This window comes from Aptenodytes patagonicus, chromosome 12, assembly GCF_965638725.1.
Source record: "Aptenodytes patagonicus chromosome 12, bAptPat1.pri.cur, whole genome shotgun sequence".
Taxonomy (NCBI): domain Eukaryota; kingdom Metazoa; phylum Chordata; class Aves; order Sphenisciformes; family Spheniscidae; genus Aptenodytes; species Aptenodytes patagonicus.
The window spans coordinates 6,146,345-6,715,044 of NC_134960.1; the positions used below are offsets into that span (position 1 = coordinate 6,146,345).

The following is a 568,700-nucleotide window of genomic DNA, read 5'->3' on the forward strand; positions in this document are numbered from 1 at the left end:
TTTTTGCAGCTTGACTTTATTACTGCTGGGGTCTGGAGCAGATGTCCCCTCTGCATTCCTGCATGCTAATCGCCTCCGCTCCCCCTTGACGTCTGCAGCCTGGGCTGCTCCTCCTTCGCTTCCAACTCTTTCATGGTGTTGAGCCAGAAGGTTACTTCACCTGCTGCATTGTATTATGATTTTCTTCATTCAGTTCTGCAGTGGTGAGATACAGTTTGCAGCAGGGCCAGTTGTGCTCCTTAGCGGCTGTACAAGCCTCCAGGGATGTACACTAGAAAAATGCACAGAATAAAATCCCCCGAACCTCCACAAGCATCACCTAAGCACCACAAACACTTAAATGAAAGCTATTTTATGTAAGAAAAACACAGACATGGCCTGAATCTCTTCTCTGGCTGAGAAGCTTTTTTCTAACAAAACAAGACTTACAGGATCTGGCCCCTGTAGTGTAACGGGCAACAGAATCCTCTCAGAAAGGAAAACCTTTTCCTTCTGGCTGGACCGTACTAACCCCACAAATCTATAGTAAAGCCTATAAATATCTTTTCAGCTTTCCCTCATTCAGATCCACTTGGGAACACATCAGATTTACTGTTTCCTTAGGTTAAACGTTTTTCAGCTGAAACCTGCAGACATCAAAGGGCAGTTGATGGATTCTTGTTAGGTTTGCTGGAGTTTTCCATGAGAATCTCCCAGCTGGGTACTGTATCTCAACCATATAGGGTGGAGTTGCTCTCATTACTAATGTTCTCCTTAGCCCCCATCTATATCTACTAGCGGGACACCGTGTGTGAGATATCAGCTGCCTTGGCCGACAGCCAGAGAACTGAACTCATGACATCCCCAGCAAAAAGCCGGAGCCGCAGGAGCCAGAGCTGATGTACAGCTTTGCTAAGCTAGAAAAGGATACAGCCTTTAACCTTCTCACCCATTGGTAATGATATGAGCACCATGTTCTTGGCCAAAATTCAGTGAAGCATCCCTTTAGTCTCTAGGCATGCACACTTTCTCACTTCGGCTAGAAGACAATGTCAAATGGCGGTCAAGGGACGCGATGAAGTATTGCACCATGCGAACCACCATCGCGGGGCGTTGAATGGCAGAGCTTCCCAAATCAGAGAAAAACATATATGAGCTCAGCTGGACTTTCAGAGTGAAGTGCCTCTGCTCCTGAATGAGGCTCTGTGGCTTGTCTCTGAGCAATTCTACTCTTTTTTTTTTTTTAAAGACACAGCTTAGAAACAAAGTTAAAATCATTTACACCACTAAGCAAAACCAGAAAGATTGTCCCAGTCCCACCTTCATGCTAGTGTTTATTCACGACTCAGGTCCTTCTTTTGCAAGCCATAAAAGACACCTCACAAGGAAAGGAATTTGTTGAGCTGACCCTGGTCCAGCCCCCAGTGCCATCAGCCCCAAGTACGAGAAGATGGAGGGGAGATTCCGGTTTTAGGTCCTGTTTACAGAGCTGGGCACCATCCTGCACATCCACATTTCATCTACAACTAATAGCATGTTCCCCGTTGTACTGAAATTAAATAAGAAAGAGCTGACCAGCCTGTTGGGGACATCACTAATAGCGTGAGCCATCTGCACTCCTAGGACGGCTGGTTCCTCCCACGTCACCGCAGTGAAGGTTACTGGCAGGACACCCAGTTTACGTTAGGACTTGTTCCCAGAGCTTTCCTATCATCCTGTCCTGAAGGGAATTTTACTTGATATTTCTGCAAGCACCACCCTTCAGAAGCGGCGTGCCGCAATTACATGTCAGAATCTGGTTAAGTTTGACTGGTAACTTCATATCAGTTGTTACTTCTATATTCACTTACTTAAGAACAAGTAAGTCACCGCAAGCAACCCCCCTTCTCCACTTAAAATGTGTCTTTTATAGGATGTCAATTTTTTTTAGTCAATTTTTTTTCTGTAAACTTTATAAAAAATAATTCAGAAACATGCAACCTCATTGAAGAACCATTCCTGCTATTAACATTTACCATGTGATTTACCAGCTGACTGGGACACAAAATTAATATCCACTCTTTGGAAAAGTTGGGGTTTGGCTCGACTACAACTCTGGAAAACAGGAGGACTGCAGTGATAATTCATCTTCTAGATTACCCAGATGAGAATTAATGAGGTTTTACTGGTAAAAGTTTAATGAAAGAAAAGGTGATATTGCCACATATTGTAATAAGCACCTGCCTGAGACAGGCTTGCACTGAAAAACAGATGACACAGTGACTACAGTGTATCAAGAACTAATTTAAACTACACAGAACAAACGTCTGGAAGATTTGGAAGTCTGGCCAGTTCCTCTGAGAATTGTTACTTTTTCTACCTTTAAGTTCTTTTACTTTTTCTACATTTAAGTTGGCAACAGGATCCCAGCCTGCTGCTGCAGAAGAAAAGTTCTGGCTTGTCAAAAGCAAGACATAAAACCTCAAACACAATTTAATTACAGTAGGCTTATGGTTCAATCCTGAAAAAACCTGAACGGTTCAGAATAAGCAGAGCCAAGCTGGATCACATATTCTTGTGACAGCATCCATTTCCTATGGCATAAAATGCTGGCATTTCTGCTCTCACAACTGTAAATAGATATATACAAATATAATAGATTAGATGTGTAATATTTTTTACACGACCAGCCACACCTGAAGATACATGCCATGTAGGAGGGTTAAGCCTCCTGGTACATGTCAGCTGTGCTCTGGCCCAGGTCTGATGAGGAAAGAACTTAGTCGTTATCCCGGTGGCCAAACTGCAGATGTTGTCGTCCAGATGTGGGCGCTTTTAAGGGCAGTCTGAAAGCAATTATAAACCCAGCCAAATGAGAAACCTGAGGTTAGATCACCTTCATTTCATTTAAGAACATTTCATTGAAGCTCTGCTTTTCAGGCCACAGCAGGCTGTCATAACACGTAAGTTAATTATGAAAGTCCAGTTATTAAACAAAAAAACCAAGTTTGCACCTTTATTGGAGCTGAAATATTTCCCAAGCGAGCAGTAAACAAAGTGTCTGTACTAAATAAATCATGGGATGAATGTATTATTGTCATACAAATTAACTGGGCTGAATGCTTCAAAACCGCGTCTGCATCTTTGTCCAGTCCCATGCAGATGCTCTCACCAGGCCAACACAAAGCATCATCTTATCACAAAACTTACAGGAATATTTGTCCAAAGTAATTTACATTGCTCCTGTTGATGTACAGCTCGTAGGGAAGAGGGCTCTGTACGTTTTATCTGCCAGCTGGAGGGCAGACTCAACTAAGTGGCCAGACCCTGTCTGTTTGAAGCGCTGCCCCCGGCTATCGGCACACCTCTCGGGAGCACTTTGGGCTGGAAGAGACTGATTCCTTTCAGCAGCACTGCTAGCTGACGCAACCAGTTTAATTCGGCGTTCCCATGCAGGTACACACAGTCTGCCTGAGCTCGCTGCTTTTCCCAGCCCCGGTCCTCTGCTTGCTCAGCACTACCTGCATGCTTCCGCAGCAAAATTATCCCGCACGGTATTACAGAGTCAAGCCAAGACAAGCTCTTTCGGTAACACGGTGAAGGAGCTTACGGAGGAAAAGTGTCTCTAGAAATGGCAGAGTGGAAGGGAAGGGCTCTAGCTTTTGTGGAAAAACAGAAAAACTTGGTGCCAGGTGCTCATCCTCTCTGGAAGCAATCTTCCCGCCCCGTACCCCTTTTTATAAAACAACATGAAACTTTGCAAAGCCTAATTCTGTCTTTAAAAAAAAAAAAAAAAAAAAAAAGTAATGAAATGAACATGTGCTACCACCTGCTGTCCGTTATTTGCAAGAGCAGCCTCCTCAGCACGGTCTGGCGCCGGACGGTCTCTGCACAGCCCGGGCAGCGTCGCAGCCTGATGTCCCACTCCTGCCCCGGCCCATCGAGGGCAGCTTCAGCCTGTGCAGGGACAGCCCGGGAGGGCAGGAAAGAGCCACGCTAAAGAGAAAGGGTCTGAGATTTTGTCGAATTATGTTCAATAAAGAGCAGCGTCGAGGACAGAATTAGGAGACGAGGTTAAAGGGAAGGTCAGAAAGGTGCCCAGGCCGGAGCAGTTTCATGCGAATGTCAGACCCGTGGATGCACACGGAGGTACCAAGACGGAGAAAACAGCAAGGGCAGCTCCGCACACCCATGTCCTGGGCTCTCTCCTGCGGCCCATCGTCACCCACTGGCACATCACTGCTGCTGTTACAGCCAGCCATTATGGCAAACAACGGCAAAAGATTCACTGAATACATACGAGTTTAAATAAACAAATTTCTGTACGGGTCACTTCACTTCCACACATCCCCACCAGGTCATCGACTCCGAACTAGCGACGCAGATCTGGAGCAATAAATCACCTATGGCTGGCAAGAATAACAGCCCAGAGCTCACAAATACAAAGAATGTATTTAATCTTTTTCTGTTGCTGTGGTAAGCAAACAGAGCGTGCCCGGCACATTAGGCAGCAAAGGTCCAGGCTCTTCTTGTGTTAATGTATTACCCATAATTATTTGTAAAATAAAACAGTACTTTCCCTAAGTCTAGGTACTTACCATTCGCTGCAGCCAAAGGACTCCCAGGAATCGTCATCTTCCCAAAGTCTTGACAAATAGGGAATTAAAGGAGAAAGAAAGATCTGGTTCCAATTGTTGTAACCAGAACCACGTATGTCCTGAACCCATAGTTATACATAAGATCTTACAGGAGAAAAAGAATGGAAAAAACTTCTGGGCATCAAAAATCCACCTTTATCCTTCTCAGCCTGTGCAGAGGCTTTTGTGTTTGCAAGGGCCCTGGGCACAAAAGTTACACATCTCAAAGTCTTCACATCTGCTTCTGTCACTGGTGCTGCTCGTCCACGGTGCCTCTCGTCCAACACCCTCAAAACACTTCTACAACTAATTAATCAAGCACGCTGTTTTACAAAGGTTAAATGAACTAATCCCTCACATACAACGCTATATAGCTGAGCAGCAAACTTCAAACACCAACTCGGTGCAGAACACGTTACGGGTTTGTCTCGAAGAGCCGATGCGCTCAGCTGTGCTGGCAGAGATCACACGTTGAACGTATGTGAACAGGGATGGATGTTACCTTTTCCAAGCACATGTATGAAAACAAAGTATGGCTAAATTTAATTAATAAATTAATCACATATAATACTTTGATCGACTGCAACAGAAGGTTTGATTGCAGCAGAGATTTCATCAGTAACTTCCCTGGCCTTCCCAAGCCTGCTGCAGTTTGCTCTGAAAGCAAACCTCCACTAGGTTGGTTTGGAAGCGATCATTTCTATAAGCACGTTTACCCCAGTTTTATCTGAAACCACTTCTGTTCAGCCACCGTGCTGGAGCAGTAATTACCAAGGAATAAAAAGGCCAATGCAGCATTGGTGTAAAGTAGAAAGGCAAAAGGTATTCAGAGAAAAAGTAAAAAGGGGAGTAAGTTCATGGCAATCCAGGCTTCACAAATATGTTTCAAGGCTCTTCTCTTACTTTCCATGTGCCATAAAGAGAAGAAAGAAACAATCTACAGTGAAATAAAAATGAGCAAAGGAAGAAAATAGCGTGTGTGCTAAACCCATTTTTTTCAAAACCTCGATGGCATTTCTCTGCCACAGCACTCCACATCTATCCGTAGGCTTGAGCCAGCGAGCGGATGCTGGGTTACTTCACTCTCATAGCATGAACTCGTACTCCTTGCTATTCTCAATCTGTCACATTCAACAATCACATGCGAAAATGACTCAAGCTGCCAGTTGTCTGCGTGTTGTGCTTGTTGAGCATTTGCCAGTTCCTCAGGAGTAGGCTTGATATTGAAAGCCACACTTTTGGAAATGTGGTTTAGCCTGAGGCTGCTGCATTAGGCTCAAACATTTTGATTTTTATCCTACAACTTTTTGTGCTTTTTTTAGTCTTGCAGCCCAGCATTTCTGGACACAGAGGAAACAACGGCAGGTCAGATCGGTGGCTCGTTCAACCTGGCATTTCACCCGACTGAAGGCATTTTTTCGAAGTGCCTAATATTTTGGAAGGAGTGGAAAACCTCTTAATGCACCACACCAATCACCAGCTGTAAACGCTGGACAAATTTTCTTCCTGTTACCTGCAGTGATCACCTGAGGAGCAGGCAATGATTTTCACCTTTTTCTGAGCAAATGCCGTTTCATGGTGCAGCCTTTTAGCCAGCAGGGCTACAGACACCGAGTCAACCCCCTCCCCTTTGCGGCAGTGAATTCCCTGCATTTGTTCAGCTCACTGAGGTCTCCCAGTGCTTGGAAACAAACCTCTTCCAGTTTCATAATCTCAGCTCCAATGCCTGCCTTCAAAAAGAAATTACAGCCCCAAGGATGCGTACCGTAGCCTCCACTGACTATAGGGGCAGCCTATGGTGAGCAGCTCGCAGACACGTACAATATACGCCCACGCTTATTTAGGTGAATCCTACCCCAGAGTGTCCCAGAGCAACAGACCCAGCTCTGCAGCAGGGAAGCGATCCAACGTGTAGCTCCATGAGAAGCTGCCGAGTTTCAGTATTTCAATATTTTGGCTGTGTTGGCGTTTCGCCCAATACTATGTTGTCCCCCCTCCCCACAAACCTGGTGTCCTAAGGGAAGTATTTTGTTGATTCAGATAATATAGAAATACCCACGCTTCACTAGCTACATTTATTCAGTCATTTTGTACTTTTTTTGTAACTACCAATGAAAAAAAAAGAATATTAGTATCTGTAATAGCCTCATGATTAAAGTGTACTTTATAAATTCAGTGGAGGTTTTTTTTCCCCACTAGAGACTGTCCTTAGCCAAAACTCTTCAGATAAATAATGATCTCCTATACAAAACATTCAGCAATGAGGACATTTAACATCTTGGAAATGTGTAACAGGTAGCAAAAGGAAGACTATGTATAGCTGTAATTGGAAATTGTATGAAGTCACTTACTGTTATATAAGTGTAATTTGTGCCTAAGGTTTGATGCAAGAAGTAAGAAAATTATAGAGATTGATTCTAAAAGCTTCATGCAACCATTTTATTGTTATTCAGAGTAATTAAACTGAGTTACTAATTTACAAAAAGTAAACAATAAATCACTCATTCTGTCCCTCAAATTTCACAAGTCAGGTCAAGGTAATGACAAACGAAGTTTGCAACGTCTTCTAATAATGTAGCAAATGAACTTTATATTCAAGAAGCCTCCATAACTTCCCCCCATTACATAGATAGCTGTCTGAAAGCATACGGTTTGTGTAAAGACTGCATATACCATATGCACATATCACTTCACTTGCCACTGAAACAGTTGTGTCATGGGTGGAATGTGGCAACTCTACCCACACACAGTAATGTGATACAACAGATGAAGATAGTGGAAAGCCGTGAAACTGCATGGAGAAATTTAAGTAGATTGAGTCCACCTCTACTTCAATGGGAATTAGATCAGGCCCCAAATGAGAATTTATGCATGACAGCTGGATTAACATATATATTTCCTGAAAGATAGTACCTTTATAAGCTGAAGAGTTCCATAGTGTCACCCTGGAGCATTAGTTCATTTTTTATTAAGAGAGAAACCATCATTTTGTAATTCATGGTAATTTCCTTCAGGACATAGGTCTCCTTAGTTATCTCTTTTGAGTCCCGATCCTACTTAATTTGCAAGGTACGAGACTGCAGCAGGGACAGCTCAGTGTATATCTGAGTTATAGTCCCCATATATTCTGGTTCATGAGTAGGAAACCGTGCAAGCGTAAGGGACCCAATTAAGTTAAAAGTTCAGCAGTCTTCCGTTTCAGTGAACTATCAGGCGTCAAATGATGATGGTATTATTGCATTTTCTTGCACAAGAAAAACTGCACACCCTCTTTTTTTTAAAACCATGCCCAAGCGGCAGTACCCCGCCTGTCTGATCTGCGGTGTGAAATCCTGGCACTCCTGAAGGCTGGAGCTTCCTAGCGGTCGTACGAAACTAAATCAGACATGCAGTGCCACGGTAGGGGGAAGCTTTACAGTGCAGGAGCACAGATGGGATCAGCTTGCAAGTAAATATGTTTCTGTTGCTAGAGAAAAGCATAGAAAGCAACAATGAATAAAGATGAAAAGTAAGATGCTGACAGAAGAAGGGAAAAAAACCGCCAAAAGGGGTACAAAGAGAAGAGGATATGGTAAAAGGACCAAAAAGCTGGACGGGTAGTTTGAGCGGCCGGCTCTCCACTAACGAGAATCCTTCCATCTTACATCGATAATGCCATTATGTGGCATTTAACCTCTCAGTTGTGAGTCCATGACTGGGCATTCAAGTATTTCATCGCAATTTTCACTATTCACTCATACACACAAAAGCTCTTCCCATGAAAGGGAAAAGCCTTGTGCTCCTTTTGCGGTGCTTTGAATGCAACCAGGAGCTCTGCCCATGTAATGAATGCATGCAGGTCATACCTTTTACTTCTTTTTTCATATCATTAACTTAGTTTTAATATGAAAAGATGGTCATCTTCTTGGAGAACGGTAACCAAGAGTTGGAGAGGTGATTCTAGAGTCAAAAGTCTGTAAGAATCAGCCTGTACCTAAAAAATGACAATGAGGAAAACAAGATCATGGTTCATAATTCCATCTTCTTAATAGTGTTCAGTTTTTAATATTTGATTAGGACAAGTAAGAATTATGGTATTCTTAGATCTGTTACTTTACTACTACAGCATAGCACAAATGCACACACTAGAAAATATTACTGTCTAAATGCTCCGTAGTCCTGCAAGCTTAAGGTAGAGAACAAGATTCAGCACACGTTTTAAACTGTTACAGTCCTAATAATAGATCAAATATCTAAGTAATTGTAACAGTCATCTAAACATGGCATAAGCATCTCAGGTGGTGGCAGAGCTAAGTATTAGTATCCATAACTGGCAAAAAGGAGTTAGAAATTCTTCTCTCACTATGGAAGCGTTCATACTAAATGCAGATATTTCTAGAAAGAAAGCTTTTGATCATATTCAACTTCTTTTCAAGTACTTAGACCATTTTTGTGTAACAATGCATATTAAAGTAATGCTAAGGCTGCAAAGCCCTTACCTATAAATTGTGCCATCCCAGGATTAAAATTCCTTAATTCAGCTCTGTTGTGGATATGCATAAGGGGAGTTTTCAATTATCTTTTATATACAAGTCTTCTGGAAGCCACTGAACTCCATTCCATGCAGAGGAAAGCAGGAATATTAATTGCCTCAATGCCTTTTGTATGGGCCTTTCACTGTAGTTTTAATGCTCAATAAACACCAAAGATTTATCTTTACTATCCAACTGTGACAGAAGATGCTCTTACATTCACTCGGTAGATGGAGAACAGGCCATAAAATTTAAGGCTGAAATCATTAAGGATGCAATGATTTTAGATGTACAATATGAGTGCTCCAAATCCTCATTTTTCAGAGTACCTGTCATTTTAGGAATGTCCCGTGTTCAGAGCAGTGATCCCACTGATCTCAATAGCCACGGAAGTTATCCTGCAGTTCAGATCCCTGTCTCTCTACCTGGATATATTGAAAATGTAGACCGTAATTAAGCTCTGCCCTCCTACTCGGGATCCCTCTCCTCCTCCCAATTACTCCCTTCTTTCCTCCTCATTATCTCCCCTGCTTTGCCATAACACTGCTCTCCTCCCCGCTTCATTTCTTGCCTCCAGTTACACTGTTTTTTTCACATTTCCTGGGCCCAGAAAGTGGGGGAGCGGAGAGCACTGAGCCTTTCCTTGTTCACCTCTTCTGTAACCCCAGACACAAGAGCTTTCACAAGCCGTGACAGCTCTGAACCTGCTCTCTCTCAGGATGGGGTGATGTCTCTTCAGCTCACCCATCGTGTATGAGCCATGCAGGATGAAGGATCTGTCTTTTACTACAAAGAATGTAGAAGTCAAACAAGCCTCTACTGTACAACCGTATATAGATATTTCAAAAGAGCATAGCTTCACCAAATTTGGCGATTTAAACAAAGCAAAAAGTACCATAGCTCAGCCACAAAGACAACTCTCTGCCACAAGTTTCACATCCCTCTGTCAGTGCACGGAGGCAACAGGACCTCCAAACAGCTGTAAGTTTTGGTAAGATGGACCAAGTAGCGCTCCCCGAGTCCTCCCAGGCACCCTTCCAAGATCCTGCCTTGGATGCATGCACGAAGAGGGGAGATGACAGGGGTACTAAGAGTTTTTAAACTACTCACAGCAAGTATTTCTGGCTTCGGGTATAAGGTCAGAAAGGTTGTAAGACATTCACCTTCATTTTGTGGGACACATGGTTGTGTGTCACAAGCAAGGTTTGGCCCAGCTGGCCTTATTCCACAGCACAAAAAGGTATTTTTGTTTTAGGGCTAATGAATGAAAACTTAAGCTCAGAGTATGGTAAATTCAACGTTGTGTTAAAAAAAGGGACTAATTTCTGCTCTAATCCGATTGTCTTTAACAGCAGTACTGTCCCGAACTCAGGACAACGGCACTCCACGCGACACAGCAGCTCCCGAGACGCATGGAAACTCTCATGGGCAGGCAAAAGATTAATGGGAAGGGCTCTCTTTTGATTGATGAATCTGTGACCTTGAGCAACAAGAGCACTTGCACGAAGTATATCTGCCATGCGAGACGGACAAAATGAAAGAGGCTCATATTACACTCTCAGATCTCATTAAGCACCCAGACCAGAAACACCGATACTGGCACTGGCCATCTGCTCCAGTGTTTGCCTGGTTACAGGTCTGATAACACTTACAGGGAGCAAAAGTTAATCATACGTACAGATGAGCAACAGCACTTCTGCACAGGAAATTCAGTGGAGCGTAACAGTTTCTAAAAAAAACCCCACATACCTGTTTTTACTTCATTCTGTCGTTTCAAACCACACAGGCAAGCTGGCAGTTCAAAGGAAAATTGTTGACGTAGAAGGCCACAACTTCAGACTCTTCAAATATTGTTTTTTTTAATAAATAACCTGTAACGTTATCAGAAAGTTAATTAACTTGAAATCTGCCAAATTGCTGGATTCTCCTGTTAGTTTATATAATGGGCAATAATACAGAATTATTTCTTAATTGCTTTTAAATTATTTCCTCTAATGCTCTTTTTTGCTTATCTCAGTTATTTGAGAATCACTAGTATTTTCTGCCATTTGTTCTCCACTTGCAGCGATGAAGGCCCTCGCCAGTAGACCTTTCCAAGTCTACTGTAATATTACCCCAGCGTCCATCCCCAAGGAATGAAGTTTCCCTGCAAGTGTTTTTCGAGAGACTTATGATCAGCTGAATTTTCTTTGCTGAGCAGCAATTCCTGGAAAATCCTGCAATGTATTCAAAGACTTTCCTACTGCTTTTGGAGAATTAGCTCTGAGCAAAACGATACAGTCTATTGAGGCCATATCTGACCTAGAAAGTATTAACTGAAGAATGTGCAGGACAGCTGGTTATCGGAAAGAAAAGACACGAAGCGCAGGAGAATGACATGCAGAGCTACTCGAGTTAGTTCTGAATGACTGTCAGCTCTCAAGAGCCAGCCAAGCCTGGGAAGCAGATACGGCACCTCTGCCAGAGCCGGTGCCGCATCCCGTAATGGAGCTAGCTCAGATATCTCTAGCACAGGACTGCGCCATGCGGCGAGGAGATAGTTTATCATCCGAGAGCATTTCAGATACGTGATATGATAAGGCTGAACAGAAATCTGAAGTATAGCAGGACTATTTCCAACAAAGCGCCAAAGGGCTCAGCCTTTCAACAGAGGACGTTCTGCGATCAGGTTTGGTCTGCAGCGTGCGAGTCATCCTTTTCAGAGCGCTGCTCTTGATGGTCGTTGGTGGTGCTCCTCAGAAGCATGACCAGGTACCATCCTCCTTTAAATTATGTTAAAAGAGAATGCCTTGTTGCACAACAGTGTGAGCGCTGTTTATTTCCAGCTACCTACCCAGTTATACCTAAACAGATGAGGCTTCAATTCGTTTTTAGCTTTCCCAGTTCAGACATCGGGTTGTGCATCTGGGATAATGTTTTTTTCTTTACTATTCCTGTCGATGAGGTGGTGCATACCAAGTGCACATTTGCTGCTGCATCACCAATGCCTGAACATTTTAACTCTATGAAAATCAGAGGAAATCCTTCATTTGGAAGTCATTATTCACGATTTTGGCCAGTATTACACCACGGATAGCGCTTCCCCACCGTCACTTCACCTAGCATCTCCCGTCTTACTGTAGAGTCTTGTTGCACAGGGGCAGCAATAACAACACTTAACAAGAACGTCCTGAATTTTTCCAAATATCTTGGTACACATCCATCAATCGGTTCAAGGGAGAAAATGATGTGAGCCGTAACCCGAGTTTCACAAAGGTGCTGATGGCAATTCTGGGGGCCATTTCACAGTGAACACTGTTCGTGCAAATGTCACAGCAAGGGATCCGGGGCGCTATTTTGCTATTAAAGACACAAACATATAAAAGATATCCTCTTTCCTAAAAAGCGTTCAGCACACCATCCACATTTTGTCTGAGCACATCTACTGCAAGTTTGAGTTCCTGATTCGGACATTTGCAGGAGAATTTAAAAGTTCTTTTTCAAACAAGTGACTATTTTAGGCTTCCTGGACTCCTACTGGAAACCGTTTCCCTGCGATATACCATTTACACCGGTTTCGTGCTTTACGATACAGCTGACACGTTACTTTCACCCACTTTTCTGCCTCCCCCTTCCCTCCTCGCCCGCGCGCCCCCCCCCCCCCAATTCCTACGGAGGTACCCCAAAACATCCCTCCAAACGCCCTCCCCCACCTTTTATCATCCCCACTGCCCCCCTACCCCTTCCCCAGCTCCGCCGCAGCCCCCTCAGCCCCTCCGTCCCCCCCCACCCGCGGGTACCCCCGAGCTGTCCCCGGCCTCCTGCCCCCCCGCGTCGCCCACCGCGGCCGCGGAGCGTGCGCGGAGTGCGGGCGGCCTGGGCAGGCGGGGCGGAGGGAGAGGAGTAGGAGGGAGGAGGAGGAGGAGGAGGAGGAGGAGGGCCGGCCCGCCCGCAGCCGCCGCCGCCGCCAGCGCCGCCATGATGCTTGTTTGCTTTCAATGAGTGTGAGGAGGAGGCGGGGGGGAGCTGCTCTCCCGTCCGGCCCGCGGCAGGAAACAAAGAGCCAGGCAGGCGGCGGAGCGAGGGCGGCGGGGGGACGGGGATGCTGCAGCCACAGGTAGGGGCGGCCCCCGCCGCGGGGGGCGTCCGCGGCGCCTCGCCTGGAGGGGGGGCTCTCGCTCGGGGGGGCAGTACTTCGGGGGGGGGGGTGTACTGCTGTGGGGGAGGGGAGCGGCGTTATTACGGCGAGGGGGGAGAGCCTGCCTCAGAGTTTGGCGGGGGGGGGGGGACTCCCCCCGCGCTCTGTCGTTTGGGGGTGTCATGGGGGGGACGAGGCCCCTCTGGGCGTGAGGAGGTCCGGGGGGGTGGGGGTGGGGGGCGGCGCAGGGGGAAGCGCTGGGCCCCAGGCGGTTGTTGCTGCGAGGACGCCCGGGGGAGGCTCCGCTCCCCGGGGAAGCGGGTGGGAAATGTCTGGTACCGAAGCGGGGAGCGGCGGGGAAAGGGGGCTCCGCCGCCGGGAACTTGCCCGGCCACGGACCCCCGGCCGGAGGCCAGTAAACACCCACCCGGCGTGCGGGGGGGAGCCGGGGCGGGCGGCGCCTCGCGGGGAGCCCGGGTTTATTTGCATCGGGAAGGCAATTAAGAGAAATTACTATAATGGCATCTGGAAGCCTGAAGTTTTTTTTTTCGCTGTTGTTGTCGTTGTTTTTTCCTCACTGTGCAATTGAGTTTAAAATAATTAAACAAAGGCAGAGGGAAATGACATCAATCTGGTAATTGCCCGTCCACCCTCCGCGCGCGGCTTCCCCGCGTCTCTGCCTCCCCGGAGGCCGATTTCTCTCCCTGAGAGCACACCGAGGACCGGCCGCGCTGCCTGTCAGCGGAGCGCCTCTCCTGCTCCGGAAGGAGCTGCCGGCAGCCGCCCGCCCCGCCGGCAGCGGGAGCCGAGGCCTCGCTGGCGCCGGGGCCCGGAGCGGCCCTCGCTCGTTCCGGCGGAGGGAAACGGCGAGGCAGGCGTGGGGCGTGATTGCCAGCCGCGGCGGCCAATGGGGGAGCGCGGGAGGCGGGCCGAGCGCTGGCACGTGAGGCCGCGGGGCAGACGCATGCAGGGATAAACAGAGGGGAATTGGGGAGGGCGGCCCCGGGGGGGGGCGGGTGCTGCGGGAGGGGTGATGGCACCCGTGACAGCGGGGGTCGGAGAGGCCGGGCGTGTTCAGGCCTCTGAACAGCAATCACGCTTTAATTGAGCTAATTAGGAGGGGAAATTTTTTTTTTTTAGTTATTTATTTATTTTTAGTCGGGTTTGTTCGGCTCGGGCAGGTGTCCGGGCACTGACAGACCTGAACTGGGCGCAGAAGCCCTGCGCGGCGTGCACCCTTCACGCGTGGGGCAGTGGGGCGGCAGCGCTCCGCGGTCTGCTGTCGCGCTTACGGGGCAGCTCGTCCCATGTATCATTTTATAGAGGATTTTAAGCCTGGGATCAGGCGAGGCTTTAGAAGAGTAGGTATCCATACACCTGTCTCTGTCTTGATATACATATATATTGTGAACGCGTGTTTTGTCAGCAGTTTTTCCGCAAACATTAAAAATTCATATGCAACCTACTTTGCTGTGTGTAATACAAGAAATACAGTCAGAACAAATACAGTAAAACAGAGGTTTTGTTATGTTTTTTTTTTAATACAGATATCTGTATTTCCACAAATGCATAGAAAATTGTATTACTGCAAATACAACTCCACAGACAGGTATTTGCTTTGTAACTAGAGTTGCAGATCATCAGGTTTTTTGTTTGATTTCTGGGGCTTATTTTCTTAATCTAGATTTCGCCACAGTGGGTAAGTAATTCAAAATTCAGGGGATTAAGAAATACCTGTGGTATTTGTCTGGCTTAAATACAAAGATGTGCAAGTGTTGACTGGTAATTGAATTGTATCTCGCATTTTTTTTCATTCTAGAGCAGGTCTCGTAATTGGGAATTTATCAACATTTCCACTGGGGTAATTTTACAGGATTATCCACCCTCTGTTCTTCCTGCTGGTTCATCTGGACTCTGTGGAGTTTGCTGCTAGCAATGAAGCCTTCTGTGGGGGTTTATTCATGCTATTACTGAAATGGAGCCCTTCGCATTCGGATTAACTCTTAATTCACTTTTCACCTGAATCGCTTGGATCAGTCCATTTATAAAAAGGATACTACCATGCATCTCTTTTCTGTTTGCATTTTGAAGTTGAACTCTGAATACAGTCTTGATGTGTTCAGGCTGTTTACTTTGCTTGAATTTTAGAGGAAGAACTGAAATATAAAGATAGATGAGACTGTAATACTGCATGGGCAGGTAAATACTTTTGATGTTTTATATATGAAGACCTGAAGACATGTTACAAAGGGTCACGAATAGAATGAGCATGGTACCTTTCAAGGTAAAAATCACTAAGATCAGGCTGTACTAGATGTTAGGAAGACGTTCTTCTAAGCAAGTGCAATGTTCATGATGGAAACCACCGTCTTTAAAAGGGGGTTGAATGCTCCCAAGATGGAGCAAACTAAAAATTCTTTCCCAACAGACGAACAAAAGCATCTATTTTTAAAAGCATGGCAGTGTAAATAAAAATGGTCCTGTTAATCTATCACCAAAAAGCTAAGTATTTTTGTTTGTAGCGCAGTGTGTCTTATTTGGATTACAACCATGCCGAGGAGGCCGGGTGGTGAAGCAGAATTCCTCCTTCCAGTTGTGCAGTCCCTGCTGCAGAGGCCCTGGTTCTGTTTGCTAACAGACCGTTGAGTTTTAAATTGTTTTCTGTTTTTGTTGTGTAATTTTGGCTGCATACGTGTATATGTGCAGTCTGTACCGTTATATCCCTGGCCCAAATGGTGCTGCCTTAAGCGAAGATCATACACAGATGATATCTTTATGAATTAAGATGCCTTTCAGTCTTCAGAATTGAAAGAATATACAAGAATTGTCACTTATTTCCATAGGGTTTTTTTGCTAGGAGAAATATATAGTATTCAAAGGTTGCAATTGTGTGTGATGAGCTTGAAAAAACTACCACTGACCTTAAAACCCCACAAGAATAATCTCAACAGACCCTACCTTTAGATTTTAGTCCTAGTTGCGGGAGACAGAGGTTGACCCTTGCCCTGTTGCATACAACATATCTGGGGGGGTTTTAATCCGTATATTGAGATTTTACACTACTTTCGGTGTCAAAATACTTTACTGACGTTACTGAATCCAGTCTAAATTTAGACTGCTTCATGGTGTAATTTTGAAAGCTTTATACATAAATTGCTCAAACTGAGTCACTGCAGGGTTTCATCTGTTTTGTATTCCTTCTTCAGCATTGGCGCTTCACACTTAGAAGCATGATTATCGTACAATATCCTGCAAGATTATTAGCATTGTATTAGGTGACATAATTTATGTTCCTACATTGAAATTGGGTTGTAGAAGTCTACTCAACAGGGAAGCTTGGCATAAGCTTGGGGACCTGCACTCACAATTTCTACATTGAGCAATTTCTGCAGTTGAAGTCTTGAAGAGTTTACAAATGCTTAGGCAGGTCCCATAGAAAAAGCTGTTTAAATGCTTAACGTGTACTTTTGAGCTACTAATTACACTTCCAAGATGGTGCTTATTTAAAAAAAAAAAAAAAATTGGCAACAACTCAATTTTTTCTTTTGTACGACTGCAACATGAATCCTTTTGTTAATGCCTCAGAGGGCTTTTTTTAAGTGAAGGAATCAAGGAGGGACTAGGGGCAGAAAATATATACATGGTTGTTTACTTTAGAATTAAATACTTGCTGTTAGTATTCCAATTTATGCTATAATGGACCTCTGCAGGAAGAGATTGATTTTAATTCTTTAGACTGGGAAAGCCGTTAGGTATGTTATAGAGGCTGCCATCTAGACGTTGTGATCACAGCCTGGATATTTTGATGGCTGTCTTGTGTGTCTTAGTTCATGTTCCTGATATGCAACCTTTATTCCGCAAGTGAAGCGGCTTCCTACCTTAAGACTGTCCTAAAGTTTCTATACCATTCTATAATACCAGTATCTCCAAGGCCTCCTTCAGCTCTTTGAGTTTCCCCCTTTCCTTAGCAAGGCAGCAGTTTCAGTCTGAAGACTGGGGGTTTCTAGAGCATGCTGAAGCAATCTGAGAGAGCGCTCATGCCACGAGGGTACAGCATTTTGCCATAGTTAGGATACCATGAAGTGTACCATAATTTAGTATACTGCATATTACAAATAATCTGTGCAGCTTTACTGCTTGAGCCATTTTGGAGTATATTGATGAGTGAGGCGTGGATCCTGCAAGTTGATCTGACTTAAATGGCGCTCCACAAAAGTATCTCTGTGCATAGATCAGTTTGCAGAGTCGGGGATCAGAAAAAAACTTTAAGCACTGGCTGCGCTTCAGAGACAGATCCTTTCATGTGCTTTTTGGAACAAAAATCACATTGAACCGACACCTACAAAAGACAGGGAGGCTTGAAACTGAAGTAAAACACAACTAGGTTTGAGCATGCACCGTCTGATGTATATCACCTGTCAGAACAAGGAGACGGCATCGTAATGGCTAAATAATAAAAAGTATTAATATGTTTTATGCCAAACTCTGACCATTAACACTTCTTAATATTCTTTTAAAGAAGTTTTAACAGTTGTCCACCCAACAGAAGAGCTTTGCCTGACAAAGCAAAGGTCCTGTGGACTAAGATGGAGGAGTTTCAGTGCTGCCTTAATCACAGTTCATCTGTAAATAGAGTACTTTCAGGAACAAGAGTTTTTAGGAACAAGTGATCAGTGTGAAGAATAATTAAAACTAGGAAGGAATCCTTGCTTTGCTGAGGAACACAATGAAAGATCCACCTCTGGAGATTTGAGAATTGATTGTACAGTAATTGCCAGTCATGGCATAGATGCTTTCTGTGTAGGGAGCAATGGGCTGTTGCCCATTGATCACCCCATGGTTTCTTCTGGTATAGTATGTCAGGGCTTTTCTCCAGTGGCAGAACTTGGAAAGCTGCTACTTTGGTTGCTCATTAACTCCACATAATCTACATCAGTACAACCGTCGTTGGAGTAGCGCTGAGAACCAACTAGTGACGTGGCTGGAGTGGTGATACTTTTTTTAAACCACCAACAATAAACCCCACTTTCTTAGCTGGCTGTCGTTGTTGGTTTCAGCATTGTCTCATAAACAGCTGCATCAACACAACGGAGGGAGGTGATGAAGTGGAACATGGGGGGGACAGGGAAGAAATCTCGAGTTGGCTTTGCCACGCAAGAGCATGGTTGTGGAACAACATTCTCAGGCTTGTTGGTTTAATTTGAAGTAAAAACAATCTATGAATAGTCTGGTTGCTTCTATCAGGATGTGGCTAGATGGGTAGAGTGTGAACGAGTTCTGTAATATCCTGATCTTCAGTTAGTTTAGCAACTCTAATATTAACAAGCATTTAAATATCTAGAAATTGTTTTTTAGGAAGATTTTTGTATTTAGATACTGACATCTCTTGTCAAGCTCTCGTTCAGATCTATAGCAGGAATGCTGAAAATGAGCTCATGTCCAAATTACATTTAAAATAGCTAGGTTATCTCTTACTCCTGAGTTCTATTGCAAGGCTAAGAAAGCGAATAATGTTTTGTGTGGTGACTTCATGTTTTCACCCACAAAACAACAGAAATGTGGTAAGTATTCTGCAGATGCATAAAGGAAAATGTGGTAAGGAACGTTGTGGTATACGTGCCAGTATTTAGAATAGCTTATTGAGTTGGACCAAGACAAGAAATTGTGCAGTAGTTACTCTAAACAAGAATTAATGTTCCATGTATTGTGAAGAATCATAACTAAATTGTCAAATATGATTGTCTGGACACAACCAGTGGAGTGAGATCTGGTATTGTATTAACGTTTTGGAGTGTAAGACCATTCTCATTAGCTTTCTGAAGACGTTTGTAGGTGAAGCTTTTAAGCCTTGGTCTTACTGCCTATCTGCATTTTTAAAACTTGAAGCTAAATATTTTACAGTGCAGCTCTTCCTTTTAAAGTTGATCTTTTAGGTTCCATCTTATTCGTACAGTATAGAATTATGTAATGCAAATAATTCTTAAAGTAATTAGTGAACCTGACTGATCTTTTAATGTATTGGCATTTCAGAATACACTAAAATAGAAAATGCAAAAATCTGAACGTTGTATAGTACTCATTAGCTAGCCAAAGTGTTTCTAGGGATGCCAGTTAAAGGTCAGCCTTTGCTTTGCAGTTTGGTTTTGCGTTAACGTTTGTTTTGTATACAGCAGCCTTTTACTATAGGCATAATTACATACAATTGCTGATAATTAAGAACTATTCTAATCATCTGGACTATGTCTATGCTACACTGAGAACACTTGGACATAGTATTTCTAATCATAAAATGTTGAGTTCTTTATCGTGAGTCAGATAAAACAGATCTATCTTGTAGGTCTGTCTGGAAGGTGGAGCCGTCAAGGACCTCTGTGCTGAATTGTGCCTTTTGTATTCTGACCATTTTAGAGTTCCTTTTTGAACCCAAACTAGTCTTTATAGCAACTGAACATGGAAGTGAAAATTGCTTCTTTGCACTAGTGAAACTATGGTAAATAAGTTTTTCACGCCTTCCAAGGTTTAGGGGGTTACATGTACACCATTAAAATATTGGGCTGCAGGTTGCTCATCTGATAGGAAGGTGTGATTGCAAGAGGAGTGGAGGGGTGGCAGGTCGGGCAGGAGGAGAAGTAGAGGTTTGGAAAATGGCAACCTGCTACACACCTTGTAACCAGCCAGTTTGCATTTCTATACACAAGTAATTAAGGAGGACAAAGAAACCTTAATTAAGTTTGAAATACCTGCAGGTCAAAACTTAATAATACGGTCGTCTTAAAAATATGAATTGACTGATTTTTGGACTTAACAAAATTTAAAGCCTGATCTAGTCAGTGCTATATAGCTCTATAGTCTAATCAAGTCTTCCTGATTTGAAAACAGCAAATATCTCCTTTGACATTTATGGCCCAGTTGATCTGAACCGGGATGCTTTGCTTCTCTTAAGTTTCAGGAGGGTTATGTCTCATTTTAGTCAGCTTCTGCTAGATTAAGGGTTTTGCAGAACTTTTACAGCTTTATAGATTTTTTGAAAGAATATTAAAGCATTTGTCAACTTCTGAGTTTTGTGTAGTAGAACTTATATATGCAAAATCAAATAACTCATCTGATTAGCCATATTCCAGATATACTCACATGAACTAATGGGTATTGACTTAATCAGTATCTTGTATTTATTATTACATAGTTGTAATGCATGTTCACATCCCACTGCATTATCTAAGTCTGAAAAAGAGGAAGGGTAAGTTGTGGTTTTGTATTGGCAGTCATGTAAAATTCTAGTTTTAGAAGTCTTCAAAATACGATGAAGAAGCATTACTTTCCTGATGAAGCCATTAAATCTTAATATGGTAACAGCCACTAAAATGTGATCCTACCAAGTGAAAAAGCACTTGGAATGAATCAGTTGACTTTGTGTTGACTCAACAGCATTTTTATTTTTTTAATTTAGATTATTCCAACATTAAGCTATAAATTGGGTTAAAGGGATCTTGACACTTTCCCACACATTACAGTTGAGTCTCCTGGGGGTGAGGAGTGTTTCAGGAGTCATTCTTGTGCTGCTCCCCTGGGCTGCTCCGGTTCTGCCTGTGGCCACAGCTGTTACGTGCCATCCCTCCCCACACTAGGTAAAAGGAAATTTTTAATTCACAGCATGTATTCGGAAAAATTCAGGTGTTACCCTTTAGCTAATTTCCCAATTGATTTTTCCTAGTCTTATTTTTTCAATACTATATACTTACTGTAAAAAGAAAAATTACTTGAACAGCCTTTTTTAAATAAAATGCCAAGAGTGTTTGCACTAGTCAACAAATAAGAGGTGTTTACACAACAGACTTGATATTTACCTAAAAGTAGCATACTAGTAGGAAAAAAAAAATCTGTGTTTTCTTGCAACACTGATGTTTTCTTTGTGTATATTTCAATAGAGCAATCTTGTTCACTCCTACAAAGTTAAATGTAAGGGTGTATTTCAGTAGATAGGCAAGTCCTCAAATTTCCATTTATTCAGCATCAAAATATCTGTATTTTTAGTTCTAATAGTATGCATTCCTCTAATTTGAGGAGGCTTTAATTCTTTCAATTTTTTTTCTTTTAGGTGGTGGCTTACACCTGCATTTCTGAAGTTTGGTTTATCTACTTGCACACTTGTGTATTGTAGCAAAATATAGCCAGAAGCTGTATTTCATAGCAGGATGCAAGTATTCTTCCATATTATGGTGTATACCTGCTAGTAGTTGGGAAATCCAAAACTGTAGGTGTATGTTAAGATTTATTTTTAAAAAAACAAAGTTTCAATTTAGCATGTTCTGAATAAGACATTGAAAGAAGTAAGACTGATGTGAAATTTAGCAGGCTTTGTAGGAACAGTATCAGGCATACAGAAAAAACCATTTAATTCTCTAGTTTAAGTTTTCTGTCTTGGGGCAGGGGAGGGGGTCCCAAATAATTTTAAATGAGTTTAGCTGAAGTACATTAAATTTACTTCACGTGACACGAGGTTTAGCAGGGATGCGTTGGGTACTTGCTTCCTTTCCTCATCATGGTATCTTGGCTATGGATATTTTTTCCATCACTGTTCTGTATTAAGATCACTGTCTAGTTTGTTGCCGATGCATGGTATAGACCGAGGATAAATCCAGTCATTGAGTCAACTCACCAAGTGTGTAAATTCTGTAGGGACTGACCTTTATGATAAGCCTGTTGAAGCTTCTGTTGCTTTTCTGTGAGAAGACAGATGTTGCACCTTGTCATCCCAGGCAGGGACAGTGTCCGTTTTACGCCGGGTTGTTGCTTCATTTGCCTGTACTTCAAGCTGAAACGTAATTAAGTTCCCATAGGAGTTCATAACTTGCTGAGTGAAGTGCCACCAGTGACAGGACAGTGAAAGCAGTAAGCTTGATTCATTCTGGAAAAGCGCTTGTTTAAAGAACAGTTAGTGGGTCTTTGAGCGGGAACGAGCAAATCTTGAGTTTTATAGTAAAAACTGAAATACACCACTATGTAATTACCTTAAAGAATTTTTTCCAAAGCGTAGTAGTTATCTTTTAGATGTACTTCTGTTCCCTTTGAAGAGGGGCACTGTTTGGAGTTTAAAGCAGTAATTTCTGTTCATTCTAATAAAGCTCAACAGTAGAGAGTAACCCTTTAAATACAGGTTAACATTTCTGATTAGCCTATACATCGCTCGAACTGCTACAACTTTAAGTTATCTAAAAAGCAGTGTACTTTGCCTTCAGTTAGGATTTCAGACTTTGTTCAGTGTTACTATTTAACTGATGCATGGGTGAGGGTGGTTGGAAGCAAGATTTTGCTTCCTGCTGTGTGAGAAGAGATTCGGGGAGGTATGGCCAGAAGGACAATTATGTTGTTGTCCTGATTTCAATCCCGTAAACAGCTGTGCTGCAAATCCACACGTACATTACTGCTATACAGGAATAATAATACAGGAAGCTAGGCTCCCTCGAAGATATTTTTTTTTCCTCCTCCCCCTTAGCATTTGGGCAGTTTAATTCTCTTAACCAGCTCCTTTTGTTATCAGACAAAAGTCAGTGCTAATGCGAGAGTGAAGTGGAAATACACGGTCCTGGGGAGGAAGGAACTGCAGCGGGACCAGCTTAGTTCTGCTTCATGCGTCGTAAAACCACAGTGCAAGCGGCTGGTGGGGGGGTTGAGGAGGATCCTAAATTAACTTTGAATTCAAGACATACCAGTCAATTTAAGAAACACTTATAGTTATGGGGAAAGTAATTGGAACCCATTTTCAAATGAAACTTTGGATTGCGTGGAAGAGAGTTTCAAGGTTAAAGGCGCAAGGCTACAAATGAGTTGTCTGGGATGAGCTTCCAGTATTGGGGTTTGGAGAAAGAAAGAAAAGTCTCCCGTATGTGCTACCATTTTCTTACAAAATCTTTGAGCAACTTAATGGTTTATAATTAATAGGAAGTACTGTAGATAGCATTCGATCCTGCTATTTTTCAGCAGTGCAAAAGTCATTTATTTGGTAGGTAATACTGTACTGCATCGATAAATGGAAAATGACTTAAATTACCTTGTTACTTCTAACTTTGTTAGATCTAGATTTGTATAGTTTATTGGCTGTTTCTAATTAAAGTCACAAGAAGTTTGAGTAGTTCTGCACTTGATCAGGTGTGGTGCTACGTTGTTTACTTCCCCCTCCTGGCTGTCTTCTGATCTAGACCAGCTTATTAGCGATAAGTAATATCAGGTAAAGGGTGGGGAGAAGTCAACAGAAGTCATCAACATGCATCAAGAAGTTTCAGAAGCAGAGTTGTAATGCTTCACCATAGTGATCTTGAGGTATTTCTAAAGGTACTCACATATTTGTAAGTGGGATTTGTAAATGCTGCTTAGTAGGTATTGAAATAGTTATTTCAGAGTAGTTGATTAGATCAGATAAAGTTGTATCTGAATGTTAACCTATGCTGCTCTCACTTGTTCCTTGTTTTCTATGAAGTTTTAGAATTCACGTTTTCTTTGCCTAATTTAAATTTTGATATGGAAGAAGCTGATGTTTCTAGGAGAGTTTTTGTAGCAATCTTGCTATCTACATTTATAGCAAAGCTAATACTATAAAGGATTGATGGTACTTGGCCTACAGGAGTTGTCTAATACATTTAGTTTTGAAATAGAGTTAGTTTATCTGTGGTATTATAGAAAGTATTTCAGGAAATGAAGAACTGCTGTAGTATTTTCTGTTGGTGGCTTTTTAAAAAAAAATCAGCATTAAACTATCATGACGATCATTTTCGAAAGAGCACGTTTTTTGAGAGTAAGCAGTAAGGGTTTTTTAAACCCATTTTGATTAAATCCTTCTCCCTACCATCTTCCAATTTCATAAAAATGGCAGAAGGGAAGAACAGGAAAAAAGTCACCGTCTTTCCTGCCCTGTCATTCAAAGCAGTTTCCCCAGACTATCATCTCTGCATTTTAGAGGCATTATTTATTGGTGATTTACGTAGTCATCTGGAGCATTAACTACTTCATAGTCCGGCTTCCACCTTACACACGCCTATAGCCTAGGAGACGTACCATTTCCAAAGCCTTGTTGGGCAATGGTCTGAACTCCCTTCGTTCTTCTACAGCTAGCAGTATAGCTAAAACAGCTTGGCGTTCGGGCAGCTCCTTCTTTTCTAGGCCACCACCTTCTCCTGACGCCGTACCCTTCATGGCACTGGTGCTGCGGCTGTAAGTGCTCCTCAGGGGCAGGGCAGCAGCTGTTGCATAGCGCAGCACACCCGCTCACGTGGCTGCTGCTAATCACGCCATCTCTTGTCCAGGACAGTTCTCTGAAACAACACCTAGCCTGGCTGTTCATCACCTGACTGCATTCATTGCTTTAATCTGGAGAGACAGGCAGCAATCGGTACAGGTGCACCGCAACCTGTGAATATTTGGCTTTGTCTCCAGTGGTCTGTTCCTGAGTCAAGCCGGAGCCAGTGCTCCATCATCCACTTGTATTCGCCAACTTTGTCAGCTCTTCTTCTAACAGGTTGCCCTCCCTTGACTTTACAACCTTCAGGTTTTTTCTTTCTCTTTATGATCCTCATCATCCTTGCCCTGCACTGAAGGGTCTTTTCTGCCGCTGCTCTCCCTTGCCCTGTCCTACTGCCTTTCTTTCAGTACCTCTGTGCAAACAAGGGCTTAAAACTGGGTCTACGCTGAAGGCTCAAGATCTAATTCCCTGTGTCAGACCCTTTGCACTGCTGACCTCATTGGCCTCTTTTGGCTCAGTTTCTTTGAGGTAAGGGGTGTTAATTCTGTGTTGGGACTAAATGACCTTGTGTGGGAATGGGCAGCCATGCTCCTCTTGAAGTCTCAAGCTCTCCTGCTTTTACAGCTATTTAAATAACAATTTTAATAACCTGGTACAAGATAATAAACAATTTCATTTGCATTCAAACGTATTTAAATGTCCTCTTCATTAAATTTTTATAGTCTGGGGTGTGTTCCGGGCATCCATGTCATATCTTTGTTTATAAAGATTTTCTCCTTTATGAACTAACTTGCTGTATGTGATAACAGCCTAATGTCCAGTGGTGCTTTCCACCGTCTGTGTTGGTGTGACTGAAAATTACAGGTGGTGTAAGCTCTTTTGAAAATGATCATCATGATAGTTTAATGCTGCGGTTACCAATGGCTCTAAGGTTGTTCAACACCATTTTATGGGTCTTGCTAAAAATTGCTTTAGTCTGACAAAACTGTATCACTTAATCTGACGTTTACCTCAGCTTTGATGTTTAACTGTAGCAGCTCAGCAGGCTCTAAATTTGGATTTGGGGAGGTGGAGAAAGGAGGAGAGACAGTGATTTGTAAAAGAGACTGATTTTCTTGAACTACTCCATGCTGTGAAGTTTTGAAATGCAATTCAAGGTATTGCGCTTGTGTTTTATGATGGCCTATGAAATACGACCCAAATTTAGCCTTGCTCTCAGGTCCTGAGAAATCTTGAACTCTACGTGATGGACAAAGACGCGCTAACACTTGGTGTGACAGTATCCGTGGTGTTCTGGGGTGGCCGATGTCAGTGATGCTGTCGGTCATCAGCGGCTCCTTCAGCCAGGACTCTTGAGCATTTGCTGCTTTTTTTGCTCCTGGTAATCCTAAACAGCAGAGAATCATCCACGGTGAAATGCAGCAGTGAGATAGGGAAAACCATCAAGAGCAGGAGCTTTAATGAAGGGAGAGTAGTGCCATGGACGGACCGGGAGCGCGGGGTCACCAGGATCCAGTGTTAAAACCTCAAATTCTTAAATCTCTAATTGTTTTAGCACACATTAACAAAACCCACTGAAAAAGTATGTCATCCTTTTCTGGTAGTGAGGAGCGATATGCTGCTGGTACTAGCGAGGCTGTTAATTAGTGTGTGTGATTGAGCGTGCTCTGGGGAATGTTCGTGTTTCTGTACTGAATGAGATTTCTGTCTCTAGTATACCTGCTTCATTTCTTGAAAAATTGGAACATATTTATTAATTCAGGGAGCTGCAGGAAGAGAAAGCATCAAATGACTGAGGAAGGTAAATGTTTCCTGACAAACTGGAGCGTTTCTACGTGGCATTGGTCTTTGTGAATTATATATAATTATATATAGCAATTTCAGAAGAGATGCTCTCCACATTACCATATATTAGTGCACTAGTTGCATAGTTATTGCAGGGAGAAGTTACGCTTTTACCTTTCTGGTGGTTATAATCCAGTCTTACGTCCTTTAATTAGCTCAGTTTGAAGAAGAAAGTGTTACACTTGGTGATTCCAGTACCCTGGGTACTCAAGTGCCTTCACTCTTTAAGGAGCTCCACCCAGCTGCTATTTATAATCTCATCCTTTTACCCACAATTCACTTTTTAAAGGGGAATTTCTTTTCACTGCAGAAATCTGTTTTTGACCAGTAGTGGGAGTGGGAAAGAGGAGTGTGAATTAGTATAAGAGCTGTTGTATTAAAGTAAGCGTGTAGTGCCTAAAAGCTTTATTTTAGTTAAGATGCGTAATTAGCTGGAAGTTTTGGGGGGGTTTCTGTTTTGGTTTTTTTTTTTTTTTTTAAACATGCGGAGTAAATATTTTCCAGTAAATTCAATAAACAGATAATAAGTCTGGTTGATAGTCCAATTTACTAACAGTTATTCCTTGATTATTCTCTATATAATTACAACACTTTTCTGATGTATTCACTTTGTCCAGGGATATGAAAAAATTAGAAAGCCTTAAAAGACCTGGTAGGTAGGTGTGCTCATGATTTTGACTAGTATAGCTTCTTCTTTATTGAGTGTTTTTGGGTAGTATTACAATATTGCTGTAATGTATTTTGCTTAATAATTGCATAATATTGCTCGTAATGTGTTTGTAAATGTGATTTGAGGCAGCATTGTTTAATTTCTCTATTTCATATAAATAATTTTATAGCTTGTTGCTTGTGCCTTTCTGTATGTATTTGGATGTGGCAGCTTAAGATGGTGAAATCTTTGCCATAAAAGCTCTTAGATATATGTAGGGCAATGCAAAAGCATTACTCTTATTTGTGATAAATGCGATTTATATTGGAAGCCCTATGTGACTTGAAAACACGGAGCTAATTTGTAAATTTATATAGTATTGATTTAGTTATTTAAAATCTGTGTAAGCTGGTTTTCCTCTTAAGCTAACTAAAACCCAGATGTATTTCTCCTGGGACAGGGGAGAGCTAGCTCATGGTACAGGGAGGGTTATGGCGCAGGGCTTTATTATGGAGCCAGGAATGCCTTCCCCCCGCCCTCCCCCCCTTTGCAGTGAAATAGTACAAGTATGTTGATGTACAGGAAAGCTGGAAGGAGGGGGGAGTTTTTTGAGAGGAAGGAGTTTTTTTGGAGAGGATTTTTTGCCACTTCTCTCTCATGGTCCATGATTGGGTATGGTAAAAAGAGGTAAGGCATTAAAAAAATTGTTTCTTGTAAAGTTATCAGGAATAACGTGAGAGAGTGAGAGAAATGGAGTTAAATTTCAGTGTTAAACACCTGGCTGAAGAAAATGATAGAAATGTCTATCTCAGGTACAATATTTTCAGACTGAAAAGAGTAGAATGAGGGTTGGATTAAAAGCTATCATTTTTCAGACTTAAAGAACTGAGGATCTTTTTGAAACCTTAATTCTTTTCTTGGATGCTGAATTGCGTGAAAAGTTGAGAATTGCAGTAAACCTGGAACTGATAGATAGTCAAGGTTACTAGCAAATGTTTTCTTTATAGTTTGTATGAGGGGGAATCCGGTAGTGGTCATCATGGCTTTCTGAAGTTTCATTGTTGAAGAACCAAGAGCCTGCAGTAGGATGGATTGATTTTGAAGGACACAGTGACATACCCATGAAAGGTGGCAGGACAATTTTTATGTTGGTTTACAGATTTTGTTACATTATTGGGTGGGGGGTTAGGCTGTCATCTGCCATTCTAGGAGCATCAGGAATCCGTGTTCTTCTGTATTATAGCAGTCTTTCCCGCTCAGTGGAGTTTGTAAATGGGCACAGGTTATCTTTATCTGAAGTTCTGAAAAGTATTTGGAGCCAATGTCCAATACAAAAATTAACTGAAACGGAAATTACCTTTTAAAGAATTCTCAGTATATAATATCTTAATTAATTATTTGTCTTTTTGTCTCAACAGGAATGCCCAAGGAAAAGTACGATCCACCTGATCCACGGAGGATGTACACAATTATGTCCTCAGAGGAAGCAGCCAACGGAAAGAAATCACACTGGGCAGAGTTGGAAATAAGTGGTAAGAAACTGAGGAATGGTCCTGAGTTATGAACTCATTGCAAGTTAAGAGTAGCCTACGTAGCATGGGCTTGGACAAGAAGTCTGGAGTGGAGTTACCTACCTTGAAGTGAGCCAGCACGCCAACACAGCAGCTGCCAGCCTTTGGGTGTGCCAAGGGAAGAGGTTGGGTTGGGATAATGTAGGGAGCTGTAGGAGAGGTAAGTTGAGGCAGGTGGGGAATCATAATGTGTAGGAAAGTTGGGAAGATGAGGATAGGGATGTGAGCTCTTTGTGTTTTAAGAAGGTGGGGTGGGTGAGAGCATGGATTTAAGATACAGTTTGTCAAAGAGAAGAGGGTGAAGTTGGGATTGATATATAGACGTATGCTGTTACTGCAAGTAATGTAACAACAATGTTGTATTAGTCCATGACAGTATGGTTTCTATTGAAGCAGAAGTTTCCAGTTCAAAAGCGGTTGTAAATCTTTGCTCTGTTCTTGAGATTTAAAAAAAAAAAAAAAAAAAAAAAAAATTAAAAAGATCCTCCAAGAACTGTGCTAGCTTTGAGGTACTGTTTGACTTTTAGATCTTTTCTTGAAAATAAGATAATGCTCGGAATTCACAAACATGTATTCCAACTGGTGTGGGACACCAGTCTCTCTTGATTTGTAGAGTAAATTCTGATTTTGCTACATAAAGTGTGTTTACAAGGAAATTCAAGCAAATATTTTAAGAATTTAAAAAGTGTTTTGTCATGTTGTAAATTTAGGCTGAAATTTTGCATAAATATGGAGGTTCTTTAAGAGACTGCAAAAATTGCCATGTGGTATTTCTAAATGACTGTCCAACAGAGAAATTTATGGAAGGAGGAATACAAATAGAGTTCTTTGAATTGTGAAGAGTCTTTCCGTCCAGATCATTGAATCTGTGTCTTGCTTCAAGTGCCATGTGCCTTAACATGTGAATAGCATTCTTTACTTGAAGGTTACAGATGCAGAAACCTAGTTAAATGCTGCTTCAGAAATCAGCATTATATATCAGCATTAGGCTTGGATATCCACTTGGACATCTGCTGCCTCTGCATAAGGAAATGCATTAAGTGATGGCTCTTTCTTTTCGTGCCTGGTAATCTCACTATAGGCTGATTCCAACCAGGAGAGGAGCAGGTAGTGAAGAGGATGGATGGGTGATGTTGATTGGAAATCCTTTCAGCTACAAGGGTTTCTTTGATCACAGTCACCTGTTTGCATTGGGCGGGCGGGGGGAAGAGGTGTTAATTAATAAAATGCAGAAAACTATTGATTCGTATTTAAAACCTTTCAAAAGATTTCTTAATGAGCATTACAGTAGCATGAACCCTTTAAGAACTGTATGCATTTGCCTTGCAAAATAAAATGTGACAATGTTTTTTGTTTTATTAATGTTCGCACTGTATTTTCCTTGCAAAATACTTGGTCATCTAATACAGAAAGCCACAAATGTTGTAACTTCTCTCATTTAAATCACTGAGCTTTTTCGCTGCAGGCTTTTTTATGCCACTCACTTTCTTATAGCTCGCTGAAATGATACCTATATTAAACCTTTTGTTACCAGGGACTGAGTCCCAGATACACGTGTATTGGTGTAGCTTTCCCCAGGCACTAAATATGACTTCTTTTATTTTGAAGAAAATCATTTAGGGAAAGGAATTATAATGTGTGTATGTTGGTATAATATTAACCAGACTGTTCTTAATATTGGTGAGTCATGGTGGGGTTTTTAAAGGCTGTCGCAAGTACCTTTTTGCCTTGGACAAACTGATGTTGGTACTCTTCTTATAATGCTTTTGGTACAGTGAGATGACTTTGTAAATGAAAGAGGATCCACTCCTGGGGGGAAAGAAATTTTGGAGAGAAGAAATGTTTTGGGACCTTCTGATGATATCTCACATTCCTTGCATGCGGCAATGTAAAAATCTTGATTCTGTCACACAAATCCATGTTTCCACCCTTCAGTTTATACAAAAATCATACCGTTTTTTTAAATATCTGGCAGTAGTTTATGCAGCTTTTAGTTGAATGCCAGATGGAAATCCATGTTCTCAACTAAGCGTTTTAGTCACCCTAAATATAGTGCTTCTATCTGTTCTTGGCTGGATTAATGCCATAGAATATAGATTTTTGGTTTGAAAGACGTTGCACAGAAACAGGAGGCAAACTGAAGAAGCATCTTTCATCCCAAATATAAACTGTAATTGAAAAAAAATCTGTTTCTTACATCTATGTTAATTATTGAATTCATGGTCAGTTAGTAAATATGTCTTGTTTTGTATGGAACTTGAGAAAGACAGATGTTTAAACCTTAAGTATGGGTTGGAGAAAAACAGTCTTAAGCATCCCTGGCAATACCTTACATTCTCTTATGCGTTGCTGAATTTTTTTGATCTATAGAATCAGCTATTAATGGAATTTTCATTGAATAAAATAATAATGATAAAAAACAACAAAAAACCAAACAAAACTCCCCCTCAAGCCCCCCCCCACTGCCCCATACATACATATTTACAAAAGGTGTAATTATTGCTAAACCTATATATTTTAAATGTTCTATTTTCTTTTGTACCTTCCTTCCACAGGGAAAGTGAGAAGCTTAAGTTCATCATTGTGGACACTGACCCATTTGACAGCTTTGCATCTCAGTGACAATTCCTTATCCCGTATTCCTTCAGATATTGCTAAGCTTCACAATCTGGTATATCTGGACCTGTCCTCTAATAAAATTCGCAGTTTACCAGCAGAGCTCGGAAACATGGTGTCACTCAGGTATGTAAATTTTAACAGGAGTTAAAATTGTTCTATTATCTTTGTAGCGACAGTTTAAATTTCAGCATAATTTTTGCATTCTAGTAAATGAAAAGCATAAATAAATTCCCCCTTCCTCACTTCTTTTTATGTGTCTCCCTGAATACTTGGTATGGTCTGTGCAGCTATAGCAATGCTGGCTTTTCTGTGATCTCCTGTTCCGATATATGACAGTATGGAATGAGCTTCACAAGTGCTCAGTTTGATAGCAATCACCCATTTTATATTTTTCCAAGACAGATTTCCTCTCTTATGCATCTCTTCCCAGACTCTTTTACAAATCTTGACGTGGCATTTTTCTGTAAGAAATACTGATGCACGAAAATAATTGCTTTTAACTCATAGTAAGGTAGGAAAAGGTCAGATTAAACAATCATAATCATGCTAACTACATTTTTTTTCCTCTTTATTACTCTTTAGTAATTATTCTTAACGATAGTTCTCACTCTCTGTTTATTTTATAACAACTGCAACTTGTCTAATATCATCTCCTTCCCACCTTTGCTATCATGTAACTGCATTCCTGTGCAAACTGGGGAGGAGAAAAAAAATGTTCTAAAAGCACCTTCTTTTTTTCCCAATTTTACAGTGCCAAGATGTGCAAAGTTTGCATGGAATAATACCTCCTTTTGGAAGCGAAACATGAGTAGTGATGCCTATTTAGATTATAATTAAGGCTGCAGCATTTCACTTTGTAAAAACACTGTTATGTAAACATATAAATGATTTATATGAGAGTAAATACTTACGGGCAACATTCTTTTGCCCTTGATCCAAAGGAAGAGCCTTATCTTAGGTTTATTAGACAGTCACCAGTAATTGCTTTCATTGCTTTTAATTTTGAAGACATTTATGGACAGCTTTCTCAAATCCAGAAACCACTGAGTCTAAAGGCAACGAGAATGTTATTAGAAGTAAAGAAGATGATAATAGATAAATGGACTGCCAGCACAGCTTTAGTGAAACTGTGGAAGCAAAGCAAGTTTGCACATAGAAATATCAGTTGCTGCATTTTCTTCTACTTTAGAAAAGTCCACCCTGTTGGGGAGGATTAAACTAGCTGATTAAATTGGTACTAAAAGCTCAAATTCCAAAGCAGTTAAAGTCTCAACCTTGGAGGCCGAGCAAAGCAGCGTTGCTTTTTAGAGCATAATTGGCAGCTCCGTTTCATAGTGTGTCATGCAGTTGTTTTCAGCTGTGAAGCAGTCTGTTCTAAAGAAAGCTTTGCGTTACTATTTCAATTAAAAGCAGTTATTAGTAACAGGTTTCTTCCCTCCTTTATCCACTCCTCAAGTATTGTGAGCTAGCAATCCTAAATTTACTGGAATAGTCTCAAATTCACCTTTGTACTTCATGAGCATTCTTTTATTTTCATCAGTCTTTTTCCTTTTAAAATATTGCTGTAAATGTGACACTCATGACATGGAGTTAGCTTAGCACTGTATAGTCATCAGTAGTGTCAAAAGATATTCTTCTTCCCAACACTTTTCCCAATTTATTCTTGCTGATTCTATGAAGCTTCAGCTCTACCAAGTCCTAAGTCTCTTCCGAGTAGAGAAGGCTAAATCTTGTGAATGTGAAACGTAGCAAAGATCTAGGATCACACTACTCTTCTATTTGTGAGCTAAACGTAACACTTGAGTCCAGATCTCTAGATGTGAAAAGCTAGTGCATTAATCCACTGCGCTTTCTGTCCTCAGTAATTGCAGCTGATCCATGATTTCTTTTCACTGGGGTGAAAGTGAAGAAAAACCCGTAAGTGCATCCTACGTGATGGCGCTCTGCAGGTCTCAGCTGTGCTGGAGTTTCATGTTTCAGGCTGGCTCTTACTGCAGACACTTCCCATAGCTTCTGGGAAGTTGTTCAGACTAAGGGTAATTCAACACTGGGCATGGCTGATATTCTGAGCCGCAGAAATCATTTGTGCTCTCACACGTGAGAATTGATAACAGGTCTTCCAGCTCCCACATCTGGAGCTCTGGGTTTGCTCTGTACGGCAAAGCTTGCCTAAGGCTCCTTGCATCTCCCTTTGTACTGCAGGTACTTGAAGAAAGAGGTGTCGGAGAGAGCAGTAAGATTTCTGATCTTTGCGGAAAGAGGAGAAAAAATAAACACTATAAGATGTTACCTTGGAAAGCTCAGCTGTAAAACAGATTCTCTTGATATGCTTGAGAGAACTAGTGGGATTTGCTGTGATCCCCTTTGCTGTGTAGAGGGGGTGGGTTCCGCAGAGGCAAGGATCATTAGAGAAAATAATTCTTTCATCCAAGAGAGAAAGTGTAGCGATACCTACTACTGTGCCATTCTTGCAGCTCAGTGTTTTTCCTCTAGAAGAATTTAATATATTTTTTTGTAATTCATACACAACTTCTTTTAGACTTCAGCAGTGCTTTGAAAAACTCTTAGAGGAAAAAGTAGCTTCCTAAAGAATAAACTAGTAGCTTTATAATGTCATATAGAATATCATCCCTAAAAATAATAGCCATTTACATCTCAAATGTCTGTGGAAGTGCTGAGAACTAGTGGAGATGTTGATTTTTTTTTTTCTTTTTTTAACCCCCCATCCTCTTTTCTGTCTGCCATGTGCCTCATTCATACTTAGAAACCCTAGAATGACACTGGGCTTCTGAGTTTCTCTAAAATATGTGCTTTTGTCTATGGGATTTTATATTGGAAAAAAAAAACCCAAAACCCCCGGTTGGCTAGGTGTGTTATAGTCTGGTAATCAGTTGAGTAATGACATTTCTAGATAACCCAGTGAAATAAAAAGTAAGTCCCCTCCTGTATCTTCTTCCACTGTTCCACACCCCAGAGCGTCTCTAAAACAAAGCCACTTTACTTCTACCAAGGTTTCTGAATACGCAGTGAAACGGAGGGAATTTCTCAGGAAGTCCTTGTTAGGGAAGGACCAGGCAGAGTTTACTCTTTAAATGCAAGGCTAGAAGAAGAATTGTGTCTCTTTGCTTCAAATGCTGTCTTGTAGCAATCTAAAAGAGCTAAGGTAACTCTTGGCATCCACGTTTCCTTTCTCCTTTTTTTTTTTTTTTTACCTTTTTTCTTTCTATTTCCCTTTTTTGTTGCCCCAAAATGCTTTTCAAGTCTCTAGGCACCAAGTTGTAAACACTTTGAAGTAGCAACTTTATATTGAATATGGTGAGGAAAGTCTTCACTGCTTAGATGGGAATGCGTTTAAGAAAGTGAAAAGCTCCTAACAAGTCCATTTTCTCTGCCCAGTTTGTTGGGATATCAGAATTCAGGACATGAATTCTGTTCCTGTCTGCATATTGGTTTTGTAAGTTAAAAAGCATGTATTTTGTCTTAACGCTGAAATGATGAAAAAAAACCCTAACAGAAAATTACTATTGTAAATGACTATTACGTGGTAATGTCATAGCTCTAATTGTACTGCCATGATCCTGGATTTTTTGCTTATTTGTTTTCTGGGATATAATTTCCCTTTATTTGGCCTTTAATCATAGCTGAACTATTTCATGGTCTGGTTTGTCAGAGCTGTTACTGCTTCATCACTTGTAGTTATTAAAGTATTTAATTATGGCTAATGTTTACAAAATTTCTGACCTTTTAAGATTAATTTGCCAAACAGCTACTTTCCCCTGTACTTCAACATAATACGTATCTTGTCTATGTGTGTGTGTTTGAGTACAGCAGGATTTCCCTAACTATGGCTGTTGAGCCTTTGAGTTTTTCAGTATTGTGGTTTGCTAGTATATTGTTTAGTTAAACTTCTTGTACTATACTGCTGAAGGCAAATGTTGGTCTGTTTTCAGCCCTATATGATTCTTGCTCTGTCTACAGGGAACTACATTTAAATAACAACCTGTTACGAGTTTTACCTTTTGAGCTGGGAAAACTGTTCCAGTTACAGACTTTGGGTCTGAAAGGTATTACTACTTTTTCTTGGTATCTGTGCTTTGTTTAATGATATCGCTTCTGAGATGTAATGGCTGTAGACTGCTAGTTCATAAAATGTTACTGAATAGCAATCCCAGATGTAGCTACTTAGTCCACATTTATAAATATTGTTATTTAGGGATTATTTTAAAAAAGAAAAAGAATGAGTTTGGCGAAGCACTCCACATACAAAGAGGTTTGCTTCTCTTTCTGCAGAGTGAGCGGAAGCTTTCTGTTGGTTGCATAGGGGTTGAATAAGGTGCTGCTTTAACTTTGAATACCTACAGTTCACTGCAGACTGTTTCTACTCCAACCAAAAAGGGAACGTGCTTGGTACTGCTGTAGGGTACTGTGCTGTTCGTGCAAGCAGCAATTTAAATCTTTTTCCAATTTTTTTTTTTTCTCTCTGAACTGTATGGATTCTAGCTGTAAAATTGCTGACCTCAGGGAAACTTCTATCACAAAATCAGGAGCACTGAGTGATGCAATACCTCTAAACACTGTTAAGTTTCAAAAGTCTGTTTTTCTCCCCCTTAAAACTGGATAATTGCAATGTACATTGTCCGTGAAAGCTTTTACAATCTGCTTATGCATTTGGCAGATGGTAGACTCTCTACTCAGATATGACTGGCAAATAAACTGCTGGTGGATGTTTCACTCGCATCGAGCAAAGCGGGCAGAGGTGGCTCCTGCGTTTGGCCTCATCAGCTCCGCCTGCATGTTGTACCGCTCCAATTCTTCACTGCTGTCAAATCCAACAACCGCCCTTGGGGTGGTCAATCAGAAGACAGACGCAGGAGGGAATGTGGTTAACTTCACTAGAGCTATTCACGCATCCCGTGTTTTGTGGGATTGAAGACCTGGGATTTGAAACCTTTAAGTAGTTCATAGTAGATGCAGTATCTTTTCTCAGAGATGCCAGCTTTAAACACTGATACATAAGTTCATAATGGTTCTGTTTATTTTATTCAATATTTCTGTAAATGTGTTTGCAGGAAATCCACTTACACAGGATATTCTGAACCTTTATCAGGAACCAGATGGGACGCGCAGGCTACTGAACTATTTGCTTGATAATTTGGCAGGTACTGCAAAAAGAAGTAAGTGATCATTCTTAAAACATTTATTTCTGCTGCGTAAAATAAATGGGATTATCACTTGTTGTGTCTCTAAAATGTTCCCATAGTTTCAACAGAACAACCACCTCCAAGATCTTGGATTATGTTGCAAGAACCAGACCGTACAAGACCAACAGGTACTGCAACACTTCTCTTTTTTTTTTTTTTTTTTTTTTTTCCCCCTCCTCCTCTTATAAAAGCTGTGGATCTTTACTATCTGTTTAAAAATTTTTGATGCTTAAATTAACCAATCATCTGTGCAGTGCTGACCAGCCAGCTGAAGTAGTTCTATCTCAATTGGAACACCTGTTCGAGATTTACCCATCTTTTACTAGAAAGTAATTTCTTTTTAATTAACGTCCTCCTCACAGGAATTGAAGCTGTTGTCCACAATTAAACAGTTAAATTATAACAGGCTTAATTGAACATTTGTTGAAGAATAAAAAAATGAAAGAACATGAGCATAATTTCCCAAAAATATAGAATTTTTTTGTTTTAAGTAACCAATGTATCATCTTTGTCTCAGCACTTTTCTTGCTGTTGGGATTCAGGTCATGTTTAATTGTTTATTCACTTTTTCGGCATGAATTGTCTAAAATACAGACTCTTCTATTTACCTGCATACCAAAAATCTTAGTGGGTTTCTCAGTTATTGTAGTGTCCTCTCTTTCAGGACTGATGGACATCACTTTCCCCTATTAATTTTATTAAGGCGGTTGCTTCAAAGATCATGATGTTAATGCAGCTTGTCTTTTGCTGTCACCTATTTATTTTCAAAATGCTGGGCTTTGACCCGCCCAATCAGCCCGAGATTGTTGCCTCAATTTGCTAAATCTTCAAACAACTGTCTTGTTTCTTTTTCCTAAGTTGTACTCCACGTTTGAGAGGAGCTCCCAATAAGCTGCCAAGTATCTCATTATTGTACTGCAAATTCCTTAGTGCTTTTTAAAAACAACCAACCAACCCCAACAAAACAAAACCAAAAATCCATGCTGCTGGATTACCTGTCAGGTTGCCCCAAACTGTCTCGTTATCACTCCTGTTCCAAATGAATACAGAGAGTAGATGTTTCTTGTCTTTACACCTGAATTGTAAGCTTTTTGAGGTGGAAACATTTGGGGGTTTATTTTGCCTATACTTTTTCATTGTGCGAAGGGATCCTTGCCCTGTCTATGGATCTGTTGCGGTTCGTGGTGGTAATAATTAAGGTAGACTTTTAAATAATCTATTTGAAGAGTTTGCAAATCTTTGTATAGCCAGCAAATGTAAGTGTTCAAATACACTTACCTTGTTCCAGGCTTTTCACAGTAGAGCACCGCTTAGCATAAAGTACACTTGTCTGCTATGTACTGCACTAACCATATAAAGAGGGGGTTTGGGTTTTGTTTTCTAATTAACTGCTAGAAGACAGCTGCCATAAGTCCGAACTCGTAATTTATCTTCTTAAAAGGACTGACAATTTTTTTAGTGTAGATACACATGGTGTGTTTTGGTTGAAGCACGAATTGATAAATTTGCAGAAGACAAAAGTAAAGAGCATAATTGTATGGTTTTGGGTTTTTTTGTTAAATATATCAGTGTGTAAGTAAAATTATTGTTCTGCAGCCTTGTTTTCTGTCATGTGTTACAACGTGCTCTGTGATAAATATGCTACCCGGCAGCTGTATGGCTATTGTCCATCTTGGGCATTGAACTGGGAATACAGAAAAAAAGCCATTATGCAGGAAATCCTGAGCTGCAATGCTGACATCATAAGTCTTCAGGTAAAAGATATACTGTTATTTCTTTTCCTTTTCTATTCCCACATGCTGGTTTCTCTATATTAAATGTATTTACAGTAAACGGTCTGTTTTCAAAATCTTCTGAAAACAAAAGAAAAAAGTGGCGTGTTTAGAACGTTATTTGTTGCTTGACATCAAAAGAATGCGTTTCAGCCCACGCAGTTGGAATGTGAACCAGCAGCTGCTGATCAAAGAAGTGTACATGGTGTCTTTGTGCCCGTGTGTGTATGTGGGGCTATAATTGACACATTTTCAAATAAAAGGCTTGAGATAATCATAACTCTGGGGATTACAGAAATTCATTTGTATTTTCTTAAAATAGGGATATTGCTCTCAAGTTTGCATTCTCTGATGTACTTAATTCTTAGAATTTTTTTCCCTTAAATCTAATTTGAAAGTGATTTACACTTCTGAAGAGTCTAAATAATATCAGTCTTCTGTATTTTGATAATAGTACATTCATGCTGTGCTGTCTTATAACTTTACAGGAGGTCGAAACGGAACAGTACTACAGTTTTTTCCTGGTAGAATTGAAAGAACGTGGCTACAATGGATTCTTCAGTCCAAAATCTAGAGCTAGGACAATGTCAGAACAGGAAAGAAAACATGTCGATGGTTGTGCAATATTTTTCAAAACAGAAAAGTAAGTGATGTGTTTTGCAGAGCCTTCTATTGTGTCTTGCTCTCTTTCACATAATTTCTCAGGTCAGTCTATTGCTCAAACAGTTTGGCATTAGACGCCCTTTTTGTAGCCATTCAGTGTTTCTTACAGAGCATTCCTATCGTTCGAAAGAGTGGTCTGTACGGGAGAAATCATTTTGTGCGTAACTAGCAATAGAAAATTTTACCCTGAAGTTTTGTTTAAGTTAAAATTTCACTGTGTTAGAGCAGTGCAGGTTAGGAGTTCACTAAATTATATTTCAATTGTTGAGTGTGTGTGTCCCAACCATTAGGTGTTAATAATGAAAAATGAAGCAAATGTCTTATTTTCTTACTTTTTCTGAGTAAAGGGATTGATAATCCCCAAAATTGCTGAAATAAGACCTCGGGTGACACTGACTTTTTGATACATTAGCCTTCTGATAAAGCAAAAGACAAGGTGCTTAACATCGCTGCTCGCTTCTGAAAAAAGCCGTTATTTAAGAGCTGCAGCACTTACTGATTGTGTCATACTGTACTTGTACAACTGTTTGGATATGAGGGTAATAATTTCCCTTCCTCCTCCTGCTTCCATTCCTTTGTATCCACAAGTAAATGTAGGTGCCAGGTTTGGTACCATTCGACTCAGAAAAATTATTTAGTCCCTCTCTATTAAACCTGCATCTTGGAACTAGAAACTGGTGCAGAATTAGAAACAAGCGCTCCTTTTCTATTGTGTGTGTCTCTCTCTGTCTCTCTCTCTCCCCCTCCCCCCCTTAATTGAAACTAAGTTAGTATAAAATATCTAAAAATTACTAGGAAAACTATCCTTTGAGTTCATCTTAGGATTTTATGAAATTATGCGATTGGCTGAGATTTTCACATCATAAAGGTGTTTGAGCTTTAATTAAAAGGAGAATTATCTATAACATTGCCTTTTGTATCTGGCTGCTGAAAAAACCATATATGATGTTTCTCTTTCAGATTTACTTTGGTTCAGAAACATACCGTTGAGTTCAATCAACTAGCTATGGCAAACTCGGAAGGCTCAGAAGCTATGCTGAACAGAGTTATGACAAAAGATAATATTGGCGTTGCTGTATTGTTAGAACTGCGAAAGGAATTGATAGAAATGTCATGTAAGTCCTATTTAGTTTAATTTTTTAATAGATTGTGTTTTGTAAATGGAGAAAATTGACTTTTGTTACAGTAAACCAGAGAAACTAGGTTCTACAGATGAGTATAACTTTGCACATTGTATGCTGAGACAAATTTATTTTCAAAGAGCATTTGGGGAAAAGTTGTATTGCTTAAATGATGATTTTTTTTTCTGCTTATACATTTTTGCTTAAAAAATACAAAAACTTGAGTTTGAGTGATTTTTTTTTTTTGCTTGGAGATATGTACAGGTATCAGAGTCGGTTGGTGTTAGTTGCGTGTTTCTGGGTCATGTATCTGCATCGCTTTAGCTTGTTATTTTCTTCACTGTCATGCTTATACAACCTGCTTGTTCTGCCCTGTCATTCTTAATTTAGGAAATGTAAACTGGCTTTGTAAGTGTCGCAGTGGGTACCTACTCAACCTGTGTTATGATTATCCAAATGATATTTTATTAATTCAGATTCTAACAAACAAGCCTTTTAAGAAGCACTTCTAGCAAGAGAGGTAACTTATAACGTGGATAACTTAAGATGCAGAGCTCATTGCCTAATAAGGTATGAGCAGTGGCTGTTTACCATCGCAACCTGAGGAAAACTGTTCTAATTTTTTAGAACTACACTATTTGCCTGTCATTAGGATTATCTGTTATTTATGGTAATTCACAGTATTCTTAAATATGTAAGCGTTACCTGTAACAGGATGGTCTGTCTGTTAACGGTCTTGAATGTGAAACACAATTATTCCTAATGCTTTATATCAACTAAAATGCTTAGTAGATGTAAGAGGAGTTGTGTGACCCTCTTAAATTAAATGGTATTAACCCTCTTCAAGTTATACTGGTATTTTGTTTTATTTTTTAAACATCTCGTTTAAAATTCAACAATAGTGTGTTTTGTTGCTGACCGTGTAAGGTAAATAATTGATTTTAAATTTTAGCTGGCAAGCCACATCTTGGGATGGAAAAGCAGCTAGTTCTTGTAGCTAATGCACATATGCATTGGGACCCAGATTATTCTGATGTGAAGCTGGTTCAGACTATGATGTTCCTGTCCGAGGTAAAAAACATTATTGATAAAGCCTCTCGTAGTCTCAAACCTGGTGTTTCGGGAGAACTTGGAACCATTCCACTTGTACTGTGTGCAGATCTCAATTCTCTGCCAGACTCTGGTAAGAGTTCTATTTCTTTTCTTTTTTTTTTTTTTAAGACTGTTTCAAGTGTGTAACAATTTAAATTTCAAGGTCTCACGTTTTTAAAGTTTTCAACTTAGAGAATATGTTGTTTGATACCATAAGCTGTAAAGGTACTGAGGAAATAGAAGGAAGAGAGAAAAGCTAGAACTGTTTCTTTCGTGAGTGACCTTATTGCCTATGCAGTAGTGTAGCTATGCCTGGTCTTTCAGAAGCATTTTCATTGTTATCTTACAATACAGGAATGGAAAGGGAGAAAATACCTTTCAAAAATAACTTGTTAATTTGGCTTTGCAGCCTCTTTAAAGTTAACTTTATCTGCAGTAGTGTTACAGAAGTTGGCTTTTTTGCAACGTTTTAGCCAAAGAACGATGGAAGCCAAGACTTGAGCAGAGAGGCGAGGAGAGGAGGAAGCTGCCTGCCTAGCACCTATAGCATTTTACTTCCACTTCTTTCATCTTCCCCCCAGTCAGTCTGTTCCTAATTAACCTTCTAGTTTTTTCTAATCAAAGCACGTCTCTTTGTTCTAGGTGACGTTTGCTCTTGACATACATATAAAATACTTCAAGATAATGTATAAGAACTACTGCTGAGTGTATTGTATACGTGTTAAGGTTTTGCTTTTATAATGCATCAGGTTGCATGTATGACTTGAAATAATCTACCCACACTTATTTGCTGAATGCTTGTTAATACCTTCCTGTGTGCATGTGCCTCTCCTAATAGGTGTTGTTGAGTACTTGAGCACTGGTGGAGTGGAAACAAACCACAAAGATTTTAAGGAACTGAGATACAACGAAAGTCTTACTAACTTCAGCTGTAATGGGAAAAACGGAACAACAAATGGAAGAATTACACATGGTTTCAAGTTGAAGAGTGCCTATGAGAACGGTCTAATGCCTTATACAAATTACACATTTGACTTCAAGGTAAGAACTTGGCTAATATTTTGGAAAAGTTTTCCATTTTGAAGTTTAACTAATGTGATTTGCCGTACGAAATTGTTTAACAAAGAAGTTAATCCGTTTGGGTAGCTAACAGTAAATTCACCAAGTTTATATTTAAAACATAGCGAACTGGAGTGCCCAACACTTCAGCCTCCTAGAAACCAAATTTTCCTTTTTCTTGTTAGTAACTTGTAATAGATTTGCAAGAGTTGGGGTGCTGTTAACCTTCCCCGTAAACAGGAAGATTTTGTATTTTAATACTCCAAGCTAAATGAAATAGTACAACAGGGGCACTTAAGCTGTCAACTGTAAGGAAATAATCCGTGTTGCTACTGGAAAACTCTCAGTGCTCCGTTGCCCAGGGGAAGCAAAGATGGTTCTTTTCCTCCTCAAAATCAGAGGAATGTAACTGGAAGCTTTGTAGGAGGTTGGAAATTACAACCCACAAAAGCAGAGCAGAAGTGATACTTTTTCTTTTGTTTTCCTAATCTATATTGAGCAACCCATGGGATATAGGAAGCAGAAGTCTCCTAAGTCGATGACGTGCTGTGGAGAAGGAATGGTGGCATTTCAGTTACTCGTAATACTGAGCTCACCTTTTGTTTGGAACAATACCTTGAGTCAAGAAGATATACTAACAATCGATTTTATTTCTTCTCGTTTTAGGGTATTATTGACTACATCTTCTACTCTAAACCTCAGCTAAACATACTTGGCATTCTTGGACCTTTGGATCATCATTGGTTAATAGAGAACAATATAAGTGGTTGTCCACATCCACTCATCCCTTCTGACCACTTCTCACTTTTTGCACAACTGGAGCTTTTGCTGCCTTTCCTGCCTCCTGTAAATGGAATCCATCTCCCTGGCAGGAGGTAGTCAAGTACATTTTAGAGGGCAACCTCAATCTAACTTGTACAATTGTAAAATCTGAATATAGAGGAGTGAGGTATGGCCAACAGGGATTTTTTTTTCTTAATAATCTTAATCTTAAATCTAATTATTTGCTAAAGACATAGTAAAAGCCAGGTGCTATCAACAGACACAATTCTGAGCCCAATATACTTTGTATACTGTTCAACAGCGATTGGTGCATTTGCACCTTTCTTTAATACGTTACAATTAACCTTCCTGTTTCTTTTATCCAACGTGACATTTTCATGCCTTGAAATAGGGAATTGTTATACAGTATATTCTCTTTGCACAGTTATCTGTAGCACTACTTTTTGAGGCCAGTAGGAACATCCACAGAACATTCTTCCGTACTTCACTCCCTCCTTTTTCAGACTTGTTTGTAAAATATAGAATTTGAATTTAGCCTTTATTGATTGTATATGAACAACAGAAAACCTGATTTATGAGATTTTGTACTTTAAAAAAAGAAAAATCAGATTTGGAAAATGATTGTATTGTAAACTAAGGCTAAATTTTTATCTGTTTTCATGTGTTATAAAGGCCAGCTTGTAAAAGAGGTTGTCACAGGTTTTCTCTGCTAATGATTTGCACTGTTAGGGTTTCGTTAGCCCTTTTGTACTACTTTTTATGTTCAATTGAGAACGTTGCTTTTAAAATCCAAACCTGTAAAATCTTAATATCTTACAGAGATAACTAAATACATTCTGTCTATTTCTGATTTAAAAAAAAAAAAGCATAGAGTTCTCGCAGAACAGATAAGCTAAGCAGTGAATATAAGTAGACCTGTATGGATTGAAAGTTATTGCTGATGTGTATACACTCAGATATTTTTCTCATCTCTAACTTTTGAAGTAAAATTTAGGGATACTTGTGTACAGCTTCTTCATTTCTGTTTTAAATACTTGTCCTATCTCCACTGTGCCTGCTTAAATTTGTTCTCAACTAGCACTGCCTGTGCATGCAGAGAGATCCTGTGCATCCTCTTTTATTTTTTTAAATAACGTTAACACTTGTGAAAATTTTATGAAGATACTTTTGTATAAGCTGTGGCATCTTTTTTTCCTTTGTGAAGCATTGAATATCACACTTTTTGAACATGTTCAGGTTATGGGTACACAGTTTCTAGCTTCTAATACCCATGCACTGCTTCTTTCAGTGTCATTGCACAGTGCCGTTTTTCCCACTAAGAATTACTATCATGTGAATTCTCTTTCGTTTAAGTGTGTTCCTCAGTTTCAGAAAGTATAATTCCTTGAAGAAGAAAAACCCAACCCTACATTTTCTATTGATGAAGCAGTGTAAAGTAAATGCATTTTCAATACAGGTCCCAAAGACAATTCTTCAGATCATTTTTTTTTTTTTTTTAAAGTGACCAAGTCTTATTTTAAAGTGTCAAGCAAGACTAAAGTTGCAGTGTACCCTCAGTGCCATTTGTGTCATGAAGCCAAGTATGTAACAGCTTACAAATTTAACTTGTCTGTATCCTAAAAGGGAGAATTTATCATTTCCTTAAACTAATACAACTTGAATAATCAATGTTAAAAATAAATGCGATAGAGAGCTTGGTCTTAAACAGCTTTTGTTTCAGCTGCGGGCAGGGAAGCAAAAGGACACTGAGCATGAAGAGAAAACTTTCTAAATATTGTGAATTTTTATATATAAGAGAGTGGATTGGTAATAATGATTCAAAATTTTATTGAAAAGTAGTCAGCACACGTGTGCTCAAACCGTTCTGTTTTAAGCTGAAAGTAAATTTGCAAACAGTTCGGATATGTAAAATGTACATTTTAAAATTTCAATAGGAGAAACTTTGATCTTGAATCCTTGTCTGGGACCTGATCTCTTGGGGTTATTTTGTTTTGGTTTTAGTTGTGAAAACACCAAACATGTCCAGTTTATAATCAGTACATTGAAATGCTGGTAGTATTGCTGTAGTAGACTTAATGCGTAGTGTTATTTTTTTTCTGTTTGTTTTTTTGGGTTTTTTTGTAAAGTGTGAATAAAAGGTGTTTTACTCATGTTTCCTTAATGATGTCTTGGTAATGTACATCATGACAATTTCCAGTGATGATGAGCCAATTTAGCTTGTCAAACTGAGCAAACTATTTTTCTTTTCTGATTATCTGGATTGTGTAACGAGTCCAGAAAGCTTTACAGAAGGGGAAGGGAAGCACTTACTCATTTTGTATTTCTTAGAGGGGGATAATTTACTTTAATAGATGCTGGAGCTTGAGTGCACTTGTTAGATTCTAAAGGTTTGAGCTTTATCCAATATGTGTTCTCCTGTATTGCTTAGTCTTAAAAAATATTTGAATTTATGACAGCATGTTAAAATATGGCCCCTTGTGCTTTTGGAGGCACAACTGTTCCTGCTTAGTCACCTTACAGTCTAAGGGTCCATTTAAACAACCGTTTCCTCCAGCTTTTATACTAGTCCATCAGGTCCCAATCGAAAACCCACTGAATACATTGAAGACATTCCTTTGACTTCACTGGGTTTTAACTGGACTGCAGCTATGACTCAGGGGCTGAAGGAAGGAGAAATATTTTGAATATAGGGAAAGACCAGATGGCACCAAAACAGAGCTGAGATAAACTTTGTCAAACAATCTTTCAAAGAAAATATATTCCTGTGTCAAACAAATCTAACTCAGAAGTCTCAATTCCAGCTATAACATAGAATAAGGCAATAAACCGTGTCTTCACAAAATCAAAATGTTTCCTTCATAGTTTTTAACATAAAATAGTTACTGGCAATATTTTTATTCAAGGTGGTTTTGGGTGTTGCCATAATGTACCTTCAGTGTTCTTGTTGTAAAAGCACATACAGCAAAAGTCACAGAACATCCTTGGGGTTGAAAGGGTTTATTTAGGTTAGACCAGGCTTTTTTTCCACTTAAAGTACAGCCAGCCATATCTTGTCTAGTTTTATTTACATTTACCAAGAATTCTGGGTGTCAAAGTGTAAATTGAAATACACCTTTAACTAAAAGAATTGATTAGAGCACAAGACTAATACCACAAGTTACTGCTTTAACATAACACAAGTAGGGGGGAAAAAGAGCATATAAGTCGGTGCGTGTTGTAATGATTTTGTCCTTTTAGCAGCTTTAAAAAAAAAAAAAAAAAAGGTAAATTTGGCTAGCATTTGACAAAACTGACTTTAAGAACATTGTATGTATGCGTCTTTGATGTAACTTTAGCAAATCTCTCAAGTTTGGTTGTTTTTTCTTTAGAGCCGATTTAGAAAATAGCTTATGGTTTGCTTTTTCAACCACACAAAACCTGTATGAAGGACAAAATAATTACAACACCATTGGGGGGAAAAAAAAACCCAACTAATTACACTGTAAAACTTAAAAAAAATTCAGTTAACCGCTTAAGTAGCAAGCCTTTTTCATCCAGCCGGACACAGTATTTTTTTAGTATGTTAACTGCTATTCTTTTCTTTTGGTTGCATAAATTTGTAATACTTAAGTGTCTTGGTATGTTTAAGTAGTGTCTAAAATAGAATATCTTTAGTCTTTATTCACAGTACTTCTGTATAATGTGTAATGCACTGGACTAACTCTTGTTTACCATTCATGTAACAAAAACCAGCACATTATCTGCACTAAGCTCAAAGAATGTTGCATTTGTCTATAGGCAGCTCTTCAATAAGATAAATGGGAAACTGAATATGGTCTGATGGTAAACAAGGGCTTTTACTGTTCTCTTCAGTGGAACTTTCTTCTTGGTCAAATTTTAACTAGTTAGTATTATATTTATATACAGGGTCTTCTTTTTCTTTACCAATGTATTTTCCTACTCATAGCTGACCAATAAATCCAATATCTGTTTCAAACCTTGAAGTCTAATTCATATTTTAACTTAATTCCTAAAGCTTTTCCTGAAGAGTTACACATACAGCCAAAGTGAGTGAAGTGTGTTCAAGGTAAAATGGAAGCATGTAAGAAACTTGATAATCCCAGAAAGACTTTCCTGTACTTTCTGTAACTTTCTAGATCTGCAGACCAGAAAGCTACTTGAATCAGTTGGGTTTGGATTGCGAAGTGAAGACCTGGTTCGTAATGCCTACAGAGTTTGTGGAAAACCTGAGTCCAAACCTACTCAGATCTCAACCCTATGTCTTCATATCTGGCCATCTTCTGACCTTCCCAAGCGAACCAGTAAGGTCAGTTGTGCAGTGTAGGGTCCACAGGTTTTGTCTGGGTCCTGTAGACCCTGCTCCTTCTTTCCTCTTCCCTCCCCACCCCAGAAAGCTCAAAGTAGACTTGGGGTCTGGCAGTGGGAAGGGATTCAAATATACAATTAATTTACCATTGAAGGGGAACAAAGTGAAGATTTCTTGCATCTTTTTTTTTTTCCCCCCGCATCAAAGTGTATGTGTAACAGTGCACAGACATTTTGATATGATGTTCCCATCACTAGCAGCAGAAAACGTAAAACATGTGAGCACACTTGCTGCATAAAGCACTGAAGCACACACGACATCTCACTGGCATCCCTGCGTCTCTTCAGAACTCAACGTTCAGTATGTTGGCGCTGCTTTGCTTTGAAATAAATGATCTAGTTCAGTGTTTCCATGAATACCATATATCTCTTTGGTTCTGTCTCATGGGTGAGATTTTAATTCCCACCATCACATTTGCAGTCTTGCCACTAGATGGTGTGTGTAACACAGGCTTCGTGTGCACAGAGATTTGGAGTGAACATCTTTCGAGTGCCATCCAGAAAGCGTGGCTTGTAGAATTATTCTTGAGAGTATTTGTGGGATTCCAGGCCCAGGAATGAACCTTTTCCAGTGGCAGCAGTTGGTTTGGTAACGTCCGTGTCAATTAAATATTGGCTTTATAAATCCAGTTGTCATGATGGGAATAAAAACGATCTACTTGGTCCTCAATGGTAAAATCATTCTAGGGCCTTCTCTTGCTGCATTTAATCTACTTAATGTTACGTTTTAAGGCGAGTACAATCGTTACATGGTTCCAAATTGGAGTTTATGAGCTCTTACATAATATCTGCTAACCTGGCATGTAAGTATTGGGAGATCTATCGGTAGGGAAACTCTGTGCCAAAATTCACGGAGAGCCTGGAGTCCTGTCCACAGAGAGTATGTGGAAAAGAGCATCTCTCAGTCAAAGATTTGAGTTGAGCTTTTGTCCTGTGGTCCTAAGCCAGGTAGGAGAAAATTTGTCTTTCCTTAACTTGCAGTAAAATAACTATAGCTATTTTAATGTAATTGAATAAAAAAATCACTCTGGCCAGACTCCTAGTTACTGTTCCTTCATACCCCATGTCCACTGGCTCTTCAGTGATAGTACCAAGTGGGGTTTGTGCCTTGTAGGGTGGGAATATCCCAAATTGATGCAGGTGACCGCATGGCCTTTCTTTTCTACTGACACGGGTAGAACAGAGGAGCCTTAAAACATCTGGAATTGAGCCTGAAGAGAGAGAGGGAAGGAGGAGAAACAGAGAAGAAGGTAAGTGGAAAGGACAAGAATATGCAAGGTACGTCGGGTGACCTTTTGGGAGAAGCCGTACTTCATTAAAGGTGAGTGCTCTGGTTACTTTCTTTTCATCTTCCCCTCCTAATCCAGAGGCACTAATTGTTTGCTCTCTAAATGTTCGCTTACTCTGTTTGCATGGAAAGCAGTAAAGCTAATTAAGCTATGGGGAGGTTTGGTGCATTTGAGTATTTTCTTATTCCAAAATAAGCCTAGTATTCTCACAGGTTATCAATTTTTGAAAGATAGGAAGGTATGTTCTCGTTAAGTCTTCCCCGTGTGTCACTGGACAGTATTTATTTCTTTTAAAAATGCTAGATGCTTATTGTAAAAAACCATACATTACAGAGAATAAAAACACATATACGCTCCTGCTGGGTTTTAATGACCGCAAAGATTTAAGCTTCAGCTAATTGTTCATAGCACGCTTTTTTTTTCCTAGTTAGTTTAGTTTAGTTTTTCTAGTTTTTTCTAGTTTTTTTCCTAGTTTTTTCTAGTTCAAAGCACAGACTGCTCCCTTTGAGTGCCAATAGTGAATTAACGGTAGTTTCTCCGCTGTGGCTAACGGCATTAATAGCTCTTCAGAGGGTGGATTTATTGATTTTTATTTCCCTTCTTCCTTTTCAAAAAATAGCATGCCAGTTAAGTCTGCTTTTTGGCCAAGAGAGCTAAGACCTGCTTTATCTAGTCCAGAACCAAGCTATGTGCTGGTTTTGCTGACCCGGGCAGCAAGACACTGCCAAGATTCAGATTAGATGGGGGAAAGCCTGGAGGTGCACAAGGATTTCTTTTAACCATCTCCTCCCCTCCCACCGCTCCCAGATCAAGCAGTGGGAGAGGAGAGCGTTAGGAATTGCATGCAAGTTGCTCTCACGAGCAGCGTGGGGTGAAGGGAAGCATCGTGTCCGGCACTGTGCTCTCCCCTGTGACAGGGCTGTTGCTTCTAACATGTCAGTCACTTGACGTGTGTTTTCTTTTCCTCATCTAGTTGCTCTCTGCAGTTTTCTGGGCTCTGGGGGGGCATGAGCCAGGCTCCAGCGGCACGCCAGCGTGCTTCACCACCGGCGTGGTTGCGTGGCGTTGGGATGCTGCGAACCCAGTTCTTGTTAGTCAGACTCGTACACTCGCGCAGGTCGTGGGGTGCTTATGCTGCCATCCATGGAAGAGCTGCTGCTGAAATCTCAGAAACATGAATTACAGGTTACCACGCAAAGGAAGCAAACGGAGATATTTAATATCTGTCTTGGTTAACACCTCTGAACTTCCTTCGTCTTGGCATGGTCATGAGCTTTTCAGCAAATAGCAACGATATTCAGTAAAAAGTCTAGGTGCGCTGCCCAGTGAGAGAAGAGCAAGTCAAACATGCTTATCCTCCAAACTGCATTTTTATTTTCAGTTTCTTAGTTCATGAGTTTCTGTGCTTTCATTCCCTTTGCAGTTGTTTGAGACAGCGTGTGAAACAGCTGAAGGTTTACACTGCCCTAGCTGCTCTCTGAGAGGCTGTACCTCTGTATTAGGGTGGGCTATTCCTGCAAACACTTGCACATATTAAACTAGAAATATTTCTGGTGTAAGTTTAGGTAATAGACTACAGGAACGGCTGGGATTACTCTCAGTAACATTTTCTTCCTTAGGTGGAATCCTTCATCCAGGGCCCAGTGAAGGAGGAGGGAGATGAACAAAAGGTAGAAATTTGGGTCTTGACCAACAATGGCCAACAGGAAATTTTCCATTAACTCCACTGGGCTTTCACTGGGAAAACAAATATTCCAGGAGTACAAAAAATGAAGTTACCACACGTGCATGTGGAACAGACTGTCTCCCCTGAGATCTGTCCTAACCCACCGAAGCACCACAGGCGGGGAGGGCGGGTGTCTGACCTGCAGCACCAAACACAGGAATTCACATTCCACTGAGCTGGGTTTACATTTTTTGCTGCGTCCAGTCCCGAGTCTTTGGTACGGCTGTACAATTTAATTAAGCTTTTACATTTGACGGTGTGAAAACTGTGGTTTCATCTAGTTACATCGTTTTCAGTAGATAGCCAGCCTTGTCGTTACATTTGTCTTTGTATTACTCATGTCCTGTAGGAACTATTGACATGAATAAAGAGGAAGAACCCACCCAGCGCTGCAGCACGTGCTCCTCTTTTACAACTGCCGTTCTTTGCTGACTGTGAAAAACCTGTTTCTATATAATTATTTTTTCTTACAGGTTTGGCTGATCTCACAAATCCTCCTTCTTCCCCTAAGTAAGAATTATTCCCATTCTACAGAAAGCAAAAATAACTCAAAAAGACAGTAACTTGCTGGAGGTCCTGGGTGTCCGGACTGCTGAGAGGATGATGCCCGCGGTCCCCAGGTCAGGCTCCTCGGTCGTATCTGCTCCCTCGGGTCCTGCAGGTGAGCAGCAACTCCCCGGAGCCGAAGCATGCGGAGGGAGCATCACGAGGGTGCCATTGCTCTGCGTTCGGGTAGATCAAAGGGTACGAGAAGAGTACAGAGCTGTGGCTGTGTCGTGTCCGGAGTACCTCTCCACGGCAGGTTGAGCAACGTGCCTTCGGTCTGTCAGGTGGGTCGGTTCCCTCCTCTGTCCCCAGTGGGAGAAATGTGTGCGGTGCAGCGCTTTGTTTTGGTAGTGATTTTAAAAATACTCTACCGCTGGGGTGGAACACTTTGTACAAGGTTCTGAAAGCAGTGGCTCCTTAAATATGTCTGCAAAGGCCCTGATCCATAAAGATACATGTGTCTGTGTTGCCTGTTGAAGTCCAATGGATCTGAAATAGCTTGAGGAGCCAGTGCGGCTCAGGATGTGAGTGCTTGTACCAGGAGCAGTACAATCTCATAGATCGACTGTTTTATTACGAGCCAAGCAAGAAACACTTCTCTAGGAAAAAAAGAAGAAAAAAAGATACGTGTGACAAACTGCCGTGTAAATGCAGCCCTTGATACTGTTAATGAGAAAGAAAAGAATTCTAATAAATCCTAATTAGAGCGTTCTGTCTGATAGCTGGGTCCTCGCGGCCCCGCCGTCTCTCAGAGTCTGACAAAGTTGTGACAGATCGTATTAAGCGTTGCTATTTCTGGAAGAGCAGGCAGTAAAGGAAAACGGAAAACACAATACAATTTTGCAAAACATTTTGAACTTCATTTTGAAATGAAATCGCTAAAATTGACCAAACGGCATTGGATGCAACAGAATTTGGGGGGGAGGTTTGGGGAGGGTTTGTTTCCTTGGCAATTTTGGCAGCAGTTGTTTTCAGCTTTATTTTCAAATACCAAAATTTCAAAGGCAATGGGCATCCCAAATTTCTGCCAAGCCTAATGGGATGATATTTAAATGCTGACAAGTTTTCCCTTCTACCCCGTATTGTTTGCAATGGACTGTAGGAAGAAGGTTTTGTCTTTGGGCACAGAATCCAAAGATTTCCACTGCTGGACTGAGATTACCAGGTAGTTTTCTGTTGCCAGCATTAGGCTTAGAGAGACATTTGTCTCAGAATCCTTTTGTTGAAGACAGTAAAATTTAATGAAGTGAACTGATGAGCTTGGAGCGGGTTGTACTACCCTTGCTGTCACACGCAACGCACTGTGCCTTCTGGCATATTGTGCCAGGAGCATTTTTACGGTGTCAGAAAAATGTGCAAAGACTATAGATTTTTGTCAGCATCTTTCTAATGAAAAAGAAAACTTTGGAAAAGATTATACCGGGTGCCCCAGCTGCCAGCTCCTACCTCCATGGTAGCTACCTCCATGGAGCCGCTAGTGCATATCTGCTCACCTGAAGAGTGAAGTCTGTGTTTCACTGGGGATTTTGCTTCTTTGCTTACTTGCAGCAAGACCCAATTTCTTCTCCTCTCTTTGGGGGTAGAAATCATCGCTCCCATTAGCCCCCCGACACTTCCCTATGATGCCACTAGTGTTGGTGGCTTTTGGATTCAGCTATTACCCCTGTATGTTTTTCTGGTTGATGCTATCATACAGTTAAATAATTAATTTGTTTAATTACGCTTAGAAAAGGGTTTCAGGGTGGAGACCCAACCGCCTCATCTGCAGCCGGTTTATTGTGCAGCTTATTCTCTTCTTGATAAATGATTTGATCTGCAGCATAGAGGCAGCAGAGAAGGTAAAACTTCCATTTCCTATCTTTAAAATTACAGGGGGAGGGTTTCACCACATGCTGTTGTATCATGGACCGGTCATCACTGTGGCTCTCGGGGACTTCCTAGGGCAGGCGATGCATTATTCTTCTAAGGAAAGAGAAGAGACTTTGCAATAGATCCTGCTATTTGCTTGTTGCTATAAAAAGATTGGGAAGGGGAGGTGGGGAGGAATCTCTTTTAAATCCAGCTGGTACCAGCTCAGCCCTTCAGGGAAGCACAACGCTTAATTTCTCTTGTATTTCTTTGACCCAGTTAGCATTGCACAAATGTTCCTGATCATAGGACTGTCTAATCCTCTCTTGAATCCTGCTAAATTTTAACTTCTTGACGTCCTGCAGCAATTAATTCCAGGAGCTGACCCTGCACAGCAAGAAGGCCTGGCACTTTCTCTCTGAATCGCCTACTTCTCGTTTTCCGTCTGCGTACCCCTGTTCCAACAACCCAGGTTTGAGCAGAGGCAGCGCTGTGCGTGTACGCAGCAACCAGCGCCCGAGCCTGGAGAGGCAGGCTGTGCCGCCGTCCCTCGAGGGCTGGGGGGTGCCTTGCAGCCAGCCGCACGGGGAGGAAAGCTGCACCACTACTGAGCAGCTCGAGCGTCACGGCGCCTTGGCCACGCTGCGTGTCACCTCGTAGCACCTCGCAGAAGTGGCACTGCGGATGTTTCAGGGTGTGCTGGGACTGAACCAGGCCCGGGAACAGCAGCAAAGCCCCAGCTGCAGCTTCTCCAGCTCATCCATACCCGCTCTCCATGGGCAGGAGCAGAAACTTGTTTTGCCATCACTACCAAATTGCTGCTAACTGCAGTGCCAGCTGCCCAGACATCCATCTGTCCTTAAATTAGGGTCCCAAGTAGGACCTGGATGTTTCTGCGTTCAAAACCGGGCATGATCAGCCTGTGCTTATATTTGCTTGCCCTAGACATCAGGAATATTTTTGACTAACAGCGCTGGCTCTGCCGTGAGCGAGGACCATGCACAGGTTCCTTTGCTCTTGGTGCAAATCAACCTTAATCTGAAGCACCCAGCTAATCTCACTAATGAGGTCTGAATGGCTCATAGGCTCAGCAAGTCAGGGACGGCTGCTCTCCGTGTATTCGTACAGCACTCAGCTGAATGGGGCCTGGTGGGTAGTTGGCATTACTAACCCACGAAAGCCATCTGTGAGCAAACGTCACAATTTTTTCTGTGCAGTTCGATGCTTCTATAGCATGAGCTGGGGGGCGGGACGTGAAGAGCATCTTGAGCAAAGTTGGTATTTCTCAGGTAATTGCTATTGCTTTGGAGTCTGGACACTCGAGACGTGGCATCTCCCTTTTCTGAAGCTGAGCCATGAGCCAGGTTAGCTCCACCCGATGCTCCATCGAGTGAGTCGGAAAGATACAAAACTTGCAGCCCGGCACTGCTGGTATAAACCAGAAGCCATTTTTCTCTCACATACTTGTGACCAGGGGAAAAAAATAACAAAACATTCAGCTAAACTCAGCTGACTTGTAGATGTCATATTCCACCATCGGAAGAGATGCAGCAGTCTCCCTCCCGGCTAGTTCTGCCTTCACCTTGCGTGACCACCCTGCTTTGGAGAACGGAGACTTGCCGATCGCAGAGGGGAGCAGCCACTGCAAGTTGTGTGAAGTGCAGGCAGATAAAACATTGTGGTTAACACAGTTTTTGCTAAGCTCACGGCAGGCTGATGGGCTTTCAGCTAGATTAATTTAAAAGCAAAGACAAGAAATGGTTGACAAAATGCTAATACTCACAAATAAATAAACTAATAATTTGATTTCCCTCATCAGCTGCTATTAGAAATCTGTGCTTTAAATGCTGCAGAAAATTATTCCCATTACAAGCCTGTTCCAAAGCACTTATGGGCTCCCTTTGATTTTAAATGGCATTTGGTCAAACATTATGTAGCAACTAGATGGTATTCCAAAAATGCCCAGTTTTTCTACAGCTCCTCGCAACAGTCCTCGGAAGTGTTGTCTCCAGGAGCATTAATTCCAGGAAGGCTGCGATTGCCAGGGACATTACATCTGTATTTAAACAATGTGTACTTTGCATCAGCTTTAGCTCGTGCCAGGCAAATTAAATTATACTTGAGAATCCCAGAGCATGGGAAAAGGCCACGAGCCCAAGATGTGGTGCTTCAGGGGTCATCACTGCTGTCAACTGTGGCCCATATAAGCGGTGCCAGCCACAAACACACACGTGGGGTCTGGTGAACAAGGCAGAGCGCTGTGCTTAAATGATCTGACTCTTCAAATACGAGCAGAAAAACCTTTCAGCCATCATTTCGGATCTCTCTTCTGCCCGTGGTTACAGCTGCAAATGCAAAACACTTTGCCATTAATCACGTTGCTGATGGGACATACGAGGTTTTCATTCAAAGCTAAGGGATTCCTGCTTAGTCTCTAATGCAGTTTAGCTTCATTGTACACCATTTATCATTACTCTCTACTTAGGAAGGCTTAAAGTTAATTAAAGCATGCCCTCAATGAGCAATCCAATTGCAGGCACTTCAGGGTATGGGGAAAGCCTGATGCACTATCCACAAAGCCTGTGCTTTAAGCGGAGGGACCCTGCCTTCTGCCTCAGGCTTGGGTCTGATCCCCTTGAATTAGACCTTTAGGAGCTTTAAGATTTGGATTTTTTTTTCTTAAAAACAAAAATAGCTGCTTTTTTCCTAACTTCAGAGCTCACATTTAAAGACCTTTTTGGAAACTGGTTTTGCTAACCTCACTCACGCACCTCCTGCATCTCCCTGTTCGTGTGCGGCCCTTAAATCTGCTCCAGCTTGTCTCTGGTCATTACGCTCCCTCACTGCGAGAGACCCGTTCATGACCTATCCCTGTCTGTAATCACGTTGCACTGGCTCATGTTTTATTCTCTGGTCAACATCTGTCTTCCTGGCTGTCCGTGTCGGCACAGAGAAGCCCCTCCTGCAGTGGATGAGGGTCTCTGTGTGCTGCGGCTGCTGGAAGAGTTTCTGAGATGCTTCTGCATTGTACAAGTCTCGTCGTCAGATCCCACTAGCGAGGCTCACGGAGCCGTTGCTTCCTCGCCTTCGGTTTGAGCTGATCAGTATCTTTGTCATTTAAAAGACAAGCATTTGAGGAAAGAGTGGGACAGTTTTGTTTCTACCTCGCCGTCTCTGGTTTGTAAATTCTGGTCGTGATTTTCTGTGTCCAAATGTATTTACTGTTTGCAGCAGTAAAAGGCTGCATGATCATGCAAGCAAAATTGCACGTTAGCCCATAGATTTCTTGTGAACTGGTTGCGAAGGCTGAGACTGAAAACTGCCGGTGGGATTTGGATACCAATTCCCCGTTCAAATTAATCCAAATCCCTTCAGCAGTTCTGATGATCTCAATAAATGAGGTTTTTCTGCCAGTGACTTCAAATGCAGAGGCTGCCATCAGACTGGCCGTGGAAGCGGCATGGCTTTTATCTCACTCCGTGACCTACATTCCTAGAAAAGGTTTTCTTTCTTGTCTGGGAGCACTTCTGAACAGGCTGTGACTTCTGCAGGTTTATCCCGACCGGTGATTCTTCCACTACTCTCTTGTATGGAGGAAAAGAGGGAGAGCATTTCCCAACAGCCCCAGGCGTACGTCTATGGGGCAGTATGGTCACCAAAGGGGGGAACAGGGAGAAAAGTGCTGTATAACCACATGCCACGTCACCCCACCCAAATGCATCCCATTTACTTTCCTCTGGTAGGACTACAGGCTCCCTTGGCAGCTCTCGGTCACCTTCTGGAGAGTCCTCGGTGGCAGGGGAGCAGCGGGGCTGTTGCAGCAGCCGATGCCGGCAGCAATGGGGCGAAGGGGCTGCCCCACACCCCGGCTCCTCGCTGAGCCGGCCCAGCGCGCATCCGTGGGAGGTGGATGATGTTGTACGGCTACAAAACCGCCTTATCCAGGGAACTGTTGCAGCAGTTAATTGCCCAGCGATTTCACAGGGGCTGACGTGCTCGTTCCCAACAAAGGCGATGGTGAAGAAGGTGAGGGCTGTGCTTTTCAAAACGGGACTTATCGGAAACCGAAGGGTGACTGTTGGCCCCCTGGCATCCCCCTCCTGCTGGGAGCTGCCCCACTTGCAGGCACCACCAGCCCTGTGTTTCCCTCCTCTCACCCTGCTGCCTTGTCACTCCTGTGACCCTAATTTGCCTGTGCCTCTCTTCGTCCCTGTCTTTGCTGCATCCCAGCAGCTTTGGCTCCTCTCGCAAAACCCAGTTGCTTGAGGAGAACCTTAACTTTCACTAAAGAAAAAGTATGCTCCAGAAAAAGCCAATTCACTCCAACGCTTCATTCCTCCAAGCCTTGCTGGACCTAACCTCAAACACCCAGTGCTCAATGGGCACGTAGCAGCCTGCTGCTGAGCAAACCTGGAGCCGCTGCCGCGTTTACAAATGCCTCCCAGCGCTGAGCCCAGCCCTGCCATTCGCCCCAGCCCCGCAGACCACGGCGCTGCTCCCTGTCCTGCCTAAGAGGAGTTAGAGGCTTTTGCCGGGGTGTCCTGAGTTGCGGCTCTAACCTGCCTCTGCACCTCTTTGCTCTGAGTATTGCAAAATTTGCAGAGCCCGGAGCAGCAGGAACGGCTGAGTTGTGAGCCCAGTGGCTGGGCTCTCCTCCAGACGCGGCACATCAGTGCTCCGGTCCCTGCTCACAGGTTTTAGATCTCCAGGGAGCTCTGCTGGAAAAGTTGATGTGTTTCAGGGTTTTAGAGACCCGCAGGATTATGTGGCAGCTGAGAAGAAATCACAGTGCTGGGCATCAGCTGCCAAAGGGATGAGGTGTGAAGGCCCTTTTGTGCTTCTGCCATGAGGATGAAAATTTTAGCTACGGCGTTTGTCCCAGGGGGGACCTGCTGGTGCACAGCCTCACTGGTTTTAAGGGAAGCAATTGCCTGGGTCCTGGGCATGGAGGGCCTGACCCTGACAAGGCAGAAAAGCTTTGCAAGGCATTGAATGTGTGGGGAAAGAGCCTGGGGGCTGGCTCTGTTGGTGACCTGGTGGGGTGAGAAGGTGTTTGGGTGGCGAGTCACAAGCCCTCGTGCTGTGGACCAGCCCTGCACTGAAAATAATCACCCGTGGTTCCGCAGTAACGGAAACAGCAGCTCGATGTAACAGTTTTATTTTTCTCTGTTAAAAGCAGTGATACATGCAGTTGGCACAAGACTTGCTAGGCATTAGTGTCATAAATATTCACATGGAGAGAAATTAAAATGTCAGCGGGGCAATGAGGACAAGCATCACTTAAATCCCAGCGTTAACCTGAGAAGGAAGGGAAAGATGTGGAGGAGGCAGAGCGGGCTGGCACCTTCCTTGATTCAACTCTCTCCATCAGCTCTAATAAAAGCTGGAGCCACCTTCGCTTTTGTTCTTGCTGTGTGGTTAGTTCAAAAATGAAGATGAGAAGCAGTTCAGTTCCGTAGCGCTAATGAGTTTCAACAGGAGAAAAAATATTTGAGGTAAGAGATGTGAGAATGAGAAGCTCAAATATGCTCACCTTTTGATCCTCGAGCGTATTTACACTCATGTTGGTACTGAGCAGAAGTTGCCTTCCGATTTAATCTGCTTATGGGTGGTTTAGAAATCGCTTATGAGCATTTTTATAATTGCAGCTTTCCAATGGTATTTCCCATCTTAGCTGCAGTTGAACAAACAGCCTGGTCCCTCTGCTCTCCTCTGTGCCAAAAGATCTATTCCTAGTAGTAGTAATAATAATTTGCTAGTATTGCGCTGCAGTATTCTCACCTACTTCTCTTGGCTGGCTACAGAGAGTGCTGTACGTGAGGTTGCTCTGACTGCAGGAGAAAGCGCCAATGAGAGACAGCTTCTCTGGACGGAGATGTCTCCACGCGGAAGCAAGGGATAACCTGGCCATGTGCTCGCCATGCCACGCCACACCGGGATCTCACAGCGGCACGGGAATGCTTCTCTTCCTACAGACATCCCACGTATCGTTAATATCAACTGAATTGTTTCATATATGTTATGCGCTGGATGCTCGTAACATGCGCATGTGTTTTTTTCATGTTTCAGTCTCACAGCACCAGGCGAAGCACAGTCAGCATCGTTAGCATGGTCAGGTAGGTGAGAATACAGAAGCACAAATATGAAGGGAAATCCAGAAATGATTATTTTACATTCAGGTCCTGTGAACGCCAGCCCAGCACCCCCGGGCTGCCCCTCAGCCAAAGCTGCTCTTCCCGTCGTGCCGCTGAGCCTGCAGAGCTGCGTGCGAGCTTGTGGGGCTCCTGCACCCGAGCAGCAAACTCTGCGGGTGCCCGTGGCGTGCAGCCTCGCTGGTGCGGGTGTGACAGGGCAGCGACCAGCGTGATAGCTGGTTTTTTACAGCTGGCATCGCAGGTTGTTACAGCTCCAGGACAGCTGCAGCACTGGCACGGCAATGCCCACCCAGGGCTCCTAGCTCTCCTCCTGCCAAGGGTAAATCAAGGAGTAAAGGGAACAGGGTTGTTCCAGGGTAAGCAACAGGAAAATCCCCACCCTGAGGAGTTGTAATATTCTCCATGTTGCCCTCTAGCAAATCCTCATAAAAGACTTATGATTTTTAAAAAATATTTCTTTATGGTACTGCACTAACAGGTGACCTACCCAGTGGTATTCTGGTGTTGATGCCGTGATCTATAATGGGTCTCCTAGTAAATGTATATGTCAGAGAGAGCACATTTAGTACTGTCCAAGCATTGGTCAAAATGCTCTTTTCAGAATAACTGTACCCAAGTGTGAGCAACATCTGGCTGTTTGGCATTTGCTGGGGAACACCAGTGGTTTGATGTTCCTGCAGATCACTTCTCCTCCAGAACAGATGGGGTTTGTACTCTCATCAGCTTTTCTCCATGCGGTTCTAGGCAATAGGTGTGGGGAGATGCTTTATGAACTGTTGCCTTTCCAAAATGAGAATTAGTTGCTGTTTCCTTAGTGGATGAGACTCTGAATTGTCCCTTTGCCCACTGATGAGGGATATGATGGGTCACAAAAGTCTGCCTGACTTGCATGCACATTCAAGCCATGTTTTCTGTGTAAGGACTCCAGGGAGAGCTTCTAGAGCACAGGGTGGTTATTTCTTGTGAATAAAATTATTCTGAACAGCTACTTCTTCACACTTCAGCAATGGCTGGGAGCAAACAAGCTTTTACCTTTGCTTCTTTCCAGACGCATCTGTGCTCTGAAATCCAGTTATGGATCATGGCTTTTTTAGCTGCCTGGAAGCACTCAGAGTATCTCTGCTTACTGGGGACATCACCCATTACATTTTTGTCACAGTGAGAATTTTCTCTCCCTTCTTTTTCGGCGGTGCCTGCTGTATTGAACAAACAACTCTGCCTTCTTACAGAGCAGCGCAGGGCCGGGTTTCCCAGCAGCTTCCCTCTGGCTGAGCATGGCGATAGCTCTTCACCGGTAATGAACACGGGACCGTTTTCTTTCTGACCGGGGTTACTCCCTAAAACAGCTCCCTCATCTCTTCTGAGATACTTCAGCTCTGAGCAGACCACTTCTTTCTGCACTGGTCTTGGGGAGGGAAGCCTTGGAAAACTGAACACTCGCAGCAAATTGGGTTTCCCTGTGGCTTTTTCTTTCGTGGTTGGGGGATGAAGTTCACTGTTCGGGGAGGAAGAGTTGCACTGCGAGTAACCCGTGCTGGAGCTTTTACTGTACGAAGAAGCCTTAGAGGAGCAGAGTTTTCCTGTGTGGGTGTAAATCTGTGCCAGGGGGTCCTCTCTGGACCAGAAGTCAGCTTCTGCAGGCGTGACTTTTCCCAGCGGCACCACATTTGAGATGAAATTGGTCAATTTACATTTTGACATTTCCTGCTGTGTCCCCCCAAGGGATGGAGACCATGGACCGTCTTCAAGGGTCTTCAGGGTCTTTCTGTTCTGAACCTTACGGCTGCTTTCAGGAAGGCCCGGGAAGGTGGGTCTGGCGAGGTGGCAGATGGATTGAATGTAATCGTCGCTGGAGTACGAGTCTGGGCTGGCTGCAGTGCTTCCAGTGCATTTCAGATTGCTGCTTGAATCTTCCATCGCTTCCTCGTGGGTTTCGCATATGGTTGGGAGAGGCTTTGAAAGACTCAATCTTATCCGGGGTGCCATGGCTGCAAAGAACAGACCAGATATGATCAGCATGTGAAAGCCAGCTGCAGTAAAGAAAACCTGGGCTTGTTTCTGTAAAGTCCGCGCTACCTGAGCCACCCCATATTTTCCTGTGGCAAACAGTGGTGTTTACAGAAACTGCATTTTAAAAGTTTGCTGGCAGTACTTTTATATCCATGGCTTCATACATGGCCCATATATACAAAAGAAGCCAAGTGATCAAGTGCAGTAGAAAATAAAAGGTTCATTGAAGAGATCAGCAACGGTGCTCTCTTCTGAAGCAATGCAAGGGGTCAGCAGCTGAAGCAGGGTGGTGCAGGTGCACCAGGTCGTCTCCCTGTCTAGCTTGTCGCAGCAAGGAACAAACTACTCTTCTTATTTAATACTCTGCTGGTCTGTTCACTGTAACAGGGCTCTGACTTCATGTTGTGTCCGAAAAGGCAGGAGCTGATCTCGACAGGAGAGGAGCTGACCTACCCCCGTGGGGAGCAGCATGTAAATAAAGTGACATTACAGCTGATCTCTTCTAGGAGCTGTAAGTGATAATGTACAAACATGTTCATTTTCGTCTCTGCCAGGGGTTCGTGAATGTGGTTACAGAGTAGTAGATCCTTCCCTGAATGCCTACATAGAGTCAAAGGGATTTAATTCACATCCTTGATATTCAAATAGTTATCCTCAACTCTTTTTAGGATGGATTTTCATCAAACTGCTCCCGTTAGTCAGGTAAACCTTTTTACAAATATTTCACGTTGCAGCATTTGCTAACTGTACTGACTTTTTTGTCTCAAAATACTCTCCCCTGTGCTTTGCTTATCTCCCCTTCTGGCAGAAATGACCACATAGCCCAGATTAACTTTTTTTTTTTTTTACTATCCACCCCCCGATGGAATTTGTATGTGAATAATCTGTCGACACAATATAGCTTTGTTGTGTGATTAAACACAAAAGTGCTTTGCTAGCTATTTTAATGCCTTGCTTGTCATTGCTGGAAATAAATCTGGCTTTGTTGAACCTCTCTGCGAAGCTGCGGATCACATACGGAGCGCAAGTGAGCAGCTCGCGCTGAGCCCAGGGTAGAGCCTGCGGGGTGTCCATCCCTCCCCGAGCTGCTGCTGGCTTTTACTGGTTTTCATCTCAGGTGCTACTGGTGAAGTCGGCCAAGCTGGGATTTGCTGAACTGAGAGCAGGAAATGCTTGTTTTAAGCCTTATGGCCTGTTTGTTTCCCTTTCTCTAGTCTGTCTGCTCCTTTCTTCTCATTTCTTTAAGCATTAAGAAGGCGGCTTGCTCCTCCGCCTTCCCTACCACCCCTTTGACCGAGCTCGGCAGTGTCAGGATCTGGGCCTGCTCTGACCCCGGCGTCGAGGGGGGCAGCCGGATGCTTCAGATAATGGGCACGGGCATGTCACGTTAACTTATGATAGCTCTAATCATTAACTGCGTCCTGTTAACGTGCCCTTCCTCCGGAAGGAAATTAAATTACCTATTTACAATAAAACTCTTCCGATGGGATGGATCAGTTCCAGCCTGGATGCAATCCCCTTCACCCCAGACACCATGCTGGCGTGGCCCCGCTCCGGCACAGCCCGGCCGTGCCGAGGTCACCTTCCCGCCCGCCCGATGGCACCCACCATCCTGCCGGCACCCAGCAGCCCCTGGAGAGCACGACCCCCCTGCCCTGCGGCTTCCCCTCCCGGCCACACCTGGAGCATCATCCTGGGTCCTTCCCAGCAGTAGCCAGGACACAGCCCCCGTGCAGACCCCAGCTCTTGCGACGCCCTCCCCTTACCTGGGCTTCTGCCTGGTGCGGAGGGGCAGGCGGCTTTCGGCTCCCCTGGCTCCCGCGTCTCTCCCTGGCTCTCTCCCTCCCTGTTTTCAGTGCAGAATATGTGCTGCCTAAAACTAAACCGTGCATCAGGCTCCCTGCCTCCAGTCAGCTGATTCGGCTGCCTGTTTTGTTGTTGTTGCTAAATATAGCCCGCTGGCTGCCTGCCCTGCCGAGGAGCCCACATTTGACAAACGCCGTGTAGCATCGGGACAGCAGACAGGCACCAGGGAGGCAGGGCCAGCCTGTCCCCAGGGCCGGTCCATGACAAATCCCTGCTGCTTCGCTGCCTTATTGTGTTTCCCCGTGTGAAATGCAAGTGCGGTGCCGTGATGGTGCTGCAGGAGGGGCTGCCCGTGCTCTGAGCTGGGGAGTGTGAAAAGAGGAGCCGTAGTACCATCGTTTTTTATTGCTGAATGGTGAATCCTCAGGTTTTGAGCTGCTTTTGCTCCTTGTCTGCCTTATTTCACAAGCAAATTCATGCCACTTGGCCAGGTTTGCCCAGGAGAGAGGGGGGTGCCTGCAGCATCGTTATCGCTGCTCTCCTCCCTCCCTGCTCCCAGTTTTGTGCTGAGCCATGCATCCACTGCGGAGGCGCAGCGGCAGCTGGCCCCGCCGCAGCACTGGCAGCCTTGTCCCTCCCTGGGCTCCACTCCTCTAACCCCCCTCTCCCCACTGCCCCCAGCATCGCCCCCGTTTGTGTTTCGCTGAGCTGGCGCCCGCCGAGCAAGACCACATAAGTGCATTACAGCAAATTGCTTTGCCAGGAGGCCTGGCAGCGTCCGACCTTGCGGGTCTCTAGGCAGCAGGGATTTGTCTTTGTTTTCTGGCTTACTAACACGCTGCAAACTGATTGCAATTCTAGTATAACTCCAGTATCCCTCTCGTAGCCTCTCTTGCAGCATCACATTGGGTGGGGAGGTAAATAGTTATTTTGCAGCAGAATCTTCCTTCTGCTTTTATTTCCCAATAGTGTCCTCAGAGGGAACCTCGATAGCTGCTATTCGTTACCGGGGAATAGCCACGCTGCACAACATCCCTGTGTGACCAAGGCCAGAGAGCGTAACTGCGTTTCTGAACCTTGCTGCTCCCCACACCGCCTGTCCTGAACTGCTGGGAAGGATGGAGAGAAAAGCAGAAATCCTAGATTAAAAACCACTGCTTTAGTTTTAATGCAAATATTCTCAGCGTTACCAGCATTCAGGCTGGAATTGGCTTTGACTGCTGATTTGGTCACCCAAGCCCACGCTCATCGTCCAGGTTCTTTCTTTATCTCCAGTGGAAAGAAATAAGCAGCTCAAAAGACTTATGCATCCCTTCAGGATATGGTTCAAAGCAGAGATTATTTGTTTTCTGGAAGCAGCCATTGCTTAGCATTTAAATATAAAAGATGTGGAAGCTTAAGCTGTTTGTCTGGACTTCTGATGCCAAACAGCTGAAGTTAGCTGAAATGGGATGCCATCCAGAGGGACCTGGACAAGCTTGAGCAGTGGGCCTGCGTGAACCTCATGAAGTTTAACAAGGCCAAGTGCAAGGTCCTGCACCTGGCTTGGGGCAACCCCCGGAATCAATACAGGCTGGGGGACGAAGGGATTGAGAGCAGCCCTGCCGAGAAGGACTTGGGGGTACTGGTGGGTGAAAAGCTGGACATGAGCCGACAACGTGCGCTCGCAGCCCAGAAGGCCAATCATATCCTGGGCTGCATCCAAAGCAGCATGGCCAGCAGGTCGAGGGAGGGGATTCTGCCCCTCTACTCTGCTCTGGTGAGACCCCACCTGCAGTACTGCGTCCAGCTCTGGAGCCCTCAGCATAAGACAGACACGGACCTGTTGGAGCGGGTCCAGAGGAGGGCCACGAAGACGATCAGGGAGATGGAACACCTCTCCTATGAAGAAAGGCTGAGATGAGAGAGTTGGGGTTGTTCAGCCTGGAGAAGAGAAGGCTTCGGGGAGACCTTGTTGCAGCCTATCAGTACTTAAAGGGGACTGATAAAAAAGATGGAGGCAAACTTTTTAGCAGGGCGTGTTGCGACAGGACAAGGGGGAATGGCTTTAAACTAAAGGAGGTAGATTTAGACTAGATATAAGGAAGAAATTTTTTTCACTGGGGGTGGTGAAGCACTGGCCCAGGTTGCCCCGAGAGGTGGTGGATGCCCCATCCCTGGCAACATTCCAGGTCAGGTTGGACGGGGCTCTGAGCAACCTGATGTAGTTGAAGATGTCCCTGCCCACGGCAGGGGGGTTGGACTAGATGACCTTTAGAGGTCCCTTCCAACCCAAACTGTTCTATGATTCTATGAAATGACCCTCAACCTTCATGCATTAAATTTGCTAACAGCAATGATCAGCTGGGATCGTGCTGTAGTAACAGCTTAGAGCTTAGATTTCTCCTTCTTGCTTGCAGGCACCATAATTACCATCAAATAGAAAAAAAAAACCCTGAGACCCCAGCTTCTCTAAGCAGCTGCAGTATAAAGCTTGGGAAAGCCATTTCATGAGGAAAATCACTGATCTAGAAACAATTTCCATACGTGCAGATGGGCATGGATACGTTCTCTTTATAAAACTCTTCAAGATCGTTCCCCTCCCCTGGAAAGTCCCTCCTCCCGGCTGGAGACCTCTCCTCAAAGGCCGCCTGGTCTGATGGAGCAAGGAGAACCGGGGCCATGCAAGGCGCCAGGCTGGCTGTGGCCACCCCACCTGGGACAGCAGTGGCTGCGAGAGCAACTGAATTAGGCTCGGGGTCGGGTTATCGGGTGTCTAGCAGGGTCAGAGCCCCCCTTAAGCTTTCCCATATCATCATCCCTCTGCATGGTTTTAGTGGTGTCTGGCGGGACATGGCAGCCTCCCCCAGGAGGACGGGGCTGTGGAGACCTCGGGCCCCGCGCTGAGAAGCTGCCCAAGAGCCTCTGAAATGATCAAGGTCCTCACACAATGTGGTTAGGCAAGGCGTTTCTTTATGAAACTACACTGAAAATATGGGTTTGCAATAAAAATCCCTTCTGTCTACTGAAATTAGTTTCTTCCAGGTGTTTGGTGTTACTGTAGGAAAATCACATTTGTTCGAATCACTGTTACTGGAATTACTCAGATAACCCCAGTATAAATGATTTGTCCTCTATCATCTTTTTTACATTCTTGATGATATGAAGATTAAAATATAAATTTAAAAATGCCAGATACAGCTTAAAAAGTAGCTATCAGTAACCAAATATAATTTACAGCAATACCTCTTTTTTTTTTACTTCAACCACAGCCGTTCAGTTCCCTCCTTCATCAAGCGGTTGCTCAAAAGATGTTAATTAAAAAAAAAAAAAAAGATGCACCTTTGAACGCTTGTTTGTCTCTTCGCAAAACTGCCGTAGGTTTCTTCCAAGCACTTCTGAGGATGGCTCTGGTTAAACCATCCCGGTCTCTTGGACTTACACTCCCGCAAGAGAGCGTGGTGAATCAGCATTCCTGAGTGCACGAAAACCGTAACCAAATGGGATTAATAGCAAAAGAAAACAGCAACAGCAGCGGTGCCCAAGCTGCCAAGGAAAACACGAGTTATTAGTTCTGCAAGGCTTGGTTGAGCGTCTGAGATCTAAATGCTGTAGAGTTATTTTTTGTTTGATTTTCTGTTTGTTAGCTTTCTTTTTGCATGCTGCCAGTTTTGGGGAAAGCCTTCCATTGAAACAGTTTAGCGGAGTTGCACAAGTGTAACAGGCAGCTCTCCTTTGGGCAATTTTGAAGCTTGTTGCCGTTCGGATAAACAAACCAATTAATCTTTGGGAGCCCTAAATGGATACCAAAGTCAATTCCCATTTTGGGTTTCCTCAGGAAAAACACTCTTAATGCCAAACGGGGCCTCTGGGCCGGCGGCAGCGCTGGTGGCTAAAGCCAGCGCCCACCTGATGGGGCACGAGCGCTGCCAAGGCTGCTTCATAAATAACTTTTGCTTTGGAATATTGCAAGGAATATTTATTTGGTGGGGCGGGGCGGGGGGAAGCTTTCCAACGTAATGAGTCTGTACGGAAAAGGTAAAAGAGTAAAAGCTCCTCCAGCCTCGTTTGGCAAACCGATACCCCCGAGGGTGCTGGGGGAGCTGGGCAGCTGTGTTGAGCTCACCGGCTGGATGCAGGCCAGAGCTGGTGGCACCGATGTGACAGCTCAGTGATGCCACATTGCTGCTCTGCTGGTGCCTGCGGTGACACAGCTGAGCCCTGGGCATTGGGACGCAGGCTTCGCTGCCCTGGGCTGCAGTAGCAAAATCCCAGTTTGAAAGAAATCCCAGTTTTGGAGCTCCCGCACTGGGAGGCTGTGCCTGCTGCCAAAACTGGGTCAGAAAGACACTAAACTGAAGGTCCATTCCCTTCACTTTCTGATTACGAGGTCTCCAAGGGACATTCAGGGTGCCAGTTTCAAGTTTTCCCCAATAACTGGTAGAACTGTAAATTCTTTTTTTTTTTTTTACTTTATTTTTCTTGTTATTAAGCAGTTTTTAACCCCGCTTGGCAGCTCTCTGCCTCTGCTCACCTCTGCCCTCCCCTCCTCCCGGAGCAGCCGCAGCACCCAAAGGCACCGGCATCGCAACGGGATGGCCATCGGCCCGCGCACGCTGTCCTGCCGCACTCCTGCCTGCAGAAACGAGGCTTTTTGGTAAACTAGCAAATATTGTGACTGGTGCATGATTGGAAAAGGCTTCCACCCTGCTCCCGTGCTGCAAGCCGGTATTTAAAAACATGTCAGAGGGTGATAGGAAGGGAGCGGCGTGAATGCCGGGCTTTGCTGTAGCGTTAGCTCTTGCCAGGTATGGGGTACAGGGTTAGCGTGACCCTGAGCACCTCCGAGCCTCGGTGCAGCAAGCCGCCTCTCTCTTGCATGTTTGTCATTAAAAGTTCAGGAAAGGAAAACAGTTTGACCCAATTTGTGCCAGATTCCAGATGATTTGTGTTCTCTAATTACATCCCCCAGCCCGCTAACCTCCCGTGCATTACAGCAAGCAGCCGCTATGGTACGCAGCAAAGATATTCCCGTGAAACACTAATGAGCTGTTTTCGTATTAACTAGACAGAGCTGGGTTAGAAACGTCACACCCACAGCTGTTGCCTTGACTGCAGCTCACACGGTAACCGGTGGCGGCTACTTGTACAAACACTATAATGGATGCACACAGATTTTCTGGAAATTACCAGGTGTCTCTTGGTCTTTTGCAAGCGAGGAACTAGTTGCTGGAGGGCTGGGTTACTGCAGCTCATCATCATTTAGCACAAGGCTTGTTTGCAGGAGCTGAGCTCTCCGTCCAGCTGGGAACACGGGTGGAGTCCTTTCGGGAAGCTTTGAAAAGGCTCGGAGTGATTTAGGCACTCTGTTTCCCTGGGGTTTCAATTAAGCTTGGAAAATGACTCCAGGGAGCCTTCGCTGGGAGTTTCTAGGACATGCCGGTGTCACGGGTTCGTCAGCCCGGCTCTCATCGGCGCTGGCTGCCCACGACCGCAGAGAGCTTGGTGCCGGTGTGGACTTTTTAAAGTAATTTGAAGTCTCAGAAAGTGCAGACTGTGGTGGCTGCTCACTGGCGACCTCTCCTGGGAATCCAGCCCAGGATATTTATCTGAAATAATATAAATATTTTTTAATTTACATTATTACTGGTCTGCATAAGGCTACATTGTATCTTTGTATGCAGGCATTTTTCCAGACATCATTTTAGATTCTAGAAATGCACATCCATCAAAACACCTGACCGTCCCAAAGTGCCTGAATGCCGATGCAGATTCGTCCCTTTTGGACGTGCCCCACGAAGAGGCTGGAAAGCTGAGCGCCGTCGACCGTGGCAGGGCTCGGTGAGGGCACTGTCCTGCCATCACTTGAAAGCCTTCTCCTACCCAGGGTCCCTCAGGGTGCCGAGTCGCTCGCAGCGGCTGCCTGAAGCTGGAACCCGTCAGGGTGGCCCGGGGACGCCGGCAGTGGCTGGAAAATCTTAGAAATCTCTACCAAGGGAAGCAGCGAGCTGTGCAAATGCCGTTACATATTACAAGCAACAGGCTGTTTCCTGCCGGTCAGGCCTTGCAGGACAACTGCACTTCGCTTGTGTAGCTCCTTTCCAAACCCCCATCTGGCAGTGCTGTGGGGGGAAAGGGGTCTAACGTGCCGTGCTACTGTCCCACCTCTCCTTGTGCTGAAAATAAACCCAGATGGACCAAGGTTAGAGTACAAACGTGCCCTGCAGAAGAGTGGGTGGCCGCTCAGCTCCCAGGAAAGCCGCATTTGCTTCCCTTCGCTCTCAAGACTTCAACTGCACAGAAGTCCAGCTTTCATTTTTCAGGCCCTGGGATCTCCATCCTTAAATACGGAGATCAATTTTATTTTGGAAGCTGTGCCTGTCAGTCCCGCAGACCTCCCAGCACAGCTCACAAAGGACCCAAACAATTCGAGTAAACCTGCCATAAACAACTTTTGTTGCACGAACAATTCTTTAATCACAGAAATAGCACTCCCAGAAAATAACTTAATTCCTGAACTATTTTCTGTGGTTTGGGTGGCAGGGCTGATCACGGCTCTATTTCTCCACTGCTGCTGCTGTCTCCGTTTCTCTCCTTCAGGCTTCATGCTTGTTCTTCAGACCAATGCAAAAGCATCTTCGAATATGTTCACGCTGCAGTGGGGATTGAGCTGAGTGGGTTTTTCTCCATCTGGTCCTTCCTGCAACACCGGGGCGCAGCGAGCCCTTCTCACCTGATCGAGGGTTTTTTCACCCTGATACCAAAAGCCAGCGGCTGTTTCATAACCGTACTTCTTGTGCCGTGCCACCATCTAGTGGTAACTCGACTAGAAACTCTGCACCCGGAGAGGCAAAGCAGTGTGAGTGGGTCCTCCATCATCGGTCTGCCGGGAACCCAAGCTCTGCTTGGAGTAGCACGGATGCAAAGTGCAATTTCGTCATGTAAGGCTGGTGGGAGCACTCTGCTGATGAAGCACAAAACCCAGCAGATTAACTATGATGAGGTTTCTCCCACATGTGTCATCCTGCTCTGCTTCTTGCTGTGATGATAAGAAGGGCGCTTGCACTTGATGTGGTTCTGTGGCTCCATCACTTCGGTCCCTGCTTGGCTTTGGAAAGCTGCTAATGAAGGAGGGATTGCGGAAGGGTGGTGAGGAGGGGTGCAGGGGGAGAGAGCACAGGAGGGCAATGCACGCACACACACATCCACACGCGCGTGCGCACACACACACACACACCCTCCAGTGGGGTTTCCAGACATTCAGCCCCCAGAAGGGCTCTGCGCCATTTTTTAAGCCCCTAAGAGCAAAGCCAAGTGGAATTGCTCCTTGAACTGCTTTTTTTTTTTTTCAGAGAGCACTCAGCAGAGCCAACCATGGGACTCCCCGACTCTGCTCATTTCTGTACCACCAAGCTGTAAGTCCTTCTTCCAAGACGTGAGTATGTGCTCAGGGAGGCTCTGGTTTACCAGCACAGGCTCCTTGCTCTGCCCAAGCTACCTCTCACTGGTGGTAGTGGGATTGCAAGTGGATTTGGAGGGTCTCTGCTGGGAAACTCCATCCCTAACCCATTCCTCCTGTCTTTGTTGAACCAGCTGCCCTCCAGGTAATCCTGCAACGCCTGTGACTGCCTGTGCATGAACAAGGGATCCCCTTGCACATGATGAAGGGGAGTGTACGCACACACCATAAATTAACTCATGCTGTATATCAAAAAGCTGACCCCCCCAGCACTAGCCCCCTTACAGTCTCAGCAGTGCATGGGCCAATTTTATTTCTTCCAAGGCCAGAGCAATGGTTCCCATGAAGACAGTGGGGTCTCCTCTCAGCACCTCTTCAGGGTGGGGTCCTCAGGCACAGAAGACAGAGGTTGCAAATGTTGAGGCCCGTTTTGCAGTGCAATGCATGGTTTTGGCATTTAGCTTATGGCTTGCTGCCAATGTAGCACACATGGTGGGTTTGCTTTTGTGGGAATGCACGGAGCCAGGCATGGCTTTGTGTTCAGGAACAGGCAAAACACCAGTATTTGGTGTTTGTGGATGCCATGGGAGTAGGATACTGTACAGATATGGTCTATGTGAACGAGATAGAACATTCTCCCTGCAGCTTTTCTTTTAGGATAACGTTTCCTTTCCTTCCACTGCCAGAGAGCTTCTGCTTTAATGCACACGCTGCACTGAGCTGGGTAAATGAATCCCAGTTAGTGATGTACTCAGTGCTGTTTAACCCGCTGTGATCCTGCACTCCCTGCAGCACCAGGCTTCCTAGAAGAAATTGGTTATCTGCAATGAGACCCGAGCTGGGCCACTCGATTTTGGGGGCATGAGCATAACACCTTCAACTGGATGAGGCTCCTGGAGCAAACATTCACGGTGCTGTTCCCAAAGCATGGCTTCCCAGGCACATCCAGCCCCGCGGCAGGTACCTGCTTTCGTCTTCAAATACGCTTGGAGAAAGAGGTGTTAAGCTGTCGTGGGCTTTCCGAAGCAGTGACGGTCCCCCAGCAGGGCCCAGGGGACCATTACAGTATTTCCCCTTAGAGGTGAGGTAGATTTTTAAGTTAAAAAAATTCTGTCACTTCCCTTCGCATTTGGCATCACCCCCATGCCAGGGAAATGATGCTCAGGAGCTTTGACACCTGGAGGGGCCAGAGCCGCACCTGCGGGGCCGTGTGTACGTGTGTGTACGTCTGTCCGGGCTCCTACATGGGCACCAGTTTTTGCCCAAGTCTGAAGAATGTTTGTAAAGGGGCTAAAAAGCTGATGTAGGCCAGGAGAGGAAGAGATGGCCTCCTGTAATTGTCATCTTTAGGCATTTCAGACAGAGAGAGGAAGACTGGGGGGAGGGAGGGGTGTTGGATGTGTTTGAACCCACCATGGGTGTTTCTCGTGTGTCGGGTATGGACATGAGAACCTTTCCCATGGCCACTCTCAAAATCTCCAAATCTTTGGGTTGGGAAAGCAAAAGCCAATTCAATAAAACCCTTGTCACAGCTGTAAATTAGATACTATACGAATTGTCCCATGAAATGAAACCCAGGTTTTGGCCGCTCCGCTGTTTTGTCAGGGCATTCCAGTTAAGTAAATGCCTTTTTGGTGTTGAAAATGCTGAGGTGGTTCATTACCTCATTAAAGAACATGTTGGACCTGAATGCACTGCGTGGTGCTAACTGAACAATCAAGGTAAGCGTGGATCTTTCAAATCCTCAAGCAACAAACTTCAATTAGATGGGAGAGATTCAATTATGCTTTAAAGGGAACCTGGCTACGAGCGTGCAGGATATGGCAGGAAAATGTATGCAAAAGAATTTCATGGAAAGGAGCAATTATTTTATCAATAGGACATGCAAAGAGAAATTTGCTCATCCGTCCTGAACAGAAGCCCAAATAACTGAGCCTTTTAAGGAGATGATACATGGACCAGGATGGATTTCAGCCGAATGTAAAGGCTGAGAGCCTCAAGCAGGTTTAAGTGAGTTTGCTTAATTTCCGTGCAGCTGTTAACTGAGGTTTTGGTCCAGTGACTTCATGATATTTGGCCTTGGATAACGGATGTTGTAACAAGGACGTAGGACTTTGGCAGCAAGTATCCCAATCTCAATTCATCAAGATAAAATTTTAGAAATGGAATTGGTTTTGAGTCTGAAGATGCTGGTTCTTCCTCCCCCAGCATCTCTGCCTAACGTTACTTCAATGAGAAAGGCACAGGGAATAGTCAAACACTTTGCAAAAGAACACAGACATTTGAATTTAATAAATTATAAAATTAAAGATTCTAATTTGTATATACATTTTTAATATACAAGAAATGGCTATTTATTGCAATTTCTGTTAAGGCATATGTAAGTGAATGGAAGTTGCATATAGATATTCAGACGAACATAACTAATACTGTGCATTGTAGGTGAGTAAATAAGACATTAAATGCATTACGTAATAAAATAAAACATAAAACCCTTTGAGTACTGGTAAAGCACCATTTCTAGAATTCTCAAAATATCTGAAAGCATTCTATGGAGATGTTGTGAGACTCTAAATATTGAATGGATATATGAATATAAAAAGTGATGCATTCATAATAGATTACAGAATTTTTTAAAGGAATGTTGGTGAAAAAAATGACAGTAGAATGGAGCCAAAGGAACCGGAATTGGTTTGGGATTTTTTTTTTTTTCCTTCATGAGGGACTGTCACTTGGATTTTAAGTTTAGACCAACAGAAAAATGACGACTTAGAAAGCTGTGTACTTGCATGGTTGGATCACAAAATGCATTGCTTAATGGGAGCACATTGCTTTAGCTCTCAGCTCTCTGAGATGGTCTCTGCAGGAATATATTCACTTATAAATCTGCTTTAGTTTCTGGGGATTAGGTTACATTAAAATACCACCCTCTGCTCATTATGTCTCAAAATGCAGCACCTGGGCAACAGCAAAACGGTTACAGAAGACACACTACGATGATGCTCTTGCCCAATAACAGCATTGTAGAAAAGAGCAAACAGTTGTCAAAGTTCAACCAACCAAAAAAATGACCAAAATTTCCACTGCTTGACAAGGAACGAAGATCAGCTGAGAGCAAAACCCCATCTATTGCCTTGGGCTGCTTTTTCTTTATCAATGGAGCTCTGCTCTGTGTTTCCCAGTAGAAGTGAGGTGCATGCTCTCAGGAAACCACCATCATGGGGAACTGCTGAAAAAAATACCTTCTGAAAAATTCATGCCAGCTTGAAAAGAAGGCGTCTTTCCTGGTCTGAAGAGACTTTTTTTTTTCCCCTCTCGTACAGCAAGACTCTAAAGAGAAGGCAGCTGGTGGCTCTGCTCCATAAGGAGATGGACCAGTCTGTATCCATCAGTGTCTCACTGTCTTGAGCAATCTAGACTGAAGCTGCTCCTTCAAATATCGTTTCAGTGTTCCCCAAGTAACAGCTAGAGAAATATTCAGTAGAATTAAACTCAGCGAGAAATAAATCAAATTAAAGCTCCCAAAAGGTGAGACTGAGAAGGGAGCAGCCCTTCCTAAATGCAGATGCCACTAGGCATTGCATCAGGTCCCTAATGAACACTAGACCTAGTGTAGCACCACAACAGCTTTCTGGAAGGCTGCTCCTGCTCCAAGATGCGGAAGTTGTTTCCACCTTATCTGGAAAAATGCTTTTGGTTTGATAGCGAACTCACTCTGGAGAAAGAACAAAGCGGTCAAGTGTCTGAACTTTGAACCAGCTTTGCAAGTTCAGCCAGGGTTTCCATGCCACGCGTGAGTGAGCGAACCCCTGCGAATTGACCTTGCGCAGCCTACAGCAGTCCTGGCCACTGGGAGACACAGCTGGAAACGCTCAGCACAGAACCACCAAGACCTTTTTAAACGTTGGGCCTCCGCACTGGAACAGGCCTTTCCTCGTGCTGCTGGCAGAAAGGTCACTTGAAGTTGCACCAAATCAATTCCTGCCCCACCTGCTATTGGGACACAACTAAGTCCTTTGGACAGAAGAGGCTATTTGTAAGACAGCATTTGAGCTGTGGACACTTCCTCCTGTGGCATTTCTTCATGTTGCCTGGTTGACTAAGCCTATTCCTGATCCTAAGGAAGAACAGAAGCTATTAGATGGGTTATGTCAAGCTTCTGGAGATCAGAGAAATGGGTCTCCACAAAGTCCCAGAGACTGGGACCATCCAGGCAGTAAACTTCTACCTCACCACCTGCGTAACTTCAAGCCCCAACCCCTCTCTACCCTTGTGTGGGTTTGTGAGGGGTTTTCATAAGTTTATCGTATGCTTGGCTGTGCTTCTAGGCTATGAAAAAGCTGGGGGTTGTGGTTTATTTTTGTTGGCCACAGAGCTAAAAGCAGGATAATAACTTATATGGGAAACGATGAGTTTCACACTAACCACATCTGTGTAAAGGACATGTGGAAGGCAAGAAATACTCACTATGTCTACAGGCTGGGAGCCCAGCTACAGCTTGTGTCTCCCATGGCACAGCAGCTGGAATGATGTTGATTTAGACACATCTTCCTTGCTTATAAATAGCATGGTGGGTTTTCTTCCCTTCAGTGCTCATTACTACATTGCTGTTTTGTACAGATGTGATTTGACCCTACGCTGTTTCTAAAACTTGTCCTGCCTGTAGGCAGCCACAAATCCCTCGGCACAAGGCTCCTGGGGCCAGCGCCGGGCTTGCCCGTGCATGGTGGCTCTGTAACGGCAGGCAGGCCAGGGAGCAGGGCTGGGCTGAGCGAAGGTTGCCACGTGGGCAACTAAAGATAAGCAACCTTTGACTGCAGGAAAATGGTTAGTGTCTCACAAGTTAATGTCTGAGGTGAGACTCCTGCCACTGCCCCAGCCAACCGCTGCTCAATGCTGCCAAACTGTGGAGCTTTAGTTTTACTTTTCAAAACCAGAACAGATTGCTTTGTTGCTTGCACTGGCTGCTGCTTTCACATCTGCAGCCACATCTACTTGGCCCAGGAGATGTTTCCTAGTGCTCTGGACTTTTACCAGGCCCGTTATGCTTCCCTGTCTTCATGGTCTTCAGTGTAACTCCCACCCCTGTACCATCTGAGCTGGTCCTGAACACTCACCAAAGTGCATCACCCCGGTCCTCTGTAAGAAAGGACGCTTTATGCCATCACACCAGCTGAAAACATTCCTTCTCTGCTTTGGCCTAGTATCTCCATAAAGTATTTTTCTTATACCAGGTCTTGTCCTTCAAAGACTTCTGGCCACAGTTCAGGCCAGAACAGTTCAACATCTCAGTCCTGCAAAGACTGCTGGTCCTGCAGGCTCTCACCTCCTTTCCAGCAAGACTCGCTTGGTCTGAAGAGGAGACTGGGCAGCTCATTCAGCTGTGGTGGTCGAGGGCAGGAGGCAGGGTTGCAGGAAGCCACATGTGGTTCACCTTGCAATACTTCTGAAGCTCTTTGCCAGCAGCCGGGCCACAGAAGAGCTCACACATTGCTGGAAACTCAGCACATTTCCAATAATTATGTGACTGTATATCCAGGCTTATTACTGGCGCTGCTTCAAACTAAGACCAGCTCAGGCTGGAGGATGAAATCTTACTCTCAGACTGGAAAATCTGAACTAGGAGCCATCAGACCTACCCAATGGTAAAAGGAGGATTTCAGGGAAGCCCTGGTCTCTGCAGGAGGTTTACCAGCAAAGAGAAAACAAATGGAAGAGTCCAAGCCAGGAGACAGGAGAAAAACTGCTCAGATGCCACCCGCAGCAGGAACCAGTGCATGCTCCCCGTCTCTGCGGTGTCAGAGCCAAGCTGAATTCATCTTCTGATCTCCAACCAGGAATTCAAAATGACCTATGAAAACCATGATGACCCTGAGGGGAAAGGAAGTACTCAAAGGGTTGTCAGGTTACACATCTTAAAGTTTCTAGCAGACCTGGTACTGTGAGTACACGTGTGTGTGTGTCTGTGTGTGGATGTATGTGTATATAAGGGCACAGCAGACAATTGTTCACTTCTGCACCAATAAAGCTGTCCTAAAAAAAGGAAGATAATACAAAATTATTTCCTCCAAAATAACCTCATCCCATGGGAGAAAAAAATGTTTTCTTAACAAAGCACCAAAGAAAAGGCAACAAGAATCCAGTCATCTTTAAGTTAAACAGTATGTGGGTAGAAAAAAAATCAGACCAATAAAAAAAGCACCAACCAACAAAGATCACTGAGGCTGTTGCATTACAGGAACTTAAAGACTATCAAAAATATGGTAATTGTAAACAGAAAGCCTAGGATGTTGTCAGTCCAAGTTGGCTGGATCTACCCTACTAAATGTCTTGCATGTATTCAAAAGTTTTGGAGAATCCTTTGAAATTGTTTATGGAAATATGTAAACTACTGTTTGCCAGGTTTTAATTTACACATAAATATATGGCTACAGAATTCTCTCTATATTTTCTTACACAGTCCCAGTTAAGAAAGCTATGTAAGCACATGCCTAGCTGTAACCACAGGAGCAGCTCTACAGAAGTCAGCTAAACTTAGTCTGGCATGTCCTTAAGTACCTTCCTGAACCGGGGACTGAGTTAGTGCCCAGGTTTATGCAATGCACAGAAGCATCACAGGATTGCTGACCACCTGCTTGTCAGTGTTAAAGGGATTTATTATGTCTTGGGACTGTTTTCCTCCATCCTAAGTGTAACTCCCATTACTATTCCCAAGCAGTTTTACACAGGCATAGAAGACTTAAAAGAGCCCATAAACAAGAAACCTGCTAACCTGGCCTAGGTATTACGGTTTGTTTGGATTCAGTGAAACTCTGTTATGATATTGCACTAATACTCCACCGTACCCTGTAAACCTAGCCGTCAAAGTGTTCAGATTAGCACTTATGAAACAATCTGTCATTTCCATTTATAGTAGGCTTTAGAATTTGGCATCTCTGCCATAGCACCACTTTGATTTTTCCCCATTTTTAGTCTCTACAACATGGGCAATACTATGATGTTGGTAACATCTCTATAAGAGAAAAACGTTGTTTGTGTCATATTTCCATTTTAGTTTATTTTCCTAAGAGTCTCTTTTTTCCTTTTCTCAGCAATCAGCTCCTGAATTCTTTGATTCCTTGTCCTTTCATAAGGTATCCTCCTCCGTGTAATGATGTTGTGCTGTGATACTTCGTTATCCAACCCATCGATTTTATAGGGAACATCCACCGCATTGATTTCTGGGTGCTCCTCAGTTGCATTGGAAGGAGGTGCACGTGTTTTGGAAACAAGAGGAGGGCTGGTGGCAGACTGTGTGGTGGACACTCCCGTGGGAGGGCTGAGGGTTGTCAGGAGCTCCTCCTCAATGACATTATTCTTATTTACGTTAGAATCGGTTACATTGTCATCCTCTGTTATGTTGCTGTACATATTACAGGACTTGCAACACAGCTTATTGTAACCGGGAATCGAGCAGTAACGAGAGAGAACCTCCATGCGACAAAACATTGACTTGTCTCCTTGACAATGATCTTCTGAAAGAGAAAAAGGGAACAGATAAATAAAGAGCATCTCCACATTAGTCAGAAAAAGAAACACAGCTGAAGCTTTGGCAGTGGGCAGAGGGTTTGGTATTTAAAGTGGGATGGGAAACTGGCAAACGAGCCTTCTATAAGCAGAAGCAGGCTTAATATTAAACCTAAAACTCAACTCACTTCAAGGGATGCAAAAGCTGATCTGAACTGTTTGTACCAGCCCCATCCACGCTACAGACAGTAACACCGTAAGTTTTGGCTTCGCATTCTGGAAGTGCTACCCTGAAGACTGTGCAGCCACGATGAATTGCATTCCTGCCTTGGCTTAGAGTTCAAAACACACCAATAGTGCTGTGTTGTTGCTAAAGCTACATGAAACCCCCAGAAAGTCATCAAGGTTTATATTCAGAAATCTTTTTTTCCCGCCTTCGCTCCTTTTAATGCTTTTCTGCAATCTAACAGTGACTAACCACGGTCAGGGGTAATATATATTTATCTGGACTGTCTCAAGAAAATCAAATCTTATTTTGACGTGTACCATGTAACACTCAGAATTAATCCATCTCCCATTGGAGTGATATTTTTGCCAGGTACCTCTATTCTGAAAACAGCAGCATTGCCTGAGCATGTCCCTTGCTCGAGAGAAAAGTGGTGCATTTAGCATAAGGCTTTTCTCCTCCTCCTAGAAAGGAGGTGATATTTTCAGAACAACAAACTCCAGTGCGATGGAGCCAAGCCAGTCCATTAATGACTGGGAGACTCAGTAACAAGTCCTGATTTTTGTGTCACTGACTGGAAAACTATAATAAAAGAGAAAGAACGATAATTGATAGGTTTTAAGCTGTCGATAGCTGTTATGACAATCTGTACTATAACAGAGGTGCTACAGCAGATCCTGATCTTGCTGAAATACGGGTGGCAAAATGTAGGCTAAGGCATTAAAGGTGAACTAGTCAAACTGTATTACTGTCTGAGAAACATAAACAGAAGCCTACTCGGAGATTACTCAAGCCCTTGTGATTTCAGCTTAGAGGAGGCAGAGGACCAGATGAACTGGTGGCGGATAGATGGTGAGGGGTTAGCAGGCTCCTTGGAGAGAAAGCTACCTGTCCTCTGTCCTACATACACGCTCTACAGCTCCTGCGCCTCCAGGCTGAAGTGATGGAGCCAGGAACTATCGGGAACTGCGGTGAAGGAAAAATCCTAACACGCAGCCAGTGCTGAAAGAAAGAGGAGTCAGAGGGCTTGTAGGAGAGGAGAGGGCTGAGGAGAAAGGCAGCCTGACCAACACTTGGCATAATCAGTAACAAAATATTTTCTCTGTGACCAGAGTGCTGAGACAGAGATGAAATCACTTCTGCCTCTCTCCCTGCTCTTACTACATCTCCACCTACTCTTACAGTAAAGGATGAGTAACTCCGATTACTCGCCTTTATTTAGAACGTACCCGATGGCAGACAGCGTGCTCAAGTCAGCGTGTTACTGGAGCTCGTATTTCACCATCCTGCTACAAACACTGACTTACCCTGTCAGCAACCTTACAGCAAAGTAGAGAACCAGAGCAGATTCAGAGATATCAAGTGAACTCAGAAAGTGAAGGTGTCGCCTCTTCACTCATCCTCAGTTAACAAAATAGGGCATTATAGGTGTTTAATTGGCAAACATATCAGTCTAAAATAAACTAACACTGTTGTGGCTGCTTTAAAATGCTAGTGCCGGCTGAGGAAGGTGGAAACACCTTCCTTGCATTGTATTTATGCCCCGATTGTTGTATTTGTTGCAGAAAAGCGAAATTCTGGTTCCTATTTTCAAATGCATCAATTCATTTTCATATTTTTCAAATGCTAAACTGAGATGCTGCTGAAAATAAAGAACAACTTCTTCCTTAGGAACCTAAGAATAGTACCTTGGTTTTGGAGACATTTTCAAACCAGTCTTTAAGAGCTGGAACTGTTCACACCTGCATGCACAACTCTATACAAAGGACTGCATGTGCCTATACAGCTTTGTATATATTTTTACATACCACGTAGAATCCCCTTTGAACATTTTGCCTTGTGTTCCATGACCTTAATGCAAGCTTCTCCAAATGGCTTGCAAAATAAAAGCCAACAGATAAAACATTTAAATGTAGTTTCAACAAGGCAGATCTGTTCTTGGCTTTGTAAGAATCATTAAAAGCACCTTTAGAAAAATGCCTTTTTTTTCCTATCAAAAATATGTAATGTCAAGCTTAAAAATAAATGAAAATAAAACTGCATTATGTAATATGTTTAGTGACATCTGATAAGTTATAAACTCTGTAACTTATGAATGTCAGAATGAAATTTTTATCCTCTATCCAAACCAAAATATCCAGATTTGCGGAACTTTTATTTATTTTTACTTGCAGTATGCATGACAGACTGGAAGTATATCTTCAAAACATCAGTAAGAAAAAAATAAATCAGTTTCACAGTCACTTTGGTACACATTAGTCTCATAAAAAAATATTGAAAAGCAAACTGAATTGGCACATCTTTAATATTATGTTAAATACATACAAAACACTAATAAAATATCCCTGATAAACCAAAGTGCATATAGACATAGTGCACAATGCCCAGATACCTTATTGCACCATTCTCTATAGCCACCCATCTCTTGAAACATCACTAAACATTGTCTATTTAAAGGTAACAGTCATGAATATATTTATACAGTTAAACACCAATTATTTTACATAACAGTATTCAGTGCCAGATACGTGTCTTTGCTTTTTCACCTTGTCATGTAAATTGTTAACATGTTTCAGGAAATTATCATATTAACAGCAAAATTTAAATATGTGATCACATGATAATGACAAGTTTGAAGTGCTACACTGTTGACGACCCAAAGATTCAAAAATGCCACTTTTCCAAAGAATATGATCAATGCAATAAGGTAGTAATTTGCTCTAAGACTGCGGTTTTAAAGTTGATACGCTTCTACTATTGGTACTGACTGTCACAAACAGGTTTATGACTTGTGAATTCCAAATCTTCAACACAAACACGGAAGGTGAAGCAAGAATGCCAGTTAAATTTCAGTAAGTCAGGTCACAATCCTGTCTTGATGAAGATATGGATATGCACTGTGCAAATTAACCTCGGACTAAATTTACTGCCTTCTAACAGTTATCATTCAAGTAAAAACACTCCATATGAAGATTAACTCAAGGTACCAGTGTACTGTTTATATTTAAAGCTGGATCTGGTAAATTAATGCCATTTACATTTCAACATTAAGGCATTTTTCTAAAATTCTTCTTCTAAGCAAAAAAAGCAATAAAAATTGAGGTAATTCTGTAGTAGTTCACACTGTTATGTTTGCCAGTTGACACATCTATAGAGCATACACACACACGCACACATACAACCGTACCAGTCAAGTCAGACATGCACATGGTGAAAAAAGACCAAAGATGTAATGCGTATAAACAGCTCCGTGCTGAGCAGCTGGAGACATTGTAGTCGATGAAAACATCGTATTGCCTCCGCCAGGTTAAGAAAAACACCACCACGCAACCTTCAACATGGACCATGCCTGTTCTGCTTCGGTTTTGTTTCTAAAGTCAAAGTACACAAAACTGGCAAAAATTGTGCGACGGGAAAAATGAATGCAGCTTTTCTCTAGGAAAAATATTTCAAACCACCACCAAGAGTTTGGCAAGAGCAGACAGTGTCATAGCAGCATGGAAAGTACTGACAGAAACTGAGCTTCTGCTTCCCAGTGAGCCCTCCGCAGGTTACAAACATAAATGTGAGGGTCAGGAATACAAAATGAGCAGCAAGGGTGAGTAAAGCAACGGCACCGCAAAGGAAAATGGAATGAAAAAATTCTTTCACTCATCAGACCACCCTGTCAGCGAACTGAAACTAGAGAGTTATGAGATTTAGGTTTTTAGATAAAGGAGAACTTTAGCACTACAAGGTGTCATTATTGTGATGTGATCACATTCACAATAAGTTCTCAGTTTTGCTATCAAACTGAACATCATGAACCAGTAAGAGCCTTTTTTCACCATCACCAAGCAACAAGCAAACCGATCCCAGCTCCCTTTCAGAGGACTGCAACATACTGTGGAGATCCAACTTCACACATCCAACACTTCAAGACCTCTACCACCAGGGCTACGCAAGCTCCAGAGAAGAAAGACACCGAGCACCAAGTGCCTGGTGTGAAAAAAAGATTCAGCCCAAGATTTAAACTTGGCAAAGTCAAGGGAACTTTCCGCATAGAGAGAAGAAGAGAGCAAAAGGCAAAGTCCACATTCGATGTGGCATGCATTTAAGGGCAAAGGCAGAGTTATAAATGGGTCTTTTACTTGAAGATATTTTCTGGATGGGGTAGTCTGGATCAGGTCTTGACAGCCATTGTATCATGTAGGTTTTCTTTGAAGGATCAGAAACGTTTCCTTGAATAGAGGAAAAAAAAGATGTAACACAACATATGTTAGCATTAAGTAGTTGACCTGTCACGAATGGATAAGCTAAGAGAGTGAGTGGGCTCCGATGGTGAAGGAGCCTGGGGGGGGATTATGACCAGGCTGTAGTTTTGGGCAGAGGGTATTTTGCCAGTTTGCTACAACTTGTGCCCAGCACTTGACAGCCAACACTGAAGACAGCCTGAAGGCCAGTTCTCCAGCAGTACTTCTCACAGCAGCATTAAGTATGTCCTAAAATACATCCAGTCTAGTTTAGTTATACTGCCTCTTTAAAATCTTTGTATTGGAGACCATAATTGACAGCTTGTTTCTAATTAGTTAGGAATCAAAAGCTACCCTGAGAAATACATCAGGAATAAACGAAAAATACGAATTACTTAATAATAGGAGTATGTAAAATGATTTCACAAGTATCATTTGCAATCAGCTGAAAAGCTAACAAGGATAAAGGTATTAGTGTCCTGGATTAAGTAGGAACAAATTCATTATAGCTTAAAAAAATTGAGCTAGATAACTCCTGAAGATAACTTGTGCTTGACAGCATGGAAAAGAAGCCTGGACTGTTGCTGGAGGTGGGTAAAGCAAAGAGGCATCTTCATACATGATGCCCTTGATTAGCCACAACCCAGTAGCCTCTTGCCAAGCCCAGAACGTCTCAGGAGCGCAGGGCCAGATTCAGGCAGTGCTTCTCACCCAGGGGAGCTGTCGTCTGCTGGCCGGATCCAGCCATCACCGCTGTGCTGAGGTCTGCCCCAGCCTCTCATGCTGTCCTGGGGCAATTGGTGCTCCCCACCGTGAGAAGAGAACAACCACGTGCCCAAGAAGCCCGCTGGCCACACAACAGCTCTACATTTGGAAAGTCTGCTCAAAACCGGGGCTATGGAGAACTGCCACCCCAGGCAGACGTAGCACACAAGTATAAATTCGATGAAAGGCATTTCAAATAAATACAATCAACATAATTTTTTTCAGCAAGTAATATATGCTAGAGAAGACAAGCACTTACTTGGACATGGAGGTAGTCTGCAAATCCTTACGGTCTCCGGTTTATTTTCTTTACAAAGGCCGATAGCATTGTCCCTGGTCCGGCACAGGACCGGGCGATCCTGCGTGCCGTTGCCACAGCTGACAGAGCACTGAAAGGAGATGCACCAGTTAGACCCCCAGCCACCCTTTGGAAACAATGGATTAGAAATTAGTTTTTAAATTTTAAACCACTGCCCTTGATTTGAGCTGACATGGTACATTATTTGAACTACCACAGTACCTACAGTAACTAAGCAAGAAGGAGAACCACTGCTTTTTGTGGTATACCAGTAACCGTGAAACACTCCAAGAAAGAGCTTATGGTCTGAGCAATAAAGAAACAACTGTAAATGTGAAGCATCTATTCACAGTGTGCACCAGGGATGGCATTGCTTGTGACATCTATTCAACCCAGTGAGGATAAAAATTGTTTGTGCTTTTTTGCATAGCACAGTTCCAAAACAAAATGTTATATCTCCAAATGCAGCCACGTTTTTTATACAATTTAATGGAGAAATGCTGAGACGAACTGTAAGGATCCCGTGTATCAAAATTATAAGAACAATTTAATGTTGCAATATTCGACTCACATTTCTTGCCTTTTGATGACTGCAAAGGTTTGCAAATATGAATAGGTGGAGCTTCCTATTGCTCTAGTAAATACTTTAGCAAGAAACAGTCTATGCACAGTGGCATTGCACTTCTTGCTCATGCAGTGAGTTAGCCAAAGAGCCAGGGATGGAAAGCACAAAATGCCCAGCTCCTGACACTTGTTCTGGGAGTGACTGAATCCCATTTTGCCCATAGCAATGGCAAACAAAAAAGGTTCATGAATAGGTGCCCTGTATTTCCATAGTAAACTAGGTGAAAAACTCTGTCTGTTGGGTTACAGACAGAACCTTGAGACTGAGCAGCTAAATCTGCTGAAGGCCTTTACATTGAAGATGCTCGCACCTTTGAATCTCCATGAGTGTTGGTGCCTAACTTCCTTAGGTGCCCTTAATCAGTGTCTGAAGACTTTAAAGTCTTCTTTACTTGAAAGAAAATAAAACAGTGATAAAAGAATTAATTGCCCTTCTCTCAGCTTAAGTCAACAGGTAAATGGTCGTGAGCAGAATAAAGAGCAGGTAGAAGTCAGCTTTCCTGATGCTGCCATCTTATACGGGTGGCTCACGGGGCCTGGATCATGCAGCATCACCACAGGATGGCTTTACTGGCTGTTTCACTGCAACCATCTCTCTTCATCTAACTCACTTTCTGTGGCATTAGTAGCAGTGGAAGCAACACACCCTCTGCATAGGTTTTAGTTTATTGTGTCAATGCATTTGAATAGAAAGCACCAAACGAACTCCAAGATTTTCTCCCCTGCATTGTAAGAAATTAGTTGCTTGAGACCTCCAGAGAGAGACTGACCTGTGACCAGGGTCCTATTCTCCACTGTGCTGGGCAAAGCTCCCGGTTGCAAGGCCTCCTGCCTTCTGGACGGTCATTGTTGCAGTACTTGGTATGAACAGAGCGATTTGTATTATCATGTAGGGGTTGGATACATCGGACAGATCGTACTTGATATCCTGTTTTCCCACAACTTTTGCTGCAAGGCTCCCATTCTCCTGTAACCCATCTGGGTTAGTGAAAAGAGAGTAAGTTGAGTAAAATTCTCTCTCCCCTAAATTAGGTGAGTTCAAACTGTCTGTTGAACTGTAACTCTTAAACACAGGTTTAACAGGATGTTAATACTAGTTCTGATATGGAAAAAGAAGATGATATGAAAAACCATAAACAGTTATGGCAAGGGTTATTTGACCATGTCCCTGAAAAATCAGTAATAAGACCCAGATCTTTAAAATGACTCTTTCTCATTATCTCTGAGATAAGCATTATTCTTACTTTGCTTCATTGGCTTTGATTTTAAGCTGGCCCTTCCAAGACTGCACATAAAAATCTGGTAGTTTTTATGTCAAAAGCAGACACCCAAGGGTGCTGCTGAGCTTCCCAGGTCTTGGCGCATGAGCTGCGCCTTGTCTCATACTGCAGGGAGACCCAAGCATGCACCACCCATCCCCACAGCTGGTTCCCACAGGAGTGAATCCAAAACATCTGGGCTAGAAAAGCAGCTCCAGCCTGGCCCATATCTGGATACTCCATGGACCACATCCCCAGCCATGCTAGACACCGTCTCACTGAAGCACTGGCAAACCCAGCTCCACCATCAATGCTGTGCGTGCTGAGCTCAGGGGAACTGGAGTCCTCAGCATCATAAATGCTGAGGAAGGCACTGGGGGAAGGCAACACTCCACTGAAAATCAGAAGGTCTGAGTTCATAACGTGTAAATCAATTTGGCCACTGAAAAATGTCACCTATGTTTTGTAACGTGGCGTAGTTGAAAACTTTGCTGATCATCCAAACTGGCTCAAGAATTACACCTACAAATTGTAAGGAACTTAGAGAAGAGCAGACAGGACCAGAGGAAACTTATGTAAACTGCTGAAAGCTTGGTTATAATCAAGTAAGTGAAGATATACAGCAGTCTATAAATATTGACAGAATGCAGAGATCTGCAAGAAGGAAATATTGTTCAATATAAACAGTATTCATGGGATAAACTTAACCAAAAAATATATATAGTCTGAAGAAATATCCTGAGTTTGAAGCAATTGTCCTAAAGTACTCGTAAAATCCTGGGTTTAGAAATAGTCGAGAAATAGCATGGGCACAAGGCAACGCACTAAACACTCGAGTTAAACAAAAAGTAAAGTGGCAGTTTCACCCAACTTTCTCTTTGTAGCCTGTTGAAATTACACAGCTGTGGAGGAAGGCAAGCGCTGTGGAGCACAAAGCCATGAATCCTAAGGTGATTTCTGAGACAAAGATGATTTTTTCCCAGCAGTGAAGAAGCAGCATATTAGTGTAGTGGGTGTCACAGAGCTTCATAAAATCTCTTAAATAATTGCCTCTCCTATGTACAAGTGCAAAAATGCTCCGATGCTATTCTATGGAAACAGAGGTGACTGAAATATTCAGGAATCCAAGTACAATTTAGGATCCTATTGAGTCTTTGTGGTACCTGGGTCCAATTATAGTTGCAGCTGAAAGAATAATACAGTCCTTTCCAGAGAGCCCGAGATACGGTTAGGTCATTACTTCAGTTTTCCAATAAAAAAATGTTAAACCCTGACCCATGCTGAGTTTATGGGGCACAGTTTCTTGACTTTTCTCTCTTTCAAATCTTTTTTGAAAGGAAGTCAGGAAATATTGTGTGGTATGTTCTACTTATTTGCTGTGCTTCCCGGAATCTAGACTTGGTCCCCAGAGATAAAAGCTGGGATCAACATACTCCTTTCTTGTTGCAGTAGCAACACGAGGAATATGTGAGTCCTACATGTGGCAGGAGTAACCTGCTGCCAGTCGAAAAAAGCACCTGTAAAATGTGAATTAAAATATTTATAACACTTGACTATGCATAGCAAAGGTGAAGGTACAACAGGTACACCATGCTGTACGAGGGCAGCCACAGAAATCTAACAGGCCAAATATTTTTCCCTGTGTTTATATGTCCAAAAACGTGCTGTGAACTTTAGGAAGATTTGGATTTGCGAGGCTGTATGACATTGGTTTTCTTATGTAGCACTCTCTAAATTTGTTCTTATGTGGTTAATCCACACTATGTAAAATCAACTGGTATAAATTGAATTTATGTCTATTTTTTATTACCCCAAGATAGCCTGAACACAAATGTCTGGATCAAGACAGCACTTCTTTTCTAATCCAACTTATTTCAGAAGTAATAGGAACCAGCAGTCCCAGAAATAGTATTTCTACAAGCAGAATATAGCATCACATCCTCACAGTCCCGGGTCTCTGTAATGACGCATGGAGGTGAAGCTTAAGCCACCTTCTTTCAGCTGAGAAGTGCTAGCTGGGTGTAACGCCTACCGCAGCTGCCACCGAGCAGTGCCGGTGGGCAGTGATGCTTACATGGGCTGGGAGCACTCCTGGAGGTTGCACACCCTGCGAATGGGCTTAGGCTTTTGGATCAACTCGCAGTAACTCCGATGAACCATCTTGTGGTCTGTCTTCCTCCGGCAGCCGTATTTTGTGAATTGATAGCCTGAAGAAAGACACTCCTCTTATTTTCAGTACTGGTAGATCTTACACAGGACTCAGGTTTCAAACAAACCGCACATACACTGTCAAAGGTTGCAGTTGGAACTACGGGTGAACACGCTACAAAAAGAACTGTAAATTGCACCGAATAAACACTTATTCATGTAGATTTAGCACCCAGAATTGCTCATCCCCTTTATTCTTCACTACAGGCTATAATGAGAAAAACAGTAACATCTAGCATTTCGAAAACGTTCTGCAAACCTGCACAGCCACATTCAGGGGCTGCAACCTGCCCATCAGCCTGGTGAACAGCATCAGGGTATACATCTGGCCCCAAAAGCAGGGGTCTTCACATTGCAAGGTCCACATCACAGCATGCAGATTTACTAAGGGCTGCCCCGTGGCACCCTGAGGTTTGGCACCCTCACAGCTTGGAGACCCTCATCCAAATCTTGCACATTTGAACAATTTTCAGTTCCATAAACATGAATCAGAAATGAGCCACCCCAGATCTGCCCCCAAAACCATTTAAGTCAGACTGTTAACTCCATTTGCTATTTATTTATCTATTTCTTAACTTAAATAAAACCCTCCCGTACTCCTGGTCTCCCTGTCTTGTGGCAATGAATTCCACACATGGTGTTCGTTCTTTCAGTTTTCTCTTAATCGATTTTGAATGCTCTGGGGTTTTGTTTTTACCTCCTCCACAATGTTTTGAACATTGGGACCATTTCTTCAAAGCCCATTCATGTGACACCGAGTCCTCTTCCAAAACATTGTTGTTATCTACATTCAAGGAATCTTCATGGATCATGTACTTGTAAGTCAAAGATACCTTGGCACCACCATGAGGAATCACCTAGTAAGCAAAACAGATGTAGGGAAAAAAGATTTGAAAGACTGATATCAGAAGCTATATGAGATAATGTGGAATAGCAGTCATCATGGCTCAGATATAAAAACATCCCCGGAGGGATTTAAGCCTTTTAGCTGCACTCAACACATTTTTTTTTCCCTGATGAAAAAGTATCTCTACCCTTATGACACAGAGTTTCTAAACTGCATATTAAGAAAGACTGTTGTTGATTTAGACTGATTTTTCTTGCCAGCGTTGGACTGACTTCATGATACTAAATTTTTTCCATATCCCATCATAAAGGAAGGAAATGTTGTACTAAAATGATAATGGATAGTGCCACTAAAAGACAGGGCAAATTCAAATGCACAGATAACTGAAAGCGGTGAAGAAAATTGCTTATATTTCTGATAAAACACAAATACTCTTATGATAATCCCGGGAATTCTGTGAAGCTTGTTACTTAATCCTGACAGAAATATAAACTATTTAGAAAGAGTTTTTGCTATCACACTGCACTGAGACAAATGCAAGAAAATGGAACTCAATGTGAATAAAGTGCAAAATATTGGTCCTTTGAAAACATAATATTTATTCCTCCTTTGACATTCAGCTGGTGTAGATCAATACATTACAGCTGCTTGCGGAGGGATTCTGAATCAACCTACCCCTACTCATTGTAGTTTATCGTTTGCTGGTTTGCAATGAAAAAAGAATATAGTCGGGTGGGTTTGGGAGCGGCAGAACTGGCTGTGCCCTGACAAAGTGAGCCTGGAAGCACAAGAATCCTGCATCTGCCTTTGCAGGATACATTTTCAAAACATGGACGGGAGGAGGAGCTATTACATCTATCTGATACAAACCATTTTGACCTTTTTTTACTAATGCTTACATGTCAGATATGATAAGTAAGCTGGAGAGTCTTTACACAGTGGCCATTTGCTAGGCCATCCACAGGAAATAATCAGGAGAGTTGGTTGCTCAACACACAACCCTGAGTTATAACAACTCTTGTATAGAGCAATGAATTAGGAGAAAGGAATTAAAATACATCTTCTACTGTCTTATAAGACAGTAGATGTCTTGAAGCAGATGTCTTCTCGTAACTCACAAGAGGAATCTAAAATATATTATAGTACATTATGGCTTTGTAACCCTGACATTGTGTTCCGTGGAAGATGGTTTTCATTTGACTTACCAGAATAACTATTCCATTACGCAGCGGCCCCATGGTCTGCACGGTTTCTCTATCATCGTCATTCCGATATTCCCACTCCACACCCATGTCAATAAATACTTTAGAGTCTGGCACATAGTTGTCTTCGCTTAGAATGAATTTCCCCGTTTCACGATTTTTAATTGCTAGGAACAACACAGGAAAAGTGAATACGAGAGGTTCACTTCTCATCTCGAGTTTTGTTCTGCTCTTGTCCCAGTGGAAGAAGCAGAAAAGGCCAGTCTGTATTTTCCCTCTGTTCCCTCACAGGTTTGGAAAGACTTTTTCAGGTGTTTCACTGAACTGCCAACGCTTTCCTGCTCAGCTCCAGAAACATCAATTGTCCTTTTTTTTCTTTTTCATAGCCTGCCTTGCCAGAGAAATGAGGCCAAGCGCGACACACCGCGTGTGTCCATCTGCCTGCTCCCGACTAACAACTTCTGAATCCACTGGCCAAATCTGAGCCAATTTGACAGCTGGTGGGGGTCCCATGGCTACTCAGCTCTTTGACATGTTGTAAGGCAGCTCAGGGGGCTGTTACTGCTCCATGAGGGAAAGGCAACTGAGCTAACCCCCAGCGGGTCCCCACAGTGAGAGAGACGCTAGAAACTGTATTAATTCTCCTGCTCAGATCCAGCCCTGACACCAACACAGCCCTGCTTAAGCTCCTGTTGCTTTGCAGGCGCCTGCCATTGCACACAGCGTCTGATTCCTCTGGTTCAGCTGTAATCAATGCCCCATCCTTCCCCTGGAGAGACTTCAGCCACCTTTGTATAAGGACTCGTGGTTTTCTCCCAAGATGGAAAACTTGCAGTCCTCGTTAGAAGCTGGGACTGTTTGTTATTTACCACCCTTCTCTCTCTAGCAGCTACCTGAGCATCCTGCTCCCTCAGCGCTGGCCTCGACAGAGAGCAAGCTGTTCATGTCCCCCGTGTATCGCTTACCCCACACCGAAAGAAAAACCTTGTCTGAACCAGTGAGCGATCGCTCTCCCGATCCACAGGGCCAGGCTGCACTGAGCAGCAAGGGAACTGTTCGCTGGTGAGAAGTTGGGATGACTCACGATACAATTAGCAGGCCATTCGCTGTGAATCTACTTCCAATTAATAACAGCCTACTAGACACTGCTTCGCATTGATTACAGGGCACCGCGAGGAGCGGATTTCAATTACTTTCTAAGCTGCGTGATCGATTGGGCATCCTTGCGTCAATACTGTTAGCAATGGGGCAGAACCTGAAATGGATTTGGATGTGGCTGCAAAATGACTGAGGATGGGAAGCATTAGGTTAGGAGAGATGCACATGAAGATAATGCATTGCACCCCTTAATGTAATTCAGCTCCTCTTTCAGAAGCTTTCACACATGCACATGCCAATGCAGGGATCTTCTGGCTAGGACACCAGGGAATACAGCACAGGGAAATCAAATTGCCAAACAAGTTTCCCTATTTAGCATACTTAAAGGAGGTACGTGGTGTGGGAGGATAACGGGTAAACAAATGCATAAACACATTGTGAGGCTCCAGAGACAAAAATAAACAGCTGAAAAAAATATTCTGACTGAAAATTTTCCTACTTGTTACATACTTACCGAGATTATGACTGGTGGCATCTGTTTCCTGTATAAGCAAATGTCTCGCACCAACAGGAATTTCAAACATCTTAATGTGCCCTTTATTGTAGTATTTGAAAAGATAGTAACTGGTTAGTATGCCACGAACAGGAAGAGTCTGTCTTAGGTTTTTAAATAAATCTTATTTTGTAAAAGCAGGGTGTATTACAGCAAGCTGAACCCAATCCAGCATCATTCCCATCCCTATTTCTATGCCAGGTGATGGAACGTAACAGGGACAAAGGGCTTTGGGTCGGAAGAAAAATGCCTTAAGTATCATTGACAAACTGACTTTGCTTGAGACTAAAACGGGCTTCGAGTGCCATATGCACCCACAGAGAGAGACCATGCAAGCTCCTGTCTGTCAGTGAGTGATGATGACATATTATTGCAGCACTCCAGTGACTTGGACGGAGCAGCTGAGTGACATCAGCAGCACAAATAAGTCCATAGCTCTCCAACACAGAGCACTGAAGCCCTCCTCTATGCATGCATAGGCCCTGATATCAGCAGACTTAACTGACCACTGGACAAAAGTCTCATGACAAAAAGTCATCAAAATTCTAGACACATCTCAAAGTAAAGTCCAGAGAGTTTATTGGAATTAGTGATGCTGTAAATGATTTGTGATTGCTCTGGTACTTTCCATGAAACAGAAGAGATCAAACAAAAATACCCTGAATTCCCCAGGACAAAACACACTGAATGCACTGACCTTGTTTCTTTGGTATTCTTGAAAATGTTCCTTTCACCACTTTGCAGTGGGAATTATCTCCTCCACAAACACCACACTTATCTTCCTGCTTCGTGGAACCTATGACCCTGTCACACCCAACTTTCTGTGCACAAAAGAGAAAAACAGTCATTCTTATTTATCCACGCTTCAATTCAAATGAGCCTTCACTCCACATATCAAAACCCAGATTTCTGCTTCACCAAAAAAGTATAAATTGTAGTATTTTCCTGCAAGACCAACATCAAAACAGGTTTTAATACTTCCAGTTCTTATAATAGCTGTCAGTCAGGTGATTATGTTTTTATATTATGCTTCACAGTGGTCCTCTTACTGAAGGAAAGCAGCACGGTTAAGGAAAAGCTCTTAAGCCTCAGCTTATCTTAAAGCAGATGCCTAAATTCCAGGAGAATCAAAGCATCTATGCGAGGATAAGCACCTCCACCAGTGCTCTGCTAAGTCAGAGCCTCTAATTCTGTTGAAAGATGACCTGTGGCAGATCCCAACTTAGAGGAACTGTCATTGATTTTTTAAAAATAGCATGATCAAATACAGAGAGAATGCACATCAGCCATACCTTAACACCACTTTCCTTGAAAGCTGCTGCACGTTCCTATTTCATTGTACATTCCAGCCCCACTAAACCTCAGCAGGAAAAGCTTTCTTTGAAAGCTAATTGTAATAGTTCATCTTAAAATACTGCATTAAATATTACTTGTGTAGGTAGGCGCTGTTGGAATTGAGTCACATGCAAGGTGATGGCAACTGTGAATACCACACATAATATTGTGACAAAAATCCTAATGAAATCTCCTTATTGCCCAAAGCAGCATTATACTTACTTAAATAGTCATTCTTGGAGGGAAACACTCAAGGTACCATTTTAACTGTTTTCACAATGCTAAGCTCTGAAACAAGCCATCAAAAGCTTACCAAGCAGTCTCCCCGCACACAGATGCTGTAAGCGTCTTTGTAGGAGCAGCGGGTCCCATCGTGTACCATCCTTTTCATATACACCACATCCCCTGTTTCCTTTGATTCACAATAGAGGTGGCACCTTTCCTTAGCTGAAAAATAAAATGACCCAAATTGTGCATCTTCAGCTCTAACAGTTTAGTTGCTGACTTTGTGAACAGCACTTTCAACAGTGTTGGCTCTCTCTTCTTCCTTGCATACATCACAGAACACAATACGGCACCCCATAAATCATCAATGCTTATCCCCTTTCAAAGGCTATGTAATCATTTGGAAACTGCTGAATCATGAAGCACCCATGTGTCATCATTAGGAGACAGTCTTAAAAATAACAGACCATTTACTTCGATGGGGGGGCCTGTATTTAATCCTTTGTCGGATGATGCAATCTGGCAGAGGTTTCCGCAGTCTGCTACATGACTACCTGTGAGAGATGCAGGTTTCTGCATCAGTTTCTCCTGCACTGCACTTAAATCTGAAAAAAGCAAAAGTCATTTTGCCATTTAAAGCAGCTGTTCAACACTGAGTGAATCTGGCATCCAAAATGTCTTCAGAGACAGCTGGGCCATACCGTTTCCTCCTAAACATGAAGTTAATTCTCCCTCGTTGTTGTACTTGCATTTATGATAGTTTAAATCATTAAACAGGCTGAGATGTCAAAGAGAATCAGAAAAGAACCATTTTTTTACTGCTAATACATGCACAAACAGCCAGACAAGCATACCTCTTTCTCCTAATCTGTTCCAAAGAGCTAAGAACAAAAAATAAAGCTGAAATGACTAGTCAGTGGCTGAATAAAGTTGTATTCCACCAGTGTATTTCATTTTACCCATATCTCTTGCTGTCCCCAGCCCCATAATAGGATTCACTATGCTTTCCTTGGCAGTGAAGAGCAAATGGCCTTTCTGTTAGATGAAACAAATAAAAGATTCTGTTATTTTAACATGATTAAAAGTTGGGACACTTTTCCCACCATTTAAAACAATAACGACCTTTCTGTTAGAGCAGTTCAATTAAAATAAATCTTCACAGGCCCTTTGCGTTCTTCCCCTGTACAGTTCCATGGCCTCTGCCCTCTTTTAATAAAGTCCTTGTTATTGCTGTTGATGTCTTCATGGCCACTGGGTATTGGTACATCAGAGACCTTTGTTACTGCTCCTGAACAATGCAGAGATGTCATGCTAAAAATGTAGGGTCTAGACTATTAAATCAGGTACTTTACTTTTCTTCTGCGGATTCTTAATAGGGGACTATTAAGATCATAATAATCACAGACCTAATGTATTTGCATATATTAGAAACATTAAACTATGCACAAGATACAGACGTGTACACATACATCCCCTGCACATACCATACATTCACTGTACGCGACTAAATGAAAATATCAGAAGGTCTGACTGGGTGCCAACAACTCTGTACAAGGGCTTTATTTTAGAGAGGGTTCTCTTCCCATTGCTCCATGGGAACAGTAAATGTGCAAGTGCCGTTAAATTGGACCCTGTTAATTGCAAAGAATTATTTTCTTTCTATTCACTGGTGTTGGGCATAGTAGAGGTACAGGAGCATGGACGTGACCATATGGCTGTCCATTCCCTGCTCCTCATGCATTTCCTTCTCATTTAATTGAGGCTGGGAGCTAAGAGCCAATGTCACTACACTGCCCTGGCAGATGCACGGCACAGGGGTATGTGAGCCCAGCGGAGGCTGGGAGATGGGGCGCTCAGGGGGCTTGGAGCAGGAGAGTGGCCGTGGCACAGTGCAGCACCGGGGTGCTCAAGCACACACTGGGGTGTACCCCAGCTTGGAGGCTTTTCTCTGGCCACAGGATGAGATGCTCCTCTCTGTCCCATCACACACACCATGTGTCAGACACATCCAGCTGAGCTGCGTGTCAAGTGTATGGATTTATGTCACTTTTGAGCCATGATTGCATTATCTGCACAAAGTATGTCACTGATATGCCTTAACTTTACAAAAGGGAGTTTTAAATATATTAGAGTTCAAACATAAACCACCCTCTGGCCTTGTTTTCACACAAAAGCTGTTCCCTCTAATAACCCTGCACAGGTAAACGTAACTCTCACCAAGGGGGCTGCAGTTATACCATAGTTATATGGGAAACCAGCGGTGCCCAGTGATCAGTGCTCAGACATCAGTGAGATGGTTTCTGACCCAGAAGCCATTGAATTTAATAGAAAAACATCTGATTAGTTTCAGTGGTCTTTGCAGCAGACTGCTCCAAAGGCTAAAGCAGAAGCAAAGGTCTGCGGGCCACAGCGTTCGTCCCCTGTCCCTGTGCCAGCAAAGCTATTTCATGAAATTAAGCTGTGAGGCTGTGTCTGCGCCTCTGAAAATCCCAGATTGCACAAGATGGCATGAAAAGAACAAGGGAACCCTGAGAACTGTTTGGGAAGAAAGTCAAGCAAATTAATTACAAGGAATTTGCTATTAACTTCTGGCAGAGTATCCTCTCACTGGAATGCAAAATGATTCACCCAAAGTGACCCTTCCGCTCCCCAAGACAGGTGCCCGGCTGAGGACAGCTCGGGTGCCCGCTACCTGCCCCTTGCCAGGCCAGCCCTGCCCTGGAGCACCCGTCATTTGAATGAAGTGACCAGGTTTAAAAACAGTTAGCAGTTCGCACTCCTTGTCAAACAAGTTGAGAATCATTGCCCTCTGCCTTTTTGTTTGGTAAAACCTCTTCTCGGCATGTTTTCAACACAACGTGGCAATAGCAGGCAACAGCCTTCATGGCCCAAATCAACCAGCTGCACTTTCATTGACAGTTAAGCAGAGGCGTTAACAGGAAAAGGAACATTTTTGTTCTAAGAGGTGATCTCTGCTGAGATGCCAGAACATCAGACTGACCGTGCTGGTTCAGACCCAGCACCCGTCCAACCCAACACCTGCCTCTGACAGTGCCAGCAGCATTTGCAGGAACATGTAAGAACAAACCTGACACTTTTCTCAGAATATTCTCCAAGTTCCTCATAAACTGCAGCTTGGGGACTTCCTAAGTCATGGCTGGAACTTGGTGTTTAATAGCTCTTAATGGATTATAGAACTTTCAAGAATTTCTCTAAATCACTTTTAAAACTTTCTGGCATCCGCAACTTCCTGTGGCAATGAATTCCAGTTTAATTACATGCTGTGTGGAAAAGTACTTCCTCTTATTTCTTTTAAATCTGCCACCTGATAATTTTATTTGATGTTCCCAGGCTTGCGTTATGAGAAACAGTGAATAATCATTCCACGTTCAGTCTCCTCATGCCACTCACAATTCTGTAACTCTATCTTTTTAATATAAATCATCACTTTTTCAGGGCGAAAAGTCCTAGTTTATCTAAACACTCCTTACTCAGAAGTCACTGCTTGTTTGCTTTATTCAGGCCTTTCTGAGTTCAACTGTGGGTTTTTTAGCAATGGGGGCAGCAGTGAGATGGGCACAACCTGAGCTACATTGGCGGAGTGTTTGAAATGCAGGCACATCATGCAGGTACACAGAGGCAGATCAGTGTTCTCCATCCCTCTCTTGACAGTCACTGAACTGATGTTTTCCTAAAGCTATCCCCAACTCCCACACCTTTCTCTTCAGAGCCCACCTTGTGTACAGACCCATACACACTTACAATTTTTTATCCCCATATCCCTTATTGGCATTTATCAACACCAAACTTCATTTGCCACATTCAGTCACTTAGTGTCACAAGATCCTTCTGCAGCTCTCACTATGGGCCTTCTTATTTTAATTAGTCTGAGTAATTTTGTATCCCGAGCAGATTTCTCACCTCATTCGCTCCCTTTCCCTGCTCTCTGCCACATGTGCTCAGCAGCACCCATGCTCCCAGCACCCATCCTTGTGGGACAACCCCCCCATGCAAGACCATTCCCTTTTATCTCATGATAAGCAGTTTAAAGAGCAGTTATTGGGGAACAGGGTCCAAAACTTTTTGAAAAACCAAGTACATTATATGAATTGGATCACTCATACACTGATACTCACGGATCCCTCCAAACAACTCGTAACAGATTTGTGAGGCATGATTTCCCTAGAAGAAGTTTCACCCCTCCTTATATAATTTTTACTCGCGTTTGCATCTGATTTTACTTTTCATAGGAAAAAGGGACCACTCACCATCAACATGTTCATAGGGGAGCCAGTGGTGTTTTGTGTTCTGGTACTCAAAGTAAGGATCCCACTGCCGGCACTGCTCCTCTCTGAAATCTTCAAAGTCCTTAGGACAGTCCTGAGTGTTGCACAGCTGGAACTCGTAGCTCGGCCCCACGCACGTGCGGCCTCCGTTGGCAGGACTGCAGGGAGGAGAGAAAGCCATGGTTAGTTTTGCCACTAATGCATGAATCAAGCGTCTGATCAAATCCTCTGAGGAGTAATTTAATTCCCAGTCATGTCAGTAGGCATTTGATGAAGCCAGCGATTTATTTCTGGTATGGAAAATGTTTATTTCCTTTAAAAACCCGCTGTCACTATTTAGCTCTTAAAAAGCAATTTCTGCAAGTAAAGCCTCAAACCACTTGATAAAGGCAAGAATAGCCATTTTCTTGGTGCGGCCCAGGAAAGGACAGCATGAGCAGATGAAGCGACTCATTCACATTCACCCCCTAAGCCAGCAGCAAATCCAGAAACAGAGCCCAGCTCAGTGCTGCGTCCCCCAGGCAGACGTGCATCAGATCGCTGTCGGATCTGGCAACACAGTGCTCAGGAGTTGTAGCTGGGTTTGCACCCTCTTCCAGGAACACGGAAAACATTTAAAACAGTACATTAGGCTTTTCCTACATGAAAATAGATTTTACAACTAAAACTGTGCCCACAATTATAAAGGTCACTTTCATGTTGCCAATGTAATAAAGGCCGAAATTAGAACTGGTAAATTTTTTCTTAACAGAACAACTTCCATCAGAAAATGCTGCTTCATAAAACTTGAGTGGTTTTTTTTCATCAATGATAAGGTGATTTTTAACACTAGTCAAGTTCAATCACTTTATCAGCACAAACTGAGAAAGTCAATGTTAAAAATATTCTGTCTGGTAAAATAATTTAATTCTGACAATTGTTTCAGTTCTTGTTGTTAGGATCTCAACATTTTATGGTACCAGAATATAGCAATAATTGTACATTTCATATCACTTGTACATACCAATCTATATTAAATACACTTCCAGTGTTGCCGAAATTAAGTCATTCTACATTATCTAGATGAGCCATATATAAGTTATCGAAGCAAAACAACTCAATATTATTAAAATTAACTTTGGGGAAGGTTCTGATTTCTGGAGCTTTGTTCCAACTTGGAATGAAAACAGTTTGAAAATATTTTAAGACCTTCTTGTTGAAATATCCAAAAAGGTGGATTAAACAAAAATTTTAAAAAGGTATATGCATTTTTTTAAAAAATCCAGCAAATCATTGCCATTATTTCATACTCACATGTTAAAGCAAGACATATATAGGGCCCTAAGCTTTTACTTATGCTTTATGCAATAGTGTAATAGCACTTTCAAGATCCTTGTAACTGCATAACCAGCTTAATGGATGGATAAACTGAGAAATAAAGATGATTCATGACTTGCTAAGGGCCAAAAGTAGAATTTCTGACAACATACACTACAGGTCGGATTTAAGAAGTGCCACTCAACGTCCTTTACTGCATTACTGCACTAGTAACTTAGCAAGGATTCTCACCATTCATTCGCTCCACATCAGAAAAACATATATGTGTATGTACACTTACTGCGGATTGTCACACTGCCGTGTCCTATACTTCACCCCGGTGCCACAGGTGCGAGAACAAGAGCCAAACTTACTCCATGCCCCCCAGTGTCCATCCTGCTTCAGGATGTCTGGTGTTAGCCAGATGCAGTGACCTTTAAAGCAATGCTAAAAGAGAAAATTAGATGTCAAAATGATTAGATGATTGAATTATATCATATGAGAAGCTGTGGTACAACAGATTTCATTTTAGGCACAAATTCTGGATTATTTTTTTTCAGCTCTCCAGGAGAAAGTAGTGAGACTCTCTGTCAGCCCGTGCCCATGATCACAAACTCACTCTGATTCAAGCCTACCAAGTTTGTTAAGCTGCTCTCAGTATTTCATGCCTTCATCACATGTCTGCAGCGGTGATTTCAACAGAACTAATACAGATTCATTTAAGGGAAATGGTAGAGTCCCAAATCACGGAGGCTAAATGTAAAATTCCGCCTCTGCCATTGCATGCAGCCACTTCAGGCAGCAATGGCGAGAGCTCCCGCGCAGCACCGTCCTTCCCAGCAGCTCCTAACTCAGCATACATATTCCTGCAATGAATGTCGTCAGCCAAGTGGCATGAAATTAAAGCCAGCTCACATTTTAGACATTACTGCTATTAAATAAAGAACTCTTGCAGTCTCCCTGGAGATCTCATACTAAACCCAACCAAAATACGAGGAACCATTCATTCAGGGAGCAGCCCTGGACAGTCCCACTCTGTGCCATTAATCATGCCCCACTAGGCTTTCTCTTTTCTTTTACCTGATTTTTAATACAGTCATTCTACAGAGGTTGAAATTTGCTACATTCCCCAAACCTGTAAGGTATTTAAGCATTTCTTTAAAAGCCTTCATAGCTTCAGTACTGATACTCTCTACTGTCTCCTCTTGTTAAAGAAACCCGACGATGCCTTTCCACCAATTTCTTCACTCCCTAATCAAAGAATTTTTGCTTAGCTGAAGTCAGGATGAATTCTTCTCAAGGATCACAGATTCTGGCCCTTTCTAGTACTATTTCTGCTTTCATAAAAGTCTACTGATGAAGTGCGGGTGCTGGAAAATATTTCCAGCCCAACAAATGACTTTGCATTAGACTGTCGCAGTTTGTCTGCATTAGCGGTTACTGTCGGGATAAGAGCGCTGGCTCAGGCGCACAGATGGCTATAACAACAAGTGCAATCAGTCACTTACTTTCCTTAACATTCAAGTCAACAACAACATTTTACACAGCTTAACAAGCCCTGGAATGCAGGAATTTGGCAGGCAGCACAAGCCGAGCATATGGCTAAATGCATGCTGCCAGCAAAAACAAAATCAGAAGATATATAACAGGAGAGCGTTGTTAAGCATAGAGAGATTAGTGATCTGGAAGACAAATTTTAAACTGATGGCTAATCATTAATAATGCTGATTTTAAAGAGAGAATCATTAATAAAATGGTGACAAGACACAGCTTACCGATTTGCTAATCTGCTCACTGACTAGCTCTTTATTCATATTATTTATTTTGGTGCTGATTTGGTTGGACAAAGAGTAGAAAAGAGAGTAGAAATTAGGTTTCAACTATTTGGTCTCTCTCATGACTTCAAATATTCAAAGTCAAAACCTATGAAATAGATGAGTTACCACAAAGCCAATTATACCAATCCTGCTCCGGAGCTGTAATGGGCAGATTTTTCTTAGCTGTTTGACAGAACAAGAGATAATTCAGCAAAGCACGAAAGAAATGCAAAATGCTAATATGTCCTTTGCTTTCTTCAGTTTTGAAGCTCAGCACTGTACCCTTCAGGGACTCTTTACTTAGGGCTTTACAGAGGTTTGTTTGAACGAACAGTTTGAGTCGTCGGGCCCTGTGTAGCAATGGGACCATTCAGAGATGCAGGGGAAGCTGGCAATGCACCAGCTTGTCAATACAAATTTCAGCTGGGCTTGGAAGCAGATGAGATGAGACAGCTCCTGATCTGTGCTTGCTTGCACATCTTTTTATCAGGGTTCTTCATTCCTCAGGTGTAAGTTCCACAGCAATCACTGAATCCGTTTCAAGAGCCACGTAGCCTATGTTCATTATGTGATGATCCAGGATCCAGCGCTTGGACTCCGTGGAAGAGAGGGAGAGACATGTGATGTTGTGTTTTCCAATCTCTTTTCCCTGTTTTAGCCAGGAACAGGGGGATATGGGTTTGCAACAACCACTAATAAACACCTATTTGACACTGTGACTGGTCCCTGAACTGGAATGCAAACATGGAAAAGTGTTATTGACTTTGCTGCGTAAAGGGAAGAGCAGCACTGATTCTTACTGGAGAAGGCGGTCATACACCGATTGTTGGGAAGCTGAGGCAGAGCTATTAGGAGACAAGCATTTGTGTACAATGAGTCATCCCCAGCTCTGCCTTTTTGTTTGTGGATTAAAAGAAAGGAGCCTACATAGAACAAAATGATTCACAACTGAGTCTTACTCTTGAGACCGATGCAAGAAAACACATGTGGAGGTAAAACCAGAGATGGAGCAATCTCCAGTGAAATAAAGGAAGCTAGAGTCAACCCTTCCTATCGCTACTACATTAACTACATAATGAGGTGGAAAAGAGCCAGTTTCAACCACTATTCCCTTCATAAACAGGGGGTTTCATTTAAAGAGTGAAGCACATTAAAGCAGTATTTTCTTTTAAATGAGCAAAAGAAAACCCTGGGTAAATGCAAATTATTTTCTTAGTGGAAGACAAGATGACTTCTTGCAGTCTCGCCTATTTTTCTGGCAAACAGGACAGTCCAAAACAAGTGCAATTTCCAGGAGAGGAAGCTTAAATCTCCTGCAGTAAAACATTCCACTGCTGTTTTCAGCAGTTCTTTGAAACAACTGCTGCGGACGCCAAAAAAAGAGCCAGTGTGTTCCTGTGGGCTTAACGCATCGCAAGTTAATTTTTCAAGAAAAGACTTGCAGATCTTCCGTTTTGCCATCTCTGCCTATTTTGTATCAGGCAGCAACTGGCAACTCTCCTATCTCCTCGCTTGACACCCCAGTTATCTATCAGGTAACCCCTCACACTGCATCATGGCTGGTGGCCCTCAGCTCTCCCCGCTCTCCTGAGATCGTATCAGGAGAGGGTTACTTATTTATTTGTATTTCCCATCACACGCAGGCTGGCCTGCTCTGCTCCATCTGTTTGAGAATAATTAGTTGCAAGGCATAAATTGAAAGCTCTAACACTAAAGTGTACCGTGAGCCAGTAAAAGTTTCTTCAGTGGAGAATCAAGCATTCTCACTGTTTCTGTGGTGACTTACACAGCATACACTTACCCATCTGTCTCCTGTCTCCAAGAGAAGCTGAGGTCAGCTTTCTCAGTGGGAAATTATCTGGATTGCTTTGAGTACACAATAGTGTTTTCAGAAACCTCTTTTCTCGGTCCATTTCTCTTCTCAATAATATCTGTTTGTTTCAATATTTAATCATTCCCTTCCTTTCCTGACAGACTAAAAAATCATTCCAAGTTTGACTCAGATCGTCTTATTAGCACGGTGCAAGTGAAGAGAATACCTGCTAGGTTTGTGCTGGATCCTTGGCACATAAGCCAAACCCAAGAGCAACGTCAGCTCGGCTGGCAGGGGTAGGTACCAGGCTTTTACCTCTCTCCCAAGAAAAGAAACAAAGGAGGCTCAGGTGGTGCAAACCTTTGTGTTAGTCACTGCAGCAAGCAGATGGACTCAAGCATGCGATCTCCTTGCATGAATGACTTCGGGTTGTATTTCTATCCTGTGGAGAGCAGTTAGCTACTTCAGCCGATACGAATGTCTCCCCAGAAGAGTAATAGTTTAAAAAAAAAAATGGAACAACAAAACCTGATGATATATTTCTGAAGGTTGCCTGGCTTCAGAAGCCTGAGGCTAACGGTGGAGCTGACAGAATTGTATACAAGCAAATAAATTATCAGCTGAAAGCATATGTTTTCTTTTAATCCACAGAATGCTATGCAGAGTTAAGCTTTGCACAGTTATGCCTCATCTGCATGGTTTACTACAGCAATTTATGGAGTGTCTTTGACTTCACATTAAGACTGACCCTCCATGTGCTTAACTTTACACACCGGAGTTATTTCATGGAAATTAATGTGACCAATGGTCACATTCTGACACAGAAGTAATTGCAAGTTGCTGCATTATTGAAACGTCACAAAATTGAAAGAATCTTCCGTCTTGCTATTGAAAACTCAATCTAGTTTAAAAAAATCAGGCCGGGAGCAATATAAAATATTCTATTTCCTTTAGGATTCTATCAAAACAGTAGATTTCTTCTCTGGCTGGGAAGCTCCAAGAGAATATTCTATTTTTCTGTCCCTATACCCAGCAAATTGTTAGTTTGCTGCCAATTAACACAATGGTTGTTCAAATGTCTCCATTTGCACAAGGAGACCTATTAGTTTTTGAAATGGCAGAACCCCACTCTTCTGACAACTTATTTCAAATAACCACATGCACAGCAGAGCTTACATACATTTACATATATTTACTTAAATATACATCTATATGTATGCATGCATGCATGCATACACACATATATAGACAGCATTAGAAAGTCTAATCTTCCTTCCATTTCTAAGGGTCAGTGCCTAGGTCCAAGACACAGCCTGGGCGTGCAGAGACACGGCCCTTATCAGCATGCTTGCTGAGAATGTGCTACAGATCTCGTGTCTCCCATAGGTGTTCTTGCCCCTTGATCGTCAGTTAGGAAGGAGGCAGCTGGACTGGATTCTCCTCAATAGCATCTGCTAAGTTTGGGAAAGTGAAGAGACCCATTATCACTTATCTGAACAGCAGGCTTAGGTGAGAACATCTATGCACCATACGCCGTGTTAGTCTCCTGAACATCGCTTTCATTTCTGGCATTCGGTCCCCTCAGCTGCTGCAAAGCCAGGATGTTTCTTTGACGCATCAGCAGTGTTGTGATTGGTTTGAGCTTAAAATAGGCCCTGGGAATTAGTGGTATGAAATCACAAAAACTGCAGCTCTCTAAAGTGGGAAACAAATGGATCTTTTTGAATCAACATCTTTAATTGCTTATGTTTCTGTTCTTTTCTTTTCTGGTGTTATTCCAAAGAAAATAGTGGATCAAGTTTGAAGTTATTTTCCTCTTCCTCATGTGCTGATGAAGTATCATGGGAGATGTATCTTAAAGGAGGCTGCCACACAGCAGCTGAGTCCCAGCTTTGGGCAATGTATGCATTTAACAGTCCTCATCCTTCCAGGTAAGAGTCTCTGGTATTGTGCAAATTGAAGAAGAGAGTGAACAGGGAAAGGCCAAATCAAAGGCAGGGGTGAAAAGGAAAGGAACAGATGGAAAAGGACTGATCTGATGTGCCTGTATTAAAAACACCAACAACTAATAAATACACTGGTCAAATGCTGAGCTCAGATATACAAAGTCAGTTGTATAACCTTCATAAGTCATGCTATTTTTAAAAAAATGTTTAGCTCAGACTGCTGAGCCTTATCTAACAAAATGGTTTTCATTTTATATCATTTTCTCAGGTTCTCCTGGAAGGTTGCAATAAGTTTATTTATCAAAAAACTGGGACAGCTCCTCTGGGAATAAAACAGTCATAGTCCTATCATCTACTGAAACTTCAGAATGTGCACATACTCTCTTGCATCTCCACTGAACTAAAAAGCCTGGCTGTCTGCACAGTTTGCTGAAGCCTTGGATCCCAAGTTCCAGTCCAGAGAAAATTTTTACAGCTGAGTTGCATAATATCCTGACAAACTGTTTATAATGGAAGCACTGACAGATCCTTAACTGTATGGTTACAAGTTCTTCTTTTCTTCTCATTTCTGTTCAAATACTAATATGAATGAATGGCTTGGGGAAGAGGGTGATGCAATAAAATGGAATATAACTGTATTTTTCAGGGGGTTTCATGAATATTTTTAAGGCAAAAATCAAGATATAGAAAAGTGAATCCAAAGAAACTGTCTAAGATTTTGGATTGTAATTTAAATACTTTTTTTTTTTTAAACAAGAAACAAAACTGTTATAACAGGAATAATCTAAAGAAGAGAAAACCAGAAGGGAGTGGTTTATACAGAGCATGACTTGCTAAGGAATTAACTTAGCATTACGTTATGTTTTCATAAAAAAGACATTTCAAACCATAACAGCAGCTGCTAATACGGTTCATTTATCACATAAATGATGTCATCCATTGGGTTTTACAAAACATCTTTCCAAGTAGTGACATCTTCCTCTCCCCCTCAGTCACTGCATCCAAAGCCCAGGGAAGCCACACTTTTTCAGCAGACTTCAAAGGACTTGGAGTTCAGATCTACGAGCACAGCGTGACCTCCACAGAAGGATAACTGAGACCTGGAGCAGGTCCAGCATGGTGGGCTGAGGGGTTGGAGCTGTCTGAGCCCTTGCCACCTCACACGTTCCCTCCACAGTTCCTCATGCCTCCCTTGACTCTCATCAAGCCAGCAAACCCACCTCTGCAAATCTGCCCTTCTCTCTTCATAGTCCTTCTCTGCAGTCATGTTTGCTCTCTAGCTGGCACTTGACTCCCACATCCATCCTTTCCCTTGGGGCAGCCACAGCAGCCTTAGCTCATCTCCAGGACCTCACTGCTCTCTGCACCCCCTGCCCTGGGGAGGCCAGTCGGCATCACCACGTCACCACTGATACAAACACAACCCCCCCGATCTCACACAAGTCGTGGGCGAGTGGAAATTTCCCCATTTTTGGCTCTGCCGCAAAGACTTGCCAAGAAGCACAGGGTAATCCACAGATACTTCCATGACTTGTGTGAGGATGGGATTTGATGGTCACAGAGCTGCCATGCAGGACACACCAGCCCCAGCCCCTGCCTCCTCCCCTCACGCTGCTCAACAGCCTTACTTGCACTCATGAGTTTGCCCCACATCTTAGCGGACTTTAAGTCCTCAAGATAGGTTCTTCTCGTCTTCCCCCTGATTTTAAGGGGGACATCCCCAACTGCACACAAACACACATGAACGCACCTGAGCATGCGGGTACATGCAGCACCCACTCTCACCTTTCCTGGTGCACACATGGTCCCGTCCAGCGGAGGCCCTTTCTTTGTTTTGCAGAAGTAGGGGTTCTCGGGGTGGCTACACCACAGCTGCTTACAGGGATCAAACGTACGGAACTGAAACACAAGGAAAATCAGAGCGGACGATGCTTTGAGAGAGCTCCCGCTGGAAACTGCAATAGAAGCTGCAGCACCGTGGGGTTTTTCCTTTCCTAGCTGTAAAATGCCAGCTGTTATCACTGATTCCCGAGGAACACCGTAATGTCTGTGGATTGAGCATACCTGAGCTTTCATGAAGTGAGATCCCACCGGCATTTGACAGAATAAGGTTGGGCAAAAATAGTTTTACACTAGTGACCAAAGGCAGACTGGGCAAGGGGGAAAACCAGTTCCCCCAGACGGTAAGACACACACTGCCTTTTCTTACAGTTTCTCCAAATGATGCTGCTTCATTTGGCAAACAAAACAAAAAATACTTGAGTACTCATGGGAGAGAGAAACCAGCTGCGCAGACTATAGCTCAGCTGTTGCAATCACCTTCTTAGGAGGATGCGAATTTGAGCTCAGGACCCTGATCCAATCGGCATTTTACCTACAATGCAAGAGCTTGTCTAGGAGAGGATGAGAACTACCCACCACACAACGTACTAAAACATGATGTCTGGACATGCTTTTGGCTATTCTGAACAGAAGAATAGAAAGCCTCCGTCTCCCAGGCTCTGGAGAGTGGCTGTAAGAAAAGACACTCTTTGGCTGGGACATTCTTCCAAGGCATCATCAGTGGGAATTGTCTCAAGACACAATACTACAGCTGATGCTTTAAAGGTTCTCATCCATTATCTAGGGACGCCACTCGGCACACATATTCCTGCAGATGGGAATCAAAGCAGAAATGTTATGTGCTAGCAGCTGCCACACCAGCTGAAAACATCTCTTTCCATTTAATATTTTGCCCTGCTTGAGGAGCTGGAGGTGGGAGGCACAGCCCTGCTGCAGAAAACTCTGCTTTCTGAGGTCAATCCACTGAGAACTGCACTAATCTTGCCTTGCTTTAAATTTAGAGTTTGTCCCTTGTTTTCCTGGTACAAGAGAGCCAGCCATGTCATCAAGAGTCCTTGCAAGTTGCTCTACTCGCTGTCACACTTATTTTCTCATGCTAGGCATCAAAATGCATCACCGTTTCCGTAAAATTGGATCATAAAAGTGTACCGCCACATGTTAGCACTAGAAGATGTGCCACCAAATCCATCTCCTTCACATCTGGGTGGGATTTTTGTAGCAAAATAACTAGCTGCCAGCAATAGGAGGCTCAATAAAGCAGCAAGCTTGTTTCCTTGAAGTCTACAGCTATTTATGAAACTACAGAATAATTATTTCTGTAACCCCAGTTTAAAAAAAAAAAAAAAAAAGACAGAGATACTTACAATAACATATTTGTCAACTTTCAGTTGTTATTCCTTGCTCACAGCTAAGTGGGCACAACATCTTTCCTCATGGGCTTCAATACACTGGCCCTATTAAGGGCATTTCAGAGACACTTACAACACTCCTGGATGAGAAATAGCAGAAGCCAAACTTAAGTACTCACAGCTGTGCACATCATGTAGCCCAAACCAAAATCAAAACGGCACTGCTCATTCATGGAGTAGTGAATTCCTGGCAGCTGTGGAAGGGAAGGCCAGTCATGTTCGAAGGGATCATCACGCAGACAATCATAGGAACTGCAACAGGCAAAAATTACAGTAACAGATGGGGCTGTGAGACTTGCACAGTGTTTGTGGTTTCAGTGCCTTTTTGATCCAAACAAAACAGAGCCTACAATTTCTCAGACGCTGGTTGTGAGGAGCAGCTAATATTGCAATTACACTCACATTAACTTTATCATGTTGTATCCACCTTTAATGGATTCTCTATATTTTTTTCTGAAGCCCTTCCATTGTAATTTCCATTTAGCTTGCAGGTAAATTCCTATCAGTCTCCAGGCTCCTGATGTGAAAGGAATCAAAGGAAGAACCCACATGAGACCAAGAAGAAAAGAAAGTTTAATTAATTTTCCATTTGTGGAATTTCTTGCTGCCTGCAATTGTCTTTCAAGTGAAGTTTTAGAAGCAGAAGTGAGGGTAACCATACGGGATTACCACTAAGCTTGCAGTTTTCCTGTGCCCTTGCTGAGGAGCAGCAACTCATTTACAAGCATGTGTACTTTCCTTCCTGCATTAAATGCTCAGGTTTGTTCCCTCCCTCTTTCTCCCAATAGCTCTCAGCTCCATCCATAATTTGTACAAAGTTTCCTTTCTGTGTGATGAATATGGGAGTTTCTCCTCTCGTCGTAAATCGTGAGGACAGCCTGTAACGTACTAGAATCATGTTTGACTAAGTCACGTGGAGAACAGAGGACTGATGCTAACCACTGAATGGTTAACATGGTATAATCATTGGTTAATTTACAAGACCGACGTGACCAACAGTATCTCCGAAAAGTCTCCAAGTTATTTAACAGACATGAGGACACCATACACGAGTCTATTCTGGCAATCATTCAGGTTGCCTTGAAGATACCAATAGTTGAAAGCGGAATTTTGAGTTTAGATTTACTTCAAAGCAAACCATTGTTCTGCTTTGTTATAGGATATTTAAAAATAGCTGTATTTAAAAGAATGTAAAGCAGCCCTCTAGGCCAGATGATTTTTATTGAATGGTTAAAGCTCTAAAGGATCTTGCTAACTGAAACAATCACACTTCTCTCACAACATTTTTATTCCTTATTGCCATACCTAAGATATCTAAGATAATAAAAATATTGGTAAAAAGACTAACTCATGTTTACTTCATGTATTTTGCTGCATTTTTTTTCCTACTTATTTTCAGGTTTTGCTGGGTATCCTTGTAGTTTCCCCATATTTTTCCACTCAATTTGCATGTAACAACAAGGTAAAGATCTTTTCTATGAGGAGCAAAACCATGGTCATAAACATCAGTTTGTCAGGGAACTCCAGCGCAGGGTCAGGTTCAAAGGGAAGGCAGGGGACATGGATGAAGTTGTTACAAGGACTGGAGAATAAAACGGCTTTTGCATTTAGGGTACTTAAAGGAAAAGTGACAACTAAAGAATTAATTCTAGAACCACACCTTCTCTTTAGATATCTATTAAAGTCAAAAAAAGCCCTGAGCACTTAAAGGGCAGAATTTCCCCTGTAGGCAGCACCGTCTTATCATTGACAGGTATCACAAGCAACAAATGGCCCTTGAAGCCAGATTTGGTATCTGTAGGATAGACACCACGCTGCTGGGTAGTATAGGCACTCCTCCAGCTAGAGGTTACATTAGGGAGGGAGGAAAGTTAGCAATGAGTTAGTAATAGTGTCTTCTCATAACCCCTGAGAAGACAGCATATATACTATCAATATTCAGAAAATGAACAGACGTAAATGAAATGAGAACAATTTAAAATGGACTGAAATCAAACTAATTGAGAACTTGCATTATTATTTGCAACTGATGGGAAAGCATCTCATTCCCAATAGGATGGGGGGGATTCTTTGTTTGTTTTATTCAACCCCATTTGCGTAACTAACAAAAGGAGAAAGCACAAATGCTAGATGCAGAATTGTTCTTACGTGCTTCCTAATCAAAGGAGAGAGGCTGCTTAACAGCTACTCACTGGAGGTATCGATTCAGCTCTTGCTGGCTGCAACGAGACCAGTGGAAACGATGAAACGCGGCTTGCACAAGGGGGGCCATGATGCTTCCCAGGCGGACTTCATCCCCACATCTGTTCCCTTGGCCATCGTGCTCCATGCCTAAACTGCCCCACACAGGAGAGAGCCAGCACAGTTACATCGCAGGTGAACTCTTGAGTGCCCAAGTGCTTTCACATCCCAAATGACACCAGTGGTTGATTGCAACAAGGTTCTCAAGTCCCATGACCCTTGTCCACATGAGCAAAGTCATGAGAAATAAGACAGGGTGAGACTGAAGCTAAAGAGATAGTCTGTAGTAGCTCCCACATAGAAGCACTGACACTTGAGAGTACTTTCATGTGATTAGCTTAATCCACTTTCAAAACAGACTAAAAATGCCTTCCTTGGACTTCTGTGCACATCCACATTTGTGAATAACTACGGCTAAATGAATCCATTTCTGGATTAAGCATCTAGTCCACCCTCCAAGAGTATTAACAGAAGTTTATTCATACTCCAATCTGGAACTATTCAGGAGTTTATCTAACTTTTTAAAAATCACACCTTAGCTTAATTTGAAGTAATCTGCAATTGTAGACAAGTCCTTTGCATGGAAAAAAAAAAAGATGCTAAAAAACACTGAAAGCTAGTTTAGACTAGCTGCTGCTATTGCCCAGTAGCAATTCCACATCGTTTAAATGTGAAACAGCCTGGAAAGTGTTGGGTGCTTTCTAGAAAATTACCCCAAGTTACAGATATTTTAAGATTTCTTTTTGGCTTTATTATGAATATATTTTCTCCTTCCTGTTAGGAAGGAGATCTGTTAGGATCTTATATTGCATTTTTTTCTATGAGCACTATTTGACTAACATGGGCGATATCTATCCATAACTTCAACCAAATTAACAGATTGGGGCTGAATGTGATTTCAGGGATTACACACATTCTTCAGTGATATCTCTTTTAAAGCTCACTGTGTATTCTTTCCAATCTTAATTCAAAAATTCTGGAATCAAATACCATCTGGGTATCAATTCTATGTCCCTGTCTAATTAAGATATGTTTACAGTGAGATTCAATAAACTTTGGCAATTTTTTGTTTAAAGCCCTTAACAATTCTGATACAACAAAGAGAAAAGGGCCTGCAGGCTTTCTTACGGAAAACAGAATAGATGGAAACTGTTCAGAAAAAGCCTTCTGGGAACTGTTGTTCTACCAAAGAGAAAATGGGAAATCAGCAGGTGTTCTCTGCAAACAGGGAAACTAAAATGCTCTGGGAGAAACCAAAGCTCTGACAACTGCTGCCCAGTCATTGGTTCTAATCACATCAGTAAGTAAAATGATTGCATTTTTTATATGAAATATATAGAACGGTTGTAACCTCAGTACTTGGCACCTTGTTTCTATACAGTATTGTATCCTTTACCAGCAGTAACATATACAGATGATGTGCTTATTTAATATGGATTGTTTTCAAGAATCATGTATTCCACTGACTCAATGAATTCATATTTCATCATTATGAGTACTTTACATTTCCACCAGGAGACTATAACGCATCATTCAATCTACTCTCACAGCAGCCCTGGAAGGTATTTTGGTATTAGTTCCTTTTTCCATTTGAAAATACCAAAATGTAAAGCTAATTTAAGACTATAAGGAAAGCCTTGACAGAGCTGAGATCTGAAGCCAGGGCTAACCCTGAATATTGTTTCTTAACATAAACTGCATCTTTCCAATGTTATGGATATTTGTCAGTACCAAAGACATTATAAGGTAGGACATGGGATGTCCAGTTTTACTCACACATGTCCAGTTTCATGAGCCACCACAAATGCAGATGAAAAACCATCTTCATGGTTGAGAGTGCAGCTTCGAACAGGATGACACATTCCAGTGACTGGAGCGTAGCCTGTAAGAAATACCCCGTGTTCCAGAAAATGAACAAGTATGAAAAGGCAATGTGGTGAGAAGCTCTAGGACAAACATCTATCTTCTGTTGTGACACAAATATTGAAGTGGTCCTCTCAAGAGAACTCTGTCCCCGAACATTTAATAATGTGCGCCCCCATCTACGAAATAGATGAAAGCAGCCTGTTGAACAAATCAAAACTCTATTCCTGGTTCACCAAGAAAACTGTTGTTATCTCTGGGACCATCCTGCAATTGCCTTCTCCAAGTACATGAGGCAACAGGGGAAAAGGACACCACACGCTGCTGTGTTACAGCTCACGAGGAGCTCGGTGCAGTTCCAGCCCCCAGGGAACGCGTGAGCAAAGCCCCAGCCCTGTGCTGACAGCAGATCTGGCCAACCCAAAAGGAACAGGAAAGCTCTGAGATTTATCCCCTCCAGTGAACAAACCTGATCTCACAGGAGGCAGAGCCTTGAAAAAAGGAAAAAGTGGACAGCGCTTGGCCCTGCTGTTCCACACCTCTGTAACAATATTTCTTGGCAATCCTGCTGGAACATGCCAACAGCTTTGGAGACCTTTTAAACATAAAATCTGTTCTTTAATCTTTGGGCATTTTCAGGACTGTTTACACAGGGATCCCATTTGCTTGGCTTCAGCAAGAGCAAAGAAATGATCCAATAAATAATCCCACCAGTAAGAAAGGATAAAATAATAAGTGAAAGTTACAACTGCAGAGCTCTTGGGGAAAGAAAACGTTGACCAAAACTAAGCAAAAGATACACAATTAATTTGCATAACTAGCCTTGCTAAGTGATAAACACAAATGCTACTCAGAAGTCTTCACATTTACAAAACAAAACATGATGAACATCTTACCTTGCATGCCAGATGGACCAAAATCCTGCCTTGTGAGAAAGATAGCATGGTCGTGATATTCTGCATGCCCAGTGTCAGGTTTCTGTTGCAAGTAGGCCCAGCGACACACATTTTCCAGACTTTGCGAAGGGTTCCCAATCTCTATCAGACTCATAGACTGCATATGTGTAGGAAAAAGAGACACCAATAGTTATTTATTAAAAGCGTCGCAATTTTTTTTCCAACTTGTTCAGGCACTTGAACAAACATTCCATGTCCATTAAACGTCTGTTCTTAATAAAGAGACAATTACATTTCAGAAACAAATTTTACTGGATCAAGAAAGTAAGAAAATAGCTAAAGTTCACAGTTAGATTACATGCAATTTCCATGACACATTCATGAGGTCTAACACATAACAAAAGAAAAAAAAAAAAGGGGGGGGTATTTAATAACAAAACTGATATTTTATTGTGCAGTGTGTATCATTATTTCTATGCCACCCTGGCACCAGCTTGCACCATCACTTCCAGTCTGGATACAGAGTTTCCAGCAGAGCCCGTGCCCCTCTTGGAACTGCAGCGGCTGTTGGCCAGCGCAGGCTAACCCAGCGTGGGGAAAGGTAATGCCTAATGGCCAAGGGAAGCAAATGGCAACAACAGCAGACGGCCAGCACCCAGCCCTGGTTCACTTTTGCCATGAAACCGAGCTGTCGGGGCTGTTTTGTCAGACCTTTGAACACTACTGGATGCTCTGGAAGTGTAAAAACTAAGTATAATTTTTTCAGCTGTATTTGAATCATTACGTTCAGAAATGGACTTTACCAATGACTGCCTTTTAAAGTGCATGTTCTTTATCCCATTCCACATCTGAAAATCGTTCTGAAGGTAGCACACGTAACTTCCCACTCTGGTACGCCATTCTCCCTATAAACCGCACATTGCACGGGTGGTGCGCTGACATGGCTTAGCCAACTTAAATGAGCTAATGTGTGCTAGGTGCAGTGCAAAGGACCATTCTCTTGAATGAGAAAGGTATCTTAAAATCCAACTACTACATTTGCCTTTTTTCAAAACAGTACTTTCTTAAGAATTCCCAGCTAATTCTGCTTAGTATTGTGCATTGCCAAGACTTAAGAAAGCTTATTGTATGTGGGATGCTATAAAATGTATGACTAATTGACCCATCCCAGGCCTTCCAGGATTTGTAAGAACTACATATGTGAACCCTGGCTTTTCATTTGCAAAAATTAAATTACCATGACAACACTGTAATCATAACACAAACCACTACAATTTAGATGCTATACTGTACTGTAAGCATTTGTCATTCCAAAATACTTAATGTAGAGCAAAACCTAGCCTGGGCCAAAAGTAAGAGAGAAGTAATATAGTTCGTGTTTAAATACAGATGTATTTGACGTGTCCTCTAATTGAGTGCATGATGGAGTACACAGAGTGTTGACTACATGAAAAAGAAAATCCTCAAAGGGTTGTGGAAGAACAACCTGGAATTGATAAAAGAAAAGTCTGCCAAACTGAGGTCTGATTTTGGCAAAACTGGGATATTACAATTCTGCAAATGTTCAGAAAAACAAATTAATAAACCAAATAGAGGCACAGTTTGGATTCTGATACCACTGTGGAATGAAAAAGTTGTAATATAATCCCACGCTGGATCATACTGCTTCCAGCCATAATTCCCTTGGAAAATTGAACTAATAACTGTATTAAAATGGTGGGACAGTTGAGGTGCCTTTATTGCATCTTCATATATTTATAAGAGCAGACTTAAACAAACTTCGAGTGACTATTACAGAGTAAAATCCTGGCTCTTCAAGCAAAAAACCTATTCATTTAAACAAGGTTTGACCATTGTTGAGGTCTTTAATAACATCCATCACTGGTAAAACAAAAACAAACAAGCAAACAAACAAAAAACCTATCTATCTACATCATCTCCACCTTGTTCTCATTTCTCCAAAGCTTCACAAAAGAAATCAATCCCTTCAAGGAGCTCAGTGAGAAATCTTACTGCAAGACTCAAAAAGCAAAGAATGCTGTAAAATGAAGTTGAAAAATCTCAAGTCATGTATCGTTTGCTAATAGTTCGTTGTCTCATAATGACCTCCTTCTGTACATTCTACCAAATGAAAATCATCACATCTTATAAGATGCATCGATCAGAAAACAAACAAAAAATACGCACTATCAACATGTGCTTTGTTTAAGGGTATCCAAATATTTGCAAAGAAATCTCTGCATGATCAGCAACCAAGCACAGAATATAAAAAAAGCAATAAATTCTAAATAACCACTGGTTTATAGCTCTCTTCTGTCATATGTCACCTCTTCCCTATCCCCTAAACTGAAACCTTTGCAGCGGACCCCAGCACAAAAGCAAAAGACTAGTCTCTGAATGAACTAACACAGCAGCTTGCAGCACTTCTCTGATGAACATCGAGTCTGCCAGAGACCAGATCAGTCTGCTGCAGCACACCCAGCAGCTCCCACGGTTCGGGCACTGCATTGGCATCTGGCATGAGTGGACAACTGTTTTCACTGTATATCGAAGTCCACTCTGAGAGCAAACCCACTGGTTCAGTCCAAGAGCATCTCAATGCTTATTTATCAAAACAGTGACTTTAGAGTTTGTCTTCAAGCAAACAAAAGGAGAACCAACTGGTTGATGAGGAGCATTGTGGGGTTTTTTGCATCCAACACAACGGGGAAAGTGAAGAAAATCCCTTCGGCGTAAGAGGGGAAACTGAGAACACACAAGTCTATAAAACATGTTTCAGCTGATGGCCTGACTTCTTTGCCAATGACACAATTTTACATCAAAAATGTAGCACGTAAAATTGAGTCTTACTGCTCTTTAAGTTGGGAAACGATGCATCCAGTAGGAAGTCAATTATTTTAAGTGTCCATGTGCTACAGATAGAAATAGCAAGTCGAGGTCCTGTGTCAGTGAGAAGGACTTCCAAAGAGTAAGAGGAAAAACTCAGTCTACCTACTGAGTACTCAAAGTCCACTGAGCACTCAAATCATCTGGTCACTAATCCCTTGTCTTTCTTCACTGTAATGTAGCAGCCTGAAAAGAGAAACCCACTTGATTCCTAGCAAATTTTCACCCGAATTCCCACTTTCTGCAATTTGTCAAGGACTTCCAAATCAGAAAGGCTCCAACAGTACCAACAGTGAATACTGCATGGCCAGGGAACCACCGATCTGGGGTCTGCATAGCAAATTGCTATGCAATTGCACTGGTTCAGACCAAAGAGCTATGTAAGCCACGGTCCTCTCCTGATAGTAGGCAATGGGATGCCCAGGGGAGGGAATTAGAGGAGTGCAAGTATAGTGTAGTATTTGCCTCCAAATAACCTCCAAGGCTCCAGTGGTCTTTGGATCAGAGATTTCCTGAGCCAGACATATCTTTATATTGCATTTTTATTCACTTTTTCAGCTGCCTTGCCTTTAAAGATAAATGCTGCTGTCCTGCAAGAAAGGAGCTTAGGAAATCATGGGACCAGGCACAGCTTGTTACTAGACAGGGCAGATGTAATATGTTTTGGAAGGATGTTGTCCAAAAATTTACTCTTGCAGAGATATCAGATAACACTTGATAATATTTTCTGTTGGAAGTCAGTGGGGAGCTTTCATCAGACTCGGAAAAGCCCTGCCCCTTATTAAATGGACAAAGCGAAAGGAGAAAGAGGAAAAGAGATGAACTGTGTACAGTAATAAGTAAAGGTAAAATCCCTCTTTGTCAGACTTCAAACAGAGAAAGTTTGGGGGCTAGCAGGCTGCATATGGAGAAGAGGTGTAGGTGTTACTGTTGGCCAGCAAAAGGCCCACACTGCCAGGAATATGCAGGTCCTGCAGCTGGCTAGGAGCTCAGACCTGGCTGGGAAGGACCTCTTTCCAAACAGGACAGCAGGCCTGTGGAGAGCATTACTCAGCTGATCAGCAGGAAAACTGCCAATGGAAAGAGAAACTTTCCTTCTCACAGCAAGAAAAGCAAAAAATCTGTGGGCATTTGAGAGAACTGCTGATGGAAACAGATGGAGATGTTGGCCAAGAGGTGGAAAGGCCTCAGCTGGGAGAACATCCCCCATGTGAGGAGACACCACAGAGGGTTTATGAGGACAGTCTGCCCTAGAGAACCAGCCGAGATCCTTGTTCTGGGAAACTCAACATCTACTAATGCCTCCCATTTTCCTTCTTTTTTGATTCTGCCTTCATTTCTTCTCTACTCCGTTCCTTCTTAGATGGAAGCAGCAGAAAAAAACTAAACAAAAATAGAAGACAACTGAGTTGCAACTACCATTTGTACAAAGAGCCAAAGCAGGGCAGTAAGAAATGGCTGAAAGTCGTTACTACATAGATCCAGAGGCCTTTGAGTCTTCTTTGCTACCTGTCTTGTCTTTTGGGAAGTTATCAGTGTGATGTTCAGTTCTCTGTTATGAAGACACTGAAGAACAAGAATTTATGAAGCTGACTGGAAGGTCCTTCAAATACTTGTGGAGGTTGTTTGGAAAGTAAGAAATATGTCAATTTTTTTCTTTAACAATTTAAAATACAAAGTTATCTTAGAAGAAAACTGCAAATTTAGTCTATAGTCTACCCAAACTTTTAAAGAAAGTTCAAGTTGCCAGTACATGTGAAAGACACACTGGTATCACACACAGAATGGCAGCTTTCCTTAACCAACTGTTTTATTTACATGCCATTTGGCATAACTGGGTACCACTTTGCAATGGTGTTGATGAGCAAGTACTTGATGATAAGAACACAAGAAATTTAGGCTGGTCAGAAGCTTGCCGGAAAACAACCTTTCCTAACTTATCCATTAGGTGGTGCTCCAAGAGTACCAACGGAGAAGGCTTTGCTCCTCTTCAGTAGCTCCAGAAGGAGCAGAAATATGCTTAACTTGACAGGCTTCAAACTATGGTAGCAAAAGTTGGACCATAGCAGTGCACACATTTAGGAAACAACTTAACATGACTTTCCCTTCTTGAATGTGTAAAGTCTCTGCAAAACACACTGTTTACATTGCTTCTGCTTGGCAATTCTATTGTTCATTGCATATTGGATTAGATCTTCTATGTCCTTCTCTCATCCTGAACAAGACAAGCAATAAATAAATAAATAAAATTATCGAGTGTCCATGGTAACCAAGCTAACAAAAATAGTTTATTCAGCAAACTGTCATTTTGCATTCAAAGGATTTGTAAAGCTTTCTTATGGCAGCAGTTTGTAAACATTTTTCAGTCTCTAATTCTGTATAAATGTAAGCAGATCAGGAATACAAAGTACTGTTTATGCTATCAGCCAGCTCTACACTCTTCAAGGTCCCAACAAAACACACTGGGAAATTATAAGCTATGTCTCTCATATATAAATAAGGCAATTCAACTACTTACCCAGATAAAAAATAACAGGGACAGTATCTCCTCTCATCTTGATCCCCACCCTAAACATATAAAAACAGTGCAAAAATATGAACAGCAGCCAAAGTGCTATATAATATGTACGTTCTGGCCTTGCACTCAGAATTGGTTACTGGAGATGGCCGAAGGCTGGGATCAGGAATTCCATCTTCAGACATGTTTGCATAGCACATTGCAAGATCAGGGCTTGATTCCTGCTGATACTTTTGGGTCTTCTGCATCTACCAATGTCAGTGGAAAACTAAGATACTCAACTCACATTAGTGACCTTCTAATACAAGGAGAGGCTGGAGAAGAGATGGCTCGGAGGTATCTCGTCAATGTATATAAACACCTATTGGGAGGGGAGTAAAGACGACTGAGCCAGATTCTTCCCAGTGGTATCCAGAGAAAGGACAAGAGGCAATGGGCACAAACTGAAATATAAGAAATTCCATTTAAATGCAAGAAAAAAAACCTGTAAGTGTTACTGTAGTTTTACCATAAGAGTGGCCAAACACTGGGAAAGGTTGCCCAGAGAGGTTGTGGAGTCTCTGTCTTTGGAGATATTCAAAACCCAGCTGGACAAGGTCCTGAGCAACCTGCTGTAGGTGACCCTGATTTGAGCAGGGGGGTTGGACTAGATGATGGCCAGAGGTCCCCTCCAAGCACAGCTACTCTGTGATCCTAATGTACAGCTAACAACTCCCTTGCCTTGCCAGGCACAACTGCCTTCACCCAGTCTTCGCCTCTTCCTGGGACAAACAGAGATGAGGGGAGCACTCATCCCTTTCCCTCCGACGAGGGTCAACAGCAAAATGGTAAGGACTAACATCAGATTTAAGGGACAAACCTGGCTTGTCCTTCCACCTCAGCTGTGTCACCTGTGCCACCCTCTGGGAAACACAGAGAAGAACCTGGCTCAGACCGAACCACCACTTTCCATCCTGGCTGAACTGAGAACATCTTCCCTGCTTGCGTCAAGCTTAGACATGAAAAGGTCAGATGGCAGAGATAAAAAGAGCACCATTTTATGAAAAGATCGAAGGTAAAATCTTGTCCCAAATGAAGGCAGCAGGAGCTCTGCTAATAGACATACACAACTGAAAAATCCTTCTCAGTTGAACAGTCCTGTCCTATGAGATTGTAGGCATCCATCCCATACTACCTCCTTCCTGAACTGCCATCCTAAAGCCATTTGGGTTTTCTTCCCTCCCCTAATCTTTTTGAAAAGCTCTCTACCTTGGTGGTCAGGTTCCTCTTTCAATTTGACCAAGTTAACACATGGCCAGAGTACAACCACTAGTTCTGGGGCCAACACTGGTTTATAGCTAACACGGGTCTTCCCTCCCTACTAGTTGCCATCCCAGATACGTACAGAGCAGACACAGCATCCCTCAGCCTATCTCACCCTGTTCCAGTCTGAATACGGGTGACTCAAGCTGTGCATGTTGCTCCAAAGGAGAGTTTAGGGGTGTCCTGCACTGCCACGTTCACATTTCCCAAGAAATAACCTTCATAAATCCTCAGGTGGCTGCACTTATTGAAACCCCTGCAGTTCCTGCAAAAGTCTTTCTGACTTTATTAATAAACTGTCTTAATTACACCCATCCCAGCTAACACGTGTGCTTTTCTCTGCTGCTGTGCAAGGGCAGCTCATCTGCACAAAGTCACCATTGTCGATGGACAGAGCGTGGGGCTGGAGCCAGGAATTTATGAGTTCTTATCCCCAGCCTGCCAGTGGCCTTCCATGTGGCCTTGGAAAATAACACTTAACGTCTTTGGGTTTTTAGCTGTAAAATGGGAATAATAATCTTTATTCATCCACCTCAAAGAGGTGATGAGAGGATTTTATGCAGTGCTCAGGATTTAAATGTTTCCAAACAAATTTTATAATAACCAGTCCAAGTTTTTAAACCCATTCTCAGCTCATCTCTTGCCACCTCCTCTGCACTTGGTGATAGTGGTTGCTTTGCTTATTCCCCTGAGTATTCTACAGCTAGCTGGATTACAGAGCCATTACAACCAAAATAGGTCTAAATGGAATAATTTGCCCAAACATTGAATTATATTCATCTCAAATGTATCCGCAGTTTCCAAAATTTGGAACCAATCTTCATACTACTGAAGTCAAAAAGGCAGAAGCGAGCCAGCTCATCTTTTTCCCATTTGAAGAAAAATGCACCGCACGTACCCTGTTTACTTATTTGCAGTATCCCATCACATCGAAAAAGCCTCTGACTTTGGGAGTCAATGTAAAGACAACACAGAGAAATGCATGGTAGCTTCCAAAGCCACCGCAGATACGGAGCAGCCTTTGCAGAACACATTTTTCTATCCTGTTGATGGAATTGATAAATGAGCGGGCAGCAGCCAGGCATGGTCAAAGCCTTCACATCAGCCCCTCTGGTACGTCAGGTAGCGTTGTTCATTTGTTTGAAGTACTAAGAGAAAAGTGGGGAGTCAGGAAAGGGCTGGTAGCTTCAGCATGCCTACCCCAGACACAGCAGAGCCACACGCTGCCCTCTCCTCGAACACACCACCCAGCCAGCGTCCAAGCCTGGTGCTCCTTGGCAGGTCTCGACCTGCCATACCCTCAGTCTAAGCCCAGAGGTGATAACTTACACAAAGTGTTAATTCAGCAAAACCGTGTCAGATCTTTTGAATTTGCCCCTGAAATTATTTCAACACGTGATCACCAAGGAACATCTTCCATTTTTTCATCTCACCAGGGCAATTAATGCAATTACTAAAATTATTGAAACTTTTGAATGTACAGTTGCCTATGTTTGAAACTTTTGAGTGTACAGTTGCCTGTGTTTGAAAATATTAAAAAATAAGTACATTTCAAGGAATGGAGTACTTTCAAGAAGTACTGAAAAACTGGTTGCTATGCAACTCAAGTATTGTCCATATTATTCTTATCAACAGATGACATATTGTATAAAATAATATAATCCTCTTTAAAAAAAAAAACCACACAATACAGTAGAAGGCTGTTCAGGGGTGGAGAATTGGCAATAGGTCAGAGTGCTGTCATAAACCTGACGTTGATGGTACATACATCATCAATTACAGAACCATAACATAATTATTATGATTATTTAAATGACACCCTTGATAATATATATAAATTGCCTACAATGAAGCAAATGAACCTGAAGATATCAGCTACATGCTCTCAAAAGAAATGCTTATTCAAACAAGACTGGGATAATATTTTCACATTGTGAGGCCAACCAGGCTGCTTCATTCATGCACTGCCTTAACTTTGCATGCACGTTTCCTTTTATTATGTACTTTGAATATATATTCCTAAAAATTGGTAGTGCTGGTGTGTTTTAGTGGGATAGTAAAATATTGAAGGTTCTGTTCTAATTCCTCAGAACAGCTTCAGAAAGTAAGAACTATACACCTTTTCTCTCTGCTTTTCCACTGCTAAATAATCCCAACCCTCCGAAGAGAAACAACCTCACCTTCTGCTCCCTGGTACTAGTCCTCTGATCAGGAGCTTTAAAAATATGAACATAAAAAACTTTATTCTTATACAGCCAGGGCATGCAGGCCCCCACACCATCCAGTGGAGGAGCTCTGAAATGGTACCTTTTACGTTCATTTTACTTTTTTCAGACAGCCATAAATTGCCTTTCATGTAAACAAGAATCAGATACAGAAATGCAAGAAAAATTATCTTCATGGTTATTTAGGGTAAGCTTGTGATACTAGAATTATTCCATTTTATGCCCTGCTGAAACCAGCAGGATAACTCAGGAATTAAAACATCGTCCACTGCAGATTACGGATCCAGAATCCAGAAGTAGACTATCCACAAGCAGATTACACAGTGCTACCTGCAATGGCTATTTTTGTGATGTGGCCAAAGACCCACCACGAAGTGAAGGTTTCTGCACTCCACCCCACTCTCCTCTCTAAAGAAGATTCATATGAAATCGATAACTTTCAAATTATCAATGGACAATGCTTTATTCTTCACAAGAAATAAAGATTCTTAAGGTGAAATGAGGTCTACCGTAGCTATTGTCTGCCATCAGAAAAATAGCAGAAGTTATCAGAGTTCAGACCACTGGTGCAGATCTATAGAGCTAAAGATGGACACACATAACAATTATGAAATACTTATGAAATAAGGACAGCAAAGATGTGACTAGCCCATGTGCTCATTCTTCTGGCTTCTACCACTACTGCAATATCAGAATTTTTTGAGAATTATTAGTCAATCTGCAATCCCTCAAATTGCTGTCATTACAGCAATCACAAGGATATTTCATTTATTTTGTAATTTAATGTTACTACACACACCATGGACTTTCGATCACAAAATGGCAAATGTAACCTTTTTTACCTTTTATTTTAGGATGCGCATCTGATTAAGCTTATTCAAAACAACTATATCATCATCATCTACATCACTGCAGGAAGAGTGGAGATGGATCAGTGTGTTTAGTTCTCCGATGGGGAAGCACAGACAGAACAATTTATCCAAAATCCAGGTAACCGGTCTCCAGCAGAGTCCAGACTAGAACTGAGAGCTCCCTCCTTTGCACCAGGGAGGAAAATTCTTAGCTGGTGTCGAGCAGGGTAAACTGGTGAATGTCAGTGGAGCTTCACCACTGACGCCGTCTGCGCTGGCTCTTCACTGACAGTATTTCAGCAGCTTGCATGAACATACACAGAGTCTTCCAGAACCCAGGTTTATTCCATGAACATGCAAATGCCAGCAACTCCAGTCACAGAAAGGGACATTAGATTTTAACACGCTGCTTTGAGCAGCTGGGCATGCTGCTATAAAATCGTATGTCCTTAACCAAAGCATTTATCAACATACTTGAAATGCCCTGTTCCTGTTTCCATGGAATTTGATGTTGATTTGGCAAAAATAGGACACAGGTACTGAGCAGTTCAATACTTTTGAAAACCATTTAGCATTCCATTCCTCTTTACCTGAGTTTTGCCTGCAGAATAACCACTTCCATAGAAACAGCGAGAGAACACTTGGTATTCTTAATTACAGATCTGATCTGCAGAGCTCTTGCCTTCTGGCCCCTATCCCACAGAACTCGCACTTAACTTTAAGCACATGTGTAGTCCCACTAATGTTAAGCCCAAGTTCAAATGAGTTCTTGGAATGAGGCTGTAGTCCTCAGCATCTTGCAGAACTGATCTTGTGTTTATTGTTACTTACATACAGTTCTACCACAACACCTCATGTTTTCTTTAGGAACCAAAATGTTCACTACGTTTCATAGATTATTCCAAACAAATCTGAAAAGATAGAGTGCCACAGCTAAGCAGCAATTTAAAATGACACAGAGAAAACCCAGAAGAAACTGAAATTATTTGAAATGTGAAGTTCAAATGATAAACAAATACATATAAACATAAACGTTCTTTATATTCATAGACTGGTAAGGACAATGGATGAATTAAAATACAAAACCGATACATGTCACCAGTAACTACATTGTTCATAAAAGAATGAAGTTCAGAGATATCGATATCCTCCATTTAAATTAACCTTTACTTACCTTGCCGTAGCTCAGCAGGATTATCCTCACTAAGACCACGTTAATGTGAGCACCCAGGGACTCATCATGATAGATTTCATTAACCTGCAAAAGAATTCAGCGCTTTAACCACGGTACTGGCAACAAGTAACTATGAAAGCAGTGACACAGCAGTACCTTTTATGCACTGTCATTAAGCCAAGGATCACTTTGTGATCATATATAAAACGGGGAAAATTCCACCAATGTGAGAGGGAATGTTTTCTTTTCTAAACTCTGTTGTAGCCTCCCAACAGGCCATAATTCAGGAAATAATTTAAAATCAACACATCATCAGAGACTTCATATTAACAGCTATTTAAGTGCCAGCCTAAACAGTATCATGGTGCACCTACACAATGCAGCTGAGATGATCTAACAGCTACTGTTGCTAAGAAGGAGGATTCCCAGCTCCTCCCTGCCTCATCCCAGCTGTGTGTGCCCGCTGGAGCCCAGAGCACAGTAATCCAAGCAAAATCCTGAATAGCTCTCCGCTGGGCAAGAGCATGCATGGGGAAGGGGTCGAGTGAGCAGAGGGACAGGACCTCTCTCCTGAGAGCCATTTGCTGGATCCGCTCAGCTGCACCCTGTAACTCTTCCATCTGGGACCCATCACATCACACTCTAACAAGAGGATATACCTCCCTCAAAAAGCATCGTTGGCCACATGGGCTGGCTTTATTGTGTGTCAAAACTAATCAATGTTAAACTTTGCAAGCAGAACAAAAGCTACAAAATGCCAGCAAATTAAAAACTGTCTTCTTTTTTTATACTAGAGCTACGTAACTGAACCTGCTCATGGGGAAATCACCCTAGGAACACTGAAAAGAAAACTGTAAATATTTAGAGTAGAGAATGAAATGTGGATGTATAAAGATTACTTAGGAAACACTGCTACAAGCAAGCTAGGCAAATATTAACCGTTAAAGAGGCTGATTTAGGTATTCAGTGATGAAGACTGCATGAGACTCAGCCAAATGGCAGGGGTTTAGGTTTACAAATTAGAAGAGGCAGATGAGATTCCCTGCAAGGCAAGTGTCTTTCCTAAAACCTCCTTTCCTTGGTAAAGGTTGCACCAAACTGGACTGCTTTGCTGGCTGGACCTAAATTTCTTTATTCCTGCAAAACAGATTCATTACTACAAGCTAATAAGTAACTTTCAGAAAACCTTTCATTAGAAACATAGTAAATAATGTCCTGTTTCTTCAATCAGCCCTAGTCTTAATGACTCGTCTTTTATCTCTGTAAAAATCATTAAAACTAAATACATCAGTATAGGTTTTGCTAAGCAATCCCCATTGACATTTTAAAGTGAATATTAATTAATTTAATCAGTATTTTTGGATATAAGAGCCTAATTTTATGCCTGGTAAAGGTCCAAGTCCTGTGCTGATGGTTAGGAGACAGCATGGCTGAACCACGGCTCCAGGAGCAGACTCACACCCTGCAGGGCACCTGCTCGGGGAACCTGGGGAACATGCCGTGGGATGCCCGGGATCCAGGCTCGTTACCGGTTGACGAGCAGATCGTTGGCTGGAAGATGGTGGGTGAGGAGCCCGTGGCTATGACTGGCTTCAGGGGCCGCTATTTTCATTGCGGTGTAGAAGTAGCTGATCTGTTCAGATCTGCTTTGTAAACAATACCTTGGGAAATTAGATCATTTATTTACATGTCTAAATAAGACTTTAGAAGACTAACTTTATACTCCTGTATTTAAAAAAAAATCTTTTACTTTGAGGACCACTACTGAACACAGATATAAAAAGGCAAGACATAAACATGCATTTTGCTTTACAAAAATTCTTTCACCCAGGAAAAAGACCCTTGCATGTTGTCAAGGGAGGCAAGGATATTAATTTGCCTCACTGTTTGTGTAGTGGGAAGAGAGCACACGCATCAAGAATATGAGGCTGAAATAAGCTGTAAATTACCTATACATGAAATGAGTACTGAACAAAAACTCCTGTCTAGAGAGGACAGTAAACACAGCATGTAAATAAGTATTTAATTAGTTCATAAAGCATAATCCAAATTGCTGCACACCGCTCCCTCATTAACTTCCAGAATTTAACCTAAGCCTCTTTTAACAATAGTTGAGTAACAGAACAACCGTATCGCTGTTGCGTGCCAAAATGAAACTTGGCTTGAAAACATGGATGGAACAGAATTGAAACACTGTTTGACTGTTCATGCAAATGACATCTAACAAACAAACTGTGAATGAACAGAAAAGCACAAGCACTGTAAAAAGCTGCTTGGTTCTCTTGGGATACTGGATTTTTCTGCAAGACAGTGGGTCAATTCAAAGCTCTGGGTCTTGGTTTCATTAGTAAGGATGAGTCCAACCCCTCTTCACACAGCAGCTGAATTGAACCCTCTGTGCCTTTCTCTAAGCTAAACTGTGGCTTTACTAGTAGTGTCTTACTGCACATAGATAATACGCTGAAATAGATGCTTTTCTTTTTTTCAGCATGGCCTAAATTGCACCTATTTGTTTCAGGACATTATTAAAGATACGAGATCCAAGTGACTGAATGTTGTGCTCTCAAACATTCATGAAAAGTGCACAGACCAAAAGGGCCTCCACAATCCCTAGCTCAGATTCTCCAAATTTCCACCTGTTATTTCAACAGGAAAGCAGAGTTAAACTAATGCAGTTCATTGTATAGGGCACAAAATGACCAACCAACCCGCGGAATCGGAAAGCTCCAGGCTCTCATCCAACACAACTGCTGAAATGTTTGTTTCAAAGCAGAGATAATCAGACAATGGATATATATGTTCAGATGTCAGTGTAATAAATACACACAGGTGCGAAAACGATTACATAGTACTTCTACAGCACTGCATCTCCATGTACTTCAGTAGGACATCCTGGTTCATATCAACACAAGAAAAATCAGAGTCAATCTCCTGTTGTTCTTAGATCAGTAAGTCTAAAATTATGTTGCTGCACAGGGAAAGAAAGTACACAGAGACCATCCCAAAAATCACAGCTCCTGAACTGAAGGCAGTGAATGCGTTAAATCTTGTTAGATGTCCTACAGTGATGCAGCATTTATAGAGGGTGATGAAGAAGCCTGGGTAAATCTCAAGGAATTCAAAGCATGGTGGAATACTGTAAAGAGACTTTCATCAAGCTATTGTAGTTCACAAACTATTTTGGGATAACTTTGGTTTATTTTTCTGGGATATTTCAGTCAAAGCAAAACATGCATTTCTATTTAAAGTTTCTGTTTAGAAATCAGGCTGGCACAGATTGGTGCTACGTAAGAAAAACAAAGACTTTATTTATTTTTTCTTCTGTCCCTCTCTGCTTATTTTATAATTCTTCTGCCCTGAGCAAGTTTCAAGTCAGCACAGTAAGCACATAGAATACATCAAAAAACCCCAACTAAAGACAAGCTAAGCATCTGTGAGATGCATCATGCTTTGTAAAAGAGGCACTGCAAAGTTTTTATTATTGAGCAAAGCGGGGCCCAATCCTAAAAGGGAATTGAAAACTGCTGTAACACAAATAGTAATAAACAGCCTGCAGTTTTGCTAGTCTTGGTGCGGAGTGGGTTACCTGCTGATATAGCTGGCAGGATTTTAGGGTAAGTCAGGTGGTTCCCTGAATCTCTAATTAAACCAATGCGCAATAGGAGAAAGAATACTCTGCATATTTTGGCAAGTCATCGGCAAACTCATTCATGCAGTTTGAAGGAGTTCCCAGCCTTGCAAAGTCTGTTAGCATCTGCTATGCAAAAGACAGCCCACTTCATGACAACTCAGCTCCATCCCGCTGAACCATAAATCATCGCGGCTGAGTTCATCCCGAGGCGCACCCTCTGCAGCTCCATGCATTGCACCGTACGGTTGGGTAAGCACTGCTTCCTCAGGCTCCCTGAGCACACACCCGTGATGGACATCTAATAGTTTCAACCTCTGGCTACCATCAACCTCAGACGGATCTGACCCAGCTACAGCGGCCATCAGAGGGCCTATCTAACCATTTGGAGAGGGCACAATACAAGATGCAGTTTATGCATCTGGCTTTTCAGCCACCACAAATTGCTGATCCATCCAACCCAATTAGACTGCTCTTCAATCACCCAACATCCTTATGTAACTGTTGCAGAAACTACCAATGGCTACGTGCTCTCGGGCAGAGCGGGAACCATGTGTGCATCTCTGCCAGAGCGATAGCAGAGGAGCTGGAGAGCATCAGTGCCTTTGCTGAGGGATGGCAGAGCTCCTTGCAAACCATTGTTTGAGCCCAGCCCGAGATACAGCTCATTCATCAGATCATAATTATCTGCAGCAAAGCCTCGGTGCCTGGTGGGCATCCAGTGATTGTCTATTTCTGTAAGAAACGGCTGTTTTGAATTACAGAATAGGAACCAGAAATGTCATGGTGGATACTGAGCACAAACTTTTGTAATCTGACCCTCCCAAAAGTGTTCCTCTCTCACTTTATTTTTCTGTGTTCCCACTTCAAACACCACTATCCTCTTCGATTTTCATCACCTCCTTTATGCTTTTGAAGATCCCAAACTAACATTTCTAACATTCCCAAAGCTTCATCTTAATCCCACAGGAATAACATTACATCAGTTCCTCTGGTGGATAAACTATGGTCACACAGAAAGTCATCAGGCAAAATCCAGGGCTCCTAGTCTCCCTTTCTAGTCCTTACAAGGCATTTCCTCATTTCCTCAGAGAGGAACTTTTTTTTTCTGAAATCTTTGTTGAGCGTCACAAGGAAAAAAGAATAATGAAAGCACACACCACACATGAAACTTAAAGGTCAAACTGTGATCTCAGATTTGGAAAACATCTATCATTCTGCTCAAAACCACAGGCAACAGGCAGTTTTAGAAGAGCTTGGCAATGTACATTGCGAAACAGAGATAAGAATCTGGCATTTTGTATGCAAATACGAGTCCAAGTCCTGATTTACCTTCCCTGGTGTGAGAGTCAGTAGATGTTACCAAGTCCAAGTTCGCTGCTTCTGATCAAAATGAAAAACATTCCCCAGAGCAGATGTGTTGGCAAGGCACTAGGTAGCTTCGTGTTACGGGTCTCTATCTCGTCTTCAACTGTAACATTGGCTTTAGAAAGGTCATACACTTTGTTTTCTGACTTCATGACTAATTTATTTTTCTTAGTTCCTCCCTCAGGCTCTTGGAACTCCTCATTCTTTCCCACAAACCACTGCTCCGAGAAGTTTCTCTAAACACTGTAAATTACCTTTGCACCAAAACACTCAGTATTTGATTGAAGTACTGTCTCAAGATTACTTTAATAAAATCAACTATAGTATCATAAAATAATTAAGCAGATTCATTTATCATATTACTACAAGGGACAGGGGTGTGGTGTCAATGCAATAAATATGGTGACCTCTTCAAATCTAAGTGGTTTGGTTAAGAAAAGCATCCAAAATTTCAAAGCTGATACTAATTATCCATACTCCATCACACAAACCACACTGTCACAACTCAAAAGTCCCTTACCGCAACCTTTACGGCTAAAGTTCATGTTGTTGGTATTTGGAGTAAAGGAAAAATCTACCTTTTAACAGTAATTACCCTCTACCTCAAGGATGGTACCAAAACCTGTGTGATGCTCTGTGCTATGTCCAACAGAGCAGCAAGGCACATTCCAGTTAATAGGTATTAGGTGAGCAATGCTCACCTAATAGACACTGGAAATATTACCCCTGTGAAAATGAATAAAACCTGTGAGAATTCAGAGAGGGTATTTCCTGCGGGACCTTCCGAATGCCCAATCACAAGTACAACTTCCACTGTAGTGTGGCAATCAAGATAATGAACAAAAATAATCTCCTGAGGCCTCGTCAGAAACTGTTCTTCTCACTAGTCACAGCTACTGGTCTATAATGAACAGTCTAAACGTGGAGTTAACTCACATACATATAGTTAAATTTTCAAACAAGCTGTAATTCAACTATTGACAGCTGAAGTCCCTCAGATTAATTGAGCTGGACTTGCATTTGTTATTTGTGAAACTTCTTAGAGTTAGTTCAGATCTGAAGTGTACATATTAAAATACACTGATTTGAAATAATGAGTATTGCTGCTTATGAATTATTTAATTTTTAAAAATCCAGTCAATTCTATATTACTGAAATAGCCTTCCCGTCTAAAAAAAATGCTTTTTAGCTTAAAAAGCACGATTCTGAATACAGGGTGCACCATTATTTCAAAGCATTCAATCATCGCTTTCTTTTTAACAGCTTGAATTAGACAGGCTTTCAGGTTTTCATCCAACTGCCAGTTAGAAACCGATGGCATTTCTGCCCTTTCCTCTCATTAGGGACTTGCTGTTCTGTACCTGCAAATCTTCATCCTTCATCAGCCAGAGATACGAAAGCAGAAATCTCATCTATAATAGTAGTATCATGTACATCCTATTAAAGAGGACGGATAACATATTCAAAAGTGCCTCAGGGCCACAATTTCAAAGACATGTGTAGTGCTGAAAGATGCAGGTGAAAGACTCCAGGGACTTTCCAAAGCCCCCAGCTGCATAACTCCCATTGATTTCAGTTATTCAAATGAAAAGTTGTTTAATGTATTTGTTCTGGAGCTGAAGTTTCACTTAAAGTCTGGGAGAGACATAATCCCATGGGCTAATTTCTGAAACTGATTCTCACTGATTTCAAAGGCAGGTAAATGACTAAATACTCAGATAAATCTAGCCCAGAGTGAGGCATAAATCCTATTTGGGGTCTATCTCCCTTTGAAATAATGGCAGTTAGGCACCTATCTACTTTGAGGAGATGGGGTTTAGCATCGCAAACATTTTGGCCATATATCCATTACACGGATGTAATGGAGGCTAACCCCTAAATATTGCAATATCACACCTTCTACAGTAAAGGAATGAAAAGGAAATTAAAGATTTTTTTGCCCCTGGAAATTGTCCAAAAATCAAAAAATGTACATACTTTGTAGCCAAATTCTTCCCAAAAATATACAAGGATGACAATTGCCAATTAGAAAATGAGGTAGTTGAGGAATTGAGGAATATTGTGGAGGAAGAAAGACAAGGTTACAAGAAAAAGCTAAAACAGGTGCCTCACTGGGGAAAAAAACACAATTTGAAGAGCGGCATGGAAGCTGAAGACTTGAAGTCAAGACAGATGGAGCCAATACATTCAAATGCAACTGAGCTTATTTTGCGACACACTGTTATCTGGAATGGCCGAAATATTATAAGATCACATATTCTACCTCTGCCTCTTTAGGAAGTCTGTTTTGAAGATATTCATCTTGGATGTGACCCTAAACACAGGATTGTAGAGGCTGAAATATTCACCCTTACCAATACTGCAGGCCCAGCCAGGTAAATGTACTGGTGAGTCTCAGGTCTGCCGCTCTTCCACAGCAGGTGGCAAAAGGCCTGCTTAATCATGAAAACTATTTTAAAAAGGGTTATGAAACAATCAAAGAATTTCAGCCCCAGGGCTGGCTACCACCAATACGTACTTTAGCTCACTAACGCCCATTCAGCACCCTGCTCCTCCTCCCAAAGCATCCTGCAGTGAAATCCTTTTGTTTCCCAAGGAACAAGATAATTCTCCAACGCCGCTTCTAGCCTTGCACTTTTCTAATATTTCCAAACGCTTGTATGAGCAGATAAAATCCCTGGGATTTTTAGCCGCCTTCTTGCTGCAATTAAATTACCTTCCACGTTCTTGAGTAAACTACAGAGCTGCAAGATACCACCCAAATATCTCTCCTCTGTTGCAATGCTCCTGCATGCTATAAATACAAAGTTAATTTGTGCAATGTGTGGGCTCACGCTTGGAAATGCAGAGGACTATGCAAGCTAATATCCTTCCCAGGAAAAAACACAGCATGACGTACGAAAGAAAACGGTGCAAGCAAAAGGCAGCTGAGGGTCTCTAAAGCAAAAACAATGGCATATTTTCCAAAGATGGACTGAATGTCCCGATGGTGCTGAGCAGAGAGAAGAGAGGATGTCAAGAGAAACCGGAGTTTTTGTATGAGGAAATGACTGGAGGATGAAAAGGGGGTGGCAAGAGGCCGAGCTCACTGCGGTGAAACGGCTGGCGTACAGTCAGGCAATATATGGCTGCAGCCCAAAGCATTAAAAATCCTCTGGCGTCTATCACCATTCGTTTGGGAGTGACTTCATTTGCAAACTTTGGGATAAATATTAGCACAGCTATTCAAGATAGCCAGGACACCCGGCCCCTGTTTTTTCTCACTTTATGGCTTTTAGGTGTGGACTGTAACACATCACTTAAGCAGCACAAAACAGATTTACTGAGTAAGTCATTGCACTGGGCTTGAAAAAAATATATTGTTTTGATTGGGTTGGTGGTAGGGTTCCACCCAAGATCCCTGGGAAAAGTTAGTTAAGGACAGCTGCTCACGCCATCACAGACAGTGAAATCAAGCAAAGTGGGGAGAAGGAACCATGCTGGAGTTGCTTCTGGAAAAGTGATTTCATGCCTCCAGGAGCTCGGGCACAAGGGAGGATTCACCTGGGATTTATTTCATTTTTGGAACCACAGAAATTCAACTATTTGATCACCCTCTTATCTCCAGTAAATACTTCCACTATTATTTTATTTACTTACTATGCATTCTTTGATTTTATGCTTAGTACCTTGTTACTGTAAGAAGCTAATTGATTTTATGCTTAATGCCTTGTTACTGTACAAAGCTAATTGATTACATCCATAAAACCAGCAGCGTACACACAATCTGATGGTTATGGTAGGATCTTCCACCAGATTTAAAAGGACAGCTGGAATTTTTTGTAGCTGTCTCTTCTTTTTCAGCTTGACCTACACATCTCATCAGAAACACACTGTCTACATGTGACCCCTAACAGCTAGAGACCCCAAGGCTTTTTAGATTGGGCCCATTCTCTACAAAAAAAACAACTACTCAAGGAGGTGGAGCAGAGGACAACAGGGGAGTCACTGCGTGAGTTTCAGCAAAGGAGACGGTAGCAATGGTCTACACAGAAATTCGCCTTGCATCCATCTAGCAATGAGGGCAAGAGCTGGAGGAGCTGCCAGCTGGAGTTACGCTGCCAAGGGGAAGGAGAAGTTCTGCGTTGTGATGTCCCTCGGCACGATACGGGTCCCCAGCATTGCCTGGTATCTGTAGTAACAAACCCCTCTTGCCTCTCTATATTGGAGCAACGCTTGGACAGCTGGAAACAGAACTGGTTACCATCATCCATCCCTCTGCTAAAATACAGACTCTAGAAACCAGCTGAGTTTTGAAGAAGGAAAGAACAGGACAACACTGATGACTGCCAGAGACTACCCAGAGCCTCCCCGAGAGGCCTTGTGGATTTCAAACAGCTCCTCGTATTTGGACACAAAGCAAGGGACACATCCTCAGTCCCCAAAAGACATGCTTCTACCTCAGATCTCCCAACAGAACAACTACTGCCTATGCCAAGAGCTGCTACAGCCCTGTGGTACGGTTACACAGGCTGTACTTTCTAAACCACTTGCAGAGACAGCATGCTTAAGAGTTGTTATTTCTTACAATTTGCGTGTTGGATGGTTTGCTAAAATTAGGAAAAAGTATATTCCAGAGCTGGAACATTTATGGCTTCTTTACCATTACTGTATATTTTAATTCTTAAAAATAGATTTAAGTGACATGATAAGTAAAGAGTCCTGTTTAATCTATTTCAGCCCGCTTGCCACATTCCTGGTTTGGCCTGTTTGGCTTGTTAATTTAGAGATGTATAAACCCATCTGTTTCACTGTAGACTTTGTTTTAAGCCTCAGAGGAAACAAACCACACAAACAAATGAAATTCACTATGTCATTTCTGTTAGAATATATGTATTTACAGCCATCAGAGCAGACACGAAGTATCCTATAACTCTAATGTTAGTGCAGGTTTTTAACTATTTACAATACTGTTACAAAAAGTCAGTGCATCTGAATTTATATCACACAAGGGATTTTCTTAAATTGTATTCCACCTCTCATTTAAAGTGAAAAACAGTGACATTCTACACATTGTTAAAAGAATGTAATAAAGAAAGAAAAAAACAAGCTTCATAATTAAAAAAATATATCTTGGAAAAAATACATCCCAGGCAAATGTACCTAATAGCCTGGATTTCTGTCCATATATCTGCCTCTATGGTTTGTAATGCCAAGAAGTCACCTACAGACGCTCATTCTCTTGACATGACTGTAAACTTCAGCAGTCATACTCTATTTGTCAAAAATAGAGCAGACCTTCAACTTTTTACTCAACATTTCACTAAGAACACACACTCACTGAACCTGAAGTTTTTACAGAAGTGTGTTTTATTGAGACCAGACTCTTGTTCCAGATGAGAATGAGAAGGAAGAAAGTCATCCCTGAATGAGTTGCTTATGAAGGGGGCTACCACACACTCCCATTTTTTGGCCAGAAGAATAAAAAACGTATTTTGATTTTGATCTATAATAGAGATGATTTTTCAAAACTTGATTCTTTCCCACAAAATAGAGTCCTTGCTTACTGACCAGGGTACTAGAGGGCTGCTGTGTCTGCTGCACTGATATTTAGAAAGAAAAAATGGTTCTTTCAAATATAATATTCTCTAGTGTCTCCTTTTATCACTACTACGCTACATAGTCTGTTGCACAGACTATGGTTCTGAAGATTAAATATTTAACTAAGGAAACCTAAAGATATCAGTCATGCAGTAAATACTAAATCAATTTAAGAAAGTTCAGTGATACACTGCATAACATTTTACTGCAGGGTGAACAAGGAGTAGGTAGGTGGCCTGGGACCTAAAGTGGTTGTTGAGGAATCAAAGAATTCAACTGAGTAGTTTTAAAAATGTATAAGCCAATCGAAGTTTCTAATAGAACCTTATTTGAAGACAGGTCTCCAAACCATGTTTTTCAGCAGGGAGCTTAGGTAAAGGGAATATACAGCTAAAACATAATGACTTCCATGAACCTGAGCCCCTGACCCTGTGCCCCCATCCACCACAGCACATAAGCAGGACTTTGAACATTTTAAGAGTCCCACAGTCAGCTGCTTCCTTGGCCCCTTTTTCTCTTTTCCTTCTCCCCCTTTGGCTTTTCTGAAAGTGGCCTGGATTTTCCTCCCAGAGTTATTTTATCTCCTGCCACGAGAAAAATCTGTTATGTCTTATTGAAATGGCTAAACCAGCCTACATTCACTGTTCTTTCAGTGCCTCCCCACAGTGCAGTTAGCGGGGTTGTACTCACAATATTCATCAGGGTCAGCAGGTACTTCTGAACATGTTCTTTCCCATGGAATTGAACAACTGAGTCATCAACCCCCAGAAGGACTTCAATGTTGTAATCATCCTCCGTTGCATGCCTTCGATAGCGCTGCCTCGATCTATGCACCCGGTCTTCAATAAAGCTCAACGCGCTGTCGAGACTATCCAAATTAGTGAGGTTAGCTGCTGAAATCAAACAGACAAACGAGTTATCAACCAAGAGAGGTTCAGGCTCAGGTCTCAGCTAAGATGGTATAAATTTGAAGTAGCAGCGTTTGTTACGTTCTCTGTGTTATATAACAGCATTAGTTTCACTTACTGTCAATTAAAAATGACCTAAATGAGAGAGAAATCTGACCCAAAAGATTTTTACTTTGCAAAGTAAAAGCAATACTTTCTACAAAGTAATATTGCGTAATAAATACAAGGCCAAAAGGAGAGCAAGTCATACCAATGTCTTGATGAGAAGAATGGAGCTGTTTGCAGTAAAATACTTGCTGCTTAAAAGTACTGGTAACAAAAATACACCATTCAGGGGTCTTGTGCTACCAAGGATATCCTCCATTTCAGGACAATTAAAGATAGACATCATACTTCAAAATCTGATCTTACTGCCCACAGAATCCTATTTCAAGGCAAGTGCAGTTGCCAGTATAGCCTTGTTCTATGCAGGCAGGTAGTAGCAAACCAATCCCTCCTGCTTCAACACATTAGCTCCTTTCCTAGATACATACATGAAATTCAACAGTAGTGCACATTTTAGATATGAAATTAATTAACTTATAGCTATGTCCACAATTTTTTTAACAGCTTTTCATCCTTCATTCCCAATTTGCCATGTCACTTTGCATTATTGTATGCCAAAGACCAATCCATCAGGCACAATAGTAGCCAACTTTATTACTAACAATTTCTAATAGTCCCTGTGATATGAAAAGCACGTTCTCTGTCAGGACGGGATACAGTTAATGTGGCACCTACCTACCAAAAATTAACATGAATGGAATCTTGACATTTCACCCTATAGAATAACAATGATTAGCATTAATATCATTATTATCATTTGCATTACAAGAGCCCTGGAAGCCCCACTGAGAACCTCTTGATTTCAGAGAATGTCAGGAAAGACTTGCTCAGAGAGGCGAAGAAAGGCGGCGAGAGCGCTGTGGATTGATTAAAGGCTCCCAGTACTTAGTTCACAGAAACATAATAGGAAGCAAAGGGACGAAGCTAAAGCCATCACCTTCAAAGCAGAAATAAGAAACAACTCTTGGAAATGTTACAAAAGTGGATTCTCCATCTTCATTTATTGAAGTTTTCACATCAAAACCGGCTGCTTGGGAAGGGATGAATGAGTCACCAGATCACTGGGCTCATTACAAGAACGTCTGTGCTCTTGCCTCAAGACTGCTGCCTCAGGCTGCTGTTTCAGCAGGTCCTGGGCAATGTGTACCCTGAGCAGAGCCCCCCGCAGCTCCCCGCTGTGGTGACAACAATGTACCGACCTGTCCAGCCTCCGGCTGCCAGGACGGACACACACCCAGCCTCCCCGGACCCCACCGCAGTGTTCCTTACTGCCTTGTGCTTCAGGCTGTGCCTTGTGTGGTGAGGTCCTTGTCTCTGTGCCTCCTAGAAGAGACCTGCAGCCAAAGGACAGTCCCCAAAAGACACATTTGCCTGGGCAGCTTCTTACCATTTCTCCACCAACCTTCAAGGACATGCTTGTCATGACACCCGCATCTGCAGGCCACCGCACTGCACTGGCAGAGCTCCCCTCGCTCACAAGACAGACAGAAGGCCCCACGCGGTGGTCCTACATCCCCATGGAGCCCCAACGTCCTTCTCCTGGGAGAGCAGCATTTAATGCGGCTAATAAGCACAACCACCATGTTCTCATTGCCAGCCTCAAGGCTCCCAGCAGCTTCTGCTCCTGAGGCCGCAAGTTTTTAAAATTAGTCTGGTCAGGATCCATGATTCAGCATGAAAATTCACTCTTCGCACAGAGCCCAGCTGTCACTCCCAGGTTTACTGTGGAGGGAGAACAGGCCTGGCCTTGCAGCAATGGAGACAGCTCTTTATCAGGGCTCAAAAGATGCCAAGCAGCCAGCTCCAGCCCTACCTCATGGTTTACTCCACCAGGAAAACTTCAGTGTTAATCCTTGCTAGCGCCCAGAAGTAATTACCTAGCTATCACAGCGGTCTCAGGGGATTCGCTATGGGATCGTGGCGCAATCATACATTCATGATCTATAAGGCAAATCACAGTTACTGTAAAATTTGACCATCAATCTTAAAAGCTCTCTAGAAAAGTAAGACTAGGCTGGCAGGGGCTGCAGGTCGTGTCCTCTCTCTGCTTCTCACCAAAAAACACAGTAATCAGCAGCAAGGCCAAAGCTATCAGACCTGCTTTTGCAGAACAGTGGTGCTGGGCAGGCGGGGAGAGCCTGAGCCCTGCGCTGCGGCTGCAGACGGGCAGCTCTGCTGGCTGGGGATGCTGTTATTTTGGTGGATGATTGGCTGTCAAGGTATCTAGAGCTTTTGCGCTTTCATTTCTTTCCCTTACGTGTCAAAGTCAAACTAACTCCTAGTGTGGTATCTTTATTCCTGCTGTGAGTAAATCAGCCAGAGGCAAAATGTGATCCTACGATCCTGCATTTACCATCCTGCAGTGAAAACTGCCTGTCCTCCCTCTTGGCTCCTCACTTCATCACTGTCACACTATAGCCCTTACAGTCCTGCCGACTCCCGAGAAAAGTTATCAGGAGGTTCCCCGGGAGTCATCTCACTGCCAGTGGGTGCCAACCAACTACTTTAAATTTTGCTTGGAGCATAAAAATTCCCCACACCCCCATTTACCTTCACCCCTCAAGTGTTAGCCCCTCAAGACAAAACACCCAGTGGGCACTGGTACCTCTGAGGCACCGACCTGACATGCTTCCCAGCAGAGCGCAAGCCGCACCGGCTCCAGCTGGCGCTGGAATCACCCCAAGACCAGCAGCACAGCTCAAAACATTTACTACAGTAGCTGCAAGATTTTTGGTTCATATCCCAACTTCCCACCAAGTGTCCTTTCCCGGGAGGCTCTCCTGAGAAAGGCACGGATGCCTCCACACACGGCCTGACCACACATCGCACGGACTCCTCCTCCAGACGCCTGCTCTGCCTCTCAGTCTCTTGGATGATGAATTGTTGGATTTGCTGGCCCAAGCTGTGTTATTCCCATGTTGGATTTGCTCCTAAATGACAGTTTAATGAAATTAATACCTGTATCTTACCACAGAGGAAGTGAAACAAAGTTGCATCTGTAGTAAATGAGAAATGTGTCATGTTTTGGCATCTCAGCTTTCCTTAGTTAACATCAGCAACTTTTTTGTATCATCGTACCGCTAACAATATGCTAGAAAAGCTCAGGAGAAAAACTCAAAGAACTAAATAAGACGCCACATTGCTCCTTCATATTCTCTGCGTTACCTTCCTTCTGATCACCCCTGCACTTTGCACAATAACATCCCAAAAGTCATCTCAAACTGCACTGTGTTTTACTAAATCATCCCAAGACCTCTCCATCAGATGTTCATTTTCAGCAACTTTTGCCAAATCAGCGCATCAGCCACTAATTATTGGTGCCAACTTTGTTCCCCATCTCCCAAGAGCAGACACTTGGCATTTGCAGGGGCTAACAATAGCCTGTGTTGAAACCTTCTTCTTGCTCCCGCTAGGAAAAATTCACATTTGTGAAAATTAACCACTGAGAGACAAGGTTGTATTTTTCTCTTGTGCTGCTCATCCAGAATAAATCAAAAGGACAGCAGCACTGTAACAGTTCACCCAAAAGTCCCTCAAACAACCTCTTTTTTCTAAAGCCAGCTAAAAACTCAGTGATATTTCAGTGATTTTCTCCTAACAGTGCAGACCGTCTTCCAGTGAAGGAATAAAAAGTGCCCAAGTTGTCAATAGAAGGGAAACCTGTGCTTCTGGCCTAAGCATAAAATCAGGAGCCAGGCAGCTTGGCTTGTGCTCCTGCCTCTGACACAGACTTTCCCTGCTGTGCTGGGAGATGCAGAAGGCAGCCAAGAGCTGGGCAGCAAAACTGCCGAGGGAAAAGCGTGTGCACAATCCCACTTGATGCTGCAGCCTGGGGTTTTTTTGGGTGTCCTCCATTTTTGCTTGCAGTTAATGCAGGCAAGTGATCCTAACTGCTCCTAGGCAGCAAAGTCCTAGTCATTTGCTGACTCAAGAACCTCAGCTGTGACAGCCCCAATGATGCATTAACATATGTAGAGTACATCGAAACTTAAAGAGGACAGGTCTTCATACCATGCAGGTGCAAACTGCTTACAGCATTACATGTCATACAAGATCCCTCTCCTCTGCTCCTGTCTCCTGAGTGATGTGCAATATCCCAATCTTTTACCTAAACTGTTCCACTTTTCAATCTGGTATTTTACTTTTTGTATCTGAGCTCTACCTGAGCTTCCACGTTCGCTGGGACTAGAGGTCTGAACACCCAGTACCACGGCAGCATCATGCAGCCTGGCTCCGATCCCCATCTCTAGGACAAGGAAAATTCACATTGACACAAACATCAGTTTTGCCTTTGCAGGTCTTCAGAAAAATTCTCCATCTGTGACAGTTTGCGATGTCTGACAACACCTTATTTTCTGGTAATTTTTGCCTTGCTCATTAATCTTTGATATCATGTGCTTTACAGAAATCTAATTACATGACACCTCCTGATTCTGCCTTACCCATCGTGGCAGGCAAAGCTCAAACAGATGCTGTGAGTTACTGAAGCATGAACACGCTGCCTGCCACGAAAACCGCCTCTCCCTGTGTTTTCTGTCACTTCCTTTAGGACATCCACCAAAAGCACAGTTGCTGGCTTGTGATCTTGTTTTGTTTTTTCATGATCCCTTTCAAAAAGGCTCACGGAAATACGGCTGCACCTACAGTTCTTAAAGAGTCGCTTATGAAGCTACTGCACTTTAATAGTACGACCTTTAAGGTTCCCCAATCTCACAGCAGCAATATTGTCCTAATAAAGCAGTTTCTAATTTTTTACCTCCTCTTTCTGGTAGGGGGAAGGGAACTTTCTGGCAAGCCCAGAGCAGAGACCAGGACAGGCAGCTGGGAGACTGAACTGCATGTCGTTTTCACAGCCATCATCTGCGGCTTGTCAGCACAGCAATTCACTGGAATTTCTTTTCAAATATGAGCATGCAGCATTCAGACCGGCCAGCCACCATTTCAAATGCAGCTTGTTTGCTTTTGCGGACACTTCATCTGTCACGGCAGGAACAGACAAACACCTGATCCGACTGCTGAGCACCTTCCCTGCAGCCTCACGAGGATCAGCTTCTGACAACTCCTGACGCGCTGTTTTGTCGCTGATATCCATTCCTGGAACACACTCCTGAAGGGACTCCTGGCCTCCCATTCCTTCATGTGGCTTGCTGCAAACCACCAGCTTTTTTGTTGTTTTTTTTTTTATTTTTATTTTTAACCCCAGTGACTCAGACTGAACACCAGTGAAGCACAGCTGGAGTCTGTTCTGTTGCGGTGGCAAGCGTATCTGCGCGTGCAGCGCTGCAACGGCGCAGAAGCATGGGGCACCCACCCCTGCTCAGCTGCACTGCAGCTGGTGGCAATGCCACTCTGAGCCTGGGACTTGCGATCACAGCGTAGGCGTGAGGCCATCCACCATTTGGTGCTGCAAACGCAGGAGGAACAGGCTGTGTGGTAGGGAAGCAGAAGGAGGCAGGGTGGACTTGCTTTAGCTCTCAGCTTCCCACTGCTCAAGTACATCTGCACCTCTGGAAAAGTACCAAACGCCCTCGACAGCTTGACAAAGAACTGCTCTTTTGGGAATTGCACTTTAAATCACAAGTCATCTTTTCTGTAATGCTCCCTGCCACTCGTATGCTGTAGGCTTCCGTCGTGTCTGTCGTCTGCGATCAACTGACTCCCCAATTATCCCCCAATTAGCCTGTTCATGTATTGTACCAAAATCCTCATTTGTCTTCCATGGCAAATTGAAGCCCAACCCGTGGAGGTTGGAGGCAACAATGAACAGTCAACAAATCTTGCTTTTTATCCCCTGGCAATTTTTTCTCCCATTTTTAAGTTCCTCAGTTTGGGGTTTTGTTTTTCATTCCAGTTGCACACAATTGTGATGTGTTTTGTTCATTTGCTAATCAATAGTTTCTCTGATGTTTTAATTTTTTTTTTTAAACTTATTTCTGCTGGTTTTACAGCCCTGCTCACCTTCCTCTTTGCTTTCCGTTTTGTTTTCCAAATGTCCTCTATTTGTCTTTCTTCTCCCCCTTAACCATCCTGCTCAGATACATTGGTCTTTCATAATTTATAAATCCCTTTCCCATACTACAGTCTGCACTTGGACCCTTCTGCTATAGATCATTCACAAGAAAACTGGGTAAATCCAGCCAGGTGAATTAAAATGGAAGAGAGCTCCTGTGAGGTGAAAGCAAATTGAAAATGGTCTAAACGAGAGAAGCAAATCACACACAGTGCACTGGGTACATGATACAAAGTTACCCCTGTTTAAAAGGCATTCCCAGGAGGACATTGCCTCAACACAATTTTAACTTGGAGCTCAATTTTCATAGGATTCTTGTGATTTCTTGAATCACAGGTTAACACAGTGGCTGCTACTTGGTAAATCCTTAACCAAGGGCAATTATTGCAGCAGAACTCTCTTTGGGTGTGTCTTCAAATTCCTCCTCTTCCACTTTTTTATATAAACCAAAAGCAAGACCACACTAGTAGTCTAAAGACCAGGCATGCACCAGGCATCCTCACCAAGGTTACGAATCCTCATCCTGCCCTTATCTGCAAAGAAGCAGTAATTTAAAAGGAAACCTTTGGGCTGCATGCCTTGCTAGCCATATGATCTCATTACGAGCTCCCTGCCTCTTAATTTACGGTAATGCCATTTCTAGTCAAATCACATTTTAACACAGAGCCTGCTCCACCTTTCATCTGTCCGGGGGAAGTTTGCCATGGGTGTCGGGGTAAGCTGGGTTGGGCTCTCAAAAACAGGTCTCAGACTCCAGCTGCAAGAAGGCCAGCCGATATGGCAGCTCAACTCCTGCTGGAATGATCTGGTCATGGCATTTGAAATCAGGAGGAGTTCGAAGTATTTAACAGTATTTCAAATACTGTATATTTGGGCCTTTATAGAGCACTTCTTGTAAACTTCTTGGGGCAGAACAATTGTCCCATATTTGCAGAATGAATGCACATTCTTGCAAACACACAGGCACAATCACCGTTCCCCTTCTTTCTTGTCACCTATGCAACAGCACAGTGACTTTAACTCTCAGGACATGCTCAAGTACCTGCCTGAATCAGAGTGATAAAGAATAACGAAGTTGAAGCCTACCAAAGTGGCAAAATAGAGGAGAACTTTCAAAACTGAAAAAAAAAATTGTCTTTTCCGAAGGATAAACCAATTAGCGCAGTGACAATGGCCAGGTGGACGCCGTGGCAAACGGCCAGGCGAGAGGCACTAAGAATAACCACAGCTAGATGTTGCCAAGGAGATATTTTCTGGCATGTCACAACAAAGAGAAAAGGTATTACAATACTAAAAAGAAAAGTTGAAAACTAAATTGATCTCATCAGGGCCACCGTCACACAATGAATAACATAAAGATAAGAGATAATTGCACTGCTAAAAGATTAAGTGAGAGCGAGGTAATAGAATACCCCGGGCTAAAACTTTTTTTTTTTTTTTTTTTTTTTTTTTGCGAAATGGTGAAACATACTGTGTTACAATTTCAACTTTCATATTACAACATAATAGTCAAAAAGGAGAAATGAAAGGAATGGCAAACCAGCCCGGCAAACCAATCTGTATGACCTGGTTGAAATGGAGCTCTTTGAGAACTGAACATAAAGTTTTTCCAACAGCAAAACTTAGCCTTTGGAAAATTTTCAGCTATCAACCTTACTAATGCAAACACAGGTTTCACAATTTAGCACCAAATAATGAATGAGCGAGATGTTTCTAACTCAGTGCTTAAAAGTAAGCTCAAAAAGGGGCAAAAAAAGCTACTCTGTAGAAAATTAATTTCTGGGCCAACCTCTAAGTTTCACTGACTTAATTGACTGCATCTGGGAAATGCTTTTCTTGCAAATATTTTGGCAAGTCATTGTAAACTGGCCCGTACTGCAGAGCCTGTGACTTGCAAAACATGTTGCCTGATTTACCACATCCCACCCGTTTAGAGAGCCCACAGCTGCCCCAGGAATAGGGCTCCGTCCCTCGCAAGCCCTCAAGCGCACGTGTGCACCCGTGCAAAGCAGGCTTTGTTTTACATGACTCATGTAGAGCTACAAAGGGAGCTCAATGCTCTCAATCTCATTTGCAGCTAATGCATAATTAATTAAACTGCAGAGTTCAGCCACGTCTCCATGCAGGCGCTCGGCATAGAGCCACGGCTCCATGAAGCTGTACGAGCCCCAGAGATGCCACCTGAAGTCCCAAACGCAGAGCCTCCTCGCTTCCCTTTGAGCAAAGGATCAGGATCCGACCCACAGCTTTCCCCGACCAGGCTTTAATGAAGTGTTTACGGGCTATTTGAATCCAAGTCTGCCACCGAGATACTCGAATGTCCAATCCGTATTCCAAGCATGATTAAATTACAGCAAATTAGCACATTAAGCAAGCTGCCTAGCTGACCCCCTGGCTTTGTAGGTGACATGTCTAACAACCCCACTTGCATTTTTAACAGAATGAAATGCCAAACCATGGTACAGGACCTGAATAACAACAGGGGATGGCAGTTGTCTTTCCATAAGCCAACTATTCTGCAAGAAGGGGAAATTAAGTTTAATTACAGTTTAACAAACAAACATTAAAAAACACACAGAAAAAAAAAATTTAAATTCCTAGCCAGGACAGGGGGTGTGAGAAGAAGGAGAAAAGACAAAGAAATACATACAATAACCGTACATCACTGGAAATACTACTGAAACATAATGGCTGAAGCAAATATGCATCTTTCCAATGCTTTTTAGCCATAACTACAGAACAACAAATCTTGCCTTTTGGTAACGTTTCAAAGCAGAATTATTCCATCCTTTTAAAAAGGGAGCTCTTTTGTCAGGTATAAAGTCTCACAAAGTTGTAAATAATCCAATCAAATGTTTTCAATGTCAAGTATAACGAACATAGTATAAATCTCATCAGTGTAAATAATGTATCACACAAATGACAATGCAAACAGACCCTGTTCTATATAATCATAATGATCTTTTAATTAGACAAAGTAAACGGTCTGCTTGTTTCACCTTGTGAAGAAAAGCATAGGAAGAAAGTTTCCAAATTCTAGGGTGAAAAATGCGTGCAATTTGAACTACCTGTAAGTTCAACCACCTTCTTGTACATCTCAGAATATTATGCCAGAAATCAGCAGTCTGTCAGAAGAAAAAGGTTAATTTGAGTTTCACAAGAAGAAAACATCATCCGCGCAGTCTGAGCAAAGGCGATGCGATGCACGATGCCTTGGCTACTTACACTGGCAGGGTTTGAATCAGAGCAAGAAGGAGTTATAGTTTTACCTATGTTTTGAAAATATCCTTGTTGCTAAATCTGCTTGGACTTTCTGCAATAACAAAACCAGCTGCAATTGATTAGAGACTGTAAGAAAGACAAAGCTAACTTGGAGGACGCAGGAATTTCTTAAACTTCAAAATGACAGTAAAAAACCCTGAGAGAACCAGTCTCTGCTCCAGTGAAAGCGCACGAGGTTTATTCCCAAGGCATTTCGAAATCAAGGGCAAAGGCTTCTTTTGTCATTTGTACAAGAGCTCTGAATCTGTCAGGCCCTACAAAAGGCAAACTGCTAAACGCTCCCCTTCCTGTTGCGGTGTGTGGGTGGGAGACAGGGTCCCAAAGACAACGGCTGAGAAGAGATGCTTCCAAAATGCAGCACTTCTCGTGAGCATGTACTAGGGAAGGAGAGAGGGGGAAGGAAGGGAGGAAGGAAAGAAGCTGGATGGATCCATGGATACCAAAACCCTCTGGAGAGAAGGGGCAGAAGCTGGAACAACACAAATGCAAAAGAGGAAAGTAAAAAGAAATCATGGTCAATCTTCCTGCTGCAGTTTCCCACTGCCCCCAGGAAGGCGAAGCCAGGGCTTGCTCCCACCTCCCGCTCCCCAGCCCTGAGAGCTGCAGCTGCAAACAGCCTCCGAGCTTCAGGGAGCGCAGGGATGAGAGCCTAGGTTTGCAAGGCAATCCATCTCCCCAGCGCACGTGGGCAGCGCTTTAATGTTTCTTTTTCAAGATAAATTTAGCATTAATATCTGTGGGCTTTAGAGGGATTAGAGGCAGGTCAACATGCAGTTGTTTAGTTTTCTGGCAGGTCCCAGATATTTTTAATTCCTTTTGGGTCAAATGGACTTGAATACTGAATTTTTTTTAAAGTGAAGAAACAAACAAATCATTTCAGTTCATCCGAAATCACGTTTTACTCATTTGATATGAAATCAAGCACAGCAAGTCTCAATTCAGAGAATCATTTAAAAACATAAGATTTTTAAGGGGAAAGAAGGGAAATGGTTTGTTTCAAACCCACTGCCATGAAATCCTTCAACATTTTCAGGGTTTTTCTTCCTTTATCTGTGTGAAGTTCAGTGAAAACTCAGTATCTTTTATCACCAATAAAAAATTTCACCCAATTCGATTGCAAGTGCCAGGACCTAAGAGAGTTTCCATTTGCCTCTTTCCACCACGTATCCCCCTTCCTCCAAAGGAACGATCATCATTTCAGGACCTCTGTATTTTTGTTGGGTTATTCACGTATTATTGATAAGCAAGCTGTACTCAGTGCTGTCTGACTTGTCCTTCAGATTGGCTCCCAGCCTAATCGAACTGAGGTCGTTTGTCTGCTAAATGAGATGTAGCTGGTAGGATGTAATGCTCCTTGGCAGGCAATAGAGAACTCTCCTATTGGGACAAATCAGACACACCGCACCTCAAAATAAAAGCCTTTCAAGAATTATGTAGCAAGGAATTTATCTCCTGAATTAAAGGCAGTATCATCTTTGACTGTGTAAATAAGGCTTACCGTGGTCAGAAATTGCATTTGTATTCACTTTGCAGAGTATTATAAAATTGCTTTAGTATTAATGACTACTCTGCTCTTACTAGAGAGAATGAAATCAGACTTTGGAAAGCGAATGCACAATGTCCAGTAAGAAGGGCTGGGAAGCCTTTTACATATATATATATGTACACACATATATAGCTACACATATATATAGGTACACACAGATGTAATAATTGCTAAAATGAAAGAACTCTGTATTTTAACAAGGTATAATGGTGGTTGGAGGGTTGGTGGACAACTCACTTGTTAGCTAACATTTCTATTAGAAACGTTTTTAATAGGAGTCAAACATATTGGAAAACTATCAATCAGAAGCAGCAGCAAACTGAGATACTAAATTTTTAAAAATTCAGTTAAATTCTCTTTAAATGGTGCTAACCCAAACTGATGCTAAAAAGGCTAGACAAGTCAATGGCTGTTAGAGAAACAGTAGAAGCTGTCAAGGGTAAAACCAGACAGTTGCTCCAAAGCTTCAAGTAGTTTCTGCCTCCTGAACTGGAACAGTGTATAAAGACCATTTAGCCTCTAACCTGTTACTTCGGCAGAGTAAACGGGAAATGTCAAAGCCAACACCAAAAAAACCTTTGCCTTGCAAAGCAATTGCTAGAGTAATCAAGAAGTTAGCTAAGAGCTCTGCTGACATAAGTAGTAACGGCTACCAGTAATTAACACATTCTCTCTAAAACTGGTAAAAACAGAGTCACTCAAGATCTGAGTTTCTGCAATGAGTTAGAGGTTTTATCCAAATACTGGACTTTGATTAGTTCAATTCTATCATCTGTTTCTACCTAGTTAAGAATTGGCTAACCAAGCTGCTCCTAGTTTACTTGATTTTAAAAATGCCTGTGATCAGTTAAACAATGACCATAGGAAGAAATGGAACAAATACAAAAACCTTCCACAAATCATCGGCTGTAACACCATAGTTTATGTTTCATTTTAGGAACCAAAAGGTAAAAAGCTGTCCACGAGTATATCCATCTTCTTTATTCTTCCAAAAAACTAAATGTTTAGATAAAAATACTGTTCATACAAACACTGAAAATATTAATTATTAACACATACTGTGCTAACAGAAGTAGTAACATGGTCCCCTCATCTGAAGTCAGAACAGACTATCCTCTTTCAGTTCTTGCTGAGCAAGAGAACATTACTCCTTCAGTTGTTTGAGAAATTCTTTATGTTTTCCCATTACCCCAAAAAGAAGAGAAGTCTACAAAGCTAAACAGCAAAGCTAAACACTAACTGAACTCACTTTAAAGAAATAAAGTGCCATCTTGTAGCATGGGGGAAGCAAGGCTGCAGGGAAAAGCAGTATCTTTTGGTAGCTGAAGAAGGCACACTTTGGGTGTCAGGGTCTCTTCAACAGATTATTGTACCCTAAAAGCAGAGCTTCCTACCTGTCTCCTCAGCAACACGAGTACCACAAATACTGTCTCCTTCAGTCCACCTATAGTATCTGTTCACGCAGATCTGAGACCGTAAATCAGTGCTGAAAAGTAATGTTTTTGAAAGTCAGACAAAACAGCGTTTACTTGTCTGACAAGAGTGCTATTCAATTATGCAATATGAAAAACACATGAAAGTACCACAGTCAGTAAAGACTCCGCTTGGCTTTCATGCCCTGGAAGCTCCCACGAGTCCCCAACAATTATTTTAGACTTGCAGGACTCTGCATGATCTTCTGGAGTGTGGGAGCTGGACATGTATTTATTGAAGCTGACACTAATCAATACCCATCACTTTCTCACTGGTTTCAACTTTATTAGAAAAATGATATCAACAGCCGCTACTGTCCCACTGAGCTTCAAAAGAAAGCAGAGGGCTGATGGTATCCAGGTGCTCTCATTGCCTGGTTCTCCAGCTTATCTTCATCTGAGCTCCAGGCTGCCTTCAGTGCAAAGTTTTCCATTTGACCTTTCCTATACTTCTCTTAGGATCAGAGAATTTTAATTTACTATTTTTTCAGTCTTTCCAATATATTTCTGGCTAATCTTCTCTAAAATTTCTGAAGCATTCAGAAAGGTTTCTTACATTCTGGTTTTAGTCCAAGGTGCCTTAGTCTGAAATACTGCAGTGCAGCTGGGCAGCTCTTACATTTCGCTGAATAACTGGTCCACCAAAATCAAGTTTTGATTGTTATGAAATTATTTTCAAATTGAACCGCAGGCTTTTTGAGGGGTAAAAAAAAAAAAAAAAAAAATGGAGCAAGGACTCATGTTTCATTGCAGTGAACATATATTCCACAATATGAAAGTGCCCAACCAGCTCAGGCTACAGCAGAGAGGAGAGGAGGACATGAAACTATGCAAGCACCTGGGGGTGTTTATCTTCCAATGATAGAAGCCAGCTCTAGCTTGTGAAGCTGCAAATGTTGCAAAGTTAGTCCATGCCTTAGTTCTCTGAAGTATAACATGCATTAAAGGAGTTAGTTCACAGAAAGAGCCGAAGGGCTGCACCTTGCCAAAGGACTGGAATCTGTGGGAGTTCGACACAACCAGGCAGTATGAGGGAGATCCTCAACCCTCCAGTCTGAAAGCTTGTTTTTTGCAGACACTGTCTAGCTTCAAGCTGTTACCTACTTCTTGACCCAAAAGGCCATTTGTACGGGAGATGATTGTTATCCGAGTCTTTAGCAACGTTTCTCAGCCTTGCTAAAAATCAGGAAATACTGATTCTGAGCAGTGAGCTGTGGGGGAAAAAAAAAACCCACCAAAAAAACCCCCACCACAATGAAAAAAAATCACAATATGAAAAGAAGGGAAGCAAAGCAGCTAGCAAAGGAAAAAAAACTTTTAAAGGTGAAACCACAAAGCGGGAGTGTCAAACTGTGGTCTGGAATTAGTGCAGCAACCATTACACATCGCATGAGTTTCAGTTACCTCTTCTGACCGAGCAGTAGCTGTGGGCTCCGCACTGGGGTTTTTACATTCAGGGGGCTAAATATTTTCAGACAATTCCACTAAAACTATGTTTAAAAAACTCATCCGGAAAGCCAAGTAATGCTCTGGGAGACAAAAAAGAACATCAGTATTTGGATCACCCAAAGTACGAGGAAAGTCAGTGAAGAACAAAATGTCTGAAGCATTAACCTGCCAGGATTATTTCTTAACATCACAAATTTCAGGTCCATTTGAAGTCTCACGACAGAGAAACTAAGGCAACCGATTGAACTTCCTTGTGAAAAGATTAAAAAAAAAAAATCCTATAGAGTACAGCATGTGGTCTTGCAGATATGTCCTGAATTCACCCAGGGAGCCTGACGCCTGCTGCAGAAACCCTTTGTTGCCATTAGTCAAGGCAAAGAGAGGGTAAAAAATGTACTTTCTTGTCCAGCTGCAAATGCAGCTCCTCTCTCTTTGTTTCCCAGGCTTCCAGGCCTGGATCTAGCTCAATCCAGACATTACCTACAGTTATCCATCTCATCAAGGCCAAAAACATGCCCGATGGCCTGTGAGCAATATCCTGCCCCACTGGTATCAGCGGCTTAAGTTCAATAGAGCCACATTTCCACCTTCTCCTTGCGACTCAAGATAACCTTCAGAAAACCAACACTCTTCCCCAAAGACAAGTGATGACAAAACTCCAACAGGTTCTGTACATAACCATCTAGGCAAGGAAAGGGTTCATGCCAAAACGCGTGTGAGGGTTGTTTGGGTTTGGGGAGAAGAGTCGCTCTGTTTGGCAGATACACGTAGAACATGACAATGCAGCCAGAGGGCTTTGGGAAGAGACATTTCGATGTGCTTCCAAGTGCTGGACCACTGATGGAAACGCTGGTGAAGAACTGCAAGAAAAGAGGCAAAAAAGAGGCGCTGATGGCATAAAAGTGCAGGGGTCTGAAAACACGTATTTAGGAGGAACAGGGGACTGAATAGAGAGAAAGAACCAAGTGACAAAGAAGCAATGCCCAGCTCCCGGAGTGGGGGCTGCTGACCACTGGTGGTTTCACACTCTCCTGCACAAGCAGCTTGTCTTCGCAGGCTCTGGGTAATGCAGGGTAGAGTCAACTGAACATCTGCTAGGGATGAAAATTTTCTCTAGGAAACCTAAGCAGCTGGTGGACTGGCAGGTAATTGTAAAGGAAGGAGCAGCATTAAACCCCTGCCCCTGAAGCAGGTGCCCAGGGCCGCTGGTTCTGCCATCAGCTGAAGCCTCACTGCTGCTCCCAACAGAGGCAAGCACAGCAGCAGCACCTCTGCAAAGGGGCAGGGTCACAGGTGGTGACACAAAACGTCTTGGAAGACTTGTCGAAAAACGCATGGTGGCAAGGATCAGGCTGACAGGGCAAACGGAGCCATTTCAAGTATGCAGGATTATCACAGCCAGGCTGGCACCAGCACAACCTTCTTCCTACCCCTGCTTTCCTGACACGTTATCCTGGAATAATGTGCATGTACAGTCACAGCAACTCAGGGTTTACGAAGTTTGCCCAGATTTATCATAGAATCATAGAATAGTTTGGGTTGGAAGGGACCTCTAAAGGTCATCTAGTCCAACCCCCCTGCCGTGGGCAGGGACATCTTCAACTAGAGCAGGTTGCTCAGGGCCCCGTCCAACCTGACCTTGAATGTTGCCAGGGATGGGGCATCCACCACCTCTCGGGGCAACCTGGGCCAGTGCTTCACCACCCTCAGCGTAAAAAATTTCTTCCTTATATCTAGTCTAAATCTACCCCCCTTTAGTTTAAAGTCATTCCCCCTTGTCCTGTCACAACAGGCCCTGCTAAAAAGTTTGCCTCCATCTTTTTTATCAGCCCCCTTTAAGTACTGATAGGCTGCAATAAGGTCTCCCCGAAGCCTTCTCTTCTCCAGGCTGAACAACCCCAACTCTCTCAGCCTTTCTTCATAGGAGAGGTGTTCCATCCCCCTGATCGTCTTCGTGGCCCTCTTCTGGACCTGCTCCAGCAGGTCCGTGTCTGTCTTATGCTGAGGGCTCCAGAGCTGGACGCAGTACTGCAGGTGGGGTCTCACCAGAGCAGAGTAGAGGGGCAGAATCCCCTCCCTCGACCTGCTGGCCACGCTGCTTTGGATGCAGCCCAGGATACGATTGGCCGCCTGGGCTGCGAGCGCACGTTGTCGGCTCATGTCCAGCTTTTCACCCACCAGTACCCCCAAGCCCTTCTCGGCAGGGCTGCTCTCAATCCCTTCGTCCCCCAGCCTGTATTGATACCGGGGTCGCCCCGACCCTGGGGCAGGACCTTGCACTTGGCCTTGTTAAACCTCATGAGGTTCACACAGGCCCACTGCTCAAGCTTGTCCAGGTCCCTCCGGATGGCATCCCGTCCCTCGGGCATGTTGACCACACCACTCAGCTTGGTGTCACCTGCAAACTTGCTGAGGGTGCACTCGATCCCACTGTCTATGTCACTGATGAAGATATTAAACAGTACCGGTCCCAGTACAGACCCCTGTGGGACACCACTCGTCACCAACTCTCCTGCACACTCTACGTCACCAACAATTTACTGCTCCCTGGGAAAGCAGGGGGCCAACACAGGAGTACGACATCCCAGCTAGCGTCCTCCACTTCCCAGCTCTTCCCCTTGGCACCTTGAGAGGAAAGGGAAAGAGGCTGGGAAGAGCCAGGCAGGGACTGAGCTTGTACCAGGGCAGCTAACACGGGGCTGCAGCCAGCCCGCACGTGCACTGGGGTCTGCACTGCCGTTTCTCTGCACCATGACACATGGGTGCTGCTAAAGCTCATTCCAGATCTGCTTAGACTGTAAATTCTGCAGGGCAGGGAGCATCCCCAGCTGTGCTGGCACCATGTTACCATGAGGCATTTCCAGTCCAGGCTGGGTGTTAGGTATAACCATCATGCAAGCAGCTGATAGCAACAAGCCTCTTTTTCCCCTGGAGCCAACTGCTTCCTCAAACTTCTGTAAATCTCTGCCTCCTAACATGAAGTTAGCACGGCTCTGTAATTATGGATGTAGCATAAGGAGCAGACAAGCTGAATTAGGCTTCCGATTGCATGTCTAATTTATGTACAACTGCAGCAATTACAGATGCAAATTAAATAACTGTGCAGAAAATGGGTTTTATTAGCCATAACTAAAACCCAATAAAACTCAGTAGCTCATGCATATCTCTGCACTGAATGTGCCTCTTTAGAATGTCAATTAGAAATTTGAGAAACGACCGGGATTTTCTATTTCCTAATCTGGAAAAAAAAAAAAGGATAAGCTGTCAGAGCACATGTCTTTCTTCCACAACAAAAAGAACAGGAGCTCTAATTGGCAATTTCAGATCAACACATTGTTTTACAGACAGCAGTCCTATGCAGCTTTTAAACACATTATTTATACTCAGTCTTTCATGACTGACATGGCTGACAAAAGTCTCATCTAATAAAACCATATGCTAAATGTAATTCAGCTTCAGAAGAGGCCCACTCTGACTACCTGGCAGGTTGGGATTTAAAAGTTTAAACTCAAAGCTGAGGAACACTGTGCTTAACTTCGCAGCCCTTCTGAGATTTGGGAAGTTGGGGGCTTCTTAGCACCATGTCAACTGGGTCCAGGGCTGTGAAAAGCCTCTCTGGATGTTTTAATGCTGAAACCACTCAAATCTTCCATCATTCAGACTTAGCATGAGTGCTGCCACGTCTAAGGAGCCAGTGCTGACCTGTCAATTTGTTTAAAAGCAATAAAAAAATCGTTCCCATTAAATCAAGGTTAATCCTCTTGCATAGTTCTTATACAATTCCCTGCTATGTGTGATTAAACCTACTCCATATATATGTAGCACAAACACCTGGACAAAAAGTTTATATGTACCACGGTGTGTCTACACTGTCCATTTGCTTCATTCCTTGTTTTGCAAGGGAGAGGGGATTTTACTGGCTGGCTGCATTACACACACGTGAGTTAATCACTCTGGCTCTGACCGGGCGTGACTGTTCGCTCTCAGCATGGCAACCCTGGCATGTTTCTGTATAGCCACCTATACACAGCAGATCAGAGCATATCACCAATGCACAGCATAGAGACAAGCCAGGATTTCCAGCTACAGTATAGATACTCCCACTATACATCTGTCGTGGTTTAACCTCAGCCGGCAACTAAGCACCACACAGCCGCTCGCTCACTCCCCCCGGTGGGATGGGGGAGAGAATCGGAAGGGTAGAAGTGAGAAAACTCGTGGGTTGAGATAAAGACAGTTTAACAGGTAAAGCAAAAGCTGCGCACGCAAGCAAAGCAAAACAAGGCATTCATTCACTCCTTCCCATCGGCAGGCCGGTGTTCAGCCATCCCCAGGAAAGCAGGGCTCCATCACGCCTAACGGTGACTTGGGAAGACAAACGCCATCACTGCGAATGTCCCCCCCCTTCCTTCTTCTTCCCCCAGCTTTATATGCTGAGCATGACGTCCCATGGTATGGAATGTCCCTTTGGCCAGTTGGGGTCAGCTGTCCTGGCTGTGCCCCCTCCCAGCTTCTTGTGCACCTCCAGCCTTCTCAGTCGGTAGAGCATGGGAAGCTGAAAAGCTTGACTAGTGTAAGCACTGCTCAGCAACAACTAAAACATCGGTGTGTTATCAACATTGTTCTCACCCTAAATCCAAAACACAGCACTGTACCAGCTACTAGGAAGGAAATTAACTCTATCTCTGCCAAAACCAGGACAACATCACACATCCTTCCTTCCCCACCAGCTGCAGGCAGAGGCTTAGGAAGGGCTCCATTCCTCCCTGGCCACCTGTGTACATCCCAGGCAGGGTGGGATTGCCCAGGTCCCTTCCCCAGGGGGCTCTGGCAGCCGCTGAGCAGGGCCAGCCCCTGGGCACCAGGATGAGACAGAAACACCCAGCGTCTCACATGGGGCAGGCAGCAGATGCCAGAAGGGGAGCAGGCAGCGTGCCACAGTTAGCGGGTGGCCTTGTCTCCAGGCTCCCTCAAACGTGGCTTCCACAGGTGCCCTCTTCTCCCACTGACATCCATGGATGCTCTCCGCTTCCTCAGCTGTCCCGCTTCATGATGCGTTACTTCCAATACAGCACCTTCCCCAGCACACACAGTAATACAGGTAGGACAGTGCATAAGATTAGCAGGATCATTGCTATTCCTGCACCGCTTCCCAATGGACCTGGTCCTGCATGCGGTGCCCTCCCTGCCGCTGCCCTGCGCTTCTCCTGGCAGGCCACAGCATGGACACTCATTCTGGATGCAGAAACCTCCTTCAAAATTTAAATATACCACATCCATAGACTTCCCCTTATCTCTTGTGGCAGTTATATCCTCAAACAACTCCAGCAAATTACTTAAGCATGACCTCCCTTGCCTGAATGTCTGCCAGGTAGTCTTAATTAAACTGTGCATTCCCATCTACACTCTCCACAACACCCTGAGCAGAGGTTTCCAAGATTTCCTCATTTTGTATATTCCCTTGGATCATCTATCATTAAACAGCAATAATGATAAGCAAAATGAAAAAGACAAGAATAGTTTTGTATCTCCAGAAAGACAGCACACAAAAAATAAATAACTAGAAATCAGTTACTAGGCCGGCCACCGTGCCTCTCCCCAAACAGAGATCCTGAGATGCTGAGCACTTCACTACAGCTACTGAAGTAAAAGATTTTCAAACATCGTGGTGATGAACATGGAGTAGAATCCAAAGAAGATGCTTTCAGAACAGGTCTTACCATAAAAAGGATAATCTAAGTTGCTAAAAGAGGAGAAGGACCAGAAATACTGATTCTGCTCATGATTTAAATAATAGCAGCATTTACATGGAATCATTTCCCGTTTTCATAACTAAAAGACTCATATCAAAGGTGTTATCATGTGATAATTAATTTTTTATGTTACAGTTCTAGATTCAGATGTTCCAGATTCCATAAAAAGCTTTAAAAAACCCCAACACTCAATGAGCCCACTCCCCTTCCCAAACTGGTCCCCTCCTCTTAAATCAATGTTAGATCTACTGCCAGTCTGAGCGGGTGCAGGAGTGTCCTGCAGCCACCAACTGCACCCAGCTCCGCCAAAGCAGAGGGACAGGCAGAGCTCAGCACAGACTGCCTCGGCACTCGAAGGAAACACCTTCTCGTGGAGGTGAACTGCTCTGGAAATGGTGATTTTGTAACACTGGGAACAGCCAAAGGACAGAGGCTGAACCCACACTCTCCAAACCTCCAGCTGACAGTCACATCACTGGGGCTGTAACACAACAGCAGCAGCATCCTTGGCCCCAGGAGCCTGCCACAGAGCATGTAACATCCAAAGAAGGTGAGCAAGGTAATGTAAGGCACAGATTTATTAATCCTGTCTAAAAACAATTTAAGGAGATTTAGGATTTACACTTATCCCATGCCTGATTTAAAAAGATATTTTTAGTCATCCTTTGTTTCTAGCTGTATTTTGTAACTGACCTATTTCTGTTCATAATTAACACGGGGGGGTTGTTTTATTCCAGGATCAAGATACATACAGAAAAATTATCTGGGTTGTATTTGGACTGATGCAACAAGATTGTTACCTAAATTCTGAGTACAAGACTCTGTTGTTGCTGATGAGTGAGCAGGAGAGAAAGCAACTTGATTTTGTGATCCAGGCTCAACTTTGCATAGCTCAGCACTCAAAGAAATGTTCTGTTTCTAACAGCACAATGAAATCTGGCAGCATTTCCACAGCAATGCATATGGAAGTCCACAGTGTCATCCCTGCAAAGTCATTTTTCCACAAAAGAAGTACACCCACAACTGAGCCACACCATCAAAAAATTCCTTCACTGCAACCTAGCCCAGGGAACACCAGGCAAATAAAAACCCAGCAGGTCACACCACAGCTGTCCCATTCATGTAACACAGGAGTAGCTGAAGAGGAAAAAATTTATGCTTTTAACTGAAACTAATGTTTTAATAATTGAAGAAACTACCTGCTCTTAGGCCTGCTGTTGGTGGTTGGTTGGCTGAGGACACCAATGTGGGGCAGAGGGTTAGGATGTTGGGGGAGGAGACGAGAGGCAAAGGATGGAAAAACGGGAGGAGGAGAGTTATACACATGGCCAGACTTTGCCTCCTTAAAATAGATGAAAAAATCAGGGGATACTATTTTATGGAGCAAGGGATCTAATAGGAGGAGAGTTAGTCATTCACCGTGGTCTAGAGAACAGGAAACTCTATGTGAGATAAATGAACTACACCACAGTAAATGCATGGGTACATCCATTTTGGATTTGGACCTTGTACGTGCAACTGGTGTGAAACCACAGACAAGACTTGGTACTGACATCCGTGGTTTGTGGGCAGCACTTCCATTACACAGGCAGGATACAGACTCACTGCAGCCAGAAGATCTATTGAGATCGTCTAGCTAGACGACATAATTTTCTTACATTGCATACAGTGCATCTAAGTTAAAAATTAATGAAGACTCGGGTACAGATATCAATAAAGATGGACAAAAGTGAATACTATGTTCAGGAGGTTTCTGTGCACCTGAGGAAAAGAGTCACTTTCAGTCTTCCAAGCAGAATACCACACACGGTTACTTTGCTAGTGCAGCATCCCCAGAAGTCAGTGCATCACCAGATGCCATCGATCCATGCCAGGTTATGCAAGGTCTAGAGCACACTTCCTACAGAAACTTGCCAAAACAGAAATCCTTTTAGTACTTAATTTGAGATTTTGTTAAGATTCACTTAATCTGCCTTCTTAAAGTACATTTACAAAAGCAAAAATGATCAATAGCTCCACCATTAAATTGCATTACTTTGCATAAGTAATTTGGGACAATACATTAAGTAAATGAATGAATAATCCTTGAAATCTACATACAGTAGGACAAAAGCTTTAATAGCAAATCTCTGCTGGAAGGAAAACCAGCTATTCAGACAACTCACTCAATCTACGAGGCAACTTATGAAAACCAGAAAACAATCAGTTTCATACTGGAAGCAAGTGGATTAACTTTAAAAGACACCAGCGTAGCAATTTATAGCTATTACAATTTTTTTGACAACATAAATTCCCAATTTCAGCAGCCAGAGTAGGTGAAGCTTTAAGCACAAAGAGCTCATTGATTCAATATGTCTGTACAGTTTAATTCTGAAAAATCGATCATTGTGCATTTCCTCCAACACTTTTTTGTAGCATCCTCCTATACAATTTATTATTATTGCTTATTGCTAAAATAGAAACAGTGATTCCACCACTCTCAGCCCTACTAAATCATTATTTAATGTTGCATGGCTGCCCTCCTTATATAAAGAGATAGCTTGGTTTATTATGAAGAACATTATTATTATTATTAAACGTTTCTCGGTTGTGTTTATAGTTGGTGGCTATTATTTTAAGAATCCTCTGTTTCTTTGAATAGATTTCCCTTGCTCCACCTATGTCGTGTCAAGCTCTTGGAATCACCTCTAAGGGAAAGGGTCACTTTTGGCTTATGAAGTATCCCTGGGCAAAAGCCAGAAGCTATAAACATGAATTTTTCATTATATTAATTGTCCTAGTTTAACTATGCAACATGACTCTTCAAGATAACCGATACAGAATTTTAATTGTGTGTGAAATATTCAGCCTTTATAAGCCCCTTTCCTAACCTTTTTTATACTGGAGGGAGCTTCTGCCAACAAACACTGCGTCTTAGCTAATGTTCAACTTTCTCTGTAATTCACTTTCCTGACCTTTTATTTTGACATTTTCACCTCATATATTAATTTCTGCCTGCACTGAATACTGCAGCATTATAATTACTTACATATAAACCTTTCATCACATCTTTCTTTGGACGTTGTTAGAAGATGCTGTATATCAAATAACAGCAAATTTCACATTAATCAGCTGGCCTTTCAGAAGAACAGGCTGCCAGCAGCTGGGAGGTGATCATACCTAGAGCCTCTGTGCCGCCGAGCATGGGTCAGAGGAGCCTTCTGCTTTGAGAGAACAACACAGGGCACTCAAAAGACAGAAACCAGCCTTCCCAGACCTCCTACGGCACCTGTGGACGTGTCCCCAGCCTTGCCCTCGCCCAGCTTTGGGGCAGCTATAAATTAAGCAGGACACCGAGCACCCTCCCTGAACATCCCAGGAACCCCACCGCCCCAACAGGCCTTCAGACAGGCTTGAGAGTTACCCTTCTCATCTTGCTCTCTGCATCAATGGATATTACGGGTAATTTAAACCACATTTTCCAGTGAGTTTATTACCCATATCAAGAAAAAACCCACATAAATCATGCAGGTTTTATTCTGTATTTTTATCTACAGCATATTCACACACAATCTATTACAAACGGGTAAGATGCAGTGACACACTGAAGCAGTCACATTCAATAAATGTTTTTCTCACCTGGTTTCCACACTAGAAACAAGGAACAGAAACTGCAACAAGGCGTAATTCAGGTGATCAGCTCTAGTAAGCTAGCATCCATTGGACCTGACACCTCCTAAAACCAGCCCAGTGATCCACCTGAGCGTCTACTGCAGTAAGGTGACATACAGCAAGCAGTGCTTTGTGCATCCCTGTACACACCAAACCACCACGCGAGAGTCCAACGTGCCTCACCGGACAAGAGGAGGCCTGTCCCGTTGGTAACAAGCACCCAGTTCAGCAGCTGTTCTCCATGGTATTTCTCATTCTCCAGGATAGAAATGAAAGCCTCCAAACTGCCCAGGTGATTGCAATATCCCATGGTCACTTCCATACACCGGTGTGGATTTCAGCCCTCCTCTCCCTTGCTGGCTCCTCTTCCCACAGCACAGCAGTGTTTAAAGTAGCATCTTTCCAGGGACAGGCATGTGTTGGGATGACAACCCACAGCAAGCAAGAGAGAGATTTAATTTCTCAAAGTCCCAGCCTAACTTCTTTCTAGTCCTATTCCATAAGATATCATAAAAAGCATTTAAATTTTTTCCACAGCAGCTGCCTTCAGAAAGTCTCTTGGATGCGATTGCTCTAAATACAATTCCAGCCTTTTGGGGTTTTTAATCTTTTAGTTGCACTGAAGGAATTGTAGGACCTTCACAGCTGTCACAAATTTTTGATACCTAGACAGAAGAGATTTTCAAATAACGTGTGCAAGCAGCACAGATGTTCTTGTACTGTTCTTCCAGCTTCCATTTGGCCAAGGCCCTTAGTTCTGTTATTTACCATGGAGACCAGTGAAAAACTAATCCAAATATATGGGTGAATTGAAGTAACCTTGTCAATAGTCCTGAGAAGTGGGTATGTGCTCAGCGGCGCAAGAGAGACAGAAAAACACACCAAAGCCATTTCAAGCATCATACAATGTGAGCTGCAGTCACGCTGAAACAATGTGTCAGTGGAAAATATCCACAATTCTGTTATCCATCCTTTTATTTTACTAGCTAATAAAGATATAACCCAATTGTTTGCAGGCAGACACAGCTGAGTATTCTTCACGTAGAGATCTAAGTCATCATCTAGTACCCTGAACATTAAACAGACCGAAATTCTGAAGTGATGCTTGACATGCGGGATGCATGTCTTGACTGCACAAGACAGAAAAAGAAAGATGCAGCAGCTGATTATGTATGTGCTGCCATATATTAAATACTTTTTCTGCAGTAGAAAAGTATATAGGGACAACATCACAGAGATGTTCATGGGTTGCTCAGCCTTTCCAGTTCCCATAAGGCATTTCACATTTCTCTTCCTTCCTCTTGTCGAGGTCCTGTCTTGTGCCCAGTTTAGTGCTAGTCCTTAAACAAAATCTCTGCTCCAAAATTTACAAGCACATTTTCACCTCCTGACACTAGTATGAGATTTTCCCACTAACTTAGAGAGCCACAGTTTCATCCTAATCTTTGCAAAATAACCAAAAGACGACTAAGAACATCAGCATTACTAAGCAGACATCATCTGTGCCAGAGATAATCTTGTCACTGAGAGGACTGTGAGGTATTTATCCTGTATTTTTGCTTTCCAAGACCACCAGAACAGTGTTTTGTTAGTACACTTGGAGATATCATTAGCTCAAACAACATGCTATTTTATTGGTCTCAAATTCAAAAGGCAAGTCAGCTTGCCAACCACGATCTTTGCTTCTAACTTGCTAGGAAGAAGTGGAGAGCTCACTATCAATGTCCCACTATTTTTTAAATACCATTTCAAATCTCTCTGAGCAGATTATTTCAAAGCTTGATTCCAGCTCACGGCAGAGAGAAGCTCTTGTGGAACTCCTGGTAATGGGAAAAGAGCAAGCAACACAATGGCTATTTATCAGAGCACATTGTAGGAGAGAACTTTGTGCCCATAAAAGCACAGCCGGGCCCCTTGGGTCTGTCCAGACACCAGCAATGCTATTTAATTGCTGGAAGCTGGAGGAACATTCAGAATCCGGGAATGCAAGTCAGTAAATTAAACAAGTGAAGCTTCTCGCTTCTTTAACTGTTAAAAGGAATTTTCAGCAAAATTCTGAAACCCAGGCAATATGGAAGCTTTATTCCCAGCACAGGGAAACGGTAACAAACCTTCCCAGGCTTGGCAAAGGACGAATGAATTAATCGTTTTGGGGTTTGCTATGTGCATTCAGTGTGTACCTGTACAGTCTGGGGGATGTTACAGAGGTCACGACTGCGATTTCACAGGTTAGGCTGAGCCAAGTCTGGAACTCAGAGCGAAGCTCCAGCCATCTTCATATGAAGGATACAGTATGTCATGCCCAAAGTTACAGAACTTAATCTCTAAGAATAGCATCCTGCCCTGAGAATGTAGAAGCAATCTATTTTTTAACTTACAGTTTTAAATTAATCAAAAAATTGGCCCTCCAAGACCCTTGGCACCGTGTATCGCACCAGATATTTGTTCTTTCTCGCTAAACAATTGATCTGTTCTCTTCAGCCCTCCCACTTACACAGAACTCGCATCTTAAGCCATTTTTTATTTTGTTTAATGAATATGAAGGGACGCTTTCCTCTTTATTCTTCAAAGACAAAAGTCTTCTCCACATAGAAGAACTAAAGCAAACACTTCTAATCACACCAACCTCCTTTATACAGCAGTTTGACATAGACTGATTAGCAGCACTGTGGATATCATCACCGCTGCTGCTTGCTGCAGGTAATTCTAAGACAAACCCACATCCTTAGGAAAGGTTGCATTCCCCTACGGCACGGAAATTTCTGACGTACCCCTGGCTGTACAGGACAGGACATCAAGTGCCACAAATTATACGCTGTCACTAGCCCAACACTTCGCCACTGTCCAGGACAAAGCCCTTGGCGTAATGGGCCACCTTCAGATACCCAGAAAGCAGATGTTCAGCAGGACACCAGGCTTGCTTCTCAGAACTGTCTCCCTTTCCTTGCTGATGATGAGTATCAGAGCAGCAGTTCCAAGGAAGTGGGCAGGTGGTGCCTCACAGCAGAAATCTCTGCCGTCTTTTCCAAGTACTATCTCAAGGGAAAATAGATGTTTTATACTTCTTTCACATTTCTGTGTCTTCACTTGCTAGGATTTCTCTGAGTATAATCTCAATATCGGATGGAACTCATTTTTGTTACTCCTAATTTAGGGATAATTGCAGCACCCCTAAAATATATGACCTTTTTTGATTACTCCCAATTGTAATTTCAATATACATAGTCATTTTTGGCAGTATGTTATTACCAATCAAAAATTACTCTGATTCTTTTCTACCAGAGTTGGGAGTAACTGAAGTCAGTTAAACTGGTTCTAGGGAAAACCAAGGTTAAACTTATCTAACCTGAAACACAGAAAGATGCTGTCTGCGTGGCTAATAAGACACTATTTAAAACCAGGAATATATCCCGTGCTATCCCAACCCCACATATTAACTAAAAGTTGGCTCAGTAATAGCATAAGCATTTTGTTTTGTTTAGTGTAGGAATGGCCTACAGTTAAGCGCCGTAACAGAGATTGTATTCTGCACAGAGGGTAATGAGCCCTGGGAGAGGCATACACACAGCCATCGCCATAAAGCAAAACTGTCTGCACGAAAGTTTGTTAATCTCTGCTATGAGACATTTCCATTAAAACATGTTTCATAAAGCCACAGGTTCATTCTGCCAAAACCAGGCAGCTAGACCGATTCGTCAGCAAGCAGAGCCGTGGAAGACCTCAGTCTCTGTTTAACAACCATTTCAACAAAACTTGCATTTACCCAAAGACCAAGAGCAAATCATGTTCTGCACCATTTCCCAAGCCAGATACCTGAATCCAAACCTATGTGCCCATAGATTTGTCTTTATTTTGCTACAGAAGCAGGGGATAAATTCTTCTAAGACCTGGATGCTCGTGTATCAGTTAGAAAGAGCACTCCAAAAGCAACTGATTTTTATATTCATCATAATATTCAACAAGATCCTTAACACTGACTTTACAGTAGGAGACAGTATAAATTTAAGAGATTGAATTAAGATAAGGAATAAACAAGACACAAGAGAAGCTAAAGCCATTTATTACAAATGCACAAAAGAAACATCACTACAACTTCTAGAAATGATAGACGACTTTTTTTTCAACAGGCCCCGAAGGTCAGTCAATTTGAATGACTTTGCAAAAAGGGGACACATTAAGTCTGAAGCTGAAAATCCACCGCAGAGAACGTCTAGACAGCAAGTCTTAAATCTCACTCCTAAATCAACTGAGCTGCAGCTCAGCCGTCCCTGCCATGTCGTCATGCCGGGTGAGAGACAAGTCTCAGTGAGGAGGAGTCCCCAAACACCACTGCAAAGATGATCTCTGAGTGCCTGGGGCGCTGCCCCGAGGGCAGGCGACAGCCCATCCCACCCTGCAGCAGAGATGCTCTGTATAAATGGTACCATACCGTTTTGTTTTTTTTTTAAGGAGTCAGTAACGTTCTGCCTGAGCTTCCAGGAGGATTTAACAAGCACATCTGCAGCAGCAGCAAAAGCAGAAGCAGCAGCCAACTTTTTAATCTACAGATCTCAAAATACTTACAAAAGAGACTTGTATCGTTACACCATGGTACAGAGAGAGAAAATGTGGCCCTGGGAGGGGAGGTGACCGAACGGAGAGCAGACGTCCCAGCCCAGTGCCACCACATCCCCACCTCCACCACTGCATGTTCTCTGAAGGTGCCCACTAGCTATTCTCCACCTTTAGTAACAGCAGCTTCTTCCAGCTCTTATTCATTTCAGGTATACTCTGAAAGCAGCATAAGGAAACTCAACATCATCAGAAGTTTAGTGTCTGTTTTTCCCCACGGAAAAGAATATAAAACTCCTTTTACTAATTTCTAATTCCACTGGCTTTGCAGACCTCCTTCAAAGACTCGGATACAAAGTTGTGTTGTATTTTGTGCACCAAAGGGTAAACGCTGTAAATTGTATCACTTTGGGTGCTGTCTTCTTCAAACATGATTTATCAGACCCAGCTCACTGTGAGGAATATTATGCAGGGGAAGAAGAGTGATAAATGCCATTAATGACTGGCCTGAGAACACGCAGGATGAAACAGCAGGATAATGAATAGTGTGGGACTCCTACCTCCTGCTCATGGATTTAGACCATTAGACAAAGATATTGTTTTATGCTGCAACAGGTTCAGACACACTCCGTTCTTTTGTTTAATCCATGAAAAATAGATTTAGCAGAGAAATAATATGTTTAGCAGAGAAACAGACATGCAGTAACTCAAAAGTAACAGAGAAGCTTTTCCTTTTTCCTCCTTTTTCTTTAATTTCTTCCTTTTATCCATCCCTTTACTTGTTCTTCCTCCCCCCCCCCAACCATACCCTTTTTTTGTTGTTGGGGTTTTTTCCCCCCAGAAAAAGACAGAAAGAAGTCATACCATTGTTATTGAGCCTTAATCTTTGCCAGTCCTTAGTTTGACTCTCTAATTTCAGAAAAGATCCTGAAGCTAATAAAACAATTAAACCACAGAGGAAAGCCACCTGGAAGATGTATTGCAGAAGGAATTAAACAGCGATTATTTTTCTTTTTTTTGGCTAAGCAGCCAGAAAATGCAAAAATATTCTGAGCAGTCTGATGGCTTTGGGATTCATGGTAGCAATTGTATGCAAATATCAATAATTTCGTATAGCTGTTCCAGTGAGGAGAAAAATATATAAATAATAATTTAAAAAATCTTAAAGAATAAATGGGGAGAGAAAGAAACTAAGAGGTGATGCAGAAATCGAAATGGCAGAGAATGTCGCAGGCAGAGGGTAGGTATGGGAATAACAGATCCAGAGCAAATCTGCTGGAGATGTTAAGAGCTGGCAAAAGATCAAAGCGATAAGAAGCAGGAATGGAAATAACCTTTAATTCTGTGCCTATAAGAGGACGTGAAAAAAACGCTGCAGCAAAGGCCAGCCAAGGTAACATGGAAAGGGGCCTAGTCATGCGCTGGGAGCTCTGCTCATCTCAATCCAAATCTAAGGCTTTTGTCCTACTTTAAAAAGCACTCCGCTAAAAACATAGCACAGAAAAGCTCTGAAACAAAGCTGAAATACTTCGGGGGTTTTTTAGCAAACCAAGGCTTTAATTGCAGTTTTCTAACTCTTCAGACATCCCAGCTCTGCAAAGATGCATTTTCACTCCTCTTCCAGATATGGAGGCAAGCCCGTTCCACTGTCCATAAGGAGTGATATTTATGGCACCATGTTTAATTAGGTGACACAGCAGAGAGACAAATGACCAAACCCTGCCTTTCCTCCCAGCACCCTGTTCCACCTCCGAAGACGTTCAGAAAACGGTTACTCAACAGACACCAAATACCCACTGTTACTGAGAAGCTGTACACAGCCCTGACTGACCAGTATTTGCTTACTAAGAAGACAAGCAACGAGTAGATTGTCTTTTCATTTGAAATCTGGTCACTATTGCTTCGCTACAGAGCAGGTACAAACCTGCCCAGGTGCTTCATCAATGAAGGTCCTACAGCCCAAGTCCCCTTCTTGGAGTGTACACAAGCTCAGCCAAACCCTTATCTACTTGTCTTCAAAGTGGAGGAATACAGCTTTGCTGGAGCACAGGCAAATGCTGATGTTCTCTAAACTTGAGCTAAGATTTTCCTGAATTCAGAAGAGTGTATGGAGCTGACACAGAATATAATCTCTGATCCAAACATGTTTCTATCTTTGAAACACCTGTTTCTCACCTTCCTCATCCCCATCCCAAAGTGCCAAAACACTGCTAGGGAATGGTTGAGGATTTTACAGCTTGGTCCCAATCTAGAAATCCCAGAAAAATCTTAACTTTACTAGAGTAACAAACCCAGTTTTGTAAAACTTGAGATGCTTCCAAAAATTTGTCTAAAACCTGGAGAATCGCTGAGCTTTTGAGCAGTATCTGAACTGAGCCACAGGGAAAAACTGAGGTTCATTCATCACTAATTAAGGGCTTAACTGACATTACCAATGCTTAGCATATGTTCTTCCCTATTAGCTTCCAAGAACAACAACAGGCCTGCAAGATTATTTTGAGCTTGAGTTGAAATAAGGTGAACCATACCTTAGGCCAACAAAGTTTTCCAGAAGGAACAAACACTTTGTTTACTCTGAAGTCAATTCTAAGACACAAGGTGTTTACCCAACTTCAGCACACACAGCCACTGATCGGCCACATTTCCAGCAAACTGAATTCAGCTTTATTCTTACTTCTTCACTTCAGAAATTTCAATTTTTGCTCACATAAATCTGAACTGTGATACAAGATATTATAATAATCCCCATTCCATTAAATGAGCATATTTTTTGTAATTGCAAAGTTTTTCCACAAGATAGCTGTACAGTATTCTGCTGGTTATAATAGGGCTGATATCCCATGTACCTGCACGATGTTTTCTCTAATGCAATATACAATATGCAGTACAACATACAATATATGCAATATATATTTGTGATAGGAACCACCTACACCGAGCTCTATCAAAGACCTCAAAAAGGCTAAAATGAGGCTCTGTGGAGCACAAAACTTGCTCCACAGGAAAAAGTTAATCCTAAAGTGGATTTCTTGCCACATTATGGTCTAAAACTACACAGTGCTCACTAATGTCCTTATCTGCAGGCACATATGGAGTTCCAGAGAACTTGCTATGATGCTTTTATATTTAAAGGTTTATATGGTCAGAGGCTCAGATGTTATTATTCATGAGCAAATAAAATTTAAGAACCACAAGGCACTATAGAAAATGTCAAATGTAGTTCATCTCATTTTCACTTACATTTTTATCATCGTCATTTCATCAACACCATTTAACGTTATTGTTTGTTATACAGGGAGAAAAAATATCACTCCTATTTTTAAAATGGAACACTCAGTTAATAAAACAGCATATTTATTTATTAAGTTTTAAAAATCAATCTGGTTCCTACTAAAGCCAGTAGAAAATTTCATTGATTCCACTGGGAAATAGGTCAGGCCTTCAAATACAGGCCAAAAAAGTAAGGTTTTCTACAAATGTAGAATAGGTATACCGCTGAAAGGCCTAAAGCTGTCAGGTGCCAGCTCTCCTGCAAATATTGGGTGGCGGGACAGGGTGGGACGGAGGTCTCTCCCCTCTCTGGTTCAGGATCACCCGACTGCAGTGTGAGGGGAAGGGCTCAGACGCTTTTGTAACGCAGCCCAGATTTGGTATGTGCACCTGAACTGAAAGCAAGCAAAAATCTTGTCATTTTCTTCAGCTATCAAAAATTTCACTATTGAAAGGTGCTGCCATTTATTTTTTAATGTCCTGCCACATACCAGTTTAATACATTTACGGCTGAAATCCTGCCAGGCCTCCCTACCACTACTCTGGTATCTTTTGCTAGAAAACCAGTATCACTGGCATAAACAAATAGTTGGCACCAGGCAGACTTCCATCCACTGTGAGAAGGTTAGACACATCCCAGATTATTTTTAGTGCATATTTAGGGCCCATTCAGGCTTGATTTATACCTCCTTTTAATTCAGAGAGTTAAGAATAACATAAAGTTACGGTACTTTAAAACTCATTTGGGAAACATCTAAATGGAAAACCTAATGACCTTCCAGTGACCCAAGATGGATTTAAGTGTGATTAGTGACAGAAATGAAAATTCATTTTCTTGTGATAAAAGACAGTCGGCTTCATCATTATGATGTTATAATTTAGTCTTAAACCAATTACATTTATAGCCTTGCTGGTGTCTTGCACCATGTCTGGTGAAATAGTTTTATCTATCAAAATCCAAACACAACCTCAGTAGCTAGGATCTTCTCAGGCAGCAAGTGTTTTTTGGTGCCTGAAATGTCTTCAATAAGCCTGACTTCTCGAGCAAGGATGGCTCAGCAGTTTTTGAAAATTAGGCCTTTACAAAAGTATTAAAACATAGCGGCTACCTTCAAAAATGTAGGCCACCTGTTGCATTCAGTGGAAAAATAATCAGGATGCTTGGTCTCAAATCTTCAAGCCAGCCAAACTGGCTACAAAATATGATTTCCCTTCCACAGACTGCCAAAGTCAACTGTCTGGTGTAAGAGATGCTCAGTTTTGAAGTTGCTCCTGTGGGGAAAGACTATGCAGTAAGAACAGCTTAAGGGGACTCAACCGCAAGTACATCCCAGGACACAGTCCTTCGTGTGAGCGAGATGTGCTGCAAAGTTGCTCTGCCTGAATTCAGATTTGAAGAGGTATTCAGCATGATTTCAGGGGTTGAAGGGAGAAAGGCGGGGGGGGGGGAGGGGGGTGTTAAGTGATGCAGCTTGGCATTTTCTGGCGGCAGATGAAATAGAAAACGCAGGATCAGTGTATACACCAATAAAGCTTTGAGATACTGTAATGAAATCCTGACCACTTAAGTCAAAATCATGGCTGTCTACCCCAGTGTTTGCAGCCTGAGCAAGACTTAGGAGCCCCAGTACTCTAGGGCTGTCCCGCAGCAGCACAGAGGAACGCTGGTTATCTTACCGGAAGCCTGTGTTTGCAGCTTGTCTCATGTTTTATGTTTAGGAGATGTAGGATGTCAAGCTGAAGAATGGTGTACAAGGCCAAAAAAGTCCTGCAGTTCATCAGCGCCTGAAAGATCAACTAGGGAACCTCTTTTTTCTAGTGAGGCATAAGAAAGTTTCCATTCCCATCAAACATATTTCACAGTGATTCTAATGTAGAACAGGAAAAAAAATCTCAGTTAGGGAAGGTGGGGAAAGATTAGAAGAATTCAGATTTAGCCCTTGAATGGCAACTATCACACAAAAAAGTTAGCAGTCACAAGTGGCCATAATAAAGGGAGCCAAATCAGTCATTTATCTCTTCTCCTGGTAGTGAATTTGTGCATTTACCTCTTTCTGAAGAGGTTCTCATTTTTGTGTGTGTGTGTGTGTGTGTGTGTGTCCCCGTCTGTCCCCCCCCCGTGTCCCCCCGTCCGTCCATCCCCCCAGGAAAGAGTCTTTCACTCATCCAGAGCAACAAATGCCAACAACCTAAAAATCTGCCCCTGGAGACTTTACCTGTCTCCCAGAAACTGTAATTGCTTTCTTGGTATCACTAATGAACTGAAACTCTGTAGCCTACATTCAAGCTGTCAAATCTTGCAGCATACTAATATTCACAAAAACCAACATACCTCTTTTCTCTGCATCCAACATACACTGTTTCGATTAATTAAACTATAGAAAATTGAGGCATCTTAACTGTCTTTTCATTTCTTAGACAGATGTTGCTTTACTTGAAGAAAATATTTTTTATCTGCAAAAACTAGATTAACTTTAGGAAAACAACCACGAAAGCAGGTTGGCAAATTTATATGATGGAATACAGACAAGACCTTTATTAAAAATGGCATTTCTAGCAACGAACCAAAAAAATGTTTAATATTAAATTTTGTTTTCACATATCCACAGGAAACACAGCTGTATTGCCCTCCCATACTGCCAAACATCCTCCTGCCACTTGCATCGCGTGAGTCAAAATACTTCACTGAAATTCATGGCAAAACAAGTAAGCAGAACACTACTGCTTATTTGGAGGCCTAAATGGACTTAAAATATTGTGCACCGAGTTCGTGCACACAGGGAAAGATTCTGGTGATATAACAACATGCACCCCATTTTCCAAAGTAGTGGCCCTGATGGCCTCAGAAATCCACCACGTCTCCCTAAAGCAGAGGTTAAGTAGAAAGGAAAATAAAGCCAATGAAATTAATTTCTGGCAAAATGAAACAGAAGGTAAGGGCTTAGCTGGCTGCTGCCACGCGTCGACTGGTTGTTTCACCAGGACGTACGCAAGAGAAGAGATCTGTAAAATTAATTGGGTGACATCGCAGGTGAGCTAGGCTTTGTGTAGGTCTTTAAAAGCAACCTGCTGCCAGGGTAAGGAGCCTCCTCATTTCACCTTCAACTAATGGTTGCACACTGCGTAACTAGGTACACAAGCGATACTCACCAGTTAGCATTTTAATAGCTCTTTACAGGTAAACATGACAAGCATGTCAAGCTACCCTGTTGGCTATGTAAGCTTTCATAATTCAGCAGTATTAGCTCTGTGGAATAAGAAAGAGAAGCTGCAGGGTTTAAACTCAGAAAATGAGATGGCGTGTTTGCCTTTATTCCTTTCTGGACACTAGTTATTTATGTTTGACTTCTCTGTCTTTTCAGTAATACTCCGTCAATGGCCTTTGCTCAGTAGTTCCAGGAAACTGGCCTTTGGGTTGAAATCCTGCACAAACTTCATGCACCCACCCCAGTGAGAAACCCTTTATATATCTCTTTGTTTGTATATTTGTTGCACAACCCATGCTTAAGGACCATCCGCCCAGGACATCCAGCAGGAAGGTCAAGTCACTCGTGTACAATTTAGGAGACCTTAGCTTTCATAAGCTCCTTTCCATCCTGGAACCTGTCATACGAAAGGCTTGTCCTATAAAAACACTACGTAGATATAGCAGAATTTCCCTGACGCGCCCAGCTCCACTGCTGTTGTTATCCTTACAACACTCCCTACATCTCTCGCACACCTTCCCCTGCAGACAACTCAAACTAGGTCACTATCCATGGAGTGAGTCATCCTGCCTAACTTTAGCATCTGATGCAGCTAGCTGTTCAGGAATCTACTCACCTTAGACCCTATAAATAGTCAGCGAAGAGAAAAAGGCATCTCCGGAAGGTGATTCAGAAAAAGAAACCAACCTAGATGCTCCGAGTCCTTTTCCAGAGGAATTTCTCTGTGTCTGCTGACTGCGTAAGATGGAAGCCAAGGGACACGGGGTGGGCGGCTGTGTGTCAGAGCTGGGTGCTACGCAGGGTGCTTTTGTATTATAGTGATAGCAAAACCTGATATTAACCTCCATTTTAAACTCCTGGGGACAGGCATAGAAGGACTATTTTCTTGTAAAACAAAACTCAAAGGGTCTATACATAATAACCATGCTCACATGCTTGCACTTCTTCCAGGATCCACACTGCTGGCCGATGCTGCCTGCCGCTCCCCGGCTGCTCCAGCGCCTGGGGCTGCGCTGGAACCTCACCCCGGGCACTGCTGTGGGCAAAACAGACTCCCACCATCGCCTACGACAGCCTCAACAGCTTCCCTCACACAAAAGTAGTTCCTCCGAGGCCCTCTCCTATCCCCAAAGGTACACTTAATGGCATCATTTTCTCAATGGACAATTAAGCCCATTTGTGCGTAAGTGCTAGACAGCCTAATGGTTGCCCAGTTTTCACAAGCAACAAAACAGGAGGTAGAAGGAAATACACCTGAACAGACCTTCTCTATCCAGCCCACGTTTGCTTTCACTGGACAGACATGAGTACTTTGCATTTTTTTTCATTCACAGGTGTGACTGGGGGCCTTAACTGGTGTGTTTGGTTGTAGCGTGTTATATTATGAAAGCAAAATTTGCCCTTTTCAACAAGTTGAGACATTTAAGTATATTTTCAAAAACCAGAATATTCAGAAAGATTCAGTTATCACTTCTTTTCAACCAGTATCTGTGTTTCTGTTCAGCGATGTTTCCATAACCTCAAGTCCAGCAAATTTTTACAACCGCTGCTGCATAACCCAACTGATTGAAACACTGGTTAGCTAGTAAAGTGACATTTAGCTAACAACTGTATGTTAACATGCCTCACTCTGTCCAGCATAGCAGACATGATTTATTTTTTCAGTACATTTTCATCACACCACTCAAAATACAGGCTCTGGAGAGCAAGTTCGGTCTTATGGCAAATTCCAGCCTGTTAAAATCATGGAAATTTCATGTAAATTGGTATAATTCAAATATCAGAAGACAAATATCTGCCCCACCCTAGGACTGTACCAGCGATTGTCATAAAAATTTCTAGAAACTTATCAGGGCAAAGAAAAACCTCAACGACTAAATATTTTACTGCATAGTCTCTTGATACTGCCTTTTAAAGAACAACATTTCTTGAAATAAGGAAAATCAGTCAAAGAAGCCTAGATTGGCATTTATTAAATACCACTTATCATCTGTAGCATAGATATAGATTATTTAGGCCTTCTCCAGCAGTCTGGTGGTAGAGAATACCAATGATTTCACTCAGCTTTGGATTAACTCCCACTGGAAGTATTTCAGGAATCAATCACTGCCCAAGTATCCATCAGAAAATAACTCAGATCGCATCAGGTCCAGTAGGAAAGAGCAATAGGTACAGATTGTCCTTCAACTCTCTAATACAGAAAAATAGAAATCCCACGTTTAAATAGCATTTCTAAAGCAGCAGTGTCAAAGGTTGTCTCAGCTACAAAGCTTGCTTACTGGAAATGCCTTAATTAACGCTTGTGCAGCCTTAATCCTGGTCCCCAGCGCTTATGTATTATGATACAAATTTTAATGAGATGCTCACATACTCTTTTTTCCACTGAACCCCTGACCACACAAACTATAAGCATGTGTAGACATGAATCAGAAGAGAGTAGTGAATAATTTTCTGTGGAATTTCTTTTATCTCATGTTGCAAAAGATGAGGAGTGTGTTGAAAAGTGTCTAGTGAAGGAATACAAAGTGATGCGCTTGAGAACTGAACTCTGCTCTATCACACGCACCACAAAGGTTTTCCTTTGCAGGTACCACTAAGTATGTGCTCTTCATTTAGTAGACATTTGGCTTGAAACATCAGCCTTTGATTTTCAAAAGCCTCAAGTGCTTCTATCTGCAACTGGGCGTTACAGTTGCTCAGTGTGTTCTGAATGTTTAAATCGCTTAAAAAAAGGTGCCTCAAATGGGTCAGCCAGAATATGAGGAAAGTTTAAGCTCTCACCACTGGTTACTCAGTTCCCTCCTCTGTAAGATGTGGAAAAAACTCTCTCTTCTTGTGAAGGGCTATGAAAACAGATGCATTAGTGGCTGTGAAATGTTCAGGCAGAGCAGTGATTAGCATCAGGGAAAAACCCTGGAGGAAGTTCAGTCATCAGAGCAGGGTCTGAAAAGGGATCAGGAACGAAGGCATGAAGGGACACCCCGGACAGCAAAAAGAAAACAAAATCCTGAGCAGATACTCCCCTGGAGAGCCTTGTTTACTCTGTTCATCAAGTAGGACCTGAATAGCATTGCCAAAAGCCAATCTGGCTGAAGTCTCCAGTGTAACTTGGCCCTGGCAGACACCCGACACAAAAAACTTCAGCCCAAACCAGTGAAGTTTGGCAAATTTTTAGCAAAATTAAATCAGAGTTCAATAATAGGAAGCATCATGTAAACTCAGTGATAGCTGATACTACCCACTCTGCTTACAGCTCTGCCATCTCTCAAGATAAATCGCCAGCTTCAAACTGCCCACACAGAGATTCATTGAGACGCCCAGAGGAAAGTACCGCGTTGCTTTGTTCAGGAGAAAGTGTGAAATATATCATATGCCTTTTTTTTTTTGCTTTCCCTTTTCCCCTTACTTCAGACTGACAAGTGCAAATTAAAATTTCACACCCAGCCTCAAGCAGAGAGCATGAAATTCTGATTTGGGGGATTTAGGTAGATTTCTCCAGGATTACATGAGCAGCAGCTGCCCAAGTCAGCACCACCGAGCCTGCCCCGGCCAGCCTGTCCTGCCCTCGGGCAAAAACTTCTTGGTGCAAATGTTTAACATGGAGAAAATGCAGATGTAGCACTGTCTAACAGCATTACTGCACATGCATATTTCTATTTTTATTACTGTAGTAATAAAAATATTTATACTGGAAAGTAGCCTCAGATCAATCCAATTGAGGCCATAGACGCTACACAAACAGATGGCTGGTTCTCAGTGTCAGTGCAATAGGGCCACTTACAGGGTAGCCAAAGATAACCAGAAGGTACTTACATCAAAACATAGAATCATAGAATCATTAAGGTTGGAAAAGACCTCTAAGATCATCGAGTCCAACCGTCAACCCAACACCACCATGCCCACTAAACCATGTCCCTAAGCGCCACATCTACACGTCTTTTAAATACCTCCAGGGATGGGGACTCCACCACTGCCCTGGGCAGCCTGGTCCAATGTTTCACCACTCTTTCGGTAAAGACATTTTTCCTCATGTCCAATCTAAACCTCCCCTGGCACAACTTGAGGCCATTTCCTCTCGTCCTATCGCTTGTTACTTGGGAGAAGAGACCGACACCCACCTCGCTACAACCTCCTTTCAGGTAGTTGTAGAGAGCGATGAGGTCTCCCCTCAGCCTCCTTTTCTCCAGGCTAAACAGTCCCAGTTCCCTCAGCCGCTCCTCATCAGACTTGTTCTCCAGACCCCTCACCAGCCTCGTTGCCCTTCTCTGGACACGCTCCAGCACCTCAACGTCCTTCTTGTAGTGAGGGGCCCAAAGCTGAACACAGTATTCGAGGTGCGGCCTCACCAGGGCCGAGTACAGGGGCACGATCACTTCCCTACTCCTGCTGGCCACACTATTGCTGATACAGGCCAGGATGCCATTGGCCTTCTTGGCCGCCTGGGCACACTGCCGGCTCATGTTCAGCCGGCTGTCAACCAGCACCCCCAGGTCCTTTTCCGCCAGGCAGCTTTCCAGCCACTCTTCCCCAAGCCTGTAGCGCTGCATGGGGTTGTTGTGGCCGAAGTGCAGGACCCGGCCCTTGGCCTCGTTGAATCTCATACAGTTGGCCTTGGCCCATCGATCCAGCCTGTCCAGGTCCCTCTGCAGAGCCTTCCTACCCTCGAGCAGATCAACACTCCCGCCCAACTTGGTGTCATCTGCAAACTTACTGAGGGTGCACTCAATCCCCTCATCCAGATCATCGATAAAGATGTTAAACAAGACCGGCCCCAGTACTGAGCCCTGGGGAACACCGCTCGTGACCGGCCGCCAGCTGGATTTAACTCCATTCACCACAACTCTCTGGGCCCGGCCGTCCAGCCAGTTTTTTACCCAGCGCAGAGTACACCTGTCTAAGCCATGAGCCACCAGCTTTTCTAGGAGAATGCTGTGGGAGACGGTGTCAAAGGCTTTACTGAAGTCCAGGTAGACCACATCCACAGCCTTTCCCTCATCCACTAGACGGGTCACCTGGTCATAGAAGGAGACCAATGTAAAACTTAATACATGATCAGTACTGAACACAGATTTTTACTGTGCCCTTTCTAGAAACCAGAAAGGATTTATTACTTTGGACCATTTTTTAGATATTCCCTATCCTTAGAAGCCTATTGCTATTTTCTTTCTCTGTGGAGGCCCCACTAATCTACTCCATGTTCTGGGAACGGCTGAGGACAGCAGAACTATTGCTGAGATGCTGACCTTCATCTCTTTGGCATGGTTATTCCATGCCAACCTCAAAAACACTTCTGGCATTGCAAAAGATGAGCCATGGAAAAGAGGAGTAGGAGACAGAAACAAAAAAGATTTATAAATTTTGGTACTGTGAGGTACCGAGCATCTGCAACTCCTCTGTTACCCTTTGCCCCTGTTCCCTTAGCCCTCGGAGACCTCTAGAGATGCACAGTGAACACCACGTCCATCAGTGCCTTCTATTTCCTTCACAATTTTGTTGGACAATTCACTGGTCCTTGAGAAGTCCTGTCTCTTGTTGAGACCCAGGGTCATTTCAGTACCAACAAAGAGCAGCAAATGAGGGAACAGATTAGCAAAATTCATCAGATGCACTTTTACATGCCAAAAGCATACCATAACACTCTACCAGACGGGAGTCCCCGGGAAAGTTCCCAGTAAGCTCAGAGGAACCACAGCTTCACTCAGGTTTGATTGTCCCAAATTCCCTAATATCTGTTGGGTAGAAGCCTGCATTTGGCATGGCGGCATTTCTGATTGTCAATTTTTGACTTTCCAATTATTTTATTAAGCAAAAAAGTGATTTCCAAAGCACTTGGGTGAATAACATTAATGCTTTGAACTTCACATAGATTCAGTCTTATCCCCATTGCCAAACTGCTGCAACACGGCAGTGCTGGATGAGAGAAAACGTGTGGATGTTAGCAAGTGCCACTCGCTTCTGGATTTTTAATTACCTTGAACGGTGGAGCTCCATTTTTATAATGTTAAATTCCCACCTGTTCCTGCTGACATTCATGATTTAACTGGCAAGGACTGCAGCGAACTGCTGAGCAATCCATTTAAAGAAATAGGTTGGATATATTAGCTAGGAATTTTCTGGCACCAGTTCCTATGTTTTGGTTAGTATATACCGCAGCACAGACATTCAATGATCTATTTTTCTCTTTGCAGAGAACAACACTATCCCCATTTTTGGAGACAGTCTAGCACATGGAAAAGAAAGAGGTGGGACTAGTGTCAACTCTCAGTTGTGCTGGTAGATTTTCAGTGTAATCTCAGTGAACTCAAAGGCTTTGGAGAGTTTTGGACCATCCACAGTGTAGCTGAGAGAAGTTATTGACTCAGTAACTCCTGAGTTACTTGCCTCCGATGACACAGACCTAGGAATTCAACATCTGCATTATTAAGGTTTTTGTTTGTGATTATATTTGATTAATTCTGAAACCTTTTTTAATTCGAAGTCAGGACGTGATGCCGTTACAACACCACACAGCCACAACACTTCTGGAAAAGTATCCCTTAAAGAAAATAACTACACCCAATGTCAGGACAGCACTGCAAGATTAACAGCATCCTCCACATTTGAATATTGCTTTGTCCCAATTTCAAATCTACAAAAAACAGCCCTGCTCAGTCAGGATGTTTTAATCACTGAGACTTATTCAGGAATACAAATGTATGAATAAGAGTCATTCCTCTTTCCAAACACCACCAAACCACAGCAGAACATGAACTCTGCTCAAGGACACACATTTACTCAGCTGATGACTATGTTGCCAAGCTGCCTACCCATTTGCTTTATTTTTCTTTTTTAAGGGTGTGGAAATCTTTGTTCACTTAAAGGCATCCTTCTGGTTTATTGTCCTAGATCACCTACCTTCTGGGTGATGATTATCAGTACAAGCAACAGTGTGGGTACTGGGATAAAGGTGCCTTATCCCAAGCAGAATTTGTCTTTCCACAGAACTAAGTTACACAACAACACAAGCAAGGTTGCACCATTTTAACTACAGGAGGTTACATTAGTACAATTTTTGTATTTACATAAAGATGAAGACGAAGAAAAAACATAATCATCTACAGGAACTAAAAAGTACATCTTGATTGAAAGATGGCTGAGACAACCTGATAACAGCTTATGTGTGTAGAAAACACCAGCACATGGAAGGGAAGGAATTTTTTTTAAGAAGAAAGTGGGGGAGGGTTAGCTACAAAGGATAGATTGTGAAAAATCATTAAACCTAGACCCAAGAAAACATTTTTAAGCAGTGAGATCAGTCAGACTACAATGTAGGCTCCAAGCACAAATGGTTGAATTTCTTTCTCTGGAATACTTTTAAATACATCTGAACAATGCACAGGAGGGAGTGGTGGTACACGGGCTCGGGGTACACCGAAGGACCAAAGAAATTATTTCCATAGTAGACAGAGGATACTGATACTGCTATACAAGCGACCTCAAAGATCTGGAGTATTTGGCTTCTGAATCATAAAGAACGATAAACATCTCACATTCTAACCACATTTCTAAGGTTTTGCTTACACTGAAAAACCATACATCAGATGGTACGCAGAGCGGCGCGAGGCAGAGACAGATGCGAAGAGAAAGGAATCATTTGTAACCATTGCAAAGCATCCCTCCGCGGGGAATCCTCCATTTCCCTGGGTTACACAGAAATTATGAAGTACATTTCCTGCTGATTTGGTCAGAGGGAGTGAATATGCAGTATGGAAAGTAACAGCCTCTCAAGACGAGCAAAATTTGAGAATACCAACAGTCAAGAAACAGATTGGATATATCAAGTCAAAACAGGACTTTCATTTTAATTCAGCAAACCATTATCAAACGCTCAAAGCAAGGAGAAAAATACAGCCAAAACCAACTAACAGCAAGGAAAATGCCTTCAACCAAATGGTCTGACTGAATGCTTCTCCACGCTCACATAGAGAAAGGCTGGTATGTATGAGTCTGTCCAATCAAGAACTTAGAGCCTTCGTGATAAATCGTTTGCACCAAATTTTCAACTTCATTTTTTAATTTTTTTTTCTTTCAGCTACTTATACATCACTTGGAAAATTCAAACTACATTTCACTCCTGCTTTGATAAGAATGGTTATAAAATCAAAATAGGCTCTGATTTTGGCCCAAATTTATTGTATTTTTCCAGAGGGGGAAAAAACCAAAACCAGAAACAGAAAAAAAGAAGATATACCTTTGTGGGTGGCCTCCTGCAAAACTGGCAAAAGAAACACACTGCTTTCCAGTTTCACTTCTATATTCAGACATGTTTGCATAACTTTTGCATTTGGAAAGGATCTTTCATATTTCAGGGGAAGATGGTTCTAGTAAGAAAAAATTCTTTACCCAATAACAAGTTCCTTTTGTATTCTTCATTTTTAGTTTAGCAAAGAAAGCTTCATCTTGTTCAACAACACAATCCAAAAACCACTGAAACTTGATTCTTGTTAAACACAATCCTAACAAAGCTCTTGAGAACAGTACATCCTTGAGACGAGGGTTTTGACAGTAGTTTGTTCATCCAGGTTTCCTCCTACTTCTGCTCTTTATCTTCCCCGAAATCTTGCCCAGGTGGAATTAGAGAACACTGACTGTTTGTCTCACATTTCTAGATGTCCAGATGTCTGACCAAGCTACTGGTATTTTGGACTGCTCCTCCATGGAAGAGCACTGGTCATGAGGTAACCAACTCCGTAAGTGCAACAAATCTAGTGCAGCTGCAATGTACTGGAACGAGTGAGACACACACGTACCCAGTAAATTTAAGACATCCTTCAGCACTGTCTCACATGTGCAGAGCATGCTCTAGAATTTCCCGGGCACACGCAGCAAGCAGGACACAACTGGTATGTACTGGGTTTACAGTGTGTAGGTGGACCAGTAGTGCAGGACATGCACACCGAGCCCCACACATCTTGCATATTAAGTCCCACACAACTGGGACACTGCAGACTCACGCTGGTCAAAGCACACACAGATCCTTGTCTGGAAAATTCTGGACAGGATGATGACACCCAGGGCCTAACAGATTTGTCCAAGTCCTATTAAAATGCATCAAAAATCAGGTGACACTGGTATTCTTCATGAAACTTGATCATTTAGCCATAAGGATATAGAATTCTTGCAAGATACAGCTAAATCAGCAAAGAACAACACTTCAGATTGGAAGGCAGATTGGAAGAATCGAGTTTTTTGACACTGCTTAATTAAGCTACACTGCTTTTCACACCAGGACTGCCAGCAGAAGGCAAAACATATTGCAAGCATACAGTTCTCTCTACAACCAGACACTAAATGGCACTCCTTCTTTGCTTCCTCACTCTGCTACGTGCTGTTCCACCTTGCCTACCAACCATCCTGGCAGGGAACCATCGTGCGCTGAGCGTGCACCAGAGCTGCTCTTCCCCAGGAATAAGGTGAGTTGTGCTGCTGTCCCCAGCCAGTCTGCCCAGGAGCCAACGGAGCCCCTCAGCCGGCAGGGACAGGGCACTACGTGTCTATACTCTAAGCAGGAAAGTTTTCTCCTGGCAAAGGGCAAGAGCACCAAGGAATGAAAGCACCTGCAGCAGTGGTGTGTGTCTTTAGAACCCTCTGCAAAGGGAGAGCAGATCCCAGTCTGGATTTGCACAGCAGCCCCCTCTTCCAGTCCAAGCTCAGCACTTCCAAGGGAAGGAAATTCACCCTGAGCTCTTGGCAGCATTTCTGAAACATCCTGTTAATCACTTTGCGGTTTTTAAGAGCAAAAAGTGAAATGAAATGAAGTCCAAGGGCTTACCCTGACTTTGTCATTGCAATTGTGAGGGGGAGAAACAAGAGGAGAGCAGCTAACGGGTATACAGAGGTCAAACCAGGAGCTTCAAAGTGTGTAGGTATTGAGTCTCCCTTCAGATCCTGAAACCAACAAAATCACCTTCTTGAGATCCTTTCTATAGCGGCTGAAGACAGTAATTTCTCCTGGGTATCTAAAGAACTTGAAACTTGTTTTGAAAAACTTGAACCATTCACATTTATTATAAAGGAAGTGAGAAATGTATTTGCACGTGACAATGACTTCTGGAAGAATGGGGAGACACCAATACAGCAAGACGCTTTTGGTGTTAGTGCACAGGGAAGTGTGTTTCTATCCTTTTCAGCTATAACAGAACTGAGAGGTGATTTGCTTGGATATTTTAGGATTTGGGGAGCAAGGATTGCCTTTTGATTTTGTGTTTTGAGCCAAATTTGCCCATGAATGAGAAATTCTCCTAACTGCTAACACAACGATGGTCAAATTCTTCCAACAATTTCACTACAAATTGGAAGAAAATAAAATGAGAGCAGCAAAGGCCTCATGCAACATGACATCTTGGTATACAGTGTTCAAAATATTGAGGGCATATGACTGGTTCCTTGAAAAAATGTGGATGAGAAGCCTGAAAGATGCTAGGATATCTGGGAAAGATGGAAATCACCAAGACATCACCTGGAGACCTAAATTAGACCAATTAACTGTTGCTAAAATAAAAAAAAGAAGTGGCTCAGCTGGATGAAACAAAAAGAGAGCAACTGGAAGAACAAACAAGTAACAACAGAGCTGAGGAGTAAAAATTTTAGACTTCTTACAGTTACTCCATAGAGTTGAAATAGTTTTGGTGAACTGAAGAAACATACAGAAGAACAGCTCAATGCTAATTCAATCAATTATTGAAATCAGTTGAGCAGTTTTTAAAAAATTGGAGCACAGGTGTGAGAAGAAGGTACTGCTACATGAACACAAGGCAGTGATTTTTGGACAGTGCTATGGGAAAGGAAGGCACTATGTATGTCCTGCAAATTGGATTAAAAACAAAGTATGAATGGAATAATGACACTAAGCACAGTGAAGTGCATATGCCAAAAGAGGGCTGTACAAAGAAAATTCAGAAAATTATTTAATCAGAAAGCACCAGAAGGAATGGAGGCACAATTATTACTGACAGAGCTTAACAAAATTACATCCCAGTCCTGAATGCATCTGCAACGAACACTGGAGGAAAGCATACCTGAGCAGGTGACAGGAAGAAAGACTGCACTCATTAAAAAGAAAAAGGAGCAGCTTGCATTGAAAGCCCAAGACATAACTTGGTCGCTTATGATCTGGAAGCTTCTTATCAGATTCATTAGCGACAAATTGGTTGAACTGGTTGAAACTAATGATGTGTTTCTTGAGATGAGGAAGGGTATCGACAAAGCATAAGTGGGGAGAAAAAAAAAATCATCTCATGGTGGCCGAGCTGCTGCAGGCAGAAAAAGACTCTGCCTGAATGCTGAGCAAATTACGTGAATGTGTATGACATTGTCATAAGCCTGTGTGCTAAGCAATGAAAGCACATCTGTTGCAACTGTAATGTCTGTAAAATAGCACATAAAAGCATACAATCTATGCATGGAATACAGTGGTGAAACAGTAAGAAAAGTAAGACTATTTTCCAAGGGGGTCTGATAATTTTTCATGAACAATGAAAGATGTTGCTGTCTCTCGCCAGACATAAAAAGGGTGTCAGAGAGTGAGGAACCGAGGGGTATGGCTTCGTTAGGAATACCTGGGTCCATTCCATCACGTCCATAGATACACTCCATCATTAAGAATACACAGGTCATATTCTTAATGCTCAATTCTTAACGTAACTTGAAGTTACAGATTAGTTTCAATGTGTTCAAATGAATCTCAAAGTAAATCATGAAACCCAGAAAGTACAAAATTAACCAACACAGAAGCAGACAAAGATACTTTGCAATTCAGGCAAATTCAGGCACCCCGTTTCCCACAGCCTTGTACTGGCTCTGCCCCCGCTAAACTCACTGGGAACTTTTCCATTAAAATGAACGTGAACGGGATCAAGTGCATGGCTTGGCTGAACCCTACCCACTTGCCAACCAGTAATTTATTACTACAAAGGCAGTTCCCAGAAAATGCATTCGTATAAGGTCTGTGAGAATTAGCTATCACATAACATGCGTTGCCTATGGGGATTTTGAAAGAGACACTGTAATTTATTTGGTGGGAGTACAGTTCCATCTCACATTGCAAAGACTCTGAGCTCTCCTTTAAAAACTTCAAAAAATTGTAAAGAAATAATCTTAAGCAAGCAATGTCGCCTTTTAGCTAAGGGATTCTTTCTCCCAGAGATTCTTGGAAATGCCCCCGCCATCACTTCAGAGACAATCAGGCTTTCCAGTTGTCTGACCTGAGACCCATAAGGACTGTAAATCCTACTAGTGCAATCAATCTTATCTGCTGCAAATCTTCAGAGCTTAGACACACCAGTTTTCTTGCAAGGAACGCTCTGCCCTTTGCCCGTGCTTTCCACCAGGGTTTCAACAGCACAGAAGACCATTTAATTCTCTTCAGGACGTCTGATAAGAGGGTCCCAAATGGAACAGCAGGCAATCAGTTATTATGGACCAGTAAACACCTCCACATAGACCTAAGGCTTAACTAATTCAGGCCACGTGCCCTTCCCACCCGCATCCTACCATCATCGCCAACAGCCAGCGTAACAGTAGCATGAAGGCAGCCAGGTGAGGCTCTCTTGAAGCCTGTTAGCACCTCTAAGAAAAGCGTAACAGGAGTGGCTATAACATTTTTACAATCATCCTACCTCTACACACATCCAGCCACAAATACAAACCAGATCCACAGCCAAAAAATGGCAGAAACAAACCCCTTGGGGCTGTCACTTGATGTTACTCGCCGTCAGTGGAGTCTTAAACAAAACTTCCACTTAACTTTCAGCCCAGACTTTATTCCGAAGCCTGTGTTTTCTCATCTGCATTTTGTTGCTATGCTGTGGCCTGTACATTTTGCAGCAGACTGATAGATTCTGCCAGTCTTCCAAAAATATTCTGCTTCAGTAATTTATGACCTCCAGGTCAGTATCTGAAATGCTACAATGGGTTGCCATGGAAATGTAAATACCATCCGTTTCTCTGCACACATGTAATTGGGATATCCAAGAAAAATACCTGGAAATTTAGAAATTATATTCAAGTCATCTTACGGCGACTCAAAATCAGATTTTCCCCTTTGTTATATTTTACGCTGGAGATGATTGATCAGCATTTTAGGGTTGCCTAGGACATTTAATACCCCTAGCTAGAGCCTTTGGGCTGACTTTCTGTAACCGTTTCATAGTTTAACAAGTCTCCAGAGGCTCTGCTTAAAGAAAAACGAAGCAAAAAATACTTCAGCTTGCAAGTAGAATATAAAGGTAGAACATATGATTTTCAGCCTGCTCTTTAGTCAACACTTTCTTAAGAGGGACTGGGAAAAGGCTAAGTTGAACTGTCAGGAAGAATGGCCAGCGAGCCTGTGAACAAAGATTCAAGCCCAGATTTAATCTACGGCTTTAGACAATACATGATTTTAAGCTCAGATCCCTGAAAGAACTGATTCCCCAATCCCCATGAAATCCATTTTTTGATGTATTGAAAAAAAATCTGCTTTAAAAGCCACCCAACAAATATATTCAAGCCCCAGATATCTAGGGTTTGGCATACCCAGCTTCAACATGAATAAATGTGTACGAGAGCACTGAGACGCAGAGAAGATCTCTGTGAAATGGGAACCAAACTTCTGCCCTACTCCACAGGGAGAAAAGACATGCACGACTGCGATGTGTTCATTACTATATGAAACAGTGTCTCTCTAAAAAAGGAAAACCCTAGAATGAAAGAAACCCAGAAGGATGAATGAACTCTGAACACTATGATATAGTGAAGCTCAGTTAGACAAACAGGATGGCTGCCCACTCAACAACAACAAAACACAGCTCGTAAGATGCAATTCTCAGTGCCTGTTATTTTCACATATATTAACAGTCAGTCAAGGGCAATTTCTCATGTCAATATTTAGTTACTGTTGCTACCAGTCATACCAGATGCTTTCCCATGAAGTGACCTGGGTTTGCTGACCTATGGAAGAATGACGTTTCCAAAATGTCACCACTTCCCACATCCAAAGACCCATTCAAAACCCCACGTCACTTAAACCACACTGCCAATTTATTCCGAAGATACTTCACAAAAAAAGAGATCAGACAGACAAAATAAAACAATGGGTCATATTTCTTGAAAAGTTTAAAAAAATAAAAATCCCTACACCACCAAGGTAAACTTTCTCTGCTGGCTTCCCTGCTAAGCATGCGAGGTGGTTTTTGAAGGGAGGCGCAGGGATGGGCATTTTGGAGACAGCTGCTTTGGGCATAAAACATTCTCAGTGTCTCTCGCCATTCACAGTCAGCAAGCACCTTCAACAACTGTAATATGCCTCCACATGTACAACAGGAAAAAAGATCTCCTTGACAGGCAAACAGACGTGGCCACAAAGTGCACAGATACCTGACAAGATTATAAGTTTAAAAAATTCCCACAGGTGGCAGTTCATAGAAACCACTATTAGGCTTTTCTTTTCAGGTTACTTTTAGGACTGAGCATCTTATGTGCGACTCATTCTTTGGATAAAAGAATCTGTCCTCAAATGTTCTGTAAATAATCACTCCAGTTTTTAAAAAGCTACAATTGTTGAAGCAATGTTAAAATATTAGGGTTACCGGCAAAAAAAAAAATCCATGTCTCTTTTAAAATTGACAGTCTGTAGTGGCCAAACCCTGCAAAATGGAGCAAAGCCCAGGGAAATTAATTTTGTTCCAAGGACAACTGTCTGAAGCCCAGCAGTGCTAAAGAAAGCGATCCTTAGCACCGTGAGGCTCCTGCAGCATGACAGCCTCCGAGCAGGCCAGCAGCGAGGAGCTGCGGAGGCTGAGCCACCAAGGACTGCTGCTCCTAACTCCTCCCTTCCACTTGGTTCTTCGGGATTTCTGGCCGCCTTTCCTCACACACCCATCAGGCAACACTGCAAAGGGCTGCTGAGAAACCTTCTCTGAAGAACTACCTACCTGTGGAACTGTCAACTCTGGAGTTGAAATAAAACCAATCCCTAATCCCCTTGCCATCCAGATTGTGATTAATAATTTTTCCCCTTGAAAGCACTACACATTGCCGGGCAGGCAAGCTGTGCCAGATGGTCCGAGCACACACAGAGAGCTGGAACAAGTAAGTGACTGCACAAAAACTCACGGATAAAAGGAAGAGCAAAGATGCATACCAGGCTTTTAATCAAAGAACCTGCTGAAAAATAAAGTACACGGTGTTTAACCCATGAACAAGCACTGCAGTTCCAAGAGCCGTGCAACATCATATAGCAAAAGAGGAACCTCTTGGTCTGCAAGAGACTTCACCCTTTGCATGGGGATGGGACAAGTGGACAACGGAACTGGGTGCCACTCTCTGTGAGGGTCTCTTTCGAGAGACACAGCCAGCAGACAGCAGGGTCTCCACGGGCATTGAGGAAAGTGATGCAATGATTCAGTTGCCTGCCTTGGCATTGTTGGACCACCCAATAGCCTCCAGCTGGTGACCGCACCCCTTTCAGCAACGCGGCTCAGATAGCAACAGCTGGCAGAGCGACTGTGTGGCCGGCGAGAGAGAGAGGGACGAGTCTGTCATTAGCACAGTGTTAGATTGGTTTAAACCAATTACCAAACCATGCCCTTGTTGTTATTACCGTAGTAGAGTTTCAGCAATAGAGTATCAGGATGCAGGTCTGTGCAGGCAGTGTTGCAGGGTTCGAACTAGGCAAGAGCATCACACCACGTCTGGGATGTGACGGTAAGTCACCGAAGCAGCTAGTGGCTACTGTTCACGTGTGGGCCTTTAACAGAAATGGTTCGAATCCAAGAAGGCACCGCTGTATTAACAAAATAATCATTGTTTGGCTTAAGAGTACATCATGGCCCAAGTCAGTCCCGCAGACAGAACATTTTAAATCAGGTAATACGACTCCTGAGGTTTATATTCAAATGTGCAAAGACAGTTAAATTCAAACTATTACCAGCAAACATGCAAGGGGGACTTCGTGCCATACGCAGTTTGGGATTAAATATCTTGCAAAATAATTATAAATAATTTGTAACATGATCATTTAGAAAAATCAGAGTTTGCGCTCATAGTTTGCAGTAACATAGCTTCTGCTGCTGCTTTATCCCACTTATCCCACTGTTTCAAAACAGTGTTTCTGCTCTATAGAAAAACACAAATTTTCAAGAAGAAATTAATTTACTACTGTACCAAAGGGCAGATTCAAAGCAACTGAAATTAGAAATTTTACTGTTTTTTTCCTGGGCTAAGATCCTCTTGCCTTTTATAATTACAGGAAAGCACAGGGGAAAGGAGACTTGCACTAGCTGAAATGAAAGTTAGCACCGCTGTTGCTTGCTTTTCAAGTGAAAGTTATTTCTACCTGAAAAGTCCAGGCAGCCCCAAGCATTGCTTAGGGAATTCAAAACACAGAGAACACAAATAAATAAGCAAGAGTTACAAAACAGCTACAGAAAGTTATTACCCAACACAGGCTCTAGCTATAAACCAAGGTTCTGTAGACCAGGCACCTCATTTATACCAACCACCGGGTTACTGCAGGTGTACTCCCCAGCCTCCTGCGGAGCGTAACACATGCTTTGCTAAAGCGTAAGCATCAAAGAAGCACATGCCTCCCTGCTCATCACTGCACCTGCACACACCACGGGGACAATCAGGCCCAAAGAGCTGCATCCTCCTCTCACCCTATCTACAAAAGGCAGGTGAAATGCTCTGTATCCTCTCCCTCTGGCCAGTTCACCCAGCAGGTAGTAGTGGTGAGCAGTAGTTGTCTACACTGCTACACTCCCCCAGCACTGCTGCGTCTCACCGAGCGACATGGGACCTGTGATTGCAACAGGGAAGGGAGGCAGGACAAGCAGTCGTGGCTATAGTGGGAGATGGGTTTAGGGCAGTGGGAAGAACAGCCTTTGAAGGGAACAGTGCATAATGCAGTGATTAAATGCATTATATCATGCATAACCTACGATACACACGGTCAGCTAAAGAAAACAGCCCTTTTGCTCAGGTATTAGCTACCCGGGCTTTCACTTTGAACGTGCCTGATGAGGACTGTCTACGCAGCACCAGCTCTGAGGCACTGAAATACTCTCCCTTGAATCAGCATTGAACTCACGAGCAACACAGAATTTGCTTGTAGGGACGTGCTTGGTGTACAGTAGCCACCAAGAATTAAATTAGTGCAGAGAAAGACCAAGCGGTTTGTTTCTCATTCTCCAGCTGGGTCTTGCACTGCTATAAATGCAGTGACCCTTCCAGTGCCCCTTCTGCAAGCACTGAGATACCATCAGCAGCACACAGCATTGCTTCAGCGGCCGGCCACCAAGGAGCAGATTTCACACAGCTGAGAACAGTCAGAACCAGCTGATTTTTAATCCTTGGACCACTTCACAAGGCCTCGCATGTGGCTCTTCTGTTGCAAGAAATAACAGAAATTTAGATGTCTGAAGGATATTCATCTCCCTTGCAACTCTGGGCTTGCCCATTGCTTTCATTTGACGATGCCTGGGGCTTTTAGCCTGATCAAACCACTTTATCATCATTATCATGGACAGCAGACAAAATTTATGCTGCTTTTAGTCAGAAAACATTTTAAACAGAAAATGTTTATCGGCATTTTCTACTAGAGCTTATTTTAGTGACGCATACCAGATGCTATTTTGCGTATTGTTATTAAACACAGAGTTTGAATCCCATGGTACAAAACAGCAAACACTACATGCTACCCATATTTTTGAATTCTCAGTTCCAGAATCCATTTCCTAAATGGAGATATGGGTTGCAGAACACTTTCAGTTTGTCAGGACAGAATATTAAGGTCTTTCTGTGAACAAGTTTCTCCCCCTTTGTGCCTGGCAGAGACATCAGAACCCACTGGATCATTGCCATCCTCTGTCTTTCTCAGCAGGTTGGACAACATGAACACAGCTTGTAAATAAACAAGCCCCAATAGGATGACACTTCGCAGAAAAACTCACCAGCAAATGTGAAATTGCAAAAACCGTGTGGGTGTGCACATACATTTTCATAAGCAAAAACTCCACACATGCCTGTGGGCGGCTGCACACGCTCACACATGCAAGCACTCGCACGGGCTCCGAAGGCAAGGTCTGACTTATGAACTGCTGCTCTGATGAACTCTGCTCTTACACTGGGCTATTACCAGCAAGAAACAGGATCAGCTTTCAGCAAAAACAAGGTTTATGTTACTCTTGTCCAAAAGGCAAATACTTTGTTCTCTCTTTCCTCCCAGGAGACTGAGAGGCTAAATTCATTAAGAATCGTGAGATTAATGGATATTATAAGGAAGAATAAAAAAGAACCTTGATGAAATCTGTTGTAAAATGTTTTGTCTCTATAAATGTATCTATAAACAAACAACTGTTGACTAAATGTAAACATAAACAAACAAGTGATGAATCAAGCTTGGTTTCACACACCCCTAGTGCTGAATTAATTGATAGAAAAATGTGAAAAATAAAATAAAATGAGCACTTTCCCCATGCTTTCATCAGAGCTTCTCACAAAAATTTTGCAGGAGTATTTGTATGAGAGCTGGAAACCGTTGTTTTATAGACCAATATCAGCTTTATTATCATTTTGTTATATTTAGCAAGGTTTGGTAATATTCAACTCCAGCTGTAAGCTGTTCACAACAATCACTTAGGAGAGCCTTATCGTAGTGTTTGAATTTAGTAGAGAAGCTAAAATGAACTCATCGGTTGAGAATGAAATTAATTTTATTTTTACCTTAGCTAATGATACAAGCAAATCAGTGATACTTAAATAAACACAAATAATTAAGTTGTTCACCTTTAATTCATGCATACCTGAATGGAAGTAACTTGCTCCAGTAACTTGCCTCATAACCAAAACAGGAACCCACCTCCATTCAGAATAAAAAACATTTAGCCTAAGGTACATATCTGAATCCCATGGAAATCAATTAGACTTAAGTACCTGCTTAAAGTTAAGCACGCCCTTAAGTGTTTCCTTGAAGTCGACGTGGAGCTCAAACTACCCAATGAGAAAGGCAGGGAGAAATATTGAAACTGAGCTGCTTAACATACAATTATTATGTTCCTCTATTTCACATTTAGCGACAGTTTATTACAGGAATGACTGCAGTTTTGTGGAGTGCCTGGGAGAGGGAGATGACAGCTCAGCGCCAGGAATCCGTAGCGGAGCTGGCCCATGCGGCAGCTCTCCGCTCCAGCCTCTCTCTGCTCCCTGTCCCAGCCGCAGCATCGCCGTGCAGCACAGCGCTTTGCACCGCCCTGCGCCGCCCCACCGATTTTACTTATCTACAAGAGGATTTCTGTCACTGGTGAAACAAAACGGTGCTGCAGCGACTACAGCATTTGACACTGTGAAGAAATAATAATGAGAAAGTATTTAATGCACGTTCAACTGTTCTGAAAGCGATTTTTAGCATCTGGGAAAAGGAAATGTTGTTTAATTAAAAGCAAAACTGTTTTGAAGCTGCAATATACTTTCCAAAGCACTCAAAATTCAAAAAAGCCCACTGTAAAAGTAGCCCACACAGCTTTGCTGTGATCGTGATATGCATGCGCATCACCACGCATCTTTAGTTACATGAGTGCTTCCCTTCCCCCCATCCCCCCAAAAAAACACAGCAAAATTACTAGTATAAAAAAAAAAAAGTTCAGTTATCTTCATTGTAAATTTGTTTCTAGGCAAAGAAAACTGACTGTCCCAGAAGCACGGGACAGGTTGACTTTTTACTTGAGACCATTCTGTGGCCCAGCTGAGGCCACCCTCCAGGGAGGTCCATGGTAGAAAATTCCATCAACTCTGGAAAAATGAGGCTATTCCTTGTATTTCACAACAAAGCGTATGTAAGAGCATTGTTCATTAGCATTCACCTAATCATCCCAGATGATTTATTGCACTGTTATAAAAATAGAAACCTTTAGATTTATCCTAAAGTTTCATATTAAAATTGCTGCAAGAGTCTTATTTGCCTGTGCTAGCAAAGAGCTGCTTCATCAGCTGTGCCTATGGCTGGGAAGGGTGACATCTGATGGCCTAATACCACTCTCTGGAGACTTGTTTTTTCATGAGTGCATAACCTTGCTTCTTATTCAAAAGTTGAATCGCAACTGAATTCTCAATCTTTCTCTTCCCAGAAAAGCCCCATGAATCTGCAATGTGAAATTCAGAGAAAACCCAAGACAGGAGAAAGACAGATGTATTTATCATGCACAGATGATGTAGAAAGGAGACAAAAAATATTGTCATCAATGCCTTACTGACTGCAAAATAAGGGAACAGTAATTAATCAGCAGGAGTACACGCTGAGAGGAAATATTGATTGAATTTGCAGAAACTTCAGTTTCCTGAAGGAACTGTTCCCCTGCAAAGGTAACCAGGAAAGTTTCTGTAAATTAGAATGGCAACCAGCCAGCCAATCTGACTGTCGTTTCAGGCAATCCAGAAAAATATACACCAGATGCACACTGGTTTCTAAAAAGTAATTTAAATACATTAGTAAATCAATGGCATTGACAGTTTGATGGACTATGATGGAGGAGTCTTCCTCTGAAATATCTTCTTTAAAACCTGCAAAGCTCTGGCAACTGAGTTGTTACAACTTTATCATATTTTTAACTTTCTTATCTTTTCCAACATCTTCTAGTGTTTGGTTATTTCAGCTTGTATCAACACAGGTTTCTCTCCTGCTGAATTGGCCCCCAACCCTCCAGCACTCCCTAACGTCCCATCAGCGTGAAGAGGAGGAAAGGCTTTCATCCTCTTGAGTCATGGAGGGGCGGGAGATGCCAGTAACAGGACTGAGGAGCAGCTCTGCTCTGACAAGGTTTGAGTGTCTGTCAGAAAGGAGCTGGTTGCCTCTATTGAGTAGAAGCAGCAACTTATTTCTGTCCTTTTACCTGACTGGTATGCGTTCATGGCCGGGGAGATGTTAGCCACCCTCGACATAAAAAAAAGAAACAGTAGTAGAATTAAAAAAACATAAAGAAAAGGATGTTTTTTACCCCAAGAAGTACATCACGGGGTCACACAAAATGATCACATCTTTCAGCGCCAAGCCACCACCCCTCTGAAGGTCTGACTGCAAGCAAACCCAAGTATTGCTGTGGGAAGGGGTCACAATTCTCCAGCAGAGACTGTGACTCTGTCCGTCCCATCAGCCCAAGAACATTCATGATGGGACTTGTGTCAGATTGGGCTTGGCCATTCCAAGGGATTTAATTAGCAGTTAAAGAAACAACAATCTGCCTGGTTTAAGCACATTTGAAGAGTTACCTTGCTGTCTTCCTCAGTAATAAACTGTTCTTGGCTAAGGTCATCTTTCATCTGCACAGTAAGTAAAACTGTCAGCTAAAGTCGAGTTTCTGTTTCTCATCAGTCAAGCCATACAATAAAACTCAGAGCAGCATATTTAGACAACAATTTTGAGAAAGCAAGCAAATCTTAAGGAAGTTTTAGTATAATCATTTCCTCTCAGTTGATCAACATAACAGACACAGTAATTTAGCTGGGGAAATGTGATATAAAGCTTACAAGCCTGATAATCAGATTGTCTTCAGAGACAAAAATCAAGCTGGTTTTCCAGACCTCACCATAACCATTAACTAAATACTTACCATCTCTTCACTTAACATCTGAAGAACATTTAAGCAAAAATCCAGCAGTTTCAAGAAAAAAAACCCACCTCCTCTAGCTTGCCTGTTTAATTCTAGTTCTATTGTGTAGGAAGTTTTACTGCTGTCAAACAACATTTCTCATCTTTGTAAGAAGGAATTCAACTGGAAATATTAAAATATTTTCAACATGCTGCTTATTTTTATCTAGAGGAAGATAAATTATTATATGCATGCAAGTAGTAAAAGCAGTTGCCAGAAAAAATAGGATTTATTCCCACCATACCTGCAATACATTAACCACTACATGAAAATATTTCTCTTTCCAAAACAATTAGCCTAATTTGTAGTGAGCTCACACAGACTTTCACAGTACTACTCTGCTGCAGATTATTACTTGCCTAAAATATGATGCTTACATTTCTCCAGTACATTAACAAACAGTATTGTTTGAGAGGGGAAAAACAGATAGAAATATTATACCCTTTACTCTGTGATTCTCGCAAACACTAGATAATCCTACACCAGCCAAAACACAATGATTCAGGCTGCCAAAACAAGTATTTACTTTCCCAACATTCTGATAGCGTTTTACGTAAACACAAAAGCAAACCTGGTATGGTCTGAAATCAGACTATAGCTCTGCCGCTCGTTTCATGCCTGTTCTCTCCCAGCACATTCCACTTCTTAAAACCCAGCACGTCAGCAGAGCCTTTACAAAAGAAGTTGCACACCTTGATCTCGCCAGGGCTTAGGAGGTTGTCTCTTTTGTTTGTTCATATTTTTTAAACAGATGGAATAAAATCTCAATTTCCCTTAATATAATATAAAAGATAGATAATAGCATATGGAAAATGCTAGAAAAACCCTGCTGTCTGGTCCACATCACCATACCTGTTAGCACAATCTAGAATTTACTTCCACGGTTGGGAAAATGCATTTTGTTTCTTTCTTTATGCATGAATCCACTCTCACCATCAGTCGATGGATCTTCCATTAGTCCTAGTTGTCTTTTGGGGAAGATCAGCTGCCCATCAGCTGCAGGGGCCTCTCTCCCGCTGTCCTGCAGCTCCGTGTTGGAGCTCTCTGCCTGGGCAGCCACGGGGGCATGCACGTTGACTCAGGGTACTGAGATCTCCAACAAACCACCATCCAGAGTAACTGCATTTAGGAGCCTCTGTCCCCATGTAGATTCATTACCAGAATAACTAAAGTTAGTGCAAGTTTGCTCCCAAAGTCTCCAATGACTAAACAAGACCACCAGCTCAGGCAGTACGTTGGGCATGAAGAGCTCTTCACTTCTGCGTGGAGACGGAAGGCGTGATGAGCCCCTCTAGCACTGCACAGCCCCATGCCCTGCGTTGCAGGAGGTCCCCTGCGCCCAGCTGGCATTTTCTGCTCCACAGACCCAGCCCTACTTCTGCAAGTGAGAGCCTGGGGAGATTTCCCTAACAGCAGCATCCTAAGGGACTCACCAACTGTGGGAGTAAATCCCAAAGCCCTTGTCCCGTGCGAGGTCCGGCATGACCGCTGCCCAGAACAAGCCCCAGGTCCTTGAAATGACGACTGACCCACCCAACTCCAAGTTCATAGAGCTTTCAATTCCTTCACCTCCTGTTTCACTGGGGAGAGAACAGCTTGTCCTATTTCTTGTAAAAAGAGTGCCAGAGATAGGAATATTTATAAGGAATTTGTATCTATCTATCCCAACCCAAACATTCAAAAATCATGACTCACAATCCCCTCCCAAATCATGGGATTAAATTAACATATGATGGGATTTTGAAAGATGCTGTCTTAAAAATTATGGAATACTGTATACTTTGTGTTACTTATTACTTTATTTACACAGTCAGAAACTACAGTTTTTATCAACAGTTAAAAGAGCCAGAAACTCACCTAGTGAAAAAAAAAAAATCATCATCACATATTCATAAGATTCGTGGAGGCTGGACCTTTTAAAATAGTCCAAGTGTTACAATTCATCACATGTAAATTTATGGGACTTGGCAACAATGCAGTTGCCTCCAGTGATGGTGGAAGAGGGGGAGTGCTCTTGGTTAACCTCTTTTTTTTTAAATAGATACAGCATGCTGAAAGTCCCCTACTAAGTATTTCCTAAATAAGCCCATTGATTAATTTAGAGCACTATGGAAACACACAGCACAGCATGCTTATCAATGCCCAGTCACTAAATATTTTGATGTTTGTTAACCAACACTAGATGCATTCTGGAAAAAGACAAACTGGAAAATAACACTACAATTTTTGAAAGCATGTCCTTTCCATGCCTGTTGCCTAGAGCAAATCAGAGGTGGGAAGCCAGGTTTAATAAAAAGTAGAGGAGAACAGACCAGCTTTGGAGCGGCCATTCACTTTTTTTGTTAAAGGCAAAGAGAATTTCGTGGGAAAAAAAACCCTGTACAGTATAGTGGTTTTTTTCCCAAAATAAAAACTAATCTTTAACCAATTTTACAAATCAAAAGATGGTGGATGGAAGGGAAGATTACTACTTTTAGCATTTTTTTCCTTATTTTAAAATTTGAAATATGAAAAATCACAACTATTCCTACCTATCACCGACACCTGCTGTTCCAGACATGGTCAGTGCTATGTCTCAGCCTGGCCTGCACGAGTTCAGCCTCGCTTTTGCTTTTTAATCATAGAATCATAGAATCATTGAGGTTGGAAAAGACCTCTAAGATCATCGAGTCCAACCGTCAACCCAACACCACCATGCCCACTAAACCATGTCCCTAAGTGCCTCATCTACTCGTCTTTTAAATACCTCCAGGGATGGGGACTCAACCACTGCCCTGGGCAGCCTGTTCCAATGTTTAACCACTCTTTCGGTAAAGACATTTTTCCTTACATCCAATCTAAACCTCCCCTGCCGCAACTTGAGGCCATTTCCTCTCGTCCTATCGCTTGTTACTTGGGAGAAGAGACCAACATCCACCTCGCTACAACCTCCTTTCAGGTAGTTGTAGAGAGCGATGAGGTCTCCCCTCAGCCTCCTTTTCTCCAGGCTAAACAACCCCAGTTCCCTCAGCCGCTCCTCATCAGACTTGTTCTCCAGACCCCTCACCAGCCTCGTTGCCCTTCTCTGGACACGCTCTAACACCTCAACATCCTCCTTGTAGTGAGGGGCCCAAAACTGAACACAGTATTCGAGGTGCAGCCTCACCAGGGCCGAGTACAGGGGCACGATCACTTCCCTGCTCCTGCTGGCCACACTATTGCTGATACAGGCCACGATGCCATTGGCCTTCTTGGCCGCCTGGGCACACTGCTGGCTCATGTTCAGCCGGCTGTCGACCAGCACCCCCAGGTCCTTTTCCGACAGGCAGCTTTCCAGCCACTCTTCCCCAAGCCTGTAGCACTGCATGGGGTTGTTGTGGCCGAAGTGCAGGACCCGGCCCTTGGCCTCGTTGAATCTCATACAGTTGGCCTTGGCCCATCGATCCAGCCTGTCCAGGTCCCTCTGCAGAGCCTTCCTACCCTCGAGCAGATCAACACTCCCGCCCAACTTGGTGTCATCTGCAAACTTACTGAGGGTGCACTCAATCCCCTCATCCAGATCATCGATAAAGATGTTAAACAAGACCGGCCCCAGTACTGAGCCCTGGGGAACACCGCTCGTGACCGGCTGTCAACTGGATGTAACTCCATTCACCAACAATCCACATTCCAATCCCACAACGCTGGCTGATGGCTATTATTACTTTGTGCCTTTGTACTAGAGGCTACAAACTTCAGTCCTTAGGCGAGCACACAGCGCAGGTGAGGTGACAGGCACAGAAGTCTGGTGGCATCGCACACCGCTCATAGCTTTGCTGCCAGTCGCGGCGGGCAGCACACAAGCAGCCCCGCCGTCAGCTCCACGAGAAGCCATGCAGCATGGTGCTGCATTTCAGAGAGGTGTTTTCAGATACTGCTGTCAGAGCCTTCCTCTAGCAGGTACCGCATGCCAATAACTGGAGCTGATCTATAATTTATGCTTCTCTGTGTACCAGACTCCTACTCCTGAGGAATATTTACCATCCAAAAACAAAAATACTGCCATAAGGTGTGAATAAAATCAAGTCTCTTTTGTTTAAGAGGAAACACAGTGACTGGCTGATATTTTCCAACACTGCAATAATTTTATAAACATCTACTAACAGAGCAACTTCCATCCTATGATTCTGGGATTGTGGCACTCAGATTCCTGTGTCCCCCAGCTCTGCTCCAGAACGTGTACGAAGGCAACCAGAAGAACCCAACACAGCACTGCGTCAGTCACAAAATTCATGGGTCATTTCGATGCCCAAAGTGGAAAAAAAAAGTTAGTTGAATGCTACTGATTGCTTTCTTTTTTCTCCCCGTTCCAGCTTGGACATTGAGATATTTATATTGTTCACTTGGCCCTAATTTCATTGCCTCATCTCTGTGAATATCTGTTCCTTCAAGTGGTTTCTGGGGATTACTATACGCAAGAGTAGAGTAGAATTTTTACAACAGGTACCATACTCTTTGTCTTTTGAAAATTATTAAGGTAGCATAGTAGAGGGATGGGGATCACTGGGAAGATTTCTACAAAGGACAATCTAACACACAGCATTATACTTGAAAATGTATTATACTGAAATAAGATAATACTAGGGTATGAGTGGCAAATAACTCTGCAGTTTGGTACACACATTTGGAACAAAAATGTAGCTATTTGGTTGTTTCCACTCAAATGACCCAGTTAATCTCAGTGTTAACATCAGCTGTCAAAACATCCACTTACCAGATTTGCATCCCTTATTTATTCAGAAAAAGAGGGGCAACATCCGAGCAGTTACCAGAGAAATAGAAAATACTACATAGAACAGGTGTTTATGTTTAGCTCCTGTTATTCCATCACTGTCTATCACATACTTAGTACATTAAATTCCACACTTGGAAACACATAAATAAATCAAGAAAGTTTGTGTTCATATCTGAAGATACCATTATTTCCCTGTTGGGATTAAATCCAGCCCAGCGAAGACAGTGTCAATGAGAAGCCCGTGTACTATGTCAGCCTTGGTGTCCTTGCTGCAGCCTTCCAACGCGGCCTTTGCAAAGCCAGCACTGCTACCCGTCCCCAACGTGCACAGGCACCTCTGCACCGCTGCTCCACCCACCATCCCCTTCCTCTGCTCTGACCCGGGGACTCCCTGGGACACACGACTTTATGCTGGCTATCTCCAGAGCCAACGAAACTCTTTAAAGCATACACAGTTCCACCATTCTGAAGATGGTTTTGGCTGCTGCAATGCTTGCTTACCCCAGGTAAAGTGTTCAACTCCTTCCCTACCTTTTCATCCACAGAGGGAGAAGAAGACATTTCCATTTTCAATGATAAAAAAGCCAGAGATAGCAGATCACATTGGCTACAGGCCTTCAGCTACACTTTATACATCAGCTGGCATTAACATCTCTGCCTTACCTTTATACAGTGTATCCACATGCTCAGTAGGAAGCTGCTTCTTGGCAGCTGCTCTGCGATAGACCACGTGCGTTCTGCCTTCTCCCTCCTCCTCCTCCTGGGCCCCCTTCTCCAGAGGTTCGATGAAGAACTCGTCCTTGTCTGTGCGAATCATGCCAGCCTGCAGCGACAGGGCAGAGATCAAACATTTTGCATTACTGCACATACAGGAGACGTGAGTAAACAGTTACAATATGCTTAAGCACACTTTAGTGCTCTCTAGAGAGCAATTAGGATGCAGAGAGGAAACCAGGTGAATTCTTTATTAGAGCAAAAAGAAGCATCATTTCTCCAACTTGACAAGAAAGGACAAAAGGTACAACCCTGAACCAAAAGGACTTCTCCTCGAACCACATGAGCGAAGTACAGGTCTAAGAATCTGCCTAGGAAATACACTCCCCATTAGAAACCAGCTACAATGAAAGTTACTATGACCTTAGCTATCTGTCAGGCCCAGACCACTCCAGTGTTTACTACCTCTGCTAAATAAGGATCAGTTCAGTGCCATAAGCCGGTCCTGATGTGCAGTTCAACAGTCAAAAAACGTAGAGTCAGCCTTTCCGTTCAAAAGCAAGACAGAAAAGTACTACATCTTACATGCAGGCAACTAAGCTTTGTGATTATTTCCCCCTTCACACAAAGGGTTCAGCTGACAAAACACTCTTTCAAGAATTAGCCACAACTAGTTTAAAAAAGGTGTCAGTAGTGCATTTCTAAGAAATAAAAACTTATTCAGACTGGACCAGATACCTGGCATGAAAAAAAGAGAAATTTGCATTTCTGCAGAGCACCTCAAAAGAACATCACCCAAGCAATTCTCACTGTGTTCAGGGGAAACCCTCATAAGGACTGAAAACTGTAAAAAGAAAAAGTCTTTTCATCATCTTCATGCAGGTGAAAGGTGAAACAACTTGGGCACCTGGATCGCCTGCATTTGTCTCCTCTTGCAGTCCTGCCCTACTGCAGAAGGTCACAGCAGCCAGTAGCTGGCTTGCAGAGATGGCTGGCTTGAATCAATTTTTCTGTATATGTTTGCACATCTGTGTTTGAGAACTTAAACTAATGAACTCTCAGCCTGTAAACAGAAAGTCTTATTACTAATGTGAAAGAAATTGTTTAGATTATTATTGAGAGAAGCCCCAGGTCCAACCTTCAGAAGCTCCTTCATCACACTCTTTCCCACTCTGCCCACTGATGATCCTGGAGTCACTGGACTTTGAAACTGGGCACAGGAGAACATCTTGACACTGTGACACACTTCACCTTCCTATCTGAGCTTCTGGGAGCCTAAATCCTCTGCTGGGTGAAGCCGTACTTCAAGCTTCCAGGAGAACCAGTTTGGCTCCTTTGAACCCAGTATTCTCACTTGAAACAAGTATCATCTAAACACTCGTCATATCCCAGCACTAAAGTTCTCATACAATGCATATTTTTCTTCTACAAGCAGCAAACTATATTCCTACTGCTATAAATACAGTATGTTCTTTGGTTCCCTCCTTGGAAAAATGTCAGGTTCATTTGTCATGTCTTAACTTACACTAGGCAAGATTTCCAGTCCCAGATTTCATATATATAATGTATACAAAAACAGATTGAAGGGAAAGGATTAAAGAAGCAAAAGTATATCGAAGCAATTTAAACTGATGCTATCCTGCCTGTACAGAGGAAACTGAATTTGAAATCCTGTCCTGTTTCTTCTTATCTAATTTAGATTCTACATCAGACACAAAAAAGGTGAGACAGGCTCAGAAGCTCAAGGAAGCTAAGACAACCAAGAAAATAAGTGCTGAACCCAGAGAGACAGCAACTGATCTTTTACTGTAAAGAAGAATACATGAAAAATTCAGAATTTATATTACTCTCCTTTTAATGTATATTTTAACTGTAAACACACACACTTCTTCTGGATATTAAATATTACACCCAGAAATTTTAAAGTCTTTTTATGAGAAATGCACAACTAAAGATCAAGAAGGAACAAGCATTTGCATGCTCAACTGCACAGAGTACGATGCACACGCCATACATACGCCCAGGAGAAATACACAGAGCGCTTGACTGTCATGTGAAAAAAAAAAGTGATTTTGCTTTTTGCAAGTAAGCTACATGGTTGCGCACATGTTCATATGTATTTCTGGATTTATTTAACCTACTATTAACTAAGCAGCTAATGCCAGATCGTAGTTTAAAATGCAGACCATACTTCAGGATCCTGGGGGAAACGCTGCTGTACACTGCATGCAGCAGGAGGTACTGATGGGAGTTTGGAGGAATTTAGATCTTCTAAGAAAATTAACAGATAGGCAACTTCTACAATCAGTAGTTGAACTGATTAGACAGAAGAACAACTTTTATAGGTGAAATTTAGCTTCCAGGGCATGGTGGTCTTTTGGAAAACAAAACATGTGGTCAGAGTGAAGATTCCCCCCTGAGAAGATGAAGACGACACCCTGGGACAGACTGTAAGACTAAACAAAAGAGATATTTGAATGCTGGTTCCCAAGACATAAAACCAGTGGTCAAACGCTGATGTTTCCTGCAGATCATTGTGCCTGGTGCTGGCCCTTTTGCATGCAGGGGGATTCATGTGGCACTGAATACTGCCAAATAGCAGACCATCCATCAGGTGCTCTTATTTCACACTCTGCTTCTCAGATAGACACGACACCATGCTGTACATCCCCATGGCAGTATCCTCCCTAATTCTGCTGGAGTGTAGAAAGGAAGGAATTTAACCTTCAAACATGGTTGAATATTTCTTTTCTCATTTTAATCTTGGACTAAAATAACTTTGTCTCTTACACTGGAATTTCTTTTCCTGTAGTCCTGAGAAACACATCAATTATTATTGGTCAGAATTATTAGGAAAGAGTTTAGTGCGTGTTTGAATTGTAAAAGAATTATATATTTTTATATATTGTATATCCTACACAGTCTTTGATTTAGCCAATATATTCTCATGAAATAAAACAAGAAAAAATGGCTATTTAAGACTTTAAGAAGAAAATTCATCTAGACGGCAAGGCAGAGTTCCTGCAGCAATCCACAGTTCAAGCCATCCGCCTAATAATATACCCACAGTTATAAATTATTCATTAAGAAATATGTGGGGCTCCGGAATGTCTCCACCACACATTTCCTTGCTGCTTTGAGCAAGACATTTAACCTCTTTACTTCCATTTCTCCACCTCTGAACCAGCATAACAACAGTCTTCCAGGATAATTACAAGGGCCGATTTGTTACTTTTTTGCCAAGTGCTTTGAACATGAAAAGCTCAAGATGAATTGCCTAATGCATTTTTTCTGATACTACTCAGAACACCCTCAAAAAGCCACCATGAAAAGGAGGTTGCTTTTAGTCATCAACTCAACACCACTGTTGCGCACAGCCAAGCAAGCAACATAAAGGCATCACTCCGGCAGCACAGGTTTGCTCATGCCCTTCACCCATCAGTCCGGTTCTTATCCATGGACACCAGCACCCTTGTGCCAGCCTGTCATGCCAAGACAACTGTCAGACAACCACCAAGTTTATGATGACGACAGAGAGCATTAAAGTGGCTGCAATTTCCTGGAGAATGCCTCTGGATGACTAAAACAGAAATGCCATATTGTTTGAGCAAATCTGTGCCTTCCTTTTGACACAGGTTAGACAAGAAGGACTTCAGAAAATTCTTGGGCCATTGTCTGGACATTTACTCCAGGGGATGCGAAAGCAAAATTAAACCTTTCAATTATCAGTTTCCCCAAGTTCTGAACAGAAGAACAGTAGTTGCTTTCATGAACTAAAAGCTTAAAAGTAACTGCTTAACAACAGCGTCTTTCTGTCCTGTACTGCTCGTCGCCCATCCCGGGACTGCTGTACTTCCAGGAGTTAGGGATTAGTGGTGCCTCCCCTGCACTACCACCCTGCAGACACACAGGTGCTGTGTAATTCAGAACTAGGTGTGGGATTGAGCATCTCTGTGGAAAGGACTTCCAATTCTGGAAAAAACGCTGAGCTGTTACCTCTTCCCTTCCTCTTCTGGGACTTTTAACTTGAAACTAAAGTGAATATGGGAATATTGCTAAATAACAATGGCAGCAGCAACTATGTCCTGTGACTAATAAAAATATAAATTAATTGAAAAAGTGTTTGCCTTTGGAATGCACCAAACTGTAGCAAAGAGCCTATAATATCCCACTATTTCCCAAAGCAGGACATCCCCAGGCCTTCCTTCCAAGGGTTTTTAGATCCCAGCTGCAAATTACTCAAAACAAGCACTGCTTAGCACTCATTAATATGCATTAAAGACTAGAGCAGAAGACACTTAATCAAAGAATCAAAACCTCTGCTAAGGTTAGCAAGGCATTATTTAGAAGTGAAAGCCACACAGGAAAAAATTCACAAGGAAGGCAGAGAGTGACTGTCCTGTCTAATTAAGACAAGAATTACATCGATAAGCCACAAATGAGTCCATTGCAATACAGAGGACCGGGGTTTAGAGCTCCACTAATGTCTTTTGGGGGTAACAGGGCTCCTGCACATCCCTGAAGACCTGCTTCCAAGGCTTTCAAGGACCACAGGATCTACAGATACTGGCAATGGCAGTGGCCACATGGACCCTTCTCTACCACTCGAGCTTTACAAGGCAAGTCCACTGTGCCATCAGGTCACCATCTCCACTTGGGACTTTCTGCCCAAGGGAATTACACTAGTCCCACGCACCACAATGGAGACGTCCTCTCCAGCCCAGGAGACCTGCCAACAGTTTGCCACCGCACCGCAGAGCTCAGCTGAAAAGCAGGTCTCTTCTCCAGTCTCCTCAACATCCCCAGCCCCTCTTGCATCTCTAAAGACATTCTTTAAAAGTCTAATTTGACAGAAAAACTGCTTGGCATATTTAGATCTACAGAAAACTCCAGGTTTTAGAGCGTTAGCTCCTGTGGATAATTAAATGTCTCGCTGGCTCTGCACTTGGTGAGCTACTTAATTGTCTCCTCATTCCCATTCCCATCACAGCTCCCTGTTCTAGGCTGTAATGAAGTAACCCATCTAGCTGCTGCTTCAGGACTCCAGAGCCTCAGCCCATCCTGTAACCGCAAGTTTAATTAATGTTCATTTTCTTCCTCATTAGGACAGCTTTACAAAGTTTCTCATTGCCATATAAAGGCAGATTTACTTCCCAATCTCCAAGCACATGATATAGATAGGAAGCTAAAATTAAATGTGAACAAACCTGAAATTAATATTAAAAAATCCAAGTGTCTGCTTAGTTAAATCAGTAACCTACAAAAACAGTGTTTCAGAAACTCTTAGATTACTTCTGTAAACAGAGCGTGCTCTATTTTTTTGAGTATTTGATTCTGAAAAAGATAACCAGCCATATGACATACCTGTGCATGAACAAATCCTAAATACAGTCCTGAATTTCAGGTGATTTTCTTGAGACCAAAAGGAGGTTCAAAGTATCTGATATTTAACCTCAGTGCCTGGGTTAGGAGCCTGCACTCCCTGCGATGTCAATGAAGCCTCCAGAGGGGAATTTGCAATATGGGATCCTCCCAACAATCAATTCGCAGAGAAGCAGAGAGAGGAGATTTGCATTTCACTGTATAGTTGCCAAAAAATACTCTGTAGATGACTTGAAAGAGAAAATACTTATATTTGCAGGACAGCATATTGGACAAGGTCTTATTCTGTTTTTATATCAATGTGCCTGTACCCTAAATACACAACTGCTATACGTTTGACCAAAACTGGCACTAGTATAGCAGAGAATTTTAAAGCAAATTCCACGTTATTTTTATTTATGATCCTTCTCTAGGTCTTAGAACCACAGGAACATGCTTTTTTCCAAACAGCAACAGATGTGTCCTCCCAACACTGAAGTCAAGTACAGAGATATTGTTAGTTCAATTACATTAGAATGGACCTGATGCACCAGGAGCTCTGATGACTGGAGCGAGATCACCCAGGAAGTCTGCAGCAGAACTGAGGACATAACACAGACCTTCCAAACTCATCTCTGCCCACATGGGATCTCTCAACATTTTCAGTTCTGCAATGTATTCATTCCCAATCACACAGTACACTGATTCAGGAACAGACGCGCTTGGCGTTTTATTTCCATTTAGCTTCATTCATATAGGTAACAATGCAAAAAAAGCTTCTTATGTCATATTTGCATTTGATTCTTTGAGAACATGCCTCGAACTACTGAAGCATTGCAGAGTAAGAATTGTGCAGTGCTGCAAATTCATCTTTCTTTACAGTGAACTGGGTACCAAAGGAATTGTAGCAAACATACGGAACACGTTGCCACTTATTGCAATGTATGCTGCTGCTGCCCTAAAGCTACACCGATTTATTCAGACCCAGGCTGGATGGGGAAGGGGAGAAAAAGGAAGTTTTTAACTGAGCATGTATATTTTTATTACTGTTAGTCTAAAGGAGTATTTTTCAGCTTTTTTTCAAGTCAGTTTGCAATTAAGTTGCTTTATTTTCACATATCCTCAAGAAATTAAGGGGGGAAATAATTATGTATACACATAGGAATTACATAGACAGACAGAGAGGCAGAGCCTGCTGGGTAACCCTATGAAAGCTGCACGTTACCTAGGGCCCCTGTTTATCCTCTGCAGAATGGGGATAAGGTCACATTTTTAATGCACTTTGAGCTCTACTAATGAAAAGCACCATACAAGAGCTATTCATACTAAGAGTGCTTTAATGATAGGCTGCTTTCGTACAGTCCTTGTAGCTCAAGGGAGGATGGGTATCCATCCATTCATGCATCTACATGCTTCGACTGCTACCAAAAATAAAGTTTTGTCCCTGGAGCCCAGCTTAGTCACTACACAATTGCAGGTGTGATTAATAATAGCAGTGGGACAAATCTGCAGCCAATATAACCTGAAGTTAAGAGAACTGCATTAGTTTATAGCAGATGGGAATGTGGACCCAAATCTTGCATTTGTATGGTATAACTCATTTTAGAAATTCAGAAGGGTTTTTTGTGGTTTTTAAGAGACACAATAGTGAGACAGACTGTGTCTCATTCTCACTGAACCATCAAGAAAACAGACACAATTAAAGTGATTTCACAAGGCAATGACAGCAGATTTCAGGACAAGCGTCCTGGCCACAGTGCCTGGCTTTTACCAGCGGACAATACTAAAAACATTGCTTCCAACTTCTCTGCCTTTACAAGAAAACTACCAATTTCTCACCTCTGTCACTCAGTGCCTACGAGGGCCAGCAGCAGTGCAGGAGACCAGGGCCTGAGCACCACTGCCCTTCAGTAAACCTCCTGCCTCTATCCCCCGCAACCTGCCCCGTCCTAGCAGCTGCTCACCTCTGAATCCTGATAGATCACAGGAGGTAAATCTCATTTTCAAAAGGTTTAGCTAATACACAAAAACATGGCTTTCTGCAAAATGAATATCTATCTGTGGCAAATAGGGAGTACAGCCTGCAAAACTGTAAGAGACTTTGGAGCAGGCAAATTCAGACTTCCCTGCAGCTGCTATACAGGGAAACAGCATCGCACCTTTGCCAGGTTGGCTTCTACCTCTCGTATGCCTCCACCACCACCAGCAGGAACCTCGTTTCCAAAGAGTTCAGCTGCAAGAACTGTTACAATTCTGTAGGTTTTTAAGCAGAAACCAGCAGTTATTTTAGCTAAAATAATGCTCAAGCAAGAACATTTTGGAAAGTCTCTAGGCTTGATGTCCATAGGTATGTGTAATTCCAAGTGGGAAAGAGGTGAGTTATTAAATGGCTGTTCAGAATGAAAATGATAAATGCGGCAGATCTTGCAGACTCAGGGGATTGTAAACTTGATTGCTGTTGTTGCAAGCAGGGAATAGTAATTGCAGTGCCCTGCAACAGAGTTTCTCAATTTTAATCTTTCAGGGAGGAAAAGCATGAATATCAAGTCCATGAATTTACTAACAGCAAGATCCAAAAGGATTACATTTCCCAATTTTAACACAAGGAACCATTTGAAATAAAGCATTTCTGAGGTCACTTTGACAAAATACATAGTTGAGTCCTACCCTTAGCAATAAAAATGAATTGACATTCTGCAAGAAACCAAAATCAGTCCGACTGGAAAGCTCTTTAGCTCAAACTCTCACAAAATGGGATGGTTGCTACACAAGTTTCTTTTCAAAAATATATTTGCTTAAGGCACAAATCACCACCCACTGAAGTCAATGGATTCATAAATCTCAAGGCCAGGATTCATAAATGGATTCATAAATCTTAAAGCAGTTTTAGTCTGACCTTCTATATAAGACAGGCCAAAGACTTTCACCAAAGCATCGCTGCAGCCTCCCAAAACCAGTGTTCATCCTGAATTCAGCAGGGCTGGATTAGATCCATTAATGGGCAGGAAACAGTCTAGGTCTTTGCTATGGTAAACAAGATAAAAGGATGCAGACCACAAACTGGAGAAAAAGGTTTACTATACTAAAAAAAGTTTAATACATTAAATTCATCTGAGTTGAAACTTAGCATTTAAAGTGATTTAAAATTACATTACAGAAATCCTGAATCTTCCTTTTAGAAGATGTCACTGCAGGAATATTTCATATTCCAAAGGAGTATGTGAGCTGCAGAGTGCAAGCTGCAGGGCAGCAGGAGCCAACTCTGGCCTGGGCCATTCCCGTCTCCTCCTCCTCCGCTGTACCCTACCACCCCTTCTCGCACAGCAGCCCCAGTGCCCACACAACCACACAGTGAGCAGGTTCAGGAAGCTTACCCCAAAATCACATCCTAGAAAGATGTGCACCTTGGCAGAACCAGGTCTCCCTGGTCCACAGCTTCTGACATTAGCTACTCCACTGAAAGCAAGGCCCCCAGCACGTAAAAATTCCCACCTGGGAGAGAGCATCTCACACCCGCTTCGTGCTGTTCCGTGCAACAGCTCAAAAGCCAAATCCAGCCATAGGTCCAGGGGTGACCAATGCAGTTACTCATGGCTTGGAAATCCCATAGAGTCCTCTGCTAAATGCATGTTTTACTTAAACTGGATACCCATAAGGGTGAGGGGAAACAAAAGCATCAAAAGTTTGCTACAGCTGGGACCTGTCTTCCTTTCCACATCCTATAGATGGGCTTATTTTAACCTTCCTTGTCTTACCCTGTATTGGAGGAATGAATCTAGAAAGGGGTTATCCAAATGAGAGCATGAAAAACTAATGAGAGATGAGCTTTCAATTTTATACTGCACTCAGTTGTAGGCTCCCAGTACAAGATGTCAACAAACTGCAAGATTCAGTACAGAAACTAAAATAATTAATCCCTGGAGGAACAGGCTTATTAAGAAGGATTAAATCAAAGAATTAATGTGCACTATTTGTCTATATGACAAAGAGGAAGGGAAGCATATGATAACTCTCCAAGATTTGAAAGCATAGCGAGAATAAGAATTGCTGATGAGAAAGGCTTGGACATACCAGGAAACAAACAAAAAAAGAAACCCTGATAGAAATTTTAGCCTGAAATGTTATAGGCAGCCTTATGCAGCTTAAAAAAAAATACATCAAAATCTTGTCCTTAAAAATCTTTAAATTAATATTCCTTATTCTTTACATTGCAGTAGTTGAACCTATAGTTCAAGGAACAAGGTTTAGGCATTGCACAATAACAAATACATTTTAGCAGACTTCTGCAGAGGAAGAAATAAAGAACATCAGTTGAGCCCAAACCAGGCTCAGGGAACTCGGCAGTAGCTGGTGATCTACATCCTTGGAAAAGCAAAATCAAACATGAGCTGGGCCTCTTCTGCAAGCCCCTTGCTTGAGCGAAGGGAGCCCAGCCTGTCCCAAGGCTCTGCTTTGTCCTGACCGAGCCAGCAAGGCAAAGGGGAGTTTTGGGGCCGTGGGAGCTTGGCTGTAGCTGGAAAGAAGCTGGAGGCTCTCCATCCCTAACTTCACAGACCAGCCACAAAACCAGAAGCCAGACAGACCACCCAGAGACACCTGAAGCAACCTCCTCACCACTACAAGTGTAATGAAGTGCACTCTCGTATAAATGAATACCATTCCTTAAGGGCAATATATATGTATCCATACGGCAATCTGACTGCTAGAGTAAATGTGGTGGATCCCACAGCATGTCTAGAGGGTCTCTTAGGAAGCACTGGGGAGGAGTTGGTGCTCATGGTCATTGAGGACATGAGGACAGAGGTTCTGGATGTCAAGTTGCAAGTTGAAACCAGGAGTTTCATCATGGCATTGTTTTAATGTTCCCAGTCTGATGAAAGGACAAGTCAGAGATACCGTGTGTGGCTGAGGAAATGAACTGTGGATTCAGCGGGTATGGAAGCAAGCGGTGGATTCACCAGGCATTGGGAAAAACTCCAGAATGGATAAAGTCTGTACAGGAGAGATCAGTTTCTCCCACATCATCACTGTATTGTGTACTGGAAAGGCTGTAAAGAGTACTTTAAAAAAAAGGAGAGGAGGGTACAGAAGGACAAGTTTGATGTGTACTGATAAGAGCACATCAGACACTCAGTGAAAAGAAGACAGTCCGGGGACACTGTAACAGCAGGATAGGAAGCACACAGGAACACACCAGCCTGCCAGTGGAAAAGAGAGCCTAGAATTAACTCAGATTAACGATTTAACCATGTCAAAGAAGAATCCAAAATCCCTCTAGATTAAATTTCTACGTGTATATAGGAAAAGAACGGTATAGAGCGATACTGTCAACTGCTTGACCAGGACAGCAAAAGCAACTGAGATATAGAGAGGCAGAACAGAAGCGCTACAAGGGCAGGAAGCACATAGTAATGGGAGATGTCTACAACTGCTATGGAGACTGGGCAAATATCATCTTGGGGAGTGGTGCTGAGGACAGATTTTTAGGTACCATTAATGATTGCTTCACAAAGCTCTTGAGACCAAGCCCTGCAAAGGGGATGGAGCCCTCGACTGTGTGAGCAGTGAGGTTGAACTGTTGCTGTTGAAGAATACTCAGCAGCACTGACCACAACGTGCTTGTGTTTGATGTCCCGGCAAAAGCAACAAAACCTGTAATATTTCTGCTGCAGTGTTCACTTCCAGAAAGGATGACTACATAAGAATAAAGAAACTTGTTAAAGAAGAATTAAATGGGCATCTAAAAGAGAACATCATTGCAGGTAGCACTGAACTATTTAAAGACAGTGTATTGAAGGCCCAGAGCAAGTGTATACCATCCACCAAACAAGTTCAGAAAGAGTAAATGAAAGTCAGCGTTGCTAAACAGCAAGGCAAGGGAGGGCTATTGGAAGCATACAGGTAAAATCACAATAAGGCAAGCCAAAAGAGAGTCTGAGGAATAACTTGCAAAGAGCATAAAAACTAATCATAAAACCTTTCTGAAATACATCAGGAGCTGAAAACTCATCAGGGTATTGTTGTGGTTTAACCAGGACAGGTATCTGCAAGGCCAACAGATTATCCAGATTTAAAGGAGCCCTCAGAGACAGTACGGTAACAGCAAAATTAAATGAGGTTCTTCAAAACATGCTCACCTTGGAGAACCTGGAGGAGGCCCCTGTGTAGGAGCTCCCCCCATCTAAGGTTGAACTGAAGAATCTGCCTCAAACTGAAAAATCAGAAGAGGAGGTTATAGAATAAAATCTACAATAAAGAGGTTACAGGACTTCATCCTGACAAAACTAAGAAACGAAACAGTCTAGCTATTGCGTGTGTCATGGTTTGCTCAAAACTGCTTCAGAACCAGAGGACTGAGTGCAAATGAAAATGCAAAGCCAGGTTCTAAGAAGAGCTCCTAAAGAGAACTTGGGTACAAAGACCAATAAGCCTGACAGATGATGGGGGCACAGCTTCATACAACAAACATTTCAGTTTTGGAATCCCTTGCCATAGGAAGTGTCTACTAAGAAAACAGAAGGCTACTAATGCTAAGACACCAAAGACAATCACTCACTACTGGCCAGTTTTGAAGACAAGATAAGTACTTATGTGGACATCTGGTCCAACACAGTATGGCTCATGTGATTTTGTCCTTCCCTCATCTTGATCACCTCCAGTTTTTTATGGTTTTTGCTGTTTGTGCTTTTCCTGGTATTTTTCTCCCCCACTCCCTCCAAGGCTGCAGCTACTAATAAAACAATTTAATATTGTCTGAATTGAAGAACAAGAATGTTCCCTCTGCCTGTTCCTTAGACTATGGCTCCAGTAACCATAAACTTTTCACCAAACTCCAAGCAGCACAAAAGAACTTAAAATACTCACATGCAGACACAGAACTCTAAAGGATACAACCACAGTTAGATAATAACTGTAGAAACATGAAAAATTAGCAAGTGTTGAAGTAGAAGGTAGACTGTTGATAACATTTTATTTTGGACAACAAAAAGCACCTATACTCTCAGGCAAAAGTTAAAAGAAAAGTGCCTGTTTTCTCAAAAAAATAGAAATTAAGCTCCAACCTTTTTGCAGCAACTAGGAACTAGATAGTCAGTAGTTGGACACAGCATACACTGAGTCAAACGGAGTCTATAAAGGATGCACTCCCTGATCATAAGAGAGTATGCAAAATAAATGCAAAGAAAGAAGCATAAATCAGCCTGTAAATCTTTCAGAACTACTAGAAATCAAACTACATACCATATGTCAGTGGGCTCGTATATTCACACCAGTAGAGCTGGGTTAGGGCCACCACACATTCTGGTAAGTTTACAAGTGGCATGGGTTTATTTGGACAATACTATTACCACAAAATATATTAAAGAAATTCTTCAAGAGGCAGTTTCCATACTTTACATGTCTTCTATAAAATTATGTGGCTGCCTTATTTAAAGTTGCCTGTAAATCTCATGAGATTGCTTTATAATTAAACAGACATTATTAATTTAGACTACTAGGCAGAGAGAAAAAAAACATTTGTAGCTCTTGAGCCAACAACAATGCTTACAAACTTCTCAAAGTCAATTGTCCAAATATAGTTACAAGAACTAAAAGCCAGGAATCTGGATCAGAGGAAATATTGTAGTAAGAAAGCCAGTTATCTCCCCTTAAAAACGCAAAAAATGTTAGTTTTCAAAATAAATTATCAGATAATCTGTACCAGCTCCACCACCCAAACCAGTGTCAGTTATTGCAATCATCTCTCTAAGTCCTGCCTAGAGGAGGAAAAAACATCCAGCACAGGGCAGAACATAGCTGCTCCGTGTTTCTTGAGGGCATCCAGAATGCTGATGAGGATATCCATTGGCGACACGGAGGCATCTAGGGCCTGATGGTGAAACATCCCTCATCCAGAAAATAGAGGTTCCAATCAACTCATGTGCATCCCAGACCACACAGATGAACACGCTGGTGGTAAGATGTGGCCATATGACCAGTGAGCCACTGAGCTTGTTCCAACATTTCTGAAAGATTACAAAGGAGGTCAACAAAATCCTCACTTTTCCACTTTAAATTCGCTGCTAACTATACAATTCAGGTTAGAGATAGCACTATTGGGAGCCCAAGAGACACAATTCAGGAAGATCAGGGAATGAACACACAGGAAACTGTCAAATGGAAGCTAACACTGACAAAAACCTAAAATGCTTTGGCAGGAGCATTTAACCAACCTACAGATCTTTAAAAGTCCTAAATTAGCTACTTCCAACTCAGGTGAGGGATGGATGACTATTGCAACAATTTCAGTGAAGATTTCCTCTCACCCTACAGTCAAAGTCTACCAGCACCAAAAAAAAAAAAAGTTCAAATATGGGATAAAAAAAGACAAGACAGATGGCATTATTATTCTGTTACACAAGTCAGTGGCATAGCTGCATTGAAAACACTGGATTCAGGATGCCTACAAATACAACCAAACTGAAACATTTCCAAAGAAGTTGAATGGGAATGACCAGGACCTCAAAACCACTCTCATTTCAGCAAGGAGACTGAAGATATTAAATATTTGTTTTAATATGAATGAGAAAGACAGAGGAAAACAATTAATGGTGCAATATGGAATACCTGAAAGTCACCTCTTCATTTCACAATAAAGACTAAGAGAGTATCAATTAAATTAAAACATTATTTCCCCTGCCTCCCTCTGCCTAAAACAAATCACAGAGTAACTCCACGGTTTTCATTCTCCAGCTGACATCTTATAGCAAATTAAAGACCTTTAATACAAACAGTGAGGAGCCTCAGAAGCTCCAGGGTGCCCCAGAAAGAACAGAAGCAGGTCTGGACTTCTTGGTCTTGGACTCCTGCCAGACCAAAAGACTTTATCAAATGAAAATGCCCAGCGGATCCTAAAGAGAAAAATCCCTTTTAGTTTATTTGTTTAACTAGTGATATTACTTCATATTTACGGGTTGAGTTTATACTGGTAGCTTTTTGTTTTCACAAGTCTATGTTCCAGCTGACCCTGGTTTCACAGTACTTACACCTACTGTGACAGTTTTACAATGTGTTGTAGCTGCCCCACGCAACACAGCCAAAGCCAAGCTGTTCTTTTGGTAACACCGTCAGGTTTCATAGCTCTCCTTCAACAGGTTTCAAATTCTATTTAGGTACCTCATCTCTATGGTAACTGCCAACCCTACGGAGCTTCACAGCACCGTGCTGGAGGAAAGCAATCCCCCATCCCTTGCTGGGGAAATGGGATGCGGGAAAACTGGATGACTTGCCCAAGGACGTGCAGAAATTCTGTGGCAGAGACGGGAAACCAGATGTCCTGAAGGCCAAGTCCAGAGCATGCACCACAAGAAACCCCTTCCTCTCCTACCAGCAAAACCTCACACTCCAAGCGGCTCTCAGCATCAGAGTCACTTCCGACCATACCACGGTTCTCGGTTTACAAAGCAGGAGCCTTAAAGGATACGTCATTACACGCTCCATCCCTTTGCTACTCTGCTGCAAAGAGTCAGTCAACGAACCACCCTCTCTTCCACCTGCTTGCCACCAGCACGGCCACCAGCCCGGGCCGGTCGCTGCAGTGCAATGAGGAGCTTAACGCAATTAGACTTTCATGGGATTCATCTGAACTCTGGGGAAGCAGGAATTTCACAAAGCTATAAAGGTTGTTGTAAAAAGTTTTCCAGATTTTATCATTTTTCACACAGTCTGCAATTCTCCTTCCTGGCTTTTGAAAAACGACACACAGCTGTGCTTTGGATCACAGCTGTGCCTTTTGGCAGCAGGCAGAGGAGGCCCGGTGCTAGGCTGGGGTAGCCAGCGTCACCCCAAGCCACTCAGCACTTCTCATCAGCGAGGAGGGACCGGTCCCCCTCACCAGCATGGCAGGGTGCAGCGTTGCAGGCTCCTGCTGTATCACAGCATTTCTGAACTATTAAATGCCAATTTGGATCTGCTCTCCTGAGTAGAATCAATGTGAAAAAATGAACACAGGCATGAAAGGCAGTGGGGAAGATACAGGAGAAAAATCTAATGAGTGTTGGATTTCCCCCCATTTTAAGGCAGGTTTCTTTCTTGTATTTTCTACTGTAATTTTTTGTTTTGTTATTTTTGGTCTGTTCTGGTGTTATCCAGGCTTCTACCAATTCTCAGCATCTTATTTTCACCTCCATCTTTTCCCCACATTCTGAAAATATTTTCTGCCTTTTCCAAAGAGCTCACTGGGTTTCATGTAGTTGCAGAACAGATGGCACAACACTTAGATTTGCTTTAGTAAGTGGACAAATGCGATTGCTTTGTTCTTCTCCCCTCACGTCTGTACTCGGTGGAGAAATCTGCCTCTGCGAGCCAGGCGGCCAAGGACAGCGAGGCAGTGATGCTGCAGCCAGCAGCCAGCAGCGGGGCAGGACCGGGCGCTCGCCGAATCCCCTGGAGCCGAACTGGCACTTGGGCAGCACGGGTGGGCGCAGACGCAGCATCTCCCAGTCAGCAGCACAAGAACCAAACGCAAACTGTCACCTTCGCCCCAGGTCTACAGGAATAAGAAACCTTGGGAAAGCATTAAAGAGCAAGGGAGGTAGGGAGAATGAGGAGCACAAAAAAACAAGATACACTGACTCTCCCAGAAGAGCCTGAGGACAAGTATTGTCATTTTTAGCCATATTTCAAACTCTTAAGCAGCCTTCCATCAGTCAGAATTACAGTATGTGGAAGGAACCTGTTCCGTCTTGTGGCCAGAGGCTGCTTAGTCTCATGACAGCAGACTGTGATCAGACGCAGCTTCTTGCACAGAGTGTGGAGCAGTGAGAATTAACCCCGGGCCTGCTGAGCACTCTCCTGTGGTGGCAGACACACGTAGCAAGGCATCTCTGAAAGTTTTGACTGGTGACAGTCTATTCTTTGAAAACCCAGGTATGGCTAGGTCACATCATGCTTATATTATATAGAGGACCCCACTTATTCTTTGAGTGGGCTCTCATGTGCCCACGAAGCACAAACATATAGGGCCCACAGTGGCATCTCCAGGGGTGTCCCTCAGTTAGATGCCCAGAAGAAATCTGGACCAAAGTGCCTCATGAGAAAGAAGATGATGATGAGTTCATATTTCCAACTGATCACATCAACAACCAGATGTGTGTTTGAAAGAGGTCTGGGCTATGAGAACGTTTCAGGTCACCCCTGCTTTGTCTTCCTACAAAGGCTTAAAATTAAATGGCAATCCTTCTAGCCCTCAGATGTGATGCTTGCCTTCCTCTTACTCCAGCCTACCAGCCCTCCCTCCTCCTCCACAAAATCACCAGCCCATTTCAGAGGGACCAAAGGGAAGTACTTCAGCCCAATTCATTAAGGAATTTTCAGATACCCAGTTTTGGTTTCCATTTGGGCTAATACCCACTTAGAAATATGGTACATTACCATGAGAAAGAGATGTCATTTTTCAACCCATGGGGATAATCTCAGAGGAGGAAGAGAGGAAGCATAAGGAAGGTTCATTAACCCTGAGGTCTTGCTTTGGGAAAAAACATAGCACGTGAAGAGAGGGATTATTAAAACACCTGTCTCCTCCCAGAGCTCAGACTCCTCCTGGTTTTACATTGGGCTTGTCATCCTCCACATACTACGTTGGGAATGTCTTTGCTTTATCAGCCAACATTAATACAGACAAAATTTTAAACGTACTAATGCATCCTTGGTTATAAACGCATCAGTATGTTCATGGGAACCAAATGGTTGTAGCATGAACCAACTTGTTCATCCACTCGCTAACTTCTTCATTCACAAGCGTGTTGTATTTGTAAAACTGGTCACTACAGGTAGTGACATTTAACCATAGCTCTGACAGAAACAATCTTTGGTAGCTACCTCCTACCTTGGACAAAGAGGAGGAAGAAAAGAGAGCAGAGCAGTGAAGGTCAACATTTTTCTATCAATCATTTTTTTTAAGGGTTTTCTTACAGAGTTTCCACTGAATTTTTACAGTTTATTGGAGGAAAAGAAAAAGTCATTTTAGTTCAACCTCACAGGAATTGAAAACTACTTTTTTTTTTTTTTTACTCCCTCGAAGTCCATTCTTGCCTCTCTCAAGTGTGAACAAAATTTTTTCCACATCTTACAGAGATTTTTAAAAATTAGCACAATACTTTAAAATTAATTGCATTTTTAAAATAGGAATAACTTCAGCTTTCTTGCAGTAGTTTCAGCTACTGAAGTGAATCACGTGATTATGCAAACGACAACCAATATTTTGGTGCCAAAAATACAGCTCAGCAGAGAGATGTATAAATACTGGCCAAACCTTGGAAAATAAGGGTTACAGAAGTAGATAACAGAACTCTCTTTTCAGCAGCTGTTCAAATTTCCTTCCTTTTTAACTTCCTTGGAAAGGAATCAATTAAGAAACAAACATTTCTTCAGCTTCTGCACCATCCTTTTTTATTGCTTCTGTCTCATGGGGGAAACTAAATCACACCTTAAAAATTCTCCTAACGTTTCCTTTCGGAAAGCAAAGTCACTCGCTATGGCCAGAGCTCTCAGTGCTCAGCTCCTGTGCCTGAACAGTCATGGGGCTATAAATGCAAAACCTCAAGAACTACAAAATTCAGGTAGCAGCAATTGGTCTTTGGGACTCTGTTCTTCTCCGAGACTTGCATGTGACTCTGCAGCAATCAAGACACTTGGCACAAGTGAGAGAGGTGTGCAAACAGAGGGTTTTCCTATTTTACAAGTGATTCATAGGGGAAAAATTGCCGAAAGATCCATTTACTTTCAAATACCTTTTTGCACTCCGCCAAGGTAAACTTGGGCATTTGTACATTTCTGTTCAGTACTTGTACAAATTTTACAGAGGGCTAAAATTAACATGCAGGGACTCTTAACTACACCTCAGTAACAAAGAGCTGAAATACAATTAAATATTAGTATGCATAACAAAGCAAGTAAACTTGCTTTTCAAACCTGGAGCTAATCCTTCCTCAGTGAAGCACGCATGCAAAGAACAGCCAGATACCTGGCATGCGCATGTACTTCTAAAACGACAGCCAGGGGTATATTAGGATATAGGTATATTAGGAGGCCCTTGTGAATTTAATGGAAAAAACATAAATCATTAAATTAGAATATCAGTACCACAGACCAACTTTGCAGTGCAAATACATATACAGATCAGCACAGACCATGTGATCACACTATCAAATGTGACTACAATGTTTTTTAAAAGCATTGGATTCATATGGAAAACATGTGGCTAGAGAAGCCTAGAAAGAGACTCCCCCATCTGCCACCTTTTCCTCCAGTAACTCCTGTCTTGCTCACTAGTCATGCTAAGCCTGCAACTCTTCTTAGCAAGGAAAGGATTAACCATACTCTTAATTCTTGATGGAAATGCCTAAACCAGAATAGCCAACATTCTTAATATCAAGACACACAGCTGTAACAAAGACCTTGGACACTGTGCTTAAAAAAGCACGTCCCTTCATGCAGTACACACCTATGGGTGTCCAACCTCATTCTACTACTATACAGAGGAAGATGGGTGAGTTAATTGGTTGAATTTTTGCCATTTGTTCTCCACTGATCGGTTTTGCATCTTTTCAGTTGAGCAATACAGGTAAGATCTAGGTCCTCTTGAGTGAGCTAATGCTCATTAATATCACATAGGTTTATTGGAATTTGTTCTTCCTCTTTCCTTTGACCCAAGTGTAAGGAACTGTGCACTGAAAAAAATATATAGATATTCATATTTTTGTCTTTTTGTGCATTTCAGACAGCACAATGTGCCTCCCCTACACACCCCATTAAGGATGTATAATGTCAAATCAAAACAGCTTATGTTCATCTCATCTACTATTAACCAAGAATCTTCTGTACAGATTTGAGTATATGTTTACTCTGTGAAAACCTACATATTGCAACCTACAGTTAAGAGCAATACTAGACACCTACATAAACAGAGAAAAAGCAGGAAGAATTCTGCAAAGCAAATGAGCAAATGCTAAATAGATCCCATTACACTGCTCTGACTCTGTCGCAGTGGAAAAGGGAGAATAAATATTGAACATGCAGTATTATCATTTATTTTTGCTGAAGTAGCTCAGGAGTAAAGAGCTAGGCATTGCATAAATATACAACCCACAAACTGCTTACAATCAAACTACAACCCTGCACACAAGGATACAAAAATCAAACCAGGAATGGGGTAAAACATCAGGTAATGAGAAAAAATTACGATCTGCCAATACGCAGCAGCTGGAGAACTTGAGCTCGCATAAGTCAAGTCTAGTTACCCAGGTGCACATGGCAGAGACCGCATCGCTCAGCTACGCGCTGCTACGCAGCTCGGGACGCTGCAGCTCAGGCACCTGCCTCCCGCCTGCTGCAGTTTGCATGTGCATGGTCCAGGGCACAGAGCCCCGGAGGCTGACTCCATATGGGAGGCACATGTCAGACTGAGGGCATAACCATGCAAGAAATGATGAAAAAGCAACATGGGTTACAACAGATTGCCAGTTATCAATTCAAATGCGACAAACGATCCCTGCGGGCAATGCTATTTCAAGAAGTCTACCTGGCTGGGGAGCAGCTGAGTCCGGGAGCATGGGCTGCCAGCCTGTGCTTTCCTGAAGTTGCACTTTCAGTGCTCATCCAACAACATAAAATATAGTTCGAGTAAATTACACACATTTCTTGAAGTTCTTATGGGATTTTAAATTGCATTTATAATGACAACTTGATCACTGAGATGGACTAGAAAGAGAGGCAACAAAACAGGGTGTTTCACAAGGTCAGCATCACTTCCCAGCTTCCTGGAGTCCCGAGCCTCAGCACAGTGTAATAGAGTGCAGCCAGAGCGATCACAGCCAGCAAACCTGGCATAAACAACATGCAGCACCTTGTCAAATAAGCAGCAGTATACATGTCTAATGCCTTTAATTTTGTATATTGCAATCTGGTGCATTAATAAAGCCCATTATAATGGGCAAAAGAAAGATTGGAGCAATTTCTACAGATCAGTGTGCTTGGAAGTATCACATTAGCTTCCAGTTTTGAAAAAGTGCAGATACATGGTTCTCATTAGCTGACGAGTTTTGTGAAAAATACGGAAAAGATATTTGAGGGGTAACTAATTCTTGCTACTGTGTGACTGAGTCAACATTGGTTTAAAAAAAAAAAACAAAACAAAAACAAACAAACAAAAAAAACCAAACAAAAAAACCAACCCACAAACCAGCAATCTACTTATACAAAATTTGATAATCTCTGGGCCTGACATGTACTTGTTCTGACCCATTATTTGGAATAGAGAAACAGAGAAAAAAAGTCAGAGTAAGAGGAACTCTGCAAACTTAGGCCTGAAAGAGGTCAACACTAGAGTCTGGTAACGTTGCCATGATGGAGACAGCCTTTGTATATTGCTTACTATGAAAATCAGAAGTTAAGCTTCAGAGTAGGTAGAAGACAGGAAGAAATTTGACAGTTTATATTTGTTAATGAAATTGCTTCATCTGCCTTCTAATGAAATAATGTTTTGTCAGAACAGCTGGCCAGAACAGGAAATTCTGGCAAATATTGCGATATTCTCATACATTCATGAATCAGAATACTCTGGAATCTGAGTCAACTCTTTCAACAAAGCAAAAATCAGCAAGTTACGACGATCTAATCAAAAAAATGGAAAAATAAATCCTGGAATTTCTGTGTCCAGTGTAACAGCTGAGCTTCTGAACATCAACAGCTCACAACAAATCGCTTGTGAATGAGCTACAAAGTAAGCATTGCTGACAGAAATTATTTGGTGCATAATTTTAATTAAGAACTAAATTCAAGCAAGTCATGTTCTATTCCCAGGCAATTCACAAATAGAAAAAGGTGACATTCATAAAATAAATTACTCTTTATGAATTATTCACCCAGTTCTAATACCTTTTTCAGAATTTCCAATCTGTTCACTAAACCCTACTGTGAAAAGTTCAATACCATATTCATTAAAATAAACTTAACGTAAGTGAACCCTGAAGGAAAGCATACAAGGATCGGTCATTACAACCAACTGTTCTGCATCTGAATTTCCTGTTTTACACAAATGCAGAATGTGTTATCTTACCTGCCATTTAAAAGACATATCAACACCTGGATTACAAGTGCTATCCTTCAAAAGAAACTAAAGATATCTGGGCATGACCTACTGACCTACTTCAAGACAATCATTAGCAGAGTTAAAAGACATCACCTCTTGCCTGACAGTGGCTGGCTGTCATAAATCTCAGGATGAAGGCTGATCATAGACCTTCTCCCTTGCCATGTGAAAGAATATGCCTAAGGTAAGGTGAGTCACGGGCTAAGGGAGTAAACTTTCCACGTCCTGACCCTCCCCTTGCACTAAACCACCACCTGGGTCTGTCCTCCAACAAGAGCAGGAAAGAGGCGTACAGGCTCCCGAAACAGCAACTCTCTCGGTCCGCACTGCCAGGATGCAATCACAGACCCTCCGGTGATTCATGAACGTAAATCCTACAACGGAGGCAAGCAAACCAAATATATTCACTGACCTTTGCCTGGGGAAAGCAGTATAGTGATGAATGAAGAGGAGCTGGAGCTGCCGCTATCTGTATTACTCACCACGGAGAGTTCACTTCTCCCTCATTAGTAAATACAAAAATATGTAGTTTTATTGGCAGCCAAATAGCCAGGCTGTGGTCCTCAGAGGATAATCTGGCAGTCATTGCTGCGAAGTTTCTCCATTTGGTTTGATATTAAGTTAAATAAGATGTCTTAGATCTCTCTCATAACAGTCATCTGGTGTGTTATCTCCCATGTATATTAAGAGGGCTGTTTTCCCGAAACCTAATGTATCATTGTAACTAGCATATGTCAGGGAATTGCAAATCAGCACATTACAGAGCATCGCTGTAGTCCCAGCCCTGAGAACAAAATACAGTACCATACCACAGGACAGGACCGTACGTCAGCAGAGAAGCTTCTGCTCTGCTGGGAAGCTGAGTGTGTGCTGCTCTGGGCACGTCGGGGTCCCAAAGGTCAGGCAGCACTGAAGGAAAGAGACTCATGGTGCAAATCTAGTATTTTGACTCTTTCCCAGAATCTTAGCCAGATTGTCAATGGTTTGTTGGTTTGTTCAGGAAACCCATGGAAGTATATAAAAGCAGGAAAAGAAACACAATTCTGCATTACCTGAGAATAAACGAGAGCGCCCAGGACAGGTAGTGATGTGCCTCAGAGAGACTACTGTCCCTCCAGGTCACCATGACAGAGGGGGAAGCCTGTGCTCACAGAGGAGAGATGAGTGACACTGCTGTGCTTGGTGCTTCTATGCATACGTGATGCAGAAACAGGAGGAGAGAGCAGAGAGGAAGGGTGGCTCTTCGAAAGGCTGGAAAGGGGCTCCCCATCCACTTCCTGAGAAATATGTCAGCATAAATAAATTACCTCTGTTCTCAATTAAATAAAAACATTTTCAATGTCTGAGTTCTCTACAAATCTCAAAAAAGTTGCTGTTTCTTATTTTTTAAGGAAAATCTAAATTTTACATAGACATTTCTGAGCAAATTTACAGTTGGGGGGGGGGGGGAGAAGTGTTCTTTTCAGAGGGAAAATGGACCAAAAACTTCCCACTAACCCTAAAGGATCTACAGCTGTGTTCCCTCTGCTACGTCACCACCCTGACACTATGCAGCCTCAGCCTCCGGTTTGCATCCAAGAAACATGACTAACGTGCTGGAGGAGTAAGCTGATGACTCAAAATTCTGGACAGTGACCTCTCAGGGCAGCATGGCATAGCCTGAACACAGCACATGCTCTGAGCTACCAACAGTTCATGCATCTCTTGAACAAGGACAAGCTGCAGAGGCAGTTAGTGGAGCAAAAGGAAAACAGGCCCCGTAAGTTGCTGACCTGGTCCCTGCTGCTCTGTCCACTCCCTGCCAGCCTAAAACCCCAGAAAACATTTTCCTTGGAGTCTCAGCAGACCTGCAGCTGAAAAACACTTAAGATAAATCCTCTATTTGCTGTGAGCAGGAAGGAAGATGGAACGGGAAGGCCCGTTACTCAAAACACCAAGGGGAGGAAAGAAAAGAGAAGAGATGGGAAAGGCAGAATGGGAGAGAAAGCAGAACCTACAGTAAGGGGCAAAAAGGTCCAACAGAAAAGGATCGAGCGGCAAGAAGGAGAACAGGGTTTCAACTGAAATGTCACAAGTGGTTTGCTATCAAGCTGCCACCAATAAATTTTTAGAAACAAGACATTTATATCACAGGAAATGTAAGGTGATGAAAAATGACCAAGCCAAGAACATCATTCAAAGTTTCTTCCTCACCACATATATGCCTGTAATTATTTCTTATTATTCTTATTTTTTGAAAGGAGAGGGAGAGAGAGCCAAGCCCATCGCACTGTTCTCCGAGATCATTGCCTGGGTGCAGCAATACAACACATCCGGCAAGAATGACCCGTGGCAAGTGAACACTCGTGCATTTCAACAGCTGCACATTGTTTTAAAGATGAACAGAAACAGACAAAATACATTGTGTTATTTTAATATCTACATATATAAACATATCTAGTAGGTAAAGGAAATCGAAATCCAAAGCGCTAGCAGACTGCCAAAAGCAAAAAAATGTGGTATTGCTGTTGGCTCCAAAGAAAACGGTTTGTCTACCTTCTTCCAGGAACTGTAAAAGATAGTGACGGAAAGCAAAAGGAGAGGAGGAAAAAATACATATAAAAAGAAGAAAATTACCATGTAAATTGAAACCACATACGGGATCCCATATGTGTATCACATACTCCAGCTCATGGTATGTATCGGCCCTGTAACTCGTAACTTCTGGTCAATACTCTCCACTGTCACCGTTCTCCCTCTAACACACATCTGCTCTGGGCATTACTACACTCTATGGCTCATTTGTTCACGTAGAGACAGAGGGAAAGACCATCTGTAAGTAACAGCCAACTTACATTATTAACAATAAAAAACGAGTTTCCCTGGAAAGCTTCACAGATCAGAGATGAAGTTCTTATCTCCTCTCTGGCAATGAGTTTTGCACTACCTGAAGGAGCAGATGGGGAAGGCTTCTAACCCAGAGAAGCCTCTCACTTGTGACCACAGAAGCGGAGAGGCGAGAGGCTGACATGCCCCCATTCACAGCCATCAGTCACATCTGGGCCAGCATTTTTTGTAAACCAGATTATTTAGAAAAAAGTAAAACTGTGTGTTCTGATTTGTGATTGGGCCATGCCTCCTTCCCCCAGGCTAACCAAGCTCTGAGCCTCAAGAGCCCAACTGTGGACAGTGGACACTGGGCAGTGAGGAGGCATTGCAAGAGGACCACTCCACTGCACCATGTAGATGTTGCTGCAACTGATTTAAAAAAAGGGCTGTGTGCACCAATCATGACAGGAGTTCTCAAAATATGTGCCAGGGGAAAATTTATATGAGATGTTTCAGGTGCTTGGAGTAGTCTGGTAAAAAGTCATAGCTTAGCAGGCTTCCTACCAGATAAGGAGGCATCACAATCCAAAGCTAGAAGAGTGAGCAGAATAAGCAGAGGTAAAGGCATCAACTAGTGCCACAAAGTTGATGCACATAAATTAAAGCTCATTAAGCCCTGGGGAATCTGCTCATCTGGAACAGGCATTTGTTCGTCATAACTTAATCCTACCCAGAAGATGAACATACAGCAACCACACTCACTTTACTGCCAGACAAGACCATTCTGGCAGAGGCTTGATATGGTCTAGCTAAGCCCCAGTAACTTCACAATTTTAGTGAGTTTTGATCAATTTGGGGGGTTCTTCAAATAGACAATCCTCAAGCATTGTTAAAGAAATCTTAAGGCTACTACACCAAGTAAATAAATCATCATATTTCAGGGCAAAAAGCAATCACTCACAGCTTCAAAGTGGGATGACTTTATGCCTGCTATTAATCTTCATGTACCTGCAACTGGAACGTTCGGCTTTGGCCATTTTCAGGGCAGAAAAACTGACTAATGGGAAAACAGATGTTAACTGATATGATAAAGCACTTATTCCTAACACACAGAAACGACACAATCTCATCTACATACAGTGCAACCCAACTCCCCCTGCCATCCGCAGAAACGCAATACAAACACGGCTCCTGCTCCACAGCTGTGTTTCCTCAAGGAAGAGGAGAAGGATCAAGAATGTGAACACGCAGAATTCCTGTTGGTAGAGAGGCAACAAAAACAAGATTGTACAGTCTGTGAATTCAGACTGATAATCTAAGTTTTTGCCACCACTTTTCATCTCATTGCACCACCAAAATTAAATGAACCTGGAGCCAGTTATAAATTGGCCTTTATAAAAACAGGATTTGTTTTCTTTAAATGCACAGAGCTCTACCATTCTGCGATACATGAATTCTGCAGCCTTTGCACTTTAAGGGACATTAATTCAAATGAATACAGTAGCATACCAATACCATATATTACACTTTGTTTTTACAGATGTACATAGTTCTCATATTGAAAGATAAAACAATGCAAACCTAGGCAGGAGAATTAGGCATGCAGGCAAAGTCGATGTACAGGTATGAAATATAAAGCAGGACTGGCATGCTGACAGGACATTGCTATTCTCTAGGGAAAACTAACATTATAAGAGGGTAGAGTGTGCAGCTTGAGAACATCTGAACGGCTGAACACAGCTTCCTGTTTACACAATTAATAGAAGATTAGCCTTTTCCAAGGTTTGAGTTCAGCAAGTGACGTGTAAATTCCATGTGACTCACAAATCCTTTGCATATGACCCAAGCGCATAGGATTTTCCATCCCGGGTCAGAACTTGGGTCCAGCATTTTCCTGTAACGGTGATTTCTGGGAAGGGGGATAGAAACTCTAAGACATTGCAGTCTTTTTTTCAGTCCACCCTTCTAAGGACATGTGGGACTAGTCTGCCTTGGTAACTGTTTTGCAGGAGCAAGCCTGGGAAAAATGCAGACCAGATGGAAATACATAGCTATTATGAACCATCCTAAGAAACGTGCAGTATCTATCTCAGTCTGAGGCCAATGTCCCTGCAACATAGCACTTGGTATTTCTCCCGCAGAATGGTGAATGATCTTATCCACTCCGTTCCCAACGTAGGGGTTAGAATAAAAGTGGGAGGACTCCTCTACAGACGGCAAATAGTCTACGTTGCAACCACAAGATGGTAAGAAAGATGGGAAGCAAATTCTTACCATGTTGGGAATTGCATCTAGGGTATGTATTCCTCGAGGAAAATATTCATATCCACCTCCACGGAACTTTCAAGCCCCATGCATGCCACAAAAAACCAAGTAAGATCAGAAAAGCCTCATGGCTTCATTTTCCACTGAGGCCAAGTGCTATTTACTACAAACAGGGACTCTTTGATGATGGCCCCGCTGCCAGAGTGGAAAAGGCACGCTCCCAGCAAGGATGGGCATCACACTCACTATACGCTAATTGGAAGAATCGTCTGCTGGCTGTTTTAGCTGGCCTTGCAACCTCTTCACATGCAGTCCAAACACTCCTCGCGGGAAAGCTGGCAAAAGCCCCAGAGAATTACAAAATGATGAATTTTGCTTGGACAAGAGACATTGCCAGAGTTAATTACGAACCATTATTTAGACATATTGGTGAGGAAGACATAACAATCCTCAATACTCAGACTTATTATCAGCCCTGCCAAATTCATGCCTCTGGGTACAACACTGCACGTAGACCAAGAAATTTCTTCAGAAATTGGCATTGATGAAATTTTATGAATAAGCAAAACATCCCATTAGCAAGGGGTCTCTGAACATCCATTAGTCAGAGCAGCGATAAAAGCATGGGATGGAGCAGCCTACATAGTCACTTCTTGCCCTGTCCGAATGACATGGATCGTGAGAAACAGACTTTCAGCCACAAAAAGACCCAAGAATGTTGATAGCTTGGGAATAGGCTGAAATTTTGCACTGTTAACTAGAGGGACTGGGGAAATGAATCTGCACATTGCCAAGAAATTAAACCAAATTTAATTTCCCATCTTGGGCTTTTTTGTGTCTTCTCGACTTCTTGCAAATCAGTCATTATGCCAAGAAAATATCTTAAAAATATCACAACGAACACAAACCCCATACTGCTAAAGCAAATGGTGAGTTAGAAAAAGAAAACATTTTCTCCAAAGTCTGAAAAGCTTTGATGCCAACAGAAGATGGGAGAAGCAGTATAAGAAGAAACTGAGAAAGGTTAATACATGGAGAGTGATGGGTTATTTGGACAATATAATACAGGAAAGCTACTGAGAACTGCATTAACAGCAAAGCTCCAAGCCACTCCTAATAGCAATAATGGCATGTGTTGATGGGACTGTGGAGAAATATGTTATTTTTTTTCATAATATATGATGAGTAAGATCAAACATCTGCGCTTACTGGGCCAAAGACAGACACAGAGTTTGCAAGTATTTCTGTCTAAATAGAGGATGCTAGAGAAAGACATGACAGCAGTGCCCGTGAGCCTACTGATCGCCTGCGAAGCCCCAAGCGTCCCCAGTCGCAATGACGTAAGAACAAATATTCTCAGTACTCTGAGACTCTGAGAGAAAAGCTCAATATCCTGTTTCCAAAGGTGTCCTATAACTGCTTGAGAAACTATATGAGTAAGGCAAGCAAGTAGCGATGTTCTCCAGAATATACTTCCTAATTCCAGCAAAGTGCTAGTCAGGGATTTCCTGAAGCAGCGCTGGTGACTGGATACTTCCCAGCCCTTAATCAATTTTTCTTCCGTGAACCTCTGATGACTTTTTGAACTCACACAACACTTTAGCATCCACAGTATCACTCAGCAAGTAGTTCCATGGCTTTATTGTGCTCTGTGTCGGCTTCCTTGTGTTTGTCTGAAACTGTTTTCTGTAAGTTTTATTTGATGTCCCTTAGTTGTTTTATAGGAAGAGACATGGGACAGTGATTACCTATTTACCTTCTCCTGACCACTCATGATTTTATAGACCTCTATACCTCCGTATCTCTTTCCACCTCCCCTCCCCTGGAATTGTTCTGCCCTTTGCAGCATTCCTCAACTGCCCTAAAGGAGACAGGTACGTGGTAGTCCCCATCCTACACCCAGGGTCCAAGAACACGGTTTCACTTAGTTCCCACACTGCTGTACAGTCTGACCTTCCAGAGGCTCGGACGAGGAAGAGTTCTGTGGAAATGCTACATATTATCACTGCGACTCACTAGCTGTTCCTCTCTACATGCTAAGTTCTGTAATAGCGCTGCATTTCATAGCTTTGTTTTATATTATTTGGTATTACACATCATACCTCCTGCAAACTCACTGCAAAGATCCAATCTACTTGTTTAGTCTCAGTTCAAGGTTAAACTCCAATCTGAATACAAGATTTGCAAGTTATAATCCAAGGTGACAGAACACTATAGTTGATGAAAAGTAACAGACAGCAAAATTAGTGGTTTATCCTACACAACCACAGCCTCTTCTATCCCAGTGAAGTCTTTTTTCTACCACTATAAAGCTCAAGCAATTCATGCTTAGAGGAAAGAACTCATTTCACAATTTTATCACTGTTGTTATGATACCAGCAGGGGTTTCTTTTAAAGCCTACTCTGGCAGGAGCATAACTCCCTGTGATTTTCTCCCTGCGTTTAAAACAAAACAGCTCTAGCTGTTGTGGTTGCAAAGAAATGTTTGAACTTTAATGCAATCTTAAGAAGCTCAGAGGAGGCGGCAGATATAAACCCAAACATGATGAGAAATTAAACAACAAATCTGAGGATTTTTAACCAAATCTCATTTTCTGAGCAATTGGATTTAGTGCATGAACCTCCCTCTACACTCTACAGATCTGTCTGCTTCCTAACGTTGTGCCTACAGCTCATGCAGGCTAAGACTAAGTAAGTTTAAAACAGGCTCCTTGGGTATCCATTTCACCATGAAGCTCAGCTCAGGCTTATCACCTTTCTGGGATGAGGGAGGTTGCAGTTACAGGTTGTTTGCAGGGGGGGGTTGCAGCCTCTCCATCAAGATCTTGCTGCCTCAGCCAATACAATTACCAATACTCAACGCAGTTTTTTTAAAGGTAGTGCATGTAGTCTACACAAGCTGCAATCATACCTTTGACTTGAGGGCAATACACCTAAATCAAGTTCAGGAGGACCCCAGGTTGGATTTAGGAGCTCAGAGCTTCCCTCCGCTGCTTTCCGCCGTTTAGAGTACAACTGAAGCATCTTTTTCATTCTGTACATTGAACCAAGTTACAAAATAAATTCACATGTACTCTGAGATTCATGTTGTAGTTTGTATCCAACTTCTATGTATTCGTGCCTGTTATATGAAAACATTGCGTATTTTAAGGCTTTACATAAGATGGGAACCTAGAAATGGTAAGAGCTGCTCTAGGAAGTTGGTATTCACTTACCATTTGTTTACATTTGTTTCAGAACTTCTTTTCAAAAGCTTCTCTGAATTATTATTAGCAGCTTTTATACAATATTGAAAACATACAGATCATTTTACAAATAAAAGGAAGAACATTCTCTGTCCTGAAAACTTAATCACGGACTGAGTTAAGTTGGAGTCAGATTTCACAATCATCTTCTCAATTTGAGAATATAAATGGCAATTTGCACTCATTAGAACAAAATGGCTTAGAAGTCAGCTAAATACATGTTTAGCTGAATCAAGCAGGCATTTATCTGACAGTCTTGGCATGTATAAAACTTATTTACAGCAAATTAAAAAAACACGGAGTTTGAAGACAAAAAGCTTCAAACATTCAGCGTTATGAAATTGTTCTACAATTGTTCTCAGCAAGATCAGTGGCACATTCACCACCTACGCTTCACGCCCAGCTCTGGGAACTGACCCTTCCCATCTCCCTTAATTTGTTTTTGGCTTATGACTTGGCAAACTCTTAGCCTGTTGCTTACTCTCACGAGCACTGACACGCTTCCCCCAGCACCGCATTCAGGCCTCAGTGGTTTCCAGCCACGTCTGAACACATTCACAAACGCTACTGGGAAATTCCCTCAGATGTTTCAAGGTAGGTCTCGGAGGAAATACTCCAGCTGTGAGATAGCAATTATTTTTTTTTTTTTTTTTTAAATACAGATCACATTACGTTGCTCCCACATAGCTTATTATAATGGTCTCCCTTCTCTAGATACACTGTGACTTGGCAGAAGACAACTCTGCCCGTCTACTATTCTCACACCAGGCTTTTACATTCTATATGTTCCACTAAAAACAAAGACTTTTTTTTTATTTTTCCCCTCATTTTAAATATTGTGTGTTTGAACACACATCAGTGCCCTCTCACTGACCAGACAGGCTAGACTCAAGAAAGCCATGGTGGAACCACAGGCTACAAACAGCTCTTTAAGCTGTACAGAAAATTCACATCCCACCTGCAGCTCACCAGGAAAAGCCACAAAATGTTCAACAGTTAAGACTACATTAAAAAAAAACCCCTCTTTATGAAGCCTTTCCACTATTTGATGGAGACTGCTTTATTTTTTGTAATATAACCTACAGAAAATCTTTAGGTATACATATTTACAGGTAGGATGTTGAAATAAAAAGCTGGATTGGCAGCTGACCATAACTTCTCCAGGAAAAAAAAACTGAATGAAATACCATTAAAGCAAGTGAGCTGATGAGTGGATGCTGCAGGTCAGAGGCGGCATTAAATGCAATTTCCACAAATCGTTCAAATTTGGTTCTTCGTAAAGTAAGGTCACAGACAGTACACCACCATCCTTAATCAGGTCCTGTGATTGCTGGAGAATCACGTGTGCTTCTAAACTTATAGCAGAACGGGACCTCAGCTGAACAGACCACCTTCAAGGAAACAGGACTACCAAACCACTTAAACTGAATATAAAAATGCCATCCTTCATGTAAGGAAAAGATCTTCAGTCTGACATACCATGCCCAAACTCATACCGTCACAGACCCTTGAAAAGTATAAAAGGCTATGTCGTACAACACGTATTCTGTCAAATACATTTCATTTGGATATTCCCTGGCAGACAAGAGGGGCATTCAGCATTTCGCAGCTGCTCTCTGCATCCGCTCCCAGAGCCCAGAGTTCACATGAAGGTGTTTCCATGGGATGTCAAGGAGAAATTGGTATTTGGAAAGGGAAGTCTACTCTCCAATTTTACCACTTTAAAACCTGTTTGGTCCTTCTGAAAGAGAATGTCATGTTCATGGAGCTGCTGGATAGGAGAGGATAAGGAAAGGAATGTCTTTTCCTGAAGACCTTCTGGTGTGCCTTTCTGAAGGTACCAGAGGAAGAGGAGTTCTCCCATCCATCTTCCACAAATGTCAGTGCTGACACTCCTATGAGTTACTGCGTTGGTTTAAGTGTCAACGTATCATCACCTAGAAGCTCTTAGTAGCTGCACGAGCTGCAGTCAAAGCAATCTGGACATCTGTCCAGTGCGGCCAGATACGACTTATGATCCCTGACAGTTTCTACTCATTTACATGAAAGTCTGTAAGTAAAAAAGAAGAAAGAAAAAAACCCAAAACCCCCATACATGCATACGCCTTAAGAACCAGCCAAAAACCTGAGACAGGCAGTACCCCATTTACCTGGAGAATCTGACAACAACTCCTGACATGTAAAGCTGGACCTTCTAATCTAGCCAATTTGTAAAACTACAGGAATTCATTCCAATGCTACACAGCAAGCATGCTCCAGCAGAAAATCAATTCCAACGACTGTGGAAAGCACAGAATACTTATTTTAGTGTTTGGTGAAGGCTGAGGTGGTTATTAATTTTTGTTTTACCATTATTACCAATATATTTTCCGATGCATGCATCTAACAAATTTCCAGGGAAACAGGGGGTCAGATGACACAGAAATAACCTTCCTGCTCATAGGTTTGCTGGGTTTAGTACCTTTGCAAAGCTCTTCAAAACAGGTCACAGATCCCAATGGATGCTGGACTGCAGAGAGAAAAAGACTTTTCTAGTGTATTCACAAAACCACACAATTCTAGACACAGAGCCTAGCTCTTAATTACCCTGCAGCTCCATTCTATCTACTCGAAATGGTTTTTATACTGGCAACAATTCTTAGTGCTTTTTTAAAAAAAACATGCTTTCTATGTCTCATTTATGGGATAGATCCAAGTCAGAAGCCATTCCGTTCTACCACCATTAAGTCAGGTTTTGCTGCTTAACACATCACTATTTCTGAGCACTCCAAATTTTACAAGGAAATCTTAGGCTTAAAACAAGACAGATCAGAATCGCAGATCCACAAACCCCAGATCTTGAAGGCAATCAAAATCCTAAGTCAGACTGGATTCTCACCTTGAGCTCACAATGTGAACTGAAACACTTATATTCAAAAGCAGATAGTTTTCTCCACCTCATTAAATATTTAAACAACATATTATGGTGGGATGTTTTGTGTATTGTCCATCCACAGCAAACAAATGAGAACGCGGGGAAAAATCCTACCACATCCCAAATATTTGCTGGCAGGCTGAGAAGTGCCACTGTCCATCGATGGGCTCTTAAAAAAGCAGAGCTCTGGGACGCCTGACAGATCACTATGTCAGGGAGAAACTCCCGCTGCAGGGACCTTGCCTGCAGGGTCAAGCACTGAGCAGCACTGAGCCGTGTTTGGCAGCCCGTGGTGGGAGCACACCCTGGAGATCACATTGAAGGAACTCCTCTACAACCCTTACTGATTACTCAAATTACAGCGGTATTTTGAGGAGCTGAGTATCAACCAGAATGCTTGCTCCTCCTGTTCCCAGTGGGACCAGGATATGGTACAGAAGGAATCTAACAGACTCCCAGACCTACAATCAATTTCTAATTATTGACGTATTTGAAATCTATTGTCTTTTTAATTGTAAGCAGCTGTACGTTTACTCTCCTGGTTTTATCAGAAGCCTCACAGGACCAAGTTTCAGTTCCTGTCTTTAAACATATACAACCATATTAATACAGTGGGCTTTTAAGAAAAAATTAAATAAAGAAGCAATCACAATATGTAAACAACAACTTGAAAATACAACAGAAAAAGTATCTTCAGGGTCAAGAAACAAAAAGACAATGTGAATAACTAAAAAATGAATTTAAAAAAAAATTTTTTTTTACATGATCCTGTAATTGGGGGGTGGGGGAGCAGGACTGAGCCAGAATGCTTTAAGTTGGCTTTACTGCAACACATCTCCAGGAGGATTTAAACACAGTAAATGAGAGCAGAAGCCATGGTGTTCAGCCCAAGAGCTGTCTGGATCAAAGGTTACAGAAGATCTCACGAGGCCACACAAGCATTTGTACTTTGACATGCAGGACCTCTCCTACACCAGGTTCTGCCCAAATTCTCTGCAAAATAACTGTTAACAGTAATATTATCCTTAAAATGTGTTCATAATGCAATGATATGGCAGGTTTTTTGAGTTCTTCAAAGGGATTAGTGAATTTCACACTGTGCCAGAAAAGCAGAGAAATCTTAATCTTTCTATTCGTTTTGCAACGAAATAATGACTGTTTAAGCATATTTTTTCCTTCATGCTTTGCTTGAGTACTGGAATATCTTATGCACGTGAAATTCGCTCCCATCTGTGACCCCTGTTACCCTATGCAAACTGCATACTTTAAAAGAATATTTAATTATAGGCCAATAATACCAGCATGCCATGATGAGCTTATTTCACAACACCCATTTGTGTTGCAATTTTGATCAGTTATTTTTCACACTTACTTGGTGACAAGGTTACAGCACAAAGAACTCCATCAAATACACCTGCCAAGGCACAACAAACTGCAAGCAGTGAGAACAACATTAAACATCCTGTTTATAGCATTAAGTATATATGTTTCATGGAGCCTAAATGGCAAAGTATCATGTCTCCCACATCCTTCTCCATAAAGTTAGGTAAGCGTTAGGAGCAGCTTGCTTGTCTGGAAGTGAAACACACATTTTTCTATGGCAGCTTATCTTAAATTCAAGCTTTCAACCTTAAGGGGTAAATAGTGTGAGGATTTAAGAATAAATCTCAGTGAAACACATGGAAGATTTACTACAGACTATTTGAAAAAGTAAGAGGAAAGAAGCATTCTGACAAAGTTATTTAGGTCACTGGGATAATTCATTGTATATGCCCTAGAATTTACAATGCCACTCACTTACTATACTATATGTATACATTAACAGGTATATTATACTCTTACATCATAATTCTGACACATGTACTTCACAAACACTTTTATATTCAATAAACATCTTTATACTGACACAACCATATTTACTTTTTACCCTCTCAGTGTGACTGCTTCTCAGGAAGGCTGTCCCAAATTCTCATCCTAAATCAGGAATAAATAATCATACCCTTCATTTTATATATTGCTTTTGCTGAGCTGGAACAGTTGTGTGTGTTACACAGACAGCTTCTGGTGATTTTTTAATGTTGTTTTGTTAGCCCTCAAGAGTTTCTCAGTAGCATTTAAGAGAAAACGGAAAGCCTATATACTATTTTATAAACCATTTTGATACACTGAGAAATGCAAGCTTGGGCCACAGTTAAACAATAGCGAGAAAGCCACATCGCAATGCTGCACTTCAAGAATATTTTATTTTTCAAAACTGAGACATACTGGAAATGCCTAATTGCGAGGGACAGTGGGTCAGGTCCTGACCAGATCTCAGCACACTTCTGACAGAAAGACGTGTCTGACAGGTTTCATTCTAAGACTAAAACAGCAGTAAATGATCCAAACTCTAAAATTTACAATATACAACAAAGATTTTCAACAGACTTACTGTCCCAAAGGGACATAAACCAAAAATCAATTGACAAGTGAAATCAGATCATGGAAAAGAGCTCAAAAGACGCAGTTTCTGTGGCACACTGTGCTTGGTCTTGTAGCTGATAGAAAGTGTACGTTGACATACACTCTAACAGGGCACACACTGATTTGATCTGGAGTTCACATATGACCAGGCAGATGTCTCTTCATGGAGGCATGGCCGACAGGGTCATCCTCACTAGTCAAACCAAACCCAGCATATTGCAAACACAGCTAAGAATTATCTGGAAAGCCTGTGCTGGCTACAAAAGCCAAGACGACCAATCATAGGCACAACTGCACTTCTAAAATTGTGTGATTGATTCAAAGTCACACCCTGCCATTAATCTGCTTACTAGATCCAAATCCCATCAGTTACACTAGTGACATCCCTGCTGGTGTCAACAGGGTTAAATCAGCCTAAGAGAAGACATCTTTTCCTGTGTTTTTAAGGGCCAGCAACCTTGTCTCTTTTTTCCCATGTCATCTCTAGTACTGATGAATGAAACCACAACAGTTTCAAACCACTCTGTAAAATTAGCTGCATAACCCTTACAGAAAGAAAAGGGCAAACACCCTCCAGAGCTTTTAATTCTCCTCATACCTCCTAGCTGCTGACCACACGAAACACTCTCATTCCTCAGTACCACTTCCATCTTATCCAAGTAGATTTTAAGATCAATGGTTTTCATCACATCTTTACCTTGATATCACACGAGCAAGAGGACCATGTCACAGCGCCACCTGAAAAGGCATCTTACTTAATATCAGAATACTGGAGAACTAACATATTCCCCTCTGCCTCCCAGTCCCATTTCCAATCAACTCCACACAACTCTAGGAGGGAGAGACCATCTGCAGGAAGAGAAGAAATTTTGTTCCATATTTTTTACATTAACATCCATGGGATTTCAGAGTGCTTCACACTTCCTAAAATCAGGTCCAATGTCAATGTTCATACCTTTGGAGACTAAGGAAATTCCTCTGGCCTGCTCCATGCTACTCAAGTGTTGCGCTGAGAGGTTAGCAATCCACTTAAAGTCACAAATCAGGGTGATAACCCTTCAGGAGCTCTACCAATAGTTGTGACTGCTGTTAAAAGAGCATACAGGTACAGGTAAACTGGCTGCAAAAAAGACGTTGATCAGAAAAATTACTTACTAAATGCTTCACAAAAATTTATTATCATTTTCAGCTGTTTTCCAAAAGCTCTAGTAATGAACAATGAACCTCAAAAGATTCTTATCTCCCCCTTCTTTTGCACTTAAATTTGCTAATTATCCCCAGCCCAAGAGACAGCCTCCTAATTAAGAAGTAAATCTCTTGGCTTGAAAGGACACCAGCCAGTAATTATTACTGCATGTTCATTTTCATTCCCTGCAGCTTTCCATGATTTCCACACTTCCTTTGCCTTTGGATATTTACTCTTTGCTATTTTCTCAACAATGAGTTACCTGTAAGGAGAACGGATGCCACTTTTATTTAATCTTCTCTTTCTGTTAGACTCTTGCAATGCACAGAGTCTGCAAAATCAACACAGCGCTGGAAGCAGCGGGTTTCAGTTACTGCAGTTTCTGAATGAGCAGGAAGCTCATAATGACTTGTGGCTTCACGTCTACGAGACAGAACTCTATCCTCCAGCTCGCCAGGCTTCCTAAACAGACACGAGATCGTAAAATGGGCCCTTAGGCTCTTTATGTTCATGTAACAATTTCATTGACCACAGCAGAGTTACTGCCTATTTTCCTTAGTGCATGGCAGGGAGTTGTACCTTCTAATGTCTTCACCCGAAAATACTGAAGACCGTTTTCAGATTAAAATCGTTTAAGACAAATATATGTATCACAAAGTGAATTGCAATTGAATTATTCCATTTGCTTCAGAAATTTACAGTAAGAAAAACTATTGGCAAAATTAAATCCCACACTGTTTGTAATCTCCACGGTCAAAACACGCATTTGATCGTAGAAACTGGCAGAACTACTATGGAGACTTGTACACTTAGTGAATATTCTGTTTAGAGGGCAGCGTAGTGTAACTGCAACACAAAACCCCGGCTTTGTCCTAGCCCTGCCACTGACCCATCTATGTAATTGCCACAGATTGCTGGTTTGTGAAATGGAGATGAAAAAAGGGACAACCTCGCACGGGTGCTGCAAGGAAAGGGATCGTGTAACGTGACCGCGGCAGAAGGCACAGAGCAGCTCAGGAGGCTTCTTCCATTCCATGCTCTTAAAAAAATTGAATTTATGTGAAGTTCTTTGAGATCCTTAAATAAAAAACATTATTTAATTGAAGCTCTTTTTATAGGACATTTTGCATCAGTTCCCTATGAGGCATAAAGGAGAAGGAAATAATTTTTGGGAACATTAATAAGAATATAATCTGACTAATGTTCTTACTATTTTAATTTTATCCAGATTTACCTTGTTCAAAGCAGACCAATAAAATATGTATTCTATTGCAGTGGAAAAGTGTAGGCGTACAAAATAAACTGTAACTACAAAGTTAAGTTCTAAAAAAACACCCAACCAAACCCAAGATGGATATATCTGCAGCCTATCATTACTCCAGGCGCCACTTCCAACCCATTCACAAGCCTTTCCTAACATCAGTAGTTCTCAGTGAAGTTCCATCGCGGTAAGCTGAGCTACGCAGAGAAGTTAAAATTTAGAGAAAGTGGTAAACACTGTCCTTCAGCTGCTTTCCTGTAAAAGCCAGGGCCAGCTTCAGCTTTGGCAAATCCAGTTTCAGAAGTTCTTGCAGTTTACAAGGAAACTGCCTTTGCGCAGAGCAAAGCCGAGCTCCGTGCATCACGCTGGAGGACGACACCAAACACAAGAGTACATTCTGTGCAGTGCAAGTAATCTGCACGGACTGGATGTCAGCGTTGTGATATGCAGTATTTGGCCGTAACAGTGGTTATTTCAAAATTCAGAAGCGAAGGAAAATATCTTGACATGAAAGCCTTAGCAGGTATAATAAAATAGGTAATGCTGGAGGTTGTGAAATCTCAGTTTGTGATTCTTATGGATAAAGTTCTTACAACGGGATTACAAAAAAAGCATTTAAAAAAGCATGGCTCTTTTTTTTTGCTTTTGGAGGAGGATCAAAGGAGGAGGAACCGGGATGAGAAACCGCCTGCAAATCTCAGTGCGAAGAACAAAAAGAAACTCACACATAAATCCAAGAAACAAATGGATAACTGGAGAGAGAAGAATCCCTCCCTCTTTCATCAACTTCTAAGTTTCAGGCAGATTTTCTCTTAAATTGTAGGCCCCAGCCTACAATTCAGTGAAGAATTCATTCACTACTTCAGCAGTGAAGAAAGAGATGGTGCGTTTGTAATCATGATGGAAGCAACAGAGTATATCAAACCAGCTCTAGGCACAAATGCATTAGGCTGGGACAGCAAGTCCACTGCCTAAGCCTACTACCACAACTCTCTGCCCTAGCCACAAATCAGTCTTAACGTAACCGGCTTTCAGTTCCCGTGCTCCTCCCACACTCCTGGGTGTCCCTTTTTTTTTTTATACGTATCTGCAGGGTATGCAAATACATTTACAGAGCAAATGGCTCTCATCTGCTCGTGGCTTTGACAGCGGGAGGCATCATCATCACAGAAGAGGTAGACCTTGCCTCTGGGAGCCAAACAGTAAAATACACCAAGAGGAGAGAAGAGAAGAAATTCCAGCACTGATCTCCAGCGATGCTCTGCTGCCAGTGCCTGCTGCGCAGGTCGCCAAGCTGGGGGTCTCCTGCTCCTTTTGCTAATAGTACAGATGCTCCACGTGGCCCCAGGCAATGGGAGGGACACATGGATTTGGCAGTGCCTCACTGTGGTCTTTTTAATATCATTTATTTAAAGCCTTTCTGAAATCTCCTTTCAAACTACAGCAGAGCAAGGGAAGGGTAATTAAAAGTAAAAGGAACTTTTCATCTGTTTCATCATGATCAAAGGAGAAGGTAAAGGAGCATGCGAGTCCTGAGGGACCCATGTTCCCCACTGCTGCACAGTCAGCTATTGTCATAAAACACGGATCTGTATTTTATTCAGGCAGTTTTGCTTAACAGGATATTCTAAGATGCAACATCTCATTTTCATGAGGGGCCTCAGGGGACAGAGTAAAAACACCCATCCTGACCAAGTAAGAGCATTTAAATATTAAAGTAAGAGGGGAAAAAAGGTAGAGCAGAAAGCTTTGTCCATCTACAGAGACTAATGAACAATGACCCAGGTTCATTTACCATCAGCTAACTGAACTTTCTTAGTGTAAGCAGGGCTTGGGATAAATTGGGACATTTATTCCAGATGACAGGACTAGAGTAAACAAATAGATGCTTTTTAATTTCCCCTTTTACTTAGGGGGCCATAAAAATTTGATGGCAAAGAGATCGCACAGGGGAAGACATAGAAGTTTTAGATTAGCACAAGAAATATAACATTGCCATCTGAGCAAAAGTTTGCCTTAAGAAACAAAAAGGAGCCTTTGAAGTCCAGAAGGGCTCATCCTTAGAGAACAGGACAAGGACTTTTACCCTGAACATTACATTCCTTGTACACATCCCTGCTCACCTCTCTTTTCTGCTGGCATGCCAGTGTCCTGAGCACCCCTTACTCCCCTCTTCACAAAAGCAGCAATGGTTTAAAATCCCCTCGCATCTTGTGAGGAAAACAAATCAAACACCATCACCCCTAGTGAACTAGTTTAGTTAAACTAAAACTGGAACAATCAACTGTGTGTGTGTAAGTTTGGCTCTTCAAATCCCTATTTGAGCACTTAAAAATGACCTAATTTTAAAAGCTGCTTGAACACCCAACTTGCTTTCATTCCATTGGAATTGTGGAGCTCGATTAGCCATTACATTGACTGCAGCTACCTGTATCACCAGCCCAAGGAGATACAGCCCTGATGTCACATCTGAAGCAGCACTTCTAATTCAAAGACAATTAAAGAAGGGTTAAGAATAACTTAGATACTTTATCCCTGAATAAAATACCACCACCCTCTCACGCCGCAAAGCATACGCCAAGCAAAACCAGTTATCAGTATGCTATGCATGAGTATATCTGCTAAGTAGGACCACCAGGATATCACAGAAAGCTCTATCCCATTGTCATTTAACAAGAAAATTAAGCAACGCAGTGACATGTATGTAACAAGGACTTTACACAGAGCATCAAGTTGTGCTATCTATGGGAACCGTTTCCTTTATTAAGGATAACACCTTGTTTAGTACATGGCTCTCATGAGTTCTATCAATTTTTCATAAAATGTTATCGCACTTCTTATTGCTGTTATTTAAGCCTTAGAAATCAAAGTTTTTCCAAAACCTTTCCCTAATTCAGAAAAAAGCCAAAAGCCTTAGGAGTCTCCCGTATACTATACTTCCCTTGCAGCTATCTCTTTTGAAGGCTTTTTTAATTACAAAAGGAAAATGGCTTTTGGAAGGCACAGGAGTGGTTCAGTGAATTACTGCCTAGAGCACAGCACAAAACCCAATGCCGACAAGGGGGCACGTTCAGAATTTCGGTCTTAAAGGTCAGAAATACCAACTGTAATGAAAGATGGTTCGATTTCAAAGTGCTAAGTGACAGCTGCGGTCCAGAGATTTTTGTCAGATGTGCAGGAAGACAGACTCCAAAAGAGGAGAAATTGGTGCAGGCACATCTGGTAGAACAGCATCCAGTAATTTACTACAGGCATAATAGGGCCTTAACTTTTAAGGCAATATAATTGGACATGTTTGGCAGCTTTCAAAAATGTACAAAAAAGAGGTATCATATATATGAAACCTCTATATAAGTAGTTAAGAAATTCACTGTCTTGTTTTTGGATCTGGTCCAAAGCCTGGAGACAACTGTAGAAAGCCACACTTGACATCAGTGATCAGGGTCTGAAGAGCTGCAGTACAGTGAGCGAGCAGAACAGGAACTCTGCATGGAGCAATCTTTCAGATACATAGATTTACATTTCATTTTTCATATGGGAGGAGGGGGAAGAGCTCTATCACTCTGGAAGAACTTGAGCCAAAGAGAAATACTATTATTAAGAGTAATACTAATGCATATGATTGATCCTGCAGAATTCTAGTCATCACAAAAATAAGGAAAAAAAAAGACAGTAGAGACTCTGGAACTTTACCGTATAATTTTTGCTTTTCAGATTTTTTTTCCTGACCATTTCTGGTGATGACCAGATGTATGAAGAACCTCTGATAAATGCAAAGCGATTTTTTTCAAATTAAAAGTAATGTTTTTGTTCTAGATCCAACTCAGCATACATTTTGTCTTAAGAAATGCTGCCAAATTTCATAACTTAATTTGAAAAAATGATCTTTTTCCTTGGTGTACAAATTGTTACATTCCAAGCACATCCTACACAGCCTGGCCAAATTAACATAGTCTAATAAAGCTTAGCAGATACCATTTTCACTTGTCCTGGCAAGTCAATACGACAAGGGTGAATGTTGCCTATGATGCTATTAGAAATATTTAGAAATGAAGGTACAAAACATGGACATGAATAACTCAATGTAAGTAAACTCAATAGTATAGGACATGTCTACTTTTCTTCCCTAAAATCATATTCTTAGCCACCATTCTTTAACGTCAGAGCCTATTGTCCAACAGATATTTGTAATTTTGGCCTTTTAATCGCAAGCTCGTCTCTTTTGCATTTTAAGTCCACACTATTTCAGGGACTTCTGCTCCAGTCTTCCCTCATCCTAGTTTACACACTTGCATAATGCAACCTTATTAAAGATTACAATCTGCTGTAAAAGGCTTTCTTCTGCCTTGAACTACAGAGAGAACTGAACTAAGGCTGGCATCATTTCAGCAATAAGTCAAGACTATTTCCAGCAAGGCAAACTAAATAATTTTCTGTCCTAATTACTTTGGATAATCTTGAATTTAGCCTTATGCCATCTCTCTATGTAGTATTTAGCCATGAACTGGAGACTTGCTAACACACCCTGACCTGCTTAATTGGAAGCTGAATCATAATTGATATCAAAACAGATATCAGAGGAAAACGTTAGCCAGTTAACCAAATTTCCCATCCCTTCCCATGCCTGAAAAAACTTCAACTGACTCATTAAGAAATTACTTCAAGAAATGAGATATGGAAGAGCACAGACATCCTAATTAACAGAACAGGAAACACATAATCAGAGGGAGAACCATTTTGTGTAGTGGGTGCACTGTCAGATTTTTCAAGTAAACCAGGCAAAGGCTGTGTTCATACTCATGTTGCCCTGCATTGATGGTACAGTTTTCTCAATACCCCATACTACTGTGAGTTTAAATAAACCTGCCCAACAGTCAAATCTTAGTAATCTGCCCACCAAAGGTAGATCAGCTTAGAAGACATTCAAAATCTTAACCTCATCTCTTGAGATTATAATCTCCTCCTGTTTCAAGGTTTTTTAAAAAAATACTTTTGCTCCACTGCAGAAGAATGTATTTTAACCAGAACTAGGCCAAGACTAAAACATTTCTTCCAAGTCCTTAACAATTCAGGTGGGGCGCCCATCCAAATCTGCTTTGGATGCATGTCAGATCCAAAGCTTGAGAAAAACTGTTTTCTTGTTCCAGTTCAAATATGGACAAAATCTCAAAATCTGTCTTGAGACAACGAACATACGCCTCAAATGAAACACGATTAAAAATACTGTTCTCCCTCCATCTCTTGCTTTAATTCTGAGTAGATGGTCCCACTGTGCCCTCTTGCAGCACTACACCCAGCTCTGCTGTTAGTCCATGTGACACTGAAGCAAAGCAATCTCCTTTTGTCAGCTACAGATTTTCCACCACTTTCTCCTGTTCCAATCCAGATTTAACACTTTAACGAAATATGGTTTAGTCCCTTCCATTTCCAAAGTAGATTCCCACAGATTAATACATGTGGATTTATGAATCAACACATAGGAGGTTTAACTTGAGAAGTTCCTCCCTTTGCTCTCCCTGTCTGTAACTGCACTCCATATTCTCAGCTACAGGAACTACCTTAGAACAGAGTTACTTCCAAATTCATTAATTAACGCCTTAATCCATCCCACAGGAAACTTGCAGAGGATTATTTTTCTGCAAAACCCTGCTGGTAAGGAAGGCTGATCTACACTTACCACACGTTTAAAATCAGCAGCTTTTCCTCCTCCTTTACCTCTCATTCATTTTCACTTCCACCTCATAAATATAGCTTTCAAAAAACAAAAATATCAAACTAAAAACAAAAAGCAAATCTGAATTTGCACAGGGTTTCTTACAAGGTGACCACCTTTCTCACACCAGCAACTGTCTCAGAGTCTAAGCAGACCAGATTGCACACGGGTGATGTCAGACACCTCCCTGCATCCCGCAGCAAGCCCTTCCAACACAACTGAGCCAGGTTCTGGGAATGGGACAGGTAGAGAGACACAGACCAAAGTTATTCGTCACCCAAATATATGTGCTGTACTCCGAGGCACCAGTAAGCAACTTGTTATTTGGGTGGTAACTACCCTCTTCTTTAATGTTATAGGGAAAACGGGTTAGCCCAATTCCTTAAAAGCTTAAGAGTTCAGCATAACATATAAGAAACACTTTTTTCCCTACAACAATCTGCTCTTTGGCACAGCCTCAGAATACTTTACTGCCACGTCTTACTTTGAAATAGGAGGATGCCAAGAATGAGATAAGTGCAGACATCCATGACTGGGAAACACAAGTAAAAGGCCTTCTCCAGAGCCAATTACAGCCTTCAGCAGACAAGCACTTAAAAAAACAAAAAAACCCAAAAAAACCACCCAAAACTAAACAAACAAAGAAAAAGCAACAGTAAATTTGCCTCTCTGTATTCAAGCAGAAACACAGCATTTATTTCTTTAGATTAAAAGGCTCTCCTTTTTTTTTAAATTAAAATCTCCGAAATATCCAGCCAAATTGAAATAAAGCCTTTGTTTCTTCAGAACTTGAGTCTGAATTCTCAAAAAAATATGAATGCCCACATTATTACATTAAAGAAGAGGTCATTCTTTATCTGCTATTACCCATTCAATGAATGGAAACCTGGATTACAGCAGAGACTTGCCATGAGATATAATTGCTTTAGTGGCCATTTGTCTCCCGCCAGCTCCATTTAGCTTTTGTCTTCCTTAAAAGTCTGATAGCGTTTTATCATGTAGTTTTATCAGCAGTTTTTCCACTACTAAATGTTGTAATCAAGATGAGGCAAAAATGCCAGTGTGACTACAGTCTTCATATGAAACCATATAGTTTGGCATATTCCCTTTTGGAAACGGAAGAGTTAACTTAAGTCAATTAGGCAAAACATGGTATGAATACCTTATAAACCATCAGGAGAGAAGAACTTGAGTGAAATTAAATAAGCCACAGCAAGTAATTGACTATTTGGATTCATACACACTTAAGCCTACCAAGGATCCCAAACTGATCCATTCTGCATCCACCGTTCTTGCCTGGTTAGAAAAATCTGGGTGCGTAAAGCCAGGATCTTGCCAAGAAAAGCCGAAAGAAAGGTAAAAGCAAAAAGGTAAACTGCAAAAGGGATTTATTTTGATGATACAGGATCATTTTGAACCTCTAGGGAAGATCTCAGAGAAGCAAGCAGGGGAAGGTCCATGTAACAGAAAGGTTATCTTTCTACCATGAACACCAAGGTATCAAGTCACACAAATAAAACTGCAACCGAAAACAGCTCTGAAATGTCTATCCTCAAGGAAGTTCACAAGTGAATGTGTTTCAACCAAGTCAGTCCTAATGAAACTGAAAATTACCTTCAAACAGCACGAGAAATGTACTTTAGCTCCTCTTCAACTGCCTGACCTGTTCACGTTGCCTCATGCAAGAGTTCTGGCCACTTCAAAGTCCTCGGCTCCACTTTTCCTTCTTTGCTAGAACAGTGATGCTCATCACTGCTATTGCACAGGGGAGGTATAAATCTTTTTTTTTTACAGCATTAAAACAACTCCAAAGCATTTTGAAAGGAGTTGGAACCAAATTCAGAAGAGGACAGTGAAGTCCATCACACCTTCAGTTCCTCAGGAGTCTACAAGGTAGATCCAACAAAAGCCAACAGCTCACAGTTCAGAAACTCAGCTGTGTGGGGTTACATACCCAAAGGTGTTTACATATCAAAGAGACAGTTAGTAGGATATGCAAAGCCCCCCAGCTCCAGTGAATTAGATACTTTAAACTCATTAGAGGTCAAGCAAGTTAAGACCATAGCTCAGGTGCATGTGGAAGTTTCACTAGGCGCCACGTATCTTTTTTAGTTCCCTATGTAACTCTACTAAAATTTGCACTTTGGACTGGATTATGGAGCGGGTAGGTATATATGGAGTAGTTCAGAAAATCCACCGTAGCCTTTGGTATCAGTGGAAGTTTCAAACTCTTATTTTTCTGAGCAGGTTGTTTTGGGTCTCAGACACTTTATTAGGCTGGCTACAGGCACGTCTACAGAAGATTTTGCGGTTTGTGTCATACAAGAGATCAATCATCAGCATCATAAATGTTCTTGATGATATTAAAAATAAAAGGCAAAGGACCATAGCAATATTTTTGTGAACATGTGCAAAAACACTCATTGCTGACAATTTAAACTACTGAACTAACTTCAGCTGATCACCATGAACACTATACAAGAAGCTAACGCTCACCAGACCTCTCTCAGCTGTTGTGCCATTCGCACAGCGGTGGTAAGGTGGCAGGAGCACCGATGAGAGGGAGAATTCAAAAAATGATTGAATCGGTTTTGTTGAAAGTTTCCACACAGAGGAGAATTTGCTTTTGGCCTAAGACCAGGAATGAAAAACTCTCAGTCCAAAAAGAATGCCTTGGCCAAGGCCACGTACAGCTTGAAAAGGGGGCTTCTCGTGAGAGCTTGAGTACTGTGGTTAGTCTGGCATCTGCTATCACATGTTTTACATTTTCCTTTCTTAATGATATTATGCTCCCTGTAAGTACTGGAAGTAAGAAAGATTTACTTATTTTACCCATTTTTCCCACATGCTCTAGAGGTGCATTAGCACCATTTGCCAATTTATTCCGTTTTTTAAGTATTTTAGGGATTTTTAATGTACAATAATCTAAACTATTCAGCCCAAATTTCATTTAATCAGTATTTTATGTTCAGTTTCTGTGAGTTCCACAAAAAGGATTAACTGTCTTTTGCAAAAGGTGGTACTTGGACTATCTTGAAAATACAATATAACGTTACAAGTATACTGAAATATAATGATATACACAGACTACTCCAGGAAACCTCTCTTTTCCAGTAGTTTCCATAAATCTTAATCCAGAAACTAAAAAGATTTTTTTTTTCCAAATAAAAGAGCAATATGTACTTGGTAAGGTAACTATGCAGAGGATTAAAATAAAGGATGCATGCAAATACATTGCTGAATTGGAGCTTTTATGCTCTCTTAAGCCCTTCTCGGTCTCTCTTAACGTGAAATTATTCTGATAGCATTCTCTAAAAACCAGCTGAGTAGTAGTGACCCAAGGCAACCACAAATACAAGAAGAAAAACATGAACCTGACACTTGATAAAAAGAAAACTATTGTTACGTTCACTTTCATCTGTTAGTTTTTAATTGAACCGGCCCAAATAATTGAGCAATTCTCAATTTCAGAATTGATGCAACCGCTATTTTATGTAAGTAAAATAATACTACAGTCACTCATTGCTGAACTCAGCCGAGCTCACCTCTCGAGCCAGCACTGCATTGCCACTTCCACTGATTTTCTACAAATGGGAAAGGGAGAGATGCTTTACCTACCTCTTCCTCAAACAGCTCGTATCTACGGTCTGGGGAAGCTTAAAAGAGGGAGATAAAACACTGTCACTGAGGGAGGAGGGTGTATATGCCATAGTTGGAGCACTTTCCCTTTGCGATCCAACAATTCTCTCTTCCACACCCCCAACTTTACCCCCTCTTTATGTGGAGAGGCTGAACCAACACCTTGCAAGGAACTGCCACGCAGTGCTGCTGGTCGGGAAGAAGGAACCTGGGGAACTGCAGCTCATCAGCAGCTCAGAGTACCAGCAAGAAAGAGGGGTAACAGACACACAATAACAGACACAAATGCTGGGACACGTAAGTCCTTTGGAAGGGGCAATCTGATTTCCTTCTCTCGGAAGCAGCGAACGTAGTGGGTAATGCTATATTTAGTTTGGGACACAATATGCAGAAAAGGCATAAATGAAATTAGGAGATGAATCAAAGAAAGGGCAAACGCTTTAGAAGAGTTCATGTGAGGACAACTCTGGAGAATAGGCAACATTTCTTACAAACCAGGGGCAAAAAAAGGGAATACTGAAACTCAGTAATTCTCTCAGCAACAACAGAAGAGAACTTTCCTAGTTCTCCAAAGAGGATTTGAAGGTGGTATTTATTGGATTACACTTCAGTGAGCAAAAGATGCAGAAAACTAACAGAAGAGAGCAATATGTGTATTTACGCACCCAGAATTTCAAGAGAACCAGCTGTATTTTGAAAGAAAGGCCACTCTCTTGCTAAAACTGGATTTAAGGAACACAGAAAACACAAAGCTTTATGTTATTTGTATTAAATGTTTGGTTGGTTCAGAAGCAAAATAGAAATTCTTTATCTGAAAATTAATGTCTGCAAAGTGACCAGAAGGCTTTTATTTTTTCCAAAAAGAGACTTTTTATATGAATTATCTCATTTCCTGATTAGCAAACTAAAAGTATGAAATTATTTTCCCCCTGGCTATATCCCAGCTGGATCAAAGCACTGGCCCAAGAACATACTGTACCAGTTTAGTTATTGAGAAAGTACAGCAGAAATTCAAGCATCTACTTCTCATCTCTCCTGATAAAGTTATCAACCTCAGAATGTAAACATAGGGCTGGATATGTAATATATGGCCAGATACTTGCCCAGATAGTTTTATACCTGTTTTTTGTTGTACTGTTACTCCTTCAGCACAAACAGTACCTGCTCTGCTTTTGGACCAGAGTCCACATCCAGTCCTAGATGACAAATCACCAGAGCTCATTACACCATCACTTCTCTTCCCAGATCTCACGGGGAAAGGTTTGTTCCGCACCTGCAAATACCACCACCTCTAATGAGGACAGGAGGGCTACAGCTCACACAGGAATTGTGTGTGCGTGTGGGCCAGGGGGCCAGCTAATGGCACAGGGACACCCTGTAAGGAGCAGCGTATGGGTGGGGTGCTTGAGCACAATTCCCAATAGTTACACATCACTGCAATATCTGTTTTCAGTAAATACACAGCAAAGAATCCACACCCACATCTTCTGAATGCACAGGGTCATCCGTGAAAGGAGTCTCCTGCCCCAAGTCATAAAGTCACAAATCAAGACAAAACAAGCCGTTAACCTGTTTTTATTTTAATGTGGAGATATACCATTGGAGTAAGGGTTTAAGGCCATGACAAGTACTTCTGGGTAAATCAGCTCTCTCCTATGTAATCATGTGAAAGATAAATCCAAATACACACTGACAGCCAAAATAGGAGAGCAGTATTCCTCTCTGTTTGGAACAAATAGAGCTATCCTTCAGGAAGGTGTCTGTATAAATACTACAATAAGTGAGAACTGATTACTATCTTCCAAAGAACAATGTTAAGATAGGCTTTAAAAAGAGATCAATAGGCATTTTTTTATTAGTCACATTTTTGGCAGCTTGCCCATATCTGCAAATATATATTTTAGAAGCTCAAATCAGCAGCCAAACCATGCTACATACAGAAAAAGGAAGACAGTAAAAGCACATCTCATAGAATTATATTAGTCCTCCCTCCTACCTACAGGAGGAAGTTTTACAATTATGCCTGGCCAGTCAAACTAATTCCTCTTTACTGCTCACTGGAATACCGTCCCTTCTATTCCCTCCCAGCCGATTAGGTCTTTTCCATTCCCTTTCCTCACTTCTTTTATTTCATAAATGTTTTGCAAATACATTGCCAGTTGGATTAGACTACACTTAACCTGAAAAGGGCTCACCATTCACTGAGTTTAAAATACAAAGCAACACAGCAGCAGAGAGAGATCTAGTGTACATCACTGTCCAAAGCCTATGTGCGTCCATGGTCAGGAAGAACTCCACTGAACATGGTACAGCTTGAGAAGCAGGTGCACCTGAGAAAAGTCAGGGAGACAACCCAAAAACACACAGTGCAGAGAATCAGACGCAGAACCCACAGACAAAGAGCCCTAGGAAAAAAACTAGACTTCGAGTTAGTTGTTGGGTGAACCAGCCTTTGAGCTGGGAGCAGGAATCCGTGTCCCGTTCCTTGATTTATTTTGAGTTCAGTGAAACAGGACTTCTTATATTCTTTGTAAACAAGCAGGAGGTATGAAGAACATCTGACTCCATCACCTCTCCCTAACTTCAACTATCTGCAAGAACCCAGTTTTTGGCAAATCTCACTCAGGTCCAAAGAGGCAGCAGTATGTGTAAATGCTTTATAGTTTAAAATGTCATATGTTGATGCTGACAAGTTCAAGACACGAGAAGAGGTTGCTATGGAAACACACGCCGTATTGCCTGGAACATAAGGCAACATTTTACATTAAAAAAAGAAAAAAAAAACTTGGACCAACAGTTGCCAAATTAGGTTGGGTGGGGAAAAACTAGTTTGTCATTTGTTCTCAGACAGAAATATTTTAATTTAGAAACAATGACACTAAATGTGATGAAAGCATTTACAGTATATTTTGTATTGTTTCCCTCGCCTCAGAACAAAAAGTAATTTTACATGGAAAGACTTTCTTTTGCAGTCCATATACAGCAAATCCATCTCTATATTCCCATGTGCTGGAGTCTCCATCTAGTTTTCCTTTTATAATTAATGAAATCACTTTAATGGACGGTCATGTTCTTTGAAGAGTTAATCCTGTAACTCTTCTGTAACCTTACTTATCTGTATACCCACATTGGCCAACAGAACCAATATGGGATTAGAATTGATCAGAAATGTGCAGAATTGCATCCTTGAACAGTCAAGCGGCTCTTAGTTGCTTTATAAACCCCCTTTTATAACCTGTCACTGTTGCAAGCTGACGCCTGCCCTTCTGGGGTATCGCTGTGCAGTGGCATCCTTCAATGACAATCTCTTCTGCCTCATTCCCCTGCCCTCTCAACAAGCACAAGAACAATTTTAAATTCCCCAAACAACAGTTTCAGTCTGCAGGCTCCATTAAAAGCCTGATGTTAAGACACACACGCAATTCCTTCACATCCATTTCCTCAAAAGAAAAAAATTCTTTGCAATTAATCTTTCTCACATAAAACATATAGCCAGAAGACTCTTTCTGGAAACCTTCTATTAAGTAACCACTGGATCTGAAAGGAAAGATTTTAAAAAAAGGAGAGGTGGGGTTCTACTTCAGCCACTTCATTTCTGGAAGCACAGAAGAAAGTTTGAGTTGTTAAGCCTGAGAATGATTCCTTCATCCTTTCTTATTTTGAGTATTCTAGGGATTTCATTTTACTAAGGCATTTATTTGTTTTGGATTTTTGGCTGTCACAGAAGTGACAAATCTACAAATCTACGATTCAACTTAAATATCTCCAATCTGCAGTTGATGCGACCTTCGTGATTTTTGCAAATAGAAGGCCAAGATATGCTTACAAACACAGAAGATGGCATCATGGTATCATGGTGTCACCATCAAAATTTTTTCTTGATAACTTTAATAAAAATTTAAAACAAATCGCAGACAGTATTTCTTCATGAATACCTGAGCAGCAAAGGTGGGGAAAACCTCTTTTTTGCTAACTAAGTTTAAGAAAGAGGATGTTCAGTAGACACTAGCAAGTCTGAAGACAAACATCTGAAATGGAAATAACCTTGTGAACTGGCATGAGAGCACTACCCTTCACCGTAAATGCATCAGCAGGCAAACAATGCCAGAAAGATGTTTTTAGAAAATTTCTCATTTAGGGTTGTATTTTCAAAGACGCCTAAGGAGAACTGACATCCAAACACAGATGGGCACCTAGCCTCCTCAGAACTTCAGCTTACATGGTTACAGTTGCATTCCAACACATCCAACTTAACCTGTGGGGTTTTTTCCAAGCATCCCACTGTCGTAAGGAAACCCCCTAAATGCTTTTTGCTGGAGTGCTGACCTCAGTGTCTCAAGAGTGCTGTAGGCTACTGAATTCAAGGGCTACTGCTGCCACCCAGGCAAAATGGGTCACAGCAAAAGGAACGAGGAACAGCATTTCTGAGTTTTAAATGCCAGATCATTTTTGCAGCCATCCAGCAGTGCATATAAATTCATTTATTACTGTATTTTTAATCTGTCTGTACATGATTGATTCTGTGGCTAGTTCCATAATAGCCTTTTTTAATTATTTTTTTTTAAATGTAACCCACTTTTTATGTAGACCTTCCAGATGTGTAATATATGAACTTTTCCCCTTACCTTCTACTTACAGCATTAGTAGCACTGAAAAATTGTTTCTCTTTTCTTTTGAACCTAGAAACTCTGTGTTCCTTAAAAATCTTACAAGAATATTCAAGCAAAGTAAGTGTAAATCATTAGCACCTGACTTCAATATTGTTTAAAGCCTATCTTTTTCTTCTGTCACACCTCACTTCCCATTTTTTTCTTATTATTACCTTCATTGAATAAATGTGTCTATGGAAACTTGTAAATAGGCAGGACAAATGTAAGGATCTTTATAAATTTAGTGCTCTTAAAAATCCACAGTTGTATCTATTTCAAAAGGACTGAGGCAGAGAAATATGGAAAAGCTCATCTGTAAAGATATTGAGACTTTGGCTGCAGTTCACTCAACTTCACAGGGTTCATCACAACAGTCTTTGGCTCTCCTCCCTTCTGTTTTCTTCACTGTTAATGGATACTTTACTATTTAATTAGTGCAGCATGATCCAAATCCCATCAAAGTCAATAAAACTCTTTTCATTTATGTTAATAGGCTTTGGACCAACTCCTGAATTAGTACCAGAATCAAATAAAACACCCTTAGAAAAAGAATAGATACACCAAGCTTACACTTTAAAGTACAATCTTAAAACCTTCCTAAGGTTTTTACTCGCTTTAAAGTAAATCTCATTATTGAACATCTCATAAAACCAGTTGGACAGTTCTTTTTTACCAGTTTGATTAAAGTGTCAGAATCTAAATGTATGCACTGCTTCTCCGTGAAAAACCTTCCCATGATTAGGACAGCAAAAGGTTACGTCTTCCCAAAGCTATTCCTGTGGTTCCTACATTGTGCAAGTATGTGACGGTTCACCCTGTGGGAAGATAGATTTGGCAATACAACTGTATTTAAAAGCTCCTGCCCCCAGACACTTGTTATTTCTCTGGCAGCACCTTAGTTGTGCCAATACAGCTTATCCATTGGGGTGCTCTGAAGAAAACTTCACCAACGTGATTAACCCATTAAGGCTATTTGGCCAGACAACATCCAAACCTGACCAAGTGGCATTAAGACAGTCAATGCCCGACTGAAGAAGGCTCTGTTCAGTGGGGCAGTCAGTACTGTACACAGCTGAATTTCCATAACCACTTTAATCAAATTAGCAGGAGAGAGCACCAGCTATTTTTATCATACAGAGAGAGAGGAGGCTTTCTGCTCTTAGACTATACCCTAGTCACTGCAGAAATTAATGAACCACAAAGCAAGCAAAATGATACTATGTAAACAGGGATATTAAACCTTCTTCTGATACTTTTGACCCATTTTGGCAATACCAACCAAGCCGCACAAAGCCACTGCATCATTTCTTACATAACAGCATGCTTTAATTGACGAGCACATTAAACATCAAAGCTTTTTGCAAAGTTTGACCACAGAAATCACATTCAGAAATCACATCCCACCAGCATTGACTCAGCGGCAGAGCCACAGAATATTTTTTTCAATTCCCAAAAGCCCAAACAAAAGGACCAAACCTGTGCTGTTGGTTTGGACGGGGTTTTTTTATTTCACACTAGTCCAGCCTGGCAGCACAGCAGGCTGGGAGACAACTTTCCTTGCAAACAGCTTTGGCAGAACGTTAATAGAGAAGGAAGAAAATTCAGGATGAGGATGAGAGGTGCTTCAGTCCCTCTGGGCTGGAGCTGTGAACCCTTCCCATGGAATCAGTCACAGCAGCTCTGGAGGAGACTGTCCTGCAGCACACGGGACGCGTTGGTGATGTGCGCACGTGGCTCCAGCTCCCTGCTCCCATCTGCCCAGTGCCTCTGGGCAGCCCAGACTCACCTTATATCGTCACATGTACTCATTTGCAAGATGCAAGAAGTTCAGTTTGCTCTCAAATGGAGTCAGTATTCCAGCCCTGCCCTGCGGACTAGCACTGAGGATAAATGGGGACATGACTTCATGCCTCATTCTTCCTTCTGGAGGTACTTGTTAAAGGAGAATATTCACTGAACAATGTTTTTTTTGTGAATAGCCAAGAAATACAGTGTTTTCTGCTCATTCCTGCTGCATGGGCTACTCGTAAGCTATTCTCATCACCTCAGCACTCCAGTGCCAGGGCTCAGCATCTTGCCCTGCTGACACTGATCAGATGTCTCTAACTGCTCTTTCCTTTGGCCTTTTCTCTGACCCATCCCTTCCTCTCCCCAAAATCACACACAGAGACAGTCATCTCGCTGCTCTGAACACTACGCTCTCCCGCAGCAACCACGGTGCATTTTTCTCCAGTGAAGGAAGTATTTCCAGCTCATGAAAAGGAGAGCGGTACCGTGCACCAGCCCAGCAGCAGGCTGTGGGGAGGTAGACTTTCAAACAATCTGTGTAGCTTTGGAATTCAAACCCGTAAACTGTGGTGGAGCGCATTAACCACTTCTTGGCAGCAATTCCAAAGATGGCCATTTGCTCTACATTCCTCAGCAAAGGAGCGATGCTGACAAGGTCCCTGGCTCTGTGAAGGCGAGGAGTGAGAACCTACAGGCTCGACTATCACCTAGAACCAGCTTCAGGGAGGACATCATCACAAGGAGAAAGCTGCCTCCACACAGACTAGAAAACACAAGTATTAGGGCTAATCTAGCCAGTGCACCGTGCTGGTCTCTGGCACTGCCTAGTGCTTTCATGTTTCAAGAAACACCAAAAATTATAAATAGTATATTGGATTACCTGTGCAGTGCTCTTCACAGAATAAGTCTGTTCCCAGAATCAACCATATTGTTCTCTGTAGCTGTCCTCTGATGCTGTGGCCAAATGCAGCAGATAAAGTAGTCCAGGAAGAAAAAAAAAATCTCTTTATTAGGGACTAAGCCAGGTTCTTAGTGATATTTGAGCTATAATCAATACCTGAAGGGTTTGGAGCAAAGGTAGCTGCCTGCCCACTTTTGTCTCTCTGCTTTGCCCCCACTGCCCCCACTTTACAAAGCTGGTAAACACGGACAGGGCCAATTTGCATGGATGCTAAAGAAGCTTATGGAGACCAGCTACTGAATAGCAACAGGACTCTCCACATCAAACTTCAGGCAACCTGCACTCCTCCTATGGCCAATGCCAGTGGTGATGGGTATTTTTTTGATCAGTATGACAGAACGCCACCAGCAATATTCACTAGGTGGTTCACCAAAAGATGAAGTTTAACACAACTTTGTTTAGTGCTTTTTCAAAAGGCTGGACAAAAGGCTGGCAAGGTAGCACAGAGCCAAATGGGCAGCTTTATGACAAGACGCTCAACGTGTGTTTCTGCCACTGTGTTCTGCTTCCTCCTGACACCGCAGCATCACAGTGAAGCTGTAATGTCACTTCTACTCATCAGAAGTAGTCAAAAGTACAACTCCACTGAAGCATCTCATTGCAATTTCAAAACTTCTCTGAGTTTCCAGCTTGGTAAAATGTTCCAGCACTTTCTAATCCACATTCAGTTGCCCTCTGAGTGCTAACAACTCCTCCATAAAGCAGCCTACGAAAGATCAGAACTTCCTCAGAGGAGACAGAGGTCAGTCTATCTTCATCGTTCTTTCAAAGGATACTTAAAAGCACCTCACGATTTGTCACCAATAGCATATAGCAGTCACTAAGCAGCCTCTATATATGAGGATCTGCCTGTGACTCTGCCTTTTTTAGTTAAGAATGTGATGTCCTAATAACAAAATAAAATTTAAACTTAAGGATTTAGTAGACTTCTTGCAAATGTCGACATTGTATTAAGTCAAAGCAATGGACTCAGTGTCGCAGAAAAGATATATAGAGGATTAAATTTGACCTGATAGGTCTCTGATGTCAGTGAAAAGTGGTCTTAATATAAACAAATATAAAACTAAAAGAGAAAAAACCAACAGTTTCCCACAGTGGGATAGCTAGAACATACTGTAGGACTTGCAAGCAGTGATTCAATATTCCAAAATTATATCCTTGGGTTAAAGACTGCACAGAGTTCATTCTGGAAGTGCACTATAAAAATGTTACCTAGGCACAAACATTTCTTAAATCCACAAGTCAAAGCAAACACCTCTTTCAACCACCCCAAAGGAACACAAAATTGCCAGAAGCAGCTAAACCCTTCAAAGACCTAAGTATATTCATCACAGATGAATTTCACATTACTAATATCGTATTTATTCAATAGTTTTGCCAGTGGTGTCATGATTTCTACAGGCTTGCATGATAACATGAAAATGTCACAAAAATTACGTCAGAATGGTAATTCAGAGACAGGAAGCCAGGAGGCCTTCAGTGAGCCCAGGCTTTTGCATGAGAACCAACAGCACTCACAGCTGTGTCTTTAACCCATCTGCCCATTCGCGACCAAGGACTCTGAGAACCTTCCAAGACACCGGGATCCCTGGTCTCCTCTTCCAATGCATTTCGCTATTTCCAAGTATGAAAACAAATCTGAATATATTACTTAACAAAATCTCATGTTAATAGCACGTACGCATTCACAGATCTTGCATGTCCTGCTGCCTCCCAAGAACAAGCGTATCTCTTTGCACACCATGGTAGCCTGCAATCCAGACTGTCGGAGGAGGGCATGTCACCAGAAGAGTGTGAAAACATTTAATTACATAAGGCCAGGTCCTCAGCTAATGCAAAGTGACAGAGCTCCCAGAAATCCATGGAGACATGGTGATGCAGATTAGCAGAGGTTTGGCTCATTATAATTGAATAGACCCAACTTCTAATTTTCCCATCTAGTGACAGATTGTTGGAATCCTGACCACCAGAATCTCAGAGGGCAACAAGGAGTTGAAAGGAGATTGCATCAGAGAAAGTAAACTCCGGTTTGGCTGAAAGCATATTTACAATCCAGGAGTTTCAATTAGCTGTTGCTGAATTATCACAAAAGTCTGTTGAACACATGTGCAATTAGAGTTTTTCTCACGTTGCTCTCTCTCATGACTTTGGGTTTTTTGGTTGGGGGGGTTGGATCTGGCATTTTTGGGTTTTTTTGCAAGTGATGCTAGTTTTATTGAGGTTAGAGCTAATAATCTCAGGCAGAGAAAGCTCTTCCCACCATCACACCTCCAGCAGTGCAGAAGCAGAGGGGCAACCTCAGTAAGCGGGAAAATCTTTCTCCTTTCTGGCCCCATCTTCATAGGAAGAAAGAGACAGAAGAGTTGTCAGAATGAGCCTGCAAATTCAAGGCAGCTGGAATTGCCTCATCCTCCTGGCATGGACCAGAGGAGGGTTTCTCCTGATCCCTCCCCCTCGCTTAATGCATCACCTCTTGTGTGGCAGGGATGTGGTGTGAGGCAGAAGGGGAAGAAGGTTTAGCAGAGCTATTTCAGTTTTAGAAGCATGCAGTTCTGTCCTGTTCCATCCAGCATAGGGGATATAAACAGCGATGGGAAAAGCTGCACTTGAGCCTCTCGTACTCACCTCCCTCACCACCACCACCGCACCAGGGGACAGAGAACAAGGTGAAAGACAAGGTTATGATGTGGAATACTCCATGGCCTGCTTTTTGTCCCAAATTCTCTGCTAATCAACCTGCCCATACAAAGCCCAATGAAGCCAGTGAAACTAAACACACTCACTTCAACAGCTTTGGAACAAACCCAAAGATCAGCTACTTGCCATGGGACCTCCCAGGCCTTTATGCAAAATGATGCTGGACCATGACATAAAAATTGACATAGATCTATTTTTTCTGTGTGATCCTCTGTTTAGATAAATGCAAGATTATTCTATATTTTCATAGGTTCAGCATTTTTATTCCATTTTATAAGATGCATATGACTATTGTTGGCTTTAATTTAACTGCAGTGAACTAAAAACTCTATTTTCATAGTAAATTCATTACTCTTTCCTACTGAGGAGTTTAAATGAATTTGAAACATCTTGTAAATTGTCTTGTCTTTCTTTGCTTGTCTATTACTTATCCAGACTGATCTTCATATTCCTCTTTCAAAGTTGTAAATCATCCTTTGATTAATCACATTTTTACACTTACTGCTTATGTCAGCCTTAATGTGCCATAACTTTGCAAACAAACGTAATATTGACAGACACCTCTAGCATTTATTTGGGGATTAAATATTTTCATTTACTGATGAATGGTGGGTCTGCCATTTTCACAATGAAACCTAAAACTATTAGGAAACTCTGATTTCAAGCTTTGCTACAAATCTGAAATCAATCCAAATTCATCCCTAAAACTTCTTCATCCCTAAGCTCTTCATTGGTATTGAACTGAGGTGGTGTAAAATTTGTGCTTCTGGGTTTTGGGGGTTTTTTTGTTCCCAATAGGTAAGAGATTGTGACCTTAGGTAGGTTCACACTGTTCTACAGAGAGGTGTTTTGAAAAGTTTCAAAGCCATATTTTTATCTAGCTATTACTTACTTTGTTTAAGTATATGAAAATTTTTAGACATTTTCAGCCTTGCAAGCTTCAAAGCCTGCCAGCTTCCAATATAACTCCTGTCACGTGAGAGAGTGTTGGCACGTGAAAGACTCTTGGCCCAGCTCAGCTGTCTTCATCATCAGGTAGTGATTTATTTCTCAAAGACTGTTTTTTAAATACATTATGGTTTGCAGAATGCCTTCCAAACAACATCTCTCACATTCCTTCCACAGCTCCTCTGCTTGGGGAAAGAAATAAGCCTAGCAATTTTAACACTCTAAACAATCAAGAAGTATATTCTTCTGCATATGAGTTGGATGAACATGATTTACCCAAAAGCCATGATTTAAAACAAATAAAACCACTATTAAAACAGTAACCACAGCCTGTGCTGCCACCTATCCTTAGTTAATCTCTGCATTTTCTGCAGGCTCTTTTTCCACTTCCAAACTACAGGCTCTGTCCTGCAAACAGGTCTCCCCTTCAAATGATGCAATGGCCATGGACACTGGCCCTTGTACCAGCCTTGGGAGCCACACACTTAAAAATGGGAGAACATGCAAGATGAATCTACTTAGAGCAGGTACTGGATGTTAGTTCTGTCTTCCGCATGTGGGGGAAATATCAGCAAAATTAGCAAGTCTTTGGAGTAAAATCTGTGCTTTACCCTCTTCCCTTCTAAATGCTATCATTTTACTGTATTTGTATTAAAATTTAAATGGTTTATTACTATGTTTAGCTCTTGAAATATTTTTACTCCCAAGAAAATAAGCCTTTTCCTTCCTGTTGGACTTGCCATATTATTTTGACTTTCTCCATCCTATACTGAATACAATGTTCATTATATCATACCAAAAAGCACATGTTCAGAAGCACAACTTGAAAAAGAAACTCCTCCTACAGGCCAAATTGTGCAAGAGTAGCACTGAATCTGCAGTCCCTGTCCTTCTGGGTGTGAAGGTGCCTTTGGATGAGTTTGCCTGAGATGGCTAATACATGCCCACCGGACATGCTGGAAGCTGCTGCTGCAGCCCAGCAGCCTGCAGGGCACAGAGGGAGGAGGCAGGCATGTAAGAGGGACTACCCAGCAGCAGAGGGAAGCAGGCACAACAGCAGGCTGAGAGATCTACGCTCAGGGCTCCTGTAGAAACATGCTGTATTGGATACAAAATTTAATCACTCCTGCCATTTCATGGACTGCTTCTTGTAAGTACTGCAAGTGATGGGGTAAAAGAAAAGAGGTCAGGAAGAGCTGCTGGCCAGCCTGCTAGTTAGCCATGCAGTTTCTTCTCCGCACCAGAGAGAAGTAAACCAGAAAACACATTAATAAGGGCTTACAGACTCAGGGCCTACATCAAGATGCGGCACTGTGCCATCCTAAAACCTCAGAAAGATATTTTGCTTTTATGTCTTTTAAAGACCTGTTTAAATGTTGACCAGGTACATCCTTCTAGTCTTCTTGCTTCAAAAATCTTGTCGAAATAGTTCACCTTCATTAAAGTGCAATAACAGCCACTACCCGTAGTCAATACGCCCAGTGAAGAGAAGTAACTTAAATGCATTAAATTAGCTTTATCTAGTCACAGATAGAAGGAGCTCTTCTTATCCACAAAGATACCAATGATGTTCACTGACTCTTCCCCATTACAGGATTAGTAGGTTTCATGCTTAATTTCAGTAGAAAATGGATTGTAATCTGTCCCCTGAGGTCCACTGGGCTCGAGGTTAAATGTTGGGAAAAAGTGGTCTGACCATGTAATGAAATTCAAACACAGAGGTGGCAACTACAGGAAAAGTTAAAGGGAATGACAGTAGGACGGAAGTTAAAGTAGCTTTATTTATAGTTCACCACATCAAAAGAAAAATGATCATATTCTACTTTGCAGGTGTAAGAGTCAGAAAGTACCACGGACCCTGGGCAATTTCAACCTCTGCATTCTCCATGGAGAGCTGCACAAGTGAAGAATTAATTGTGTTTATTTATTTTGAAGATAAAGGTCATGAGTGAAGCAATAAAGAGGCAAAACATTAAATTTGACATAAACCAATATAAAAGGAACAAGAAAGAATATAAACCTGAAGGGAACGCTGATAAACTATAACACGCTTAGGATACCAAGACCAAAGAGTAACAGCAAGTTGTACAAATGGGACTTCAGTTTTAGCAAGGCAAAATTTTGGAAAACAAACACATTAGTAGATACTGTTCTACAAGGGACATTAAGAAAGAAAAAAAAAAGGCAAGTATATAAATTTGTGGTCAGGGCAGGTTCTCCCTGTGGCACCAGAGGGGCTAAAATGATACCGAAGTTACCACATTCAGTGACTGAATCTCCCCCACTTGAGGGGCAGCAAGCCCACGTAACACATGCCAGTGGACAAACTCTCTCAGAAGTACATGTCAGACAGGAGAGATCCCTGTCTCTTGCTTTGTTTTTACCATTCAGCAACTTGCCTTTCCCTTCCGACTGCTTCTCCCACCCTCCCTTCCCCCATCAGAATGACTCTTCTCCCCACAGCAGCAAACTCCATTCCTTTCTCTGATCCCATAACACTCCCCTCCAATGGAGGTGGAATTTTATTGCAAAGTACAAAAAAAAATCAAGCAGAGCTACAAAGCGGAAAGCCATCATCCGCAGAGCAGAACAATTTGTTTGTCCAAAGCTGCAGTTCCAACTTCTGATGCTCAAAGGCACAAATCAGACTCCCTTAAATAGACCCATTTCAAAATCATGAGAATAAGGATGTGGTTTTCCAATACAGCTTGACTCTATCTGTTACTGAAGGAGCAATCCCACTTCTCTCCTCAAGCCCAGCTGAGGGCGTTTCCACATTCATCCCTTTGTCTATACAAATGTCCATCTCACCCCACAGAGAACCAGTTCAAGCACCTGCACTGGCAGGCAGCAACTCTCTGGTTTGGCCACACACCCACTGAGTTAACGTATGGTGGAGTAAGACCAGCAGGGTGCGGGAGCAGGGGAGGAATGGGAGCACAGCAGGGGGAGCAGCCAGGGGAACAGGATTACCCCTCTCAGTAGCAATGAGGTGTTAAGAGAGACTCATCTGTACCGTAAAATGATACCTTCAAAACAACATACTTGGGATGATTTTCACCAGCCTGGTGATTTTTGAGACTTTGAAAAACACAACTGAGGTTTCTCTGTCTTTTCCTTGAGGGAAACTCTTACTTAAAAACACTTACTTTAAACAGAAAACAGTTACTTAGAAGAAAACGTTAAAAAATTGATGCTGAGATTCACACTTATGACTCCAGGAACTCCAGATTTGAGAAAAATACCAGATGTTTTGAGACCTGGGAATAACTCAGAAGATCTATAGCAGAGACTGTGATTTAGATATGAGGAAGCAACGTGCTCTTCAGCACTTGAAGAGGACACTCTTCTCTTCAATGTTACAGTTTAATAGAACGGTGCTGAAAACAGCGTGTGAAATGTGGGCCTTTCATTTTGCAGACTATTAAAACCGGGAACCCGCTGTGTCAAGACTCTGCAAACAAAGATGAATTTAAAACACACACAGATAAAGAGGCTAAAGAAACCAGATGTGATGTGTTAAAGAACTTACTGAAACTTTGGAAGGAGGAGAGCAATAAAGGGAGAAGGTGATTTGAAAAAGAGGGTGTGCACATCAAAGCTATTCGCGGGAAGCAAATGCAAGGTTGTGCAACCCCCTACAAGAAACTGAAGACCTGCTCCCTGATTCTCTGTTTTAATCAGGCCCAGTATGAGAAATGTCCTAGTGTGCAATTAAGTAATGGCATGACCTGCTTACAAAGCAACAGTCACCATTAATAAAAAGTGCTCAGAAGTAGGTCGAATAAAATACTAGTGTGATCTGTGGAGAAAAGGTCCTGCTCCATGCAACAGCTGGAATTCTGGTTGATCCAAAAAAATATTTTCCAGCCTTCTGTAGCAAAAGGTAAACATGCAATTAACTCAAAATGTGGGAATGTCTTGCCATTTGCAGGAGTCTGTACTGTTAAATTCTCAGAGAATACTGGAACACCTTGCCGCACCATGAGGAAGCACTGAGCTGGTAGCTAAGTAAGCTAATAGCATTTTTCAAGGGACACACCTTTGGAAGCCGAAGAGGGACAGACTTCTCAAAATAGATGTTCTGCTTACCCCAGAAAGTAATTATGACCTTATCAAAATTAGTTACTATATTTGGATCTTTCAAGATGGAAAGTAGAAGGAGCCATTAGGCACATTTTCTTGGACGTACATGGTTTAATATTCTGGTTGGAAAACTAGTTCTTGTGTGGTCGAAGAGAATAGTACAGCTGAGATACTACCACAATGAGGACAATGCAACACAAGGTCAAATAGGACATAAGGAAATACCTATCTTTTATCCAAAGGCCTACAACATACCACAAAGATACCGGTTTTGATTGCCTGCGGATATTCTGTCCAGATGGTGTCCACCTGTATGATGTAGGAAATTACTTACTCTGCTCTCAGATAAAATGTAGGTAAGATGATCCATGCACAGAAGATGCAAAGAAAAAAATAGTGCTTACTGATGACAGAGTCTCTTTTAAGGACAGCAAAATGAGGATAATTTACTCCAGTTAGAGGCTGAATCATAGTGTTTACACTCTCTGTGTTTCAGACTATAACATTTACAAGGGAAAGTCTCTGCAATTTACACAGCAGAAGGGGCTGTGTACTACAAGGCTAGTGTTGGCCAGGGACAGTAGAAACCCAGAGAATGGGTTATGAAGCAAAGTCTCTGTCCTGTGAAAGTATATGGATATGCTCGAGTGTTAGGCATCAAAATAGCTCCACTGCTTTCTGTCAGGCAATGCAGGTCTTTTATAGCATGTGTGTGGATGTGGATGTGCAGTCAGGCTCTGATTGTGCTAAAATTTACACACATGCTTGGCTTAAACATGTAGAGACCCCAGCTGAATTCAAAAGACCATGTGGGTTAATGGAGATCCCACTCTAATCATCTGCAGAGGAAGGGCTGCTGTTTTCTTAAAGAGAATGACTTTTAGATTTTGTTCTATACTGTCAAAGGAATTATTTGCATTTCTCCTGCTACTGTATTATAGTTCTACTTGTCCAAAAAGAAAAAAGCCCACAGTGGTTTTTGCCATTACACAAAAAACAGATGGCAACTTTGGTTTGATTTTGTTTTAATTTAAAGAGAAAATGCTCCCAAATGAAGAGATTATATATGCCAAATGTTAATCCACTAAAAATGGATGCAACCTGATCATAATGTAAATGCTAAGAACTTAGAATACAAAAAAGAATTACTGGAATTATTTGTAGCAGGCATCTGTTTTAACTGTCAGGCACTCGACCTGACCAGACTTTGAAGACAATATTGTGCTACCTTGAGTTCTGCTTTTTTGCTACATCACAAACCAGCGTAATCCAAAAAACAGATAAAACAGAAACTAAATTGTAAATCCATATGAAGGCAGGAGATGGAGGTCTAAAAGGAAAAATAACACAGTTATATAAGCATGTTTATCTTCTCCTGGTGTATTCATTGTGAGCAGATCCTTCACCCTCTTATCCAAGTAAATTACATGATCCACCTAAGGTGTGTTAGATTCAACTTCAGCTCTGTGGGCAGTTCCAAGAAAGCACCTCTGTCAGGAAGGTATTTAAGAATATAACCTTAAAACTCACTGACTTCAAAGAGCTCAAGCTCAAGCTCAAAGTGAAGCAGGATTATACTAAACAAGGATAGATTTCACAAGGTGTTTAAATGTCTTCAGGAATGCAGGGAACGTGGCAGGAGGGAGAGGGGGGATATTCATCCAGGAAGGCGAAAGGTGGGCATTTCACATGCCAGGTAGTTGGAATTGCTCTCAGGAAAGACTATTGACTGAATCTGGAACCTGGGTTCCTACATTTACAATTTACATGATGTGCCTAAAATTAGATTATATGAATACTTCCCTGTAAAATAAAGACTGCAGAAAATAAAAATATTCCATTATCTGATTTTAAAACAGTGAGGAAAAAACTAATAATACAAGTAATATATAACAAGGTCTTGAGACAACTGACAGACGTGCACTTACGTTAACAGTAGTCAAAGCACCAGTCAATTCCTGAAGATTCATGACTAGCTAGTAAAGTGAATGTATCACCACAAACCCACCCAGGTCAGCCCAGTACTACAGTTACTATTAGTATTGGGCATAAGTCTAAAAAGCATTGCTGGCTTCCCAAGCATTTCTAGAAGAAATAGCATCCGGGCAAGCAGCCAGCCAAAAGGCTTCTCTCAAATGGTTTGCGAGGGTTATTACAGCATACAGTAAAAACTGAAAGTTGTAGAGCAAACCCTGCCTACTTCATCACGTAAGAAGAAACACTTATGTCCATTATACTAGTAAGGTGACTATGGCTTGGTACCCCAAGACATGTAATGCTTACAGATCCATAAGAAAACATACAACCATAAATGTCCTGAATAGCTTACTTTCTGTATGTCCACTTCTAGTAACTTCCCATTTTAATGACAATATAGTTAAATTTTTTGACAGCTGATATTTTAACTTTTAAAAAAGGAAGAGGATTATACTAACGAAGCAGAGCTAAGACATCATGTTGTGTTATTGAAACTGATGTTCCTCTATTTGCTTCAGCGGGTGCTAGATCCTATTGATTATTCAACCTGAAGCTGTGATCCTCAGCCTTTTAGGATCCCGTCAGTAAGTCTAACTCTGCACTGCAGCCTAATTTAATCATGTGCTCATTATCTATACCAGATGTGGTGTTTGTATTGTGTTCCTCCTGTATCTGCTTGTGTTTAAGCACACATCCTAGCCCACAGACTACAAATGTTATGAGGAGACTGGGAGAGAGTTTATGTCTCTAAAGTTCCACAACCAAACATTGCCATCCTGTCAACCTGAAGAAGACATTTTTGGCACATCAGCCTCAAGCATTGCAGAAATACTTATCAAAATAAGAAATCCAGATGCATAAAGAGTTCTTCTACAACGGCAGGTTCATCTGCTGGGGTGAAGAAAGGGAGTTCCCATACTTAAGGCAGTGATATAGAAGGACTGCCATAATTCTAACTCTTTATTTTTTTATGGCATTTTTACAGCCTCCAAGCGTTTCTCCTTCACAACTAACCCTTGGAGAAGACAGCCAGCTCCCTCATCCTCCAACTGCATCCACAAGTAAGGATCTAGCCAAGGACCAAGAACGTACTCAAAGTGCAGTATCTTCCACAACAGTCTGCAGGCCATGGACAGCTGACCACGTTGGTTCTGCCCACACAGTGGAAAATTAGTTTGAATGTTATCATGCCAACCAAGATGATACCAACTTGTCCAGAGTGTTTTTATCTTAGGTGGGAAAGCTTTCACAAAACTTTTTAATATGGTAAAAATCCTATCCATAATTCAGAAAGCTGTTAAAAAAGCTGTTGATCAGCTTTAACTTTCCAATGATTCGTAAGGACCCACTTCGGCTCTGAAAACACACCTAGCTTGCATACTTCAGAAATTCTCTTCATCTGTCTCTGATTTGATTTTTAGGTCAATAAAACTAATGTTGTCATTGACTTCTGTTACAGAAAACTGGGAGGACCCAAACTAACTGTGTATCTCCTCAGTCAGGGCAGCAGATAATTCTGTATATGCATTCACCATACCTTTTCATTTTTTAGAATTATCGCAGATTAAAAACCTTCATCATTTATAGTACAGTTCAAAAATCTGTTCACAGATCTACTATTTTCATGTAAATCCCTTCCAACAACTTCTCATTTTGGCAATACCAACACCACCAGACAGACTCTTCTCAGACAATAATTGGAAAATAAGACACAGTTAGCAGTAAAGTGCAAACCAAAGGGGATGTTCAGAGGAAATAACATCAGAAGTTGGCAAGGTGGCAGATGCATTCACTGACTTGAACCAGATTCAGCCAACAAAAGTTTGCAATGTAAAGATCAAACTATGAAACTTCAATTCAAATATTATTTCAGCCCTAATGTCTGGATGCAAAAGCTGGAAGCCCACCAGAAGCATAGACAGAAGTCAAACCACCTTCAAAAGCCAGCACTTCAAGAAAATGCTAGGAATTAAATGAAGCAAGTTTATAACAAACAACTCTAACACTTGTCAGTTGACAACTCAGTTGTCAGAGCGCTCCACCATCCCTATCTCCAGAGTAATCTAGAAAAGGAGGTGGAAATACTTGGGGTATGTTAGGAACATTGGCCATGGCATGTATATTGTTAGGCAACTGAAAGAAAATCCATGGTACTACAGAATTTCTCCACTGAAGTAAACTAGGTGTGAAGAAAAAAATGGACATAGAAAACTAGTTGAAAATAGCCTTGTCCATGTCTTCATTCACATCTGAAATACCAATAAACCTGAGAATAACACACAGCCCAGTGGTCTCTAAAAATGTTTTGCTAGCAATACACTGCTCCACAGTACACTGCTCCAGAGACTCTTCAATACTCCTTGCAAACACAGGAAATAAAAAGGTAAACCGAGAGACAGTTAAGTGCAGTATTAACTTCAGTGGGTTAGTTGCTCATTACTGCTGTCCATGGACCAGTGGCTTTTGGGGAACCACTAGTATCATTTCTTGGAGTTTGTGTAATTCTATTGATATCTGTTTTAAACTCTCGCCCCACAAGAAAGAAAGAAACTGAGATGGAGGGAATGGGTAGAGATGGAACATAGTACCCAAGGGATTGGAGTTCAATTCGTTGTTCTACAACAGATTTACTGCACAATCTCAGGGAAATCATTACGGCCAGATGCTTAAAAGTATTGAGGTAACGCTTCCTGTGGGAAGGCTTCAGTGACCTGGGCAAAAACGAACATGGTCTCTGCCCAGCAACATTTACAATGTAGATACGCGCTGGAGGAAACAGTAAGCCATTTCCAAATGTATTAGCAGAATCACAGAAGTTGTAGTGCCATGCGAGAACCAGCATGACATCCAGATTAGAATATGGCAGCTCCCACACTAGACCAACTCTCCTGCTTCTTCTAATGAAAACAAGGATGCTGGAAAGAGGCAGGCACACAGGTTATGGATACAGGTTGAAAACTAAAATACTTTTGGTAGCTTTCTGGATTCTAGCTATTTATGAGTGCCATTGAATTGAGGCCTGGCTTCATTCCTTTGCACTTGAGAAGTTACTTACAAATGAGAAAAGAGCAGCATTTTATAAACATTTTGTCATTTACACATGCAACATGAGGCCTTGGGCCTTTAGAGTCTTATCCATACTTTGGCTTTAACTCCTGTTATATTTTATAATAACTCTCTTCTCCAAATATAAGGAGTCCACACTCTGGCTAACACTGGGAGGAAGAAGGAACAAGCTCCCCCACCACCCTTACAGTCAACACCTGTGCCGATGAGAAGAGCCGGCACAAGGCAAGCAGCAGCCATCAACAGGATCTTCCTCCACCTTTCAGCACAGATGAACAAGGAAGAAGAGCTTTGGCTCCACCCCAGTTCTGCAATGCCCAGAGCAAGTAAATTTTGCCTTACACAAAATAATCTGTGCTAGGTATGGGGAGAGCAAAGTACTTCTGCTTCCCCACCAGAGGAGGCCTGCAGGCTCATATTCTGCTTTCTGAATTGTTCTTCTTGCTCAGTCCTGGTGTTCCTCTTGCCCTCAGACAACTGCCCACATCAAACAATGGCAACATTAAAACCTGCTTCTCAAATCAGGAATGCATGTGGCTAGGAGAAACCACAGGAAAGGAAAGAGTAAGGGGAAAAATATTTGATTCCCTTCCATTCTCAGATAGCCAACATACTATTTCCATACATGTTATCTTCTTGGCACAGCAAATGAACAACTTTCTATGATTAAATAAATAGAAATACAACTGACTCACACTGGCTTTTTATGCAGAGAACAGAATGCATTAAAATTAAGTAATCTCAAAACTATGAATTCTAAAGGGTATAGCAAGAAAATACTGGCTGGATAAACTGTTCATTATCAAAAATATAGCCCTTTTCTCACTAAACAAATTGCTGTGCAGTAACTACTGTTCAAATGGTAGTATGACAGTTTAGGATGTCAGGGACAAACAGTTATAATTTGACTGCTGAACATGCACTCCAGAACAGAAAGCTGCAGCAAGTTTTAAAACACACGGCCTTGCAAAATGTATCACAGGGAGCTGTTCTGCTTGTAAAACTCAAACTCTTTTGTGACTTTCCATCAATCACTTGATTAGGCAATGAACCTCACCGAGTGAAAGATCCATGAAAACAGACTCTGAATAAATTAAAATTTTCCAGGGCAAAACCATATTTTACCTATCACATTTGTTTCCAGGGCAGTCCAGCCCTTTATTCGGGATTAACTCTTCTAAAATTTCCCTTCGCAGACTGGAAGTGAAAAGTGGAAGAGGATGCCGAGAACATGCCATTTCATCCTCTGTTTCAAAACATCAGACACCTCAAGTAACTTTACCACAAATCAACATAAATCCTGGCTTCAGCTGCTCTGTTCCAGAGTAGCTACCACAGAGCATGTGCTCAAACTTCTAGTGCCACTGCCTGTAAAGAAGTGCCTGGTGCAGCGCAGCTATTCCCACACAAGGGAACATTAGTTAATTTGCATTCACAGTTACCATATGAGGTGTGAGTTTCTGACAGTCCACACATTTTATATTTAAAGACTGTAGGAAATTAATGTAATTATCTTTGATATAATAACAAAAGTTACTTACCAGCCCATCGCAATTGCTGATAGCGACTGAAGCATTTGGCAAATCAGTGATATCCCCAACATAGAGGCAATTCCCATAGAGAGGTTCAATGTGAGTCTCATCAGAGTCCTCCTGCCATTCAACTGTTGCTCCAGGGGCCACGAGCCTGGAGTTTGGCCGCAACCTGAAGTGAAACTCTCTTCCAAAAACAGTGACATTGTAAAATATTTGCTCATTTGCTGCTTCACGTTGCAAGTCCTCCGCAGCTCTCCTGAAGCGTGCTTTTGGCGGTCCAGACACCAAGTGGGATAGGAACCTGCCCTCTGCATCGGTGCTGGTGGGGATGACAAGGCTGTACTCCTCTATATTCCTCAGAATTGGATCTTTACAGGGAGAAAGCAAGAGAGGAGAGAGATACTAGAACTAAACATATCTTGATGCCACGCGATTTTTATTCCATTATTCATTAGCACAGCAGACACTTACATAAGGCAGATGGACACTGCACTCTGTGCAGGCACTTCATTCACCGGCATGAAGTGTGCGGAGTTCATTCAAACTTGCCTTTTGCTCCCCAAAACACCAGACGGCAGCGTGAGCCTCCCCACCCAGCAGGGACCCCGCACTCCCGCCCATGCAGCGGGGTCCCGCCACCTTTGCCCACCCAGCCGGGACCCCGCACCCCTGCCCACCCGGCCGGTGCCCGGGTCGCCTCAGGGACTTTGGGGCTACCCGCGTGGCCAGCGATGATAAGAGGGCGCTGATCCACTTCGGGACTGCTCGGAGGGGCAGGGGTACGGGCTTGGTGCGCAGGTGGCAAGCCTGCAAGGGAAAGGCACGTCCCTCAAACTACCCCCGGCGTGGCGGGGATGAGTCGACTGGTGATGGGGACGCCACGGGCAGCGATCGGCAGCGGTGTCAGCGGGAGCCCCGGGAGTTTTGGACGGCGGCGATGGCCGGGGCAGGAGGAGGAGGCGGCAGACGAGCTGCCATGTGCTTCATCCCGTACGCGGAACTCCAGGCACCGAGCTCTGCCCGCCGGCCCGCCGGGGCTCGCCCCCGCCGTGGGGCAAGCTGCCGGCGGCCGCGGGGTTGCGGGCACCGCGCAGCGCTGTCACCGCCGGCGGGGCTCCCGCGTCCCTTCCCCGCCGGGGGCGCGGGTGCCCCTGTCGCCGTCCCCGTCGCTGCCTGCCGCTTGCAGGAAACAACTGGAAACCCGGCAAAAGTAGCCGCAGAAGAAGTTCAAGGGGAGCGGAAAGCCGCGGGGCGACGAGCCGCGACTTCAGACGGGCGGGCTGCAAGGCACCGCCGGCGGCGGCGGGGCAAAGCGAGCAGCCCAAAGGCGGCGGGGCGGCCGCGGCGCCTCGGCGGAGACCTACCTCTGTCCCCGGGGCGCCGCAGGGCGCCGGCGGGCAAGGAGAGCGCGCAGCAGAGCAGGACGCAGGCGATGCCCGCGGGAGGGTCCATCGCGGCGGCCCCGGCCCGACGCGGGGGCCGGCGCCCGGGCTGCCCGCAGCCGGCCGAGCGCCGCGCCGCCCGCAGCCGGGGCGGGCCAGGCGGCGGCCCCGCTCCGCGCCTCTCCGCGCCTCTCCGCGCCGCTCAGCGCTGCCCCGCGCCCCGCCGCCCGCGCATTCGCCCAGCCGCAGCCGCAGCGGCAGTGGCGGCCGCGCTCCCGGCTCGCAGCGAAGCAGAGACACCAGGAGGCGGCGGGGGTATAATACTGGAAACACAGGGCGTGCAGGAGTGAAGTCAGGCTGATTGACAGAGGCGCTGCCACACGGCGCAGCCGGGCCGAGGGGAGCGGGGACTGCCCGCCCTGCCGCCCCGCCGGGCAGCCCCGAGCACCGCGCCGTCCCCGGGGGCCGCCCGGCCCCGCGCCGCGCCCCGCCGCCAGGCTGCCCCAGCGGGGACCCTGCCGCTGCCGGGGGCGCTCCCCCGCGCCGGGACGGGTTCTGGGAGCGGGGGTGGGAGTTGGCCAAAAGCGTTTTGCAGCAAAAAGAAACACACACACCCACCCCCGCGGGGCTTGGGAGCCCCCCCCCGGGCGCTGGGGCAGTGCCCTGCTGTCGAGGCCCGCGGGCTGCGCGGTCCCGGCTCCAGTCTGTGCATTCACGTGGACACTGGTGGTCAAAGAAAACCAGAGCCAGACTAGGCAAACTTCAGGCACCTCGGCATGAGTTTTGTTAGGAGTCTTGGGTTCCTGCTGAAAGCAAGGACCCAAATGGAAAAAGTGCCACCACCATAAGCAAACCACAATCGGAGATCTTCATCTGATCGAATAAATCACTCTAAGTAGCCATTTCATGGGAAAAATTGTTTGGACTATTTGCTAATACTGAAATTACTTGCTGCAAAGCCATCTTATATTAAATATCTGCAAATGGAGATATAGACCCTGAAAGCATTCAGGAATACTATAAATAAGATATAGAAGAAGATTTTTTAAAATAATTAAATAATCGAGAGTGGCCTTTATGGAAAAAAACAAGTTATATTTGTTTCCATATGGCCAGGATAAATGCCATACTGCTTATTCCGTACAGATATTGTATATATTATATATTTACTCAGCTGTTGCATTATCGGGATCATTTGCTGTTTTCACCACTTCACTCTGTAACCTTGCAGAATCCTAACAGCCCTTCCCGTGCTCCCGCTGTCCTCACCAGGCCACGGCCTCACCTACCGCAGGCTGATCCGCGCTGTATCTGCATGTATTACACCCCTCTGGAAATTTGCATGCAGTGGCTTCCTGCAGGAAGCTGGTCTTCTGCCAAGGAATTTTCCTGGGTATCCTTGACTATTCTTGCTCCTGTATGACTAAGGGTCCAATTATTACCTTCCACCCCTATATTATGGACACAAGTGAAGGGTATAGAAGAAAAGTAACAGCTAGCTACTACTGCTCAATGCCAGCGACTAGGTTTTATGGACCCCAGGCCTGATCAATTATGGCAGTACATGATTTTCTGCTTGCTGGGTTTGTTGTTCTGGTTTGGTTTTCCCATTTTTTAGGTTAAGGATAAAAAGGGAAAGTTTATTCTGAATAATGGAGTAGATCAATGTGTACATGACATTCAAACATCCCTTCACTTATCTTTTCAAATGACCTCTGCTTGGGATTGCTGGCTGCACCAGGCTTCTTCCCAGTTCTTCCTTTCGGTTTGTTTTTCCGTTGGCTCATTCTTTGTTTTGTTGTGTTTGTGAGTCCATATTGAGCAGCTTCTCTTACTTAAAATCTCATATACTTTCATCAGTACACAGCTGGTAACGTTCCAACTTCATTTTTATTGGACTTGTATTTTAAGCTGATGATGTGGCTTTTTTATGCTCCATCCGTCCCATCCTGCTCAAATTGAAATAACTTCTGCTCATAAACTTGAAAGGGAGAGGGCTTGGCCCTCTATTTGAAATCAAAGTTCTTATTTGCATATGATGCATCCAGAAAAAAATAAGGAGACAGAGTATATTATAGAAATATAAAACAATCCAGCCAATAGTTCTACTAATTAAGATGGATTTTTATTCTTGAAAAAATTGGAGGTTAGAAAATATGCTTTAATATGGATAACAGCTGTACTGCAGAGTAATGATATAAACAAAAAGAATCAGTAACTGCCTTCATGTAGAAGTTTGTTTCTATACAGAAACCAAGTTCTATGTGCACGTTATCATCTTGCCACATGGGGCTGAGACCCAAAAGCTCCATGGGCTCCAGGGGCTGGTGAGGCTGGTTTACAACCTTCTTTAAAATTTTAAACCAAACCAAACTGAGAACAAGTGTCAAACAACGAAGCCAGATCTGCAGTTGGTAAAAACTGTGCTTCCACTGAACTCGCTGGAATAAATCCTGATCCCCCACTGAAGTCAGTGAGAGTTTTGCCATTGACTTCAACAGAGACAAGATTTTCTGCAATAGATTCACGATGAGAATTTAGATGAACCGAGGATGTGCCACATGGTGCGGCAATGGGCTCATTATCCTTCCAGAGAAAAAATGGATCCATTTTTGACCCTGAAGAGGTGGTCCAAAGCATGCCAACTACCACAGAGCCTGAATGAGTAAAACTTAATACGGGAAGTTCTTACATCCCTGCTCTTACACCACTATAGCAGAGAAATTCAGGGGAATACCCTCCCCGAAACTAGTTCTTCCCCATTTCCTAAACTATTTGCCCAGGATTCTTGACACGGGCAGCCGAGGTCACTGCCTGGGTTTCCATGGTAGGGCCTTGCCATGGCTGTCTCCAGCAGGATGCTTCAAACTTTTTTTAGAATGAACTAGAAAAAGCCAACGTGAATTGCATGTACTGCTACATTACTCATAGTCCACAAACCTCTAAATTAATTGGTGTGAATGAAGTCACATCATGTTTATTTTACTGGAATGAAGGGAGGAGGACTAGATACTGCAACTGTACTCCAATAGTTTGATCTGAGGGTATGCCTATGCTGCTGCCAAACATGACTACAATCACACAGATGTTTGCCTTTGCTGGAGAGAGGCATACAGAAAGGAGAAAATAATGCTCTGTGTCCTGAACGAATACCCAGTCTGAAGGAAAGGTGTTCTAGCAGCTTATGCTGAAATACCCAAAGTAGCTTTAAACAAGCTAGATGAGCTACAAAGAGCACTGTAACTGAACCAATATGGAGTTCAGCACAGACTGCCTGAGTATTTACTTGGATTTACAGATCTTCTTGTCCGCACCAAGTATGTGCTGTCAGTTCCTGTTCTAGCTAGAGTACATCTGTATAAACTGCAGTCAGACCTTCCCTGTGGAGATGTTCTCTCAACATTTAATTTTGCTTAGTAAAATGAAAGCATCCTAAGCTTAAATCACCAGCTACTGCTATGAAAGTGTTCAAAACCCATATAACTGCACATTGCAACAAGAAACCTTGTATCTGAGATTTCTAAGATCTCTTGCTGTTTTCAAGGGAAAATCAATCTTTTCCCTATGTTCGTTGGGCTGTGAGGGGAGATGCTGGACTGCAGCACTGTGCGTTCTCCAAAGCGCACGCCATCACCTGAGCAGGTAACTTACAGTCTGCTTACAGCCCTCATGATCCAAAGTGGTCCAAGCTCTTACGCGAGAGGCTACCCAGAAAGGAGAGTTCTCATTTCTGACCTCCTTATGGGGAATTCGATACCTTTCTGCAAAAGGACTGTACGTTGCCTGCTTTATGTTCTTATGTGGATCATTGTCTTTGCTTTCACCCTTAACTGCTATGCATACTTTGTGGCTATGCAACATTATAAAGCTTAATAAAAAAGAAGAAAAATTAAAATAGCGTGCCAGTTCATTTCTTCCACACTTGACATTTCCAGGCTCTGTATTGTTTGAACCCTTTTCCCATTACATGGCAGTATTATTACCTAGAAAAAAAATGCATGTTTTAATGCCGATTTTGAAGCAGTGTATGCTAAAGAGCAGTAACTAAAACAGTCCTGCCTTTTCCCCCCTTTACCTGAGCACAGTAATGAAACAATCCATCACACAAAAAACAGACCAATGTAACAATTAATAAATTACCAAAATATCAAGCTCTTTTTAATAATTTCACTTCCACTCTTTTTTTTAAGAAAGAAAGTGCCAAAGAAATATTCTAAGAAAAATAAAGTGACAAGAAACTAAATTAAAGCAGTAATACCTAGGCTAGTCACTTTGATTCCTGGAGTAAGAAATGAGGTAATAGTACAAAAAATATGTACATCTTCAATTGATAACTAATAAAATCCAGCCTACAGCAGGAGAGCTACTGACTGACTGTAAAAAAGGGGGGCATCTCCCCTGTCTGCTCATCCTGAGATTTCTGAGAACCAATTCCTCGGCCCTTACTGGACATGCTCAGACTGCCCAGGCAGGCAGGTCCTCAGAAGACTTGAGTGATTCTGCTGAGACAGGAGCAGCACAGGACGTACCCCAGAACTTCAGGGGCTTAAAGAACTTTATTGACAAAAACTTAAGCAGTTAGACAGTAGTTTTGAAACCTGTCACTGTTGGATTACGGGACTTAACTCTCACTTTAGCTATCTAAGATTCAAGTGTACAGTCTTCCAAGACAGAACGGAGCAGCAGGCATTCTTCCCAACCTCGCTCCGTGTGTCAGTGCTACCCATGCAGGGCACCTGCAGCCTGGGGCAGTAAAACGGTCAGGCTGCCTGCAAATTGCACAGGCCAAGAGATTCATCTGCCAGATGCTGGCCGCATAGGGACCAGCTGTGGATGCCTTCTCGGGTCTATGCTCATTGATAGCACAGGTTCAAATTCCTTCTGCACATGGCCCAAAGCTCCTACCTGACCACAGGCTTGCAGCTGAACTGTACGCACACGCGAGTTTGCACTCAGGGAAGGAAGTAACAGAACAAGGGGGATGGATCCAAGTTTCCTTCACCTTTTTCTGTATTTGGTTCAGCCACTTTGTCCTGATTTTGCGGCCCACAGTAAATGTTCCATCTTAATTCCCCTTTACATTTTCTCTGTCAACATAACACATACAATTTCATTGTTATCACTTCCTTCACTAACCATCTGTATTTAACTGCTAGTGTAATTGTCTTTTGATAAATAGTACAATCCCTCCCCTACGTTTTCACCTTGATTCTTTCTGTGCAGATTTATTGCCTTGCTATTAATATTCCAGCCATGTGATTTATCCCAGCATGTTCCCGGAATACTTGCCTTCCCTATATAAATATTTGAATGATCTTAATTTCAACTAATTAGTACTGGGACATTTTATTTCCCTCTTGAAGAATTCTCAATTGTTACTAACCCGTTCCTTTCCAGTTTATGAGATATCTATTTTGAGGGGAGACAATAGAGCCACTGAACGAACCAAACACTTTTTCAATACCGTTCTACCCTTCTTCATATTGTTCACATCAGTCTGGTTGCAAACTAAATCTTCTAGGTCTGAAATCTCAGAAACGTCAAATGCACAGGCAGTGACAATAAAGCATTCCTATCCTGCCTATCAACATGCTTCAGTCCTTACAGAAAGACAGACCTTAGTTAACATCTTATCATGCCACAGATTTGGGCGAGTCACCAAGTTCAGATTTGTGCAAGATCTGGGAGACAGAACAAAGTTAGATGGCTCTAAGATCTGTCTCCCTCTGGGGCATCAGTTTCACTGTCAGCTTTACCTATAAAGGAAGCTTAGGGCAACTAGGCCCCGATCAAGGGTTTGGGGTTTTTCTTCCCCGTGCAAATCTAGCTATACATAATCTTCCCTGAAAAACATTTAGCAAGTTTGGCTGAAATATTTTGGCTTTGTGCACCGTGACTTTTTAAAAAGAGAAGAATCAACATCTTCCAGAAGAAACATTTCTGGAGGAAAAACATGTTTCTAGTCTACATACTAATTTATTGTTGAGAAACAATTTTGATGGAGCAGTTTCAACCAGCCATACTTACAAATTGTTCTGCTAGAAAGAAATCGTCTCAGAAGCATTTCAGCCATGCAGATGTCTTCACCCTCCAGAAAAACCATTCATTTTTACCGATTGACCCACTGCTGACAACATTAATCGGTTGTTCAGTCTAGGCATTGTTTTAGTGAGCAAGGATACACATAAAGAGTATATATTAAGAAACAAAGCAAAAGTATTCTTTACAACTACTAGAAAATGCCTTTGAAATATTTATTTATAAATCTAATTGAGTACAGACAAGAAGCAGGATTTTCCCCAAAATAGAAGAGTTAAGAAACAGTTCTAAGTTTTTAAAATTAAGCCTAATCAAGATCTTCAGATTAAATTCTCTCTTCAAATAAAACAAATTCTACTTTCCAGTTGCCTGTTTCACAGCTGCAACTCCGATAATAGGACATCTTAATAATCTATATCTTCACTAAAAACAAATACCCATTTAAAATAGACCAGGAGACTTTCCAGCCTCAGAATCATTATTTGTATATTTGTATTGAAGTAATGCCTAGAAGGCCCAGTGGAGACTGAGGTCTATTGAGTTAGTAAGACAGTGAAGAAAGTGACCTGCCTAAGTACAAAGTTCAACGCAGCAGTTCAGTGAAACAAGTAGAAAAATAAGGATTTCCATTCCAAAATCCTAACAGGTGGTATAATCTTTCAAAAAGTCATCCCTGCAATCCTTATCTATTACTTGTAGACACACTTTTCAAACAGTATTTATTCTTTACAGTTACAAACAATTTATCTGAATAATTACTTCCTTTAACAACAGAAGTCTCAAGCTATTTCCCGTCTCCCTTCTCACCGCCTACACTACCACCTCGAGAGATGCCGTGCATTTGCAGCTTAGCATATTTTTTTTTTCCTTAATCATGCTTTCTGGGAGCCATAAAGCTGAAAGGGAGAAAACTGTAAATAATTGCATCTTTAGAGAAGAGTTTAAGCTTTAAGCAGTGGCAGAAATACTGAGTTCACATGCTAGCACCGCACTTGATCAGAGAAGTCCTTACAAATTAGGTTAAGGGAAATTTACTGCTATCCAGGATCCTATATTTTAAGAGGTTTTTCATCAGTCACAGAAATGATATAATTTCTGTAGCTGCCTTTAAAGTATATAAGTAACACAGAAGGAAAAGCACAGCAAATTACTGGGATCCTGTCCAATACGGAATATCTGCAGCCTCAAGTCAAACAAGCTCAGAAGGTTCATGGAATTTGACTCAGTGAGAACTGCCAACTCAGGGGGAAGGTCACAATCACAGTGCCTAAAAGATAAAGGAAAACACTTCTCAGGCAGTTGGGAGATGCAAAACTTTTGGGAATGTGCATTTTCCACCTTACAAAAGGAGATTTTTGTTGAACTTGTGGATTGTGCATTTCCTTTAGCTCCAGTCTCCAAACCTGCCAAATTAAGCAGCATTGCCCATGGAAGCTCTACCTAATCCTTCACTCATTCAGATGAAGGAATGAGGGCAGGGATTCTTTAGGAATATTTGAAAGCAAGCCTCTTGCATCATTTGTCACTAAGAAAAACTCAAGACAAGGATTAGGACTAGAATAATTCCTATTCACCTTTGTAGCGCAGAAATTGAGTCCCATCCCTGCCTTCTTTTTAACCCCAGAACAGAACTTACTTGAGTGTGAGCTGGCACTCTTAGAGTGCGCTATAAATTGTGTCACACTAGCATCAAGGGAAAATAGCATAGGAAATCTCTAGCAAGCCCAGGGCTATTATTGAAACACATGCAGTAAAACAACCCAATGTTTCTGGCTGTTCTTCAGCTTATTCTTCAAATGACATATTAGGGTCTAGTCCGTAATATGAATAGCTCTAACTTGGTTAGGAACACTGTATGTTTGCCTTATAAACTAATGAAACCTGGGTTATACAAAAAATTGTTGCAGCTTAAGGAAGTCCAGTTTAGTGGAAATAATAAAGCAAGTTCACAGAAATGGAAATTTAAGGAAACACATTCAGAAAGCATAATAAGAAGAAACAAATTTCACCTGAAAATTCAAAGCTGTAGAAAGCTGGCTTGGTGCAGCAAATGCAAATCACGCGTTAGGCATTTCAGTGCCCCAAGGGAACAAAGGGAAAATCTGGATGTTCTAATGACCTTCTTCATTTCACAAATGTAATAAAATCACTTTCAAACAGATATCTAATGTTTAGTTAATTTATAGCTGGTTTTTGCTCCACTTTCAACCAATGGCTGACAAGTAGACTGCAGCGCTCAGTCCATGACCTGAAAGCTTGTTAGCAGCCTTCCTTGTTCTTTGGTTCTTTGTATTGATTTCAGAGTATCACAGGGAGTATCTTATGATTGTTCCTGTCCTTTATAGACATATAAATCAAGAGCAAATTCACTGAACTCAGAGCTGTGACCCTTATGTGAAATGGATGTTAATACAATCAGAATCACCTACTGGCAACGTGGTTTTGAATTATTTCAGCCTGCTGTGCTTATAGTGTCCCAGCCTCTAACATGTAGCTTTTGACAATTATTTAAAGTGCATTTCATAGTCAGACAGCAAAGAAACCCCAAACACAGAAGCAGGTGGAAAATATGAAGTATGTCTACTAAATGTGATACCCTACAGTTTATTTCCTCAGCCATCATGTGGTAATTTAGGGGTTTGGGGGCTGCTTGAGTTTCAAAATAGTTAACCAACTGCAGTGCAGTATTTTATCGATCTGTTTTCATGCTCACAGTAATGATGCAATACTACATAAGGGATACTGTATCAATGATCAAAGTGCATATGCTTTGCATTCCCTGACAACCTTTTCCACCTATAATAACTTCTGGGTTCTGTCTTCTTTAGGCAGTGCTATACATGAATTACTGAACTTCAAAAGCGGTCCGTTTATCTTGTCTATGTCAAAGATGAATTCTTTAAAAGCAGGAACAACTCTTTAATTTTTGATCTGTCTGTGTTCACGGGTGCAAGGCCTGTTCATTTCTCCAAAGCACGGCAGACCTGCAGGACTCCTTCCAGCTTTCTCCAGCTAGAAGGCATGTTTTGGTTGAGTGGACAGAGCCATCAGCCACCAGAAATAGCTGCGCCTTTCACTTTGCATATTTGCTTCTAGCATTCCTGTTTACAAATGTTGAAGATTGTTGCACGCAGTTCTGCTAGGGCAGTGCCCAAGTACAAAGATGATCAAACTCTTCCAGTGAAACAGTAGGTAAGATGACATCTGCCTCTTAATTACAACCAATGCAATTCTTGATTAAGTAGAACATGTCTACTTAATGTTTTACAGTTTAATAAAACTGTGTAAAATATCCATCATCATTAGATGGCATATTACAAAAGGATTTAAACAGGACTAAATTGCAAATAATCTCTCTACACTGAGCTTTGGGTAAGTTCTGCAGAGACTGAGAACACAACTTCCATTAAATAGAGTACAGAATAACACATCTCCTGCCTAAACATGGTCAGTCTCTCATTGCTGTCAGACTGAAGACACCAAAATAGGCCTATGCATCAGTCAGACTCTATCAGTTCTGTAGAATCCAGGCTTCTGGCCCTCTCTGGAAACATTCCATTCACTACAGAAGAGAATTAAGTTGTTTTTCTTTACAAATCAAACCTACCCAGGCTCGTAATCCATCAGACAACTTCACGGCGTATACACATCTGCATAATCCTCCTGAAGTTGCGTAACTCTCCAGCTGTCCTCATAAGAGGGATTTCATTCTGTGCCTGGCAGGTTTTGCAAGAACTACATGTTCTGTAGAATATGCATGTACCGTTGTGCGTGATACTGGGGAGGATTCTTAAAACTAATCAGTTTTTAATCTCTGTACCTTCCTTTTGTAAAACCTGCCTTCACTGCGGTTGTGTACACACAAACACAGATGCACAAACTAAGGAACAGACAGCAACTCCTTTGGTTCTAAAAGTCAGTCCAGTTAAATATTTTAACAAGAGCCAAATATTCTTCTGAATTGTATCCTCTCTTAGAAATACGCTTGAAATATTCTATAGAAATGTCATATTTATCATGTCAACTGGCAGTAGTTAAATTAATAATTTAGTATGATGGTAATCATGGGACTTCTCATATACATATAGAGTACTAAAATGTATGTAGGATCTTTATAGTTTTCAGTATTATAGCCATTTCATAATAATGGTAAAGTCCAAACTCTATTCCATTTTACAGAAGTTAATCAAAAGCACACACTTTCAAAAATGTTCTCCCTAGTTTATTGTAGTTCAGGGATGTTACAGACCATTCAGGCACTACCACTAGTAGCAATTCTTTTCTTAACCCCAGAGCCATGCTACAGGTAGTCTCTGAATATTTTTTTAGATTCCTCACCCACTGTCTTAAGAAGAAATAACTGACTGTAAATTATGCTGATTATGAAATACATTACATCAAGAGCAAAAGTGGAAATGCAGCTGTAGCACAAACCATACACAAATCTCACTTCATCCACATGAAAAAAGAATCTCTTTCTAGAGGGCTGCAAATACCATCTCCATCTTCACTCTTAAGTCGTTACTCAAACATTATTTGCTACTGGATATGTATGTATCAAAAATATGAGCAATTCTGGTTTTGAGGGACAAGGGAAAAACAGTTGGGTTTTAGTGTATTCAAGAAATCTACAGTAGTTCTTCCTCCAGTTGGCATTGTATCAAAGTTAGTAGCTGCCGTGTTCCATGGGAGAAGAGAGAAAAGCAAATGCTCCTTATGACCAGACTAAGTATTTCTAAAATGCTATCTTTTCCAAGGTTACTAAGACAAGGAGTTGTTTCATTCTTTTCCAAGTTTGTTTAGAAATTCCCCTATTCCAATGTTACAGCTGTCTTGTTTACTGATGGTGTTCCACCTGGCTTCATCCTTTAAATGCAATTTTAGCACAGACATTGCTATGATATCGTACAAACTTGAAGCTTCTCATGAAGTTGATATTCTCCTATTTTCAATTGGACATTGCAAGCAGGAGGGGAAAAGGGAAATAATCTTCATAACAAAATGCAAACCTAATGGAAACTAAAGGGTGGGTAATATCTGGCAAGTTCTTAAAAATTCTGCCCTCAAACTGAAGGGAGGACTGAAGTGCAACCTGAGCTACTGGTGACCAGTGTTACTACATAAACTGATACTCCCATTCCTCTGACTTTTAATAAGGCCTAAACCAAATAGTTCTCAAAGCTCTCTGAGGCCATTAAATAACTAGATTTGAATTTTGCAGTTCAACCTCTTACAACTTTAATATCATTACAATATCGGTATGAGAGCGGATTAATGTACAGATTCCCTAAAGAAAATGTACCATTGGCGATTGCAGTGAATTAAAAGCCATGATTATAAGTAATTATTTGAGTCACTGTAATGCCAAGCAGATTCAAACAAGACCAGATCATATTGTGCTAAATCCTATTAAATACAGTAAATGACTCTTTTGTAAACATCTTACTGTTTACATAAACAAGACATGATAAACATAGTAAGAAAATCAGTGGCAGGGAGTAAGGGTATAACTTGCCTACATTCATCCAGCAGGTCAGCTGAAAAATCAAGGATAGAACCCAAGTCTCAATGGACCATGTAATCATTACCTCAGAACATAATCTAACATCACCATAATGAATCTGCATTATACTTGGATAAACATTTGTTCACTGTTACAAGGTTTGGTAATTTGGTACATCAGAACAGTGAAAGAACATGCAACTTATATTAAACATCTGCATTCAATCCTTTCTTAGATATTACTTCATGTTAGATGTTGATCAAACAGTATTTTAAATGATGCAAAATGAAAAAGGGAAAACGTACCCATCATATGCTAAATACTTACACACTGAGAAAAGCAAAAAAAACATTGATTCTTGTTTCAAGGTCAACCATGTGCATGTCTTCACTCTAATAGGGCTAGTTATGAAAGAAAAAAGTTGGTCCCTGCTGTTATAATCATTAAATGCTGCTTAGACAAACTGCCACTTATGTCATAATGAAAAGAAACTATTTTGCTTAGTTTTATATTTAAGTTATCCCAAAATATCCAAATATTACCACTTTATGTACCAGTGGTCCTACATGTTACATGGTGTTTCTCTTCGAAACAAAAGGGAAGCTGAGCTCCATGGACCTGAACTCAGAAACTACAGGATCTCACATCACGCTAACTTGACATGGGATTTCAAGGCAAAGGTTACCTCCTTCTCAGCACCATCCCCATCTCATTCAACAGGCTTCTGAATCCACAACTGCAGTCTTCTTCCTAGGAACTCTTTTTAGCTGTGCAGTGATTAATATTTTTTCATTCCTGACATGACATTTTAAATTGTTTAAACTGAAGGACCAGAGAGATTGTTATTGTAACCAATCTGCAGATACTGAGACCTGTCACATACACACCGCATGGCTGCTTGGAACATCATGGCAACAGCAGTAATAGAAGGCTGGATAATACTAATGAAAAAAGCCTGCATATTTATTTTAAAATATGGCATCAAGGGAAATTAAAATTGAGCTGAAAGTTCAGAAATCAATTTGTGTTTGAATACAAGATTGTTTGGAGGCTCATCCACTTTCTACTCTGCAAGCTGATCTTGCATCTGCCTGTTTTCTCCCTGTGCACACTGTTACAGCTATTGAGACGAAGATACAGCTCACTGTGAGCAACAGTCTATGATGTGCACTCCTCTCCAAAAGAACTGGAAGAAAGTGTTGTGTTTTTTTTTAAATTAAGACAGAGGAGCAGACATTTCCGACTGAGACGCAGCAGATGGCTGCCAGAAAATGGTAAAGAATTCAGGAAGATGAAGGGCGAGGCAGCCTGTGGGCTTTGGAAAAGAGACAAGAACCCAAGAGCAAATGAAGTGCTCTGTATATGTGGGGCAGAAAGGTTTTGAGTGGCAAAAGTGTGTAGGCATCTGCCTTCATGCACTTTTGCTGGCATCCTTTTGGTCCTGCTGCAGTAAGCTTCCCATTGCAAATTCAATTCTAAACACAAGTGCTGCACGTCAGCAATAATTTAGCATTCCACATATGACAAGGAAATGTGTCTAAAAGTGCTCTGCTCTGGCCTTTTTGGCCTTTTTTCAATACAACTGTAACTGGAGCTGTATTTCCTGGGAAAGGTGGCCTTATTCTGGTACGGCAGTTCTGCAAATACTTTTCTTAATATTGAAAACAGTTAGCATTGGAAGGGTTTAGACAATTCCACAGGAAACCCATCTAGCTGTGGAGCTTAAGAAACATTTTATTAGCGGTACTAACAACCTTTATAATAATAATAGGCAAAGTCAGTATTTCCGTTCATTTATGTTAGGAGGTGTTGATACAGATGCTTTCTTTTGCAATATATGTTATTGTAATGATCACATTTCAGGAGGGTGGGAGAGGAATTTCTTCTGTAACTATCTAAAAATTTTTTTTGAGATATCCCCGATACAAGCATTTTTAGCTTCTCATTCTGAGCTGTTCTGCACTGGCTTACCTGAAGCCTCAAAATAAATCAGATGCAGTAGCACAGGACCGCACATAACAGTTCAAAAGCATGTTATTTGATCATGGTTCAGTGTGTTGTGATTAGAATGTGCCCCCCAGAATGGACTTTTCTGGCACTGATTTCTAGGAGTTCATAGCATCTACACAGGGAGCTAGATTTTCAGCATAGCTCAGCTCCTGTTTCAGAGTCTCGGTGGAATAGCCATGTTTTCTGAATTGTCCAGCACCCTGATGTTCTCAGCCTTCTCCAAGGCAATGGCAAGCTGCTTTGTAATCCAATTCTTTTCATCAAAATACAAATCCAGGCATTGCTGACTAATTACAGCCCCCAAACAATCCCTTCCAGTAAAAATATCCATTCAAAGGATTTGACTGTATGAAAAGCAATTGTTTCCTCCCTAATCCTTTGGAATATCTAAGGTGATTATCTCAAAATTAAGAAGAAATACTATGAATGCAAAATACAAAATTCAGCAGCTCTGTGAGCTGTTTATTAAACAAGTCCCAAACTTACCATACACCAAATGCAAAGAATAGTTATTGCAGGGGGGAATATTCCCACTTATGAAAATAAAAAGACATGAGGTTTCACAGTCTTCCTCATGGACCACAAAGTCTCATCAGTATTTACTATTCCATTTAAGGTAATTTTGTACATCTCTTTCGGTGCACTCACACAAATAAGAACACCTTCTATACATCTTCTGAATGTAATTTAGTAGCTGAAACTACATCATATGGTCAGTCAGCTCTTTGAAGGTAGCTGGTATGTACTGAATTGATCCTCTTCAAGTCCCATGGCCTTGCACGAGATAGATTAAGGGCAACCCAGCGGTGTGCCGGCTTTTGCATATTAACTAGGGGAAGTTCTCCTTCAGCTCAAGGTAGATACGCACATGGTTGGAGGATAAGAATAGCCACTTTCACCATCAGTTGTGACCAATGGCATTCAACCAAGTAGTGATTCTTAAATCTCTGTATTGGCCATACTGCAATATTTGCAGAAATAATTTGTTCATAGAGTCTCTACTGTTTGTTGGACGCTATTGTTGCAAAAATTATGCTACTGGGAAGGTTGCTAGATATTCTCTATAATACAGAACATCCCACATTACAATCCCAAATCCTATGTTCCTTATTAAAAGCAAGCAGAATATCACTTTCCCCATATTTTCTCACCTGCAAGTGGCTGCTCAAGGCCTTCAGAATGTTATCGGGAAGCTAATTTACATTTCTGCATTAGAAGAAAGGGAGATCCAGGTGAGGACTGGCTAAAAACGTGCACACACCCTTGAGACTGATTTTCTTTTTAGTTGCATTTCATTTGTGTACAGTTTCTTCCTTCTGCACTAGAACATTTCATTTTATCTATCAGAAGTGCACTGCTGTCAGGAAAGCGAGAGAGGGAACCTAAAACTCATGTAAAGGTAAAGGATAGCGGAGGCTCACAAACAGCAGGAATCAACTGTTGAGCAAACCTATGCCTCATTTTACTGGAGGCTGGTGGAGCAACAGCATGAGATGCACAGCTCTCACCAACTTCATAGAGTAACATGGAGAAAATGTTCACAAATACACTCTGGTCCTGCCTCCCACTATTGTAGGAACACAGTCTGAATCTGGACTCTTGTTTTTATTGGCATCTTGATTAATTCTGTAGAGCAACCAAAGTAATTTGTTCCAACTGTTTTCTTCCAAAACAACTCACATTCACTGCCACACCTCTGACAAAAAACCAAATTGTTAACAAATGGCTGAGGTCTCACTCACAATTAAAACAACAATTGTGAAGCAGAAATAATAATAACACAAACACAGCCCCTTCCAATTCTTGCTGGGGCAAGTTATTCCTGCAGAGACACGGAATTGTAACCCAAGGGTATGCAATGACTTTTTGTTATTTGGCTCAGTGATCTCTCACAAACGAAGAAGTATTACTGCAAAGTGCCGCTGCTGGTATTTATTAGCAACAATGCCCTCTAATAGCTGGCGTACAGACAGAGTGAGTGGTATAGTACTTTTCCCGAGGAGTTCTACCTTAAAAACACAAGCTTTTCCTGTTCAATTTAAAGCATGTATGACATACAGTAATTGCTTATCTTAATTGCAACATATGGTTACCAGTGAGCACTTCCCAACAGCATCAACTTGTTGCAAAAGATTTTACATCAGACATGCCTGTGTTTCAAATACTTGTGTGCACTTACTTCTCAAAAGGTGCCATTTGCATCATCTGCACTGAGACACAGCCAAGCATCAAACAAAAAATATGGGAATAAACACACTGCCTTTCTGACAATATGAGATTAGCTGCCATTTTGTTCACCTACAGAACAGATGTTCAGCTTCCTAGTCACCTAAAATCATCCCCCAGGAATGCATACTTTATATCTAGCTGCCTGTATTTAAAACATTCTGTATGGACAGTGGAATCACTAACAGATTCAAATAGGTCACAACACACAAGACGGCAATTGTTACTGTTGTATCTATGTGCTTAGTAAAGAAATTGTTGAAAAGTATATTGAATTGCTGATGTTTTTAATGACAAGGGACAAAAATAAATGTCAAGAACAAAGTATATAACCATAGTGGAAAAAAAATATATATATAATTCTGAAATATATGCACTTGATACTGAAGAATACACTGAAAGTACCAGCTACAAATGAATTTTCAAAATGAAATGCCTTGGAAGGCTCAGGTGTCCTGGAAAATGTTACCTTTCAATTCACCAAGTTTTTGGCTTGAATTACACAATGACCATGGCAGATAAACTTTCCTACTGTCCATATGTAATTTTAAAATATAGGGAATTACTCAATATTCAAGATTATAGAAATGCTTATTGTGTTTACTTTTTATTAAACATTTTATATAGTCTAACTTTAATATGAGAAATTGGAATTAATTTATGTAAATTTTAATCTGAGATCAAATATAAACATAGTACTCTCTTTAGACTATTTCACATAAAAGCAACACCTTACAATCAAAGTCAAACAAACATACGGCATTTTAATCACATGTGCAAGAGAATGTTCTACCTTCTGTTTCAAAACTCCACACTTCCCTCACATTCTTCTACCTGAGTACTTACAATCCTTTATCTCCTCCAGCCATTAGAAACAACGTAAATTCTATGTAATAGACACACAAGCAGCCCAAACACCTATGGAATAAGAAATTAGAGATAAAATGTTCTGGTTTTCTTTCAAGACTGTCCTGATGCTGATGCAGACTTGCTCCATGGGAAATGCTGTGTTTCCTACAGCTTCCTGCACTTGAGTTTGGTCAGTCCTTACCTTTCAACCTTCTTTCCCTTTGGGTTGTCCTCATTAGCCGGTCATCGGAACACTAATTATATTATTTACTGGGCTGCGAATAGGAATAGATTCTGGAATACCATGATCCCCTAACATTAGCTGAATAAGGGTTGCAGGACTTCCCACTTGGCGCTATTCATCTTTCTGCAGAAGCTACTCTGTCTTGCCTCTTAATCATTTTTGTTGGTCATCTCTGAATTCCTCTCACATTTTTGCTATTGAGCTGGCCAGAACTGAATTTATTATTTCCTCCAGATATATTAGCTTGCACTTCTCCAGTTTGAATCTCATTTTGCTTCCTGCATATATTTCTGAGCTCTTTAGATCCCTTTTTATTATTTCTCCTTGCTCGCTTACGTTTGCAACACCTGTCAGTTTAGAGTATGACTGCACCATTCCAAAGCAGGGCAGCTGCATGGCAGGCAATGCCACAGTGCCCTAGGGAAACTCCAAGCAACAGTGGGTCTTAAACTTTTGGAAATTTACCCATGGCAGAGAGGAAGCATTGGGAACAGGTGTAGCTGAGCTGGTGCTTAAAATAATCTGCCTGCAGATGAAGGGTGTACAGTGTTGCTTCAGAGAGACATAGAGTGTCTGTTGCCATCATTTTGTCTGAAGTAGCTGCTGTTGCCCGAGTATGATTTTACCTGGGTGTGAGGGATCTGAAGCCCCTTCATTACCCAGGGAACACTGCCAGGTGTTGGCATATGCCCGTAACATAGGTGTGCCTCTGCATCCTCCCAGTGCCTCCTCTTTGGGGAGCACTGAACTACAAGACAGTTCCTGGAAGCCATGATTCAAGCACACTTTTTCTTTTTTTTTTTTTTCCCTCTCTGTAGACATTAAAACATTTTAGGACACTTAGGACTTAAAAAATTGGAACAGCCTGTAAGTTTGGTATTGATATTCTGAATTCCAGTGCTATTTAACTCTGAAATGGAAGCACGGGGATTAAAAGTTTGGGATATTATGTTCACACTGAGTACAGACATTCCTTTCACTTTGTGAATTTTTAACTTTTATCTGGAGCCTGATGTTCAGTTTTTCCATGACATTTTACACAGAATTAACTATTCTCCTCATGTCTTATTATTTCCCATGGCAGATCCCAGGGCGATTAAATTATAATACTGACAGCCACCTCCAGGGAGCACTGAGTTTCTATACATGTGACTAACTGGGTACTTTTTCTAACCGGCTGCAAGCAGCAGCCCACCTGGCAATGCGGTGATTTTGCTTACCTTTGAGGAAAGTCAGACAGTTTAAAACATGCACATTAGCTCTCTCTGAAGAGAGGTGGCTTTTCAGTGAATTCATGATACTGCCTTGAACAAATGCCTCCTCAAAAATTTACATTTGTCCATTTTATTCAGAATATCATCAGGGCTTATTTTTATGTCACTTTTCTAGATTTTACTAATCCAAACAGGAATATGAATTACTGAATCAGTTTTCTAATCAATTGTAATTTCAGCTGCCATTTCTTCCGTAATAAAACCTTAGATTTATAAAAAGCAAACTTCATTGTAGGAATTTGCTGTGAGTAATGCCTGTCAGGAGCTTTTTTCGGAACCATGCAATTCTGATGGACAAGCCTGCGCCCTGCCCTTTCTCAGCCCCACAATAAGTAGTCAGGGCCCCTCCCTTATTCTTTACACTGGCTGCAATTACGGTCTGAGTAAATTAGTCAAAGATGTTGATCCATTGACAACAATAAGCTTAGAATCAGACTATCAAAGAACTGAGGACTATGTGTAAAATGTCCCCTTTAATGACAAAATAGAGGAAATTATACTATTCCCTTAACAGCAGAGTCCTCATTCAAAAATAGAGCATTTAAGGAATAGCTAAAAAAACCTCTAATTGTCCATGTCTTTCTTTTCTCACAGTTTGGATAACAGCTTTTATAAATAAATTATCTGACTGATCACTTAACTGAATCACCTACCCTAATTAAAGTACAGTACATGGTATGGCACACCTATACATAAAGGTGGCGAATAGAGCTCAACTCCTAAAATGATCCATCTGTAATAAACATACATATTTATATATTAGAATAAATATTTTTGTAGTATTAAAAGGGTTTCCCTGAGGTTTTTTTTTTCACATCATTTGTATTCAATAATTTGCTATGGTAATTATGTTTAGCTTGAAATGAATTGTTCTCTAATCAGTATTAAGCTAAAAGAATAGTTACTTAATAAACATGGCCCTTACTTTTAATTGATTTTTAGCCTGACATCACAAAGTGAATTAAAAAATTATTTTCGTTCTTAAAAGTTATTCATGATTTTCTTTTCTTTTTAAATAGTGAGTGTGGCAGATAAGGCAGCTCCTCCAAAACATGCTGAGTAAAAAACTATTTCACTTCAAGACTTCATCTCTTTTCCCTTCTGCCTCACTTTTCTTCCAAGACCCAGATAACAACTCCCACATTTCCAATGACTCGTCATTTTAGGCAACTATTTAACATTAGGCAACTTCAGTAGTATGGACACCCAATATAGTCAATGGAGCCTGGAGAGGGCAATTCAGAGCATCCTCACTACTTAACTCTCTTCACAGTATAATTTCCTGATTATATACAGACTCAGAGGTCCTATTGCAGGCAACTGAATTAAATAGCTGAATTTGGATGGTATGAGTAGGTTAACCTTAACCCCTTGTTTTTGCTGTATAGGAAGCTGAAGGAGACATGCATTTTAATGTAGAATTGGGGTCTTCATAAAACCAGAAATGCTCAGCAATCTGTAGCTGAAAAAGCATGGCTTAATTCAGAGGAAATATGATGTTGTTTAAGATAGTCAGGAGAGCTGATTTAAATTCCTGTTCTGCCACAGACTTCCCCTGTGACCTTAGGCAAGTCACTCAGGGCAAGATTTTTATGGGCATCTGGACATCTGACTCCAGGGGATTTTCACTAAGTAACTTTGCAAATTTAGCCACTGAGCTCTATTCTTTAATTTTCCATTTGCAAAATGTAGATAGTGTTATTTCCTCTCTCACCTTTTACCTACAAAAGCTTCTAGGTGGCATTCTCTGTTAAAAGAATAATATAAGGCTGAGAGACTACACACCATGGTAAAAAATTCCACTGCTTAAAAATATTCTCTAAACAGATTATGACTTTCTCTAACCCATTATTTGTAAGTTTTGCAGACAATTCTTCAGATTCCCGATAGCTGAATAATTGAAGTTTCTTCACAAGTATTTGCTGTCTCCACCTGAAAAGGACAACAGCCATCACTAAAGCAGTCAGGTACAGCTATATACTATTGTTTCAATTCCCAAAATAGAGTGAAAATATTTGCAATTCAAATACCTGCCCATTAACCTAACTTGAGTGTGAGCCTCACACCAAGATTCTCCCATAGCTAGGGCAATTCCAAGCAATGGTACTGCAGCCTCTCTCCCACTCTCTGACCCCACGTATCCTTTATCTGCCAGCCACGTTTGCGTCCAGGGTCACAGGGCATGGAAGGGGACACAGCACTGCAGCTTCTATGGGAACAGCTTCTTCAAATGGTCCTGCTGGATGGCACAGAAAGGTTGTACCCCAGCATTACATCCACTCCCATGTCATGTACAATGACATTTCTGATATGCTTCCCTTGACACAGCTCAAGGCTGCACTGTTTCAGAAGCCAAAGCAAAGGAAACTCAGAAGGTTTCCATTAATGCTTGCCTATGCCACTTTGATTCACTTTCTGCAGAAATTTTGCCAATAAAACACAACGCAAGCCAGGTTTCCTCTTGCCATACTTTCTAATGAGCAGATGACTTGCGGCTATGTCATTCAGCTGGGTTTTCACCTGGAAGAAAGCAGCACACTGCCTACACTGAAGTGACTTGCTACTAGCTTTAATTGGCACACACTTCTTTTTGCATCATTCTGCACTCATAGGCATGTCTTGGCTGAATCTGATGGAATATATTTTACATGTATTAGCACTTCCAACATACTGAAAGCTTGCAATACATATGCTGGGCATCGCTCCAAATATATATGACCTCATAAGGTTTCTTGAATTTTGGACATAACTTGTTTTGTAGTTATTCTTAGTGTATAGAAATGGAAGGTTTGAATAAGAGTACCTACGCTAGCTAAGCTATAGTCATATTTGTAATACACTAAGGGGATCATAGAAACTCTACATAATGAGTGAAGCTTGAAAACCAGAATGATTTCAAGTAAATGTATGTAAAATGACATTTTATTCACTAAGTTATTTGTCATCAATCCTTGCACAAGTTAAACAGGCCCCCAGAAACGGTTTCTAATGTATTTTAGCAAGCTACTGCATTATGGTGACCGTACCTTGCCCTTTGAATAGTCCTATTGATTTTAGTTCAGAGTAAGGTTGGCAGAATGGGGACTTAGCAACTGCAGATGGACAGCAATTCCTTTCTTAATTTATATTCACTGAGTCGTGTTTGACAACTTTTTTTTTTTTAAAGGAGGATCTGTCTCCTCTCAGAGCAAATGTAAATCTCATCAGTGCATCTAATCTGGACATCTCTCCTAGTTATTTCCCACTGACTTCTGTTGGAAGATGTTGATCCCACTCAGTCAATGGCAAAAGTTCATTGGTTTCCATGAGGCAGGGTTTTGCTCTTATTCTCTGGGTATTATTGCCTACTATAGTCATCTTTGGCACATTTCACCATTTCTCTGCCCCTGACTTCATTAATGAAGTATTTCCTTCTAATAAAGCTCTGCAGTATAAAACACAGCATGCTTCCAGGGCACGTTTCTTCTTTTCCAAGTTTAACTTTTTGGCAGCACACTCCTCACTTTCATTTTTGTTTTAATCCCAAATCTATTGCTGCTATGATCCTTGCTTTAATGATTCCCCTATTATATAGTCAAGTGTACCTCCAATATTACTTAATACCATATCTAGAAGTATAGTCATCCTTGTCATCTGATGCACATATTAATTTGGGAAGCAATTTTAAATCAGTTTCAGTGTCACATCCTTAATTTCCAATATTAATTACGTAGTTCAATGTATACCTCTTATATACCACTATATACCTCTTATATACCACTATATTTTACATGTTGGCATAAATACTGTCTCAGCTCATCTGATCATAGCAATGAGTTACAGCAGCCAGCCTACCCCATACGACATCATCATTCTCAGAAAACAAAAAACAACAGCCCACCTCTTTGACAGCACATGAGGGAAGTCATGGTATATTTACATTGCTCTAACATACTCCTTCCCATGTGAAGGTTCTCAGCTCTTTTACTGTAATCTCCACCACTGAAAAAGGAACTTTTCATTCACTATTATGTAAGTACTAAAAAAAAAAATGGAGGAAAGTTTCTGTAATATCCTAGGTCAGTTTGTCCCTTGGAAGATAGTAAAGCTTTTTATCTTTGGAATGGATATCTAAAATTGAAGTTCATCCTTCCTACAGTTCTCTGCTGGTTTTATTCCAAATGCAGCAACAAACGTATTGACTTCTAGATTTAACATACTCCCTGTAGATCCTACATTAGTTGGGGGCATAGGAGGAAAAATTCAGCTGGCTCTAACCCAAAAATGTTATTTGCCATTTTAGGTTGGGTTCTGCCATTGGGGAATATGTATTAAAGGTTTCCCTTGGTGTCCAGCCTGTAGAGAATACAAATCCTACAACCTCATGCAGAGTGTTGTAGACTTTTAGGCAAATTTACCTAGTTTTTTCACCTTGGAGGACCTTGATTTAGTCCACAGCAAGATGCCAGCCATCGTATACACTTATTCTAAAAGAAAATTCTTGTCTTCATCTCCCACTATCTTCTTTTTAAAACTGTTTGCTCCATGAGCACAAACATGATGCACCAACACTATGCCCTCCTCTTGGCAACATAAATAGTTTTGAATACATCTTCTGTCCCTCTTTTTTATCTTTGTTATTTTTTATTTATGCACCAGTAGCATCTGCAGACCTCTGTTTGCAATGATGATCATGATATTTTCTTGACAGTCCTCTCAATCCTGAGGTTCTCCATCCCCCAAAAGTGTTTTGTTTTGGGTTTTTTGGTTCTTCTGCTACGTCACAGTCCACTAAAAGGGTACATCTTTAACCAAAATAAGCAAAGAAAATATAAAATCACTAGTTAGAGAGTTCTCTTGCTCTTAGAACACGTTTTCCTTCTCTAATATTCTGGCAATAATGCATACTTTATTGCAAATCTCACTTCATTGTGCTTTGACCACACTCTAACTTCCCAATGACAGCCAAGCACCTCCTTCTCAGTCAGTCTATTGGTAGACTGCTACAACAGGTACATATTAATAAAAAAACATGGAAATCTTGTTAAAAACGAAACACCACAATTTCCACATGCTGCTTCCACCTGCCATGTTTTACTTCTGCCTCTCACTCTCAGTTTCCCAGCAACAGCACGCTCACTCAATCCCCCAGTCAACAAACAGCACTGAACCCAGCAAGGAATTACTTCAGATGCTTCAACCAAAAGTCTAGAAAACAGAAGAACTATTAAAGTGACAACTATCACTTTTATAAAATAACAACCCCTTGCATAGGATTGCATGTTATAAAGCTTTGATAACCACAAATGACCTCCTGTCCTGTTTTGTGTGTGTGCTAAGCATATTTGACAGAGTTTAATACCATGTAATTATACCAGAGATCAAGTTGATCCACGACTATTTTTACAGAAAGCATCACAGCAGAGACAGAGTCACACTCAGGTATAACTGTATTTTGGCCCCGGACAAAAACTAAATAAATGAGATAACTTTTAATCACATTTTTTAAGTGGTTCTTAGAACAGATTTTTACTGCCTGATTTTCAAAGCTGCAGTATAACACAGCCTAGTTTTATGTATTTTATGTTCTATTATATTCCTTTTCAGTTAGGACACCTGGTTGTGCAGGCACTTTTCATTGCTTCAGTTCTGGGCAAATCAACATCTATCAAACCTGGAGAAGTGCTGCAAAATTGTACTTCCATGCTGGCATCTCCAGCCTTAGCAATGGAAAGCTGTATGAATAGAAATAAATTTTCCATTAGAAAATCTAATGATTTAAATAGTTGGATCAGAACTTATGATCCAGGAGACCTGACCTGAAATGGCCTGTGAAACATTTCAGAAGAGCACATAAAAACCTAAATTAGATATGTCAGGAGTAGGGTCTAGCTCCTACAGAAGAAAGATCAGTTTATACGTGTGCTTTAAAGATTGGAGTAGTAGCTTTCAAAGCTACTTGAGGCTTGCAGTCTGACAGCCACCGTAAGAGAGATCCTTTAGAATTTCATGCTATTATTCCTGCCTTGGAGCTCAACAATTTCTGTTACAGGTTGCAGCTACCACAAGGATGACCAGCACTGCAGAACAGTTTTGCTCTGTTAACTGAGCAATCAAAGATTTCCAAGTAGGATGAAACAGCAAGGTTTCATGGAAACGTTACTGGGCTCTATAGAACATATTTGGAGAACTATTGTTTTTGCCAGAGAATTCTACATTTGTAGTCAGCCTTTCAACTTGTCTATGGAATTTGATAGGGATATAATTCCTCACTAAAATTTATAAGACATTTCAAAAACCTTACAGAGATTAGTGTTTCACTTAAGGTTGTAAAATGGTTCCATAAGAAAAGAGATGAGATACAAAAAATTTTTCATTTAAGCCAGCTATAATTCAGAGTCTGTATTTCTGTCAGTAGTGTATATTCAGCAGTATAAACATCCTCCCAAAGGCAGATCTACTTAAGTGTTTTGTGATACCCAGATGAAAAACTATGTTTTTATAAGGCCAGATCCAAAATTTAATGAAAGTCAACTGACTATTATTTGCTCAGTTTAGTGAGCAGTGACAGAATTCCTATTGAATTAGTCTTGTCCTCATTTTTTCTTCTCAAACCCAATCAATTTCTCAGTGAAGTTTCTGGGAATCTTGCTGATGATGGCCAGTGACTTTTACCTCCAGCCTCCAAAGTGTGATGGGATCAGCAGAAGGGCTTTCTTATTTCTGTGGCACTTCCTCTTCTAGGAAGGGCATGAATTGCACTGGCAAATGTATTGAAAATGTTTCATTTCAGTACATTACTTCCCCCCCCCCCCCCCAACTTCACAAGGGATAAAAGGGAGAGCTGGGTTCAGATGGATTCGTCTGATTTAAATTATCTCCCAATGTGTTTTGTCAAGTCCAACGAAAATGAACATTGCTTGCCTTGTTCCTGGCTGGAGCAAGTCACAGCCCTATCTTGGATAGCAGCTTCGATCCATTTAAAAGAACTGTGTTTTGTCCCATCCCACTGCAATAATCACTATTTTTATTTTAGTTTCTACTCATTATACTTCAGATTTTAATCTGGTATTAGTGAATCTCAGTGAGGGGGATGTTCTTAGTGAGAGTGGCTATTTGACTGCAATATAAATTAAAAAGTCTCTTTATTACGCCCATAAAAAGTCTTCAACTTTATTATATTTGTGTAGAGTGACTGTGACTTTTATCATCTTATGTAAAACCTTAATCAGGTCTGAGTGTAAAATGAGATCAGACAGAGTTTTACTCTATCCCTTTTTTCCTTTTCTTTTTCTGACCAGAGTAGACCTGATAGATATAGAATACTGATTTAGCTGTTACCTTTCTTTTTATTTTATTGCAAGATCTCTGCAGGGATAAACATATCCTTCTGGAGCTTTTTTTTTTAATTAAAAGTGAATAATAAAGTAGAATGATCTGATAATGATATGGACATAAATTCACACTCCTCTGAAATTTATATGAAGTTATATAACAGTGGAGTTTTATGAAGTCCAGCATATTCTTCCATCTTTCTACTTTCAGTCTGTATGAATCCTGCATCACTACAGTCATTCCTTTTAACTACATTTTTTTCCTCTTTCTTTATTCTCTGGAGTATTAGAACCTTTCTTCATTACTATTGTGAAAATACATATGATAGTAGTAGTTGGAGTGCAAGGAAAGATTACCCCTGTGCTATGCAAACACAGAATAAAAACCAGTCTTGCCTCAAAAGGTTTGTGTCAAGCGAGGTGTGAACAGAGAAGCAGGTACAAGGTGATAGCATGCAGGCAAATGAACAGCATGAAAAGATAGAGTATATTTGTGAGAAGTATGCTTCTTGTTCTTTTAGGTTTTGTTTCCTTAATAGGGATGTATTACAAATAGCTGGCATGGAGAATTAGGCGATAGTATGAGGTAAAAGTAAAGGAAGGCAAAGAATGAATAGGACAGTCAAAGCTCACCAGCTGGCTCTGGATGCCCAGAAGATACATCAAGGCTGAAAAGAATCTCTGAGAGATTTAAGAGAGGTAAGATGGAAGCTGTAATGGTGTGGCTTTGTTTTTTATAGTAGGATTTAAAAAAAAAAAACATTAGGCATGTGAGAGAATGGTATATTTTAAAAGAGTACTGCCTACTACATCACATACTCTAACATGGGGAGAAAATCTTTGTAAGATTCAGATATATAAGTTCAAAACAGAGAAACCCTTCTGGCTTTTCCACACTGTTTAAAATCTTGTCCGCATGGTTATATTGACCAGGATAACTACAGACTAACAGGCATCAGACCCTAAGTATTGTCATATATCTCCTTTCTGCAGCCATTCTATTTTAGAATAAAGGATTTAAAGGATTATTCTGGAACAGAGCATTCGCACAGGAAAGCAGAGGCACACTGGCATCATTACAGAGGAATAACAACAGCCTGTAAACATGGCCTATGTTTTACCCCACCTCATGTCAAGGCATTCAAAATCTCTGTAGAAACATTCAGGTCCTCAGCAGCCAAGCAATTATACTCTTGATCTCTGCAGTGCCCTGTTCTTTAGGAAGGTCTCCCTTGCTGCAGTGAAGCCCTATACTCTCTGGAAACTCAATGAAAAAAATTATGTTTATAGCAGGAATCCCTGTCAGCTATGATTCTCAGACTATGCACAGAACAAGATTGGACAATAAAATGTATGATGCAAACAAGGAAAAGAAAGAAAAGTCAACTGAGAACTGTGTCAAAGATGCTCAAGCTAGCTTCAGCAAAATTGTTATGGTAAACAGTTATTTAATTGTAATTGGATTTTGCACAGCAAGCTTAAATGCACTAAGGATCCTATCTTTCAAATGGCACAAGGCATTTCTGGGCTGTACTTCTGTTTAAATTCAGTTCTTCAGATTACACACTGCTGTTATATTGAAAGTCTTAAATCACTTACCATGTCCCATCAAACAGAGCATCATACTGGAAACAGTGAAAACTTGATGGTGCTACATACTTTTTTTTAAATCTGAATCACTACAGCTTCACTGGAGTTATTCTGATTGACACCCATGTGCGAGAAGAATTAGGTGTTTATGCTTGTAGAAACAGTTTTCAGTTCATTCATGGTCAGTTCTGGTCTTTAAAGTCAAGTTGCCATTTGGCAATTTGCTACTTCTGTTTCACTTTTATCATCCATAATTCTACTAGAGAAAAACACATGCAATGGAGAAAACTATCACAGGCAGGACAACCAGCCAAGTCATAACAAGACCTTTTATTCCTCCCTCTGTGCAAAAAGAACACTATGTACAGACTGAGTCCCAAATTATAAAGACCTAAATTCTATAAATCTTACCAAATAGAATTAAAAGTGACAAATTTGTTATGTAACTCAGATGATATATCTGCCACTGCGGCTAGGGACCAGCCTATTTGAGTTCAAAGCAAAAATAACCACATACCACTCTGAGGAATTGTGAGTGCCCACTTTCCCTTTTAGATTAATCTTCATATAGTATAATTGCAAAAAATATCACAGTCAACTAGAGAGCACGCATTGACTACTGTCTATTTATCAAACATATACAAAATTATACATGTTCCTTTTCAGGGTTAGGTAAAGGTGGCCTGTCCACCTTGGTAGTCTGACTGACCACTTGTCAATTGGCAATTCTTCAAAACCATACAGAAACTGAAGAATCATGAGGAGTATTTGTGCGTACTGAAAATGCAGACACCAAAATGAGCTTACCACTGCAAACAAAAATGAAAGAAAATTGTATCCACACATGGAAAAATTTAGAAGTAATTAGGGATTCTGAGGGGGAATTTACACATATTAATCTAAGCGAGGAGTTGAAAGGAAAGGATTATTTGAGGTTAAAGCTTATTTTTTCCTAATTAGATATTGGGGTCTTTCGGGAAAAAGTTTTATTATACATCCGTACTACCCGGGATGTTAGGAATGTCGCTGGAACTGTACTACGGTGAATGGTAGACTGCAGGACATGGAAAGACATGTGCTACACAGACTGAAATTTGGTATCTTTATTGAATAAAATAATTTGCTCATTCATACGACAGTGCAATAAATCGCTTTCTACATCCCTATTATACTATCACTGCTGTGTAAAGATGTGGTTTCCTAATCAATCTAAGCCAATCTAAAACTGCATTGTCACCGAAAAGGGCTGTCCCACCTTCTGCCCTGGGCTGGCTGAAGAATAAGACAGACCAGTGGCAATTCATCGTAGATCACCTCAATCTGATCATGAAAATGCATCCTGAGTAAAACATTGGATCCACCAATATCAGTAGTAAACACTAACTTCAATGGGTCCTAGATCAGCCTGTTAACTTGTCATATTGTGATCTGTATTATGTGTTTGGTCATAAAATATGTGTTTGCGTGGATATGTGTACAGACAAAGTTTCTGAACCAACTGTGGGCAGATCAGTCACAGTTTATATCACCAACTCACTGTTTAACCTGTTTTTCTCTATGAACCAGCAGGCTTGATCTCTGGTGCTATGAATCTGATACTGCCACAGGCAATGCTTAATAACACTGAACTAATTTTAGATTCTTGGGTACAGAGGTGGTTTAGGAAAATGATGCTGCTGTCTCACTTTCAGAAAAAAAATACAAACACTGTGGATTCGCCATAAATACGCACAGACTAGAGAAAGAACATCTTTTCCCAGACTAACTCTGCCTGATTATATGCTTGGGATGTTCCCAAGCTGCCATGTACTATTTGAATTTGTCCATGGTGAGTTTTGAACAGTAATTTGCATACAGAAACCAAAAATAGTGGTTTGGGGATACAATACAGCTAACTTCTGTCAAACATGCTGTCCGGGGGTTTAGTTGTAAAATTTTCAGCAGTAGTTGGATATTGTAATACTTCATTCCCTAGACTGTATTTATTACAGTAGGAATCAGCATATAAAAGGAAGTGCTATTCTTTACTCACTCTCCTGTATGGCATGCTTTTAAAGTACAGCTGCCTACCAGATGCAAGAAAATTAAGACATTTCATTTCCTCTCTCTGTGCGTACCTCCCATTAATGTTAATGGCAGCTAAATATGAAAGTAGGAAGAGAGCTACTGTGAACAGACGGAATATAATAGCTTGCCCATTTCAAATAAATCTGGTTGTTTCAAGAAGAAAGGCAGAAAAACAGTCACATCACATCGCACCTATCCTTCAGCATGAGACCTACAAATTCATACTTGATTGACTTCACAGCTGCAGTGAACATTATGTGCTGAACAGTGATAACCCTTAAATACATCACCTCCAAATTCAATAAAATTTTCAAGTTAAGGTATATAAAAATGCAATTCTTGACTGCATGTATTTTAAACTGCAGCTCCTATGATGGTTTCCTGGAAATGATTTAAAAAAAAAAAAATCTTTTCCCTGTTTTGTCAATTGTACTTTTTAATTTACTTGGATTACTAGGTGTTCCGTTGCCTTTGTTTTGTCAAGGGGGCTTTTGAAGGTACTAATAGACGGGGCAGATTAGAAGCAGACTAGTGCATTTAGAGTTTGCTGTACACCTATGTTTTTTGCTAAAAGGCGTAATTTGCCAACCATGGGCATAACTCCACCAGTTTAGCCAGCTGAGGGAACTGGTAGAGAAGCTTTGCCATGCACGGAATGGCGTTATATTTGTACTCAGGTTGCAACACTACACTTCAGATTGCCTTATCTGAACTACACAGCTTGATTCCAGAAACGCACCGAAAGACTGTTTGGGACATCTTTATCAGCACCTTATTTCAGGCAGAACTGTATTAATGCCTCTATTTTACTGTTGTCCTTTGTGTTTTATACTTAGTTCATGCTAGGTGGCATCTAGATGTCATTAATGAGAAAATGTAAAACTTTGTTTGGTTACTCTCATTATTCTCTGCACATTTATATCAAACAAACTTTTAAATCATGGGATGGAAACAATCAGAAAGACCTTTCCGAACGTCCTCAGTCACCATTCCTGAACTTCTGTTACTATGAGAGACAAAACAATTACTGGCTCCTTTGTGAATCAGTGCTAATTTCCTGAGTAATGACTGAAGTGGGGACAATGTGGCATGTATAACTATTTCACTATACAGTAAATCAAGTTCCTTTTTCAGTTCCAATTGAAATTCTGAAGCAGGTTACCAATAAAAAAAATTAAAATCTGGTTCAGAGTGCTTTTGACAAATTCAACAGTTCTTCCAGCCCACCAGTGACTCTGTAATCATCAGCTATTATCATATTTCCTTTTTGTTCCATACAGTGTTTGCAGTTAAGTAGAAAGTGTTTCTAAATAATATATGCTTGTCAAATAAGACATTTCTGTCCATCTTATTTGATATGGGTTTTGAACAGATTAAGAATTTCGTGGGGATCATTTACTATGACCTAGAGTTTCAAGCCTGTGACACAGAGGAATTACAGGATTAAAATTCCTGCTACAGATAGATACACTAAGAATCCAACTCATTGCTATGTTGAAATCTCCTATTCTTTTATTCAATGCACTATATTGCTTGTTCATGGTTGATTGAGATACAGGACCGATTAATCTGCAGTTCTACAGAGGCAGATTTTAAGGTTAATTGCAGAATTTCATTGTCTCTAGACTGTTTAAGCTTCCAAGTGGTTAGTGTCCTAAATTTGAACTCCCTTTCCTTTCACATAAAAAGTATATGCTGTCCTCAGAATCTGTGGTTCAAGGTATAAGCCACACAAAAGTTTTATCACAGATTAATTTTCTGTCTTTCAAATAGCGTATATCCATGCTTGCAATATAGAAGACTTTCAAATTCAAGAACTTAGAAGCTGAAGTCAAGTCGCCTAAATAATCTTGTATGACTGATTTGTGTCTTTGGGGGTTGTATAATTCAATGGCTACAAATACACTTTTAAAGTCACAATATTTCTTAGTGATTTTTAAAGCTTTCTTTTAGAAGATACCTTCTGTGAAAATTCAAGTTCCACATTATAAAATCTTTACAGGAGATCATCATCTATCACAAAATCAGGGCTATGTGTCTTCTAGTATTAATAGAACAAATGCAGGAGACTTTGCTTCCTCTGCTAAGTTTCTTCATAGCAAACATTTAAAAGAATCAGTCTGCAACAAATGTTCACCACGGTTTTGATTTTCAAAAAAGACTAAAGAAAAGTTCAGTTTGAAGGATTCCTCTGGATTCGGTGGAATTAGGCACTCAGCTGGCCAAACCACCCTGCAAGCCTATCCAGAAGAAACATGCTTAAGCCCTCTGCCATACAGAGAAGACCTTTCTGAGAAGACTGTAGCCAGGGTTGCGAATTAGCCAACCCTACAAACTCTGTATGATAATCTTCATATGGCTGATCTTAGGTAACCAAGGGAAGAGGTGACAGGAGGTGGGCATGCAGCTAGCTCTGAATGAGACCTGGTACTGTCAGTATTCTCAGCCATCCGACTGCTGGTTTTCTCCCACAGCCAGAGATCGGGGTTACACAGCACAACCTGCATCAGCACAGCTCCACTGCTTGCTCCTGAACACAGCTTCAGTAGCTTCAGTATGGCAACCACCCACAACCCACTCTCCAGCCGCACACACCCCAAGCTCCGAAGAACGGGCCACCCATGAGACACAACAATCATTAATATCAAAGTGACTGCAAAACCAGAACAAGGAAGCAGCTTTCCTGGAGTACACACACTGCAACAGGCCACATCTTCAAGTGGGAACAGAAAACTGTGTGTTCATGCTACTACAGAGGACACAGGAGGATATCCTGGGCACAGTGTCCCCAGACTGAAGGGACACCATATGTTCCTGCGGTGCCTTTCTTCAGGTGATACTGGATAGTAAATTCATCTGTGGAAACCTTCCTAGATAGTCCCAACTTTGTGTGCTGTGAGAACAGATTGGACCTGTGGGCAGCTGGAACATGGGTCACACTCTTAACACTGGGGCTGTGCTCCATCATTCTACGCCAAGTGTTCCACATCGTGGCACAGGGATGTATTAAACTGGGTCCAGGAGCACACCAGGGTTTTAGCTAGCCTCCTGGATAGCCGCTGCAGTTATAACACACTCTGTTTCCACCTCATTGTGATAGGTGGCAGCTCCTGAAAATGGCTTTTCAAAAGTATAGATACCTTCTGAAAATTCATAGCCCTTTAAGGCTCTCATTAATTGCATCTGTTAACTGGGTGGGTTTTTTTGTTTTCCAGGTTCTGAGCTTACACAGAACAAGGCTTGCAGCACCACAGAGACAGGATACAAGCAGCCAACTATTTCCGTATAGCCTTTCAATTGGATGTAAGGAAAAATTTCTTTACTGAAAGAGTGGTGAAACATTGGAACAGGCTGCCCAGGGAAGTGGTGGAGTCACCATCCCTGGAGGTATTTAAAAGACGAGTAGATGAGGCACTTAGGGACATGGTTTAGTGGACATGGTGGTGTTGGGTCGACGGTTGGACTCGATGATCTTAGAGGTCTTTTCCAACCTTAATGATTCTATGATTCTATGATTCATGCATCTGTATCTAGATCTATGATAATGCTTTTCTGTTTGCTCTTCCCATTGCCCACTTTTAAGCTGAATCAATACAGTCATACAGGAAATTCTAATAATCCACCACAGCTAGTGTAAAATTGCACCTCAATGGTCAGGTCACTTACAATATTTGTAATATTCTGGTATATTAGTTTTTACAGGCTGATACTTGGCAGTTTCTTATCTTTTCGTTCGGCCATTGCTGAATGCACACATCGGTGTCCCCAGAAGTGATTGCAAAGAAGCCCATGGGTACTTTACAAATCCACAAATCATTATGAAGTCCCAAATACACTACACAGTTATTAGCTTCAGATTGTTCATTGATTGCTATTCTATAACATAGATGAAATGTGTTATTATTGTATTATTAGCTGTTTATGGCTTGATAAAACATAATAATTTCTAATTTGCAGAGATGTGAAAACATAAATCTGGAATATATATTTGTATATGTCACATCTAAAACACCCTATGAACCAAAACTAGATTTTTTTAAATTAAACTGAGTATTATTCTCCATATCACCAAGTATCACATAGGATTTTAAAGGCAAGGTATAAATAGTCCATTCCAGTACTTCTAAAGTACTTTTAAAGTCCACCCTGTATTTAGACCAGAAATCAGGAAATATTAAATACGAACTGACAGAAACAGCACCATAGAAATACATGTATTACTTGCATTACTTATATTATTATTATATAATTACTTACATTATATTCCTATATTCTATTACATTTTGTGTATATCTAATACATACATATACTATATAAAAAGATGGAAACCTGCAGGCAAAAAAGAGTAGAAAATTATAAGGAACTGCATTATAACAGCTGAGCAATAGTAAATATTTCTATCTTCTTTTACTGACTGTACAAGAGCACTCAATGTAATTGCTCACATTAAAGTTGAAACTCCACTTAACTGTCTGACAACCTAACCTTTTGCAATTTTTTTTACAGGATTATGAAACAGTAATTGGATTTTTTTAATATTGTGGAATTGTCACAAAGTGTTTATTTGTTAAATTAAGTCTTCCGGTAGTTTTCAGGAAAAAATGTATTTGTGAGACTTAGTTATTATATCCAATAACTTCAATTCTATCCCAAAATGATCCAGTTAATGTAGATTAGAAAACTCAGAGATAATCACTCTAGTTTAATATGCTTATACCAAGGACAAGGAAGGCCCATATAGCACTGCTTGTGCTTCCTTAACTTAAATCTCAGTTTATAATGTTAGCCTGAAGTGGGATGTAGTCTGATTGCAATTTTGACAAAAAGAAATACTCCAGCTACCAAGAAGGAATAATAAAATGCATTTTTCATGATCTCTATGCACAGGTAATTCAGCAATTGCTTTGAACTCTACTGAAACATTTAAAAAATGTAGTTTTAATCCATCCCGTCTGGTCCAATGTCCAACACTCAGCACACTTATAATCTATTCTCTGCCACCATACGAATCTTAAAATATTTTACCTTCTGGCTTCACCAAGAAATACATTTAGGAAGTCATAAACTCTGCTACCTTCTCCTTTGGCTGCTGTTACTACGTCAGCTACAGTTCTGGGGAATACATCAGTATAAAACTGTATAAACTAATTCTTAAACAAACAATGCTTCCAAAAACACCATCCACCAAAAATTTATTTGTATATGGTTCATTTCCTTTACCTTTTCCAGTAATATAAGATTTATTTTATTAGCTAATTGTTTTATGCTAAGTTCCTATCACAGAAAATTTTTAATAACTTTATTAAACATGCAAAATAACTTAATTGCTTTCAGATTATTTTTATATATAAGAGCTGTTAATCTGTAAGAAAGACTCTAAATACAGGAAGTTTAAATCCCCAGTCCTTTGCAGAACATTATGGCACCAGGAAGTTTTTCATTTATGAACACCCCGAAGGTATAATTATTCAAACAATTATAAAGCCTGTGGCATTGGAGGCACCATGAAAACATATGAACACAAAACATAAACAATGAGGAAAACAGAGAGAAAAATCACATTGAACAGGTCAAACGTAAGAAATTATTTTAGAATAGCAGTGTCTTTGTATCCTTAATCTCAGACAGAAAAGTTCAGGAGAAAAAGGGATGAGACTCAGAGTGCTTTGAAAGAAATCAAACAATACTAATCCAAAATCAGCAGTGAGAAGATACTGAAACTCCATGGTCAGGACATTTAGGAGAGGCTGGCGATGCATCCAGACTCCTCCAAACTGGAATAGTTAGACTGCTTAAATATGAACTTAACCACATTTCAGTCCCATCCTTCACAATCTCACACCACGCTTGTGCATTCCTTTTTAATAAACAGAATAATTCTAATCTGGAATGCCATAGATTATGTCACATAATTTAGTCTCTTCTTTTTGGTAGGTCGCCATCAACCTGTAACACTGTTATTGTTACTGCAGAAAAAAAACCCACTACAGAAATTTAGCTATTTTGATGAGAATTCTCCAGTCTACTGATTATCAGTTCCTAATGCATCTAGATTCCTTATTTATATTTAAAATACCAGCCTTAAATATTACTGCAAGCATTTGACTTGTTCCCAATGGCTTATCTACACAGTGACGTGTGCAGGAAACAGTCTGTTGAGATCCATTTTTAAATTAAGGCTCAAATCACAGATTTTTTCATAAGATTTTGACCCAGAATGCTACAAATTCTGACTTCAACACAGAATCAATTATTCAGGGACAGATTTGAGATTTTCGTATTTACTTTGAAAATCTCACTGATTAAATCAGAACACTGATATTCTTGTCACAACTGCCTCCCTGGTATTAAATAAAAGCAAAACAGATGCTAATACTATGAAAATTAAAAAAAAAAAAACAACCTTAAACACACAAAAATACAGTAATATTGGAAATAAGTGTGAAGAAAACCCTGAGTTCCCAGGAGCCTTCAAAATCTGCAGCCTATATCTGTGTAACACACCAAGTGGCAAAATAAAATCTCTACCAGCTGTAAGAATAATCAAGATGTGAATTGCAGCAAAAAATAAAAGAAGAAATTCCTGAGAGACAGTGTAAGTTTCACCAAAGAAGTTGAAGAGCAGAGCAGCCCTGTTCAGGGTGTTCTGGGAAATTTCCTGGCCAAACCATTTCCAGTTTCCCACACAGCTAAAAGTGAAAAATTCAAACTCTGTTGCCCAGAAAGCTAAGGATTACATTGGGCAAGTAATGTGCTAGTTTACTTTGATCTGATTCCACCTTAACAAATGTTTCTCATATTGACCTGATGATTATACCCCACAAGTCCAAAACAGACATCATGTTAGTACTGGCACTGCTGAATACTGCCTGCACCTGGTTGCAATCGGTGCCGAAAGATCCATATGTAGTACATATGTATGTGATCTACCATAACAGCATTATCCCAATTCAAAGAGCAATAGGTAACTTTGTAATATTATCTAATATTATGAAGACTAAAGGGAAATATTACATAGAAAGTTCAAAATTGTCACCAAGCTATTATTTCCATACATTAGATTCAGAGTTGAACTTGTGTTAGTAAAGATTTTTGCATAGAGAAGGGTAAAAGTTTTGCCATGTTTAACCAGAAAAAAAAAAAGAGAAAGGATATTAGAGCTCTATTTCCCAACTTGTCTCTCTCTGGCATCAAGCAGATCAATGTCTGTCTCACATTTCCCAGCTGTACTCTAGACAGTACCAGGTCCTGCAAAACGCTTGCAATGCCTCTTTAGTAAAGGCAAAACTGGCCCAGGGCTTCTCAGCACAGCAATACAAGCAAGAAATACTGGCATCTGAAGGGAGAGTGACCAGGTCACACCTTTCCCAGGAAGGGGAAGAAAGGAGGGAAAAACTGGCCAGAGATCTGGAAAGGGAGCAAAACTTGGCTGCTTCTGACACTGTTCAAAGGGATGAGGTGATATAACACGGGGTGACAGATTTTTCAAAGGGGTTTCCTGCACTCAGACCTGAAGTGACCGTCTTGTATACACTGGCTTCTCCTTAGGCAGCAGGAAGAGCCAGCTTGTCAGTGCTCTTGCAGTGGGTCAGGGCTGGATTTTGCTGCCCCTGTCTTGCTGCCTTAGGTGACTACTGCTCTGCCTGTGCCTACTGTGGGCCCTAAAGAAAGGTACAGAAAATGCAGTTTCATTACAATTATAATGAGAAAAGTCTTAGCAATTCATCATGTGAGCTGCTTATTTACCATTAGAGGTCACTGTCCTGCTTATGACATAACCATTAGCTACATTTCCTTTTACAAAGATGTTGTACACAAATGGGTAGGCATTTTAAAGCCTAATAAACAGTAAGGATACAAGCCATTATTCAAATCAACATTTTAAAAATCTTGTTGATGGACAAGTCCTGTAGAAAATTGAAAAATAATCAAGAAAATAAAGAATATCTATTAGAATATGACAATTATCTGTCCATAAAGGTCCAATAAGGTATTGAGTAGATGGCCTTATAATTAAGAAAACTACTTAGCCAAAGAAATATTGTCTTTAAAATGCTTCTCTTTTTAACACTGAGTTTTAATTCTTGAATAATTATCAATTCTCTTCAACGAAATCATCTTTTTCCCAATGACTGCATGATCCCTGTTGTGGTTTAACCCGGCAGGCAGCTAAACACTAGACAACCATTCGATCACTCCCCCACCCCCAGTGGGATGGGGGAGAGAATCAGAAAAAAGAAAAAGTAAAATTCGCGGGTTGAGATAAAGACAGTTTAATAGGACAGAAAAGGAAAGGAAATAATAATAATAATAATAATAATAATAATAATAATAATAATGATAAAAGAATATACAAAACAAGTGATGCACAATCCAATTGCTCACCACCCGCCGACTGATGCCCAGCCAGTTCCTGAGCAGCAGTCACCCCTCCCCTGGCCAACTCCCCCCAGTTTATATACTGGGCATGACGTCCCATGGTATGGAATATCCCTTTGGCCAGTTTGGGTCAGCTGTCCTGGCTGTGCCCCCTCCCAGCTTCTCGCTGGCAGGGCATGGGAAGCTGAAAAGTCCTTGACTAGTGTAAGCACTACTAAGCAACAACTAAACCATCAGTGTGTTATCAACATTATTCTCATGCTAAATCCAAAACACAGCACTGTACCAGCTACTAGGAAGAAAATTAACTCTACCCAGCCGAAACCAGGGCATCCCATAGCATGATCCCCCTGAAACAGGAAAGTAGGCTTGTATGAACTGGCTCTTTGAGAACTAAGAGGCAGTAATTAAGATGGAAATCAGTGAGCTGATGAGTGTTTTGCAGCTTTGAAAGACAGACCTTGCCATACTTTCAGCAAGAGATCGGAATCTGATAGCAATGTCTTAAATGCGTACAAGGGATATAACAAAAATTAAGATTGTGACTTTAAGTTTTGTGTCCCTGTCCTGTAAGAGCCAACGTGAAACTGGAAATGTGAAAGCCAATTTCAAACGAAACAGGAGAGCAACGATTACTGCATTCAGTCATCTACACTGAAGACAGAGGGACAAGGGTATTTCCCTTCTGGAAAGGCCTCAATACGGAATTTCCTGTAAGTCATTCCTCCTGGGGGAAAGAGTAGAGCTTGATCTGTTTAGGATGACAGCACTGTCATAAAGTGTCCTGTGCCCCCCACTGGCCCCTTCAGTGTCTCTAAAAACTAATGCTGTTGTGCTCAGTTCCACTGCACCTCACTTCAAAACATACCGATTACTGAGAAACATTGAATGAACATCCTTTTTCTCCACTTGAGGTCAAATGACTTAGCACTGCAAACAGCAATCTCTGCTTCTTTTTACATCCGGCCAGTAAAACTGTGTCACCAGGCTGCTCCTGCGATGTCACAGAACTAAATCTAAATGATGTTTCTGTGAGGTCATAAGAAGCTGGAAACACACCAGAGGAGATGGTAACTTTCACATCTCTAAAGTGACTTCTCTTATGAACAGAGAACAATCAGATTAGGAAAAACACACAGATGAAGATGTGTGATCACTAACTCTCTTTAGTTCACTCTAACGCCTTGAGAAAAAGACTCTGTAGTTACTGTGGTTTGTATGCAGTACCTCACATGTACAACAACGTTGAGAAAACTCAGTACTTGTTAGTATAAAGAACCATTTAATGCTTTATAATATTCTTTGGATTAAACCCAAAGTTACTGAAAGGAGTTTTCTGAAATTCATTATAACTACTGTAAAATACTGTCATGGGTTTATAATCCAATGATTACCATTTCTGCAATTTATCTTTAAGTTATGTGGTCCTTAATGAACTTTATTGAAGCATAAATACACATCATATAGGTTAAAAGCATGAGAACATGAAGATGGCAAATACGGCATTCACTTGCTTCTCAGTTTTAATTAGGCCAACTGGGAGTATTTTAGCATAACATATTTCAGCTGTAAAAAATACCACCTTTAGAGATGTACATCCCCAGCTAGGCATTTGCAATATTTTATCATCATGCTCAGAATTGTTTCTCAGCAGTGAATACTTCATCACTAGAAAGAAACCGAATAACATTTTTTAAAGCAAAGGTCATGAGCCCTGTGCAGCAAGTCCTTATTACAGGCTGACGATCTTTGTAGAACTCAGTCACTCTCATTCTAGTAGGGAGTAAAACCTAGAGGAGAAAGAGCCATCTCCTGTGCACGTAGCAGCCCTCTCCTCTGTTAATATTCTGATGCCTCATCATATTCTGCATAATTCACTAGCTGAAGTACATTTTCATCACGTCTGCACAGATGCTGGGCTGGTCATGATAAAGGACATCCATGTTACATAATAACAGAGCTTTTTCCATAACTTTTCAGAAAGTGATGTCGGCTAGTGGTACTTTCCTTGGGAAAAGAGAAGCAGGAACTGCCATAATGGTCCTGAATAAGTGTTCTTGGAATATGGAAATGGCAATTGTAGGAGGATTATAAAGTTAACGTTTTCATTAGTCTTCAAGCCCTACTGATGAATTAATCCTCACATACTTATTAAATAATACTTATATTTCATTACAACAATGAAAATAAAGAAGTGTAACTCCCACTACTTAATCCACCACTCTCCCCCTGTAATGGAGACTGAGCTATAAAGAGGTTGGCAAACTTGCTACAGAACTTACAGAGATACTTTAATCACAGTTACAGACAATAGATTTTTTTCCAGGACATTGTGGGTGGAGCTGGGTATTAATCACACATTTCCATTAAACATCTCTATTTTGAACATCTGTTCAAAAGACTATCATAAATGAACACTAAGGCGATTCTGCAGAAAATTCAAGAAGCCAAAAATAAATATTACTGTCACATTAACAAGTCCCTAAAAGTGAGGAGAGATAGACCTAACTTTATTCTTCTTTGATGTTGTTCTTTGTATTAAATTACAGAATCTTTCAGGAGAAAGAAAAAAAGAAAAAAACTTTTGGAAGTTGTACCCTTTATTTATCTTTTTTGCAATGTAGCAAAAACTTGCCAGGCTTTAGCCTGATTACTCATACTAGGAGGAATTCAAAATGTTATTCCAGTTTACAACAACTTTGAAAAATGAGAGCCTTTTGAGGATAGACCAAAGCATTTAGATAAGTCAAGTATGTAAAGATCATACATTTTTTTCAATTGCTAATGTATTTGTATGATGTTTTTAAAAAATATTTAAGAACAGTAAGTGACTAGGAAACCTGAGGCCCAATTCTGCTAAGGGAATTCTGCCACTGATAATAGTGGGTAAAAAGTCAGATCCAGGAAAAGTATCTCCTCCATGTAATTTTGATCCTCCTCATGTTAAAAATCGTGCGCATCAATCTGCTAGGAACTTTCTTTGTCTTCCATTTATTCCACCAGGAGTAAAGGACATGCAGTAACCAAACAGACAATTTTATACTTTTCACACAGTTTATACCCCCTCTTACTTTACAAGGGGAGAATGACTAACAGGCGTACTTTAAATGAAAACTAGAAGGTCTAAAACTAACAAAGGTCTCACCGTCTCTAAAGATAAGCAGCAGAAAATAAGAGACAGAATCGGTAAGCCTTCCTCAGGACAACATTTACTTTGCCAATTTCAGCTGAATTGCTGTATCAGTGAGGACTCTCCCCAAATAAGAGGATGAGGATTTTGGGCCCTGAAATTTAATTCTGAGCCTTTGACCATTCAGCGCAATGCTAAGTAATTACAAGTTGACTCACTTGCAAGAACTCGCAGTGTGAAGGAGCACTGTTAGTACAGGTTTACTACTAAGCAGTTACTGACACATGTGGACAAATACACACACATCCCAGGCAGGGTGATGAAGTGGTGATGTTGCTGAGGAAGTAACATGACTGACAAATTTCAACCTGCCTTTCTGTGATCTAGTGCCGTTTTGAATTATATAAACCCCCAAAACACTCCACTTTAAGATGAAACTAATACAAGGAGCAGCTTTATACTTTGAAGCCTTTGTTATTGTTTCTCATACTCCCTTCCAACTACTAATAATGTATACTTTTACAACATGTTCAAGTTGTACTTATATCTGAAGAAGGGGACCAGGCAAGGCATTGAAGGGAGTCCTTGGCAGATTGCTAAAGCAAAAGCAGAAGGGGAGGCAGAATACATTTGTCCTAACAGTTTTGTCTATAAGAATTGTACAACTTGTTTTAAAAAATGCCTTGTTCAGTGTTAGCAGAAATAAACTCTGTATGTGCTTCATTATTATGAAAGGAAATATAGAAGAAGTACCTGAGCTTAATGAGATTTTACAAAATAAATATACATCTTGAGTTGTCTGTGTGGTGGTGCTTTTTAATGAGTTTAACTCTTGGTGTATAAATAAATATTCTTTTAGATACCATCTGAATAATGTGCAAATTAAAAGAGGCATAGGGTAAGAGCTTCAGTGCAAAATTTCATTCTCTCTACAGTACAATATTTGTTGTTTGTTATCTTCTGTAGGCAGCAACTGATCATTATTTCCAGGATGTGCTCAGGGAAATCATGAAGTGTTTGTTTTAGATAATGCTGTGCAGCATTCATAGCTACTTGTGGCTTTCAAAAACTTAAATTAAAGATTCTGAACTATCAAGCATATAATTAAAAAATTCTTCATCGCTCAAGACTTTTGCTAGCTTCATTTTAATATAATTGGGAAAAAAATGTTTTCTTGAATGCTTTGCAGTGATTTAAGTTAGGCATAAGTTCACTTAGCTGAGTGGATGCAATTTGATTTCATAAGAGTTGAAGTACACTAGACAAAACTAGTGACCTACTCTTCTGACCTGCTGAAGGTTGTGCATCAGTATGCCAGAAGCTTTGAATCCCTTTAACAACTGAGTAAAGAACAGCCGCCTCATTTATCAAAAAAACTTTTCCTCCATTCTCAGTTAACTCTTCCAGTTACTAAATTGTTAATTAACTGGTCACGGTCTTTCTTCAAGACTTTGTATGCTGATAATGTGAAAATGTAAACAAATGACACCAAGAAAATTATCAGCTTTTGAAAGGTGCTGACTGAGATTTTGGCCATATGCAAGTACCTTCAATGCTCTAGTAAGAAGGAAACTAAATACAAGTTGGCTTGTAAACACTTTTTTAGAACCTACGGAGTATAGTAAACTTTGTCTTTCATCCTGAAGAAGATGGCCAATGTGACTTCTCAGGTCCACCACATGGATTTATGGGTTTTTTTTCTTTCACGCTGCCATGATTCAGTAAAGCACGTAGCATTTGCTTATGTTTAATATCTTATAAAGAGATTGACTTAAAAAATCTTAGATTTTTTTTTCAGTAATAAACATTGAGTTATTTTCATTTGCTTTAATGCTTTTTGAGTCTTTATGGTTCACTTTTTAGACTATTTCTCTTCTCCAACTAGCTGTTCAACTTAATGGAATTACTGTCACTCCATTTGATAAATTGGGTCAGTGAGGGTCAGGAGTCCAAAGCAGCCAAACTTAGCCCAGAAATGGCAGCAGAAATTCACTGTAATGGGCACAGGTTAGAGGTCAGAAGGCTCTGAAGCATGGCAAAGTTTAGCAGTATTTGAATGGCATTATCCTTGTTGTGACACAATGTAGAGTTCTTAGCCAAGGGCTAGGACCCAGCCTCGTGACGTGTGTAGCAACACAGAATCAAAAAATTATCTCTGTCCAGAGAGAGCTTACCATCCATGCAAAGAGACAGGAGACAGGTGAATACGAATAAACACAAGCAGACCACAGTGAAGCAAGCACATACAGTACTACCTGTTAGTGTCATAAACTGTGGTGTAAGTACACCAACAACCTAATTGCAGCCAATTTTTTTAATAAGCATCACTGGAAATGAGATTCTTAAAGAGAAATATAAAATTGTATTTGAGGACATCCTTCTGAGACCTGATTAATAAAAAGACTTCTCCCAGCTATATTACAGAATTTAAAAATGCATTTTTTTTCTCCTTGGAGAGCTTTCAAAGTGCTATTCAAAAGCAGGCTTATTTCCCATAAATTCATAAAAGAACATCTGGACTTAAAATATCCTTTCATCCTTTGCACATCATTTTAACACTTTCCCCTGATACTGTTTTTGTCTTCCTTCTTGGATTTATTAGCTCCTAAGTAATTACCTTTGTTTCTCTTAGGTGTAATCACTGCTTGGGTCAACATTTTCAAGGAGCCCTCACAGCTTTAAAAATGTGGTAATCAACATTTTTTTATCATTATTTGCTGTGCTCTTCTTCCTTGCCTCCTCTGCAATGACTGCCAAAGCATTTCTTCTAGCTTTCTCTGTTTGGCAGGTGCATTCAAGCACTTCCTTCTTTTCATCTTCTGGGGGTTGAATATTCTCTCCTTTTAATTTAAAACTGATCTCTAATCATTATATTGACTTGAGCACACAAGAAGAGAGTCAATAAGAAAGAAGCTGTGATGAAGAATAGGCAAGATTCTTCCACTTACACATTCAGCTGATGGCTATACTGTTGGTTTATGCAAAGATATCTCCCCAGAACTCCGTCTTCTTTTATCATACAAACAATGAAAAAGTCCCATAAACCTCCAGAAGTTCACATACAAGGTTCTTGCAGCACTATTACTTTGCAAAGCAGGTATTTACAAGCTTTGTAGAAAAGCACAGACAGCAACTGTAAAACCCTTTAGCTAACCTATGAGATCTGTGGCCATGGTTACACAGCTGCTTTAATCCAGCATAAATCCAGTCTGCCAGTGAAATGGGGTACTTCTAAATTCACCTCTCTATGAACCTACTCCTTCCCATTGCCTCTCTAACGCTGGCTTCAGCTCTCCCAAGGTTGCGCAGCGAGTCTGATAAGGGAACTGATGCAACTGCAAACTAACCCAGCAAAAAACACCCGAATATTCATTTTTAGTCAAATGAGCTCTCTGATCCAACTCAATGCATAGCTCTACAAGCACTAACACTGGAGAACAGTGGACATATGCAGCTGAGGGTGAAGTGCAAGGGCTGAAGATATTGCTCTGTTTAGTAGCAGTGAGCTGAAAATCAACTGAAAGCAAGAATGAAGCTGCAGCCCAGTCTCTTCCTTTCTATGCCTGAAAGTGCAGCTCCATTTCCAAGCTTATTGCCACTGGTTTGTTCTCTCAACTCCTTGTAGTAACAGTTTGAACTCATTCTAACACTACTTTCTGCTGAACACAGGGAAGAACATACTTCAAAGACACTCAGCTCCTGATAAACAGCTCTCTAGCAATGTGCAAACATGGCAGACTGCTCAAGACTCATCTCTCAAAGCATTCCCATGTGTTCAGTCATGCAACAGGAGGAGGAAGGCACTCACAGCCCTCCGCTGTAGCTGAGGTTTGTGATTTTCACTAGGGTTCTTAGGAGCCTGAGCTTCCACCGTGTAAGCAAGACTTCGACCTCTCTCCTGCTTTGCAACCCCACAAGCCAGGTGCAAGTCCTGAGTCAGGTCAAGCAGATCCAATCTGCCATACAGAACCATGAAGAGGCATCAGTGTTGGTTGAGATATAAAACTAGATGCAAGATGGCACGAAGAGAGAGCCAAACCATGTGCCTCATGGTGCCTGAGGCTTGACAGGTTTGGCACAGTCTCAACAGATGGCTGGTTAAGACATTTGCATTAAATTAACTTCCCGTTTTCTTCAGTGTGAGAATTCCTAGCTACTTTCCCAACAAAACACATTACTAACCACATGACCCAAGCAAGTGACAAAAAGCTGATCTGTAAGAAAATATACTGACAATGTTATTTTATTCTACTGACAATGTTATTCTATTCTAACAACACTATAACAGATACCTTGTTATCTTGATGTCCTAGAAAGGAACAGCACAGAAACCACTGACTTTGGTTGCAACGCTTACACCTCTTTCCCAGCTAAGTGAGAACATGCAAGTGGTCAGCTGGATTTAACCCATCATCAAAAAACTCAACTACTGCAAACAATGGTGAAAATAGAAAAATCCTTCTAACAGCCAGAAAGAACCCTTGTTTGCTCCCATAAAAATCAACAGTATCCTGCTTTCAACAGAATCAGAGCAAAGGATTCAGTAAGAAAGGATAATCCATGATCTCATATTTACTAAAAGTAATTTTTAAATTGACAGCAATCATTTCTTCTATCAAAATCAGAAAATATTACCATTAAAATGACTTTGGTCCTGCTCCCATTACAGTAAATGAAAATGCTTCCCTTAACTCTCTGTCTGCCACAGTGGTGCAACATCAAGACTACAGTGCTGAATCCTAGAAAAACTTAGGTCCAGTTAAGAAAAGTTTCCTTTTTTTGCATATGCTTTATTCTATAGAAATGTTTAAGTCCAGGGAAGTTAAAGATACCTCCACATTGTGAGCTCAGAGTCTCAATGTTCAGGTACACTTTACCGAATTAAAGGGTCAGTGGAGTCCTACTGACCATATGTGCAAATCGTACACATGTGTTTTATCACCTTGCTAGATTATGGCCATATTATTCACAGGATCCATTCAATAAAATAAGTATTACAAGTGAAAGTTTTTGCTATTGTCATTAAAAATTGACACTGAAAAATAAAACATTTGGGATTTACATGGTCTAGCTATAGTCAAGGCTTAAAATTACAACCCATGTTGAAATAGTTAATAGCACTTAATCTACAAGAAAATAATTCCTACAGCACTCAATTATAAGGTCAAAAAAAACATTTTGCCAACTTTTATGATATCTAGACAGTTGAGGGTCAGCAGGGTTAAGGAGGAGGGTGAATCATCTTAAAGCTCCGACTATAAAGAATCCACACTCATACACCATTCAGAAAGGAGAAATATATATGCTTTAGGAAAAAAAAAAATCAATTAAAAAATCTTTCTAATAAGAACTTTCCTAAATACATGTATGTTTTAATTTTTCTCTCTTCTTGCATCTATGTATAAGGAGTTAATGTATGTTATACAAGTACAGTTATATAATTACAAAAATTCACATAGCAGAATTAAAAAATGATGCAAAACTATTATTTTTAAATGTATAGCCACATACCCATGTATGATGGCCCAAATACAAGAAATATTAATAAATAGTTTGAACAAAAATACGTATCTTTTTAAAGCATTAAGACATATTACTGCTTCCCTGCTGCACCAACTCACAAAGCTGGCTAAAGAAACCTGGATAATTTTAAAGAGCAAATCTGGTGTTGCTCAGCAACAGCACACCCTGATAGAAAGGATGCAGGATGTTGGAAGATTTAATATTAGGGTACTGTGCTTGCAAGGGGAAGAAGAAGAACAAATACAATTTATTCATACAACGTCCATAAAATTGGGACAGCTTAAAAAATAATAATCAGATGAAGTGATCATGCTAATATTAATCTTTGTATAGTAGAGCTAAGTAAAAAGTTATTGCCTGGAACCAATGAGCTGGCATCACAGTTCATTAAATGGCATTGATGTTTGCACTGTCTTGATATGATATTATGAGAAAAAAAAGCAGTGCATTTTATGAGAATTTGAGAGCAATCTCACGGCTGAAGACTTTAGTTCTGGCACTAGCTTGGATGAGTATTTGCCAAAGCGAGAACTGAATAAGAACCTAGACCTCTATACTTTCTCCTGAATTGGAGGAAATCCGATGCTCTCAAAGGAGAAAATGTCTTAGACAATACATGCTTCACCTTTGCTTTGGTCCCACAGAAGCATCTCTCCTATTCCTGATCAGAGTAGCAAGCCCTTTTTTTGGTTAAAAGACAAGTACTGTCATTTTTCATTTTGAAGTCACTCTGGCTAAATGTTCATAGTGTTCTTTCTTACTGAACATAAAAAAAAATCCACAGAAAATTAATTTTATGTCTCTCTTTACTCAGCCATCCCTTCTACTACTGTTGGACATTATTGAGAACAACTGCAAGAGAGACTGAGACTGCTCCAGAGGATAGAAGGCATGACAGGGCCTAAGAAGCAGCAAAGACAGATATACGACAGAATCAGAGTTAGTGCTTTGAAAACTGAGCAGCTAGACCTGTGTGAAGGAGAGAGTGAGCCACACACTAGAACTTGCTTATAAGGCTGCTTAAAAAAAACGTATTTTGGAAACAGTGCCATTTTATGTCAGCAGGCCTGAGGATATGTTACTACAAACACATACTGTAGTCCCCATGTATGACAGACTACTAGTGCATCTCCATTGATTACACCAACTCAAAACATACAACTTGTAATCCAGTACAATGTGGAGAGAAATCCTCTGCCTTGGTCAGTTTTAACGCTAATGATTTTTTATGGCAAAATACGGGACAAACAGTGTAATGATACTTCTGCTCACAAACCCTGAGGACAGACCTCAGGATGTGGGGCTGGCTACAAGACCTCAGTCTTCCCATCAGCTGGCCTGAAAGAGACTCTCTTTAATCATTTGTCTCATTGCCTTCTACATAAAAACCCTTCTTGCTCCTCCTAGACATATGATTAAGCAGATAGGTAAAACAGGCTATGAAGTCATAACTGCCTGAAATTTTATCAGCCTACTCAGAAAACAGAATAGAGACACTTTCTCAGAAATAAACTCTTCAGGACTCTAAAAAGTACACCTGAACAGAAGGACATTAGCTTTTGCTGATCAATGTGCTGTTGAAACAGAATTATTAGGACTGAGCAAAAAACCTGTTGCTATAATGTTTGATTCTTAGACACCTTGTGGTAACAACATAGACGTCAGGCAACTGCATTACTCTTCTCTCTGTCTTAAAAGTAAATGTCAAATACTGCAAGATTCTTTATTGCTTCTCCAATGTAAAACTCATATTATTAAACAGGAGTGATACCATCTTGCCTATTAAATGATTGGCTGCATGGGAAAAGAGTCTGACAGCACTTCTCAGAGAAACTGTCCTCTGGGTGACTACTTTTGGTATGACCCAGCTATACCCTTAGCTTGTCAGAAGCTATTTACATCAAATAGCATCAAACTTTCATTGAAAATACAAAACAAAAGCCCTTCAAGCACCTGCTGTCCCAAAATGACAAATAAAAATGTAGACTAGAATGAAAAAGGATAAATATTTCATAAAAATAAGCATTTCATTAAGATTTCATACTTATAATTTCCTTTCCATTCTGGGAAAGGGATTTTAATTAAAATCTACAAGGCACAAGTGTAAGGTGAAAGGCAGAACTAATATCCTCAGGAAAAAAAAATAGAAAGGAGAAATAATTTCCTAGGGAAAATCTATGATCAGAGTAATACCATGCTGAAGATTTGACCCCTCAGATTTCCTCATTGATGACTTTCCCACTCTCAAAAGGCACAAAGATCTCAGCACATTCCTCTACGTGATATTAGAATTTTGTTGAATCTTTGTTTTCAAAATGTTGGGATGTGTTTGCTGCAATCTTCAAAGCAGCTTGAAGTCATTTTTATACCAGAACAATGCCAGGCCAATGACTGAGCCCGTAGCTACATATGTCAAGAACAAATCACAGTTTACTGAATGGTAATCAGTGATGATATTTACAAAAGGTATTGTGAGGATGTGGAGTTATGTTATAACTCAGAAGAAAATTGTTGAGATGAAGTGGGAGAACTACAAAATAACAGTGCTGGAAAATGCCAGTCTCTACTGTAAGTGGAGCTCTTCTATCCTTTTCTTAGCCCTGACTTTGCAGTGTATATTTATTTAGTAGAAATGTATTAAAAAGAACATTTATTCTGCAAATTCTTGATATGCTTCTCAGCTATGCAGTTCGGGAAAGGTAATTGTGTGGTGCCTTTATGACCATGTTTTCCTGACCTGTGTTTCCCCAAGTTCAGAGAAACGGTAACAGTTGAGATGAACACGCTAAAGAGGATGTGAGGTTGTTTCACAGATGCTACCTTGTTAATTTCCAGTGGTTCAGAGTCTAGAGCTGGCTCTTATGTAAAACAAACAGTTTCTTTTTGGAAGAGAAAAAACTTCCCTGAAAATGTAGAACAGAGTTGGTGCAGATTATATAAACCACAAGATAAACAAATGGCCTAAGCCTATTCCATAACTGTATTTTTTGCTAGAAAGCTTTTGAACAACCGTAATCTCTTTGAAAATATCACTAAACCAAAGACTTGGAAGTCTATCCATGACAAAGTATTTTAACCAGTAGCACGTGGACTATAGTTTAGAAATTCATATCATAATAATCAGCTATAAAAACTATCTTCCAAACTCATTTTAGCTGCAAACGTGGAATATATCTCATCTTTGGTAAGCAATAAAAAGAAAGGAAAAAGATTAGATGTGTTCTATAACAGACTCATCAGAATAGTAGAAATAGTAAATCTAGGATCACTTCCTTGAAGAGAGAAAAGGGTTTGGGAGGGAAATGGACTAAAAAAAGGATCTGTGAAACAGATGTGGCAGATTTCCATGAAAAGAAACTAAAAGGCACTAGGAAGTCCTGTTTCAAAGTAATTCTTACAGAGTGTATCAAACCTGCAAGTACTTCATTGTGCAGCATCCTTAAAAGGCTGCATTTCAAACTTGATTCTGCAAATTTTTTCCTTATACCTTGGACACGTATAAAAAGTAATGGAGTCAATTATGACTTGTCAATGCTTCCTTCAAATTTTACACCAGCAATAATTCCATAGCCCATCACGAGATAAGGGATTCAGAATTTGACTATGTCCTTCAATGCTAAATTTTGATTAATAGATGTTTTTTATGTTCATATCCTTCAACCATGCAGTGGATTAACATATCAGAGCATGAGACTAACTTTTGTCAGGTAACATATAATTCACGTTACCACAAAAAGTTACTGATACCAATTATCTGCTCCAAGAGCCCATCTTTATAATTATAAAACTGAATCCAGCAAGATCTTTCAAGATAGTGAGCCAAAATGTATCCTAAAAAGTCAGCAAGTATTCCCCTAACAGGGTAATGTGCATTCTTCAGATCATTCAGCAGTGACTAAAGGATGTTTTACCTTCAATTCTGAACACATTCTAAATTGTGATCTGTTTTGGAGAGATCTGCGTGTGATGAAAAAGGAGCTTGTCGCCCTTTTCAGTTTATAATGTCACCAGAAATTAAGTCTATTTAACAGATGTGGAATTCATCATTTCAGCCTTTAACTTGCATTAGAAAGTCACCTTTTTGATAACTGATCCCACTGTGTGTTGTATATACTGCAAGTATCAAAGGAATTCACATAAAAACAAGTTTTCTTCGAACAAAAAAGATGCACCTTCCCTATATTATAACTAAAGAACCAAGTCTCCTAACACCACATTCCTAAGCAGTTTATCAAAGTAAAATCCTTGCAAGCAAAATAAAGTGAAATAAAAAATAGTTGCACTTTGAAACCTGGATCTTCAGCTGATCACAGTAACTTTATTTTATCTGACCCATCATAGCTCACTAGTTAACAGTAATCAGCCACCTCTCATAACCCAACATCATTTCAAGAGCCCATTTAAACATTTGGGCATGAGGAAAAATTTCTTTACTGAAAGAGTGGTTAAACATTGGAACAGGCTGCCCAGGGAAGTGGTTGAGTCATCATCCCTGGAAGTATTTAAAAGACGTGTAGATGTGGCGCTTAGGGACATGGTTTAGTGGGCCTGGTGGTGTTGGGTCGACAGTTGGACTCGATGATCTTAGAGGTCTTTTCCAACCTCAATGATTCTATGATTCTGTGATTCTATGATTTTAAGAGAGATGCCTAATAAATATTTAAGTCTTTTTCTCAGTATTCAAATTACTTTTACTCTCAGAAACTGCACACTAGATGACTTCGCAAAAGAAACTTTAATTCAGAGTTTCCTGATAAGTAGGTACACCACAAACTAACTCCTGTCATTTCTCTGCCTCAGTTTCCCTCCTATGAATTAGGAAAAAATAGGAAGGAAACAGATTGATTATGTACATTATTCTCAAATATTGAGGAACTTGATCCATGTATATATAATTTTTTCATTAAAAATTTATTTAATACCTTTTTAATACATACAGCTGGTCTCTATGAAGAGTATCGATCTCACTCAAACCTGCTATCAATGCTACTGAATTTGGTATGATCACAGGTAGTTTCCCTCTTTTTAAATTGACCAAATCCAACTGCAGCGTTGCCTCATGAATACTCTCTGTTCACTGTTTCTTGCTACTTATCCCAACACAATAGAAAAACTGTTGAAAATTCTTTAAGAAGAACTATATGTTTCTCTGCAGACGAAGGATGGCCTAGACTAGACAATAACCCAAATTTTCTTGCAGAGAGGAGTTTTAAAACATCCAGCCATCACTCATCGACAACAAGGACAACAATTGTTTCCCTAGATTCCTTAAAAATAAGGTGGACGCATTTTACACTTCTTGTAACTGAAAATATTCCAGTAACATATAAGGTGACTGTGATTAAACTAATGTTGGTGTTCCAAATCAATTTCCCTTACACAAATTTACCATACAATAATTCATTAAGACAAGGAGGAAGCAGGTCTGATATATGAAATAATATTTACCTAGAAGATTTGGCCAAGATAACTTATCCTCGAATTCCAACAGCAAATTAGTTCCTTTCTCCTACTTCACTGCATTTCATATACATATACACCAGGCCCTTTCATAATAATCATAACAATTCCCTCAGCTTACTGAAATAAACATTAATTCAAAAGAAATACATCAACATGCAGATCCTCAAACTGAACAGGGGAAAGAACAAAAATTAGTGCACGTCAATTCCGACACACTTACAAATTTCCGTATTTGTGAAACTCTGCTTAGTCATGAAAATAAACTAAAAATAAAAATTTTGGAGTTTCATAACAAACCAGGAGGCAATTCCAAAGAAGTACTCATGACTTTTCCAGACAAATGAGAATACTACTTACCTGATTTTTCACCATTCCCTTTTTTATTTTTTTTTCCTTTTCTAATAAAAGGAAACACAAACAGAAAAAGGCTTGATTCTACTCTCATTACATTAGTTTTAGTGTGTCAACTGTCTTCAGCAGAGGGACTTTAACAGCATCACGGTACTATAGTCGATGTCTAACTCAGCTTCAGTCAGATTGTTCATTTACTTCAAGTTAGGGACAAACTTAAGAGCTGGGGATCTACAGTAAGGAGAAAGCGAGACTCGGTTCTAAACCTAAAGATCAGTTCATCTTAAGGAAACTCCATGACAGCCATCAACACATCAAGCTCATAATTTTTTTTCTTCTGTGTCCTGTCATCTTTTTTTTTAACAGATTTGAAAGAAATAGTAGTAGGAGCTAGGCAGCTCTCCACCTGGAGTAAGTTGGACAGCTCCACTGAAATCAGTGGATTAGATCTCCAGTTAACATAAATCTCTCTGGGACCACTGAAGTTAATCACAAGACCACCAGTTGGAGTAAATTCATATGCTCCTACTAAAATCAATGGTGTTACTTTGATTTACAGCCACTGAAGAAGTGATGCCATGTTATATACCAAATAAAATAGAAAAATTGTGTATATTTGTAGGAAATTGCTGGGAGGGGAGCCATAGGACTTTATTTTTTAACATGGAGAGTATGAAACTGCTGTAGCTGTTTGAAATACAGGGTGGGCTTGATTTTGACTCAGTCCTTTTCCCAGGCTCAAGGACCATTGATGGGCCTTTTTGCCTAAAACTGTCTCCAAAGTCAAAGCTTGCATGACATGAAGGTACTATAAGGCATTCATATCACCTCTATACTAAGCTAGGAGGTCAGTCTCTACAGGACACCTGTGCAGTTAGGAGGGAGAGAGCACAAAATCCTGAGGGCAGTTCAGAGCAGGAGTCTGGTGCTAACTAGGCTTTAACCCTCTGGAGGAGGAGATGCCCCTCTCTTGCCCTGCTCCCTTTTCGTTTATGGCTGCGAGATTGTAAAAAGATGTGAAAGCTACTCCTAAGCTTTTGGGTGTACACTTACATGCCCTTTCTAGTTACCCAACCCTCCTGTAAGGAGTTATACAAGATGTTAGTGACAGGGACTCTATCATACCAGCCTAAAGCATGCATTAGAGCGTTTATGAACTATTTTTCATAGCCCAGTAATTTAGTATAGATAGGAAACTGAGTGTTGCAGCTGTACACACAAGAAGAAAGAAAACATAAATATGATACCTCCTCAGTCTCTCTCATTACTTGCCCCCATTTTTCCCAGCTCAGTCAAAACCATGCCATTCTTCCCATTGCCTACCTGTTGTAACCACCTCTGCCTCACCCCTTTAACTCCAAAGTAGCAAAGGGAGAAAAGGGTACAGTTGCTTTTAGTAGTGATACTACTCCTGTTTCTCATTCCAGCTGGGCCATTCTGTACCTGCTGCCATGTCTGTTGCTCTGACTTATTTGTGCCTAGCACAGAAATTTTGTTATAATCCTGTAAGACATGCCTTTCCTCAAGGTTTTTCATTTTCTGATTTACAGGAGTATTTTCAGACTCCCAGAAATTGTTATAATGATTGGAATCCCTGGCAAAAATCCAGTTTTTCCTCAACAATTTATCTTTTATATCTTTTGCTCTTTACTTCTCTGGAAACAGAAGAAAGTATGATTTGTGTTCAGGTTACCAATTAGTTAATAATTACCACTTTTCTTCTCAGACAAGTTAAGTGTGAAAACATCTCTTCTTATAAAAATCAAGTTCTACTTGAATCATTTTTCCAGAATAACAGCAAGGTTTGTATATACACATTACTGTAATAATGTCAAAGTTCAATCATACACAGAGTTTATTAGATTTTGTTTTATTCTTTCCCTTGAATTATTCATTGACTATCTATAATTTCCCAAAGAATAATTTCATAAAGTGCTGCAGCAATAAAACTCTCCATATATAGCACACCAATGTGGATGGTATTTATGATGTATTCAAACAAAGATCAGCCTGTTACATTAATCATGTAAAAGTATTGAAAAATCATATTTAATCATTTCTATTTGAAAATAAAACCTGCTCAGAGCTTTAAAACCTGCATGAAACCTATAACTAAATTTCATACAACATTTCCTGCAACAATATACATAATTATTCAATACTTCCAGGTTTGTCTGGTGCTCAGTAATCTCTCATCTCATTTTCTCTGAATTGTGAGTTGTATTTAATCTTTTTTATTTAGTAGTTTTTGCTTAGAACATTCCAGATTTAATAAGAAGAAACAGTAAGATGTACAAAGCCCTATCCTTTGGTCAAGACAAGCTGAACAGCAAGACGTCTCCTTCCTGAAACCCAGTTCTGATTCTGAGGACCACCAGGACACTAACACAGCTTCAAGCACCTTCTGTGCTTATCCCAGCCTCCGCAACAAGAGGAGGCACCCGTGCAGCATCTGTGCTGGCACGCTAGGGTGGGAACACAGCGTGTTCTTATAGACTACCACAAATTTCGTTCAGGACCATGTGTAAGGATGACTGTCCATTCAGCAGCTGGATGAAGGAAGCAAAGGTGTGGCCTACTGGAGTTTATCCCTAAAAGTGTAGTGATGCTGGAATTGTAAGCGGCATTAGTAAGATTAGTAAATTCTTTTGAATGTCACCTAGTTAGAGAATGAATTTTTCCCTATATTTGACATCTGAGAGCACCGAACCACACTGTATTTCAATTTGATCTATGTGACAATTAAACTTTCCAGGCTTTGCAATACTCTGCCTATACAAAGTGAAGGCTTTGCTATACTCTGCCTGTACAAAGTGAAGAGAAAGTCAAGTCTGAAGACACAACCTGCTCTTCAATAGGCCAAAAAGCAGAAGTTCTGCCTAGTACTTCTGGCAGGCTCACATGCACTGTAAGCCAAATCACACTAACATCTTTCAGATGTTTGAAAAGCTAAATACGTATACCAATACACCTAGTTTGTGGCATATGAAATCAAATGGAAAATGAGTGAGCATGATTCCTAATGAATCAGAATATATTGTCATAGAGCTTTACCTGTGTCATGACTGCAGGAACATTCCATAAAGTCAATTCTTGAAAAGCTGGCATCTGCAAATAAACCAACATGTACTTAATTAGAAAACAAATCTATGAAAATATAATAATGTCTTTATGAACCCTAACAAGCAAAGTGTGCGTGTGTGTGTGTATAGAATATATAAACCTATATATATAAATGAAAGCTTTTTTCAGGATTTTAGGGTCCCTGCAAAGGAAGCAAAGAATAAACAATTGGTATAATACTAACAAGCTCAGCTTTTAGCTTTGAACATTAATAACTTCTTTGAGATAGCTCAGCCTCCTGTATATGAGCCACCCTGTAGTGTTTCAGCTGATTTTGATTCTCTTCGTGCAGAAACCTTTTAGCTAATCATTTTCATCTCTGTGTGTCAATAAATCTTGCATCTCTAGGGCAATGACTTTTACTCAGCAAATGTTAAGCAGAAATAAAACCGCCCAGAACAGTCTAAGCATGAGAATTTCAATAAGAATTTAGCAATATATTGATCCACTTCTCCCCCTTTTGACTTTTCATTACTATGTCACTTTCACCTCCCGAATTCAGTAAGATAAAAAGCTAAAATAGCATGTGACTTATGGGCTTTAGCCAACCCTACTAAAATTATTTTTGAATGGCTTCTTCACCAACAGCAAACTCAAAAAAAGGTTTTATAATACTAAAGGTGCTAGCAAATGGTCAATAATCTGTTCTTGAAGGTAAGAGTCAGCAGTAACAGGCTACAAGTGAATGACCTCTTCTATAAATATAGACAAAATAAAAAGCAGAAATTAGAAGATAAAAAATTAATTTATCAATAGTAGGAAAACAAAGCCTGTAATGAAAAGCCATGTTTCTATGGATTTCTGAATGTAACATATTATTACATGCCCTACATTTCCTCTTCCTTGGAAGGCAGTTGACAAAGTATTTGCATTTTACACTGTTCCTTAAATAAAGTACAATTAAGTTAATGTAACTCTTGTGTAATTATAAGCATCTACCACCTAAGAGCCACTTGGATGTGCCAGATGACACTTCCTGCACACCAGTTGAACAAATACTATTTCCATTCCCCTAATATTTATCAACGAGAACCAGAAGATAATCAATAGTCACAAAAAAAATTGATTGAAAACTCATCCTACCATTAAAAATGGTCATTGAAAAACTTCTCACTGATCTTACTTTCAAAGTTTGAGTTCTAGCACAAACAGATGGTAGAGATACTATGCCTCTTCAGTCCTAACATATAAGTATGATAAACAGTGATGAGTATCAAATCTTCTTTAAGTTTACAACATAGATAATTGTCTATCAATAACAGTCTATGGTCATCACGACAACTGATGAATGTCCATCAACATTTCATAGACGTTTATTCTTACAGCACCCTGTGAGAAGCTGAGACACAGATCAGTGAATGAATGTGTCAGCATGTTTGGGAAAATCACCATGCATACAATACTACACTCTTATCAAAACCTGTTGAGTACAGCTGAATTAATGTACAGTTGAAATAACAGTGACTGCCAGAGGAATTACAGTATTTGCTGTATAGTGCCACGGAATGACGGTTAAAAATTTTTAAATAATGTTCACTGATAAAAATGTATTATAAATTAATGTAAATCATTGCCTTAGCAACAAAAATTTCATAGAAGTCAGCACATCTAGCTTCTTTTCTCTTCTTGTTTCTATTTCCCACCATAAAAATAAGTCACGCTATCCAATTATATAGGAAGCATTTAAGAAAGGAATTATTTTATTTTTTTAAAAAACATATAAAATCATTTTAATCTATATAAGCACATGAAGTCTGATCCAGATAAACAGAAGTTGAAGACTACAAGATCAACAATCTTTTTTAACCTCTCAAGTAAAAACCCATAATCGAAACAACGTGGTGTCTTTTACCATGTATTTTGGCCTATAACTACGTCTGGTTTATAACCAATTTTCTTTTGTCAAAACTGTTATTCAAACTATATAAGCCTCAAAAAAATAGGTGAAGTGCATGCTATATTTCTTCATCTAATACATAGTACAGCCAACCAAATATTACATACATAATTGTATTTAATGTGTTGGCTAACTCACCGCTTGTGGTTTATAAGATTGCAATCTTGCAGACTGATGTGGTTAACTTTAAAGCACTGTACCATTTTGTTATCATTGTGAAAAGGAAGCGCAGAGACAACAGATCGTTAATAGAGCCACACAAATGGGCCACTCTACAGCTGATGCAACTGCCGGTTCTAGGGAATTCAGTGGAATTGGGCTGGTTGAGTTGAACTGAAGATCTGTCCCAAGGCACTTGCTATCAATTTCAGCGGAGTGACATGGACTGGCATTAGCTGGAATCGGATCACAAGAATCCAATGCGGTCACTAGTTTAATTAAGTTTAAATTCTGTAAGTCTAAGAAGTTGCATTCCTTTACAACAGTGTTACACTGTCCATAATCCTGGTGCATTAACTTTCTCTGAACCACCTCTATTGCATTCTCCTGATTACTTCCATAGAACAGGGATTTGCTGATGATGTATGCATACAACATAGCATATTAGAGAAAAATACAGAGAGAAATCTATTTCAGTTCTACCAAGTATCAATAAAACAGACAGCTTTCCCACAGATCTCTGTTTGGAAAGCATAGTAGTGATTCTAGCTATTTTATGACTGACAGCAAGAATAGACTGCCTGAAGAAAATGAAAACATCTTGGTATTTACCAAAGTCAATAGGGAGTAATCTATACTGTTAAATATTGGTTAAGTATTGGTGGTAGATCCTCATGGAAGACTCATTGTTAGATGATGAAAATGTCTAAGGGTCCATTCTTTACTTATTCTATACAAATAAACAGTTGTTTGCAACTGTCTGCAATTAAGAAAAGCATGACTAATGACTGCAGCGAGATCTTCATACAACTCAGGTAGCCATTAATAAAGGCATACATTCTCCTTTGATAATCACCCTCAATTACACTTCTGACTTACATAGTTCAAAAGGGTCTTTGAAAGTTTGTTCAGGAATTCTTGCAAAATTCAAGTGTTACAGCTATTCTAATAATCTAAGAAAATCAAACATTGTACTGGTGCTGGCTCAGGTGTATTTCTAACCCCTCTGTAAGCTCATTCAGTTCAGCCAGTGGCAGAAAACTAAGCCAGGCAAAAAAGCCCAAGGAGTAGTTAAAGCCAGCACTAAGGACAGCAGCATGAAATTCCATGAGGTGTCAAGAGCCACGATTTCTGCTGAAGAACATTTGAACAGCTGGTTGATGGCACAAAATATCACATATAGGATATTAACTTTCAGACTGAAATTCAAAAGACACTGTTTGTATCATCCTTCCTTCATCCTCTTAAGTCATCTGGTCCTGCCATATCTACAAAGACTTTTTTTTTTTTTTAACCGAAACCATTTTAACAGAGCAAGGTTAGAGAGTTACTATATATGCTATTGACCTACGTGAACTCTTCCTCTGGGTTTTTCTCAGATTTGGACTACCAGCTCCTTGTCGAGCTTGTTCCTAGCTTTCTTTTCCATGTACTTGTCCTTTTCTCTTCTCTTCTTCATTGTTATCTCATACAGGCGCCCCTCTTCCCAACCCTCCCTTCCCACTAATAACATTCCAATATCGATTTGTTATAATGGTTTTCAGCTTTTTTCCATATATAGAAACATTTCACAATGGAGGTGTAGACTCCAATAGAACGAGTTTCAGCATAACTACAACAGGTTGGTTTTGTCGATTCTTAGAATAGTCCACAGAAGACTAAGAGTCCACGCACTACCAAGTGAAACTACTGAGCTATAATATTGACACAGAACTAAAAAACCACAAAAAGTATTTATCACGCAATTTCATTTTCTGATCAAGAACCAATTGTCTTCTCTTGCTATCTTCTCTGCTTGCCTCTTCCCCTGACAATGGAAATGGCTGAGGTCTCAAACACATAGAATGTGATTTCTTACCTTCTTTCAGAATCTCCTGGAATAACTGGAAAACAATTAACAAAGCTTTCTGTAAGTCATTTAACAGTGATGTTACACTTCTCTAGAGGCCTTTGGAGTATCCAGTCTGCGTTTGCTCTGAGCTGAGTGAAATGCAAATCATTAGTACTTATTTCTACTTGCTCCGCCACAGTTATTCAAACCATATATCAAAGAAATACTAGGGGGCAGCAGCTTTCAGCAGGATTTGCGAACACACAGCTGGGCCCAGACAGAAACTGATAACCTATAATCCAGCTAAGCTATAACAGGAACAGTGTGACTGACCGTTCTCTGTCAAACTGATGCCACAGCACAACTTCACAAAGAGATTATGAGTTCTGGGACAAGAACTTTCTTTCCGTTTTAGAGCAGACCTACCAGAGTGGGGTCATGATCCAAGATATACACTCCCACATGTTTTCCTTGCAAATGTTGAAAAACTGGCAATGAAAATAAAAGAATCGGGCCATGAAATGGAGTCTATACTCCAAAATGTAGAAAGTGATAAATAATCCAAGGTAAAAGGACTATTTGCAACCTTGCTACTAAACCTTAGAAGGAAAAGTAACAGTATTCATAATGTCCTGTATATTTTGTGACAATGGTATTACTTTGTTTCCCAAAGGACAAAGTAATGTAGTTACGTAGTTACATATCTGAAGGTGCCCAGAATACACTAGAATGAAGTTTTAGATAGCAAAGCAGCCATTGGAAAAACTATGTTGCACTATCATAGACAACTTTTGTCCAGCAATGTGTCAGTTTAAACAAAGCTGTATTAAGAACTTGCTTTTGAAAGTGCATTGCTTCCTATCCTGAGATAAAAACAAAACATGGAATTCAGAACTTCCTACAGACTGAAAATTAGAAGTTTGTATCAGCTCCATTCTGCATAAAAATGCCAATTCATCACTGACTGAAATCTCCTACACCTATTCCTGCATCATGATAAACATAAGCTTCAGTAACACAAAACAATCAAGTTTTGTATACTACAGCCAACCAAAATGTTAACTAACCAACTTTATAATGATAAGTTGATCTCATCCTCTCCAAGCATCACTTTCAGCATCCAATGAATGCCAATCACATTTGTCCTAGCACAACATAACATTTCAACAGAATGCGTACCAACAGGGTCTTTAGAAACCTCAGAAAGGTTCCCTGGGGCATTTTTTCTGCAGCACTTCATGCAAACCTGTATACTAGTTCATTGATTTTGGTAGCTACCTGCCTAGAAAATACCAGTAATGGTTTTTACTTATTCAAGGTAGAAATGAGAAAATGGGCTTAGAGTTGCTTTGTGTTTAAATATGAACATGAGCATATTCCCAACTTCTCTGATATGAGATTTCAGCTTTGGTTTTCATAACATTGGAAGTGTCAGGAAGCAAGAAACAGATTCTGGTATCCCAATAATTTTTTTATAACACAGGTGATATGGTGCCAATAAAATCACAACATAAGTATGTGATAACATTTAACATGGCCATCTCAAATAAAAGCTAAACTCATCTCAGAATTCTGAGTGCCTTAAGTATTTTTCAAGGTCACACTGTAAATTCATAAACTTTACCATAATAAGAGTCCAAATAATTTGAAGTTTGATGCAGAGTCTTTCACAGATTGCTCCCATAACGTCCTCATATAACAAAGGGAAATTGTGTAATTAGTCGTGACAATGGACTTCTTAAAAATTTAAATTTAGCTACAATTTCAGCAAGAGAGTCTGCACTTTATTAGCTGCAGTTCAGATGCACAAGCTACAAAGTCTGCTTGTTCACTCACTGTGTGTGTCCCTTCTAAGATTAGGAAAAGGAACAATCTAATTAGAAATAATCCTGTGAAGAACAAATATCAAAGGAGAAAAGCTAGAAGAAAAAGCTTTTTTTTTTCCCCCAGTTGCCAGATGAGTCCGTTAACTATGATGTGGACTGTGGTCTTATCTCAAGCAAAGGATAATGCATTAATCCATTTCACAACTATTTGTTTATTATATCTTTTTAAAATATTGTGATATTTTCTAAATGTAGTGGGACCTGCACAAAACCTGCTGATTGTTAAAAAAAACAGGATGCAGTTTCAATGCACAGAATATATTTAACACTAAGTAAACTGAGCTGCAGAGAAGAAACAAGCTTTGGTTTATGTAATGTTGTTGCCTAATCTCTAACTCTCATAATAGGAAATAAAGTGCCTTTTATGAGGTCCTAGTCCCTCCAGAGTTATTTGGTAATAATGACTTAACAGGCAAAGTTTGAATGTAAAACCAATTTTTAAGCGAGCCAGAATCACAGCTCTTTGGAGATTATCACTGGAGATCAAAGTCAGCAACAAATACCCAGAGCCGAACAGAGAATGTCAGGGTTGTTTTCTTAGTTCATAGAAGCTTCTGAGTTTTATATGGTCTCCTTGCTAATTAAGATTCAATATACCAGTTAGCTGTGATCTTTGGTGTCTTCCACATCTGAATAATATTTTCTGACATTTAAGTGAAACTAAACCTGAGTGTCTTGGTGACAGTAATGAACTGTATACTCAGAACTATATTAAAATAAGGTTTCCTAGGTTGAGTTTCTTAAGTTTCTTTGCAAATGTGGAGGTATCAGCAGACTGAGCTCTTTTTAAGATAATCCCATGCCTTGTTACAACATTTCAAAATTAAGATAAAAATTGAATGCATCAGGGTAAACAAATATGTAAAAAAACATGTAAAATCTGTATTTTATTTCCTATTCCACAACATAGTGTTTCTGCAAGTAATACAAAATAAATTTTGCCCTTTTTAAGACTGAAAGGTCTGGGAATTTTGAGAGACAAAAATTCAGTCCAGCAAAAACTGCTACTTCTATAAAGGCATAGTTCCTATTTCCTAATATTTCCTGTTATCATCATCAAAAAAACATAACATCAGGTTCTTTCTTTTGTCCTTTATAATTCAGCATATTAGTCAGAAATAGCTCAGACAAACAGGTGTACAACAGATTCTCAGGTATTGAAAAAGAGACCACTGCTTTTAAATTCTTATGTTAGGCTGGTACTAAAGCAACAGAAAGATGATAGGTAGGAGAAATGTGCCAAGTAAAAAGAAGCCACAAAAACTATCACATCACTGTATTAATTTTTCCAAATTTAAGCCACTGAATTGCAAACTCAGGAATAACAGCTTCCTCAGCAAATGCGTAGGACTACCTGCCAGATATTAGGTCATAGCGGAGTGTCAATGCCACATGTTTCTCACAGCAGCCGAATTTTCATCAAACTCTGCAGTATAGCAGATAGGAAACTATCAGAGTCAAAGGAAAAAGACAAGTATGTCTGTGTAGACAGTGATACGCAAATCAGACTGTTCATTAACGGGTCTAACCAGCTAAGCAGAATGAGAACTAATAAAAAAACTGGGAACATGGCATTTCTGCAGATGCCTAATTTTTTGTGTTATATATCAAGGGTCAAATTCTGCCTATTTTATTCCTAAGCAAGATCACTCAAGTCAATGAAATTAGCATATGCTAAAGTTAAGTATATTGTTAAGTGCCACCTAATAAACGCTGCTTTCTCAAACTGAAGCAAATACAGATGTGCTTGCCAGCTTGCATGATTCACAAAGATTAGATTTCTATATCAATGGTCTTCTAAAAACAGAGAAGAAAAATGTAAAATTTCAACTAATTAATATTCTACATGTTTTAAAAATAATGCATATGGGAAAATTAAATTTTCTTAAATTGTGAGAGGGAGAGACTTACTAAAAAATAAAAAGGATTGCACTTTGATTTTTAATTAATAACAAAAAATCCTGCCCTGCAACTGAAGTGGTTTGTAATTTCCCATGGAGAGAAAAGGCCCCTCTCCGAATTACACATTTTCATCCTTGCACTGACTCTGCCACCCATTTGACCCTCAGTGAGTTCATTCAACTCTCCAAACTAGCAGAAAAATACTGAGGGGGTTTTTTTGGGGGCAGGGGTAGTTTTCTGCTCATTTAATCAGATGAATCAGCTCATGGTAGTGTCAGATGAGTACCTGAGCCAACAGAAGGAAGATGAAGGGAGGAGCATGCTGCTGCAAATGAGGGGAAAAAAAGGAGTAAGAAGAAGTGACATTGTTCTCTTGGAGGTTGTGAGCTACTGCACTGGCTCAGACATAACACAAGATTTAATACAAAAGATGAACTCCCATAAACCTATGCAGGAAAACATCCGAGGATTTTTTGTTTCTTACAATTGGTTATCAGCCCTGATTCCATCTCTGCTTCCTATGGTGCCTGAGAACAGTGCATGTTATATTTGATCACATTCCACTTTTCCACTACTAGCATCTATGTACTCCACATCTGCCCTGGACAATAAAGGTTTTCTGGAATTTTGAATAAAAGTAACAATAAGCCTCACAACTATGATCATGAAGAAGCTCCCTAGCCTGAGGAAGCTTCCCAAAGCAAATTGTTACCAGCTTCCTGTGGCTTCTGTCCTGTTCACGAGTATAAATTAATGTTACTTCACAGAAATTCAGATCTCCTATCAATTATTCACTGCAGAGATTGAAACTTTGATTAGCAAGACCTAAAATCACTTGGTCACATTATGGGTTTTTTGTTTCCTTCTCTAAAAGCAGGGATCATATCTTTAATTAATGCCAGCGAAGTTCATCTTCATGAAGCAATATAAATTTTAGCTAAGAAAGCAATGTGATCATGACACCAACAACTCTGCTCACTCAAGGAACATGAAGGAGGAAGATAGATACAAAAAGCAGAACTGAGAACAGAGTAGTCTGAGGCCCAAAGTTCAGATCTAGGCACTACCTCCCGTCTATCACAAGACTGGTTTTAATAAATTTCAGTGACACTTCAGCCACAAAGCAAGTATTTTCCTTTGGACTCTGTGCTCAGTGCATCTTAGAGCTGCTCTAGAAGTAAAACTTTACGTAATGAGTAAAATCAGAAGTCAAACAGCTCACTGCTCTGATTCCGATCTAAAATTTAATTTAAAAACAGGTTGGCTAATTAGGAAGCTCTACAGAGTGTCATAGTCAAATGAAAAGAGATCTGTATCAGAAATTATTTTTAAAAATAGTTAGCTTGCCACCTAGATCCATAGTTCCATTATTTTTTGTACCTGCACTAACCTGAGACTAGCCTGAAAAAAAAGCTGGTGGTGTGCTAAAATTGTGGCAATGCCTATATTAGAAATCAAACTGTTTTTTCTTTAATTGGGTTTTATAAAATATGGGCACAATGCTGAGAAAACATAATAAGTCAGTCATATAAGGAAAAAAGATTAGAAATTTCCTCTATTATCATACAGTCCTAGTCCTCTACAATTGCACTATCAAAAAGTTGAAATACGGTCAAAATCCTGTCTCACATCCAATCTGTTCAGGACAAAATTTTGCTGTCTTTCCTTTCCTTCCTCTTTCTTATTTTGGGATCCATCATACCTACATCATTTCTCAAGCATGTATGGATTTTGCAGCTCAGCCTCTACAAATAACAAGTAACTAAGATACTTTATTTTCAAAGACATGTCATGAGCTGAAGTTAGAAGCAAATTTAGTTCTTTTTGTTAATGAAAATTCATAGCTTTCGCTGTGAAACATTTTCTCTACGGCCAGACATAAAAGGAACCTTAACTGGAAGCACTCCAATTCAACAGCAGAATTTTACAATTTTTTTTTTTTAAACAGTAGCATTAAATATATACCTACTTACCCAAACCACATTAGCTCTGATTGTGCCAGGCATGATATATGCATTTAGTAATACAATCAGAAGTCCCCATTCCAAACAGCCTGCAGTCTAAGTAGACAAAATGAAGGAAGACAGTGACTTATTTTGTAGAAAGAAAACTAAGGCAAAGTTCTGAATCATAAACAATATAAGCGTTAGGACATAAATAAACTACCACAGATCTGGGAATAGAACAAAGATCTTAAGTCCCTCTCCAGTGTCTTAGACATAAGGCTTCTCCTTATGAGTAAAATGCAGTATGACTTAGTATTGAACTGTGAAGTTTTTTAATCAAGTAGTATTTGTCTTACATATAAACATAACATTTTCTCCAAAAAGCAAAACCAACTATTTTTCTGACACCATGCAACTCTTAATGACTTTTCAATTTACAACTAAAATGCAACCAGCTGTGACTGCCTTTATATCCCCTTTACTCATCTTTTTCAGCAGCATATCCAGATTTTTGCCTTTACCTGAAACTACTTGTGGATTTTTCAGAAGCAAAGAAAACATTAATAGTAAAATTGAGATTTGCACATCCTGAGAGCAGACACCTGACTGGCAAGAACCATCATATTTGGAACAGTTGGAGATGGACCTGAAATGCCATCCTTTTTTAAGAGTTCCAAGACAGCAGTGGTAACACACCAATACAACACTGTGAAACAAAAGAGATCTTTTCCTTCATTATTTACAGACTGCGTATGGCAACCCTGAAATGGTTAAAGACCAAAGTAGGGCCTCAGTATTATGTGAAAGTTATCGCCTTGGGTGGCCCTATGCCCTAAACCATTATAAAGCATTGACTCAAGGGAGATCAATACCAACACATCCTGGCAGTACTGGAGTTCAGAGCTTATGAAATCTGACAAGATCACAGCCTGAAATGGTAATTGGCAGAGAATGACAGGATTTTTTATTGCTTTTATTATACTTAAACAAACATGTTTGGTTAATGTTTACTGGAAAAAAACCAAAACTTTTTAACTTCAGCCTTTATTACTATTTTCAGGCCTCGCATTTTTCTTCCTCGCTTCAGTCAACAGGGCCATCTTCAGATGAGGGTTTGGGAGTTTTGTTTTGGTTTTTAAAAGAGGGACATTATTCACATACAGGACTAGAAAATTTTGCTACAGTTACTAATACTGTATTTCCAAGCAGCAGTCAGTGCAATATGTAAAATCTTCTGGAATTAATAGAACAAAGAGGAAAAGGAAAGATGGCAAGACACTGTATCTTAACAGCTGGATGCCAATTACTACTCCCTGTTAACAAAACACAGCCGTCTACTGGAGGTGTCTTTGTCTCCCCACTTGCACAAAGTGGCAATTCAATTAGAGGTCTCTTCCTTTCACACAGCTTGAAATTTTAAACAAATTTCACCTAAAAAGATTAATGTTCTCTACTTCATTTCACTGAAGCGATTATTACACTTCTTTATTGCCACCCTAGTTGTTATAAATTATGGCTCTTTCACCATTTGATAAATTCTGTAACTTTCATCTTTGTGTGCTTTTAAAGTTCACCCCTGAGAAGGAGGTCTTCTGTATAAAAAGGAACTCTCTTGATCATGTGAGATAAGTTACATGAGGTGAGGTGTCAACAGAAATTTGCCATGGTATGCAGTTCTAGTTAATGCCACCTGTAGCATACTAAATGTATTTAGCATTAGTAGACCCTTCTATTTTTTTTCTAGCTGAAAAATTTGTAATGCTTCCTTGGTTGCTCTGTTTCTCAGGATTTAAGGAAGGAAGTTACATATGCCCATATGACAATATCGCCAGTATTCAAGGTTAAACGTATAAGTCAGGAACAGTATAAATTGAGGATCTAAATAGAACAAATTTGAAAGAATAATCATTTGAAGGATTCTGGGGAGGTTTTGCTTTTGGGCATACAAGCCTTCAGTCTACACTCAGATCATGTTTTCTCTCTATTGTCCTTATCTAAAGATGGCTACTTCAGATGCAACTCTTAATCACAAAATCCCTAATTCATTGGTTACTAGAAGTTTTTGGGATTTACCAAGGCAATGATTCCTCTTTCTAATTCTGGTCCTTTTTTCCCTATACATTTACTGCTGGTATGATGCTAGGAGCCCCTAAGATTTACAAAAGATGGAAAGAAGGATGTTTAAGATAAAGCACTCCAGTAGTAAGTCTGTCATCCGTTTTGCTAATCTGCCATGTGGAGTCTCCGCGAAGAACTCAGGGCAGGCAGAAAACTGGGGGTTGAACAGGACATCCATATAGTGAGCAATTCTTCCAACACACAATTTGGAAAATATGAGCTGTTTCAGTGCATTAAATCAGCAGAAAAACTATCCACTTTTGTTGTATTAGTTTTCTGCCAACCCAGTGCACTGAAATGGCTCAGCAACCCAATGACCAAGGGAGTCGGGGAAAGGGTTTGGCCAGAGGCAAGAGATAGCAGCAGGGCAGCCAGTAGTTAGATCGCCTTAGGCTGCTAGAGAGCTACAGTCTTAATTTCCTGTTGATCGTACCTTTGATTGGCTTATCAAGAGGTCAGATGGGGAGCAGTGCTGTTGCAAGGAAATAGGAACACACAGCTGGAGGAAAAGGAGAACAGCAGCACTCCAGTGGCCAACTTAGATTAGTTTAAACCACTTGAGCCACTAGTGTCCTACGTTTTTCAGTTCTGTTTCCAAAGGTGAGATGCTTACATATGATTAATTACCTCAAATGGAGTAGCGAAGATATTTCTAAAGGATTGTTGGTGAGAGATCACTAACCAATCTCACTGTTAACATCTAACCTGCCTACTCAAGTTTCCATCTTACTCTTGAAGCATGGAAAGGCCTTAAAAGAAATTAGCCTAACTTGTAATGTGAGGGGAACTGATAACAGAGAAACAGTGAAGCTAACTGAGCTACATACTTGCATTATCCAAAAGCTTAGATTTCCCTTTGATTCTGTCAATAACTAAGGTGCTTTTGCACATCTGTAAAACACCTAGTTCACCTTTTCCTTTTTCCCCCATAAAAATTCCTATTGAATCAAAGTGTCTGGAAGTTGTCCTTAAGTGTGGCAAACCAGCTATTGGTTACAGCTCTGCAAGGACAAAAGCTCTGAGGAAAGAAAGGAAAGGATAGAGAGAAGATATTGTTTCTGTTTAAAACAAAACAAAAAATCTAGCTAAAGATTTATTTACTTCACTTTCGGTTTAGGCTCTCTAGATATCTTACTAATTAGTATGCAGTGTCATTCACAAAGCAATCAGAAAACTCAGAAAATCAATTCAACAAAAAAGCCAAGAAATTGCACTTCTCACATTACCTGTTGCAATCTTTTTCAACTGTTTACTGCACCTTACAGATGTGACTCAGTTATAAGACCTTAGTTGTTTGTGGAGAAGACTTAGCCAGTTTGTGCCACATTCTGCCCCCAGGTGCACAAGCACAGTGTCAAAAGAATTGTATGCAAGCACCTAAATGTTCTTTAGTATCTTAAATGGAAAAGATTCTTTTAGTATTCCTATTGAAGAAGAAACTTACCACTTAAATATGTCGTAGGAAACTTAATATCCTTTGCCTAACTTCTCTTTTTTCCTGGTGCAGCAAAACACTCTATTATCTGACGTGCACTTTGCAAACATTTAAACTCCTCTAGAACCCCGCCATTCTTACAATACCATTATTTAGTAACTTTAAAATAATTTTGCATACATTTCTGTTGTGTCCAGTGAACTTGCAAATTTACAAAGCTTTTCAGAAAATGACTGTGTAGCCTAGAACAACCAAACTTGTGTCCGTGGTTGGGCAGGAAGGGAAGGAGAGAAACCTGGAAGTCTAACTGGATGCCAAAAGGGTACTTGGCAGAAAAAAAATACTGGGAACCACTCACCACAGATACAGTGGTCGTCTCACAATTTTTTGTAGCCATGATTTAGCAAATCATGCCATGTTACTGGAGCGGGGAGGGAATTCTCTCTTAAGTAGAAGTCTGAATTTTTTTTCAACCTTCATGGATAGTAGATTAAATTTTTAATGAACTTCCAATATTTTCTTTTAAAATATATGACTAAAATAACTAACAATGTTTTTGTGTAGCATAAAGGTGTTTTTCTAGACTTGTCTAGGGACTATATAATGTATTTCATTGGCTTACCATATAATATCTAACAACATTTTCTTCTGCAATTTGCAACATTTCTATCACATTAATAGAACGATATGAGCTCATTTCTTCAGCTAATTAAGTCACATGTAAGTATTTTCATGTGTGTTAGATGAAAACTGTATTAAGTAGCAAAAATGTCAGCACATTTCAAAGATACTGCATTCATGTCTTCCTAGGATTCAGCCTGTAATCACATTTATAATTCCTTTGACCCTACGCCCCTCAGTCCAGTCAATTTACACCATTTTTATGAAACCTTCAAAATTACACTTGGTCCCAAATTGTCTGCATGCAATAGTAGAAAAAAGCCAAGCTAGTAAGAGCCGAGAAAAAAAACCCAAAACAGGTAAGTCATGAAAAATGTAGCCCAAAACCACACAGGTCATGAAGTCTATAAATTACACTATTCAAACAGATGTGCTCTGATTTCTGATTTGGTCTGTAGACTAGACCAAATTATACCATTCATCCAAACTTCCCGACTCTTGTGAAGTGCTTGGAACATTATGTAACAACTTTTAACAGACAAAAATCTTTTGTAAAACACTAATCATTTCATAATCCCACATGAAACTCTTGAACTGGTAAATGACCTTGAATTCATTAACAGCTAGGATTGCATTAGAGAATATTCCTGGACACATAGTCAACAGTCCAAGTTGAACCTCCTATAAAAGTTAGCCAAGCCAATACTTCCTTTTCCCCAAATGGTGTCTATTAGCACAGCTTATATCACAGAGCACTACAACTTCAGGAGTTGCTCTGGTAAGCATCTTAGCTTGTTTCTTTTCCAATTTTAAAAACTTTGTTCCAAGAAAGTAAAGCTTTTAAAGGGGCATTGTTGTGCTGTTGCTCAGTTCTGTTCCCAACAGAAGACCACTCAAAGATCTTCTCTAAAATCCACGTGGTATTTTAAGGCTGGCACAAAAATCTGGCATTTAGAGCACCTGCTGGGAAGGTGACACCTTGTGAGCTATTTGTTTTTTCCCAGGTAGCTTCACAACATGATATTTGCTCTCAGTGTGTCCTTGCTGTATGTTAGATGCTGCCCAGTGAATAAAGTAGTGTCGTAGTGCCACCTAGTGGGAAGTTCTGCTTGCTGCCTCTCTTTTTACAGTACCAACAAATAACGTGTTAAATAACAAAAAGGAAAATCGGTGTGGTGTTTTTCCCTGCTTTCTGATATTCCACATTCCAGTCCACTATACTATTAAAAGCTTTTTTTTTTTCCTCCTAAAAAGCAGGCAATAGTTCAGAGTAGAACAATACATATACTATACTTTTCCTCAGACTGTCATTTAATAAATATCTGGTATTTGGTGTTAACTGGCTGATTTAAATATATACTGAGTTCTGTTGCTGTTCTTTTGGTTTCATGCCAATATCTTAACGCAAGTTTCTCTTCAATATTCTACTCTATCTTTTCCTTTATTTACTACAATGACACACGTTTCCAGCTAATACTATTTCCATTTTGTCTCAGGGACTCTAATGACCTGTGAAATGAGTTTCAAACAGCTGATTCTTTCAGTAGTAACGAGGATTTTTTTCAAGGATGGCACTAGCTGGTACATTAGGATCGGGGAGCATAAAGTTAAAAAAAAAAAAAAAAAGGATTAATGATTGCTTTGACTCAATACAGGTGTGATGACACAACTGGAAATCATCTTGTCTTTTAAAAATCACTCTTTGATTAGAAGTGATTAGAAAGGATGTTAGCTAATCAGCTGCACTAGCAATAGAACAACAGCTAAAACTATTGTTTCTAATAACTTCATCACTGTTATAATGGGGGAATTCACTCACTGCTGTGAAATTTTTTGAGGGGTTGGTTTTTTTGATGACTTCCTAAAGGAAACATGTTATCATTTTCTAATACTGTTTTTCCTCAGCTGGCATTCACTTACCCCAGTGCACAAAGAGAAGAATGATTTAGTGGTTTGAGGAATGGGGATGGAGGGAATAGTACAACGCAAGCAGGGAACCTTTTATTGGTATTTGACATCGCTGTAATCACTGGAAGATGACTTTTGATAGTTGCATTACATACATGTATAAGCTTATTGCCATCATGCTAGCACAAAGTGGTTGCTCAGAACTTGGTGGATCCAGCTCGACTCAGCAACCACTGAATTCTTCTCGCTAAATACTGCGACTTGTATTGCTCTGTGAATTTTCTATAATATGCTGTTAAACACACAACACACTGGGGGTGGGTTATGTTATTCCAACTACAGGTACACTTGGTATTTATTACTATTAGCCTTTTAAAGGTCAAAAACTTGACTAACTCATTTGTAAAGCAATCTATGTTTTGCTGACAGAAGATGTTATAGAAATACAAGGTATAACTGACAGCTAATCATGAAAGTTCACTCTTTAGCATACAGAGGCATTTTTGCTGATTTGAAATATTTTAAGTGTATGATTCACTTGAAATGTTAAATGGGAAAAAAAGTTTCTTAAACCATTACCCCCAAAACCAATAAACCTGAGATAAAGAGGAATTAACCAAAGAAACTGTCTTGCTGAGTATCATTGCATGAAAATTAATATTCCTTTCAATATCACTGAATGCAAATAATATAGCTTCTCCTATTGTAAAATTAACTATCTTCCATTTTGGCTACCAAGACTTTTGTCTTAAATGTAAAGTTTCCTGATTAAAATAGGAGTCCTTCAGGAATAATCTATTTCTATACTTTAAATTCACCGTTATTTAAACATTTCAAAAGTGATTTTTTTTTTTCCCCTCTCAAGAAGATGGAGGAGGGGGGACAGTAAAACCCAACAAGGCCATGCAAGACCTGCATGAAAAAGGAACTGAATTTCACTTAGCTCAGACAGCTTCATAACGATACTTTTTTTTTAGAAGCATCTTGTTGATTTCTGTGGTTAGGAAAAGCAAAAAGTAGTAAGTGGGTCACTTAGTTTCCTGACTAACTTTTCAGCGAGCCCCAACAATTTTAAGTCTCAAAAATTCTATTTTTGTGATTACACAGAATTTACATTTACGTACTCTGGCAGACCTAGACAAGCTGCCTAATGGGCTTTTCAAGAGAAAACACTGTTCATCTTCACGTGAGTAGCAAGAGCTGGACTAGTGGTCTGTAAAGAGACTACAGTGGTGAAATATCATCATCTGCAGAAGACAGAAATAAAAATGAGCCCACCTTCAGAGCTAAAAGTAAATAGCGTTATTCATGCATAGTGCCCCTCCTTGATAAATCTGTGAGTTGAAACCAAAGTAACACCACTTTTTTTTTTTCTTTTTTTTTAAATATGCTTAAAGCTGTATCCTGTATAAACTACTTGGCTGCCCCAAATGACTCCTTAGGAAACTGTACTTTGTAAACAAAACAAACCTCTTTAACTTAGGGCTCACTTACAATGTTACAAGACTTCTTGCTTGCTTTAAAATAAAAAGAAGTATGAGGAAAGAGGGCATTTAATGCGTTCAGTGGCTGACTTCATAACATTTAAGTCATTTTGACCAAATAGTAATAAGTGAAGTACAATTAAATCATGTGGCTGTGTAGCAAAACAATTTTAGCAAATTTCTTATGCACAGTATAAAGTTTCCTATTTGATCTCAGCAGACACCTGAAATAAAATGATCAAATGTTTAATAGTAACATAAGAAAAGACGATCACAGGCTATGTGGTAGTTTCACTTACTATTTTTACAAAGTAGCTAATCTAAGGCTGTACAGGGGAGTCTGATGCATCATTACGTTATGGGAGCACCATACTGAGAGGTAAATAAGAGTCTTGGTTTGCTCTTATTTTCACAGTCACAAAACTTTTATGCCCTCTTCTTCAGATGTATTGAAAAAGAAGAGTTATTTCAAGGCTTAGAATTCTGCTTTGCTTCTCTAGCCAATATTGCCCTGAGTCTAATATTGGGTAGATAGTACAAGGCAGAAAATCAATGTCAAGTCTTACTCAAGTCAAACACAGGTATATTCATATAGTCAACTGCAAGATAGCAACCTAGAAAGCTATTGGATACTTCTTCCTTATAAACACAGCCAATACTGCTGGAGTCCACAAGATGGAGTAAAACTTATCTCTATAACCTTTTAGCAAAAGTAGCTTAAAGCCTCTACTTAGCTCATATGAATCATGGGTGAATAAGAGGCTGCTGATCTCTGAATTCTCAACAAAAATATAAGAGGTTCCCTGTGCTTTGTGGAACAAAAGTTGTTAAATTTTCAATGTCTGAGAAGCCAAGAGGACAGAATCAATCTTAAAGTAGCTTATAGTAGGAGAACAAATAAGGTACAGACCTGGAGATTTATTTTGCTGCGAGATTACCGAAATTGATCTTCAACTCTCCTATTCCCTCCTCCTTCTCACATTTCTTAACCAAAAAACCTTTCCTTTATGTAGCAAAAAAGCTAATGTGCAGCATCTACTATCTCATGACTAAGTGAGTGATGTATCTCAAGCACATACAGTTGCTGGATGGAAAAATGGGTAATAAGCCATGCATTAGTAGGCTACATCAATATTTGAGACACCCAGTAAGGTCAAAGTTTCATACTAGGGTAATTTCAGTTCCCCTTCATGGTAAATCTTTTCTACCAAACACAGCCCAAATATATTAATGAAGTAGCCTTTCTGAATACAGTTATTTTGTAATGTCAGTGATGCGAGCAAGCACTTTTCAAAACAGTGAACTTGTCATACCAATCCACCATTTTAATCAAGTTACGATGACTTGAATTACAGGCAGAGTAATAAAAAGCTCTTTAAGTTGTCACAACTTAACTGCAAAAATCTGGGATTTCAAAAGATACTATAAATTTTCTAATTGAAAATGATGTTTGGGAACACAGATAGCCACAAAAACCTGTAAAGTGTATTTTTGTTACTTTCATAACTTGTTTAAAAGTAAACTCTTTCTTCGTCTTCCACCACCCCCCTCACGACCCCCGAGTCTTTAACTCAGAACGCCAAGCAACCTGCTCAGGTCTGGAAAGGCTTGTCTTACAGTCCCGCTTATGCACGCAGCTGCTTTGAAACCGTTCGGCTGGCTCTTCGGCACCTGCCCCCCAACCTGCAGGCGGGCGGCGGGCAGGCAGGGCGTGGGGCCGCCGACTCGATTGCTCATGACTAGTGTCATATGACACGTTAAAGATGGCTGAAGGGGAGAGCTGCACGGCATCTGCCGCGGAAATACAAGACGACTTTGAGATTGTTGACAAAAAACAGATTCCTAATGCGACTGAGCTGAAAAACGAGGAAAAGGAGAAAACGGAAGAAGCCAGGTGGTCTGCTCCTATCTTGTCGCTGGCCAAGAAAGCCTCGGAAAACTTAGCGCTGAGCTATGGCAACGCTCTGAAGTCTGCATCTTTGGTAGGATTCATATCCAAACCAGTCAGCAATGACAGCACAGCAAAAACAAGTATGGTTATGTTTATTTAGTAAACTTGCTTTTATGGTGCACAAATAAGTTTGCTCCCGTAAGTGCTGTTGATTAGCGTCAGTGATGCATGGTTATGACTTTGAATTTATTTTTAAAAATCTGATGCTGCAGCTTTTTATTTAAGCAAAATTATACAAGCAACACAGATGTAGGACTTAACAAAATTTATTATAATCGGAAGAATCCTAAACTCTTAATATATTTGGGAAAATTGACTTTAGTTTTGTGCAGTTGGCTTTAATTTGATTCCTTTTCTCCCTCTCCCTTGAAGTTCACCTCAGCAGCAGCCTGACCGCACTCGTAAGTGATCTAGTCAATTCGTTATCCCTCCTAGGTGTGCTGGTTCAGAGAAGGAACTATGCTGTACTTCTTGTATAGCTTTCATGTCGGAAAGCGGACAAGTGAACTAAGATACAGAGTTGTTATAAATTACTGTTTAACTATTCTAAAAATGCCTCCTATTTAACCACAGCTTGCTTTGTTAAACATCTGTATTCATGGATATAGCAATCATACAGATTTATGGAACAGGTCTCTTAGAACTGAATTAAAAGGGCAAACAAGACTGTTCAAATGTAGCAGTAATTGGGCCTGGAGTCTCGTACTCCAGGCTCTCAGACTAGCGCTTAACGGTTTCAGAGCAATGGAGCTCAGTTTTGCTAATAGGCGCTGACCTTTTTGTTTTTAGTGATATTAAGTATTCAAGCTGGAGTTCTGTGGGGATGAATTGTGACTGCATGGTGAAATAAGTTACTGCTGATGGACTTGTTTATTTTTTTGTAAAAATTCCTCAATGTTGCATAGTCAGAGTTTAAGATTAATTCTGTCCTGAAAAAACTAGATTCTTGCCTTTCCCTGCATCTAAGTCTCACACCAAACTTCTCACAGATTTGTTTCCTGGATGCCCATCTTGAGCACCTGGGATCTAACCTGACAAAGGGCAGAATATCCCATTTTCTTCAGTTGCATCTGTAATAATGCTGTGAATAGATGTAATTCAAAACAACATACAGCATTTGGCAAGGGTCGGGGAATAAAATGGTCTCTTGCCTGAAACAGAGCTCCCACACTTCATGGAACTTTTACCACAATCTTTCAGCTTCTTATCTGTAAAGTAAGGGAATACAAGACTATGTCCACAAATTGTTCCAAGTATTCAGATAATATGTTGATGAGTTTTATAGAAAATTCCGTAAGAAAAACCTGTCCATAACTTAGATATGAAATATGAACAGGCACTAAATCACCTATTCTGCCTATTCATTACTACCTTTGACCAAGCACTATAAAATCAATTTAAAGCAGGTATTTTTAAGAAATAAGCTGAGGCCTGCGAGACCACTTGTGGAAAACTAGCAGCTTGTTCCCTGCTGCCATCTTTTTCCAGAGATTTTGTAACCTCTACCTGTGCTGCACGCTATGCAGTCAGTTGGACATACAGAAAGGCACATTATAAAACCAGTGTCTGCCATTGGGGAGACTGTGTCCTGCCTTGCAGAGAAGGCTGGGAGCTACAAATATAAAGAATACAAATCAAGAAAGACTTGCAGTCTTAAAGACCAAGAGATGGAGAACTGTAACTTTTCTTTGTACTTCAGTGTTTTCTGACTTCAAAGCGTGCTGAATAATTACAGTAAACAAGGCATGGGGCTTCAAAAAGATGTTAAAATGAATCTGTTGAATTGAATGAGATACGAGACTGTGTGACTGCATTCTTAAAGATTGCAGCATAATGTCTGTGATCTTTTGCACTTAGGTAACCCGATTCCTAATCTTTGAGGCTTGGCTTTGGTAATGTGCCTAATACCTGTCTATTTTGCATGTTCCAACTTGTATACAGTTTTGCAAAAGATGTACTTGACTGTAAATTTGCAACAGTCTAAAAAATATTGTTCAAGTAATTGTTTAACTTAATACAAACCCTTATTAAGACACTTTAAATTTGTGTTTGTAAAGAACGTTCCATTCACAGTATTAACTTTTTTTTTTTTTTAAGTCTTGTGGATAATACGTGTATCTTGAGCAAGGCTTACAAGCAAAGTATTCCTGATAAAGTAAAAATTCAAATTCAGGAAACCATCAAAATAAGTTGGTGTTGCTGCTGAAACGCCCCAATACAAGGAGTTACTGATTTTCTGTTTCTGCAGTCAACTTTTTTCCTGTTCCTGATGTGTAACCTGACAATATTGACAACAAAATTCAAGATATGACAGCCTTTTTAATCCTCAGTCTCATCTCAAGACATTGTATGCAATTTTGAGGCATCCACTACATTGACTATAGTCATTGATACAGTAGGCTACTGAGAAGACAGGACTTTGTGTGCTTTGTGATTATTAAGATCAATTTGACTAGAGTGACTCCCTGTTTTCTCTTCTGATACAGGAAGACTTTTGCTCAGTTTTAATCCTAAATTAATTATGTGCACAAAAAGGAAGGTAATAATGAAAATTAGTACCGAAAGAGACTTTTGCATGGTCTTAGGAATAGCGTTAACAATCTTGCATGACTGACACAGGGGCTCTACCTGTTAGACTTGGTCTTCTGGAACTGCTATTTCTGCAAGGGAGCATGACCATGTCTGATCCACAGGTGACAGCAGGATTCTCCTAATGCAAGAGCGTTGGCTCAAAAGATGATTTAGGTGACCATTGGTCTGCGGTTGGCAGCCTCTGTCAGAACCTGTTGTTGACTGGAGAAAAGCTGGCAGCCTGTGTTTGTCTCCCCCTCCTTCAGGTTTAAAGGAGGAGAGCCTGTCCCGCCTTGGCGGGGAGGAGCAGCGATACCTGCCTGGCGGCACGGCGGAGGGGAGGCGCTGAGGAAGGGCGCTCGGCTCCCCGGGCGCTGACAGCCCCACGCAGCAGAAACTCTTTCTAAAATGGCGCCTGGCGCGGCCCGCCCTCTCCACGCTTAGTCTCGCGAGAGTTCCGGAGGCGGGGGGGCGGGAATGGCGGTGGTGGTGCGTGTGCTGTTGCCGTGGTAACGCGGGCGGGGAGGGGTGGCCTCAGCCCGCGGTGGGGGGCTGCCCTCCGGCGGCCGCCCGGCGCCGCGCCCTGCCGCCCAGGTAGGGCCCCCCGGCGCGGCCGCTGAGGCGGCGCTAGGCCCGGGGCGGGGCAGATGCCGTGTCCCCTCAGGCGGGCGGCGGGTGCTGGGAGCGGCAGGGCCGGGGCAGCGGCTCCGCTCCCCCCGGAGTCAGTTTTTGATGGCGGGTACGGCGCGTTGGGGGGATTCACCCAGTCTGTGCCCTATACCCAGCTCTTCTCGAGCCGTTCGCCTCCGCAAGATGGAGACCGAGACGGGGAGGCACCGCTTTTGTCAGCGCCGTGAGGGGTCAGGAGGAGTGCGTTTCTAAAAACAGCTTTTCTTTCCCCGCCCGTGTGCCCCCGCCCAGGTGCGCGATACCACGCCATGGAGGAGCGCGCCAACCTCATGAACATGATGAAGCTCAGTATCAAAATCCTGATCCAGGCGGCCCTGAGCCTGGGCCGGACCCTGGACTCCGACTTCCCTCCCTTGCAGCAGTTCTTCGTGGTGCTGGAGCACTGCCTCAAGCACGGGCTGAAAGGTGGGCGCCCGCTCCCCCGCGGCCGGTCCGGCCGCCTCGCTGAGGAGAGGCAGATAAAACGAGTCTGTGTCGTGTCTCGCTGTGTCTCCAGTTTGACTTCTGTAGGACGTTAATATTAATCACATACACCGTATGATGCTAATCAGTATTACAGATATACCTATGCAGTTACCTTCTGATACGCCCTGTATTTTGTGCCTTCTAAACTGTCAAGGTGTTTTTAATGCCCCCTTTTCATTGACATATTAGGAGCTGGTAAGACAAAGTAAAACGTAGACTAAAATTTGTGATTCTGGAGTTGGGAGCCTGTCACTTTTCCTCACAAACTTCTCTGTATACTCCCTTTAGTGAAGAAGACTTTTATTGGACAGAACAAATCATTTTTTGGTCCTTTGGAGCTAGTGGAAAAACTTTGTCCTGAAGCATCAGATATAGCAACTAGTGTTAAAAATCTGCCAGAGTTGAAGTAAGTTGATTGTTGGGGATGGTGCATTTCACTTACACTGCTGGGAAAAAGACTCCTTCCTGTAGTCTGTCGCCTTCCTTAATGAGATCTTGTTCCCAAAGAGAAAAATAGTGTACGCGGGAGGCATTGACTTCTCCAAGAGATAAGGAGGACATCTCAAAATACTCTGTGCTTCTGATTCAAACAGTGCTGTCAGATTAATAAACAGCATTTGGAAATTTCTATAAGCTTGGTAGAAAATATCTGTGAAGACTCTGCAGTTATTTTTTTCTTCTTCTTTCCTTCACTTTTATGGCTTTGTCTAATTTTGTGCATGTGCTAGGAGTATTTCATTTGGGTAGTTCAGGATGATGAAAAGAGACTAGTTTTAATGCTAGGATGCATCAATAGTTGGGTTATGGTGGTAGTTGAAAATATGTATGTCTTTCCAAGTTAGGAAGATTTTACAATATACTTTCTGTTCACTGAAGCAATGGGATTTACTCAAATGCTTCTGTGTTCTGGAGGGAACACTTTGTAAAGGGAGAATTTTGAATTGTATAAGTCTCGTTAATAAACCATTTTGTTTTTACCAAAACATGCAACTTTTCATTTTAGGACTGCTGTAGGAAGAGGAAGGGCTTGGCTTTATCTAGCACTCATGCAAAAGAAACTGGCAGATTATCTCAAAGTACTCTTGGACCATAAGCATCTATTAAGGTAACAGTACAGACATATGTAGATTGTATTCACTGAATCACTGAAACCTTGCATTGCTGTAGTAAGAGGTCATTAATTGACCAGTTTAAGCTTTTTCTTGCAACCTGCAGAGGAGCAAGTTGTTCATTGTTTTTGCAGTGAACCTGCAAAGGAACAAGTAAGGTATTTTCTGTGAGAGCTCTGCGTCTTCCACCTTGTGCAATAAATTAGCAAAGAGGGTGCTTTATAAGGACTACGTTACTATTTATATTATTTCAGTGATGGAAGCACCATTATAATTGTTATGATGTGCAGTGATGCCTTATAATATTTCTTCCAGTGAATTTTATGAACCTGATGCGTTGATGATGGAGGAGGAAGGAGCAGTCATTGTGGGTCTGCTAGTTGGACTGAACGTTATTGATGCAAACCTTTGCTTGAAAGGAGAAGACTTGGACTCCCAGGTGATGATTAAAGCTTAAACAAGATCAGTCTGTAGAAGATTCCAGTAGAACATCTACAGAACAGTTATACACATCCACAAATACTTTACTGAGATGGGTCCAGAATTCTTAAATGTGGTATGCAGCCAGGGTTTGCCATTGTTTTCATAAGCGGGCATTTGAATGTGTTATGATAAATCAAAAATTGGACGAACTGAGCTAATTACAAGAGATACATTGTCAAGATCAATCTGCTAGGGACTTATGGGAGCTTTTGTTTTGAGGGGGAATGGTGGTTTCCTTTTGGCTTTGGTGTGTGTGGGCGAGGTGATGTCACATACCTCTGCTGCTTTAATGAAACAGCCCAGGAGTATAAGGAATGTTTTGAGGTATTTGAGGTCCAAACAAATAAATGCCTTACATGAATCTGTGCTTAACTTACTGTGAGCGTCTTGTAATTTGAGGCCATGTCCTCTTTCAGCCAATCTGGTTTACTTTTGAATTAGGTAAACTTTGACAAAATGGGTCAATAGCATTGCAGAAGTCTAACTCTGTTTCTAAGCTGTAAATTAAAAATATATGTTGCTATAATTTTATTATTATTAACTTTTTTTGTTCTTTAAAAGATAATGTTGCAGAAAATAATGTTGACATTATCCTGCCTGTTCTACAAATTATGAACATGGCTAACTATTAATGTCTTTATAAGAACTCAAAGAATTGCTTAAATGTCATATTTCCATAAGATACTGTTTGTTTTTAGAAAGCACGATTTAAGTTCTTTTTCTGGGTTGTTTTTTTTTTTGGGGGGGGGGGGGAGTGCAGGAATGTCCAATGTGGAAGCTTGTCATGTTTCCCACATTGAATCAAAACAAAGTACATAAGTATCCATCTCTTTAAGTAGCAGTTTATGGAAATGCTGTCAAAACAAATAACTGCTAGAAACTGAGCACACTGAATGTGGTTATTTTGATGCTTTTACAACAAACACTAGCTTGTACGTTTGCTTCAGCTGGGAAGAATATAGGTATTATCTGTCTTTCTAAACTTAAACTTCAGATATTTACCTTTTTCCAAATATAAAGTAATGCCTGCTGCTACGCAGAATTGCACTGTGAAGGTGTGTTCATGTCTTAAATATATTTTTCAGGTTGGAGTGATTGATTTTTCCTTGTACCTTAAGGAAATGCAGGACAGTGATGGCAAACAGTACGTATGGTGAATTAGTGATTATAAATTGTTACATTTTTTGTAGAACAAACCTGTCAGTCTGTGAGAGCATGAGTGCTAGAGATCTTAAACTCTTCTAATCATCCAAAAAAAAGAATTCAAAATAGATTTTGTTAGCTAAACAAAAGTGCTAACTTTCAAAGGTTTAGCCCATGGTAGTTTTAACAATACAGCGTTGGAGAGTTTGTGTCTTGAGCTGGGACCAAATTAAAAGCACCCAAAACTTCAGGATGTGTTTTTATTGGGTTTTAGGAGACATGATCTGCGAGGTCACCCACTACTAAATCACTGCTTTGTTTTTAAGCATTGTTTCAGAAACGCTCTCAATTAAGTAGCTGTCTTTGTGGGAGAGATCAGTTATGGAGGAAAAAAAGTACTTTTAGGTGAAATGTTAGGTGAAGTAGAGACTGCAACTGTTAGCATCGCTGTATCTAGAAGACCTGAAGTGAATGGAGGGACTTCATAGTTTGTGTGCTTCCAGCGCTTCAGAGCACTTTACTGTTCAGCTGCTGAGGAGAAGCAGCTGAACAGCTGCTTCATCTCCCTAGTGCTTCCAGTCTAGCTCGGGCACAAGTATTTTTATAAGAAAAGGAGAAAAGGTTTCAACGCAGTTTGCAAGTCTATGCTGAAAACTCTAGTACAAACTAACACTTTAGAATGAAGGAGTTTCTTCTCAATCAATAAATTCTCACTTTTACAACTAGAGATGGAGGGATTACGGCTGTCCTTGACCAGAAGCATTATGTGGAGGAACTTAACCGACATCTAAGGTGGGATTTTCATCTATTCTAATGTACAGACACTTGTCCTGTTTAGCTTTTCCAGTATGGCTTTGAATGTCTCTGCTGTCAGTCTTGTAGATTTTTGTCTGATACTGAAATGCCTTTTCTGATTCTTTCCCAAAATCTTAGTTTCATTTTGTAACCTTACTCTTCTGATGGCATATGCAATGCAGAAAACAAGTCTGTGTAATAACAGTTGACTTTTTTGGGGACTTACTAGTGATTAACAGAAGATTTTGGAGATACTTTTTCAAGAGAAAACTATTACAAGTGCATCTGGAAATTCATTCCTTAGAGGAACAGTCTCTGTTCTCCCCCCATAGGTTGCTCAGTGGGAGGAGCCAGCCTCACTTACCCTCTTGAACATCAGAGAGGTGTTGAGACTGCAAAAGCTAAGCCAGAACAGGGCTGCCAACTAATACAGTAGGCTGCCAACTGTAGGCAAATGCATGGTCCTCTCAGAGCTTAAGAGAGACAATTGTCCTTCCTCTGGGTTTTTGCCAGCTCACCCAATTATTTCGTTGTTAACAAATACAAAATGGTAAAAGTATGGTTGAGGATAGGAATAAATGTTGAACATTGGCACTACTTGTACTGTTTTTATGCGTCTCTTTCCTTGCTGCAGTTGCACGGTTGCAGATCTTCAGAACAAAATAGACTGTTTAGAAAAGACCAATTCAAAACTCCAGGAAGAGGTTTGTGTCTGGCCTGTTAAATATTTCTCATAGCTCTTTTCCATCACAGGCAAAACTCCCTAAGAACATACCTTAGGACCTAAAATATTTGAGTTGATACTAGTGAAATGTGGGGGAGTGGTAGGACTGTCATGAGTTGGCTCATGGGGAAAGCTCTGTGGAAAGCTTCTACATTATGTTAGCTGTTAAAATGCTTTTGGGCACTTATTTGTTAGATGGGTTTCCTTAATCAAGTTTTTTGTCTTGCACTGGTGTCTCCACCCAAAAGTAATCATACCACTATAATGAACATGACTTGTCCCTCTTCCTTTTGCACATATACGTGTGTATGTATAAAAGAGAAGGAAAAGAATCACATTTCAATTAGGAAATCTTTCCTAGCTGGGAACTGAAATAGAAGCCAGCAGCATGCATGATAGTGGTTGTTTTGGGTTTTGTGGTGGTGGGTTTCTTTTATTTTTTTTTAATATATATATATATAAAAACTATATATATAGTTCAGAGTGTATCTGTGTAGTCCAATTTCCAATACTTTTTGGGGTATCTCCACTTGAAAATGCCATAAGGTTCCGCCAGTGAATGTCAACCCTGACTTGCTGTATGACTGCTAGTTCATACCAGAATGGATACTACAGATCACAGATCTGTGGTGGATTGTAGCCTTCTACGCTAGGATGCATGTCTTTGCACAGTTAATATTTAAAAATAATTGATGAGGGCGTGAAGCAGAAGTCAAGTGAACAAATGTTGGTGGGCTTATTAATTTAGGCTGTACAGCGAGTATGGCTGCAAAAGGGTTGGGCAGCTTCTGGGGAGAATGAAAGGGACAAAAGGGGAAGTGAGCAGCGCACCTGCTACAAAGGCTGAGCTACTAACTTTAGAATTCCTCCAGATGTTGCATGCTTGTGCAGTGATTAAATATAGATATGTTCTCTTTGTAAACAGCTTGCAGCAGCAACTGACCGGATTGGATCACTTCAGGAAGAGCAGCAGCAGTTAAAACAACAAAATGAATTAATTCGTGAACGGAGTGAAAAAAGCGTAGAGGTGGGACACCTATTTAAAGATGATGAGGATCCTTAAAATAAGTGATCTCTCTTGATGGACTGTAGTTAGCGCTCTCAAAAGCACTTTGAACGGGAATGCTAAGCACAGTTTAGCATGCTACTGTGTAGATCACTGTTTCTGTGTATAGTATGCACAGGTGTTAGATTTTGCTGTTCTTCACTACACACTTAAACATACACTTGCAGAAGGGAGAAAGCATGAAAAGTATTAGAATGGTTTCTTTTTATTTTTGCTCTATTCTTTGAAATTTCAGCTTATTAACATTTGCCAGCTTATTAATTGTAAAACAGTAGGATTTTACTTGAAATAGCATAAAGAAATACTGTGTTACGCACAACAACTTAAGGCATACTTTAAATACATAGCTTTGTGATCTTATGTGGCTTTTTTGCTGATGTTTCTTGTAGGTAACAAAAGAGGATACAAAAGTAGAATTGGATACTTACAAGCAGTCACGCCAGGGTCTTGATGAAATGTACAGTGATGTTTGGAAGCAGTTGAAAGAAGAAAAAAAAATTAGGCTGGTAAGAAAACTTAACTATAGAAAATGAAATGAAAGATACAGGATTCTGCATACTTTAAGGTAGCATTACAAATATAAGATGTATGCTGTGCACTTTTTGCAGCTATTCAGAATTCATAAATGAATTGCAAGCAAGACGCTGGACACTGATTGTTAACAGTGTCTGTAAAGAACTGGAAGTCAGGGCTTTTGGAATGCTGAAAATAAAAGGTCTTCCCCTGTTTAAGAACCTACGAGCATTATTATAGCAGAGACTAAGATCAAAACACAATGAGAGGCAACTGTCTTTATGGAGGAAAATACGGTATATGCACACTTGCACAGTGAACTGCTAATTAGTGACTGGTGAAGAGGCTGCCCAGGCTTGCTGAAGCCTACGGCTCTAAGTCAACAGCTGCCAGGAGAAATGCTTCATTTGACAGGCTGCTAAGTTGCACGCTAAGCTCTACGCTTCATGCCAGCCGATCTGCACCCTTGCCCTGATCTGGAGAGCTGAAATAGTATTTTGGTCTAACTAACTTAATGTATTATTTGAGACCTAACTCTTCTGTAAAATCATAGTTCAGTATTATCTCAGAGTAATACATAGTTTGTGTATGGGGTTATATGGGGTTTGGAATTGCTTATCCCTGACATATGACTACATAGCAGTAACTAGGAAATCTCTTTGTAAGGAACTAGAGAAAGAGTTGGAGCTACAAATTGGAATGAAAACAGAAATGGAAATTGCCATGAAACTTCTGGAAAAAGATACTCACGAAAAACAAGACACTTTAGTTGCACTTCGCCAACAGTTAGAAGAAGTGAAGGCTATTAACTTGCAGATGTTTCACAAATCTCAGGTATGTACACAGAGGAGAACAGACAGAACAGCTGTACGGGGGGTCTTTATACATTAATTGTGCACTGGGGATGCATATGCACTTATATGTGTCTGAAGTAATACTTAGATGCAACAATTTTCTTAAGACTATCTATTTTAAAACTGTTTAATTTTTTTATTATGCTTCATTATTGGTATTACATTGAGTATGTCTGGAAAGAAAGGGGGTTTCCTTGAGTATGCTGCGTAGCGTGCCACAGGATCATCCAGCAAATGCTGAGACAAATGGAGAGCTCTCACAGGGGAGAGGGTGTATGCAAGGGTCCTTTGTTCTAACTACTGAATGATTAGTCTTTTAAAAAAATTACTTACTGCAGCCAAGAACTGTCTTGCTTCTCCTTCCCATCTGTGTTGTCTTGCCTTTCACCTGCACCACATTTAACACTGTTTACCGTAAAAAAACAACAATGAGCCTCTCTAAACCAATAGAAAACTATCAGTTGTTTTTGTCTATCTCCTGTAGTCTGTACCCAAGTGGTCAGCTGAGTGCTATAGCTGGTGGAAAGGCAAGGCCGGATTTGGGGAGGGAGGAACTCTGTGGTCAGGCTGGCCTCTGGAGCTACCAAAAAGTTGTTGGATTGGTTTAGGTATTTTGTTATACCCCCTTTAGCATAAGACCTGACTCTCCAGAGGTAAGATGGTTAGAGAAGTAAAATGAAAAACATTTTGCTTTCTGGGCCTGTCTTCCTTCCTCAGTCTCTTCCCTACCCTGGCAGTTTTTAGAGTTTACTTTCTCCATCCTTTGTGTCATATCTATTGCAGGGGGTTGGGGATGTTTTTGTGTTTTGTTTTGTTGTTGTTGTTTGGGTGGATTGTGGCATTTTGTCTTGTGTTTTTTCAATTGGACAAAAAATATACTGATAGGCATTTCTACGAGGAAGTGATGGAGTAGTAGTGTTCACACAAAATATACAGAGCTTGTCTCCATTAATGAAATACGAGTTTAACTAGTCTTCCCCTCCATACCCCGTGCCAGAAATCCAGAGGGGATTTCTCTCAATTTTTACAGATTGTTTCCTGGTGCCTGTTCAGGCTTTATCCAGGCCTTTGCCTCCTTCACAGATGCACAGAAACTTGCAAGGCAATGGCCAGTGAAACCCCAGTGCTGAGCTATGCCTTTGCTTTCAAAAGCAGTTATTTATTTTGTAGTTCTTTTGGCTTTCTGGTTCCATGCCCACTGAGTGCAGTTGTTATGTTCAAATCATAATTGATATTCTTATCCTGTCAGTTTAATCTGATAATTTCTTTCTTCAAGCTCATTTCTAAAGAGAAGATTTTTGGCTTGTAGCTGATCTCATAGGCCAAAACTTAGTACAGTTAAGTTTGTTTCTGAGCTCTTAACAAAACAACTTGAGGAGTGTCTGCTCTGGCATTATCAGCATTTTGTTTGGACATTCCAGTTAGAGCCAGGCATCGCCTGTAACAAGCTAAACATTCTTTATCTAGCGGCAGACTTTCATTAAACACTAACGCTTTGTGCTTCAGAAAACTAAAATATATTACCTGGAATATCTATTCACTTATTCCTACAGAATGCAGAGTGTTCATTACAACAGAAAACAGAAGCAATATCCTCTTTTGAAGGAAAAACAAATGAGATGATGTCTTCTATGAAACAAATGGAAGAGAGGTAATAATTACAAGCTCAAGAAGTCAGCACTTGAAATCAGTAGAAAGTTTCCAGCTGAAACCTTTATAGGATGACCTTCCATACACCTCCTAGAGACATTTGGGCATGCGTGCCAGCATGACGTTCTTTTTCCTTTCTCCTCCTTATCACCCTCTGCCCTTGCCTGTTCTCTTTTCCCAGGCAAACATGCCCATTTGAAAACCATAGCTCTTTCCATAGGCAGGCTGTTTAAAAACATGTTGACTTTAGTTTAAGAACAGGCGTGACTCTCGCTTTTGGGGTTTGGGAGGTTTTTTTTCCCCAGAAACAGTTGCTTTCAAAAGTCTTTTTTTTTTTTTTCCCCTCTCCACTAGCATTTTCAATTCAAGCTTTTGTAAAGTTCTGTATGGTAAATCTAAAAGAACAAAATGAGGGGGTGTAGGTAAGGAATATATGAATTGACAACAAATATACATGTTCCTTACTTTGTAGATTGCAGCATACAGAAAAGGCAAGGCAGGCTGCAGAAGAACGATGCAACAAGATGAAGCAAGAGCTTGCTGGCAGGCTTGACACTTGTCGGCAACAGATGTCCCAACTGGATAGCAAATGGTATTTAATCTGATCAGGTTTTTTTTCTTCCCTTCTGCCATTTCTTTAAGAAGTGCTTTCTGCTCCTTCTGCGTTAAGGTCTAAAGAGGGGTAGGTTTGAATTATATTGGGTTCAGCAAGTGTTGACAGAAGTATGCAAGGTCTAGGAAAGCACAGTGCTTCTGTCTCGTGCACAGTTAGCATGAGGGCTTCGAAATGCTTTTTCCAGAACATCCAGTTTAGAGCACAGAGTGCCAGTAGAAATCTGGCCGTTCTGACTAGCAATGGAGCTTTCAATTGCTTTTTTACTAAATCAGGAGATAGATACGGTCATGCTTGTAGGCTGAGCATGTGACTGTCACCTAAATGGATTGGGGTTTTTGGAGGGGTTTGGGGGTTGAGGAGCGTCCTGGTGTTCTTAGGGAATGTTAATCCTCTAAAGATTTCTAATACCTATAGAAAATGCTTCTTTCACTGTTCAGACTTCAGGGTAGATTGTCACTTTTAAACATGGCTGTTTAAACACAGGTAGTCAAATAAGTACTTGTGGGGATTGGGTTTGGTATTTTGGTTTTGGGTTGTTTGGGTTTTTTTTCTTTTTTCTTCTAGCCATTTATTGCTGCTTGTTTTCTGTGACCTGAAAATGCTAATATAGTTTTTGATGTCTGCTGCCGTAACATCCCTGTTCTTTCCTTTCCCAGAACACCACTCTAGTTTTTGCCCTCTTTTGGACAAGGTTTCTTCTTCTCATACTGTTGCTGTCCTTAAGTGCTATAGGATATTTTTCTGCTTTAGGGTTTCTTAGAATGACTTATTTTTAAATAGCTCAACTCTGGAAAAGGAGTTAAAATCTGAAAAGGAACAGAGACAAACTTTGCAAAGAGAACTACACCAAGAGAAGGATGCTACCACTCTGCTTAAAACAGAATTGCAGCAAATGGAAGGACTGAAAAAGGTACGCACAGTGCAAACATGCCCAGTGTTCAGGATTAAAGCTGACTTGAGAACCAGTGCAATGTTTGCCTCTGCAGTGGAGTAAATTCTTCTGTACCACTCTCCTCCTCTGAGTGGTTTCAAAAGCTTGGCTGACATAATGCAAGTCTGCACATGAAGTGCCAAGAGAAGGATGGCACTTCCCCCATGTAGGGCTCAGGCAATGAAAACAGCTTAGCTGGAGGTGGCTGAGGAGGCTTCTATCTGCCCTGCCTTAGCTGCGCGAGTGCCTGAGCCACTCAGCAGTCAGCAGCTGAAGCTGAGGTGGGATAGCTGGGGACAAAAAGCTCATCAGCTGTCCCATGGCGAGATACCCCTGCTCAGGGAGGAAATGGCAAGTTCAGAGCCTTCAGCGACTGTGTGAAGGCTTTCAACTGTATGTAATAAAATAAGAACCCGTTTTCAAGCATTCAGAATGACTGAATGTGATTTATCTTTTACGCACGCACATTCTTATTAATCTAAAGAGAGTTTGCTCCTGTGTATCGAGCAGTTTAGATTTTGAAGGCACAATTGTACACCAGTATCTGTCTATAGGCTCGTGTGGGCATGGGACTGCTGCATTCTAGCTATGTTCAAGGATGTTTAAAGCCTGAAAATCTTCCTGTCTTTCTGGTAAATATGGTTAAATGATTTCAGATTTTGTGCTCTACGAGAATCCATGGGTAGTTCACTCATGTAATTCTAAAAATCAAGCCTTTGAAATAGGTAGCTTTGTAAAGGAGCTTATTTTTGTGAACTGCTTGGGTAGTTTGGATAGACTGTCTGATCTAGGTTATAGGTCAAACCTAGCACACAAAAAACTTGATTTTGTGCTTAATTTTATAGGAACTGAGAAAACTGCAAGATGAGAAGCAGCAGTTAGAGAAAGTCTGTGAGGAGCAGGAGCAAGCTCTTCAAGAAATGGGACTTCATCTCAGCCAGTAAGTTCTAGGAACTGAACTCCTGTAAGTGACGTAACCTGGAGGATGGAGTACCAAACTAAAACAAATAATTTTAAAACACATCCAGTTATAAAAATCAATAAACATGAGAATTTTAGGAGGCTATTACTACACATGGGAAACTAAACAGCCATGAAATAAAAGCGGGGGAAGATCCTTGCACGAGTAAGCTGGCTGAGACCGGAAAAAATACAGTAAATGCTTAGTTCTTACAGTGGAACTGTGCTTCTCCCACATTCTTCTGAATATACTTGAAAAGGGGGCAAACCCCAAGGTGACAAAGCTTCCTGGTGATACTGGGCGGTTCAGAGTTGTAACGGGGAGCTGACTGAAGAATTAGAGTTTAGATTCAGTGGCTGGACGGTGGAATGGCAGGTAAAACTGAACACAACTAAATGTGAAGTCATGCAGAGGGAATTATTTTTTTTTTCACCCCCAGATCAAAGTTGAAGATGGAAGATATTAAAGAAGTAAATAAAGCGCTAAAGGTACTCTACATCTCATGGATATTTTGACTAAGCACATGCATTTCATTTAACACCTTCAAATTTCACCACGGTTATCTGACTTTAAAAGGTGGCTTTTGAAAAATACCAACAAGGTTGGTAAACTGCCTTTGAATTTTATTTTATAAATTTATTTGTCTCTACAGTGACATTTTCATTCCAATTTTCTAGGGTCATACCTGGCTGAAGGATGATGAAGCAACACACTGCAAGCAATGTGAAAAGGAATTCTCTATCTCGAGAAGGAAGGTAGTGGTGTTCAGTGGATTTTTTTTTTTTTTCCTTTTTTGCACATCAAAACAAAAATTGTGCTGTTGCATAGTTCGCTAGGGAAGACCCGACACTGCTTCAATTCCAGACCGTGTCAGCATGATAACTACGTAGAGAAGTAATTTGGTATTTCCCATCCTAAAAATAATGTTCTTCTGCTTGGGCCCTCTCCTTGGTGGGGAGCTGTGACAGGCTGTGTTCTCTCGTGATGTGGTTCATCTCCCTTCCCTGTTGACCTGTGTGCAGTGAGGACCGGAGGCTGACAGGCCGTGCTGTGCCTTTCAGCCGCAGGGGACTGCTGCCGGGGTCCTGCTCGGTGGTTTGGGACAGCGCACTGTGCCTGCACGGGGCGCCTGGCAGGCACTGGTGCCCCAGGCACTTTCCTCTGCGTAGAGCCGGGCCCGCGTGCGCTTTCCCGAAAGCCTGGGCCTGGCTGTGTGGCGATCCACGCAGGGCGTGCCAGAGAGCTGCGAAATGGCGGCAGAGCGGCTCCTCCAGCCCCTGGCCGGGCCTGCTCCGCCTGTGAGCCGGGGGCGGGCAGCTCCTGGTCGCGGAGGGAACCGGGCTGTGTGGGGATCACACTGCTCCGCATTCAGCCTGCTGCGCAGGAGGAAGTGCTGCTGGGAGGGTTGGGCCTGTCGGGAAGTGGAGGATGATGTCAGCGGACTCCGAAAGCTTTGATAAAGGTCTGATTTATCTCTTCCTGGTGCTCAATTTTTAGGCAGCTGTGCTTATTCTAACTCTCTGTTTGTAGCATCACTGCAGAAACTGTGGGGACATCTTCTGCAACACTTGTTCCAGTAATGAACTTGCACTGCCATCGTATCCTAAACCTGTCCGTGTTTGTGATACTTGTCACACTTTGCTACTTCAGCGGTGTTCGTCCAATTCCTCCTAAGGCTTTCGTAACCTTGACAGGACCACTTTAACATTGGAAAAGTAGCCATTATTTTCTTAATTCTGAATTCCAGGCATCTTCTGTGCAGCAGACTGTCTGGTCTCTAGTATTTGCCACTGTAAGACAGAGCAGCGTAAAATAATTCATAGGGATTATGCAAGCTAATGTTTCTCCAACTGGAATAATTAAGAAAATTAAACCAACTGTAATTTCCGTTAGAGTTCTATTTGAAACTAAACTGCAAATTCACTTTTCTGCTTTTTATAGATATTTGTATTAAAATTTGTATATGGCATTTCTATGTTTATTTGATCCCTCTAGATGTCGCTGTCTTTCTGCACGTTAACTTCAGTTCCTCTGTACCTTCACTGTAGGTGCTCCTGTGTGTTTCACGGGTTAGTGTACAGTTTTGTATTTGCTCTAAGTAAAGAGAAGAAAAGTCATGAATTGTCCGTAGAAAGAGCTTTATGACAAGTGTCGATGAACGTGCCTTCAGTTCACTGCGGAGTCACTTGTTCTGAAAGTCGCTGTGACCACGGTATGGTAGTTACACAATAAAAGCCTTTTGCAAAAACTGAAAGCAAGACTGAAGTTCTGATTTCCGACAGCTGTCAGCCACGTATCCCAGAAGAGAACGTTCCTGTACGGCCACGCACGTCGAGGGCTGCAGCTAGAGCTGCTGAAATGCATCTAGAGTAACCGACCAACATGTGCACGCGCACAGTATCCTCCTGGAAGGTGCCAGATAAAGCCAGTGCTCTGCAGAGGCAGCTAACTGCTTCCGTACTTCCCCAGCAAAAAAAGCAGGCAGTGCCTCTGGCTCGCAGGGACACAGCAGGGCAGTTGCTCAGATTTAGCTGCCTTCACCAGCGAGGCTATTACTGACTCCTGCGTGTCTCTTGCCAATGATGTCATTTTCTCAAGCCCTGAGCAAGGTTGCCCTCAGGGCTGAGGCAGGCTGGTGCACAAGTAGTCTGCAATACACCAGCTCTGCTGCTGTTGCGTCCAGGTAGCAGCTGTCCGGTTACACCTTACTAACAGAGCCAGCCGGGTGAATCCCCAAGAGCGCCCATGCTGCTTGGCCAGTGCCACAGGAGACAGCAGCTCTTCGGCTGAAGGGAGCATGCGATCGCACACAGGCTGTTTCTTTCAAAGGCTTCATTTACAGCAGTACAAACCCCAGTGAGATCCTGCTCTGTTGTTTGGGTCTTCAGTTTCCCCCCAACTCTGCTGGAAGCTCAGCAGGGACACAACTCTTGTATCCAAACCTGCTCCACCCATGATTTGTTACTGCCATCAGCTTCCAGTTCGAAGCAGGTTTTTAAGAGGGCAAGGACACCAGTGGCTGCAAGGTGAAGTGCTCCAGGTTTAACCCTTTCTAGCTCCACTGCTGCAAAACAAGACAGGTTTTTCTTCACTGCAGAAAAGGACCTCAAATGTTTAACCCTTGGGAAGAGCGGGGAATGAGAAAGGGCAAATAAATTTACTGTGGCAAATACATGGAAGCAGATTCCATATTATTCCAGGGGAGGTTCCAGTGCTCAAAGCTGTAACAAAGCTGTAACAAAGCTGTTTATAAAACCGCATCTTTCAGCGTGATGTTTGACAAGCGGAATTTATTGAAACATGGTTGCACTGAGCTGCAGCACCCACTGGTGCAGCACTTCAGCTCCAAAGGAGAGATGACTACCAGCAAATACAGAATTGCCTTTCGGCCTCCCTCTGCAGCTTTGAGACCATGCCATGACCTTGGTCATGTCACAGCCTTGCAGCATGTCTGGCACCTGCAGGGCTGGTTCTCTTTGCTACCCCCCCATTGTCACCTCAACACCCCCAAGGCCAGCCCTCAGGTGAGGATTCGCCTTAGGAGTAGCCACAATGCTCACGGCAGGTGCATGTTAGAGAACCACGAGCACAGAGGAGACAGGAGCGCAGTGGCACTTCTGCAGGGGTAGCTACACCAGGCAAGCGGGAGGTCAAGAAGGAGTGAGTTCCAGTTTTTAAAAGGAAGATTTATTTAACAAGTTTCACTTAGCGCAATACACCTAAAAAGGAAATCACAATACAATGAAAGATTAAATCAAGGCCTCAGAATTTTATACGAACACCAAGACCAAAATCCTAAAGTAGCCGTATTGCGTCTCAACACGTTTCCCCCATTAACTTAAAAAAAAAAGCTTTAACGTGCCTTACAGGATATTAAAAGAAATAAACTAGAACTAACATGCCAAATGTTCACTTTGAATTTCAGACACAGCTCCTAAATCATTTCTTTACAAAAAAGCATGTCTCTTTCAACATGTATTCAAAACAGTGTTGATGTAATATGGTATAAGAGCAACATTTAACGTAATTCAAACAGCTTTAACCTAAATACGCTTACTGCTTAAATACACTCCTACAACAAAACTAACTTGAGAAACGCTCAAAATTGTTTAACAGTTATAGTCTTTACTCAACTTGGTTATTACATCCTAGATGAATGTTCATTTCTGTATGTTCAAAAATACCGAACCTGGAAGGTTTTAAAATAACAATCCTGAATTCACTTACAGTAAAGCATAAATCACAAGCTTGTATTGCAAAACTGTTAAACTTAGTTTTTTGTTTTTTTGTTTTTTAAAAAAGATTTGACCAAAAGTCAGCGATTGGTTACATTCCCCAGCCACCACTCATGTTGGACATGTTCGACATGCCGCCCATGCCATTCACTCCCATGGACGCGCGGTTCCCGCTGCTGTAGTAACTGCTGTTCATGGCGCCCTGGCTCCCGGGGTCTGAGGGGGAAAACCGACAGCAGGTTCACAGCTGGTTCAGGCCGATTCGAAGCAGCATTCCCCCAACGCCTGTCCTTGCTGGGCCACCTCGTAAACACCACCTACTGTGCCCAATACTGCAGAGTGTCAGTTCACAGCTCCATACCCAAAATTAAGTTTATTGGTTGTTCAATGAGAGAGCCAGCTCTGTCTTGCCCTCCTTTTGAACTCAGTGCTTTCTATCACTGTTCCGTGGAAGCGCAGAGCACCCGGCCTCCCACGTACCTTCCCCTGTTTGTACTCCTGTACTTAAACCAGGTTGGTCTCCAGCTTCCACACTGAGACAATACAAAGTCATCAGAGTAATGGACATCTGGAAACTGGCACTTCCTACCCCTTTCAGAATAATTCCCCGCATTTCCTCCCCTCAGCTCCAAGCTCCTGCACTGAATCTATTCCCCCCTGGTTCTCCATTAGTTCCAAAATTCACAATAGCCCATCTTCAACTTTCAGGGCTCGTGCTGCCCCATCTGCACCATGGCCCTTCAACACCAGTGAGCAGCACCTTGAGGCATACTCGGCCAGCTGCACTTAGCCCAACTAAGAAACAGTGAAGAAATGCTCTTACCATATCCACTCATGCTGCTTTGACCACCATATCCTCCTCCATAACCCCCGCTCAACTGCTGGTTGGCTGGACCACCGTAACTGGATTGGCTTCCTTTCAAGTTAAGGATAAAAACGTTAAGAGCTCACCTGTCAGAAAGTCTGCTCATCGTCAACATATCCACCCTTCACCAAACTAACAGCCCCGTACTCTGGCACTAGCTCTCCCTCACCCAGGTAGCTTTCTTCCTCAGTACGGAAGGAAACCAGCTCAAGGCAAGTGATCAGGTTTCTAAAGACATTCCCCTGCAATCAAGGGGCACCACAAACTTGTAAGAATTACAGCAAGTGCTCACGATTCTCAAGCACTTGCTGCAAGGTTTTACCTCTGCCGTTTCTATGCGCTATAGGTAGCGGGGTCAATCTGCTGTTGTATGCAACATACGCCTTGAGAGTCTCAAAGTTGGCTTTAAGTGGCCTCACACGAGAGCGCTGCCCAGGACAGCACCCAGCCCTTTGGGAGGCGTGCCGACTCATTAACCGAGTCACTCGGTCCTATACAGTCCTGACAGACTTACTGCTGTTCCAGACCGGTTGCACATCACAGCAGTGCTACAACAGACTTCTACTTAAGCCTAACTACTGCTCTTCACCTCGTTGCTTGCCTATACTCCCACAAAGCTCTTCTGCAGTTAAAGTATCAGCATTAGACTTCAAACATTTTGTAATCAAAATACTATAAAAGCAGCTGTGTATCTACACACGCACACCTCCCCCACCCCACTGCCCTCAAGAAACCCCCCCCAAAACCAACCACCACCACAGTTTCTGAGAAGCCAGGCAAGCCCGGTATCAAGAAGGGTATCTGCTTTATAGATACAACAGCGGCTTTAGACTTGTGCTGCAAACACATTTTAGATTTTTTCAAACAATTTTGGAGTTTGCTAGAGCAATTCAGACAGTTTCCCCAAATTCCAGATAGATTTTCCCTCACCACCAAGCCCAGGCTTGAATGGCAGGTCCCATGCAACAGATACATCCTCCATCACCAGACTATGTTCTGGTCTCCAAAAAAAAAAAAAAGGGAGAGGGAAGGAGAAGAAAAGGACAGGCATCTCCCACTCCACTTCCACACCACCGCACTTTCCCAGGAGCCACTCGTCCCACCAGACGCACCACATTCAGCACCACAGCTTATCCAACCTATTCATTGTTTGAATGCATTCCCAAAAGGTTTATATACCTGGCAATGTGCTAGTGTTCCAATCTTGGACTACCCCTTCCGATTCCTTGACTGTGTGATTAAGACAGAATGTTGAATTTCAGTTTTTATGCCAGGCATAGAATAAGCAGGAGCTGTATAAAATCAGCCAGCTTCATTAAATATCAAGTGCTTGTTCAAAAGTGCAGTTAGACTGTTTACACATACCCATTGCTCCCATCATCTGACTGCCATAGGCACCACCACTTCCTCCTGCTGTAGAATTCAAGAAGAGTTCTACATATCTGTGTTCTGGAAAAAGAAAGTTTTGCCGTGAGAGCGTTTCACACCAAACCCACGCGCAGTTTGCCTCGCTGCAAGTAAGGCTGCGGTAAAGCCTTTGGCATTCCAGCTACAGCAGATGCACTACACGCAGTGCTGCATTTTCCCTAAAGCCGCGTATTCAGAACAGTCGTACTTACGCATATTTGCTTTGTCTTTGGACATAGCGGCCACTGCATCCTCATGAGTAGCAAATTCAACGTCTGCCTCTCCAGTTACTCTGCCATCCGGTCCGATTTCGATGTGTACTCTTACAGGGTTCAGAGGTGAGAAGAACTACATACGAAACAGTCACACTGATTAAAACGCACCAATGCAACAGTTCGGTTTTACAGCAAGCCGTTTTCTCTAAAGGAACACTCGTTAACTGCAGTGCAGTTGACACATCCAGTAACCATCGCAGCATCTTAAAGCCATGCACTTAACAGCAGATTTGGAACTCACGTTATAGATGTCGTTCTCCGTAGCTCTGTAAGGCAGACCTCTCATGTGGACGCAGTGGCCAGTCGTGCTCTGGAAGGTGGATCCCCCGTCGCCGTATCTGTGGTCCGACATTCCTGCAGAGAAAAGAGTCCATTCTAGGTCTTTCAGATGTATTTTAGTTTCTTTTGAGATGTGTCGAAAGTTCAGTTACTATTCCTATTAGAGAAATCTTACCTCTTCCAAATCTATCAGAACCAAAACCATAGCCATCATTATACCCATTGTAGTCATCATAACCTCCATAACCTATAAATAGATTGGACAACATGTTCATTTCAAGTACGTACACACAAACACACTGCAGACAACTAGCATTAGGAAGTTCCATTTCTTCTAGGAGAAATAAAGCCGAGGACACATACAAACCAGTAGTTACAAAGCAGGGAAGACACTACCAGGTCCAAGTGTTGCTGCTTCTGAGATGAGCAGCTCCCTCTTGGACTCCGTATACTTACCTCCTCCGTAAGCTCCGCGCCTCATTCTTTCCAAGCTACTTCCTCTACCAAGACTGTTATATCCCCGCGTAAGACCAGGTCTGTCGTAAGGACCGGGTCTCTGCATTGCCAACAGCTTGCGTGGAGGGTCGTAGTGAGTGCGCACTTCCGCTCGACTACTCTTGAAGATCTCAATGTACCTAGAAGTGTTTCCACAGGAAGAAGTCAGTCTTTAACGCCTTCCACAAATACCTCACAACTTCACATTAAAACAAGCCATTTAGTCATAGCCTCGAAACTGGCGGCATATTTTAAGCCAGGTTTCTTTACATTATGTAGGCAATGACAGATTATTACAAGCACTAGGTTACTTTCAAATCAGTGTATTTTCAAGAAATTACAATTACCGAAGGGTTTACATGCTCCTCATACTTCGCAGTATCCCAGCCTTAAGGGTGGGGGAGCAATATTGATTCCCCACCCTCCTCCCCCCAATTTAAAGTGTTAGTCAAAAAACATAGGAGGGACTGACGTCCGCTCAACTCAGCACTGTGTTGCTCGTGTGGCAATGTAAACAGAGGGTTAAAAACCCAGTCTCCACCAAGATTTTAACCCATCAGGATGCTACAAAAAAGCTCTGCATGTGCTAGTGAACCCAGCCTATGCTTCAGCGATTCAGCGTAGGCAAAAAGTGCATGCTTCAATGAAAAATAGTCACAAGTAAAATAGAATAAAAACCCTTTGTGACAATTTCTTGAAAGCTATGCTTATTACATTGAAGATTAATACAGTAAGAAAATTTGTTACATTTCAACTTATAAAACAAGTTTAGAAAGTATCACATTTTCTTATGGTAACGAGAGTACTGTGCATGTCTTTAGAGCTAAAGGCATAATTGGTGCTATTTGAGAAGTTAAAGCCATAGTCTCTCAACTTCACCGCTTTCAAGCTATCAGTTTTGCACTCCTCCAGTGTTACCAAGTTTCCAAAGCACACTCAGGCTTAGCCCAATTTTATCTTTTGTTTTGGGTAGATCCAAACAGTCTGCGTCGCACGCACATTACCAATACCTTGACTTATCACCGAGTTAAAGACCAAAACACTATTTCTAGTCGGATGTTAACACTTTCAGAAGAGAGAATATGGATTTAATTGTTTACCATAAGAAAAGTGACATAGCCAACCAACCATCCATCCCCACCTGTGCCCTATTCTTTCCTTGTGTTTCTTTAGAGCCTTTTCAGCTATTTCCTGTGAAGCAAACTGCACGAAGGCCTCCCCCGTACTCCTCCCCTGGAAGTCCACCGGCAATGTTATCCCATTTGGCACGATTTCCAACCCTTCAACCCAAGGACAAATAACCCCAGTAGGGGGGCAATATTAACATCACAAGCCCAGTCATGAGTTTTTCTTATAGCTTTAAATACACCAGAATTTTAACACTTGTAAGTGAATGGTATGTTGATTCTAGAACACTAGAAGAAAAAGCATGTCAACAAAAAGAGATCCACGATCACATACCATTCAGTTTACATTCTTAACCCACCCTGCAGAGCACAGAAACGTTCTGAGTGTCACGGACAACTCCTCAGATAAAGCATCTAATGCAGGGTGCATTAAGAAGTTCACATATTATTACAAACCTCTTCAATTCTGTGAAAGTATTTAAGATGAACTTTTTAAGATAACTTAAATTCAAACACAGCAAGTTAAACAGCTTTATATATAACAAGTTTTTTTTACTAGAAGGCACTCAGGTAAAATAATTAGTCTTACGCAAACATCGAGTTTCAGCATTAATTTTGTTTTTATCTTTAGGAGTGCTGAATTAAGGAAAAATCATGAGGTAATTTCAGAAGTATTAGTTTCTGAACAGAAGAGGCACATTCTGTATATTAAGCACATTAACAGTTTTTAAAGCTTGAATCACTTAACCACGTAAGAAAGAAACAACTTAAAATGCACATGCTTTGGAATTGCTCTTGTTCACAATACGTTACTGATTCAGAAAACAAAAAACAAGTTCTGAAGTTGCAAAATTGGAAATATTTCTACTGTATTTTAAAGCAAAACAGTAAGCTCAATCGTATCTTGTTACAGCAAAACATTCCAGCTAATTTTAACACTCACATTTAGAAATCTACTACTTTGAAAATACTACCAAGTTAAATCCTAGAAAAATCAACAGATTTCATTCTTAGGCATTTGTAATAGTATTCCAGTTCCTAAAACATACAACAGCTGCAAAAAAGTGAGAATGAGTCAATACAAGACCATAAAAACTTTAAGCTAGATAACATCAAGGGGGGGAGGTTCCCCCCCTAGGAAGGGGAGCAGTGAGGGGGGGAAATCTGTACTTGGGTAGAGTTCAGCAGGTTGTTTTATTCTGGAATCTTATTCAATACTAAATCTATGTTTAAAGAAGTCACAGGCACGATGCATGCCCTTCCTCAGATCCTGCTCCTTGCACTGAGCCCAGCAGTAGGGGTGTTCTACATCCTTCACTGAGCAGTGAGAACCAGCTAGGACTGTGGGTGGAAATATCCTCCCATCTGAATGGTTCACTTTTAATTTAGAAAGCAAGACACTTGTTTTCTGCTATCCTTACTTGGAACAGTATGTCCCGCTAAGTATAAGTTAGAGCAGCTTTTTGGAGTTCCCTCAATTATTTAATAAACATGTACTTTAGGAATTGATCCCTCAAGCCCAGATAACTAATGAAGAATTGCTTATTTACTTTTAATACTCATCAGTACGCTGTTGGAAGTACTACTGGGCAATCCGCGGTGGGTTTTTTGGTTTTGGTTTTTTTTTTGTTTTAACATAGACCAATAGTGCTACAGCTACTACTTTTATCCCACATACCTGAAAAAAACTGCACAATTTCTTCTTTACTACAGCCAAATGGGAGTCCTCTAAGACGTACAAAACCATCATTAGCCGTATCAGGGCTGTTGGGACCAGTATGCTTCAGAACCCAATCCATTTCAACGTTGTTTGACTTGAAAACTGCAAAAGGCACTTAGAATTAATGCATTCTGGAATACACAACAGTTTTAAAAAGCCATTTGCCTCGAAACTAGTCAACTTATGATACACAAGTCCATTTGTCCTTTCACATGCATTTTAGAGACAGAAAAGCAATTAACCAAAAACCCATCAAGCACAAACACATTTAGTCAGTTACTAGACCAACTGAGTCAAACCTTCAACATATCTGTGTCCCATTGTTTCTCTGTCTTTTTTCAGTGCCAATTTCACATCCTCCTCTGATTCAAGTTCAGCAAATGCTTCTCCACTCGGTCTGCCCTCCCTGGTGTAGATGAAACGGATACCCAAAGCCCCATTTAGGATTTTGCAGTCTGAAAAAGAAACAGGAAGGCCAGAATTAATTATTACAAGAACACTGTGATTTCAAAAGTTTCAGATATTCTAAAAGGAAAAAACTAACAACAACTATCAAATTATAGCAAGACAACAACAGCAGCAGTATTCTTGCTATAACTTTTATAGTGACCGATAAACTAAGGGACTAACTAAAATGAAGTTACCCTTCTTGTCAAGTCTGAAGACTAGTAAAACATTAAGAATAAATGCAAGTTCGCTATCTATTTTCAAAGCTTTGCTGCCTCAAGTCAAGTTGAATGTGCTACCTGCTTTTGATCGTAACTGACTTAGACTTTGTCATCAGCATGAAGTGAAATAAGGAGATAACAATCAGTGTAAGCATAATGAACTAAATCAGAACCAAGTCCAATATGCCAAACTCCTGAAGCAGCTTTAAAACCTCTAGCCACTGAAGAAAGCATGGATTTATCACCACTATTTATTACTGCAGGATGCTAATAATTTGCAGGAAGGACACGACACACTAAACACTTAACACAAGAGAGCCTATTAGGACAGCACCAAGAACTAAACTATTTATTTCAACCTGAAGCAAGCACTTTGAAGTTTCCTTTAAAACAGAAACTTATCTCTTCTGGCTGCTCAACAAGCCAAGGCAGTTGTGGCTATCCCAGCAACTCACAGACTAAGCTCCTGCGTGTCTAGTTTCTGCTAGCAAAAGCATAGCTTTCCATACTGCATGCTAGCTGAGGCACTCGTTGCATTGCAAACTTCATTGGGTACTGAAGTGCCCCGAATGCTTTCTGGAACTGCTCACTGCAGCATTCCCACTGCCAAAGCATCCCCCAGGAGGAACCCAGAATTGACAACAGAGCCCAGCCCTTCTCCCAGACCTCTATCCCCCCATAGTTCTGCTTACCGGAGAAAAACCTCTGCACCTCCTCGGTGGAGCAGGACCAAGGCAGCCCCCTGACTTTCACCACATATCCCTCGCTGCTCTCCGTGTTGAGCATCACATTGGGGGTGAGGCTCGGCTCCGTCTCAGCTTCTGTAGTTGCTGGAGAAAACCAAAGCAGGCCCTTTGAGACGCCGCACAGCACGGCCGCCACCCGCACCCCCTCAGAGCGCCCGGCGGCCCCCTTGGCCTGTGCCCGCCCACCCCCGAGCCTCCTCTACCTCGGACCGCTGCCCGCCACACACACACGGAGCCGCTCCCGCCCGGCGCACGCCTGGCCCGTCCCCCCGGCCCGCGCCCAGCCCCATCCCCGCACGCACACATGGTGGGGCTCCGCGGTGGTTCTAGGGCTCCGAGCCTGATCCGCTGTCCGGAGAGCGCCTAGTCCCGGTCAGGCGGCAGCGAGCGGGCGAGCCTGTGGCGAGAGCGCGCTAGGAAATGGCGGCGGGTACTCCCGCTTCCGCTGGGCCGGGCCTTCCGCCGCACAAAGAACCCCGGCCCCAGAAACCGCCCTGGTGGGCCCGACGACTTGCAGTCCCCGCCGACGCGCACAGCATCCGTGGCCGGCAGGAGCGCGGCGTGTGGCGAGCGGCCGCCGAGGAGCGCGGGCTGCCCGCGCCGCGCACCGGCTCCCGAGAGGGGCTGCGGCGTGGCTGAGAGCAAGGCGCGGGGCGCATGCGCATAGACACCCGGAGGGCTCCTGCCCCGCCCCCGCAGGACCCACCTGCGCATGCTCCGTAGTGCCACTGCGCTCCTCCGCCCCGGGACGCACACCCGCTACGCAAACGTCCCCCGCGCCGCTCCCGCCAGGTTGCGCATGCGTCCTCGCTAGTCTACGTTCTTCCACCACCCCCCGCCCCCGGCAGTTTGGGCGCATGCGTCGCCTGCCTACCCCTCTGAACAAAGCCACGGCGCGGACTCCCGCGCGGAGCGCGGGCCGGGCCTGCGCCTCTCTCCACACTGCGCATGCCCCGAAGGCCGCACGCCGCTCCCCCCGTCCTCCCTCCGGCGCCCGGCCCGGGGCCGCTGGTGTGCGCGGGGGGGGGGGGCCGGGCCCCGCCACCGACACTCGCCCCCCGCACCAGCGCGGCACGCGTTGCACGGAGAGCAGGAGTCTGGCTGAACAAAGAGGTGTGTGGGAACTAGCACTTACCAGCTTCAAATGCTGACGCTACCCCACGTGAAACAATCTGCTCGCTTCGGTCACTGAAGCCTGGTGTGTTTGTAGGAGATGGGGAGAGAAGAGACATGGGTCACAATTACGATAAAAGAAAGGAAAATATAACTCCCTCCCATCTCCTCCAAACACACCAGACCTAGCTAGATTTAACCCTGAGTCTCATTATTACAGAAATAACTACAGTAGCACAGCCTCAGACAGTTGCTGTAAAGCATTTAACTATCATCTGAGAATCCTACACCCCCTTTTCTTTGCCCTGCAAAGAACACACAGTTCGTGTTTCAACTGGCAGTCGCCCACACAGGTGATAGAGAACCCACACCAAGAGTTAAACAGACTCCATGAAACCCCAGGCGTGCCAACACTGACACTGGGGGTTCGGAGCCGAGAAGCAAAGCTGCTCAGAGCAGCGTCTGACCCTTCACCCGTGCGTGTTTCCCTTCCCGTCAATGCCAAAACTGACTGACAGCCCCAGGCTGAGCCATTGCACTGCCTGCCCGCAAGTCTACATGGCCTCATCTCTCACATAGCTACGTAAAATGTTTAGTTTAACAGATACCAGTCCAGACCACTAACAACTACCTCCCCCCAAAGCTGGAGGCTTTCTGGGAAGAAAAAAAAGAGAAAAAGAAAAAAGGATGCTCTCAAAGTTTATGTCTGTAAATCAAACAACAGGGAGAAGTCGTTTTAAGTTAATGCAAATCAAATCAGTAAGTGGAACCGTTTTACGGTAACTTCCTGAACAAAGCAGCTCTGCTTGATTTCACTTGCTGAACACCGATTTTAAAAAACCCTGAAGGCAGCAGCTTGGCAGAGGCAGCCGCGCTCCCTTGGCCGGGCAGCAGCAGCAGCCCGCAGCCCACCGCGGCAGGGAGGGGGCAGCGCCTCCGCCTCTTCCCGGGGAGTGGCAGCGGGAGGCGGCCATCCCGCCCACCGGCTGGCAGGAGACTTAAAGTGGGCTGGAGCAGCCGGGAGCCCCGTGTGCTCCCGCTCGGCGCCGCCATGTCCACCCCCGCCAAGCGGCATTGCTACAGCCCCGCCAGCTCCCTCGACTCCAGCTTCCAGAAGCGCCTCAGGAAGATTTCCATCGAGGGGAACATCGGTGAGCTCGGTGGCGGGGGAGGGAAGTCGGGGCTCGCGCCCGTGGCAGTTGGGGCCTCAGGACGAGAGTGCCCTGAGGCGGCACAGATGACGCCTCAGGAGAGGGGCGGCCGAGGGGCCTTTTCCACCCACCTCTACAGGAAGGCAGGGGGATCTTGCTGCGGGAGAAGCGCAGCCGGCGCTCATCCGCTGCTGCCGGGCCGAGACCCGCTCCCGGCGATACTCGGAAATCGGCGCCATCGGCAGGGGGAGAGGAACCCCGCCGTCCACAGCCGCCGCCCTGCCCAGGCCAGGCCGGGCACGCCAGGCATCCGCCACAGCGAGGACGCAGCGTCCTCGTTCGCTGCTAACCGCCGCGTGGGTGGGCTTTAAGAGAATAATCACCCCGTCCTTCGCGGGCTCGGGGGAGACCCCCTTCGCCTGCCCCCCCGGGGACGTCCGCGCACTCCCTGCCTGCCCAAGGACCGCGCTTCCCCCCCCCCGTACGCGGCACTCCAGCCCGCCACCCCGCGCCGCGCCTGCGCGGCGGCATTCCCGCTCGCCCCAGCGCCGCGCAGGCGCGGCGGCCTCCCTCTCCTCCGCCGGCTCCCAAACAATGCTGCGCTAAGCCCCGCCCCCGGCTCAGCCCGCTCCTAAAATGGAGGCGCAGCCTCCGCCGGGAGCGCGGCCGCCGCCGCCCCGCCGGCTCCTATCGGCTGCCCGGCCTAGGCACGTCCTTCTGGCGCTGGAGATTAGAGCCGTTTTCTCGGAAGGCGCACCAGCACCGTGCGGGCGGTCCCGCCAGCCCTTCCCCAGCGCGCCTAGCCCCACTCCCAGCTGCCCAAAGCCTGCCTGGGGTCCCGTGCACCTCAAACACTGCAGCGACGCTGCCTACGGCCTCTTCAAGAAACCTCACCACTGCCACTATCTTTATCAGTAAGACCAGTCTAACCTACACCCTCGGTGAACTTCTCAAATCTTCTCCAGCTGCAGGGAAGTCAACATTTGTCAGGCTACTAGAGAAACACAGTGATGAGTGGGAGATCATCCCTGAACCCATTGCCAAGTGGTGCAACATCCAGACAGCTGAAGATGAATACGAGGTAGGTGTGCTGGATTTGGGAAGCTTGGGGAGAGAGATGGGGCACAGAAGAAACTGCAGTGATTGGCCGGGGAGCCAGGCCAAAATTCAGCTGTACTTAGTCTGGAGCTTCCCGAGTCATCCGCACTATCATACTAGTTGGTCAAATGCTCAGAAATTGTAAAGGCTACTTAGACAGATACTATTGAATGCATATTCCAAACAACCACCCCTACTCCACAGGAATCACACTAAACTCTGAAACTCCATGATCAACCTACTCTAAAGAAGCTGTCGTAAAGAATACCATTTATTCCTATGCCTAAGCATTTTCCTAAAAAAAAAAAAATACAAGGCCATGAATTCTTACTTCAACATACCAGAGTTCTGGATTAAGAAACAAAATCCTGCAGATATGCTGGTATTAAGTTCTCTCTTGTCCCCTAGGAACTTTCAACATCTCAGAAGAGTGGAGGAAACCTACTTCAAATGCTGTATGATAAACCCACGAGATGGGCTTATACATTTCAGACTTATGCTTGCTTGAGCCGAGTAAGAGCGCAATTAAAACCTGTCTCAGCCAAGCTACACGAAGCAGAACATCCAGTGCAATTTTTTGAGAGATCTGTGTACAGTGACAGGTAATTACTCTCACAATACAAGAGTTCAGATTAAAAGCTTCAGGTCTTTATGCTCAAAGACATGGAGCTGGGGAAACAATATTAAACTAGTATCTGCAAGGAGCAGGTTTGAGTCAACAGGTGAGAGTTGGATGGTATGAAGAGTACTTTATGGATGTAAGAGTAAGAAGCTGTTTTCTCAGTACTATAATTCTGATTCCAGTGAGAAGTGTTTTAGTAGTTCACTTTGGTCATTCCTGGCATGAAACTAATGTCTTTCATTGCAGATATGTATTTGCTTCTAACCTGTTCGAGTCTGGAAACATTAATGAAACAGAGTGGGCCATTTATCAGGACTGGCACACATGGCTTTTGAATCAGTTTGAGTCAGATATAGAACTAGATGGCATGATCTACCTAAGAACCACACCTCAGGTACGTTCACTAAAGATGAAAATACTTCAGTTTCCAGGAGCTTTAGAGGGTACAAACCCCTAAGTATTCATGACATAATACTTCAGTGACTAACACTGAATTAGCTCCCCCCACCCCAAATGTAATGGGAAGCCTATCATAAATTCAGATTTCATTCAGAGACCAGGTTAAAACCCCTCCCTTCTGAGCTACTATTCAGATGTCAGCAAATGCTACAGTTGCTAGCATCCACCACTCAGTAAGGATCCAAAGCTAAAGTTGAACTTCTGAATCATTTGACTTCCCTTCCCATACAGCCCTGAATTGAAGTTAAGATAATCATTTTAGTAAGAACTACTGACATTCAGCTAACTGGCTCAAGTTTGATTTTTTTTAAAAGAAAAGTTATTCTAGATTTAACTCATTTATGTTCAGACAAACATTTAAAATTAATGCTCACTGATGTCTAGCATTAGTCCTTCTGAATTAAGGACCACTTGATCTGTTTAGCTGATTTAGCCTTCAACACATGATTAATGTCCAGGCTTGTACTTTTTTTCAGAAATGCATGGAAAGGCTACAGGTGAGGGGAAGAGAAGAGGAGCAAGGAATTGAGCTTGAATATTTGGAAAACCTCCACTATAAACACGAAACCTGGCTTCATGAAAGGACTATGAGGTATGAACCCATTTTCTACAGGCAAGTTTCAACTTACAGGCAAAGCTCTTTCCTACCTTATGCTAAAGTTGATAAAACTTCAGGGATAAAACTAAGGTTTAAGTCTAGCTTCGCTCGGGCACAGTTGGACGGACTTATCTTTAGAGCCACTCCAGGTTTCTTGGCATAGAGATTATTACTGTAGGTTATATGCAGAGGGAAGGTCATCTGTTGGCAGGGAAGTAAAAACTGCCAAGAGATAGAACTTCATCTAATTTAAAGCCTCTGTTAAGCATTAGCTTCAACTAGAAAGCTGTGTAGCTCTAACTCCAGCAAGGATATGAATTTTGTTAACTGAAAGCACACACGAATAGGACAGAGCTGAGATTGTGTTCAGGTGGCTGATCACATAAGTTATCTAAGCAGCTTCCGGTTCCAATGTAAGGGAGGGCAAGGTCCCAACTACCTTTAAACAAGGCTGACTGTACTTCAACAAGGTTTAAAGATTAATCCTAGCTTCAAAATAAACAATCATCAGAAAGGCTTTTGGCAGGTACTATTACATACAAAGAAACCCAGTCAACAGCTAAGTGATCTCTGCATACCTTCCACCCCCCAACTTCCTTCCCATGTAAAGAATCTCTAAATGCAAAAGCAGAATTCAGATTTTCCCCTAGAGGAGCCTGAAATACTCTACTCAATGGGAAGCATAACAATTCCAGGAAGAGTACGTTATCAGTCATATCTGCTTTCTTAAGTTTCATGTAGGATGACCCAAATGCTTAGGAGACAAGAAGGCACTGCATATTGTAGAATTTTGGGAACGCTTACATTGTGTACTCATTCCAAAGTTGTGAGCAAGCATTTCCTGTGTTTTTCATAGGAACACTTAAGTCTGCAAACGCAAGTTAAGAATGTTGTTCAGCACACTTACTGCATTTTAGAAATGCTTTTCACACATAGGAAGAGAAAATAACTACTGCTTTAAGAGAATACGTCCAGTTGCACAACTACTGCTCCTAACCTGTAGCCAAAATGGTCTTGCTTATCTCCAAGCCATTTTAAATACCAATCATATAACCTGTTAAAGAGGTCATCCCCACCAAAGGAAGCTTTAAAACTGCCATCTTAGTAAATGGATTAGCAGTTAACTCAAGAGGGGTGGGGAGACACAGGGCAAGTGATATTTTAAAATACTCCCTCTTACTAAAATCACATTCCTGATGATTGATTCCACAACAAAAGGAACAAGGTAAAGGCAACTAAGGTAAGAAGCGTAAGTTACCTCCCCACACATGCTTGTACAATAAAATAGGTATTAAAGGGCCAGATTTGTGAAATACATTAAAGTTATGGTGATACAGTGTTGACTGGGTTATACAAGAGCAATTAAGGACAGACTTGACTTGGGCTTTATACTTAAGTCATGGGCATCAGCATTAACATCTCAGGTGCATGTGGTAATCTGAGTAATGCTGCACTCTTAGGATTACTTGAAAGCAATTGGAAGAGCTAGATTGTTTTACACGCAGTACTTTATACCATTCTTACTAGCATGATGTTCTTACACTTAACAGAGTTGATTTTGAGAACCTTAAGGAGATTCCCATTCTAGTTTTGGATGTTAATGAAGATTTTAAGAATGATAAGATTAAACAGGAGTACCTGATTGATAAGGTAAGTATTAAATGTTTCCTCATCTGCTTTTCTTCTGCAGTAATAGCTATAAGTTATCAATTTACATTCTTAAAATCTGTGGTAATTACTTGTTTGGGGCTAGTACAGTCAGTCTCCTTCATAGACTTATTAGGAAGCTCCATGGCTGCAGAAAAAGCTTTTTGCTTTCCTTCAAAAACATCATTTAACCCCACCTCGTTATCCTCATAATTCAAGGGAAAACTAGTTGTTTTTGCATTCTAGGGATCTAGGCTCTTCCTGGACAGAGCACAACGCATCTGACAAATGCAGAGATAACTAAACCTTGTATATAGTTCTAAATGCATGAAGTGACACTTCTAAGTTGAGTTGGGAGGGAGAGCCAACAGCCACTTGAGGAAACAAGGTGGTAATAAATAGGTCACTTGAGTCAAAATGGTGTTTGCTAATTCCAAGGAAAAGCAAGACTTAGGAAGTAAATGTCCAGAGAAATTCTTCTGCTGGAGCCATGTGCTGTGTGCGCAGACCACAGCAAAAAAACAAACCCTCCTAATACTCAAAGGCACAGGGCTCATCCAACCCTCCAAGCAGAGCTGTACCATTACTTATTTCACACACTGGGACACTTTAACCTTCCTTTCCCCCACTGCCCCAACAGGACTATTCTTGTAAGATGGAAGTAAGTGCCCTCCTATCAAACTGTATAAGCCATTTTCTCCCTCTTGTTCTGGGTCATCAGTTTGAGATTACTGAAGAATGACTCCTTCAAGCCAAGCCTAATTCTCCCCATTAAACAGCTCTATATAAACTGGGGAGGGGAGCACAACATTCAGTTGTGGAATTTAAGTTATATCCCCATGGAAACCAGCAATCAACAGCTTAGGGAGTTATGAGCCAGACTACACTCATACATGCCATCTTTAACTTGCCCCACTGAAAGGCCACCAGTGTCATCTCCACCAAACTCCCTTCACAACCCAGCACGTGAAGAGGTCAGCTCTACTTTCAGCTTGGGGTAGGGGGTACAGCACCATGCTGAAAGTGCTACCAGATCTTCGCCTTCTTTTTCAGACAATCCCTCTCTTCCTAGGAAAGAGCCACCTAATAAAAGAAAACTCGTTTTTCTTTAATGAAGTAACATTCTGTGAAGCACTCCAGAAGCTACCTTTCATAAGCACTTGCTATTTTTGAATAAGTTACTCAATTCTACCTAGTACTAACTTACAAATCTTTGGTTCGCAGCCATCTGCTGCACCAAAGAGCATTTCAGGTCATGAATTACATGTAGAGGCAGAACAGCACCAGAGACTGTACAGTAACAAACCATTTGTTCCCCAAGAAAGAAATGGAAAAGCCTAAGGATTTAGCTTTTCTTTTAATGCATCAAATATATATGCTTTTTGTTTTCACAGGTCAAGTCTTTCCTGACTTCTTAAGAAGACAAAAATTAATTTGAATTACAAGTCCCTGAAGCTCAAGAGTTAAACTTAACAATTGGTGTGCTCTTAGACGATTTACTTTAACTGAATGTATCACCTGTATAGCTTAATTTAAGGCAAGACTGAAGCACAAAATATGCTTTGTTTTTTTGTTTTTTGCTTGTCTGACCTGTGTGGGTTTCGGTAGAATTTTCTGTATAGCTAAAATGACCAAATATGGGGTGCCTTGACAATGTACTTTGTGCATGTTCTTTGCTGTTTAATAAAGACTTTAAAATAATATTGACTAATAACTGGCTTTTACAACAGAGGAGTTAATGGCTATCAGCAGCTGACAACCCAGTAAACAGCGATAGCAGGCGCTGGGGCCAGGTTGTTTTGCAATAACTGGCATAGTTCACCATTTTAAGAGGAGACTGCTATGGCGTCCAGAAACCTTTACTTTCAACTTCTGCTTATTGAATAGCTGTTTTCACAGGGTTTACGCTACTTAAGGATGGACGTTACTCTAGTCGCAAGGGTTAGACCTGTAATAAACCGTAATTTAAGCGTACCTTGTTTACGACCTCCCCCAGTAAAGGAATCCCCCCGCCCTCCCAACGCGGTAACGGCAAGGAGCGGGCGGGGAGGCAGCCGCCAGAGCCCGCGGCAGGGCACCGATTCCCCCCCCCAACCCCCCGGAGCGCGGCCCCCGCCCCGAGGCCCCGCCGAGCGCCGCAGCCCACAGCGCCGCGGCCGCCACGACGCACGCGGCGGCGGAGGGAGGGGGGGGAGGGGAGCGGCGCACGCGGTCGCGCCGCGAGGCCGCCGCCGCCGCCCGGCCGGGCCGGGCCCGGCCCCCGCCGCCAGGGCCGCCCCCGCCCGGGGCCGCGCCGGTAGCTCGGTGCGCGGGCCGCGCCGCCAGCAGGCGCCGAGGCGGGGGCTCAGCGGCGCCGGGGCCCCGGATCGGGCGGGACCGGCCGCCCCTCCCCCACCCGCAGCGGCCCGGCCGCCCCACCCCCACACCGCTTCCCCCTCGCCGCCGCCCCGCCCCGCCCCCCCCCACCCCGCCGGGCCTTACCCAAGCCGGGGATCTCGCCCTCCGTCTCCTCGGTGTGACAAGGGTCCATCTTGGCCGCGCCTTCCCCACAGGGGCCGGGAGAAGACAAAGCTGGGCGGGGGCGCTCGGGCGCTGCGCAAACGGAAACAAAAGCTCAGCGGCCGCCGAAGGGACGCTCCGGCGAGGGCGGATCGGGGCTTTTCGGTCGCTTTTTCCCTGCTCCCACGGGGATGAGGCGCGATGAAGCCGACGGCCAGCCCGGGCCCGACCCGCCTGCTCGCTCCTTCTGCGCAGCGCCCCTCCGCGCCTATAAATAGCCGCCGGCCGCGCTGCGCAGCGCCCTGACGTCACGCACCGCCCGCCCCTGCTCCTCCACCGGCCGCCAGCCAATGGCAGCGTGACGAATTAAACCAGCCAGTCACGTCCGGCGGCCCCGCGCGGGGGGGGGGGGCACAGAGCCGGGGGGGGAGGGGGGAGGAGCGCGGCCGCCCCGGGGGGTCCCGCAACGGCCCGTGGCGGGCGGCTGGGGGCGGCGAACCCCCCCCGCGCACCGCCCGGCGGGCCGGGTTCGACACCCCCACCCCCCCCCCACCCCCCGCTCGAGGGCCAGCCTCGCCTGTTTGTCTGCCCGAACACCAAACATGGCGGCGGCGGCGGCTTTGTCCCTCCCCGCCCGCCGCGCCGCGCCGATCGCACCCACCCACCCACCCCCCCCAGCACCCCGGCTCACGGCGGGCTGCGGCCGCGGAGTTCCGGCGGCCAGCGGGGATCGGCGGCTCCGCGCACTGCAGCAGCGCCCGCCGCCGCCGCCGCCGTCAGGTGGGCCGGGCTCCGCCTCCCGCCGCGGCGCGGGGGGGACACGACGGGGCGCGGGCCCCCTCCCGCCGGGGCGGGCGCCGAGCGGCCTGGTTGGGCCCGTCCCGTGGGGAGCAGGCCGCTCCACCGCGAGGCGGTGGGCAGAGGGGGGGCGGTCAGCCCGCGCTGCCAGCCGCGGAGGCGGCGGGGGAAGGAGCGAGGGGCCGCCGCACGGCCGGGCTAGGGGGAGGCGAGGCGAGGCGCGGCCTGCGGGAGGCCCCTGCGCCGAGATGGCGTCCGGGCAGCCGGGGCCTGGGCTGCGGGGAAGGCCCTCGTCGGGTAGCCCTCACACCGTCCGAGTGACGCTTTTTGCAGGCGCTGGCACGGAAATGCTAACGATGGGGATAGTAGCGGCGGCGGCTGAAAATCTGCCAACCCTGATCTTTCCAGATCGTGCTTTCGGAGTGGCTGTTTGTTTGTTTGGGCTTAGGTGCAGGCAGGTTTATTTCGCGGGATCTCCGGTGGGAAATGACCCGAGTGCCGTGGCAGGGTGGTAGGAACGGCCGCTCTCTCGCACGCCCTCTGCACCCTGCAGTCCGTTCGCCCTACGCCTAACCAGACCGGTCCCCTCTGCAAAACAGCGTTACAAAGAATCATTAGCTAAAACGACTTTAGATTAAAGTAGCTGTGAGGGAGCCTGTGCGATCGAACGGATAAGTGGTGACCTTAGGACTGTGGAGGTGTGCGTCTATTCACAGCTTGGTTTCTGACCGGTTAGTGTAAAGTGAATCCCTTTGCTAATCCCTGTTGAAGCCTTTGCATTTCTAACAGTGAGTTAACGATAATTTTTGTCTTCTTATAATGTATATTAATAATCATACATCGGGGTACATTTACTATGTGTCATTTTATTAGTCTGATTGGTCTTTTTAGTCCCCATTACTGCATTTGAATAGTGAGGGAAAATGGGTTCCCTGTTGTTTACACATCATGATCCACGTGACTTCATGACTTTGAAGTCATGGGCTGTACTGGCTGATTTCTTGCTATCTAATTTTTAGTGATAAATAGAGCCTGGTTTGCCCAAAATTTTCTTGATCATATGTTTATTGTAGCCAAACAGCATTCTGACGTAAGTTTTCTCTTTAGAGGTCTCTTAGGAAATTAAAATCGTCCTGTGTTCACACTGGGAAGAAGTTCTGCTCCGTGCATATTCTTCCAGTGTTAGAAGAAAGGTCATATGACTTTTTTGCAAGTACGTAATTGCTATTAAGCGTAGGCAAAATACCTGCCTGCCTTGAAACTTGACACACCCAACAGCCACTTCTAGGGGAAGAATGTGGCTGTGAAAAGCAGAGGCAAAGACATAAATAGTTATCGGAAAAGCTATAATTAGCCAACGGATATGTGGTGTTTGAAAGATGAAAATAATTAACAATTCAAATGGAGTTATTGTTAACAGCAGCAGCCCTTTTCCTGAGAGGCCGTCTCTGGTAAGTGCTTTTGCAAGTAAGGGTAGTCCCATGGTATGCAAGCACTTGCAAAGAATGGGATAGGTGGTAAACATCTTGCTGGAAACATCTGATGCAGGATTTTATTAGGTTTCTTGAAGCAAGGAAACAACCATGTATGTATTTTACACATGCAAACATCCAGGTCTTGCTTCCGTGATTCCTTCTAGGACTCAAGCATCATCAGTTTACCTGGCTTTTTGGTTTATGGTGCCAACACGACACCTGTGCCTTCCTCTCCAGCAGACACAGCTGAACTGCAGTGTGTCCGTCAGCATGTCTGTCAGCGACTCGAGCTGCAGCTTCAGGTAATTGTTTTTCTCTAAAATGGCTTTGTTCTGCTTCAGAATTTCGCTGGCCCGTTCCTGCAAAGGGGAAAGGCACACCTGCAGCTCAGACTGCTGGGGAGAGGAGCTGCTCTCGTTTTCCCACTTGCATTCCCAGAAGATAAATTTTGCCTCGTTCAAGTCATCCTGGAGAGGGCTGTAATCTAAGCTGAGCTCAGCCTGTTGGGTTTTGTAGGCCATCTGGTAGAAAATGGGCAAAGAGGTGGCCTCTTGGGTAGAAACCTGCTGGAGAAATGATCTGCCAGATAGTCACGCAGCCCCTGTGCAACATCCCCAGTTCCCTCAAAGTTCATGGTGAGCAGGGCTGGGAGCAGAGACCCGCACCAGGACAGCATGAGCACCGGTCCAACCTGCAGAGAGATGCATAAAAGCTGAGTAGACATGTTAAGTGCTAAGCTGGACCAAAGGAAAGCTCTTCCTTGAAGCCTGCTGCCTGTTCAGGAGATTTCTGTTTGGTATCAGTGATAAATCTCTATTTGTTAGCTTGCTTAAGTTTCTTTCCTGGGCAAGAAAATAATAGAGGAACTCTGCAGCGCTGGTTCAAGAGTTTTATAGGCATCTGAGCCTATATGGAGACGCTTTGCCTGTCTGGAAGTGATGCAGATGCTGATCTCTGAGTAGGTTTTGGAGATATTACTGCAATGCAAAAAATAATTACCAGTAATTCTTTTATGGGTCAGCATTTGCCATTTCAGGGAGAAGAGAACAGTGATCATAGTTTAAATACCTGCTCTGAAAAGATTACAGAACTCATCCCGACCCCATCGTTCTATGCGCCTTCCCTTCCTCTCTTTCCTTGCTCGATGTTATCCATTTGTTCTGCTTCCCTCATACGCTTCATTTTTCATGTCTCAGCTACATGCGTTGCATGTTCCTTGCATTTGCATATAAGCATGTATAATTCAGGATCTTGCAGTTAATCTGCAAACCTGATTAACTCCCAACAAATACTGCTAGCAGCTGACATGCTTTATCATCTGAGGTCTGAAAACGGGGAATGCATGGACGTCTCATACTACCAATGCTTTGTAGGTTTCTCTGTACATGTGGCCTCCAGTCAAAAGCCCTAGAATTCCATTATAACCTTTCTGTTGCTACCCATGGCTTTAGAAACAGCCTCTAGCTGTGGTGCTGTGACAAATACAAGCTAAACAATGCTATTAAATATGCATGATGTGTGTTCCACCGTATTAGATAACATGGCCACATTCACGATCTGCTAATGCCGCCAATTCACAGCTTTGCTAATGCAGCCTCCCTCTCGCTTTTGCTTTGGGCAGTTTAAGAGGCTTTTTGGTTATACTTCACCTTTACTTTCTTCCTTTTCACCTGTTTTGTCTTTATTCATTACTCCGAAAATGGTGGTCTGCAGCAGAGGCTGGGCAGGAGCTCATGTTTTCCAGCTTTCCTAATCTGTGGTTCACTAAGAAGCCAAGCTGGTCTGGAAAGCAATTGGAGGGGTTGATAGACACTGCTTTAGTGAAAAGCAGATACCCAAGGAGATACCCTCCTTACCTCTGAGGCCACTGCTGTACTGTTTGAATCTATCACCCTTCCCTTTATACCACCAGCTTATCCACAGCTTATGCTCGGCATCCTTTGTCAAAAGGAAGTGGAAGAATAGTCTCTGTTCTGCTCCCTCGGTGATCGCATCCTCTCAGGGCTCAGTTGGGAGTTCACCTGTCTGATGCTTTTCTGTGCATTAGTGTAACTCAGGCCTGTTACCATTTCCGTTTTGTAGCATTATAATTACGGCAGTTGGCAGAATACCTTTTGCTTTTTACTGATACAGCTAGCTATGTTGCTGTGAATGCAGCTCCAGCAGTAGAAAAGGTGTTTTCTACCAGCATACTTTAGGTATCTGCATGTTTTGCCTGACTCTGAGCTAGGTGGGCATGAGTCAGCTCTGATCCAGAAGCCATCTGGCCGTGCAGTGCTGTACTGAGCTCATCAGGCTGCTCTTGGAGAAGCTTTCTTTGCTCAGGCAGAACATTTACAGCTCTTTCACAGTTCAGCCGTGTACCCGTGTACCGGCCAGGAGAGAGGTGGGCAAGTGTCCATTTGCATCCGTTGCAACAAGCCTTGTCTGCATTTCCTTACGCCCTCCCAGAAGGAGAATGAGCTGTAAAGCTGTAAATACTTTACACTGGGGTGACCAAGTCCAGTCTTCGGAGAGTGTGCTGCAGTATCTGTATCAGGACAGATAACACAGTGCCTGAGCTCTTGTTATTCTAGCCACCCGTGTTCATGAAATGGAGCCTATTTTAGCCACTCATCAACTGCAGGCTCAGGAACAGTGACCACAGCAAGCTCACTGGTTTCATCCTTGCTGACATGATGATCCCCGACTTAGAATCATAGAATCATAGACTCACTAAGGTTGGAAAAGACCTCTAAGATCATTGAGTCCAACCATCAACCCAACACCACCATGCCCACTAAACCATGTCCCTAAGTGCCTCATCTACATGTCTTTACCTCCAGGGATGGGGACTCCACCACTGCCCTGGGCAGCCTGGTCCAATGTTTCACCACTCTTTCAGTAAAGACATTTTTCCTCACATCCAATCTAAACCTCCCCTGGCGCAACTCGAGGCCGTTTCCTCTCGTCCTATCGCTTGTTACTTGGGAGAAGAGACTGACACCCACCTCGCTACAACCTCCTTTCAGGGAGTTGTAGAGAGCGATGAGGTCTCCCCTGAGACCTTCCACCCCTTGCAGGTAATATTGCCTTAGCTGTTTGGGGTCACCCAGCTTTCTCTTGTCAAGTAGTGTAATGTCAAAGCAACGCAGCTGATGCACATGCTGCTGGCACAGATCCTCTTTTATTCTCTCACTCCAGGAGTGCTCTGTGAGTCCTCCTGAGTGCTGACCCTGCTTTTGTTCTTCCTACCTTTTAGCTCTTAGACCCTGGAAATCCCTGAACACAGAGTCGGGCACAGCATCGGCGAGGGATGGAGCAGGGCACGCTCTTTCCTAAGCTACCACAGCAAATGTCTAAGTTTTCCTTTGGAGGGAGAGCATTCACAAAAGGGCACGTTAAGCCCTGTCCACCTTGTGTATACTGTGGCTCTGCCCTCACCAGGGGAAAGGTGAATTCTTTGTGCTCTCTTTTCACTTACAAGTGATAATTACTGGGAGGTATAAAACTGATGAAGATGAGACAAATTGTAACCTTAGAGTGTGGATTTTCCTGGCCTCCCTGTCTTGACCTGCTAACATACAAAGTGGCAGAAAGCTTTGTTTTTGCTTGGATCTTAGCCCACTATCTAACCCAGGAATGGTTTTTACTGCATAGGGCTGTGGCCCATGGTAATGTAAAGGGAGTATTTGCCGGCGGGCAAGGGGCCTGCTCTCACAGGCCTCTCTGAAACGCCCTGCACCTTCATCCATGGCTGCGTCTCTTCTGAAACGGTGCTCTCAAACCACAGGTATGACACGGGTCAGCCACAGTCACGCTCTTCACCCCTGTCCATCTCAGTCTCTCCAGTGAGGGTTTGCTCTTGCACGTACACCCTCCTATTCCCCCCAAGCAAAGCACTCCTCCTTCCTCTCATCTTGCTCTGTTATGCACCCCATGGATCTGTACGTGTGTACGTTTACTCGGATCGAGAGAGTTCTGGGTCTTACTGCCCGTAATGTTCTCCTCAGTTTTGGCACTGATGGATACATCATTCAAAACGACCGTGCTGCACACAGGCAAGCACCAAAACGCTGTTATGTTGACAGCGAGGCCTCTGCAGACTCAGCACATAAAATGGGTCACTACAGCAGTTATTTCAGTTACACAACTCCAGTGTGACTGCCTTTCTTTTTCCTTGCCCTTGAAGTCACTTGAGTGTAAACAAGTAAAACTAAGACAAGGGGGTAACAGAACCAGGATGAGGAATGGAGAGAGGAAAGGAAAGCGTCCCACAGTGCTGGTCTGGAGACTAGCATCCTCACAGCTCCAGCGGGCTGGTTCCCCAGAGCTCTGAGCCTAGAGCTGCTGCAGAAATAAAGACCCATTGAGAAGTCTGGCTCCAAATTAGCATTTGAATTCCCTTGTAGTCTGTTGTCAGATGGGCAGGAGGTGGGTGCTAGTCTCAGTCTCTCAGTACTGATACACAAAGGTGGCTTTAAAAGGTCCTTATTTTTCTGAGGGAAAGAAATGCATTGCTCAAACTATGGACACTTTGTGTTTTCCTTTTTTTTCCCCCCCCTCTTTTCCCTCTCCCTTTCTCCTCTGTTTCACCCCCTTTCCTGGATCAGGCCTAGCTGTAGATAGACACGTCTGGGTATTGTTAGCCCAGTCTGACCTACTTCTTTCCCTCCCCTTGGCCCCGTGTTATGGATGCTGGTGCTATGGAAACCTGGGTGACATGCCAGTGCCACAAAGCCAGGGCCACCAGCTGCACCCTCCTCTCCCAGCCCCAAGGCCCTTCCCCTCCCAAACACACCCCCAAAGAAAGTTAGCAGTGCTGCTCCCTGGGGAAATTCAAGGGTGCGCTCCTTCCGTCCCACCAAGCCATGCTCCAGAGGGACTGAGTTGCTTTTGCTTGGGTTCAGGAGAAGGGTGCATTTTTTCCCTGGTCCCAGGGCACAGCATTTCCGTGCTGGGGGCCATGTGTAAACCCACTGGTGTCTGCACACCAGACCTGTCTGCGCATGTATCCTCCAGGGGCCGTCACATGATGGGTAGGAAAGTACACGTGGACACCCTTGAAGTTTTCGAGATAAAAATAAGCTACAAACTTCTGCAACGTGGTGCAAAAGCCTTACAGGAACCTGGCTGGGTTCCTACGAACACGGAAGTGGGAACACATGCGCGCTGGCTGTCCCTGCAGCGGGTGGCAGTTGCTTTGTCAGGGGGACAGAGCTGTGCACTTTCATCGTCACTCGTTTGCTCGCGTGGGAACAAGCCCCATCGGGGGACAGAGGCTTGTTTACAAGTTCAGCCTGTGTGTTTCTTGCGATAAAAAAAGCTCTCACTGGTTCTGCAGGTTTCTTTTGCTCTCTGCTGGCCTCCCGTCCGGCTGGCTGCTTCACCTGGGAGGCTGTGGCTGTATCACGAGTGGATTTGCTTCCAAGTATCTCACTCCAAACCTTGTCCTCCCCGTTGCTGACACTGAACCAGCAGCCGTAAGGGGAGGGAGCAGGAAGGAGCCCGAGAATCGGCAAAGCACTTGCAGGGGGCTCTTATGTCTGTTGTAAGCCGTCTCCAGGAGATTTCTGCGAGGCTCCAGGACTCCCCCACCCCAATAACCTTAAGACCAGGGCCTGGCCCAGCACAGATGAAACTTGAGGCGGGAGGGTTTCTGCACGCGTGCCGCCGTGGCCGTGGCTCTGCGTGCAGGCAGCCTGCGTGACCGCTGCCCTGGGCACCTCTTGGGGTGCGGTGACCGACGCCTCTGGCGCAGGCTGCCGGTCCGGGAGCAGCTGGCCGCCGGCCCCCCCCCCCCCCCCGGCCCCCCGCGCTCCTCCCGGTTCCCCGGCCCGGCCGCCGGCTCCCCCCCCCCCCGCCGGCCGCAGCCGCGTGGCACCAGCGCCCTCTCCCGAGCGGCGGCGGCCGGAGCCCGGGGAGGGAAGCGGCGCGGGGCGGGCAGGGTTTGCTGCCGGAGCTTTGCGGAGGCCGGGGAAGGGCCGGGGAACGCACCAGCGGGCTCGGGCACAGCCCGGAGTTCCTCAGCCCCCTTGAGGGTGCAGCGGCCCGGCCTCAGCTCTGCTGCCAGCGCAGCCGTGCCCCCCTCACCCGGCTCTTCCCTCAGCCAGCTTAGCTCGGCAGGCCGGAGGAAAATTAAGCCAGGACACAAATCCCCAGGTGGGGGGAGCTGAGCCGGTTTCGTGGGTCAGCCCCCCATCACGGCTGCCAGGAGGCCGGGCGGGAGCGAGCGCGGGAGTTGGGGAGGGGGCAGCGGGGACGGGAGCAGCAGCGGGCCCGCAGCTGCCTCGGCAGCAGCCGGGAACCTCAGCCCTCCCAGCAGTGGAAGCTGTGGTTCTGCAGTCGGCCGTGCAGCAGTACCGGTGCTGCCGGGCGGTTGGATTGCCGTTAAATGGGAGCGCACGGGAGGGTCTTTACGCCAGCTGGATGGTGACCCCGGAGCCGCGTAACCTTGGGGTGGCACGGGCAGACCCTGTCCCACCCCGCACGCGCCCTGCCAGTCCAAACCTGGCTCCTCAGCATCTCTGCAGCAGACACAAGTGGGCAAAGTGGTTTCATACAGCACCAGTGTAGCATGCTGTGCGGCGGCAGCATTTTGAAGTGGGTAAACCCTAAAACCATCGACTGCGTCGTTGAACCATGGTCCGGTGCAAAGTGATTTTCTTTGACGACAGTTACGAAGTAGCAGAGTAATGACAGCATCCCCGGGTGGAGGGGAGGACCTTTCCTTCTGCTAGAGGTGCCTGAAACAACCCCTCTGACAATTGTTTGAAGGCGATGATGTGCTGGGCAGTTTTGCTGTGGCGGAGCTAGCGACGGCGGGCAGCCGGGGCCAGAGCCTGGCTGTACTGCACCAAGATTTTTAATGGTCTTCTGTGCATCCAGGGGGAGAAGCCGGCGTGCCACAGCCTCGCTGCTGAATCATTAACTTCCCTCCTCTGAGTCATTCTGCAGCCCTGTCACACACAGAGCAGAGACAAGCAGGGCTGTGGTGGGTAGTGGCTCCGGGCTGATATGGCGGGGTTAGAAAACTGGTTGCAGGGTAAAAGATGGAGGTTGTGTCTGCAGAACCAGTGAGCACCCGCTTGGACTAACCAGAGACAGCAAGGTTTTGACACGGAGCCAGGACTTGCAGCTGGGGCTGGTCCTTCTGTATTAACCCTCTGGGAGGGTTATGCTGGTAAAAAGGTGAGGACCAAGAATTAATTTCAGGAGATTGTGGGGCATGTTAATGTAAAGGCTAAGTAAAATCTCACTGCGGGCAGGTGGCATGTCTCTTCCTCCCTGGCCGTGCTAAGGCACAGCTGGGGTGCCGTGGTTTAACCCCAGCCGGCAGCTAAGCACCACCCAGCCACTCGCTCACTCCCCCCGGTGGGATGGGGGAGAGAATCGGAAGGGTAAAAGTGAGAAAACTCATGGGTTGAGATAAAGACAGTTTAATGGGTAAAGCAAAAGCCGCACACACAAGCAAAGCAAAACAAGGAATTCCTTCACTCCTTCCCATGGGCAGGCAGGTGTTCAGCCATCTCCAGGAAAGCAGGGCTCCATCACGCGTAACGGTAACTTGGGAAGACAAATGCCATCACTCCGAACGTCCCCCTCTTCCTTCTTCTTCCCCCAGCTTTATATGCTGAGCATGACGCCATATGGTGTGGGATATCCCTTGGGTCAGTTGGGGTCAGCTGTCCCGGCTGTGTCCCCTCCCAGCTCCTTGTGCACCCCCAGCCTGCTCGCTGGTGGGGTGGGGTGAGAAGCAGAAAAGGCCTTGACTCCGTGTCAGCACTGCTCAGCAGTAACGAAAACATCCCTGTGTTATCAACACTGTTTTCAGCACAAATCCAAAACACAGCCCCATACCAGCTACTATGGAGAAAATTAACTCTATCGCAGCCAAAACCAGCACACGGGGTTAAAGGACACTCAGCCTTTTCCAAAGTGTATTACCAAAGCTGCTAGGAAAAAAGTTATTTAGTTGGTGTTTATCTTGCTGTGACACCCGGGGGTCCCTGTGAGGATGGGCCCTGCTGCACTGAACACTTTGCAGAGGCAAGTGCTGTACTGTTATTTTTGTTTGGATTTAAGCCTTCCCCTGCAGTGTTTGCCAACTTCAACGCGGCAGCATGACTCCAAGGCAGGAGAGCCCAAAAGGGAAATGGACTGGGGGCTTTGCTGGATAAACCAATTTAAAATGCAGGGAAGAAAATGAAACTGTGAAAAATTAATCACTTCTTCCAAACCCCCCCTGCCTTTTGTTCTTACAATCTAGATATGCAAACTGCTGGGGAAGGGAGGGGAGGACGGCGGGCTTTAAAATGTAGTTAGACTGGCAGCATGTTAATGCAGTTATTTTCGCTCTCCGGGTTTGGTGTGAAGTCCCCCCGTGACGATGGCACGGAGCACTGCTGGCGTTTTGTGAGCTGTGTCGCTGACACGAGCGGACCGATGGCCAAAAGCATCGGCGTTGTGAACGCTGAGCTCCCGTGAAAATCCAGCCCTTCCTGCCACAGGGGGGCCAAGCCCGAAGTGGGACCTGAGCACCGGCCAAACCACCCAGCGGGGACCACTGTTCGGTGCTGAGCGGCTCAGCCCCCAATCCAGGAGCTCGGCACCTCTGAAAATCAGCTTCTCCCTACTCGGAGCTCTCCTCCCGCGGGACGTAGTGTCGCAGGCTGCGTTTCACTGCACGGCGGGGAAACCCAGGCAGCCGCCTTGTGCTCAAACACTCGTGTTTTTGTTCTCTGCTAATTGCAGACCCACAAGGAGTCACCCAGCACAGCGAGCTCAGTGCCTTTTTATTTGTGCACGTTGTCGCTCAGCAGTATTCAAAGTTATACATGCAGTAGTGGTTATGAGTTTGCGCAGTCTGATTTACAATACCGCCCACAGGCAAGGGCTAATAACCATTACGAGGGCACTAATAGACTTTTGCACATGTTGGTGGCTGCTCCTGTTTATCACTCTCCTCTTTTGTTATACCTCAGCCCACATCTGGCTTCAAACAAATGCCTTTCTTAGGTGTGGGCCTTGGAAAACTGGCATGAACTCGCGTTCGGTGCCTGGGCTGAAGGCAGAGCTGCTGGAGGAAGGGGAACACATGGCGATTCCCTGGGGCAGCTCACTGGGAAGCTCAGGCTGAGATGAGTTTGCTTTTATGTGTCCGGTTTTCCTAAAATTCTCCTTGTTTTGGAGCGTTGTTGTTTCTGCATCAGGCATGATGGAACTGCCAGATACGGATCACTCAGCACAAAGAGTGCCGTGGGGGAAAAATACCTCCTGAAGAGCTCAGCAGTTTGTGCTGGTGCTGGGCAGTGGGGAGGGAGGTGTTAAAAACTCAGGTGAGGGTGGATTTGTTGCTTGTGCTGTACTAGGTACAGCCAGTCTGTTACCATGGGCAGGAGGGAGCAGGACTCGAAGGCGAGGACACTGATGAGGGACAGAGGAGCAGGTCACGCGGTGAGAAGCTGGAGGATGTTCAGCCCCACGTAGTGAGAGAGGAAGAAATGCAAGATGCCCAGGGTTGACGCTGCAATGAGAATCCAGAGAACTCCAGTGCTAAAGTATATCGGGGCGAGCCTGGCAGGAGAGAGGGAGCCTGCTGAGAGCGAGCATCGCTGCTCTCACCCGGGAACAGTCCCTTCCTCCCTGGAGAAGGGACGTGGAAAGGCAGCCCCTGGCTGTCCCCTGTCCCCTGCGTGGGGTCCCATGCCTGGCTCCTGCCTCGAGGGAGCACACACCCCCCCGCAAGGGCTCAGGGCAGCTCCAGCCTTGCCCCGTATCTGTGTTTCTGGCCCCAGTCCCGTACCCATGCCCACGTTATGCCCCAGGGAGAGCTTGGCAAGGCTCAGTCATGCAGGGACCCCGAAGCAGCCAGAGGGAGTCCCAAGCTTCCCCAAAGCACATTATGTTCCCAAATGCAAACCCCCAGGGGTTACCACGTACTCCAGGCTGGCAGAGGCGTTTACCTTTCTGAGGACGATGCCCTGTAACCCATAAAGTAGCAGTAGCGGGCGTAGAGATAGAGCAGACCCAAGGCTGCAGCCAGACCTGCAGTTGAGAGAGATCACAGTGACCATCTCCAAAGGCTTTTTAGAGCTACTTTGAGCCAAGCAGGTAGCCCAAAGTGAAGGAATAGAGGCTCTGTGTCCTCTGGCTCTACCCTCCCATCAGAGACAGAATTACTGCCTAATTTATTGTTCAGAAGGTGAGCAGGACCTGAGGACTGAGCCGGCACTCAGGGGAACAGATCCAGTGACAAACCAGGTAACGGGCTGTTCTCACCTTGATGGAAGAAGAGTCCAGCCTGCCACAGAAGTGCCAGGAAAATGGGAAAATATTCGGAGCAGTTCACCCTGGCAGGAAAGAGGAAGGTCATAAACAAGGGAAAGGAGGAAGATCTTCCTTTTTTGCTTCCCTTAGCAGTTTCCAGAGGCTGTTGCTTTTTAGAGCTGATGTCACCATAAAAACCTCCAGGCTTGCACCTTTCCCCACAGTTCCCGTCCCACCTTTATTCACAGGAATTAAACAGTGGAAGGAACTGGGTCTCCAGGGCACAAGAAATTAAATAAAAGATTACTTAGATTACACGGTCAGACCGTGCACAGAAAGGCTCTGTGAACCACCCCCACTGCTCCTTCCCAAGTGCCGCAGCTTAAACCCTGCTGTAAAAGCCCCAAAGCCCAAAGCCGCAAGGAAGGTCTGCCCCAGCAGGCTGCAGACACGTTGAGGATGAAGTGCCTCTTAAGCAGGTAAGGCCAGGTTTTGTGCAGGAGCGGGAGGGAGCACTTAGCTGTTTGGATTGTTCGTATGCCATGCCCTGTCTCCCCAAAGACAAAGTAGTAGGACCAAGAGATGCTGGATGAGGCTGAGTCTAGGCTGGCAAAGGAGCAGAGAAGGGGATGGCTGAGGGGATCCTGCTCCTGCTGCCCGGTTGCTTTCGTTTCAGTGCTCAGCTACAGCAAAAGGGAAAGCTTCCTCCCTCTCTGCCTCCCTCCCCACTGCAGCCCTAGCACAGAAGTCATGGCAGAGATGCCGGATTGTGGCTATCCCCATCCCAGCCCCAGCTGAGATCTCTCTGGGAGCTTGTCCTTCCCAGCAAGCGGGGTTCAGAGCAGGGCTGAAGCCGCCTGAGGCTTTGACACCGCTTGGCTAAAACCAGCCTAAGTCTCAGGCACCAACAACTATGTCTTTAGCAGCCCTTCACTCTACAGCAGAGAGTCCTGTGTGATTTCTGGTGTGTTTAGGACTCCTGAGCCAACCCAGTCCTGATGCTGACTCTTAAGCCCATTAACTTAACCCCGAGGGAGGTGAGTAACTGCTGAATTACAGTCCTGAGAAACGAATGGCGAAGCAGGGCAGGGGCAGTGCCATTAGACATGAGATCTGGCAAGCATCTTATAAGAGGAGTTTCTTACTGTGCTCGAAAGATCCTCTCGAATTCAGGTGGGCCTGAGATCTTTGGAGGAGAAATGCCAAACACCCTTCTAGCATAGATCACCTGCAGGAAGAAGTAGGCTGTAGCAAAAGAGAGAAAAGTAGCAGTGGTCAGGCCTCTGCTGGGCACGGTGGGGCCAGGAGACCGCCAGAAGTAGGGGCAAAAGATCTGTGGTCTCCTCCTAACCTTGCACCCCCGCATAGCAGAGAAAGCGGGATGAAAATCCCAGATACATTTCAGACAAGGAAAAGGAATGACCCAGTGCAACAGTGAAGCGAGGAGCATGCACTTGCGTACCACCAGCGGATATCTGCTTTCTCTCTTGTGTAATTAATAGATCATCTGTTATCTATAGAAATTGTTACACAGTTCAGATGCACTTTGTAACTGCCAATTTTAAGGTTTTTTCAGTCTTTAATTTTTTCCCCTTCTAAATCCTGATAGCTGAGTAGGGAGGGAAATGATGCCACAGATAAGCCGCCCAGACACAGAATTAAATTATCATGCAATGTGGAACCACAGCTGGGAGATGTTCCATGTGACCCACCATAGCCCGTTCCACCTTCCCGCACCGCAGTGCTCTTTGTATGCTAACGTCTACACGAACCTCAGGAACTGCTGCAAACCCATTTTTCAAAGAAAGAAATTCTACATGTTTGCTGAGGAGAAGATCTACCAAGAAATTTCTGAACTGAGGAGGGAGGTCAGTTCAGAGGAAGGGCTTCCCAGGCACTCCTTTTGTTGAATATGTTTCAAAACCCAGACAAGATATCAGTCCACTGTCTGAAAAGCGGGGAATTGCCAGTGCAACAACAGAAATGAAATATGGAAGTGAAAGGCAATCAGCGGAGGTACAGTAGACTGACCCAGCAAGTATTTGGGCATGTGCATCCGATGGTCCCTACCTTGCTCCAGGACTCCCAGGACTGTCACGGCAGCCAGCAGATGAATCTGATCCAACATATTGACTCTTCCAGACCCTAGAAAATCTGTTTTCTAGATCAGAAGCTCCTCTGGCCAGGTTTAGTCCTTGCTGATGTGGCAGTCGGTGGTGGTAGCTGGCAGCATAGGTTTGCTCTAATTGAACAGGGAAGATTTGTATGTGGAGCTTAAAACCAGGAGGAGTCCGGCTTGCCTGTTACCATATGCATTGTGGAAATGTAAATCGGTGGAGAGAGGTCCAACAGAGTATTTCCGTTCCCACCCACCCTTTTCCAAGAATGAGTTATGACTAAGTGGGAAAGCCAGCAGAGCACTAACGTGTGAGATAAGAGAGGGGAACTGGGAGCTGAATGGGGGGACAAATCTCAACAGCCCAGCAATCCACTCCCCCTGTGGGAGTTTAAAACCGCTCCTAACGAAGGCCAAGGCCAAACTGCAGCCCCGCGTGAGCTCCTCTGCACCACTCGAGCATCAGGACAGGCAGCGTTTCATGGTACATATCATTGCATGCACAGACTCTGGAAAATGTGCATTGGGCACAGAGCACGGCTTACGGCCACAGCACTGAGACGGCGTCGAATAAAGCCCCCGAGTGAAAAACCCACTGCAACTGTAAGACAGGATGTGACAAAGTGCAAAAGGTACAGATCTGGCTTGCACGGTGAGACTTTATTTGGGGATGGGTCCTGCAGAATGACTGTTGGACACCGAGAGGGTTTCAGAGCTGGCCCTCGTACTGGAAAGACCGGGAGCCGTGCATTTAAGGCTTCTCATCAATCCTCAGCCAAATTAACTCTCATCGTAAACACCAGAGAGAGTTCTGTCTGGGTAAAAACCTGAAGAATTCTTCAGGATGTAGCAAAAGGAAAATGATGTTTTCACATGTCAGGAAAGACCCACTCAGCAAATTCCTGTCTAACAGCACAAAGCTGGCATGGCTGCGAGCTGCTGAGACTGCCGGCTTCGTTTCCTTCCTCTCCCTTCATTCGAAGAATTTTCCCTTCAGACCAGGGAAAAAGGAAAGCGGGTTAAGACAAAGCGATTGTTAAACATCACTGTTACAGAAAATAAGATCAGATTAAAGCAGTTTACAGAAATCACATCGTATGCCTGATGTCCTTGATAGACTTTCGAAGAAGTAATAAGCTGGTTCCAGTTTTCTGCCTCTCTGTAAGGGATAAAGGCACCCGAAGAGGCTATAACAATGTCCCAGCTTAGTATTTCTCCAAATATCAAACACAGATACCACCATTTTTCAAGCACCAGCTGTAAGATTAATTCTTTCATCTCAGAATTGATCCTTTTTCATTCCAGCAACTGTTTAGAAATACAAGGAACATTGTGTTTTGTTTTCTCCCATTTAGCTGTCAAAAAAATGAAGGACTTTCCTGTGTCAGCTCAAAAAGGGCAAAGGTCTCGTGATGCCTAATGATGTTTGATTTCCCTCTGCTCTTGTCTGATTACAGCCCGCTAGCAGAAGAAAATGCAAAGCAAAACAACTGAACAAAAAAGATCTGAGCTTACACCTCCGTCGGATGACAGTGCAGCACAACCTGCATTAAAAGTGTCAAATATGTGTAAGGAAACCTGGGCCAGGAGGAGCTGTAAAGGCTGCCGTAGAGCACTCCTGCTCCCCAGATCATCATTAGGTGCAAAATACTTCTAGTATCATCTAGTGTAGTCTATAATAAAGGCTAGTAGAAACATGAATGAATAAACAAGCACAGATGTCTCTCTCCCCTCCTCCTCCCTCCCCCATAAGCATAATTTTTCAAGCTGTCTTTACCTCCTGAAGGGCACGTCTTTCTTGTCCCTGTTTGTCACCATCAGAACTCACCTTATTTTCCATTCTCACCCAGTGTTTGCAAGAGGTAGACACAAGTACCCTCCTCCCAGCACCAAATGCCCTTCAATGATGAGACTGTCACCGGTGGACAGCCTTAGTATCCTGCGGACCATGGTGGCCACCAGCATCCCTGTGTAGGGGATGCCACGGCAGGCTCTAGCTGGCAGACATGGTCCCCCTCACCGCCCCGGCCTCCGCCACCTTCCTGCCGTTTGCATCCGACCTAACGACTATGCAACCACACGGTGACTTGGATCACGCCGCTGATGGAACAGAAAACTCTCCGGTCCACAAAGGGAGACCTGCTTGCAGGCAGCTCGACGAGCCCAGCTGGCTGCACGGCTGCCGCATCCCTGGGCTCTGCAGGAGGAGAGGGGCAGGAAGGGCAGCCGAGGTGGGGAGATGGGGACAAGGCGTCACCGCTGTCATTATCTGCCTGCAATGACACTGGAATAAGCATATTGCAAAACCCCACCCCCCGAGGCTGACATGGCCTAATTTCCTCCTAAGCAAAGACAAGTTCTGCGGTCCCAGGCTCACCTTGGGACAGCTTTGCTGAGTGGGAACTAACGAAATGCTGTCCCCCTCTCCCACTCCTCGGCATGTACTCTGCTCTCCGGGTTACACCGTGTGAATGCGGCCCTGCATCATGGGGCAGCTGGACCTGGAACGGTCCAAAGTCCTCGCACCTCCCAGTAAGTCATCGCTAGAGGCATTTCTCTGTGCCCACAGTTGCTTTTGCCACCTCTTCCTGCAGCCATTAATCCTTTCTGCCTCCTAATTACCACTGTAGGGCAGCACTGTAAGATGGATTGCAACACCGATCAGGATTAAAAATAATCTTGGGAAGAAAAACAAGCAACACAAAAGGCTTGGAGGATTTTTAAGCATCCGCAGAGTTTGCAGTACCTATTACTCCCCAGGAGCAGTGGGGGAAGGAGAAGCCAGCAGCACTGAGTCCAGCACCGTTACGTGCAATAACATCACCCTAGAAATATATTTCATGAGAGTACAACAGGCCAAGAGCTTTCTGTTAGTGGAAGAGGGAACATTTTGCAGCTGAGCAACTTACCCTTCAGCTATGAAGCATGGAGGCGCCTCGTCCTTCCAATCATATTGTAAAAATACAGAAGTATTTTCTTACCTAGTTGGCACTTGTGCTTCCTTTCCCTTTGAATTCTTTTGCAGCCACTGAGCACATCCAAACCCGTGACCGTGGAACTGCTTGCAAGAACAGTTAGTGTCTTTCTAACAGCCACATAGGAAAAAAAGAGACGGGTTTTCATTCAAAAGAATTAAAAGCCACACAGAGAAAAAAAGAGGTTTTCTAGTTCAAGAGAATGAAAGACAGCTCCGCCCTGAGCACCTCAGTCTGTTCAACTAACAGCTCCCTCCGGCTGGGACGGTGGGGCTGGCAACGTGCCTTCCTGACCTCCCATGCCTGCAGAGACTTCTGTTAACTCCAAACAATGTGTTGAGATTTTCCAGGAAATCATGGATTTTGCAGCTGTAAGAGGAGGGACGGGCTAAAAACACAGCAAGAAAAGGCCAATTCATGATTTCATCCCTTACGAAGACGCAGTTGGCCACGTGTGGCTGTTCCTAGGAAGTGGGGACAGCTGCAGAGAATTTCTGCTCTGCGGTTCCCACCAGGGTTCCCAGCAAGGCATGAGCTGGCTCAGGTCTCCTGAGCATTTTGAAATGTGTTCTGGGTTCTGCATTTTGCAATAATGTTAAAAACTTTGCATGACAAGAATTACCATGTCTTCCTAAAACGTGCATCTATACGGAGGCTCCTCCTTTCAGAAAGTAAAGCAGCAGGTGGTTGGTTTTGCCAGCAACATCCAGGCTGGGATTATGTGAAGCACCCCTCGGAGTACAAACTCAGTATGTATCAGAGATGTTGATCTAGACAGATTTCAGACAGATATTCCTGAGATTTCCATATCTGTGCCATATCAAAGAGGCCACATAAATGTTCTCAAATGATTAGTTATAGCAAAACTTCTAAGGGCCAAACCAATCCCTGGGCTGCTTTTAACCCTCTGCTTGAATGTCACCGCGTGGAGCAGAACCATGGCCAAGCGCTCCTATTGACAGTGCTTCTCATCTTGGTAAAGGTGAAGGGCTTCACTTTAAAGATAAAACGGGAAAAACATTCAAAGCCATTTTCTAAAAAGCAAGGTGGAAAGCCGAGGCTTTGGGAAACTACATAAATGAGTGTATGATACTCTTTTAGTTAGGGATAATTTGGAGAAATTTTTTTTAAAGCTTTCGTCTAAAGGAGTTTGGTGAGCTTTATCTGTATGCATACTAAATCTGACTAGAGGGCACATCAGTATAAAAGCAATGCCAAAATTCTCCCCTTAACCCATCATCAAAAGGCACCAATACATGCGAATGAATAATACCCCTTCTTTTACGGTCAACTTCTGTTAAAAATATTAAACCAGGCAAATTAAACCCCTCTCTTGTCCTGCCTTGTCTCATGTTATTGTCACGAGGCAACTCCTTTCCATGCGTTTTGCCAATTTTCCTAGTCCCTTTTCAGCAGAATGTCAGAAATAGCAAATAAACAAAAAAGAACACCAGAAAGGCAACTACACTTCTGGCTAGCTCAAAGAAGAATGAATCTCTGGAGTGATAAGTGCATATGGCAGGGAGGGGGAGGATTTCCCTTTGCGGAGGGACAAACAAGCCTTTCAAATATCTTTGGCAGCTTTTATGTTAACACACACTTAGTATTATCCTGTAATGATGTGGGGGAAAAAATTGCAAGGCTACAAGGCACATTGAAATACATCAAAGGGTGAAGAGTGGTCATGGAGTGCAGCTTCCCTTTCCCTAAATTATAGGGGTGAAGAAATAGAGCTATTTAGCTTTTCTATCTTGTTTGGACCAGAAAGCCGGATGCCGGCCAGCCCTGCCCGGTTATGGGATAGAGCTGGGCAGGACATCAAGAGGGGCTGAGCAAGGGCAGCTCTAAGGAGACATTTCTTAGGGAGGAGATTGGCATTCCTGATAGGTCTCCTGCGAAGGAGAGACCCTTGGCTTGCCAGGCATGGGGGAAGAGTCAGGGGAATTTGCCTGAACTGGGGAGGCATTGCTGTGTAGGGTCGTGTGTGCAGAGATGGGGCAGTCAGGAGGGTGGTGAACCCTCTACCGTTACGGTGACTTTTCACACCAAAGTCCTCTCCCATGCAGGGTTAGGGGAAAGTTTCAGGGAGACAAAGGAGGTGGTCTGGGGGGAGGTCTGCAGGAGGCGGAGTGTGATGTGGACAGAGATGCAGGCAGGGCTGCCCGCACTCAAGGCCAGCTCTGTAAGCGGGGACCACACCGCTGGGAAGACGTGTGAGCTGCAAAAAACTTCTGTGGGGGCTCCCTGGTTTGGTTGGGAGCTGCATGTAACCTCAAGCCCTTGCACTCGTATTTTGCCATGGCCACCGGCATCTGGTCATATGCCTTGACCCTGAGCTTGGCTTCCTCAGACATCACTCATCGCGATGGGCTGGCGTGGCCGTCTCTGAGCTGTGTCTGTCCTGGTCACCCTCACTGGAGCTGTTCTGCTCTCCTTGCTTAGCACTGCGGGACTGCGCCTGGTGGGACCCATGTCCTGCTGAGCGTCCTGCCCCATGTTCACCCTGTCCATTGCCCCGGGCCACGGCTGAGCCGGACAAATGCGAAGGGTGAGACCACAGAGTCTCCGGCCATTGGCATGGGACAAGGGATGAGGCCTGCCGAGGAGCTCGTGGTGCTGGGGCAGCTCAGCTGGATGCTTTAGGAGATGGATGTTTCTGTAAAGCTTCTCTGATGTCAGTGGTGTTAAAAGGTTTTGAAATACATTTTTGGAAGGAACCAAAGGCAGATGCTGCAAATGAGAGCGGGTCATTGTTCGTACTGTTGTTCTTTGAACTCTTTCACTCTCACACCCCCAGAAGATGCCCTGAGCGATGTGCCCAAGGGGACGGGGCAGCCAGGCAGGGAACGGAGCCTGGGTATCAGGTGGGCTGCCGCGGCAAGGGGTACACACACTGTGCTGCAGCTGCGAGGCTGCAAGTGCAGCGTAAGCAGTGTGAAGAGGCTGCCCGGGTATGTAAACAGCTGAGTCCAGAGGAACGTGAAAGGGCTCTGTCCCTTCTCCTGTCTCCGAAGGAGAAGTTAAACAGAGCCGGCCTCGCGTCTCCTGCTGGCACAGGACCAGGGAGCCGGCAGCAGCCACGGGTCACGGGGGCAAGATGCGAGTCTGGGAGTGGATGGGTTTCTGGTTATTGCCTGTTACTTCTTGTAGCTTTTGTGTGTCGGAGCCTGGCCGAGGCTGAGCTGACCTGAGCGTACTCGACAGTGGTGGCAGCTGCTGGGAGAGCGGGGCTGGGAACAGGCCCTGGGGAGAGGTGCCATGGGAGCGTGACTCCTCCGGCCTCACGTCGAGCTCAGACGCAGCATGAAGGCTGACCCTGCTCTGCTGTCCACCAGTGTGGGCAGGTAACTCCTATCCCCAGCGTCTCAAGTTGGGGGGCACCATTTAAGGTACCAGAAGTGGAGGCTCCTTCTGAGCCTTTCCCTTTCCGTCCCCGCTCCTGGCTTGCAAAGCTGGGCCAAGAGCAGTCCCAGAGGGGCCACTGGGACCAGGCACCCATCCTGGCATCCGTCTTCTTCCAGCATCTTCTGAGCAACTTCAGCCTCTCCAGCTACGGGGGTGCTGGCCCACAGAGGCAGGCAGGTAGGGGCTGTGTCATGGGAAGCCAGGACAGACAGACAGACAGACAGAGGCTCTAAGTTAGAAAATCTTGCTCTTCCCAGAGGCCTTTGAGAAGCAGTTGATGAGTTCATCAAGGACAGGGAGTTTTCACAAAACGTGAGAAACTGCCTCTCAGCAGTCACAGAGCGGTGAGCAATCCCATACTGGGACAAAGGAATTGCCTTAAAACCAGCTGGATTTATTTTTAGGGTGTGAAATGGTTGCATGATGCAATTGTGTAAAAGAACAGAATGACCAGAAACAGTGCTAAATACCAAACTTGCCTACACACCCTTGCTTTTAACCACTGGGAGGCTGAAATGGCAATTAAGTGATGTTACTTTGCAGGCTATCTGCCTCCTGAAAGCTGGAGGCCAGATGGATGTTGTCTATAAGTGCTCTGACAAGAAGAGGATTCACCGAGTGACACCAGGCAGTTATTGAGCTCCTGGTTAGAGCTGCACTACCTGTACCCTGGACCTCTGCTGGGGAAAAAGGCAGAGAGAACCTCCCGTAATTTGAGGATTTCTTGTAGCCCTTACACAAGAAGTATTTCACCGCTTCCAGTTTCCTGACATAATTCCACTGCCCTCTTCCAGCGAGGCGCATTCAATGTTTGTTTTAAGGAAAACTTGCTTTCTTAGTGATACAAATCCCTCACAAGCCATCACGCTTTCAATACGCTGTCTGCAAAACATGTAGACTTACTCTTTTTGATTTGTGCCTGTGACGGCAATAAGCAAGATGGACAGTACTGGGACGTGGATCCCGCTGCCCATTGCATCACGCTTAAGCAAACCCATTTTCCAGCATCCATCTAACTGCTCCACGCTGCACAGGACTGGGATGCTGCCTAATAACTTTGCTCGGTAGCCACTTCCATTAAGAAAATTCTCAATGCCCAAGTCCGTGCTCAATGCCCCCTGGCTACGCACGCTTCTGTCTGGAGGACAGCATTCATCCCCTACCTCTGTGTGATCAGAGTAGCTTTTATCCAGGGTCTGGCGTGGCAAAGCAGAGTTGAACACAGCACACAGGAGCTTGGTCTTTGGTACTTGAAAGCCCTGACATTAGTGCTGGTCATCGCAGTTTTACATCACAACTTAGTCCTTTTGTTTAGCACCTGCAGAGATCCCAAACTGATGCTATGCCCCGTACAGTTTCAGTGATTACATGTAACAGCTTGTGCACTTTATTCACTGCCTTGGTCTTCTCATCCTGAATACCCCTCTTAAATTTTTGGCTGTTGCTATAGTTCTGCAAATACCAAAGAATAATTTGCCCAGCCCTTTGAGTGGACAAAAGAGCTCTGGTATCTGTGTGATAACTAGGATTTTGGCAGCAGGAATAACAGCACTAGAAATTAAAAAGAAAAGCAAATTATACAGGAAAGGGATTTAAGGGAGCTCAATCTCAAATTCCTGCAATTGCCCAAGAGGAGCACTGGGGTCTCACAATCTATTTAAAAGATCTTTCACTAAGCCACGTGCCACAGAAAGAGAATTAGCAATAACCCGTATGACTGCTCATCATTTGCTGATATAATCCAATGCTATAAGGATATTGCCTGGGCCAAGGCAATCAAACAGCATTTTAATTCATTGACATCACCAAACCAGTAATTGCTTGCTGTTTATAACTGCCCATCTGCCAGACTTTCTAGTGCAGGCAAGACTAGAAGTGATAGTTATGAAGCAACCAGAGAGCTTCTGGGACTGGCTACAGCCAACCAAGCAAGCAAAATCCCTTCTGAGGTAGTTACCTGTAGCAGTGAAGACAGGCAAGAGAACAGGGACTTTAGCTTGAACCTCCATTTGGAAAAGTGTGTCTGGAGGAGAATGTGGATGCTCACCTACAAGGGCATTTATTGTACACTAACTTTAAGGATCAGTCTCACCTTTTCTCTAAAGAAATGCCAACAGACTATGCTGCAAGGAAAAATCTTTTGTCTGATAAATAGCAGGATGGATGTCAAGCAGACAATAAGGTCCTTACAGGGTTATCCTTAATTCAAGTTTTTGTGGGAGGTTTTATGAGGACACTACTAGTTTCTATAATTTTTAACTTCTGTCAAAGAAGGATGTGGCTATTCAGGAGTATACAATCCAGTCTGTTGGTACAGGACTTATCAGGGACCAGTGTTTAGGTTATTACTAAAGCAAACAGAAAAATCTCCACCCATAATTTCCAGAGGTTCAATATTTACAATAGATTAACACGGTCAGCTGCTATCTGCAGAGCACTGAGTGTGAAGCTGTGTACGTTTAGATCAAGGTGCATTTGATCCACTTCCATATGCAGGAGAAAAGTCAGACATTCTGTGTGCAAATCGGATGGACTTAAAAACGGGAGGAAAAAAGCTGTGCTTTTCTCCTGGCTGAAGAGACAGACAGTCGCAGACAACCAACAGCTTTTCACGGCTGTGTCTTGGTAATGAAAAAGAGCCTGTCTCTCTGGTGCGGAGCTGTGTGAGCTCCTGTCTTGACTTTAAGGACAGGCAGAAGTAGTGATGTGCACAGGTTGCCTGTACCGTAGGGCTCACCTTTTAATCCACCGGTCCGCTCCTGGGCCTGGTGTCATTAGGACACGTGGGGATGCCACTGGCTAAGCTGGAAGCAGGCTCAGTTTTTCAGTAGACATCAGGCCCTGCAAGCAAAAACAGATGCAGTGCTTTCCAACAGTTGTCTTTTGTAAGAGCTGCACAGATAAGTCCATTGTTTATATAATCCAGCGTGACTATGGCTACTGTTAAAAAACACACAAGCTGAAACAATAAACCTAACTAAATCTAATCTTCAATTTGTAGAGACCTTGTGGCAAAATAGATTTCATAGATCTTGACAAGGCAACCTCAGCTTTGTGCCAGTGTGTCCCTTTTCTTTGTTCAAGGTGAGCTGGCTGGTGATGAGTAACACTCTTATTGCCAAAATCATTTGCTTCACAGTATTTCTGAGGCTCTTGAGGTGTGCACCTCTTGTCCTGAGTACAAAGGCGGGAGCTGCTCAGTAGCCCTCGAGGGCTGGATTTCTCTCCGCATCGCCCTGTGCTAGGATTACAGCGTGTTCCTTCCTTAGAATAGCACCAGACTACACCTTCCCAAACACGGCGCAGAGGAGAAAGTACCTCGCAGCTTTCTAACTCCCCACAGCAGGGCTGGGGGGGTCATCCCACTGCAAATGAGACTGCTGCCTTGGAGAAGGGCAGTCAGTCCCCCAGGAAAACGCTGGGGGAACAGGGACCCCACAAGGTGAGGCGTCGCTGAGCCCCAGCCTCCTGCTTGCTGGGGATCAATTGGAGCGGCTGGCTCTTGGGCAGAAGGTCAGGACTGAGCCGAGCCCAGCTCAGCCTGTGAACGGTGGCTGGCCCAAACAGTGCTGGGAACAGGGCTCCTCAGAGGAAAATGCAGAGGTCAGACGCGCCCTGGCCCACCCCTTGGATGGTAGCAGAGTTACCCAGATCAGAATAGGGTATTGGCAGCCGAGCTTCCCAACTTTTGCACTCCAGAACAGAGGCGCTAACTAAATATAGGTGTTTCCCCAGCACAGCAGTCTGGGGCAGCCGTGCTCTGAGTCACTCTGAGACTGAAGCTGTAGGCAATGCTTTCCAGTGCTGTGATAAGACAGCCTGGAAGTGACCTTAAAAGCATCACCCGAGAACGAGCGTGAATATGTTACGCTTGGTTTTCACTGGGATACAGCCAGACTTTGTCATGAACCGTATTGTGTAGAATAGGTACAATCTTCCAAGTAAAATGTGATCTACCTCTTCCAACTCTACGCTGAGTGTTCTCTTCAGTTAGCCATATAGAAGGGAGACATTTTATGCCCACGACTTGTTTTGCATTTGTATCTGTAAATGAAACTTTCTACATAAAGCCATGTCTAGCATCAGTAATGTATTAATCACACAGGCAATGATTTCTGTATATAACTTTGTATTAGTAGGGACCTCAAAATAATTTCCAACTCATGTTATTAATCACCCTTTTAATCTCAAATCAGCAGGGGGGCTTTTCCCACCTGTTCTGTTTTTTGAAATATTATTAATCGATAAATGGCTCTGCTTCCCATCTAATTATGTCGTATCTGATGCCTGTGCATTATTTTTATGGCTGGCTCAAAAGGTGGGCAGGAGAATGTCTTGAGCTATGCAAGCTCGTTCTTCAGATAGGCTCTTCTGGGAGCAAAGTCCCCAGTGAAAAGCAGACTGTGAGGAGGCCACTGCAGAAAGCTCTTGAAAATCCCACTCTTGGAGGCTGAATAGGGAATCTCACGGTAAGTGTGCAAAACACAGAGTGCAAAATAAAACTTGCTTATCCTACAGCGCGGTACCTTGTCCCAGGAGAATCGCCCGCTAGAACCAATGACGCCGTTCCCCTGAAGAGGGTCACAAGGCAGGCTCTCTTTTTTCCTTTGTCTGGGGGCCCTGGACTTGCGTGGAGCAGAGCGCCTTTCACGAGGTGCTGAGCAGCCCTGGGGTTGCAAATCGCTGTTCTCCGCTGCAGGGCTGGCCCAAAAGCTTTGCATGCTCGTCTCTGAGGAGAGGCTCAGCAGTTTGCAGGAGACTGATGTTTTGTGTAGTGACCCATTTCTCCTTGTAAAAACAGCCTTTTTAAATGATTTCTGTGGAAAGGTTAATCTTTGTACAGATGATGGCAATTTAAAAAAGTTAAAATTACTCCCCCAAAAGAAAAGTTATTTTGATTACTTTAAGAAACTTTTACAGATGCTTTTAATTCATTTTATATCTGTGGCCATCTTGTCCTTTTAATGTTTTCTTCTTTGTTGCAGTGCTCTTTAAACAATATAATTTTCTCTGTTGTTGCAAAAAGGAAATGCTAGGACCATAGTCAAGTTCGCAAGGACAGGTCACAACCACACTATGAAGGGCATGTTTCACTGCTGATGTATAACCTTGCCTGATTTGTATTTTTTTCCCTTCAGTAATGGGAAAGTTTCACTAGGAACTCTGGAGAAGATATAATATGAAATCACTTTTTACATGAAAATCCATTTTTTCTGTGTGGTATTCCGGTCTTTCCAAGAACATTAAAGTTTTCACTGCTTTCTGTGTTCAGCACTCTGGAAATGCATCCATCTCAAGTGCTCGTTTGCAAAGGCCATTCAAACAGAGATTGTCTTTATGGAGCAAAGTACAGAGTGGCTGGGGAGTGGGTGCTATGGATTCAGTTAAACGTTAGCTAGTATGACAGTAAGAAGCTACCGAGGTTACTGGACCTGATCCAAGGCCCAAAGGTGTCGGTGGGTTTCTGCCCACGGGCTTTACTGAGTTTTGATTCCAGCCCACAAAAATAGTGCAGAAATTGCGGTGACAACCCTGCGATTTATCAGAAGAATGAAGCAGCCCTAATTGCTTTCTTGGTGTGGACGGAACCCAAGGCTGTTGTGTTAAAAACAAGAAGAAAAGTAATTCCTGGAGCCTTACTGCATATAGCACGCTGCTACTAACCGAAGTAGGGAACAGAAGCCTCTGGAGTTGCTGTTCTAGGGAAATCCCAGCAGGATGCTCTCCTGACTTCCCCCTGATCCAGCTAAGGGAGGGTGGTGGGCTGGGCACGACATTGTCCCCCCTGTATGGGCCACATAGGAGGCAGCAGGTCAGAAGCTCCTGGGCTCTGCCCATCACAAGGATACTTGTCTCTCTGTTACCCTCCTCTTCTCTGACTGCAGCTACACAAACCTGGGGGATGCGCGGTAATTCCACAAAAGGAAATGAGAGCAGAAACCCAATGGAGTGCATGCCCAGAAAGGGAGGACTCCGGTCTGCTCTGTCCCCCAGAAACAAGGAGAGCTTGGGCTTGTTCTCTGAGCAGCTGGGAGATACCCCCAGGTCACGGTAACAGGAGAACCCACATGGCCACTACCTGGCTTGTTACATTTCTCTTCAGTAACAGGAATGTTTTATTCAAAACAGTAGAAAATAAACTGTGGGGAGAAAACAAAACCAAGGTATGCGCTGCCCTCCAGGTATGGCATTACTTGCCACAGCAAGAGCACTCCCGCTTGAAATAATCTCTCGCCTCTTCATTACAAGAGGGTGACAAGAGTGGGGACTCTGACTCCTGAGGGGTTTTTGGATGCTTCTGACTGCTCGATTGCATTCCCCGCTGGCCCAACCCAGCAAGTAACTGCGTTGGGTCTCAAAGTAACACCCTGCCCTCTCGCCTGGAGGTGACCCAGGTTCCCAAGCCACAGGGACGTAACGGTTCGAGGAAGGCAGGTCGCAGCTGCGCACGATTACGGCTGTGCGGGCTCACGACATCGGCCTGAAGGAGAGCCTGTCTTGGGCACAGCGATCCCACACATCTTTCCCTGCTTTCTCGACCTCTGAGCTGCTCTTAAAGAAAGAGGTGCTCAGGGCCTTGAGGATTAGTTCTTGTGCCTGAGCTTTAGCCATGCGCCTTCCTCTTCTGCAGCTCAGGGAGCTGCTCCAGGCTTACCTTGTGTTTTGGTCGCTGGCTCTTAGAGGGATGTTAGTTATTAACAAAGAGAGGCTTACAGCCCCTGGTAAACCTGAACTCCATCACTACACAGAACAGCAAGAAAGCACGGTTGCATGTGAGAGCACCTGAGCAGGGGTTGCTTACTGGTAATCCTTCACAAATCAAGCTTTCCATACAAAACCACTAACTCCCTCCTTTTGAGCAAAGCTCAGGATTTGATATGCTCGTTTTCAAGAGGAACAACCTTTTTTCCAGAAAGCTTAAATTTAGATCTTACCTCACGAGAGGAGGTCATACGTGTGTTTCAAAGGATGTGGAGAAATAGGACTTTGATGTACAAAGCTTGCACACAAAAAAAAACCCCACATTTTTTCTTGTCACGTGGAATTTTCATGAGGTCTTTACGAAAAGATGCTTCCCTCTTTTCAGCTTCTTATTTCACTTTGAGGTTCCCTTCCTGCAACACAGACCAGAGAATCCCATTCTCATAAATGAGCCTTTTTAGTGAGCCCCAGGTTATCCTGATTTCGAAACATCATAGTGAGCAGAGAGCTGGATCTAATTTAGAATCTTTTCTTTTTAGCTTTCCACAATGTCAAATTTTTATCATTAATTTCACATCTTCACGTCTGCTCTCTGCACAACCTCCTCCTTGCTTTCCACCTCTGGGAGGAATTACTTTGATTTACTTGCGCTGCATTCTACCTCTTTAGCACTGCCTCCCCTCTCTCCCTAAAACTGCACCACATGCAAAATATGTTAATCATAATGGGGCGCAAATCCATTTTCCTTGGTCTTTCACCTCAACAGATCTTACACACTTAAGGAGCACCACATCCATAGGAGCCATTTATCTGAGCACAGACATGCAGCCACTTCAGTGGTGAGAAACGAAACTGGGAAACAACAGTCGGTAACAGGCATATTGAGGTGTGCGCGTCTGTCTGTAACTCTTGGTTTACTCCTGCTTGTTCAGCCCTAGATCAGGAAGTAAAGAAGTCAATCAGAAATGCTCAAACCCGTGCCAGGAAGCAAAATAACTGTGCTACAACATTCAAGCACAGGGAACTTGTCGTGGTTTAACCCCAGTCAGCAACTGAGCACCCAGCCGCTCGCTCCCCCTCCCCAGTGGGATGGGGGAGAGAATCAGAAGAGCAAAAGTAAGAAAACTTGTGGGTCGAGATAAGAACAGTTTAATATTTGAGATATAATAGTAATAATAATAATAATAATAAATTGTAATGGAAAGTAAAACAAGAAGAGAGAGAGAGAGAAAACCAAAAAACCCAGGGAAAGGAAAAAAAACGATGCAATTGCTCACCACCTGCCGACCGACACCCAGCCAGTCCCCGAGCAGTGATCGCTGCCCCCCGGCCAACTCCCCCCAGTTTCTATACTGGGCATGACGTCCCATGGTATGGAATATCCCTTTGGCCAGTTTGGGTCAGCTGTCCCGGCTGTGCCCCCTCCCAGCTTCTTGAGCACCTCCTCACTGGCAGGGTATGGGAAGCTGAAAAGTCCTTGACTTAGTAAAAACACTGCTTAGCAACAACTAAAACATCAGGGTGTTATTACATTATTCTCATGCTAAATCCAAACCACAGCACTGTACCAGCTACTAGGAAGAAAATTAACTCTATCCCAGCCGAAACCAGGACAGAACTCAAGAGATACAGAGCGCCAGCCCTGTGCTGCCTTGCAAAAAATAGGAAGAGAGAGTGACTTTAGGGCAGCGTGCTATGCTACAACTGAGAAGGCTGCCTTTAATTGTCTCTTCTTTCCCAAACTTTCTGCATAGTCTCAAGGAAGTCAAATTGTCAAACTGTCAGAGATGTCTAAACCCAGAGCTACACACAGCTCTCCAGAGGGCCTTCAAAAATCACCAAGGGGCTTAAATCTCTTGGGACTTCAGCTCCCACTTTGTCACATAATGATAAAAATTCTTCTCCCCACTCCACCGCAAGGTCCTTGGGGACCACAGCAGGGGAAAGCCGTGTCTGTTCAGACAGAGTTTATCGTGTAGTGGGAGGAGAAAGGGATCTCAGCTGCTTTTCATTGCAAATGAGACCTGTCAAATCCTGAGCTACCTCTGCATGTTGTTGGCAGTTTACGGACAGAGAAGCCCATCCATTTCCTTTCCAGGATGAAGACCTGACCTTAGTCTTGAAAGCCGGGGAGTAATCTGGGAGGAAGGGAGGCAATGTTTCCTCATGCTACCCCAACATCTGGGCAAAAATCATGGAGGGGAGGTGTACCTGAAACCCAGTCCCATTTCACCCGCTGCAGAGCACAGCTGCCCATCTTCTTGGTGCTGCTTCCCCCAGTCAAGAGTAAGTTGCCAGGACCCCGCTGGCCTCTCCAGCGGGAGAAGCTATTAACCCCGGGGAGTGCGACAGACCCTGTTAGACAGAGAAACACCCCATCTGCACCTGGCTGAATCCGACCTGCCTGCAATCACAGAGAGTCTCTATGTATCAGGACGGCTCTTTTCTCTCATTCAATACAAAAAACTTACAGGCTTACACACTGTAACATCCGCACCCCTTTATGTAGGAATTCAAACCTCTGGGGTGCTGAAGTTACTTCTTCCCCTTTTTATTGGCAGATGATTCTGATTAACAGGTGATGCAGGCAACTTTATACCATGCTGATTGTCACTGGTTTGCATGCAATTTTTTAAATAAATATTATTAGCCTCAACAATTCAGCTACTTTCTTTCCAATTACTCACGTCCTCAGCGAGCCCCATAGAAGAGAAATATGCTGTGCAAAGGTCCCCTTATCTCTCTCACCTATCAAAGACAGTCCAGGTGTTTCCATAGTCAGCAATTCCTAAAGAATGATGAGCTTCATATCAAACATTTTTCCAGCTTCTTTTACCAAAGGCATTATCTAGTTTTAAGAAAGAAGAGAAGAAATGCAGTGGGGCCCTAGGAAGAGAAGCTTTTTCCTAAGTCATCTAGTCATGTCAGGAGAGGAAAAAAATGGAAATAAGATGCTTCCAGAGGGCCTGTGCTGGGTTACTTGTGTGTCTCTTCCACGCATACTTGAGGAGACGTTTAGCTACTGTTGGGTGCTCAAAGGGGGAGACAGGGTGAGCTGGAGTCAGGATCAGTGCTGGAACTGATAAATGAATGGCCAACAAGCTGAGAAAAGAGGGCGAGGGCTGAAAAAGGGTCACCAGTTCTGCAGGGAAGGCAGCGGGATGTAACTCAGCTACTGCTCTGATGAATGCAGTCAGGGTCTGTGGCTGGCAAGGAGAGGCAGCAGAAATCCCAAACTCTTTGCAGGGGTACCAGCCAGATCAGGGCAGCAACTGAACAGTACAACAATTTAGGGGAGCAGAGCTGGGCTTCACTGGGTGGCCAGCCTCCCCCTTCTCCATGAATCCCAAAGGGGCAGCTGCAAGGATGTGCTGAAAATTCATCACCTGCACTAAAAACTAGACGTAAGTAGCATACACCTGGGAATTTCCTCTCTCACTCTGCTGCTGCTCCTGCCTGCTTGTCTCTCCTCAGTGCTCACCCGCATCTCTGCTCTGATGTGGGAGTTGAGAAAAGGCGCTGCCATCTACCCAGCCCAGGCGGACCGCTCCTCAGCTCTGTCCTCTGTCAGGGAGGATCGTCATCTCTCCTGCCTCCCGAGGCATGTTCTCCAGTGGCAGAAGTACGGCCTTTTCCCTGCACGCACCCCCCCCCCCCCCCCCAAAAAAAAAAAAGAAAACAAAACAAAAGGGAAAAAAAAGGCACAGTTAGAGCTGGGTTTGTTAGAGAGCAATGGGGGTGGGGGAAAGTGCAGTTAGAACTGGATTTCTCAGGGAGCTACAAAGCAAAAGCAAAGCTGACATGACACAAAGGTAAGATGGTGCACAGGAATGCTGAGGAGAGAACTCACACAGCACACAAGAAATGAATGTCAGAAATGAATACTGACCTCAGAACTAAAAATAATAGCACGCTTTGCAACACTAAGCACAGTCTAATCCTCTTAACTGTTTCTTTCCAACCTCCCACCATCAGCAGCATGCTCTTCAACCCTCTCAGCCTGAATGCCTTGTTTCCCCCCTTTTTTATGACAGTGTAACTTCTCTGTTTCTGAGGTGGTGTCTAAAAGTACAGCTGTCTATTACAGGCCGTTTGGTTTAGTTCAAAGAATGTTTAGACTGGACTGAATCTGCTTCTGCTTCTATTTCTGGAAATCATCAGTCCTATGCATACAGCCCAGAAATAAAATGAACCGAAGTACGTGGGGCCTGCAGAAATAGGAAAATATTTGAGAAAAGTTTCGGTGGGGTGGGGCATCGTCTTACGTTCTCTATTTTTTAATTCTTTCCTGTGTTTGTTGCTTTTTAATGTCTCTTTCTATGACTGCCTCTATCCAGCTTCCTGTCCTTTCTATTTTTTTTTAATTCAGCTTTGTTCCCCTTTTGTAGTTTTCTCTCTGTCTCCCTCTATCCAGTTCCCTATCGTTGTAAAATCCCACCCTGCTCCTTCTCTCTGTCTCCTGTCTGTGTGTCTCTCATTCTCTCTGTCCCTCTCTGCCGTTCCTGTTGTCCTGCTGGGTCCCTTCCATCTCTCTCCCCTGCTCTGTGCCCCCCCCCCCCCCTTATCGCTCCATCTCCCTGTTCCTGTGGTTCTCCACTCCATCTCCCCATCCTCCTCCTCGCTGCGCTCCATTTCTCTCTCTCTCAACAACCTTGTGTGGTTCCCTGTCCCTCTTTTGTTCCTAGTACCCTATTTTCTGGCTCCCTGTCCCACACCTCTTCTCTACCTCCCTCTGTCCTTCCTCTTCCCTCTTTTCCCTCTGTTCTGCTGCTTCTGGGCACTGAGCCTTGTAGCCAACTCACTGCCGGGATTTCTGATGTGTGTGAAGGAACAAACCTTTGCTGCCTCCTTTGCGCTCCTGGATGTGTTTCCAGCTGCTGGGCTTGGGGCGAGTGGCTGTGGTTGGGTCCAGGGGAGGGGGTGATGTGCCCGACGGGCTCTATGAAGAGCTGTAAAGCAGACCCTGGTTTAGTAATCATGTTAAATTTAAGTTGGAGATTTTTCTGAGTTTGCCTCAGATCTACATCTTTATATTCATAAAGGGAGGAGGATCTCTGATTCTTTTTGCTGCCTTGTAAAATGGTATCAGAAAACAACCTCGAACAAAAACCTATCTAGGATTACAGAAAGCTTGCAGCTCAGTCCACTTGTATCTTGGATAGGGGTTGTCCAGCGGGAACAAAAGGAAAGACCCTTGTCACTGAGTTGATGGACAGATTAAAAACGTACCTGTCCACAGGACAAAGTCTTAGATTAAAACATCCCCAAATAACAAAGGAAGCTAATGATGTGCTTTTATAAAGTAAGGCAGCGATTGATTCCAGTTCCACATATAGACACTTGCAAAAAGGAGAGTCTAATGGGGGAAACGTTTAGAATAAATGAAAGGAATGAACTGGAACTGTAAAACCAAAATAGTGAGCTTTTCTGATACGCACTGGATAGTTATAATCCACAGTTTCTAAGACGGCAAACGAGGGGGCAGCTCAGCTGCAAGCCTATTCATCTCGGCGGGGTTAAAGAATTCCAGCTCTTACCTAGCCTAGTTTCTTGATGAAAACTAAAGCACCATATTTTTGACTCTGGAATTTGTGTTTGAGAATAGCAACATTCCTTGAGGCACAGCTGATATTTTTATTAATCAGATCCATCTCTTCATTCCTCCTCATTCTTTCGAGTTTCCATTGAGCTTAGTAGCAGTTTGCCTTTATAATTTGATCTATTTCTTTCAGTTATAATACTTACCCCATGATTAATTCAAGCCTTGAGTGATAAGATCTAACTCTAAGCTATTTGACTTGAAAATGAGAGCAAAGGTTGTCATGTTTCACTTGTGTAACCTTAACCATTCCTTTCGCTCTCATGTCAAGCAGACATTTTCTGTGACTGCCTCTAGACTACCTTCATTTTCCTATCAGCCCATATATCAAAGGAGGCCTCTCATCCCCCAACTTCTGTTTGATTTTGTAATAGCCAGTCAGTTCTGAAATAAATCCCCAGCTCCACAGTCTCTTGGATCTCTACATTAGAAAGCTTCTGCATCTTCTAACTCTGCAGAGAATACTGCACCACTTTTTGCACTTGCACACAGCCACAGTGCTGCTTTTCAATCCGTGACTCACCATTTTCCCTGGAAACATTATTAGAACAGCCGTGTTACATTTAGGATTTTTTAACAATTTCCGGCTTTTCGGCCCGCTTCACTGAAAACAAGGGTTAGGCTAAGCTTAAGGTGGCAAAGAATAGCAAGAACACCATGCCCTTATGGCCACGCTAATCACTCTCCTTACTGCGAACCGGAAGAAAACCCAGTGGATTCCAGATTCTCGCTTACATCTTCTTTGGTTCACATGTCCTTGCCTAGATCTGCTTTAAAAAAGGTTCACTGAATTCTGAAATAACACTAAGCATCTTTTCCTTTCATTCCCCCCTAATCAAACAGCAGCAAAATCTGAACTTGGTAGGTAAGCCTGGAGGACAGGCTCTACTGTTGCCTTGGTCTGAGTCAGGATGGACAGAAATGTTTGGTGTTAATACAAGGAGAAACACAGTCATCAGGTCCCTGTCTCCACTTTGTCATGCGCAAGCAGCTCCAAAGCAGAGCCCTCAAGCTGACGTCGGGGAGGGCGGCAGAGCTCTCACGGGCACTTGCCGGTGACATGGACAGCCTCGACTTCCCATCCAAAAGGTTTTCAGATGTCTACAAAGACAATATGGAAACAACAGGCTGTGTCTCAGGTTCACCCTACACTTCAGGGAGCTCCTGGGAGCAGTCGGCTCAGGTACAACATAAATATAGATATTCTCATGAAAGAAACCTCCAGTACCTCTCCATAGGGCACACCTTTTGCCCATTACCAGATGCTTTCAGGCAAGAGTTCAGACTGACAAGAACTAGCAAACCAAAGGAAATTTTCCTCTGTAACCATTCAAATGAGGGAGGGAATGCATACAGCACTGTAACGTTCTCTTGGTTTTGTCAGCCACAGCAACGCAAGAAAATGCAGCGTATTCCCACAGAAAACTCTGGCAGACCACCAGTTTAGACCCGCTGAGGTCGCCTTCACTGCACACAGCTCCATGCAATAGGCTGGAAGCAGGGGCTAGCCGCGATCCTCCTCTCCGTCCTGCTGCCGCATCCATGCCGACTTTGCTGCCGTCCCTGGCTACAGCGCGGCTTGGCAGCCGGTCACAACGTCCTTAGCACACACGTTGTTCCTGCTGGACTTCAGAGGCCAGGCCAGGCAGGTGCGGGACCACCTCCAAACCCAGCAGCTAATCCTTTCCTAGGAGATGACTATCACAAATACAAGCAGCAGCAAATCCTCTAAACCCTTCACTCCTGGTTGGTTTGCTCCTGGCAACCAGGGATGGAAATCCATTCACCATTCCCAACCAGCTAACGCTGGGCAGCCGGAGCAAGAGGTGCCTGCACTTTTCGGGGCCATTGGCAAAGAAAGCAGCTGAGAGCCCCCACGAGGCAGAGCAATGCTGGAGACACGTCTCATCCCTGGAGGCAGAGTCGAACCCTTACAAACGCAGGGTTTGCTTATTTCCCACCTTCCTTTCTGGCACAGAATGGAGCCTTTTTCTGCAGAAAAGAGGAGGAATTTCAGAGCAACTCTGCAGGGAGGGGAGGGCCAGGCGACGCAGGGAAGGGTGCGACACCGGGCCCCAAACCACACACCCAGCACAAGCGTTTAGCGCCGGCTCGGGAGGAGAAGCCCGGGCTGGGAGGGAGATTTTAATGCATTTTTGCCACCAGAAGGCAGTGGGGAGCTGCAGATGTGAACAGTGGGTGTTCAGCAGGACCTTCCCCTGGGAGAAACAGCAGAAGGAGCCTTTCCCTCCGCTGTGCCCGGTTATAGTCCTCTCGTTCAGCCCGCTTCGCTGTCCTTAGAAAAGCACAGGGGGTTGCAGCTTACCAAGAGAGGCTTGTTATCATTTTCTTTGGAAAATAAATGTGCATCAGAAATTTTTCTGAATAACAGCTATACGAGACAGGAAAATATAAATGTCAGAATGGAAAGCTGGGGATGGTCTCCAGGAGCCGGGATGCACAAGCAGCCACGGGGCAGCAAACGCATCAGCGGTGCTTTAGTTGGGGGTGTTGCAGTCCCCCAGGCGCAGCAAGTGGTGTCCTGCCTGCAAAGGGAGGGATCCCAGCCTGGGACGAATGTGCCGGAGATCTTCTGGCCGCTCCTTGGGCAGAACGTCTCTGGCTGCACAGGACACATCTCCGCCAGGCATAGTTAAGTCAGGCAATGCCCCAGGTAGTGGAAGGAAACGCAGACACCGTACGCAGTTCAGGGATTTGAAACCAGCCCTGGCAAGGCAGCCAGGAGGGAACATCGCTGGCCAGGCCAAGGGGCTGTGCAAGGACCGGAGCTGCCGTGACTGTAGCTTCTGCAGGGCCTCTGGTGGGCTTGTGAGCTTAGTTAGAAGCTGGTGTCAGGAAATGGCTCTTAAGTCATTTCCAATTTATATGGAAATATTTTCACCTGATTACCAACAAATTCAAGTTCTAACTGAGAAATGGACATAAATTCTCAGCACACACAGACTTACCTTGCGTCTCCATCTGCTGAAAAGTTCTTGGGGTGAGCACAGGCATGGACCACCCCTGGCACGCACTACTCCCTTGAGCAGGGATTCTCCAGCACTGTTGTTGTTTTCGGAGGGGGAGCTAAATGTGCAAAGTCACTCTGCCCTGCAGCTCCAATGTATGACCGAGTGGTTAACAGGGATACAGTGAGCGCACAGTAAATCCTTGTTGGCCGATTGCAGCCACCGCGGCTGCAGTGCAGCTGTGCTGTGACCCTCCCTGCAGGCATGTGCTCTCCCTCGCATCTCACGCATGGCAGGGAAGGAGCTATTTCTAGGAAGGGTTTTACCCCGGCAGGGCTCTTTCTCAGAAGCGAGTCCCTCCTGCACATTACTGACTTACAGAGCTCTTGATGGCAATTTAAGAGGTTGCCAAGCTCAGTTTCCCACCTGGGCCATCCACCACAGACAAAGACCCACTGAAATGACTGAAATATTTGTCTCCTGCGATCCAGCCTCTTCAGCGCCAGGAGCTTATGGTTGCGAGAGGGAGAGTGGCAGGTCCGGAGAGGTCACCGAGTTAAGTGCTGCTAATTCCCTGTTTATTGACTTCAGCAAGTCAGGATTAGGATGGGCCAGGGGTGCGAGGTAGCCTTGTGCTGTTTATGTGGCATGTCAGGAATGCAGTGGCTCTACCACGATTTTTGCCTGTTTTTTAAGAAGAGGACGCGGTGGGGCAGGCAGGCAGCTGCCGAGGGGGAGCACTGTGCTGAAGCCAGCTCAGTTACCCCAGGGTTGCATTTGGCCCCGGATGCCTGGCTTCTCGTGCAGGGCTGGAGGTGTTCGTGTCCCCTGAAGCCAAGGGGTGAGCGGGGTGCGGGGCTTCTGGGGAATGCTGGCCATGGGGCCTCGCCGTGCCCTGGAGCAGTCACAAGTTGGCATGGGAGAAGAGACTTCCTGCCTTCATTCCTTCATGGAGCCAGTCAGGAAGTTGTCCTGCCCTTCTCTCTCCTAAATAATAAACCTCTTTCCTTTCTCCCTGTGATATTCTACATTTTAGTGGAATTTCAGTTGCCATTAATTGCACCCAATCAGTCTGTCAAAACTTAAGACGTTTGGAAACTTGACCACTGAGAATTGAAAATGTTTTTTGTTCTTCAAAACAAACAAAAGCTTCCTTGGCAAAACAACTGCTTCCAAACAAACAAACTAACAACAAGCCCTGAAGCAGACAGCCCCCCGGCTGGCCACATGCAAGGCAGTACCGACTCACGGCGGGGGTTGCGTGTTGCTGTACAGACACCGGTCATAGAGGAATTAGCACGGAACCACTAAGCAGCTGGGGGAGAGCAGCTATTCTCAGTCACTATCGGCTCCGGCTGATCTGAAACGCGTGAGCTAAAGCGGAAAGACTTTCTGTTTCAGCACAGCGTTCTCTCTTTTGGCCTCATTGCTAATAACACTCACAGCCCCTCTCTGTGCCCTGGCTCCCAGCGAGCTGTGTGAAATGAGGATTTTGTGCTTTGCAAAAAGTTTTGGGCATTGCTGATGCACTCAGGCCACTAAAGTGGTGGTAGCCTGTTGTTACTGCTGGCAGTCTTTAGCTGGTTGGGAGATGCTGTGTTTGCATCCGAAGGGTAATCTGCATTTCCCTACTGAGGGAGTAACTCCTGTTGCATGCGTTGCAGCCATGCTCAGATAAAAATGCTTCAAGTGTGAGACCCTCAGGGAGGACACAATTCTGGGGATATTTGAGGGCCACTCTCAAGCAAATCTACCTCTGGTCTGTGAAAGAACTGGTGGAAAGGGGCACAGCGGGAACCAAACGGTGCCCAACAAACTGGTGCAATGCCTAAGGGAGCCACAAAAGTTGTGTACAACCCATGGAAACCATCAGGATTTCCCTAGCTTATGTCCAGACCAAACTTGCACCTATTGTCTTGTCTGGGGTAACTCTGAGCTTCTGGGTCCCAGTTTTCTGTAAAGTTCCTGTTCCCAGGGGCACTTCCTTGCTTGTGCGAATGGTATCAGGTGGATGGGTTATCTTCTTCCACCTCAGTCCTGTGCCTCCCCGTCTCCTCCCATCCATCTGCTAGTGCTCTGCCTCTGGTTCTCTGTTGCTTTTTCCTTTTTCTACTTATCTGCCACCTCTTATTACAATTTATTTCTAACACTTCTTACATTCGCGTTTATTAGCTTTGAAAACGGCAGGACTTTATTATTTCCTTTAGACACTTAGCCCACCCGTTTTGGTAATGTCAGTGTATCTTTTCCCGTCCTTTTCTCAGGCGTGCTCTCCAGAGTCGTCATTGTAAAGAAATGTGTTTTCCATGGAAAGCGTACCAGGGCGCATGGACATTGCCCCGTACAGAGATGTGAGCTTGCCTTCCCTCCTGCAGTTCAAAGTTTGAAAGAGCAAAAGTCAGCGTTCTCCCGCTGGTCATCTGCCTTGACTGCCTGCTATCTGTCAGTGTGGTGTCACTAATGTCCCGCAACTCTGACCTGCTTGATTTTCCACACTTCTCGCCAGTTTTCCAGAGGAGAATGAGTCTGAAAAGATCTACTACCAATGTTTGAAATGCAAGGAGAGGCGCTAGCGATGTGGCAATGCCCTGCAGGGATTAAGGAGGAATTCTTCGGAGATCGAGGTTAGAGGGAATTAAGAATGGAAAGTACCGGCTGAAAGCGCGGGAGGTTTCTCTGTCTGGTAAGAGTCAGGGCAAGAAAAGTTCCCAAAAATACAATTGTTCAAAGCTGTGGTTCACTTCCAAACTGACGATTGCCTCTCACCTCTGAGTTGTGCGTACGCAGGCTCTGCCAGCCTCACCACACTGCCCGTTTTCTGCCTTTCCAAATTTACTGCCAAAATCAGAGAACAGCACGCTCCCCAAGTGTTTATCAGTAGAATGAGGCAAATCTCCTGCGGCAAAGGCTGAACACACCTAAATGGTTTTCCTTGACAATGTCGTGTTTGCCATGCGGTATCTGCCGTCCCTCTTTCTTTCATCACCCCTGCCCTGGCACTCCATAGTCTGGTCTAAAAATACCACCTTCTTGGCTGCCAAAGCAGTTAAATCTCTGTGCATGTTCTTCTGTTCCCTTTATCCCTCTTTTTTTTTTTTTCTTTCTGGTTTACCTCTCTCTCTTGCGTTGATTTTGTATTCCTTTTACCTAAGTTCAAACATCTCGAAAATCACAGCGTAGGATATGCTTTTAGCAGCCTCTATTTTTTTTTTTTAACTTACGCTGTTCTGTTCCCCTCGATGACAAAGCAGCACAGGCAGGAGCGGGCTTCAGGGCTGCCTGCCTGTGCCATGATTCAGCAGGTTGTAAAAGGAAGGAATGTCTTCTTTTTTGGGAAAGGGTGGGAGAGAAAGGGGGGGGCATGTGTGACAGGCATGCGTGTGTGTATTTGACTTCCCGGTGCTTGTGTGATTGCAGCAGTAGTATCATGCTGTCCTGCGAGTTATGTTGGAGTTAATAACCTGTTTCAAAAGAGAGGCTTGAAAGATATTTGGTGGAAAACTGGATTTTGCCTAGACTGGGGAGGGAGCCTGCTAAATGATACTGATTTGTTACCCTTTAAAGTATTTCTCCATGGTGTTTTTACTTATTTAAAGCACTTGGTATCTCCTGTGCTGACTGTTGTTTGTGACTGTTTCCCTGCCTGTCTGTCTGCACCTTCTGTTCAGTCTCTGGGTATAGCTCAGTCAACAGGGAGGTTTAGGAGCCAGCTTGGTGGCTTTCTGGAAAAATGTGAGCATTTGATTCCAAACTTCAGTGTAAACAGGGATTTGCTGATTTAATTTATGCTGAGCCTTATTTCTGAGCGCCGGGGCCCTGCTTGCATTGTCCTAACACGGTGGAATTTTCTCTGTGGGGAGACTTATGTTGCTGACTCATTGCATCAACTCAAAACCGATTTATGTTTACAAAACCCCCTCCCTCTTCCTTCTTCGCACCCCTCCTAGCAATACTGAATTTGGTATTCCTACAGAGTACCTCTTATCTGCTGGAACAGGCTGCAGCCCACGGACCACACAGGAGCTTGCTTTAAACTGGGTAGTTCAGATACAGCTTCCCATTTAACTGTTCTCCGCTGGAGCAGCTCAGATACAACTTAAAAGTGGTATTACTGATAGGGTAACAGGACTCTGCTTTCCTCATTGTAAGACCTCGTTCATTGCCATCCCACACTGCCGTGTGTACGCAGCAGGAGACGGGGACTCCTGAAGTTTAATCTTGCTCTGACAGTTACTTGCGTGCTCCGATGCAAACCAGTTACCTCCTCTGGCCTCTCCTTCCCAGTCAGTACAGCAGGGAGAGTTATTTCTGCATTTCCCTGTGCTTCTGTACTTGTTTGGATGTGTAAATGTCGAGCGCTTACACAGTATCTCACCTCGACAGAAAGACATGATGTTAATTTTGGAAGTTATAGCACAGCTTAAAGCTTCCGATATTAAAAAAGGCCTTTAAACAAGAGGCTGCCTCAGCAGCACTGCCATGCTCTAAACATGTTGGAGCGTGTGTCAAACTTCATGGTTTTCTTAAACTTCAGCTTGTAATCGAGCAAAAAATACTAGATGTACTCGATTTTCTGAATAGGCAGGAAAACTTGGCAACCCCTTCCAAGGAGCCAAGGACAGAGAAGACGGAAGCACAGCTGAATTTGCTGTTTAGTATCGTGGTGCTCAGGCACGGGGACAGGCAGCAGCCTCCAGCCTCCCCGGACAGACCTCCCGGCTGAGCCCCCCCCCCCCCGGCACCTCCAGCCGCACAGGCAGACCCAGGGCCCCTCCGCCACGCGGGGCGAAGCGAGCCCGCCCGCCGGGGTCTCGCCTCAGGGCCTGCAGCAGCAGTGGGGCGAGGGCCCCCCTCGGCCCCTCCCCACGACCGGACCGCTACCGTCCCCGCGGCGGGGGGGCCGTGATGCAGCAGGCGGCGGCCGGGCGCGGGCCCTGCCTCAGCCCCCTCCCGCCGGGCGGCCCGTCTCCCGCATCGCTCCATCAACCGCCGCAGCGCCCCTGGACGGAGACCCGTCGGGTCCCCACCCACATTTCAACGGCCTCCCCTCAACCAGCCAATCACCCGACACTTCCTGCAACCCCGCCAACCAATAACAGCGCTCCACGAAGGGCAGAGCCGTTGGGGCGTGTTTTGGGGCGGGCGGGACGTTGACCAGCGGCTCCGCCGACCAATCGAGACGCCGGACTGGCGGCGGGGCGGGCGGGCGAGCACGCTCTTCGCCAATGGGAGAGGCGGAGCGCGGTGGGCCAGGGGCGGGGCTGGCGCGCGGTAGATAGGCGGGCGGCGGCGGCGCTGGCGCTGGGCGCGCGGACACGTGACAGAGGTGAGGGCCGTGGAGGGGAGGGGAGGCCGGGGGCGGCGGCGGCGGCGGACGGGGCGCGCGGGGCTGCCGCGCGGCGGGGGGTGAGTTGCGCCTTCCCCCGCCACCCCCCCCAACCGCCACGGCCGAGGCGGCTCCGCGACCGTTGGGGTGGGGGAGCGGGCCCGCTCGCGGGGCATGCCGGGGGATTGGCGGGGTGAGGCGGCGGGGGAGCCCGGGGGAGCCGGGCCTGCCGGGGGGCGCGCGGTTGGCAGGGCCCGGCGGGGTGGCGGGCTGCCGCTGGGCCTTGGGCGTGGTGGGCGGCGGGTGGCCCGTGCGCGCGCCGTGTGGCGGGGAGGGTGGCGGGTCCCCCGGGAGCCGGGGCGAGAGGGGCGGCCGTGCCTGGGGAGCCCCTGCGGCTGGCGGCGGGCATGGGGCTGCTGCGGGCGCCGCCGGCGCCCGCTGGGCCCCCGTAGGCCTCTGAGAGGCCTGGTGGGGAGCGGCGGGTCTTCTGGTAAGTTCTGGGACCTCTGGGCTGGGGGGCGGCTTGCGGCAGGGCCGCGACTGGAGCGGAGCCGATGGGCCACTCGGTTGCCCCCCCCCCGCGGCGGGGTGGGACGGGGAGCAGCTTCCGAGGGGGAGGGATGCGGGGGTCGGATGTGGATGTGGGCTGGCGGGGTTGGCCTGCGGTTTGGGTTTTACCTGGCTGCTTCTAACGTCGGCCGCTAACGTGTCGAAATAGTCTTGAGCTACCTAAAAACGCTCACCATGAGTAGGCAGCCCCGCAGAGCTATAAGGGGAGGTGGGTGCGGAGCATAGCGTGTGGCCTGGTTCTGGCTGCGCGAGGGGAAGTGGAAGTCTCTGGAAAGGGGAGTGCAAGGCGTGGAACTGGAGGCCGAACAGGTGGGGAAGATTTGGTAATCAAACAGCGAGGGAGGCCAAAGGTGAAGTACGGATGAGGAGACTGCAGCAGCAAGGTCTGAGAATTTTGGGGGCTTAAAATGCGTGCTTTGATTTTTACCGCCTGAATATAATTTGTGTTGGGTGTCTTCAAAATAGTATATAAATGACATCTTAGTTCTCATTTTTGGCTGAGGATTGTATTGTGTGCCTTTAAAACAAAAACCCTACACCTTTGAATTAAAGCATGCGTAGCCTACCGCTTTCTTGTCTGTACTGATTCTAAAGAGTGAACTTTCACATGCAGTTTTGTGGTTAAGAACTTTCTAGGCTGTAGAAAGAGAAATGCTGCAGGTGATTTGGTTGTGAAGGGAAGCAGACATGCAGTAGTAGTAATGGTAAAGGTCCAAACTTTTTTATTATTAGTGTTAAGGTAATTAATGCTGCAGTGTTTCTGCCGAGCATTGTGGAAAACTCTTTCTGGAACTTATTTAGAGTATGTTAGATGTCTGAAAACTAGTCTCTAGGAATGTAATGTATTTCTAAATGCAGTATGTTTACTTAACATTGTCAAGTAAGTATAGCTAACAGACAGGTCTTACGGGACATTTTACCCGATGTGGTTTGGGTTCTTGCTGAAATATTGCAAGGAGATAGCGGAACTATAATAATGTATGAGTTAAATACAGGTTGAAATATGTTACTCTAGGTTCACTCAGATGCACTTGAAATGACTTCAAAAACCTCCTTACTGTTGGTCATGTTACATGAGCTTACCCAAAACACTTAACAAAGCTAGGAAAAGCTTTGCGTTAAACTTTGTCTTTATATTAAGTCTCAGTATTTCTAGTTTAAAAAAAAAAAAGGATGAAGGGAATAATTGTTTAAGTCACAGACAATGTCACAAGCTGTATGTCACAAGTGTATAAGATGTAAACTGCCTCTGGTATCAACTGCCCTCCTAGGAAGGGAAGCCTAATGCAAAACAGCAAGAAAGCTTGCAGCTTCCGTTAGATTACCCTCTCTTTTGGTGTGCTGCAGCACTTCCCCCTAAGTAAATGAATAAATCCTTTACTGAGGATACACTGTGAGTTGTACTTAGCCCTGCCTTTTACTTCCTTTTCTGGCCTTTCATTTTTCTGCCTCTAGTAGTGATTGTGGTGGCAGCCTGTTCTTGCTGGAATCAATTCTGTAGCAGGGCAAACTTGAATTGATTTCTAGGCATGATGGTCTGAAGGATCTTGGGGCATCTCCAAATCTCCCCCCACCTAATGTAATTTTCCTAGCAAGCCCATCTGTTTTATGGTCAAAAGCTTTGCAGTTCTGTCTTTGCCCTCCAAGGACTTACAGTTCTGCAGAATGATCTCTTTGCTGACAAACGGTACATAGTGTTTTTTCCCTTACTGTATCTGCACTTGTTGTACATTATTTTTAGAAACTGGCATATTTGAAATGCTTATGAGAATGAGCTGTGTTGCTGTCACCTTTCACACCTAATCTCTTGCCTGGTTTGTGCTCCTTACAACCCAAACAGAAGGCAGCTTTTTCTGTGGGGCTATCAAGCTCTCCAGGAGAGGTTTGACTAATCCTTTCCAGGAGACTTTCCTCAAATCTTATGTAGCAGTGTATCCTAGCCACCCCCTCCTTTAAAAAAAAAAAAAAGGGGGGGGGGCAAACCACCCCCACACAGAGCTCCTGCCTGTGGCCTCTTGTAAGCAAGGCTGTTCTAGTTTAGCCTTGTCTGCTGTTCATTGAGTTACGATGTTAAAGGCAGAACCTTCACAATGCTGGAAGTTGTCTAGCTGCAAAACTAAGCGTTCAAGGGGAAAAAGTGTTGCCTGCATCATATGAATTGCACAAATATGAATATAATTTTATTATATCCCTCTCAGAGGGGTGGTGAGGTAATGTACTGGTGCTGAAATTACAGTGTTTGGCCACAGAGTTAGTTGTTCAGCTTTGCCATAGAGTGTGGATCTGCCTAAAGACAGGTCTGTCTTAGACAAGTGCGGATGACAGAACTGCACGTGAAATGATGGCATTAAGCTGACTCTGCTGCCAACAGCTTAATTTCCTTTATCCTTGGCCACTTACTTTATCTCACAGTACTTTCACTTGTCCTTTTTGCCTTTGCGTGTTGGATTGGACTGGGGTATTGGTTCAGGGTTAAAATAACATGGCAGAAGGACTTTCAGCCATCTTAAACCAGCTACTAGTTCATCATGAGGCTGTGTAAACAGTTACCCTGGCACTGCAGAGGAGCAAGGATGAGGAAGGTGGAGGGATTGTGAGATGTAGAAATATAGATGCTATTCAGTAGTTCTGACTTTAAGAAACTAGTGGACTATGAAGTAGGGTAGCCAAGCCTTTGCTCAGAAACCATAAAAATCTTATTTGAGAGGGAAAACGAGTATCTGTGTCTCAGCCTTCCTGTTCTTGTCTCCTTGCATTTTTTTTGTGTTGTGATGAGTTTCTTTACTTTTGTGCCTTTAAATTTTTCTTCCATTAATTCTTGCCTTGCATGAGGACACGCATTGTGCTTGCTTTTACTGGTGTGCTTCCACTGTAAATACCATACTGAAATCCAGTATTTGGAACACAGGACTTTGCTAGCAAATTTTGCTCTTTCTATATTTAAGTCATTCAGCTGTCACTTCAGATGCTGCTGAAATAGAAACCACTGATGCTCTTCCAGTTAAATTGCTGAGGTGTAGTTCATAGTAAGTGACTTATTTTTAATAAGACCTATTTAATCTGACTGTCAATTCTTCTAAAAAAAAGTTAGTAGTAAACTAGATAGCCAGTAGCAATTCAAATGTAGCTATATATTCTGAAATATGCAATGTTAAGAACTGGCTTGATGAACCACTCAAATAGATTAGTAAACAAGGAGATGATTAAACTGGTTTTGCAGGCTCTGTTTGACCTGACAGGGAAGTTACTTTCTAAATAGTATGTTCTGGAAGTATGACAGCAAAGGACTTAAACATCCTTTTTGTGGGCCCTTTTGCTGTCTGTCCTCCCCCGGGACATGTATGTTAGAGAGAGTGGTGACAATTCTCTGCTGTATAGGTCAAGTGTTTCCAGTGTCATGCCAATGATTAAGAAGAACTTTCCCCTTTATACCCAGTGAAAGGGGAATTCTAAATAAAAATAAGTCTCTGAAGCTGCACGACTTCCTTTAAAGCCTTGAAATCCAAAGGTAGCAGTCACTTAACCTTACATTTTAAGAGTGCCACTTCTACGGTAATAAGCTGTTCCTGTCTCTGAGTCTCACTCCAATTTGGTTTAGTTTTTACTTTGCAGAAAGTAAAGTCTGTGTAGTGTGGCTGTTCCAGATGTCTATTTTCAGTGCTCTGCTGTAGCTCCTGTAAATTCCAGGGGAAAATGTGTCGGCCTTCTGACAATCAGGTGAACAGTGCTTAAATGTCAGCTATAAATTTTCTAGTGTAGAAGCTGGCTGTGGATGGACCCACAGACGGAGAACAAGTGATTTGTTAGCCCTGGCAGTCTCAAACTCTCTTCCTAGTTAGTACTTTGGTATTATACTGCAGTAGTTTTCCCTTTGATCCAGGTGGTGTGCCAATGTTTGTGTTTGAAGACCTTATAAAAAAAAAAGTAGATGAAGTTTTAGTCATCTCTGACTTGAAACATTGTTATGATGAGAATGAGGGTTGTGCTGAAGTAGAATGGAGATGTTAGATGCTCTTGCCCCTTATGAAAGGGTTCCTTTGTTAAAGGCTTTTGGCAGTTGCGTGATCAGAAATACACTAACCTTCAGAAATATTAACAGTTAAACCTAGAGAAGGGAAGTGCAGGCAGAGTCAAAAATGGCTAATGATGATAATTGCTTGGAAATTGGACACTTCTTCAAGGGAGAAATCTGATCATAATAGAGTAGGTGGCTGTGCATCTGAAGGTTAGATTACATTTTCGGTGACTAATTGAACACCTGTAGTTGCTAGCAACTTAAAGCTCCACTGAAAAATCAGTTTATGCCTGTTTTATAAAAAAACCTGGAGTTTCTTCTCTCTCCCTCCCTGCCCTTTCTATCTTCTATTTAGGAATAACCTAATTTACTAGGGCATAATCATGTTTATGTTGTGTCCCTAAGGATTGTGTGAAGTGAAGTTGAAATTTCCTCCTGTAGCAGTACATTCATTATGGATAGAAGTAGCTTTTTAAATATCGAAAATGTGTGCTTCACTTAAATTGCTCTTCTGAGAACATAGTGTCTTTTATTTCTCATAATGTAGCTGGTTGTATATTGTTAAAGATTAACAGAATAAGGAGCTTGGCCTGACAACTGGCAGTTGCAGGAGATGCTACCAGTCTGTACGCAAGGTGTATGAATGGTAGCTTATGTTGAATTTAGGACTGATTTAATATGTAGGAGGTGTCCTAAACAGCTTTCTGTAGGGATATAAAGTTGTGAATACTGCTTGCCAATGATTATAAAGAGGTAAGGACATGAAACTGGATTAGCTTCTCTTCATGCTTTTAGCTTTCTTTTTTTGGGGAGAAAAAAGCATGCTTGGGAACTTAAATAGTATTTCTACCTTGAAATGAGGTTCAGTGAGGCCTCAAATTCAGACGGAGCATTAACTGATAAATGTAGACCTACAGGGTAGATACCTGTGGTTGTATCAGGGGCACAGATGCAGAGTGGCATAGGTTCTGCCCCTGCTGTATGGGTCACTGGTAGAATTGTCTGGTTTCACTAGGATGCTTTGACAGAAGAATTTCTGGAGCAACCTTGCCTGCAATATGAGGCTATGTGGCTTTGCCTCTTGATGTGCTAGCATTTACCAAAGTCCACTTTCTGCTGACAAATATTTCCGAAGGGTTGTAGTTGGGGTGGGATTGTGAAGTAGGTAATTATTACATATGGAGTCAGTACTGGCATGAAAGTTCAGGGGGGTGATTTAATTCTTTCACCAAAACTTTATTGCTGGTTGGCTGGTGGTGAGATTACTTAAGGGATTACTTGCATGCTAAATCATTAATACCCTTTGCACAAGCTTGGGAGGAGGTATGCAGGAACTCCTTCCTCTTAAAAGGAGAGGAGGGAACTGGCTTATCTTTAGCCCTGCTATATTTTTAAGATTAATTTCCTCCTATCACTTTCCAAATCATGAAGTGGTCATTCTATCTGCATAATATAACTTGAAAGCAGTTATAAAACTTGGGGTAAAATCTTCCTGAATTTAGCTCTGTTAAAAATTTATTTGGTGAGGCCCTGTTGGTAAGGTAAGACAAAATTCAATCCTTCCCTTAGAAAGGTGTCCTTGTGCCATCTCATCTGTAGTTGCTTCAGTCACACAGGACACATCCAGAGCTCTAAAGATCACTTTTTCAAATGAAGTTTCAGGCTTTTGTTTTCTGTACTGTTTTTATGCTGGTGGGCATGAGTTATTCAGAGAACATGCTATCTGCGCAAGAGGAACTTGAACTTCCAAGGGTACTGATGTTTGCTTGACAGTTTTCATTCCTTGGTTTTGTATTGTGGTTCCCACATTAGTAAAAAGAGCTATGAGCTGCTATGAGGTCTGTAACTGTCTTCAATTTTGGCTGTACACTGTGCATTAAGCAAACAAGCTTTGCTCATATGTAACAACACTTGAAAGTTTTTGTCAGCTGTTCATGCTGTGAATGGTGTCCTTTTGGCTCAGAGGTGTTTTGGTGCAGTTGCCTAACTCGGGGGGGGGGGGGGGGGGGGGGCGGGTTGTGAGCATGCATTTAGACCATAATCCTCAAGGCCATCACTATTGTTAGAAAACTGGCTGCAATTGCATGTTGCTGTAGTGACAAACTGGATGTGACCTCAGCACAAGTCTTTAAAATACGGTTTTGTTGTAGCTATAAAACATCCCCTCTGTCATTAGAAGTAAGTTAAAGAATAATCTAAGAACGGTAGATCTGGTATGCAACGTAGTTTTGGAGTATTGGATAGTGCTGATAAGCCTTTAAGACTGTAAATTCTTTTAGTTGCCTAAACATGCTTTGGAAAGTTGAAAGTTTGCTTTCTAGCATGATCTTATGCCCCTACAGGCACTATTAACTCTGCTTGAGTTATGTTTGTAAGTCTACAGGGCTACAGCCTGAGGCAGGAGTGTACGGGAAGGAGGGGATGTTTGGTTTTATACTTGCTTTCAAAAAAGTATTAGTCTCAGTTACAACTCTGGTTTTGGAAGAAAAATTTGGAATGTGATTCAAAGGAGAAAAGGTGAGCAAGGCACAGGTTGTTTTTGTGGTTTTTTGGCAGATAAAACTATGAGCAGCATGCTAGGAGTGTTGCCTTCTGTGTCAACCTAAAGGTGCAGTGATCGTGTAGTTTTTCTAGCAAGAAAGTAAAATTGAAACCCATTTTACTTACAAGATCTTTTGAGCTATGGCTTGTCAAGGTCTGCCATATTTTAGGTGTGACAATATGCTGGGCACCTTATAAATTAGTTGAAGTGTGATATTTTAATTCTGTAAAGTCTCTGTTAACAGAGATTTTTTTCTTTGGTCATCCTGCTAAATTAGAGATCGAAAGAGGGGAATCAAATCAACTGTCTGTTAAATAGGAAGAAATTTTCTTCTGGGTCTGCCTCAGTAGCCTCAACTGCTTATAGACATCTGCCAGTAGTATCAATGGCTGTTGGTGGTAATTCCAGAATAAAACCTGGGGAAGGGGACTGATGAATGAAAATGCCAGTGTCCCACAGTTGAAAGGACAAAAAATATTGAACAGGTGATGGAGGATTGATTACTCCATAGATTACTCTCCGCTTGAAAGAGCTAGCTAATTGTATTTCAATTCCTGAACTGAATGGAAATTGCAGTTTCTGCATGATGCATTTAAAGTCCTTCATAAGCAAGGAATACATTTTCTGTTTAGGCTTTTGCAGGTACGTAGGTTGTGGTGGTGTGTACATGTGTCTGCTGTTCTGCTCATGGACTGTGGCAGTGTAAGAGCAAAATTATGACACTTCTGCAGCATGATCTGCACAACTGGCACACGTGGTCCTCCACTCAGTTAACTTCTGTTTTGTATTAAATACTTAGCTTTATGTTGTACTCCTCTCCAGCTTTTAGAGCTGTGTCAACCAGCCAGATGCAGTAAATAAGAGCTGAAAAGAGAAGTTTGCACTCTTCTTTCAGTAGTATGACTAGGCGTTTCACCTGTTGTCTTGGATGCTTGGTTTTGTACTGAGAAGCAATGCTTTGCTCTGCATGCAGCACTGGCTTGACCTCTTTGCCTTGTCTTATTTATTCAGATCATGGAGCTGAAATGGCTACTGTATGTGACCCTGGTCGCTCTTGGGACTCTTGCTGTCCAGGCACATGATATGGATGATGACAATAATGGTGATGATGTAGTTGATATTGAGGATGACTTGGATGATGGCATTGAGGAGGCAGAAGAGTCAAAGTCTGAAATGAGCACTCCTCCTCCAACTCCAAAGGTTTGGCATGGAACTTCTTTTTAAAAATTGCGTTACCGCTTGTGTTGTGGTTAATGTAAGTCTGATCAGAGTTGTCTTTACTTTGCTAACATTTAATATGTTGTGATGTTAATAAAGATGTTATCTGGGAGTAGGGCTTGGAATTAAGCCTAGCTGCTTCATTCCTATTCTCATGTCTTCCATGTTCTTCCTGAAAACTTAGATCCACCTTTGAAATCTGTGATGCGATTATAAGGAGTTAATGCTAATGTTTCCGGCTAGATATATACTTTAGTTTTAGTTACAGACAAGAGCACAATGGCTTGGCACAAGCAGCAATATTTATTTAATTTCTGTATTTATGCTGCAGGGGTGTTCCAGGTAAGCTGTACTTGAGTGTAGAGGGGGAATGTGAGCTGTATATGCCTGTATTTCTTTAGAATAGAGAATGTGCCTTGAAAGGTGCATAAATGCCTCTCTTCTCCAATAGGTTACCTACAGGGCCCCAGTCCCAACCGGCGAGGTGTATTTTGCGGAGTCCTTTGATAAAGGAACTCTGGATGGGTGAGTATAATCTGAAGGATGATTCAGTATAGCAAATAATTAAAGATTTTGGTGGAAGGCAATGAAACCCTCACTAGAGCTTGTGTTATTCAAAATCGAATCAAAGGGAGTGGTTGGCGAGCATTACAGCAGTGACTATATGAGGCTGCCTGTTAAAGTGCTGAGCTAAACTAGTATTTCCCTTAAGTTCTGGTAACAAGGGGGAGGTGAGCTGGAGGTGAGCCATACACGTGTAATGTTTTAATCCTCATCTGACTTTTTTCTTCAGGTAATGTGAGGATGGTGAGGTACTTTTATTTTTCTACAAGAGCAAGACACTGAGGCCATGGTCCTGCTTTGGGGGTGGGGTGGGAAGTGGCAAATGCAGAAAACTTTGCAGGCCTGGGGATAGAACTCCTCAGGGGATGAAGACACTGGGCTGTAGTCATAGGACAGCATGGGTTATCTTATCTTAAGGGCAGGATTTTTAGTGGGGGGGAAAAAAAGTATGGTTTTTTGACCATTGGATGTCTGTCTTCTAGGTGGATCCTTTCCAGAGCAAAAAAAGATGATACGGATGATGAGATTGCCAAATACGATGGTGAGTCCAACCCAGGTTTTAGATGATAGATGTTTCTGATGTTTTTTGTCATACCTGAAGAAGAGGTGCAAGCCTTTGTTTTCTGTTTCCCAGTTAAAATTATATTCACTGAAGAAAATGGGAGGAGTGTTTATATACCTGGCTAAGAATATAAAGTGTAGTTCTGATTCAGACAAAATATCCACTTGAAGGTTTCAAAATAATTTTTAGTGAAGATGTTATGCTAATAACTTGATAAGGTACCCTGTAGGGTGTTATTTCAGAATGCTGACTATCTTGTTCAAGACAGTCTTTGTTTAGCCCAATTTTGAACAAGTTTTGATAATGTTGGGTTAATTTCTTTCCAGGTAAATGGGAAGTCCAAGACATGAAGGACACTAAGCTTCCAGGAGACAAAGGGCTTGTACTGGTAACCCGAGCCAAGCATCATGCAATTTCATCCAAACTTTCAAAGCCTTTTGTATTTGATACCAAACCCCTTATTATACAGTAAGTAAAGGATAACTTAGTGTTCTGTTATTTCAAGGGTGATATGATAGCAGGCTGAGGTTAATTCCATAACAGAGCTTCTGTTGCCTGGGGGTCTAGATGACACAAGATACTGTAACCTATTATTATACTGTTTAAGTAAGAGTAAAATAGCAACCCGTATTCCCAAAGTGGTAAGTTAGGAACAGCATGGGTCCCTCTGAAGCCTGAAAAGGAGTCTATGAAAACTAGACTTGGTAACCTGTCTCGGGACTTCAATTCACTTGATTTAATTGTAGTAACAAGGTCAGGCAACTGACTTTTGTACTGCTAATTGTGAAAGTCCTTGTCCTTTTGGAGGAAAGCTGGTCTGTATGTAGGTCAGTGGACTTCCTTATGCAGTAAACTGCCCCCTGTTTCCAAGGTGGAGTGGACAGAGTGGTAAAGATGCACTCGTTTCCTCCTTCCTTTGTCTTGGTTCATCCGTCATGGAAGACGGAACAGCTTGCCTAGCTCTGTTTGGCCATGACTGATGTAGAAGAATCTACTTGTATGTATGTAAGACTAGCAAGAAGGGGAAAAAAAATATCATTCAGTGAGAACAGTTGAATTGTGGATTATTACCTACTTTATCAGTTTTAAACAGAGTAAGCTAATTTGTATTTGCACAAGATAATGCATTGGTCACTTTGCTTTGCATGACTGTTTAGTTTTGGCTCAGAATACAAGGCTAAAAATAAATCCCAGTGGTCATCCACTCCAGCTGCTGGCATTGAGAGAGGATCAAGCATACTTAGCCTATTCCTGACAGAGATGTTTTGCCTTTTTCAGACTCCTTGGCATCCCTAAATATACTGTTGTATGCTTATAACCCTAAAGGGGCTTCTCCTAGGATCCAATTGTTGTTGCTTTGGTAGTCTTGCAAATTGAGTTGTCTGTCTGCCATAGTAGTTGTGGGGAAAATAATTGGCTTGCCTTAAACTCTGTTGCAGTGTCTTACATACTGGTAAGCTTTTTCTTCCTTCTCTCTACTTCTAGATCATAATCTTCTAGACCAGCACTCAATTCCTTTAATCTTTTCTGTCAGGTTAAGTCTTCTAAATCCTCAATTTTTCTTGTTTCTCAGGCTCTTATGAATATTTGCTTAGTGCTTAGAGTGTAGTGTGTATTTCTAATATTCACTGGACATGAGATTTAAAGTAAACAACAACAAAATGTCTTACTCTTAATTTGTACTCAAAAACTGTAATTGTGTATTACAGAGGTAATTTTTCCTCATGTATAACATGTTCCCTCTCTCTCTGTCCAAAACTAAAATTAGGTATGAAGTAAACTTCCAAAATGGAATAGAGTGTGGCGGGGCCTATGTGAAATTGCTTTCAAAAACCCCTGAATTGAACCTGGTGAGTAATGCTGCTACTTTGAGTATTAGCTGTGAAAGAAAACTTTTTTCATTTTGCTTCTTCCTGAAGAAACCTCTTCAATAAAGGCAGTGGGGCATATTTAGGGCCTGATCTCCAAAGTACTTTGCACTCAGCAGTTTTTGGCCTTTTGAGTGAAAACTCTGGAGTTTCCTAGTAGCTGAGCAGTTCTAGACCTTTGCTAAAGTCTGCAATACTTCACTGGCTTGATATCCAAGTTGCAGAATAATTTCTAATGAATTGGGAGTTCTTATGCCAAGCAGTGACTTAAGTTGTATTTCAAAAAATAATGGAATGAAGTTTTGCATTGTTTTTAAAGGATCAGTTCCATGACAAAACTCCATATACAATCATGTTTGGTCCTGACAAATGTGGAGAGGACTATAAATTGCACTTCATTTTCCGGCACAAAAACCCCAAGACTGGCAAATATGAGGAGAAGCATGCAAAGCGTCCAGATGCAGACCTGAAGACTTACTTTACTGATAAGAAGACCCATCTTTATACTCTGGGTACGGTGACTGTTAACTATGTATGTTAATAACTACTACTATGTTTCCTGAACCAAAAGCTCATAAATGAGCCAGATGAACAACTGAATATTTGTATCAACACACCATACAACTAAAAACCACTTGAAAGCTCTGAATGTAAAAACTGATCTTAATATACAAAGGCTTATTTCTTCTTTGCAAGAAGTCTTGATTCATGTAAGAAAGGTCATGAGACCTTGAACTTAAGGGAGAGCTGAATTTCAGAGCAGTCCTGAGTAACTTGATATGCTAAGTATATCCAAAATAATTATCAACACTTATAAGTGCTTGAATGCTGCCCCCTAGTAATTTGGGGTATACTAGGCTTTAGATTTAGAAGGACAGTCTTTTTTTCTTGCTGCTTTCACAGTACCAGACAAACTCAGTGGTTCTTGGAAGTACAGTGTCTGGTCTGGGATATTAGCTATGACTAAAACCTTTCAGGGAGTACTCAGGAGGATCTCTCTAGCTTTTCCTACTACAGAGGCAGCAATGGATAAAGGAGTGAGATTAAAATACTGTGAGTCAGTAGTAGGGAGTCTTATTCTTGAGTAGAATGTGAATACATTCTTACTACTAAAGCAATACTGGCTGTGCTAAAGTCAACTTGCTGTGGTAACTGGTGAATCACTCTACAAGCTTCTTTGTGCCTTTAGCATATTTAAAGTAGGACTCCTGCAATGAGTTGTCTTTCTCACAAGGTGAGATGTGCTACATCATCACTAGTTACACTATGGCATAAGGAGAAAAGTTCTTAACAATTCTTTAAAACAGTTGCTGGATAGGTGGTAGCTTGGATTGCTGAAGCTGTAATTGTACAGTGGGGATGAGTGATACTTTGATGCATGCTTTCTATGATATGTGTAATGGCTACATCAACTTTTCTCCTTACAGTCTTGAATCCTGATAATAGTTTTGAAATACTGGTTGATCAAACGGTTGTCAACAGTGGGAATTTGTTAAATGATATGTCTCCTCCTGTGAATCCACCCCGAGAGATTGAGGACCCGAATGACCAGAAGCCTGAGGACTGGGATGAGAGACCAAAAATCCCAGACCCGGATGCTGTTAAACCAGATGACTGGTAAGCTGTTGGAGGGGTGGAATTGAGGCAAGCCTTGGCCTGTGATAACTTGGTCCTGATCAAAAAGTCTTTCTCAGATGACTTACAGAAGGTTTTGAGTCTCACCCTTGTAATCAAAACACAGTCAGTTTAGGTGTTTGAGCAGCACTTTGGTAGACAAAGGCAGACAGGATCCATGTCCTCTGGGAATTACTGTTTAGTGTTCCTGTTACTGTGCTGGCCACAGGTAAAGGTTTTACTGAAACAGCTATGCTAGCTGATGCTTTCATCCTTGATGAGATCAAAAGATGAGCTACAGAAGGTATAACTGTAAGGTGTTTGTAGTTGTTTGTGTAATGCATAGTTACAAGTGACTGAAATATCTGACATCCTGAATCAGAAACTGATACTGGGTTTCTGTCTTTGAACCTATGCTTTGTGAACCATGGACTCAATTTGAAGCTCAAATGCGTGTTTGCAGCAACCACTAAGATACGGGATTTGCTGTAATATGCCCTTTCTAGGTTGGCTTTAAAAAATAAGTAGTACTACCTTACAGTTGACATCATTACTGTGCCATGAGGCACATATATAGGTAACAGATTGCAAGGCAATTCTGTTCTGAAATCATGGTGTTATGCTTACCCTATCAGAAGCAAAGCTGGCTGGTTGTCTAGATCAGTGGGCTTGTTCAGAGTCTGTAGAATCATGCCTTGGGGTTAAGAACTTGTGTGTGTTAATACATAATTTTCTGTTCTCAAGGGATGAGGATGCTCCTGCAAAGATCGCAGATGAAAATGCTGTGAAACCAGAGGGCTGGCTGGATGATGAGCCAGAATACGTAGCGGACCCTGATGCTGAGAAGCCTGAAGATTGGTATGTTTACTGCCTGTTGCAAATCACAGCAAATACTTCATGGCTTTGGTACTGGCTTTTACAAGTACAAGTAACAAAGTCATCAATTCAGGCTATCTTGCTTCAAAAGTAGAAGGCAGAGTTGGTCTGAGGAGTCTTTGTGTTCTTGCGTTCACCTGCGCACTTTTCAGCTCTTCTGTTCTGTGATTGTAAGCTGAACAGGGCAGGGATGGTCATCTCGCAGTTGTACCAGTCTTGGAAGGGGTGGCAGGGGAGGCTGTGCTCAGGGACTGGCTTTTGTTGAGCTTCTGTGCTTCCAAGCTACTTCTTGAAATCATCATTCCTTCTGTGGTGTCTTTACCTACAGACCAGTGCTATACAAAGTTTCAGTATCTCCCTTTTATGGTAGGAATTTTAACTTTCCCAGAAATCAGACATTGTCTAAGTCTTACTCTGTATAAAGACAAGGGGCAGACTTCAAAACTGAATTTCCCTTTTCAGGGATGAGGATATGGATGGTGAATGGGAGGCACCTCAGATTGCAAATCCTAAATGTGAGACGTCCCCTGGCTGTGGTACCTGGCAGCGACCGATGATTGACAATCCAAACTACAAAGGCAAATGGAAGCCTCCTATGATTGATAATGTCAACTATCAGGTTGGTGTTTTCATTGCTTAAAACTGCTGGCCAATGCAGCATTTCTCTTACAAAAAGCAGAATGATTTAGATTCATCAGGTGTAATTAAGAATACAAATACCATCATGGTTGTACTGTGTTTCAAGTGGACAGATTCAAAGTGCTTTCTTACTTGGCTTCACTTCTTTGTAGCACAAACGAAAAAAAAAACCAAAACACCTGATGAGTTGCACCCATAGACATTGTAATTAAGTGGAATGGATTGGTCTTTCAGTTCAAAATGGGCTGAAAACTAAAAATTGTATTATAGCAGGTGAGGCTGAATGTCTTGTCTTTCCTAGGGTATATGGAAACCTAGGAAGATCCCAAACCCAGATTTCTTTGAAGATTTGGAACCTTTCAAGATGACTCCCTTCAGTGCTGTGGGACTTGAGCTATGGTCAATGACTTCTGACATCTTTTTTGACAACTTTATTATCTGTACTGAAAGAGCTGTGGCTGATGATTGGGCCAGTGATGGATGGGGACTGAAAAAAGCAGCTGATGGTGCTGCAGAGGTGAGAAAGAGAGGTTTAATTGTGTGCTTCTGACTGGAACAGTAGCAGCATTGCTGCTGTTCTCTCCCACAGACTTTATCAATATATACCTGTATGTACCAAGGCTAGGGGTTATGATAAACCAGATTGGAACCTCAATTCCTAATTATAATATGGTAATGGTTGCTGTAAGTAGCAATCAGTACTCACTGCTCTTTTGTGAGGTTTTTGCTCTGAGAATTGGGCTGTTAACTTTAGCCTAATTCTTCATTTGTAAACTATAGAAAAAGTATTTGTGCAGGTTAGCTTTAATTTTTTTGAGGTATGAAATATAATGTTCAAAGTTGTAAAAAGCCTATTTGTTTAAGCTACAGAATTTTCTTCACTGCTACAACTTGCTGTATGGGATGAAATTTGACAGTTCTTTTTATCTTATAGCCTGGTGTTGTGGGCCAGATGATGGCAGCTGCTGAAGAGCGTCCCTGGCTTTGGGTAGTCTACATCCTCACTGTGGCTTTGCCAGTGTTCCTTATTGTCCTTTTCTGCTGTTCTGGGAAGGTATGCATTTCCTCTGGTAATAAGTAGTATAATCTTTAAAAAGAGATCCAGCAAAATGTGCCTTAACATCACAAATACTTGCCTGGCTTTGACAACTTTTTTTTTTTAGAAACAGCCAAGTGCTGCAGAATACAAAAAGACTGATGCTCCTCAACCTGATGTGATGGATGAGGAGAAAGAGGAAGAAAAAGACAAAGGGGGCAAGGAAGAGGAGGAGGAGGAGGAGGAAGCAAATGAAGAAAAGCTAGGTAGGTAAACTAGATAATCTTGAATCACGTTGAGTTTTCTCTCTGATAGAATAAAACAGCAGGATTGGCAGACATGGAGTAAAGCCAACAGTGAACTGAAAGTAAGTCTTAATGAAAAGAGAATGAGATTTTTTTTTTTAATTTCCCTTAGAAGAGAAGCAGAAAAGTGATGCTGATATAGGAAGTGCTAGTCAAGAGGAGGAGGAGGAAGAGGAGGAAGAGGACAGGAAACCTGCATCAGAGGTGAGAGTGCTTAATCTTTGAGGGAAGTCTCGTGCGTGTTTTTCCTTAGTAAAGTTTGTTCTACGTGACTTAAGTGTTTAAAAGTAAACCTGGCTCGTGTGATACTCTCTCCCAGTGTCAGAACTTTGGAAAACTTAATCACCCTGCAGAATAGGAATTGCTGTGGCCAACTTCAGCAGAGCTGGGCACCTTGCTAAAGGCACTGCCATAGACCCTGCGTTGAGAGGAGTGGGATTGTGTGGAATGCATCTTCTTGAGGCAAAAGGCTTATTCAGCTTTGTATGCAGTCAGGATGTGACCTCTTCAGTGCTCCACACTGACATAATGGCCGACTTAAAAATGGGTGGAGTGTTGCTTAAAGTTAAAGGGATTCTCGCAGCAGCAGCAGTTGTTGAGTACTCAGCAAAGAGTGTACATCCACTGTGAAAACAAGAGGATTTGTGTGTTTGCTGTGTGTAGAAAGGAAGGGTAGTAACAGCAGTAGGTCTTTTCAAAAATTAAATCCTAATGTAGAAGTGAAAGTAGATTATTCTTTGTAGGTTTGCTCAAAATGGTTTTTAAGGGTATTCTTGGCTTTTATTTCCTTGATATTTACACAAATTACTTTCTTGCAGGAGGAGGAAACTGTGAATAGATCACCCAGAAACAGAAAGCCAAGGAAAGATTGAAAAAAGTTATAAGAACTTGATCTGTGATTTTTTTTTTTTTTCAAACATGGTTCTGGGAGAGGACCTTGGACACCTTACATTGAAACTTGGACAAACCTCAAGATTTCACCATCCACAGGTTCCAGTCACACTATCCAATGTAATAGTGTCTAGCAGTAAAATATTTGCAATCATCTGTTTTAAAGAACATCATTCCTGTAGAAAGAATGCATTTAATATAATGGGCTGTGGATTTTGGAATGTAACATAACTAACCTTTTCATTTTTGGTTTTAAATATTCTTTTCTGTTTTTAAGTAGATTGGTAGAACTTTTCTGGTCTCAAACCTTGGCTTAATTTAATATATTAATTAGTGAAAAATAACAATGAATCTTGAAAGTGCTAGGTGATAAAAATGCAGTTTTATAACTAGTTTTTTTTTACAAATATGTAAATTCCTGAATGCACCAATGTCTTTATATCCCTTAAAATTTGGTAATTGTTTAAAGAAAAGTTGTCAATGTATTTGACAACCCCTCTGCTGTCAAAAGAAAAAACTGGGGGGGATGTATGGGGAAATGAGTAGTGAAACTCTCTAATCAATCAACTTCATTCTTTTGGGGGGGAGGGGAAAGAGGAAGAAGGGGTGGAAGGAAGGGGTTAGTCTATAGAATATGCATACTGTGCATGGCTAAAGCCCTGTTAAGTGTTGACAAATGATCTAGGATTTGGAATGGGTCATCTTAATGTGGCATTTAATCCTGCAGGCCTTGCAGATAATGGATTTAGTTTAGTTCTTAAACTCTTTTTGTAAAGCTAATGTGTTGTTGAGGGAGGGTTAGACTACTTCCCCCTTTCCCCTCTGTTCAGCCACTGATGCTTTCCTTTCTCGGTGACTATACAGCTTTTTCTGAGTGCGGCTTTGCCTCAGTTGCTGAAGCGCTTCATGTTCAGCTCATCGTCAAACTCTATTTTTATAGCTAGGCCTACTCCTTTCCAGGGTCCAAACACTGGGTAGGACAGTGTCCCATATCCTCTCACTGTTATCACTGTATGTCTACTCCCGTAGAAATGGGGGAGGTAGTCAGGTACACAAGCTGAACTGAGTATTTGTTAAGGGGTGGTGGGGGGGAACAACAACCAACCAAGATGTCAGTATTGTAGGTGGGGAAGGAGCATGTGGAATATCTTAACTGGTATGTGAAACTGTTTAAGTCTTTTATCTGCTCTTCATGTAACAAATGCATCCTAAATTATATTGTGAATGTTAGGGAGTTCCAATTCTAGCTGAATAAATTTTTTTAAAGCGTTGAGTCTACCATATTATACTGTTTCAAACACTTTTTTTGGTGGAATGCAGGTGATCACTACAAGAGCATACCTCTGAGGGTGAAATCTATGTAACTTCATTACACTGTACCAAATATGTTGGCGTTTGGATGTCTATAGATAAACTTTTGCCTTTGTTTAGAGTGAAATTAAATGTCCTGAAATTACTCTTCTTGCACTGAATTCAAACACTCCAGTGTTGTTTGGTCATAGCATAGGTATAGTGTGGGGAATAATTCCCAGGGGTTGGGGAGGGAAGAGTGTTCCAATTATCTTGCAAACAATCTAACTGATTACTAAAAGACTCTTGTGGTTTTGGTTTTCTGTAAAACACCTTTTTGCTGCCTGTCCTTCTGTTGTATCCCTTGGTTGTTGTGTTTGAAATATTAGTGATCACAAATGCATAGCAGGATTTCTTGATCTTTCTGCAGTGTGCAAATAAACTATTGTAAGCAAGATACTGGAAGTAATTTCAGACTTCTGTTGGGAGCTATTGCATGTTTAGAATGCCTTTGCCTGTTGAACACCTGGTAAATACTGCTCCTTATTGCAAAAATAGCTTATACTCTGACATGGAAGATGTCATAGCTTAAGCATTGCTACTAGCTTGTTCTCAGGACTGTATTTTTATCAAGGAGCAGCTGCTATTTATGACTCTCAGTCCTTTGAGATGAAGTATATGTAAATGATTTCAATTCAGCTAACATTTTGAGCACAACATAAATCTATTAATCTAATGTTTTTTATCTTAATATGCAAATTGCCTTAAATTCCCAAACAATTCATGTGCATACATGTTCTTTCAAAGCATCAAAAGTGAACTTAAGATCTGCTATCAGCTTTTAAATAGTATTATATTAAAGCTAATTGTAAATCTACATTTGCTTCTGCTAAATCTCCTGAAAAGGTCTCCTGTCTTGCATGTTATGGCTTTTTTTGATACCATAGTGTATGCTTAAATAATCACTACAATAAATGAAGACTTTCCAAAATGGATAGACAACTCCAAAGTTACTTTTTATCCTGCTTTCTGACTTGGGTGGCTCAGTTTAACCTCAGAATCACTCTTATTTTTAAATCCTTTGAGGAAAAATTAGCTATCTGCTTATCCTGAGTACTTTTAAAGCATAGCTGTGTTTTTGAAGTACTGAAGCTCTACCTGGTTGTAACTCGTGAACTAGGTTTGGAACTGTTAAAAATACTTGAGGGTGTATTTGGGCCTTTTATGTCTGTGCACCCAAGAGTGGCAGCTTCTGAAAAGGATGCTCTGCTTAACTGAATGTGTCTGAAGATGGTGGGAGGTAACCTGGGATCGTAAATCAAAACAAAACCCTAGGGGAGTAGGTGCAGACAGGGTCTCAAACACAACCTGTTTTCAGCATTTCTACTGCCTTTTTCTCCTGGAGTTGGTGCTCAGTAAAGGTGCAGCTAACCAGCTAACCCCTTCCAGAAGTGTCACTGGACGTGATCTAGCCTTTCTGGGTCTGGCTAATAGTGAATTATCACAGCTTGAGGCTGTGACCTGTAAAATGCGTTGTGTATGTCTGTTTTTAAGATTGACTGCTGGGCCTGAGGGGCCATTCTTGCAAGTGCTAATTGCTAGTTAATGTACATCTCCGTGGTTGTCTCTCACTTGTCCCTTACTCCTTCCTCAAAAGCAGTGCTCCACTTAGGCTGTGGTTACGTGTGTGGGGCTTGGGACCGCTCTCTCCATCCCTAACTGCTCCCCAGTTAACACCACTATTGCCTCATGGTTTCAAAAAGGGGTTTTGGGTTTTTTTTTGTATGTTGCTGAACAAGGACTGTGATTTCATTTGCAGAAAACACCTGTCCATTTCAAAATGGTACCTGTAGATGCAACTTGGGGGGGGGGGGGGGGGAAATATGTAAAAGCTAATAAATAAAGAAACTTAAATCTGTTTGGCTTTCTTTGTCTAACTAGCAAAACTGCCTAAGTCTTCATCGCTTCTGGTTGGCTTGAAGTGAAGGGAGCAGGTCTGGACTAGGAACCAGCTTCAGCAGGTGATGGGAAAGGTGACGATACCCTGCCCCTGTGAGGTGATCAGTAATTCTCTTTGCTCCAGGACTGGGTTTTTTTTTTTCCCCCATACTCCACAGCCAGGTGCTAGGTAAGCCCACGTGTTGACCCAAAAGAAGAGGTTCTGTAGTGCGGAGCTCAGCTCTGCCTAGGAGCCCTGTTGGGTGAGGGCCGAGCCCGCCGCCCCTCGCTGCCGGCAGGTGAGCCGTGCGGGCCGGGGCCGGGGGGTTCCCGCTGCCGCCGTTGCCCACGCCTCCCCGTCAATCACCTCTGGCTCCGCCTCCCGGCGCGCCTGAGTGGCTGCGCCGCCGCCGCCCCGCCTCCTCTCTGCCCGTGCCTTTTAAACGCGCCGAAGGCCGCCTCCAGACAGCCGCCCTGCCCGCCCACTCCTCTGCTGCTTAGTTCGCGCTTCCGCGCCTTCCTATTGGCTCGCAGGGATGTCCCTCACGGCTCGTGACGCGCTACGCGACGTGACGTAGCCCACCACCCAGGAAGCTCCGCCTATTTATTCTCAACTCAGCTCTTGCGGGGAAAAACAATTTCAAGATGGCGGCGGCGCGGATAACAATGGGGAGTCGGGGGTTCGGGCCGGCCCGTGCCTGAGAGCGGCGGCCGCCGGGCCGCGCCGCGCCGGGGGGGAGCGGAGCGGGCTCCGGCCGGGCCCCGGGGAGGGGCGGGCAGCGGCCGCCGGGCAGGGCTGAGGGAGAGGGGGGGAGCGAAGCGGCACCGGCCTCGGGGGAGAAGGAGGAAGTGGGGCGGGGGGAGCGGAGCGGGCGCCGGGCCGGGCCGGGGGGAGGAACCGGGGCGGGGGCGAGCCCGGCGGGGAGCCCAGGTAAGGGCCGCGGGAGGGGGAGGAGCGGCCGAGGCCGGGGAAGGCCCGAGGGGGGGAGCCCCCGCCATGGCGGGGGCCGATGTGAGGAGCCGGTGAACGGCGGCGGCCGCCCCCCTCGCTCTCCGGTCCATGGTGCTGCCCCCCTGCCCCATGGCGGAGTTCGTGGTGCCGCGGCACAGCGCGGTGATGGAGCGGCTCCGCCGGCGCATCGAGCTCTGCCGGCGGCACCACAGCGCCTGCGAGTCCCGCTACCAGGCCGTGTCCCCGGAGCGCCTGGAGCTGGAGCGCCAGCAAACCTTCGCCCTGCACCAGCGCTGCCTGCAGGCCAAGGCCAAGCGGGCCGGCAAGCACCGGCAGCCGCCCCCGGCGCCGCCGCCGCCCGCGCCCCCTCCGCCGGCCGCCGCCGTCGCGGGAGGCGCCGACAGGACCGGAGCCAACGGCCTGGACGCCGAGGCGGCGAGCGGCGAGCAGCACGGCCGCAGCAGCACGTTGATCGCGGTAAGGGGCCGGCCCGTTCCCGGTCGGGGGCCGGGGTGGTTGGGGCCGTGGAGGGAGCCGGCGGTCGGCGTGGTTGTGCCCGGCTGGCGCCGTGACCTCTCCTCTGGAGCTGGCACCGGATGGAGGAAGGAAAAGAAGCTCTCAGGGTTGGGGTGACGGCTTGTGGCGGGGGGGCTGAGGTTGGTGTTGCTTTGCGGAGTACTCGTGTCTGCTCTGTTACAACTTTGCAGCTGATAAGGGCTGTTTTATTTTCTCTCTTGTCACCGTTGCGCGCTGGAAGAGTGCATAAAAACTGCTGCCTGTTGAGGTGGGAATAGGGGGTGGCCGCCTGTGATGGTTACAGTCATTCAGAGTAGCCTTCTGTGAATTATGTTTCTCGCTAATTCACCTAAAATGTCCCTGCAGAAGCTCTCAGGGGAGCATTAATACTGTGGTGGCTTTGGATTTTTTGTTTGTTTGCTTGCTTATGTCTTTAATTTAGGCTGTCAAGGTTTAGTGGAGTCACTTGATAAGGATATGTTTATTACTGCAGAGGAATTTTTAAGACAATGTGTCTATTAATTCTGGTACTTTCTTTAATATTGGAAAGAATTTCAGTGGAAAGGCAGCTGCTTATTTGCCACTCACTCTAGTGGGTGTGAACACTATGGGAATCCCACTCCACCCATTAAAAACTGGCTTAGCTCAAAATCTTAATGTTTCTCTGGCTTCTCTAGCATTTCTGGTTGTCAGGATATATTCATACAGCCCTGTTTGTGTATCAAGATAGCTATTGCTTAACTTATTCTGAGCCCTTTAAATATACTGCTATCTACTAATGTGTCAGTAATGTAGGTTAGTATGATAACCTCTTAAAGGTTGCCTGTCTTAATACCTGTCTTTCTTAAAACCAGGTATTTCTAAATGGTGGCCTGCATGAAAATGGTACAGTACTGTTCTGAGTGTCTTTAAAAGGGGATACTGGATTAACCGGAGACGTTTCCAGGTTAACATATAGATTAAATCATATCTTTAAGATGGTATGTGTGTTTGATCAGGTTAGAAGTGAAGGAGGATGTGATCCTCTGATGTCTTGGACCTCATTTAGTTACAGTTTTTAAAATGGAATCATGATAGAGCTTACTGTGTACTTGGGTATGACTGGACGTGATGTGAACAATGTCAGCTTTAATGTAACTAGCGCTAGGCAGCATGTATGCAGTTTGTAGTATTTACAAGATGAACTGAAAAAGTTATTCAGCTGAATTGTTTCTATTCTTGCTAATATACATATGAGAATCTAGGACATACTGACTTTTCTGAAGGCTAAGGTACTTGTGACATAGTTAGAGCACTTCAGATGGTTGTTAAAGAAGAGTCTTTGAGGAAGAGAGGAAACCTTGTGCATTCCTGACAGTGACTCTGTAAAACTTTCCAGGTAGCTGTTGTTTAGTAGACTGATCTTGAATGTAAACTTGTGTCAGAACAAAAATGACTCAAAGTCATATTTTATTATCTAAAGACTTGGTGGGATTTCTATCTATTTCTTGTCTGGGCTCTAAGGCTTTTTGCATATGGGGCTCTATCCATTAATAATGCGTATTTTTGTTACACGCAGAGCTCTTTAGCATGTCAAATCCTGTTGCCTAAACTGCCACCACACGTCTTCATATTGATCTTCTAAAAGAAAGACATCTTTGATTCATTGGTGGTGTTTCTTTTAAATTGCTTTGGATGTGGATTTGATCTAATTAGCATCCATTATAATGAGGAGTCTCAGCAGCAGTGAGGTTCTGAAACACGCTGCACATCTGGGGAAGCCCTTCTTGTACAGGAAGCTGCTGCCAGTGGCCAATTTACACAACAGAAGAGGGTTTTAGTGTGTGAATGACTCTTCCTCGTGCTGGCCTGCTGTTTCCTTCCTAGGATACATGACTGTAAGCTTAATTGCAGCTGCTGATTCATCACCTCGTTACTAGGGTATAAAGTTGGTTTGCTTAGTAATTCAAGTTTTGAAAAAAAACAACAACAAAAAACCTCTGCTGCTAATTTCATTCCTTTGGTGTAAAAGGTACCTCTCTAGGTTGGTATTTTACCTCTAGCAATCATGTAGCTGTTATCAAGACCAAGCATGTGCTTTGTACGGGAAGGACGTGGGTTTGGCTTACAAAATTCAATAAAGTTTGGATGAACACCAAAATTATCTTTTTTTTTTAAATATCCTGGACACATTCCTTTCAAAAGAATGCTGCTAGATCAGTGAAACATGCATTATGTCAGCTATCACTGCTGTTACGATCCAGGGTTTTCCATGAAGCTGCATATGAAACTTCTCTCGGAAAATGGTACTTTGTGTTGAAAGTTAACGAAGCATTTATTTTGATCCTTGAAAGAGAAGGCAACTCATGTAAATGTAAAGGGTTTGTGATCTAGCATCTGAGGGCTTGTAGTAGAAGGAGGTGAAGCTGTGCTGCCACAAGTGTGGACAGTGGACAATGTGTGCACTCCCAGATGTGTACTTCAGATCATCTTCTGCAAGTTCAGAATAGTCATGGGGAACAGGATAGCACTGCCACTTCCTTCTTAACGTCTGGTATGATTTTTCATGTGGCCCAAATCAGGTATTTTCTCTTCATTTTCTCTGTTTTAGATCCTGAAGCTGGATGGGTCTTGTTTACAAGCAGAAGTAAGGGGCAGATTCATCCTTTATTTTCTTACTAAGCAGCTCTAAACTTTGAGCCACAGAAAGCAAGAGAATGCAGCATTGATACAGAAGTACCTTGGATGATTTGTGCACCATGTAGGCCTGTCCCTCATTTGAGGAAAAAGATGAAAAACATACTAGCTTCCTATTTTTTAAAATTTTGAGACCGTTATTTAATGGGAAATTCAAATGTTGAAATTTACTTCGTATTTCTGTTTAAGATGACATTATTAAGACTATGTTCATGGTAGAAGATGCTTAGCGTTTGGACAATATATTGTCCCTTGTATTATTCTTCCAATTTTGAGAAACAGGAACATTGGGAAGACAAAGGACTTGTCCCCTAGCACATTTTTTCCCCTTTGCCAGGTTCTGATTTGAGAAAATTCATTCTAATACGCTGTTTAAATTCTCTGTAGTAGAAAGGTTGGCTTCCTTGTATTTCTCTGATAGACTATAACATAACGTATCACTGAGCTGAACAGAAAGTGTTTCCTTGACACAGGAGTGAGAATGGCAAGATCCGGATTTTCATCTCCACTCCTTGTTTTATGATGTGGTCTCTTGGAAGGAGACCTGCTCCCTGTTTCTTACTGGTTTTTTTTTTCCCCACCTGAGAGCAGTTGTTGTGTAGATGGCTTGCTTTGTCTAGGACTGCCACAAAACCACAATCAGTATTTCTGGAACGGGCAGAGAAGGTCTAGTCGGTGGCCTGCCTTGGGAATGCTTTGTGTTAAATGCTGGTCTGCTCTTCAGCTTTATTTAGGAGCAATAAAAGTTTTTACATTAATAATAGGTAAGTTCTAATTTAAGCAAAGGCACCAAGTAAAAAGTTTAAAAAGAAATTTAAGTATAAGGAGAGCACTGCAATGTTTCTTGGTTGAAAAGACCTAAAGTAATAAATTAAAGGGAATAGATTGCCTGGATTGTACTGACAAGCATTAATAGCATTCCACTAAGGAAGCTCAGGGTGGTACACTAACAATTCAGAAGACCTCATTTTTGTGTAAGCTGTGGTATAGGGGTGTTAAATTGTGAAATTATGTTTTACCACAAAAATAGCAAATTATTTCCACATTATTTATACATAACTATAGTGCAGTGTAGTCTTGCCACCATTGTTTGTTTTTGCTGACAAGTCTGATAGTTTGTTGCCCAACAACTCAGACAGGTTTTTCTTTGTCTCCTTTTAATTCTGTGTGAGGTATTGTTGTATGTTTGAAACATTTCCCTTACTAGATTAGTTAGATATGCAGTGATCCTTCCTAAATTGTAAGGATCTGGGAGTGACTGATCTGCTGCTGCTGCTGAAGTTCAAGTGAGGTGGAGGATCTGGCGTTGCAGCTGAAGGCACAGCAGTTTTTTTGATTCAGCAGAACAATTCCTGTAGCAGAAGCTGCCCCTTGTGACTAATGCAGTCTTGGGATATTTATAGATGTGCATATCCACAGCCCTTCTTCACTCCAGCAGGCAGACACCCAAATACAAAAGTCTTCTGGAATTAAAGTAAAAGTAAAAATTAAAATTAGTCCAGCAGTTTGGTTCTGACAACACAGTGGAATGCAGGAACACATTGGGTAATAAAATGCTTTCCTTGCAGGGGGAGTGCAACTTTGGAAGCTGTGGGTAGATGCACAGTAAGTGGGGAGTTCTTACTATGTCGTGTAGTCAAAATGTTATGTTTTCTATCCAAAACTCATACACTACAGTTTCTGATAGCTGCATTGTTGTTCCAGCTTAAGAGATTGTCATCTTTGTTGCTCCTGTCCTTGGCCAGGCAGGAGAGGAGAATCTGTGTCTATAGGGGACCTACTGTAAGCTCTGGTTCATGGGAGCCTATCTGTGCTGCAATACTACCACTTCCATGGCAGAAAAACGGATATACTCTATTTTGGTTTCCCCTTCTAGGTGACACTGCTGGTATCTAGCTAGGAGGCATATTGGAACTAGATTTTTATTATGTTTCTAGAGTAAGGTAGCATTTCTTATTTGAAAATGACCAGCATTATATTTCTCTTGCTGGTATTTCATGACAAATCCTTGTAGACATAACTTAATTCTGAGACTGAAATGATAAACTTATTCCAAATAAAATACAAAAAAATTAAAGCTCTATTGAATGCTGTAAAAATATTTTAATCTCTGTAACAGATGCTTTAAAAAAACTAAACGAGAATATTCTATGGAGTCTAAAAAGCTCAGTATAAGAACCAGATTTTTTTGAAGTTTTGTTTCTGCCATGGTCACTAGGTATTTTTTCAGAAAAAATGAAACTTGCATGCGGTTTCTCTTTTATATATATGTATATTTACTGTCTTCAGTTACAGGACTCAAAGTATAACAAACTACTGCATTTTTACAAAAGTAATTTAGTTGACTGTCCTCAGCTTAAAAATTCTGCTTTATGAAGGATTTCTCGCTTTCAAGTGAACAATGTGAACTAAACTTTCATGCTTGTTAAGTTCTAACGCATTGAAATGTCATTGATTTCAGATTATTATCTAAAACTAGTTTCAGGTATTGAGTGTTTCATGCTGATGTTTTGATTCCTGGAATAATCTTTTCCTCTTTAACAAAAAAAAAAAAAACCCACCAAACAACTTTGTGCCACTGTTCTGATCAGTGATTCATGCCCCTTTCCCACCAAGGCAGTAAGAGAGCACTGCAGTGGACTCTCAAGTTTCGAACTCTGCCAGTGCTAACAGAAAAGCTGGAGATGAAGTTTTAAAGCTCTTCCAATTTCTTCTTGTTGGGCTTCCGTGGTAGTTTGTGGACAGCTTTTATGAAGCCTGCCAACTTGCCCCTGCAGTAAGACCGCAATATGGCTGAGCATCATCATGGTAAAACTGGTAGGTTTAAGACGGAGATTGAATATAGCTTATCAAAATTATTTGTGCACTGTCTGTTTTCTGATGGAAGCCTTGTCATTTGACTGGGCATGCATCCATCTCTGGCATTGTGGTCCTGTGTCCTAGTCAAGTATAGCATGTATGTACTGTGAATTATATGGTCAGAGGCTGCTTGTGTTGGACACCCCTTTTGTTATGATGGATGACACCTGGGTTTTATCAGTTTGTGTTCCTCACATGAGGAATCCACAGTTATGGCCTGACTTGCATGTGTGCTTCTGCCAAGTAAGTGTATTTATTACCATGTTGAGGAGTGTCTATTTTGCTTACGTGAATAAAATGCAGCTCTGGTGATGTGATGTGGAGGAGGTGCAGCCTATGGCTCTTCAGTGGCTCTTTGAGAAACTGTACGTCCTGTCTTGGGCCAAAGGACTGAGGCCTGCTTACATTCCATTCTTTGCACTGTTCCTATATTGGTTTAAATACTTGGATAAATGCTTTTGGGATAATACTTCTAGGCAAAGCTAAATAGCAGAGATCTTGGAGGTTCATCTTTTGCTGGGAAATTGAATAGGCTGAGAAAATGGGAATACATTTCTGTATCCCACCATGTGACAATAGAAAGGATTGAGACTTGTGTTATAAATAACATTGATTCTGCTAAGGAAACCATGGATAGCATACCAGAGGGCCACTTTGTCTTACAGAATGATAGTGGACAATAAAACTAAAGCTAAAGGGATTTTCTTAGTGAGTAGCAAGCTGTGCTTTACTTTGTCAGTGTTTCTTCTTTTTTTTTTTTTTGAGTTTTGGCGGAAGAGAACAGGTTTTTCTTGCCTTGGGAACTCTGTTGGAACAGCTTGATATGTAGATAGCTTGCAGTCTGACTTGTATCTCACATGCTCCTTCTTATTTTTTTCCCCCCCCAAACCAGATTATTTGGATAGACACAGAAAAATTGGGGAAGAACTGAATTTAATATTTCTTTTTCTGTTAGGAAATCAAGAGCTGAGGTAGTATGTAAGAAATGCATGTAAGAAAGGAATTTCACAAGAGAAAGTTGCATTATTGGCAGAGTAGTTATATGAAAGTATTTGGTGTGAGAATTTCAGGTTCTGTTACTCAAAATTAAACATGAGTAAATAGAAAGTATCAGGATATATTTCTGATGTCAGAAGAGAAGGAACCTGTAACTTTTGGCTCCAACAAATTTTTATAGCACTGTCTTTTCTTGAGAGGAAAGGAGGTAGAAAATGGAACACTGTTACTAGGTTAGTTTTAAGCTGGTTAGCTGGCTGTATTGTAGGTAGCTAACTACAGTAGCATAAATCTCAGTGTAGACTTACTGCCACAATATTCAAGTGCGCTTCTGACTCTTTTTTAAAAGTGAACTAGGATGCAAATGCAGTTGGTGAATAGGTTCTAAAACTCAGAAGTTAAGTGTCCTGGTTACAAACTGGGCTCAATCTTTTCTGATACGGATAGAAGATAAGCAGATTTTCTTCTTTCCTACGTGTCTATTGGCTGTTGTGTGCAGGTAGGATATCTTTCAAATAATCTGAGATTTAGCTGAGCTGAAGCAAGGCTGGAAGCAGTCACACCCAAATTTTACTTAATTAGTGAATTTGTTAAAGTTATTTTTTCTTTATTCCTTTGTCAAAAAAGATTATAGTTTTAGGTGAAAGGAGGACTTTGTCTAGAGCAGCTAAAGTCAAGAGGTCACCAAGAATCAGATATCTGAGCGTTATGACTGTTAAAACCCATATAGATATGAAAGTTCCTACCTGTTTTTATTGATGGAAAGAGCCTGTGATGGATATTAGGGGTCTGTATCTTTTTCTAGACTACAGTAAGCTATGTCAGCTTATAAGCATGGATGATTTAATCTTAGACTAGTTAGCTTCATATATTGCAAATGGTGTAGTACAGTAGCAAACACCCTAGGACAGATTAACTTCTGCAGTATTTGTCCAGCAACCCAGGTGGGTTTTGCAGCCTGTGAAGAGCTGTGTGCAATTATAGCTATAACGCTACCAAAATCCTAGTTGCCTTGAGTTGTCTATATGAATTATAATTACAGCAGTGACCCCAATGGGCATATATTCTGTTTTAATATAGAAATTTGCTTCGACTATGAGAAGAATGTTTGGTGTACAAAACTAAGTTATTACTTGTATGTCAGTTTTCAGGGAGTGTGTTTTTTTCCCTAATGATTTAGAATTAAGGAGGATCCATTCCCAAATGTTGAGTGGTTGACTCATCATATGACCTTGGGCAAGTTACTCATCCACCTTAAGCTTCGGTTTTCCCTGTTGGAGTATTAAGTAAACAATGGGAAGCTTGCTGAAAGCCAAATGTTGGGATTGAGTTGAGGCTTCCTTGCTTTCTGTTGTTTTGCCTTTTTACAACAAAGTAAATTTCCATTATTCTTTCAAGTTGGTATTTGAAAAATTCACTCCAGATCTGCTATTGCAAGCTGTAGACCTAATGTTCAGATTAAGAGAATTCAAGTTCCAGCCTATTCTTCAAATGTACACCCCACCTTGTCCTACTAGGTCTTCTGCTGATCTCACTACTCTGCTGCTATTTCCATGAACCACCTAGGAGATCATAGTCTCCTGGGAAGCTGCAGTCTATCCCTCAGATAAAAATAAGATTTTGCTGCTACCTATGCAAGCATTAAACAAATAGTGTTTTTTTCTGAAGATCAGCTAACTGTAGACTGTTTAAAAAAAAAAACAAAACAACAATTAGCTGTGAACCAGTCCTTCTGTCCTTAAATCAAAGAATGCTGTTGCCCAGGCAAGTGCTGTAAACTTCTTCTGATAATTTATGCTGGCTCTACATACAACCTCTTGCTTGAGTGGTGAGATCTTGAGGTTTCCCCTGTTTGTTCTTGGGTGATAAAGTTTTCCCCAAGGGTTAGTGGACTTCATTGTGGAGACTGCAAGTAATATTAAAGTAAGCATACTTGTCTTGAGGTTTGTTTAATGAGCTGCTTTTCTTCCATCTGAGAGAACTGTTGTTCAGTGAACCACGCTTCAGAAGGGTGGCTTTTTGTGGGGATTCTCCTCGCGTGTCCTGCTGAGATGTACAAAGGCATCTCGTACAGGTCAGGGGAGCTGATGGGAGCTTTCCCTCTTCAAGCACACTGCTCTGTTGCAGCAGTGTCCCTGCTATACAGGTTTGTCTGTGTTGGTGCAGAGTTCTAGCACAAGCAAAGCACAACTTCTTTTACAGAATGCACCTGAGAGAGGGAAAAGTGTATAGTCATCTTTGTGTGAATGAATTCTGTTTTCAGATGTTTTTGGGGTCAATGGAAAGAACTTTATATTTGAAACAATGCTGCCAGGAAACAGAAGTTGAACAAAGGCTCTCAAACTCTGGTTGTAAAACTGTTGCTGTACCCTCTGGTTGCTTCTAGGTGGCACTACAAGAAAAAGAATACGTGCATTCGCTAGCTATGAGAAGCCAACTGTTGAGCTGGTTGGGGCTCTGGTGGTCATAGTGCAGAGAGGAGCAGCTGGCAAATACTCTAGGAGAAAGGAGGAAAGGAATGAACTTAGTCTGCTGTGATAGAATTGACTGAATTCTGAATTGCGTTTTACATAAGTGTGAAACAGTGGTTGCTTAGTGACAAACTGGTTTTGCTTTAGTGCCAAAAATGTGATTGTGTACAAAATTTATATACATAGTTCTTCTCCAAAAATAATAATCTCAAGAGAAATGGTTCTCTCTTTCTCTAAATATTTAAATGTGAGACTGCTTTATAAAGCAGTCTTACAGAACAATTATACCATGTGTACATGGGCCAAATAAAATACAGGTTTTTATTCTCATCTAAAATTTGAATCTTAACATTTTTCAATATTTTTTCATTTTGAATAGGAAAAATCGTAATATATTCCAGTTCACAGCTATTTCTCAACTTTTTGTTGTTGTTAAAGTATATGGCAGCTTTTGGTTTTGTTTGAAGGAGGGGGCTCTGTTTGATATAGTACGTATTTTTGAAAGTTTACCCTAAGAGATTATAGTAAGGAAGTCATCTCGTGATGACTTGTAAAACCAATCTTATCAAAGCAAAGAGGTAACCTTTTTTTAACCTTTTTTTCCTAAAATGTTTTATTCAGAGTTAGACAACGTTCTGGTAAGAAATAAAAATCCTAATCTATGAAACATAAAACTAAATAACTAAAACCTTCCTTTTTTTTCAGCAGCTTCATGAGACTGTGAAAAGAAAGCTTGATAGTGCTGCTTCCCCTCAGAATGGAGACCAGCAGAATGGCTATGGTGATGTATTTGTGTCCAAGAAACTGCGTCGTGACGATGGTCTTGGTGGAGTGAGTGGTTCTTCCAATGGAATGCCCCCTGTGTCTCCACTCCATCATCTTGACAAGAAATCTGGCAGCGGAGATACCTTACAACTTAATGGAAAACATCCGATGGGGCTAGATGGCATCAGCAAGAAGTGTCTTCCAGATTCCAGCCTGCAAATGAATGGAGGTGGTGATGCTGATGACTCATTTCCTCTGAGTTTGAACAAAGAGCTGAAGCAGGAGCCTGTAGATGATCTTCCGTGTATGATTGCTGGAGCAGGGGGTTCTATATCTCAGAATAACTTGATGCCTGATCTTAATCTTAATGAGCAAGAATGGAAGGAACTTATTGAGGAGCTTAATAGATCAGTGCCCGATGAAGACATGAAGGATCTCTTTAATGAAGACTTTGAAGAGAAAAAAGATGCAGATTCTTCAAATTCAGCTGCACAGACTCCATTGCCACAAGATATTAACATAAAGACTGAGTTTTCCCCAGCACCCTTTGAACAGGAACAGATGGGATCTCCCCAGGTGAGATCCACTTCATCAGGTCCAGCATTTATTGGTGCTGCTTCTGTACCTGTAAGTGCTGCTTCTCCAGCGGTTGGTAGTTCTCAGGCTATGTTTCAGCCTTCCAGCCAGTCAATGACTGAAAATCCTAATCAGCCCATGATGCAGGCATCAAACCACTCTCAGAATGTCCAGAGGCCTCTTCCCAATGTGTTGTTACCTGGGAAGGGTGCAGGAAGTGCCAAAGAAATGTCTTCTGCCCATCAACTTCAGCAGATTGCTGCCAAGCAGAAGAGAGACCAGATGTTGCAGAACCAGCAGCAAGCTTCACAAGTCCACCAAACAAATCAGATGTCTACGTGGCAACAGTCTGGGCCTTCTCATAGTCCACTGGCTGTCCCATATACCATGGAAAATCCCACCAGCCCATCAGTTTACCAGCCCGACTTCAACAATCAGAAACTCATGATGCCTAATATGGGAAATAAAAGCTCACCGAGGGCTGGAGGCAATTACCACGTGAACATTTTGGGTCATCAGCAAAACAGCTTGAACCAGAACCCTGTGAATAGTCAAGGCTCTATGCTAGACTATGGGAACACCAAACCTCTTTCACATTACAAAGCAGAATGTGAACAGGGGGTTACAGTACCTGGTCAGAACAAGACTCCCATGTTGGCATACATACAACAGCGCCAGCAGCCACCGCTGTCTCATGTGAGCGATGACCAAAATGGGATGATCCTATTGAAACCCAAGTCTGGAAACATTGCCTACCGACTACCGCACAGTCAGGTGAATGTTCTTGGTTTTGTTACCTTTGTTTAGTAGCAGATTTAAAGTTTTGCAAGAGGGTGTTGGATAGGTAGGGCTAGAGTACAGATTACTTGGTATTGTTTCAAAACAGTTGCCGCATGATTTTAAAGAAGAAAATGATAACATGCCGTAAGCTGAGACAAGAATCAAGAACTCTGTTTTCCACTGGGGACGTTTTTTAATACTTGGTTCTAGGTCATGTGGTAATGTGTGATTTCCAGCTTAATATACTTTGTGGGCAACAAATTATGTCACACTTCATCGAAGCTTCTACTTACAAAGATAAATAGATGCTTTGTAAACTTTTGCCTAAAATAACTCATGTAAAACTGTAGCGTTAAACTGTTCTCAAAGAAGCTTTGATTTCTTTACTGTCTTTTTAGTCCCTACTTGTGTCAGAGTTGCCTTACTATAAAAAAACATGCCTTCGGTTGCTTCTTTTTTGAAGAGAGATGGAAGTGAGGGCTGCTTTCCTCATTTCTTGGGTGTTCCTTGGGGCTTTTCAAATCTAAGAATTTGTTATTGGTTGAGTCTTGGGATTGGGGAAGCATGGGATAGGAGAGAAATATATCTTTAAGAATGAGTAATAGTAATATTTGTCTGCTTGAAGCAATATGCTTTGGGTTTTCCTGTAAAGGAAAATTCCAGATGGTGCTTCTTTGCCTTATATATAACTGATACTAGAGGTATGCTGCAGGTGAACATTTATGTAGTGGATGGAGGTATAGGCTCATTGGGATTCTGTAACATGTGCCTGCAATGCACATACTAGAGGTCTTGTTGAGAAAAAAGGTCTTTGTTACAAGGATTAAAGCTCCTCTAGCAAAAGCTGTTGGAGATCCAACTCTAGTAATATGTTCCCTCAACAAAACAAAAAACCCGTGAAAAAGATCTGATTAGTCTGTGACAAAGACCACACTGATATACAAATAAAAATCTGAGATCAATGTGTGCTTCATAAGGCACAAAAAAAAAATTAATCTCTTTAAAAGCTAGCAGAAGTAACAATGTAACGATATTTTGATGGAAGAAGAAGGGGAAGGGTAGAGATGATTGTGTATGTCACATCTCCCCCTTACTGAAGAACATGAGGATGACCTTGCATGTACACTGCCACACTTGCACTTAATTAACAGAAATACTGATGAATGCTTCTGGAGAATTTCTCAAAAACTTGCATACAGAACAACTTAGCACAGCATTACCTATATTTGGCTCATGATTTCTTATGAAACTGCAGAGGGAGAGAACCAACAGCTGAACCCATTAGCTGAATTCTAAACTTGAAAGTAGTATTTGTTTGCGTAATTAGAGGTGAGGCTGAACTGTGCTTAAAAATGATAAAAATTTTCAAATTTCAAATGGATTTGCTGGTACAAAGAGGACAGTGTCAGATCTTGAATGATAATCGTTACATGTTGTTTTTGCTTATCCCAAGTTCTAATCTCCAAGAAAAGCAGACTTATGAAAAATTAATAACAGGCTTATCTGTAGTAGTATTTTTCTCTGTGGAATGTGGTGATGGTTGGATTGCTGGAAAAATATGTTAAGACTCATTTTGATCAGTGATATCCTTCTTCCCCTTCACCTGCAGGTAGTAAATACTCTGATACTAAAAAGCAACTTTAAGAGGGGAAGCATAAACACTTGCTGAATTAAATGTTGACAGAAGAGGCAGGATTTAAATAAATGTTTTGTATAACGAAAACTTAAAACGTAGTGTTTGAAAAGCTGCTACCAAAGTTAACTGAAGCTGGTGTGTTTGAATTGCTGTTTGTAACTGGTGCCATTCCTCTGGCTCAGCAGAAGCACGCAGAGCTATACTAACCTGTTTGAGCTGGACTTTGGGAAGTACTTTGAGACTGAAGTTAAAGCCTCTATTCCTGAATGTTGTGGAGCTTCTGACCTTAAGTCTGAACTGTCACTTCTGTGTCTGGCACTTTATAAATGGGTTTTTGGCTGTCTTTAATTACCTGAACTGGAAACTGTATCACACTTTGCCTTTTCTGTTAGAAGGATCACAAGTGAAGAAGCTATTGCATAAAGATGGCAAAATATGAGGAACTGGTCTAATTTTTATTAAATAGTGTAAATGTAGAAATAAGCAATAATTGACAATTTCTGTTTTTCTGAGATGTGTTATGATTCCTTTCCCTGTGTAGGCTTTGTTTATAAAGTCTCTCTCCCTTATCCTGTAAAATGATAAAAATAATACAAATTGTGGTCATCACCATGAAAGTGCCTTTCCTCACCTGTGTAACTACATACAGTTTCTAAATTCTGGAGGGCTAACCTCTTTCTGTAACTCATGTCACTTTTTCTATATTCTGCAGGATCAAAACCCTTCTCCTAATGTTCCTCGTGTTCCCGTTTCTGTCCCGGGCCCTGGCGTGGGTGCCCAGGCTCCCAATGTCTCCATGGCAGGTAACCACAGCAACCCACCTTATCTCAGCAATCAGCAGCAAGCGGCAGTGATGAAGCAACACCAAATGCTGATGGACCAGCAGAAGCAGAGGGAGCAGCAACAAAAGCACTTGCTCATGGAGCAACAGAAGCAGCAATTCCTAATGGAGCAGAGACAGCAACATCTTCTGGCTGAGCAGGTGAGAGGGGCCAGCAGTCTTTTCTTCTTTGCACTGATTTGCTTTGGACTGAAACAGCATTTGAGATCTTGTCAAATAGTTACTGCATTACAAAATAAGGAATGTAAACTGCAAGGCGCTTTGGTATTGTAAGTATAATTGCTGGTTTATATTTCTATAAAAGTAACCCAAACATATAGCACTTGATTGCCGAGGCTTATTTTTTTCTGTTGTTACAAGGCACTGTGGTGAATGAAAATAATAAAACAGGTAGAATTGAGTAGTGTGAAAATGCAAGACAGTACCTATGTGGAGAGAAGGTATCATACCAGCGATGGTGTAATTCTTTGTGAAAGAAGAAAGGCAAATGAAATCAGAACAAAAATACAATATAAGATTGGGATACTGTTGATGTATTCCATAAAGCTTTAAAAATTGAAGCAATGAGCAAGGGACTCTGTAAGCTCATTGTGCCTTCTGCCTTTCTTCCATGTGAGATGCACAGCAGTTTGTGTTTCAAATTTTAAAACATCTTTCACGTGTTTATTTGGGGAAAATAATTAGATGTCTGCATCCAACTTGCATCTTCTCCTGCCAAAATAATTTAACTCTGCTGTCCATCAGACTGCAGAAAGCTGCTTTAGCCTCTCTCAGGGAAATGGCCTCCTTGTGTGAATCTTTCTAAGCTTTAAAACTTTTGCAAGTCTTTCAGCCGGGAATTAGCCCAAAGGGCCTTATTCCTGTCATCGGTGCTTTTCTGCATTTTTAAAAGTCCATGCAGGCATGTTCCAGGCACTGGCACTGCACGTACAAATTACCAGTATCTGGTATGGAGGAAGGGGAAGATGAATTTTCAAAGAAGGTTTGTGAGACCCAGGGAGAACCTGGTATTCAGATCTTCTGGAAAAAGTGTAATGATCTGTACTGCTGAGAAGTTTTGTCTTTGAAGATAATGGGGGGGAGGGGGAGGGAAGAGCCATGGAAAGCATTGTCTTTGAGGATAATGGGAGGGGAAAAAAAAAAGAGCCAGTGGTTTAATGAAATAAAAAAGGTGAACTGCATTTATCCCTGAGAATTAATTTAAATTTTTATTTATTTTTATCTGGAGTCCTTCAACTGATAACAGTTGGGAATGTGTAATTTCCTTAATTTTCAGCACTGATAAAAGGTGATAAATCTCAATGTTCTCAACTTTAAAGTTGGGAGATGTTATCCTGGTAGAAAGATTTTTCACTGTAATAATAGTTTGGACAATAGAGATGGTGAGAGAAGGTCAGGCAATGGGGGTGTGTGGATACCTTAGCTTTTAGCTAAGCAACTGTCCATCAGAAGCTTTATTTAAGAAGGAAATTATACAGTCTCCTCTGAACAGAAAATGTGAAATCTTGGTTGGGGAGCACATTTTGAGGGGAAGAGGGTGGTAGAATCTGCAGTATTGCGAAGCCATGGCTGTGCCAAGTCCTAGCTAATGGCTTTTTTGATCGCTTAGAGACTTGTGTTAAAATTGAGGATTAGACTGAGGTGACAGAAAAGCCCCTTCAGTTCTTGACCCAGTGTAGATAAACATATAAGCATGTGCCTGGCAATGTCTTAAAGAAAATTGTATGAACATACATTAATATGTATTAGCAAAAATTACTAATCATTACTCTCCCAAAATGTTAACAAACAGGTACTCTTTGAAAGAAGGTGGGGAGAAAGGAAATATGGGGTGTTGGCATCCTGCTTGTACTTTTGCACCGCTGGTGAATGATTATTAGAGCTCATAGAGCTGTGGCTCAGTAGGTTCCCTTAGCTAAGTAATGGACCTAACACGTCAGACCTTGCTGAACAGTGGGGTGGTATATTAACAGGGTGGTAAGTAACATATCTCAAACAGTATTGAAATATTTTTTTTTTCCTCCCTATATGCTGCTGCTTAGCCAGCGTATGTTGCTGTAGTAAATACCCGTATTATGAAAATATTTTATTCCTGTCCTAGTTATGGTAACTACAACTAACTTGTACATCTTGCATCTCTGTATAGTGATACTGGGACTCTGATCCCAAATAAGGAGCAGCTTTGCTTTGGAGCTGAACAGGCTTGGATATTGCATTTGCCACATTTCTTGGCCTTGTGCTGCCCAGTCAAGCTAGATCTTGTTAGCATTCTAATTTGATACTTATTTCTTTGGATACACATGATACTGGATGTAGTTTTACAGAAAGATTTCCGAATCAGTTGATCTCTATTTTGCAGGACAATTATAGTTTCAGGTAGCTTCAGTGCCACTCCCTGCCACTCTGAAGCTTTTGTTTCTTTGCATTTGGTGTTCTGCATCTTGTTCTTTGCTTGGGTTTTTTTGGTGCCCCCCCCCCCCCCCCGCCAGGTTCTGCAGCTCTTGGTTTCTCTCAGAACTATGGCATCTCTCTGGCTTCTGTGGTCAGCCTCTTTCAGGTTTGACTAGTCCTGCAAGTAGCAGGTCCTTTCTGTCAAGCAGCCTGCCCTCTTCATTCCTCTGCATGTCTCAACAGCTTCTTAGTTGTAGACGTTTCAAAAGGATGCTAGTAATGTGCATCTGCCTATTTGTTACATTGCACTAGTCTCTTCTTTAAAGGCTTATTGCTTGTGTCTTTACCCCAGTACTCTTGGAAGAGAATTTTTGTCCCCTTCTGTGCCTTGTGCAACTTTAGATAAGTAGGTAGTTGTGCATTACATCACTACTTGGTTATCTCAGAATTTCAGTCCGGTTGAAGATATCTATGGAAGAAGAGCCAGAAATGCTATGCCTGATACGTTTCGTATTGTAAAAGCAGCCTGTTGGCTGTTTATGCTGTCAGGATCTCTGAGGGTACTGCTAGTGCATGTACATACACTCTCGACATTTCCCCTCAAGGTTTTAAACTTCCTTTTTTCCAAAAATTTCCTAATAGAAAATTTGCTTATTTTATTTTTCAAATGTTTTTATCATAAAGTAGGTATGGATTGAATGTGCTTTTAAAGAAGGAAGGTTATTTTGAATCATTAGTAGGGTTTGTTTCAATTGATTGTTAAGAAAATGGTTTTGAACAGTCGTAATAAAACTTGTATAGCTTCTGTTATAAATTTAGTTCTGCAGTTTTCCATAATCTTCGAGGAAAACCTGTGGTATATAAGGGTTTGTGTATAGCTTTTTCATTTTTGAAAACAAGGGCTAGAAAATATTTACACGTTCAGTTTTTACTTTTCCGTGTAACATTGTCGATATCTATGACTTGTACTTTGATTTCCAGAGAGAGGTCTAAAATAAATTGATCTGAGGGTAAAGAGCAAAAAAGTATGTGTGAATTTTTTTGTGCACACTCACTTTTGCTCTTTTTGTACCTGTTAGTGTTTTTAGAGTATTGCTAAAAATGCCTGTTGATCATGTTATTGATTAAAAGACTAACATCTCAGATTTTCAATGTTTTAAAGGCTTGAGACGTGCATTGCAATAACTCTTGTAATGTGTGCTGTTGTCCTGTTGTCTGAGTTCCTAGTCTTGTCACTCATCAGATTAAACTGACTGTTTGAACCTTGAGAACAAAGGTCTAAAGTGACTTTAAGGCTGCAGAAGCCCCTTTAGTTACCAGCTCTGCATAAAAGTATGCAGATAGCTTGTTTTTATCCAAGATAGTCACCCTTGGAAAAAGCTTGACTTGTTTTCTGATTGTCTTGCATTGGACCTTTCCTAGGAGAAACAGCGGCAGCAGCAAGAGCAACAGCTGCAGCGTCATCTGACTCGACCACCTCCCCAGTATCAGGATCAACCGCAGAATCTGTACCAGCAACAGGTTGGACAGTTCACAGGTAAGTAAACATGGCAATTGAAATAATGGCAGAAAAAATACCAGGAGTAAAAAACAAGGTGTCTTCAAATTTCCTGGATTGGATAGCTTTTAATTAATTTATTACAACATCTTTCCACGTCACTGTGCCTTAATACTTTTAGACCTGTACTCTGATTCAGTTGCAAATTAACAGCTTCCCCTGTCCCAGATATCTGGGACAACTTAAGCTTCTGATTCTTAATATTGCTTTGGAAATGGGTAAAATTCTTAAGTACCTTCATTGTTCTAAAGGCCTTTTTATACTACCATTTCCTTTTACAGTTTGTGAAGTCTTCTTAACTTTCATATATTGGGATTCATGTTTTTTTTCTGAAGCCTAACATCACTACTGCTTGAATCTATCACAGGCCCTCATTAAAGAAAAATAAGTGATGTATTATTTCTCTCATCTGCTAGGATGAGTTTAAAATTTAATATTCTTATCCCTGCTACCTTTAGAAGGGAATGCAATTTCAATTTTCTTCATTACATGTTAGGGTCCTACATGTTTTATTTTTTGTAGAAGCAGCAGCTTGGTATGTCTTCAGTGATAAATAAAAGATGTTGTTACCGTTAAGCTGGAATAGCTTCATGAATGTGGAACAACTAGAGAACAGTAAAAACTCATCTCCTTGCCTGAAAAATCCTTACTTAACAGGGCATCAAGAAGCCACTTGTCTTTTTTCATAAACCTAGAGTACAGAAAAAGTGCTTATTCCCTTGTTTTGTTTCCTTACTCGTTATGTTCCCACAGAAATAAATACTGAAGGGAAAAGATGCAAATAGAAATGTGATACCCTAATTCTGACAGTGTTCGTGACTGTGCCATGTCTAGTAGCGCTGTGACTGGGTTTTGTTACTTAGCTGAAAAAACTTGATACCAATAGAAAAGGATTGTGTGTTAACACAGTGATCAGAAGCATCCTTCAAATACTGCACTGAAGCTTTTTTCCTCCTGCCACTTCTCTACAGAAATACAGTAGTACACCTGTTAGAAATAGACTATGTTTTGCTATAATGAACATCAGCACTATTAAAATTATTTGTGTTGATTGTAACTGTTTTTTGCATCTTAAATCCCGGTATGTGTACTACCTCTTCACTGTAGTGTTCCAGTAAGACTCTTCCCCCACCCATCCACCCCCCCGCAACACTGGTGTTTTTATGGTGTCCTTTGTTGATAATTAATTAAATATAATTTGAATTATATTTGAATGCATTTGAATAAAATTATATTTGAATAAAATTTGAATTAATAATAATGGAGAGCCAATATTCCTCAGCTATCTTAAACTATGAAAAAATTCTGCAGCTTACTTTTTGGTTTGAAGGTAGAGAAAGTACTAGTGTAGGTAGGTTTTCCTTGGCCGACTGTAAGAAGTGGGGGGGATTATATGCATTACACTTCACAGTGCTTTTCTATTCTTTTTTTTTTTTTTTGCTTTAAGTAGGGGGCTGTTTCTTCTACAGGAAGAAACTCTTACTCAGAATTTACAAGAACAAAGGACTTTTTTTGGTTTGCTGAGAAGAGACTTATTTTTGCAAATCATCTTACTTGGTTATCAGCATTGCATCTTAACATAGCGAATATTTCATTGTGGAAATGCAAAAGATACTTGACCAAAAATTTCTGAAAGTTATAGAAAAAAAATTCTGGAACTGGGAAAACGCAGGACTGGAAACCCTACAGTTGTACAATAAGAGATATACAGTGTATGCACAGAATAACTGACAATGTGTGTATGCAGTAAGTGGTATTTTTTAACAGCCTAGCAAATTGTGCATGCACTTCAAAGTATGTGTGTATACCTTTGTTCACAAATATGTATGAGTCTTGCCTTTGAAGTCTAATTTTTTTTTAAATTGATGATGCTGAACTCTTAGAAGTGGTATTCAGATTTTTTTAGGACATTGGCATATCTGTGTTTGAGATCAAGGTGGGGGTGCTAACTGGAGCAACAATTGACACACTTTTAATTAAAGTACTGCTGTCTGTGTGTTGGTTGCATAGGTTGGTTTATACAAATGCAGCTGCACCTCCGTTCTGGATTATGGTGTCTACAAGCCTAGCTTGGCTCTGGTTGAACCAAGGTATTTAACGTACAAAATATTTCTGTGTATTTCAGGGTCATCTTCAGCCATGCCTGGGGTCAGTAATTTAGGACAGTCCAGCTCCAGTAGTCCACGGATGTTTCCTCAGACCCAGAACATGATTCAGATGGGACCTGGACACAGTTCTGTTCCTCCACTCCAGTCGGGCTCCAGTCAGCAGGATCGGGGGGTGACTCAGTATACCAATATGCAAAACATCCAGCGAGGGGGATTATACAACTTGGCGTCTGGTATGACACAGATGGTTCCCCAGCATGCAACACAAAGTGCCAATGGACAGCCACCGATGCAGAGACAAGGCAGCTTGGGCCAGGGTGCTGCCGTTCCTGCTGGGTATGGGCAGAATACCTTAGCAAACTCAAGTATTTCTCAGCAGCACAATAAAGGTGCACTGAATCCAACCTTATCTAAGCCACAGATGGCAAGAGTACCAGCTGCTATGGGGGCTCAAAATCCATCTTGGCAGCACCAAGGTATCCCTAATATTAACAACCAGACACAAGCAAACAGTGGCTTAGGACCATTTACTGCCAGCTCCTCTTTCCACATGCAGCAAACTCATCTAAAGATGGCCAACCAACAGTTTGCCCAAGGAATGCCTCAGGTAAGCCTAAGCACCAGCAGACCGATGACCTCTATGAATGCTGCCGTCTCTGGGCAGATGTTGTCATCATCTTTAGGCGCGCAGCAGCGGACAAACCCACCTACACAACAGCAGGTACCCTCACAGCAAGTCTTGCCGGGCATGAACCAGACAGTTCCAGATCTGAATGCTTTCAACCAGAATCCAAATCAGCAAATGCCCAACAGAGGTAATCTGCACTGTAGTCAAGGGTACCCTGTGAGGACAACCAGTCAAGAGCTACCTTTTGCCTACAGCGGCCAGTCGGGCAATAATGGACTTCAGAACTTAACTGGTGACACAGATCTGATAGACTCTTTGCTGAAAAACAGGACTTCAGAGGAGTGGATGAATGATTTGGATGAGTTGTTAGGAACTCATTAAAATGGGGCCGGGGGTGGGGGTTCTACTTTTTTAATTATTTCATGAAATATTAACAACACTTGGACCAAAAAACCTGTGGCATTGAGGAGACTTGCAGGCATTAGAGGTAAATGGTTGGGAAAGGGACTGGAGCTGCTTCTCAATGAGTGTTGATACATGGTAATGGCGCACCAAGCAGGTCTGCAGGAACAGTGCGCTTTATCTTGGTGTCTCTAAGGAGTCGCACACTTGAACAGGTCAAAAAAAATTGTGTGCGTCCTAGCCAGCCTTTCAGAAATCTCACTTGCAGTGTTCTAAAATTAAATTTTTTAATTATTTAAGAATAAAACGAAATTCCACAGAAATAGTGCAGAAAGAAAGCAAATAGTTGCACAAATTGTGTTTAGGGCTTAGTCTCCTGCAGCTATTACTTGCAATCATTATTTGTTCATAGCTTGACATGCTATTATAGTACTGTCCATCAGACTTCTGACTTTTTATTTGAGAAGAGGCTGTATGCACCTGAGTATGCTTGCAAAATGTTTTGAATTCTTTTCCCCATCGCTGAAGCATGTGCCTGTACTCTCAATAAGCAAGTGATATTTCACAGTAAATATTTCTAGATGCTGGTGATAGATGAAAGAAAGTATTAAAACCTGGCCAGTTAGTCTAGGTAGTCATCTTAATAGATTGTAGTCTTTTAAGCTGCAGTTTGCACTCTGTTGTAGAGAGGCACAGTTCTTGGCTTATACCTTGCTGTGTTTAAAGGGGGAATTTCTTATGGGAGAACTTAAAAACTATAGTAGGTCTAACATGAATTGTAAAGCCATTTACTTTGCACCTGTTTCTTCATAACTTATTTCCAAAGGTAGTTGTATTTAAATGAAGGCTTTGCTTCATGACAGCTCATCTAGTTTTCTTTGTTGTAAAAAGTAAAACTAACTTCTGAGATCAGTTCATTCCCCAAAGTTAGCAGTGACTCAATGAGCACAAGACTTTGTCACTTCAGGATAAAAACGAGGAAAAAAGAATTTGGCTGAGAGGTGAAAAGTCCTTGTCAGCAATAATAGCACAGGCAGCCTGGGAGAATACTTGTGTCAGGGTTGCTCCAATATGGAAGTCTCCCCCTTTAAAACTTTTTTTTTTTAATACTGGGTTATGAGTTTGATAATCTTTCTATAGACTGGTGGATTTACTTCTTTAATATCCCTTGAAGCAAATGCTGGTTCTTCAGCTCAGCCCAAGGAGACCTCTTCTGTTGGGGTCAGTCCCAGAAAGGACAAAAAACACAATGGGAACAGTCAGTGTTCCGAAGTCCTTACCTTCTACCAAAAAAATCCCCTATCCACCAACAAACCACCTTGCCTTAACCTTTATTTTAAAATGAAAATAAAGTTGAAAGCTTTTGTTTTAAATGCACAAATACCTCTTCCCTTTTAAATCCACTTTTTTTGGAAAACTCCTTTGAACGTTCTAACCAAACCCAGCATTGTGATTTAAAAGCAATTTCCTTCAACACAGACTGGCTTCTTCAGGAGTTTTCTGCACTGCAGAGATGCGTGAGAGAGGGTTTTTTCCAGAGTGGGTGAAGGGAAGTGAAGGATATCATTGATTTAGAAGAAGGAAAATATTTTACTGTATCTGCAGCTCCTTTATGAGACAATTTGCACTTTTAAAAACTGCTTTTTAACACTAATACTTTAACCCTTTCCAAATATGCATGGAACATGGTTTGTCCAGCACACTTACCTAGTGTGGATGAATTACGCTCTGTCGAACAGATTTGATATTCTATCATGTTGAACTGTTGGTGAAAGATGTACATTGATCAGTGGATCCCACCGTTCAATAGTGGATGAAACTTCACTGAAGCAGACTTAATCCCTCGTATTGCTTTTGAAAAGATTACCTAAAGATTGTCTTTGGATGGGAAGACGAAGGTGTTAGTGACTTTGGTTGTTGACACTTCTGATATTTTCTAGAATAAGTAGTTGAGATGCAAATAACTGATGCTAACTTTTCTTATACTGGCAATCTAAGAAAAGAGCTAGTGAGTTTGGTTTACTATTAAGTTAAACCAAAAACTGGTCCAAGGTAAGTGTCATTAGAAGAGTATAGATATAAACTAGCAGTGGCAGGGGAAGGAGTGTTTGCTGTATTTTTATTTTTAAGGGTTAACTTTGCACCAGTGTGCCTTCCCTTCCTGTTGGGGGTGCTTGGGACCTCATAATTTCAAGTGACATCATTCAGTGTCACTAGTTTTTTCTCCCCCTTACAAACACTTGAGAGAAATAACAGGGTAGTAGGATTCAGCTTTTCTTTCTTCCCTGTTTAGGTTGTGGTGAAATCTGCTATGTTTTCCAGTAGATTTTGCACACAGGCTTTGTTCTGAATAAGTCAAAATACAATCCATCCAGTTGTGATTTCTTAATTGGAGGAAAAGAACATCTGCTGTTTGCATTATTACTACCAAAAAGGCAATCCAGCTAAATGTCCAGGAAAACGCAGATGTACTCTTTCCTCCACTGTTTCTGGAAGCTAAGGTGGATATTGCCCTGCTTGACCAGAGGGTTTGTTCAGGAAGGTAGCTGGATTTGATGACAGGGCCTTTTCATGGTACTGTTGAACTAAAATTAAGTGTGATTTTAGGCAAACTGGCTTATAATGCCCATTGGTCTTCGTATGTGAACAGGATCCAAACAGCATTTAACCTGATAGAAAAAACAGCCCTCGCTTCTGGCTTTGGTCCCTGTCCACATAATGCGATCAGACTGTTGGAAAAACGGTGTCACTGTAACAAAGTCGAAACAGTTCATTGGAAATGAAAATACGGTTGAGATGTACATAGGTGCATGGGTAGGGCTGGGCTTTGCCTTTATGCCCTTTACCATGTAGCTGTCTATATATGCACTTGGGCTTTCCATTTGCTGCAGCTTCAGAGCAATAAAATGTATCTCCCCTGAACTGTACCTAGCCAGCCGCCCATGGCTTTATTTATAAACTGCGGTTTTGGTTGGGTAGGAAAGGTGAGTGTGTCACTGTGCAACATCCACTGCCTTCCAAAAACCACGATTCAATTGAAAAGGGTGCTCAAAATTTTGTTATACACATTTCCTTTGTGTAAATAAATGTTTACAATTTTATATTAAAGATTTGAATAAGAGTTAGATCTTCTGACTGTATATTTTTTACTTTTTATAGATTTTAAAACTATAATTCTTTATATATGTGTTTGGGGGTATTATGGTAAGTTTTATGCTTGTAAATGGAGAACAGTTGAATTTGATGCTAACCTTTATGAATTTTTGTCATTGAAATGTATAAAGAGTCCATTAATCCCCTTATTCTTTTACTACAATTACTGGTGCACACCAAAAAGAAATCCTTCACTTCTGTTTTATCATTATAAAATAAATATTTTGCTAGTGTATTAAACATACATGGTGTGACTTTATACATTTGTGTCAGCTGAGCAGAGCTGAGTGGTGGTGTTCCTAGTGAGATGGTTCCTTTCATTCCAACACACAATTTTGGTCAGCCTGTTACTAAGGCTCAAATTCCTCTGCTGTGTCTTACCAATTCTTACGGTTTCAGAAAGTCCATTTAAACAGGCCAGAACTGGATAAAGAGGCCTTAGAAAACTTCCTTTGAAAACAAGGCTTTATGCTACACCCACTGCTTCTGGACTTCTCTTTAATGCAGTTGTAGGCCTTAAGCTAGGAAATACGACTGCAGAGGTGGTTGTTACTAGTGAAAAAAATGTTAATAACTACCGAGACCTCACATGTGCAAAATTGTAGAGTTCCAAAACTGTGCTCAGATTCCCTCAAAATAACAGGCCTTAGAGGTTCAAACTGGTTTCCTTGAGACTTGTAAAAAGACAAAGATTACATTTGTTTGATGTAGGCAGATTGCACAAAAAAACCCCAAACTGAGAAATGAGGAACACTTATTGCAAGCATGAGTTGATGTTTCTGAACAAGGAACAAAATAACTGGCAGCGAGTTGCAGGAAGATTCTGGCTTAAAGCTGGTAAGGTCCCTAAGCCACTGCATAGGGCTGGTGGGTCGAAGAGGCTGTGGAAAATAATGGCAAAATAGAGCTTTCAGACCCTGCTGGATTGTTGAGCCTCTTAAGAGGGAGACTTGCATGTCTGTTGGTTAGAAGAGAAGTAAAGCAATGATCTGTGGCTCCATCAGTGCCCAAAGGAGCCTAGCCTTAGTGGTGTGTGTTTGGATGTTAATATGTTCTTGTTAACGAGTTATTACTTGACGAATTACTCTGGATTGGACACTTCAAAGCAGCTCTCTTAGTGAATCATACCACTTGTAGCAGACCCAAGAATTCAGTTATTTATGTAGTGTTTCCTGTTTGTCAAGTACGCCTTTTAACTGATGATATCTAGTCTGAATTTCTAAACTAACGTCTCATATCTCTCCAACCACAGATTTAGCAGTAGCGATAAAGAAGAATTTGCAAAGTGTGACACATATGTTTCTTGTTAAGGCTGTATGCATTTTACATGTTGCTGTAATTTCAAGCATCCCCCTATGCAGTAAGAATTTTAATCGGCTTCAAACATTGAAGGATCATTCTCCAAGCGCTGAAGTTGGTGTCTTGCCATATAGCTGTTGTGTTTAAGGCCCCAGCTCAGAGCCTTCAGATTTCCTCACAAAGTGCATCCTGACTTACCTGAGTATATTTGGAGTATATTCCTACTCTACGAGTTTTGAGTTGTGTTTGGGGGGAGGAGGGGACCTGTAACTTCAGAAGCTTATAAAGAACTAAGTATAATAATAACTAACAATACCAGGATGAGCTGCTTCTGGCCTGCGGGGAACTGTGAAGTTACTACTATTAACTTTTGCTTTATTGTTCCATTAGAAGTGCTGCATTGTATTTAAAGTTGAGTAAAACAGAGATTTCCCAAACCATCCCCCGTTGAAGCGACGTGCACATGTGTGTTTTTCCAAAGATTTTAAGGAGTCGGTGGCAGCTTGTGACCAACCTCTGCTCAGAAACTGATCTTTTTTTTCCTTTTTTTTTTTTTTTTTTTTTCCTCGATGTTAGTGTTTTTCCTCAGGCTAATGTAACTCTGTCATGGAAGTGTTTCTAAAGCCTGAATTGTTTGTTGAGATGGTGTAAGCAGAAGTAGCCTCCTGGTGACGTTTCCCCTCTGACTTTTACATTGGACACCCCAGATGAAATCTTGGGTCACCAATAGATTCTGTTAAGGTTAACTGTTTTATTTGTATTTCAGTCTGGGTCTGCTAGCAGCCTGGAGGGTCAAAAGTCATGTCTATGGGTGTTTTGCAGAGAAAGGGAGCGGTTTTGCTATTCTACATGCATGTCTTACAAAAAATGTACGGTTGTATATTTGAATTGAGTGTTCAATTTGATAAGCTGTCACGATGGGGTTTTGAGGTGATGAAGATCCAACCCAGAAGAACGAACTTGCTGCGTCCCACTCGGGAGAAACTGTCTGGTCGCTTCTTGTTGGTATTGTGCACAAATTCTGTACTGAGGTTTTGTGTGTGACTGTACAGAGAGAAATGCAATAGCTCAACTGTATCCTGTCCCCTTTCTTCACCGAAATTAAGGGAAAACCTCAGCTGATAATGCATGATACCTTTTTTTTTTTTCCTTTTTGGTTTTAAAATTTTTAAAGTCAGTAGTCTTCTATCCATATCCCGTGTTTTGGAGCAACTTTATAACTTTTTGAACTGATGCATATTCTGCTTTTGTGGACCGGGGAGAAAAGTTATTCAGGCTAAAATACTGCTGTTTTTCAAACTTTACATTTCACAGCTACAATTCTGATGTCAGTGTAACATTTCTGAGGGTCCATGTGTTTCTACATCCTATGCTGCCATCCGTTCTGAACTGAGAACTTTTATTTTGTATGTTAGCCAGGAAAAAGTTTGTACTGCAGAATTTTAAAAACACCAGAAAACTACAAAAAGTGACTGAGCACTAGAAAAGGACTGTACTCTTGTTCGGTAAACTTACAGTATTAATTAATAGGATAAAATACTTTAATGCTCTTTAAAAAATCAGAATCCAGTAACAGAATTAAGTTATTCCAGCTGAAGTCTAGAAAATCTTTCGTGTGGTCAACTCCACTACTTGGAATAAGAGCAGAAGGTCAAGTCATTAATTTGTAAATGCTTGTTAATAATTTTTACAACGTTGCACATAATTTAGATGCTTTAGAGCTGATTAAAGCTATCAATAAAAGGGCTGGAAAAATTCCCATCATCTTTCAATTCCAATATATAATTCAATCATGGTACAAAATCTGTAAATATAATTGCAAGAATTTCACAGTTGGCGCATGCAGAACTTTTGCTGTTAGGTAGTTCAGCAGAAGGCACTTGTCTCGAATAGACGTTTTCGGATGGCTGGCTGCTTTGGAAAATTGTGTGGTGTGGGGAGAGTTAATGTGTGGTGGAGGAAACACGTGTTGCTGCAGAGCAGTAAGAAGGCTCTATTGTAGAGCATGCGGTAGTGGGAGGGTGGGAGAGAGGATTGGAGGGCAGCTGTACTCATCGCACCTGGCTAGGGTTTTGGTCCACAGTTGGCAACATGAGAAACCAGATAGACCTGCTGGCCACTGTCACGGTTTTGGGAGTCCTGGAGCAAGGTAAATGTCCTTTATGTAATGCTAGGTTAGTAGTAAGCTAACTATATTAAACTTCATGGAACTTGGTTCCTGTATTTTGCTTGGAGTCTCTGTGGAATGAAAGTTGCTGTTTTCCAACATGTTAAAACAATGCAAATGTTTGGCCATTCGTGGTGGAAGTGTCATGCCTGAGGACGTTCGTTATTTAATAGGAACTAAAAAGATCTGCAAACCTCGAAGCCAGTGTCTTAGAAGGAAATGAAATGTAAGTTTTACTTTTAAACTTAAAACAATTTCAACAGTAGAATGTCTTTTAAAGTAAAATATTTTCTGTGATTGAATTTTAGCAGGTAATTTGTTACTTAGAGTGGCTGGAGGTAGCCAAAATAAAGGCAGATTAATAAATATGCTGATGAAGAGGTGAGTGTACAAACATACATCGTACATATATAGAAAAGAGCATCTCGTACACATGTATTTCTCCTCTGTGACCGATACTGTTGTGTGTTCAACTCATATAGCTTAGCTGCACGGAGCAGACGACAAGATGAGTTGACAGCACACAGTAATTTGGAAACTAATGCAAGCCCTTCTGTTCAGAAATAGACGCGGACATCTTCAGAGAAACTCGGCAACTTCTCATGATTTAAATAGATGCGTTTGGTTTAGACCATTTAGAAAGAAGCAGTAGTGTTGCCAAGCTCTGTCTACCTCTTGTGTTTAATTGTGGGTCCTTCGGGCAAAGGCCTCTCCCCCTTGGGCTTCGGGAGAGTCACGGGAGGGGACGCTGCCCCTGCCTGGGGTGGGGACAGAGCACCCGTTTTATTCAAATCTTCACGTTTCTACGAGGGAAGGTTGGTTTGTTGGGTTTTTTAGTACTGAATTAATTCACTGTATCACACCTCTTTGCTTACAAATTGATGTGAATCTCTGAGCAGCCTGATGTATTTTTAGCCATCAGATGATAAATCTCTTAATATAAGCATTATTTAAAACAAATATGCTACTTGAAGAATAGAGTTCAAGATTTCTGAATTATTAGTAATTTCAGACAATTTACAGAGAAATATCAGCAACTACAAACGGAAGATACTTTTGTCTTATGAATTTTTTTGTTATGAATCACAAAAAACTAGTTTGAAAGGTTCTGCAGAGTAGATTGAACTCTTTTCCCTAGAAGTCCATGCTGAGAAGGCTTGTGCAGCGTGGTTTTCTTCAACACCTCATTCTGAGAACTGTTTTTGGAGGGTAATTCTTCATCCTTAATGCTTCACCCGTACACCAAGTTTGGAGGACAGCTAGCCGTCCTCCAAAAGGCTCCTGCTCCTCTTGGGTGGGTGGTTTATATATTATCCATCCCCAAGCATAAGGGATCTGTTGCAGGACTTGTCTGAGTATTTGCCCCTGTATACAAGCAAGATGTTAAGCATAGAGCTGATGGAGATTCTTACCATGCTCGTCAGTCACAAGAATGCTACGTTAGGAAGGGTGCGGATGGCACGAAGCAGGATGAAGGCCGTTGCCTAGCACAGTCAGGCTTATGCCACAAGCCAGAGCTGCGCGCGATGCGGTAACTTTAGCTCGGTCCATTTCTTGAGAGGTGGCTGAGATGAGATCCTGAGAGCGTTAAATAGTTGCGTAGGAGAGATGTGCTTATCTGATGTGAAGAGGAGGTAACAGGACAGGTCGTACTTTCATCATCTTTTTCCCAGAGCTCCGTCAGCTGCTGCTGAATTTGCCTGTTGTGGGTTACTGCAGACCTAGCGGTCTGTTTTCACGGAGGGGGTGCTGTGTTACATCCTGCCGCATCTCAGATGCAGGATGATATCCTCCCCCTCGACCGCAATCAGTGTGCTACACACGAATCAGGAGGGGAAAAGCAAACTTGCTCCTCCCCACCTTTCTCTCCCAGCACCTTTTGTTTAGAGCTGGGTCACTGCACACAGTGGAAGACACGAGAACACACAGATGTTTCCTTAAGTGAATGTCCATGTATTTAAATGGATAATATGTTGTGTAATACACAGGTCGCATAGCATCAGATTATTTACATTTCTAATTCCCTTTTCTCCTACCTATGTTTTAATGCTTTTCTGCAGGCACGCATGGATCTGTCTTGTCTTTAATCTTGCAACATCTGTCCCTACTTTCCTGCTGTTCTGCTTTTATCTTCTTTGTTAGAAGAAGGCAAGGCAGTCCTTGCAGCCTGGCTCCTTGTCTCTCTGTTCGATGCTCTGGAAATGTTGCTACGTTAGGACCTTGCCAATCCAAGTGACTCGCTTAGCAGCATGCTGCCACAGCCACCAAAGTAATTGTTTTTTATAACTTAGTTTTCTCTTCTATGAAAATCCTTGTTATCCATAAAGGCAACAATGTAGTAGTGCACCTAAAAGATAAATACTTGAAACATCAGCAACGACCTGGGATTGTAAGAACTTTCATCAAATAGTGAAACAGTCCAAATCCTCATGTTAATGAGTTTTTATCATTAAGAAGTGACTTTCCATGTCCCTTACAAATGTTCAAAGGAGCGATGTAGCAGACACAGAGTTAGTACCTTGGCCCAAACTTGGCACAGGCAGTCGTTGGCAGCATGTCTGCTCCTTGAACTGTTCAAGCCTTGGGACTACCCTGCAGGAATGAAGTGGGAGGAATAATCTCCCCCTTCCCCATTTCCTTATATTGCCATGATTATGAGCATCTCTAATCGACTTGATATCCCAGTGCTTCACAGTTTGGATGCTGCTCCGTGACATGGTGCTGTCCTTGTACAAAAGCTTTGTGCCCGCTGGGCATAGCGGGAGGCATTATACGTTATTCCCATCAGACTGGCTGAGGGTGTACTAATACTCTAAATACAGAGTGCAAGATTAAAAAAAGAATTATAATTCTGTGATGGCATGTGGACTCGGTAAGGTTTTAATGTGCGTTGCTGGCCTTCCTGGGCGTGTTTGATCTGTTGGGGAGCAGCACCGAGGGCTCTGCTGCTGCGCGCTGGGTGTCAGACTATGCAAAGCGCCAGCCAGCACGTCGGCTCTGCGGTACATGTGCTCTGCTAGGATAACCAAATCGGAATTTAAAGTACAAGCCTGAAATAAATGGCATATTTATTCCAGGTCGTGCGTGACAGCCCTGGACTATGAACCTAGACAGTACCAGCTCTTTTCCTCTAACCACTTGCTTGATTCCAAGCTAGATAAAGCTTGGCTAAATAAAACGCTGCTGGACTGTTACCGCTCCTGTGTTCTTTTTTGTTTTTTTTAGCCTATTTTGCACTGCAGGTGATCTATGCCCGGCGGAAGTACAAGATCTCCCCTCCCGAGACAACAGGTCACCCTGAATTTGAGCGGATCTTCAGAGCTCAGTAAGATTTTGACTTTTTTGTGGTGACTCCATCTAGATATGACTTGAGTCAAATGTCACTACCAGGAAAGACTGAAGTCACCCTCAAGTCACTTTTTCACTTATTGCTGCTGATACTAAATTTTTTTTTTAATGCTTTGTGTGCAGAGGTCCGAGTTTTGATTTGGAGCACTTTGCTCTGGCTGGAGTGTTTCTGTCCATCCGTGATAATCCTCCTTCTGGCATCGTCGGAGGCAGCCAAATTACAAATTAGTGTCTGTATGGAAGAGGTGCTGAGCATTAATGCATTATAATCATTAAGTTTAATATTAATGTTGGCTCCAAATTGTGAGAGTAGCTGAAGCTACGTTAATAACCTAATACTTGCTCGTAAGTATTTGCTGTTGAATTGAAGCAAAGGGCCTTGCTGGCAGAACCAGCTACGAGGACTTTTTTTTCTTTTTTTAAGCCATTGTACTGTGAAAGTAGGCACTCGTGGGCCCATGCTGAGAGCTGTTTCTTTTTGCTCTGTTCCTATGGAGAGAGCAATGCTGGAGCTAAACTGGAAATATTCATAGATCCCTTCGGCTTCCAGCAAGCACCAGATTCCATCTTTCATCTCAGTCATGCTGTTTTGTAAGCGATTGAAAGGAATTGGCCGGAGCTGGTTTGAAGGGTAGTTCGAGCACGGCACTAAATCCTGAACAAAGCAGCTGCGTTTCCTTGCCAGCGTGCAGGAAGCATTTGTGGAGTGACAAAAACACCGGTTTCGGTCCTTTTGCAAGGCAGTGAAAGGCTAGCCTGCATGAGAGGCAGCAGCCTTTGCTAGCTGGGTAGCTGTTGATGAGGCTTTTAATTAAATACCGGGCTGTGCGTTAAAAGAGTTGTGATGTGGGCTGCGGTGTACCGGGGAGCCCTCTGCTATATTCTGCAGAGGAGGCAACCTCAGGGAACTTGAGTTTGAGAAGGTATTTCTTCATTGTGGGCTTTTTCCTCCCTTTATTCTTTTCCCTGTGGAAAAGGATACAAATGGATAATTTGTTTTGATAGATTTAAAAAAAAAAAAAAAAAGAGGGGAAGAAAGGTATTGATTTATTACTCACTCGTGGAAACCTGGCAGCCTCCCCTTGCTGAGGCTCAAACTGCATTTGCAGCGTAACGTTCTTCAGACTTTTTCCAGCTCCCAATCTGGCTCCATTCCCCTGAGGCTTGGTAAATTTTTGGCCAAATTTAAGGTTAAATTGGCTAGGGAACGGTTAAATGTAGGAGGAATGGAGAAACAAAACCATTGTCTCTAATAGTACAGCTCCCGCTGTCCTTCCTCACAGAAAATCTGTATTTTTGTCAGTAAAAGAAAAAAGAAGGAAGAAAACCTGGCTGCAGATCTGATCACCTTCTGCTGAAGTAAATCTGGGAGAAGGCTCCTTCTTGGAGCATGACTTGTGTGACACCTGAATTTGAGCTGTGCTCACCCAAGGGGAAGAGAATGCTCCTTAAATAATGTCAAGGAACCTCTACCCTTGCAGCTCTTAAGCCGTAGCTGCACTAGATGTCTGTGAAGGCACTGTGTGTGGGGCTGAGGATGGAGCCTGTCCAGCAAAGACAAATCTCCATCTCGGCCACGGCTCGTTGTTGCAGGGTCCATGTGAATGAGGATGAGGTGAACGGTGTGTGTTGTTTGGGTGCTTTTCTTCTCTGAAATACAGATATTGGGTGTCCTTGGTCGCAGAAAAGGCCCTTTCTCCACAGCACAGCAATGCCTCTTACCAGCCTTTTCAGTTTGCTCCGACATGTGTTTCCAGCTCACCTCTCTGGCCTCGGTTAACTGGTCTCTGACGTACGGGGATGCAGTTTTAATGCTCATCTCTGGTTCCCATCAGGGCGAATTGCTCAGAGTACTTCCCGATCTTCGTCTCACTCCTCTGGGTTGCTGGAATCTTCTTCCATCAAGGTAAGGGGGATGGGGGGGGGGATGACCCCAACCCAAACCACGTGTATCACATGGTCAGCCCTGAACTGGTCAGGCAGTTGGATTAGATGATAGTTGTAGGTCCCTTCTGACTGAAATAGTCTATTCTATTCTAAACAAACAAACAAAAACCCAATTTAAATCCCATTGCGGCTCGGGCATGTCCTCTCTGTACCTGTGAGGCTGTTACTTGGGGAAAGGAAAGTTCCCCTTTGGCCAGATGGACCAAGGAGCACCCCAACTCCAGCGTGCATGAAGCTGCTGGTAGCAGCCAAGCCGGTCTCCTGCCCAGAGTAGATGTTTGGTGGCATCGGCAGCCTGTGCTCCGCTGCCAGCGCCCGGCCGTCCCCCCCATGCTTCTTCTCTTAGATAAGGTCAGGTTGGCTCGTGGCGCCAGGGCGGCGGTAGGGCCGAGAGCAGTGTAGCTCTCTGCTTTGGAGGCTGCTGCTTCCTGCTGCGCTGGGGAAGGAGCAAGCTGAAGCTGAGCTGCAACACAATACCCAAATCACTATGTCAGAACGAGAAACCATAACCCAAACAATTAGTCATCCACGGTCCATCCGGTACCAAGCGGGTTTAGGGGATTTGGCTGCCGCTGCGGGGAAGATGTGAGGAAGGACCACGGCAGGGAGTGTTGCGAACCCAAGTCCCAGGGCAACTTCAGGGGGTAGAGAGCTTCATCCCTCACAAAAAAGGAAAGGAAGAAAAACCATTTAAACTCCTGCATTTTAAAGCTGAGTCCCTCTATTTGGTTCTTGTGGTTGTGCCTCCATCTGCAGGGGGAAGTGGGGGCATGGGTGACTGAGCTGGGCTGCAGCTCCAGCAGTGTCCGGGGAACCCCAGCCCCATCAGGACTTGGCTTCCCTCTCCCCCGCAGGTGTGGCCACGGTGTGCGGGCTGCTGTACCTCTACACCCGCTTCAAGTACTTCCAGGGATACGCTGTGGCTGCGCAGGGACGGTTAGTATCCGGGGGCTGTGGGCACCCCAAACCAACCCAGGGAGGCTGGGTGCAGGATGCGTCCCCTGGGGCAGGTTTCCTTCCTGCGGGTGGGACTGAAGGCAGGTTTGCATCACCCCCTTCTCCCCCCCTCTCCTGCCCCACAGGCCCCTGCTTGTGGCCTCACCAGCTCTTCCTCAGCGCAGTCGCAGAGGAGCATGGGGGAATGCCAAGCCCTTGACAGCATGCTTCGTGTCCTGGGTTGGCTGGCGGTGTCTGACGGTGTTTTCTCCCCACGCAGGTTGGGGCCGCTATACGCCAGCACCCGGCTGCTCTGGCTGCTGGTGGGGCTGGCAGTGGCTGGGCTCCTGGCACACTTCCTGCTGCCCCACTCCTCTGCATGGATGGCGGCACTGGCGCAGCCCCTCCAGCTGCTCGGTGCCTGGTGAGCAGGGCTGTGGCTCTCCCAAAACCACTGCTCACCCTTGGTGGAGGGGAGCGTGGTCTGTGACTGAGTATCTCCCCAGCTCTGTGCTTACCTTTTGAAGGGAGGCAGATGCTGGCACTCCTCTGCTTACAAAGCTCCACTCTTCAGAGATAATTTCCCTTCTAGAAAGCAAACGCTACCCAGCCTCTGCCCCTGCTTATGGGCTTCACTGTCAGGTTTTGTAGCACCGTCTGCTCTAAAACCTTTAACGCGTTGGCTCTGCCTCATGGACCACGGGTCGACCTGTATGCTGTTGTCACTCCGCCTTACTGCTGTAATGATCTATGTTGAAGGATCACACCATGGGTATACAAAAAATAAATTCCTTTTCAGCAGGAATCACCTGTGATTGTCAAAGGTGCTTGGGGACTGGGTGTGAGAACATCTGAGGGTTAGGGGACTGGGTTGCATGGGAAAAGCTGCTGCAATTAAGACTAACTTGAAAGGATGGGTAAACTTGTCTAAAACCTTATCTAAATTTTGGGAAAAAAGCCTGACTCTAGTCCAAATGCTAATGTCAGTGTTTGGCATTGACTTGAATGATCTTGACTTGGCCCTGACTTCACTTACCACTGACCCACCAGTAGGACTTTGCCCTCTCTCTGGATTTCAACCTCTGCTGCAAACTTGGGGTTTGCAGGTAACTAAAGCAGGCATCAAGCAGGCAGCTCCTTGCTAAGCTGTATGTGGGTATAAAAAAAACAATGTATTTTGTAAGAAAGACAACTGTTCCACAATTGTACCCTTGGGTGTACAGATGCCCAAGCACCTTCCCTGCTCCCTGATGAGGAAAGACCTGACCAACCTCTCTTTTTTTAATAACTGGTGAAGATTTCTGTGGCGCTGGGGCAAAAAATAACCAGTCTCCCACTGGGCTGCTCTAAGTGCTTTCCCCAGCATGAGCAATGCTTTGGGAGTATCAGGTAGTGGTGAGCGCTGAGGAATGACTCCATTTTGGGTGTAGGGGCTACAGCTGGTCCCTGACCCCCAGGGACATCCTGGGGAGGGGGAACAGGCAGGCAGAGCCAGAACCCGTGCTTCCCTGCCATGAGTGACTCTCACCGCTGCACCCAAGGTTTAAATTTAGATTTTATTACAGTGCACGTTATTTTATATATTTATATATAGAGATGTACTTGAAAAATCAAATGTATCCAATAATAAAAAATACAGCACATTAAAGTAGTATAATGCATTCCAGTGTATAGCTGAAGAGACATTGGGATTTACACTAATCCCTACTATTTCTGAACTGGGCTACTTCTGCTTTTTTCCACCCCACCCCCCAAAAAAACCTCACACCAATCAATAACTGAAATAGTTATTTAAAAAGATGGTTTCTGCACTCAATCTCAAGGCATGAAGACACTGGAGACTTCACCGTGAGTTAAGGGGCTGTGTTCAATGCTGGCAGGCACAGTGTGGCATATTTTATTTTTTTGTTTTCCCTGCCATACTCATAGCTCTGACCCCTTTGGATTCGTTCCTCCTCTGCCAAAGGAGGGTCAGTCTTCACCCTCGCTTAATCCTCAAACTGTGGCCAGGACCATTGCCTGGGCGAAGGCAAGGCAGACCTCGGTCTCTGGCTGTCTCCATCCCAGCTTGCCTGCAGGGTCAGCCGGCAGGACTCAACGTGACCAAGCCCCCTCTCTGTCCCCAGTACAGCCAGTGATTGCCCTGTCCTGGGCTGAAGGTGCTTTTAGTCCCCACACTTACTAAAGCTCATCCCGACCCCAAACTGTCCCGTGTTGGTGCGGCCCGAGTGGCACGCGTGGCAGCCATGCACCCGTGAGGGGCCGAGGGAGCGCCTGGGCCTTGCCGAGGGGAGCAAAGCCAGCCCTCTGCACGGGATATTCGTTTTTGCTTTTTGCTCTTCTTCCAGAGAAGATGATGTCGTGGCCCCACAGCGCCGGCTGGGGATGGTGGTGCCGGCCTGGCAGCCGGTTTGCCGAGGCCTGTCGGTGTGTGCCACCTCCCGGCAGCCGGGCCTGTGCCTCGCTGGCGTGGCTGTCCTTGTGCCCGGGCGAGGCGCCGCGGGGAGGAGGGAGCAGGAGGGGAGGGAGCAGGACCGGGATCCACGCGTGTGTCCACCCTTCCTCACGCCCATGTCACTCTGCTTTTTTGATAAAAATCTGAAAGGAGAGGGGGTTGGGATCAGAGAGAAGCCGGCGGAGGCGGCGGGGAGCCCCAGGCGAGGAGCTGGGCAGGGCTGTCCCTCTGCCGAAGAAGCCCAGTTTACCTCGCTCAAGATGATCCACACTGGGGAGTCGGTCTGGATGGACAACCTGATGGCCTCCAGCGGCCCGAAGGATGGGTCCACCTCGCCCTCCGCAACGCCCTTGGAGAAGGAACCTGGCGGGGAGAGCACGCGGGTGATGTGGGGACAGTCCCCTGGCAGCCAGCCTCCCCCCCCCCACCCCAAGGGGACTACAAGCAGCCATGGCAGCCCCTTGCCCGCAGCTCCCCAACACAAGAGAGAGGGGCTGAAAACCAGCAGCGTGGACATCAATACAGTGCAAAATGCTACACTGAGGGGAACAAAAAAATCAGCTAAACAAAACAAAATGGGGAGTATTTGGCTACACCTCACTGCTGTGCGAAAGGGAGGCAGAGTGGCCTGACGGCAGCACTGTCCTGTAAGAGACAAATGTCAGTTCAGGATCCACACCATGGAGGCCAGTCTCATCCATAGTGCCAGCAAGGTCTCAGCCTGTTGCTATGTCCCATTTTTGGGTGTGATCTTTTTTTTTTTTGGAAAATGCAACTGGGAGAAACCAGACAGCATGCAGAGGAATGCTAAAATGGCAAAAAGCTACGTGTGCCAGGGAATTTTTCTTTTATTTGTCTATTTAAAAAAAAAAGAAGTCTTAGTAGGGACACCAGGGCTTTACCACACACCAGTGGGTCCCTGTAGGCTGCAATCACTCATTCTTGTCCAATGGCAGGACAAGCACTAAAACAAGCTCAGGTGGCAGGAGACAAAGTCCAAGCTGCAAGCAGTGCGAGTACCAAGACAGGCTGTGGAGGGAGAGTGCGAAATCGCCCACGGCAGAGGTTTTTAAGACCAGGTTAGGCAAATGGCTACTCTGAATAATTTGGTCCCAGCTCTGAGCAGAGACAGGCAGAAACATAGGACTGAAAACTACCTGAAGAGGACACTTAGTCTAAGAGGGGAGGGAGGGCAGTGGAGGAGAGGAGACAGTGACAATTAAATCCTGGCTCCTGGCAAGCAGAAATTACTCTTTGCCAAGCAAACAGCACTAAGGGGTCTCGATTCACTTGAAGGTGAGGATATGGGCTGTGTTATCAAACCCAGCAGGCAGTTTACCACCTTGCACCCTGCTGTACCTATCTGGATGTAGCCATCCGGTGTCCTGCGGTATTTGACAGCTGCTCCCCTTCCCTCCTGCAAGGCTTCCTTATCCGACTGTAGGCTCTGTGGGAAGGAGAGGAGCTCTGCACAAGGCCAGTGGCAAGAGCCACCCAAAAGCCCCAAGCAACAGCAGCAACCCCGGAGCTGCCCTCGCCAGCAGCCCTTGGCCTGTCATCTCCCCCCACCTGGCACCCCGAGCCTCATGCCCCAAAACAAGAGGACATCTGCTGCCCTCAAGCTGCTGCTTCCACTGCACCATCCTGGCTCCAACCCCTCCTCTGCAGCCGTCCCATCCATCTGAGCATCCCCTCTGCAGGCATGGATGGCTCCCATAGTGACTGCTCAGGGCAGCATCCCCGCTCCCGAGGTGGTACCACACCAGGTGTGACCCCCTGGCTCCCAGCCAGCATCTCTCAAAGGCACTTGAGTCCTGTAAAGATTTTCCTGACGGCTTTAAGCAGTTCCCTTCTCTCAAACCTCTTTTGCTTCCCACTCCACCCCCGTCTCAATTCTCAATAAAACACTTACGTCAAACGGCAAAACCTCCACAGTCGTATTGAAGAGTTTGTCTTCTGGGTGCTCGATGTTCCCGCTGCGGAAGAAGAACCTGTGACAGAGACCAAAGCCATGGAAATCCACACTGAGCGAGAGGGGACGTGATGGCTTTCACCCCGGCTGAACCATCAAACAGCTCAACCTAACAGGCATCTTCCCAAAAAGCCCACGGGCACATGGTTTAGAAGGAGACCTTCTGCGCCAGATTAGCTAAAGCATGGATTGCTCACAAGCGCAGGAAAGCAAAGGGCTCCGGCAAACATGGCCCCACCAAAAAAAAGGGTCAAGTTATCTTCCCCCTGGAACAGCACTGCTCCCTCCTCCTGGGCAGTCAAGCAGGAGACGGGTAAGAAATTCAACATGAGCCAGAAGAGCAAAAGGAAGTGTCTCCGCATGCTCCAGGCTGTCCCCACGTCCCTCTCTGCCAACCCGCCCCCAAAGCACTGGCCTTTCAATGCGCAGTGGTTTGAAGAATCTGAATCTGATGAAGTCTCCGGCAGTGGGAGTGAAGGCCCAGAAGAAGTCCTCCCGCAGGTAAGCCTTCTCCAAGGTGAAGTGCTGGTAGGTTTTCAGGCTGGTGCTCACCTCCGCAGGAGGGTTGACGTGCTCTTTCCGCAAGGCCTGCTTGCCAAAGTCCTTGTCCTTGGTGGGCATAAAGCAAAAAGGCAGAAAAGGGTCATGAGCTGCTCTCGCCCGTGAGGAACAGGGATCCCAGCAACAAGGCACCGCAAATTAAAAGCTCTCGATTTGCATAGTGCAGAAGGATGAGGGATGGAAGTGATCTGGGGAAGGCACCAGACAGGGCAATGTGTGGCTGGATGCCAGGAGGACACAACTTCAGGAGAGGCAGCACAGAGAAGCACCACTGCTCTGCACTCTGATCCAGCACCAAAGAGCCTTTCATTGTCCAAGCATCCCCAAACGCGTGTCCCTGCCCCAGGAGCTCTGCAAACAGCTCTTACACCTGAGGAGAAGGTGGCTGGGAGGCTGACAATAGCATAAAATGACTGGATTACACAGCCTGACAGGCACTGCGCTGCGATACAAACTGGATTACACCATCCATTTGCCTGGGTATTGGACAGACACAGGACCGAGCACAGCCCAGGGACACGTGTCTATGGGTCCTGCACATACAGCTGTGGGAAGCTTGATTTTGTTGATGTTTAAATACACACAATTTAAGCTCTTACACGGCAAGCTCTAGTTTGCCTATCAGCAAATCCCAGAAATAAGGAGCGGGGTGGGAAGGAAGTCAGACCAACCCAGGAGTCCTCTCTCCAGGGTTTTTCAGTAGATGCTTCAACATCACTTGCCTGGATCATGGTTTGGCACTCGAGATGGGTGGCCAGGACCAGTACCAAGGCTTAAAAGCTTGCAGCAACTCTTGGTACACGTCACTGCCATGCTGAGAAGCTACATGAGCTCACTGTAATTCAGAATAAAACACAACCACTGCACATAAATCCAGCTGCCACCGTCCCACCAGTTGCTGTCACTGATGTCCCCACCCCAAAAGCAGCCAGTTCCCATGTGCCTGCAGGCCAGGCCGGACAGAAAGGCTGTCTGCGGCTTGGACAGGCAGCTGGTACCCACCTTCAGCTTCTGTATCTTCCCAGCCAAGGAGGAGTGGGTTCCCACGTGCTGGAAGAGCGAGGGCTTGAAGCGGATCCTCAGGTTTGCCTTCTGCCTGTCGCAGTGTTTCTGAAACAAGACAATCCCGCAGTGCCCCATGCTTAAACCCCCATGGTCCACTGTGCCCCGTGAGAGGAACGGACAAGGGCACGAGGAGTGATAAACATCCCTGCCCCTCCACCTCTATGCCTTTCTGTGTTATTTTGGCTTTAATTTGGCAAGAGGGCTTTTAACCACACTCTGGAGGAACCTGACCGTGACTCTTGGCTGGTCACCCACCAGGCTGTGCCCAGGTTTAAGCGTCAAATGTCTCCTTGCCAAGCATAGCTTAGCAAACGCTGAGCAAATCTCCTCTGCATGCTGTCAAGTAGGGACAGCCAGATAATTTTGTTTCTTTTTTCCTTGGCTTATCAGGAAAGTCTTTCTCCTACAACTCAGAGTTCGGGATCACTGATGTCTGAAGGTACAGTAAGTCCTGGGATGATTCAGAGCCTAAGCGAACGGGTAGCAATTGCGGGTTCTTTTCAGACGGGCAGAGTTTTCAGTTTGTTGGTAGATTTTGTTAGGCAGATGTATGGCACGTGCCATTGTCTGAGTTGTTTGACTGTTTCACACCCATCCCACCATGTAAATAAACTTGGAGATGCAACTCTGATCCAGCCAGTGATTTTCCGTGGGGTGGAGGGAGAGAGACGATGGAGAAGGAATAAAAGACAAAGGGAAAAACACTGAGAGCGTGGAGACAAGAACTCACATTTTAAAAATAGTTCATTTCTCTCAGTTTCGGGGAGCAGGACAAAAATACAGGCTTAAAAACCAGAGGGAGAGGGCATTTGTTTTCCAAATTTTGCTTTTTCCAAGAAAAGCAACACACACGCACCCCTACCACCATCTGCTCTCACAACCTCCCACCCAAGAGCAACCCTGGCAGAAATCCCGCTGCTGGGCGCTGCGTCACCAGCTGCCTGGCACCAGGCAGGGAGCAGCGGGGAAAGCCAGCCACACCGAGTCCCCGCGATGGGCTGCCCACACGGGCCACCGCCACTGTGCCGGGAGCTGGGAAATTCCAGGCATGACCCCTGCGAGCTGCAGAAGAGATAATCCCCTAATCCAGCTCACGTTACATTAGAAAATTAAAACTAGCCATGCTAATGGGAGAGACCCTACTCAATGCCAGCAACCCCAGATGCAACCCCAGCAGGTCTGATCTTGCTCTGGATGGGGAGAGGAGGAGGAAGGGGAATGGAGGGAGCTACAGCATCTCCTGATTTGTCTTTCTCCCCTTTCCCCTTCTGCTAAAGAAGCATTTGCCGAAAGCAGCATTGTCTCAGTCGAGCCAGGAGGGGGAATGGCTCAGTTGGTGGTAAGAAGGTCATCCTTTCACACAGCTCTACCCCAGGTAAATCTAAAATTAGTTAAAAAAGAGTGAGCAGAATATATCCAGAGCAGGCAAAGCACTTACCAAAAGCTCAGGTCAAACAAACTTTCAATCAAAAAGACAAATCCTCCCCGCTACCAATTTGATTCTGCACAGTGGGATTCACAAGGGAAAGTCATGTTTGAAAGGGCACTGTGCAGAGTTAATCATGCAAACAGTGAGGAAAGGAGCCAGAAATCCACACGGAAAGTAGGTTAATTTTTAAAAAGGCAACACATTTAAGAGGTTTGCAGTTTCCCCTGGGAAAACCTTGGCTCCGCCAGGTAGGAGAAGATGAGCGAAGATGAGCTAAGGAGAAGATGATCCTGCACAGCAGGATCTGCATTTAATCAATGCTCAAGCTGAAGATTTTGAAGGGGGGGCACAGACAGCAGCATCGTTCCCAGCTCCATCCCAGCATCCCGCCACCCCGGCTTTGCCCATGGCTGTGAGGACCCTGGGGGCTGCCGGACAGGCCCGGGGACTGTTCTGTCACACCTGAGCACATGGTTTGAACTGCCAGGAGGACATGATGGACATCATCTGAGACTGGCCCTGCTGCACGTGGGGGACTGGAGCTGATGTCACGGCCTCTGCCAGGGATCAGGCCAAATTAAACCACATCCTTGCCCCAATTCTGCAGAGCCCTGAGGATGCCCTGTCCCCCCTCAACACATAAATACAGTATTTATCCCCAGAGTGACCACTTGCTCTGGCATTTGCCACCACAAAGTAGTTGTGGCCATGAGGTCTGTCCTAAGTGACTGGCTTCAAGCTCTGCACGGGGACTCCGCTGCTCATTCTCTGCCGGGGGAGGAGGGCGAATGAGCGTATGAGTAAATACAATATGTTCAGAGAGGAGACAGGAGAGTATCTGGTGGTGAGCTCATCTTCCACTTGCTGTCACACACACTCCTCCTCTGCCCTTCCCACTCGCTTTAGCCCCTCGCTGCTGCTGCTGATGGGAGTTCAAACACAACCTCCGCAGGGCACGGGGGCTTCTGTGCTGCTGTCTGTAAGGCTTCATGCAGACATGGCTCCGCAAATGAGATGGCAGCATGAAAATGGAGCCCATTTCACCTCTCTGCGCCCTCCTAGAAATCCCAATAAGAGCTTTGCGTGCTCTGGCTTCATTTTGGCACACCACGCACGGCGGGCTTGCTCTTGGGTCATCTGGGGTGAGCTCTCTGGGCAGCCTGCGTGTGTGCTCCAGGCGGGTATGGCACACGAGCCCAGAGCCAAAGGGTTATTCTGGGGTTATAGTCAGCGAGCGGGGAATGGCTTCAGGGAGAGAAGCACACCAGCATGAAAAACAACACAGAAGAATGGGGAACGGCTACTCTCCTCGAGGACTGGAGGAGGAATACCCTGTTAGTGCTTAGATGCAGAAATAATGCCTTTTCTGGCAGCTGCAGACTACAAAAGCCTGAACTCCCAGGTCTTTGCTTACACAATCTGCAAGGACACCCTGCGGCACACTCCACAGGGACGGCACGATTCGGCGCAAAGTCAGCACCAGAGCTCACAGAAAAGATCCTCTGGAGACACAGAACGAGCGTACATTTGCCCACACACAACAGAAGGTTTCCCTTCAACAGAGGTTGTTTACATACTGCATCTTTTTCAGGGTTGCAGACTTTCACCCAAAGGATGTGATCCAGCAGCCAGTCAATGGGTTTGTCCTTATAGAACATCAGGATGAACTCCACGATCAAGCTCAGATCCAGAGACTTGAACATTTTTCCTACAGCACAGAAAGAGAGAAGAGAGAGCAGTTACGGTATGAAATGGTCAAGAATCAGAGCTGGGAAGAAAAAACTTTGGAGAGTGGGCTGTGGAGGTTGGATGTGTCCATCTCTCTACGTAAAGGAAATAGCGTGCAGCTCTGTTTTATGTACCAGTACTGCTGGCATTGCTAATACAGTTCCGGATTTAATATTCATCGCAGAATTAGAAAGCATTAGTGTCTCACAGGTCACAACAGTATCAAAAGGTCTAAAACTCTTCCATTCAGTAGGGAGAAATAAGGATGAAAAACATTCAGCCAGCTGCAGGACAGACCATTTCCTGCCCCGAAAACTATAAGTTTTAAGCCAGTCAAACCAGCATCCAAAATAACAGATCAAGCTGCTACTGCAACCATGTACTGCTGTTCCCAAAATAGTTCTGTGCTGATGTAAACTTCCTTTTGCACACTCTTAGGCAACTCCAGATCCCATCCAGCCTAAAAGCTACTGGTCACGTCTAAGCTGTTTGGCTGTCAGCTGGGCCACCGACCAGGTTTATTTTTATTAAAAGTGAGTATCAGCAGTACCAGCTGTGAGGATCCTTCTCCCCTGTGCAAACACAAGAGTCACTGCAAAAATAGGGAGGGACCAAGTCCAAGTATTTTACCATCTTGTGCAGACAACTTGTTGGACCAAGAGCATAACTGCTTGCAAGAACCAGCAGGCACTTGTGTCCGTGTCTGATGGGACTGGGGTAAGTGGGGGAGAACGTTACCAATAAACCCCAGCTGAGAAAACTCCAGGATCATCCACTCTTCAGAGGGCTGCTGCAAGGCAAAGTTCTTCATCGTGCTGAGATAGTTTGGTTTGGCCACAATATCATCCTCCAGCTGCAAGAGGAAAGGACACTCAGTGTCAATGACCCATCCAGGTTCCAGTAAGAGCCTCCCTGTGCAGGCCAATCACGCCATAGACCGGAGGAAAGCTTTGGCACAGACCTAGTTTAGTTTGGAAGATGCTCCAAGCAGATTTTTCTCACCCAATCTAACAGGTAAATGAAACAAGGATTCCTTCCCTCCCTAGGCGGGAGGTCTCCAAGCCTAAAGCATCTCAGAAACCTAGCTTTTGAACCTACCTATCTGGTTAAAACCTGCTCCCACTCTGCTGTATCACACAACTGGACATGCTCTTTGCCCTCTCCCAAGCTGGGTACGAGCCACAGTGAACTCACAGGTACACCCATCTCCCCTCCGCCCCCAGCACCAAACCCACCTGCACGTAATATACGCCTTTGGACTGGGCATACATCATTAAAAAGCAGTAGTCGAGGTTTTGCTTTGTCCTCCACCTGCAAGAGACAAACATGATGGGAGCGCTGATCTCTCCTGCGGTACCGGGCTGCTCGGGGGAGCCAGCCGAGGCTGGGTTTAAGCCAGGAAGGTGACACAGCTCTTGGAGGAGGGGATGGCATACGGCCTCCCCCTTTTGGTCTCAAACTGGTCAGCTAAGAGTTACTGGAAAACTCAGGGACTTCCAAAATGAACATCATCTGGGTTAAAATGACCCCTCACTTGGTGATGGAAACACTGCAGCACAAGGCAAGCCCTGCAAAGCTGGCACCAGTTCATATCCCCGTCCCCGCCCCCCCGTCCTTCCAGCTCTTGGATAAAGCAAGTTCAAGGGCCTCGCCTGGCCCTGTGGAAGAGCTTTTCCTGCTGGAGTCAGGGGGGGAGATGCTGCAGTTACTTAATTCAGGGCTTGCCTGGTTTTAAGCTCATTGATTCTTACCTGACTCTTTCCTTGGGGTCCCCAAAGGATTCCCGCAAGTGGGAGAAATCAGGATAGAAATGCGGAGACGGGGAAATTACCTCCAGGAGACCTGAGTGTATTTCCTTTGGGAATCTGAGGGAGAAAAGCAGCAGTAAACAAATACCTCCGTGTCTGACACACCGTTTCATAGACCAAATCGCTGGGTAAACACTGAACCGCAGAACCAAACAAAAAATACAGCCTCTAAGATAAAACTTCCCCAGCAGCTAGTGCACTTCCAGGCCCCACCAAAGGACATCAGGAGGGACTGCCCCGGAGTTTTAAAGCTGCTCTCTCCCTCCCATGGTCTCTAATAGCCCCACGTTCGTGTGCTCCCCCCCCAGCATCCCTCCTCCCTCCCACACGCACACATGGGTCAGCTTTAAAGACCAGCTGCGAGCACCATGTACTCTCTACAGGATTAAACAGACCTGCAGACTGGTGCACCAAAGAAAGGACTTGCTGGCATTACCGGCATTTAGACATTTTCCAAATGCATCAGTAATTAAAAGCCATTTTGCAGAGATTATGTTACGCATTTCTGTTAAGTTACTTAAAACACTGCTGTCCTGTAGTTAGGACAGCCAGCAGGAATTCTACCTAGTTCCCTTACGCTGATAAAATCAGCATCTATTTTCCCTATAATGCGGTTAAGAACCCTTTAAAGAGTCAAACTCAAACAGAAAAAAATGTCACCCATCTGAAAAATAGGTACCTACAACAGCCTTGCAAGCAAGACCCAGAGATTACTGTAACTGTGAGAGATAAGCGGGAAAACCAGTTATTTTTATACTGCCTTTTTGAGAACATTTGGTGCAAGGCTGATTTCCTTTGTTTGTGCAGAGCCCGAAGGACAGAAGATGGGGCAGAGGGAGACAAAGCAGCGAGATTGCCAAAAAGGTCTCACTTATTTTTCCCTTCCTTATTCCCTCCTTGGGACTGGCAAGATTTTCAGCTAACACTCAAATCTTCCCTTCCTCAGGCAGCAGTGAAACAGAAGCTCCTCATTGAGCTGACAAAACCTGTACCGAAGCAGCAACAGCTTTCTCCCTCCTGTGATATGAGCTCAGCCTGCCCTGGCCCCACACCACCTCAATTCAATTTGGAAGAAAAATAATTTCAGTGAATCAGGGAAAGGCAGGAGGCACTGGAGAGGGGGACAGCGAGAAATCAAATCATTAAGTCAATTAAAGTTTCAGCCCTTCTATGCAGAAGCACTCTCTGTAGCAGCGCCCAGTAATTTCATCAGGACCCATCGGACAATTAGTCCATTATCCCCTGATAAGTGCGTCCTCCTGCCAGCAGGCAGAAGGAGGGGAGCTCTGCCAGCTCCTGTACAGCAAGATGGAGGGCTCTGTTTCAGCTCTTCTGCAAGTGCCCGGGAACACAACCCTCCCCGCACACGTCCCAGCCCCTCTCCCATCATTGGCTCGGGGACGTGGGGTGCCGGGAGGATGTGCTGCCCTTTTGCGTCTCCTTATGGCGACTGCGATCCTTTGGAAACATGCAATCGCAGGAGCTGGACAGGAGTCACAGCCTCTTCTCTCACCACCTTTTTCTTTTGCCTCTGAGCTCTGATGCTGTTAACGCCCGGACTGGCTCACAGTTAATAATCCGTCACCGGCTCCTGCCTAAACAGCCACTGACGAAGCTGCAAAAGCCACTAAGACTCCAGGACATAAATAGCAGCTAGCGTGAGAGACAAATGTAACTAGCGCCTAGAACAAGGGAAAAACAAACAGGCTGGAGCAGGAAGAAAAATGGATCACGGATTTTAAAGCAAAATAAGGCAGGAGCATTTGGGTGTGCTTACCACGCTGCCCAGTTGCTCTGACTCCGCAGAGCAGGTAGAGGGCTGCACTAGACACAGAAACAATTGCCAGGATCACTGGAAACCTAAATTATCCATCTTCTCGCAACGCCACAGGACAGAAAGAGCAAAATGAAACGGCATGACTGCGTGTGTTAAATACCGCAAGCACAAAGCCGCCTAATGGAAGCTACGTATGGGATGCATTTTAGAACAAGCAGAAAGTGGAAGCGGCAATAGCAAAGATAGCCCAGAATTTAAGAACAGAAAAAAACCCTAACAACAAAAAAAATACAAAAGTGAAGCATAAAAGCATGTATTTTCTCCTTAATGAAGCCGTTCCCTGGCCTCGCTACAGGCACAGACCGTACCGCCGTACTCATTTGGAAGTGCTTACAAGTTTTTAATATTTTCTGCCACTCCGGCTGTGTACTGCGGATCTGTCTGAAAACAAAAGATAAGCAGCGTTAGATCCTTCAGCCTCAGCCTGTGCCCCCCATGGCTCAGAAATCACCTTCAACACACCCCGGGGGTACTGTCAGCACCTCTGTACCATCTTCATGTCTCCTTTTATCCAGTTTAACCGCTCTCCCCATGCTGATGGTCTCCTAGGAGCCCTCCTTTGTGGCCAGTGTTAACCAAAGGCACCACACACCAAAAGCCACCCCAAAGGACTGCACATCTTCCCCACATACTCTCCTGGCACTTCTGCCCTTGCCAGCGCCAAGCGTTTGCACAAAGTGTTAACTTCTGGACTATTTTTTTTTTCTCTGTACATGCTGGCTTTCATCCAAGCGAATACTCTTGGCAGAAAAGGATCTCCACCCCTTTTGTGAAAAAGAGGGGTCTATTTATAAGCATGCATTTTTCATTTCAGGTTTATTTCGATGCTTTTCTTCCTAAAACAACAGTTTCTTCCCACAATCAACCTGGCAACCCGTAACAGTTGGGAGGCAAAGGTCAGCAGCACCGCCCGCCGCTATCTGCAGGCGAGGTAAGTGCAAACACAGGGACAGGCACTGGACAGAAACCATCTTGCACAGTGACCAGGAAAACAAAATCCAAGAACAAAGGGCAGGAGACCCAGGAGCAAAAACTGTGCCTGTTTCCCGGTGGCGGTATTGTTTTGGGAGGTTGTACGGATCACGGGACCGGGCAGATCTGCAGACGCAGCATCACAGAAGCCGGGACCGGCTGCCGCTGCGCTTGGCGCCAGGCAGAGGTGAGAAGTGAGACGCCGGGGATGTATGTCACAAGCTGAGGACAGTGCTTCCATGCTGGAACGGTGACAAGGGAGGGTTTTCTCGAGAGGAAAAAGGTCCCTTTCCCAAACAGGGCTCAGGCTTCTGGTGCTGGACTGATTTCTTACCCCAGTGCTGCCAAGAAAACAGCAACGGGAAAAACAAAGGCAGGAAAGATGCTCCTGGCTTTGGGGGCAAACACACAGCTCCACTCCAAGTGCCCAGCTGCCACCAAAACGGCAGGTTGGTGACAGCTGAGCCGGCCAGCTCGCCCCAGGGCTCCCCTCTGCCAGGCGAGGAGCCCCCGGCTCTCCCAGGCAGCCTGGCCGCTGTGCATGACACCCGTGGCGGTTAGCGGTGGCACTCAGAAATGAGAAGTCCCCATCCCAAAAAGGACATTCAGTTGCTCTACTCGTTGTCCTGCGTCTCTAAATTACCCAGCGTCCGGTCCAGGTTCATACCACCTCTCCACTGTTTATTCTTTATCCCATGCCTGAAGAGCCCTAACAAGCAACACCAAGTGCAGGTACATTGAGAAACACTTTGTCTGGGAAGAGGCAGAGCAGGCACAGCGGTGGTTGACACTTGCATGGAAGGAGGACGTTGTGTCAGCAAGAAAGAAGAGTGACAGTGGTGATCTGCAACAACTACCATCGCTGTTACTGGGCTATGGCCAGGTGTGCTCCTGCACTTCACGGTATCGGAATTAATTTCTTTGTTGTTCACTTCCCTCGTCACAGGTACACACGGAAAGTCAGGTGCTGCCATCGCAGCATGCCCCCTATTTTCAAGTCAACTAAAAAAAAAAATATTACTGCAGTCCTAAACAGATGTTTTTGGTCAAGCTACTTAAATCCTCTCATGCTTTAAGCCACCCACTGTGAAAACAGCCACCAAACCTGTCCTGGCTCGAAGGGAAACGACAGCCAGGACCGAACCTTGTCCCAGGCACTTTGGGCTGCACCCATCTGTGCAGCCTTCTCCTTGTACGAAATACCAGCCAGAGACCCAAAAACCAAATGCTACTCAAAATGTCAAATTATGGGTAAACAGGCAGCAAACCCAGACATTTATCTTTGTTCCGCTCCCAGTAACACGCCACTGAGGTTTATCTTTCTCACTGGATTTCTGGAAATTAAGACAAATGCACTTCAAGCTCAAGAAAATAATCCTGAGGGGAAAGCCATGGAGAAAAATAACCATCTAAACCCATCGATAAAAGCAGCTCTTGAGGATTAATGTATCAAGGCTTTTTAGCCCCTGGATTCAGCAACTGATTCTGGGCTCCAGACTCCGGTACGAAGAGGCATCATATTAGTCTCAGCCCCAAAGCAGCGGGCTCTTGGGTTTGGAGAGGGGGTTAGTGCTGTCTTACAGGTACGCGGAGAAACGAAGCTGCTTCAGGAGAGCTCCCCCAGATGTGGCCATGGGGCTGCTCCAGCACATTTTGGGAACAACCACTCAAGCACCCTGCAAGAGCCATCATGATTTAGACCAGAACGATGAATGCACGTGCTGCACTGGCAGCTGCTAATGTTTGCCTGCTCGCATCCTGACCCTCTCTGGCCCAATCGGTGTTTCATTTTGGGCAGGACGCACCTAATGATCCTGGTCAGACGGCAGCCCAAGGCTGGGCTTATCTGGCCCGGCAAGCGGCAGAGCTGGCCTCCAGGTGGGCAGCTGTCCTGTTTGGCACTGAGTTTGGGAGACAGTGGGATGGGACGGGGGCCAGGGAAACGGGATAAACAGCGAAATGGAATAAACAGGCAAAGCTCTGTCTTACCTCGGCGATGAGGACGACGATGACGGAGTCCTCCTTCTCCTGCTGAGTGAGCTCTGAGATGAGGGAGTTGAGGGTGTCGGTGAGGTAGGAATGCACCTCCCGCTTCACGCTGGGGATTCCCATCACAACGGACACTGCCCAGAGCCAAGGATAGATTTTAGAGAGGGGGGTGTGCTGGGACAAGACACTTTGCTCCGCTCCCATGACAGCCTCATGGTTCACCTGCTCGTTGCCATGCTCCGTCATTACAAACCAGCAGTGATCAGCAGGTTGGTGGGTTCCTGGGCTACGTAGGGTTCCCATACTCCTGTCCCTCAGCCTGGTACCAACCAGCAGCATGCCAATGCGCTGGGCTGGCAGGGCACCCATGGCAGTCAGATAGACTCTTTCTTTTCTCCCTGAAAGACTGGTGCCTAAGGAAACACCCCAAACCCCTCCCCCTCCTAGGGGCCTTTTCAGCCCGTGAACGTCAACTTCAAGACCACCCTTGCTCTCCAAACCCCTCCCATAGCCAGAAGCACCTCAGTTTAAGAGGGATAAGTCAGGTCTTTGGCTTTGGGTTGGGATTTGGGAGCAGGGGGAGAATCATCTAGTACCCAAAGTCCTATTTCAGATGGGATTTGTCTCCTAAGACAGGTTAGAGTCTCTGTGAAGCACCCTGCAAACTGTGCTTTCATCTGACCACCTTCCAGGCAAAGTCTAGAGCACTCTGGAGATGGAAAGCAGCAAAAAACATCTGGCAGAAGCATCGAGAACATTTTAGTGCCAGTCAAGAGCACAGACAGCACTCCCCTGTAGACTCGCAGACGTGACATGGCTTACCCACCCCACGTGCCATGATACCAAGGAAGCTTGCATGATGCATGCAGCCACTCCTCCAGTCCTGCTCATCTCCGTACCACAGCCAGGCCCAGAGGATAGGGGAGGGACAGGCACTAAGGTGAGGAAGAGCACCAGAAGCAGCACTAATTCCCATTTACCTCCAGTGCGCCCCTGTCCCACATGCACGGCTGGCTGCAGACTGTTCTCCTTTGACAGCAAATGTGGCAAATGATGGAAGATGGTGGGAAGGTGCAGCACATTCTTGTTGGTGATATTCCACAGTTTTAACTTGGTTTCGTCTTAAAAAGGAAAAGGGAATCAATTGGAAGGAACGGTAGGTAAGAAGAGACTGCAAGGCAAAAAAGCCTTTTTAGAGCAGCCTGGCCACCCGAGACTACAGCTGGGTCACAAAAAATCAGGCCAACCTTTAACATGCTACCACAAACCCAATTAAAGTTCAGAAGGAGCCATGAGGGCCTTAAAGAAGTCCTAAAATATTTGGGAAAGAGGGGGGAGAATGAAGATAAAATGAAGGTCAAATCGGATCTTTCTGTAGAGATCCAATTTTCTTCAACTGAGCAAAAAAAAAAAGAACAAATAAATTGGTGAGAGGTGCTCAGCCAACCTAACTCCTCCCTCCCCCCTCTCCTTGGATACCCATTTTCCATATGGATTCAATACAGTCATAGGAAACGGCATGTATGACTTGCAAGGAAAAAAAAAAAGCTTGTAAGCAAGCAAATTGGCAAATATCCGCAGCAGAGGCAAATCTCAGTGTTTAATGATGTATATGCACCTCTAATTAAACAGGAGTTTAAGAGTTCCCAGGTCCCTCTGAACTCCACAATTTGCTCGCGCCGGGGGAGAGAAGAGCACGTCCTGTCCGCAGCCCTGCACACACGCACACGCACGCACACCTCTACCTCCTCATTAGCCACAGCTTCAAAACAGCCCGAGATCCTCAACTTCTCTGTTTATTCACCAGATAAGCTGCTCCAGGTCCGGTTTATATCCCGCAGGGCCTGCTTCTCTGAGATCGCTCTCTTGATCTCCTCCAGGACCAGGTTGAGCTCCTTTGAGCGCTTCAGGCTCTCCTGCTCGGCTGCGTGCAGTCGGTCTCGGAGGGCGAGAAACTCCCGCTGGTAGATGTCCACAACGTCACCTGAAGATGGAAAAGAGAGAGAAGCTTTCTCCTCCGCGCTCGGAAGGGTTTCAAGTCACAAAAGCAATGCCCATCACTCATACCTCCCCTACCTCCACAATCCTTAAAACATGGGTTTAAGGAGCTGTGGTCCAGCACGCACCCATGGGTTGTGTTGGAGAGAGGGCAGTTTAAGTTGCAGAACTACAATTAAAAAGCTCCTTCCATTTTTCTCTTTAACTTGGGTTTCCAGGTCGTATAGAAACAGGACCTCGTTCTCTGTGACCAAAGCATGCAGCAAAAAATAAGTTGCATGGTAGTTCTTCTTCACTATATACTTGGAAAAGGGGAGTCAGCTGTTGGCATTAATTTTATGAGCAATATTCCGCATCTCTCTGCAGCTCCAGAAGTTTGAGACAGCAACCACTGGAGCGAGCAGCGGGGAACCAGAGTCAAGTGAAAAAGAACTGAAAGCACTGGTGGTGATGGCCTGTTAAAGCCACGACAAACCCAAGGAATACCAATATTTTTAATTGCCTTGCTCCTTGCTGTGGTTCCCTTGTGGTGCACAAAGGAAAGAGTTTTAAGAGCACACATCAAAGGGCATTTGAATGGGTAATTTGGGAGAACCCCCAGACAGCATCTTGAAGGCCCTCTCCAGATGTCACAGGTCATCTCCCAGATGACGCCAAGTGATGGAAAGTGAGATGCTGGCAAGGGGGACGCCACTCTGCAGCGAGACGAGGGCTGGCACAGCGCCTCCTCCAGCTCTGGAAAAGAGTCCCAAATTCTAATGGCCAAAAGGGATTTTGGGAATCTAAGCTCTCCGAAACAAGGCAGGATAACGAATATCACACGGCAATAGCTGCCTGGATGCTTATATAAATCCAAGTGTGTGGATACGCACCTTAAGGATGCATCATAAATGTAATATATAAAAAAGAAACTTTTGATAGGGCAATAAAGCTTTTTATTTTGAAACAACATCTTATCACCATGCCCTTTTTAAGCAATAAAACTATTGAGAGCCTTCAGCTGGAACTAACTATACAATAGCTGGGAGTGGAATCAGTTAGTCATTAATGAACTTTCCCGGGCCGTTTTTTTACCCCATTATTAATGAAACTACTCATTAAAAATACACTTTCATCTGTGGTCACTCCTGTGTTTTCAGTAAGGCTATAACTCACAGGACTACACCCAAAACAGATTCATCCACTGGATAGTCGACCCTTAGCCCAAACACAACCAGGAGAGCTAATGACCAAAAACACTGCACTGGAACTTCCCGACATAGGGCTAAATATAAATCAGAGCCATTGAAAAAAGACACACTGACTGCATCGGCAACTTCTAATTTGGGGTCCATAAAGAAAAAGAAAAAGGAATTTTGAAGATCAGACATACCCAGCTCCGAAGCACAGAGTTTCCAAGACAACAGTGCTTCCCAGTCCAGCTCCCGCCAATGCTTTTGCCTAGGAAAAGTTTCCCCCGTGGGGTCTCTTCCTCAAAAAAACCCTTAAAGACTTACTGCTTCAACACAAGGGGACCCCCCCCAAGGCAGTCTGGCTCCTATTAACCTTTCAGCATTATTTTCAAAGCCACCGGCACATGGGGAGGGAGCAGAGGAAGTTAGTTACACCCATTTGATTACTCCATCCATCTGACAACACGTTATTCAGAGAAAGTCAAGGGACAGACATAAACAAGACCAGTCCTTCCGTTTTCCTGTGCGGTGCCGCTCGCTTTCCACTCCCATCGAGAAAACATTTAAAAATTTGCAGAAAAACAGGCTAACACCCAGCTCCGGGAGCTGCTACAGGAATTCACAGGAGGATGTCAGGCTTTAAAGTGACTCCACGATGAGCTAGACCTTTACCTCCTGGTAGCTCTCAGACGTAAGAATATACCTTTCAGCTTCCCAGTACTCTAGATTATAGGTTTTCCTACTTGTATCTTTTACTGGTGGCATCTGTGAACCCCAGCAAGGAGCAAGTCTCGCTCCCCATTTTTTCACGAAACGATGGCAGAAACCGTGCTTGTGCAAGGCTGGAAGCATTTGGCTCTCGGCATATCGGGGGGTTACTATCCCGTGGATGCTATCAAAGTCAAATCACAGCTAAAGGCTGTCATTAGATCTTGTTCTGCAATACCTGGAGCAGAGTAAAGGCAAGGCTTTGCACTTAATGGCTTTTTCCAGAGCACTGCACTTCGTTTGTGTCAGATTTAGAAGGGAAATGTCACTGATTATTCAGTCACTAATGACCTGCGCGCCGAAGCCAAGAGCTGTACTTTTCATTAGAGTGCAATGGTGATGTGCAGTCAACCATTTGCTGCTTTTCTGGCTAATGGTTGGAAGTGAAATTGTATTTGTTTCCAGTGCTCTTGTCCTATGATGTCTTCGTAGGCTTTCCATTCTTTAATTAAAATTTCATGAAATTTAAAAGCTGATCGATTGTGACCGGTTCCGGTGACAGCTCAAATAGTCCGAGACAAAGCTCACGATGGGCGTACAGTTTCCCATGAATTTCCAGTAATGCCATTTCGCACTTGTTGGTCTGCAATGACACGTGGATGCAGACCTGCCATCCTCGCAAAAACCCTCGGCCGCTCAGCCAGGGAGGGCTCTGAAAAGCCACGAAGGGCAGCAGAGGATAAGAGGGGGGGGAAATTGGCTCCCATCTCCACAAGCAAGGTTGGACACAGAAGTGATTTGCTGCTAATTAGGCCGAACAAATTTTTCAGCTAGTGTCAGTTCAGCACAGGCCCTTTACTTACCTTTCAAAGCAGCAGCACTCCCTATCTACATATTTATCATATTCCCTCACAGCACAAGATAGCAGAGCTCTTAAAATATCTCCAGACTCAAGCATTGCAGGACAAAAACTCCTAGCTATTAAAAAAAAGACTCAGCTTACTTTTGCTTGAGAGATAACACATTGCTTCGGGCTTAAAATACACTGGTTTAATAAAGAAAGAAAGGCGGTGTTAGGCGACGGTCTGCAGGACAGACCTGGGAGACCAAAAACCTCTCAAACTTGCAGTACTTGCAGCGCACATTGTGCCCTGCAAATAACCCATTTCTCACCTTGCCATGCCTAATGTTTGCACTCAACGGTCTTCGGCGAGCTGTCTTTAGACACAGGCTGGCTGTGAGGCTCCAAGCGTACACTGAGCAGCTTCATACAAGCCGGCTCTCCGCAGGCCAGAGAAGGCAGCGCTGGGCACAGCTGAGCGCCGGCCGCCATCTGTCCATCCCGGTGCTCACCGGAGCAGATCTGGGGGTCGTGTATCCCTGGAGGGGGGAGCAGCCTATGGTGGAGGGACAGCGGCTGTAGGAAGCGTCTGGCTGAGCATCGCTCGCCGACCAACAGCTCCCCCCTCTGCTCCCTTCTCTCGCCCCGGCTGTGCCCGGCCACAGCTGCTAGGCTTCATTTTTTTAGCTGGGGGCCTCCAGCTGAGAAGCCTGTGCTGGGTTTGCTGAGCAACAATGCGAACCGCTGGTGAAGCAGCGGGCAGGGATGGCTCGAACGGGCTCCTTTCCCGGCAGCTGGGATGCAGCAGCGTGCAGTGAATGGGCACACGCTGGTGGGGCTCACGGGCTGCTCCCCAGGAGCCTTACGTGGGCTCTGCAGAGCTGATCTCCTGCAGTCTTCCCAAAGGTTTTCGTCCACCCAAGACAGCACCCGTTTAATAAAAAGTATTTCTCTGTGATGGAGAATTCCATGGCTTCGTTCTTATTTAAGTGACTATTGAGTGCAAACCATGTTTGCTAGCAGAGGTGAGGGCTGGGACACCTGCGTCCACTCTGCTTAGCCATTTTCAGTTTTTGAGTGAAAGCAAAATACCTGATCCGATCCTAAACCAGCAGATGGGCACAAAATCAGACCAGTGCCGATAAAACCCCCACCTTGAAATCTCACACGGTCATCCATATATATCTATATATACAGTCAGGAATGTTATAAATCTGTATTCTGCATTAGTCTTTCAAATCGCACTCCAACCTCCCAGGGAGCCTGCGGTACATTTTAAACATGTCCATATTTCAGGCCAATTACTTTTGGTTTTGTTCTCTGCAGATAACCTCTCCCAGCAGAGCAGACCCATGGCTAAAGCCAGAGATTTCCCTCCAATTCAATCTTTTCAAAAGCAAATGCAAAGTCTTTGCTAGCTGGATTTGCTTCTCATTAGGAAGACTTTCAAGAGACTTTGTTTAAAAACTAAAACCAACCCCCAAACCTCTAAACCATTTATCTTTATAAAACCTTGGCTTCAAGAGCACAACTGCACCTTTTGACCCGTCTGCTGCAAGAGTTCCCAGGGCCAAAAGAGCTGAAAAAAAGCGCAGTCCCCAGTTCACAACGCAAACGGAGCTGGAGCAGAAAACTAAACTGCCTACGGAAAATTTCTCTGCAATGACAGTTCTCCTTTAATTAATAACCGTTCCCCCTTTAAGACTTGCAAGGGCCTGGGGGGAATCCAGAGCACACAGACAACCCCCTCCCCGTGCTACAGCATCTATGTTATCCAAAAATGCAACTGGTGAAGCACGGGGAACCAAGCTGGCGAGCCATCCCACCGCAGCTCGCCACCGTCCCCGTCCCAGCCAGGCGCCTGTGCTGCCCGTGCCTGCCTTCGTCCCCAGCCATTCACAGGCGCTCTTGGAGTTCGATGATGATTAGGAATATTTTTTTTTTACATTTTGATGTTTAATGATTTATATAATGCTGACACCGCTCCACACATTACACTCTAGATTGCCCTGATTAAATCACAACATTCATTAGGTATTTTGCTAACAGAATTTCACCAGACCATTAAAATGGATATAAGGAGTTACTGTGCCACATCAGCTCCTGCGATGTGAAAAAGGTTAGTCCTGCTTTACATGGAAATCTGATGGCTAGCGTAGACACACAGCATCTAAGTTGTTAGACACTTTGCACACAGGTACACGGGGATCGGCAGTAATTCTACAATAAACATTTTTATACCATTAAAAGCAAAATATTGCCCTTTGCTTATTTGGCTGTAGAAGGAAGAGACCAGCTTTAGAGACACCATAAACAAAACTCCAAAGCCTCCCCCAAAAAGCCACAGGGGAGCGACTCTGCTGGCGTACATGGAGCTACAGGTAAGTTGTGACAGTAAAAATATTGTTTTAAGTAGCAGAAAGAAAAAGAGAGGATAGTTCAGCATCCAAAATACCCCCCCAAAGTCACTGCCCTTCCCAGGCAGGATGCAGATTCAGCAGGTCTCTTCCTTCAAATCTAAAGAAACACTAACTGTGCTCCTGTAAGATAAGCACGGCGAGAGATACATCATCTCCCCTTAGATGAACCAGTGGACCATTGTTCCCACTCTCAGACTCATCTTTTAAAATCATAAACATTTTGGCAGCTTAGGATACATGCAGCCACTGAGAACTTGGTTCGCCTTAAGGAATTGAGCACCAAGACATGCCGAGGAACAAATCAAACACAGTCAAGGCCAGATTTCAGGGAGCGGATGTTATCTGGCAGGGGGGACCTCCTGAAAGGCTCCAGCAGTTGCAGCTACCCTGCTGGGGGCTGATTTGTCCCCATAGGAAGAAAGAGCATTTCAGCAGTGCCATCACCACACAGCAAACACGGATGCTTTATTCATGTAAACATTATGCAACATTTACAGCTCCACTGTGTCCCAAACTACCTAGATACTGAACCAAAACAGACATTTTTCTAGCCGCTGCTTATAAAAACACACCTCGAGTTTCTTTATTATAAGTTTCTTTAAACTTTTTTTTTAAAAGAAAAAAAGGTTTTAAAGGAAAAAAGTTTTTAAAGAAACTTTTTCAAGTTTCTTTATTATATTATGTTATAATTTGTGGTTAACACCAAGACAGAAAGTAACATGGGAAGTAGAGTCTTTAGTACCACTAGAAAGCTCATTATTATTGGGAAAATAGCTGTAGGTGCGGCGAGCGGCAGGCAGGGCAGGGAACAGGGAAGGAAGGAGGCGGCACGTGGGTTTCCCAGCTCAAAGCAAAGGGGCTGTGTTACGATGGTGCTGGCACTGATGGGACAAGCCCCAGAGTCACCATAACAGCCACAGGCGGCCAAAGCAGCCATCAAAAATAGCAGCTACGGTTTAGTTCCTTACGTTCATCCTCTGCCCTTTATTTACACTTTGTTTCAGTTCAGTCACTACCTACGCTGTGTGCTATCCTGAATCGGGGCCGAATAATGTATTTCGATGCCACCACCACCCCAACACACATCTCAGTGCCATCGCTACGCCCCAACTTAGAGCCTGTGCTCAAGCACCATCCTGAGCGCAGGCAGCACCCTGCCGTTCTGCAGCATCAGGGTCTATGGCATGTTACAAACACCGGTACCCAACCTCCATACCCAGTAAAAGGCGCTGGCTGCCCGGGTGGGCGATGGCAGCAGGAGCGATCCTTCGCAGCCAGCGCCCACCCAGCCGCTCAGCCCAGCGCCGCAGAGGCTCTCGTGCTGCCCCCGGGTCGGCTGCTGGGTTTGAGCATCCCACTACACCACCGTCACACTGAGCTAACACATCAGCCAGCGCAAGAGGCTTATTAAAAGTCAGCCTGTCTGAAAAAATGATCCTCAAATAAAGAAAGCGCTTCCACCGACTGCAATCTGGTGTGTGTGTGTGTATGTGTTTCTTTTTTAATATAGCCATTTAATAAGAGCCTGTGGTATATTTAACAGCATTTCAACCTTCAACAGCTCTGTGTAATGAGATAGAAATGCAATGCATCTCTCCACTGACGGTGTCTACCCAGGGAACATGGGCACCCTTAAGTCACCATTTCTTCTTTTTGCAGCAGTAGGTTTTGATCATGTTCCTGTTGCACATCTCCTCACTGGAGTTTAATGTTGTCTCAGCACATACGTCCTCAGAAGGAGAGAGGAAAATACATATCCCCTGTGCCTTATTATTCCAAAGTAGGAGCAAATGTTTGCATTTGAGATCCAGTTCAGACAACATGCACACAGATCCTTCCAAAAATAAGTGGGTTTTTTTTTGCTTTTAAAGTCCTAAGTAGTAAGTTTTCAGGGATGGGGATGAGTCGGTTTCCCATTATGGGGGTGGTGAACCACCACACGGACAGTGAACTTTGTAATTCCCCTTCCAAGGAGGAGAGCAAATCACAGGGGTGCCTGTGCCCAGACCCAAAAAGCTCCCCGGGGAGCTGCAGGAGGGATGCAGGCTCCAAAGCAAGGATGTAGAAACTCAGAAATTAGGAAAGCAAACAGTGGTGCCCATCACCTATGCCTAAAATGTCTTGGATCAGGGCAGAGGAGGCAGCAGAAGCCGCCAGAAGCCTCTCGGGTACCTGCAGAGCAGGTTTGGGATCACTTTCTGCAGCCCAGCTCCATGGGTGAATCACACTGAACCATACAAAGAGCTCCCAGATCACTGCGAATCCCCGGGGTTTTACGTGCCGCAAACAAAAGCACTGGTGGGCAAGGAAATCCCTGGTAGGTATAAACCACCATCAGCTTCTGCAAAAGGAACTAGTCCTGCTGATTTTTCCTGAGGTTTTATCAACCCATTCAAGGGATTTAATGAGACGGAGAAATCAGATGGCAATTCATTTTGCTGCAAAACAGCTGAGGAGGAGAAGGGAAGAGGGCAAATACTGCCATTGATATAAAGGGAAAGAAGACGGAATTAAATAGTTAACCTTTTGCTATGATGAAAATTCACTATCAAAAGGAAGCCATAGGGATTGGTATTAAACCCACCATCTAATAGATTTAGTGAGGATCTGGAGAAGGAGATGAATTTGTGAAGTAGCCAAATACAGAGCTGACACGGAGAGAAGTTCGTCAAAGCCAGAAAAGAAGCAAATGACCAGGAGAAAAGGCAACAAAACGGCAAATTAACGCCAAAGCTGATAGATGCAAATTAATCGGGGGGGAATCAAGGTATTTTTCACATGGTTCTTAATTAACAATATTAACTAGGAAGGAACCCAGAGCATCAGAGTGTCTTGATGCTGCTCTGTAGGCAGCAGCAAGCCAGGGAAAAAAGGGGGATAGAGAGGGAGGCAAACAAGATGTTAGTGTGCTTAGTGAACGGGATGGGGAATAATAGTATGAAGATTATAACATTATTAAAATGATGCTGCCTAATCCCAGAATAGTTTTCACCTCATCTGAAAAAGAGTATTATTACAGACTTAAAAGGGGCTTTAGAAGAGGGTGATGAAAATGATCAAAGGACTGAAAAAAAAAAAACCCTGCTCTGTGAGAAAAGGAAAAAAAAAAAAGAGATTATTCCTCTTAGGATGGGCATAATAATAGGGGTCATGATGAAAAGCATATAAAATAGAGTGATATAATGAAAATATATCCCAGACTTCCATTCTCCTTGTCTCAAAATATAGGAGTAAGTAACCATTCAATTCCAATATTAATTTGAAACTGATAAAAGGCGATGTGTTGCACAGAAAAAGCATATTATTTCTCTAAATTCACTGCCATAGAAAAACACCAAAATGAGGAATTTAAACAATGCAGAAGAGCTGGGCGGTGTTGCAAGCACAGAAGCACCGTGAGATGGGGCCGAGACCAAGATGGGGTAAATCACCATCCTGCCAGTGGTCGCTGGCCTCGTCCAGGTTGGCAGTCCCTTTTTCCCCTGTTATTTAGGAGAAAGACCCCAAAACTTCTGTGTCTCTCCTCACAACTTAATTAGGAACACTGCAGCTTTCTTCTTCAAAGCGAAGCTAATTCATTAGCAATCTAATTATTTACCTGTGTAGCAAAAATACAGCTTTTGAAGCATTTTTCTCTCAAATGGAGAGCAAAGGCTTTGTTCTTGGTGGGTTTTTTAATACCCTTTATTTGATTGGGGAGTAAAAACATGCTGAAAGTGAACAAAATAAAGCATTACAGAAATCATGGGTCATTAAACCTCAAAATAATTGCAGCTCTACGGGATTTTTAAGGGAGGACATCACACAGGCAAACCTGGGCAAGGGGTGGAAAGAAAGGGGGGAAAAAGGGGAATGGGAAAGGCTGGGAATTTATAGACATGGTCAGTCCTGACCGAGCAAACCTGTGCGTGGTTTAAAAGAAGATGCATTCACCTAATGCACTGTCCTTCCATGGCACGGGCAGGGAAAATGCTCTTGGATGCACCTAAGGGCAGCGGGAACAGACTTGCAGCAGAAAGCGTGTTGCTCTCCTGTATTGAAAACGCACTTGCAGGAACCTGCAGCAGCCTTGTCCATGTATCATCGATGTCCAGGCACATGGGTCTCGGCGCTGGCCATGCCATGGGTTGTTTTACTTGTCACTTGTGGCCATCAGCTGCGTGCTGGATTGCAAACCATCACACGCAATAAAACCCCAAATCGGATTTGCTTGGCTCTCACCACTTTCAAACCTCCAGACTGGGTTTTGCCTTGTTCTCACAACGAGCACCAAAGCTAGTGAGTAAAATGTTATGAACCGAAACAACCCCGAAGAAACAGCCGGTATCCGGAGCGCGCAGGACCGCATTCCCGTGGGTGCTGGCAAGGGCCAACTCTGGGGCTTTAAAGAAGCAGAAAATCCTGAAGCAGAGCAAACGCCTCACAGTCTAACAGGAACCCCCTTTTTATTACAACCTAATTATGTTAATAGTGAAACAGAGACCTTGTTCCACCAAACCCCAAAGCACCCACACATCCCACTCTGTGCCTAATGCTAATGGCTCGCAAATCCATCTGAAAGGAATCCCTCCAAGAAGGGAAGCCGGTCTTTGCAAAGGTCACTGTGTTAATCATCACGCCCTTTCTCTAGCAGCAGCTGTCACTAATTGCTTGTGAAGGAGTTGAAATGAAATTCTTGTTAATCCTCCTCCCAACATTACTAAAATCCAACATCATCATCATCATCCCCCCCACAAATGACCACGAGCCACCGGCACTTCGCAGCTGATGGATGAGCTCGGCCCATCTCGGGAGAGATGTGGCAGTGGTGGGTGGAAAAAGCAGTTCCACTTTGCAAATTGAAGGATAGCTTATTGATTAGCAGCAATAAATGCCGGGATGTTGTATTTCCTCACCTCCTTGTAAGATTGACCATCGCACTTGTCATTCCACTAAAAGTTACCACCAGACTCAGAAGAGCCGAAATCCTGGAACAGGGGGAATTTGTTTAATCAATAACATATGAAGCTTTTGGCACGGCTGTGAGTGTATGAAAGAGTTTTACAACAGCAAAATAAAGTATTGCTGTGTTATAAATCAGAGAACACATATGGAAAAGTTAGAGCGATGTACTAAGTCAGAGGGATATCAAGGAAATCACAGAAGTTCTGGCTGGAGTCCCTGGCTCCGCGGCTGTTAATAGCTGAGAACTTCAATGCAAGTCAGGTTTGACTTCTTTTTCCAAAAGAGTAACTCATTTGCAATGCATGTGACTGTATTAGACTGAAAGGATATTTAGAGCATTCCCTTCGCTCCACTGTCTGTGTAAATTGTACATCTTGTCCACCTACAGCCCCGCAGCAGCAAACAGATTACAATTTCCCTATTGTACCAATGCCCGATCTGAGGCACGCCTGTGCTGGTGGGTAGAAGCAGATTTTTAAATCACCACATACTGATCACGGGATGAGCTGATCTGAATTGCATTTTGTTTTATTAGTCTTAAATAATTTGCAGAATGCTTAAAATAAAATGCATACAGAACCTTTTAAAAATTACTCAGCATTAATATTTGAAATATTTATCCCCCACGGTGCAGGCTTGTAACATGAGCACTTAATGGGGCACATTTTCTTCTCTCCAGAGAAAAAACAGGACATTGCCATTAAATAGCGCACTTAGACCAGCTATAAGTGTTGATGCTATCTGAGGGCTCCTGTTTCATTTTATACGCTAGGATAATTCCTGGGAAGAAAAACATACCGCTAAAAGAGCAGGAAGACCCACTTCTCCCTTTTCTCATTCAGCAGCCAAGAAAATATGAGAAAGGGTTATCAAATAATGCCGACAATCCCTCCCACAAAACCACACCAGCCAGCTTTAGAGTGCAAAAAAAAAAACCCCTTATTTCTTCCCCTTGCACAAAACACATCACTGAGGTACAAAAAGATGGAGTTCCTGACTTGCCAGCAACAGCAACCCGGGGTAATTTAACTTTTCCCTATTCGAAAACGCAGGGACTAACCCAGAGCTAGGAGGCCCTGGTTCCACATCGGACAACAGTTCAGCTGCGGAGCTGCCTGCCAGCCCCGTGCCCGCAGCAGCCGCAGCCGCAGTGTTACTCCAGCGGATCGGCTCTGCTGCGAGGCAACACAGATGCTGGCGATGGCACAGCACAAGGTGGGGGTTGCAGGACATTTCAAGGGTAGAAAATAAACAGCTGGGGGAGGAGGAGGATGCTGACTACACGGGTGTCCTACCGCTAAGACCTTTGGTTGCTTATTAAATGACGCCTGAAAGCTTCTCAACAAGCTGCTGCTCTGAAATGTTACTGGCATCTCCCACACCCCGGTGCCGAGCTCCGGGCAGGGCGTCACGAATGGCTTTCGTCGATCTCAAGCCAGGCAGGCCTAATTTTCAGCCAGACCATCCTGCTGACTGAGCCGGTGCTGCAAAGGAAGCACATGGGAACTAGGATGCCCTTTTGGACAACAGCCCAGATGGAGAGCAGTTTAAATGGCTTGTGAAACCACATCCTTAGAGGTTTTGCTTTCTGGCAATGTCGGGTGTACCTAATGGCTTAAAAACAATGCACTGAGCCTTACAGCATGCTGCTTACCACCTCCAGAAATAGGTATGCTTCCCGTAGCCTGGGACCACAAGACCAGGGTATTTATGCTTAATTTCACGACTATTCCTAAAGTGCTGTTTAGTCCTGGCAGAGGACACTTCACGCTCCCTGTGAGCGGATGCGCCGTTCATGCCTCTCATTTCCTTAGAACTTGTCTATTTAAATGCATTTGGGTTTGCAGTATTTCACACACCGTTACCTTTACTGGTGGCATCTATAAGGTAACGCTAATTGCTATGTGGGCTGCTGTGGCTCAGGTTTTCCAGACTTTCCACCCAGAGGGAAGCTATGTTACAGAAAGATTCAATTTGGCATATTGAGGTGCTGCAAAGAGAATGCAAGATGGACGGGCTGCCTGCTGCAAGAAGAACCCCCGTCTCCTTGCAGGAACCCACGAGCAGCACCCAGCAAACGGTGTCAGAGTCCACGGAGAGAGTTTTCCATGACAAAACGGTTGTATCTTACGTGGCCCAGAAAGCACCAGCACAGCCATATGTCCTCACGGGAGCATGCGCAGGATGACGTTGAATTGGGCTGTCCGGAGAGCAAAGCGCTGCAGCATCCAGCCATGGCTCCCCCGGCAGCACCCCGTCGTCCCCAGCTGCTCCTCGGGATGGAACCGATCGATCAGTTCGTTTTATACCAGGACAGGAGGATTTGCTGAGATGCTCAAACCAAGAGCCCAGACATTTTTAAACTTGGGAAGGTGTGAGGGGAAGACAGAGCTCCGGAGGGGCCATAGCTGCTTGGCAAAGGCACAGGAGGGAGAGGGGCTTTGCACAAGATGAACCCCAAGCACAGCCGAGCAAAGCCACAGCTTGTACTGAGGGAGTTAAACTGCACGAAATCACAGCAAACTACACCAGTGGGAGGGACAGAGTGCAGGGCCTGACCCCGCTTGCTGCAGTCCGGCAGTCCCAGGGGTGCCAGGAGGTCAAAACCCAGGGAAAATCCCACCGCAGGGGAGCGAGGCTCGGCACGACACAAGGAAAACAAGCAGCATGACTCACCCCGATGGAAACTGCCCTTAAAACTCGCAGCACGCTCAATTCGAGCCCCTGTTCCCTCTGTACAAAGAGGTCTACTGTTGGACTGCTGTGCCCAGGGAGACCGTTTCTGTACTCAGGTGCTTTAGGTACCCCCGATGCCTCTGAACACCGCTTTGGAAATGGTCTCTCACTGGCCACCCAGGCTGCTCTGCACCTCTTCGAGTACTAAAAGCTGTCATCTGAGCACATGAAGAAACGTTCAGTGATCGGTTCATCCTTTGGAGTGCCTTTATGAGTCGTCCGTAAAGCAAATCACCCTGGGTGAGTCCCCTGTTAATAACTTACCCTCGTACCCAGCTTCCCAAAGCCTCCTGTGCATAGATCGGCTTCGTTACCCAGGATCACTGCTGTGCGTTGCTGTGAAAAAGCTAATCCAATTTTCTTCTTCTTTAGGGATAAAACATCAAGAGAGGGCAGTCTGTCAAATACAGTAGCAATGTGGAAGAAGTGGAGGCAGAGCTGTGTCATCATCTCCAGCAAACCCATGTCTGAACAGGAGCAATGCAGATAGGTGAGCCCCAACTCTGGCACAGGCTGGGAGGAGTGGTTCAAGATACACAGCCTCTTTTGGGGAACTCATTGTTTAGTTTTATGACCATGGAAAAAAACCCCAAAATGTATAAACTATAAGATCATGACTCTGTATATAGGTATTTATGACTATGAAGATATTCGCAGAAGACTCCCCCGGCCGTGTCCAAAGCCTGGTGAGAGCAGGGACATTCAGACAGCCTTATAAATCAGTACACTGGAAGAAATATATTAAGTTTTCCATAACAAACCAGAGTAAGCCCTGCTAGTGCAAAGATACCGAAGGGATCCTGTATGCTGTCAGTGTGGGTTGAGTGTTTATTAGCCCTACGTTGGCGCAGGCCGGGGCAGCCCCAAGCAGAGCTGCCCGGCACTCTGCACCACCTTCCTGGCGCTGTGGGGTTTGCCTGGGTGCCTATCCTTGGGCACCACCCAGAAGTGGCCAAACCACTTCAAAAGCCAACCCGGGGTCAGGATGCCACAGAGCGTTGCTTCGGCATCGCTGTGCCCCAGCGACATCCCCTCTTGGGACCGAAACGCACCCTCTGCCAAACCACCCCTGGCGTCCCTGCAGCTCTGGCACCACTCCTTCGCAACCCGGCCAGTGCTCGTTGACTGTAGCTAATTCCCTGTACATGTTTCCCCGAGGACAAGCCCAGCAGCTGTGTGAGTGTGTGGCATATCAGATCTCAGGGCGGGTGGCGTTTCTACACCCCTTCCCCAGCACAGATTTGGAAGGTGTCGGGCAGGCAGCAGCGCAAGCACCCAGGAGCGGGCAGGACGCGAGTGCTAAACCAGCCTTGCACATCTGCAAAGACAAATAAATTCTTTACTTTAACATCAGACAGTAGCTATAAAACGAAGCTATAAGAGCATATCACTGCACATGAAGGGAAATTCATTCTGCTGCTAATGCCCATAACTTCCCTAGTGAAAGTAATGGATATCAACAGGAGAACAGACATCTGAGAGTGCTAAAACGTGCACTGGTTTTTTCCTAAGCTTGCGCTGGGCACACTACTTGAAATACAGAATTGCTGAGTTCTTCTTTCTCCCCAACCTTCAAGCTGATGTAAAATGCCCACGCTTTAATAGTAAGTGTGATTAACCATTAGCATAAATTGCCAGGGTTATAATGAATTCTCAGAAAAAAACGTGATTGTTTCTTCGGAGCTATGTTCCAGTTATACACCAAGTTACATTTCAGTTTAAATAAAAAGCAACTCCTATGATGGGTATCAAATAAGAAGTCAGATTAAATGATGCTGGAGGTCCTCTCCACCTTTGAAATACATAAACATATGTGTTATTTATGATCAGCATACTACGGGGACTGGCTGATCCTCTGGAGCTGGAGGAAGAGCCAGATGATCTTCCAAAGGCGAAGGGAGAGGAGAAAAGCCAGTTAAGTTTCCCAGCCAGGGCAACGATTTATAGATAGGAGCATTTTCTAACTTCGGCTTCTTCAGCAAGGAGACCATACACACACGTCTTGCTGTTCAAAGGACATCTTGTGCGTATGAGCAAATTTGTCCAAATCGTTTTGGCTCCGGCCGCGGTAGTATGTTTAGTACACTATTTCCAGATGTGTTTTGTATCCCTGTCAGTCCGGCTGCTGCCTCAAGCCAAGAGAGTTATATAAGCTGCAAAGCTTAATTGGATTATTTAGCCCAAATCATTGGCCGAGAGGCAGCAGGGCTGGGGAACCGGCCGGGCAGCCTGGAGAGGACCTGCACCACCACCCGCTTTGGGGAGAAAGGGAGGAGCACGTGCCAGCAAATAAATGAAAGAGTTCATAAAGCAAGACTGGCCTCCCCATCTCCCTCGAATGTTTTCTCACGCCTCCCGTCCATTTTACAGAGGGTGTATTAGCGGCTATTTTATTAGAGGTATATTTTCCTATTTTAACAACAATTAAAAAAAGAATGCAACAAGCATTTAGAGGACACAAGCATTTCCCCTCTGCACTAACAAGTATTTCCTGACCATGCAGCTCCACAACATGGAATAATACATCCAGCAACTTCATTTTCCCACAATAATATTTTTTCCCAAACTTCGGCTTTGCGGTGGCTTATTTTCCATTTAAGGGCATAATCCTCCTTGTGGGATAACCCATCCCAGTGGATCTTCACAGATGTAATTATTAGGGCAAAGTCCTAAAAAAGAAAAGTGTTGCAACTATTCTTGGGAAGAAATCAGGAAAGAGAAGAGAGAGAAGCTGAAGAGTTTCCAAATGCTGTAGCTATCAAAGTGTGCCAGAATGATTTCATTCCTTTTATTTTTAATAAAACTGGACAGTTAAGTCAGAAGTTAACACAAGTATATAAACTCACACTAAACTTCGAGCAGGTCGCCTACTCCATTGCTTAAACAAATGGTACGTGCATGCCCGAGAGCTACTTAAACCCTGGCCATGAGGCCCTGGATAGACTTTGTATGGCTTCACTACAAATAATAAAAAAAGAAAGCAGCCTGGCATCTTTCTCTTCCACTGCCGACAACATTCCCACTGCTCTCCACCAGGCAAAGTGCCACGGATAAATTCAACAGATTAAAACAACCAGAACAGTACAACAGGCAGGGATGTGCTCAGTTCTGCTGGAAATGGCTACACAAACACTGCAAATCACATGCAGTGCTCAGAGAGAGAAGATGCCTCTCACCCGCCCCAGCTCTGGTCCCCGAAGCATTATGCACACAGCAAACCCCCAAAATCCAGGGCTGCGAAGCTCCACCGCCTGCATCCGTGCTGCAATTCATTATGAATATTCCCATGAATGAGGAGCTTCGATTACCATGCTGTACAGAGTAATAGTAAACAGCAGTGGTGACCAAAAAGCTATTTATGGAAGGGCTCTCTGCTACGATCCCATGATTACTAGTTACGGAAATTTTTCAAAAAAAGGAATACAAAAAGAGATTTCCACCGGGCACAGCGAGCCATACAATTTGTGCTGTGCTTGAACTTTGTAAATCAAAATCCAAGTGATGTTTACAGCACTCTAGTTGTTCCTTAAACTTTATTTTTCTTTACTGCGTGCATTTTATGCCCTTAGTGAGCTGCAGCGTAAAGCTCTCTGTGTGACTGATGGAAAGCAGAAAGTCGGCACAGCCTGATTGGGCAAACCAGCCTCACCCCCCTGTTATCTGCATTAAGAGCTTCAACAAATTTGTGTAATACCCAGCATTATAGAAATGGATTTCCAACCAGAAGAGCAGTTGGCAGGATTAAACAAGTAGAAAAGCACATGCACATAAAAAATCGGGAGGTCTGAACACGAGCTAATGGAGCAAGCAGAAAATAGCTGGGCATGCTCCCTGGGCTCGAGGACCGCTTCCTTTACGACAGACAGTAATGTCTCATTACGGGAGAAACAAATACGATAAAGATGAATATTCCATCTTCCCCTGGCTACATTTTAAGCGTTAAGCCAATACACATTCTCAGGTTATATTTCACAAAAATAGCTACTCAAAAAAAAACCCTGCTGGCAGCGCAGCAAAGCAAATTTTATTTGAAAGATAAATCCTACATTCTTCATAGGCAGATGTGAAAATGTATCAGGCTTTATCATAACAGCCCCTCCCAGGAGCAAAAGATGCCACAGAGTAAATTTACAACAACAAAGTTGTTCCTTTTGCCCTTCTTCCCCTATATTGCTTAACTCAATACAGACAAAATTACTAGCAAACCAGCAGTTACTGCATCTTACAGATAGATGCTACACACCTTCCCAGTGCCGCGGTGCTCCGCAAAGTCAATATGGAATCAACCCAGCACTTGGGATCATCAGTAAAACACTTGGATGGTGAGACTACACGGATGCTTCAATTACTGTCATCACAAAATGACCATTCAGTTCCACTTCTCCACCGAGGCAAGACCGTACCAACCCTCCGCTAACAAACACAGCCTTGTCAGGGTGTCTGGGCACGAAGGCGCCTGACACCAGCCAGCGGCTGCCAGGAGAAGATTGCTGGCAATTTGAGGACCTGCTTAACGCTGAGCTGGACCAGGACACTGTAGCGTCACTGTTTCTAGCTGATAAAAGGGCAAGCTCAATCTACCTCCACAGTTTCGTGAAAACTCCTACAAGCAGACACGTGAAATGGTCTTAACGCTGCCCTTCGGCGCAGAATTATAAATCTAGATCAGCATCGTCTGCTTGCCCGCAGCAAGAATATCGCACTGAAGGACGATCATCCATCTCTTACCAGGATGGGGTTAGGGAGCAAAGGACGAAGAAGCATCTTTAATCAGTTAAATCCCAGCTCGGTCTGAGCTAGCTGATCCTTGCAAAGAACATCCCTTGGTCGCTCCCCCAAACCAAATGAAACTCCCTACATGTGCAGAAGGTGTTGGAAATGGAGCGCAGAGAGACATGCACCATACCGAGGAGTGGGCTGGATGCTCAAATATTAAAACCTGTGGCTCTGTTCAGTTCTGCACCTGCAGTTCTCACCTACCCCCACAGCTGGGAAGGGGATGGATTTGGGGACAGGACTGCGGTGACAGGAGCTGGAATTGTCCCAGGCAGCGGTGGCACCAGGGGACTGAGGATAGCTTCCAATCTTGTGCCTCTTGCAATCTCCAGACCACCTTTCTGGATTCAAAATATTTTTAATTAGGACCAAATCATTAATTATGATTAGCAACTTCAGCTTTAAAAAAAAGTATGAAGCAGCCAATCACTTTTACCCCACTAACTAGGGAAAAAAAATAAAATATATAATCTCTAAAAGAAACCTGGTGTGCTTGACAAAGCTTTCCTGCTGCCTAAACCAAGGCAGGAATAAGCTCAGTGATGACCTGAGGTGCAACAGAGCTGTGCAAGGGCGGCAGCTCCTGAGATGTGTAGCTTTGGCCAAACCCTGACTGCAAACTCTAGAAATCCTGCTGGCCCAAAGTCCCTTGGATTCAAGCACTGGAGGCAAACCTGCACCAAGAACCAGCTGTTTCTATGGATCATAGCTTGGAAGAAGAGCTTAGGCTTTTGGGATTGCTTTTTTAAAAAAAAAGTTGGTTTACCGTATATTCATTCCATCTATAATCTCCCCTTGCCTTGCATCTCCATTTTGAATTATTTATCATCAGGTATGACATTCATTTGCATACTTTATGAGGTGCAAAATAAATGATTAGTCATTACATATTAGACTCTCCCAAACCATCTGTGCTAGGCTCTGCAGCAGTTTTGTTTTGGTTTTTTCTCTAATACTTGGGGGCAAAAAATCCAAGAGGAGAATTGGATTTGCTGGAAATACAGAGTAAAATAGTCCTCATACTAGCTGACAGCAAAGGCTTATTACTCTGTTATAGCCGTGCTCCGCAAGGAATGTGCAGACAATCATCTTCTGTGCAATTTAACTGGTGATACAAATTGCAAGCAGTATTATTTCAAAGACCTTTATTTATTGATTAGAAACAAAGTCCTTATCCTCTTCCTGCTCCCTCCTTGAGTCGTGCTGATTGCACACAATAGAGAGCTATCACTTAAAGAGCCAATTAAGTCAACTTCTGAAAGGTAATTGAATAGCTGAAATTCTTAGTGCAATATTGTACTGCATTATCTTGATTGCAATGAAGAAAAAACAAAGCAGTCGGAGCAATGGAAATTAGAGAATGAGGCATTGGCCATAGGTAGGAATACCGAAATGGATGGAGCCATTACAAAAAAAAAAAACCCCTATTATTTTCTTTCTGTGGTTACTGCTAATCCTTGCTAGAGGTGTGAGAAGGAAAAACCAGCCTTGGTCTTATTTATTTTCTGCACTTGGCAGAACTTTATGAGGGATCAGCTGAGCTGCTGACCGGGCGCAGAGAACGGTGTTGGCCAGTCATCCCACCGCATCCCTCCCTGGGGAGGAATCCAATATCTGGGTGTCCTGTACTCAACCGAAAGCTTTGATTAAAACATTTCTTGTGGCTGGGGCTTTATGAAGGTAACGCCTTCTGCACGGATTCCCCCACGCCTGACGGAGGAGTTCATACTATCCTCCGGCAGAGCCACCAACAGACCTTCTCTCTTCTGCCCTTCTGGCTACCTTCAAAAGTACCTGGAGGATTTTGTATCACCTCTGGGATTTCCATACCATGGCCCAATTGGGCTAAAGCGAGACTAGGAGTTTGAAACCTGTTGGGAAGAAGGACATAGCTTCAGTCCCTTAGAAAAAACAGGCTTAAACAAAAAAAAAAATGGGAGGGGAGAAAATGATTGTAAGCCTGCCAATACTCAGAAGTTATATAAAATCACTCATGTAATCACAAACTGAGAGCAGAGTCCTCAGGAACTTGAAGACACCGGCTGTACGTGGTCAAAATTCATCATCAGTTTCCGAGGAACTACTCAAAGTCACAGCACTTGGGCTATAAAGCATTTACACAAGGCACATAAAAAGGAAGCTGTTTCCAAAGTAGGAAAAGAGGCACCACAAAACATAAAAATCTCTCTCTTTCTTCTGCGCTGACAGCAGACTCTGGTGTGACCTACCACCCCTGTCCTCCTGCCCCTTCATCCACTTGGGTTTCCACATCAGCAGAATCAATCCACCCAACCTTAGAGCAAATTCACGGCCAACTGCTGCTTTCCTGGAGCTGCTTTGGCACCGTCCGCCTCCCCACACGTGTATTTTGTCTGGCACCAGGAGTTTGCTGAAGAACATACAGCTGAGCGGGGTGAGATGCTGCAGCACCTCAGCCCTAGGTATGTGGATGCTTTCTCCGGCTGTCCTCTCGGCAGTTACCGCAGCGCTCAAGGTCCCTGCCCCAAGCCCCTCAGACTTTCCATCCCAGCACAAGCACAGACCTCCTGGAGCAACCGAATAAATGTCACTTCTCTGGCAGCAAATGTGCCAGCAGAGAAATGCAAACCCATCCTTCTGTAGGCATGGTTTCTGTGTTTGAGGAGCTGTAGGAGGGATGGTCAGAGGGAGGTTTCAAAGGGATTTATGCACCTTGCAGGTTGGGAACCCCTCCTGTGCCTTGATTTCCCGCCTGTGAAATGGGCTGAATGATACCCAGCCAACTTTGTAGAGAGCTTTGCTTTTCATCAATCCACTTCCATGTCTAGGAGACTTGTGCCACCACCCTCACCCTGCTGCTCTGGGGCCTCTGGAGCTGTCAGTCTGAACCAAAATGCCCACTAATCCATCGGGAATTTGGCAGTATCATGTAACTAACCTCTGAAATACATGTGGTACCAACGTTTGCCACCGTGCACCAGAAATACAGCATTAGCACACACCACCGAGTCCTGCTCAAACTTCTGCCTTATTCATTTTTGTCAGTTGCTCCTCAGTTTATTTTGCAATTATCTCTGCAATTCCCACTGAAAGACAGGACACAATTGAAAGAACCTGAACAATTTTTTCAAACTTGAATGGTCTTTACCCAAAAGAAGCCAGAAGGAAGCCTAAGCACTCAAATACACTGCAAGAGTCCCAGTCCTCAGACAATAGTCCATAAAACGGGAGCTTTAGTTTTTTCTTAATTGAGCAGACTGAAAGCTCATCAAATATAGCAAAGCACTAGCCTCTCCCTGGTCGGTCTATACTTGAGACTTGTTCTATCTTTTCAAAAGCTCTTTTCAGTTACACATTAAAAAAAAAATCTGTAAGGACTATATCTAGAACAGCTCTAAAAATTGTTCGTACTTTCCCTGAGAGCTTACGTCAACTCATTGGACGGAGGAGCCAAGAGGACAACAAATATTTCAGGGAGCATCCGTTGCACATAAATATTGCCCCCTGACACAGATGCACCGTGAATACAATTACGTCCTCACATCAATTACTAGTACACTCCAGAAACACTGTTTGGAGAAAACAAATAAATAAACAAACGTAAGCTTGAAATAAGGAACTAATTTGACATTCTAGCAAGCTGCTTCACCTTATAATCATTATTTCCTGAGACACGTTGTGCTGGTTCGTATTCCAATAACACATTTGTGTAACCGCACAGGTACAAGGGAAGCGTACAAATCATGTCTCGCAAAACAACTGTTGGCAAAGAGCAGGATTTGTGTATTCATCGCTCACCGCTGAACAAGTCACATACATTTTAATTCCGACTTCAAACACAATTTGGACAATGGCAGATGTTTCCTATAGCGCAGGCTTCCTTTGGATGAGAGTTAATTCAGTTTGAACATGGCAGCAATGAAGAAAGGGATTTAAACAAATATTTTCTGCTTCCTCTCTAAGCTTGATACTGCAGAGGGAAAAATGAGGGAGTACTAAATTGAACAGCTAAACCTGCCTCTCCCAGCCTCGGCTCTGAATTCAGACCAGCCCGGTAAGCCTGCGCTTCCCTGCAACCAAAGACTCCCCTCTCCGTGACACCAGCCTGTGTCGAAAAGAAATTAAATTATTTTAATGAGGTTCTTCCAGATGCACACTGATGTAACCGAGAGGAGAATATGCCTCTTCTTTTAGGCTGCTGAAGTTTCACCAAAAAAGGGAGCGTGCTCCTCTGCAAAACTCTTCTTCCTCTCCCTTTGTTATCCTCGGCAGCTTTGTCCTGTTACTCTACATTAACAAGTGGATCATTATTTCACCAGCTGTAATCAAAACCTTCCGTAAGATAAGATCCAACTGCAATTTTACATTCACATAGTTGCCCATAGTGAAGAGTCCTGAAATGCTCTTAACGAGTTGTATGCACAGGGATTTTCTCTTCACCTATCAGCGGAATGGGCTTGGGAAGTGACAGCTGCTTAAATAGTGCACGTGCAGCGGAGTAGTTTAAGGGGAAAAGAAATACTATAAATAATTGAAATCACAGCAAGAAATGTAGGCAGAGCAGAGGGAAAGAGGGCAACTCAGAGGAAGCTGGCAGCAGGAGGAGAGATAAGGACTTCTCCTGGAAGCCAAACTAAACAAGAGTGCACGTACAAATAAATCCACACCTTCTCACCTGTGTGCTACGCCACACACCAGCAGACAAAAGAAGTTCTTGACCTTTTCTGCACCGTTTGGCAATCTGAATTTTACCCACCTACGAGCCCTCTCTTGCCAACATCTTCCCCTTTCCTCCTCTCCACCAAACCTGTAAGTCTGATGCAAACGGTCCCCACGGTTGTCGCCGGCACTGCAGCAATCTTGGTCACCAAATGATGCTGATAAGTAGATGTGGATTTTAAATGGCCAATTCTGCCATTGATGACTGCCTCACCTACACGGACCCACTTCTCCCAGCCCAGCCTTTCATGGTGAAGCTATGTGGAAGGCTTCCCTGTGCACCCGGCATGTTCAGGGCACACCAGAGAGGATCCTGCTCTCAGCTGGGGCTTCTGAGCACCACGGGGTCACCATCAGGGGTAGCTGCAGAAATGACCACCTTTGGTTTGAAGGCTTTAAGAATAATTAATCAGCGCTCCGGAACAACAGATGAATGCTTGAAGTTTCAATCCCAGCAGTAAAACACCTCCTTTGATGCCCACAGCTGCTATGAAGGGCTAAAGATCGTCATTTTGCCTGACCTTTAACTATTACAGCAATAGTTCTTGACCTGCATTTTAGAAGTTATGAACCACAGCCCAGACAACAGCACTCAGGCTAAGCGATCTGCCACTGTCTTGACAGATTTCCAAAGAGATGTGAAATATCTGCCTTTCTCAAGTGACTTGAACGATGCACGCACAGAGCGCTCTGCAGACATCCAGAAAAAACACACTGTTTCTCCCTGGGTACAACTCACCCAAGCAGCAGATGGCAGGGATAGTTTATTATGCTCTATGGAGGTAACACTTGGCACAACAGCTCCAGGTACCACTTCATCACAGCACAGGGCTGAGGAAAGGAGACTTCAACTAGCAACTCAGCTAACCAGACACCTTTAACGAGGAGCAAGTAATGAGATTTCTTAGCAAGTGGTTCATTCAAAGGGCATGCAGTGATATCAAGAACCAGGTAAAAATCCCCATTAAGATCTCTGTGGAAGTCAAGAGCATGTAGGAGGGCTGGTGTTCTCGGCGATAAGATGGATATCTTGCCTTACACAGCAATCGATCGATTTTTAGGGGTCAACTGCCAGACCTCACCAGACTCCTCTTGCAGAATGTCGGCAGTTTTAGGGCAAAAGCCTGTGCCAGGCACCACTGTTAAAGTTCATCCCTGCTCCTAGAGCCACAGGGCTAGTAACTGTGACCAGGAGGTGAAGAAACCTTGACACTGACTCTTCTGTGTAAGCAATTCAGTTTAAGAGCTGCTGTTCAAGAAGCATGTCACCAAGATGAAAGGTGACCACATTTCTTAAATGTAATTCGTTTCTTAAAGACCCTTCCAGAGGCAGCAAGGATCCCATGTACCCTCTTCTCTACACACAGCCCTACTAGGCGAGTGCCTTATCTGGATGTGCCTAATTGCATATCAGACCCTCTTGCAGGCTACCTCTCCCAAATCCAAGTCTGGTATGGGAGGGCTGTGCTTCATGTGCCTCTAAGGACATCCTCAGGTTGGGACAGGCAAGTGACAGCTCACGGTGGTGTGAATGGCAAATCTGGTGTCAAGAGCAACTTCCAGTCCACAGCAAAAATAGACATACCAACTCCTTGGATTTCAGTGCAAGATTGGCCCTCGTAACCTCTCCGTGCCACATGAAGGAGATTGGAAACCCAAGTCCACCTTGGACAGGACAGCATTTCTCGTTTGACTTCTCCTTAAAAGCAAGGAAGCCCTTCTGTACTTCCAAAAGACATCTGAACCTTAACTGTACTGCCATGCCAGCAAGAAAAGATGGGAACCTTGTGATTCAAGAGGGTCTACCACTGAGAAACTACATTTGGGCACTCTCCATGTGGTGAATGATGGCGTCTTTCCCCGACAAGGCAGCCATGCACAGCATCTGTCCTCCAGCGTAAAGGGATGATACTGACTGCCCATCCTCCTCCTCCAGCTGGAGGATGGCTCGTGGGCAGCCATCTCAGCTGAAGTCCCCAGACCTGGCTCCCGTTGTTGGATGCACAGCCTGGCTCACCGAAGGATGCTGCAGCCGGTTCAAGCATGCTTCAGTTCGCTTAGTGTGAGGCTGGAGAGAAACGACTCTCTGACAGCTGGCAAATGCAGCTGCCTGCAGCTGATGGGGGATAACGAAGAACCAGCCGCTTCTTAGAAGTGTATTTCTGTCGCCCATACCTCTGAACAGCAGATTTCCTCTGACCACGGGGTCGTAGAGAACAGAGATCCCGTAACACAGATCTTTGAACGCTGTTAACTGATCCAACCCCATCCAAATGTCACGGTTGCTGTCAATACAAAACTGTTCCTTTCTCTTCCTGCCATCGTCCACTTCATCCATGGGGCATCCATTAGGTTCAACACAAAGGCAGCAAAGAGCCAACAACAAGAGCCTCATTAACTGACTGTACAACTGTGTTTTGGAGCACAGTGCTGTCCCCCACACTGCAAGGCAGAGAGCTCTTGCTGGGAGGAAAAAAATGGATCAAATTAAAAAATATCTCGCATACCTTAATATTGCAAGCAGCTCTTCCGTCAGACTTGAAACAACAGCATTACCAGCTGTAAAAGGGAAAAAAAACCCCAGGAAGTCCCCCAAAACAGCAGACCAAATGAAAAAAGAAAAGGATGAAGGAGGTTTCAAATCCACCCTGGAGAGAATGTGTATCACAGCTTTAACCTGCCGCGGGGAGGGGGAAAAAGGGAAACAGGATAGCAGAGATCAGAAATCAGATTTATTAGGACCAACCAGGTAGATAAAAGATAGATGATCACCAAGTGATGATGGCTACTTTGGAATCAGCTAACTTCTGAAAATGTCTAGTCAGCTTTAGCATTTCATACACATGAAATTAGTGTCCACACAAGAGTACTCTCCTGAAAGGACAGGATTTAATGCAGCCGAGATAATTATCTAGATCCTTCTTTATCCCATTAGTGGCTTTCATTCACATCCTGGAACACCATAAGCGGATTGTTCAAGAATTATTTGCCATCCACTGTTTCAATCCTGATTGGAATTATCTTTATACCTTGGTATGAAGAAAAGAGATTACATCCCTGCCAGGGCTTGCTGCAATGCCCTCTTTTCTGAGCCTCCTTTTATCATTTTTGTTCTATAAGGTGATGAAAAGAATTAGAAAACAATTGTCACAGACATGATTTTGCCCTCTCCTCCTCTTCCTTCCCCACGCGTGCGTTTGTGAGGGGGAGGACACCCTCTTCCCACCGCATCCCCTGCAGGAGATGCACCACTGCACCTGCACAGAGATGAAGCTCAATGAGACTTAGTCATCAAATTACCCAGGACAGGATCAAAAAACGCTCCCAGCTTCCTTTTGCTCCATGATCCACTAATAAAAGAACAAGGATGAAACTGTTAAAGCCAATTAAACAAATCACTTGATGCAAGAGAAAGAAGTGGGATCACTGCAACTAGAGATCCCAGGGGCATATGCTAAACATCATGTTTCGTGCTCTCTAGTAATATATGTCACTATGGGAGCTCCGATGGAGATAAAGCTAACATCATTCAAACAGCCAACACAATCCCTTGCTTCAAGGCCTAAAACAACAAGAAGACAAAATTCCCCTCCCAGCCACTCTAACCGCCTGCCAGGTTTTGTATTAATGGAAGAATTACATCTCCTTCCAGGTATGGCGAGGACACAGCTCGTCTCTCCATGGGCATCCGCGAGTCTGCCCAGCAGTGAGGAAAGATGCCTGGCCGACACAAAAACTATCCCTTCTCCTTATAGAAATGTAAGGAGGTAGGTATTCAGACGTGACATAAATAGGAATGCATATATTTTTTAAAAAATTATGTTTTACAGCCGCACAATGAGATCTGTAGGAGTGTTATCTTTATAAACAAGTTATTAAAGGGGGGAGGAGGGACACAATAATAGCAGATGCCAATTACTCAGCTCCCAGCAGAGACTTTCCAATTTCTCACCTTCCCTCAAAGCAAGATGTGCCGCTGTACGGCAGCACATTTACTTGCAAGTGTAACACCCTTTCGGAGTATTGCTTCTCTCCCACAAAGCAAAGCTGCATTGCTGCTGTGCCGCCGCCGGAGAGGGGCAGCCCATTTCCCCACCAACCCTGCACCAGAGCTGAGACCAATACGGCATGAAATTAATTTGGGAAGAGTGAAACAGCAGAAAGTAAATAAAATTATCTTTTTATTTGACTCCAGAATCTGGCCACCCCTCCTGCCAACAGGAACAGCAAATTTGTGAGCTAATTGCGACTGCCAGGTTCGCGTCTCTGCAAATATCTGCTTAGTTTCAGGAACAAAACGCCAGTAACGATTTTGTTATTTTAAAACAGAGGCATAGTTTTAGACAGTAAATGTCCACATTGCAACTGGAGCCGTCGGAGAGATCCCATCCTTTGAGGCAAGCACACCAAGGTAATGATTAATATTACAAAAGTAATCCGAGCCTTTAAAATCATTATTTCCAAAATCAGCAAATCATTACCAAGGCCTTCAGCAATCAATACCCAAGATAAATAGACAATTAAATTGCAAAAGAAACAGAAGAAAGTAGTTAATATTTGCCAAACACAAGCCAAATACGCTTTTTCATGGTAACCAAATACTTCCAGTAAATAGATATTTTAGCTCACTGGAGAGGCACTTTCAGAAAGTAATAAATTAATCTAATAAAACAGACAGACAGGGCGGAACCAGACATTAACAACACACAAACTGATCTATACGGAGCCAACCCACAATCCATGTCCTAATTATGCTCATCCACCATTCTGGGTACTTACCTCCCCCACCCAGGTCAGCTCTTTAGCTCGGGGAAAAAACACGTTTCATGCAGCTTCACTGGCACAACAAAGCAGAGAATTTCAGCCATCAAATGACGAAGTTTGTGCTCAGCTAGAATTTGCATTTCCAATTTTTTTTCTAAATACCTCTCGCTCCCCAAAGTCAGCAAATTAATCTGCTTTTAAATACGATTCTTGCTTTGCCTTCAACTTAGTTTAAGCTCCATCCACGAGGTGCGGGATGAGCTCTCGCCGCCTGGCAGCGCCAGCCACCCACACGTGATGCCTGTGCGAGCATCCCCATGGCACGTCCCCACCCTGGAACCGGGAGGGTTCGTCCTGGGGGGCTGCGCCCTGCCTCGCCATCACTCTGGGGACCCCAGACACCCGGTGCAAGGACCAGCACCACCTCCTCCCCGGGCAGCCCAACCTTTACCAGCTTCTACCCAAAATCATTGCTTGGAGTTAACGAAGCCACACTATTAGGTGAGCATCTGGTGAAGTTCTTCAAATGGTGGGTAACTTGAACTGGACAAGATTAAGAGAGGGAGAGACGTGTCGAAAGACGTCCATCCTGGTCATTTTCTGCAACATCAAAGGAAGAAGGAAGGGAGGAAACTGGGGGAAATGGAAGACAAAGAGAAAAGATATCAAAGCCAGCTCTGGAGAGAGTGCAATGAGAGATGGCACGAAAAAGGAATAGTTAAAACACGAAAGGCAAGATCAAATAAAAGCAAAAGATCACAGTCTGGGTGCAGAGAGGAGGGAGGGGAGACCACCACACCGCTTTCACCAGCATTAACTGAATAATTCATTTGACAGGTACTTGTCTGTGGCAGTGGTTGAGCCTGAGAGAGTCCAACACCGTCCAGGTCCATCCATCCACCAGGTAACAATCAAATATTGTTCTTGCTCTTCACATCCAGCACGGGGACACGCCATGGGGACACCGCACAGCAGCTCCACTCCCCTAAGCGCCCGTCTTTTGGGGAGGAATACAGCAATTTAGTCCTCACTCAGAAAACTTCTCCAGCTTCTTCTGTATGAAGTTCTTGGTACTGGCAGGGCTAGTGTTGCCACTATGCTTTCACTAGAACAGGCTATACAAACACACAGTGCTATTACACGTATCTTAAGTAGCTCATATCTCAGTATTGGAAGTTTCTCTGATTATTTACAAGGGCTTTTGAAGGCTACACAACTTTTTTGGTACCACAGGCCTCCTATCTAAGCCATGAAATTCCTTAGAGCAGTGACAATACTGCTCCTAAAATATCTGCTCCTAAATCCCTAAATAGAGGATTTATTGCAGCATACGTACAAGTAGCGAGTGACAAAAAAGAGTCTCCAGCTTAAACCTTATTTCCAGAAAGCTCTTACCACCACAGGGAGAGAAGAAAAACCTATATGCTCTAAGGCAGTCTCAAACATGTGATCAGGATGGTCTAACAACTCACTGAGGAATAGGTGTGGACCAGGTAGCAGCACTGACACAAGCCAACGCCGTGCTCTTCCCCCAGTTCAGCATCCATCCCACTACCAGCAAGTCCTAAACGCCCAGTGCAACAATTATAGTTACAAGTAAATGGACACTGCAACTCAACAAAACTCATAGTGAAAATAAAAGACAGGCAGAGATTAATTTTTGTACAGAAGCTTCTTTAAAGCCTAGCAATTTCCATTTTAATGCTACTGCTGTCCACTTTAATATAAGCAGAAATGAAAACATCTGGCACAAATGTGTCTAGTCACTTCAAAATACAGATTAACCTTTAGGTAAGTATTTATCCTATATGTAGCACAAGAGGACAGGAATATTTAAATATTAGGGGAGTCATTCCAAGGCAGGGGCAGGCAGGAGGGAAGATGGAGTTACGGAGCCGTCTCTGCGCATCAGGGACACATCCATGCTAATGCACGGATCCTGGAGACTCAATGTGACTTGACACCGGGACAAAAACAGAATGAGGAACGGCCAGTGCCACAATTAACACAGAAAGAGATGATTTAAAACAGAAATCTGCCCCTCCCAGATTTTCTTGCTTTGCAAGACAAGCCTGATGTGAGCTCAAAAACAAACCCAAGAAGGGCATCGCTGAATAAAAAGCCCCCTACACTTCAATTCAAATAAAAAAGGCGGAAAAAATGCATTTCCCTCCATCAAAGACTACCATCCTCTCCCCGAATCAGGAAGCTGTTAAGCAGATGCTTGATCAGCACTCCCCGAAAAGCCTCTCCTCCTAACAGCGTTAACCTGCCAGCCCCCACTGAAGCCCTTTGTTTATTTTAATAGTTTCCATAATCCTTTAATTAGACCAGTGACTTCTGCCGCCGCGACAGCCCTCTTCACCCACCGAGCCCCGCCGACCTCTTGGGCTTTGTCTCGTGAAAAACAAAACGTCAGCATTAGAATTGGCACGATAATGATATGGAAAATCTTCACGTGAAACATAAAGCTTCATCTCCAAATGCTTTTAGGCAGGTGGCTCAGCCCCACCTCTGCAAAGGTTTCCTGCAAAGCGACGGGTGGCTGTGGATGCCCGTGCCGAGCCAGGCACCCCAGGACAGATATTGGTTCGTGTTTCTTTACACCATGAACTGAGAAATGGGTACTTTGGTGACTGGTTGGGTTCTGTGAACAGGGAGAACCACGGATAACCCAAGCCTACCCACAGGAGCCTGCTAGCAGCCTTGCCCAATCTATCGCTAAAGCAATTTCTCCATCACTTAGCAGGCTTCAGAGCTTTCTAGAGATGACTGGCAGCTTCACTTAAACTAGCCAGCTATAGATGTGTTTTACATTAAACACTAAGTGAATAATCAATGAACATTCAGGATATAAGCACAAATCAATGATTTGTTTTAGATGAATCAAAGGGAATCACAAATGAGAGAGGGTTTTGTTCTGTAACAGAAGTAAACCAAGAGAAGTACTTGATGTAATTGGGTGTATGTGTGTCAACCTCCTCTGCCTGCTCCTCTCCTACACACTGACACAGACCCTGCTGTCACAGAAGCGCGGCTGTGTCCTCCAAACCCCTGTGACAAGAGAAGTCACTGTCCCCAGAGAGCAGATGGGAACTGAGGCATGAAACCAGCCGACTGACTTTCCCAAGACTGGGAGGGATACGGCATAGCAAGGACCCGAATCCAAGTCCCCTACGCTGGGGAACACTGTCCCGGTTCGGAGAAAGCCCTCTTCCACTTCCAGTACCTTCAACTCCATCACAGAACTGCAGCTCTTATTGTTGGAGCAGCAATGGGACACGGACAAGGGCACGCGTGGTACAGGTCAAGAGCCCCATTTAAAGACCTAATAAAAACTGCAAAGAAATAAAAACAGAAATACAGGTGACTCCAGACAATGAAAGATTTATTTTGATAAATGCATATCAACAGACTGCATGGTGTCCCTCGCTCTTGGGATGAATTTGGTCAAATCATACGCAGGATAATTTTGCAAACACTGCTGCATTCCAGCCACCAATTCCACACAATGTCTGCTGAGCACCACACAGGCTAAGTAAAGGCTCTCAGAAATGCTCCTGCACATCTCTTTATTTGCCATGCATTTTAATGACAGATTTCTAAACTATACGGTTCCTCAACCAGGTCCCCGCCTGCACCTTCTCAGCCATCAGAAACACATGCTGGGTCTGCTGCTGGCGTCTCTCCTCCTGGTAAATGCTTCCAAGGGTTGCAGTGAAATGATCCCAGCTCAGACCAGGGCTTTCACTCGCACCCGTCTGGCTGCAGCCTGTGCCCAAGACTTCAAAGAAACTAGAAAAAACTGAAGTCAAGCCGGTGCAGGTAATAGAAATGAAAAAGCAGCGGGAACCCCCGCATGCTGCAAGATATGGCTCGTATTTAGCAGTATCACAAGCTTTGACTCTGCTGCTTCTAGAGTGGATTAGCGTTCACGGCTTTTATGCATTATATAAGAAGACTTTGTAAACACACTCAGAGGAATGTCCCTCCGGGACAAAGTCTGCTTCCCACAAAGGACACCCCGAGTGAGTGGAGCATCCCACCACGCGTGGCACCAAACAAGTAGCATTGCTTTATGGAGATGCTGCCTGAGCCTAACCCGCTGCAACAGGCACCGGAGCAACGGCCAGGCTGCAGCCGGTGCCCCACGATCACCAACACCCCAGCACCCTGCTCCCCACCACGTTCACAAATCAAGGGAGAGACCCTGCGCTCAGACCTGCACCGAGACACCCACCCGGGATGCGAGTGGCGAGTCCTTCAAGGAGCTGTGCACATCTATTCTGAAGCACTTTCACAACGCCCACGGGAAGAACAGTTCCCACGGGATGAGCATCCAAAATACCGCACAACCGAAACTGATCTGAGGGATGTGAAGCCACTATGCAAAGAGCAACCCCACTTCGCAGGCAAATCTACAGGTATGGAGGTGCCTGCAGTTGTGGTTTTACAATGGAAACCTGGAGCTGGCTGGTACTGGGTAACTATAAATCATTAAAATTTGAAGGGGGAAAAACCTGCTGGGGGAAGCCTGCACAGGCAGCATGGGTACAGAGCCCACCCTGAGTTACACAGCCATACCCTGGAGGTGCAGTCCCAACCTCAAAACGCAGCACTTGCAAGGGGCAGCATGTCGGGAGTCTCCTAAAAGGTCACACAAGGTTTAGAATTTCCTATTCAATTAAAAAAAAAACCCAAACCAAAAACACTTAAAAACCAAATATCCTGCAGCATTTATGGCTCTGGGGTAGGCTGCAAGGGGCAAAGAGAAGGGCTGGAAGGACGGTGCATGGCTGGTCGGTCACTCAAGATGAGAACAAACATTATGGATGAGAACTGAACAGTTTTCATCATTGGAAAGAAAAAAACCACAACAATTGAATTGCACGTAGGTTAAATTGTTCACCTTCGTCCCATCTGCACCTGTAACTAATCTAAAGTCACGAAAGCTTCTTGGTTTTACTGAGCCCTCAGTAAAACACCCCCTGTAATCCCCACGTTGGGCACGCTAATGCCCGAGCCTGCCCGTGCCTTCCCAAAGGATTGATCCTCCGACTGCAGGTCGCCCTCCACAGTTAAACCCTACAGCAGGTTACAGAAGAGCTTCTTCCAAGGCAGCTGTTGGTTTTTGAAAGTTAAACCGTACTTAAACCTAAAATCAGCAAAGAGAGAATATTAAACCTTGGCCAAGACACCCACCACCACGGTGCACAGCATGTGGTCCACCTCCGAACCACCCCGTGATGCTGGACGTCAGCCGCTTGGGTGACTGGTTGTGCTATTTGAGGCTGCCCTTCTCTTCCTACTCCAGCAGACTATTTCAAACCTCGTTTATAATTGGAAAGAGGCAGCATCTGTTTTTGCAGACCACGAGGTCGAAACTTAACTAATAACCACAGCACGGCAAAACACCATTAGCGGGTAAACAAACCCTGCACCGGTCACAGAAAAGCAGCTCTAGAGCTGGTTTGACCTGGTTTATTTTCTTTCGACTAATTGTTTTGTCCTCCCAACACAGAGCGGGAAGACAAGCGGGCTCTGCAATGCTTTACATGTGTTTTAATATAATTTTATTCCCCATCAGAGGCAACACAGACACCTCGCCAGCTTTCCCCAGAACTCAACGACATGAGCAGCTCAGGATCACTGGGAATTGTCTCCAGCCACTCATGGGGGATGGCTGATGTTACAGAGGACTGGCAAACACAAAGCCTGCCTTTGAAAAATAAGGGGATGGGGATAAGGAGGATGCAGGAAACTATAGAATAAACAGCTTAACTTCAGTTGAAGTGCTTAGAAGATGAGGAGAACTTGAGCAAGAGCTAACCTCTGTTTATCAAGAACAAATCACATCAAATCTATCATACTTCTTTCTGCAGCAGGACTTGTAGGAAGGGGAGAAGAAACAAAGATTTCAGAGAGACCTCTGATAGTGTCTCATGGGACATCCCCATAACACAGCTAGGGATGCAGGGGCTGGACTGAGCCACCTGAAGGTGGGCACACCACTGCTGAGAAGACCACCGGTGAACCGGTCATTGCTCTTTGAGCACAGGCTGGGAGGACCTTACCAAAGTGGCTTCCAGGAGAACCCATCCCAGATCTGATACCGCTCCGTGTTTTCATCCACAACTCAGCCAATGGCAGAGAAAACATGCTGATTGCCTTTGAAGGCTACACCAAGCTGAGAGGGACTGCAAGCACGCGGGAGGACAAGATCAGAATTCAAAACAATCCTGACACTTTAGAAGAAGCAGTCTGAAAAAAAAAAGGATGCAGTTCAACAAGGACAAGCATGAGGTAATGCAATTTGGTAAGAATAATTAACCAGGCAAATACAAGATGAGGAATGAAAAGCAGGAAAAGTTCTGGAGAAGAATGGCTGAAGGGTCAATGGGATAAAAAAAATTAAACACAAGTCATCTGTGGCAAAAGTAAAAAGCAAACACACTGGGATGTATAAACAGGATCATTGTATGTAAAAGACCTGAAGCAATCCCTTATTCTTCTGAGCAAAAATAAGGCAGCGACTTCAGTCCTGTATCGCAGGTTAAGCATCACTCTTCACGAAGGATGATGGTCCAGAAGACAGTAACAAGAACAACTGCAGACCAAGAATACATGACCTAAAAAGAATGATCAAAGGAACCAGCGTGGTTTAATCTATATTAGCAGGGACTAAGGGGAAACACAGTAGCAACTTCCAAATATCTAACAGGCTCCTGCAAAGAAGTAAGGAACTTTTCTGCCTGTGCCCAATAAATGGAAAAAGAAGAGCACTCATGAAACCAAACTGAAGGAAAAGACATTTCTGTTCAGATCGTAAGAAAAATCTAATGGCAGGGCTGCTGAATGTCAAACAGATTGTCTGGGGAGCTTAGGCATCTCTGTCATTGGAGGTTTTTAAGAGTGAATACGATAAACATCTGTCAGGAAGGGGTTGGTTATCACCGATCCTGCGTAGGGGCAGGAGATGGACTGAATGACCTCTCAAGGTCTTCTCCAGCTCTGTACTGAATAACGGCCTAATACGTAAATGACCATAATAGCCGGAAACCTGCGGTGCTGACACAGCCTGACCCGTGTTATTTGTGACCTCTTGTAGTGATTGCTGTTTGCAAGTGACAATCTGTTGCTGTCAGAGGAAAACGCGTATCCCAGGGAGGGTCCTACCAAGGACGGGGACAGTGGTACCCAAGGTCATTATTTTGGCACTTGAATGAGCAATGGGGAAAAGCTACTTGTTAAAAAATAAAAGTGAGTCAAAGGACGACACAGTCCAGACGGCACAGACTACCTAGTGGGGTTGGCCACCCTGCTTCAGAAAACAGGAGTGACTGCTCGGAGCCCGTGCAGCACCGCACGCTGGTTTTACTTCATTTATGGGAGGGAGCTACAAGCAAAGCAACTGCTCAGCGGTAACCACAAGAAAGCAGCTCTCAGAGTGCTCCTGTGCCCCCGCACGACTTACCACAGTCTAGCATTTCTGGCTGAAAGCGCACACAACAACACCTGGTTGTGCAAACATTTTGCCCAGTTAAAAATTCTCAGCAGCAGAAGCTAACCAATCCACCAGCGGTACCCCCGCGTTACAAACGGCTGCCACCCTGCCCCTCTGCAGGGAGGCGGCTCTGGTGGGATTTAAACCACATTAGCAGCACAACAGGAGAGCCCTTCAGCTGATGAATGAGGCAGAGAAGCCCAAGCAGCCGCCCGTCAGATGCCCGCAGCTGCCAGGAGAAGATGACACATCCCAGGCGCTCCTGCCCTGCCGCCAGGGAAGGGGATGGGCTGGACAGGCACCTACATGGGCTGGTGTCATCCTGCCCATCAGAGACAAAATAACCTCCCCTGTCCCCAGAGGCCCCAGCCCCGATGCCGGCCTTGCACCACGCGCAAGCTGCACCTTGTGGTTGCACATGGTGTGCCGCGGGATTGCAAAGCCATCAAGTCACGTCTTACGCTCAGCAAAAGCTGCTTCTCACCTGTAGCGGGGAGAGATGCTTATAGAGCAAGTGGGAAGAGAGGGTCAAGGGCTGGACAGCCAGACCGCCCGCCTTTAACGGCCTCTAAAATAGCAGGAACTGGAAGAGCTGAGTGACTAGCACAGGCGTGAGAGGTTGCACACCCATACACGAGACGGATACACAATTCAGAAGCGACTACCAGAATTGTCCTCCAGGCCAGGATAAATCCGGTGTGCTGCTTTAGTGAGCAACAGGATGGGGAAAAGCAACTATTATGTAGTCAGGAAAAACCAGCGGTGAGCATCTCTGCGATAACCGCACGGGATTCCCCCGCAGCCTCGACGGGACGGGGCCCTGCACCCCTGCTTTGCAGCCTCCTACTCGGTGCGAAACCACCGATATTTAAGAGCTGAAGCCGGCAGCCCTCGCACCCGTCCCACATGCGTTTAAGTTACGGATTCAGCATCGAGCCGCAAGAGCCGTGTGTGGCGCGGGGAGGGCAGGGCTGCTCAGATTTCCCCTCACCTCCAGCCTGCCCTGAGACCCCCCAGCCCAGGGGTTCCCCCGATTTCTGGCATCACCACCTCCCCACGAGGATTTAACCCGTGTGGTTCCCATCGCCCGCGAAGGTTTGCGCCATAAACGTGGGGGTGCAAAGAAGTGCACCGCCGAAGCGAAGCCCAGCGCACCCCGACCCAGACGACAGCCCGCCCGCCTCCCCACAGCCCCCCGACTCTCCGCGGGCGCCCCAGGCCGCAGCGCGCCCCGGGGACGAGCAGGGACCCCCGGACCTGGCACCTCCCGCCCTGCCGGGCACGGGCACGCCCGCACCGGGGGTCTCACGGGTCGCCGTCCCGCGGGGGCTGGGGGGTACCGCGAGGGCTGGGGCGCCCAGGACCCCGCCGGGTCCGGATCCCAGAGGCTCCAGCAGGATCCTGCCGGTCGGGATCCCCCGGGGCCCGCAGGTTCCCCCCGGCTCCGGATCCCACCGGGACCCCGGGGTCCAGCCGGGCCCGACTCCCGGAGCCCTCCCAGCCTCAAGCCCCGGCGGCGGGGCCGCGGCCGGGCCCCAGGCTCCCCCGGCGGAGGCAGCCGAGCCCCCTTACCTTTGTGCCCGCCGAAGGCGCCGTACCAGGACAGCGAGAGCAGGGCGCACAGGCAGCCGAGCAGCAGCGTGAGCGCCGTGCCGCTGCGGAGCCTCATCGCCTCCTCGCCGGCGGGGGCGGCCGCATGTCCCGGGCGCGGCGCGGCCTCGGCGGCCCCGGGGGCCGCGGCGAGCGCGGAGCTGACCGGAGCGGAGCGGGGCGGAGCGGGGCGGAGCGGGGCGCACCGCCCGCCCGCCCGCATGCAGCGCCCGCGCCGGGCCGCGCCGCGCCGGGCCGGGCCGCGCCGGGCGGGCGGGCGGGCGGGGCGGGGCGGGGCCAAGGGGGCGTTGCTAAGGGGGCGGGGCCAAGGGGCGGGGCGGCAGCGGGCGGAGGGCGCCCCCGTGCGGGCGACTGCGGGGCCGCCGCGGGCAGCGGGGCGGGGGTTATGAGAGAGAGAGGGGGGGAGAGAGCGTGTACGTGTGTGTGTGTGTGCACAGGTGTGTGTGTACGTGTGTGTGTACAGGTGTGTGTACAGGTGTGTGTATGTGTGTGTGTGTGTACGTGTGCGTGTGTGTGTACGTGTGTGTATGTGTGTAGACGTGTGTGTACATGTGTGTGTACGTGTGTACACATGTGTGTGTGTACAGGTGTGTGCATGTGTGTGTACACATGTGTGCGTACGTGTGTGTATGTGTGTACACATGTGTGTACGTCTGTGTATGTGTGTGTACATGTGTGTACATGTGTGTGGACGTGTGTGGACGTGTGTGTACACGTGTGTACGTGTGTGTGTACATGTGTGTACACGTGTGTGAATGTGTGTGGACGTGTGTGTGTAGACCTGTGTGTACATGTGTGTGTGTGTGTGTGTACATGTGTGTAGACATGTGTGTGTACACATGTGTGTGTACGTGTGTGTGAACGTGTTTGTGTAGACTTGTGTGGACGTGTGTGAACATGTGTGTACGTGTGTGTATGTGTGTGTACATGTGTGTGTACGCGTGTGTGTACATGTGTGTACGTGTGTGTACGGGTGCACGTTCATGGGTTACATATATGAATGAACATACCTATGTGCTTGGCTGATCCGTATGGATGTGTACATGCATACTTGTGCACATGCACATGTCCATACAAAGAATGTATAGATCACCCCTATACATCTATGGGTGCCTGCACGGGTCTATGCATGTGTGTGCACGCGCGCATGCACATGCCTGCATCCATATGTCTCTGTGTGTGCACGTGCGTGCACGCGCCTGGGTCCATATGCCTGTGTGGGCGTGGGCGCATGCACCCGTATATATGCATGGGGAGCGCGCACCTCTGGGCGTGGGGGGGTGCGCATGGGCCCTGGCACGGGGTGTGTGCGTGGACCCATGTGTTTGCATCTCCATGCACCGGGCTGTGTGGAAATGGCTCTCAACACCCGGGGCGTGCACGGGTGCCTATGGACAGAAGCGTGTGCTCAGCCCCTACGCACGGGGGTGTCCCCACGGCCCTACGTACAGGGGGGGTGCACAGCCGGGGGGGGGGGAGGGGGGCGTGCAGGACGAGGTCGGGGGGCAGTAGCCCCCGTAGCCGTGCAGTGCATATTTGCTGCCATTCCCGCAGAAGCTTTTCATCTCGGTTAAGGAAACAGCATCTAATGTTTATTGAGAGAAAATCGGTGCCAGATGAATATTGCAAACGGAAGCTGCTGCCTCCGAAGGACATCATCACTCTTCCAAAGGACCTGGCATTCCGGGGTTACGGCTTCAAGCTGCTTGCCCGGATGAAGGACAGAAGAAATCAGGTTTTAAAATTATTTTGCTTGTGTTTTCTTCTGTTAATGGGTCCGGCTTTATTTCATTAGAGGCCAGGAGGAGCTGTGCAGCGAGGTCGGGTTCGAAATGCTGAGTTCACATGCCTCCATCACCCGGACTTGCTTCTGTGGTTGTTCGTGGGGTCAAACAGGAGGCGGCAACTCGTGTGCCCCATATGTGGGTACACAACTCCTCCGGCGAAAGTTGTCATCTTCCATTCCCCGGACCTCTTTCAGTAAGTAAATATTTCTCAGATGTGTAAATATTGTGGGACTGGCTTCCAGCGATCAAAGTCTGTTGTTCGAAATGTTTGGATCAATTAGAGAGTAACGTAAAGCAAAGCGCGTGCCAGTGCCGGCAGCAGGAGCGGCGACGCAGGTGCTCGGCGATGCTCGGCCGCAGCCTCGGAACCGGCCCAGGCGGCAGGCAGGGATGCGCTGGGAGCCAGCCGGGCTCCGCAGGCACATCTCTTCCAGGCAGCGCTCCAGCCGACGCGGGAATCCTTCTGAAACCGGGAAATCCGGCAAACGGGTCCTCAAGCCTCCATTCCGTTTCCTTCTGGAAAGGCGAGGGGTGAAGGGAGCTCAGCACCCAGGAGGTGTGGGTGCAGGGGCTGCCTCAAGGTGCTCTGGGCGATGCACGTGCCTCATTGAAAGCCATAAACGTGTATGAGGAAAAGCACAGATCGCCCATTTCTGCATGAGATGGTCTTGTCCCTGCCTGTGTCCTTAGACTCTTCTCTAGTTTATAAAATAAACCACATTTTTCGAATCTTGAAATGGCCTCTCCCGGTGATTAGAAAATCCGGGAAGGAAATCGGCAGAGGGAGCCCTTTGGATGGCAGTGAAAGTTTCTGCCTCCGCTGCCAGAAGCCAGTGAGGAGCTGCGGGGCCCCAGCACAGACTGTTGCTCACACCGGGCACATCCCCGAGTAGGGAAATGCACCGAACATTGCTCTCGGGAATATTGAAAAAAACCGAGGGAGGCTGGATCTGTGCTTCCTCACCTGGATTTTGCAAGGCATTGCCCGAGCGACCGTCACCTGCAGAACGTAAGCCAGCAGCACGTCCCGTGTCTCAGAGCAGTCCAGCCCTTGAGCGCTTGACTGGACGTGGATAGCAGAGAGAGCAGCCACGTCCCCAGGCTCAGATCCCCAACCCAGCACACCCACCCGTAACTCGCTCCTCGGCTGCAGGTAAAGCCTCAACCACACCAGCAATAGCATTTCCACTATCAGAGCAAAGAAAACAAGCTCCAGAAGATCTGTCCCACCCAGCCTGCTTGCTTTCTTGCCTTAAACCTACGTGTTAAACCCAGGAGCCAACAGAGGGTTCACAGGAACTGATGGCAAAAACCCTCCAGAGGTGGCAGACACGTAAGAGCTGCTTGTGGGAAAGGCGTGTGAAATCCTACTGCTGTTAAAGAGTTTAGAGAAATAACATCGCGTGTTTTAGCGCATTAGGTGCTGGGTGTTTATTTTCAGATGTGCAAAACGCTCCTACTGCTCGGGATATGTGGTGTGTCTGCAGCGGAAGAGCACAGAATAACATTAATAATTTCTCCAAGACAATTAATTAGACTCCCAAGGATAAAGCTTAATCTAATTTCTGCTGTTATACTTTGTCTTCATAAAAGTCTGAAGAAATGAATGAGCTTATACCACCCTCGCATGACGAAAACCTTCGTCTCTCTTGGAAAAAAAAGAGGGACGAAGCAAAATTGTCAGCACTTGTGATTTTTATATCAGACCTGCAAAGTTCACTTTTATTCTTGAACTCGCTCCCTCCTACCCCAATTTTGGCTTTTATTCTCTTTTTAAAAAGCAAGTTTTGAGGCTTGGTCCTTTTGCAGACCAAAGTTTAAAATACGAACTGCAGAGACTCAAAACCCCAACAGCAAATAAAACAGAGAGAAGATGGTTTTTAAGGGGATCTCATGATCTTTGAACAGTTGATGTTGGCAATACTGAGCATGCTGCAGAAACTAGGGCCTTCCACCGAAAGCACTCCCGATAGCAATCCACAGGTCCTGAGGCCATTACAAAAATTAGAAAGAGAAAACAGTTATTAGGTCTAGATAAAAAATGTAACCCAGATTTATAGCTGATTTTATCAAGCTCTTTAAAGAGCTTGGCTCTGGCATTTGACGCTGGCCCATCTGCTAGCAGGTCAGCCTCGGTCCTTCCTGCACTGCTTTAAGCAAAGAGCACTTGCTATTTTCTCATAAAATAAAGTAACTTAATTTCCTATGTGTTTTATAGCTCTCTGTGTTCAAACATCACCAAGGTTTGTTTCACTGCAGTACAGAAGTCTCCAAATGCTCCTTAGCCACGAGAGATGAATATCACAACAGGGTGCTCCCCCTCGACGTGTTGACACGTTGATGCTTTAATTCAGGGCAAAAGCTACAAGTCCGGTTCTCAAAGCAACACTCACCCCAAGCAATCCGTGTAGGTTGCAAAAAGTTCGTGGCAACACGAAATCCTTACGGATTTGCACGACACCCATAGCCTGCTGTCCACCCGTTTTCCCTATCTGCTCCTCTGTCTCAGGGAAAAAACCGTCCCAGAGTTTTCTGCCCTTAAAAGTTTCATGTCACACCAATGAGAAACGGTGCTGAGCCTGTGTAAACACCTGACGTGGCAGAGCTACCCTTCTGGAAAACTCACCCTCAAAAATGAGACAGCAAAAAAAAGCCGCTCGGCTTTCCCTTCTGCCGGCGCTGTTCAGGAAGGAGGGTTTCTGCTTCGGAGGCGGCGAACAGCATTTTTGCTGGGCTGGAGGAGGAGGGAAGCCGTCACGGGACCGGGCTGAGTCACCAGCATCTGACCCGATGTGTCCAGAGGATCCTGCACCTCTCCAGAAGCCTCTGGAAGGACCGTGTGGTATCGTGTGGACCGTGGCACCCAGTCCAGCCCAGCGAGCGCCTGCCCGCTGCAGCCCTGCGCCGCCCCTCCATCACCGCACACCTTCCTGCCAGAGCCGGGGGGTGCACGGGGGCCAAACCTTCCCGTCCCCACCAAACGGCAGCCCTCTGGGAGTGCCGGGACAGTGATGGGGGCCTCAGGCTGGAGAGATGATTTGGGGAAGAATTCCCTCTGGTAAATCATCATCAGCCTCTGTTGTGGTTTGCAAGCAAGGAAAAGACGGACACCCTCCCCTCCCTTCATCCTGCCAGGGCTTTACTGTGAACATTAAAAGTTTAGACATCAGGAGCATTTCTGGTGAGCGTGGCCTCAGAGCAAGAATCTCACCAAATATTTTTAAACACTTCCCAGCAGAAAGTGGGTGTAGAGAGAAAGCAGAGCACTGCAGGGATGCTAATTGCTCCTTTTTGAGCCTTTCCGCTGTAACCTTGAAATTTTAAACTTGAACAGCTTTTTTTCCCATCCCCTTTGCTGTTCCTTTGCTGTATCCTTCTGTGAAGCTGGCTGCTCAGAAGCTAGGGCTGACAAACCACTTTTTGGGCAGGGGGTGCTGTGATGCTATGGGATTCCTAAAGAACCGTAAGAAAACATTCACGCAGCCGGTGCTTCACGCTGAGAATGCCAAAACCCAGACCCTCCAGCAAACAGCGGGAAAAACATCTCAAGTTAATATACGTGGGAATACAGCACAGCTTCTCACACGGCCTCTCCAGGGGGCTGAGAAACCGCTCGGAGACACATCCCAGGGCTGGGGGCAATAGGAAACGCCGGGAGAGCGAGGTCCGAGGTCTGTGCCGGAGAAGGGCTCGCCGGGAGGAAATCCCCGACCTCGAGGAGAAGGAGGAGACAAGTCACTGAGTCACCCCTGTCCGGTGATCGGTGAGCTAAGCTAACAGCAGGCTCGTGAAAGCCTTGTTTTCGTTATGTTTTGTAGAAGTGCATGATGTCACGACCAGAAAGCTGAGCGTGACTCAGCTTGCCCCACCAGGAGAAGGGAAATTCCCTCTGGCTTTTGGCCCCTTCCGTATTTGCCAACTGGATTAAAGGTCACACAGAGGAAAACTTAGATTTCTGGGTTTAATTTGGTGCATTGCCTGATAATTATAAATGCATCAATTAATCTGGAGACACGACTGGCTCGAAAAGACCCAGCAACTTGAGGACAACCCACTGTGCCTCAAACACCCAGGCAGAGTGACAGAGAGGGGAATAAGGAATTGGTCCTGTCTGGGATGGCAGCAACTCGGTGCCTAAGGAATGAATGTGCTGGGACTGGGTCCCAAAATACAAGTCTCTGGCTCTATAAATAAGACCGAAAGTGGCCGTCGGGGACCTCAGAAATAGGACACGAGATGGACATGCTGGAGGTGCTGCTTGGCAAGGCAGATTCAACATCGGCAGTGTCCCCTGTGCTGCATGCCCTGCTACCGCCAGTCCCTCTTCTGATTTTATGGAGAAAAAAAATAATCCAATGATGTCCAGTCAGCAACTTTCACCAACATTTGCAGAAATAAGGATACACACAGCAAAGAGGCAAAAGGGAAGGCGAGTGCAATACGCCTTTGCTGCGTGCCCAAACCTTTCGATATCTCGTGCTGTAAAACCTGGTGAATCATTCCCTGTGCAGCATCATTTTCACGGTGGAATATTGGCCATGTCATACCTAGATATTGAAATTCCTAGTCAACTTTTTAAGTTAAAAAGGGCAACCCTTTCCACTGTAAATACTGTTTTCCAGAAAAGTGTTGTGATTTCAAAATTGCCACACATATGCCAAAAATTTATCTATATGGAAGGCCAAGTGTTTTAACATACATACTTTAGGTCAAGAAATAAACTACCTCCCCATGATGGAAATTAAAACTTATCCTCCTCTTGATTGCAGAAGATGATAAATCATGACACAGTTTCTCCTACGTTTTTATTATCTTAAACCAAGAAATATGTCACTGAGAGTCAGAGTGGTCAGGCCCTTGGGTGAGAGGAAATTAACACCACCGAGGAACCTAATAATCATTGATCCATCTTTATTTAATTACACTTGGACGGCACAGACGGTGTGTTCTGCCAGCTGGACTCTCCTGTGGCCAGATTAAGAGGCCCGTCAACTGTATCTGATCTGCAAAAAAATACCGCTGCCAACCAACTTGGAAAGCCGCCAGAACATCCTCCTTAATGTCAGTTGTGTTTATACTAGTACCTTTATTTTTAGCCCCCCCTTCCAAAACACCGGGTTCAGGGAAGAGCATTAGCCGCAGAGTTGTTTACCCCCGCCACGCCGAGCGTGCAAACCCCTCCGATGGGTACTGCCACCCTGGCGGGAGCGGGGCAGGCTCACGGCTCCCCACCTCCATCACGCTGCCCGGGGTTGGCTTTGCTCGCCCCGATGCAGAAGATGGAGGCGACAAGCAGGACCGGGATGGCCGAGTGCCGCGTTAGCACGTGCCCTGGCTAACGCTGGCGGCTGCTGCCAGGCAGTAGACGGGGACCAGTTTGGCCCAGGGCTGCCCCACGGCCCACAGCAGACCCGCGGTCGTCTTTCCCCACCGGTGGGTCTCAGAGGCCGTGCGGCCGCCCAGAAGGCACCGACGCCGCGCTCGCTCCCCACTGCCCAGGCACCGCAGACGCTTTTGTGAGCGGCGCGGCCCTGTGCCCCCAAGCCGCCGCGCTCCCCGGCACTGCCCCGACCGCGGCTGGGGATGCGAGCCCCGGCGCAGGTATCGCTCATGGGGGGGGTGAGCAGGGCAGAGAGCGAACACGGGCTTTTGCAAGTATTCAGACATTTTTCTCCGGCCGCAGGAAACGTGCCGGTCAGCGTTTACCCCCTTGCGCTGGAGAAAATGGCCGCGGCAACCTGCCCCCCGCGCTGGGAACGGACGGGCCCCGGGGGAGCCCCAACCCGGGGGGGGCCGGAGCCTGGTTCGCAGGAGGCGGAGCCTAGGGCCCGGGGGCGTGGCCTGGCGCCCGGGGCGGGGTCTGTCACCCGGGAGGCGGGGCGAGCGCGCTGCCGGGCGGGCGGCCCCGCCCCCGCGGCGCTATAAGGCGGCGGCGCACCGGCCGGCTCCCGCCCCGCCGCCCGCCCGCTGCCGGTCCGTCCTCCCGGCCCCCCGACGGCAATTCCTGCTGCGCCACAGCCATGGCGGCGCTGACGGTGAAAGCCTACCTGCTGGGCAAGGAGGAGGCGACCCGCGAGATCCGCCGCTTCTCGCTGCCGTCGCCCGCCCGCTACCAGGCCATCCACGACCGCGTCGCCGAGCTCTTCCAGGGGTTGCTGCGGGCCGGGCCGCCGCCCGCCTTCCGCATGCACTACAAGGGTGAGCGGGGACGCTCCTCCGCGGGCCGGGCCGCCCCCGCGCCGGGCCAGGCCCCGAGACCGGCGCCCCTGGGGGTGGGAAGGCCTCGGGCCACGGAGCTGCCCGGCGGCCGGGGTGTCCCTGCCGCCCCCCGGGCTCCCCGCCATAGGCCACCTCCCGTCACACCTGACCAGGTACCTAATGCTGCGCTTTACCCTTTCTAGATGAAGACGGTGACCTGATTGCTTTTTCCACCGACGAGGAGCTGGAGATGGCAATGCCTTACGTGCAGGACGGTGTCTTTCGTGTTTACATCAAAGGTAACGCCGCACAGCTCCAAAGGGCGGTAGCAGGTCTCTGGCTTTGCACTGTGTGCTCGTGGCCAGGCCTCCGAAAATGGGAGAAGCAAGCCCTGGCCCTTCCCCTTGTCTTCAAGGGCCTGGTGTAACCTGCAGCCTTCAGGGGTGAGGTTAAATAAAGGGCAGGGTAATACATCAGAATATGAATCCTCCCTGCTGTGGTGGGGTAAACAGATGACAAGTTTCCTCCTAGCCCTGTCATCTCAGCTGGCCCAATGCGAGCCACTGTTGTCATGCTGTCTCCCTGGAAACGCTAGATTAGCACCGGTATCTTTAATATTAATATTCACAACAATGTGTTAGGAAGCCTTAATTCCAGCTTATTCTTAAGTGCATAGTTGCTCCCTGGTCCCTTCTGCAAAGCTTTATCTGCAGTCCATCTAATGAGTCACACAAGCCAGCGCTGTTGTACCTGCTCTCATTTGTTATGCCTCCTGGCATTCCTTCCTAACTCCGTCTTCCAGAAACATTTTGTTCTTGCAGTGCTTAGGAAGGTAGGACGAGAAGCTGAACGGGGTAGTGCAGTACTAATCTAAAATAAACATGCCAGGAGACCATTACGGATAAGGCATGCTCAGTTTGAGGAGCAGGTATCTTTGCGAAACCCCTTCACACTTGGTTTAAGTTCTCCTACATGCCCGCAGCTTGTGTTTGGCAGCCAGTGTAAAAATAAACTGACCTAGTAAGTCAATACTGCTCTGACAAGGGCTGTTTGTGCTTCCTTCTCCTCTGCCTGATTTCCAGCCTTTAAATAGTAACCTTGTTCTTGATGCAAAGTTTCCTTTCCTTAATAGAGAAGAAGGATTGCAGGCGGGAACATCGCTCGCAATGCAGCCAGGAGCCTCCCCGCGACATGGTGCACCCCAATGTGATCTGTGATGGCTGTGAAGGACCGGTGGTGGGTGCCAGGTTCAAGTGCACTGTCTGTCCAGACTATGACCTGTGCAGCACCTGTGAGGGTAAAGGCATCCACAAGGAGCACAACATGGTGATGTTTCAAAGTCCACTGCTAAACCCATTTGAGGTGAGCAAAATCTATGGAGGGGAACTAATGAATGGGCTATTCCTCAAATTTAAGTCATAAGTTTCAGTTACTCCGAATCTGGCTGTGCGAACAGAGTCACATGAACATTACCCTTTACAGTGGCTTCCCCGAGGACGCTGGCTCCGGAAAATGCGGCATGGTGTTCCACCCTTCCCATGGATGCACTGCTGGGGATATCCTGGCCCTGCAGCTCCATGCCAAAACTCCCAACAAGCCCAAGCCAGTGCTGCAGCCTCCAGTCCACCCACTGCAGAAGGTAAGAGGAGATGCTCTGGTAAACAACATGGTGGTGGAGCCGGAGCAGCTGAGGTTCTGCAGCACAGGGTGGCATCTGGGTGGAAAAATAGACATAGGAACTAATCTAGTTTGCTTGAAATATAATTAGCACCTTTCAGCAGAGAGTCGGATTATTTTAAGGCATGCTTGGGCCCATGCAATAGATGAGGATGCAGAGACTATCTGGAACCAAACCAAGCCAAGCTGTTAGGTCAAGCATGTCCCTACTCTATTCCAGATCTGCCTTTCAGCATGGCTAATGAGCCTTAACAATGCTAATGCCACTGGTTTTCTGTTCCAGAGGTAGCTCAGAGTTAGTTTTTGTCTCTATACTGCCTTTGTTGTGCAGTGTATGTGAGTGACAGGAAACGAGCACCAAGATCTCATGGGGATACACTCTGTAGGTGCTCTTTCCCTCTGAGCTTCTATGTGTGCTAACAGAAATTGTTTTTCTAGAAGCTTCTACTAACAGCCAGCCTCAGGACCCCAACGTCACCTTCTTAAAGAATGTTGGGGAGAGTGTTGCAGCTTTTCTGAGTCCCCTGGGTAAGTGACTTAGTTTGTTATCCCAATCCCTGAGACTGGCTTAAAGGTCCTTTTAACAGGAGCAGCAGTCAGCTGTTGTGACTGATACTGGAACTACCTCATGCTACTAAGCCTTGAAGACTTAATTTACTCCTGGTACTAATAATGCCTAGGCTTAGAAGATCCACTCAGTACCTTTTCAGAGCCCTCCTTTTTGGAAGGAAATGAGAGAAGATTTCATTAACATGTCACCACTGTAACACTAATTTTAAGTCAGTGGTGACTCAGGATTTTGCCTGGCTTATGTGGACATAGGTAACTTCTGCCCTGACCCTCTAAATGTATGGCTTCTCTATCTCGAGGAAGATGACTATTTGGTGCTTAATTATTCTTTGTTTAGAAAATGCTTTGCATTTTAATTCCTATATGTTACATGGCAAACTGTAGTATTACAGAAACCTTACAGCATTTAGACTAGGATTGATCCATGCTCTTCTAGGACTGTGCTTTGGAAAAATCTCTGGAAGACTTTCTCCATCTCAAATGCATTTCTAGGTATTGAAGTTGATATTGATGTGGAACATGGAGGACAGAGAAGCAAAGTGACTCCTGCTTCTCCCAATCAAGAGAAGAACAGTGCCGAGTCAAGCAGCAGTACTCTTAACGAGAATGTTCAGACCAAACCAGACTGGAATAGCACCGATTCTGCTACAGAAGTAAATGCTGTTGCAGAGCAGATACAAGACATGGTGATCGATCCTGTGCCCACACAAATGGAAGATGGCAGCTTCCAGTCCCAGGTACAAGAACTATGACACTAATTTAATATGCTTGCTGAGGCTTTACTAGAAAGGAAGATAATCATTTAGCATGCATTGTGGGATTGAATATTAAGATGTCAGCAGATTAAATGATGTACAGCACCTTTGCTTTACAGGTTTACAGCGAAGGTGGTGGGACTTCTTGTGGATGTAACTCTGCATATTAAAGGCAGATAGTAGGAGCATGCATCCTACCTGGAAAGTGCTGCAGTGCCTGGACCTTTTTTCTTTCCCTTTCAGGAACACAGTGAGTCCAGCAGTTCATCAGGGGGTGATGAGGACTGGACCCACTTATCTTCCAAAGAAGTGGATCCTTCCACAGGTGAACTGCAGTCTCTGCAAATGCCAGAGGCAGAGGGTCCCAGCTCCCTGGATGTATCTCAAGATCCTCCCCAACCAGGGCCTACAGGACTGCGAGAAGCTGCACTCTACCCACACCTCCCACCAGGTATGAGAATGTATGCAGGTTTCATAACAGTGATTTTCACTGGGGAACTGCCAACTTGCCTGACATAAGCAGACCTGCTTTTAGAGATGGTAGAAACCAAGGTCACATAAGTTACAGCTAAACTTTTCCATAAATCTGTTAGCAGGTATGGCAGCTCTTGCACCCTGTTAGAGACAGGTGGTTCTCCTCTTGAATGTGGGCAGCAAGTCTTAATATTGTTGACTTCTGACCTTAGACTAATATGCCATTCAAGCAACATGAAAAAAGGTGGTATCCTAAATCATGTCCTTGCTATGGCTATAGGCTGTACGCTATAGGCTCCAAGCGAGCCCTTTAATGCAGGATGCAGACTAGTACATCTGTGACTCTAAGACAGCATTTTTCTGGTGGGAGCCAGTAACAGTGTGCCAGGCCACTTAACTGAGATCAACAGTACCGAGTCCTACAGCAAGGCCAGCTGAGTCTGACTCAGCAGTTTTCTTAGCTGGTTATGTACCTTATCTCAAACATCTGCCCTCCTGGGAGACAAAGGAGAGCATGTCTTCTGGCATTTAACCAGCTATCCTAGGTTTACTAGGATTAGTGCCAACCCTACCTACTGTGTGGTATTAAAGCCTTGGCTGGTTTGCCAATGATGACATGAAATGTTTCAACTTCAAACTATTCTTCTCTTAACAGAAGCAGACCCTTGTCTCATTGAATCTCTGTCCCAGATGCTCTCTATGGGCTTCTCTGATGAGGGTGGATGGCTCACTCGACTCCTGCAGACAAAGAACTGCGACATTGGGGCAGCACTAGATGCCATCCAGTATTCCAAGCAGCCACCTCACTTGTAGTAGTCTGTGTAACAAAAAGCACTTTCCTTCTAACTGAAAGCAAACAATGCAGTACAACTTACTCAGTGGTTCATCTTTCTTCCTGCTAAGGGTTTGTCTCATGTTCCTAAGTGCTTGTAGAGTGGAGGAAAAATAAATACTACTTCCTGTGATGAGTCTGTGTGAGTGTTTAAGTATCACAGCTGTATTAGTTAAGAGTGGAAGGATTTGGCCAAGAGTATGTGACTTCATCCCTGTATAAGGGAGGCAGCCCAGGACTGTAGGCCTGCCTTTCTGCACATACCTTGGTGTACCCCCTTAGGGCTACACTGCTGAAGAGAAATCAAATGCTTTGCTGGCTCTGAAGCCTGCTCTGCAGCTCTGGAAGAAAGGGTTGCTATGGGAGATCTAAACAAAGAGGGAGCACAGGGGAAAAGAGCTGTAGTTTGTAATGGGGAATTAATCACAGAATTTAATTGCACTGGCCAGGAATCACCCCCCAAGCTGACCTACTTCCATTCTAGGTTGCTAGACAACACTGTGTAACCCTAGTACTTGCCCACTGCAACAGTCTCTTCCACCCCCTCATACCCTTCCCCCCCCCAAACACAGCCACAGAGCAAGTAAACAACTTTAATAGTGCAGTTCTGTACAGCTTAAAGTGAAGCCATCTTCGGGTCAAAATCTTGCCTCAGAACTCAACATGCCAAATGCATTCTAGATACAAACAAGAAAGCAATGCCAAAGATGCCTGAACTTCTCAGAGATCATCATCAAACTCCTCACCGGTGCAGAAGAGGTGTTCACAAGAAACACCCCTAGCCTTTGGCCCAGTGTTAGAGTTAACAAGGGTGTTTGCCCTCCTTGTGCTGTTTAAACAGCACCTTCCTGCAGCGGTCTCTAAGACAACAGATCCTGCCCTTATCGATTGGCTTTGTGGTTCTTTGAACAACACATCCTCCTCAACTGAGCAACTGGTGCTGGGCACTGTGGTATCAGGCAGTTTCGAGGCAAGCCGCTCAGTGCTAGCAACACACCTTTTAAATTCAAAACCTGTTCCTTGAGGTAGAGTTCTTCCAGCCTGTTCTGAGCATCTACTGGCCATACCACCATCTGCTGCAGTGGTGCTGTGTAGCCCCAACCTTCCACTGCCCTCCTGTGGTGACAAGGTGACCCTGGCAGCGTTTTTGCTATAGCTGTCAGAACATGAGAGAAATTTTTCCCACTTTGAGGGTTTGGTACAAGCAGTTCGGGTTTGTGTATTCTCCTCAGGCACTACGGACTCACAGACAGCAGGAACCATACTGTCTCCACAAACAGCATCTCCATCATCTTCATCAGGCACTGCTACTAAACATTTCTTACGCTGTAAGAAGAAAGAGAGCATGGTTATAAATCCAGCATGCACAGCCAAGCTGCACAGAAGCAGGCAAAGAAAGAGCACTCAGGTCCTTCAAATGCGCCCAAATTCTCACCAGCTCCCTGAGGCAGAGCTGAGGCTGATGCACTGGGTGCACCTATGAACTCTGGGCTGTGAAGACTCAGGCCAACTTCACTGGCACTGCAGGTAATCACAGTAGCCTTAATAACTGCATACCACATGGGTGCCACTGTTCAGTAAGGCAAAGCAGCATAGTTTGCAACTGTGCTGATAGAGGAATCCGGCTCAACCACTCAGCTTACACAAGTTGGCATTGTTTTTGCCTGACTAAAACCTTTCAGACAGAAACTCCTGACACAATTTTCTTCTCCTCCCCAGTCATTCAAACAGAAGAGCAGATGGAGACTCGTAAAACTTCAAAATTATGATGACACAAAAGAGGTCAGGAGAACACTGTTTTGGTTTACTGGTAGGAAACATCTTCTACAACTAAAATACCTCAGAGGTTTTAACCTTTTTGGCTCGGTAGGCAAGCTGGAAAACTCCATTTTCTTCTGCATACTCCTGAACTTCACTGGAGAGGAAGCTCTTCTGGTGTTTCCTGGCCAAGAAAACCATTCACAAAGAGGACAGATTAGCTCCACTGTGAATTCTTTTCACAAATCACCAGAAATACTCATAAAATGCATGGCTCTAGCAATAAGAGAAGATTTACCCCCAGATACCAAATCCCTGCTCAGGTCAGGTTGTACATTGCAACCTGTACTTCGTTCAGCTATCAGAAATGAGCTACCTCCCACACCTGCAAACCAAATGTCACCACTTGGGGGCAGGAATTACAAAAAAAAAAAAAAAAAAGTTCTTTCTGTACCTTTGTTCTTCCGCAGTGTTCTTCCTTCGGGAACAGAACTGTTGTCTTTCTGTACCTGCCTCCTCCTCCCCATCTTCCTGATACTCACTGTCCTTGTCCAGATATTTACTCCAGCGACTGACTTCTGCCCTTTCCTCCTACAACATTGGAGAATTACTGAAAACAGCAAAATACAGGGTTCTCATTTTTGGCATTGTTATGTATGTGTTGAATGTCTCAAATCACAAGTCCGTTTAGGACACGTTCCCGTATCGTGTTCCCAGGTTCAGTATCCCAGTGGAGCAGAGTTTCTGTATACATCTCATTCTCTTTGCTGGAGCCTCTCCAATTATATACACTATTTCAGCTGTCTGAACCCATATAAAGGGATCACTGATTTCACTTTGATTCATCTAGGTCAGTATGGGTTGGTATTTACCTCAGCTTTGTAGGTATCTTACCTGCTGGACCAAGCTGTCTTCATGTTGGGCTGCTATATTTTTGTTGTCATTTACAGATTCTTCTATGCGCCTAAAATAGAGGTTGAAACTAGAGTTTCTAGACCACACTTCTGTCTGTCGATTTATAATTTTCAAATCAGCTAGTCATAGCACAAGGGATTGGATAGCAAGCATGGATAGGAACACCGGATAGGCAGCATGTCAGGAAAAATAGGATCTATAGAAAAGCAGATGTCAAATGCAGGATTTGCAAGATATATTGCCCAAATACTTGAAAAAATCTAGTTAGAGGGTAGTCCTCATTCTCTCTATACAAATAGAGTAGCAAGTTTGATCTAAAGCCGCTAATCATGAAATGATAAATTCTAATTGATCATAACTAGGGATATAACAGCGTGTCTTTTGGGACAACAGCTTAAACCCACTAATTATATCCCAAGCAACCAAGGAAAAAGGGAAGTTATTTCACAATGTTTTGGATTTCACAATGTTTTGAGAATAGAAATAGCAACCCTTTTTGATAAAGTGAACAAACAATGAGTTTTCTTCCCAAAGCTTAACCCTGAAGCACTGCATATACACAACTAAGTTATCTAACTAGCTTTGACTGATTTCTGAAAATAACCTTGAGTAAAAAGGAAGCTGGACCAGTTCAAGACCAGTTCAAGATTAGGCGATTTCTAAACAGATTCAGGAACGAAATAAACAGGAAAGTGCTATCCAGATTTTCCAGCCTAGCAGGAATTACACCCAAATGTTTGCACTAAACAAGTCTTTTTATCAACAGCAGCAGCAGCGATTACTCAACAGATTCACAGTGTGAAACCCCTGAATGCCAACAGTTAGGTAGCAACAGCTTAGAGTGGAGGATATTTTCTCTCTGAGGATGCACCTCTGCACTGACTGTCAAGTCTGTAAGATGGACACCTCCACAGCCAGCTCACCAAACAGTAAATAAGAAAGACCAATTTAAAAGAAAAAACCCAAACCCTACTGCATATATTTTAATGGGTAAAAGCCTGACTAACACACACTATTGATCAACTAAACTTATCTGAAAAAAATTCCTTGTCAAAAGAAGCATGCCAAGACACTACACCCAACAAATAGCTTGTTCCTATGTGGTGACAACAAAACTGGCACATGTCATGGCTTTACAACAGGACAGAAAACCCTCCTGTGAGCTCATATTAGGTAACAGGCACCCAATGTGTGAAGATGTGCATCAACGGTAGCACATCAAAGGAAACAAGCGGATAAAGATTAAACGCTCTACCGAGATGTCCAACCAATTGCTTCCTCTGCCTCGCCCTGCAGCAAGTTTAATTTCTGGACATGGTGCCTACAGTCCAGGCCAGACCCCTGGCCGTAAACCTGCAAAAAAATAATAAAAACAAGGCTCAGGGAGCAGCCAGAAGGAAACAGCACGAAGTGAGGCTCCACCGCAGGTAATATGGAAGTGCTAACTAAAGTTAGCACATACGGCTGAGCGTGTGATGTCCTGGGTAGGGCTAACTGCCACACTGCGCTCCCCACTGTGCAGGGCTCCCTACTGCCACCCTACAGGGCCATCCACCACCACGCTGGGCTTCCCATTGCCACCGCACGGGCCTCCCCCCCCCCCAGCCGGCCCCGGCCCGCCGCCGAGGCCGCCCCGGCCCCTCACCTTCTGCACCGCCTGCCGCTGGCCGCACACGCTGCAGCTCCACTTCCCGCTCCGCTTGGCCTAGGAGGGCGCAGAGGGGGTCAGTCCCGGCCCGCAGCCCGCTCCCCGGCCCGGCCCGGCCCGGCCCGGCCCGCACTCACCTGCTGCACCTGGAAGAGGCGGCAGGAGCAGCACCGCAGCGCCCAGAACCGCTGCGCCATCCCGCCGCCCGCCCATCGCCATGGCAACGCGCGCCTTCCGGCCACGTGACACCCCCGCTACCAGCGAGCCTCCCGCTCTGCCCCCGAGTCCGCCGAGCTCCTCCCCCCGCCTCCCCGCCTTTCCCCCCCTCTCCTCCCGCTGCCGTGCGCCGGTAAGCGATCGCGAGCGTTACATAGGGACAAATCGCGACAGCGACGAACCGCTCCAGCTAAGGCATCAGGCTGTTTTACAAGCAGCCTCTGACCCTTTCTTAAAAAAAACCCAATTAACTGGCCCGGGCGGTCTTCAAACGGGAAGACTTAATGCAGCGCCTGGCAGTCGACAGAGCAACAGTCTGCGAGGGCGGCCTGGGTGCGTGTTTGGATGTTAACGGTAACCTTCTTCCAGGAGGAAAAACATTCCGTGTTTGCACCTGCATAATCAACAGCCATTTCTGCACCTACCTGAAGCTGCGCCAGTCTGTGTTATGTAAAAAGTAAATATATGGAGCAATACGGAGAGGAGGAGAGGAGGAGAGGAGGAGAGGAGGAGAGGAGGAGAGGAGGAGAGGAGGAGAGGAGGAGAGGAGGAGAGGAGGAGAGGAGGAGAGGAGGAGAGGAGGAGAGGAGGAGAGGAGGAGAGGAGGAGAGGAGGAGAGGAGGAGAGGAGGAGAGGAGGAGAGGAGGAGAGGAGGAGAGGAGGAGAGGAGGAGAGGAGGAGAGGAGGAGAGGAGGAGAGGAGGAGAGGAGGAGAGGAGGGACGAAAAACCCAGTCAGACTCCAGTCACACGAAATCTGCTCTTTTAGATAACCACCATGGACAAGGAACAAGCAATATTCCATGAGCTCAGAAAAATAAAAGGCAGTCAAGGTTGCCTATAGGATTCTGATTCATTTATTGAGTACATGACAGATAAGACAGACAGTGTAAAATCACATGTATTATTTGTACTTTTAAAAAATTACAATAAATTACTGAATAATTAGTAAAAGCAGTTTTACTAACGGCTGCTCTCCAGTGATGCAGGACAGAGGAGGCAGTGAAATAAGAAATATGTACCAGCTGTGAATACATACAGAGAACATCACAAGGAGGAATTAACACTGAGTAGCACACCGAGTAGTGTTAAATGGGAACATCCAACCGTACGTGTCCTTCCCATCCTTTATATTCCAAATGCCAGCCAAAAGCTGTAGCAAACCTTGCCTTCAGTGCAGGGTCTGCTCTCGCCGAGCAGCATCATCTCTTACCCCGGCCCTGCAAGGCAGGTGCCTGCGTACTGAGATGAATTTATCTGTAGGAACAGCATTAATTCTCCTTCCTCGGAGCGCACACCCTACTACCAGAAGGCTAACTCTTAGTTTCTTCTGGTCTTAATTGATTTAAAAGAGCAGTCACTCAGTCGCCCAGTTATTTTGTCTCTAACTGGAAAGAGATCTAGTCTGTTGACGTTTCCCATAATGGGCTGATGGCAGAGGGCCACACTGCTTTGAATTCTTCCTCTTTAGGTATAAATGCCCTTTGATGCGTCGTAGTTTCTAAGAGCACATCCATTGCTAGACTCTTTGTACAGGAGATGTTCAGAAAGGACACACCGAGCAGCTGCAGGTGGCACAACGCTCCTGCACATCTTCCTGCCCCAAGCGTTTGTGAGGGCTGACTGATCAGAGTATTCTTAGGGGTCCTCCTAAAAATTGGACCCATCATTAGCTAGTAAAAATGGAGCATCAGCAAGAAACAATGACTGTTTTCTGTACCAACAGGGAAAGTCCAGCAGACCAGTGTGCCACTGCCCTGTAACACTGAGGCTGATTCACCCACTTCTAATTTAGGAACATATTTCCTCATTATAACCATCATGAGCCCATTGATTGACCTAATATTACTTCTGCACTGAAGTCAAGGAGCTTGTGGCTTCCTTCCCAGACCAACTAAAAACAACGGCTTTCAAAGAATTAGAAAAGCAAATGCTAGAAAACCAGGTTTGTCTGAAAACTCCTGAATGCTGAAGGAGAAAAAAAGGTGGTCATACACTATGAAAATGCCAAATCACATCTGAAAGAAACCTGCAGATCTGAGCAGTGGGGCACATTTGCATTATAGCTGCTGAGTCACAGAACAGCATTGAAGAACTTACAAGACTATTTATAGGTCAGGGTCCTATAGCACTTGACTACACTGCATTAGCGCTCGGATTGGCAGCCAGAGGTGAATGTGGTTTCAAGCCAGGCTGCATCTGCTGTGCAAGTTACCCAGGAACCTACAGCAAACGAGGGCAGGCAAGGAGCAGTTACTGTCTGAAATAAGACTTCATTAAAATAAAAGATAGCAAAGGGCAGACATGCATAATTTATGGTGGTAATTCTGTATGTCAGGGGCTATTAGGTTCTAATGGCTCTTGAGAATGTAAATCTAATTCTGTCAGCCACAGTAGCCAAAGAAGCACCTACACAAAACAGTCACTGTCAGAAGCCCCTTATCGATTGGAATCTATTGTAATTGTGTAGTTACTGGTCTCTGATTAAACAAAAAATTACCCCAAACACAAAATACCAAACCATCCTGCCATCTGCCACATTATCTCCCTGTTTTATCTCCCAAAGACAAATCCTGCTTTCTTGAGTTCACCCTGACACGGAGGAAAGTTCATAGTCGCTGGATGAACTGAACTGCCTCTCTACCTTCTTCTGATCTTTGATCTTTTGCAGAATGTTGACCTTTTTCTCAAAGTAGTTTACAAGGGCTGTTTCCGTCAGCATGGAAGCTAAGATCTGCTCAAAGGAGATAGACCAGTCAGTATCAACGGTACTACCATACCTGGCAGCTGAACTACTGCCTTCACAACCAACCAGGACTGTGTCATCTGCAATGTCTTCACACTGCAGGGAGCCTGTGCTGACCATGGAGTAGGAAGACATGGACATATCATCTTTGGTTTCATCATCTGATAGCAGCTGTAAAGGAGAGCCTTGTCCTTCCCCTGACACATCTCCTAGACTTTGGTTCTCCTGCTGTGTTTTTTCAGGCTGGGCATCTCCACAGGTTTTGTCCTCATGGTCAGCTTGGGGTTGCTGCTCCACTGCTGAATTCTGACTCTGTTCAGACGTTGGTGACTCCTCTTCACTCACAGGATCTTGGGTACTGTTTGCTTTCCAGTCCTCAGACTTCTTCATGGGCCTGCTGGAGAATTTTTTCCCAACCTCCCCAATTCGCAGAAGGAGACTGGCTACAGTGGCAATTGCATGGTACAGCTCTTGCTCCACCGGGTCCTCACTGAACATGTTGTAAAGGGTCTTGCATAACTCTATGAATTGTTCCTTTAAAAGACAAAGACCAAAAAAATCATACTTCAGGCTGAAAAAAGTTGACAGCGGCAGATCATAGAATCATAGAATATCTCAAGTTGGAAGGGACCCAATAAGGATCATTGAGTCCAACTCCCTGCTCCTCGCAGTACTACCTAAAACAAACCCATATGACTAAAACCTTCGTCCAGACGCTCCTTGAGATGAAGCAACAGGCACCATCTTCACTGACTCCTTGTTTATCTGCCTCCCCACCAAGTAAGTGGCAACTTATTATACTGATTCAGAACAGTCCAAAACAGGCAAAATCTCCTCTCTCTGCCGTAGCGGCTAAATTGAGACACAGCTAGCAATTTAATGGTGGTGGGCTTTTTTGCTGACAGATGAAGAGAGTAGTCACATATTCACACCTGAGAAAACCTAAAGTTTTACTTCTGTCCTGCTACTCTTCCGTGGTCAGCTTTTAAGCATTTCCAAACTGGTTTAAGTAGCACCCATCAAGGAAATTAGAGACAGAAAAGATCACACCAGTCATCAGACACTCTTTCCTGTAACCACATTCTTCGCTCTCCACAAAGCAGCTGTAACTTGAGGCGATGCAAAACCAAAAAAGCCAAACAAGTTTATATGACTGATAGCATATTTGAAACACACTGCTCTGGAGGGAAAACATAGATTGCAGATCTTACTGGAAAAATTGGTCTGGGAGGCAGAGAAAATCAAATATATTTGATTGTTGGAAACAAAGCAGTTTGTCCATGTCCACTGAGGAATTCGACACAAACGTGTGGAATTAGAGGCTTCTAAAGCTCACCAGACCAGAACAGCAGGGCAATCTACAGGCAAGGACTGAGTATGCTGACAAAATGGCTGCCCATACTGCTGAATTCCCCACTAAACCGTCAGTCATCTAACTGGAAACCTTCACATTCACTTCTTACCTGGCTCATTTTGGGGAGATCTTTAATGGTTTCTTTCTTGGACTCTTTTTCCTTGGCCCATATTCTCAGGTAGTATCTATAGTCCTGTGGACTGGTACCTTTCTCCTCTGCAAGGCAAGACCAGGCCACTACTGTCAGGTGGTTAATGGTTTCAGACTTAAAAAGTGAATGCTGTGCCAGCAAAAATCATGCTGGAAGCAGGTTTTATTGACAATTCAGGAAAGCATCTACCAGGATGGCTGCACTGCTTTCTGCTGGTTTATCTGATCCAGCTCAGTAGAGCACAACTTTTAACACTGCTGCATCAGCTTGACTTCTCATAAATTAACTCTATGAGCTGACAACTTACCAAATGTGATTTTACAAATGTTATGATCTTGGTATGTAAAAGAGTCAGAGCAGTAAGGCATAAGAGAGATTTATTTCCCGGTTCACATCCCACTCTACCTCTGTCCAAAAGGGACACTTTGAAAGGTCTCCTTGATACAGCAAAGGACAATGAACAGCTCATAATACGAGAGAGACAAGTCTAGAATGTGGTCTGTTTATGATGAAATTACCTTTTTCTGGACCGTTCTCATTTCTCCTTCCTTTATCTTCTGGGGTTTCTAAATAATTATGGAATTGTAAAAGAATGATTAATAGCTGATTTTCAGCAATACAAGACATGAAGAACATAAGACAACTCATATACAAATTAAAATCTTACAAGAATATATTTAATAGAAGTTAGATCTCACACTCCCACATCATGTTTGAAGGAGTGAACAGAACAGGATGGAAGCAAGAGGCTGCTGGGATGAACTGGATAAAAAGCCACACTGAAAAAGCGGGTTGAAGGGCTGAGGTAGAGGGCAGAACTCTTAAAAGAAAGGGTGAAACAGATATGAAAGACAGCTAAGCAATGTCATGGCTTAAAGACAAGGAAGTTCTGTTATCCAAAGCAAGATAATGAATGGAAAAAACCCAAACCACCACTGAGCACATATGTGACAAATATCTACGCTCACCATTATTCACTGACTGAACTGACACTCAATTTGCAGAGTCTTACTTCACAAACTTTGCTTCTGGTTCCTCACATTATCACTAGGCTTTACAGGAAGACTTTGCTCAACTCAGACTGTTAAGTTAGCCATCTAGCACCAAACAGCACAACTACTTACTCACTCACATCTTTTTTGAGCATTATTATATTTTGGTAAACATTTAGTACAAATGACATACTTTGACCTCCTATTTGACAATCCCTAAAATTGTATTTTAAGAAATACAGTAGATTAGTCTACTAACAGTTTTACAATTCAATGGCATGCATCCTTATTCCTTTAAATTAGAAGACTGTGGAGGAGGCACAGGTATCATCTACCCAGGCCAGCAAGCCTAGCACCCCCAACACTCTGCTCCGAGCGTATTTTCCCCCCACCAGTTTCTACGGCAAGAGAAACCCCACTGAAAGAAGACGGACAAAACCTATTTTGACCAAGGTTGAAACACAATAGGTAGAATATACTGAAAGGTATCTAGCACTTTATTCATAGTGGGAGTGTCATGAAAGAGGAGCAGCAGCAACAACTTCAGAGTATTTAAAATAGCACATTGGTGCTGGCAGACGATATCAGCATTATAGCCATGCTCAATGCATGCACATAATCCATGGACTGACCTTGAGACTCACAGTGCAGGCAGAAATCCAGCTCTGAGACAAAAGGAGATACTTGAGCAGCAGAAAAAGGGGTTGAGGGGACAATATCCCAGATAAAACAGAAGAAAAGGCCAGACAGACAGACACAGAGAAGGAAACAAAAACAAGAAGAGAGACAATGAGACTTGCATGAAAAAACCTAAATTATGATGGGAGACAGGGGCTGGTAAAAGCACACTGCTCCTCCTCAGCAGTGTGTAACTGTGCTTCAGAGGGGTCCTGCACGAAATGGGCGCTGAGCAGTTTAAGCTCCAAACTTCTTTCCCATCATGCAACAAAGACAGCGAACTCAAACACACTGGCAATCTTAACATACTGCCAACTGCAAGACCATGCTTTGCAAAAAATCACTATTCATAGCACATGGATTTGTGCTGCAACTCCTGCCTAAACTGGGAGGTAAAGGCAGCAGTGTTGTATTACCTTCTGTTGTAACATCCTCTGTGAAATAACTTGTGGCCTCCAAAGCGGACTCTGCCTCCTCTGGATTCAGAGCTGTATTTACAGAGAAGGAAATGTTAAGATCTCTAAGCTAATTGAACAGCATTATCACCCACTTCATTAGCAAAATTCATGAGGCATCTCTTTTCAATTGCATGTTAGAACAGACCATGCTCAACGGTAGTGATATATGAAAGCAATCACTCACCGGGAGGCAGATGCAGTTTGTAAAGTACTTTGAGTTTTTCAGTGAGGTCACCATGGTACATCCCACCTGCGAAGAAAAAAAAAAATGGTTAAGAAAATAGCAATTAGGATAAAGAATCACCCTCTGCTCACAGGCTCAAACCAGAATGAGTTCACATGCGATGAGGAAACGCTAACTGCACAAAGCCCTGTGCAGAAGCAGTAAAGAAATCTACAGCAAAACTGCATCTTGTTGGTTTGCCACCTATTGTTTCCCGAAACGGGAGGCTGCCTAGCAGCAAAAAGGCATCTTTTATTCTGTCTGAGGCTTCCTGTAAGGCTGTCACCCTCCCCTGATGATAGTGCAAACATCACTATCTCCTTTTAGTTCTCTACTTGGAAAAGGACAGAAACAATTTGTGCAATATTCCATCATCTCCAAAGCATCACTTACTCATCCCTGTCACAAACTCCTTGAAGTTAATGAGAGAATCCCTGTTCTCATCCAAAAGCCGGAACAAACGGCCTGCTAGCACAGGCGTATGTGCGCCACAGGACCAGGGGGTCAAACTGATGAACAGCTCTTTGAACTGCTCCATGTCTATGCGATACTGCTCCAGGTAGGGTAAACTCTGATCTCGGCGGGCAGCTGCAGCACGATTATTTCCCCAGTAACAGTTCATCAGATACTTTGCCTTCGGAGGGAAAGGATTAATAGGTCAGATTATACTACAGTACAACAATTCACAGGAATAGAGACTTTGTTATAGCTCAAGAATAGCACTGAGTAAGCAGAGAAGAGACATTTCAGGACACGCTGTTTATCTCCCCCATTATTCCTAGTGTTACTTCACTATAAAATAATATGAAATGAAGGAAGAGACAGGGATTTCACAAAAAGCACAAAGAATAATTTTAAGTGAAAAATACAAAAAACATTATTTCAGGTCTGAACAAAATGACACTCAGGCTTTACTGCAAAGGAACATGCAGGTTTTAGAACTAAGCCTCTCTTTCTGAGTCTGCAGCACAGTGCAACTGAGTTTGCACTCAGTTTGCAAAACTGATTGTCAATATTGACTTGCAAAACTCATTGTCAATACTTCTCAATACAGAAAATTGAGATACCACATATAAAGACCTTTGTAAACATGGGTGATAGAAATAAAATTAAATGAAACAATGAAAGTAGTAAAATTGTTGACCAAGGGGCTAATAACAAAAATGTCTGATACAAACTGGGACCTTATTATTAGGTAATTACTGGGAAGGAAAATTGTCTAGCTTTAGTAATTTCATCACAGTGTGACAAAGAGGTCAATTCAGTCACGAGGAAATAATCTAGAATCTGTTTTTTTCTCCAACAAGGTAGTTTAAACAGATAGCTGGGATTGTTGCCTCTGTTCAAAGTCTTACTGGACTTGGTAAATGCAGTTGGGTAATACCACTCTTTTAAAAATATATACATTGACAAATAGAGGCAAAGCACTTAAGTAATTTTGTCACAATTACAGAGCAAGTCAATGGCAAACTTGAGAAGAAAAATTGAGGTACAGTCAATCCTAGCTCCCTGTTCTAAGTGCTATGTCACATTCCTTTCCATTGATTCCACGATCTCTTTCTGAGTAAGTATCATTCAAATACTGTGAATGTGTTTTGGCCATCTTGCGGGGGGGGGGTGGGGGGCAAAATCAATCGGATAGTAATAGGGCCAGTCTCACTGGCACCATGTATAACCATGTAGAACAGAATGCCACATCTGTTTCTGATTGCTTTGATTCTTAATCCAACCTAAGACATTGCTTCCCTCTCAACTTATTTTGATATTTGTTCTCTCTGTGTCAGAACACGTTCTTCGTCACTCTAGCTTCTTACCTTGAACACTACATACAGCTCTTCTAGTTCTTCAATAGAGAAGCCAATGTCACTAGACACAGCTCGGACCTATAGTTAGGGAGAAAATATTGAGTGAACAATTTATTTCAAAGCTAGAGAAATTAAATATGAGTCACTGAAAAATCTGTGTAACATAGAAGAGAACAAGTGTAAGGAGATATGACACAAGACGGGAGGGAAAACAATCATTCTAATACCTCCCATTGCTATAGATTACAGGTCAGGAGGACAGTTTCTGGTCAAGCAGAAACTGCTGACATTTTGAGCAGCTAGAAAAAATTACTGCGCTTATTTCCTGTTTGTGCAGACCTGACTGTGCAGACTGTGTTGCCCCTCCCTCTTGTTTTTATCTTCGTATGTTTGACTCAGATGCATTGAGAAACAACAGTGAAAGAAACATGCGGATGAGGTTTCTTCACCTAGGACATAGGAGATAATTGCAGTAGATATGGATACTCCCCTTTGGCCATGAACCCTTCTGTAAAATTCCCTAATGTGCTAGCATACTCTCTAAATGGCCGGAAAATAATTATCTGCTAGCTAGCTTTTCTCAAAGATTCCAGGCAACCGGTAAAACACACAGCGCTAGGCAGTGGAGACTATTACAAGGCCTACAAGTCGTTTTTTATCTCCCTCCATGCCAAATATCTCATCCAATCGTGGCCCAGCACTTCAATCCATTTTATTAGATTAACTAGAACCATGTAAAGAAGAAAACTGAAAATCCATTATTCCAGCCAGTAAATCCATTTTTCACATGAACTGCAATTCTTTTAAGTCACTTAAAACTGGGTCTGCTACAGCGTGAACTTTCTAGATGCTTACAGCAAAACACATTCCATTAATACGCCGTTTGGTAGCTCATTCAATCTGGGAGTCACATACCACACTCTTCTTGGCTGTATCCTCCAGAGACTGGATCACTTTCAGCCTTTGTTTAAAACGCATTTGTTCAATGTCTTCTGCCTTCAAATTGCTAAATTTCTACAAGAAAGGAAGCAGACCAGGTCAACATCATCTCCTAAAGAAAGAACAACCCCTGTTCAATTACATGTTCTTTAACAAGTGTACTATCCCCTCAGAGATGATCTAAAACCCCTAGAAGCCTTTTACCAGCAGCGAAAAGATGAGAAAACACTTGAGCTCTATTCGCTATTCACCCATGTCCTGCAAGAGAAGTCATTCAGAATTCATGAGAAATCCAACATCAGAGGTTTCTAAAGAACAGCTGAAAAAGCATCTGTCAGGACTGACAGAAATACAGATCCTGTACTGTGGCAGAGACCAGAGAATAGACCAGTTGTCATTCCTTCCAGCCCTGTTTTTTAATAGGGCCCATATGAGATTCAGCTAGAAACACCAAAGTTAACGGGCTTTTCTATTGACTAGGTCAGACAAGTAAGATGAATTTGGTGACACTCTCTTATAAAAGAAACTGAGAACAGAGATGGCAGATTTGAAGAAACAAACAAAATACACAGCAAAATGATAGCTGCCTGACTGTAAGCAGCTGGAAGGGGACAGGATGAAGAACAGGAGATAAAAAGGGAAACGAATCCACAGTTACCACAGTGTAGCAGAGAACTGTCAAACATCAGTTCTCTCACCTGTGTTCTTTCCATCATTCAGATACAAATTTTTTACAAGTTTGTTCTCAGTATGAATAATGAGGTACACCTCCACCAGTGCAGAGGTATTTCAACAGCATTGCCACCATTCTCGGGTCACCTTCCTATTACTATAATGTGGATCCCAGAACAGGATTCCTGTGCCCATGAACTGGGATGCTTCCATGTTTCTGCAGTATACCTCACAATTTTTACCCTGAACTCCCCCCCGCAACTCCCTAGCACTGACAATCCTCGCATACAAGTAAGAACGGAGACTTTTTTGGCAAAGCAGGAGGAAATCTCTGGTCTGTAATTTTTACTTATTTGCAGTCTTTGTTTTAGTCTCCACTGGTGGTGGGGAGACTCTTTGTAATCCACAATAGCCAACAGTGCTCTTCTCATACCAAACAGGAGGATTAATGGCTTGGGCCTGCCCTCCTTGAGCACCTCAAGCTATGAACACTGTTCAAATTCAGGCTGCACAAAGTATAAAACTGGATGTTGGTAGAGAAAAATCTCTTGGGCAAAACATAAGCCAGAACCTTACCTCATAGGATGTTTTGATGAGTTCAAAGATGTCGATTTCAAGTGGCGGGTCATCTCCACTTGTCAATAAGGCGTGCAAGTGGGGAATAGGGGGAGAGACGCTCTGTCTGTTAACTACGTTGTCCAAATATCTGTGGGGAAAAAACAGAACAGATGCAAGACTCCAGGATTAGTGTCCAGGAAAAGTAGTAATATCCTAAACTCATCATTCCCAACTTCTTTGTATCATTAATCTAAACATGTAGGAAAATTTAATTTTTCCCAGCTAACCTGCAATGCTACCCTCAACGTATCTGAAGTAAAGTCAATTTTCACCCTATTTTTGGGGTATCTACACTTTTTAAAGTGGGCTTCAAGTAGTAAGATGAAGAACTTGCTGCACGTAGAAGAGACTCACATTTCAAACACGAAAATCTTACATTTATTACACTTGGGAGATAATCTGCTTGATAAAGTTTTATGTTTCTAGAATGCAATTGCTGCCAGGACCTGTTCTTAATAGTTGATCAGAATTCTTCTGTGAATTTTGGATAAACAACCCTTCAGAGTTCAAATTCAAACCGAGAAGCAGGAGTGCATTATGCTGCAAAGCAAACAATTCCAGAAATATGGGATTCCTCCATACTTGAGCCAAAAATTAATTTCAGCTGTTGTACCGTTACTATTCAGTTATAAATAAGAACAATGAATGGTACCTGCCCAGAATAGTCATGGCTTCACCTTCATCACAGCACTGTAACAACTTCTCCATGTTCGCATCAAGTATGGCCAATGACACCTGCAAGATAAACTTGATTCCCTCATAGAAAAAACAGTCGACAATGACCACGGCACTCTCAAAGGGCATGACACTGAGAAAGAGAGTGAGAAACCAGGAAAGGGATATGGTGGAAATCACTCCCAGGTCCTGCATCTTTTCTGACAGCTGTGGAAGATACTCTCGTGTAAGTTCTTCAAAGATGCCTTGGTCCACCAATGCACCTGGGAAAACAAACAAAAACAATGGTAGAACTCAAATTGGTGGTATCATGGTACTATATCCAAGCTAATCAATTATTAAACAAAATAGCATAAGTTCACTTTAATTTCATATAAGCCTCTTAACATCAGAACTAAAATTAACACATTTATTTAGATTTGTTCCCTGTTCTCAGTAAAAACAACATAGATAGAGACTATTCCTACATTGCAGAGCATGCAGAAACAGAAATCTCTCACTGATCTATGCGTTTTCCCTGAAAGGAGGATTTACATCAAACTATACTCTTTTATACAGACCAACTTTAAAAGCCCATGAAGCGGTGCTTTCACGAACCTTTCCTGGGAGCCTATTCCAAAGATTTAATACATCATTCAGATGGGTAAAAGAATAACACAGTAATTTTCTTCTAGATATGTCTCCTTACTGCTAATGGCCCCTCCTGCTACCAATTTTTAGTGACTTCATCTTTCTTGTTACTACAAGGTAGTACTACTACCTTGGTAGCCTGTAGCGTCTCTTCCTACGTCTCCATCACACACCTGCAACTTTAAAGGGAACAGGGTTGTGCTTCATCATCTTTAAAATCCATCACATTTCACAGAATCATAGAATCATTAAGGTTGGAAAAGACCTCTAAGATCATCGAGTCCAACCGTCAACCCAACACCACCATGTCCACTAAACCATGTCCCTAAGCACCTCATCTACATGTCTTTTAAATACCTCCAGGGATGGGGACTCCACCACTTCCCTGGGCAGCCTGGTCCAATGTTTAACCACTCTTTCGGTAAAGAAATTTTTCCTCATGTCCAATCTAAACCTCCCCTGGCACAACTTGAGGCCGTTTCCTCTCGTCCTATCGCTTGTTACTTGGGAGAAGAGACCGACCCCCACCTCGCTACAACCTCCTTTCAGGGAGTTGTAGAGCGCGATGAGGTCTCCCCTCAGCCTCCTTTTCTCCAGGCTAAACATCCCCAGTTCCCTCAGCTGCTCCTCAGAAGACTTGTTCTCCAGACCCCTCACCAGTCTCATTGCCCTTCTCTGGACACGCCCCAGCACCTCAACGTCCTTCTTGTAGTGAAGCCCAAAACTGAACACAGTATTCGAGGTGCGGCCTCACCAGTGCCAAGTACAGGGGCACGATCACTTCCCTACTCCTGCTGGCCACACTATTGCTGATACAGGCCAGGATGCCATTGGCCTTCTTGGCCGCCTGGGCACGCTGCCGGCTCATGTTCAGCCGGCTGTCGACCAACACCCCCAGGTCCTTTTCCACCAGGCAGCTTTCCAGCCACTCTTCCCCAAGCCTGTAGCGCTGCATGGGGTTGTTGTGGCCGAAGTGCAGGACCCGGCCCTTGGCCTCGTTGAATCTCATACAGTTGGCCTTGGCCCATCGATCCAGCCTGTCCAGGTCCCTCTGCAGAGCCTTCCTACCCTCGAGCAGATCAACACTCCCGCCCAACTTGGTGTCATCTGCAAACTTACTGAGGGTGCACTCAATGCTCTCATCCAGATCATTGATAAAGATACTGAACAAGACCGGCCCCAAAACTGAGCCCTGGGGAACACCACTCGTGACCGGCCGCCAGCTGGATTTAACTCCATTCACCACAACTCTCTGGGCCCGGCCGTCCAGCCAGTTTTTTACCCAGCGCAGAGTACACCTGTCTAAGACAACATTTAATTCATTCTGAACAACAAAATGTTCCTGAAAGATGCTGGTGCAACTGTAGCTGAAAAGCCAGGCTCCAGGATGAATTTGACAAAGACTCACCCACTACTCTTGTGTTGTAGTAATCTGGCAACATCCGCTCACATAAAGCCACTAGGAGCCAGAAAGCCTCTTCCTCATTGCAGTATAGCAACAGTACTGACGTAACAATGTTCATGGCCTACGAGCCGGCAGAGTTAAATATGCAGATACAGGAGAGAAACATGAAGATGTTCATGAAAGCTCTGTCAATACAGACCAGCTAAACTTAAAAAGCATGAGTACAGCAAAACTGTCACTGAGAGTCACATCTATTTCCAGCTTTTACTGGTATCTGAGTCAATAGATGACCTTGAGCCAATTTACCTTCCTGTTTCAGTTCCTCTGTTTGTGAGGCAGCAAACAATATAACTACTTTTTGTCAAGCACTTTCGTTAATCAATGTGACCAAGTATAATTTTCAAAGTTTTCATAAAAAGCTTTGTAACGATTTGGTCATAACAGAACAACATAACGAGAACCTCTAATACCACAGCAATGCACAAAATGAATCTGCATTTCCACTGAGTTGTTTCACAAACCAGCAACTGGCTTCGTTTTCAATATACTGCCCATGTGCATCATCACTTATTTGATTTAATTGCTCTTTTTAACGAAACCAGAAGATGTTTTTGCTGAATTAGAGAAAGCTCTAGCAGGAAAACTAGTAAAAGACTCTGTCATTACGCCTAACAGAAATGTGCAAAGCCTATTTAAATGCTGTATCCAAAGGACAGTTAAGATAGTAGGAAAGAAGTGGTAATGTTGCAACTCTCACACCACCACAGGGACAGCATGAAGGAAAAATTTGAAACTGAACAAAAAACTGCAGAAAAAGTCCAAGTCAATCATGGTCACCATGTAGGACTAACAAGCCTAAGACTTCTTTCTTACCTGACAGTACCCAATTGTTGGATTTCTGAATGCATAAGCTGTTAAGACTCTCCGGAGGGCAGCAATTCCCAACTCATTCTGGAAGGCAGGATGTTCTGGCATAGAACGGTGCAGATCTCTCTCAATTTCCTCTGTAGCAAGATTGTACTTTCCCATTGACTTTTCCACAAGATCTGCATAGTAACCAGGATGAGTCACCATCTCATTCCAAGCCCCTGTAATGACAAACAAATACTGCTTCACCTCTTGAGCTTTGGAATACAGATTTTACGCCCACGGTTTCAGAGAAGAGGCAGCCAGGAAGCACTATATGAACTCATCAACTATAAATAGATATGAAAATATAGTTACAAACTCATTGTTAAATCATCATGTTAGAGTCTAGGTCCCAACCCTGAAACGCAAAGGAGGCCAAAGAGCTACTACGCTCATAAAGAAAGTCATCTCAGGAATGCGATCACTGCATTTTTGGCAAAAACACCATGAAGTATCATTCAGGTGGAGTTAACTTGTGATTGATTTCTTCTGAAATGAGCTAAGATTTATACCTTTTCCTTTGAGACGTGCAGAAAGCTTATTCCTGCTAGCTGTCAAAGTATCCAGCACAAACTCCTACCTGAGAAAAGGAGCCACAGCTCTCCACGAAGATTCTCTGGGATTCCTTTTTGCACCAGCTCCCTAGTCTTGGCAGTGCGATACATACACATCCCTCGCCCATATTCAAAGAAATGAATGTTCCAAGACTCTTCCTTCATCTTCTCCTTTGCCTTCACAGGAACAAATATGGCCTTTTTAGGAGATTAATGCATTTTTATGTTTGTAGGACAGGTGATTTCTGGGTATACTCAGGCCTACACTTCACAAGAGAAATGCATTGTGACATTTAAAGCCTTTCTTCTTCCTGCTGAACAAAAGGGTGTATGCTAATCTACACTGTTCTGAATCAGTTCTGACCTTGCTTAAAGTCAAGTCTTTACAACGCTAACATGGGCTGTGCAATGACATTACACCTTGCAAGTCTCTACATAAATGCAAGCAGAACCATAGTCTAAGACAATTAACTACCAACCAGAGATACCAGTTCTCTGCTTTCTTGATCTGAAGAAGAGTAGTTCTTCACAGACATGAATTTACATCCCAGAAGCACAGTAACACTAATTTCTCAGCCTCCAGTCAAATATCTCGGGTATCTTAGTACTGATAAAGTAAGCTGATGGTCAGGTTACATCTATGCGGCACTATCATTGTAACAGACACAGCAGTGATACTGCAGGACTGACCAGGGATAAAATGCATTTTCAGAGTCTTAGAGCAAGACAGGATATTTGCAACCTACTGCAAACTATTTAGAGTTAATTGTTTTAAGTTAAAATATTATTTACCCCTTTGGGTCCCAAGAGCTCCTCGGAATTTCTTCTGAAGAGTTTGAGTAGTCCCTGTGAGGCTGTTGGTACTTCCCCAGCACAGAAGTTGACAGGTCGATTGCTGAGAGCAGATGTGGGGCTAACTGCAAGTGGGCTGCTGGAAGGCAACTCTGGAACCTCCTGAACAACAGAACATAAAGCATCTGAGCTCAGGCAGCCTCCCTCCTCTGCTAATTGTCTAACAAAGAGACACCATTTGCTGGTAGAGCACTGTTAACACACTGTAAGGAGCATTACGCTGAAAAGTTGACAAATGCTCCTCCCAGCTATTTCCTTAGTACCTCGCAACCAGGATCAGCCAAATTCCACTTCCATTCCCTGTCGCTGCCGCATGGTTTCTTGGATGGCGTTCTCTGCAAGAAGTCAGAGATTCTCTGTACCAAGAAATCTCGGTCTTTCAGATTCGCAAAGAAGAAGGTCATTTTACATTTAGTGCTGATGGACAGAGGGCTGGGCAAGACACTGGAGCTATCTGCTTTCTCAACTATTGTCACCTAGAAGACAAAGACAAGGGCCATTTGGATCTAGCAGATTCTCCATTATCTATAAAGCACCGCACAAAAGCTAGAAGCACACAGAAGTCAAGAAAGGCCTGTAGTCTTAATATACAACTAAGAAATTCCCACCTCCCTGAGAGGAATGATGAGATGACAGGCCTCCTCTGCCTTGCTGGCAAAACAGATGTAATTGTTGGAAACAAACATCTGGCCAGGAATATGCATCTTGTTGAATGGTGTCCACAAGGTACAGTCTGTATGTCCATCCAGCCATTCATCCTTGGGCAACCGGAAAGTGGCACGGTAGCACTCATTTTTGGCTCGAGCATCCAAGTCCCTGGGGAAAAGTAAAGAGTAGTCCCCAGAGGTTTTTTCTCACCTGAAAAACCCACTCAAACACTAACGTTAAGTGTTCATTCCAATCACAACCTTCAGACTGTGCTGTGTATTCTTAGTATTCATTTCTCTAACTGAGATGCCACCCCTTATCTGACTCCTCTTTCAGCCTTCAGACATGCTTCACTGACAAGGTATGTCCTGCAATGCAAGATAAAATATGCAAGTGCATCTGCGGAACTTAAATGTTACATCAGATCAGATTCTGAAACTGTAGAGAACAGTCCTCAGCGGGAGGATTTATTACAATACAAATGTATATTCCTTTTTATAAATCTTCAACTTCAGACAAAGGGGCTGATGTAATTTTATTCTTTCAAACGTTTGGTTTTTTTTTTTTTAAAGTGAGATTTTCAACAGTTTCTAGTTGAAAATTCCTTCTGACAGTGCCTAGTCATGCATGAGAAAGACATGAGAGTGTGTATGAATTCTGTACTGATTTGGGATGGGAAAAAAAAAGAATAGGCAGAGGGCTAATGACTGAAGTAAGTGATGCAGCCCCTAGAGTGAGAAAACCCCAGCGGCACCTGGGAGCTACACAGTAATGCAGATTTATTATTACAATCCCCTGTTATCTATCTTCTCTTCTCACTGCTGGAAACATATACCTTTTTAATGCAGAGATGTTCTTAAGAGGCTTCCTGGGCTTTGGGAGGGATTTGTCCTGCAGGAAGCTCTCATTATCCAACAGCTGCCGCATAGCAATGTTAGCCAACTGCTCCATCAGCTTGAATGTCTCGTTGATGTTGAGAAACATGGAAAAATAAAGTTCACTGTCCCTTGTGCTTACTTTAATGCACTCAGGGAACAGCAGCGTAGCATTTTTTTCTAGCTGAGTTACATCCACCCACTGGATCACCAGTGTCACTGGTAAAAAAAAGTTTTAAAAAACCTACTATTACAACTCGAGGCAAAACAACAAACAAACAAATTAAACTCAAGCAGCAAGTAAGCTCTCAGTGTAGCAGCATTCTTCCCCTCTTACACATGGACAATTCTTTTCTTCGTACTTTTACTGGGTTCTCCAAAGATACTTGGAAATAATCTTTGGGATTAACTAGACTAGAAATAATGCAGTTCCAAAAGGACTATCTCCCATCCAATAAATGTTTTCAACTACAATTACTCAAGTTTTCATTCATTCTTTACAGCAAATTAGCTTTGGACTCAGGAGTTCAAACTTTGTAAATACTGGGTCCTGGCAGTGGTTCCAAATAAAACTCACCAAGGTAAAAATATTGCTTGGTTCTCTAATCCAGTTGAAGTAAAACTTCAGGTGTACTTGTACAACTTGAGAAACGTTTTGAAAAATGACTCAGGCATTCAGTCTAAATATCACTGAAGTGCCTATGAGTGCAAGGACTGATCTATGTGTTGAGCTAGAGCTCAAAGGATTCCTAAAAGGAAAAAATCTTGTCAGCTTAAAAAAAATTTCACACAAAAGATCAATTGCATCAAAAAGATCATGGGATACGGCAGAAAAACAACCAGCAGGCTTATAACTCACCCTCTTTGCCCAGCAGGAAGGAGTAGAAACAGAGGTGATTGACGGTGAGGTACAGCCAACCCTGCCTGGGTACACGCCCCTTCCAATAGCTGCAGGAATAGTAATTGACCAACTTCTCCACCTCTGGCATCCCAAACTGCTTCCGCATCTTCAGTTCAGCCTCTTTGAATTTACCTGGATCCTCTTCACTCTGGGGCTGCTCATTCTTGTTCTCTTCAGCAATAATTCCCTGAAAGGACATGGGAGGAGAGAGAGAAGAAATGGAAGGGAACATGCCTGCTGACAGACATAATATACAGCAAAAGGTCACAGCAGCAATCAAATAACGACACAGCAGTTATCATTTCTCCTGTCACGTTAGAGAAATAGTAAAGACATGTAGACAGAGCAGATAGTCGGGGAGTCTATGATCTGGGATCTACTCCTGAACACGCGCAGCAAGCATTCATGTTTAATGTTTGACTGAGTTTCTCAAGGCTGGCCTGGTAACACTTTGAACACCCTGCAGGAGAACTGAAGTCTATTTTCACTTGCAAACATGCTGCTTCAACAGGAAGAGGATCATCTGCCAGGAAGGGCAGAACTCCGCACTCTGTCAGATCTTGACTGGCCAGAAGGAAAAACAAATGACCACAATCTCTCTCACACACAGACACACACAGAGAAAATACAAAGAATCTGACTGGAGTACTGGAAAAGACTCAAATTGCTGCTGTTGAATAAACAACTCTATTTATAAGTTTCTACTCTGGAGAATTTGCGGGCTGGGAATCTGAAGTGTGTTAACTGCACAACAAGCAGAGACACCTGTCTGACTCAGAAGTCAGTGAAGTTGGGGCGCAGTTCCTTTACAACCTAGATGCCTTTTAGACCATCGTGGCAGGGCAAATACATTGCTTGCAAACTAGAATTCTCTCTCCCATATTTGTTGCTAGATGAACCCTCGTTAAATATTCTCTCTGCATCAAAGGTATAATCGGCAAGGATTTTAAAGAGGTATTATGTTTTAATTAGTAGGAGCATCCTAAGCAGGCTGTTCCTTGAGATCTACTGCTCATAACCTTTCCCCCCCCAATACATTTGTCCAGTGTTATGACTGTAACACGATGCTCATAATACTGTATGCATTCCATGACAATTCCAAATGTATGTATGTCTGAAAAGGGAGCAGAGAGAAGTTTTGCAACGGAGCTCTTGCTCCCTCCCAAGGGTAAAAAATTCTTTAAACCCCCTCCCCATTCTTTCTCAGGATCTGGAAGTCCTTCAGGGAAACATGTCGCTTACATGTATCTTGCCCTTGACAAAGGTGGTGATATCTTCTTCGTTATCAAAGATGGACAGAGTCTGCAGTAAGTTATTCTCCAGCCATTCCCAATGCTTTGTGATCTCTTTACGAGATGATCCTAATTGAAGGAGTGAAAGATGATGGGAAGAGCAAAGAAAAAAGAAATTAGAACAAGGCCTTTTTTCCTTAAGCCAAGTTCACAGCAGGAAACTAATCATTACCAAGCAGTGATCAGGACAAATCAAACACACCAACTGTATACATGTTAAGGATATTTTATGTACACCAACATTATGTTTCTAAGGAAATGTCTCCACTGCCACCAAGGATAATCAGCACACTACCAATATAGATCATCCTATTTGCTAGTGCACACTAAACACAGCTTTTTTCCCAGACAAAAAGCATTCTTATGTTCCAGAGAAGTACCCTTTTAATTCCTGGTATTCAAGAATAAAAATAATGAACTTTCAGAAGAACCTTGAAATTTCAGAACAACTGAAATTTTTACACCTACAAAGAGGTTCCATTTTCCATGGGGCAATGGTCAGCAGAGAGCGTATAATTCCAAAACAAAAAGCAATCAAAATATTCACATATCAGAAAGTTATTTGCTTTCTTAAATAAAAATGTCTCAGCAAAACTTATTTCAGTTAGTTGTCTTTAACCATAAGTCCACAAGAGTTCACAAAGGATAAGCTTCACTGTGTAACCAATTTAAAGACCTTTCCTATAGAAAGTTGCCTTAGTTAGTTGCCATTAATTATTTCAAAGATTTGTGTTTACTAAAAGATTTCTTCCTCTCTATCAACAGCTATCACTATATTCTCTTGTAGACAGAAAAAAAATGCAGAAATAAAAAAGCAATTAATCTTTTTTTAACAAGATAAGAAACATCATTAAATGCAGACAAAAAGAAATCTGTTTAAATGCAAATCAAAGATGTTTTTAAGTTTCTCTTTGCCAAATTCCAGTAAATTTATCTTCTGAAGTTTCATACAAAAGCAGTGGGATATCTAAAAATGTTAACAGCGTGACTCCCACTACTCGATTTCTCTGCGAGTACATTAGACCCCTCCATGTGGTTAATGATGGAAAAGAAGAAAGCAGCAGACAACACAAGCAGTTCCCTAAAGCTATTGCTCTACCTGATTTTCTTTTTTAAAAGGCAGCTTCAGCAATTAAATAGTCTTCACATATTTGTAGTTGGATACCTAACCACAAAACCCAACACCAGCTAATCTGTGGTTTCATAAGCAAAAATAACTCCAGGACCTGAAACCAAAAACTAGAAGCAAGTAAGCTGTCTTGTCTCAAAGGAGTGCAGGGCTATGAATTTGAGTTTGTGTGTACAGCCCAATGGTTTAGAGAACAAATATTTTTTCTTTTGCCTCTGTGTATAAGTTTACTTGACATCTATCCTAGCCCTCTGACAATGTTTTTAAAGCATAAATGATTTTGAGTAATACGAAATGGCTTATTTTAAGAGCACAGAATTATCAATTATAGGATGCTTTGGTTGTGGAAAAAACCCACAGGTCCAGCAACAATAGCAGGGGAATAAAGTCTGTGTTCTGTTTTGTTTCATGAGCTGCATCTCTCACCAAGTGACAGCAGACAAATTGCTAAAATAAGCCAGGCCTCAATAATTGACGCCTTTCTAAGAACAACATTAGAATGACATAGATGAAGGAGTAAAATTCTGGAATTCCTACAAAGAGAGTTGTAAGACCAAAGTGCTGAAAGGCCAAAGCTGCATGCATGACCAGAATGCTGCCCACTAGTATTTACGCATGATAAACTGTAAATAAAATGTATGCATTTTTCAACTAGGGAGCCATATACATTTTATAACTTTAAGTGGATGCCAGTACTCTTACTTTGACAGTAAAATGAGAACCAGGTATGATTAAAAAAATACCTTGGATGAAGACAATGTATTTATTCCAGTATAATAATTTATCGAACTCCATTCAGTTGTTATATAGCCCATCTCATTTTACCATGCTGCATTACTTAAAAGTAACCGAGATATAAAGGATATCAACTAAACACTCCTGAAATTGTACAAAAATAACACACTCATTGAGTGTCAAGGTACTGTAAAATTTCAGATTTGCACCATATGTGGCCACTAAATATTCTGCTTTTTTCTATGCAGTCTCTGGCCTGCCATTTTGTTTTCTGTCTTTCTTCCTCTCTGCCTCCTCAAAAGGCAAAGTGAGTTTCTGTGAAACACAGCAACTTCTAAACCTCTCTTCTGAAGAATTTAAGTAGCTCTGCAAGGGAGAATATTGTCTTGGTTGCCTGGGGAGAAGATGGGAACAGGGAAAACAAGACATTCACATCTGTGGGCTTAGCAAATGATTACTTCATGCTCAGCTTTTACGTCTCAACCACAAAATGAGAAGTGAAGATTCTTATTATAAACAAAGTCAGCCTAACAGATATGTCTGAAGGTATTTTCTCTTTAGCAACCAGTAGGACCTAAAGCCTTAATCAATGTTCACCACCAGATCTTAGAAGGTTGTACCATGATATTCTAATACAGCAGTTACATTTCTCAGGTAAAAGAGGCCAAGGATTCTTGATGTTTTAAAAAAATACCATTGTAATATATTATACAGAGATAGTATATCTAAATATCTATTACAGGCCAGAAATAGCAGCAAAAAATAAACTGGATCAAGACAGTAAAGAGATTCCCCAAAGAGTGTTTGGCACCTTGAATGACCTTACATGTTCCTATCTTGTACCGTGTTCCTGGTAAGCAGGTTTTGGCACAACACTCACCATCCCACCGCAATCTTATCATCACGGTTTTATTCTCTGAACAATTTCACTATGACCTTGCAAACAGATACACCTTGGAAGAAAGAAAATTCGTAACATCTGCAGAAAGGGAAGCTTTTACAGAGCCTTAAGTTCCTAAACTACAGTTTAAACAACACTGAGAATTTTCTTCATTTCTGGCATCTTCCACTACCCAACCAGAAGCTCTAGAAAGTTTCTTGAGCAGTACTCCTTTGTGGGATAACTGATCATCTGAACCAAACAGATAATAGAGTAACACAAATCCAGCCCCTGACAAGAGTCACATCAATACATACCGCACGCCACTGCCCAATACACTTGAGAGTCCTGAGTCTGGTGCAGAATACGGTATGGGGCAACTCTGGCACTGGAATCCAAAACCACGTCTAATGTTCCCACAAGAAGACCTAGGAGGCAAAGAGAGAGAAATTAAAACAATGTAATACCAAAACCAAGAATTGGGTTAAGTAAAAATACAGGATCAACACTACAGAAAAATACCGATGTTCATATCATGTACGCTGTGATGGAAGAGCAACAGCACTTGGTCGAGAAAATGAAGGCATACATCCAGTCACTGCAAGCAAATTACCTATGAACCAACTACAGCCAGTCCCACTGGTAGTGGATAAAGTTTAGATGGAAATTAAATGTCTACTAAACCTCATTATAATCCTCCACCTTCCTAGGAGAGTTTTCTAATAAAAGTGAAATGTATTTTCCTCTGTGGAGTTTCTGTTGCTAATAGTGATTTTTAAGCCTACTAAACTAAAGCACAGAAGAGTTTTCAACGCTGTATCTTTCAGCATCACCTATGCAAACAGTAAGTAAGACAACTCATCCAAAATGGAATCGAATAGCTCTAGAAAAACTGGTACTCACAGGTTTCAGTGATGTTTCTAGAAGTACTTCAATTAAACAAAGAAAGAAGACAGAGAATCAAAATTTGGTAATACAGAAATTAAAATATTTTTATATGATGTTAAATAAAAAAGCAGGCACTTCCAGAATAAATGCTGACAGCCACCAGACTTTGTAAAGCAAATCCATTTATTTCAATTAAATCTATTTACTAGATAAATCAAGTATCTAAGATGATACTTTGCTTTGTTATTCTAGATAATGTACTACGAGCATCTTTAATGCAAATTAATTTTGCAACATCCTCATGATTAGAAGTTTTCTAACATTAGAACTTGGAGAGGGAGCACGGTTGCTCCTCTGGATCGCTATTTGGGAGGCCCAGGCTCAATTCCCTATAGTTTGGGTAAGTGTGAGCAAACTGTACTCATCCATATCTCATTCATTATCATGCAACATGCTACCTCCTCCCCTTCACCTCTCTTGGCTATCCAAGTAAGTAATAGATTAGGAATATACCACTGATCATACTTCAAGAGAAACGCCATCCATAGCAAGCTCATCTGGTAATCCTTAAAACAAACACGTATGTATCCAGCACCGCAGGATCTCAGTTTTGGCTACAGGTTTCTTGTGTACAGTTTTAGGCAGAATACGGATTAAAAAGTCATTTTGAATGTGTCAAATATTGACATATGGACCGGTAACAAGACATGTTTAACAACTTGAGTACAACAGCAACTTAAACACCTTCCCAGCTTGGCTGAATGTCTACGTTCTAACTCTAAAATGTCAACTTGCAGTTGTACAGCTCCTTAAGGAGGACACGTGGCTTTTAACACGTAGGAGCTCTGAAGAAGACTCTCTCATTGAGCTAAACTAGCTCAAGAAGTAAACTGGCTCAAAGCTTCAACCATGTAAGAACAGATCCATTTAAATGTTTCCAGAATAGCACCAGGTGTCATTTCTTCTTGTGAAAACCTGGGAAATTCCAGATACAATTATATGCCCACATGCAAAATTATACAAGTAAGTTATGTTACATAAAACAGAGTAATTCAAAATAATTTTGAACATTGTGAGAAGATGAAATATGCTAAGGATGTTTATCAGCTGCGTCATTTCTGTAGTTAGTATATTTGGTTAACAGGGCTAATACATGAAACTGGTTGTGCATAACTCACAAACGTAAAAAGCACATTTTTGTTACTCATTAACCATGTAAGCATTTTGCACATAAATGGAGCGTTTTAAAAGCGAGGGGATTTTTTGTTATTGTTAACATTGTGCCTTGGTCACAGTAACATTATTTTAACGGTTTCTGTCACCAAACATGGCTATCGGGCATACGCACACAGGGGTAGTTTTCATTGGGCTGCACCCACACAACTTCACCCCCGGCCCAAGCACAGCACAATTGTCATACAGGTATTAATTAAAAACTATGTCTCGCTTTCATCCTCTAAATCTTGAAAAACCACACCAAAAAAAGAAGATACAAAGAAAACGCCTCAATCATTCAAGGCGACGCGAGTATAACAAAGAAGCCATTTCTGACAAGGGAAGAAGCTCATCCCAGCCACCCGTTACAGCGATTTGTCCCCCCTGTGCGGCAGCACCGCTCGGGGAGGCCTGACCACAGACACCCCCCACCGCCCCCGCAGCGCCAGGCGCTGCACAGACCCAGCCGGGAGGCAGCAGGCACGGCCCACAGCTCCCACGAACCGCGGGGGCAAGCGGGCGCCTGCCAGGCGGGCGGAGGGACGGGGCACGGCGCGGAGGCGTCTGCGGGTGCCGCAGGCAGCGGCCGCCGCTCGCCGTCAGCTCCCACCGCGGCCGAGGGCGTCCCAGCGGCTGGGCGCTGACGGCGGGGGCTCTCCGGGGGTTACACGCAGCGAGGAGAAGCGAGGGGAAGGACGGAACGGGCTCACCCCAGCCGGCGGGGCCTGCGTGCCCCCCCCCGCCCCCGGATACCCCCAGCCCCGCAGCAGCCGCCGTACCGAGGCGGGCAGCTCCCGCCCCGCCCTGATGGGACCCGCGACGCGGTCCTGGGGCGGCCCCTCAGCCCCCCACCCCGAGCCGGGTCGGGCCCTGCGGGGACACGGCAGCGGGACAGGAGTCCCCCTGCCCGCGCAGCGCCGGCCCCGAAGCGGCCGGGCCGGGCCGGGCCGGAGCCTCCCCTCAGCCCCGCCGCGCCTCACCCGTGAGGCCGCCCCCTTTGCCGTGTCCCCGCCGGCGCTGGAGCAAGAAGAAGGGGTTGGCCCGCTCCGTGACCCACAGCGCGCCGGCCAGCAGCACCTCCTCGGGCCCCAGCCACATCGTGGCGGGGCCGCCGCGGCGGAGCGGCTCGGCGGGGCTGGGCTCGGCCCAGCCGGAGCGGGGAGGCGGCGCAGGGGGAGCGGCCGGGCCGCGCCGCGCCGACGGGTCACGGGGCCGCGCCGGCGCCCGGCGGCCACGGCGCCCTCTAGCGGCCCGGCCCCCTCACGGCAGCGGGGCGGTGCCATGTTGCCGCTGTGGCGAGGGAGCGAGGGCCGCCGCTCCCCAGCGGCGAGGTCGAGGGTTCGAGCCCCGCTCCCCGGAGTGCGGCCAGTGCCACCTCCCGGTACCGTCCTCAGCGGGCAGCTGGGGTTCACCGCCGGGCTCTGCAGAGCGGGTCCCCTCCCCTGGCTCTCGGTGGCTGGGGTGCTGCAGAAGGCATTTGCTGGGCCTTCAGCCTCTGCTGAAAAGACCTTTGTCAGGGCGGCTCAAATTTGACGAGAGCAATGCGCTTATATAGTAAAAAATCAGGCAGATGAGAAATCTTCCT

General features: G+C 43.3%; 14 protein-coding genes across 41 annotated transcripts; 7 read left to right on the forward strand and 7 right to left on the reverse strand.

Moving 5' to 3' along the window:
• Positions 1-13,049: 13,049 nt before the first annotated feature.
• On the forward strand, positions 13,050-46,814 carry CNOT6 (CCR4-NOT transcription complex subunit 6). 3 transcript variants are annotated; one of them, XM_076350520.1, is made up of 12 exons: positions 13,050-13,202; positions 28,369-28,482; positions 31,077-31,263; positions 35,119-35,204; positions 36,210-36,314; positions 36,401-36,469; positions 37,938-38,095; positions 38,602-38,756; positions 39,737-39,891; positions 40,850-41,080; positions 41,828-42,030; positions 42,715-46,814. In XM_076350520.1, exons 2-12 carry the CDS (start codon positions 28,371-28,373, stop codon positions 42,925-42,927), a joined length of 1,674 nt encoding a protein of 557 aa, XP_076206635.1. In that variant the 5' UTR covers positions 13,050-13,202; positions 28,369-28,370; the 3' UTR covers positions 42,928-46,814. The 3 variants fall into 3 exon arrangements, with proteins under 3 accessions (XP_076206635.1, XP_076206637.1, XP_076206636.1); XM_076350522.1 differs by having other exon boundaries at positions 36,210-36,299; XM_076350521.1 differs by lacking the exon at positions 13,050-13,202 and adding an exon at positions 15,057-15,422.
• A 10,933-nt stretch (positions 46,815-57,747) lies between these two features.
• Positions 57,748-62,760, reverse strand: LOC143166109 (uncharacterized). Its single transcript, XM_076350198.1, has 2 exons — positions 62,537-62,760; positions 57,748-60,748 (listed from the first exon to the last, which is right to left on the reverse strand). The coding sequence occupies exon 2, from the start codon at positions 60,744-60,746 to the stop codon at positions 59,754-59,756; it is 993 nt and encodes a 330-aa protein (XP_076206313.1). The 5' UTR covers positions 60,747-60,748; positions 62,537-62,760; the 3' UTR covers positions 57,748-59,753.
• Positions 62,761-76,582: 13,822 nt separating this feature from the next.
• Positions 76,583-342,890, reverse strand: ADAMTS2 (ADAM metallopeptidase with thrombospondin type 1 motif 2). 5 transcript variants are annotated; one of them, XM_076350335.1, is made up of 23 exons: positions 342,583-342,890; positions 320,748-320,801; positions 264,357-264,718; positions 195,612-195,771; positions 134,024-134,226; positions 122,758-122,841; positions 111,802-111,958; positions 110,819-110,924; positions 108,994-109,137; positions 106,921-107,053; positions 105,336-105,449; positions 98,276-98,421; positions 96,661-96,836; positions 92,481-92,614; positions 91,530-91,653; positions 90,794-90,874; positions 89,185-89,348; positions 87,830-87,989; positions 86,999-87,131; positions 84,436-84,643; positions 83,003-83,132; positions 81,877-81,966; positions 76,583-77,528 (listed from the first exon to the last, which is right to left on the reverse strand). In XM_076350335.1, exons 1-23 carry the CDS (start codon positions 342,632-342,634, stop codon positions 77,065-77,067), a joined length of 3,579 nt encoding a protein of 1,192 aa, XP_076206450.1. In that variant the 5' UTR covers positions 342,635-342,890; the 3' UTR covers positions 76,583-77,064. The 5 variants fall into 5 exon arrangements, with proteins under 5 accessions (XP_076206450.1, XP_076206454.1, XP_076206453.1 ...); XM_076350339.1 differs by lacking the exon at positions 342,583-342,890 and adding an exon at positions 339,592-339,649; XM_076350338.1 differs by lacking the exon at positions 342,583-342,890 and adding an exon at positions 330,465-330,538.
• Positions 339,754-356,779, forward strand: RUFY1 (RUN and FYVE domain containing 1). Of its 3 annotated transcripts, none has more exons than XM_076350340.1 (18): positions 339,754-340,034; positions 343,447-343,620; positions 343,969-344,086; positions 344,684-344,785; positions 345,105-345,228; positions 346,358-346,416; positions 347,142-347,207; positions 347,845-347,914; positions 348,860-348,961; positions 349,390-349,506; positions 350,180-350,347; positions 351,921-352,018; positions 352,490-352,609; positions 353,414-353,543; positions 354,410-354,504; positions 354,965-355,013; positions 355,203-355,280; positions 356,056-356,779. In XM_076350340.1, the coding sequence occupies exons 1-18, from the start codon at positions 339,767-339,769 to the stop codon at positions 356,197-356,199; spliced, it is 2,082 nt and encodes a 693-aa protein (XP_076206455.1). In that variant the 5' UTR covers positions 339,754-339,766; the 3' UTR covers positions 356,200-356,779. The 3 variants fall into 3 exon arrangements, with proteins under 3 accessions (XP_076206455.1, XP_076206456.1, XP_076206457.1); XM_076350341.1 differs by having other exon boundaries at positions 339,914-339,985; XM_076350342.1 differs by lacking the exon at positions 339,754-340,034 and adding an exon at positions 343,069-343,119.
• Positions 356,780-358,196: 1,417 nt separating this feature from the next.
• HNRNPH1 (heterogeneous nuclear ribonucleoprotein H1) lies at positions 358,197-375,790 on the reverse strand. Of its 10 annotated transcripts, none has more exons than XM_076350065.1 (14): positions 375,512-375,783; positions 367,478-367,537; positions 366,289-366,426; positions 365,228-365,383; positions 364,887-365,030; positions 363,223-363,361; positions 362,043-362,221; positions 361,762-361,833; positions 361,549-361,682; positions 361,245-361,380; positions 360,991-361,074; positions 360,805-360,855; positions 359,584-359,676; positions 358,197-358,976 (listed from the first exon to the last, which is right to left on the reverse strand). In XM_076350065.1, the coding sequence occupies exons 1-14, from the start codon at positions 375,558-375,560 to the stop codon at positions 358,852-358,854; spliced, it is 1,560 nt and encodes a 519-aa protein (XP_076206180.1). In that variant the 5' UTR covers positions 375,561-375,783; the 3' UTR covers positions 358,197-358,851. The 10 variants fall into 10 exon arrangements, with proteins under 10 accessions (XP_076206180.1, XP_076206179.1, XP_076206181.1 ...); XM_076350064.1 differs by having other exon boundaries at positions 361,549-361,688; XM_076350066.1 differs by having other exon boundaries at positions 361,549-361,661; positions 375,512-375,781.
• Positions 368,474-374,731, forward strand: LOC143166048 (deoxycytidine kinase 2). The gene is made up of 7 exons (XM_076350075.1): positions 368,474-368,606; positions 369,572-369,687; positions 370,113-370,306; positions 370,573-370,720; positions 371,262-371,377; positions 372,934-373,033; positions 374,425-374,731. The coding sequence occupies exons 1-7, from the start codon at positions 368,507-368,509 to the stop codon at positions 374,446-374,448; spliced, it is 798 nt and encodes a 265-aa protein (XP_076206190.1). The 5' UTR covers positions 368,474-368,506; the 3' UTR covers positions 374,449-374,731.
• Positions 375,791-376,274: 484 nt separating the features above from the next.
• Positions 376,275-435,298, forward strand: CANX (calnexin). Of its 5 annotated transcripts, XM_076350246.1 has the most exons (16): positions 376,275-376,309; positions 377,967-378,104; positions 425,281-425,469; positions 425,939-426,012; positions 426,534-426,592; positions 426,940-427,081; positions 428,382-428,463; positions 428,801-428,993; positions 429,909-430,098; positions 430,840-430,953; positions 431,434-431,590; positions 431,912-432,127; positions 432,545-432,664; positions 432,774-432,912; positions 433,064-433,155; positions 433,770-435,298. In XM_076350246.1, the coding sequence occupies exons 3-16, from the start codon at positions 425,284-425,286 to the stop codon at positions 433,821-433,823; spliced, it is 1,818 nt and encodes a 605-aa protein (XP_076206361.1). In that variant the 5' UTR covers positions 376,275-376,309; positions 377,967-378,104; positions 425,281-425,283; the 3' UTR covers positions 433,824-435,298. The 5 variants fall into 5 exon arrangements, with proteins under 5 accessions (XP_076206361.1, XP_076206359.1, XP_076206357.1 ...); XM_076350244.1 differs by lacking the exons at positions 376,275-376,309; positions 377,967-378,104 and adding an exon at positions 414,108-414,440; XM_076350242.1 differs by lacking the exons at positions 376,275-376,309; positions 377,967-378,104 and adding an exon at positions 417,105-417,142.
• Positions 387,161-399,351, reverse strand: LOC143166058 (leukotriene C4 synthase-like). Its single transcript, XM_076350089.1, is given in 8 exon segments — positions 387,161-387,357; positions 387,747-387,828; positions 388,063-388,133; positions 389,196-389,295; positions 390,121-390,187; positions 390,189-390,292; positions 393,148-393,251; positions 399,284-399,351. Coding segments are annotated over 8 exon segments (693 nt in total). The 5' UTR covers positions 399,322-399,351; the 3' UTR covers positions 387,161-387,230.
• A 2,777-nt stretch (positions 435,299-438,075) lies between the features above and the next one.
• On the forward strand, positions 438,076-462,618 carry MAML1 (mastermind like transcriptional coactivator 1). Of its 2 annotated transcripts, none has more exons than XM_076349856.1 (5): positions 438,076-438,499; positions 448,246-449,655; positions 452,010-452,279; positions 455,952-456,066; positions 458,213-462,618. In XM_076349856.1, exons 1-5 carry the CDS (start codon positions 438,131-438,133, stop codon positions 459,202-459,204), a joined length of 3,156 nt encoding a protein of 1,051 aa, XP_076205971.1. In that variant the 5' UTR covers positions 438,076-438,130; the 3' UTR covers positions 459,205-462,618. The 2 variants fall into 2 exon arrangements, with proteins under 2 accessions (XP_076205971.1, XP_076205972.1); XM_076349857.1 differs by having other exon boundaries at positions 448,249-449,655.
• Positions 462,619-465,753: 3,135 nt separating this feature from the next.
• On the forward strand, positions 465,754-473,042 carry LOC143165995 (leukotriene C4 synthase-like). Its single transcript, XM_076349938.1, has 5 exons — positions 465,754-465,826; positions 469,070-469,169; positions 471,028-471,098; positions 471,994-472,075; positions 472,356-473,042. Exons 1-5 carry the CDS (start codon positions 465,769-465,771, stop codon positions 472,501-472,503), a joined length of 459 nt encoding a protein of 152 aa, XP_076206053.1. The 5' UTR covers positions 465,754-465,768; the 3' UTR covers positions 472,504-473,042.
• A 575-nt stretch (positions 473,043-473,617) lies between these two features.
• MGAT4B (alpha-1,3-mannosyl-glycoprotein 4-beta-N-acetylglucosaminyltransferase B) lies at positions 473,618-526,166 on the reverse strand. Its single transcript, XM_076349642.1, has 15 exons — positions 526,025-526,166; positions 489,696-489,875; positions 488,872-489,012; positions 487,892-488,025; positions 485,265-485,311; positions 483,037-483,150; positions 482,521-482,596; positions 482,024-482,138; positions 481,135-481,265; positions 478,066-478,173; positions 476,918-477,111; positions 476,443-476,521; positions 475,890-475,977; positions 474,781-474,893; positions 473,618-474,673 (listed from the first exon to the last, which is right to left on the reverse strand). The coding sequence occupies exons 1-15, from the start codon at positions 526,119-526,121 to the stop codon at positions 474,650-474,652; spliced, it is 1,641 nt and encodes a 546-aa protein (XP_076205757.1). The 5' UTR covers positions 526,122-526,166; the 3' UTR covers positions 473,618-474,649.
• Positions 526,167-533,807: 7,641 nt separating this feature from the next.
• SQSTM1 (sequestosome 1) lies at positions 533,808-538,489 on the forward strand. Of its 3 annotated transcripts, none has more exons than XM_076349691.1 (8): positions 533,808-534,048; positions 534,252-534,347; positions 535,181-535,410; positions 535,531-535,687; positions 536,164-536,253; positions 536,788-537,032; positions 537,294-537,501; positions 538,180-538,489. In XM_076349691.1, the coding sequence occupies exons 1-8, from the start codon at positions 533,871-533,873 to the stop codon at positions 538,335-538,337; spliced, it is 1,362 nt and encodes a 453-aa protein (XP_076205806.1). In that variant the 5' UTR covers positions 533,808-533,870; the 3' UTR covers positions 538,338-538,489. The 3 variants fall into 3 exon arrangements, with proteins under 3 accessions (XP_076205806.1, XP_076205807.1, XP_076205808.1); XM_076349692.1 differs by having other exon boundaries at positions 536,167-536,253; XM_076349693.1 differs by lacking the exon at positions 536,164-536,253 and having other exon boundaries at positions 533,809-534,048.
• A 446-nt stretch (positions 538,490-538,935) lies between these two features.
• MRNIP (MRN complex interacting protein) lies at positions 538,936-542,875 on the reverse strand. 3 transcript variants are annotated; one of them, XM_076350261.1, is made up of 7 exons: positions 542,815-542,875; positions 542,675-542,734; positions 542,285-542,382; positions 541,009-541,078; positions 540,569-540,705; positions 540,211-540,298; positions 538,936-539,682 (listed from the first exon to the last, which is right to left on the reverse strand). In XM_076350261.1, the coding sequence occupies exons 1-7, from the start codon at positions 542,872-542,874 to the stop codon at positions 539,077-539,079; spliced, it is 1,119 nt and encodes a 372-aa protein (XP_076206376.1). In that variant the 5' UTR covers position 542,875; the 3' UTR covers positions 538,936-539,076. The 3 variants fall into 3 exon arrangements, with proteins under 3 accessions (XP_076206376.1, XP_076206375.1, XP_076206377.1); XM_076350260.1 differs by having other exon boundaries at positions 540,196-540,298; XM_076350262.1 differs by lacking the exons at positions 541,009-541,078; positions 542,285-542,382 and having other exon boundaries at positions 540,196-540,298.
• Positions 542,876-543,732: 857 nt separating this feature from the next.
• Positions 543,733-568,256, reverse strand: TBC1D9B (TBC1 domain family member 9B). 2 transcript variants are annotated; one of them, XM_076350476.1, is made up of 22 exons: positions 568,096-568,256; positions 565,330-565,440; positions 562,219-562,337; positions 560,935-561,163; positions 560,036-560,294; positions 559,161-559,368; positions 558,816-559,028; positions 558,493-558,654; positions 557,727-557,877; positions 557,111-557,325; positions 556,241-556,358; positions 554,180-554,465; positions 553,486-553,615; positions 552,214-552,312; positions 551,308-551,376; positions 549,887-550,127; positions 549,455-549,520; positions 549,229-549,300; positions 548,767-548,817; positions 547,661-547,708; positions 547,101-547,207; positions 543,733-546,171 (listed from the first exon to the last, which is right to left on the reverse strand). In XM_076350476.1, exons 1-22 carry the CDS (start codon positions 568,211-568,213, stop codon positions 545,479-545,481), a joined length of 3,765 nt encoding a protein of 1,254 aa, XP_076206591.1. In that variant the 5' UTR covers positions 568,214-568,256; the 3' UTR covers positions 543,733-545,478. The 2 variants fall into 2 exon arrangements, with proteins under 2 accessions (XP_076206591.1, XP_076206592.1); XM_076350477.1 differs by lacking the exon at positions 548,767-548,817.
• Between the last annotated feature and the right edge of the window lie 444 nt (positions 568,257-568,700).

Excerpts from the sequence above, each read along its gene's own strand:
- CNOT6 (XM_076350520.1), top strand. The coding sequence starts at position 28,371 with ATGCCCAAGGAAAAGTACGATCCACCTGATCCACGGAGGATGTACACA. Across the intron at positions 38,757-39,736 it reads ATATTTTTCAAAACAGAAAA|ATTTACTTTGGTTCAGAAAC; the intron begins GTAAGTGATGTG and ends TTTCTCTTTCAG. Across the intron at positions 41,081-41,827 it reads CAATTCTCTGCCAGACTCTG|GTGTTGTTGAGTACTTGAGC; the intron begins GTAAGAGTTCTA and ends CTCTCCTAATAG.
- LOC143166109 (XM_076350198.1), bottom strand. The coding sequence starts at position 60,746 with ATGGCACCCCGGATAAGATTGAGTCTTTCAAAGCCTCTCCCAACCATA.
- RUFY1 (XM_076350340.1), top strand. The coding sequence starts at position 339,767 with ATGGCTGAAGGGGAGAGCTGCACGGCATCTGCCGCGGAAATACAAGAC. Across the intron at positions 346,417-347,141 it reads CAGGACAGTGATGGCAAACA|AGATGGAGGGATTACGGCTG; the intron begins GTACGTATGGTG and ends TTTTACAACTAG. Across the intron at positions 353,544-354,409 it reads AAATGGAAGGACTGAAAAAG|GAACTGAGAAAACTGCAAGA; the intron begins GTACGCACAGTG and ends TTAATTTTATAG.
- ADAMTS2 (XM_076350335.1), bottom strand. The coding sequence starts at position 342,634 with ATGGTCATGCTCCCTTGCAGAAATAGCAGTTCCAGAAGACCAAGTCTA. Across the intron at positions 195,772-264,356 it reads TCAGCAATTGCGATGGGCTG|GCTGGCATGATTCGCACAGA; the intron begins GTAAGTAACTTT and ends CTGTCGCTGCAG. Across the intron at positions 83,133-84,435 it reads GAATAGGACCCTGGTCACAG|TGCTCTGTCAGCTGTGGCAA; the intron begins GTCAGTCTCTCT and ends ATCTCCTTTCAG.
- LOC143166048 (XM_076350075.1), top strand. The coding sequence starts at position 368,507 with ATGTCCACCCCCGCCAAGCGGCATTGCTACAGCCCCGCCAGCTCCCTC. Across the intron at positions 368,607-369,571 it reads TTCCATCGAGGGGAACATCG|CTGCAGGGAAGTCAACATTT; the intron begins GTGAGCTCGGTG and ends AATCTTCTCCAG. Across the intron at positions 373,034-374,424 it reads AGGAGTACCTGATTGATAAG|GTCAAGTCTTTCCTGACTTC; the intron begins GTAAGTATTAAA and ends TTGTTTTCACAG.
- HNRNPH1 (XM_076350064.1), bottom strand. The coding sequence starts at position 375,560 with ATGGACCCTTGTCACACCGAGGAGACGGAGGGCGAGATCCCCGGCTTG. Across the intron at positions 365,031-365,227 it reads GGGACACAGATATGTTGAAG|TTTTCAAGTCAAACAACGTT; the intron begins GTTTGACTCAGT and ends TGCCTTTTGCAG. Across the intron at positions 361,075-361,244 it reads CAAAGACAAAGCAAATATGC|AACACAGATATGTAGAACTC; the intron begins GTAAGTACGACT and ends TTCTTTTTCCAG.
- CANX (XM_076350246.1), top strand. The coding sequence starts at position 425,284 with ATGGAGCTGAAATGGCTACTGTATGTGACCCTGGTCGCTCTTGGGACT. Across the intron at positions 426,013-426,533 it reads GATAAAGGAACTCTGGATGG|GTGGATCCTTTCCAGAGCAA; the intron begins GTGAGTATAATC and ends TCTGTCTTCTAG. Across the intron at positions 433,156-433,769 it reads ACAGGAAACCTGCATCAGAG|GAGGAGGAAACTGTGAATAG; the intron begins GTGAGAGTGCTT and ends ACTTTCTTGCAG.
- MAML1 (XM_076349856.1), top strand. The coding sequence starts at position 438,131 with ATGGTGCTGCCCCCCTGCCCCATGGCGGAGTTCGTGGTGCCGCGGCAC. Across the intron at positions 438,500-448,245 it reads GCAGCAGCACGTTGATCGCG|CAGCTTCATGAGACTGTGAA; the intron begins GTAAGGGGCCGG and ends CTTTTTTTTCAG. Across the intron at positions 456,067-458,212 it reads ACAGGTTGGACAGTTCACAG|GGTCATCTTCAGCCATGCCT; the intron begins GTAAGTAAACAT and ends TGTGTATTTCAG.
- LOC143165995 (XM_076349938.1), top strand. The coding sequence starts at position 465,769 with ATGAGAAACCAGATAGACCTGCTGGCCACTGTCACGGTTTTGGGAGTC. Across the intron at positions 465,827-469,069 it reads TTTGGGAGTCCTGGAGCAAG|CCTATTTTGCACTGCAGGTG; the intron begins GTAAATGTCCTT and ends TGTTTTTTTTAG. Across the intron at positions 472,076-472,355 it reads GCTGTGGCTGCGCAGGGACG|GTTGGGGCCGCTATACGCCA; the intron begins GTTAGTATCCGG and ends CTCCCCACGCAG.
- MGAT4B (XM_076349642.1), bottom strand. The coding sequence starts at position 526,121 with ATGAGGCTCCGCAGCGGCACGGCGCTCACGCTGCTGCTCGGCTGCCTG. Across the intron at positions 488,026-488,871 it reads GGGACAGGGGCGCACTGGAG|TGTCCGTTGTGATGGGAATC; the intron begins GTAAATGGGAAT and ends GGCTCTGGGCAG. Across the intron at positions 478,174-481,134 it reads GCAACCCTGAAAAAGATGCA|AAACACTGCGACAGGCAGAA; the intron begins GTATGTAAACAA and ends GTCTTGTTTCAG.
- SQSTM1 (XM_076349691.1), top strand. The coding sequence starts at position 533,871 with ATGGCGGCGCTGACGGTGAAAGCCTACCTGCTGGGCAAGGAGGAGGCG. Across the intron at positions 537,033-537,293 it reads ATGGCAGCTTCCAGTCCCAG|GAACACAGTGAGTCCAGCAG; the intron begins GTACAAGAACTA and ends TTTCCCTTTCAG. Across the intron at positions 537,502-538,179 it reads CTACCCACACCTCCCACCAG|AAGCAGACCCTTGTCTCATT; the intron begins GTATGAGAATGT and ends TTCTCTTAACAG.
- MRNIP (XM_076350260.1), bottom strand. The coding sequence starts at position 542,874 with ATGGCGCAGCGGTTCTGGGCGCTGCGGTGCTGCTCCTGCCGCCTCTTC. Across the intron at positions 540,706-541,008 it reads AAGACAGCTTGGTCCAGCAG|GAGGAAAGGGCAGAAGTCAG; the intron begins GTAAGATACCTA and ends CCAATGTTGTAG. Across the intron at positions 540,299-540,568 it reads AACACTGCGGAAGAACAAAG|GAAACACCAGAAGAGCTTCC; the intron begins GTACAGAAAGAA and ends TTTCTTGGCCAG.
- TBC1D9B (XM_076350476.1), bottom strand. The coding sequence starts at position 568,213 with ATGTGGCTGGGGCCCGAGGAGGTGCTGCTGGCCGGCGCGCTGTGGGTC. Across the intron at positions 562,338-565,329 it reads GTATTGGGCAGTGGCGTGCG|GATCATCTCGTAAAGAGATC; the intron begins GTATGTATTGAT and ends TCCTTCAATTAG. Across the intron at positions 557,878-558,492 it reads AGCTCTTGGGACCCAAAGGG|GCAAAGGAGAAGATGAAGGA; the intron begins GTAAATAATATT and ends GTTCCTGTGAAG.